Raw genomic sequence first — 576,716 nt, 5'->3', positions numbered from 1 at the left:
AACAAATAAGGAAAACCAGCTTATACCAGAGAATGGAATTCTGGGTTGAACTCGTGTCATGACCCTAATGTTCATAGTAAGCTGGCTATTCCCGATGGAACCTTCGAAACAAATACAGATCTTTGTAAACATAATCTGACATATCTAGATATACATATTTCCAATAGATAGACTTTAAGGATAAGAGTAATAAAGATCAAAGAAACCCTGAATTCTGAATCAGGTCGAACAGCCGCAAGTGGGTTCTATAGTTTTCACAAGAGCGGGCAAAAGCCTGAACCCGCGAGTTAGACAGAAAGAACCACCAAAGAGAAATGAGCTGAGAAGTAAACCTGAAACATTATCCTGAACAAAAGTCTGATAGTAATATGAAAAGAATTCTCTGAAGTTTACGATAGTGACATTATGCATATCGTTACAAGGAGTGAATAAGAACCATGCGAAAATCTTCATGCGGGCAACCATGAAATTACAGTGGAAGTATTCAAATATTACAATGAAAAAACATTAACGGTATCATACGAACGAGAGTATAAATGAAAATAATCTACAGTCACGATTAAATGGCGGAATAACAGAGTCTCGGGTTATGGAGAAAACCCAGACTGCCGACCATACTTCTATAGTAACAAGAAGCAGGTGCGGCAGTCCCTTAACCTGTCCATGCACGACTGTTAAACACATTTATATTGTGAAATAAACCCTTAACATATTCTGAAAGCAAAACGCATTCAACTGTGAACGAAAAGCAAGAATATAGAAGGAGAAATTCGTAATACAAGTCGGAAGGCTTCCAAACCCTATATACATATTTCATAAAACCTTGCTTAACAGCATACAAAGGGTAAATCATAGTATAAAACGAACTGTGAGTCACATTAAGTATTGGCCGTAGGCCATTCGAGTCCAAAATGAAGAACAAGCAAGCTGGTGTAAAACCAGAGCCTCTGTACAGTTAATTACATTCGGCAATTAAAACAAATACAGACGATTAATAAATCAACCAAAGTCTTCGGCCTCGTGAACCAGAGGAAAATCCCCAAAACCGCCGCAACAAAGAAATACCAATAATCCTTAACCCGACCCAGAACGTATGGAACCGGAACGAGAGCATCCGTCCATCATAATCTGCGGCCAACCGTGCAAAGGTAAGGTTGGGGCCTGCCTTGGCACAGAGGATAACCCCTGGTAACCAGAGGCGAGACAAACCAGATGCAACCAAGACTCAAACATCCGTTTAGGGATAAATACCTGAGCAAATTCAGCGGAACCCAGCTAGAAGGATCCTCCAACCCCATCAAAACCGGAAATCGCCGTATGCAACCTGTCATGCCATGGAGTAGAGGATTACTCTATCTTGTAGCAGATAAAACCAAAATAATGTCCAAAACCTTAAGAAATTGACAGATCATTACCTGGCCAGTTCGAGGGCGAGGAACCGTGGAGCGAAATCCCGCCAGTGAAGGCATGCGGGCTTGGTAGAATGGTTGAGCTCGGCGCGAAACTCAGAAGTGGAACTCATGCAGAAGTGAAACGGAGCGGAGAGGTTGTGGAGCGCCAAGCAGAATGACAAACCCTCGAAAAATCCGGAAGGGGTCGCGTATATACCCTGCCTGCCAGCAGAGGTAACGTGGAGTATTCGTGGCCCTTGATTTCATGCAGAGCCATCAAACCGTCGATCAAAGCACCAATGCCCAGATGCAAAGCGCGGGAGAATTCCAGACAAGACAACCACACTCCAGCCACGTGAACAGGACGGTGAGGATCAGTACTGTGGCCAAGTGTCAAGCGCACAGAACGCCAACAGTCATGGGCAGGACAACCTTGATATACTCGATGAGGAGTGATAAAGTTCTTATGCCATCGTAACCGTGTTATAACAAAGTCAATGGATGAACAATGATTAATCCAATGTATAATAAACCTAACCTGCCACACCATAGACTTACCAAGGTTACATGTATATGCGAGGTGGTGGCACTTAATACTCAGGCATATAATTAAGTGTAGGCTCTATAAACATAAAATTTTTTTATGTGTGTTTATTTAAGTAGATATGTGACAATTGGTATCAGAGCCCAGTTTATCCATACTGTGGCCTCTGGGATGTGAATAAAATATTAAAAGATGAGAAGGTCATTATGACATTAATAATCTTTTTGGGGTAACAAAATTGTGCAGGTAGCTCACAATGTTATATGTTTCATGATCAGACCAGGCCAGGTACAGGCTAGTCAAGAAGAAGGAAAAGAGCAACAAAGGTATTGTTAGCGCTTGAAATTTCACCTCAGGCTGAGAAAGGTAAACCTCAAGGCTACATCAAACCATTTAGCCTCGTAACTAGCCCTACGGGGCAGGAGAAGGCTCTCTCCGGTCAATCTCGGTAGATCTTCAATGGGATGAGATGACCAACAAGGTGACACTGATATTAGGCTAGTAAACTAATTATAAAGGTTGATTTGGGGGTTTTTGGGGTTTTTGGTGGCAATTTGAGGAACTGCAATTTAGGGTGCGGGGATTGGACACAGTTTCTGCAGGGGGGTCTTTGGGGCAAGGTAGGAACCTGTATTGATGTCTTTAGCTGAAGTGGATGATTAGGAAGAAAGATAAGAAGGATAAAGAGAGAAAACAATGGATTTGAATTCTCTTTAGACAGCAGAAAACATAGAAATTAAACAAATTTAAAAGTAGAGCATGGCAAGCATGAATTCTGACTTTATCACTTCATTTGTTTAATATGCAGCAGTATAGAAAGGAAATGAATCACATAACAAAGCTTACAATAACATGAAGAAACACACCATCAACACCTGAGTCCACAAGAATCCCAAAGATGACTGCAAAACCCTGGTCTTCCTTAGCCAAAAATTGCAGAGATACAAGTGAAATATACAATGATAGCTCCTCCCTCAAGTGTCCCACCATGAAAATGAGCATGAAAGTACATAATATAGATGATCTAACCTCTTTCCCTGCCTCCATGGGTCGAGCTCACTATCCTAGGAGCTGTTTGAACAACTTCTAAACTGAGCACTACAAAATAGGCAGTCAAAACAACTTGCCTCTAAAAACTTGGAAACCAGTTCATACAGTCAATTTTACCCTTTTACATGAGAGAAACTTCTAGAAGAGTAAAACAAGGGTAAAAGTATCCAAAAAGTGCCACAAGTACAGTCAAAAGGACCACCATCGACCTCAGAAAGTCAAACTAGAGCTAAACTGCAAATTCTGGGCTGAACTGGTCAAATCTGGCACAAATTCCTCAACGGGTCGCGCACATCCTCCTCAACGGGTCGCGCACTTTGGAGCTCTGTTTGGAGGCCTTCCTGGTGTCAGAATTGAGTGCAAGATAGCTCGTTGGAAAGGTCTCTGAGTCTACTTTCCAACCCAACCAAAATCATTGGATTTGGAGGTCATTTGCCTAGTCAAAAGTCAATTCTCCCAAGACTACTTCTGCAGCTCAAAAAAGGGGCAGAAAGTCAAAATTTGGCTGTAATTTGACCTTTTGGAGGCCCAAAACTTCATGAAAACTCAAATTCATCCATAGACATATGTAACTTTGCATGAAAAATCCAGCAATGCTAAGTTTTCGCAAAACGGAGCTACGATGACAAAGGGTCTCACCGGGGGTGAGACCCGTTGAGAAGCCAAAACCTGTAAATTGCCCAAAAATGTCAAAAATGAGCCAAAACTTCCAAAAATTTTTGTGCTTGGTGCTGTGAAGAGGCTAGTGGGTGTCATGATGAGTGAGAGAAGCCTCGGCCAAGATGTGGAGGGGGTTGGTCTTCTTCTTCCTCTTAAGAGCCTCGGTCAACCTTGTTTGGAACATTTTCATCTTTGCTTTACAAACGTGCATCCTAGCCCAATAGTGGTTTTTCATGTTCCTTAGCAGCTTTTTCTCTTGGTTGGCCTTAGCCAACAGCCTCTCCAAGTGGGCATTCTCCTGAATAAGCAATGACTCCCGGTCAACAGGCAATGGGTCACCGGGCCTCCTACGGTTTAGGACTCGGTCACTACGAATCCTCCAAATCTCATCAAGTGCCTTCTCCTCCTCCAGCTGTGTGTTCCGCTGCTCTAGATATGTGATGGTCCATTGGGCACCCTCAAGTCTCCACTGCAAAACATCATTCTCGGCCCTGAGCTGCTGAATGATCTCCTTTGCCTCTTGGCTAGGAGAACTGACCTCAAGATCAATCACCGGATCCTCATGAACCATGGGCTCTTTGCCCCTCTGCAATATCTGTGCTGGCGAAGAAAACGGGGCCCCTTCCACCTGCTGTGGAGATAACACTCGCTGCTCTGAAGATGAAGGCGAGACCCCTTCCACCCGCTGTGGAGATAATACTCGCCTAGCTGCTGCAAATAAGGCCCTTGGGCCTTTCTGATAGGTGACCATAGGAGTGGAGCTGACATGTCGGGTGATGGGAGCATCAGGCTGCTGAGATGGTCCTCCCTCCTCATGAATGGCCTCCTGATGTGGCTGAGGTGGCACTGTGAAAAACTCACGGGAGATGAACTCCTCCCATGAGATACCCTGCTGAGTCAACTGATGAGAGACTATAAGCTGGATCAAACCATAGTGACAAAGGCTCCTGTACTGCTGGGCCGAGGTCTTACTCTGCAACATGGGCACCATCCTCTGAATGTTCTGAAACAGGAAGACCGGGAGGTTCATCATCCTCACCCGGGTGAAATGCATCAACAGGTGAATATGATATGAATACACCTGTGAAAATCTGCCCTCACATGTAAAATAATGCATGATAAGTCTCATGAGGGGGGCATACTCACTCCGAAGAAATCCGAATGGGAAAACACCCGTCAACAGTCTCACAAATGATGGCCGGACATAAGGCTCGAAGTGAACAAAATCAAGTAATCTGCGCTTAGGCCACACCTCACCCACATTTGGTATCCCTGTAGCCTATGAGATCACCTCAGGTGTCAATATGAAATTTACCCCTGCAAGAGTGACATGTCCATCATGGAGGTGTAAGACAAACAAGCGGGCCAACTCTCTATGATGCTGAATCTGTGAGATCCTCTCACAAAACTGATAGCATGACATGTACCGGAAACAATTCACTGCCAAAGGACAAGCCTGTAATTCTGCCAAAGAAGTAGGCTCTTCCCTCTTATGATGGCCTCCTTTACCTCCTCTACGAGGCCTCCTCTGTTCCTCAATCTCTGTAGATGATGAATGGTCATCACCTTGCTCATAAGTCTCGGTATCTGACATGGTTTTGGAGCAAGGTGGGCAAACTGAAGGACAAATTGAACTGTTGCCTCTGCCTGCAAAAGTACTGAACTCTATGCTGTTTCAAGGAGAAAAAACATGAGGGGAATGTTAGGGGAGGGAACTTCTTAACGAGGAATGGGAATATATGAAAATAATAGGGAATTTTCAAGGGAAACTTTACAAATTGTCATGCATATAGGAACACATTTTAACATTGGGAAATCATTTGCAAAGAACATCTCATATGGGACAAAAACATGTATGATAATGAACATGGTAGGGGCATACATGTATCAATAGGGACATAGGGACACCATACACCAAATTTAATTATAGGAGTTCATGTGTGTCATAAGGCAGATTTTGTTTTTAAAGAGTACATGTACATTGTTTTAACATAGAGGGAAGGTTTTCATGTACAAGGGGATATCAAGGGTATGTAGGGGTTATGTACATGACTCTAGATATACAGCAACATTTATTTTCACATGACTCTTTTCTTTATTTGCAAATGTATCTTTTCTTTTTGTTTTATTTTTGCATGTGTATGGTAGAGGGAATTAGGGTTTATAGCTTAGGGATGGGGGAAAAAGTCAACATTTTATGTACAAATAATATGGGACAGAGATGCAAGCATGACTATGACTGAAAGAGGAAAAGAGGGAAGGGACCAAATGGGACAAAAACACTTGAAACAGTCACAAAACCCTAGCATTTTACAAACATTAGCAAGCAGCCATATTAATCCATTCATTTGCAAATTTAGAAGATGAAATCATAGCATACATCCTTATTTTCACCATCAATATCAACAACTATGCATTAAGAGCCTACCTCGACCGATTGAGCAAATTTGAAGTGGAATGAAGGAATTTAATTGAAGTTTTGGTGGCAGACAGTTGAACGGGTCGCGCACGCTCCCCAACGGGTCGCGCACCGCCCAACGGGTCGCGCCCATTATAATTTTACACTACTGGAGTGCGCTGGACGGGTCGCGCACCGCCCAACAGGTCGTGCACAAGCCTGGACAGGTCGCGCACCTGCAAACTGCCCGAAACTGTTGCAATTTCGCCTCCTTCGCCTATCACTCTCTCACAATCTCTCTTGCAAGCTTGAAATGCACAATGAGAGTGAAAGGAGGGAACATTACCTTTTATAATCTCATTTGAAAAAATTTCATCCATAAACCCACTTTATAAAGTCTATTTTGACACTTTTTAAAACACTGATTTTCTTGGTTTCCTTTATCCTGAAATTGACTTTTTGAGTGCTTTGACCTGATTCTTTTTGCAGGTAGATCATCTGAAGGACTGTGGCAAGGGGACCAGGGTTGTTGCTGCCCTTTTTGAAGAAATTTTGGACATTTATTCTTTTCACAAAATTTATCATGACCTTAGCTTTAAAAATAGAGTTTTTAAATCCAAGGTTTAAAATGAACTGTTCATGATGAAAATATATCAAAGAAACATGTTTACCATCCTCCCTCTGGCTTACTGGTCACTCAAGGACTTTCAGAAACATGACCTTGCAAAGACAAATGACCAAAACCCTAGACCTAGACTTTTGACACTAAGACCAAACAAGAGAAGCTTGACAAACTCAATGACTAATATGACCTGATCCAACAAAGCCAAGAGGGGTATGAATAGACCAGCTCCTCCATCAGGATTATGGCATGCCTAACGGGATGCAAATTTTGACACTGATGAGACACCTACTAATGCAAATGCAAAGAGCTTTGATCACTGATGGAGGGCTCTCAAGACCGACACTAACATTGGCTCCAATGGGGATGGTAGCTCCTTGGAGGTACCAAGAACCTCAGACCTCTGGGAGAGCAGACCAGTGCCTTTATCATTGGGCAATGGAGTCAACTTATTCACATGTGACCAACTTGAAAACAACTTTATTTGACTTAGACAATTGACTGAAATTCAAGACTATCTTGGACACTAACTCACTAATTCTATACAGAAAATGAACTGACATGAAACAACTTGTAAAACTCACACCAACTAATCACCATTTTCAGAATTATAGCCTTCACCGCGGGCCCCAAGCTGAAGATGGAAATCAGCTTCACACTTGTTGCAGAAAGAAAATGACATGGTATTTACAATGAGAATGATTAGAGCAGAAAATGCTCAAGCATGATACCTTTGAGCAGTCGGCCATTCACCGACCCTCCAAGACATTCATCTCCGTTCATTTCTTTGAGAAGGAAATCATTTGGACCACGGTATGCTGCAATTTTATAAGGACCCTTCCATAAGTTGTCAAATTTTCCATGCTTCCCTTTATCTTCATTGCGGGCATCCCATCGTAACACAACATCATCAATCTGAAACTCATCTGCCTTGGCCTTTTTGTCATAGATTTTCTTTATGCGCTCCTGCAACTTAAGGGAATTCTGGTGAACTTCTTCTCGTGTCTGCTGTAAATGAATCATTTGACTGATCCGTCTTTGCATAGGATCCTCCTCACCACTAGCTTCTTGAAACAACTTAGCTACCGGGACACTAAGTGAAGTAGGAAACACTGCATCTACTCCGTAAACAATTTCAAAAGGTGACATACCAATTGACTTCTTTTGACTTACCCGATCAGCCCATAGTGCATTTATTAACTTCTTATGCCAGCTCTTCTTGTTTATTTCCAGCAATTTCTTTATAATATTCACAAGAGATTTGTTTGAAGATTCGGCCAGCCCATTACCTTGCAGATGATAAGCGGTTGAATGCCCCAAACTGATGTTATATTTAAAGCAAAAATCAACCAACTTCTTTGATTTGAATGCAGCTGCATTGTCAGTAATCAACTTTTGTGGACAGCCAAAACGTGACAAGATATTATTTTCAAGAAAGGAAATAATTACCAAATCTGTGGCCTGCCGGGTGGGAATGGCTTCAATCCATTTTGTGAAGTAATCTGTAGCTGTCAAGATCCATCAATGCTGCCCGAAAGATGCAGGGTGGATTTCGCCAATAAAATCCAAACCCCATTGCTGAAATGGTGCACTGATTTCCACCGGTTTGAGAGGCAAGGGCTGTAATTTCTGTTTTCCTTGAAAAATTTGACATTCATGACAGCTCTTTACCGCTTTATACACATCAGAAAATAAAGAAGGCCAATAGAAACCGGCTCTCAAAATCTTATTAGCCGTGGTTTTCCAAAATAAGTGACCCCCACAGTCACCTTTATGGAAATCATCTACTGTTGTTTTTGCTTCCTCTTCGACCAAACAGTTCAGCAAGATGCCACCGGGATCCTTCCAATAAAGTGCAGATTTGATAATGCAAAATTTGGCAGCCTTTAGCTTCAATGTTCTAGCTTTGTTTCTAGGCATTCCAGGAGGTGCAGATAAGTTTTGAAGCACATAAACTATATCAGCATACCAAGGGGAAGACACAAAGATATCGGACACCTGTAGAACTGAATTTTCTTCATCTTCATCGGACAAGGCAGCAATCAAATTTATATCAAGGACATGAAGGTTCGCTTCAGCCATCAACTTAGCTAAGCCTTGACCTTTAATCAACTTGGTAGGCTTAATTTCAACATCATATTCTAAGAGTGCAGCAATCCACTTACCCCTTCTTCCTTCCGGTTCCGTTTGCACTAAAACATCCTTCACAGCTGCATTAGGAACATATGCTAAAACATGAGAATTCAATATGTAAACTCGGAAATCTTTCAATGCTTTGATCAGGGCCAATGCTTGCTTCTCAATGATATTATAATTCAGCGCTCCGTCTCTTATGATGCGGCTGAAAAAAGCTATGGGCCTCTCAACTCCATCTCTCTTTTGCATTAACACGGCCGCCAATGTATGCTCAGAGGCGAATGAAAACAAGATAAAATCCTGAGTATAATCCGGGCTAATCAAAGTTGGGGCTGAAGATAAGATTACCTTTATCAAATTAAAAGATTTCACCGCCTCTTCGGTCCATCTTAGTTCGCTGTCCTTCTTGAGCATATTGGTTATCTCTCTGAGATGTTCAGCAAGATTGGGAATGAAACGACGCAGAAAATTCAACTTACCATTAAAGGACTGAATTTCTTTCTTGCTACGGGGCTGCTCCAATTGCTGAATTGCTTCCACTCGTGCAGGGTCTATATGAATGCCATCTTTAGAAATGATATGGCCTAGCAGCTTGCCTTCACTCATAGCAAAAATACTTTTCTTCGGATTCAATGAGATGCCATATTTTCTGAATTTTTCAAACACCTTAGTCAAATGTAACAAATGCTCTTCATCTGATTTAGAAAACACGGTCAAATCATCAAGATAAACTACTAAAAAGACATCCTTCTCATTTGCAAAGGCCATGTCCATTGCCCGCTGAAATGTGGCACCCGCATTCTTCAATCCAAACGGCATCTTGGCATAATGAAATGTACCCCATGGAGTAGTAAATGTTGTCTTGTCACGGTCATCTTCGTGCACTAAAATCTGATTATATCCAGAGTAACCATCAAGCAATGACATTCTAGATGCCCCCACAACCCGCTGCAATATGTGATCCATCTTGGGCAGCGGATAATTGTCCTTTAATGACACTTTGTTCAAATTTCTAAAGTCTATACACAAGCGAATCTCACCGGTTTTCTTCCTCACGGGCACCAAGTTTGAGATCCAATCAGAAAACCGGATTGGCACTATGATTCCGAACTTATACAACCTGTTGACTTCCTTCTCAATCAATGGTAGCAATTTAGGATTAATTCTTCTCAACTTTTGCCGGAAAGGCTTTTGATTTGGCTTTATGGGAATGGTATGCTGAATAATGCTTGTGTCATAAGTTTTCAAATCTGAATAATCCCATGCAAAAACATTAGAATACAGAGACAATAATCTGATATACTCTTGCTTTACCTTAGGCGGCAATGCTTTTGAAAGCTTCACCATTTTTGGATTTGCAGCTGTCCCAAGGTTCACATCTTCAACTCCTTTAGCTGTTGGCCTCAAAGTTGGCTTGCGGGCCACATCATCCTGATCAAACAATTCCTCCAAAGGAATCAATCCTTTTGGAATGTGATTATCTTTGAGCTGCAATACGTCCATCTGATTCACTCCTTCAGCTTCCGTATCTATTGAGATATCTTCAAACTTACCCTTAACTTGCAGAAAATCTTCAATTTCTTCGTCATCTTGGAACACTTGCCAACACCTTTGGTTATCTGGAACTGTAGGACGATGCTTCACATATATCTCGAACTTATTGCTGGAATTCATGGGTATTTTCAGATTACTCGCTGCCTTAGCCAATGCATCCGCAACACCATTTTGAATCCGGGGCACACATGTCAAAGTATGTTCAGAAAATCTTTTCAAGATATCTACAACAGCATTTCTATAAGCTCTCATGCGAGGATGTTTGGCCTGAAAGTCACCTTTCACTTGCTTGATAACTAATTCGGAGTCGCCATATACTGCTATTTTCTTTGCCTTTAACTTCAGAAGGATTTTCAAACCAGCAATAAGAGCTTCATATTCTGCCTCATTATTCGAACAATCAAAAGCCAATTTATAAGAACATACTCGTACCTTGCTTGGAACTTGATCTTGGGCTGAGAATGGGCTTCGGATCCACACACCTATACCAGCACCATCGCTGCCCACTGCACCATCAAAATCCATAGTCCAAAGACCCTCTTCATCATCTTCTAGGTGCTGAAAGTCTGATTTTGTTTCATGTTCTGTTTGCTGCCCATTTATTTCTGCAATTGGCCTTATGACAGCAAACCTTTCTTCACTTTCCTTTCTCAAAACATCCCTGAAATTTTCTGAAATGTCTGGTATATCTTCTACTTGAACTAACTGACTATCTACCTCATTGAAATTTTCCGCAAACAAAACAAAAGATTCTAAATCTGTTTGTACATAATTTACAGGATGATTTACGGGCTTTTCCTTACTAGTGATCATGTATTTCATCTTCTGTTCCCGATATAACTTCCTCATTTGACCGAAAACTGGAATTGAAGCATATGAAAAATCAAGCTGAATTGTACCTTTGAGTTTGGCTCCCCATGACCTCGACAACAACATGCCAAATCGTGGAGGAATGTCCGCCACCACCACATCCATTAAAACATTCTTCACTGGAATTTGATCTAGACTCACCACTAAGTCTTTGATCAAACCAATGCATCTTACTCGGCTAGAATCAAACGAATACAAATCATGGTACTTCCTTGTGATGTCAAGCCCCAGCTTCTCCATGATTGTTTTCGGCATCAAATTATGTGAAGCTCCCGAGTCAAACATAGCATTGTGCAGCACAAACTCATGCAATCGCAAACTAATATAAAATGGAGGAATGTCACTCTCGGGAGACTCACCATTCAAAGCTGGCCCAAAGATTAACTCCGGCTGATCATCTTGTACATTCACCATGTCTAGCATTGGGTCAAAATTCAGCAACTTGGAAATTTGGCCTCGGTAAGTGGCATTCTTCATGACCTCCGTTAAAGGAATAGATATCTTCACCTTTGCAATTTCATTCTCCAAACTGAAAACTGGAAACTTCTCACCTTCCTTTGCCGGATTATCTCTCTTCTCAGCTTTATCCTTTGGTGCATTCGATGGCTGATCTACTTTGGCTGCCGATGATGTTTGAGTTGATGATGGACCGACTATATCTTTACCTTTTGAAAAAACCGAATCATTCTTTGCTGCAATGTCTTTCTTTTTCTGCACGGGATTTATAGGAATAGCCCGGCTTCTCAATTGCCTTTGCTGTCCTTGCTGAGTTGATAATGCATTCAAATACCCTCTTTGATATTCTTTAGATTCTTCTTCAAGTATCATATCATTTGACAAAATATAATGCTCATCTTGGGGAAAGACAGAATTACTCACCAACTCGTCTTCTTCCGTGATATATGTAGGCATATCATCAGGGGTAAAGAAATGATTTTCCTCGCCAACATTATCACCCTCATCTTCAGACTCTTGACTAACAAAATTCTGCTGAAAAGGCGGTTTCATTTGCTGCTGAACTGCTGTGTCTTGTGCCTTTGTTTCACGCTGCTTGATCCTATATTGTTGCTGTTGACCTCTGAAATTTGGGTTACGAATCTGCGGTTCCGGCTTGTCAATTGTGACCCTTTCAAGTAACCTCTTCACCTGTTCAACCTGTTGAAGAACCTGATTTGACGTGGATGCCTCCTCCTTGATGGTGACTCGCTTTTCTGCCTTCATTCTTGCTCTTTTATCATTCAAATTTGCCTCAACGCTGACAGCAATTTTCTGCATATCCTCCAAGGTAGGGGGATCTCGGTCTCTCAGTGAATAAGCCATCTCCGGATCAAAACCATCCGGGAATTTGAGAAGTGCTGATTTTCTAGATGGCCTCAAATCATCGGGAATAGCATTATAAACTGTATTGAATCTGATTATGTAATCTTGAACAGACTCACTCGGATTACGCTTGAGGTTGTTGTATTCGGCATTGATTTGAAGCGGATCCTTTCTGATTTCCCACCGATCTAAGAATTGATTCTGAAGTGCTTCCAAGGTAGCAATGCTGTTAGCTGTTAACCCTCTGAACCATTTTCTTACTTCTCTGGCAAATGTTTGCACGAACAACCGCATGGTAACATCTTCTTCATCTAACTCATATAGATCAAAGAAAGTGGACATTTTATCGATATGTTGCTGAGCTGTAATACTTTGTGGAGTGTCATCAAACATGGGGATTTTACTTTGGTAATCAGCAGGCATATCATGAAGATTAGCAGGCAATGCAAGTGGGGCAAACCGAGCTGCCATTTTTCTAGGTAAGGTAGGTCTTGGAGTAGTAGGCGGAGTAGGTGTAGCGGTATGAGGAGTAAGAGGAGGAGAAGCAGTATGTGATGCTGAAGGCGAAACAACTGTAGATGGAGGATGAGTAACTATGGGAGAGATAACAATAAAAGGAGGATTTGTCTGTTCATGCGCCGTGATAGAAGATCCAATATGACCAGAGATATTTTCAAGGAAATCAGCAAGAGTAGTAGCTTGTACACGTGTCTGGAGATTCCTCAAAATGAAGTTTTCAACTAATTTATTATGCCTCTCAAATTCAATATGCCTCTCAAATTCAATAGCAGCTGCAAAATCAGGATTAGGAACTAGAGTTGCAAGTGCACTTTCAGATTTAGTTTTGAACAGAGACAACTCAAAGCTTTCGTCAAAATCCAAATCTTCAAGATAATCAAAAATAGCTGGGCATGAATGAGATCTGAAAATGGGTCTAGGATCTGTAGCCAGCTTGTTTTCTCAGAATAACTAGGACAGAAAAAGCATTCAGCCTGTGAAAACTCTCAACCTATCATCCACGGCTAAGAGTTAACGAATACATGGGGATAAGATGTCAGAGAAGCGCTATGTTCACAAGCTCACGGAGATTGACTGAAGCAGCGTTTATCTACTTGCGCTGATTTAAAACAAGAGCGTTTTCGAAGGCTACCTGGCGTAACTTCAGGCTCCGTCTAAGACTTATGAAATAACACGTCTATGAACAAGAAATTTGATGTTCTCCCCAGTATGGTCGCCAGTATGTTAGCGCTTGAAATTTCACCTCAGGCTGAGAAAGGTAAACCTCAAGGCTACATCAAACCATTTAGCCTCGTAGCTAGCCCTACGGGGCAGGAGAAGGCTCTCTCCGGTCAATCTCGGTAGATCTTCAATGGGATGAGATGACCAACAAGGTGACACTGATATTAGGCTAGTAAACTGATTATAAAGGTTGATTTGGGGGTTTTTGGGGTTTTTGGTGGCAATTTGAGGAACTGCAATTTAGGGTGCGGGGATTGGACACAGTTTCTGCAGGGGGGTCTTTGGGGCAAGGTAGGAACCTGTATTGATGTCTTTAGCTGAAGTGGATGATTAGGAAGAAAGATAAGAAGGCTAAAGAGAGCAAACAATGGATTTGAATTCTCTTTAGACAGCAGAAAACATAGAAATTAAACAAATTTAAAAGTAGAGCATGGCAAGCATGAATTCTGACTTTATCACTTCATTTGTTTAATATGCAGCAGTATAGAAAGGAAATGAATCACATAACAAAGCTTACAATAACATGAAGAAACACACCATCAACACCTGAGTCCACAAGAATCCCAAAGATGACTGCAAAACCCTGGTCTTCCTTAGCCAAAAATTGCAGAGATACAAGTGAAATATACAATGATAGCTCCTCCCTCAAGTGTCCCACCATGAAAATGAGCATGAAAGTACATAATATAGATGATCTAACCTCTTTCCCTGCCTCCATGGGTCGAGCTCACTATCCTAGGAGCTGTTTGAACAACTTCTAAACTGAGCACTACAAAATAGGCAGTCAAAACAACTTGCCTCTAAAAACTTGGAAACCAGTTCATACAGTCAATTTTACCCTTTTACATGAGAGAAACTTCTAGAAGAGTAAAACAAGGGTAAAAGTATCCAAAAAGTGCCACAAGTACAGTCAAAAGGACCACCATCGACCTCAGAAAGTCAAACTAGAGCTAAACTGCAAATTCTGGGCTGAACTGGTCAAATCTGGCACAAATTCCTCAACGGGTCGCGCACATCCTCCTCAACGGGTTGCGCACATTGGAGCTCCGTTTGGAGGCCTTCCTGGTGTCAGAATTGAGTGCAGGATAGCTCATTGGAAAGGTCTCTGAGTCTACTTTCCAACCCAACCAGAATTTGTGGATTTGGAGGTCATTTGCCTAGTCAAAAGTCAATTCTCCCAAGACTACTTCTGCAGCTCAAAAAAGGGGCAGAAAGTCAAAATTTGGCTGTAATTTGACCTTTTGGAGGCCCAAAACTTCATGAAAACTCAAATTCATCCATAGACATATGTAACTTTGCATGAAAAATCCAGCAATGCTGAGTTTTCGTAAAACGGAGCTACGATGACAAAGGGTCTCACCGGGGGTGAGACCCGTTGAGAAGCCAAAACCTGTAAATTGCCCAAAAATGTCAAAAATGAGCCAAAACTTCCAAAAAAATTTGTGCTTGGTGCTGTGAAGAGGCTAGTGGGTGTCATGATGAGTGAGAGAAGCCTCAGCCAAGATGCGGAGGGGGTTGGTCTTCTTCTTCCTCTTAAGAGCCTCGGTCAACCTTCTTTGGAACATTTTCATCTTTGCTTTACAAACGTGCATCCTAGCCCAATAGTGGTTTTTCATGTTCCTTAGCAGCTTTTTCTCTTGGTTGGCCTTAGCCAACAGCCTCTCCAAGTGGGCATTCTCCTGAATAAGCAATGACTCCCGGTCAACAGGCAATGGGTCACCGGGCCTCCTACGGTTTAGGACTCGGTCACTACGAATCCTCCAAATCTCATCAAGTGCCTTCTCCTCCTCCAGCTGTGTGTTCCGCTGCTCTAGATATGTGATGGTCCATTGGGCACCCTCAAGTCTCCACTGCAAAACATCATTCTCGGCCCTGAGCTGCTGAATGATCTCCTTTGCCTCTTGGCTAGGAGAACTGACCTCAAGATCAATCACCGGATCCTCATGAACCATGGGCTCTTTGCCCCTCTGCAATATCTGTGCTGGCGAAGAAAACGGGGCCCCTTCCACCTGCTGTGGAGATAACACTCGCTACTCTGAAGATGAAGGCGAGACCCCTTCCACCCGCTGTGGAGATAATACTCGCCTAGCTGCTGCAAATAAGGCCCTTGGGCCTTTCTGATAGGTGACCATAGGAGTGGAGCTGACATGTCGGGTGATGGGAGCATCAGGCTGCTGAGATGGTCCTCCCTCCTCATGAATGGCCTCCTGATGTGGCTGAGGTGGCACTGTGAAAAACTCACGGGAGATGAACTCCTCCCATGAGATACCCTGCTGAGTCAACTGATGAGAGACTATAAGCTGGATCAAACCATAGTGACAAAGGCTCCTGTACTGCTGGGCCGGGGTCTTCCTCTGCAACATGGGCGCCATCCTATGAATGTTCTGAAACAGGAAGACCGGGAGGTTCATCATCCTCACCCGGGTGAAATGCATCAACAGGCGAATATGATATGAATACACCTGTGAAAATCTGCCCTCACATGTAAAATAATGCATGATAAGTCTCATGAGGGGGGCATACTCACTCCGAAGAAATCTGAATGGGAAAACACCCGTCAACAGTCTCACAAATGATGGCCGAACATAAGGCTCGAAGTGAACAAAATCAAGTAATCTGCACTTAGGCCACACCTCACCCACATTTGGTATCCCTGTAGCCTCTGAGATCACCTCGGGTGTCAATATGAAATTTACCCCTGCAAGAGTGACATGTCCATCATGGAGGTGTAAGACAAACAAGCGGGCCAACTCTCTATGATGCTGAATCTGTGAGATCCTCTCACAAAACTGATAGCATGACATGTACCAGAAACAATTCACTGCCAAAGGACAAGCCTGTAATTCTGCCAAAGAAGTAGGCTCTTCCCTCTTATGATGGCCTCCTTTACCTCCTCTACGAGGCCTCCTCTGTTCCTCAATCTCTGTAGATGATGAATGGTCATCACCTTGCTCATAAGTCTCGGTATCTGACATGGTTTTGGAGCAAGGTGGGCAAACTGAAGGACAAATTGAACTGCTGCCTCTGCCTGCAAAAGTACTGAACTCTATGCTGTTTCAAGGGGAAAAAACATGAGGGGAATGTTAGGGGAGGGAACTTCTTAACGAGGAATGGGAATATATGAAAATAACAGGGAATTTTCAAGGGAAACTTTACAAATTGTCATGCATATAGGAACAAATTTTAACATTGGGAAATCATTTGCAAAGAACATCTCATATGGGACAAAAACATGTATGATAATGAACATGTTAGGGGCATACATGTATCAATAGGGACATAGGGACACCATACACCAAATTTAATTATAGGAGTTCATGTGTGTCATAAGGCAGATTTTGTTTTTAAAGAGTACATGTACATTGTTTTAACATAGAGGGAAGGTTTTCATGTACAAGGGCATATCAAGGGTATGTAGGGGTTATGTACATGACTCTAGATATACAGCAACATTTATTTTCACATGACTCTTTTCTTTATTTGCAAATGTATCTTTTCTTTTTGTTTTATTTTTGCATGTGTATGGTAGAGGGAATTAGGGTTTATAGCTTAGGGATGGGGGAAAAAGTCAACATTTTATGTACAAATAATATGGGACAGAGATGCAAGCATGACTATGACTGAAAGAGGAAAAGAGGGAAGGGACCAAATGGGACAAAAACACTTGAAACAGTCACAAAACCCTAGCATTTTACAAACATTAGCAAGCAGCCATATTAATCCATTCATTTGCAAATTTAGAAGATGAAATCATAGCATACATCCTTATTTTCACCATCAATATCAACAACTATGCATTAAGAGCCTACCTCGACCGATTGAGCAAATTTGAAGTGGAATGAAGGAATTTAATTGAAGTTTTGGTGGCAGACAGTTGAACGGGTCGCGCACCGCCCAACGGGTCGCGCCCGTTATAATTTTACACTGCCGGAGTGCGCTGGACGGGTCGCGCACCGCCCAACAGGTCGCGCACAAGCCTGGATGGGTCGCGCACCTGCAAACTGCCCGAAACCATTGCAATTTCGCCTCCTTCACCTATCACTCTCTCACAATCTCTCTTGCAAGCTTGAAATGCACAATGAGAGTGAAAGGAGGGAACATTACCTTTTATAATCTCATTTGAAAAAATTTCATCCATAAACCCACTTTATAAAGTCTATTTTGACACTTTTTAAAACACTGATTTTCTTGGTTTCCTTTATCCTGAAATTGACTTTTTGAGTGCTTTGACCTGATTCTTTTTGCAGGTAGATCATCTGAAGGACTGTGGCAAGGGGACCAGGGTTGTTGCTGCCCTTTTTGAAGAAATTTTGGACATTTATTCTTTTCACAAAATTTATCATGACCTTAGCTTTAAAAACAGAGTTTTTAAATCCAAGGTTAAAAATGAACTGTTCATGATGAAAATATATCAAAGAAACATGTTTACCATCCTCCCTCTGGCTTACTGGTCACTCAAGGACTTTCAGAAACATGACCTTGCAAAGACAAATGACCAAAACCCTAGACCTAGACTTTTGACACTAAGACCAAACAAGAGAAGCTTGACAAACTCAATGACTGATATGACCTGATCCAACAAAGCCAAGAGGGGTATGAATAGACTAGCTCCTCCATCAGGATTATGGCATGCCTAACGGGATGCAAATTTTGACACGGATGAGACACCTACTAATGCAAATGCAAAGAGCTTTGATCACTGATGGAGGGCTCTCAAGACCGACACTAACAGGTACCACAAGTAATAGTTAGCATGCAGGGGTCTGGCAGCGCACCGCACAGGCCTGCAGCCAATTGGGGGCCTGCAACAAATTTTGGAGATAACCCAGAGTTGTGGGTACAGCTGGGTGAGGAGACCCGCAGCACGAACCTGGCCATACTAGAAACAGTTCAAGAGCTGAAGAATGAAATGGCTCGGCTGCGGGAGGATAATGCACGATTGACAATGGAGCAGGAAAGGATTCTAAAAAGTTTGTCTGATAAACAGAACCCGCCACTAGCTAACCCCAGTGCAGAACAACAGAGAATGACAGAGGAGCAACGTTACCCAGCAGAATCTGAAATCCCTGAAGAAGGAGAGGATCAATCTGATAATGCATCAGAACAGCAGACCTCAAAGCGTCAAAAGGTGGAATTACAAGGAGAATTTCGGAAAATTAAACCCCCACACTACGATGGGGAACAAGAGGAAGCCGCTGAGGCATGGCTAATCAATATGAATAAATATTTTCAGTTATATGAATACGATCATAACTTGAAAGCACGATTGGCTATCTTCCAGTTACAAGGGAAGGCGACACTGTGGTGGGAGGAAGTTAAAATTGTTAAAGGGGTAACTGAACGAACCATAACGTGGGAAAAATTCCAGAAATATTTTAAGGAGAGATACTTGACGGAATGCTTTTATGACGAAAAGGCAAAGGAATTCCATGATCTGCGATTGGGACAGCAGACTATGGATGAGTTCATAAATCGTTTCACATCTTTGCTCCGTTATGTACCCTACCTTAAAGAAGAAAAAGCTAAGGTGCAGCGGTTTGTTAGCAGTTTACCCATGTATATGAGGGAAAGGATTGAATTTGACAATCCTAGAACCATGGATGAAGCTATTCGCAAGGCCAGAATCTGCTACTAGCAGAGCAAACAGAAAGGGGACAGTTCCAACAGAAAATGGAATGAGAAAAAGAATAGTAAAATTGTTGGTAGTAGTAGGGGAAGTCGAAGCGGTGGAGTCAAAGGAAGCAGCAAGGGCCAAAACAGTAGAGCAGCACCAAGAGGGTCATTCAGGTCCAAGCCCATCAGTGAACCCAGAATGGGTGAACAGCCCGCCAAGATGGATACTGAAGGAATAACCAGACCCCCAGTGCAGTGCTGGGGTTGTGGCGGACCACACTACGTCAAAAATTGTCCACAAAGGAAGGGAGCTGATCAGATATCCCAGATTCATGAGGCATCAACCGTGGGTGACGTGGGACGAAGTATGCCAAGAATTAATGCAGCTTTGGACGACCGCCAGGCAGAATACCAGCCCACCATGGTAGAGTTTGAAGGTAAAATTTTAGACCTTTCTATCACTATTCTAATTGATCCTGGCGCTACTTTAAGTTATATTAGTCCAAAGATAGTTGAATAGTGTAAATTGCAGCCTGAAAAATTCAGGAACCCTTGGCTGGTACAGCTAGCTACAGGGACTAAAAGACGAGTAGTGGCAAAAATAAAAAATTGTCCTATAGTGATAGCAGGACAGCCAATAGTGGCAGATCTGAACATGCTTCCACTCGGATCCTATGATGTCTTAATTGGGATGGACTGGCTAGAAAAGCATTGGGCTTTAGTGAATTGCAAAACAAAGGTCATACGATACAAGGATGATGCTGGAATAGAACAAGAAATGCAGGGAATTAAACGACCAGTGCAGGTCCGGCCAATCACTGCATCTCAGCTGGCAAAATGCATCCGGAATAGATGCCAAGTGTATGCTATTCAGGTGGGTTATGCAGAAACTAAGAATAAGGTAAACCCACTGGACCACCTCCCGATAATAAATGAGTTCGCAGATGTGTTTCCGGAGGAAATTCCTGGACTACCTCCAAAGAGGGATATAGACTTCACCATTGAGCTAATACCAGGAGCTGCTCCAGTTTCGCGGACACCTTATAGAATGAGTGTACCTGAGTTGACTGAGCTGAAAATGCAACTACAAGAATTGCTGGATAAAAATTATATCCGCCCTAGTGTATCTCCCTGGGGAGCTCCGGTATTGTTTGTCAGGAAGAAAGACGGAACTCTTCGAATGTGTATTGATTACCGGCAGCTGAACAAGCTCACAATTAAAAATAAATACCCCTTACCTCGGATCGATGAGCTGTTTGATCAAGTCAAGGGGGCGACAGTATTTTCTAAAATTGATTTGCGATCTGGTTACCATCAAATCAGAATTAAAGAAGAAGATATTGCTAAAACGGCCTTCAGGACCCGGTATGGACACTACGAGTTTGTAGTGCTGCCTTTTGGTTTGACTAATGCACCCGCCACGTTCATGTGTTTAATGAACAGCGTGTTCCATCAATTTTTAGACAAGTTTGTACTAATATTCATTGATGACATTTTGATTTATTCTCGCTCCAAGGAGGAGCATGAGGAACATCTCCGGATGGTACTGCAAACTTTGCGAGAACATCAGTTGTATGCTAAGCTCAGCAAATGCGATTTCTATAAAGAGGAAATTCAGTACTTGGGTCATGTGATTACCAAGGAAGGGATTGCCGTGGATCCTGAGAAAATAAAAACCATACTGGATTGGCCTGTGCCAAAAGATGTGGCGGATATCAGATCCTTCATGGGATTGGCGGGATATTACAGAAGATTTGTGGAAGGCTTTTCAAGGGTGGCATACCCTATCACATCCTTGCAAAAGAAAGGGAGGACATTCAAATGGAGTTCTGAATGTCAAAAAAGTTTTGAAAGACTTAAGCAATTACTCACGTCTGCTCCCGTTTTAAGTATAGCTGATCCGAATAAAGATTACGTGGTATGTACTGATGCCAGCCGAGAGGGCGTCGGAGGGGTGTTAATGCAAGAAGGAAGAGTGATAGCCTATGAATCAAGAAAATTGAAAGAACATGAGCAGAAGTATTCTGCCTATGACTTGGAGTTGGCAGTTGTCATACATGCGCTTAAGATGTGGCGACACTACCTTCTAGGAAGGAAATTTCTGTTATTAACAGATCATCACAGCTTAACAAATTATTTTAGTCAGCCCACACTAAATGCAAGACAAGCCCGTTGGGCAGACTTCTTAAGCGGGTTTGATTTTGACATTAAACATCTGAAGGGAAAGGAAAATCGTGTAGCCGACGCACTAAGTCGAAAGGTACAATGTTTGTATGAAGTTACATTCAGTAGATGGGAAAATTCCTTGAGGGAAACGATGAAAACAACAGCAAGCCAAGATGCTGAATACCAACAAATGAAGCGGCAAATGCCACTTTCCAGCGAGGGAAGTCAGCAGGAATATGAAGTTAGCAGGGATGGAATGCTGCTTTACAAAAAACGATTGTTTGTACCAAATGACAACAGCCTCAAAAATCTAATCTTGAATGAGTTTCATACCAGTCACTACGCTGGTCATCCCGGGTACCAGAAAATGCTGACTGCACTTCGGAAGGAATATTACTGGCCGGGAATGAAAAAGCATGTGGCTGAGTATTTAGCGCGATGTTTGGAGTGTCAGCAGATCAAGACGGAGCACCAGCATCCGGCTGGATTATTGCAACCCCTGCCCATCCCAGAATGGAAATGGGAAGTTATATCAATGGACTTTATAACTGGGCTGCCCAAAACCAAGAGGAACAATGACTCTATTATGGTAGTGGTAGATAAGTTAAGTAAGGCAGCACACTTTATACCAGTACAATCCACCTACCGGGCAGTACAAATTGCACACATTTTCATGCAAAATGTGTTCAGACTTCATGGACTCCCAAAGACTATAATATCAGATCGGGATGTAAAGTTTACATCCGCCTTTTGGAGAGCGCTATTTGCAGAATTGGGTACACAGCTGAATTTTAGTACAGCTTACCATCCCCAGACTGATGAGCAGACGGAGAGAGTAAATCAGATTGTGGAGGACATGCTGAGGGCATGTGTCATGAAAAAACCGACACAATGGGAGAACTATTTGCACTTGGTGGAATTCGCGTACAACAATGGATATCACACATCAATCCAGATGTCTCCATTCGAAGTCTTGTATGGACGAAAATGTCGAACGCCCTCAAATTGGAGTGGCCCGGAGGACAAATTAAGGTTGGGTCCAGAAATGCTCAAGGAAATGGAGGACATGGTCAAAAAGGTGCGAGCCAACCTAAAGGCCGCTCAAGATCGGTAGAAAAATTTTGCAGACCGAAAAAGAAGGTTCAAAGAGTATCAGGTGGGCAATCACGTTTACATCAGAATTCAAGCCAGAAAAAGTACTCTGCAATGGAGCAGTTGTGCTAAATTGGCACCCCGCTACTTCGGACCTTTTCAGGTCTTGGCCAGGGTTGGGCCAGTAGCTTACCAGCTAGCTTTACCAAGCCACATTAGAATTCATAATGTCTTCCATGTGTCCATGCTTAAAAAGTATATCTATGACCCTAAGCATGTGATCAAGTGGCAAGATATACGGGTAAGGATTGTTTTAGTTGAACTAATTGAAATTGTATCTGGGACAAAAGACTGATACTGTTATTATTTGCAGGTCGAACCGGAAGGAGAGGTCCTGGTCGAGCCGCTGAGCATTCTCGACCGGAGAGAAGTGCAGTTGCGGAAGCGGGTTATTACCCAAATTAAAGTGCAGTGGCAGCACTATGGGCCTGAAGAGGCTACTTGGGAAGACGAAGATCTTTTTCGGAAAGCTTACCCGGAACTGTTTGGAGACACTAGACATCGGGACGATGTCCAATCTCAGGAGGGGGAGATGTGATGACCCCGTAAAAATGTAATTATTAAAAGTTACTACAGTAAAAACTGAATTAGAATGATATTGAAGGATTTAATTCTTTTGAGAATATTCTGTTGATTTTACATGTGCACTAAAGTAATGATTAAAAGAATTACTTATGAAAGTATTTGAATTCCCAAAAGGTAACTGGGAAAGAAAGTTAGTTAACAAAACTAGAAATAACTACCTACTCTAACTGGAAGGGTTTCCAGGAAAAAGAGAGGTTGGTTGAAAGAACTCTGGGCTGTAGAGACAGGCAGAGGAGAAGAGAGAAAGGGGAGGAAAACCCTAGATGGACTAAGTCTGGTAAGGACCAGATAGTCAAGCACACAGTGCTGGCTTACTGAGGATAGTGATCCAGTAAGCGGAAGCTTGGGGGCAGACTCAGGTCTAGAAAGACTGATCTCACGGTTGGGTGGATAACAAGCTTTACACAGAGATTTGGCAGGAGACCGATTCCAGACTCACCTTATCAGTGGAGATCAGGTAAGTAACGGAACCTTTATGTCCCCAGAATTATCTGTGTAGTCTACAGAATGATGGTTATTATCTGTGAAATCTATATTATCTGTGTAACAGTATAAACAGTATATAGTATGGCTGTGTCTATTTGTACAAAAATTATAGGCAATGTCGCTGTACAAGTCAAGACAGTATAAACTATGATTAATAGTACACAGTTATAGATAGTCTGCTGTAAAAGAATTGAAAAACAGTATAATCATATATTCTGTACAAAAATTACAGCCAGCATATCTGTAGAACTCGAAAATGCAGAAACTGAGAATAGTTGAGCAAACGAAAGCAATGCATTTTAAGAAAAAGTCTTATACCTATTAGACAAACAGGTTACAGACTTAGGGAAAACAAATAAGGAAAACCAGCTTATACCAGAGAATGGAATTCCAGGTCGAACTCGTGTCATGACCCTAATGTTCATAGTAAGCCGGCTATTCCCGATGGAACCTTCGAAACAAATACAGATCTTTGTAAACATAATCTGACATATCTATATATACATATTTCCAATAGATAGACTTTAAGGATAAGAGTAATAAAGATCAAAGAAACCCTGAATTCCGAATCAGGTCGAACAGCCGCAAGTGGGTTCTATAGTTTTCACAAGAGCGGGCAAAAGCCTGAACCCGCGAGTTAGACAGAAAGAACCACCAAAGAGAAATGAGCTGAGAAGTAAACCTAAAACATTATCCTGAACAAAAGTCTGATAGTAATATGAAAAGAATTCTCTGAGGTTTACGATAGTGACATTATGCATATCGTTACAAGGAGTGAATAAGAACCATGCGAAAATCTTCATGCGGGCAACCATGAAATTACAGTGGAAGTATTCAAATATTACAATGAAAAAACATTAACGGTATCATACGAACGAGAGTATAAATGAAAATAATCTACAGTCACGATTAAATGGCGGAATAACAGAGTCTCGGGTTATGGAGAAAACCCAGACTGCCGACCATACTTCTATAGTAACAAGAAGCAGGTGCGGCAGTCCCTTAACCTGTCCATGCATGACTGTTAAACACATTTATATTGTGAAATAAACCCTTAACATATTCTGAAAGCAAAACGCATTCAACTGTGAACGAAAAGCAAGAATATAGAAGGAGAAATTCGCAATACAAGTCGAAGGCTTCCAAACCCTATATACATATTTCATAAAACCTTGCTTAACAGCATACAAAGGGTAAATCATAGTATAAAACGAACTGTGAGTCACATTAAGTATTGGCCGTAGGCCATTCGAGTCCAAAATGAAGAACAAGCAAGCTGGTGTAAAACCAGAGCCTCTGTACAGTTAATTACATTCGGCAATTAAAACAAATACAGACGATTAATAAATCAACCAAAGTCTTTGGCCTCGTGAACCAGAGGAAAATCCCCAAAACCGCCGCAACAAAGAAATACCAATAATCCTTAACCCGACCCAGAACGTATGGAACCGGAACGAGAGCATCCGTCCATCGTAATCTGCGGCCAACCGTGCAAAGGTAAGGTTGGGGCCTGCCTTGGCACAGAGGATAACCCCTGGTAACCAGAGGCGAGACGAACCAGATGCAACCAAGACTCAAACATCCGTTTAGGGATAAATACCTGAGCAAATTCAGCGGAACCCAGCTGGAAGGATCCTCCAACCCCATCAAAACCGGAAATCGCCGTATGCAACCTGTCATGCCATGGAGTAGGGGATTACTCTATCTTGTAGCAGATAAAACCAAAATAATGTCCAAAACCTTAAGAAATTGACAGATCATTACCTGGCCGGTTCGAGGGCGAGGAACCGTGGAGCGGAATCCCGCCAGTGAAGGCATGCGGGCCTGGTAGAATGGTTGAGCTCGGCGCGAAACTCAGAAGTGGAACTCATGCAGAAGTGAAACGGAGCGGAGAGGTTGTGGAGCGCCAAGCAGAATGACAAACCCTCGAAAAATCCGGAAGGGGTCGCGTATATACCCTGCCTGCCAGCAGAGGTAACGTGGAGTATTCGTGGCCCTTGATTTCATGCAGAGCCATCAAACCGTCGATCAAAGCACCAATGCCCAGATGCAAAGTGCGGGAGAATTCCAGACAAGACAACCACACTCCAGCCATGTGAACAGGATGGTGAGGATCAGTACTGTGGCCAAGTGTCAAGCGCACAGAACGCCAACAGTCATGGGCAGGACAACCTTGATATACTCGATGAGGAGTGATAAAGTTCTTATGCCATCGTAACCGTGTTATAACAAAGTCAATGGATGAACAATGATTAATCCAATGTATAATAAACCTAACCTGCCACACCATAGACTTACCAAGGTTACATGTATATGCGAGGTGGTGGCACTTAATACTCAGGCATATAATTAAGTGTAGGCTCTATAAACATAAAAAAAAATTATGTGTGTTTATTTAAGTAGATATGTGACAGTTTACTTGTATTCTTTGTATGTGTATGAATATGCTCTTTATATGTATAGAAATCTATTCTTTGCTACATGTGTATGTCTCTTGTTTATTTGTATTTTTGGTATGTGTATGAATGTATTCTTTGCTACACTTGTATTTTGTATGTGTCTTGTTTACTTGTATTATTTGTATTTGTATGAATGTCTTCTTCAACTGTGTATGAATCTATTCTTTGTGTATGAATCTATTCTTTGCTACATTCGTATGTGTCTTGTTTACCAGTATTCCTTGTATGTGTATGAATGTATTCTTCATGTGTGTATGAATCTATTCTTTGCTACATTCGTATGTGTCTTGTTTACTTGTATTCCTTGTATGTGTATGAATGTATTCTTCATGTGTGTAGGAATCTATTCTTTGCTACATTTGTATGTGTCTTGTTTACTTGTATTCCTTGTATGTGTATGAATGTATTCTTCATGTGTGTATGAATCTATTCTTTGCTACATTCGTATGTGTCTTATTTACTTGTATTCCTTGTATGTGTATGAATGTATTCTTCATGTGTGTAGGAATCTATTCTTTGCTACATTCGTATGTGTGTCGTTTACTTGTATTCCTTGTATGTGTATGAATGTATTCTTCATGTGTGTATGAATCTATTCTTTGCTACATTAGTATGTGTCTTGTTTACTTGTATTCCTTGTATGTGTATGAATGTATTCTTCATGTGTGTAGGAATCTATTCTTTGTGTATGAATCTATTCTTTGCTACACTTGTATGAATCTATTCTTTGTGTATGAATCTATTATTTGGTACATTCATTTGTCTTGTTTACTTGTATACCTTGTATGTCTATGAATGTATTCTTCATGTGTGTATGAATCTATTCTTTGCTACACTTGTATGTGCCTTGCATAATTGTTTTCTTTGTATGTATGTGTCTTGTTTATTTGTATTCTTTGTATGCGTATGAATGTATTCTTCATGTGTGTATAAATCTATTCTTTGCTACACTTGTATGTGTCTTGCATAATTGTATTCCTTTTATGTGTATGAATCTATTCTTTATGTGTTGTCACGACTCCATGGTAAATATACCAAATAAAAAAAAAAATTAATTGTAAAAACCTTTTACTTCATAACCCTCCATATATTCGATCATAGAATAACCACACACATATATATATAAATCACTTTTAAAGCACCGAACGTGCTGCCATGGTTACACATATATAATTCTCAACCTATTAACTTAAGGTTTCCTCTTGACTTATTGTTATATGAATCATTGGCGACCTTCATATTAAGGTTTAAGTCAACGGTTATCATGTCCATCGGCTTGCTTTTCCGATCAATCTCCGGTGCCAGGTGTGAACGGAATTCTAAATGGCTTCACCTACCTTGGCCAGGTGGCTAGCACCGTGCAGAGGCCATGTGAAGTCTCGGGGAAATCGCTGGGGTTCGCGCGCCAAACCTCCACCGGATGGACGGTGAGGATCACTTGCACAGATCTAAGGGTTACATTTGCTTCAGGGTTTAGCGGGTTTCATATATACCACTGAGTCGCTTATTTCGGGTTCATTTGCACCTGGTGGAGAGGCCGAACCCTTGCTTAATTCAGAAGCTCCATCCCTGCACCATATGCCAGGTCTTGGCAAGCTAACTCAGGTAAACTAATGATTTATGCCCGCCGATTCATTGTTTCCCTTTCAGCTGTCAAATTATTTGTTTATAAATACAGTGCGTTGTTTCGGCAGGGTTTCACATTTCCGGTCTATGCATTCACGGCTAACTTCAACGTGTTTATCATGTGCAGGTAATTGCTTCTCATTCCTCCTACCGCTCAGGGAAGAAATGATACAACCGAGGCATCCTCAGGTATTTATTCTATCATGAATTGATGCAGAGCATTGGTTTAATCCGATGGGTGAGGGTTTAAACTGGAGGGTTCTCTTGCATCAATTCTCTCGGCCTGAGGAGTTCCTCATGGCAATCTTTTTATTTATTGTCTCAGGGTTCCTTCATTCGGCTAAACCCTGGTTAGGATGCGTGGTCGGCCTTCCATGCCAGGACCTGCGTCTAATCTGGTTATACAGTTTTATGTTGTATTCATTTTGGCACTATGTCCAGGATTATGTATATTTTGTTAAGGGTTCACGGCCTCCCTTGCCGGAACCGAATCGATTCAACTTAAGTCAGGATATTTATCCCTTTCAGTTTCTCTTGTTTTTCAAGGGTGTTAACTATAATTACCCAGGTTTATCTGTATTTATGAAGGGACAACGAGTCCATCTCGGCTCTCTAAACATTTAGTGAACAGGCTGTCGATATACCCTTCAGGGGTTTTATTTGTCACAATGTTAATATATGTATATTTCTTTTCCCTGTTGAATACGATGTACATGTTTTTCATTTGGTTTAATTTGCATCAACAACTTATTTGTCTATATGCATATGAACTTGCTTTCCAGAATGTATTGAGCTCGTCTTGTTTAAGGTTATTATCATTCCTCTGTTTAACAGAGTCGAGACGGGTTCCTTTCGAGGGTTTCGTCTATAACAACCCTACATTCACTTGTCAATGCATGGCTGTACACGGCGGTTAAGCGGCCGTTTACCACAACGGTTCTGTGACATCAAGTCTCATTTACTTTGTTAATGATATTGTTTGTTTGTATTCTGCGATGATACAGTGATCGTCTTTTACTTATTTTCATATAAAATGAGACTAAACCCTAGGTACAGGGCCCGATGGGTTTACTTTGAAATGGCCTCACCATATACTATGAACAGCACTTAATGTTTCAATATGCTTCCCGGCTGTTATAGAAATAAGACTAATCTATGTGTCGTTCTGTTATTTTCCATAATCATTCTACTGTTATATTTGCTAATAAATTCTCCCACTGTTGAATAGTTCAATGCCTTTTTTTTCCAGTATGCACTCACGTACTCTGCATACAGTTATGGTCTTTCAAGACCATTGTAATGTTTCTATACAGAAACGCTTTGGCTTCCATACAGTAATGAGCATCAGTTTCTATACAATTAACATGCATCGCTTTTTGTACAATTAGCATGCATCGTTTTCTTTACAGTTATCATGCAAAGTATGTAGCAGATAATCTCTGTTTTTGTCTTAAATAGCCAGTTCTAAGCACTCTTAGAAACTGTTTAAAATATTATATGTATACTTTTCCATCTAGTTAGCAACAGAAACTCAGGTGCAGCTATACTTTCCTTCTATACACCCAGCATACTGAATACAGAAATCTAATTCTGGTGAATAACTCATACCTGGTCTATTAGGCCCAAGAGTTAACGCTCCAGAAGTTCACCTGCAATTTACATGCTTGCTCTTATCCACCCAACCTTGAGATCCACCAGTACGTTGGATTCTCCCCCCGAGCTGTCTTGCAGGCCTGCAGCCCTCAACAAGACTCATGCACTGTTGTGCTAGGGTTATCTGGTCCTTACCAGACTTAACCCTCCTTTTTCTTTCTTTTTCCTCTCTTGGAATTTCTCTTCCCCTGTCTGTCACCACCGCCCAGGGGTTTTCCCTCCCAGGACTTTTCCTGTCTGGAGGGTTAGTTTCTTTTTCAGTTTTATAACTGTTTCCTTTTCTTTAGAAATCCTCCCTCAGGAGGCTGCCAGCATTTTCCCAAAAATATCTTCCATTTCATAAATAAATAATATCATTTAACAACAGTAATTAACAGTTCACATTAGTTTCTTACCATAGTAACTTTTCATAATTACATGTTTTACGGGGTCATCACATCTCCCCCCCTGGGATTGGACATCGTCCCGATGTCTATTCCCTTTAAATAAGTCCGGGTAAACCTTCCTCATAAGCTCCTCGTCTTCCCAAGTAGCCTCCTCAGGCCCATAGTGCTGCCACAACACTTTAATTTGGGTAATAACCCGTTTCCGCAGCCGCACTTCTCTCCGGTCGAGAATGCTTTGTGGTTCGACCAGAACCTCGCCTTCCGGTTCGACCTGCAGACAATCAATATCTTCAGTCAGTTCCCATTAAGTATATCCGCATGTTCAAAACAACGGAATTAATTCTTACCCGAACATCTTGCCATTTGATCACATGTTTAGGATCATATACATATCTCTTTAGAACAGAAACGTGGAAAACGTTGTGAATTCTAATATGGCTTGGCAAGACGAGTTGGTAAGCCACCAGCTCCACTCTAGCCAAGATCTGGAAAGGTCCAAAGTACCGAGGAGCCAGCTTGGCACATCCGCTCCATTGCAGTGTGCTTCTTTTGGCTTGGATCCTCACAAACACATGGTCACCAACCTGATATTCTTTAAACCTTCTTTTTCTGTCCGCAAAACTTTTCTGCCTGTCCTGTGCAGCCTTCAAATTGGCACGCACCCTTTTCACCATGTCTTCCATTTCTTTAAGCATTTCCGGACCCAAACTCAGCTTATCCTCAGGTCCACCCCAACTTGAGGGTGTGCGGCATTTTCGCCCATACAGAACCTCAAAGGGGCTTAACTGTGTCGAGGTATGATATCCATTGTTATACGCAAATTCAACCAGGTGTAAATATTCTTCCCATTGGTTTGGTTTCATCATCACATACGCCCTCAACATATCTTCCAACACTTGATTTACTCGCTCGGTTTGACCATCGGTCTGCGGGTGATAGGCTGTGCTAAAGTTCAGCTGTGTTCCCAACTCAGTGAACAACGTCCTCCAAAAGGTGGATGTGAACTTTACATCCCGGTCTGAAATGATTACCTTCGGTAGTCCATGCAGTCTGAACACATTCTGCATAAAAAGGTGAGCAATTTGCACCGCTTTATAAGTGGACTGCACGAGTATGAAGTGTGCCGCTTTACTCAACTTATCAACCACCACCATGATGGAATCATTGTTTTTCTTCGTTCGTGGCAAACCGGTTATAAAATCCATGGAAATGGTTTCCCATTTCCACTCCGGAATAGGCAAAGGTTGTAATAGCCCGGCTGGATGCTGATGTTCTGCCTTAATCTGCTGGCACTCTAAACACCTTGCCAAATACTCAACCACTTGCTTCTTCATTCTGGGCTAGAAATATTCCTTCCTAAGTGCAGTGACCATCTTTTGGTACCCTGGATGGCCAGTGTAGTGGCTGGTATGGAACTCGTCCAAAATCAGGTTCTTAAGGTCATTCGAATCAAGTACATATAATTTTTTATTAAAATACAGCATGCCAGCACTGTCTAGTGTATATCCTTGCTGTAATTTTTCATTAACTGATTGTTGTACCTGCTGTTTTAATTGTTGGTATTCAGCATCCTGATTTGCTGCTGATTTAATCTGCTCAAACAGAGAGTTTCGCCACTTGCTGACTGAAATTTCACACAAACACTGCACCTTTCGACTCAATGCATCAGCCACCCGGTTCTCTTTGCCTTTTAGGTGCTTAATCTCGAAATCGAATCCACTTAGGAAATCTGCCCAACAACCCTGCCTTGCATTCAAGGTAGGTTGACTGAAATAATTGGTCAAGCTGTGGTGATCTGTTAACAATAGAAATTTCCTCCCCAAGAGGTAATGTCGCCACATCTTCAGCGCATGAATAACAGCTGTTAATTCTAGATCGTAAGCAGAGTATTTCTGCTCATGATATTTTAATTTTCTTGATTCATACGCAATTACTTTCCCTTCCTGCATTAATACTCCTCCTACACCCTCTTTACTTGCATCAGTACACACAACGTAATCCTTATTAGGATCAGCTATACTCAAGATGGGTGCAGTGGTGAGTAAGTGCTTCAACCGATCAAAGCTCTGCTGACATTCCGTTGTCCACTTAAACACCTTCCCCTTTTTCTACAAAGAAGTGATAGGGTAGGCTATCCTTGAGAAACCTTCCACAAATCTTCGATAATAGCTAGCTAGTCCCATAAAGGATCTGATATCAGCTACATCCTTGGGTATGGGCCATTCCATAATAGTCTTTATTTTCTCAGGATCTACTGCAATTCCTTCTTAAGTAATCACATGGCCCAAATATTGGATTTCCTCTTTGAAAAAGTCACACTTACTAAACTTAGCATATAGCTGATGTTCTCGAAGAGTTTGCAACACCATCCTCAGGTGCTCTTCGTGTTCCTCATGGGAACGGGAATATATCAGAATATCATTGATAAATATCAGCACGAATTTGTCCAAAAACCTGTGAAACACGTTGTTCATCAAACACATAAAGGTGGCGGGTGCATTGGTCAAGCCAAAGGGCAGCACCACAAATTCGTAATGCCTGTAGCGTGTTCTGAAAGTGGTTTTGGCAATGTCCTCTTCTTTAATTCTGATCTGATGATAACCAGATCGCAAATCGATCTTGGAGAATACCTTTTCTCCCTTCACTTGATCAAAGAGTTCGTCAATCCGAGGCAACTTGGGGTACTTGTTTTTGATCGTGAGCTTGTTCAGCTGACGATAGTCTATACACATACGGAGAGTTCCATCTTTCTTTTTGACAAATAATACTGGAGCTCCCCACGGTGACACGCTGGGGCGGATGTAATTCTTATCCAGCAACTCTTGTAGTTGCATTTTTAATTCTGTCAACTCGGGTACGCTCATCCGGTACGGTGCTCGTGACACCGGGGCTGCCCCTGGTGTTAGCTCTATAGTAAAATCTATATCCCTTTTTGGAGGCAGTCCTGGTACCTCTTCAGGAAAAACATCCACAAATTCCTGTACTACCGGAATATTGTCCAGTGCAGATGTTTTGTCTTTCTGGTTTGCATAACCAACTTGAATAGCATAAATCTGACACTTCTTCCTGAGACATTTAGCTAGCTGGGAAGCAGTGATAGGCCGGATCTGTACAGGGTGTTTAATTCCCTGCAATTCTTGCTGCTGTCCCAAGTCATCCTTGTAATAAATGGTTTTGGTCTTGCAGTTTACCAACGACCAATGTTTTTCCAGCCAATCCATACCAATCAGGATGTCGTAGGACCCCAATGGGAGTACATTCAGGTCTGCTGTAATTGGCTGTCCAGCTATGCTGAAAGAGCAGTTACCAATTTTGGCTAAGACTCGTCTCTTAGCTCCCGTGGCTAGCTGTACCAGCCATGGACTCTTGAACTTTTCAGAAGGTAACTTACACTGTTCTACTATTTTTGGACTAACATAACTCAAAGTAGCTCCTGGGTCAATAAGAACAACTATAGAAAGGTTTGAAATTTTACCTTCAAACTCCACCATGGTCGGTTGGTATTCCGCTTGACGGTCATCCAAGGCTGCGTTAATTCTTGGTACGCTGCGTGCCACTTCCCCAACAGTCGATGCTTCCTGGATCTGAGATATTTGGTCCACTCCTTTACGCTGAGGGAAGTTCTTAACATAATGCGGTCCTCCACAACCCCAACATTGAACTGGAGGTCTGGTTATTCCTTCAAGGTCGGACCTGGCAGGTGGTTCACTGATTCTGCTCTCACTTGGTTTAGTCCGAAAGGTACTCTTTACTACATTTCTGCTAATCTGTCCCTTACCAGCACCCTTGCTGCCATTACCACGACTCCCTTTATTATTACCAGCAATTCTGTTGCTCTTTCTTTCATTCCACCTTTTATTTGAAGTGTCTCCTTTCTGTTTGTTTTGCTGGTAACAGATTCTTGCCTTACGAATCGCCTCATCCATTGTCCTGGGATTATCAAACTCAATGCGCTCCCTTATATAGGCAGGTAGGCTACTCACAAATCTCTGCACCTTGGCCTTTTCCTCCTTAATATATGGCACATAGCGAAGTAGGGAAGTGAACCGATTAATGAACTCGTCCATAGACTGCTGTCCTAGCCGTAAATCATGGAATTCCCGTGCTTTCTCATCATAGAATCGTTCAGTTAGATACCTCTCCTTGAAGTATTTTTGAAAATTTTCCCACATTATACTCTGCTCATTCACTCCTTTTACAATCTTGGTTTCTTCCCACCACAGAGTTGCCTTGCCTTGTAGCTGAAAGATGGCCAGCCGTGCCTTCAAATTCTGATCATACTCGTACAACTGGAAATACTTGTTCATGTTAATTAACCATGCTTCTGCTGCTTCCTCCTGTTCCCCATCGAAATGTGGAGGTTTAATTTTCCGGAATTCCCCCTGCAATTCCATTTTCTGTCGCTTTGAGGTTTGTTGTTCAAGTACATTCTCAGAATGGTCCTCCTTTTCCTCTGAAATTTCAGGTGCAGTTGGGTAATTCCGCTCCTCAGTTGCCCTTTGCTGTTCTACACTGGGATTGGCTAATGGTGGATTCTGTCTGTCTGACAAACTCTTCAGTATTCTTTCTTGTTCCACTGTCAATCGCGCGTTGTCTTCTCGCAAACGTGCCATCTCCCTTTTCAGTTCTTGAACAGTTTCTAGTATCGCCAGATTGGTACTGCGTGTCTCTGCACCAAGCTGTACCCACAGCTCTGGATTTTCCCGAGGAATGCTGTCAGCTCCCTGCATTTCCTCCATCTTTATTGTTGACTGTTAGCGGATTGTTGTTTCTGTATTTATCTCCTAATTAATAAACAGAAAAACAGTTAGCTGAATTAATTCTTCCTCATATATGTACTATATGATAATCTTCCATGCAGCTGGATCTTACTGCTCCAGAGGCCACAGTTCTGAAACCTCTGCTCTGATACCACATTGTCACGACTCCATGGTAAATATACCAAATAAAAAAAAAAATAATTGTAAAAACCTTTTACTTCATAACCCTCCATATATTCGATCATAGAATAACAACACACACATATATATATATATAAATCGCTTTTAAAGCACCGAACGTGCTTCCATGGTTACACATATATAATTCTCAACCTATTAACTTAAGGTTTCCTCTTGACTTATGGTTATATGAATCATTGGCGACCTTCATATTAAGGTTTAAGTCAACGGTTATCATGTCCATCGGCTTGCTTTTCCGATCAATCTCCGGTGCCAGGTGTGAACGGAATTCTAAATGGCTTCACCTACCTTGGCCAGGTGGCTAGCACCGTGCAGAGGCCATGTGAAGTCTCGGGGAAATCGCTGGGGTTCGCGCGCCAAACCTCCACCGGATGGACGGTGAGGATCACTTGCACAGATCTAAGGGTTACATTTGCTTCAGGGTTTAGCGGGTTTCATATATACCACTGAGTCGCTTATTTCGGGTTCATTTGCACCTGGTGGAGAGGCCGAACCCTTGCTTAATTCAGCGGCTCCATCCCTGCACCATATGCCAGGTCTTGGCAAGCTAACTCAGGTAAACTAATGATTGATGCCCGCCAATTCATTGTTTCCCTTTCAGCTGTCAAATTATTTGTTTATAAATACAGTGCGTTGTTTCGGCAGGGTTTCACATTTCCGGTCTATGCATTCACGGCTAACTTCAACGTGTTTATCATGTGCAGGTAATTGCTTCTCATTCCTCCTACCGCTCAGGGAAGAAATGATACAACCGAGGCATCCTCAGGTATTTATTCTATCATGAATTGATGCAGAGCATTGGTTTAATCCGATGGGTGAGGGTTTAAACTAGAGGGTTCTCTTGCATCGATTCTCTCGGCCTGAGGAGTTCCTCATGGCAATCTTTTTATTTATTGTCTCAGGGTTCCTTCATTCGGATAAACCCTGGTTAGGATGCGTGGTCGGCCTTCCATGCCGGGACCTGCGTCTAATCTGGTTATACAGTTTTATGTTGTATTCATTTTGGCACTATGTCCAGGATTATGTATATTTTGTTAAGGGTTCACGGCCTCCCTTGCCGGAACCGAATCGATTCAACTTAAGTCAGGATATTTATCCCTTTCAGTTTCTCTTGTTTTTCAAGGATGTTAACTATAATTACCCAGGTTTATCTGTATTTATGAAGGGACAACGAGTCCATCTCGGCTCTCTGAACATTTAGTGAACAGGCTGTCGATATACCCTTCAGGGGTTTTATTTGTCACAATGTTAATATATGTATATTTCTTTTTCCTGTTGAATACGATGTACATGTTTTTCATTTGGTTTAATTTGCATCAACAACTTATTTGTCTATATGCATATGAACTTGCTTTCCAGAATGTATTGAGCTCGTCTTGTTTAAGGTTATTATCATTCCTCTGTTTAACAGAGTCGAGACGGGTTCCTTTCGAGGGTTTCGTCTATAACAACCCTACGTTCACTTGTCAATGCATGGCTGTACACGGCGGTTAAGCGGCCGTTTACCACAGCGGTTCTGTGACATCAAGTCGCATTTACTTTGTTAATGATATTATTTGTTTGTATTCTGCGATGATACAGTGATCGTCTTTTACTTATTTTCATATAAAATGAGACTAAACCCTAGGTACAGGGCCCGATGGGTTTACTTTGAAACGGCCTCACCATATACTATGAACAGCACTTAATGTTTCAATATGCTTCCCGGCTGTTATAGAAATACAACTAATCTATGTGTCGTTATGTTATTTTCCATAATCATTCTACTGTTATATTTGCTAATAAATTCTCCCACTGTTGAATAGTTCAATGCCTTTTTTTTCCAGTATGCACTCACGTACTCTGCAGACAGTTATGGTCTTTCAAGACCATTGTAATGTTTCTATACAGAAACGCTTCGGCTTCCATACAGTAATGAGCATCAGTTTCTATACAATTAACATGCATCGCTTTTTGTACAGTTAGCATGCATCGTTTTCTTTACAGTTATCATGCAAAGTATGTAGCAGATAATCTCTGTTTTTGTCTTAAATAGCCAGTTCTAAGCACTCTTAGAAACTGTTTAAAATATTATATGTATACTTTTCCATCTAGTTAGCAACAGAAACTCAGGTGCAGCTATACTTTCCTTCTATACACCCAGCATACTGAATACAGAAATCTAATTCTGGTGAATAACTCATACCTGGTCTATTAGGCCCAAGAGTTAACGCTCCAGAAGTTCACCTGCAATTTACATGCTTGCTCTTATCCACCCAACCTTGAGATCCACCAGTACGTTGGATTCTCCCCCCGAGCTGTCTTGCAGGCCTGCAGCCCTCAACAAGACTCATGCACTGTTGTGCTAGGGTTATCTGGTCCTTACCAGACTTAACCCTCCTTTTTCTTTCTTTTTCCTCTCTTGGAATTTCTCTTCCCCTGTCTGTCACCACAGCCCAGGGGTTTTCCCTCCCAGGACTTTTCCTGTCTGGAGGGTTAGTTTCTTTTTCAGTTTTATAACTGTTTCCTTTTCTTTAGAAATCCTCCCTCAGGAGGCTGCCAGCATTTTCCCAAAAATATCTTCCATTTCATAAATAAATAATATCATTTAACAACAATAATTAACAGTTCACATTAGTTTCTTACCATAGTAACTTTTCATAATTACATGTTTTACGGGGTCATCACATGTGTCTATGAATCTTTCTTTGTTATATTTGTATATATATTATTTACTTGTAGATATATGAATGTAATTTGTGTGAATATATATATTTTTAAATATTTATTTATATGATTATAAATATACTATCATTATTTTTTACAGATAAATATCTTATTTATAATATTAACTTGTAAATAAATTAGTTTAAATATTTGTGAAAATATTATTATTATTGTTTTTTATTTTACCATTTGTATTTTATTTTTTATTTTTTAATAATTTTTTTGTTATTTTTTAATATTAACTTGTAAATAAATTAGTTTAAATATTTGTGAAAATATTATTATTATTGTTTTTTATTTTACAATTTCTATTTTATTTTTTATTTTTTAATAAATTTTTTGTTATTTTGTTTTTCATTTTGATTTTTTTTCCTATCAAAATTTTAAAGATTGATAATATTGATTTATCATTTTTAAAATGAAAAATAATATACATATTAAAATAACATTAAAAATACATAATATTATGTTCCCAAGTACAACCCAATTAATGATTATCATGTTATAGAATATTATGCAAACCATGAAACTCAACCTTCAAATCCCCTAGAAAAGAAGAAACAATAACATGACATTCATAATAACATTAATTTGTAATAACACATATCAATTAATTATTTAATATTAAAATCAATACAATAGATTAATTAAATTAATTTTATTTAAAAATTAGCTAATTTCAATAATTTATAATTTTTTCTTCATAATACTAAAATTTAATAATACGTGGAAAAAATATTAATTCTAAAATTTTGTTAATGATAATTATTGTTTTTAAAATAATAAAGAAAATAAATACTTCTCAATTTTCATAATATAATAATTAACTTATAATATAAATGTAATTGTCAACATCATAATATCTATACTGAATCTTCATCACATATATAAAATAATGTTATTTTTAAAATTCATTATAAGCATAATAAATGTGATGTGTGTGAACATGTCACCTTGTGAGTCAATATGTGTCATGTATGTTTGTGGGTATGTGTATGATTGTGTGCACCCTTTGTTTGTTGTATGAATGTATGCATGTATGCATGTGAGTAATTGTGCCTCATTGACAATGGATTGTGTGGGTGCGCATCAGTGGTTAGTCCCATGTCAATGATGGACCGTTTTTGGGGTCATATAAGCTCTCACCTTCACGTGGTTGACCCTGTTAGTAGAGATTTTACATCTCCAAACCAAGAGGAGCTTTCTATATAATTCTTTCTAATTAATTTAAAACATAACATTAACTTTAAAACATTAAAATTGTTTTTTAAATAATATTTAAATATTTTTTTATTATTTTAAAATATTTATATCTACAACCTTACTATCTATATATATATATATATATATATATATATATATATATATGTGTGTGTGTGTGTGTGTGTGCAACATTTTGAAAACTATATTGTTTATTAAAATAAATGAGTAATCTAAACAAATATGTAATCAGTGATTATTATTATGTCTTATTATAAAATTTATTCAATAATATGTTACTATATTTATAATTTACAATTAATTATTAAGTTATAATAATAAAATAAAATAAATTATAATATTCGTTGTTATAATAAATATATATTTGTTTTGAGAAGTGTTCTCTAATTTAATATGGTAAATATGTTTTAATAATAAATAAAAAAAATAATGTAATCTAAACATTTTAATCTAGCAAAAATAAAATAAAATTAACAAAATAAAAATAAACCCATTAAAATAAAAATAAAAATGATCCATAATATTGAAAACTCGTGGTATTCATGTGGAACATAGCCTATTTAAATGAGGAAGTTAAACTAGCCTAGATCTACACAACATAGAGAGATCAAATCTTTTTACTGTAAAAAAAGTTTTATCTCAAGAAATTTGATTTATCTGGAGACTTGGTAAATTCAATGTTAAGGTGAAATTTAAATTGGTTATATTAGTTTTCCTACTTCCTAGAAATTTTACATCTCCAAACCAAAAAAATATATAATGTTTTTTAATTTATTTAAAACATAACGTTAAATTCAAAACATTAAATATTTTTTAATAATATTTAAATAATAATTTTATTATTTTAAAAACCTATAAATATACCAACTTAATAGAATTATAACACAATAAAATAAATAAAATATTCATTAAAATATATATATATTAATTTTTATATATATTAATATTAATTCACATTACAACCTTTTTTAAACTATATTAATTATAAAAATAAACTAATATAATTTGAATAAATATATAATTGTTCATTATTGTTATGTTTCATTATAACGATATTTAAATTTTTTTATAATTACAAATAATATATTATTATATTTAACTATTAAATAATAATAATAAAACAAAATGAATGGTTTGATATTTATTTTATTAAAATTTAAAATAAAATATTTATTAAAATATATATATTAATTTTTATATATATTAATATTAATTCACATTACAACCTTTTTTAAACTATATTAATTATAAAAATAAACTAATATAATTTGAATAAATATATAATGGTTCATTATTGTTATGTTTCATTATAACGATATTTAAAATTTTTTATAATTACAAATAATATATTATTATATTTAACTATTAAATAATAATAATAAAACAAAATGAATGGTTTGATATTTATTTTATTAAAATTTAAAATATATAAAATGTAATTAAAAAATATTTAAAATTAATTTATTAAATATTTTTTAAATTAAAAACAAGTATATATTTGTTTGAGAGGTGTGATCTACATAGTAGATGTCGTAGCCTCCAAATAAAATAAAATAGAAGAAAATTAAATGAAAATATTAATGTAATGTAAACATTTTAATCATCAAAATAAAATAAAAAATAAAACAAAAATAGCAAAATAAAAATGAAATAAAAATAAAAAATGACTCATGGTATTGAAAACCCATGGTATTCATATGGAACATAGCCTATTTAAAGGGTGAAATCAAACTAGCCTAAATCCATTTTAACCCCTAACTACAAAGCATCGAGAGATCAAATCTCCTCTAAAAGAGGTTTCCATCTGAGGAGATTTCATCTCTCTTAGTGTTTAGTAAAGATTTGATCTCTCTTGGTGCTTAGTAAATCTAGTGTTAAGATAAAATCTAGATTGGTTATATTAATTTCCTACATAGTAGAAATTTTAGTACAAATTTTACATCTCCAAACTAAGAAGCACTTTCTATATAGTGGTTTTTGATTTATTTAAAACATAACATTGAATTCAAAACATTAAAATAGTTTTTCTAATAATATTTAAATAACATTTTTATTATTTTAAAAACCTATAAATATACCAACTTATATAACGCTTTTTAAACTATATTAATTGTAAAGATAAAATTTGAATAAATATATAACTTTTTAATTATTGTCATGTTTTCATTTTTTATTTTATTTTGACCTCGTTAAAATGTTTACATTATATTAATCTTTTCATTATATTTTATTTTATTTGGAAGCTACAACATCTCTATTATATAAATCGCAGGTCTCAAACAAATATATATATATATATATATATATATATATATTTATTTTAATTTTTTAAAAAAATATTTAAATATTTAATAATTTAATTTTAAATCTTTTTCAATTACATTTTATATATTTTAAATTTTAATAAAATAAATATCAAACCATTTACTCTTTAGTAAAGATCTGATCTCTCTTGGAACTTAGTAAATCTACTGTTAAGATTTGGTTAAATTAATTTCCTACATAGTAGAAATTTTAGTACAAATTTTACATCTCCAAACTAAGAAGCGCTTTCTATATAGTGGTTTTTGATTTATTTAAAACATAACATTAAATTCAAAACATTAAAATAGTTTTTCTAATAATTTTTAATATTAAAATAGTTTTTCTACAACATCTCTATTATATGATGATGATGATGATGGTTAACGTCCTGAGACCAAATAATGGTCTATCGGACCTAAAGAAACAAATTATCTATTTTGATTTAAGATTTTATTTCTATGCTTAAAAAGCTTGGAGAGAAGCCTCCCCAGCTCACTATAATTTTGACATTGTAAAAGGCTAGGAAGGTCAGTATTGTAACAAAGATTGTGAAAGTGAGATCTAATGTGGTTATATGCGGGGCACTCTAAGAGGAAGTGGTTTTCATCCTCGATGTTCCTATTCTCACATATACGACAGATCCTTTCCGTCCATGGCGTTTTAGGAACTGCCCAACGACCTGTTTCACTATGGAGCTCATGAGAATTCGTTCTAATCTTTGCTATATTAATTTTCTTCTTTGAGCTATTTAAAATAGAGAGATACTTTTGATCTTCTAGGGTGGGGTTGACCTTCTTATAATAACTTAATTTTCTTTTAGTCACTAAGTCTTTCTCACACCACATTTTTTCTTTGAACTTAGAAGTAACAATATCTTTAATGTTATTTATGTTTTGCAATGCATCATTTTCGTTGATCTCCCAATAGTTTAACCAGGCCCTTGTGTCTTTATGCCACCCTCGATTGAGCCTTAGGTGGTTTTGGCTAGAATTCTATGTTACTGATTTTGTGCTTGTACAACAGAAACCTAAGCATAGCTAGGCTCTCAATAAGGGAAAGAATATTTACACGGCTCAAACAAATATATATTTATTTATTTTAATTTAAAAAAATATTTAAATATTTAATAATTTAATTTTAAATCTTTTTCAATTACATTTTATATTTAATAATTTAATTTTAAATCTTTTTCAATTACATTTTATATATTTTAAATTTTAATAAAATAAATATCAAACCATTTACTTTGTTTTATTATTATTATTATTTAATAGTTAAATCTGAATGATAAATATAATAATATATTATTGATATTTATAATTTTTTTTAATTTTCATTATTATTATTATTATTATTTAAAAGTTAAATCTGAATGATAAATATAATAATATACTTTTGATATTTATAATTTTTCTTAAATATCATTTATAATGAAACATAATGATAAATATAATAATATATTATTGATATTTATAAAAAAAATTTAAATATCATTTATAATGAAACATAACAATAATGAACCATAATATATTTATTCAAACTATATTAGTTTATTTTTATAATTAATATAGTTTAAAAAATGTTGTAAAGTTAATTAATATTAATATATATAAAATTTAATATATGTATTTTAATAAATATTTTATACCATGGTATATTTATTCAAACTATATTAGTTTATTTTTATAATTAATATAGTTTAAAAAATCTTGTAAAGTTAAATAATATTAATATATATAAAATTTAATATATGTATTTTAATAAATATTTTATTTATTTTACTCTATTATTAATTATAAAAATAAAAAATTGAATAAATATACAACTTTTTAATTATTGTTATGTTTTCATTTTTTATTTTATTTTGACCTCGTTAAAATGTTTACATTATATTAATCTTTTCATTTAATTTTTATTTTATTAAAAAATATATTTTATTTTATTTGGAAGCTACAACATCTCTATTATATAAATCACACGTCTCAAACAAATATATATTTATTTATTTTTAATTTAAAAAAAAAAAAAAAATTAAATCTTTTTCAATTACATTTTATATATTTTAAATTTTAATAAAATAAATATCAAAATTAAATCTCATAAATATAATAATATATTATTGATATTTATAAAAAAAATTTAAATATCGTTTACAATGAAACATAACAATAATGAACCATTATATATTTATTCAAATTATATTAGTTTATTTTTATAATTAACATAGTTTAAAAAATGTTGTAAAGTTAATTAATATTAATATATATAATTTAATATATGTATTTTAATAAATATTTTATTTATTTTAATAAATATTTTATTTATTTTACTGTGTTATAATTCTATTATTAAGTTGGTATACTTATAAGTTTTTAAAATAATAAAATTATTATTTAAATATTATTAAAAATTATTTTATTATTATTTAATAGTTAAATCTGAATGATAAATATAATAATATATTATTGATATTTATAAAAAAAAAAATTAAATATAGTTTATAATGAAACATAACAATAATGAACCATTATATATTTATTCAAATCATATTAGTTTATTTTTATTATAAAATTGTTTAAAAAATATTGTAAAGTTAATTAATATTAATATATATAGAATTTAATATATGTATTTTAATAAATATTTTATTTATTTTACTGTGTTATAATTCTATTAAGTTGGTATACTTATAAGTTTTTAAAATAATAAAATTATTATTTAAATATTATTAAAAAACTATTTTAATGTTTTGAATTTAATAATATGTTTTAAAAAATTTAAAGGTTTTTAAAATCAATTTAGATTTCAGCTTAACATTGAATTTACCAAGCTTTAAGATAGATCAAATCTCTTGAGATAAAACTTTTTTTATAGTGAAAAGATATTTGATCTCTCTCTATGTCATGTAGTTCTATAGTCAAAATGGATTTAGGTTATTTTAACTTCACAATTTAAATAGGCTATGTTCCACATGAATACCAGGAATTTTCAATATTATAGATCATTTTTACTTTTATTTTTATTTTTAGTTTATTTTAATGGGTTTATTTTTATTTCATTAATTTTATTTTATTTTTGCTGGATTAAAATGTTTAAATTACATTTTTATTATTATTAAAACATCTTTACCATATTAGAACACCTCTCAAAACAAATATATATTTATTATAACAACAAATATTATTATTTATTTTATTTTATTATTATAACTTAATAATTAATAATTAACTGTAAATGATAAAAATAATAACATATTATTGAATAAATTTTATAATAAGACATCATAATAATCACTTATTACATATTTGTTTAAATTACTCATTTATTTTAATAATTAATATAATTATTTAAATTATATTAGAATATTTTAATAATTAATTTTTTTTCTAGTGTGGTTCATGAGCACCCTGGTCAATGAATGAGTGATCATGAGTGATCGCTACGTCCACGGAAAAATCTGGGTGATAGCTAGGGTAAATTGCCCCTCGGGGTAAAGACTTGACCCCAAGGGCTTAGGGTGGATTCGACCCTGTGACCTCTCAATGCCGAGGCACCGTTTTTGACCAACTGAACTAACCCTTGGGGCTAATATAGTTTTCAAAATGTTGTTATATATATATATATATTAATTATAGTAAGGTTGTAGATTTAAATATTTTTAAAATATTAAAAAGTATTTAAATATTATTTAGAAAAACTATTTTAATGTTTTAAAGTTAATGTTATGTTTTAAATTAATTAGAAAGTATTATATAGAAAATTCCTCTTGGTTTGGAGATGTAAAATCTCTACTAACAGGGTCAACCACGTGAAGCTGAGAGCTTATATGACCCCAACAATGGTCCATCATTGACATGGGACTAACCACGGTCCATAATTGACATGGGACTAACCACTGACGCGCACCCACACAATCACATAATCCATTGTCAATGAGGCACAATTACTCACATGCATATATGCATACATTCATACAACAAACTAAGGGTGCACACAAACATACATTACACATATTGACTCACAAGGTGACATGTTCACACACATCACATTTCATTTATTATTCTTATAATGAATTTTAGAATTAACATTATTTTATATATGTGATGAAGATTCAGTATAGATATTATGAAGTTGACAATTACATTTATATTATAAGTTAATTATTATATTATGAAAATTAAGAAATACTTATTTTCTTTATTATTTTAAAAACAATAATTATCATTAACAAAATTTTAGAATTAATATTTTTTCCACATATTATTAAATTTTAGTATTATGAAAAAAAAATTATTGAAATTAACTAATTTTTAAATAAAATTAATAAAATTTATTTATTGTATTGATTTTAATATTAAATCATTAATTAATATGTGTTATTACAAATTGATGTTATTATAAATGTCATGTTATTGTTTCTTTCCTTTCTAGGGGATTTTAAGGTTGAGTTTCATGGTTTGCATAATATTCTATAACATGATAATCATTAATTGGGTTGTACTTGGAAACCTAATATTATGTATTTTTAATATTATTTTAATATGTATATTATTTTTCATTTTAAAAATGATAAATCAATATTATCAATCTTTAAAATTTTGATTAGGAAGAAATCAAAGTGAAAAACAAAATAACAACAAATTGATTAAAAAAAGTACAAATTGTAAAATAAAAAACAATAATAATAATATTTTCACAAATATTTAAACTAATGTATTTACAAGTTAATATTCTAAATAAAATATTTATCTATAGAAATAATGATAGTATATTTATAATCATATAAATATATATATATATATATATATATATATAGATATATATATATATATATATATATTCACACAAATTACATTCATATATCTACAAGTAAATAATATATATACAAATATAACAAAGAAAGATTCATAAACACATAAAGAATAGATTGATACACACATGAAAAATACACTCATAAACATACAAGGAATACAAGTAAACAAGACACATACGAATGTAGCAAAGAATACATTCATACACACATAAAGAATACATTCATACACATATAAGGAATACAGGTAAACAAGACATACGAATGTAGCAAAGAATAGATTCATACACACATGAAGAATACATTCATACACATATCAAAAATACAAGTAAACAAGAGACATACAAATGTAGCAAAGAATAGATTTATATACACATAAAGAACATATTCATAGACATACAAAGAATACAAGTAAACAAGACACATACAAATGCAGCAAAGAATACATTCATACACATATCTAGAATACAAGTAAATAATACTCACACAAATACAACAAATAATACATTCATGAACATAGAAGAATAAACACTCCAAAGAAATACATACAAGTAATGAAAACACTCTCATTTCATATATTCTGAAAATAATACATTCATATACATACAAAATAAAGAATCCAAAACATACATTATAACCCAAATATATATATATATATATAAATAAGCATTCAATAATATATTTATTATATATAAATAATGAAACCAATACACATATATTTAATAAAACTGATGCACAAATATTTAAATATAGTAAATTTATACAAATAAAAAATAAAAAAATTAAATATTTACAAACACAAACACTCTAAATAATATATTAATATTTAATTTAAATTTATAAAAATATCAATAAAAATATTAAATTATATTTATTTTATATATGTACATGAAAAAGAAGGGAAAAATATAATATAAATATCCTAATAACATACTTATAATAATAACATATAATTAAACAAATAAAAAAAATCAAAGGCAAAACAAAATCTAAAAGAAAAAAGAAAAAACCAAAAAAAATAGGAATTAATAAATATAAATAAATTTAGGTTATAAATGTTATATAATTTATGTGAATAAGATTGGTTTTTCCATTTGTGTGCATGATATGGGGAAGTTGTTTAAAACATTGAAAAAGTGTTAAGTAATTTATGTGAAATATAAGAGTGATTTTGGTGTTTGTGTGTGTGTGGGAAAGATGTTTAAAAGAAATACATACAAGTAATGAAAACACTCTCATTTCATATATTATGAAAATAATACATTCATATACATACAAAATAAAGAATCCAAAGCATACATTATAACCCAAATATATATATATATAAACATTCGAAAATATATTTATTATATATAAATAATAAAACCAATACACATCTATTTAATAAAACCGATGCACAAATATTTAAATATAGTAAATTTATACAAATAAATAATAAAAAAATTAAATATTTACAAACACAAACACTCTAAATAATATATTAATATTTAATTTAAATTTATAAAAATATCAATAAAAATATTAAATTATATATTTTTTTATATATGTACATGAAAAAGAGGAAAAAATATAATATAAATATCCTAATAACATACTTATAATAATAACATATAATTAAAAAAATAAAAAAAATCAAAGGCAAAACAAAATCTAAAAGAAAAAAGAAAAAACCAAAAAAATAGGAATTAAAAAATATAAATAAATTTAGGTTATAAATGTTATATAATTTATGTGAATAAGATTGGTTTTTCCATTTGTGTGCATGACATGGGGAAGTTGTTTAAAACATTGAAAAAGTGTTAAGTAATTTATGTGAAATATAAGAGTGATTTTGGTGTTTGTGTGTGTGCGGGAAAGATGTTTAAAACTTGAAAGAATGTAAAATGATTTATGTCAATAAAAGTGATTTTGCAATTTGTGTGTATGTTGGGAAGATGTTTAAAACATGTTTATAACTTATTATTATAAGTAAAGGATATATTTGTGTTTGTGCATATTGGAGTTACTATAAACTAAAGATCATGAAAACCATGAGCACAAGGAACACAACTCAAAGGAGGGTTACCATTTAACCTTCCTAAGAGCCTTTGGAGGGGTTGAATTCCCCTCCACCAAAAAAAAAGCCTACTCATTTTATTAATGATAGTTTGTGTTCATGTACATTCTTTGATGGGCCCATCTAAACAAAATATATATAATTTTTTCTAATTACAACATTACAAAACATAAAAATAGATATTGTCTTCCACCCACCCACGAGCAACTTTGGTATTGATAAATTTTCTGCAACATACAACATTGAAATGATATTCTTAGTATACTAACATTTCCTAACAATTTGTAACATAATTAAATGCACAATTCATTAAAAAAAAAAAAAAAAAAAATTGTATATATAATGCTTGAAAAATATTAAAAGGAATGAATACAATATTACTATATAAATTGAACACAATATTATTATATAAATTTTTGGTAAATGTATTTATCTCAGTAAACATTCGAAATTATTCTTGGTAAATGTATTTATCTTTGTAAACATTGGAAATTTAATAAAAAAATATGGAAAGAGAAAACATCTTGCTATATAATTAATAAAACTACCTAATGTAAAAATAAATGTTACATTGAAATTTAATTATAAAAAATGTTGAAAGAGAAAATATATAATTAATAAAACTAGGTAATGTAAAAATAAATGTTACATTGCAAATTTAATAATAAAAAAATGTTGAAAGAGGAAATTTAATAATAATAAAAAAGTTCTATATAATTAATAAAACTACTTAATGTAAAAATAAATATTACATTGGAAATTTAATAATTAAAAAGCGTTGAAAAAGAAAACATGTTCCTATATAATTAATAAAACTAGGTAATCTAATTAATAAAAGAGAGGAAAAGGAATCTTTGATTAGGTGAGAGTTGCCACGTGACCCATTTTTTAGGAGATCGTTGTTAAGTTGTATGATTGCTTTTATCTCATCATCATGGGGTTGCCCATTATTGCATATGATCTGTACGCTTGACTAGTTGGGTTCATCTCATAACCAGTTATGTACCCTTGACTGGTTGGAAACTTTGATGAGAAAGCGACTCATCAAGGATGACGATTGATGAGGAAGTGACTCATGTTATCGCTACGGTCAAAGGAACCATGGGCCACCTCTATCCAGAGTAAGGGCCAGAATGAATTTTAAAATAATTCAAGAAAATATTGCCATAAGTACAACTCACTTTGGATGCATTATTTGTTACATCAAGTTGACCCTTCAACCAACAGTGCATAGTCTTCATGGCCTGGACTCTCTCTCAATTAACAGGCACACAAAACAAACATTTACACACTACACAAGACACAACCACAACACTACACAGGACATTGATGCATACAACATTACACAGGAACACCACAGAACAGAACATTTATGGAGCGCTCCATAAGACAGACAACTTTACATCACAGTGCTTGAGAGAGAAAGAACACCCATGATTAACCTGTAGATTAAACAGAGAAAACCATCTGTGAGGTTACATAAAAATAGCCTTTTTCATGCTTAACCAGGTGAATAAACAGAGAGATAGAGAAACAAATTAAAAGGAACCGAAAATTACCCTCTTCATGAATAATCCCCTCGATCACTCTGTTGTTGATTGAAAAAATTACGATCACCTCCTACTCTCCTCCTCTCCGTATGTGGATTTCGTCCTCTCATTCTTCATTCATCACAGTCACGGATCCCTTTCATTCCTTCATTCATGAATCCTCTCATTCTTCATTCATGAGGCGCGCCAGTATATAATGACTAGGGCATTACTCAGTTTTATGCTTGAGATTTTGGACCGTTGTTTTCAAATTTAGCTTTAATCAATCTTTTAATTACACCAATCTTTTAACTCGGTATTATTAGTTTTTAGTTTATGATATTGTTGTATTTTTTTATACCTGCTGCTTTTTTCCGTTCTCTGTTTCTATGTTTCTCGTATATTTGGGTATTTTATTTTACAATTTATGATATTGTTGTAGATTGTTTTAACCGGTTGCGTTTTTTAGTTCTCTGTTTCGGCAACCCTTGTGATATTGTTGTAGATTGTTTTAACCGGTTGCGTTTTTCAGTTCTCTGTTTCGGCAACCCTATCCGGATTGCAGATTGCCAAACTTACCTTTTAATCCAAATTGCTTATGGTCGGAAAACTTTATCATGTATAAACGTGGTACGTACATCTGCAATCTGTCATTGTCTAGTGGAATTCAATTCAACCTAAGGAGCTACAGCGTGCCGCGTGTCCTACCATCTGCAAAGAAACAACCGCATAGCGAAATGTTTAACACTATAATTTTGGGTAAATATCATACTGGAAAGAGTTGTTGGCTTCCGCACTCACTCATATGATGCCAATTTACATGGTAATTTTTATTTAAAATTTAAAGCATGATATGTTTAGATTTATGGAAAAGTCACATTTAAAAATAATATTAGTATTATTTATAAATTTATTCTTCATAAATGTGTTAATAATTATTTTAGAAAAAAATTTAATAGTTTTTTTTTATTTAAAAATTGATCAAAAAGAATGGAATATTAAATTTTTATTATTTTTTCTTTCTAATTCTTTACAAAGTTAATAAGGTAAATGTGTAATGTGTTTAATGTTAAATTTTTAATTGAATTTTTTTAAATAAAAATCATCTTTTTAAATTTTTACCATAATTAAAATAAAAAAAAATTCGTTACTATTTAATTTTAATTAAATGCATTATAAGTATTCAAAAAATGTGTAAGAATATTTCATTCTTATTTTCAGTGATAAATAAAGTATTTCAGTGTTCATGTGAAATAGTATAACTTTATATCAAACTTGAAACGACAAAAATAATTAAAAGTAAACAATAATATTATTACGCTGAGAAACACAAAAATCGAGTTGACACATGTACTTTTTAGAAGAAAAATAAAATATTTTTTAAATAAAAAATGCCAACTATAATTAAAAATAAAAGTGAATATATCCATCGGGTTAGTTATAATTAAATATATATATATATATATATATATATATATATATATATATATATATAATCTTATTCTCACTATGCTAGCTCGATTTATTATTGACATTACAACTCAAAAGATGTGGTAAAAATATTTCATTGAGTGTTGAAGATATACCATTATTATACTTTACAAAGATATTTCAATATAAGATATAGGTAAATTATTTAAATGTATAAACAAAGTAAATAATTGAAATAAAGAAAAAACTAGCTATTTCTTAATAAGAATAATAAAAGAGACATATGCAATTTGTTCAATTCTTAATATGAAATTAATATGGCATTTAAAAACTATTAATAATAAATAAGAAAATTGAGTTTTAAATCAAATATATCAATAAAAAAAATGGTTAAAACATTTTAATTAATCTTACTATCCTACATGTTGGCTCTTTTGTTGGAATTGTAAGTTTAAGTTGTGCACTCTACATAATAGAAGTGCTCAAGGAGTTTTTCAAGGCATTTAATAGATTTATACATTAAAAAAATCCAATTTAAACAATGAAAAAATGTACACCACCCTCTAAAAGAAATCAGCACATAAGGATTTAATCCCTCTCCATAGTTGATAGATTTCGAGTTAAAATGAATCTATACTAGTGAATATTGAAACTATTTTTATCATAGAGAATACTCTTTTCTTTCCTAACAAATCTATGAACTATATATATATATATATATATATTATTTTAAATACACACAATTATACACTTAAGTTTAAGAATATAACTCTACTCAATTAAAGGAAAATTTAGTTTTACATCTTTCATAGTTTTTCTTTAATTAAAAAGGTAACAAATAATAAAAATAATAATAATTTAATTTGAAAGCCATAGTCAAGTTTGGAACCAAAAGAGACTTGTTTATGGAAAAGCCCTTTATATTTGAATCTTTGTCTTTTTAGGAAAAAACACACGTTCTTAACTATTGGTCATTTTTTTATTCTCTATAAAAGTGTAATATACTTGATATATCTTATTAGATTTATGATTATAATATAATAAACAAATATTATATAACAATAGGCATATGACAATTATTATATAATGTAATCATTAATATGTTTTAATGATTAGCTATAGAACAATTATCACATGATATTTATTTATTACATTATGATAATATATCTAATAATATATGGTAGGTATACTATAGAAATTTTCCTCAATTTTGAGAAGATTGTGTAAAATTCTTGGGATTTTTTGAAATCGATAGGAAGAATGAGTCTTTTTGTAATTTTTTCTCAATTAAAATGTGTTTATTATGATAGACATGCCTCATATTAAGATTCTATCCTCAAATTTGAAGGGTTTCCTAGATTTTTGAAAGTTTATCCACATAAAATGTGTTTAAGGAGGTTGTTCAAAATTGATTTTTGAGAAGGATATTTAAAATAGATTTGGTGTCACCCCTTATTGTTAAATTTGGAGAGGGTTCCTAGATTCCACATCAAATTTGAGGAACTTTACATTATAGTAACCTATTTTGATTTGAGGAGGTTGCTCAAAATTGATTGTATACAACCTCCTTTAGTTTGAGAAGGTTATTGTTAAGAAATTTAGCCACTTAAATTCCATTATATTTAATTGTCAATCTATGGTCATAAACTTTTAAACACCAACATTGTATGTGTGGAACTAGTACATAAATGATTCTCAAGCTATGCAAGAACTTTTACAATCTAATGCTCTAAGGCATGCATTGGCAATAAAATGAAATATCAGACTGAAAATTAAAAGGATACAAAGATTTGTTTGATCCCTGAGCTTATGTTTTCAAGACAAATTTGTGGACGCCAATCATATTCCTTTATTTTGTCATAAAATGATTCTATGATTAATTAAGAAGCATGTTCATTCTTCAACCTTCAATGCCTAACTTTTGTAGGGCGGAATCCACACTTTACACTTGAAAGATAAAATTCAATCAGGAAGAAAGCAAAATGCCCTAGGCTTGCGTGATCACTAGGATTACATCTACAAAAGATTTTTATGATCTCTGATCACAATAATTTTTATTTCATAAGCATAAAATAATTTTACAATTCCTTAAAAAGCACTTTTGTTCATTAACCTTCAGTGCCTAACCTCAATACGGAAACCACACTTTTGTAATAAAGAACATATGAAAGTTCAAGAACTAAAATTACAGAGAATTAAAATATTAATCTACAGATAAATAGAAATAAAAATTATCTAATTAGATAATCTAACTAAGAAAACGTAAAAGGGGTCTGAAGCTATAGGTTGGTGGGGGGTAACCATAACAAATCTCAAGAAATATTTCATTATTACCAAACCATGCACAGACATCCACCTCAGGGTTGGACCTTGGTGGTGCATATATGAGATATGCTGCTACTGTTTTGTTTGCCCTGATGTGTCTTCCTGATGCATAATTCCGCATAGGGGTGATCTTACCTATATTTTCTGGTGCCGGAATTTTTGAATTTATATTCGCTGATGATGGGTTGGCTTTGCCATTATGGTTGATTATACTTATCCCCCGTTTTTTGATAAATGCCTGCAGCCACATTCCTTTTTTCCATACAGGATTGATGGAATTTTCTAAATCCTTCTATTAGTAGGGAAGCTTCTAGTGTCATGGCTACCCAGTCGTAGGCCATCATTTCCTTTTTTCCTCCCGCGCCCATCCTTTTCCGGACAAAGTTGTACTAGTAAATTGACTAAATTTGGCTTTCTTTCCACTTTATAATAAAGCCTTGTGATACCTGTCTTGTCAGTCTATCTCTAGGGATCTATTTTCTAGACTTATTGATATTTGTATCTGTCCTCTCTCATGGACTTTCCATCTGACAACTCCACGGCATCGGCCTTGGTTTAGGCCACCTTAGACACGGAAAAGTCCATGCCAGCCAAACAGCTAAATCCGACTGGGCTGCCACATTGAATGCTGACATCTTTCCTTCTTCATAGTATGAACTGTCTCCAAGGGGTGGCAGTTCTACAATACATCTGCGGTGCAAACAAAGCCGACCGGTTAAAACTTCTCCCCCGCCTGACGCCATCAATTTGGATGGCCCTCTATTATTTGATAGAATCTCAAGCCTGCAAAAGAGAGCCTTAGTGGGTCGATGGCACTTTCCGTCAATGGAGGATTCACATATTAGAACCTGGATTGCCGCCAAATGGGCTCCTCTACTCGGTTATTCCCCAACCATTGTCAGGCTTATGAATAATTGGTATAGTTTCCATTTCCTCCGGGTTCGTGATTTAGAGATCATATTTTCAAAACCCTGGGTCCGAGATAGGAGTTTTTTGGCCCTTTACAGATTGTTTACTGGATTTAATCCACTCAGATGCACTCCACAAAACAATTACATCTGGCTTAAGCTGCCTGGTTTACCAATCGAACTATGGACCAAAGAATCTATGGAGAAAATTGGTAATGCCATTGGACGCTTCATTTATGTTGATCCAAGATGCATTGGAGCAAAGGACAAGCGCGTAGCTAGGATCCTTATAGAGAAGGAATATAGGGGCGGATTTTCGGAGTTTATTGATTTAAATTGGGAAATGTCAAAAATTCAACAACAACTAGATTACTGGGGCGTTCCATTTAGGTGTTCGACGTGTCATAAAACGGGCCATCTCTTCCCTCAATGTCCATGTTTCTGTTGTAAAACATAAGAAAAAGAATCCAACAGAGAAAAAATCAGGTGTTACAGATGAACGTGATTTTATGACTATGGAACAGTCATTCAAATATGATGCATATGAGGCTTCTATTTTTCCTAAAATGCATCTCTTTCCGCCTAAAAGTCTTTCCCCGGAAAGATCTTCCAGCCTCCTGCGTTCTCGATCGCTGTCTATGGGACCAGCCGGGCGGAATATTGGTCTCGCTGAGCGTTGCCCTCGATCTTCATCCAAGCCTAAACATCCCATTCTGTCATACAATGAACCACCTGCACACTAGCTGAAATTTACGTTACCCTCCCCTTCACAGGAGCTGACCCTGGACGTTGCCATCCCCTTACCCCAGTCGATCCACAAGCCGTCCTCGGCTGGTCCTTCATCCCCCCAACTACAATATATATCTTCATCTCCACAATCCACAGCCGCACATATTCAACCTTTCATTAGGATTCCATCTTCTCCCTCTCGGGGCCATGGAGCTTATCCCAAGGGGAAAGCTGTGTGTAAGTCGTACACTCCTTCCAATTCCCCAGGGTCCTCAGACATGAATACTTTTGATTGTGATGTAGACCTTCTGTTAATCGGGCATCATTGAAATTGAAACCTCTCACCATTCATAAATCTTACCACTCCCCTTCCCCTATTATTAGTCCGAATTCGGCCGGGAACATCATGGTCCGTCGTAAAGAGAAGAGGGGAAGTAGACATTTCAGACGGAGAAAGGGTAGAAAGGATATGACAACTCGGGATCTATCCTTGATTGACATTCCTATATCAGAACTTGCATCTAATGATTTCTTAGGAAAGGGGCCTCTTAGAGCACGCTGGCCATCTGACATTCACAATGAATAGCATCCTATCAATGAATATTCAGGGTCTTGGAGTAGACCCTAAGTTTATGGCCCTAAAGGACCTGTTTCTCTCCTCAAATTCCAAAATGCTCTTGATACAAGAAACCATTCATGATAGTATTCAAACTATCTCATATTTTAGAAGGATGTTTCCAACATGGCACATGGTTGCTACCAATGTTGTAGGCTTGTCCAGTGGATTAGCTGTTTTATGGGATCCAAAATGGATAAAGGCAGTTGCTTTTCAATGTTTTTCCGGTATCCTTTTACTGGCCTATATCCGAGATTCTCCAAATCCAATCCACATATTAAACATTTACGCTCCATATAAAGACCGTTACCAATTTTTGGAAAATTTTCTATCATCAGAATTTCTTGATATTGATTCCTTAATTACTGGGGGCGATTTTAATAGCACACTATGTAACGATGAGATATGGGGCAGTGGCAGGAAAAATGACCTGATTGGCCGCATGATCCGAGATGCCATCATTCAAAATAATTTCATCAATATTCTACCGGCTTGTCAGGGGCCCACATGGGACAATGGGTGGTCAAATGACTCTTTCCTAGCTAAAAGGTTAGACAGATTTATCCTACATGGAAAATTGATTTAAAGATTTGGTTTCCCTTCATTGAAAATTATCCCTTTGTTTATATCAGATCATCGCCCCATTTCTATAAAATGGAAATATATTGGGTGCAGATTCGGTTATCCATTTAAATTTAATAGGACGTGGCTCACTGATGAGCGTTTCAATCAGTTTATAATGGAATCTTGGTAGCATCCATCATGTCTGGCTTAGGAACAAACTCAGGCTTTCATAAATCCACTGCCTATTCTCCGAAGTAAAGTTAAAAGATGGCAACGGGAGAAATCAGAATCCAATAGAAGAGACCTGAAAGATATAGATAAGAAATTGGAATACTTATCTATGCATTTCAAACAGCCCTTCATGTCCTCATGTATTTGGAAAAAAATATGGGACCTAGAGAAAAGGAAGCAAAAGATTCTAGCAAAGGAAGAAGCTACTTGGTGTCTTAAGAGTCGTGCCATATGGCTCAGAGAAGGAGATAAAAATACCAAGTTTTTTCACAAATTTGCAAACAAGCAATTGAGAGTGAACACGATTTGGGAAATCAAGGATGAAGCTGGGAATTCATTTATTTCCCAGGAGGCCATATTGCGTGAAGCTGTAAAATATTTCAAAAATGCCTACAGCAGAGACATTGGCATTGGCATTGAAGATATTCTATGGGTTATTGATCTGTATCCTACTATGTTTGATGACAATCAAAATGCTACCCTTTTCTCTGAAGTCATTGAGGATGAATTATTGGTGACGATGAAATCCTTTCAGAAAGACAAATGTCCGAGACCGGACGGTTGGTCTATTGATTTCTTTATCCACTTTTTTGACTTGTTCAAGGATGATATTCTAAATATGGTCAAGGAATCAAGATTAAAGGGTATCATCAGCCATCACATTTCTTCCACTTATATTGGTTTGATTCCAAAGAAGAAACTCTCCACATCTTTTTTTATTATTAGCCTATTTCTTTGTGCAATGTTCTGTATAAGATAATCTCAAAAATCATTGCTATTCGTATGAGGAATGTTTTATCTCTGCACCTCTCCCTAGAACAGTACGGATTTCTCAAGGAAAGAAACACCTTGGACACAGTGGTTCTCACTCAAGAATGCTTACATTCCTTGCATAGTAGGAAACTGGGTGCTGCTATATTAAAAATTGATCTAAAAAAGGCATACGACAATGTGGATTAGGGTTATATCCACTGCCTCCTTACAAGGATTGGTCTTGATAACAGGTGCTCCAGATGGATCATGGCATGTGTGGTGGAGGTAAATTACGTTGTCCTGATTAACGGAATCCCCACTCCATTTTTCAAAGCGGCCAGGGGGCTAAGACAAGGATGCTCCTTGTCTCCGCTTCTCTTCATACTTGTTATGGACTCTCTCAGCCTCCATATCAAGAGGGCGATTCATCTAAAAAACTACCGGCCCCTTCCCATCTATAGAGGAATCTACATCTCCCATAATTTTTTTGTCGATGATATTCTTTTAACAGCAATACTGTGCAGAGCCACCTGGATTTGTCTTCATGAAATCTTGGGAAGTTTTCAAAAAGCTACTGGCATGAATGTAAATGAAGGGAAATCATCTTTTCATGTTGATGATGTTAATGGGGACCTGATTACTTTCCTAACACAGCTTTACAACATCAAAGCAATTCCTCTTCGGAATGGGCTCAAATACTTGGGATTCAATTTGAAAACTATTGGATATCAAGTGGTTGATTTCTCTTGGATATCAAATCGATTTTACCAGACAATTGTTGCATGGGAGTATAAATGTTTATCCATAGGTGGCCACATGATCCTGACTCAGGTTGTTCTCGTGCAAACAATGGTATATTGGGCACACCTTTTCTATATCCCTACAGCTATCATTAACAGTCTGAACAGGATGACTGCCAAATTTATATGGGGAGGCAACAAAGAACAAAATAAATACCACCTATCCAAACTTTCTGTGCTGACTCAACCTAAAAAAATGGGAGGATGGGGTATTTTGGACTTAACCATTTTTAGGAAGGCTCTTCTATGTAAATCTATGTGGAAAGCAAGTATGGGTAAGTCTTTTTGGAGCATGGCCATTCACACTAAATATATGGACAATAAGGATTTGTCTTATTGGATTAGGGAAAACCACATGAGGTCCTCTGTTGGCTCTACAATTTGGAGAGGCTTCAAGAAACTGGAACCCTTTTTCAGGCATAATCTGATCTGGAAATTTCAGAGCGGATCAAAGATTATGATAGGATGGGATGATTTTGCTAGAGAGGCTGGAAAAATTCATATATCCACTCAGTTAATGAGATCGCTCCACAACAGGGGTATTTTTTTCTGGGCCAGTGCCATATGAGAATGGGAAGGAGCTATTCCAATTTGGAAATCAGCGATAGAATTGCAACTTTGCGATGATATGGCAATGCAATGGAATTCTATTATATCCTCGCTGTGGGCACACGAGATATATCGCTCTGTGAATAAAGACTTCCTCATATGGAAGGGAATTGGTGGCTCCTCAACTGTCTATGTCAAGCATATATATCTACAGTTTCTAATCTCAAAAGCAGGAAATTCAGGAGATATCTTTCCTACAACCTTTTGGAAATCGGGATGCCCCACAAAGATCATAATATTTGCCTAGTTGGTGTTTCATAATAGGAATCTCACATGGGATAACTTGCAAAATCGAAATTGGTGTGGGCCTGCCATTTGCCTTCTTTGTAGAACTAACTTTGAAAACAACACACATCTATTTCTCTCTTGTCCTCAAGCACAAACTATTTGGCAATATCTTGCTACTCACTTTGGTTACATCCATAGCTCCTTCCCTTCCATTCCAGAAGCTTTTAAAGGATGGAGTATTATGAACAAAGAATGGCGGGCCATTCCATTATTGACTATTTGGTCCATTTGGAAATGGAGAAATGGTATGATCTTTAGTACAAAAAGGGAATCACACTCTTCTGTTATTGAATCTATCCTATCTCTATACAACGCTCTTGATTTGTCGGGTCAAAACAAGATCAAAAATGGAAGAAGTTTATCGACATGGGTGCCCTCGACTACTCCGCGTGCCTTTTTTTACGAAGCTGCACAACATGGGTTGTGCACTTGTGGAGTATACATCATTCCAGCAGATGATCAAGCCTTTGAAATCCATTGGAATGGCGGACCAGGGTCCAACAACAGAGCTAAGGCGGTGGCTTTAGTTGGTCTTCTTTCCTTTTGTATCTTTCTTAACATACCGAATCTACATATCTTTGGAGACTCGAAAGTCATCACTAATCATGTCTTGTCAAAACACAACATAAAAAACATACATCTTGCTAGATGGCTGGACAGGATTGAAGCATTATGGAATAGCAGGAGGGACTACACTATTTCACATATTGAAAGGGATAAAAACAAAAAAGCAGATGCTTTATCCAAAATGGGCCTATATTCTCCCCATGGTGTTTGGAGGATGCAGATCATGATGGACAACATCATCTACCACATCCAGGACTTTAGTCTTCCGGGTACATAATTTTCTTTCTAATGAAGAATATCTGGTATGTATCTACTTTCCCCTTCTTTTTTTTTGCCTATTTCATTGCGAAGGTTTGCTCACATATATTTTGTTGCCAAAGGAATCCATTTTCTCAATATCTATTGCTCATATAAATCTATCTCCATATATCTATTTTGTAGCTGAACAGGATATCTATCCTATGTTTTTTATCCACATTATGTGGCTTTGAACATCATATCTACCTCTGCTACTAGCTTCATTCTAAGATACATGTATATGTCTGTACAATCCTCCTTCATGAATATAATACATATATATAGCTTTTTTTCATGCTGAAAAAAAAAAGTAAATAAATAAAACAAAATAAAATAAAATATATATAAAAAATAATAATAATAATAATAATAAATAAAATAAAATAAAAAAATAAAAATAAAAATAAAATTAAATTAAATTAAAAATAAAATAAAATTAAAAAAAAAAAATTAAAATTAAAAATTTAAAAATATAAAAAAATTAAAAAAAAAAAAAAAATTAAAAAAAGTTAAATAAATAAATCTAACTAAGAAATAAATGAGTTTAGAAAGAAAAAGTAGGGAGCCTTACCTATTGACTTTCCTACAAAAGAAAACTATAGTTGATCTAGAATTGCAGAATTATATCACTACCTGGGACTTGGCAAGTTTTAAATGGGCCTTTCAAAACAGTAATTTAATACAACTGAACAAGTTATCCAAAAAGGACATGACACACATAAGCATGCAATGTCAAATAATTAGACAACGAGATTGTTGACGAAGTTCACCCTTCTTGGGCTATGTCTTCGAGGCCTGCTCTAAAAGGCTAGGACACTCATATTTCAGTGAATAAGAAGAGGTACATCAAAATTATTAATACAATTGTCACTATTTCCCTAGTATGCAAATGTTCTCCTTCATAGAACTCTTGCAATTTCACTTGACATTCTACAAACGACTTGTAATTTACAGCAAAAGCATAGAGTCTCTAACAATGACTCTGACCTCTACTGAAATTGAGAATTCGAGTTTCATCAATACATTTATTATTTACCTCGTCTCCCCTTGTCTAAGTGAGACACAATTCAGGTACAGAATTTTTCAGACTTCGCTACTATTGTTGGTGAATAAGTACTACCATTGAATCCGGAATGTGTCAAAACCCCCGTTTCAGCTCTTCAAGTTTCCAAACTAGCTTTCAAATGCTTCTGGAAAGTCAAAAACTAACTTGAAAACTGCTTGCCTCTGAAATGGCTTCGAATTTCTTCTTTACATAAAATTTCACCCATCTGTACTGTGCACACATGCAGCTCTGGTGACTGTCAGAAAGGAGGCCTCTGTCTGAGATTTCCAATTCCTATCTCCATTCACAAAAAGGCCCAAGGATGACCAAGATATGCTCAAATGAAAATTACTGGCACCAGTATGGCTCTATTCTGGAGCTCACTGTTCAACTCCCCCTCTGTAGTGGTGCAATGGTAATCCTTTTATAATGCCTCGGCCAGGTTCCAGGTTCGAACCTACTAGGATATACATGGAAATTTGTTTTAATTAGGTGGAAAAACCTATACTCGGTGCAATAAAAAAATTACAATTAGCGCTATAGTTATAACAACTATTAATTTTGGCGCATTTTGTTTTAGTATGGTCTAACCATATAATTCGTATGGTTTACAAAGGTTGGACTGAATACAATATCCTCCGTTCATTCGTGTAATGTCTTATCCTAAGGTTTATTCATGGTACATATAGATTGGATCGATGGCTTTTGTTACAATGATAATCCAAAGTTTTATCATATAACTCGATGAAAGACAATATCATAACTCAGCTCCCGTCGGTGTGGCAGTCAAGTGTTATGGCAACCCGTAGCCATGTGAACTACTTCCAGCGATATCCCCATGCCACATAGTCATACAATGTTTTCGATGTGAATTGGACCTACTCCTTACCAATTCCCAATGATTCTATGGTATATCCCATGGAAATTCTAACTCAGTACTCCACGTTCACAACCTCTGAAGGTCATGGCAATAACCCAACGGTGTTTTTTTAACTATTCTTGCATCTCGGTGTCATATGTCACATCTCTGCCCCAGACAACACTTATTGTAACTGCATACTTGACGGTCTATAGAACCACAGACCCAAGGCGTCTATCCCTAGCAGTCTCGACCTGCTCCGACGTGTCGACCGGAGCACATATTGTGCGTTGTCATCCCTACCGTGTTATATCACCAGACCACATGGCTGCCACCTCCGCGTTGTATAAAAGCCATAGTTTTTGTTTTAATATATATTTGCCATCGAACATTAACATATATGTTTGCAATATGGTTTAACACCATATCTTTTGTGCTTTGTTGGCAAATTGACTCACATCCTCCGACGGTCATGGCCATTAACTTCGCCACCGTGTGACTGGACCTTCATGCCATGTGGCAGGACTGGGATCCATCATGCATGAACCTGTTTATACTTTGTTATAATTCTACACCATAGTTTATAAATTTTTTCCATAGGTTTTGATTTACTCTGCCATATTTCGTATTGACCATAGGTTCATTACATATTCTGCCACCATGGTTTGATATTGTAGGTTTTAACCCTGTACATAAATTACCTACATACGAATTCTAAAACACAAAAAATAAACAATGCGAGAGCATAACACATAAAACACATATACACAGATATTTTCCCCTGGATCCCAAAACCGGGACTACCAGCTTGATTTTTCATTATATTCCTTTCAATATTACAATACATATTTATACATGTCGAAGCATCCAATACCATGGACCGAAAACCATAGCATCCAAAACCATGGACTGAAAACCATAGGTAGGTTCGCCCAACCTAATATAGGGTCCAAAAAAAATTTCCCGAGGTGAACAATATAATAAACCTGATTTAAATAATTCAGTTTCTTTTAAATGACAATTAAAATGAAAAGTAATTAATGAAAAACAAATCATTCCATCACCACATAAAACCTTACCATAAAATAATGTATCAATAAAGGACCTCCTAGATAAACCAGAATAATTTATATATTCCTTTAATATTTCCTCGAATATATGCGTTCTTACTAAAGTCGAATCAAGAAACATACATGGATTATTTTATAAAGTGGCTCAGAATATTAATCTTAAAATCCAAAAATACTTTACCTTTATTTAATCAGAATTGGTTTTCCCATTTATATTATTTAATGGAAAACCACGTTTAATACATCTTTATGAGAAAACATAAAGTAATGCTAAACCAATTGATTGGAATGTAAAATGATCATCGAAAAGAGTAGTTTGAAACTAATATATTAGACACAACATATTCTTTATCGATTAATATATAAGAAACTATCCGATATAAAATTAAAATTAACTTCAAATGAGGAATAAATAAATTATTTGATACAAGAAATATTTTCTCTTGTTTTTGTCCATATTGTCATCAAGAAAATCTTGTTTATTTACACACCCAATGATCTTACCATTTTCACGAAAGTGACAACCTTCTTGGAGCATGTACTGATATGATTAAAAGTTATATTTATTTTAGTAAAATAATATTTTTTATTGCACATTTAATCTATCAAAATCTTTTCATTTTGAAGTTTTGGAATCAACGAGGTTGGGTTCTGATTCATGAATCAATTTTGATCAAAATCACTATAACATCTAGCATAATAAAGTAGTCTCTCTCGATCAAAAGAGTTAACAGAGGATTTGAACTAACAATTTCAAAAGGAACATTGCCAATTAATATATATCCAAAGACTGGATGAAATTTAAATATAAGAAAAATAATTTTATACGGAGATGTGGGTAGATGTTTTAATCATCAAAAATTTTCTTCCAACAACTGAATATAGAAAGTCCTTCTTGCTTGTATTCAGGACAAGCTCATGTTTTGGGATTATAACAGTCAACGAGTCTAATTGGAAACTTATTGGAAAATCAAAATGTAATGACTTTTCTTAGAATTAAGGCCAATTTTATAGATGAAATGTAATATGGTCATACTGACAAAGCAATTAATGTAAAACAACAACTTCCAACTCAGAAATTCTAACAATATTCCCTGGATTGATAGTTGCTAAAACAATATTGTAGCTAAACAATGATACAGTTGATATGTAAACTCATCCAGAGTACATATTTTCCTACCAAGATTGTCCCCTAGACAGAAACCTTTATATTTGAAATTAAATTGAGTAGCGTTAATTCAGTACTACACTGGAATTACTTGGATGGACCCTGAGAATAGTTTCTATCTGTTCAACTACATCGGCCTCACCAAAGTGATCTTCTAGGATATAGTAACCTGGAATAGGATCTGTCATCCAAGGCCTCTTTTTATAACCTTTATCAGACTTGTCAATGGATTTTTTTGGCTATAGCCTAATTAATCCTCTAGTTTCTATTGTTAAGGCTATCGTGTTGTATCCTTGCTTGCAAGGGAACATCAAGTAAAAGGGAAAAAAAACCAAAAAAAATAGTTTTCTATTTCCGACATAAACTTCGATTTTAAAATTGGGGAGAACATTGTTGGAAGGGATTTTAGTGGCATTATGAAGGGATCCTACATAGCTCGAATGACTAGATTTGATCCCAAATCATATCCATGCCCCCCAAATTGAGAAAGGGCACCAACAGCCATATCCTTTAGATGGAAAACGGATATCACGATGAGGACATCCACAATCAAGAATATAAACTTGAGAATTGATAAGAAATCTATCTTCAAACGCCAAGGTTGATGTTTAGAGACCAAGCGAAAGGCCATTTAAATAGGCCCATTTGGAAAAAGCAATGAACTTGTTCAATTAATTTTCGGAGCATTAAACTTATTTATAGTATTTCTTTCATGTGGTTAGGTACAACACACACCCGTGGTGGCTTCCTTTATGCACCCACTCTCCTAAACTTGGATGGAACTGGAATTTACTTCCAACTTTCACATGATGAGCCTGGGGAGCATATTTTCGGCCATTCAAAAGCTAAGGGTTTCGTGTCATGTCAGGGATGCTTGATCTCAAGCTACCTCCTCAAGAAAACCCCAACAGAGGGATGATTGAGAAAAATTACAAGTGATATCGATCTTGGGATAAAGAGGGATTGAACTAGGGTCGCCATCAATTTTGTTGCAATTGGGGACAATGCTAAAGCTAGTTGGTGAGAGGTGGAGTTCATGTTAGGTCCCTATAATACTAGTGATTCCCTCATTACTATTGTCATTGTAGCCCTTATTGTTATTGTTGTGCCCTATTGTCCCCATATTACTATTATTATGCTCCATAGAAGCCCACTATTGTTATTGTTGTGCCCTTATATTATTATTGTTATGTCGTCTTTGATTATATTGTGACCCCTTAGACTCCTATATATAAAAATGAGGTTTTGGTCATTTGTATCGTCCAAGAATTGTTCATTATGTAATGTAAAGGAGGTTGCCCCCTCGAAGACGCTAATTTCTAAGGCGTTAATCTTTCTTTTCTATCTTTTTGTGAGCTGGTTTCATAACATTTGGTATCAGGGCTTTGGATTCTAGGGTTTTGCTGCTCCAAACAGGTCATCGTGGAATTGTCACTATAAATTTTTTTGCGATGTTTCAGAAGCTAAAAAACCCATTTGAGCTGAAACCATTCTGAACTTCGGGTCCAAATTTCAGATATTTTCTCACTATATTTTCGGGGATATGATCTCAGGAAGTTAGGGTGTTTGCATACTCCCAAATTACATTCCAAACAAGTGACCTTTGGAAAATCATCATAACTTTCTCTCTGTGCATTAGGTTGAAATTTCGTAAGAAGTTATAGAAAGAGGATGGACTATAGTTTTCTATGTATGTGTGTTAGATCTGAAGTTCAAAACAATTACACGTGGCATGTCATACAGTTCTCTCTACTGAAAATTTATATAATCAGGTAATCTTAGGAGATTTGGCATAACGATTTCTTGGAAAATCCAACTTTTATCAGACTAGTGGAATTGGAAAGAGGATTCAAAGGGATACCGCAAGAAGAAATTTCATACCTTGGAGATTTGAAATTATAGAGATAGAACAGATTCAATATAAAGTTTCTACAAAGTGAAAAAAGGTGTAGTGTAGTCTTTTTAAAATTTTGCATAAATTTGGGTTGAAAAATTAGTTTGAAGTTCAAAGGGCATAGTGAAGCATAATTATCATTAATTGATGCCCTGAAGAATGAAAATGGAAACACCTAGTAGCAACCTAAAATCTCTAACATGACTCATCAAGAAGAGGAAGAAATGCAAGATGATATATAGAAATTATGAGACCAAGTGCAACAAATTTCACTCCAACAAAAGGTAACGGAAGCTAAGATTGATGGTTTAAATAAAGGCATGGAAGCTAAGATGAATGGCATGGAAGCTAGTATGAATGGCGTGCAAGTTAAGATGGATGGCATGGAAGCTAAGATGAATGGCATGGATGCTAAGATGGATGCTATAAAAGAAAAACTTAAAGGCAACATGGAAGATTTGAAGATAGATTTGACTAAGTTGCTACAAGAAATGCTTACTAAGGGTGAAAGGGTAGTAAAGGAAACTCATGATGAGAAAAAAATAAATGTTAATCATGATCTCATGAGTCTAACATTGGATTGAAGACCCACCATGTTCCAAAGATTGATATGAGGAAGTTTGATGGCAAGGATCCCGCAACATGGATACTACAGATGGAGAAATTTTTTGATCTCCATAATATGCAAAACACACAAAAGGTACACATTGGAACTTTATATTTGGAACCAAATCAGTTTATGTGATATCAATGGCTTTGCTCTAGTAATCAAATTGTCACTTGGGAAATTTTTACGGAAGAAATTATAGCACATTATGAGGATACAAAAAGAAACACTTTTTTTAGCCAATTGATAAACCTCAAATAAAAGGGTTCAATGATGGAGCACATTGAGGACTTCCAAAAATTGAATATAAGGGTAAAATATATTCCATAGGAGCATAGGATTGATGTGTTCATAGGGACTTTAAAGGATAACATCCAACATGAGGTTCACCTTTGGGAACTTGACTCATTGGAGAAGACATTTAGGTTGGCAAAAAAAATGGAAAGAAAAATTATGGCAACAAGGAAGCCTACCACTCACAACTATAAGAACAAAATTTTTGTTTTCCCTAGCCTTCCACAACCTACAAGGTTTACACCCCAATAATTGGAAGAAAAAAGAGAAAAGGGATTTGTTATAGTTGTGATAAAAAAAACACTAAAGGTCATAAGTGTGCTAAGAATAAATTATTTTACATAGATTGTGAAGAGGAGGAAGAAAAGGAACAAGAAACATCAAAAGAAGAGGATATACACCATGAACAAACCCTAGAGAAAGAAGAAATGAATCCGACCATATCTTGTAATGCATTGGCAGGAATTACCACTCCTCAAACTATCAAGATAGAAGGACATATCAAGAACAAAAAGGTAATAATGTTGATTGATTCAGGAAGTACCCATAATTTTATTCATTGTAATATAGCCAGGGAATTGAATTGCTTCCTATATCCAGCACCAGAGTGTCAAGTGATGGTTGTAAGTGGAGGAACCATAAATTGCTCTGGAAAGTGCCATAATATGAAGCTATCCATGGGATAATATGTATTGAATAGTCCAATGCTTTCCATTTCAATGGGTGGTGCTGATGTTGTACTAGGAGTCCAATGGCTACAATCCTTGGGTACAATAGATTTTAATTTTCAAGAACTTTTCATGAAATTTTCTTCAGAAGGAAAGGAAGTTGAATTAAGAGGTATCGCAGGGAAACCAGGAAAGATAATCATCTCTAATGGAATTACAAAGCTTCTAAAGAAAGAACAACGAGGCATAATTGCACAATTATGTTCACTAGAGGTTCCTACATCGAAATCATCTATTTCTCCAGATCTCCAAAAAGTCTTGGACAATCATTCCATGGTATTTGAGACTCCCAAAGGTCTCCCACCTATTCTTGATCATGATCATGCTATTCATTTGGTTCCAGGAAGTGTTCCTCCAAACATCAAGCCTTACAGATATCCCTATGCCCAAAAGAGTGAAATTGAACGTATGGTTGTAGAAATGCTAGAGGTTGGTATAATTCAACCTAGCCAAAGTTCTTTCTCTACTCCAGTAGTATTGGTGCACAAGAAGGATGGATCATGGCGCATGTGTCAGGATTATAGGGAGCTCAATAAGCTCACTATTAAAGATAAATTTCCCATTCCTATCACTGATGAACTATAGGATGAATTGCATGGATCAATTTATTTCACCAAGTTGGATCTTCATTCAGGATATCATAAAATCAGAATGAAGATTGAAGACATTCCGAAAACAACATTTAGAACTCATGAGGGTCATTATGAATTTTTGGTCATGCCTTTTGGCCTTACCAATGCACCTTCTACATTTCAAGGTTTGTTGAATTCCATTTTCAAACCCTTCCTTAGAAAATTTTGTTGGTATTTTTTGATGATATACTAATCTATAGCAAGTCTTGGAAGGATCATGTTCAACATGTTGATAGGGTGCTCAAACTATTGGAGGAGAAACAATTATATGCAAAAAGCTCCAAATTTTTCTTTGGAGTACAAGAGGTGGAATATTCGGGCCATATTGTATCTCATAAAGGTGTTAAGGTAGACCCTAGAAAAATTAAAGCCATTAAGGAATGGAAAACCCCCACATCCATAAAGCATCTGCAAGGATTTCTCAGGGTTGACAAGGTATTATTGCAAGTTTGTTAATAATTATGGGAGAATAGCAGCGCCTCTAACAACATTCTTGAAGAAAGATGCATTTGATGGACTCCAGAAGCAACGAAGGCCTTTGAACATCTTAAAGAGGTAATGTGCCAAGCACCGGTCTTAGCTATGCCAGACTTCACAAAAACATTTATTGTGGAATGTGATGCCTCAAAAAATGGAATTAATGTTGTTTTAATGCAAGAAGAAAGACACATTTCTTTCGAAAGTCGTCCAATCAAAGGAAAGTATTTACATAAAGCTATTTATGAGAAGGAAATGTTGGCAATACTACATGCACTTAAGAAATGGTGACCCTACCTAATGGGAAGAGATTGCAAGGTAAAAAAGGATCATGATAGTCTTAAATAATTTTTAGAACAAAGATTATCTTCAGAAGAGCAGCAAAAATGGGTCACAAAGATGTTGGGTTATGACTTTGAAATCACATACAAAAAATGGAAGCAAAATGTTGTGGCAGATGCAGTCTCAAGAAAGGATGAGGATGTGGATGCATTGCTTTGTGCCATTTCTATTATCCAACCAGATTGGATAAATGAAGCAAGGGATGAATGGAAGAATGACAAAGAAGTGTGGGAAGTCATTCAAAAGTTACAACAAGATCCCAGTACATTTGATACATTTAGCTGGAAAAATGATTCGTTATGGTACAAAGATCGCTTATACCTATGTCAAAATTCCCAACTCAAACAAAAGATTCTTATGGAATTGCACACCTCTCCCTTAGGAGGGCACTCGAGATTTTAAAAACTTACCACAAGGTTAAGAAATAATTTTTTTTGGATGGCCTTAAATCTGATATTGAAAAGTTTGTGGCACAATGTTTGGTTTGCCAACAAAATAAAGTTGAAACAATTAAGACCTCGGGTCTATTACAACCTTTATCCATTCCAAGTCAATGTTGGGAGGAGGTTTCAATGGATTTTATCATAGTTTTACCCAAGTCCGAAGGAAAGAGTGTCATCATGGTGGTAGTTGACAGACTTACCAAGTATGCGCACTTTTGCGCATTATCTCATCCATTTAAAGCCAGTACAATTCTACTGCATTTATGGAAACAATTCAAAAGCTACATGGAAACCCAAAGATTATTCTAAGTGACAGAGATCCCATTTTCACTAGAAATTTTTGGACATAATTATTTCATTGTCTTGGTACTCCATTAGCTCACAGCTCATCTTATCATCCTTAATCTGATGGGCAAACTGAGATAGTAAACAAATGTTTGGAAGGATATCTTCGTTTCTTTGTATCTGATAAACAGACACAATGGGTCAAATGGTTTCCTTTGGCTAAATGGTGGCATACACTTCCTTCCATACTGCAGCAAAAATGACCCCATTTATGGCTATTTATGGATATCACATACCATCCATCACATCATATTTAAGAGAAAATTCTAAGGTTCAAGCAGTGGAAGATCACATCGAGCATCAACAACAAGTTCTCCAACTCTTAAATGATAACCTAAATTTGGCACAAAATAGAATGAAACAATACACAGATCAACATCACAGTGAAAGAAGTTTTAATATAGGTGACTGGGTATTTCTATGGCTACAACCATATAAACAAATGTCCCTCAAGCAAGCTAAGAAGGATAATAAATTATCACCAAAGTATTATGGTCCGTACAAGGTGTTGCAAAAGATTGGTACTATGGCATACAAATTGGAGCTTCCTGCACCTTCTCGAGTGCACTTAGTTTTCCATCTTTCATGCTTAAAGAAGGTTATTGGTGACAAGATCCTAGTTCAAACATTATTGCCAGAACCTGACAAGGAAGGAAAAATCATATTAGAACCTGAAGCAGTCATAGAAACAAGAACTCGACATCTCTGAAATCGATCAATTTCGGAGTATCTTGTCAAGTGGAAGAACTTACCCGCTGAAGATTCCACGTGGGAGGATGAGAATTTTATACAGAAGCATCCAGAACTACTCAAGCGTTGAGGACAACACTTTTTTGAAGGGGAGGGGCATGTTAGGTCCCTATAATACTAGTGATTCCCCCATCACTATTGTCATTGTAGCCTTTATTGTTATTGTTGTGCCCTATTGTCCCCATATTGTTATTATTGTGCCCCATAGAAGCCCACTGTTGTTATTGTTGTGCCCTTATATTATTATTGTTATGTCAGCTTTGATTATATTGTGACCCCTTAGACTCCTATATATAGAAAGGAGGTTTTGGTAATTTGTATCATCTAGGAATTGTTCATTTATGTAATGTAAAGGAGGTTGTCCCCTCGAAGAGGCTGATTTCTATGGCGTTGATCTTTCTTGACTATATTTTTGTGAGTTGGTTTCATAATAGTTCATCAATCCCACTACTAAAATGAAACAAGGAGCCATCGTCCTTATTCAATAACCTGTAGCAGAAATTTGGCGTGCAATTTTTCAGTTCAAAATCCCAGGTGTGAAGGTATTTGAAATCCTTATTGTGGAAGTAGAATTGAATGCACTTAAGTTCACATCTTAATTGGCCTGTGAGAGTCACAATTATCTGACATGCCAAAAATCAGGAGGCTTGTGGAATTGCCAGAAGATTGAAAGCATTAACAGAACATGAAACAAAGATGAATGGGCCTCGTTGGCCACGTCAACTAGCTTGGGAAACCAGAAATCGAGATAAGTTCGACGCTCTGTTTCTATGTGAGTATCATTGGGTATTCTATTTTATAATTTATGATATTATTGTATTTTTTTTAACTTGCTACATTTTTCCGTTCTTTGTTTCTATGTTTCCTACTCGACGCAAGGAGATTCTCCTTATGCTAGCATCGGCAAGCAGTTATGATGATTTTTTGTAACGGGGATTATATGAGGGCTTCTAAGTGTGGTCTCTGCCTGTAGATGTTCTTATATGGTAAAGAGAAACACACTGCCAAGGGAGATGTATGAAAAATATATAGAGTTTGAGTAAATAATGTTGTTATTTTTTCTAAATAAAATAAAAAATAAAAACTTCTTTCCATATATACTTATGGTATTAAATTAAACTTCTTTCCTATACTTATGGTATTAAATTTATAATTTTAATGGCTCATTATGTTTTTATAACTACTTACATTTGTTTTTTTGGTTGAGTGTAAACTACATAGACAATGAGTCATAGAGTTGTTAAAGTTTTTAAACAAATAATGAGTCATAGAATTGTTAAAGTTTTTAAACAATTAAACCCTTGGTTACATTTTAATATTTTATGGATGTTTGTTTTTCCCAACTTGGGAGAAGATGTTGGAAAGCTTATCTTATATACCATTTAAGGAATTTGTTTTAAAAAAATATTATTTTTTTAAACTGTTATGATTAATGTCTTATGTTAAAATTTAAGTTTTCTTAAATGTTTATTATTATTATTATTATTATTTTATGTTAATTTTAAATTTCGATAAATATCTTATACTTAAATTTTTTTAAATCTATTTAAATTAAATAATATTTTAATAAAATGATTTTAATTAATAATCACTTTTAAATATTAAATGATATAAAATGGGCACAATCAACACCAGGAATTGGGTCTGCCATTTCCCTAATATGCCCTTCCTGTTGTTGGTGATTATGGGATTCATTCAATTGGTTCAACTGAGATTTGGTCAATTAGTTCTCCACCTAGATTTGCAACTTGGTCCCAACCTGGTGGTGGATATGCAGCTAGGTAGGGATTTACGCATTGTCTATCTGGTTTACTAATTGAAATGATGCCCAACCCAAAAGTGTCTGGTTTCCCTCGTAAAACACTTCATGATGCACTTAGCATCTGGTTTCCTCATAAAGCGCTCCATGATGCACTTAGTCAAATGCTCCATATAATGCTTGAGTCTTAGCCTCCAAACTAGGTAGCTCCATATAAGGTTTCCTGACTCACACCTTCTCAAGCTAACAGATTAATTTGTTTCTTTCTGAATGACAGTGGGAATGTGGAGGGCATGGAGATATGAGGTGTTTCTGAGCAACAAATTAATATGTTTCTTCTGAATGGTAGTGGGAATGTGGAGAGCATGGAGACATAAGGTGTTTCTGAGCTTCAAAGGCTCAAATGTCAGGAAAGGCTTCGTAGATCATCTCTACAAATCCCTCACAACTACCAAAGAAATCTGTGTTCCATGATGCCCATCAACTAAGAAAATGGGAGGATATGAATATGACCATAAACCACACCTTTGAATGGAATATTTGCTCCCCATAATACGGATCCTCAGTATAGTGCCTCAACTAAGTGTCCTAGGTGCATGAGAGGGACATCTTGTTGTTTTACGAAGTGGATACTGTTTTATCTGGAAGCCCATTTTCTAAGGCATTCCAACACCACAAGATATTGAAGTATGGAAAGGTGATCTATGTCTAATCCGTAGGGCTGGACATTGGCTGGACAATGGAAAATAAAGGGCTTAGCAGGAAAACAACAATCCCAAGAAAATAACTCACTCCTATCCATGAACATTCTAAAAAATCCGACAATCTAATTAAGTAACTCCATTAACACACATATATAATGTTCAAATTCATTCATAAAAATATAAAATCTAATCAATCAAAGCTCAATGGTTTTAGCTGGTAGTTTCACAAAAGGTGTAAGACTGACACGTATGTAAGATTGATATGTAATAGTATTAGCAGTTGGCATTGCGTCTGAGGTTATTAAATGACAAAAACTGATCACGAGGTCAATAATTGGCTCATTAAAAATATGTAAAGACAATAAACAATTCATTAGCATAATACATAATACTTAATACCTAAGTTAAAAAAAAAATTATTCCCATTCATAAGATTTATATAATATGTCACTAACCCATTGTGTTGTACAATATCCTATACCACTATAAATAAATATGACTTCAAAGTTAATTTAGATACTCGTGATATTCTCTTCCTACTGCTCTATTGAAAGTATTTTATTATTTTGGTCTTAAGCACTCAAAACTTCAAAGTCATCGATTTTTCTTTCTATGGGTTAACCTCATCTATTCATATTATGATGGGATTTTACAACGTCGTTCGGCTATTACGAGGCTATTCTTAGGATTCATTATAGTTGAAACTTCTTCTAAGTGCCTCTTTTCCAATGCATGTTATTATCATTCCAATACATGTTATTTTCATTCTATTTTCAATATTTTGGGTTCTGAAGGTATTTTTAAGATTTTGTGTTGTGAAGGCCTTTAGAGTACCAACCCATTAAGCATCATAAGTTGGATGTCAACTAAATTTGATTCCATTCCATGTATTCTGTTGGGTTGTAGTTTCTTTAGATTAAGTTGTAATTCAGGGAAAATAAAAACTATTTCTCATACAGAGAAATTACTCGATCTCGATCTAGAGCATTCAGCTCTCTAAAGACTCATACTGTCATAAGCATCGAGATCTCGCTCTCGAGAATCTAACTCTTTTGGGGTTTATAGATAACTCAAGGCTGCATAATATGGATCTCAATAAATAGGCAGCTAGAACTATTCTATTTGTAACCTAGGTCTTTCTCTATTTGTAACTATTCTATCCTAGTTATGTTGTTACCTTGACTTCTAGGTCTTGCTCTGGGTCTTGTTCAAAAATTGTAATCGGGTAACCTACGCCTACCTCTCTAGTCATGGAAAGGCCAAGCAATCGAAGGATCTCCTGCTACTACTCCAAGGAAGGATATACCGCTATCTTACATAGGTATTTTTCGGTAGAATATCATGAAAATAGTAGAGGAAGGATATCCAGTAGAAAGCCAATCTCCCTACTAAAGTCTGCTAAAGGAACCTATTCCCAACCTATTACAGGATTGTTACATAAACAACACAAAACTATTCCATAGTTGATTACTGGTTTAAGGAAAGAATAGATAAGTGCTCCATCCCTAGTTGGAAGGTAAGGATCGCCCACCATTCCCATCGTGGAATAAAGGAAAGGAATACCTATTTGTAAGGGCATAGATAGGCCAGGGTTTGATTTGTTTAAACCCTAGAAAATAAATAGGCCAGGCCATTTATAGAGTATATATGGTTTCCTCTTTCTAAAACAAATGACTAAACCTCTACAGAGCTTTACCCTTGCCTATAAGAAGAACATGACAATCAACAAAGAATACTAACCTTGCTTCTTAGCCATCTTTCTTTTGTTGTTGAAACTCTAGAAACTGGTGGTTGTAAAAGCACTAGAAATTCCTCATTCTCTGCTACAAAAGCACTAGAAACCATGCTCTAGCTCCTGTATATGAAATTCCAACTCATCAAAAAAGAAAACAAAAAAGGCACAAGAATGAATTTAAAAATAATTGAAGAAAATATTGACATAGATACAAACTCACTCTGAAAGAACTATTTGTTGATCAAGTTGGCCCTTCAACCACTAGTGCATATTCTCCTTAGCCACAAATTTCTCTTTCAATTGACACAAATCCACAGACACATAACACAAACATTTTCACACACACGACACATTTCCACAACACAACACATTGCAAGCATACAAAAACACTACATAGTACATTCATGCATACAACACTACATTTATGGAGCACTCCATAAGACAAACAAATTTACATCAGAGTGCTCGAGAGAGAAAGAAAGAGCTAACACAGTCCATGCTTAACCTGTTGAATGAACAGAGAAACCTAATTTGTCAGGTTACTCAAAATTCCCTGTGGAATGAATTAAACAGAGAAACAAATTAAAGGAGTAGAAAATTACCTCGATCACCTATTGCCTTTCCCTCTCATTTGAATTTCCTCCTCCTGTGCAGAACCTCCTCAATCGCCAATTACTATCATTCTTCATTCATCAAGTGTGACTATATAATCACTCAAGAATTCGTGAAAAGGAAGGTCGGGTTTGGTTTTAAGCTTTTTTTTGGACCATTGTGTTCAAATTCTTAAACAAATCTTTTAATCACCATTTCTTAAACTAATCTTTTAATTACCATTTAAACTGAGCTCTCATGTGCTTTCATGTTTTTAAATGATATTTTTGAAAACTGCCCTTTCATGTGTTTTCAAAAAAAATATATATATTTCTTAAAAATGAAAAGAAATCATTATTGGTTTCTCTTACATTAAATTGCTCACGCTCTTATTACTAGTTTCTCTTACATTCATTACTAGTTACTCTTACTTGTTTTGTTACTAGTTACTAGTTTCTCTTACAGGAAATATTGCTCGCGCTCTTATTTTCCAATCCTAATACGTGAACGTGTTCACTTCAACATAATACGTGGAAATCGATTACCGACTTCCAATAAATTCAAACACCCTCTTCGCTAAAAACAATCCATGATTTTATTATTATTGAGAATGTTAGGTCACACATTCAAATCCCAAGTACGAAGTCTGGAGCTATGTGAATTGAAATTTTTTTTCGTTACACAAGTCTAAGGAATTATTTTGCCAAATACTATGTCAGTTGTTTAAAGAGGATTTTTTTTTTATTTAATTCAAAATTCAAAATTTATAATTTTAAATTAATGTGTTAAGGATTTTTTAAAATGTTAAAGCATTCGCAGATATATGAGGCAGTGATATAGTTACTAGTTTCTCTTAAATTTCATGTTTGGTTTTTGATTAAATATTTATGATATTTAATAAGTCTTGCCATTACTTTGGGTTAGTAAGGGTCCATATCACACTAACCAAATATCAGTTAGAAGATGATATATTTAATTCCAAATAAAGGAATTTATACTTCCACTTTTGGCATGCACTATAGAAGTCGTCGTGACGAAGGCTACCAGGTTATTAACCATTTCATTTCATTACAAAAAGGGACAATTGGCTCATGGGCCTTTCACATGTGGTATTTATTTTATATATAATTTAAAAACGAGTTTTTTCAAATAATTTCTAATTTTCTGTAATTGATTTTTTTTAATTGAATATTTAAAAATAAAAAATAAAAAATGTTAATATATAATATTTTTATTTAATGCAATGTTGTGTATTAATTTATTTATAATAAATATAAATTTATAAAGTATTCAATTAGATACGTAATAAATATAAATTTATAACCTATTCAATTAGATATTTGATAAATATAAATCTATAACATATTCAATTAAATAAATTTATAATAACATGTTAAATATAAATCTATAACATGAATTTAAAGGTAGGAGGCAGTCACCCCTCCTTCCGAAATGCTCTTGTTAGTAGGCCTTTTCAAGGGGAAGGAAAATTTGGTACAAAAGGAGGATCCTCATGTCAATGTATCCCTAAGGCCCCTCAAAACCATAAATTTATCATTCCTACAAGATGTCTAGAACATAATAGGAAACACATAAGATATCATGCTTTTATATGTAAGTTTATAGGAATTTGGTCAACGGAGAAGGAATTAGAATGTTGGATATAACAAAATTGGCAACCAAAGGGAGAGGTGGATTTGAGACTGGGACCGAAAGGTTTCTTCATAGTCATCTTTTCTAACCTTGAAGATAAAGCTAGGATCTTTGAAGGGGGGCCATACTTCCTTAATAATGTGGGTCTCTACATTAGGCAATGAGAAGCTTGTTTCAACCTGGATAAGGAGGAATTCACAGAAGCACTGATATGGGTAAGATTGTACTCTTTACCAGTAGATTTCTAGATATTGTAAATTCTAGAAGGTATAGAGAAAGAACTAGGATGTTTTTTGAAGGTCTCAAAGGCAAAAACAAGAGGGAAAAACATGTCATATGCTAGCTTATATGTATATATGAATATATCACAACCATTACCATATACTATAGAGTTGGACTATCAAGGGGAGATCTAGAAACAACCTCTGGATTATAACCACTTTCCATTTAGATGTAGGCTCTATCACGAGAATGGCCACTTGATAAGAGAATGTCCATTGAGAAGGAAGGAACAAGGTTTTGGAGGTCAGATAGAAAATGATGGTTTCACCAAGGTCACTACACGTAGGTGTAATTATAGGAACTGAATCTCCTATAACACAGAGGGGCTGGAGGAGAATAATTCCTTTTCCACACTAGAGGTTGTGGAATAAGACTCCTAGAACATAAAATCAATCCATATGGATATTATTCCCGCAAAACAAAATCTGGAAAAAAAAACATGTTAAAATGTAAGTTGGAAGAGGAGGAAGATATACAAGGTAGTTTTGAATTTTATGCACTACCAGGTTTTGAGGAAGTAGCTCCTTTGGTGAAGCAAAAGTCGTCAGACCTCTCAGATGAAGAGAGGGTATTAGTCACACTGGTGAATGATTGGGTGCAATAATATCTTGGGGACTTATCCAAAGTGGAAAGAGAGATCTACGCAAATACTTATCTCAGGTGGAAAACAAAGTGAAGAAACTCAATAGTGGACCCAATAAATCAATCATTCCAAGATTTTAAGGACAAGGGGAAATAAATTATACTGAAGTACCTTACTAAAGAACCTAAGAAGAAGACAAATAAACCGAAGAAGGAAGTGAGACAAAACACTGGAGTGAACTAGGGTAATATAGATCAAGCAATAGTTGTGACAGAGAAGTCACTGCCTTTTCCCAACTCATCATCATGAGAATTCTTTCATGGAAGTGAAGTGGGCTCAATAATAAAGGAAAACAATAATATCTTAGGGAAATAATAAAAAAGGAAAACCCAACAGTTGTTATATTACAAGAAACAAAATTAATAGGGGAGAAAATGAATCAAATAGAAGGCACTTGTTGGAAAGGATGTGAGTCATGTCTCTCGATGCTAGGGGTAGTGTGTTGGGTTGTGTTATATTCTTCCCACGACTAGACCACATGGTTAACCGGGGGGTTAGAGGGGGGGCGGAGCCCCCCCTTCGTTTCGTCAATTGCGTAGCAAGGGGGTCACGGGGGTTTGAGGGGTGCAGGTAACAAATTGTTTTTGGACTCTATATTAGGTTGGGTGGACCTACCTATGGTTTTGTGCATGTTTTTCTCACATGGTTTTGAACTCGATGGTTTTCGTTCCATGGTTTTGGACGTGATGGTTTTTGGTCCATGGTATTGGATGCTTCGGCATGTATAAATATGTATTGTAACATTGAAAGGAACATAATGAAAAATCAAGCTGGTAGTCCCAGTTTTGGGATCCAGGGGAAAATCTCTGCGTATATTTGTTTTATGTGTTATGCTCTCGCATTGTTTATTTTCTATGTTTTAGAATTCATATGCAGGTAATTTCTGTACGGGGTTAAAACCTACATAGTGCAGGAGGCTTAGTTGTTTGTTGAAACCCACATGAAGTGGTCTTCCAAGACTGGATTGATTCTGATCAAATTCTTACACATATATTTATGTATGTTATAACAAAATATTTCATTTTTTATCGACAGTTTACAACCCTCCAAGTATGAGGGACACAAAGGATTTTTTGGAGCAACTATAGAAGATGAAATAAATGATAGGAAATTCCTTATGGTTGTCTGGAGGAGAATTTAATTGTTGAAAAGTGTGCAACAAGAAATGCTTGTTGAGAGTGCAACAAGATGATGGAGCTTAGTGAAAAGAGTCGCCTTCACTAAGTGGGCCTGCAGGCTATTTTTGGTGCAAGTCTATTTTTAGACTATGTCTATCTTTAGACATATGGATCATGTCTATGGATTGCAGGTTGCTGTTTATGGATGATTGGTCAAGTTGGGAAAAATAGATGGACTTCTATTTTTTATCAAAGTGTGAGTGATCACAGTGTGAGTGATCAAAGTCTATTTTTAGACTGGCTGTCAAAAATAGAAAAGTCAAATATTATTGTCTCATAATAATATTTGGACTATAAACTTGATCTTATTCTCTTGGAGTACTTCAGGATGAGCTACGGATGTGGTACATGCAGATCCCAGAGGGAAATACGTGGTTACCTATGGGATGACTAATATTTTCATGCAGGACTTCAGTTAGAACTCAAGTGAGTTGAGTTTAGTGGACTGATTGTGGAGTTGATGGAGTTGTGTTCAGTTTGACTTGGTTAAACTAGTTGTAGTTAGTCTAACTGCAGATAGACTAATGATGAGTTGTTAAACTAATTATTAACTCATGATGCAACTAATGAATACATCAGTTAACTCAGTTGCATGTCAGTGCATGTTCAGTTCAACAGGGACAGGTGGTAGAGAATCAGATTGTTATCAGTTGTGACTATAGTTATGCACCAGATCTTGCACAATCAAGGGATTGAGTATGCTAATGAGTTTGCTCACATATTTGCCCAGTATTGTAGCCTTTGCTCACGTCCAACAAAGTGTGAGTGATTATTTTGAGGTGAAATACGAGTTTGGGAAGTCATTCTCATCAGTTCTTGAGCAGGTATTGAGCAGTGGAGGCAGGCAAGCAGTGGAATGGATTTGGAGATCAAATCTTAGCTGTATTGTGTGTAACAAGTGGAGCTGGTACTGGATTGCTTGTGATAAGCATTGTACTTTGTAATGTTACATGATTCAATCGATATAATATACAGATAGTGTGGGGTTTTTAGCGAGATTCTTTCCCCGGGATATATACTGTGTTTATGAGTTTGATTGATGCTTCTATGTGTGCCTGTGAATGTTTCTGCTTCTGTAAATTGATGATCAACGTAGAGGAGATTATGTATTATACATGTTCCGCTTATAATTGTATGATCAGGATAATCTCTGTGAATATGTGTTAAATTATTCAAAATTTCTACATTAATATCATAAGATTGTTAGAGTTGAAAAAAGGAGGCATTCGTAGGTTAGACCAAGCATTAGCTAATTTTGACTATATCATAGATAACTTGCACCTTGTAGACATTCCAACCAAAAATGGGATGTTTACCTGGAATAATCATTTACCAATTAGATAACCTGCAGATTGGATCATTTTTTTTATTAGAGGAATTTTTACAAAAGGATATATTTATCGAAGCTTCAATTTTTCCGTGCATGGGGTCAGATCACTAACTCATTCAATTAAAAATTGATCTAAAAGAAGCCCTGCTAAATCACCCTTTCTGTTTTGAAATCTTTTGGCTTTAGTCCACTGGTTTTGTAGATTTGTTAGACAAATGGTGGAAGGAGTTGAATATTAGAGGTACCAGAAAAAGGCACACATTCCAACTCAAACTAAAATCATTGATGAAAAGGATTAAATTTTGGAATAAGAACGTCTTTGTGAATATCTTTGAAGACAAGAGAACATTGGAAATTAAAATGTTGAGCATCCAAAAAAGAATCATTCTGCAAGGCAGAACCTCAGAGTTGATAGCAGAAGAGGCAGAGGCCCTTCAAAATCTAGAGCATAGAAGGCAACAAGAAGAGACCCTTTGAAAGAAAAAGTCGAGGATACAATGGCTTAAGGAGGGAGATCATAACTCAAAGTTCATCCACAATGCTATGATTCAACGTCATCATAATAATATATTTTTTTCCCTCATTGGCAAGGATGGAGATAGGAAACTACAACACCAAGATATAGAAAGTGAACTGGTGCATTATTTTATTGATCTCTTGATGGAGGACAATTCAGGAAGACAATAAGATATAAATACAGGGATTCAATACATACAAAGACTGATTAATAGTGAGCAAAATATTGCATTAATGAGTAATCTAAACAAATATGTAATTAGTGATTATTATGATGCCTTATTATAAAATTTATTCAATAATATGTTACTATATTATAATTTACAATTAATTATTAAGTTATAATAATAAAATAAAATAAATTATAATATTTGTTGTTATAATAAATATATATTTGTTTAGAGAAGTGTTCTCTAATTTAATATGGTAGAGATGTTTTAATTAAAAAAAGAAATTAATGTAATCTAAACATTTTAATCTAGCAAAATAAAAATAAAAATGATCCATAATATTGAAAACTCATGGTATTCATGTGGAACATAGCCTATTTAAATGAGGAAGTTAAACGAGCCTAGCTCCATTTTAACTCTAAAATTACACGACATAGAGAGAGATCAAATATCTTTTTATTGTAAAAGAAGTTTTATCTCAAAAGATTTGATCTGTCTTGAGACTTGGTAAATTCAATATTAAAGTGAAATTTAAATTGGTTACATTAGTTTTCCTTCTTCCTAAAAATTTTACATCTCCAAACCAAAAAAAACTTTATATATAATGTTTTTTTAATTTATTTAAAACATAACATTAACTTCAAAACATTAAAATAGTTTTTTAATAATATTTAAATAATAATTTTATTATTTTAAAAACCTATAAATATACCAACTTAATAGAATTGTAACAAAATAAAATAAATAAAATATTCATTAAAATACATATATACTAATTTTTATATATATTAATATTAATTCACATTACAACCTTTTTTAAACTATATTAATTATAAAAATAAACTAATATGAATAAATATATAATTGTTCATTATTGTTATGTTTCATTATAACGATATTTAAATTTTTTTTATAGATACCAATAGTATATTATTATAATTATCATTTGGATTTAACTATTAAATAATAATAATAAAACAAAATAAATGGTTTGATATTTATTTTATTAAAATTTAAAATATATAAAATGTAATTAAAAAATATTTAAAATTAATTTATTAAATATTTTTTTAAACTAAAAAACAAGTATATATTTGTTTGAGAGGTGCGATTTATATAGTAGATGTCGTAGCCTCCAAATAAAATAAAATAATTTTTTTTAATAGAAGAAAATTAAATGAAAAGATTAATGTAATGTAAACATTTTAAAAGTCAAAATAAAATAAAAAATGAAAACAAAAATAGCAAAATAAAAATGAAATAAAAATAAAAAATGACTCATGGTATTGAAAACCCATGGTATTCATATGGAACATAGCCTATTTAAAGGGTGAAATCAAACTAGCCTAAATCCATTTTAACCCCTAACTACAAAGCATTGAGAGATCAAATCTCCTCTAAAAGAGGTTTCCATCTGAGGAGATTTGATCTCTCTTGGTGTTTAGTAAAGATTTGATCTCTCTTGGTGCTTAGTAAATCTACTGTTAAGATAAAATCTAGATTAGTTATATTAATTTCCTACATAGTAGAAATTTTAGTACAAATTTTAGAAGTGCTTTCTATAGAGTGATTTTTGATTTATTCAAAACATAACATTGAATTCAAAACATTAAAATAGTTTTTCTAATAATATTTAAATAACATTTTTATTATTTTCAAAACCCATAAATATACCAACTTAATAAAATTAGACGATAAATTATATATATATATATATATATATATATATATATATATATATATATATAACGTTTTTTAAACTATATTAATTATAACAATAAAAATTTGAATAAATATATAACTTTTTAATAATTGTCATATTTTTACTTTTTATTTTATTTTGAACTCGTTAAAATGTTTACATTATATTAATCTTTTCATTTAGTTTTTATTTTATTAAAAAAAAAAAAAATATTTGGAAGCTACAACATCTCTATTATATAAATCGCACGTCTCAAAAAAAAATATATTTATTTTTTTAATTTAAAAAAAAAAATATTTAATAATTTAATTTTAAATCTTTTTCAATTACATTTTATATATTTTAAATTTTAATAAAATAAATATCAAACCATAAACCATTTACTGTGTTTTATTATTTAATAGTTAAATCTGAATAATAAATATAATAATATATTATTGATATTAAAAAGAAAGAAAAAAATCATCCTTTATAAGGAAACATAACAATAATGAACCATTATATATTTATTCAAATTATATTAGTTTTATTCAAATTATATTAGTTTATTTTTATAATTAATATAGTTTGAAAAATGTTGTAAAGTTAATTAATATTAATATATATATAATTTAAAATATGTATTTTAATTAATATTTTATTTATTTTACTATGTTATAATTCTATTAAGTTGGTATACTGGTAAGTTTTTAAAATAATAAAATTATTATTTAAATATTATTAAAAAACTATTTTAATGTTTTGAATTTAATAATATGTTTTAAATAAATTAAAAAACATTATATAAAAAGGTTTTTTTGGTTTGGAGATGTAAAATTTCTGTCAAAATTTTTTCTAAGTAAGAAACTAATATAATCAATTTAGATTTCAGCTTAACATTGAATTTATCAAGCTTCAAGATAGATCAAATTTTTGAGATAAAAAAAATTTTTACAGTGAAAAGACATTTGATCTCTCTCTATGTCATGTAGTTCTAGAGTCAAAATGGATTTAGGTTATTTTAACTTCACAATTTACATAGTCTATGTTCCACATGAATACCAGGAATTTTCAATATTATGGATCATTTTTATTTTTATTTTTATTTTTATTTTTATTTTTATTTTTATTTTTATTTTTATTTTATTTTAATGGATTTATTTTTATTTCGTTGATTTTATTTTATTTTTTCTAGATTAAAATGTTTAGATTATATTAATTTTTTTTTATTATTATTAAAACATCTCTACCATATTAAATTAGAGAACACCTCTCAAAACAAATATATATTTATTATAACAACAAATATTATTATTTATTTTATTTTACTATTATAACCTAATAATTAATTGTAAATGATAAACATAATAACATATTATTGAATAAAATTTATAATAAGACATCATAATAATAACTTATTACATATTTGTTTAAATTACTCATTTATTTTAATAATTAATATAATTAATTTTAAATATTTATATATATTTGTTTAAATTATAGTAGAATATTTTAATAATTAATATAGTTTTCAAAAATGTTGTTATATATATATATATTTATTTATTTATTTATTTTATAGTAAGGTTGTAGATTTAAATGTTTTTAAAATAATAAAAAGTATTTAAATATTATTTAAAAAAACTATTTTAATGTTTTAAAGTTAATGTTATGTTTTAAATTAATTAAAAAGCATTATATAGAAAGCTCCTCTTGGTTTGGAGATGTAAAATCTCTACTAACAGGGTCAACCACGTGAAGGTGAGAGCTTATATGACCCCAAAAACGGTCCATCATTGACATGGGACTAACCACTGACGCGCACCCACACAATCCATTGTCAATGAGGCACAATTACTCACATGCATACATTCATACAACAAACAAAGGGTGCACACAAACATACACATACCCACAAACTTTACACATATTGACTCACAAGGTGACATGTTCACACACATCACATTTATTATGCTTATTATGAATTTTAGAATTAACATTATTTTATATATGTGATGAAGATTCAGTATAGATATTATGATGTTGACAATTACATTTATTTTATAAGTTAATTAGTATATTATGAAAATTGAGAAGTATTTATTTTCTTTATTATTTTTAAAACAATAATTATCATTAACAAAATTTTAGAATTAATATTTTTTCCACATATTATTAAATTTTAGTATTATGAAAAAAATTATAAATTATTAAAATTAACGAATTTTTAAATAAAATTAATTAAATTTATTTATTGTATTGATTTTAATATTAAATAATTAATTGATATGTGTTATTACAAATTGATGTTATTATGAATGTCATGTTATTGTTTCTTCTTTTCTAAGGGATTTGAACCTTGAGTCTCATGGTTTGCATAATATTTTATAACATGATAATCATTAATTGGGTTGTACTTGGAAAGCTAATATTATGTACTTTTTAATGTTATTTTAATATGTATATTATTTTTCATTTTAAAAATGATAAATTAATATTATCAATCTTTAAAATTTTGATTAGAAAAAAATCAAAGTGAAAAGCAAAATAACAAAAAATTGATTAAAAAATTTAAAAAAAAAAAAAGTACAAATTGTAAAATAAAAAACAATAATAATAATATTTTCACAAATATTTAAACTAATGTATTTACAAGTTAATATTCTAAATAAGATATTTATCTATAGAAATAATGATACTATATTTATAATCATATAAATAAATATTTAAAAATATATATATTCACACAAATTACATTCATATATTTACAAGTAAATACTATATATACAAATATAACGAAGAAAGATTCATAGACACATAAAGAATAGATTCATACACATAGAAGGAATACAATTATGCAAGACACATACAAGTGTAGCAAGGAATAGGTTCATACACAAAGAATAGATTCCTACACACATGAAGAATACATTCATACACATACAAAGAATACAAGTAAACAAGACACATACAAATGTAGCAAAGAATAGATCCATACACACATGAAAAATACATTCATACACATACAAAGAATACAAGTAAACAAGACACATAAAAATGTAGCAAAGAATAGATTCCTATACACATGAAGAATACATTCATACACATACAAGGAATACAAGTAAACAAGACACATACAAATGTAGCAAAGAATAGATTCATACACACATGAAGAATACATTAATACACATACAAGGAATACAGGTAAACAAGACACATACAACTGTAGCAAAGAATAGATTCATACACACATGAAGAATACATTCATACACATACAAGGAATACAAGTAAATGAGACACATACGAATGTAGCAAAGAATAGAGTCATACACACATGAAGAATACAGTCATACACATACAAGGAATACAAGTAAACAAGACACATACTAATGTAGCAAAGAATACATTCATACACATATCAAAAATACAAGTAAACAAGAGACATACACATGTAGCAAAAAATAGATTTATATACACATAAAGAGCATATTCATACACATAGAAAGAATACAAGTAAACAAGACACATACAAATGCAGCATAGAATACATTCATACATATATCTAGAATACAAATAAATAATACCCATACAAATACAACAAATAATACATTCATGAACATAGAAGAATAAACACTCCAAAGAAATACATACAAGTAATGAAAACACTCTCATTTCATATATTATGAAAATAATACATTCATATACATACAAAATAAAGAATCCAAAGAATACATTATAACCCAAATATATATATAGATAGATATATATGAGCATTCAAAAATATATTTATTATATATAAATAATAAAACCAATACACATATATTTAATAAAACCGATGCACAAATATTTAAATATAGTAAATTTATACAAATAAATAATAAAAACATTTAAATATTTACAAACACAAACGCTCTAAATAATATATTAATATTTAATTTAAATTTATAAAAATATCAATATAAATATTAAATTATATTTATTTTATATATGTATATGAAAAGAAGGAAAAATATAATATAAATATCCTAACAACATACTTACAATAATAATATATAATTAAACAAAAAAAAAAATGGCAAAACAAAATCTAAAAGAAAAAAGAAAAACCCAAAACAATAGAAATTTAAAAATATAAATAAATTTAGGTTATAAATGTTATATAATTTATGTGAATAAGATTGGTTTTTCCATTTGTGTGCATGAAGTGAAAGGATGCACCTGAGTCAATCAACCATGCCTCATGATCTACATGTGTACTTGAAGAAGCCAAGTACACATCCCCACCTTCATCTGAGGTGGTTTTCACCTCTGCAGAAGTAGCATCATGAGATCCCTTTCCTTTTTCAGGAGCTTTAGATTTACAGTCCCTTTTGTAGTGCCCTTCCTTTCCGCATTTCTAGCACACCACCTTTACAGGTTTTCCTGGAGATTTAGATCTCCCTCTAGATTTAGATCTCCCACTCAATGACTTATTTTTGTTTCTGTTATGGGACCATCCTCGTACAGAAAAGGCATCACCATTCTGGCTCTCCATATTTTTCCGTCTCATCTCCTCTGTCAGAAAGGATGAGACTATTTCATCAAACTGCAAGGTAGTTGCATAACTACCTATTGCAATAACCAGACTATCCCACAAATCTGGTAGAGAACACAACAAACTGATGCACTTATCTTCATCTGAAATTTGATATCAACAGACGATAATTGACTTACCACAGTATTAAACGCATTCTGATGCTCTATCACCAAGTCTCCATCTTTCATCCTCAGGTTATACAGCTTTTTCCGTAGGAATAGTTTATTCACTAAATACTTAGATTGGTACAAAGTCCCTAACTTGTCCCACAAAGCCTTCGTTGTAGCTTCCCCTGATACATTCAGCAATACTGAATTTGAGACACACAATTGCATTGTGCTCCTTGCCTTCCGATCTAACTTCTTCCATTCTTCATCGAACACTCCCGTTGGTTTAGTACCCGGATCTACCGTGATCCACTGATCTTTATCCACCAACAGATCCTCCATCTTGAGTTTCCACAACTCAAAACCCTGACCATTAAATTTCTCGATCTCTATCTTTCTACTGCTCGCCATCTTCTGTCACCACCAGAATCAATCTCGCAGATCTCCCACTAAATAGGGTCTACCATAGGCCCGAGCCAAACCCCTTAGCAACAAAGGCGTCCCCTTGAAGCCAAAACAACTCTGATACCATATGTAGGTTTTAACTCCGTACAGAAATTACCTACATACAAATTCTAAAACACAGAAAATAAACAATGCTAGAGCATAACACATAAAACACAAATACATAGATATTTCCCCTAGATCCCAAAACCGGGACTTCCAGCTTGATTTTTCATTATGTTCCTTTCAATGTTACAATACATATTTATACATGCCGAAGCATCCAAAACCATGGACCGAAAACCATAGGTAGGTCCACCCAACCTAATATAGGTTCCAAAAAAAATTTCCCAGGGCACTAGTCGTGGAAAGAATATAACACAACCCAACAGCGTGGGGCTTGCATTGTGGTGCCCTATATTTCAGGTAGCAAGAAAGCATGCCACAGATAACTTTCATTTGCTGTAGAAGTTTGTGCAAACACCGTAATAACTATTCTGCAACTTTTGTAGGTTGGTAGGGCATGATGAGCATAATTGCAGAAGTTAGGAATTAATGATGGATAGAACTTCTTCCTATATATTTCAGGCAGAAACGTAGCCCCCTGACCAGAGCGGGGGGATGGCACAGACAGGCTTTCAGGGGCGCAGATGAGGATGAGGCGAAGGAGGACCTGGCAAAGGTCGAGGACAACTGATCTGCTATAATTGTGGAGGACCAGGACATTATGCCCGCGATTAAACTAACCCAACACTTCTGTCGTACAAGTATTGCACTCTATTTGATCATGAAACAGAAGGTTGTCCTACACTGATAGCAAGGATACGTGACAAAGGGGCACTACCACCTCAGCCGACTCAGAACTTGCAGATGATGAGATCTGAGTCGCGTGAAGAGGATCTGAATGTGAATATAGTACTCTGAAATAGAATCACAACAGGAGATGACAAGGGGAAACAGTTCGAAGATAGTACATGGATTCGCAAAGCTCTGGCGAAGGAGGCTAAATTCGATTTGGAGCGCGCACGTGAAACATTCATGGAAGCGGAGAAGAGCTTCACTGAGGCCTCCACCTCAGGGAGCAAGGATAAGCCTGATCAGGAGATGGACCCTTCTAGGCTTATAACTTTCCTAGAGACTTGCATGAAGTTACTGTGCGATAGTAAGGTTGTGAAGGGGTTACAAGAACTCGTAAACAGATGCACCGGAAACACTCCGGGTGAGCCACGCATAGTACAAAAGATTGGTAAGCATAAAAAAAGCACGGGATGAGAGATGAGGCTAACCGCGCAGATAGGAGAGTATGAAATGGATCAGGTTATTTTGGACCTGGTGTCAGATGTGAATGTCCTACCGAAGTAGACTTGGGAACAGATGGGGAACTTGCACTACAATGGTCTCCGATTCAGCTAAGGATGGAAAATCAATAGAAGATCATCCCCAAGGAGCGGCTATAAGGGGTGACTGTAGATATTGAAGGTGCGAGTGCACTAGCTGACTTTGAAGTAATAGAAATTGTGGATGATAGAAACCCCTATCCTGTGCTCCTTGGAATTGATTGGGCTACTGATATGAATGGGGTAATCAACCTAAAGAAGAAAAAGATGATATTTGAGAAGAAATCACTCCACGTAATATTACCCTAGATCCTGCTGAAGGATCGCGCTATACTGAGCCAGTCCGCGATTATGAGAGCGATGACGATCTGGTCTGTATCTATAAGATAACAACGCGAGACCAAGATTGGGTGAACCTAATAGCGGATGGATGAATAACATGGGATCACGAGAGTTCCTGCACCTGGCACTCTAACGAAGAATTAGAGCACTGGCAGAATCGATTACATGAGGTAACTACACTAAGTTGTAACATGATGACGCGATCACTACATTGTGTGTCATCAGAGGTAAGAAATCTGCCCACTTATGATGGCCTGAAGGATGTAGATATCTTTTTGGATGCATTTGAGAGGGAGGTACCAGAAAATCAACGCTTTCAGGCGTTGGACTCGGCACTGCGCGCTACGCCCACAAGATGGCGGGGTACGCACAAGGGAACCTTTGATGATTGGCACGAATGTAAGAGGATGATGAGAACACGCTTTGGGAAGCCGAAGGTATGAATAACAGATAAGTATGATGGGTAGGATGATCCGCATGCGTACTTAGCCAAATGGACTCAGGCTTATGTAGAGAAGCCCCAACCTGAATGGGTGCACTTATTCTGTCACACCCTGGATGTCGTCCCGATGAACTGGTACCTAGAAACAGAGATTCGCCATGGTACAGGTGAATGGGATATTTTTTGCGAAGGATTCACAATTACATTCAGCTTAGAAGATAGGTTTGACTAATTGATGAGGCACTACAAGAGGTGAAAGCAGCAATCTTTAGGATACCACAGGATCCTTTGGACTTAATTCAACCTGATTGGACTACTCAGCTGAGTCACATGCTGGAATGCTATAACGTAACTGCTGAAGAAGAGGATGAGGATCCGCGAAAGATTAAAATCCCTAAAAAAAAAGGTCACCCCGAGGTTGAAGGACCGCAGATTGAGAATCCTGATATAACCACGCCGCTGAAAACGAAATAAGTAAACATTGGTACGGAGGCGGAGCCCAAATTCATGAAGATTGGAGATTACTAGGACGATGCGACGGCAGATAAGGTCGCTGAATTTCTCCGCGAATACTAGGATTTATTCCCTACCAATTTTACGGATCTAAAATGGATAATCGGGGACCTAGGTGTTATGAATATCACATTAAATCCCGACATGAATCTGATTAAGCAAAGACCTTACCATCTCAATCCGAGTATAAGGAGAAGGTCTGCTAGAGCTAGACAAGATGCTCGCAACAAGCATCATTGAGCATGTGGAAGAATCTGATTGGGTAAGCCCAATGGTGGTACAGGAGAAGAAGCAAAAGGATGATATAAGGATATGCATGGATCTCAAAAAACTAAATGACTCTTGCGTACATGATCCTTTCCCGACTCCGTTCATTGATGAAGTGTTGGAAAATGTAGGTGGCCAGGAAGCATATTGCTTCACTAATGGGTTCTCAAGGTACCACCAGATCAAAATCGCATCAGAGGATAGTAGCAAGAAAACCTTCGAAACCGAGTGGGGGTGTTTCTAGTACATTGTAATTCCGTTTGGGTTGAAGAATGCACCTATGATTTTCTCGCGCGTAGTCATTGCTGCATTCAAGGAATTTATTCATAAGTTCCTAGAAGTATACTTTGATGATTGGATTGTGTTTGGACTAGTAAAACGCCATGTCACCAGTTTATGCCTAATGCTAGATACTTGTTGAAGATACCAGATCTCACTCAATTTGAAGAAGTTCCTATTTTGTGTTCCTTTTGGGACCCTACTGGGTCATGTGGTTTGTAGGCAGGGACTGATGGTAAACCCTGTGAAGATCACGGTGATACTAAATTTGGAAGCACCAAGGAGTGTGAAACAACTGCGTGCTACCCTAGGACACACAGGATATTACCGAAAGTTCATCAAAGGCTATGCCGAGATCACCATGCCTATGGATAAGTTGTTACAGAAGGATGTCACATTCTACTGGAATGAGGACTGTAAGAAGAGCTTGGATGTATTAAAAGAAAAGACGGTCACTGCACCGATTTTATTCTTCTCGGATTGGAAGAAGGAGTTTCATGTACATGTCGATGCGTCATGTATAGAGCTGGGAGCAATACTGACATAGGCTGGCGGAGGAGACTTAGACCATCCTATCGCGTTTGCAAGAAAAAGGTTATCTTAGGCAAAGAAGAACTATTCCACCACCGAGTGTGAAGGGTTATCTATGGTATATGCGCTGCAGAAGTTTAGACACTACTTATTGGGAGGAAATTTTAAGATGTATACGGACCACTCCTCGCTGAAATACCTGATCAATAAGCCTGTGTTGGGGGGGAGAATCTGCAGGTGGTTGTTATTGTTCCAGGAATATAATTTTGAAGTTATTGTGAAGCCTGGACGACTGAACGCGGGACTTCATAACGCGCAGCTATTTATAGTGCACATCATGGATGGTCATTTTGAGGATATAATACACTTCTTGACGATAGAAACTACCCCGGAGGGCTACACCATCTAGCAAAAGGAGTTAGTGGTGCATGCGGAATATTTTTCTGTCATTGTTGGGCATCTGTACAAAGTGGGCTCTGATGAGATATTACAATGATATGTACCCGAGTTTGAAAGAAGCAGCATCCTCGCAGATGCTCATGGGGGCACCGCAGGAGGACATTATGCAGGAAGAGTGACCGCGCAGAAGATTCTACGCGCAGGGTTGTGGTGGCCAACCCTCCATCAGGATTCAAAAGCTTACTGCAAAGCATGTGATGTGTGTCAAAGGACTGGTAGGCCACCATGGAGGGATGAGATGCCTCTGAATCCACAGATGATGTTACAACCCTTTGAGAAATGAGTGATAGATTTTGTGGGACCCATTCAGCCCCAAGAAAAGATGGAAGCGAGGTACATTATCATCGCGACGGAGTATTTGACTTGTTGGGAGGAGGCACAGCCTGTGAAGGATTGCACAGGCACAATTGCTGCAAAGTTCCTCTTTGAGTATGTACTGATGTGATTTGGTTGTCCAAAGATCTTGATGAGTGATCGCGGTATGCACTTTTTGAATGAGATGATCAATGCGTTGACAGAGGAATTTTAGGTATATCACCACAAGAGCACGCCTTATCACCTGCAGGCTAACGATGCAGTGGAAGCATTCAATAAAGTGTTGGAGAACGCATTGACCAAGGTTTGCAATGCTCAGTGAAGTGATTGGGACCTATGCATACCTACAATACTATGGGCTTATCGGACGACATGCAAGAAGTTGACTAGACAAACTCCCTTTAGGCTTGTCTATGGTGTTGAAGTGGTAATCCCTATAGAATTTATTATGCCTAGTCTATGCATAGCCATGCTCATGGGTATGACGGATCACAAATCCCTGGCAAAAAGGCTCGCACAGCTAGATGAGCTTGAGGAAGAGAGATTTCTAGCTAGATTTCACCAACAGGTCCAAAAGCAGCACGAAAAAGCATGGCATGATCAGCACATTAAGCTGCGCACCTTTAAGGTAAATGACCTAGTTTTGTTATATGACAGTAAGTTTGATAAGTTTCCAGGGAAATTCAGAATGCACTGGTTAGGTCCCTATGTCATTAAGGAGATTACTGATGGAGGAGTGGTTTAGTTGGTCAAATTGAATGGAGAACCCTTCCCCGGAAAGGTGAATGGCAATCAGTTGAAGCCATACACCGGTGGTTCGGCCATGTGACTAGATGAAGGCAACACAGTCTTAGCGCTCCAGGCAGTTGAAACGAGGCATGACACTATAAACTACATTGCCCGGGTTGGGGAGCTATGCGATTGGAGGATTGTGCGAAGCAAGGAAGTGTCATAGGGTTCGCAGCAGCACGAAGGGAGCTGTGCTACCCAAGGAAAAATCACGCATGTCAACTGGAAAGTGACCGTTAAAGTCATTGTTCATGATTTGAAAGTAGAAATGTGTCCAAATAGAGCGGGCAGCTGACATTTAAGATGAAATTTATGAGTCATATCCTTGAAGATCTGCTGCCAATCTGGCATTAATGAACCAAATTTGGGGGGAACAATCGGATTTGAATTTAAAATTCCCTATAAATTACAAGTGGATTTCTAGCAAAAAACACTTGGAATTTTGAGAATTGAGTTTTTGAGCTCTCAGGCACACATGAACCGAGAATTTTCGAAGCTTCAAAATGACTCCAACATTTGCAAACTTACTAGAGACATAGCGAACACTGTTGGAAAGTGTTATGTCAGCACCCATAGAAGCTATAGACACCGAAGTAGAGGAATTAGTGCCAAAAGTTGAGATGGAGGCAAAAGTAGCTGCTCCAGAGGTTGCTGAGGTACTAGCTGAATTTCTTAAATCACCGAGAATGTCAAGACCAAATCCAACCCCAACCAAGGAGACTATGAAGGATAAAAAGGGCAAGCAGCCTACCATACTGGTACACACATCACCAAGAAGAAACCCACCAAAGCCCACTACACAGGAGAAGGGAAAAGCCATAAATTTGGAGCCGAAGGAGGAAGAAATCGAAGACATCCTGATGGATGATGAGGATGTGGGAGTTGAAGTAGAGGAGGTTGAAGCCCAGGGTGCTAACCCTATCACTCGGTTGCCTGAGTATGTTCCTCCGCACAAGGCTAAAACCAAGGTGCCGAAAGACATCGATGAGAGCAAGACCTCCTTGCAAACCCCCCTACTACCGAATGAGATTATTTTCAAAGGACCGTGCTTGGGGCGGGTTCCTCTATTAAAACTTGAAGACTAGGACTTGGCTGATCATGAGAAGTTCCCACATCTAGCGACCGAGCAGCTGATGCGTTGCATCATTGATAAAAACATTGGAATGACCGTATTGGATATGCAGAGGTGGCTCAGAGGAGTAGACAAGGTAGGGTTGCTCAACCTGCTTTGGGTGTCACACTACAACTACACCCTGGTGACAATATTGGTCATCAAGCAGCTGTTGTGCTTGGTGCATGATGGTTTTCTATGGCTAGAGGAGCCAATACCCATCACTGACAGGTTGATCCACAAGATCACGCGATTACCTTACACAGGAGAGAATCCGGCCATGATATTTGGCGGAAAAGGTGGTGAGCAGGTCCTCCTGGAATCCATGAAAGAAAAGTTTAATATGGTGCAGAAGCCGCGCGGATATGCTATATCCAGCATCTGCGGCCTTGATGTAAAGGTAGCTACATAGATCTTAGCAGGGAAAGTGATGAGGAAGTGTCACACTGATGAGGTGTTGGCGCCTGTCGTCGTGCTAGTAGCCCAGTGCGTTAAAGGAGTCCAGTTCAACTGGTTGGACTACCTTTGTGGAGAGTTCCCAACAAACTGTTGCGAAGTGCAGGAGCTCAGCAAGATGTTCCAATACGCATGACTCTTGTTGTCAATTGTGCTGGTAGCATGGGAGCTGCTAGAGGACAGTGAGTTCCCTTTGGTTGCACCAGACCTATAAGAAGTAGTGAAGTATGCTTCGTTCTGGGCGACCAAGGATGCACAGGGATTCAAGGATAGCAAGATCTTCTAGATCTTGATGGAGATGAACATTCGCATGGCCATCAATTGTAAACCGTGATTGTCGCCTACGATGTACGCCAACCTACAAGGCTATGCGAAATTTAAAGAAAACTTTCATATTGTATACATCAAGGCACGGAAGGACCCTGTGCAGAAATGGTATGACTTGCCTTACTTGGCAACAGATGATGCCATTGATGCAGTACTTGATCAATGGTCGACAGACTGGGGCGCTACAACAGACTTGGCGGTGTGAGGGAGCAAGTCTACTGCGCAAAGGAAGAAGGAGGAGGCCAAGCTAAAGATGACTCAGCTGGCTGAAAAGAGAAAGAAGGAGGCTACTAACAAGGCCCAGGCAGAGTGCGAGGTCATGAAGCAAACAACAAAGCAGACAAGTGGGACAGAAAGAGGCTCTGACAAAGGTGCAAGTTCACCTTCACTTGAAACAGAAGAGGAGATAGATGAGCAGACTGAATAGCACGGTGTGGACCCACAGGAGACGTCTGCCTGCATCAAGCGCCCAAGGGAGCAAGAGAAAGGAGGGTTCAGGAAGAAATCAAAGGCTACCAAGACATCACTAGACCCTATCACGCTAACAAAGGGTGATCTCCATGACATCTGTGACATGATGCGAAATGTCACCGCGGAGGCCCAGCAATAATTTGAAAAGCAACAAAAGATACTCTAGGGGGCTATTCAAACAAGTTTACAGGAGCTGAAGACCCGCACATCACAGGCTAGCATGGTGTCTACCAGCCTTGCTATTGGCACTTTAGAGGCTGCGAGATGTTGTGCGCAGAGGCCTCTAGTGCGATAGTGTTGCCTGATGGAGCACTGACCACAGAGAATGAAGCTTATAGGCCCACTGCCACTGTTGTAAATGGAATTGGCTTCATCCGGCACTGCTCCCTGGTGAAGCACTCCACCTCTTGCAGGATGGAGTGATTGTAGAACTAAGGGCCCTTGAGCACCATGCCCTCCAGGTGATCAGTGAAAAACGGATCAATAATGAGAAGATGGCACTACAGTGAGACTCTACCATTGTCATTGTGCCCGAGGCAACCACTCAAAACAAGCGCATTATGCAGGTCATTGAGGAGGCATGCCAAATGGTCCCAGAGTTGGCCATTCCTGAGGAGGAGCCAGTCTAGGTGCGCATCTGCAAGCTGTCTATGGGGGTGCACGACACTCGTATTGAGATGGTAAGGGTTCAGTTGGAGTTGAACCTACAAATAACAGAATTACAATTCAAGGCCTAGCCTTCAGCTCTGCCAGAAGTGAAGGAGAAGCGGGCGACCACTGTCACAGAAGAAGTAGCGGCAGTGGACAGTGCAGTAGTAGACTGCACACAACTTTTTGAGCAGTCGTTTGAGGTCCTGAAAAGCTTGCAGGAGGACCCCAATGTACAGTGCCTAAAGACAGAAGCCCACCAGCTACAGCAGAACTATGATGAGGTCAAGGGCACAGCGTGAACTGTCGCACTAACAAAAAGACTAGAAAAACTGTAGGAGGCCAAGTAGCTAAAGGAACACGTGGATGCAGCGTTGCACAAGGAAGCAGTGATGAAGGCAAGACTGAAGCCCTGGCTAGATGAGGCTTACACGGTAATAGGCTCTATTGAAGGAAAGCTTGCAACTCTGCAAGCAACTTAGCAAAAGCTTCAGGCCAAAATTTTAGGAGTAGTGACCGAGCAGATGGTCGAAGACGCGAAGCGGGCAACCGCACAGTGTACAGCTAAGTTTGCGGTCATACAAGTCGAGCTAGAAGGTCTTTGCGCCAAGATCTTCATGCCTGTCAAGTGACTCGAGGGCGAGTCACAATGTTTGTGTTGGGGGCCTATTGGGAACGGGATCCCCCAAGGATAGTTTTGGGGCTAAAAGCCCATGTTTTGGGTTGAATTTTGTAATAAAATTGTAAAGTCTCCACATTTTGTGGTCACGGAGCGCGAAGGTGTCATGAGTCATAAAGGGTTGTCCGCCCTTATTTTTGTAAAGTAAAGTCGGCTGTAAAAGATCTACCCATGGTCCACAGACCATGGGATTGTATAAAAAGAGCTAAGTAAGCTCTAAGTAGTTTTTCCTGAGTTCAGTAGTCACTAAGATAGTCATAGCTCTGAAGTAAGAAGTCTAAGTTCGGGTAGTAGCATAGGTAGAGGCTCTACAGCTGAGTGCGCAGAGACCTAAGCTGGAAGTCCGCAGCTGAGTGCGAGGACCCCTGTAGTTGTGTATGTAGGGTGGATATAGTTTATAACCACTTGAAGATATCAATAACAAGAAGTATTCTGCAAATTCTGTGTCTTTGTTTCGGTTAATGCATCTTTTCGTATTATGTATGAATTTCATTTATAATGTTTATATGATACGCGAATGTATGTAATTACGTTGGTTAAGTGAATGCAAGTAAGAACATCTGTTTACGCGGTCCTAACTATGATTATTTAATAAGATAAGTAAGACACTTAGAGTAGTTTGGGAATCTTCATGATACACTGCCCTAGCAGCGCGAAAGTACCTGAGCCGCAGGTTAGGGCTGCACGAAGGTCAATCGTACCTTTTCGCGGAGGTACTAAAGGGCGAAATAGAGGGCTAGTCTGGTAAGCCCTAGATCTAAGTGACCTATGTGAAGGTAGGAATAGAAGGAATAAACCAACATCACGACCAACTCAGGGTGTGGAAACATGGTTCCAGCATTCCCCCATACTGATTCGGGTGAGACTTTAGTCCACGCTCCGCGGGCTGATGCCAAAAGGGCCAGTAGTGTAGGGATTTGTTTGGCTAACTAATGTTGAACCTTGGTCAAGCCCCCACGACCTAACATGGGGCTAGCATGTTTACATGGATGTATTGTATGATTGGAACTTACACTTTTATATAATAAGAGCCACCACATTTTCATTCATATGTTGTTATTGTAGTTGGACTTCTCTGGTTGCCTTAATGATATATGTTGTTTAACTTATGTATTTGTGTATGAATTGATTCACATGCAATTATATGAATCTTGTTGCAAATGTGTTGTAAATGATGTTAATGTTGTCCCATCCCTGTCGACTGCTCTGCTGGACACCAAACATACCTTTCACATTAACCTTGTTGTAACAACAGTTGCACTCATTCAGACTGATCCGTGAGTGTTGTACAAGTTATCTTACCTTGTATGTTGTGACTACTGCATCCGAGTGGACTACTCAGCCGGAAGTTGTCTATGTCATTTTGTGTTGTTTGTTCTTAGCCGAGTTGGTGTTGGCATTATGATGCATGTGTTGTACTTGATGGCAAACAACTCATAGAAGATCAACTCACTTATATATATCTAGATGAATCTACGGAAGAGATATCAGATGACAATTCTCAGTATGACAAGTCCAAAGGGGGAGATTGTTGGCATTATGAGACAAGTGTTGTCCTTGATGGAAAATCACACAAATGATAAATTATAGTGTAGCAAATTTATTTGATAAATTATAGTGCAACAAAGTTTCCTTCATGTAGAGAAAAGTTCATGCACTTTTATGCAGAGAAAAGTTCACGCACTTTTATGTAGAGAAAAGTTTATTTCATGTAGAGAAAAGTTCACGCACTTTCATGGTTGGTTCATGGTATTAGTCTGACAGTTTTTGATCCTATGGTTTTGGTCCGTGGTATTGCATCCAAAAGTGTTGATCTCACACACTTTCATGGTTGGTTCATGGTATTATTCCGACAGTTTTTGATCCTATGGTTTTGGTCCATGGTATTGCATCCAAAATTGTTGATCCCAAGTATTGGGTCCGTGGTATTGTGTTATTATGGTTTTGGACCGTGGTATTGTGAAAGGCCTAAGACTATAAAAGAGGAAGGAGATCATTTGGCAAAGCATCTTCTGAATTATTGAATATCTGATAAAGTGCTAGATCTGGAATATTGTGATTGGGTTATGGTGCAGATCTGGATCTGAATGAAGAAGGAACCTGAGCGTAAGGAGAAGGATAAGTTCTATTGATGGGTCAAAATCTTAAGGCTGGAATAGTGGTATCTCTATATGATTTTGATCTGTGGTATGTGGCACACGCTTGATCTATAAATCTAATAATCTGGGTTAACTAAATATTTGAAAGAATGAATTTATAGATCTGAATTATTGATGCATGTTTTATTGTACACATGTTATGATCTGGGTATACTGCAAAGTTATAAGGAAATATTTGCAGATCTGTATACGGGTTGGCTTTGGTGAAAGCATTGATTCAGTATTGGATAAATCAGAGATTGATGATGCTAGTATAGTTGATGGGTTTTTTATGTTCTTGGATCTAGTCTGAAAATTAATGAAAAGTGGTCCTTGAAAGAAAAGAAGTAGGGGGTTGTAGCTCCCTTCCAGGAGAGACTGGAAAACGAGAGAGAGAGTTGTAGCTCTCTGCAGGTTTTAGCTTGCATACTGGTAAAGGACTGGACCAGTACAAAATCATTGTAAAAGGAGTTTCTTATTAAAAGAAGATAGAGACATATTGCAGCAGGTGGTTTTCACCCACATTGGGTTTCCACCTTATATCTGGTGTTCTTTTGTGTGACTATTTGCTTTTCTTGTTCCTGCTCATTATTTTATGATACTGACATACAAAGTAATGATCAATATTTGAAGAATTATTCAAAGTATAAATAAGGAAGATATATTGAAAAGAATTTGATAATACTGATTCACCCCCCCTCTCAGTATTATTTCCAACAGTTGGGACTAATCCCTTTCAACCTGGAACTCACCTTCACCCTTATCTCCCCCCTTATGTGTTAGAACCTCTCATACACCTTCCTTGACTCACTGCAATAGTCACACCCATGCTACTGACAGAGTTATCTTACTTTCCTTTGTGTGACATCACGATCAAGGCATTACCTTACGACCCACTGTTGGGACTCCTACACCAAACGGTCTGAGGTCTAATTAGGACTTCTTACTGGGGAGATCCCCTTGACATGTTGGCAGGTCCATCACCATCAACAAGACCCTACCCAATTATGTGCAACTCTGGGACTAAGGCTCTAGATCGCCCCACCTCACTCTTGAAGGTATATTTGCATGCATGTTGAAATCTACCTCTAGCTTGTAGATATTTTTCACTCTAACTCCAATATATTTCACTTTTCCAGTGGAAACATGCTTCAGAAACATTTTCCCCTACTAAACACAACATCATAACCCATGTCCTCCAATAGAACTACAAAAATAAATAAAAAATCTTCAGCCTAAGCACATACATTACATTTTTCAAGTGAAGATGGGAGCCTGACTCCCACTTAAAGGTGACAGTACCAATTCCTTTGGTATTATACCTCCCATCATCTCCAAATTCTATGTGCAATTTGAGATTCTTCTATTCTAGGTTACCGAAGAATTCCTTGTTTCCTGGCATATGATATGAGGCACAAAAATCTAGGTACCACTCACTCCCTCTTATGGTGCTTTCCATGTAGGAAAAGAGAGTGAAATCTAACTCAAATTGAGATTCCAGAGCATTTCCTCCTACTCCTACTGTAGGCTCCTTGCTAGATTTCTTGTGCGGACACTTGGTTGCATAGTGTCCATATTCATGGTAGTGAAAACATTTTATTTTGCTGAGGTTATTCTTCTTGCCATTGTTCTAGTTGGATTTTTCCTCACCTTGGGCCTTCATGCCTTTGGACTTATTTCCTTTGCCAACTAGAGCACAATATTCTTCTTTATCCGCAATGGATGTGAGACCATCTCTATTGTTTCTTATGATCTCCTCTTGCACAAAATCATACGAAAGTCTCTCCCAATCTAGTAGCTTGTCTCTTCCATCCACTAAATCTTGATAAGTGTGCTAGGATTTCGAAAGGCCAAGGAGTGCTAATCTCACAATTTCATATGATGGCACATTTTCACCTACTCTTCCAAGTTCATATCGAACCTAAGTAAATATGGAGAGGTATTGTGGAATGGTTTCATTTTTCTGCATTCAAATTCTCTTGAGTTTAACTCTCAATGCTAATTTCTTGGCATCACTGTTGTTTTTGAATAATTCAGTGAGGTTATTCCACATAGAAAATGGAGTTTCCCTACCATGTAAATTCGAGACTATGTGGTTTCTCACACCCTCCAGTCTTTGCGGTATCCTTCTTCCTCTGGACTAATTGTTGTGCATCTGATGCAGCTTGTTTTGGAATGTTAGTTTTGGTGTATTCCAGTGCTCCATTACCATCGAGTACAACTTCCATCCTTTCCTTCCAAGCTATGAAATTTGAGGTTCCCTCTAGGGCATACTCCAATCTCAATCCGTTGAAAGACATTTTCCCACATGAAAGAAAAATTGCTTCAATGAATCTGCAAATTAAATTTTTTCTAAGAGAATATTTGGAACAAGGTTTCTATGTAGTCTGTTGAGGCTCTGATACCATGTTGAAATTGTAAGAAATTCTCTATTGTTAATGAAATCGAATTGAAATAAAGAGACATAATTTTTTTCTACTATTATGCCAGAAGGAAAACACACAATAGAAACACATGCAATAACATGCAACCATAGAAACACAAGGAACACAATGATTTCATAGGCCTGAACCCAACTGGGGAAAACCCCTCTGCTACTTTGCATTAATTCATATGAGAAAGAGAAACAATTACAATGTCTTACATCAACTCTGAATGAACACCCTACACTGGAATACTATTCTCCTTCTTCCTGACCTACTCTTGCCAACACTTAGCCAATTCAAGTCTTAGCTAACCTCCTATTTCCTTGCGCAATCCTGGAGGAAATTAGATCCTAAATAATTGGGAAATTCCCTATTTCCTTGCGCAAATCCAAAGGGAATTGATCACCTGCTCAATGCAAAAACGATATACGCTAAAAAATCTACAAATATTCCTTTTCCATCCACTCAACTAGGAAATTTGAATTCCATGAATGACTGGGTTTATTTTTAGTTGATTGACTAGCTAACTAAGAGATCGGTGAGTTAACAAAAGTTCTACCACTCAACTGACCTTAAAATGACTCAATTAATGACTTGAGCTAAGTTAATTGAGTTAGATTGCTAAATATTAGCAATCACTACATGCTCAATTCTACTCCAAGTCTACAAACTCAAATTTTTTTATCTAACTAAGTGACAAGGCCATGTCACTAAAGCTAACTACAATCCAAGTCATCCTATTGATGTGGAAAATCAAATTGTCTCCATTTTACCAAGGAACTAGTCAAATGAAGCCTTTTCTTTCTACAATTCGAACATGAGGTACAACCAACATTGTGCAACCATAGATTACAATGAACTAGCATGTACCTATTCTTTAGAAGCTATTATGGTGGCCAAGGATATATGGGAAGGATTATCAACACTACTTCAGGATAGGCGCCTTATGGGGTACCCATACTTTAGTTTAACTCTTCATCAAGCTACATTTTACACCTATTCATTACTCAACCATGATTTAATATGGATAGGAATTTGGTTTTATTATCCCCTTATTCGGTATCTTATTCGATTTTACAGTTTCCAACTCAGTGGGATGAGGAGGAAGAGTGATCCAACTAGATGGAAATGGAAAAAATTTAGGGTATTCTGAAACAAGAGAATTTGGTCACCCAACTTATAATTGGGGTGACATTCATGGTAGAGTACTTGAGACAGATTAAGTTTCATAGGTTCATGCAACCAATTGGTTGGGGGGAGATGATGAGTCCTCTATATGGAAGTCTTTTTCTTATCAAAACACTCATGTTTTCTCATATATATATATATATATATATATATAGATATATATCCTTCATCTTTTACCCTTGATCACCTATAACCTTGGTATTCATGGCTATAGGCATATATGTGTATATTTTCCTAAGTACTGTTTCTCTTTCACTTGAATTAAAGACTAAGAGAATTGTTAAAGGAGTATTTAGGTGCACATAGTTAGATAGAAATGCATACATATATTCTTATTATGATTGGTATATATATGTGTGCTTGTGTGTGTGTGTGTGTGTGATAAATAAAGATTCAACAACTAATCTCAAGATTTGAGATTCCTTGTCCACAAGATGGTATTTGATTATATCTATCATGGCCATATGTCGAAAGAGAAACCTTCACATTCTCTTTGGGATGCAGTGGTACTTACACCTCAACCAAGATCATAAGTATGTTATGACTACATATGAACGCCAGGTGGTTGTGATATATATCTACAAGAAGAAAGTTTGTGAAGGTATATGGATAAGTCCAATTTGGGCATGGACTCCTAAATATTTTGGCATGTGGGTTCAACCACCTCTACATATGATTTTTTCACACAAAGAGTTTGTTATAGATTTAAGGGGTCATTGATTTAAAATAGACTTAACACCTCTAATATTGCGACCAACAACTAGTATTTTGGTCAGTTGCAACCAAAGCTTGCATGCGTCTCGAACTGATATACTTGTTCCTGAGAGTTTACAAGACTATTGGGTTGATTTATATCCACTTGATATGACTTCTTCTGAGAATCTATAGGACCATTGACTAGAAGAATAGATATTGGAGGCAGAGAATAATAAAGTTTATTTAAACAATGACCGAAACTAGTCGATAGTTGTTAACAGGTTTTTATTTGTCTTCTTAATCAGTTCACTCAATGGACCATACCATTATGTGTTTAAATTTAGAACCTATGAATTTTGTATATATATGTATAAATTGTTTGGAAGTGCAAAGACAATGGAGACACTTTGATAGTTTTTCCTACATAATGTACATATTGTTATGGGTGTGATCATTTGAGTTCTTACATTTTATTTTTCTATCTTGTATGGATCTTGGAGCTTAGTATCTTGCATGTGTTGAATGATTAAAAAGTGTAGAGGCATAGGATGGCCTTGAGCAAGGGCCCACTCTAGGTACAATCATATGCCAATATTTCTTCTCTGTTAATTTGTAAGTATATTTATAATTGTGTTATCTTTTTATGGATTTTGTTTAATTTCCATTGTGAGTATGCATGTGGCTTTACTTTTGCAGCTAGTGTGATCCTCTGCATTCAGCTTGTGTGAAGCTTTTAGAATGTGTGAATGCATGGTTTTTCTTAGTTCAGTGGCTTAAGGGATTTTGTGTCCTACCTTATGTGCAAGGGTTGTAGAAATACACACTACATAATCAAATGTTGTAGAGTTTCATAATTTACACCGAGTGACATTGAGCTCATCCTTAGAGAAACCAGGTGATTGTAGTGCTACGTAACTATGTTATGTTGATAGGTAGATCCTCTCATTTTATCCCAAACCCACATGCACCTCTTTTAGGCCATTATAATAAGTGTGAATACTTGCCTCCTATTTATATAGCATGAAGGGCTTCACAAGTCTACCAACCTCAGTTTGACAATTAAAATAGACCATGTAGCCTAAACCGATACCAGAATCATTAAATATATTAATACATCATCGAATTTGTTTTCATGAATATTCCATGTGCAATGATTTATGTTCATCATACATTAGTACAAAAAAATAATGTGTCTAAAAGTACAATCGATTGAATAGACGTGCATGTTATTATAATTTTTAAAAAAGGTAATTTTTTTCCTTTTCCTTTTTTCATTTTCAATTGGGATAGGAAAGGTTCACTTTCCAAATATATATCAAATTTCAACACCACTATATAATATAAATCATAACCCAATGGCTTAGGAGTATAGTTTCAGTCAATATATATCAATTTTTATATGCCAATTTAAACATAGGTAATGTAAATGCACATCTAGATTTGCTTTTAGTTAGAACTTGATAACAAAACTTTTTATACCATTGTAATTTTTATAATTTAGATTCCATTTTAGATAGTAGAAATGAATTCTACATGTTAAAACATTTTGCAAATGATTTCTGAGAAAAAAAGGATAAGACATGCTTACCACATAGATTTTGACCTATTGGGATATTAAATGGTGTCCAACAAGACAACTTAGAAATAACCACATCAAATAGCTTTTGGTAAATTGGGATATTGAATGGTCTCAAACGAGATGCCTTTGAATTAACTATGTAAAGCATAGAGATATAGTCAAGGTTCAAGGAAACATGCATTCTACAACCGAAGACAAAACCCTATAGAATAATATTCATGTTAGGGTCTAAGCCAGATTTAACACACTCGATTTCACTAGTAATGAAAAATGTTTAACTCTTTTATTGTTTTGATATCTTTAGATGAAATTTCGCAATACAATTTTGTGTATAATTGTAATTTTTCATTATTTAAAATACCTAAACACATAACTGGATTCAACGCCTTGAAAAATATTTGAGGCATTTTAGAATTGCATATTAAACAAATTAAACATTTGGCTTCGACAGATAAGAGCCAAAATTTAATAGAGTTGTACTTGGCATAAGTCTAACTCTTCTCCATTTTTTTAATTTTTGGTTGGAATCTAATGATATAATTCTAAGTGAGAATGTGATCTTTCATTTCTTAAAATGATTTTTTGAATGCATGAATGAATTCAACACCATATTTAAGGGTGCACAAGTCAAAGTGGTGATTCTAACAAATCCCTAAAGAATTTTAGGAATGATTAACCTAGAAGTATGGTCGTAAAAGAGCCAAAAATCATGATTATAAGAAATCCCTATTGTATTTTAGATTAATGCAAAAGATCCAAAATGTAGAAGACTTAAACTAATACATTATGAAACAACAAAATATCACCATCTCACCAAAATTTTAGGCCAAGAAATCAAAATGTAAAAAGACTTAGACAAAGTCCTTTCTCTTCAAATACATTCAATGTGTTTATTAAATTTATGAAATTTAGAAATGAATTTTAATTTAATTATCCATAATTGTTTTTTTTTTCTCGGTAAAAAACTAATCTATTAAAATATGTACAGAGGTCGAAAATACATCATGGCGAAACCAGTGTGAGACAGGCTCTGGGCATCACACCCGAGAGCCGATAAAGCACCAAACACAAAAGCAAGATCTCGCCCACGCAGGGGCACCAGACTAAGACCGAGACTGACCACAGCTGCAAGCCCGCGCAGGGGCAACAAACTAAAAACCAAGGCTGACCATAGGTGCAAGCCCACGCAGGGGCATCAGACAAAAAGGAGATTGACCACCAGAGCCGGCCCCTACAGGGGCGCCATCCATTTCCTCCCTCGCAGGGGAGACTGTTCTTGCCCAATTCATTAGCAAAAATTCCAAAACAGAGATGACAAAACAGAAAACGCCAAAGACCATAACTGAACCAAAGACAAATAGCCGATAAGACCAGTAGACCAGGCGAAAAGCCAATAGAACCTTGAGTGCGGGCGCCTTCATTCGTCCCATTGCTCTTCCTCAATTCGGCACCACCCATAGGTTTCTCGTTCAGCATCAGTAGGAAAAGTCGCTGCCTCTTCCCCAGTTTCCGCCTTTTGAACGTTCTGAGTATGCTTAGCATTTTCCGAGTCTGTAGCCGGTGCCTTTGCCTCCTGCTCCTTATCAGCTTCCGGAGCCTGCACTGCTTGCCCTGGGTTGACATTCATCCGTTGCCTTTGTTCATCCATGGCGTCGTCATCGTCTTGAGCATTCTCAATAAACAGTATAGAAACATGCGCGCTGATCCTTGGGTTGTTTGTGGAGCTGGTAAAATTGAAGATGGTGGAGCCAAAGGCTGGCAAGGTAGCCGAGCCCGAAGCCCCTGCATCCAGGAATTGACTGGAATGTAGGGGGTTGGCTCCAATAGAGCTAGCAAGATTGCAGTGGCAGCAATGGCCAACACTGTCCCCTTCATGCCTGCGTGAGACCCCTCCTCTGGAAGTGCCTCGACGGCTGAGCATACGCTGTCGAGGTCTCACCATTGAGGGACGAGAATTCCAACAAGCCGCGGGATGAACCAGACTTTCTGCTACCAGAGTCGAACGAGTGATGAGCCCGTCCGTCTGAGAAGGTATCTCTACAAAGACAGAGAGGCCAGTCGTCTGCATAACTACCAACATTCCCTGCTCATACCCTGTTTTATTCCAAACCTCCTCACCTACCCTGCTCGGGATCACATCCGCCATTACTGCTGCCATCCGCTGGGTCGAATAAGTTCTCCAGGCATTAACTATCCCATGCCCCTTTGCCTTAAACCGCCCTCGTCCTTTCCTGCTGTTTGCTGTGGGTGCCACGTGATGGCCGAAGGTCGGCATGTGTCCAGCCACCCACGCCTGTCCCGTCTCACATATCACCCGCATCCGGGGGAGTTGCATCTTTTTGGACCAGTCGAGAACATTCTTGAGCTTCCACATGCGTTAATATAGTATTCAGCTGTCCTGTGATCAGAGAGTGATTATTCCCCACCCCTACATTGGCCATGAAGTCCGCAACCTTGTTGCCCTCCCGCCTTGTGTGTGTGAAGGTGATGGCTCTATTGCTGTGAAGCTTCTGTTCTATGGCTTCCAGTCTTGCTTCAAGCCTCCAACTGGTGGCTATTTTTTTAGCCTGAGATCCATTTAGGATTTTTTTGGCCATGTTGATGAGGATTTGAGAATCTCCTTCTACCTCCAGAGGGTGGAAGTTGAGCTCCCCAGCAAGTTGAAGTCCCTGCCATAGCCCTTCTAATTCAGCTGAGTTGTTGGTGTCCCAGCCAATGTTTCCGAAGTAAAGCGTCATGGGAGCACCTTCATGATTCCTAATTATTCCGCCAAAGCCTGCTAGCCCGGGATTCCCTTTTGAGGCACCATCAAAGTTGAGTTTGAATGTGTGCTTTGGCGGGGGCTTCCATGCGACCTGATTTTCAGTGCTGGCTGCAGAGTGGTCCTGCTGGTGCATGCTTTTAGTGCAGCTAATTTGCCAATTATCCATGATAGTTTTCTCGTTGGCTAGTGTAGGCCAATCCTCCTCCTTCCAGGGTCTTAGCATCAAAGTCTCTTGAATATTTTTGCATAGCATATTCCAAATATTGTCCAGCGAAGAGCGTTGATTTTTAAAAATGCGCTTATTTCGCTCCTTCCATATGCTCCATAGAATTAGCCCGGGAATCAATCGCCATAGATGATTGAGGATTTTTCTCTTGTACGGGTCCTTTTGCCACTGACGTATGGAATTCGTAATTTCATTTTCAAGTCTGCATCTTCTTTGACATCGAAAGCTTGCCTTCTCCCATAGCTGATTGGCTAGGGGGCAAGAGTCCAGCAGATGTTGGAGCGTTTCCTCATGGGCATTGCAGTTGAAACAAATGGAAGGACCATGGAAATTTCTTCTTCTGAGCTTGTCCCAAGTTAGAATTCTCTGATGCCCTACCAACCAGAGAAAGTGACAGATCTTGGGCCAGGAACCAGAGTTCCATATTTGGCTCCAAATTGGATCCTGGGGGACAGAGTCGTTGCAGAGGATCTTGTATGCTTCAGACGTGGTGAATGCTCCCTTTGGTTGATATCCCCACCTTAGGATATCTCCCCTTTCATCACACCTGATTTTCCTTTTGCTGAGTTCCGTTTCCAATGCTATGGAAACTTGGCGGCTTTCATTTGTGAGGATTTGGTTACCCGGTTTCCAGATTCTGAAGCCTTTCTCAGTTTCCTGGGTCCAATATTGCCTGGTCTTAACTTGCTGTGTCTCCTCCGCAATGTTGTTTAGAGGCAGGTTCAGAACATTGCTGAGGGTAGGCATTTGATTCCATGCGTCCGTCCAGAATCTAGTGTTATGGCCATTTCTTACCTCCCAGAAACTATGCTGCTGGATCATTTTATAATGTTCTTTGGCTGCATTCCAAATTAGCGATCCTTTGTCGCTGGGCTCTAATCTGATAAGCTCTTCCTGGGGTCGCTGATTGGCATACTTTGCTGTCCATAATGTGACCCATGGCTTACCTGTGTTGGTGAGCCACTGCCACCAGATCTTGGCTCCCATGATGGCATTGCTGTGCTCCGGATCTCTTAGACCAATTCCTCCTTTTTCCTTCGGTTTGCATACTGTGCTCCATTTTACCAGAGCCCATTTGCGATTGGTTGCATTGCTTCCCCAAAGGAAATCTCTCTGAATTTTCCTTAGTCTTTTTAGGACCCATTTTGGCGCTGCCAGGATGGAGAAAAGGTACAACGGCATTGCTTGAAGAACGGCTTTTATAAGTACCGCGCGGCTGACTAAATTCAAAGTTCTGTGAGTCCATTGGTTGAGACGTGATTCAAGTTTTTCAATTAAATTGCGCCAAGAGGAATGGTTGATGGCCGAGGCAGTGAGGGGAGCTCCGAGATACTTAGAAGGAAGGGTGGCTATGGGGAACCCCAGAATGCGGACTATGGCAGACTTGACGACCGGGGGGGTATTGAAGAAGAAGATCTGCGATTTGGAACAGTTGATGCTAGTTCCAGAGGCTTCGGTAAAATCATTTAGCACTGCTTTAAATATGGAGGCTTCTTGAACAGATGGATATCCAAACAGCATCGTGTCATCAACAAATTGCTGATGGGAAGTAGCTGGCAGATGGTGGATGGAGATACCCTTAAGCTGGTGTGAGTGGAGGGCGTTTTTAATGTGGCGTCCCAGGCCCTCAGCCATTAAAACAAAAAGGAAGGGGGAAAGGGGGTCACCTTGCCTGATACCACGGGAGGGGGAGAAGGGGCGAGAGGGGATCCCATTCACTAGGATGGAGAAGCTGGTGGAGGAGATAAGGCTCATAATCCATCGAATCCAGGTGGGGCTGAATCCAAAAGCAGATAGCATTTGTTGTATATAATCCCAACTGAGTTTGTCAAAAGCCTTGGAAAGATCAAGTTTAAGGAGCATACCTGCCTGCTTTGAATGCTTGAGAGTGTGGGTGATCTCATGCGTGTGGATGATTCCATCCAAAATCTGTCTTCCCTCCACATATCCTGACTGTTCCGGAGAGATGAGCATTGGCAAGAGGGGCTTTAGCCTGTTTGCAATGACTTTAGAGATGACTTTGTATATAACATTGCAAAGTGCGATTGGCCGGAATTTGTCCGGTTTGAGCGCGTCCTCCTCTTTTGGAATTAGGGCTATGAAGGTGGTGTTGAGCGAGGGAAGCAGCCAGTGAGAAACTCGCGACTCCTCCACCACCTCCCAGACTTCCAGCTTTATTAAATCCCAAAACTTGTGAAAGAAAGTAGTGGTAAATCCATCCGGGCCGGGAGCTTTTCCTTCTTTAAGCTGAGTCATTGCATTGTCCACTTCCTGAATTTGAATTGGGCTGAGGAGGAGTTCATTATGCTCCGCTGTGATTAATTTTGGTACATTGCGAGTGATTCTTTCAATTGCAGGATGTCTGTTGATGTCAGGCTCTTGATGGACCTGCTTAAAGTGTTCGAGGAGTTCCTTCTCAATTTCCTCATGTTGTTCCACCCTTTCTCCTCCTGATTTTTGAATGTAAGGGATATTGTTGCCCATTCTGCGTTGCACTGTGGTTCTATGGAAGAATTTGGTATTTCTTTCTCCCTCTTTCAGCCATCTGATTCTAGATTTCTGCTTCCAGTATATCTCCTCCTGCTTTCTTCTTTCTTCAAGCTGATTGTGGATGCGCTGCTCCTGTTCGAGGGTTCTCTCTGTATGGCCGCCTGTACTTATTTCTCTCTGCAGATCCTCCAGGGCTTTTTGAAGATCATTTTGCGCCTTGAAGATGTTTCCGAAGGTCTCTCTGTTCCATCTCTTGAGGCTAAGCTTTAGATGTTTGAGTTTCTGTTGAAACTGGAACATCTTGGATCCTTCTGGAGGGCTGAAGGATGTCCACGTGGAGTTGACGAAGTCTCTGAGTGAGGGATGAGTGAACCAAAACTCCTCAAAGCGAAAAGGTCTTCTTATGTTATTGCCTGGACGTTGCCATTGAAGGGCAACCGGCCAATGATCAGATCCAGAGTGTGGAAGAATGGCCGCCGAGAAATCTCCCCCCAAGTGGACCGAGTTGTCTGAGATTAGAAAGCGATCCAGCTTGGAGGCTATTTGATGTATGCCTGCTCTGCGGTTGCTCCACGTAAAAGTGCCATTGCAGAACTGTAAGTCTATCAAGGATGCATTCTGAATAAAGTTTTTGAAGTGGGTGTTTTCCTGTTCCAACCTGTTTCTGCCACCAATCTTCTCCTCTAATTTTGTTATCATGTTATAATCCCCTCCAGCTATCCAGAGTGGGTGCCTTCTATTGGCGTTAAGAGCTTCTAGGGTATGGAGGAGAGCAATCTTTTCCCTTGCTTCCTGAGGGAAGTAGACATTCGAGAGATTCCCATGAATATTTGTGCCAACTATGTGGAAGGTAGCCTGTATTAGATTGTGTGAAGCATGAAAGTCCGACAGAGTGAGTGCTTGAGAGTTCCATGCAATGGCTAATCCCCCAGAAGCGCCGGATGCATCTACAGCAACTGATTGACATCCTGGCCAGGCTTTAGAGAGGATCATTTCTAGAGTTGTACTATTACATTTTGTCTCTTGGAAAAAGCATATTTGCGGCTTTTCCATTTTTACCATATTTTTAAGCATTCTGAGTTTTCCTGGGCCGTTGAGCCCTCTTAGGTTCCATGAAATGAGCTTCATGAGTCACTATTGGTGGAGGGCTTGTAGTACTTCGTAAGCTTAGCATACCTACCGGAGTCTACCAGAATCTTCCCGACCGCTATTGTTCTTTGGAGGTCAGTTCTTCTTCCCCTTTTTTTGGAATCTTTTGGGGTTTGGCTTAAATCCCATTGACTTCCTGGCTGGATGCCAAGCTGACTTTGATGGTAGGCCCTGGAGATGACCATTTCCAGTTTGTCAAGCTGTAGCTCTGGGATGCTTTCATAAGCTTTCTTCTTGCATGCTGCTTCTAGTTCGAGTATGTCTAATCCATGTAGATCTATACTTTCCGGTTCTTCCTCCATTCGTTGCACCTGATTATCTTCTTCCGTGGGTATGTCTGGACCCTGGAAGGGGCCTGAGGATCCATCAACCTCCATTTCATTGTCTTTTTCCCGCTGCTTTTCTTTGCTTTCCGTGTTGTGGTCTGGGGGATCTTTGGAAGGAAGGGGATTGGATGGAGGGGCCGCGGGAGGTGGCTGGGAAGAGGATGAGGGGAGATCAGCGTTTGGAGGAGAGGAAGTGGTATGCTCGTCCGTGACATGAGCCAGGATTCCAAAGCTGTTCCTGACTGCATGATCAGAGGCGATGTTCTGTTTGGGTTTCTTCCCTGTTGATGGTTTTTTATGCGCTCGCTTACGGGTAGGGGCTTTGGTGAAGCCATCATGGGTCTGAGATTCGGTGGGGGAGGGGGCTTTAGCTTGAACATTCAGGGGGCAGTCTCTAAAAAGATGCCCTATGGCATGGCATTTACGGCAGCGAAACGGAACATGTTCATAGTCTAAAGGCTGGATCCACTCATAGTCACGGTGAGAGAGACTTACCGATTCTGGCAGGGCTTTGTCTAGGCGCATGAAGACGCAGATGCGGGCGTAAGATGTATATCTTCGTAGTTTCGTTTCTTCAGCAGTCTTTATGTATTCCCCCAGACCATTTCCAATGTTTTTCAGAATGTCCTCATCCCAGTATTCATCTGGCAGTGAGTATAGTCTTATCCAGACTGGAGCCCATGTGAGATCCTCCTGATCCGGGTTGAATCTGGGAGCCCAGTCCCGTAAGTATAGGCCAGCTGAGTTGAAGAAGTAAGGTCCCTCAACCAGGATTCTGTATTTGTCTTCCAGACAAAAGAAGATCGCTGTGAAGAATCCTTTTGGGCCTAACTGCAGAGTCACATCTCCCTTAGGTTTCCATTTCGCTGCGATCCAACTGTGGAGGGCTTTTTCCGTCAGCCAAAACCCTATGAATTTTCCAATGAGCGCATGATCCATCATATATTGGATTCTTGCTTCTATTTTTTCCCCCGGCAGTTCGATTCTGGGTCGATCTGTAGCTATTGGTTTGCAGGTGGTCGAAGAGACCCTCTGGGTTCCATCTGGTTGGTTTTGCTTCCCATTCTCTCCATTCACCTTAGCTTCCAGGTTTTCTTTTCCCTTGCGCTCATTCTGGCGCGGGATTTCTTGATTGATGTCATTCTCATGGATCGATCCAAATCGTATTGTTCTCTCGTTTTGGTGCTGCACTTTGTGTGCGTTGGGGGAGGTTGCCGAGGCCCCCCCCTGGGGGTCGCCCATGTGCCCTGCGACCTCTTACAACACAGTTGAGAGATGCCTGTTCGTATAGTCAGGTCCTTGTTGGTTGTCTGCGCAGATCAGTCTGCGCCGTCTGAGCGTGGTGCAGAACCCTAGCAGCTGTCTCTAGAACTCCAAGCTTCCCTCATTCCCGTAATCAAGAAGGTAATAATAAATTATCCATAATTGTTAGGTGGATGGTAGGGATTTAATTTCTTCAAAATAATGTAAAATAGTTGTAGTAATGTAAGACTTTTATGATGTTTATCATGGATTGAGGACTAATTACATTTACCAACCATTTAATTTTTATGGTTGAAGTAGTTTATGTTAGTTATTAATAATATATACCTTATTTTATATATTTTATAATATAATAGTTTATAATAATCTCTATTAAACATAATATTAATTTATTAAATATTTAAAAAAACAAATGGCAATTTCGCTTATTTTTTAATTTTATTTTCATTTTCAAATAACTCTTAAATGTACTTAAATCATCATTATTTTGATGAGTTAAACGGTTAAGAAAGTTGGTAGTATATTGAATATTTTGAAATTGGTATTTAATGTGTGTATATACAATGTGTTTTAAAGGTATATGCAAGTGTCATATGAAATGAGCTATGGTCTTTTAGGCATGTAGTATTTATAAGTCATGGTATTGTCCATGATATTGTATCAAAACCTATTTATAAATTATCAATCTCCATGGTAAAGTAGGAGTTATGCATAGTTAAGAATCTTGTTGCATGTTTTTGATTCATGGTATTGTAACAAAGTCTATTTACAAATTAACAATCTCCATGATAAAATAAGGGTGAATAAAAATAGTTAAGAATCATTTTACATGTTTTTTTAAATGTATATAGATTTAAGTTATATATAAATTATTTTTATAATTAATAATAATAATTTAAATTAGAATTTTAAGTTAGCTAATTATTATGTTTGTTTGTTGGTTTTTTATTTTTAACAATATGAAATGTATCATGAAGTAAGTGTTTTCATGTTTGTCATGGATTGATTCATATTGACATCTATCATTAATTTAATATATATGGTTATGCTAGTTTTAGTAATTGTATTTTTTCTATATATTAGTTAAAATGCAAAGATATTTTTGACTTTCTAAATTGGGTTATCATCTTATAATATATTACTTCTCTTATCTTATAATTTCCTTACTACATCAATTTCTCTTTAAATTTAGATATAAATACTATTGATGTTTTTGACTTTTTCAATTAGCTTATCATATCCATATAATATATTAGTTTTCTTTCATTTTTTATTTTTATTATGTTAGAATTTCTCTTTAAAATAGGCATAAGCCAATGTAGATCTATTTTAACCATAAATTTATCAAGCATCAAGAAATATAGAATATTTCCAAGTGCAAGCCTCTTTTTTAGAATGCAAAACATGTAAACCTCCAAAGACTTGATACCTCTTAGAACTAAATAGATATATAGTTAAAAATTATTTATAAGAGATTTATACTAGTTATATACACAGATAATGTGTGAGTTTTCATTGTTTAAATCACATTTTTGTATGCATATATGGATTCCACACCTTGAAAATCCCCTTCGGAAATTGGATAGTGTAGTCCATGTGACTTAAATTTACAAGTACAACAAATATTTACTAGATTTTAGACAAATTGACCAAAATCTATACCCTAAATAGTTATAAAATGTAAAATAATAATACTACTAAAATGTCATAACAATAAGATTTATTTTCAATATATATGTGTGTGTGCGTGTGAAATATTTTACTTATGATTAGCATTGTATTTTTTATTATTAATAATATTTTTCAAATGTCATATTTTAATTTCATATTAAAAATAAATAAATTTATATACATATATATGAAGTTTATATTGAAATAAATTAATTAATATGGATATTCAAATATATGTAAGTCATGTATTGAAATAGTTTTAGAAGGCATTATACATCTTCCTCGCACTCAAAAGTTAAAATATAAGAATTTTTTTCACTTTTAATTATTTTATCCATCTCTAAACTTGATATAACATTATATTCTTTCACGTGGAATTTATTTTGTAGATGGATGTGTAGACCCATATACTTGAGGAGTATGCTTGGGATCACTGGGGATATACCTAGCATTATGGCCATCTTTCTGAACTCTATGACCAATGTACTTCTATACAATCAACCCTTGCTCTTACCTAAAGTAATTCCACTAGATCCATTGGTTGTCTACATACTCGATAAGGTAAAAATTGTGATTTTATGATGGTTTTAAAGTACTCTCACCTAGTCACTAGATGATATCCCTTCAAAGTCAAGGAATCTATGTCGTGTTCTCACATAGTTAGGGTATATTATGTGGAGTTGTAAGGTGTCCATATTAGTTAAGATGAAAGTCACAAAACTATAGATGTGGCTGATAAATTAGTGAATAGCCCTCTTGATCCCACAGAGGAGAGGTTTTCGTGGCTAGAAGAACACTTTGCACATATAAAACATAATGTTAGCCTCTTCATGGTGGCCCTAACTGATAATGGTTCTAACATAAAGGTTTGTTCAAAGGTAATATCAGGAGACCAAGAAGAAAAAGAGGAGCACAAGGAAGAACCCAGAAAATATAAACACAATTCAAATGTCATGAAGCATTCATAGTCCTTGTTCAAAATAGAAGCAAAAGTTGACATCAAGCTATATCATGGTGATATTGACTCTCTTAAAAAAAATCATTGGTTGCAACAATTAGAAGTTAATTTTAGTGTCTAACATATAGATGAAGAACAAAATATTTAGTTTTTTTGGCTAAAATTAGAGGGCCATGCTCGAACCTAGTGGGAAAGCCACATGTAGACCTTGAGGCTAGAGATATATCATCAAGTGACTAAGTGGGAGGACTTTAAAACCCTGATAAATTCATAATTTTACCCCATTGGGTATGTAGAGGACCAACAAATCTAGTGGTATTACTTTAGAAAGAATTAATGGTAGAGTATACATGAGTACACCATATAGTTCAAAAACATGACCATAATATTCGATATTTCCCCAAAGAATCCATATGTACTACTAAATTATTTGTGGGGTATACATAGCCATATATGGAAGAAAGTGATGTTGGTCAAACTACATCAGTGGACGAAGCTTGTGTACAATAACAATACCTAGAGTACATATGCCAGAAGAAGGGGAAATAAAGTTTGTCAAAGCAAAAGAAGCACCAAAACACTTGTAAGGAGGGAAAAAAGAAGTAGAAATGGGGAAAGATATAAGATAGTAGCCACAACACACTAGTTCAAATATCCCAACAACCAATGCAACCATTGTAACATAATGATCATATAGAGGAGGAGTGTTGGAAGTTACATCCAGAGCTTAACCAAAGAAGAAAAGGAAAGATAATAAGAAGAAGAATCTCATGACCATTGATTTGAGAAATTAGGTTGAAAGTATGTTTTACATGGATGAGAATATCTTATGTATATCATTGTAAAAGGAGGTGAACCTGAATAGATTTTATCAATAAGAAGAGAACAAAAATACCAGACTCCTCCATATAAATATACAAGCTAAAAATTCCAAGATTGAGGCTCTGTTGGAATAAGGATCACCAGTGAATCTCGTTATTATAGAGTTGTTCAATAAATTGGGATTAGAATTTTGTGATAATCCAAACCCATATCCATTGGGATGCGTAAATAAGGATACATAAATAAAGGTAACCAAATTGTGAAAAAATAGATTTGTTATCAATAGATATTTTACTAATGAAGTAGAACAAGATGGGGTTCCCATTGACGTATGTGGAGTGGTGTTTGAAAGTATCTATATGTACATGAAAGATTAAATCGTCATGCATAAAGCAACCAATATCACCTCATCAAGGATGCAAATTCTTTCACTATTAACATGTACAAGGGAAAGTCCAAAATTTCATTGTTAAGTTCTAACCAAGCCAAGAAATTGATTAGTTCAAGAAATAAGTATGTTTTACTATTTTTAAGAGAAAATTAGTATGTATGAGAGTTATTAGGAGCAAGAGCATCCTTGGAGGCATGTACTTAGAAATGGAAACAATAACTAGGTGAGTTGCTACAGGTGTAAAGGTATGTGTTCTAAGAGACCAAAGGACCACCACCCAAGAGGGAAGTGGAGGATAAGCTCCATCCATTTCCAAACTCCCCATTCCCAAACATTGAGTTGTACGGGTAGTTTTTTATAAAATCAAGTGATGTGAAGAAATAGTTTTAGTAGCTACTGGAATAGGGTATCATTCAACCGAGTACATCACCTTGTTGGTCACCCATCATCATTGTGCCAAATAAGGATGGGACTTAGTGGATGTGTATAGATTACAGAGTGTTAAATAATATTATGCTCAAGAATAGGTAACCCCTACTGAGGATATATAATTTTCTATATCGATTGTAACAACTAAAATACTTCACCAAACTAGTTTTAATGTTTGAATAACACCAAGTTTGAGTTAAATAAGAAAATACCTAGAAGATCACTTTCAAGACAAGGAAAGGTTTGTATGAGTGGTTAGTCATGTCATTTGGCCTATGCAATGCACCACATATAATTAAGAGGTTAATGAATGATATATTTTCCCGTTTTATAGAATCATTTGTTATTTCCTATCTAGTTGATATACTAGTATATAGGGCTACCTAGGAGGAGCACATCTCACATTAGACACAAGTGCTATAGAATTGAAAGAAGCACCAACTTCTAGAAAATCGCAAGCAGTGTGAGTTTTCACAACAATATTTGGTGTAACTAGAATACGTGATAGGCGGAGGAGAGGTTAAGATAGATCTAGCCAATATGGAGGCCATCATGAACTGGCTAGTTCCTAGTAATGTTTCCAACGTTAAGAGTTTCATTAGGTAAACGGAATAAGGAAATTCATAGCCTTGTTTTCATCTGTAATAGAGCCACTCCATGCCATAACAACAAGTGACAAGAGTTTCTATTAGGGAAATCATAAAAGAAATGCCTTTAAGGAGTTAAAGAAGAATAATGAAGCAGTAGTTCTAGTGTTACCAAACTCATAAAAATCCTTTGAAATGGAAACAAATTTGAGTGGGTATTTTATGTGAGTAGTATTGATGTAGGAAAGAATGCATGTATGCTACAATTCTAAAGTATTCCATGGGGAAATTCTCAACTACCCTACTTATGACAAGGAGCTCTATGCCCTGGTGTAAGCTGTGAAGAATTGGAAACGCTATTTGGTGGGAGAAGAGACAATAGTCTACACATCACCAGCTACTATAGTACTTATATGCCTATAGTAAGCTACAAAAGACAAATAATTACGAGTGGATGCAGACTTTATAGCATATTCACTTAGTGTTCAAGTATAAGAATGGAAACACAAGAAAATTGGCCAACACGATTTTAAGGAAACCCACATCAAAGATCACAACTTTGGGAAATCTAATGTACATGAAGTCATTCACTCATGATGAGTACAAAAAGAAATACTTAGAGGATGAAGACGTCAAGGAGATATTTCAGCAATTATAAAGATAGGCTCATGCAGATGACAGTGAAAATGTCGTTGACTACCATCTCTAAGACAAGTTACTATACAGGTTGGATAAGTTATGTGTTCCTAAAATTGAACGATTACATCTAATTAGACAACTTCACACCTTGAAGTTTGTGGGTACTTTGGTGTAGGGAAGAAAGTGGCCAACTTCTATAGGTTTGTTTATTGGCCTAAGATGCAAGAGTAGGTAGCTAGGTTCATAATGGGATGCAAGCATTGTTGTACCAATAAGGCTAGTAATATGAAACAAGGTCTATATCAATTATCACCCATATCCACTCGTCCTCAAAAAAGAATTTCCATGGAATTTGTGGGAGATTTAAAAATAGCCAGGAAGGGACATGACTACCTATTCATGGTACTTGACAGGTTCAACAAGATGTTTATTATTACCTCCTATAAAACAACCATTAGTGGGAAAGAAGAAACGAAATTGTTCCTTCGATAGATGTAGGTGCACTTTCATATACCAAGGAGAATCATTTTAGTGAGGTACATAAGATTTATCAATGCATTTTAGAGTACATTGTCAAAAAAGATGAACACAAAGTTAAAGATGTCTACAGCATTCCATGCATAAATAGATGGGAAGATAAAAGTAGTAAAAAATACTTTGGTGCAACTTTTGAGGGTTTACAATTAAAAGCATTTGAAGACCTCAAGTGAAAATATTGTATATAAACTATAGTATTTTATTAGCACTCGAACCCTCTATTAGTTAGTCTCCATTTGAAACTTATTTTGGATATTTTCGACCCTTACCTTTGGATAGTGCAAATGAGAAAAAATAGAGAGTGAGGAAGTATTTTCCAAGGGATGCCTTAAGGGTAGAAAAGGTTATTGAGAAGATCAGGAAGATTCATATATAGGTGCAAGAGAAATTGTAGAATTCATATGGAAAATACCATGCCAGGCATGATTAACATAGAATAGAGAAGTCCTTCAAGTTGGGAGAAACCTTCCATGCTAGATCAATAAGAGGAATAAGTCTACATTATATAAAGGATTTCACATGAGATGCTCAGGTAAAGTTGAAAGAGGATACAATTTCAGAGAAGATGCTTAGAACTACAAGATAGGGGAAGCATGGCCTTTGGTAGATTGGATTGAAAGGATAGCTTCTTGGTAAGATTAAATGGTACACCTATGAGAAGGTGGAGGGACATTCTCCTTGCCGCATTCAATAGAAGCATTCAGAGACCAAAATCCTTCCAAAATTAGGTGTGATACTAATTAGATCATTATATTGTTTCTAATCTATGTCACTTCTTTCCGAGTGGAAGAATCAACTCGCAACACCATTTTTATAGTCATGACCGAGTTTGGCATATTAGAGCTTGAAACATTTTGGGAGTAGTTTGAAGCATTAGATGACATTTTTTGTGTTAAAATTTTCCACTATATAGCTGCATCCTTTTGATATATTCTACACACAGATATCTTTCCAATGACACAAAAATTTCCTCGATTAGAGTCTGTATTCAAAAGCCATGCCACTCAAATTTAACCATACTATTTTTACCACTATAATTCAAGAGGATGCCACATCAAACTCCAATAATCATGGAGAAGGGGTTGTCTACATGATCATGGTGAAGAAGTCTCTCGAATAATCAATAATGTAATTTTAATTAATAGTTGGAGTCAAACTTAATCACTAGTACACTATCAATTTGTATGATAGCTCAGCGAGTAGGGCTAAAAGGGGTTCTATTCTTTTCAAGTGCATTTTGTTTCATAAAAGAGTAAAGTATATGAGAGAGATAGGGAGTGAGTGCATAGAGAGGATTTGTGCAATGTAGTATAGCATTGGTCACAAAACTTACTTTTGTTTCTATTTTCTATTAAGAGAAAAAGTACAACAGTCTCACCTTCCAACTAGGTTTTCTCCCAAAAAGGATTTCAATGATATTTATTGTGTCAATTTTGGATTTTGTGTATTTATTCGATTGTTCTCTATTTTCTATATAATTAGGATTCAACAAGCATGTCCAATAAACAATAGTTTAGTGGATTATACAAGACACTTTACACATCATAGACTTCCAAATATTTTATTTGTTGTTAGTGAAATGTTTATACCACATCTTGTTCATATTGGATTGTTGGTAACATACTCAGAGTGGACTTATTGACCATTGTTTTTTTTCTTTATAGATTTTTTTCTTTTTATTTCAAAAAATACTATTAAGCATTGGTTTTTTTCTTTTTATTTCAAAAAAGACACATGTGACTCCACATTGACCATGGAAAGAATTACACTTCCCCATCATATGGGTTGTAATCCAATTCCATATATATATATATATATATATGGAGAGAGAGAAATGAGGTTCATTCCATATTTACCCATTAAAATATCAAAATAAAAATTTGATTGATTTTATCTTTATTATATTTATAATAACTGTTTCAATCCACGAGTTTGATCTTGCCTATTTTCCCATTTAGCAGCCTTATCTTCATCCTTCAGTTTCTTTTCTTGGCCTGAGGTTATTCTGTAGAGACCTTTACTTCTAAGTAAATCCTCAATGTAGGACAACCATTGGAAGTAGTTGGTGTTGTCAAGGGTAACTTCCAGATGAAGAAGTTATGGCTTTTTAAAAAAAGGTTGTTGAAGTTGCCGACGAAGTGCGGGAATGTGCGGAAATGAAAAAGTCCACCCCCACAAAATGGAAACTTGAACCCAAGACCTCTACTCTCTTAAAATAGCTTTGAACCAATTGAGCTATACAAAAAATTTGAGAGAGAGAGAGAGGGGGGGGGGGCTTTGGGTTGCGTGCTTGCTTTGAGAAAGCTCTTTTTCCCTACAAAACAAAAAACACAAAACCCAACACGGACATGCAAAGAAAACGAACCTTACGGCTCGAAGTTAGCTTTAGCCGAAAAACTAAATATTTTCAAAAATGAACCTTGCGGCTCAAAGTTAGCTTTAGCCAGAAACTAAATATTTTTCTCAATGTTTCTGATTTTCCGAGATCACCCTAAGGCGCAGGGAAAAGAGCATACGCATGAGAAAAATCCTTCCTTTCTGTTTCTGATTTGCCCAGATCGCACAGAGTCGCAGGGCAAAGAGCATACGCAGAAATGAAAGGTATAGATCCGGTAATAAAAAAAGCTAAATAAACCGAAACCAAAATAAAAAGAGAGAAAATAACTGTAAACTGCAAATAAACACTGTATACCTCCAGATCTTAAAAATGACGCAGCTAGGGCTACCGGAAACCTTTTCGCGTGAAACGAAAGGGGTTCCTCACTGGAACAGATGCTCCCAACACAACAGAGCAATCCTCTCGGCTCAAAAGCAGTCAGAAACAGCAGATCTAGGAAACGGCAGTCGGATGCAGTTCTACCGACTTCAGATTTGGATCACCAATGGACGCAGCCCTCAAATAGCTCTGATACCATGTAGGAAAACTTTTGTATCTAACCCATACTCGTCCTGACCTTTCCTTTGTTGTTGGCCTTGTTGCTCGGTTTATGCAAAACCCACGTGAAAGTCATTGGAAAGCAGCTAAAAGAATACTTCGTTATGTTCGAGGTACAGTTCAGTTTGGGATTCATTACAGTGCCGAAGCAGCTCCTCTATTGGTTGGTTTCACTGATTCTGATTGGGTTGGTGACCCTGATGATCGGAAGTCTACTGCCAGTTATGTGTTCACTCTTGGTTCAGGACCTATTACATGGGCTTGCAAGAAACAAGGTGCCATTTCTCTTTCATCAGTAGAAGCAGAGTATCGTGGTGCCGTAGAAGCTAGTAAGGAAGCCTTGTGGCTTCATCAGATCCTGTCAGAGTTTGGCTTTCAGTAGCAGCATCCGACTACACTTTGGTGTGATAATCAAAGTGCCATTCAGCTATGCAAAGATCCAGTCCAACATCAGCGCAGCAAACACATTGAACTGCACATGCACTTCATCAGAAAGCTCATCCATGACCATGTTCTTGAAGTGAAATATTGTTCAACAAATGATCAAGTTGCTGACATCTTCACAAAGGCTCTCACAGAGGCGAAGTTCACTAAACTTCGATTTATGGTTGGAGTTCAGGAAGTTGTCACTAAGGGGGGATAGGCTCTAGTGCCTCCTTCCTTCTCCTATTGTGTCATATTTGTAAATCCTTCAATCCTATCCCAAGTTGTTCTTAAGGGGGGATGTTAGGATATTCCGACACATAGGAAATAGTTAAGTACAACTTGGTCTAGTATAGAGTTAGGTATAGAGTTAGGTAAAGTGTGTTTCTTTACCGTTGTACATTTTGTAACTTACAATCCGACGGTCACGATATGTAGTGATCCGACGGTTCATTCTCTCCTCGGTATTACCGACACTTGATCCGTGGCTTGACACCCGATTGGTCCATGATTTCTATTTAAAGCGCATGGAGGGTCATTTGTAGGGTAATCCGTGTATGAGATAAGCATATGTAAATTTTCATTCTTTTATTAATAAATTGCCTGAAGTGGCCGCGTTGGTTCAGGCCGTGGACTGTTTCCCTCTTTGAGGGTTTTAACCACGTCAAAAATACTGGTGTATTGATCTGCGATTTGGTTGTGAACGATGTCCTTTGGTGTTCTGTCTGAGGAACTTACCCTGTAAATTTCTACATTTTAAATATATTTTTCAATTAAATTTATCTAAAATTTAGTAAAAAATTATTAGAATTACAAATTTAAGTTATTAACACAAAAAAAAAAAAAAAAAAATTGAAACATAAAATTATTACCATGAACCTATTATATTCTTTAATCTCATGGATTCATAAAACAAAAACACTCAACTGATTTGTAATACTTGACATACTAACTACAATTTGGAAACCAACTTTGAACCTAATCCAAAAATTCTCTTTTAATTAATAAAATAAAAATAAAAAGCATTAAATGTATGATGCATGACATTATTAATATACATATATTAACTTAGTTTAGGAGTTGTCAATTTTGATTTTATTTCTGCTTTAATTGTATTCGTTAATGGTATTCATTACATCTCTGATAACGTGTCATGGATCGATGATGAAAAGTAAACTCAGCAGCTCGTGTTTGAGCCATAAAGTTCAAGCTCCGTCCAACCTTAGAAACGTGATAGACCTGTAAAATCAATAGTCAGTTTCGAGAAAAATTAGCCGATTCGGGGCCTTTTAGGCATGCAGTTTAGGCATGTGAACCCTTTCAAATTTCCCTTAATCATGGCGAGAGTAATATTCTCACACTCGGCATGACACTGTCTGTCACAAGCATCGCAGAATAACCACACATCGTCCTCTTTAAGTCTTCCTCGTCCACACACAACACAAGTAGCGCCTTCATGTAAATGTCGCTCTTCAAATCCACTTCTCCTCTTCCTCTCCAGCTTCAATTCTGGTATGGCGATTTCCATGCCCACAGACGAAGCCGCCTCGGATTTGGTGGCCCGCCGCCGCCGCCGGCCCCCTGTAGAAGTTACTGCGGCCCTGTGCGTCATCGTAAAAGTCTCAGCCGCCGTGGAAACGCCATTGATCATTTGCAAAAGCCTTTTGGTGTCATTTTCATGGAATCCGCTGATGACGGCGAGATAATCGGCGACAGCGACAAGCCAAGAATCGGAGTGAATGGCGACTAGGGTCAGCCACTCCTCCTGCGACATCGTATCCCTCGCCATGTTGATACCGAGCATAGGGCGTGGGAGCTTATCCTCCTCCCCCTCCAGTTCCTCCGAGCGGAGAAGTTTCCATGATTGGTCTGGAAATGCATAGAGGCACAGCGGGCTTCCAAGGTCCGGCCGGCATTGTTGAAAGATGTTGTCCTTATGGTGTAGCAGAGCGTTCAGAATTCCTTTTCGGCGACCGTCATAGTCCGCAAACACTTCTTCTACGCTGCGGCTCGGAGCGCCACTCGAACTCGCACGGGGCTCTTCTCCCATGCCTTCAAACTGTAGACGGTAATTCATTCAAGCCGTCATCCTTATACGATCACCCCCTCACATCCACGACCAGACACGCCTCTCCAACTGGACTCGTGATTTGAATTGGTTAGCTTCGTAATTAAGAGGATTAGCTAAGAAAGTGATAGCACAAACGAGAAATATACCTCGTGAAACTTCCTATTGTTCGGATTGCATATCGATCTTTAATTAAAAATACGAAATCAATCAGTTTACGTTTAATATTTAATACTTTTCAGTACCATACGTTTAATCTTCCATTACTTTGCATAATGGTATGTCATATATCGTATTACTATAATGGTACTTTTCAGTACCATAATGTGTATATCATAAACTGCTTTCTCCCATTACTTTACATAATGGTATGTCATATATCTTATTACTATAATGGTATGTCATATTTCTTATTAGGTAAATTATAAGATGTAAGTTTAAATTTTATATGGGTTAAATGGGTAATCAAGATACCAAGGGCTAATTCAGTTCACACTTGAATGGGATAGAGTATAAATAAAATAAAAATAAAAATAAAATGGGTAATATACCTCATAAACACTTTTTTCTATAATATGTATCTTAAACCTTTTCTTTTATATAAAATGTATTTTAAACATTTTTCTTTAAAATTTATCAAAAAAATCTACACTAAACTTAAATTTAAGATCTTTCCTAATGATGACAAATTATTTATGTAAAATCCTTTCCTAATAAGAGATTCATATTTAAAAATTTAATATTCAAAATTTATTTTATAAAAACAATCAATCATTTTTTATTAAAATTAAGTCATTTGTGCAAATTCTCTCCTTTCTTATTTTGAAAAAAAAATCATGTAGGCCAGATATTTGGATCATTCCGATGAGAAAGAGAATATGATTCAGTCTTAATCAATGGTCGTAACTTTGTCTTATGACTGGCCTTATAGATGGGGATTGAATATGATTCAGTCTTAACATCAAATGGTCGTAACTTCTTCTTATGACTTACCTTAAAGATTGGGGTCACTCATATCATGCATTTCGTTCTAGTAATATCAAAACTATTACTACTCATATATCCACCTAGCCGCTTGGGAGTCTAACGTATAGAATCTAAATAACCCATAAGTCTCATAAAGATGAATTTTCTGTTTTTCTCTGCGTTCACGCCATTCCGCAGCTATCTATGTGTGTTTAGGGAGTTGCTGTCCTTAACTATGCGAGCGAATGAACAATACATGCGCCTAAACCATGAACAATGGATTTTTTGTCATCTGATCCATTATGTTTACCGCCTGTACTGCGAACGAGATCGCTCTTTATGAAATAGTCTATAATGCGACTTTTTAAAGTCTTTCTGGCGGGTTTTTCTGGTCGAAATCCGGCAGAAATTTATTGGAATCACAAGTTTGATAGCTAGTTTCTGTACAATGAAAGTGTCCCAGGGGTTTTCGAGGGTGCTGAATCCAAATATGCAGTTAAAAAACCATTTTAACTGCAACAAATCAAGATTTAACCTTATTTCTTCCGCCGGATTCCGTCACCGGAATTTCCAAAAAATCCCATTATAGACAACTCCGCTTTTTATTGGTAACTAAGGTATAAACCATAAAATTTAAATTTCAAATTCCCTAAAATCACATCAACAAAAAAAATAATGTCTTAAATTTGTGGTGGATTGCAGATTTCTGCGTCCTGCCTGTGTGAAACAAAGTTAAGAATCAATTTATCTGCAGTTGCCTTTTCTTAACTCTTTCCTTTAATCTCATGGATTAGAGATTCTGGTATCCAATTAGCATGTAGCGAAAAGCAAAGCTGGTAATTGATTTTACTGCATCCGGGGTTTGCAATTTATAAGATTCCCTGCCTTGCCATTATTTCTCGCACATAATGTTTATTAAACGAGTCATAATATGTTACAATTTTCGGTATCCAGTTAATTGTGAAGCAAAGGTCAAAGTTCCTCTTTATTTCTTATTTTTCATATTTATTAAGTGAAGTATAATAAGTCAAAATTGTATTGTTTAAGCTATATTAAAACGGAACAGAGCTAGACAATACTAAATAATTTTATCAATAAAATAATAAACTTATGAATTATACATCTATTCCTTTGCTTGGTCTTATGGATATGATTAATGACTGTGATAGATTGTTTGTTGGTTTTTCATTCTTTTAAGTTTAATTTTACATCTCTCTGATGGGGTGTTAACAATAGGAGTGGGGTGCAGACGGGAGCATTTAATCCCCTTCCCACGCCACATTAAACATGAGGAAGTTTAATTTTACATCTCTCTAATGGGGTGTTAACATGAGGAAGTTTAATCCCCTTCTCACGGCATATTAAACATGAAGAAGTGTTTTTGGTGGCTATTTGTCACTGCCATCCCCTGCCCTCCGCTCTTAGAATACAAGGTCACACAACAATTTTGGTATTAATGGTTTTGCTTTGCACGAGTTCACTTTGGATTTTCTAGGCTAATCTCAGAAAATAGAGGATATTGGCATAACAAAATAGAACTAAGTATTAGCGCTAAAGTTTTTTGGCAACAAAAAACCACAATTTCTACCTTCATGTTTGATTAAGAAAAATGAACTTTTGGCCAAGTTAGTAAGAGAAATGATCGACCTAATGCCAAAGGTTGTGAAAATTATAAACCAGAGCATTGAAAAATATGGGCCAGTGCATAGAAACAAATAATGCAATCATAAAAAAATTACTAAAGTGGAAATGAAGTAAAGGGTGAATAAAAGGTGGATGGACTTAGAAGGTAAATAGGATGTAGCCATTTATTTATTATTAGACTAGTACTAGCATTTGCACCGGAGGTTCAAAAGGAAACGTCGTAAGGCATAAATTCAAGAAGAATCATGACATATAAAAAATCATTAGATCCCATTGTCATTCTTTTTGTTTGTTCATAGAAAATACCATTGTAGGAAAAGAAGGTAGAGGATACACACATTTTAATAAGGTTAAGGGTTTCAGGATCGACCAACTTGGATATTAATTCTAAAGCTTCAGGAACAAGGATTTTGGTAAAGAGGGAGACGACATCAAAGCTCACGAAGATGTCATTGGGGTCAAGATGAATGGATTTGGCCTTTTGGATGAAGTGGGGGGAATCTTTAATGAAAGAATAAGATGTGCCAAGAAAGGGTTGAAGCTTGGTGGCTAGGAAGCGAGAGAGTGCATGAGTGGGGGCTCCATTAGCACTCACTATGGGTCTTAAGGGGATATCCTTTTTATGAATCATTGATTGCCCATAGATTTTGGGGGTCATAGGATGTTGAGGGATGAGCCACTTCTGAGTAAGAGGATCAAGAATAAGAAGAGAAATCACACTTTTTATATGTCGTAGCACTTACTGCACCCAAATTTAGGAGTTAAAAAACCTCATATCCTTGAAAAACTTCTACTTCAAAATCAAATGCATTGTCTGTGATTACGCCTATGGTGGTCATATAAAAAAACAACAAAGAAAAGCCTCAAAGATTACATAATGGCTTTAGATCCCAACTGGACTTGATGATCTTCAGATAATGGATTTGGTCTATTTTGCATGCCACAATACTTAGGATTCAAGCACAAGTTGCTCAAGATGCTCCATAACATATTCATTGTTTCTTCTCTTTAAATATCTTCTCTTCCTTTAAGCACATCCCATTCTCTACACATAATGTAAACTCAAATTTCTTATATAGTAAAAATTGAACCTATTAATCATGGAATTGGCACAGTTATAAATATTTTGCAAGCAAGAGATATTTTTTCCACACATAGAAGATTATATCATATGTGGAAAGTCCTCATCAACAACTATATTCCCATTGTAGTACGATACATAGAAGAATATTATCCTCGTGATGCCAACAACAAGCAATATCAATGACATATAGGGTTCTTGTCCCCTGCCTAGTTTATGGAGGTGAAACAACTCCATCTCTGTATACAAGTGATCAATGGATTCTTATGTATGTATTAACAAAATGTGCATTTGATGTGCATTGCTATTAGGTCCCTATACTACTAGTGTAACCTCTTATTGTTATTCTTGTGCCCTTACATTATTATTGTTATGTCGGCTCTAATTATATTATGACCCCTTAAACTCCTATATATAGAAAGGTGGTCTTGTCATTATCATCCAAGAATTGTTCATTTGTGTAATGTAAAGGAGGTTTCCCCCTCGAAGAGGCTGAATTCTAAGGCGATTATCTCTCTTTCCTATCTTTTTGTGAGCTAGTTTCATAACATTTGGTATCAGAGCTTTGGATTCTAGAGTTTTGTTGCTCCAAACAGGTCATCGTGGCATTTTCGTTATAACGTTTTCGCTACGAAGTTTCAGAAGCAAAAAAAAAAAAGCCATTTGAGAAGAAATTGGTCTGAACTTCAGGACCAAATTTCAGATATTTTCTCGCTATATTTTTCGGAGATATAATCTGAGGAAGTTAGGATTTTTGCAAGCTCCATAATTTCATCTCAAATAGGTCATTGTGGAAGTTTCGCTATAATTGTTTTTCTACGAAGTTTCAGACTATGAAATTAAAACCCATTTGCGGCAAAATATTGGTGAAGCTCCAGTCCAAATTCCATATCTTGTTTCTCTATATTTTAGGAGATACAGTCCAAGACATTTAGGGTTTCTACTAGCTCCCGAATTACATCCTAAATAGGTGACCTCGGGAAAATCGTCATAACTTTCTCTCCGAGCATCAGATTGAAATTTCATAAGAAGTTGCAAAAAGAACACAGACTGTAGTTTTCTGTGTACTGGTTTCAGGTCCTAAGGTTGAAACAATGACACATGGCGCTGCATACAAGTCCACTCCACTGAACTAGTCTATAATCAGGTCATCGTGGGAGATTTGACATAACTCTTCCTTGCAAAATCCAATATTGATCAGACTTGCGAGGTTAGAAAGAGCACTCATAGGGCTACTGTAGAATGTAATTATAGAACTTGGAGATCTGAAATTACAAAGTTACAGTCGTTTCAAGATCGAGCTCCTAAAATCAAGAAAAGGCGATATGAGGAAGTTTGATGGCAAGGATCCAGTAAATTGGATACTACAGATGGAGCAATATTTTGATCTACATGAGGTGCAACTATTACAAAAGGTATGTATTGCATCTTCATATTTAGAACCGGATTAATTTTTGTGGTATAAATGGCTTTGTTCTCGTAAACCGCTTGTTACGTGGTCAATTTTCATGGAGGAAATGATAGTACATTATGAGGATACAAAGAGAAACACCTTATTTGGCCAATTGCTAAATCTCAAACAAAAGTATTCAATGGCAGAGCACATTGAGGACTTTCAAAAATTGAATATAAGGGAAAATGATATTCCAGGGAAGCAGAGGATTGATATCTCCATAGGGACATTAAAGGATAACATTCAACATGAGGTTCATCTTTGGGAACCTGATTCATTGGAGAAGGCATTCAGGTTGGCAAGAAAAGTGGAAAGAAAAATTATGGAAACAAGGAAGTCTACCCCTCACAACTATAAAGATGGAAGTGTTGTTTCTCCTAGCCTTCCACAACCTACAAGGTTGACACCACAACGATTGGAAGAAAAAAGGGCAAAAGAGCTTTGTTACAATTGTGGTAACAAATACATTAAAGGCCATAAGTGTGCTGAGAAGAAATTATTTTACATAGATTGTGAAGAGGAGGAAGAAAAGGATCAAGAAACATCAAAAGAAGAGGATATACACTAGGAACAAACCCCGAAGAAAGAAGAAATGAATCTGACTATATCTTGTAAAGCATTGGAAAGAATTACTCCTCAAACTCTCAAGATAAAAGGACATATCAAGAAGAAAATGGTTCAAGAAGTGAAATATCACATCGAGAAAGAAGAAATGAATATGACCATATCTTGTAATGAATTGGCCAGAATTACCACTCCTCAAACTATCAAGATAGAAGGACATATCAAGAACAAAAAGGTAATAGTGTTGATTGATTCGGGCAGTACCCATAATTTTATTCATTGTAAGATAGCCAAGGAATTGAATTGCTTCCTATATCCATCACCAGAGTGTCAAGTGATGGTTGCAAGTGGAGGAACCATAAATTTCTCTCAAAATTTCCATAATATCAAGATATCCATGGGAGAATATGTATTGAATAGCCCAATGCTTTCCATTCCAATGCATGGTGCTGATGTTGTACTAGGTGTCCAATGGCTACAATCCTTGGGTACAATAGCTTTTAATTTTCAAGAACTTCTCATGAAATTTTCTTCGGAAGGAAAGGAAGTTGAATTAATGGGTATCACAAGGAAACCAAAAAAGATAATCAGCTCTAACGGACTGACAAAGCTTCTAAAGAAATAAAAATGAGGTGTAATTGCACAATTATGTTCTCTAGAGGTTCCCACATCGAAATCATCTATTTCTCTGTATCAACAAAAAGTCTTGGACAATCATTCCAAGGTATTGGACACTCCCAAAGGCCTCCCACCTATTCGTGACCATGATCATTTTATTCATTTGATTCCAGAAAGTGTTCCTCCAAACATAAGGCCTTACAGATATCCATATGCCCGAAAGAGTGAAATTGAACGTATGGTTGCAAAAATGCTAGAGGCTAGTATAATTCAACCTAGTCAATGTTCTTTCTCTACTCTAGTAGTATTGATGCACAAGAAGGATGGGTCATGGCGCATGTGTCCAGATTATATAGAGCTCAATAAAATTGCTATTAAAGATAAATTTCCCATTCCTGTCATTGATGAAGTATTGGATGAATTGAATGGATTAATTTACTTCACCAAGTTGGATCTTCGTTCATGATATCATCAAATAAGAATGAAGACTGAAGACATTCCGAAAACAACATTATTGAAGAAAGATGCATTTTCATGGACTCTAGAAGCAACAAAGGCCTTTGAACATATTAAAGAGGTAATGTGCCAAGCACCGGTCTTAGCTATGCCAGACTTCACAAAAACCTTTATTGTGGAATATGATGCATCAGGAAATGGAATTGGTGATGTTTTAACGCAAGAAGAAAGACCCATTGCTTTCAAAAGTCGTCCAATCAAAGGAAAGTATTTACACAAAGCTATTTATGAGAAGGAAATGTTGGCAAGACTACATGCACTTAAGAAATGGCGACCTTACATAATGAGAAGATCCCAGTTCAAACAATATTGCTAGAACTTGACGAGGAAGGAAAAATCATATTGGAACCTGGAGCAGTCACAGAAACAAGAACTTGACAGCTACGAAATCGATCAATTTCAGAGTATCTCATCAAGTGGAAGAACTTACCTACTGAAGATTCCACATGGGAGGACAAGAATTTTATACATAAGCATCAATAACTACTCAAGTGTTGAGGACAACATGTTTTGAAGGAGAGGAGCGTGTTAGGTCCCTATACTACTAGTGTAACCCCTTATTGTTATTAGTGTATCCCCCTTATTATATTGTTGTGCCCATGTAGTCCCCATATTGTTATTATTGTGCCCCATAGAAGCCCACTATTGTTATTATTGTGCCCTTACATGATTACTGTTATGTCAGCTCTGATTATATTATGACCCCTTAGACTCCTATATATAGAAAAGAGGTCTTGTCATTTGTATCATCCAAGAATTGTTCATTTGTGTAATGTAAAGGAGGTTTCCCCCTCGAAGAGGCTGAATTCTAAGGCGTTTATCTCTCTTTTCTATCTTTTTGTGATCTAGTTTCATAACAATTGCTTTCTTATGTGCCATCAAATTTGCACTCTAAAGTTATGGGTGGCACATTCCATTGTTTCTTATTAAATGGTTTATGCATCCTTTGTTGCTTTCATATTTTTGTTGAAACTCTACATACTTCTTTTTCAAACTGCAATGTTGTGCTCTGCAAAATTATTGTGTATACAAGGCAATGGTGATATTAGCCATGGGAATGTTGAAATTTTGTTAGATTTGTGTAGGGGCAATATTTCATGGAGCCCATGAAGTTCTAAAGGTGTAAGAAATTATATTTATGTCGTTATTTATAAACAAAATTGGTAAATAGGCAACACATTTTAAATTATAAGTATATTTGTAAATTGACCTAATATAACCACTCCAATCCTCGGACTCAAAAAAAACCTAATTTTATAATCTCACAATAATTTCTCAATATCATAAAATTATATACTTGGTTTCCTCTAAAATTTAAGAGGGACTAAACTGCTCTCTTCTAACCAGAATCTGAAATTATAACATTAGTAACATGGAAAATCTGAAAACATGGCACTAAAGTTATGTGAGATTTAATTTACGCATGTTCTTATGACTTTGTAAGTCTAACTACTATTTAATTAGTTAGCGGTATTATACGTTTTGATTTATCCATCATTTTTTTTTTGTAATGTCATGAGATTTTTTTAAATTAAATTGAACTATATCATTAAATTTTGAACTTATATGGGGCTATATATTCTTATTCTATTTTCCTCATTTAAGTAAATTAAAAAGTTAAAAAATAGGAAATGAAAACATTCAATCAAGGTTTGTGTGGCCACCAATTGGGGTTGCCCCAGTTTCCACGATTGATGCCTTCTCTGGCAATGCCACGATGGTAACACCATGCAGCCTTCCCAGCGCTCATTCTCTATGGAGACAGAGAAGGGCAATCATTTGGAGCTTCCTTCCATTGCCACAGATGGTCCCTTTTCTAAGCAGTGCCATAATGGGAAGACCATGCAGGCTACTCCGACGCTAATTCATTGGACGTGGCTTATGAATATGATTGAGAGAGTGAGGCCACCATTTGGACCTGCCTTCAATTGCCACGAATGATCACTTTTCTAGGTAATGCCATGATGGTCAGACCATGCAAGTTTGCCTATCATTGCTTCTATTTATTTTCTTTTTAATACCTGACAAGCTAATGTGGTTGAACGCCTGTGTCTAAAATGGTGAAAAAAGCGAGACTTGTATGTTACACAATATCCAACAGGTTTACATGACATGCTCAAACATTTTAAAGATACAGTGTTATTGCAACAATCAGGGCAAAGCAGGAAACCTCAGATCTTGGGAATCATGGGGTTAGGTGGCGCAGGAAGAACAACATTGGAAAAAGAATTATTCAATAGCAAGAATTCAGATTATGAAGCATCCTACTTCTTATCTGATGTGAGAGATCATGTTGTGAAAGGTTCTTTAAATATGTTGCACATAAAGCTTCTTAATAGCTTGACTAGATTAGATCAAACAGTATACAACGTTGATGAAGGTAAAGCGATGCTCATAGACCCTCTCTGATCTTCCAATGCCTTGGTAATCTTGGATGACGTAGACGTTGTGAATCAGGTTGATGCACTTCTCCCTCTTCCTATTCAAATTCTTGATATCTGCTCAGGTACCTTAATATTGATTGCATCTAGAGATAATCATGTTCTTAGAAGCTCAACAATTGAAAAATCATCAATTTATAGGCTAATTGGACTGAACGCATAACACTCCCAGGACATTTTCTGCTCCCATGCCTTCAACCAACCCTATCTTCTCCCAGGATTTAAATCTCTGGTGGATAGCTTCTTAGAAGTTGCGTGTAATGGTGTATTTAAAAAAACACATGATTTACATTTACAATAAATTCTCATATTATTTTCACGGTATTATAAAACATATTTATATATAAAATATTTTCTTGAAGTAAGCCTTTTGTAGGCAGGGACCTTCATAATCTATATAATCTCTTTTAAAGTAAGCATTTTGCATGCACCTTTGCAACTATACGGGATTTTGATATTTCTGCATCCCTATTGACTATTTCAAAGTCCATACAGCAGTTGAAGGATCTTGAATGGATTGTGGTGGATGGCCTCGTGGTGTGTGGCAGAGCGTAGATGACAAAATTTCCAGAATAAATCTGCGATCTCCAGCCACTAAAAGCCTTGGTGTTAAGACACTACTCAAAAACCATTTATCAAACCTCCAATATATGGAGTTGTGTCACTGCACGAAATTGAAGAGGATTCCAAATTCATTCAGAAATTTAACTAAGCTTACATGTCTTTATTTGAGTGGTTGCAACGGATTAACTATCCAGAGCGAAACGCTGGGAAAAATAAACAAGTTTGACTCATAAGACAGAATAGTTTGTGTGGTTGGGAAATCCATTGTGAAATGGATGGACTTGGGACCGAGTAGCAATCGTCATCCAATTCAAATCAACTGATAATCCTAACCCAATCGTCTAACAAAATATTGAATGGCACATATTATGACACGAAGGCAACTAGGAGAGTTGATTTCAGAGGGGAACACCTTACAGCGTAATAAAAGACCCTCCAAACAGAGCATTGTGATATCGGTAAGGTTCAGTTACCTCATTTGGGAGATTTAACGTAAAATGGTAGTACTAGTTTTCTTACCATGAAAGTTGTTGGCCTCTTTATTACTTTCGGTTGATAAATTAATGAAAAGGGGAAAAAGAGACTTCTCAAATATCATATCTAGGTCGTGCCTCTGCTTATTGACTGTCTCGGATGCCTTTACTCCTACTACCTTTTTGTACGAGGGGGTAAATTACCTCTCTGTGTGTAGAAAGCTAGGGGATGCTTGACTATTATCTCCACTCTGCATGGTTTCATTAACTTTTCATTTGATCCTTCGACTCCTCTACAACCCTCTGAAAGGTTCTCTATTGTATTCTCCATCTCTCTTGATGTGTCCCTATGGTTTTCTCGTCAATGCTCGACGTGTCCCTACGGTTTTCTCGTCAATGTGATCAGGGTCGAGATTCTGGCAATCTGTTTCCATGGTGACCTCGTAGTTTATAGGTTCAAAAACCATTGTAGCTTGGATAATTGCACCCTTGAATAGTAATTGAATTAACCCAAGATAAAGAAATCCAACCACCCATGCACCATCGAATCACATAGAGATATATGTGAGTTTTCCCACTTTCTCATGGTGGGGATTAAGTGATTGCTAGATATATCATTGAATTCCACATCTTCTATTTTCTCTGCTAGATGGTGGAAATAGTTATGTCGTATGGACTCATGGGAAGTCATTGCATGCAAATTTTATTTGGTAGCCCCATGTTAATATGGTTTTTTTTAAATGGTCATTTCGAGGACCAGGAATTAAAAACTTCATAGCAGGCCATAAATCCACCATCATCTTTATAAGTGTTTGAGGTTTTGTATGCTTTGCTTTTGAGGAGTCTAATAAGATGCAAACCCTGGCTCACCACACCACTAGCTCACCGTAGTTTAGCAACTAATCTTCCCAAATCCTTGAATTTCCTCTACAATGATTAATTTTAACACGATTCTTGATGCCCTCCTGCTCCATTAAGTAAATCTCCAAGATATCGATTTAAGATTGGGTGAAACATCTTCATCAACAACAATTGACAGTGCAAATTTTGTAGAAATTCAATAAGACAAAACTACATGTACCTCCCATGCAAATGACATAGGTAGAATATACTTGCAATGAATTAGTACATATATCCTACTTTCCCACTCAATAGTATCTCAACTTTGACATTTATTGCATGTGTCTAGTGGTGGGCTTAAACATCTTAGGGTTCTTGCAACATACCACTAGTAGATGATTCAAACACTAATGAAAGGACTCTATTGTTATTTTAGCATAACATTTGTTGCTAGGTGTTGTAGCGACTACAACCACCCTCCACAATTTTGCCTAAGCTTCGTTTTGGAGCCTCCCTACTAAAATCTTAGCATCTGTCTTATATTTCCTAGGTACTTGTGCTTTCATTGAGTTTTATCTTTCACTTTACAGCTTGTGTTTGCTTACTTTCTTTTTCATCTAACCAAAAGTTGACACCCTGACTTTGTTGCAATCCAGTTCTTCCACTACCTTGATGATCTGCACAATCCTTGAGGGAAACCAGCCTTGCTCTTAGGAAATGCACAGTGCAGCCCAACAGTGAGCTTCAGCTCCAGACCTAGCTGGGAACCTGTCTTCAGCTAGGAAACACCGCAAAGAATTCCAAGCCAACAAGTGAGCCTTCAGCTCTAGAATTGCATAGAACTAGCTGACAGCCAACCTTAAGTCCAGGAATTTCGCAGTCCAAACCCATATTGAGCACTCAAGCCCAAAATTGCGTAGAGCCAGCTGACACCCTGCCTTCAGCTAGGAAATTGCGCTAAGACTGAAAGGCAACCCAAAGCTACTCAGCCCAGAAATTGTACAGAACCATACTATGCTCAGAAAATTCCAGTGCATCAACCAAAGAGTTGCCCAATCCTCCCTAAAACTGAACAATCTTTTTGGTCAGTGCATGGCAATGTTCCTAAAAAGAAAGAAGATAAGAGGGAAAGCATCCCTGGGAAGTAGTGAATCTATTATTAGCTTCCCAGAGGTGACACATTTCCATCTTCAGAATTTTCTGTGAAGAGTCAATGTTGTCCTTGATCTAAAGGATACGCGTCATGAACTCCATTTTCGCAAATCTATGTAATGGACACCTCTAGAGCTCACTTATGCATTCGATCATCAAGCTATAGCTTCCCTAGGAGATCAAGGAGCCTTCAGAGAATTGTCATCACTTTTCAAGGTGAGATTTTCTTTTATTTCCCTTTGTTATTTTTTCTATGGCTTTTATTTGTTTAGCTTGTGGGAGTGTTGCTTCACTCATTTTGTTGAATGAACGCTAGCATTTTAACTTGTTTTATCTTGTAGAAGTGTTGTTTCAAGTTATATATTTCCTTCCCCAAGCGTCGCATGAGTTTTCTTGTTTTTGCACCAATAGTCATCAATGCAGCGACTCCCTTCGCATGCTTCGTGTTCCTTCAGTTTGATCCATTGCTGCACTTGTTTTACATGCATACATCTACACATAGTCAAATCTACACTTAGTCAGATTTTCCTATTTGCACACTCCCCATGGACAGATCTGGGCTCCCCTTTCCCAGGTCTCACATTCACTTGCATGCACCGCACAATCTGGGAACTCAAGGCCTCTGCCTTGGCTTGTGGCATTACGCAGAGGTTGTCCTGGGAACGTTCCAACTGCGCACTGTGCAGTTCCAAGAGCCAGTCTCCCATCTTGGTCATTGAGACTACACAATGCATAGTCTCTCCCATGCCATGTCCAGACTAAACTGTGCATTGTGCAGTTCCAGTCAGTAGGCTTCCACACTAACTGTCAGGATTGCACATTGTGCAATTCCCACATATAGCCAGTCACCACTTGTCAATCAAAACTATGCATTTCCTCTCATCAAATGCCCGGGATGTTGCTTCATCATGTTGTGAATTTAGATTTGTAAGAGCTAATATTTTCTTGCCATGAGTGTCCTTTCTATCCCACAGGTACCACACTCATGAAGCGCTTCTCTCCAACAGTTATTGTACCATGGAACCAAAGAGACTTGTTTCAAGAACGACCACTAAAAGCAGTACTGGGGAAGCAGTTGATAAAGCACCAGTTTACTTGCTAATATATGCAGATGCCCAACTATTTACAGAAAAGGAATCAACGCTAACATGGAAACAAAACCAACAGGAGTGGTAGAAGGTGACAAGTCAGTACAAGATGAGGGAAAGAGGAAATCGTTGACATAATAAAAGAAGGACAAAGCTGCAGAGCAAAAGCACATTTAGTCTTCATGTAGGTAACTTTGACAGCAGAAGCAAAAGGAAGCACAGGACACAGACGCTAGAGAAAAGGAAGAGAAAGGAGCAGAGCTTGTAAGTAGCAGAACTAAGATCACAATAAGAAAAACGAGAGTCAAAGGAAGAACAGGAGTTGAGAAGCAGAAATAGGAAGAATAATAAAGGCAAGGCGCAATGCCAGAGCAAACAACGCTAATACATGTTGATGAGCTCGAACAACCAACAGCTGAGGAAGAGAGTGAACAGATGCAAGTTCCCTCACCAAAGTTAAGCACAAGAACCAATTCTGGTTGGAGGTCGACAAGTACATGGAGTAGTTGATGCGCGAGGCCACCAGTGATGACTTGCAGCTGAGTGTAGACAACATGCAGACATACATTGGTGGTCCTGTCGCACTCAAGACAACACTGCGCATGCTTCAAGATGATATGGAAACAGGTTCAAAGACCAAATACCCGGATGCCATGGAGGCAAGGGTCCACTTTCTGCAAGACAACATCAGGAAGTTCGGGGACATCATCGTGCAATACCAAGCTTGGCATCAATACGTGACCAAGTAGGATAAAGTGGAGGTTTCCAAGTTGGTCTTTCCCTAAACTTTTAGTCATAGTGTTTTGTCTTGTTAGGTTGTCCCTAGCCTAGTTTGTCTCACATGGGTACATGTGAAAAATGTATATTATTAGTAAATATGTTGTAAGTGAAATTCCAAGTGTCATTAGTGGAATGTAAAAAATCACTACGTAACATAATGATTTTTGTAAAGAATTTGAAGTGTCATGAGGGTAGACGAAGAGTCACAAAGGGGAATGTCAAGGGTCAACCCACCCTTTTCTATAAATAGAACCTTATAACTCATAGAATAGGGCTTTTGGGAGCCAATATTTTGGCTAGGAATTGCTTAAAGAAGGCTTGGAGAGTATTGTGACGAGCCTTGGCTTCTCCATAGCATAGAGAGAGTACATCTCTTTGGAGGAGTAGGCGATGTTAACTGTAATTTTCCACTGTTGGAGTGTTGACGGTTTTGGACTCGCCAACATGTCAAAAGATCTCCCCAGTAAGAAGTCCCAACTAGACATCAGACTGTTTGGTGTAGGAGTCCCAACAGTGGGTTGTACGGTATCGCCTTGACCACAATTGCGCGTAGAGGCAAGAAGGATGTCCTTGTTGGTAGCACGAGTGTGACCAGCGCAAAAATCCAAGGAAGTTGCATGAAGGGTTCTAACAAACGAAATGGAGAATGAGTGCACCCCTTAGAAACTTATGGAAACACGCAGCTTGAAAGGGAACACGCGAGCAAATATACATCACAAGCTGGAAAGAAGGTTAGCCAATGATCCAAAGTGATGGTTAAACCAACAACACATCTTGACACAATTCATAGAAACATATATAGGAAGAGTCCATACAGGCATGCATAAGCAAACAACTACATATATCATTAGATTAACCAAGACAACTAAACCACAATAACAACATATGCATGAAATGTGCTGGCACAATGAAATCCATGTTCCTGAACACCCGCACATGTGATCGACAACATTTCTCACCCTGTCTGCTCTATGCCAGCTGCTGGGATGGGTCTATAACCTATATGGGGGAAGTTTCATCAATCTGTGCATGTTGTGCCTCCTGTCATACTTGTTCCTGCTACGCTTCCTTCTCTCTTTTGCGTTGCACCTGTTCTCCCCTGAGTTGTCATTTCAACTCCTACAACTCCTTTTTGGTTTCCTCCATCTTATGTTTCTCTCTTTGCCTTTGCATGATCCTCCTATCACACTATCACCTCCTAGCCTCAATCTCCAAAGCTTCTTTCATCACAAGTGGATCTGCTTTGAACTTGAAGCTTTGCTCTGCCTTTGTGCTATCAACAACCTTCCTCTTGCCTTTGTCGTGCACAGGTATGCTACCTTATGTTGCTTTCTTCGATGCCGCTACCTTTTCATCTTGATATCCTTGTCTATGAACAGTGTGGTGTCTTCATAAATAGGCAATCTCATAGACACTTGCTCAACTACATCTCTAGTTGCGCTCTCAATGGTGTCCATTGACTCTACTCTTTGGGAGGCCATTATACATGCACTAATGATAGGAAAATGAACACCTGTGATACCTGGGGACATAGAAACACTCATGGCAAGCAATCTAGTAGTTGAAAACCAAAACACATTGGAGTATTGACATGCAACATACCTATGTGACTGATTGTGAATATTGCGCAATTTTCACCGGGAGGTTGGGAGACTGTCTGCCAAAATTGCACAAGGCACAGTCTAAGCTGTCAGGAGGCTAACTAACTACTGGAACCGCGTGATGCACAATATAGCCTAGCTTACTGAGGACTGAAACTGCATAATGTGTAGTTTCAGCTAGCAAGGGCATGCAAACCCTACAAACAACATTGTGTAGTTTCTGGGGCCAGTTGGGCACTAGCTCCCAGAATTGCGCAGAGAAAGCCTATGGGTTAGTGTTGGCCAGTTTTGCACATTTTTTAGGAGGAAGGTAGAGCCTTCATTCTCAGGGATGCACATTGCTAGCTAGGTAACACGAAGTCCGGGCCAAGGCAGCCTAGACTCGTCAACAGGCGACTGAAAACATGAGAAGGTTTGAATGCATGGCAATACTGAGTGTAAGAAAGAGTGAATGATCATGCATGAAAACAGTGAATGCAAGATTCAGAAAATGGGAAAGCAAGCATGTGTGTGAAGCGAGTCACCGCAACGATGACTGTTAGTGCAAAAATAGTGTCATGCATGCGACAGTAGTGAGATGCAAAGGAAAACTGAAATAATGCTTCTACAAGATAGCATACATCAAAACAACATCAAGCGTTCATTGAAACCAAGTAGAAAACACTCACACAAGCTGAAATACAAAAAGCACTAGAAAAGCAGCAAAAGACATGAATATCGGACTTACCCGGAAAAGTTGAGTCGACTGTGCTGAAGACTCCTAGATGTGATGTGGGATGTCAGAGCTCCAAGATAGATGTGAGGAATGAGCTCTGCAGCGTTGAATGAATGAGTTTTGATCAGATCGAGGTTATGACGCACATGCCACAAATCTAGGAAACAATGACACTTGGCAGGAGGTTTCAAAAATGGCTTTTGCATGTAACCTCCAACTGCTAGAATGGATCCCTAAAATCTAGGGATGCTTTTTTCTTTTTTCTTATTCGGGAAAAGAAGCCCATGCATGCAAATCAAGATTTCTCAATCCTGGAGGGAACCGGTCAACCTGAAAGCACATGCAGTAGTCTACAAGCCGATGGATGATATTTGTGTAGTTTCTGGGTTGAGCAAGGCTGGTTGTCCCTTATGCACTGCGCAATTTCTATACTGAATCCTTGGCTATCAGTCATAATTGCGCAATTCCTGAGCTGAAGCCTGGTGTCAGGCTGCACTTTGCAATTTTCAAGGGGAAGGCTACCTGGCTAAACTGCGCATTTCTAGAGCCCAGCAGGATTGCGCAATTTCTGGAGGGAAGGTTGGTTCCCCTTCAGAATTGTGCAATTTTCAGGGAGAGCATCTCTGATCCGGACTTAAACAGGAACGCAAAAAATTATAGAGATAACCATATACACAAAGATGTAGTGGAAATAATACTTCATTTAATTACTGTAAAATACTGAAATATGCTTACAAACAGAAATGGAAATAAACCAACTAGGGCGATGGTAGCTTATCTTTGAGAAGAGATGTGGCGGCTACATGCCTCTAAACTGTTCTGAACTGTGTTACATTGAAGCTCGAAGGCCTATTTATTGTTGAGAAACAATGGAAAACCCTTCACATTCCAAAACCTAACCCTAGAAGATGAAACGCCAAATTGTGGGCCCCATTTTTGGGTAAGTTGGTACATCAACTTCCCGGGGTCGCGAATTGGTCATATTATCTCTGTTTGACGCACATGATAGCCTGTTGGAAAGATCTCTCCGAGGACTACAACGGAAAAGATGATTTTTTAACAAAAAAATCACTTGTTGTAGATTTCCCAAAAAAATGTCGTTTAGGGCCTCAAAATGGCTCCGGAAGTTTAGGACCCAAAAAACTGCTAAAAATAGTAAACTGCGCTATAATTAAGGAAACTGAAAAACTGAAAGGGGCAGTTGTGGGGGTCCAGATGGGATAGGTGGGTGGCCACCAACATCCACCTGGACCAATCTCAGCCAGAAATTTGCCTAAGTCCGGAATGAAAGCTTATGGTGAGAGGCAAACAAGTTGACATGCACAGGTCGGCAGGCCACTGAAACTTAGCTGAAGCCCATGTACTTTGGATAGTGCAAGACATGATGCTAAGGATGGTTGGTAGGGAGGCTCCAAAACAAAGCTAAGGCAAAATTTTGGAGGGTGGTTGTAGCTGCTACAAAACTTGGCGACACACTGGCAGAACTCTCACTCTCTAAGCGGACCTTGTTTCGTGAAAATCAAGTCTAACTCCTTCGGAGGTATTGTTCAGTTCTCTCATCATCTTGGTTTCCCCACTAGCTTGATTCAAAGATGTAGCATCTTGCATGCTCTTGGTCGGTCAGCACACATTCCAAGCCAAGTCAACACAGTTGTTTCGATTGGGGATGAGGGTTATATTGGTACACAAGAAATATGATGGTCATAGTTTAAGTTTCATCTCTGGTGTTGCTCCGATGCCAGTAGGCTTGGACAATACCCCATTGGAGTCACATAGGAACACAATTTATGTTGATTGCTTCGGACGAGCCTACCTGGCAAGAATTGTATGTGATGATAGTGGGAATGGATTTATATTTAGCTAAAAATAGATGCTTGAAGGTCTCTACTGCTGAGAGCTTGTTGGTCTTGTATAATTTATTAATTCTTTGGTCTGAAGTGTGATTCGAAGTATGCGAAAACTTGGTAGAAGTATAAGAAGATTGTGTAGTGTGAGAGTAGTATGTGAAATTTTGAATACGTAAAGTTATTTTAGCACTATGCTTGTTTGGAGGAGCCATAGGTTGACAAATGATAGCCACCAAGCCACAAGGTCGCGTCACTATAGTCGTGGGCTAGTAAACTCAGCGGTGTAGGGCCACGAGGGCCAGTCGGTATACTACAAGGCCGCAGGGTTATGGTGTAGCAATGGGCCAACAGAACTCGAATCATGACGTCGGGGAGGTGAACACATTATAGAGTGTTGAAGAGGTACGGTTGTGAAGGCCATGACGAAATGGAAATAGTCGCGAGGTAGAGGGTGAGCGCGTGTTGTTTTATGTCAACCAGGAGTGGAACAATGGCGAGTAAGCGGAATTTGTTTTTGAGTATATCGAGTGGAAGATCATCATTAATATTAACATGTGATTTGTTTTGAAAAGTTCTCTCTTTTCATCTAGTTTTGATAATGAACCACACTGGTTGGTTCGAAAGAGATTGGTAAATAACAAAAACTTTTCTTAATTCATTTAGATCACATAATTTTGAATTCATAATAATCCTCGTCGGATGGGCGTGATCATAACCATTGGATTCCATTAGGCGGACAAGATGGCGTTAACTTCCTTGCAAATTCAGAGTTGATGGTCCATCCATCTTCCGATCTGAATGACCCTCAGTGTGGATCGATAGCCTTGCAGGTGGGGGTCACGTAAAATAAAAATAAAAAATGGGTTTTATTGCGCAGAGACACTCTACAACCAAGTACTTAATCGAGATGTCACGTAATGTTACATTAAAAATATTAGAATATACATTATAGTTTATTTGGATCACGTAAGTCTGAATTCATGATAATCAAAGTCAGATAGGCCTGATCATGACCGTTGGATCCCATCGGCGGACAAAATGGCGTTAACTTCCTTGCAAATTGAGGGTCATCACCATCCACCTTCTGATGACCCTCACTGTGGATCGATAGCCTCACAGGTGGGGCCAGGTTTAAAAAAAAAAAAATGGATTTTATTGCGCAAGAGGCATTCTACAGCATTAATCTGAATTCATGATAATCGTCGTCAGATGGTCGTGATTTGGATCGATAGCCTCGCAGGTGGGGTCAGGTTAAAATAAAAAATAAAAAATGGGTTTTATTGCGCAAGAGGCACTCTACATCGTAAGTCTGAATTCATGATAATCGTTGTCAGATGGTCGTGATCATCATTGTTGTATTCCAACTGCAGACAAGATGGTGTTAACTTCCTTGCAAATTCAGGGTCGATGGTGCAGAGAAGATGGTGTTAACTTCCTTCCAAATTCAGGGTCGATGGTCCATCCATCTGCTGATGGCCTTCACTGTGGATCGATACCCTGGCAGGTGGGGTCAGGGTAAAATAAAAATAAAAAGTGGGTTTTATTATGCGAGAGGCACTGTATAGCGCAGTGCATGAGGGAGATGTTGTCACTTAACGTGCCATTAAACAAATTACAATATATATATGTGTGTGTATTAATATATGTATATGCAAGAGATGTTGTGTGTAATGTTATATTAATATGAGTATATGCAAGAGATATTACTTAATAATAATAATAATCAAAGTTATTGATTTTTAAATACTTGAATTTTCACTTTTATTTTACATCAAACTTTATATAATGAGATAAAGTAATTTGAAAAAAAATAAAATTACTTTTCAGTATGAGGTATAAATATGATTTCTTCATTGAGCCGAGATCTAATGTCTATAGTATGCTAGAAATGTGTAACATAAAGTAACATAACATTAACATTTTGACTAGGTCAAAATAAAATTAAAATATATTAGAGATGTGTAACTTAATATAGTGTAAACATTGTAACTTGGTGAAAATAAAATTAAAATAACCCTATAAAAATTAAATAATAAAAAAATAAAAATGACTCATGTTATTGACCCATGGTTCTAAAAATACATGGTATTGACTCATGAAATTCCTCTGGAATATAATCTATTTAAGGGGGGGGGTTAAAGTAGCCTAGATTCATGTTAGTTTGATGTTATATTTAGATACATAATTAGTTGTAGAAAAATGATGGCGTTGAATCCATGTAGCCTGTAAAGGTAAAACTTTACTCTAAAAGTAAAAAAAAAATTATGGATGAAATATTAGGAAAGAGGTAATTATTACATTTTATCTAATATTTTGGGCTACCTTCATCCACTTTTTACTAAGTTATATTGGATAACATATAATACTATAATATTACTTTTTACCCAATATTTCCCCTCAATGTTCCAATTCTTATTGTAACAACAAATTCAACTATAAAATTAATAAGGGTGGGGGAATATTGACTAGAATGTAATATTTAGGGTGGGGTGTGATATGAAATATTATGTAAATTTTAATAAGATTATATTTTAATTAGTATTTCCCCCATCCCCTGTCCACTATTTATTAGGTGGGGGTGGTTATAAATATTGAGCAACATATAATATTGTAATATTATATTTTATGTAATATTTCCCTTCACCCGATTCACTTTTTGCACCGAGAGTAGCTCTACATCCTAGTATAGGGCACATGTGTAGATGTAATGTATGAAATGTAATGTAAGTAAACATTTGTAATGTTTACTTTATTTGAATTTAAATTTATAACATTTTTTAATTAAATCTAAGATCAAAAAGGTTATAATTACTTTTGAGGAACATCTAAACCTTCCATCCTCACCTCAATATTCTCATATAGATTAAATAGAGGTTTTAATAAATTAAAAAATGAAAATACTTTTATATGTACATAAGTTTATATAATATAAATAATAATATAAAGAACCAGGATAGGTGCATTTTAACCAATGATCCAAGCGAAGTGACAACGCAAAGTGTTTAACAATGATAGAGGAAATATAGTTTTAACTTTTTTCTTATTGTATTTTCTTTAATGTTATTCATCCAAAATATAGGTTTAATATTTTACAACCAATTATGTTTTTTTCTTTTATTAGATACTTTCTTAAATACAATACAATGGGATCATATTTAATAAAGAGAGTGAGATGGAAGGGGGAATAGAGTGGGGGAGAGAGACATAGAGGTGGGAGAGACAATGAGAGAGAGAAAGGAAGAGAGAGAGGAGGGAGAGAGAGATGGATTTTGAGGGGGAAAGAAAGGGAGTGAAGAACAAAGACATTGAGAGATAGAGGTGGAGAGAGAGAGGGAGAGACAAGGGAGAGATGAAGATGGAATGAGGGAGAGAGGAGATGAAGGAAGATAGAGAAATGGAGAGGAAAAAGATAGGGAAAGAAGGGGAAGAGAGAGATAGGGATACATAGATATGGAGGGGGAAGAGAGGGGGAGAGAAAGAAGGAGAGAGGGAGGGAGATAGTGACAGAGTTGGAGGGTGAAGAGAGAGTGTGTGTATGATGGGGGGAGAGACGGAGGGAGGTGGGAGAGAAGGGGATAGAGAGGAAGGAAAATGAGAGAGGACTTGAGAGAGAGGGAGAGAGAAAGATGGAGTTGGAAGGGGAAGAAATACATAGAGAGAGAAAGGTGGAAAGGGAGTGGAAAGGGAGACATGGGGAGCCAACGAGGGAGAGAGACGAATAAGAGAGAGAGAGAGAGAGAGAGAGAGAGAGAGAAATAGGGAGAGGAAGAGGGAGGGAACGAGATATAGATAGATATGGAGAGAGAGTGTGTGTGTATGTTTTACGGGTGATAAGGAGAGACAAGGGGAGATAGAGATATAGATGGGGCGGGGAGAGGGTAGAAGAGAGAGGAAAAGAGAGGGAGGGAGGAAGAGGGATAGATGGGAGATAGAGATATAGATGGAGGGGGGCAGAGAAAGGGAGGCAAAGAGAGAGAGAGAAGAGGAAGAGATAGAGAGGGAAAGAAAGAGGGATATATGGGGAGAGAGAGAGTGTGTGTGTGACATGTGTTTAGGGGGCTGAGATAGAGATACAAATAAGGAGAGATGGAGGGAGTTATAGATATAGATGGCAGGGGGAGAGAGGGAAGAAGAGAAAGATAGAGAAAGGGAGGGAGAGGCAGATAGAGAGAGACGGGGGAGAGAGGGAGGGGAAGAGAGAGAAGGAGAGGGGGAGGGAGATAGACACGGAATGGAAGGTGGAGAGAGAGGGAATAAGAAATAGACACTTAGAGACAAATAGAGACATAGAAGTTAGATCTAGAAAGTCATGAATATTTTAGATTTTCACTAAAATAGATATATTTATTTCAATGTAGTTGTTGATTTCTAATCCTATTTGATCACATGCACTATATGCATTGATTTCAGTGTACATGTCGATTTATAATCCTATTTAATACCTTACGCTAAATGCATTGATATCAATGTCGATGTTGATTTCTACTCCTATTTAATTGCTTGCACATTATGCATTGGTTTCAGTGTAGATATTGATTTCTAATCATATTTGATCGCTTGCACTAGATGCATTGATTTCAATGTAGATGTCAATTTCTAATCCTATTTAATACCTTACACTAGATGCATTGATTTTAGTGTAGATGTTAATTTTTGATTTGATGCAACTAGATGTATGATGTACATTAATTTCAAAGTAATTAGATTAATAATGTGCATTGATTTCAGTGTAAGCACATCTATGCCTCCTCCATCTATATCTCTATCTCCCATTATCTCTCCTTCTCTATCTCTCTATCTCACCCCCTAAACATACACACACTCTCTCCATATCTATCTATCTCTCTCTCCCTCCTTCCCTCTCTCTCTCTCTCTCTCTCTAACATTTATCTCTCCATATCTATATCTCTTCCTCCCTCCCTGTCTTTGTCCCTCTCTTCTTCCCTCCCCCCACGCCACCCCCACCCCACCTATATCTCTATCTCCCCTTGTCTCTCCTTCTCACCCCCAAAACATACACACTCTCTCTCAGTGTAAGCACATAAAAATTATTCATGACGTGCATTGAATTATGTGTTACAATAATTCAACCATAAATACAATACTTGAATTTTCATCCTAAATAAAATGTTTGCTTCTTGAAACTATGAACTATTTCTAATCGGCTACATTCTTATTATTCCCATTTTCCATCATTCAACATTCTTAATTACTTTGCATTCAAGCACATTAATGGAAAATAACTACTATTGAAAATTATTTGGGATTTAACACTCCATAAGTCACAATGATTGACTTTGGAGAAAACTACTATTAATATTAGAGAGCAATAGAGACAAGGTATGTTGTTTACTATAGTAGGTCGAGTTAAATATTTGAATGGTCTATGATTCCAACTACTCTTTTCATATGATCGATATGAGAAAATGGAAAAACTAATAGGTGTGACAATAGGAACAATAGAAGAAAATAGTTTCAGATTGATCACAATGAAGATTGTTTGTAATTGACTATATTCTTATTATTCACATTTTCTATCAATCAAAATTGTTACATTGACACTTTGCACTCAAAATTTTTATTTCATCATTTTTCATCATTCAAGTTACTAACAGTCTCTCTCATCTCAACAAATTGAGGTAACTAAGCAAATTTTAAATTAAATTGACCAAATTAATCTTAAACATATTTAACATATTTAAAATGATCAAAATAATTAGATGTTCAACAAATTTTGTATGATCACACATGACTGAAACCAACCTAGATCCATCTTAACACCAGATCTATCAAGCGCCGAGAGGGATCAAATCTCTCGAGGTGAAAACCTATTTTTTTATTCTGTAATAAAACTTTAATTCTTATATATATATATATAGGCGGACATAATTTAATTTATATATATAAATCTTTATAGTTTAAAAAGGTACATATAAAAAAAAAGGGACATACTTGGGTTTATGAACAAAAGGAGGATTGCATGTTAGCCACGTGTAAGAAAAGGCTAAGAAAGGCAGTTTGCTTCCAATGAGAAGCTCGAGGAAAGAAGTTAATCATAGATAACTGCTAAAAGCAAAAGTGAAGTTAGTATGCTGCAAAAGTATAGTTAATTACCAAGCAGTACAAGGTGGTTAGGGGCAAGCATAATTTGAATTTCTAGGCATAAAGGAATTGGGAAAAAACAATGAATCTTCCAAAGGTCATAGAATCAGATTTAGACATATGACCAGTCGTTGGAAAGCTAATTTTAGCGGGCACAAGATAACCATGCACCCATAAATTTGGTTTATAGCTAAAAAATCTGGAAAATTTGAGGAAAAGCTACAAGAAATTTGCAAGGGACAGAACAATTAACAGACTGCAATATTTCCATAGGCATAATTTTCAGCTTGGGTATAAAAATAGCATAAGTAGATAGTCAATAGAGAGCTATTGAAAAGGAGAACAACCTGATAAACCCATATTTTCAATTTCAGCAATAATTTAGGGCGAAACTTGAACTGAAAGCTATAAGTGTTATTTTTGGAGAAATTTCTTAATGGAAAACAAGAGTCCAGAAGATGACCAAGGGCCTTACACTAACGAGGAATCACTCAGGGCTACAAATGTAATCCCGAGTAATAATGAAACTAAATCTAATGGTCATGGTATAGGCCCACAGGAAATAGAAGACCTGGAAGAAACAATCAAAAGTTTAAAATTGGAAGTGCTTAGCTATAAAGATGACAATGAAAAGTTGATGAAAGAGCAACAACAAATTAATAATCGAATTTTGAGAGCCTAAACCAAATTCAGAAAGACTTGGGCTAGCAGACCGAGTCAAAACTAGCATATGAGCATAGTGCCAGAACTAGGGAGAGGAGCACTAGGAGTTCAAGACATTATAAGAGTGATGCTCATCCACACCACCACACATCAAGGAGGACCAGTAAAAGAACATATTCTACATCTGAATCGAGTAGCAATCCTAGTGTGTCTCTAGCTAAGAAATCAAGTAGAAAATTAGATAGAGAAAATTTGCAAGGGGAATTGGGAAAAACTAAACCACCCACCTTTAATGGAGAGAACAAGAAAGGGGAGGAAGCAGAAACTTGGTTGTTGGAGATGAGAAAATATCTTCTTCTCTTCAATTATTCCTCAAATTTAGAGGCTAAAGTGGCCATATATCATCTAAAAGGCAAGACTAATCTCTGATGGGAACAACTCAAGGTAGTCAAACACTTGGATGAAAGGCATCACTTGGAAAAAATTTAAGAAATATTTCCAAAGGAAATATTTATCAGAAAGATATTATGAACAAAAAATGCAGGAGTTTTTCGAGCTAAAACTAGGACACGTGACCATGGAAGAGTATGGTCAAAGGTTTGTGGATTTACTGAGGTATGTCTATTTTATTAAATATGAAAATGTTAAAATCCAAATATACATTAGTAGGATGACGCCCTTTTATGTTGATAAGTTGAAATATGAAAAACCCAAAATCATGGAGGCAGCCATGAGGAAAGCAGAACAATTGTATAAGCAGAATAAAAATAAGACCATGTTGCACAAGGTTTTTGGAAATAAGAAAATGAATTTTATGGAGCAAAGAAAGAAGGGTTACAAACCCTTTCCATTTAAGAATAACTTCCAATTGGGCCAGCAAACAACCCAAGCCTCTAACCAGCCAGAAGGGGGCAATTCGTCATGTAAGAGGCTTCATCCCCAACCTATTAAATGTTAGGGCTATAAAGGAAATCATCGATTAAGAGATTGTCCTCATAAGGCAGAGAAATTGAGGACTATGCATGACATCCAAGCAGCAACTACTGTAGATGATGTGGGCAGAGGCATGCCCATAATTTATGCAGCCTTGGATAATCAACAAGTGGAGCATCAATCTCATATGATATAAGTTGAAGGTAAGCTAAACAATCAACCAATTTCTATTTTAATTGATTCTCGAGCCAACCATAGTTACATTAATGAGAATTTGGTTGAAAATTTTAATTTGAAGAAAATTAAATATTTCAAATCTTGGTTAGTAAAACTAGCTACAAGTATGAAGAGAAAGGCTACAAAATTAATTAGAGACTACCTGATTGAAATGAACGGGCTGGGAACAACAACTAAATTGAATGTAATTCCATTGGGTGCCTATGATTTCTTGATTGACATGGATTGGTTGGAAAAGCATAATGCAATACTTGATTGCTACAAGAAGTATTTTAAATGTATTGATGATGAAGGACATCAAAAATAGGTCAAAGGAATTCCTAGACCAATATCCAGTAGAGAAATATCAGCCATGCAATTAAAAAAGAATTTTAAGAAAGGATGCCAGATCCTTGCAGCTCATTTGTAGGAGACAAATAAGGACCAACAAATAAATATAGGAACTTACCCATTGCTTCAGGAATTTGCTGATGTATTTGCAAAAATGCCTAGATTACCTTCGGAGAGGGAAACATATTTCTCTATTGATCTAGTGCCAGGAGCAGTTTCGGTATCTAAAGCACCATATAGGATGAGTACGCCAAAGCTTAAAGAATTACAGATGCAGCTGGAGGAATTACTAAAGAAGGGATATATATGTCTCAGTGTATCACCGTGGGGTGCTCTAGTTCTATTTGTTAAAAAGAAAGATGGTATACCGCGGTTGTGTATTTACTTCCGACAACTAAGTAAAGTTACTATTAAAAATAAGTACCCGCTATCAAGGATTGATGATCTCTTTAATCAGCAACACAGAGCAAAAATATTTTCCAAAATTGATTTAAGATCTGGGTATCACCAGTTGCGGATTAAGGAAGAAGATATCAGTAAAACAACATTCCGAACTCGTTATGGGCATTATGAATTTGTTGTAGTACCTTTTGGTTTATCTAATGCAATCGAAGTTTTTATGTGTTTAATGAACGGAGTATTCAGGGAATACTTAGATAAATTTGTCATTGTGTTCTTGGATGACATCCTAATATATTCAAAAACCGAAGAGGAACATCAACAACACTTGAGATTGGTTCTACAAGTACTCAGAGAGCATCAAATTTATGCTAAGCTGAGCAAATGTTCATTTTATCAGAGACAGATCCACTATTTGGGTCACATTATTTCGGAAGACGGGATAGTTATGGACCTAGAGAAAATTAAGGCTATCAGAGAATGGCCAACTCCAAAAAATGTTACCAAAATTAGGTCTTTTATGGGTCTAATTGGGTATTACAGGAGATTTATTGAAGGGTTTTCCTGAATTGCATATCCAATCACTTCTTTGCAGAAAAAGGGTGTAAAATTTGATTGGACACTTGAATGTGAATCAACCTTTCAACATTTAAAAGTTTTATTAACCAGGACTCCAACATTAAAAATTGCTTATCCAAACGAGAATTTTCTCGTGTGCACAGATGCGTGCAAAGAAGGATTGGGGGGTGTTCTCATGCAAAATGGGCAGGTAATTTGCTACGAGTCCAGAAAGTTAAAAGATCACGAAAAGAATTATGTTTTCCACGACTTGGAGCTTTTAGCTATCATTCACGCACTGAAAATGTGGAGGAATTACCTCATGGGTAGAAGATTTGAATTGCAGACTGATCATTATGCATTATGATATTTATTTGAACAACCAAATTTAAATGCACGACAAATCCAGTGGTTGGAATTGCTGGCAGAATATGATTTTGAAATTAAGTATATTAAGCGGAAATAAAATTAGGTGCCTAATGCACTCAGCCAAAGAGTACATGTTATGCATGTCACATTAATTAGTAGCTACAAAACTGATTTGATGGGAAGAATTCTACAGGTTGGTAATTTAGACCGACAATATGTGAAGATTAAAAATACTTTACAGCAAGGTGCAACACATCAAAGCTTCCAAGATTACGAATTAGGCCCTTTGGATATTCTATTATATAAAAGAAGAATGTATGTGCCAAATGTTCCAACAGTAAAAGAAATAATTTTGCATGAAATGCACAGGGTACCATATGTTGGTCACCCTAAGTAACAGAAAACATTGGCTGCAATTAAGAAACAATTTTACTGGCCAGGTTTAAAGAGGGAAGTGGCTAATTATATAGCCGGGTGTATGAAATGCTAGCAGGTGAAAGTTAAGCATAAACACCAAGTTGGTTTACTACAACCAATTCCCATCCGGGAGTGGAAATGGGAGATGATATCCATTGATTTTATTACTAGTTTGCCTAGAACAACAAGGGAACATGACTCCATAATGGTTGTAGTTGATAAGCTTAGAAAGTCTACCTGTTTCATTCTGGTAAGGTCAATGCATAAAGCAACAAATATTGCAGACATTTATGTGCGAGAAATTGCCAGGCTTCACAAGTTGCCTAAGGCAATAATTTCTGATATAGATCTAAAATTCACATCTAATTTATGGACTAGATTATTTAAAGGACTGGGTACCAAATTAAACTTCAGTACATCATATCATCCTGAGTCTGATGGACATAATGAACATGTGAATTAAATAATTGAAGACATGTTGCGGATGTATGTGATGGATAAACCATCCAAATGGTAGGACTACCTCCATCTGGTGGAATTTGAATATAATAATAGGTACCAGACATCATTAAAAATGAGCCCATTTGAAGCTCTATATGGTAGAAAATGTAATAGTCCTGCCAATTGGAGTAACCTAGTGGATAGAATTATGGTGGGCCCTGAATTGTTCAAAGACATGGAAGAGAAATGGTTAAAATCAAGCAAAATTTTAAAGCTACCTAGGATAGGCAGAAAAGTTATGCTGACAGGAACAGGACAAGTAGGGAATTTAAAGTAGGGGATCATGCATTTTTGAAAGTAAAAGCGAAAAAGAGTTCATTAAAATTAGGAAATTGTGCCAAGCTAGCAACTAGATATTGCAGGTCATTTGAGATCCTCGAGAGGATAGGACTTGTTGCATATAGGCTTGCATTGCTTGCATCTCTGCATATTCGTGATAGATTTCATGTTTCATTTCTTAAGAAATATGTGTCAAGCACTAATCACGTTGTTGATTCGAAAATGATTCAGGTGGAACCCAAGGGAGATTTCCAAGTTCAACCGATGTGGATTTTAGACACAAAATTCAAGGTGCTCTAGAATTGAGCCATAGGCATGGTAAAGGTACAATGGACTGTGCTCAGTCCTGAGGTTGTGGCTTGGGAAGAAGAAGAGATTATGAGGGTAGAATACCCTCAAATTTTTTACTGATACATTGTCTATTTTGTATATTTGTATATATAATGCACTACAGACGATGCATAAAATAAGGGGGAAGGGAATGTAATTCCCACACCTGTTTTGACAATGTAAATACATGTACCTTTTATATTAGGACGGTGGGTTGGAAATAATTTATTGACGTGCGTGCCCACGTAATTCCAAATATATTGATATGTCTATTTTGGCTAAGTGGCTAGGGGAGCCATGATGTGAATATATTAAATATTGTAAATGTACATATCCTTTAATATTAATAAAATGAGGCTAGCTACAGATCCCACTCCACGAAAAGAGTATGGGGGGCGCAACTCCAAGGAAAAAGGCAATGATTGGATATTTTGTTTGAAAGTGCACTTGGGACCCATGAGGGTTCTAGAGGGCGCCACATGGCAAGTTAAGCCATGCATATATAAGAAGTGTAGGTTGGATTTTTTTTTTTGTGGGGGGGGGGGGGGGGGGATTGGTCAGTGAAGTCCTGGGAAAAGGACTCTGAGACTAAATGATGGCCAGTGGGTCCTAGGATTGGACTCTGGACTCGTCAGGGTGTGGTTAATAAGTTAAATGTGCCTTATGGATGCATCTTGTTTTTATGATATGAGTCCCAATGTTGACGGTTCTGGTCTAGAGGTTGCCTAAAGCCCTAGGGCAGCACGACTGTGGGGTTGGCACCTTGGAAATTAGATTGGAGGGTGTTTGGAGCCTTGGAGCACCGTGACTTTTGGGTTGGTCTTGGGGGTACGGATATTTTTTCGGTTACCGTTGCCTTTGGAGGTGTCGTCCCAGCTCGGGGGTGGCCCGGTGGTTGAGCTTATGAACCACCATGTCTATGGTTGGGAGGAACGTGGAGAGCCTACAGCTAGTCAACTCGTTCTTACATATAAGTACCATATTCCTTGATGTGTTTATGTGTATTATTTTTATGTACAATTATGCATCTTAGTGATAAACCTTAATTGGGGTAATTGTTGTGTTATATATATATATATATATATATATATATATAGATATATATTGTGTTTGTGTTGTACCCTATAATTTGTGTATTAATGGTTGAATTAATCTCAGTTGGGGTTCCACATAATTACATGAATGCTTTCACTATGCTGCTTAAATACTATTATTTGTGATGTGGAGAATATATGTAAATTGTGTTTCATAATTAATTATAATTGCATGGCACAAGATAATTATATTGTAAATGTTTTCTGCATTTTTATGTATTTATTGCACAATGTTATTTGTTAGTGTTTCCCAGTTGGGGCGGGGACACTACATGGGTGATGCATGGTACCAGAGGCTAGGGCTCAAATCCCCTCCCTCTTCACCTTTTCTCTGTCATTGGACATATGTGACACCATCTAACTGGGGCTAGGGTCGGTCGAGCGAGCCTGTCCGCCCTACCCCTCCCCCCGACTCCGTCATTGTTTGAATTCAAATAAAAACACTCCACCATTATATAACAAGTCGCACAATAGGCGGGCTGATAGAATGTTGGAATGTTGTGTGATAGGTTGAGGGGTCAAATCCTGCCGTGGCCGCCTTTAACAATCTTGGCCAATGACTGAGGGACACGTGGTGTCCTTTCATTGGGCCACTTCAACAACTGACAACCAATGAATTATCACCAAATAGCCTCGTATGGACATGCCATGTGTTAGCACAAGATTGGCCCGTTTGACACCATACCATGCATAGTGAGTTGATGACATCATATGTATGGTCTACCCAGTTAGCAGGCCAGTCAACCTTGCGAGTTGACTTTTTGTTGTTTCCTAAAAACTTCAGAATGCGATAACTTTTGCATACAGTGTCGAATTGAGGAGATTCAAGCATCGTTGGAATCAAAACGGTGAAATCTATGATTTGGCACTAGTTTCGGGTGATTCTAGGCACTTTGAGAATATTTTAATCCCTGATCATACCTCCTCACTATGAAGCTTTTGGACCACCAAAACCTTGTTTTTACTTAGCAAATAAGTGAGAATACAACTTCCTCACTTTCCTAATCTCAATCCATCTTTCTTTACTTGGATTGGTGCCTTTGAGCCCCACTCGAAGATACTCCACATTGCCTCTAGGTGAAGTACTGATCCTCTTGTCAAGAATTGAGTCTTCTTGCAACTCATCTAAATATTCATGAGCAAAATACTCAATAGATGGAATTTTAACAACCTCTTCATAACCATATTTCCTTGGAGGCTCATACAACCTTCACCTTGAATCTTTCCTTGCTGATATACAACCAAACTTGATCTTCCACTTACAAATCACGATTAACTCGATGCTTGTCATGTCTTACTTTGTACTTGGCTTTGATTTTCTCAAGTTGCTCTTATACTCCTTGATTCACTAGCTGCATTTGTTCGATGAAAAGTTTGACTTTGTCCACATCACATGTCCATCTACTGCAAAATATTTATCAAATATGAAATACAAAAGAGACTTTGACAAATAACTCAAACAATCTTCAAATGGAAATACTTGTGTAGATGAGTGCTTGACACGATTGTAGACATGTTGGATGAATGCAAATGCTCATCACAAAAGTCCCATACAAATTGACTTAACAACAAGCCAAAATAACATATCATGCCAAAGAAAACATTGTTGCATATAAGTGATTTATTGACAATATCACTTTTACAAAATACCTAACTATGGGGATATGCAACATGTGGAATATAAAAGAAATGAAATTTTTAATTAGACAAATAGTCCAACCATTTCTTACCCAAAAAGGCTAGGGATTTTTCTTTTTGCATTTTGCTTTCTTCTAGAGCTGCTTCAGGGATGGTTATGGCGTGCCTCGTACTTTCATCCTCATTTTCTTCCTCAAGTGATTTCATGACGAGTTTATCCTTCTTTGGATGCAAATGTGGATGCAACTTCCAACACTTTTTGATCTAATTCCCACTTATGTTGCAATGAGTGCAAACATTTTTGTGAGCATTTCTTGGCAAAAATGTCTTTGAACTTGAAAGATTATTTTCCTTCCTGGTCTCTCTTCCAATCGACATATTGATTTTCTTGACTAATGCTTTCCTTTTTTGGCACTTAGCTACACAATGGTTAGGTGCATGAAAAAAAGTGAAAGGAAACACATTACACAACATTCTACTTAAATCATCATGCTGCTTATAGTCATAGAAAGCCTTTGAATAATCAAGACGTTTATACATTTTATGATTTTCCTTTGGATTATAAGTCTAGCGAGGAGAATGATCTAGTGATCAAATTTTAGCTCAAAAATGAAAGTGCCCAGAAAGTCTTGAAACCATCGTCAAGTCAAATTTCTCATCATTTTGAATCCAACAATGTTTATTTCACCTCAATCTGACACCGTATGCTCAAGTTATCGCGTGCTGACCATTTGACCCAACAACTAAAATTTTAGCATGTCTGTTGACTAGGTAGTTGACTGGGTGACCATATAGTTGAATCAACAGGTTGACTATGCACCCTCGAGCCAATGACAAACTGACAAGTGGTAGCCTCCAAATTTAGGACATGGTTGAATTACGATTGGTTGATGGCTCGTTTTGGTGGACCAATGATTGGGTGCCACCTGGCCCAATCATGGGCTGCCACGTGGCATCCTAGGAGTGAAAAAAATATTGTTAAGGTCGGGCTAGCCTCAACGGGGTTCGAACCTGCGACCTGCATCGTTTAAGCCTAATGCCTTACCAGCCAGTCTACACGGTGTTTCTTAACACCTTATGGCGCCAGCACCTTTTATGTTTTCATAGGCACGCAAATGGGAGAAGGGGTTGGGTTGTCAGCCCCAGCCCCCAGTCATGACCTTAACCACATGACCCATGGTGTTTCAAAGCAAGGGGCTCGAGTCCTTAGGCCTATCCCATGGTCATCAAATATAACACATGACCACAACGCAATGTTTTTGAAGCTAGAGGAGAAGGCGCTTGGCGGAAACCAGACCCTTGGTCACTTGAACGTCGACGGGACCACCGGTAGAGCCGGTGGGGAGCGCTAGTGGAGAAGGGCTTAACCCTAACCCCAACCCATGGCCATATACCACAGCACAAGACCGAGGTGCATGGAGTTGGGAACTTATGAAGGGTGCTACATAGGGGGGGATAGCACCAGGTCTTATGACATATCCATGTGACCAAGTGTGAAACCATTAAGGGGCCCGCAGGAAGGGTAGGTTGTTAACCCGAACCTCGATCCCTTGGTACCCAATAAGACCACACGCCCATGTTTTAAGGGCTAGGCTGGGGAGGGTGGACATTAACGCCCAACCCACGACCTTATGTGGTCATAGGACCCGAATTTTCAGTCTTAAGGGGTTATTGGCTAATTTAATCTTCCAACAAAATGCACGGGCGGAGGGCGAACATATCGCTCTGTTAGCGAAAGATAGGGAAGATTTGTAGGATAGTTAACAGTAAAACTCAAGGGAGAGCTTGGAGAGTTATATCTTTTTTGAGTTTTTAACCAAATTGAGTTCAAGAAGATGTGTTTTTCATTGATGTTATGTATTGGCTTGTTATAAGTCCACATGTTAAAGGACTTTTGGAATGTACAAGTTGTCATCCAAGTTTGTCATGTACTCACCGATGCAAGTATTCGAGAAAAAACTTGTTGTGAATATAATCTTTGTTTTTAAGATTGTACAAGATGACTGTGTTGTTGTAGGCAAAGCCAATTATATCGTTGAAATTTTGAAGCAGTGCACTTTTTATGTACAAGCTTAGTTTGAGGATGGTAAAGCAAGTTTATGTTGCTTCTAATTTCCAAGATGGAGTCAAGTTTGTCTTCAACAATTTAACTTCAAGATGGAGTCAAGTTTGTCTTCAACAGTTTAACTTCAAGATGAAGTTGTTTTTTAGCTGTGCAAAGATGAGATTAAAGAGAATGTTCAGATTCCACTCATAAGTATTTTGTTCCTGCAACAATGATAATAATATTGGCTCGATTCTTAACAGGACAGTAGATCTTCACGAAGAACATGTGAAGTGCCTTGGTTGGGGCTTGAAGTGAACCAATTGAAAAGTAAGCATTTTGGATTGAGTTTTTGGGTGATTCTTAGTTTCAACCTCATTATATTTACTAGGGAAGTAAACTTTTGAAGTCTAAAAGTTCCTAGTGGGGAGGTGTGATCAGGTGATTAAATTTTAGCTCAAAATTGAAATTGCCCAGAAAGCCTTGAAACCAGCGTCAAGTCGAAGTGCTCGTCGTTTTGAATTCAATGGCATTCATTTCACTTCAATCCGACACCGTATGCTCAAGTTATCCAGTGTTGACCGTTTGACCCAACAACTAAAATTTTAGCAGGTCTGTTGATTGGGTGACCATATAGTTGACTCAACAGGTTGATTGTGCACCCTCAGGCCAATGATAGACTGACAAGTGGCATCCTTCAAATTTAGCACATGGTTGAATTTTGATTGGTTGATGGCTTGTTTTGGTGGACCAATGATTGGGTGCAACATGGCCCAATCATGGGCTACCACGTGGCACCATGTGGCACCCAGGCGGCAGTGAACAAAATTTTGTTAAGGTCAGGCTAGCCTCATTTGGGTTTGAACTGTAACCTAGATTAATCAATCCTAATGCCTTACTAATCGATCTAAACGATGTTTCTTAACACCTTATGGCGCCAACGCCTTTTATGTTTTCATAGGCGCGAAAATGGGAGAAGGGGTCGAGCTATCAGCCCTGACCCCCGGTAACGACCTTAACCACATGACCCACGACATATTGAAGCAGGGGGGGTCAAGATCTTAGGCCTGACCCATGGTCATCATACATAGGACATGACCATAACGCAAGGTTTTTGGACTCGACGGAGAAGGCGCTTGGCGGAAACCTGATCCTTGGTCACTTGAACGTCGTCGGGACTACCGACAAAGCTAGCGGGAAGCGCTAGTGGAGAAGGGCTTAACACTGGCCCCAAACCATGGCCATATCCCACAACACAGGATCGAGGCACATGGAGTTGGGTGCTTACGAAGGGTGCTATGGAAGGGGGGTAGCCCCAGGTCTTATGACATATCCATGTGACCCAATGCGCAACACTTAAGGGGCCCGACAGGAAGGGAGGGTTGTTGGCCTGACCCTTGGTCCCATGGCACCCGATAAGACCACACACTCGAGTTTTAAGGGTCAGGTCAGCGAGGGCAGGCGTTAAGGCCCAGCTCGTAGCCTTATGTGGTCATATGACCCAAATTTTCAGTCTTAAGGGGTTATTGACTAATTTAATTGTCCAACAAAATGCACCAATGGAAGGCGAAAATATTGCTTTGTTAGTAAAAAACATGCTAGATTTGTAGGATAGTTAGACTCTTGGTCTGATTTGTAGGACAGTTAATAGTAAAACTCAAGGGAGAGCTTGGAGAGCTATATCTTTTTTGAGTTTTTGACCAAATTGATCTCAAGAAGAGTCTACCTAGGGGTTTTTGGATAGTATGGATCCAATGATGAACTCTAAATGCTGATTTGAGCACATATAAGGAGTATTTTTGCAGGTTGATGACCAAGGGTGTATGGATCAATCAGGTTTTTGAAGCAGTTTTGGAAGGTGTTTGAGCATGGAGAAGGCCTTGTAGGGGTTTTCTCACCTTCAGAAGTCTACTACAGTAGTTGTTACTTGTAGGGTTCATCTCAGGTTTACTTTTCTCATTATGTCATGTTGAGGGAAGTTTTGTTTATGCTTTTCACTGTGGAATTAAAGTGGTCATATGCTCATGTAAGCTCTTTTCAGTTGGAGTATAGGATCTTTGTAGGAGATGCATTGTATTGTGCTTTATGTGAGAGTTCTTTGCAGTATAACATTAACTTATAGGGGTAATAGCTACATGTTTTCATCAACAAACTTTTATGTACTCCTTTTTACACTGAATATATGGAGCGGTCTAGCTATGTTGGTAGGCTCGAAGATGCAGCCCAGGGGGAGTGAACTCCGTCAACAAATCCTTTGTTGTGCTCTTCATGATGCTTGTATGAGTTATGTGATATTATGTTGCTTATGCATGTGAATACTAACTCATGACTTGAAGAGATATTAAAAAACAAAAACAAAAACAAAAAAAACAAAAACAAAAACAAAAACAAAAGCAAAAACAAACAAAAACAAAACAAAACAAATAAACAAATTTATTTTGTGTCAAGACCCATTATTACCTTGCAAAGCTTCAAAACGATCCTTGTTTATTTGTTTGCTTTATTTTTGAGAAAAGGAAAAAGACACGTCCTCCATTTTCAAATCAGGGAACTTGATTGCCGAGGAGAAATTGACATAGTTCTTCCTTTGAATCCCTCATCTCTCTTTGGAGATATTTTTCCGTCAACATTATCATCATGACATGATTCTCCTTCAGCCTGCAAGGGTTCCTTCTTCACGAATTTCACACTTGAAGAATTCTTTGACTTTGCAATTTTGGAGCATTCTCAAACTTTTTCTTGAACATAGCCTAATCCTTCATGTTGAGGTTGTGCTCTCACCTCAATAGGATTAACAATTCCATGACTGAATTCCAAGGCCCTTACCATTGTACCCCATTTTAGTCAACAATGTCATACCAATACCCTTGCTATGCTTCTCAAATGATGCAAAAGAAACATGATCATTGTTAAGGGAATGAATTGAACAAGAAGTATCTTTTACCTCCCTTTATTATTAAGATTCTTGGTCCTCTTCCTCGAGCTTAGTCATCTGCTCCTTCTCTTTTGTATACGAATTGGTAGATGAGGATTTAAGAAAACCACTCCTGTGATTTAACATGTATGCGATGTTCTTCATTTGACAAAGGGTACACACATCAGTGATCCCATGAACAGGAACTTGTTGAGCCTTGGGGGAAGCTTTGGTAGCTAAACATTCCCCAATTTTATCTTCATTTACATTCTACAACATCAGGCACAACTTCTTCTTTTCACCCTCCGTTGCTTCGAGTAATCTTCTTAGTTCCATGTTCTCCACTTGGAAAGAAGAATTCATCTATTCCAGTTCTAGGAGCCTTTCATGCTGCAAAATTTCACCCATGCTTGCAATTTGGTAAGAACCTGCTCTGATACCAGGTGATCTGAAAACGAAAATTGATCGTCCTCTGACACTTTTCAAGATAAATTTGGGTCTTTAAACGTTAACTTAGTTTGCAACTTTTCCAACTATGAATAGTTAAGTTTTCAATGAACTTAAATATGAAACAAAATCACATGAAACCCAACATGCTAAAAATGAGCAACCATGTGATAACGGATTTCACCCCTCTTGGGCTATGTCTATGGGCCCTGCTCCAATGGCTAAGCCACTTTATTGATCTCAACAAGAAAAAGAGTACAATACAAATCTTTGACTCATAGAGTAAACCTCCTTCTAAAGTGGCACTTATTTCTCCTGCAAAGAAACGTTCTCCTTCAGAGAACTCTCACTCACAAGTTGACTCAACAATAAAGAAAATTATGGTGTCAAAGGAAAAAGGACTCTCTCATAGAATGTGGCAATAGGTCCTTGTACTCATTATAAGATCAAAAAACACAAGACCAACTACTTTATCATGAAGTGTTAAAATGGTATTTTCCCACATTCAAACCGAGAATAGACTGAAAATGGCTACTCTAATGGAGAAAAAAATGTTGCATCTACATCTGTAAGGCTTGAAAACCCATATCTAGGTTGTTTCCATGCTAAAAAAGGTTTCCATATGGCTCCAAAAAGCCAAAAACAATATTTGTCTGCAACAAAAAAGGACATGAATTTGCAAATTGTCCAACATACATTGATCAAAACACAAAAATAATACTACCATTGTGTTTAGAACGCGCCCAAAAACCCCTGTCTAAGATCTTCTTGGGCTCAAAAATACTGAAAAAATGACCAAGTTAGGCCTCTTTCTCCATTTCCCTGCTATCTCCTCTGCAAATTGGAATAACTGGCTAATTGTGCGACGAAATCCACCTTTTTGCTAACTATTGAGCGATAATTTTGTCTGGGACCAACGTTGATTCTGCCACAAATGGTGCAATTTTTTGCCTCTTTAAAATTACCACTTTCACCCAAAAAATCATCCTCTGAACACGATAACGTGGGCGACCATGTGGTTAGGGGATGGGTCATGCACTAGCCCCTCCAGTCCTAGCCCTTCACCTTCAGTGATATTATTAACCACGTGGCCCTAGGAATGGGCTACGCACCTGACCCGACCTCCACCTATACGTCATTGGTTCCAGGCAGTTATACGTGACCAAGGGTTGGGGCCTAAACTTCCGCCCTCTAATTGAATGTCGCACATGTTTTAAATGATTCCAGGTCATATAGGTGATGCATGAGACTAGAGGTTGGGGATTGACTCCTCGCCCTCTCCACCTTTACTCTATTATTGGACATATCTGACACCATGTAACCAGGGCCAGGGCCAGCCACCTTGGCCTGCCCGACCCCTCCCCGCAACTCCGTCGTCATTTGAATTCAAATAAAACTGCTCCACCATGATATAACAAGTCACACGATAGGCAAACTGGTAGAATGTTAGAATGTTGTGCAATAGGTAGAGGGGTCAAACCTTGTTGAGGCTGACCTTTAACAATATTGGTTAATCATTGAGGGCCACGTGGCACCCTCTCATTGGGCCACGTGGTGCCCTTTCATTGTGTCACTTCAACAATTGACCACCAATGAAATCTCGCCAACTAGCCTTGTACAGACATGCCATGTGTCACCATGAGATTGGCCTGTCTCACACTGTATCTTGCATAATCAGTTGATGATGTCAGCTATACGGTCTATCCAGTTAGCAATCTAGTCAACCTTGCAAGTTGACTTTTCTGTTGTTTGCCGAAAACTTCAGAACGCAATAACTTTTGCATATGGTGTCGGATTGAAGCGTCGTTGGAATTAGAACGATGCGATCTACGATTTGGAACCAGTTTTGGGAAATTCTGAGCACTTTTATTTTTGAGCATATTTTGATCCCCGATCACATCAAATGTTCATTTCCTCCACAAGATGAGGTATTTGAACATTTTACTAAAAAATAACCTTAATTTTTTAGCCTCAAGGGTTAGCTCAGTTGGTCAAGCCACCATCATTAAAGCATCTCCGCTATTGAGAGTTCACGGGTTCAAGTCTCTCGACACTCTTGGTGTTAAGCTTTGTGGTTGAGCCTGCAAGAAGTGATCATTTCAAGTAGACCTGTATGCTATAATTATTCCATGGACATAGCATTCACAAATCTCTAGGAACTGTAAACCACGTAGAAGAAAAAGAATGATCTTAAAAATGAGTACTACAACATGAACTTTTCACCATTACCTTAAATGGGTAGTCAATGCTCCATATTATTTGGAGGAAGGTCTTCAACAATACTTCTTGATAAATCTATATATGTAATGGGTAATTAGTCAAGTGTTCAAATTTTATCATTTCAAATTTGAAGGAAATCTATTTAGTAAAGTATAAATCTATCTTAATTCATTGAGGATTCTTGTCCCATGCTATAATAACGCTTATGTAATTCAAATAAATCCCTTCACTTTGCCATGCTCGGGTGGGAACAAGACTTCAAGTTGGAGAAATACATTTATGGGCATTGTTTCAAAAAGGGGATACATGTTCAAAGTAAGATCAATGGTGACATTTAAAGCGTGCAAGGGTTTTACTAGCCATCACAACATTCATTAAGTACTTGCATGGGGAAGTATTTGATTTTGCGTTCTTTTTAGATTGAAGCCCCACAACTTAATTTGTCCTTTCACAATTTTCCTTCACATAATTGTCTATTGACTAACCTTTTATTCAATGTACATGAAAAAATTGGGAATTGCATACATGTTTCTTTAAGGTTGGGGACAAATTCTGCTCTTACATATACTATAAAACTAAAATTTCATATCGAGTATGTGCAAGGATATGTAATTGGGTATGCTTCTGATGGATGTCTTCTATTCATTTGCAACAACACTATTTACTATCATCAAAGGACAAATGAAACAGACGCATTACATCTATTGTCCTCCTTGCACATAACTTCTCTTCCCTCATTGTCACGATACTCATCTTGAACTAATAGGTTTGTTTATGAATTTAATTAAAAAAATATGATAATTTTGAATATTTTAGGTGGTGTCAACTTAGTGTTGATTTTCACCTTTTCAAGGAAGCCATGATGAAGACAACGATGATGACAGACATGATAATTGGAATTAAATGCCAAAAGTGATATGTTTTTATTTTTATATGCCCATAAATTGAATTTAATGTAATTATTTACAAAAAAACTAAACATTCAACATCCCCTCTATTTATTGCTTAACCTTATTTTTCTATGCCACACATAGTCCGAGGTTTGGAGACATTAATTCACCTTCAAGTTTTGTTTGAAATTCCAACTTGCAACAACTAAGATGCAAACCTTGGTGCAAGCACATTAATACCATCAGATTATGTTTATATAAATTAGGTAAGGACTAGCTACTTTGCAACTATCTCCCTTGTTAAAGAATATTTAAAAGTGTGCCAAATACACTAGCATTAATATTTACATTTTGAACTTATTCATCATTTTATATTTCTTTAAAAAGTTTGAGTTATAAAGGGTGGTAGGTGCAGGGATAACTTTTCATTCCAAAGAAAATCAAGAAATAAAATTTATATGGGGTTTAGGGAAACTACCAATCACTAAGCAGGAGCATTGGTACTCTATCAAAGATTAAAGTTACTTAGCTCAAGAGGGATAAAAAAAGGTCTTATTGTAATAGGGTATTCATGTATTGAAATGTGGCACCTAGAAAATCGATTGAATACCATGGATAACAATCTTGCAAGTATCATTTATAGAAATCAAGAGTGGATGGGTAGCTTTGACTCCAGACACTTCTACTAGGTTTTGTGGGCCTTCAATGCTCTAGTAGATCATAAGACAAATGAAGTAGTTTCACTCGACGTTGGAATTATAAGGATACTTTTGTGGTGGGGATACAATGGGGAGTGGCGGGGGGGGGGGTGGGTTCTTTTATCTTTTAGCTCCCATGAAGGTTAGAAGAATACTATATAATATGTCAATTAGGGAAATGTGCCCAGACAACTAGCGACAAAAATATCAATATGAAAGGATAGGCATTTTATCACTCCTAACCTCCAGTACCATTTCCATAGTGGCACAAGTAGGAAGTGAAGTCTCATAAAATTGTGAAAATGGTTGGGAGAGGTGCAGTAGAATTTTAATTTGGGACTTTGTTTGGATTTAATTTATTGGAGGAGCTTTCTGAGTGATGTTGAATATGGTTTCAAGAGTATCCCATGATCCATCTTCTAACATTTCATAGGTTGGTCATGGTGCATTTAATCTAATAGAAGACTTAAGAACATTTGAATTTAATTTGCTCCTAAATCTACAACTAGATTTATTCTCTTGGATTTGTGTCTTGCTCTATGTCTAGCCATTGTTAGATTTAGTCTACTTTGGCTCTTAAAATTGGTCTATCACTAGCATGGAGAATGTTCTATCCTAAAGGTAGTGATGGTCAAAGATGGCCAATCACATCATTTTAATTGATATATCCTCTCCAATCATCGAACCTGTGCCAAGATCAACAAAGAAGTGAAGGCTATATCATAGACATGTAGGTAGCCCTCTCTCATATTGCTATTCAATTTGATATTTAGAGATCCAATTATGTAATTTTTAGAGATAGTGCTTTGTCAAAGTAGGGAGATTGAGAAACTAGAAGTTGATTGTAGCATGTCAGATGGATTAGTCTTGGATCTTACTAGGAGCTTCCCCTCTTTGGTTTCCCATATTTCAATTGACTTTATCCCTAATATGGTAATGGACAAAGACATTGTTCATCAAGCATAATGAAACATGGAGATGAGAAATTGCGGAATTGGAGAATAAGCCATAAGCTAATATCAAATAGCCAACCCTTAGTGGGCATATCATCTATTAAGTATAGGCTCCTTTAAAATACAACTTAAAGTTGATTTGCTTGTAGATCAATTTGTTGGGATCAATATTAATAGGTATTTTAGTTATATTTCTAGGAAATTAAGAATAATTCAATTTATAAGTATAAATTTTGAAATTTTAGTCCAATTTGTTTTTATTAACATGTTTAAAGTATTGAGACATCTATCTTTTAATTAAAATTATAACCATTTTATTCTTAAAAACCAAACTAAATTTTATATATTTTATATTAATTCATTAAAAAATAAAACAATTTTATATATTTTATATTAATTCATTAAAATAAAATTAAAAGAAGTTAATAAAATAACAAATTCAATTTGAATAATGAATTTATTTTCTATAAATAAGGCAAAGTTTTACCCTAATATATTCATTTTTCAAATTATATAAATTATTTTAAAATAATCAAATTCATAAAAATAGAAATTACCACCTTACACATGAAATTATAAGTTAAAACAAAGTTAGCCATCTATTCAATCCATTGCGCAAAAAATATATATTGAAATTCTAATGATCATTATCTTAAAAACAAATCCTAAATATATAGTATTTAAACTTATTAAAAAAACTAAAAACTTATATAAAAATTATTAAAAAAATAATTTTTTATAAAACTTATATATATAACTCGTTAAAAAAACTAAAAACTTATATAAAACTTATTAAAAAAGGTTAAATATTATAGAGTGAGGATTTGTTTTTAAGATAATTATCATTAGAATTTCAATATATAATTTTTGATGAAATGGTTTTATTAGTTATAATAATATAATTTGATTTCTTGTTATTTAAAATGCATAAATATTAAATGGAATCGACACCTTAAAAAAATGTTGAGATACTTGAGCTTTTTAAATTAAACAACTTAAAATTATAAATCTTAAAAATAAAATTCAACAAAAAAATACAAGAAAAAGACCATTTCGTTTATTAGTGAAACTTGAGCTTTCTAGATTAAATAACTTAAAATTATAATTCTTAAAAATCTCTACAATATTTTAGACAAAATTAAACAAAAAAAGTATAGGAAAAAGACCATTTCGTTTATTAGTGAAACTATACGTATAATTTTACTCAAATTGCAATTTAAATATATAAATAAATTCAAGACTTAATTTTTTTTATTACATTTCATTTATAAATTCTCAACCATTAATATGTGTACTTTTAAATATTCTTTTGGTAAAAAAAAATAAAATTACAAGCATTACTGGTATTTGGAAATAAATTCAACATTTATTTATTTTTAATTATATTTAAATTTCCAAATTTAGACTTTTGTGATCCATAATTATGATTATTGAGACATTTTTGGATACTAATCACATCCAGAATATTTTATGATTAATACCGAAAAATACCCTAACAATTATATTTAAATTATATAATTTCTCTAAATTTTAATAATTCTCCCACTTTTTTTTAATAATTATAATTCAAAATAAGTTTAACAACCCTATGGAAAAAATTCCCATTTACATGTGAGAAAAGATGGCTCTTTTCATTATTATTAGCGATTAATCTCGCATTAATTATTTGCTTTAAGATGGTTCATTATTATTAGCTGTTAAGTTTAAATTGGATGATATGTTGATTGGTTAAAAGTGTGAGAAACAATTTTCCATAATAAAAGAATTAAGTGTAACTTGTAAAAAATTAGTAAGTTGATTGGTCGCAAAAATATGTTTCACATGAGAACTCGACCGCGGAGTTATTTGCGCTCTTAAGTTTGGATTGGGATCTGATATTGATAGTTAAGAATTTAATGCTAAGAATAAGAGGCACAGTGATTTGATTCCGTCAAACAATCGCAATTATGGTGGAGGGTATTGGTAACGCTCGTTAACTATGTAATGTCACCTTTCCTGGCGGAGGGAAAAGAGGAAGTTGGCTCGTGCTCTCTGTAATAGCTGTTCACATCAACATTACCTCCACATTCGAGCCCTTGTTCTCAGACCAATAACCTCCTCACAGCTTTTTATTTGAGAGTGAAATTGCTTTTATTGCTGGAGGAAAGAAGAAGGATATTTATTATTTCTCTGCGAAGACATGGATCCAATGGAGCCAACTTCCAAGCGAATCAAGCAAGAGGTTGACGAAGGGGATAACTATAATGCTGCAGAAATAACTAAGGAGCATGAACTTGGTCTAATTGCTCTTGTCAAGCGCAGGCGCTTTGAGCTTGAACAATCAATCATACAAGTAAGCCTCATTCAGTCATTCATTCTGTACTTGTTATAGGTTGTGTTTTTTTCTCCAGCTCTATCAATTGTTCTGTAGCCGAGATGGTTGCATGTCGTCTGAACAAGGAGATTATATCGAAGAATGGTGCAATGTGTGCTTCTGAAATAATTCTGAACTCTGTTTGAAGCAATATAGCTGCTGTTCTTCAAAGGTTGTAGGTGCAGATGACGGGTGCTAGGGCATTTCCTATGGTTTTCCTGTCGTATTGTTGATGGCTACATTCATGGATAATAATAGTACATGAAATGGGCATTTAAATTATGAACTCCTGACCACTAGCTGGCATGTGCTTCGCAATAACCATTAGGTCAACACATATGCTTATCTTTCGCGTGAAAGTAAAAATTTAACGGGAAAGTGAAATGCTGGAGGCCTTTAGCTTCAATCCTGCTATCAAACATGCCCAGTGCCTCAGTGCCTCAGCCGTTTGGTTTGTGGTTGTTATTCATGTCGTGTTTGTTATTGCAAACTATTGCCACAATGGCATTTTCCTATGATAGGGTTTTCTTCCACATTAATAATACCTCTTCCTAGACTTACCATGCCCGTGTTGTGAATAATTTACATGGATAAAATTGGAAGACATAGGTGGTTTATAAGTTATTACCTGTATTACAAGCTTTGCCAATTTAAAATCACTCTTCCTAGACTTACCATGCCCGTGTTGTGAATAATTCTACATGGATAAAATTGGTAGACGTAGGTGGTTTATAAGTTATTATCTGTATTACAAGCTTTGCCAATTTAAAAGTTGATTTTAAGGTACAAATCCTTGGGTTGATGTGATAGTATTCTCCATTACTTCTGCACTAAGATCCCCAATGATTTTGGTGTCAGCCCTGATGGATCCTTCAATTGATATTCTTATTCATGGTCTGTTTTTTGTTGTTTTTTTTCTTTTCTTTTCTAACCATGGTGAAGCACTAATTCGTTGGAGTAATCTGGGCAAGGGCAAGGCCCAAGATCAAACTTATCGGCTGCCGCTCTAACACAAAGATTATATCCAACATTCCATAAGCTAGATATATCAGGAATTTATGACTTAGCAAGAGCTGAGACTCCACGAGGGTGGAGGAGCCTATTCCTTATCATAACAGGCCAAAGATGCCCCCATGGGATTTGAAACTAGGTGGAAGGGATAGCATCCCATTGTGCCAACCACGTGGTCCTCCCACGAGGAGACCCCTGTTTGTTGTTATATGCCACTATTACAGTTTCCTACAGTGCATACCCATTATTTAAGGTGCTTGATGGCTGTGCAAGACAGAAGTGAAAGTGAGGAAAACATGTTCGAAGCGTACCTTGATACCTTTTGTGGGTTTTATCTCACCTCATCCCAGCCTGCCTTTCCTCTGTCGATCACTGAGTGTTTTGTCATATTCATTAACGAGGTGGCTTCAATACCACTCGAACATCGAACTTCTGCAGCAATGATCAATTGGGTAACTACTAAACCACTCTAACATCAGACCTCAGCAGCAGTGATCAATGCACCCCAAATATTTTTGCATTATGTTTTAGCTTATGATAGTCAGTTGCAATCTGGGAATTAACAGCCATAAAAAAGCCCGTCTCATTGGTTGTGACAGGACTTATCTTGTGTGTGCAGGAGAGTGTGGCAAGTGATCACAATCCAATAACTATCAGAGCAAACATTCGTCATACTTACAATTCCATTTGCACATTTTCCCAGTAGCTTGTGATTGCCACCCAATATATCTACGAATCAAATTTATCTCCTCCATGGTTCTATGGCATATGTGGAAACTTGCACTTGTGCTTGCCAATCCATCATTTCCCAACATTCTTGGCATGAATTCCACTTCAAGCACTGCTGTCAGTGTCAATGTTGTATGCCCGAGAGAATTAACTAATCACCAGAGAATTTGGTTTGCAGTGAAAAGTCAATAGATGCCAGGTTGCCAACGTATAATTTCTAGGCTGTAGTGGCTATGCCTTTGCTTGTCTGCATTAGGATTTGAACTCATAACTGCAGTTTGATAACTGCATCAAGATTCTTCTCAATAATCACTAGAGTTGTTCATTTCTGTTATGTACATCCGGAATAACTAATTAACAGAGAATTTAGTTTGCAGTAAAAACTTAAAAAGCCAATAGATGCCAAGTTGCCAACACATTATTTCTAGGCAGTAGTTGCTACGCCTTTGCTTGTCTGGATTAGCATTTAAGCTTATAAATGCAGTTTGATTACTGCATCAAGATTCCTCTCAATAATCACTACAGTAGTTCAATTTTGTAATGTGTCTTGTATACTAAATCATCAAAAGAGTGCCCAATGGTTTAGGAGTAGTTCATTTTTGTAATACATCTTATATACTGATTCATCAAAAGAGGGCCTAATGGTGTGCTGCGATTTGCCTATAGCAATTATTATTATTATTATTATTTTTTTTTAAACTGAAACGGTTATGGATTTTATTTATTTGAAAAGATCTTGGGTCTTTGCCGGAGCGACCCCTATTACATTGCAGAGTTCTAACTGTTGCTGATTATGATCTACTAGATTTTTAGGGCATTTGTACAAAGCTTTCATTGTTTACAATTAGCAGTCCTTTCATAAGAGAGCTGCCTTTGTTTGCCATCTGATCAGCTTCACTATTTGACTTTCTAAGAATATGATAAAACTTGCACGTGTCAAAGTCTAGGAGAACTCTCTTCAATCTGTCCAGTATTTTGTTGAGGCTGGCATTGCTAAACAGTATTCCCAACTTTAGGTTTTTTATTATTATCTCTGAATCTCCGAAAACTTGAAGGTCTTTGGCACCTTTGTCTCTTGCAATATGGCAAGCTTTGAGAAGCCCAAGAATCTCTGCTTGATTGTTGGATTTCTGGCCTAATCCCCAGCTGAAACAGTCTTTTGAAACCCCATCCGGAGAGTAGATGACCCCCCCAGCACCAGCAGTGCCGGGATTACCTTTGGACGCTCCGTCGAAGAAAATTGTGGATAAGTTTTGAGACCGCCACCAAGATTGAAAATTATCATCTTCGTCTCTTATGCGCCATTCCTGATTGGCCTTTTGAGGAGAGAGGAGATGCTTACGCGGGTAAGGCTCTAGCGGGCCTAGCCATCTTTTTTCTTCAGGTAGTAACAAAGGGTCATCTTTGAAATACTGCTGTTGGGCCGCTTCCAGGAGAAAGGATTTAGCTTTTGCAGCAACTTGCAACGGAGAGTGCCTCATCTCTCTGAAGATCAGCTGATTTCGGGCCAGCCAAAGCTGCCAACAAACGTATTTGGGGAGTGCTGTCCAAATTTTGCTCCAGAATGATTTGGAAGGGATGCGCTGGGAATAGAGTAGGCTCCATGTGGCATAGAGATCTGCAACAGAGATTTGTGAAGGCAATATAATCTGAAATTCATGTAAAATAATTCCCCATACCTCTTTTGCAAAATTGCACTCCAAGAAAAGGTGCTGGGCTGTTTCGAAATTGTTGCTGCATAACACACATTTGTGCGGCCCTGCTATATTCCTTTTTTCCAGGTTATCACCAGTTAGGAGTTTATTATGGACCAGAGTCCAGAAGAAGAAATTCACTTTTGGTAAGGCTAGGGAGTCCCAGACATTCTTCCAAAAGGCCGGTGTTTGTCTGCTGTTTCTTGAGGCCTGCAATGCTCTGTAACCTGCAGCTGTGGTGTAGACTCCGGACTGACCCCAACCCCAGCTATCTTTCATGGATCTGTTGACAGGGGCTGCTTCCTCCAGCAGATCTTCAAGCAGGGTTTGTTGATGGGATAACCGGGCTGGGACTCCATGAAAATCCCATCCTGCCCAATCTCCACGCTGATCCCAATTTGAGAGGTCGTATATGGTGTTGACTCCTGCTTGCTTCAGCCAGTCCCTGAGATCAGCTATGTCCTCATTATTATTCAGAGGTTCTTTCCCCATAATACTGTCGAGCCACAGGTGGGTGCGTTTGCCGTTGCCAGGGATCCTGTAGACCTGTTTGTTGAAGAACTTGCTGCTTCTGCAGCATAATTTCCACACCTGCGTGCTGTTTACTGTATTTGCGTTCTGGAGGTTGCTGAGGGATTTGTTGGGTCCGTACTTTGTACGCAGCAAGACACTAACCGGATGAGAGGGCTCATGGATCAGCTTCCACAAAATCTTTCCTCCCAGCGCTAGATTGACGAGAGCTGGGTCTCTAATTTGCAACCCACCTTCTGCCATTGTTTTTTTCACCACGTCCCAGTTCACCAGATGTATTTTGTTTTCGTTACCCTTACCTCCCTGCCACAGGAAGTCTCTGAGCAGTTTGGAGATTTGCTCTGACACATTTCTTGGTGCTAGGAGAAACGCTGCCTGGAAGATTGGTAGCGCCGACAGCATGGCTTTTATTAAAATTACTTTGCCTCCCTTTGTCAGCCAACAGCCTCCCCACGCTGCAATTTTGTTTTAATTTTCGAGATTGTTTCGCTCCAAAGCGATCTTTTATTGGCTCATGATATGATGGGAAGGCCCAGGTACTTGAATCTATCCCATGTTGCTTGACCTTTGAATCCGAGGAGAGTGGTTATGCCAGTGAGTTCCCTCTGATCTATATTCCAGTTGAAAACTTTGCTTTTGCTCTCATTGATTAAAGCCCCAGAGGCTCTACAATAACTTCTAAGAGCTGTGTCAATGGCTTTGGCAATTCGGATGGAGGCTCTGCCAAGGAGAAGGGAATCATCAGCAAATAGAGCGTGGTTCAAGGCATCAGCTCCATGGGAAGGTTTGAGACCCGGAATGTTGCCGTTTAGTCTTTCAGCAGTGAGTTTACGACTGAGGGAATCTGCCATTATGATGTACAGGAATGGGGAGAGAGGGCATCCCTGCCTGATACCTCTCTGGGCTTGGAAGAAATTTGTGGGGCGGCCATTGACTAAAGGGGCAATCCATGGTTTGTCGATGCAAGCTTTAATAAGATTAACGAATTGGGTCGAAAAGCCAAAGGAGAGAAGGACATTGCTGAGGAAAGAGCGATCAACTCTATCGAAGGCATTTGCCATGTCTAATTTAATCAACATACCTTTTTCATTCTGCTGCTTGCTTGAGTGTATAGTCTCCTGAACTTGGATTACATTATCCAGAATATGCCTGCCTTCCACGAAACCACCTTGAGGAGAGGAGATCAGTCTTTTTAACAGGGGCTTGATCCGATTTGCTAACAGTTTAGCTAGAATTTTATATGAAGCGTTACACAACAAAATGGGCCTGAATCTTGCGAATGACTCCGGATTGGTGTCTTTGGGGATTAAAGCGAGGTAAGTGGAGTTGGTTCCTCCACCTATCTTGGCTTTTTTCATGAACCAACCTATCATTTTGTGGAGATCAGCTTTGATAAGATGCCAACAAGCTTTGTAGAAATGGATTGTAAATCCATCAGGCCCGGGAGCCTTGTCTGCGTCCATGGACCAGATAACGTTTATGATTTCCTCCTCAGTGATTGGCCTGCAGAGAGTTGCGTTTTCTTCAGGGCTGATGAGAGAAGGGATGTTAGCGATGAATTCAGTGGCTTCCTCATTGTTGCTGTGAGTTCCTTCTCTGTATAGATTCCTAAAGTGGGTTTCGGCGGCAGCTTTGACTTGGTTAAATCCTTTGCAAACATTGCCCTCAGCTGTTTTGATTTTTGCTATGTGGTTCCTTGACAATCTCGCTCTATATTGTCGGTGGAAGAAGGAGGTGTTTCGGTCTCCAGCCTTCAGCCACAAACTTCTGGATTTGAGTCTCCAGTATTCTTCTTCCTTTCTGAAAGATTGGTATGTGGATCGTTGGGCTTTTATTTCTTTTTCCAGCAACTCTGTTGTGATATCTTTGCTTTCCATCTCTATTTGCAGAGTCTGCAATGAATGGACTGACTCCTTTCTTTGCTCGGTAGGAGAGGGGGCTGGTCTCTTTATCCAGTTCTTCAGAGCCTATTTTGTGGCTTTCAACTTTTGCTCCCAGACATAGCTTGGGGATCCCATGAAAGTTTTGGCCCAAGCTGCCTTCACTGTCTCTATAAAACCTTCCCTCTCGATCCATAGAGGGCTGAACCGAAACGGAATAGGTCCCAGGTCTTCTTCATCTTCCAAGAGGAGCTGAATAGGCTTGTGATCATAAGCAAGTTTAGGCAGAATTTTAGTGATGATTATCTTTTTGTTCATCATTATGGAGCTTTGTACCATGAATCGGTCTAAACGTGCTGAGATGTGATCTGTTCCCACTCTGTTATTGGACCAAGTGTAAATGCCGCGGACAGGATTGAAGTCCAAAAGGTCCCAGCGCTGAAAGAGCTCCTCCACCACGTCTAGCATGGGGTCTCTATTGCTTGACCCCCCCATCTTCTCTTTTGCTTTCATAATGATGTTGAGATCCCCTGCTATGATGATATTGCTGGGAGATGACTGCTCTAAAAAGGCGGAGAGGGAGTTCCAGCATTCTCGTTTTTCATAGTAAGAAACTGGGACATAAAGATTGAAAAGGGAAATAGACAACTTACTTGCTTTGTGCATCAATTCCGTAAAGATCCAGTGCTGTGTTTCCTGATGATTTTTCAGATGAAAAAGGTCTTCGTTCCAGAGAGTTGCCAGCCCTCCAGAAGTTCCCCTTGAGCTGACAACTTTGCCTATTCTTTTATTCCACTTTGAACTGCTGATCTCTAGAAGGGCTTGGCCTTCTATTTTGGTCTCTTGGAGCATGAGGATATCTGAGGGTTCTGCTTTCATAAGATCCTTGACTGCTTCTGTTTTGGAGGGGTTCCCCAGTCCTCTACAGTTCCAAGAGACGAGATTCATTATTTACTTAAGGGAGTGTTGAGGCCTCCCTTGGAAGGCCTTGGTTTGATATTTCGCCCAATAGACATTTCTATTGTAGCTTGACTTCCTTGTATTTTGAGTCTTTCTGCCTCCTCCTCCCTCTTTTCTTTGCGGGATTTCCTTCCTGCTTTTTTCGTTTGTCGCTCGTAGGTTTCATCCTCTGAGGAACCAGAGCTTTCAACTGGTTTTTTCCTTGCTATTTTTGCATATGAGGGATTGGAGGGACTGCCTTGGTTGGCCTCGATCTGAATTGCTTCCCCTTCCTCTTTGTTTGAAGGTGGAGTGTCTGCCTATTCTACATTCTCCTGGGATAGGGTTACTTGATTGTTCTGAGCACTTTCTGTCCCATTTGGAATTACTTCCGTTTCCTGGTTGGCTTTGGCGCTGCTAGGGCCTCCGTCCATGTTGCCTTTGCCTGTGCCTTTTTTTGAGGTTGCATTTTTTTGGACTAGAGTCCATTGTTCCCCGTTCTGTTTGTCTACTTGCTCCTCTGCTTTCTTTTTATAGTTCTTTGCAAAGTGTCCATGACCGTGGCAATGTCTGCCTTTAAAGGGTAGTTGTTCATACTCCAACTCCTAGACATGTGTCCACCCAGCTACAATGAGTTTGATAGCTTCTGGTAACCCCTCTTCTAGGTCCACTTCTACGCAGATACGGGCGCATGAATACTGGTCTTTTCTCGCAGCTTGATCTATGTATTTTCCCAATGCATTACCTATGATCTGAAGGGATTTTTGGTTCCAGCAGTGAAGTGGCAAATGGGGGAGCCTAACCCAGACTGGGACAGCAGAGGGGATGTCCTGGGTGGGATCGAAATCAGGAGACCATTTGTTCAGATAAAGACCCTGGGGTCCCATGAAATACGGTCCATTTCTAAAGATTAAGCCTCTGTCATCTGGGTTTTCGAAGACAAACACAAAGAAACCCTTACCTACAAAATAACTTTTGACTCCCTCTTTGATCAGGGGCTTCCAGTTCCTTTGGGTCCATTCATCAACCGACTTGGGAGATGGCCAGAGGCCCGTGAACTGACCTATGAGGCCTCTCTCCGCAAGGTTCAAAGCTGCTTTGCAGGTTTCTTCTTCTGGTAGGGCTACCGATGGAATCGTGTCTAGTTTCTTAACGAACTTCTGTTGAATAGCTGAGGGAGGGCGCTTTGGTCCAGCGGCTACCATTGATCTGAAAGCTAGCACCTCCGGAGGCGGCGAAGGAGGGGGATCAGGGTCCCCGCTGGCCTCCATTGACTGAGGTTGGACGAACGGAAGGGCACATAGGCTAGGGGCGCGTTGGTGCAGTCGGCAGATGCAGAGGCCAGGAGCGCGCGCTCAGAGATTACTAATGCCTATAGCAATTGATTACTTAAAGGTTTCGTTTAATTCCGAGGGAATGCCCAACAGGGCTATAATTTGTCTAATAGAAATCGATTATCTAAAGGATAATGCAAATCAATTTGTCTTGGGAGTAATTCAACTCAAAACATTCAACCCAAGGGACATTGACTCTATGTTTTGCACACAATAATCGCAAAATAAACTTTGCTCAAGCATTCTTTCATCGACAACGATTTATTTAAATATAAGAATGACAAGTAAACATTTAAACTAATGGCTCTTCCACATAGGCATCAATTCATCCTTGATATCATATGAGTTCAACCCTTGATGAACACAAAATTTACAAGCAAAGAATGGCATTTATACACTGAGCCCATTGCCCTTCTGAGCAGCGATTTACTTGTCACAATGAAACATTTTCTAGGAGTCACTGGCATATTTCTACAAATACTTTGCAAGCATGAGTCATGTATTTATGCATAGAGCCAAAGGCTATCTTTTGGGCTGCAATCTGAGTGCCAGTGAATTCAAATTTATGCACAGAGCCAAAGGCTATCTTTTGGGCTGCAATCTGAGTGCCAGTGAATTCAAATTTCTTGGCTATAGTAAATCAACTTTACCCAGGGTCATGGTCTCTTCCTAGATAGCGACTTATATGCTAAAAGAATGAGATTTCTTTTGAGCCAAAGGCTCTTTTATTAATAGAAAACTGTAAGTAAAGAAAAGCACATTCATATAGAGCCAAAAACTCGTTCAAATGGCCAACGAATTGCTTACCTCAGGAATTCAAATTGTAGACAAGGTACCAGCCAAGTATATGCTAGGTCAACACAATTGTTTCTTAGTCTGCGTCATCAATCCAAACTCAAATTCATTTATGGGAAGATATATTCAAAAAGGAACCAAGACAATTGCATGCATCTCTATTTACTTATATTCTTGCATGCCCAGGAAATGAATTTTCCCAATTCGTTTTATCAAGGAAGCAATGAAGCTTATGGCATCATTCCTGCAACCCACCATTAGTCTCTGTAGCATATAAAGATGCTTGTGAAGTTCATCGTTCTTAGAACATTCATTAATAAAGTTAGCACCATATAAAATTTCTAAATTGCATATGAAAGATTTCCACAAGGATGCTGTATAATAGAACACGTGTGAGATTTATTCAAGAGATTTACTAACAGTTTGTGGGGGACTATTGCCTTGCCAGCAACAATTCAAATTGTGAGCCTTACCATGATTCATATATACAGGTAGCAACACTATTTTTAACAATAATTTCATTTCCATTATTAGTAAGAAAACATAGATTAACCATTAAGACATATAGGGAATTTCAATACATTCATTCATAAGCAACACAACTTTATAATCAAATGTGGCAAGAGATTCCCAGAACAGAGATAAAACACTTATCTTCTCAATAAGTGCAAAGTTTTCTTAAGCATGCTAAGCAAATTCTACACCGAAATAATTCCTATAGGAAACTAAACAACTGAAACTAAAAAAACCTCCAAAAAACTTTGCATAGTAAATGTTAGACTCTAACCTGAAGGTTGGATGTGATATCAAGGGAAAAGTGAAAGTGGTATGGAAAGGTTATGGATATGCTACTTCAATCCAAGTTTCCCAAGTAATGCCTCTCTTATAACCCTAAGGCCTTAGAGGAGGACCCACTAGATTAGGGCTAAAGACTAACCCCCCGGTAAGGTGAGAGAACAAGCTTATAGTCAAGATCAGTGAATTATCCGAGATTGCCCGGAAACCATTAAAGGCAAAAAAGGGCAAGTATGGGGTCTGTGTATCCCCCTTGAGGATAGAAACCCTCTTCTATGGTTGCGATCATCCATAGCTAGACAAGATGGATCATCACATGGCAAATCAAGGCATAGGCTATATGCGGTCAACTCTAATTTTGGTTTGGTGTGGCAGTAAATTAAATACAAAGGCATGCATGTGAATCATTAAAGGATAGTAGGAAATTTGGGTCTCCTAGAACAACAAAGCCTATCACCTATGTTGCCAGGAAACGTGGGTGCGGGGACGGGGACGGGGACGGCATTTTTGGAAACAGGGTGCGTGGGTTCGTCGGGTAATATAATAATATTAAATTTTAATAATTATATTTTATAAATTATAAATTTATAATTAATAATATATATGAAATTTGAATTTGTATATTTTTCCAACTTTAAACAAGAAAACTTTAATGATAATCATTTAAACATGTTTAGTCTCTCCCATATAAAAACACAATTTTTTCATATGAGATTCTTCTCAACCTGATAGTGGTCTAGACTTTTCTTGATGTCTAATCATCCACCTGCCCCATGCATGGTGTGCTTTGTGGTAAAGCAATCCCAAAAAGTTAAAACAGTGGTAGCCTTACCCTTCCACAAAACACGCTTATTCATTTAGGCATATTTTCCTAGTTTTAATCTTAACATGATGTTATCATAATGCTGTGAGAAATTGGCAGATTTTGATACTTAATTTAGCCATTTTCCAAAATAGCCCTTCGCCATTTAACAGCATCAGCTGATTACAGCTTATAGCTGGTCTCAATCCTACTTTCTATTTGACCGAAAATGTCTGAACCTGTATGTGTGCATTTACAGTTTATAATTTGATGGTTCTTAACTTATTTGGCTCGAGAATGAATGTTTCATAAATTCATTCCAAATTGATTTACAAGAATCTGCAGGCTCAAATTACAGAGTAAGAGGTCTCTTTTCCAGTTCTGGTTTCGATGCCATATAATATTAAAGGCATTGAAGATCCACAAATACAGGAGATTCATAATTTACATTGAGACTCTAACAAACCTTGGGCATAAGTTTTGAAATTGTTTTTATAAATTTATAGCATAAGACTAATGGAGAGACTGATCATAAGAGTCTCCTGCGGTAGGAAGGGACTCATGAATGTGCAAACAACTACCCTTTTTTTTCCAACTATGGTCATCACCTTATTAAATATTTCCACAAAGCTACAACCAATATGATATGATATTCTGCTTGTGGGATTGTACACCCATAATGTTCCTTTTATAATATTGAGATATCATAATCATATATGATTTCAGAATACTGTGTCGCTCATAAGTTTTGAAAAACTTATCACTGTTGATAAATTTTTACAATGATTCATTACCCTTGAGCAGCACGTCATGCTCACAGAGCAATGCTAAGGCATGTGAACAAAGACAGTCTTTGGAAACTGTAATCTTTGGAAATGATGGCAGAAAATTTCCTTGAGAAACATTCAGAAGACCTTACAACCATCTCTGAAGGACAATCCAGACCAATGACCATCAATGACTCCAAAAATGATATCATTCGTTTATGGCATATATTCTATATTCTATGGCATATCATTTTTTAAATTTCAATAAAAAAAAATTATTTGAAAATTAAATTTTTAATATAGTTTTTTAATGAAGAACCCAAAGAACCCAACCCGAAGAACCCGAAGAACCCAAGAACCCAAGCACACGAAGAACCTGAAGAACCCGAAGAACCCAAGAACCCAAGCACCCGAAAAACCCAAGAACCCAAGCACCCGAAAAACCCAAGAACCCATTAAAGGAAAAGAACCCAATTTTTTTTTTGAAGAACCCGGTTCTTCTGGGTTCGTCTGGGAAGAACCCCCCGAATCCGGTACTTGGGTGCGGGAACCCGGGATGGGTTCGTGAACCCCACCCCCGGTGCGGGTACCCATGCAACACAGCCTATCGCAGATCAACACAGGGTCAATGGTGAACATGGAAATTGATTAGGGTTGCTACAAGCCCTTCCCCTAATAGAAAACAAGTTCGGTAGTAACAGGGTAAATAATGAGTTGATTAGTGTAGTAATAATAGTATTAATACTACTAGTTTGAGTTACAATTGAATGCTGGTTTACTAAATTATTGGCATTGCAAATCATAACTAGATGGGTGGATTATTAGTTGGATAGACCTACTGTTCATTGGGTGGTCGACCTTAACTTACTGTGGTTTTGTGAAGAATCATACTGCTGTGAAAGTTTTTATTTTATCCATACATGCTTACTGTTATATTGGTAAATGAATGTATATTGTTGTTTTGATGTACAATTCTCTTCATAAGTATTGAAACCCTAGATAAGTATAAGCCTAAGGAAAAATCCCCTTGGGGCATTACAGTGGTATCAGAGCTGACTCACCTTGCCAGCCTGTGAGCATTTTGGTTGATGTCACTGACCCAGGATCTTCAGGGAAGGCTTCAATGGAGGATTGGAAGAATCAATATTAGGAAAAAACTAAGCAAACTATAACTGCTCAATGGTAGCAGAACTAGCGGCTGATAACTTAGCTTCTTACCTAGTTGGAGTTTAATGTGGGTAACAATGACCATATTCCTATTTAGCCTAATACCCCTAGTCAGACTGGCCCACCCTAGGGTAGCCAGTTAGAGACCTTGGCTCCCCAAATTCCTAGATGGGTGGAAAACAAATAATTATGGGCCACCAAAACAACACAAAGATACTCCAATGCCCTAACCTTTCAGGAATTCCGTGACATTAAGTACAAAGGTAGGCCAATAAATTGTGGTAAGGGCACACAACAGAATGCAGTGGTCACTACACCACAACCTGTAACAAATCCATTTGGCACTCCTCAAGAAATGCCTCAAATGTCTATTGGTCAAAGAGGAGAGTCTTCTCCTTTTGTTCAATATAGAGTATCTAGTTTGGCCGTTAAGGGCATCATCTTTGTTTACTCCAAAGGCAGATGCTAGGGTCATCCCAAAGGGGAACCTAAGGGTACTTGTTACTCAACATCCTGATCAATCTCTTGCAACTACTGCATGCAAACCAACAACAAATATGAAGGAAATGGCTATACCTATTAGTGGAATGACGACAAACAGTAACACTAGAGCATCTACTCATAAAGTAGATATTGTAGGCAGGAACCATCGCACAATTTGAAGGGCACAAGCACTCAGGACATCACCCAAAGCACTTGATCAACAAACATGGTCAATTAATGATCCATATATATTATAAAACTCTTAAGGTGAGGGACAATGTTCATTTACTTAAGCACAATAATAAGCATCTAGCATGTGATGTACTGAATGCTAAAGGAGACATGGAGAAAGTACAAAGTGCTCAAGGAGGCAAAGGAATTTCAAAGTCTTTAGAGAGAAGGCAAGATAATGAGAGCAAGGTTTAAAGTACATGAAGGTGACAATGAATGGCGATGGAAAGTCTGTACGACAGAGCCATCAGTCGAGGAAATGAAGGTCAACATTACAACCCATTCTCATGCTAGTAGGTAGGCTGTTGCTTCTATGCTAGGTAGCGGTACACATGGTTCTGAGAATGAATAATAAATCAGCACGGGAGTCCCACACTCAGCAATATCAGGGCTCACATGATTATGAGGCCCAGTTACTAGGATGAAGGAAATTGCGGCACAACGTGCAAAGCAACTACAAAAAGAAGAAGAGGAGAGAACAAAAGAGCAGAAGGCAAAAACTCTTGCAAAATTGGAAGTGTTGAATAGAAGGGAAGCATCTCAAGAGGGGGGAAATCTTAAAGGTGAAACTAAGTCTAGTGGTATCTGAAGCTATGCATCAAGAGCATGTCATTGTTAGTCAAAATACAAATTCAGAATTATTGCATATTGCTCTTGACAAGGTAAAAAATATCCCTAGTGGTAGTTTTTCCAAGGGAAACTATATTACCAATGAAGACGAAAGAAGTTGACCAAATCTCAAGGAGCATAATGGCCCTCTCAAAGAGCGGGACACCCTTTCTGATAGCAATGCCATTCAAGTTTCAGATGTGGTTGTAGCTGAAGGGAACTTTGGAAAAAATGATGTTTGTGATATCCCTATCAAGGTTGCGAAATATGACAAGGGAAAACGAGAAAGTTTTGAAGGATGAACAATGTGAGCAAAGAAGACATAAAACATCAAATGAAGATGAATGAATAGAAGGGCCATGTGAAAGAGAGAGGTAGTCTTGACACTACTGCTCTGAATGAAGCTCATGTGATTACAATGCAGGATACAAAAGTTTCACCTAGTACTTTGACCCAAACAACTGAAGCTTTGCAAATAGATGTACCTGTACTAGAATCAAATTTCTCTAGGAATGCGGATCAACACCATTAGCTTGGATTTCCAATGCAAACTCAGATTCATCAATGGAGAAAGCAACAATATATTGCAGAGCAAAAATCTTTGAATTTTCAACGATCAACTTTGGAGAAAACTGGGCAGCCTATTTTACCAAGCAGTGGAAATTCTGTGAAGTTGGTTGGTGAAAATGATGGGGGCTCCACATGTCAAGTAGTTCTATGTTTGAAACAATGTCATTTGTTGAAAAATGTAACTAGTGTCGGTCTTCATAATGTAATAAAATGTAATTTTTATCATTAACATATTTATTATATTCATCATTCTTATTTTATTTTTGGTCAAAAGCATTTTCTTAATGCTTACAGAGTCCAAAAAGTAAAAAGGGATTTATTATGAGTCAAAAAGAAATATATTTGAGTCAAGTCCCATTTGGACTTATTGTAAGAAAAGAAAAATAATTTCTTTTTAGTCAAAGAGTCAACACAAGACCAAGTTGGCCCTCCTGGGACAAGTTGGCCTATGTGGTAGCCATTCGACCCTCTTAGACAACTATAAATACAAGACAATTCAACCTCTTGGAAGATCATTCATCACTTATCACATCACATCGATTTTTGTGCAAGAACAAGAAGAAAAACCAACCGAAGTCAAAGGAGAGAGAAAAGACGAGTTTTCTACCCTAGTTCTACTTACACGTGCTAAGTCTTCTATAGTTTACTGAGGCTGTTACAGGGCCAAAATTTGGCCTTTATTGCAGGACCAAATTTTTTTGTGGTTTGACCATATTTCAGAGATTTTTACCAACGTTGACTTTGACTTGATTGGAGGAGACTTGGAGGAGGGTTGACTTGGATCTTTGTGGCAGTTTTGGTCTTGGATATCTCATTTTGATCTGATTCTATAAGAGAAGGATTGTTGGGTTTTCCCCCTTGTGGGGTTTTGCCTTGGCTTGAAGCTTATTTCTAGTGTTCTTTATGCTTTGAAGTTTTGTATAATTGCTTGATGAAGAGAACATAAAATTAATAAAAAGACAACTAACATTCACAAGTAATTGTCAAGAAAGATGAATCGAGCTTTAATCTATCTAGCACTTGATTTCTCAACAACATTAAGCATTCCAAGTACTGCTAGTGGTAATGATGAAGGTCTAGAATTGAATAATTTGAAAATCACTAAAGGGTATCAGGACTTCATAGTTGAAAAAAAGGAACAAATTGAACTATTTTCCAATAATGAAACTCAGGATACTCAAGAAATTGTATCACCTAAGCAGGACAAGGGAACTTGCATTGCAACTTGTATGAGTGCAAACCCCAGGTTGTCAAGTAGTAGCTTACATGCTTAGGAGCTGTTAGGCATTAAGCCTCAATGTATTATAATTATCATTATTTGTAAGATAATACATTGAGACTTGATGCCTTTTCCGCCATGTCTATGTCTCTCGTGAAATTAGTATTTGTTTTAATTAATGGTCTTTAGGAGTTGGAATGAAAAAGAACGTTGGACTTGACATAAGCACGCTCTTGAGTGATTAGAGAGCCCGCCTCTTAGTGGAGCACTCTAAAATTAAGTTTGCATGCGAATTGTTGGACGGTCTCATCCATCATGACAAGTACAAGGTAGAAGATGAGATCATTTTCTATCAAGACCAAATATATTTTGTCCTCGAATCTACACAGTGAAAAAAGCCTTAGGGCCTCTCACGACAAACCAACTGAAGTAATATTGGAGCCTTATCCTCAGTCTGAGGGTTGCACCACAATGAATAGGGAACAAACTTTTGGTGAAAGTAGGGTAAATACTTATGACAAGGACCACAAGGAAAAATCAGATTGCAGAATCAAATTCTCCTGAAGATCTGGGCGGTCCTATAAAGGGAGGAGGCATAAGACAGATTGGTTGTAAGGAGCACCTTAAAGAACGAGATAAAGGATATGTGGCAACAAAAGTGAGTTTGGTATCAAAAGCTGCTAATTTTCCAGGAGGACCTCATGCCTTTGAGCTATGTACCAAATTTGTTATGAAATCATTGTTGCACTCAATACCTACAATGTTGCTACAGGTTGCTGTGCTACAAAATATATTGAGATGACAAAAGTCATGGGAAAAGGAAATCAAGTCTATAAGATGGATGTGTTTCTCAACCCAAGTTTGTTTCAAAGTTCGAAAAATTCCATTATTGTGTTACAAACCTCCAAATTATTCTTGCCTTGGTCAAATGATCTCAAGGATGTAGGGATATGTATTGACTCAATGGCTTCAAAGACTTCAGTTGATCCTTCAAAGGTTGATTGGCCCTTTACTTACACAAGAATGAAGTTAGTAAATGGCATAGAAGACAATACTTTAAAAAATGGAAATGGGTCACCTTCAATGACGTGGGGATTGCTACCCACCACTAGTGGGTGACCCCTATAGGAGAAACTTTCTCATAGATTTATCTTCATCCGGCAGCCAATGGCCCCCTGTAGCCACCAGATAGCTCGATGTGCCACCATTCTCTGCTACTTGAGCCAGCCATTGTGTGCCCTCGCCCATCTATTATGATCGTATGTTTGAAGGTGGGTCTTCCAACCCCAAAGATATGATTTTCATTATGTATTTGGGTGTTTGCTTGTTTTTCTTGGGCACATTTGGACATGGATTAGTGGGGAATTCAGTGGAAATAATGGGCTTGCACTGTACTCTTGTTCCCTTGTCCCAACCTGGGGGTTAATCTTGTGTTCTAGTCCCGTGGGATCTCCTTTGTTGGCTATTGGCTTTAGGAGTGGCACTACATGGGAAACCCTTTTTTTGGTTGTGTGGGCCTGTTTCCTTAAACCAGTGTTGCGGGGGAGTGCCCCCCCTCGATCCCGCTCCCAATCTGCGCTCCGGGCGGGAGCGACTCGCGCTCTCAGATTTTTTTTTGCTTTGTGCCATTTGCTGGATCGAACTTTGGAGCGTCGCTCCCATTGCTCCTGAAGCGATTTTTATAGCCCGAGAGCAGTCGGGAAGCGATCGCTCTTGACCGCTCCCGAGCTATAAAAAACGCTCCCGGCAGCCAAAAAATCAGGCGGAAAAAAGTCGCGTGGAAAAAAAAAGCTGTCGTTGGGAAAAAAAGGAGGGAAGGGAGGAAAGGGAGGAAAGGGAGGGAATATAAATAAACCCTCCCTCCAATGAATTCATTATTTTAGAAATTGTGTGAGTGAGAGTGAGAGTGAGAGCAAGAGAGAGTAAGAGAGAGTGAGGAGCAAGAGAGAGTGAGGGGCAAGAGAGAGCAAGTGAGAGTGAGAGCAAGGAGCAAGGAGAGATTGGAGGCCAAAGAGGTAGGCTCTATTCTAGCAATTTTTTTTTAATGTTCATTACTAAATAAATAAATAAATTTTTTTCTCCCATGGACCCATTCCCATTCCATTTTTTTGCAGATTCAAAACTTCAAATTTCAAACATCATGGTTATATTTCTTGGCATTTTCTTCTTCTTGGTTATTATGGTGTTGGAGAGTAGAAAAAGGAGGGTTGAAAATGAAGAAGGGGATGAAGAAGTGGGTCATAGTGGATTTGGTGAAAACCCCGGAGAGGAGGAGCTGGAGGAGAGTGAACACGAGTCTCAAAAAAATAAACAAGACCAAACTCCATTGTGGAAATATGTTAATAGGCCTGAAGTAGGGAAAGGGGGTGGAACCACTAAATTTCATTGCCCCCATTGCAACAATAATTACACAGGTTCATACACCCGTGCCAGAAAGCACCTCTGTGGGAAAAGGCCATGGGATGGAGATAAACAAATAGGAATCAAAACTTGTACAGGTGTGTCAGCAACAAATAGAGCCAAATACATAAGGGAAGAGGAGGAAGCCTAATACAAATCTAAAAAATCAAAGGTTTTCTTTAAACCAAGCTCACAATCACATGCACAAAGAACTCCTTCAGCATCCTCCCAAGGCAGTGGATACGGAGGCACAGGGTCACCAAGTTTAAGGCGTAGAAGCATATCAGATTTCCTTGATGAAGGGTGTAGGAATGATGTGGATTCAAAAGTTTACAAGTTTCTCTATGCATGTGGGATACCATTCAATGTTTTTCGCTCACCTTATTGGCACTAAATGGTTTTTGCCATAAATGATGCCCCTAAAGGATACAAGAGCCCTGGGTATGACAAGGCTAGAACCGTTGGACTTGATCATGAAAAGGCAAAATTTTCCTAGAATGACAAGTTCTTGGACTGACCATGGGGTGTCCATTGTATCTGATGGATGGACAAATGTAAAAGGCAAGCCATTGATAAGTGTTTTTGCTGTGTTTGTTAGTGGTGCCATCTTTCTTTCAGCATATGATTACTCAGACAAGTTCAAGACCTGCATCAACATTGCAAAACCATTACTTGAAACAATTGACCGTATTGGGCCATACATTGTCATCCAAGTCATCACTGATAATGCTCCTAATTGTAAGGGAGCGGGAGCAATTATTGAGGATAAATACCCCAACATATTTTGGTCTGGGTTTTTGGTTCACACAATGAACCTTTTGATGCATGATATTGTTAAGAAAAAAGGTGATTTTTACAAGAGAGGCAAAGAAATGATAAAATTTATTACAAATCATAGCAATACACATGGCCTTTTCCGCAGTCACTCAAGATTGGAGTTGTTGAAGATTGCGATGACTAGATTTGATAGCTATTACCTCACCTTCAGGCGCCTTTTGAAGGTAAGAGAGTCATTGGCTAGCATGGTATCAAGTCCACACTGGCAGGTATTAAAGGAAAGGGCTACAAATGTAGCTGACAGGCAAGGTTTTGAATAGGTGGAGGAGACCGCTCTTGATGGTATGTTTTGGGCACATGTGAGGCAAGTATTGGATTTCACCAAGCCCGTTTATCACATGATTCGGTTTGCAGATACAGATAAACCGGTGATTGGTGAGGATTATGAGCAAATGGATACCATGTTGGGGCAAATAAAAGATATTGTTCATAAAAATGATCCCAACTTGTATAAATTGATTCACGATTATGTGTGTATATAGTGGGATAAACTTAATGTTCCACTACATTGCTTGGCATATATCCTTACGCCAAAATACTACTCTGCATCTTGGTTGGACCAACCTGCACCAGGTCAAACTCCATATAGATGAAGAGATATCTATAGGATATTTGCAAGCATTAGACAAGTTGATACCTAACATGGAGGAATGTGCTAGTCTGCGACTTGAATTAGGCAGATACTTCAGTTGCACTGATTTGTTTGGTACCTTTCATGCTATGAAAGATAGAGACAGATTTGATGCTCTCACATGGTGGGAAGCATATGGCAGCCAAGGACTTTTGCCAAAATTGGCAAAAAAAGTTCTTTCACAGCTTGTAAATACTTCTTCTGCAGAGAGGTGTTGGAGCACCTACAACTTCATACATAAAGTGAAAAGAAACAGACTCAATGAAAACCAGGCAGAAAGCTTGGTTTATGTGCACTACGACTTGAGGTTGTTGAGTCATTACTGTGATCGGGCTTATGAGGATCCAACATATAAAATTTGGGACAACCACCTAGAGGATGATAATTTGGAAGATGGCATTATACATCTTGAAGAACTTGAAATGGAACTTATGAGAGAGGAAGATGAAGCAACAACCATGCCACCTACACCATCTAGTAGCAGGGCTCGAGTTTCGAGTCTTGTTCCTTTGCTGTTGCTGCCTCCATCTACACCCTCACGTGGAGGGCGTGTGCCTTCTGGTTCTGGTTGTCGGTCTGTGCGGGAGGAGACTCCTAGAAGACCACCACGACCTGCTCATACATCAGACACTTCTTGTGGCAAGGGCCACATGAACTAGTAGATAATAGATTTACAGTTTACTTGTCTTTTCTAGTTTCTATTAGTTTTCATAACTGTTGACTCTTTCATATTTATTATGATATTTTTTGCAAACAATATATGACAATTTAAGTTTGAAGTTTGAAGTTGGCAATTATAACTCATTGGTAATGATTCTGAATTATGAATATGATGCTTCGTGAAAGTTGTTTCATTTCATTTCATTTTATAACATTTCATTTCATGTTAGATATTATTTCTTGTAATGGTTAACCTTAGCTTACAAGTACAACTTTGGTGATCAATGATGATAAATGTTATATTGAATTTTCAATTTTGAAAGCTTGAAGTTGAAACTTTAAGATTGATGAATCATGATTCACGAGACTCGATATGTTGTATGTTACTAACTTGTGGATGTGGTTGATGAAGATTATAACTTCTAGATGATTGTTGTTATATGGTTCAATGATCAATCTATGTTTTTTTTTTAATGTTTGTTTGTTTGTTTTTTTTTTTTCTTATATCTAATTCATCATTCTACATGTTTTTGTTGACATATATGTATCAAAATATAAAAATATAAAAAATATATATATTATATAAAAATCGCTCCGGGATTCGCTCCCAAACCAGGAGCTTTTGAAAATGTCGCTCCCGCACCCGTTTTCGCTCTCGCTCCTTGCTTTCGCTCCCGCTCCCTACTTCCGCTCTCGCTCCCAAGTAACACTGCCCATGTGGGCAAAAGCCAAACATGAGCTCTACCCCTTATCACTATGGCCATCACCCTGGTTCTTAGGTCCCCTATGAGTGCCCCCTGCATCATTAAGGAACGCATGATTGTCCCAACCCTGGTGGGTGATGAACTGCCCAACCTTAAGAGGGTAATCACTGCTACATCATACACATCATGCTCTCATCTTGTTAATTTTAGTTAACAATGGTACGTTTCATGCTTAGCACAATTACTTCAATGTTCCTTAGTAGTTCAATAACAATTTCCAATTTCCAATAGCAATCACAATAATCACGTTGACAATAAAAGCAGATCAAACATGAAACAAAATGTAGAAGACAAGCCAAGACAAGAGGACACCAGATTTAGCAGATGCCAAGGAAAGACCCCAATGTGGGGAAAACCGTTTGATCGAATCTTCTTATTATTATATCAAATGTTTAGCAGAGAGAGTACAAAATTCAAATTGACTTGCGCAATTCAAAGTCAAAACAACCCTGTAAATTTCTGCTTTCAACTGTAGTCAAACTTCAGCCCTAACCAGAAAAGTCAACACTGGTCAAAGCAACAATAGAATGTCCTCAAAACAACTCGATCTTCCCCAGTCAAATTCAACCTGATTAGGAGCTCAAAGTCAGCTGAAAACAGTGACAAAGTCAATGGTCAAACTTGTTCAAATTGTTGTCTGAAATCTGCGGTCAACTTGCAATATTGGTCTGTGGTCAAAGTGCACAAAATGCCTTGATTTATGTGCCAAAAGATGCGGCCTGCTGAGACAGAAATAACCCCAAAAAAAATCGAAGTCAAATGATGCCTGTAAACTCACGGTCAACACTGATCAAACTGCCAAATTTCTGTGATTTTCGGCCCTGCAATTATGTCTTGTAATTTCGTCCTCCTTGTGCCACATGTGGGAGAGAGAGAATGTCCAATGATGTATGAACCAATGGGGGAAGGAGAGAGAATGTGTGAGAGATGAAGATGCCAAATGACGTGGGAGGACACTTGTATTTATACAAGTCGATGAGGGTGAAGAGTCATGTCTATTGGGCTTCATGAGCCTACATGATGATGTGGCTGACTTGAACAAATTGTACATGAGTGGAGGTAAATTCAAAATCATACTTCTGCTTGTCCAAATGAAATGATCTTTATATCAATATTGGTCCTCTCGAAAAGAGGAATCTAATGTAATCATCATCTCCATCAAGAGAGCTATCCCAAGGTGGAATTTGGCCCTAGTTGCCAATTTTAACACTCCCTCTCAACTAGGGAGAATTCCATCTGTCAATCCATCCATCATCATCGATCATTTGCCATCCTGTCGTCATAAACCATCTCTGTATCTCATCTTGGCTCTGCTGAACATTGATATGAATAATGAAGAAGAATTGATCGAGAGTGAGTCACAAGACCTTACCACTCTCCACTGACAAAAGTCAGTCCAGAACCTCAATCAGGCTTGATCCTAGATCAAGTGGTTGAAGACCATGCATCCTAGACATAGGGAGTACGACAGTACACGATGCATCCATTGATAGTGCTATGGTCCCTATTAACGTTTCCCAACTCATTGGCTAGATGAGAGGTACTTCCCACGAGTCCCGGACTACATGGGTAGGATGTATGCTGGGGCATCCGTAGGAGAAGGTGAACCACTCATCCTGCTCATATGCCATAGGAGAAGGTGAACCACTCATCCTATGCATATGTCAATCGTAGGGGAAGTTGAACCACTCACCCTACACACATGTCAACTATCATGGGGTATCACAGGGGAAGGTGAACTACTCACCTTATGGTCGTTCATAGCTCCAAAAAGTACCCCAAGCCCCCAGGAGCTCCTAGAGCTCAATGTCTAATTCAAGCGGGACCCTCATCGGAGGGTTTTCCACGACTTCAAGTCTCTCTCAAAAGGTTAAGAATTTGACCTTCCCCAAGGGCTTCGTGAGGATATCTGCGACTTGCTCATCAGTCCTGATGTGTTGGAGCCTTATTGCTCCCCATTGTACCATATCCTAGATAAAGTGGTACCTGATATCAATGTGCTTGGAGCGGTCATGGAACACGGGATTCTCTAAAAGGCGAATCCCACTCTGGTTGTCGCAGAAGATCACGGTGGTATCCAACACGTGCTCAAATAGCTCATTGAAGAGCTTCCTCAACCAAACAACTTCACAACAGGCCATACTTGCTACAATGTATTCGGCCTCGACGGTGCTTAGAGAAACTGATTTCTGCTTCTTGCTCATCCAAGAAATTGAAGCAAACCCTAATGAGAAGCAACGTCCATACGTGCTCTTATGATCCACCACACTGCCAGCCCAGTCATAATCTATATATCCATGCAACCTCAAATTCCCGACAGTGTATCTCAGACCATAATTGATTGTGCCCTGGAGATATCTCAAGAGATTCTTAGTAGTAATCCAATGGATGTGATGAGGCTTGACCATAAATTGACTCAACGTATTCACAACGAAGCATATGCCAGGATGGGAGTTTACCAAGAACATCAACCCCCCCACAAGTTGTCTATATTCAGAAGGGTTTGCCAATTCGGGCCCAACAACACTACCACATAACTTCTTGAAGTTGAGTTCCATCAGAGTAGACACAGACTTGCAATCCACCATCCCACATCTCTCGAGCAACTTCACAATGTATTTTCCTTGAGAAAGGAAAATCTCACTTGGGTTTGGCCAGACCTCTAGGCCTAGGAAGTAATGCATTAGACCTTGGCCCTTGGGCTTAGGAACCACGTCCTAGACATCATTCTTCATGATTGATTCGTATTCCTCATTCATTGCATCCTTCCAGACTTGGTGCTTTACGACTTCTTCGAATGTACATGGCTCAGATTGAATAATAGTACTCATAGCAACAAGGTACCCTTGATACCTGTTTGGCTTCTTACTTTCACGAAATGTCCCTCTTGGAGCAACATGTCCTTCAGCATCTTCGAGAGTATCCTTGAGCCACAAAGGTATTTTTCTTGAGGTAGAGGGATCACCAGGTGGTGGATCAATGGGATCCATTGAGCCTTCAACATTGGGCATAGATTCATCTACCAGAGATTCAACTTGTTTATCTGCAACATTATCATTCTCTTTTCCTGGAATGGGGAGATCTCTGGCTTTCCCAAGGGCAGTGTCTTCATCGAATGTAACATCATGGCTTACTTCCACATCTCGTTGACCAGACACAGATTCTATATGCCTTTGAATTTTCACTGTAGCCCACAAATGTTCCTTTCTTCCCGCATGCTCCCAACTTGTTTCTCTTCTCTTTAGGCACATGAAAATACACGGGACAACCAAATATTCTAAAATGAGAAACATCAGGTTTCTTACCAGTGAAAACTTCTTCGGGTGTCTTAAAATCCAATGCTTGATGTGGACACCTATTTTGAACATACACGACAATATTGGCAGCTTCTCCCCATAAGAACTTTGGTAGACCTAGATCATGGAGCATGGCACAAATGGTTTCCATGATCGTTCGATTCTTCCTTTCAGCAACTCCATTTTGTTCAGGAGTGTATGCAACGGTTGTCTCCCTCTTAGTGCCAGCCTCTTTGCAAAATTCATTGAATTCATTTGATTCACATTTGCCATTGTTGGTCCTCAATATTTTGATCTTCTTCCCTGTTTGATTTTCCACCAAAGCTTTGAAAGAACATAACCATTTGAACACTTCATCCTTCCTCTTCAAGAAGTAGATCCATGTTTTGTGAGAAAAGTCATCCACAAATATAGCATAATATAAGTATCCTTCCAATGATGTTATGGGAAACATACCAGATAGGACAGAATGGACCAGTTGAAGAATATCAGAAGTTTGACTTTCACTTGAAGGGAATGGTCCCCTTATAAGTTTCCTAGCTGCACAACCCTGACAAACTCCTTCATGATTCATGTTGAATTCAGGCATACCTATGACCATCTTCCTTATCCCAGGTAAGGCTTTGTAATGGTGGTGGGAAAATCAACGATGCCATAATTCAGATTGAAGAGAAATATCGCAAGACATGGCTCCCGAAGGACTTCCTCCAAATTGATAAAGACCATCAGCCCTAAATCCAAGTGTAAATGCATCTTTAGGATTTATTTGCAAAATACATACCTTTCCATCAATGAATGCTACCTTGAAGCCTTTATCTTCCATCGCAGAAATAGATACTAGGTTCTTCTTCAAATTAGACACATACAATACTTCTTGTAGATGAATGGTTTGACCTTGATTCAAGTGAAGAGTGGTAGTACCTATGATTTTTACGGGATAGGTGGTATTATGTCCAAGTATGATCTCCAAATTAGTCTTCTTTTCAATCAAATTTGAGAAGGCCTCTTTGTATCCAGTGAAGTGCCTTGAGACTCCACTATCAATTAACCAATGATGCAACTTATCCGAAGGAGAGGCAGTAGATAAAGCGGAAATAAGATAAAATTCATTTTGTTTTTCTACAACATTACTTTCCTCATACTTGGAATTTCTTGATCTTTTGGGAGGTCAACCATTTCCATATCGAGCAAGGGGAGCCTTCCTCTTTCCTTTGTTGTTGAACTTGTTGTTCCTTTGATTGTCATTGCCTTTGTAATTGTTGTTGTTGTTGTTGTCATCATCCCTTGGAGTATCCTTCTTGTGAGGACACTCTCTAGCATAGTGGCCAAATCTGTGGCAATTGTAGCACCTTCCTTTTCTTCCTTCTTTGAATCCCTGTTTAAATCCTTGACCTTGTTTCCTTGGATCAACATTGTTCTTCCTTTTATCATGAGCAGAGAAAGCAGTAGGATCATTTCCATTTGAAGGCTTATCTCTCTGCATCATCCTTGTTTCTTCTTGAGTGCATCTAGCCAATAATTTATCGAAACCAAGAATACTGTCATTGTTGAGAATGGTGGTGTTAAGCACATCCCATGCTCTCGTAAGGCCTCCAAGTGCAGTGAGAGTGAGCTCCCTGTCAACAACAACTTCTCTAATAGATAGAAGGCCATTCTTGATTTGTGTGATCCTCATGAAGTAGGATTGGATAGACTCCCCTTTGTCTATTTTGATTTCCTTCAACTTGTTCTTAACTTTGACCTCACCTTTCTTGTACTTTGTTTTTGCAGCAATAAGTGCATTTGAAGGAGGCTCCACCACTCTTCCTTTTACATAGTATCATGCTCTTCCAAAGTCAGGTCCAAAGTCATCTTCCATGCATGATAGTCAGATTTGTCCTTGAACTTATCCTCAGACTTGAAGTAGGATGTAAAAGCCATTGAAGCTAGACCAAGATTCTTGTCTAACAACTTTCCTTAGTGATTGTTTTTCTCTCCCTTGCTTGGGCTTTGTCTTCACTTGTGCTTTGATACCATGTTAATTTTAGTTAACAATGGTACGTTCTATGCTTAACACAATTACTTCCATGTTCCTTAGTAGCCTAATAACAATTTCCAATTTCCAATAGCAATCACAATAATCACAATGACAGTAAAAGCAAATAGAACATGAAACAAAATGCAGAAGACAAGCCAAGACAAGAGGACACCAAATTTGGCGGATGCCAGGGAAGAAGCCCAGTGTGGGGAAAACCCTTTGATTGAATCTTCTTATTATTATATCAAATGTTCAACAGAGAGAGAGTATAGTAGTCAAATTGACTTGTGAAATTCAAAGTCAAAACAACCCTGTAAATTTCTGTAGTCAACTGCAGTCAAAATTCAACCCTGACCAGAAAAGTCATCGTTGGTCAAAGCAACAATAGAATGTCCTCAAAATAGCTTGGTCTTCCCCAGTCAAATTCAGCCTGATCAGGAGGTCAAAGTCAATCCAAAACAGTGACAAAGTCAATGGTCAAACTATTTTTTGAAATCTGCGGTCAACCTGCATTATTGGTCTGCGGTAAAAGTGCACATAATGCCTTGATTTATGTGCCAAAAGATACGAGATGTTGAGACAAAAATAACCCCAAAAAATCAAAGTCAAATGATGCCTGGAAAGTCATGGTCAACGCTGGTCAAACTGCAGAATTTCTGTGATTTTCGACCTTGCAATTATGTCTGTAATTTCGTCCTCCTTGTGCCACACGTGGGAGAGGGAGAATGCCCAATGATGTATGAACCAGTGGGGGAAGTAGAGAGAATGTGTGAGAGATGAAGATGCCTAATGAGGTAGGAGGACACTTGTATTTATACAAGTCGATGAGGGTGAAGAGTCATCTCTATTGGGCTTCATGAGCCTATATGATGATGTGGCCGACCTGAACAAATTGTACATGAGTGGACATAAATTCAAAATCATACTTCTGCTTGTCCAAGTGAGATGATATTTATATCAATATTAGTCCTCTCGAAAAGAGGAATCTAATACAATTGTCATCTTCATCAAGAGAGCTATCCCTAATGAATGAACGAATTGAATTGATTTACAATGATCAGTAAAGCTCAATAAATAATACCACTGTATTTACAGAAACAACAAGTTTCTACTAAGAAAGTAGAAAGAGCAAGTTTCTACTAAGAATATAGAAACAAGAAGTTTCTAACAAGAAACTGCTAATTACAATCATAGATGAGCAGTAAACACTAAAATAGCATTATTCTAATGCCCTCCCTTAATGCTCAATCTATTTACAACACCTATAGACTCTCTGAATTTTACAAACTTATCAGGACCAAGAGGCTTGGTGAAGATGTCTGCTGGTTGCTCCATTGTGGGAACATATAGCAACTGAATGGATCCGTCTTCAACAAGCTGTCGAATGTAGTGACAATGAGTTTCCACATGCTTTGTTCGTTCATGGAAGACTGGATTCTTGGCGAGTTTGAGCACTCCCTGGTATCACAGAACAAGGGAGTAGGACCTGCCTGGAAAACATGCATATCCGCAAGCATACGTTGAAGCCAAACTGCCGCGCACGATGCCTTAACTGCTCCCCGATATTCTGCTTCTGTCGAGGAGAGAGCCATTGCCTGCTGCTTCTTACTAGCCCATGTGATAGCACCGGATCCCATACTAAACACATACCCAACTGTAGATTTACGGTCATCAACCAAACCAGCCCAGTCTGAATCTGTATAACCACTGAGTGTAGTATCTGAACTCCGAGTGTACAGAAGTCCATAATCAGGAGTGCCTCTGACATAACGTAGCACACGCTTTGCTGCTATCCAATGGTCAGCCTTAGGAGCTGACATGAAGCGTGAAATGTAGCTCACTGCAAAACCGATACCAGGTCGAGTGGCAGTAAGGTAGATGAGGCTGCCCACTAACTGCCTGAATAAAGTTTCATCCACAAGTGGTGAGGATGACTGAGCTGAAAGTTTGAGCCTTGGTTCCATAGGAGTCGTGGTAGGTTTGCAATCCTGCATTTTGAACCTGTCCATAAGATTTCTGGCATGCTTGGACTAAGAGAGAAATATGTTGTTCTCAGTGTGCTAGACTTCCACCCCTAAACAATAATGAAGAAGTCCCAAATCTGTCATATCAAAAGTGTTGCACAAATCCTGTTTGATCTCATGGATCAAATGTGCTGAACTGCCAGTAATGATAAGATCATCCACATAGACAACCACAAACAGAATATCATCACCAGTATGTTTGATATACAGGTTTGCATCAGATGGACTTTGCTGAAAACCATGATCTGTTAGGTACTTATCAATTTTCATGTACCAAGCCCGAGGGGCTTGTTTCAGACCATAGAGTGCTTTGACTAATCTACAAACTTTCTTTTCTTGACCGGCAACCTTGAATCCTGGAGGCTGCGTCATGTAGACTTCTTCTTGTAAGTCACCATTGAGAAAAGCACTCTTTACATCCATCTGATAGACTTTCCAACTAAACTAAGCTGCTAAGGCAAGGACAAGCCGTATGGTACTCATCTTGGCTGTAGGAGCAAAGGTCTCCTCATAGTCTATGCCTTCCTTCTGTGAGAATCCTTGAGCAACAAGGCGAGCCTTATACTTGTCGAGGGTCCCCTCAGCTTTGTATTTTACTTTATACACCCATTTGCAGCTAATGGGATTCTTCCCTGTAGGAAGATTAGAAAGGGTCCAAGTGTGATTCTTCTGAAGACTCTAGAATTTTGCTTCCATAGCCTGCTCCCACTCAGGTATACCCTTAGCCTCTGAATAGGTTTGAGGCTCAAAGACACTGTGTAAGTTAGCCATAAGAGCAAAATTTACTGTAGGCTGTTGTTTGCTCTTATTTCGGGAAGTTCTACCTTCAAGGAGCTCATTATCCCGGAGATCACCAATAGTTTTAGCCCACCATTTAGGCCGGAGAGTAGAAGAACCAATATCAGGAGTGGGTGGAGGAGGTTCAGGAACAACAGGAGCAGCAAGAGGAGGATTATTTTCCGGAGGAAGCTCAGGTAGTGCATCATTAAATACTGATGTTGCATCATCCCTCCCATTAGGTGGACCTAACGGAAGAAGAACACTGTGAGGCTGATCTTCAAAACACTGCTCAGAAGTAGGAGACTGAAAGAATCCTCTGTCTTCATCAAACACTACGTCCCCACTGAAGCTAAGAGTCAAGACGACCGATGTTTATATCTATCAGCTTATACTTATAGGCCTTGTGGTGGTCACTGTACCCTGTCATCATGAGTTTCTGGCTTTTGGAATCCAACTTAGAGCGCTTAGCAGCTGGAATCCAAACACATGCAACCGAGCCAAACACTTTGAGGTGACTGATCTGAGGCTTACGGCCAGATCAAACCTCTTCTGGAGTCTTCCCCTTAACAAGCTGAGTAGGTGATCAGTTAAGAAGATAGACAGTAGTAAACATTGCTTTAGCCCAAAATTTGTTCGAAACACTCTTGTGTTGTAACATGGAACGAGCCATTTCAACAACCGTACGGTTGCGACGTTTGACAACACTGTTTTGCTGAGGAGTGTAGGGTGTAGCTAACTAGCGTTTGATGCCATGGGTATCACAGAAGTTGGAGAAAGCAGAAGAACAAAATTCCCCCCCATTATCTGTCCTAAGAGTTATGATATTACAGCCAGACTCTTTTTCTACTAAGGACTTAAACTTCTGAAAGATACTAAATACAACAGATTTATGTTTTAGAAAGTACACCCACATCTTTCTACTGAAATCATCTACAATAAGCAAAAAATATTTGCAACCAGTAACTGAAGATGTATTCATAGGACCACAAATATCAGCATGAATTAGCTGGAGTACCTTAGATGCTTGCCAAGATTCTCCATCCTTGAATGAAGACTGATGTTGCTTGCCAGCTTGACAGGCGCCACACACTCCCAACTGTTGAGTCTGAATATCAGGTAATCGTGACACAAGTCCCTCCTGAGAGAGCTGAGAGAGACGCTGAATGTTGAGATGCCCATATCGCTGATGCCACAGAGTGCTGATGGGAGAAACACGAGCTGCTAGAGCCACTTCTGGAGAATCACCAGTGTCAAGAAGTCTGTATAGACCATGATCCTCTAGGCCAACAACAACCGTAAGACGAGTCTCCTTGTCAATAATGGAGCACTTGTGCACACTGAACACTACATCAAGCTGAAGAGAGTTCCTCATAATTTGGCTGACAGACAGTAGATTGATTTCCATACCAGGAACATAGTACACATTCAGGAAGATGAGTGTGCGCCCACCTGACTGGATCTGAACTGTACCTCTGCCAACCACTGTGTACTCTTCACCTCCGCCGAATACCACAGAATCACTGAAAGGTGAGAAGTCAATGAACCAGTCACGCCTGTGAGAAAAATGACGTGATGTACCAGAGTCAATGTACCAGGCAGAAGGCGGGGCATGATCTGAGGACCTCTTAGCCATAAAGGCATAAAAAACAGATTCCTTCTGCTGAGAATGTTCTGCAACATTCACTTGCTGATAAGACCCTCCCTGCTTCTTCTGTTCAGAAGCAATCCTCTGTTGGCAATCTTTCTTCGTGTGGCCGAACTTGTGACAGTAATTACACTGCACATTTTTCTTCTTAGTGGGATCAGAAGGCTGAGAAGAACCTTTCTGTTGAAAGCACCGGAAGGACTGATATTTGGCAACAAAAGCATTTTCTGAGGAGGCTGATGAAGCACTACTACCAAACTGCTGTTTCCAACGATCCCGCTGCATGAGTTTTGTGCATAACTTTGGAAACTTCAGATCAACATTAGTGGAGGTAATGTTGAGTGTTTCTATGAAGTGCTCATAAGGTTTTGGTAGACTTTTTAGAGTGATGACTACCATATCTTCTTCCTCCATGGTTCGAGCTGATCTCGAATGTCTTTAATCTTGTTAAGATGTTCCTGTAAAGACATATGTTCTTCCATCATGATGGAGAACAACTGATTCTTTAGAAAGAAAGCTCTGCTCTTGTCGGATGTCTCATGCGGTTCCTTCAAATGTTGCCAGATTTCGGCAGCTGTCTTGGCGGAAGGAATCTGTGGTAACTGATCATCAGTCACAGAGAGTTTGAGAAGCATAACAGCCTCTTGATTTCGATCATCCATCATGATGGAGAACAACTGATTCTTTAGAAAGAAAGCTCTGCTCTTGTCGGATGTCTCATGCAGTTCCTTCAAATGTTGCCAGATTTCGGCAGCTGTCTTGCCGGAAGGAATCTGTGGTAACTGATCATCAGTCACAGAGAGTTTGAGAAGCATAACAGCCTCTCGATTTCGATCATCAAATTTATCTTGATTGGCACTAGCTGTACCAGGACTGAGCTCTTTGCCCAAAACGAGCTGGTAAAGACACCTATATTCAAAAATAGTCAACATTCTTTGTTTCCAGATGTTATAATTGGTGCCATTAAAGCGCTGATTGCCTTCCAACATTAGATTAGTTAACGAGGCCATCTGCACGTTTCCCAAGACACGGAAAACAACAAAGAAGTCTGGCACAGATTTCAATGCAGATGCTGGCTGATCTGGACAAAATCTGACAGGTGCTGGAAACAAAATTCAAATCCGCTGACTCGAAAATTGAGGCACGGAAAACGATGCACCCAGAAAATTCTGATGACTACCCAGTTGAAATATCACAAAACCCACATCAAATCTGTAATCGGAAGAAGTTTTCGACAATTTTTTTTTTTTTTTTTTAAATACCTTGGTCGATAAAAATTGAGCCACGAAGGATGGTCGCGGTTAATGTTGCGGAGGCATTTACTGATGATGTTGCTGCAGCACAACGAACAACTTCTAATGATACAGTGATTCCTGGTGAGACCGTTTCTTTATTATTATTTCAATTCCTCGAGAATCAACGAAACAACTCCTGGGGATATTACAATGCAAGAACCTGGGATCACTATGGAGGTTTGCTGTTACACCAAAACCCGCAGGTGTTGGTAAACGTTACAAACTAGTAACTAGGATCCCCAGGGTGGAAATTATGGATTCCATAGAGGTGCGGTGATTCTTCCAACACCCCCTCTCAAACGCAACTCGGGGGAATCGAACTTGGGTCCAAGCTCTGATACCATGTGGAGGTTTGCCGTTACACCAAAACCCGCAGGTGTTGGTAAACGTTACAAACCAGTAACTAGGATCCCCAGGGTGGAAATTACGGATTCCATAGAGGTTCGGTGATTCTTCCAACAATCACACTTCTGAGCTCTGACAATAAACTGGAACTATCCTCTGCAAATGAACATGGTCTTCTCCTGAAGATAACCTTTCGACAGGCAGAACTCAACGCCAAATCTTGTAAAGAAGACACTGAACTTGGCTGCAGAGATAGATCACCAAACTGATAAATATATTGCACAGTACATGGCTTCAGATTTAATTCCAAGAGTTTCGATTCCACTCGGCTATATGTCCCATCTAGAAATATGGAAGGTGCGTCGAATGGATAAGCGTGGAGATTGTTGTGTCTGAGATGAAGGGGGTGGGTTCGAATCTCAACACCAGCCACCGGAATTGATGTGCGGGAAAAAAAATTCACGTGGAGCCTGCTGTAGAGCCTGCGTGAAGCGTCGGACGTGCCTGCGATGTTGGACAGAACACGGTGATCCTCGCACTGAGCAAATTCGTCCTCTAATTATTTCTGCCCTCGTAAATGATGAAACTCGGTGCTAGCAAAAATCGTCTTGATATATTTTGGCTTCCTCGACCACTCTATCCAGCCGTCAAAATGATGGATTCGGCCCTTATAACCTGTGTGGATGGAGCCGGTGAATCACCAGAGCAATGAACCCTCTGGCAAACTGCCTCTATGCGGCACGAACCTCTCTAGGGTTCGAGGGCGAGCAATAACTTACAGAATGTGCACTGTCTGATCCTTTCCCAAGTTCATTGACGGTGATACTGAGGCGCTGGAGATCTCAGAACAAGAGCGGGAAAAAATCCTTTGATTACTGCGGCTCAGAAATTTTGGTGCCCAGAAAAAAAATATTTCAGACTCCTAGATAGCTATTTCGAAAAAAATACCCGAGCTCTTTTGAAGCAAAATTTTTTCAAACAATGAAAAATTATTTCGAAAAAAATACCCGAGCTCTGATACCATAATCAATGAATGAATTGAATTGATTTACAATGAGCAATAAAGCTCAATAAATAATACAACTGTATTTACAGAAACAACAAGTTTCTACTAAGAAAGTAGGAGCAATTTTCTACTAAGAATATAGAAACAACAAGTTTCTAACAGGAAACTGCTAATTACAATCATAGATGAGCAGTAAACACTAAAATAGCATTATTCTAATAATCCCAAGGTGGAATTTGGCCCTAGTTGCCAATTTTAACACATCCCCTGGAGCCTCGAGTAGTAAAACAAAGGAAAATCAATAAAAGGCATATGAAGAAGGATGGAAAAACAAAGGCCGGGGTAACTCATGTACCATGATTGTTCTGTCCTACATCTATACACCCAAATGTTTGGGATTCCTTCATCATAGCTACCCTTGTACCATGGCATGAGGCTTGGGCGTTCCCTCTTGACCTATCTTTGTTTCATCGTTATTTTGCATAACACCTACCATTTGATGGATGTACCATGGACCTGTCACTCCCTTAGAGGTTGAAACCACCCAATAAGGTCCTTTATTAACATCTCTTGTCGAGCAAGGAAACACTTCTACATTTTGAAGCCCATTTGGAAGGGCATGCCGGTACAAAGTGTCCACTTTTTCCGCTGATTAGCAAGATTCTTTACTCAATTTCACTAATGGATTGTTTTTGTTGGAAGGTGAGGAGATGCATTGGATCTTACATAGGATCGCAGGTGGGTCTCCATCTTGGACTTGGTCTCCCTATACGGAATCCAAGCTGTCTAGAGGATATTAATGGCACTTGTGGGGTGAGCGTTGAGAGCCATGGGCCTCTGCCACAACAGAGTATTGATTACTATACCATGGGTTTCTTCAACACCACACATTGCTTGTTCGTGCCCCAACCATACAAAGACAATGATGCACTTGGACTATGTTGCCCAACTGGCCACACATTTGCATCCAACACTTGGTAGCTGATCTAGGGCCCAAATGGGGTTTTGTCTCATCTGGAGAGACATAGGAGGGCATGCATCATCCTCTAGCCTCACTGATGGAGCATCGACTTGTTATTTAGCCACTGGAGATCCACGAGACCATTGATTGTGCCCCACAACCACTTATGAGCACCACCTTACGTTTTGCTTGGAAATCAAGGGGCTCACCCCTTAATCATCATTTTGGGAGCCCTCCTCTTCATCATGGCAGTTTGAGGACTCATTCAGGCTCTTCAACGACCCTCTTGACTATTATTCAATCATTTTGGCTAGCTTTGGATGCCTTATATTTCACTTATTGAGCCATTTGGTGGGCTTGTCACCAAAGGAGATGTTATTTGCACATTAAAATATTATTAGGGGATTAATTAGGCTAATTCGAACTTTTAAAGGCTCATTTAAATACAGAAGAGCCTCATTTGTATTGGATCATCATCACTTGACCTGGATTAGCTCTTTTTGAGAAATTCACATTTTCTTCTTGGATGACTATTATAGACTCTTTCATGCATTTCAATATCTTTGGAAACTAGTTCGATTTCTTCTTGGAGCCATTGTCTTGATCTTGGATTGGATATATATCTTTGTTGAGCTAATTTATGGTCCTAAATTAACACAATTATTTCTTATCAATCTGGGTTGTTTATGCTTTGCGGCAAGTTCACTATATGTGAAGATCAGATATAACCAAACCTTGAAAGATAAGTTATTCAAAAACTAAAGATAATACATCTTATAACTCTAATTCAATCAGCTCAAAAAGAGAAAAACATTGAAAGGGTTCTTGACCTCAAGAAGTCCACCTTCACCTCAATTATCACTTAATGAATCAGAGATTGAAACCAAAAGCTCAAGATGCATAAATTATAAATGAAAGAAGCTCTTAACTTAAGAGACATATAAGATATTCCATCATAATTCATTCATCTCAATATCTAAATCTAAATGGAAATAAAACTGCTTGCATGTAAACAAAAAGAAACTAGTTTTGATTCATCATTTAGCAGAAGGGATGTCCAACTTGAACATCTGTTTTTCCAACTCAATAAAGTGATGAATAAGCTATTAACAAATGAAATCAATCACTATGCATAAACCATAAAACAAACTGAAATAAAGCTTTGAAAAACTAGTGCTACAATCAACCAAATCGCAATGAAATAAAACTAGTTTATCATGGAAGTGTACTTAGCTTGGAGTGGGGGCCCTCCACCCTTGCCTTGCACACTTTGAGAGGTGATATTAGAAGCTTAGATCAGTGACACATCCATAGCATTGCACAACAAAATAATAATAACACAAATCTTCAAATTACTTCTCAACCCAAAAGATGTCTCAGCATAAAAGTATATCAAAAATCAATACATAAGCCATCAAAGTTTTGGCTTTAAATAAGAAGTCTCATGAACAAACTGATCTATAATCACTCAAACAAACCCATCTACTCTCATCCACCTATCCAAGTCGAATTCATTATCCCCAACCCAAGAAAGATGACCATTCCTATGAAAACTCAAAACAACCCTATTTCTATGGGATTCCTGCATGACTAGTCATGGTTGACTAGCACCAAATGGGCCTAATAAAGCTTGTTCAGTTCGAACTAAGCATTGCTGGCTTAGTCCTAGTTCCCAAGCTGTCCATCCATGCATTCCATTCGTGCCCAAGTGTCCTGCAACCATATCAACCATAGAGCTATTACGGGAATTTCTGAATCTGCCAATTTTGCACTAAAAACCAAATTTTCATAAAAACTTTAGAAATTGAAAAATTAAAATTAAATACCTGAATGGATATCAAATATACATCAAAATGGGATAAATGAAGGGAAAATGGATGGAAAATAGATGGATAAGTAAGTTTCTTTGAGCAAAAATAAGACCAAAACTAAGGCTCAACAATCTTATTATATTGTAAGTAAATTTTATTGAAGATTTTTTCATGAATAATGTCTAATGTATGGAAATTATGCAACTAGCTCTTGTTCTTTCATGCCTTAATTGTTGAATATCATTGTAAAAGAATGTTAGATTGTGAATTTTACTCATTAATAACAAGTAGAAGAATGTTCCTAGTGGATTGAAGTCTCTTTTCTTCCATGAAAGCCCATTGATTGTGGGTGAATAATTGTTGAAAGATTGGTGTTAGGGTATCATTTTTCAACCTCCTTGAGAAACGAATTAGTCCAAGTTTCGTATCATAAACATTCCATAGCCCAAGAGTAAGGAACTAGTCCAAACCGAATTGGTGATCACCCTTAAAATATCCTCTTATACATATTTTTCCATGAATCTTCTGTTACCCTAAATGGCTAGCTAAGGCCTAGTGCGAATTGCATTAGGGAGATCATTCCGAGGAGTGAGTTGGTAGGCTATTGCATTGTAGTTTCCTGTAGCTGCCTTCAAAATTTGAAGGAATTCCCGTGGCTAGTTTAAGAGAAATCTCAAGCCCTAGCTCTCATCCTGAAATTAGTTTTGAACCTCTTAGGTTAGTGACATTCCAATGGTCATTTGCTCTTGAAAAATCAAAGGAAGTTGATCATTTTTTTGACCTTTCACTTCTCTACTCGACCTAGGGCTCTTTTTGGGAGTCTCCCTTTCATGATAAATCCTAAAACCCTAGTTCTTGCTTGGATCCAACCTAGCTCTCTTAATTTTAGCAACACATCTCCTAGAGGCAATTGCTTATCTTAAAAAGTTTATTGAGAGGTCCTATATCTTTTAGATATCTTGACTTTGGGTATACATAGCTTTATTGTAGCATCATTAATCCCTAGATCTAGATTCCTACTTCTTAGTTCTTTTTTGGAGAGCTATTAAGCTTCATAGAAGCAAGTGAGCCTCTCCTTTGAATGGGCCTTGGAGATCACTATAAACCTCATCATTGATCCTATCATCCAAGGTGATCTCCTCCATACTGGGACTCCTCCTGTCAGTGAAAATTCGAGAAGAGAAGGGGACTTAGGTTGTGGTGACAGTGGGCCTTCGTCCCAAATTGTTGTTGTGCCCCCTAGCTCTAGCTTATATACTACGCGTGTTGTTTGTGCAACAACAGGGACAATAGAAAGACAAACATCTTGTGAAAATCATTATGAGCTTATTACGACCAAAAAAAGGATTTACTTCCTACAACTTATTGTTGAACTATTGGAGGTTGATACTATGCCAGGAGAAGCTACTTCTTCTGAAATGAAGTTAACTGCAACAACAACACATAGTTATACCTTTTTCACCTATAATTTGGTAAGCGTAAGTAGCAACTATGGCATGATGACATCCCTCACTAGCATGTTAATTATTGGGTTGCAAGAACTAAAAAAAGATGTTGTAAAGATTGAAGAGGAGTTCTCATTCTTGGAGACAAAAGGGCACATTTTAAAGCCCATATTTGCTATTGCTTGGGGACAAGCAATGTCGGGAAGGGGGGACTATAATGTCCCCTCTAGATTAATTACCTAAGGGTGGACGAAGTAGCCTATCCAACCTCGCAGGTTATAGTTGTTGATAAAGGGGAAACCCATTATCTAGTGTTTTGGGGCAACATTCGGTAAGTTTTGGGGTAGTCAAGGCAAAAAAAGCCCAAATTGGGGGTTGCACTTGTAACACCTTACAATAGATTAAGGAAGAAAGCACCAATGAGAAATCCATAAATAAGAGAGAGATAAGATCATTTTATCATCATTAAATTGGATTGAATTATCTCTGTTTTCTTTGAGCCTGAGGCTCTAAGGGTTTTAAGACCCCTTTTTCTCTTGACTAGTTTCGGTGGAGGTGATCCCACCCTAGCTAGTCCCCTCTTTCTCTATTCTGGTACAACATATTCACTTGGAGCAACTCGATTCTATTCTGGTTAGCAAGGGAGAAGTTTCTGTGGTTATATTAATTTACAAATCTTGTCTCAAGCTAGCGAAGGGTTATTTCTGCCCTTGAAGTAGACATCAAGTTTTCGAGGCACCACGAAATACTCCCGCTTTACAAAACACGTTAAGGGCATGTTTCTACACAGGAGAAACCCTCACAAGTCGTTGTGAGCGCAATGTTAAGAATTTGAAGCACGAAATTGGGATACCTGTGGAAGCAGAGGTTTCTTAGGGCACGAATTGAACACTGGTTCATTGTCATGAGATTGATTGGAAACCGTTAAAGGCATAAAAGAGCAAGTCTGGGGTCCACTTATCCCCTGAGGACAATGACCCTCTTATAGGGTTGCGATCATCCACAACTGGATTGGCCAGATCATCACAAGGCAAATCAGAGCATAGGATGTCTACAATTAGCTCTAATTCTGGTATGGTGTGGCAGTAAATTAAATACAGAGTCAAGTTTGTGAATCATTGAGGGATAGCAGGAAATTCGGGTCTTTGTGGCAGAGAAATTGGACCCCCTGGAACAACAAAGACTATCACATATCACCACTGGGTCATTGGTAAACGTGGAAACTGGTTAGGGTTGCTACAAGCCCTTCCCCTAACAACAAATGAATTTGGTAGTAGCAGGGTAGACAGTGAGTTGATTAGTGTAGTAATAGTAGTATTAATAGTACTAGTTTGAGTTACAGTTGAATGCTGGTTTACTAAATTATTGGCATTGGAATTTAGCACTAGGTAGGTGGATTATTAATCGGATAGACTGTTCATTAGGCGGTCAACCCTAAATTAACGTGGTTTTGTGAAAAATCATATTGCAGTGAAAGTCTTTATATTATCCATGCATGCTTACTATTATATTGGTAAATGAATGTGTATTGCTATTTTTGATGTACAATTCTCTTCATAAGTATTGAAATCCTAAATAAGTATAACTCTAAGGGAAAAAATCCCCTTGGGACATTACAAACAGGCCCCTCTACATAGGCAACAATTCACCCTTTATATGAGATCAATTAGCTTAGATCCAAGGCTCTTAATAAACACAAATTTACAAGAAAGGAATGGCGTTTATTCTTCAAGTCAAACACCCTTCTATGTTGTGATTTACTTGTCACAATGGAACTTTTTTCTCAGTCATTAGCATATTTTTGAAAATATTTTTCAAGGATGAGTCATGTATTTATGCATAGAACCAAAGACTATCTTTTGGAAAGTGAATTCTGTGCTAGTGAATTTGTTTTTCTTAGCTATAGTAATTCGACTTTACCCAAAGTTGTGTTCTCTTCCTAGATAATGGTTTACATTCTAAAACAATGGGATTCCTTCCAGGCAAAGGCTCTTTTATGAATAGAAAAGTACAAGTAAAGAATACCACATTCATATAGAACCAAAAGGTCATTCATGGGCAGAAAATTACCTACCTTAGGAATTCAAATTGTAGATAAGGTGGCAACCAAGTATATGCAAGGTCGAGACAATCATTTCTTAGCCTCCATCACTAATGCAAACTCAAATTCATTTGCAGGGAGATGTTTTCATAAAGGAACCAAAGTGATTTGATTTCATCTCTATTTACCTATACATTTGCATGTCGAGGAAATTAAGTTTTCCCATTCATTTTATTAAGGAAATAGTGAAGCTTATGGCATCATTCCCGCAAACCCACCATTAGTCTCTACGACATATAATTATCTTTATGAAATTTATCATTCTTAAAACATTCTTTAAGAAAGCTAACACTGTTTAAACTTCTTGAATTGCATATGCAAGATTTCGATAAAGATTTTGTATAATAAAACACTTGCGATATTTAATTTTGTGATTTACCAACAATTTGTAGGACATTATTGGCTAGTGAACACAATTGCCCCTTAGGGTAACAACTTCTAGAGAAACTCATTCATGTGTGATGACGTTGCTTGGATGAGCTCTCTTGCTCATTTCTTCCAATAAAGGCATGTTCTTCTAATTCTTCCATTAGATACATCACTCATTAGCGCTTTTTAGATGACTTTGCGATGGTTTATCAATTCCTATGCCTTAAACCCAAAATGCTATGTGCACTCATAGATGGTACTTCATGCATGATCTTTATTGCAGTTGATGTGCTATGCTCTCGTGTGTGGGTTTTTTACTTAGACATTGTGTGATGGTTTCCTACTGAGTCGTGAATGTAACAAACTTTGGGTATGATCTAATAACTATTTTAACAATAATTTGTTTATTATTTTGTTTTGTTGTAACATGGGGGAACATAATTGTCCTTCGATAAGTGTAGTCAATATTTGGGTAAACTCGTACTACTAGAGATCTAGTTAAGTTAGCATCCTTCATTTTCTAACCATACTTAATGCTTCCCATCTTTTTGCTTTCACTCTCATTTGATTTCATAAAAAAATATAAATCCTGCTCATGTTTGACTTATCACATGTCATCTGGCAAGGTCTAGTCAAACAAATTGAACAACAATGTAGGCCAAAGTCAAATAAAGCCAAGAAAAGGCTAGAAGTGAAGAGCATGAAAAGTAATGAAGGTAGAGCTATTTGCCCTTGCCAAAATGGCCCAACCCCTAGGTCCTGACTTCTATGTCGAAAATGCAAATCTAAGGAAAGGACTAAGAAATTAAAGAAAAAAGACAAAGAAGGGGTAATAAAATAAATCGCTGAGGTGGTGATTCTAAGCAAAGCTCTCTCTTAAAGGCTTGCATCTATAAAATGAATATTCCTAGTTTTGGAAAGCTATTTGGACTAGTTAGGAGTCCTTTTACATCATTCTATATGACTTTTAGTTAATACATGAAGTTACTCTCTCCTTACATAAGTTATTCATCATTTTTTACCTATTTCTAACCAAGTGATCTAGGAAATGCTTCGTCTTGGGAATTTCCACATGTAATAAGGGTAAGGTTGTCCTATCATGGTAGACTTAGCAAATTTATATAATTTTTTTTTTTTTTGTAAACTTGGCAGTGCTTCCTCTATTTATATTAATTTTCCAAAATCAGAGACTTCCATTTGTTCCAGGTGGCTTACCTGCCCGAAGGAAACCAGGTAGCCACCTGTCTGCATTAAAACCTGTCCAAAATTTGAAAAGGTTTTTTGCTATCCATCTAGCGGCATTGTCTTTACTGTCTATACTACTGCTCAGATAAAACAAATTAAACAAGTAAAAGCATTTCATCAAAATTTTATCAGATTTGAACTGGACCGCTGCATCAATCCTCGTCCGAGGATATTACTGGGGCTGGCGCTTTGGCACTGGAGCCAAGCATCTCGCTCCTCTTCATATCTTGTAGTGTCTGCTCAATTCTTCCCAAGGCCAAGTTGTTTCTGTAGGTTTGTATCTGAACTGTTGCTATTTCCCTGAGTAGTTCAGCCCTGACTGGATCCTTTTCCTTGGTATTCTCCTTTGCCTCTGTTCTGCCACCCGCTGCTTGTTCTCGATTCAGGGTCATGGCCTGTGCCACCACATTCTTCATTACCCAATACTGCTGTATTGTTTGCCTGAAGAGAGAGTGGCGGCCTCAAGAATTCCCTGGATCGGGAACCATGCTTTCCCACTCCTCCATGGGGATGTCTTGGTTCTTGATACTGTCATTAAGTTCTCTCTCCCAACCAGAAATTTGGGCTCTGATGTCTGGCAGGTTCCCTGCCATATATGTGTCAATAAGAGTTTTCATGTGTTCACTGCCTGGATTCCTCCCTCTTTTCCTTTGATCCTTGCTCGAACCACTTGTTCCATCTTCCATATTTTTTATCTCTCTTGCCTCTCCTGGGCGCCATGTTACTCCTTGCCTGCCTGTGACTGTCTTCTTCTCATTGTTCTCTGTCTTCCTCACTGTGCTGGGCGTGGTGTGAGGTGAGACCTATCACATAGCCATTACATTTATCAGAATTATAATAGTAAAACAAAACAATTTCCCATTTACCTATTTCCTTTTTGTTATCCCTTTCGTTTCCAAAGTTTGTTTCCTTCGAGATTTTTGTCGTAATGTCGCCAGTCCTCTCCATGTTATGGGTTCGTTCCTTTCTTGATTCTCTTGCCATTTTTCCTCCACGGCAACAGTCGGCACGTGGCCTACCTGTTCTGGGCATCCTCATGGATTCTTCCCTAGGTAAGGTCAGTTTTCTGTTCCTCTCTTCCCAGGGTCTCTCTGGTTTGGCTACGTCTTCCCTCAGGGTGCTGGCCCTAAATTCCTCCCCTAGAGGTTTCTTGTTTCCCTGGTTCTCTTTTTTCTCTGTTTTTTTCTTCCCCGAGGTGCTTCCTTGTTACCTTCTGGATCCCTCCCATAGTTTCCTACAGGGGTGGCTATAGTCACGCTCTGTCTGAATTTATTTCGAGCTTTTGCCATGGTATAGACCTCTCCCATCCTGGGTTCTAGTCCCTCCCACCTTAACTTCCTACCTCGTGTTTTGACAAGTATTTTGTCTAAACCAGGGTCGCAGGAGGGTTTGGGTTCCTCCTTGACTGACTCATTCTTTTTCCATATCAGATTTCCTATATTCCTACAGATATTAATCTTGAGCCTTGCAAGGTTGGGGAACAGAGGAACTACATACCAACTTGCAGGTCTGATGCCTCTTCCATCCGCAGGCTGGATCGTCGCTCTTCGACCACCTTTTCTCTCTCTAGCGCTTGTCTCTGTCTTCTGCGTGCATCTAACTATGCCATGAATTTCTTTAAGGTTTATGCCCCTCTCCTTCTTATCACTTGCCTTTACTGCCACCTGTCTGGCATTATTACCCGCGCCAATCCCTACGCTGTTACCTTGGAATGCTGACCCCTGGTCCTGGCTGCCCCCTCCTCGCATTAATCCTCACTTGCTCCCGGCTGCTCTTGCCGTGTACGTGCTGTCCTTGTCCTGCCACTTGCTGACATCCTTCTGCCCGCCCCCTACTTACTGCCCTGCCCTCTTCGCTGTCATGCTCATCCGTCACCGCCCTCATTCTCTCGGGGGTTGTACCTTCTCTGCTCTGCTCAGCCACTTGCCTTCTTACCTGTTTGCTCACTTCATTTCCCTCGTCTATCCATTCCCCCACTTGTCCTCTTCCTCTCCCTTCTTAGTCCCATCGCCCCGGTCCCTCTGGATTTCCTGTGTTACCCCCCGATCGGGGGTTCCCCTCTCCTCCTTTGTCATGTTCTAGGATTTTTACTAAGTTTGCCATCTCCTCCATTTGGAATAACTCTTCCTCGTTTGCGTCTAAGGTTCTTCCTACATGACTGCTCCCCCAATTTGCCAGGTTGTCAGCTGGTGCGTTGCCTTTCCTTCTTACATGGGTGGGTAGGATGTAGTCTATCTGTTTGGTAAGTTTGCCAATCTCTTGCACTAGCCAAGCGGTTCTCTAGCTTCGGCTGATCTTCTCCCACTAGGTTCCTTGCTGTAGCTGTTTGACTATATCAATTGCCATTTTCGAGTCTCCTTCAACTTGTAGTTTTTGGTATTTCTCTCTTATTGCAATTTCCAGCCCTTTTTTCAGTGCGTGAAGCTCTGCTTTATTGTTTGTAGCATTGCCACAATCCATCACATAGATTCTGAGGGTCCTCCCCCTTTCATCTCTGAATACTCCGCCGGTCCTTGCCTCGCCCGGATTCCCTTTCACAGCCCTGTCGAAGTTTAGCTTGATGAACCTCTTCTGGGGTCTTCTGAAGTGGTTGACCTCCTCCGCCTCATTGATTTGGTGTTTCCTAGCTGGCTTGTGTATCATGCTTGGTTTTAGGTTTAGGCGTGTCATTATCTTTGTTTCTGTTGGGTTAGTTTTCCAATCCTCCTCAAACCAGTTCTCGGTTAGAATGGTCTCTCTGATGTTTTGGATGATCTGGTTCCATATTTTTGTTTTTGCTCTACCTTCCTCCTTGAATATCAATCTGTTTCGTTCTTTCCATATATTCCACAGAACAAATCCTAGCAAGAGTCTCCATGCCCTATTCAGGATCGTGTTCTGGTATGGTTTTTTCCTCCAGTTCTCTATTTTTGTTTGCATGCTGTTTAGATTCCTGTCGCTAATTTCAAAAATTTGTTGATGTTGTTTCCACAGGTTTTTGCTAACTTTGCAGGCGTTGGTTAGGTGCTCCATTGTCTCTTCCTGTTCTCTGCAGAGGGCACATCTCGATGGGCCTTGCATTCCTTTTTTTTCTTTAGTTGGTCCCATGTTAGTGCTCTCCCATGGCTCAGGATCCAGGTGAAGAAGGCTATCTTCGGCCATGTTTTTGTTTTCCATATGCTTTCCCATTTTTTTGTTTCTGGATGTCTATTGTGTCCTGCTTTTATTTGGTAGCCTTCTCCTATTGTAAACATGCCTTTGATTCTATGGCCCCATCTTAGAGTGTTCGAACCTTCTTTTATCGCTATTTTCCTTGTTGCCATTTCCTTGTCATAGAGTTCCCATTGGGGTGTTGTTGGCGCTTCTGGCCAATTTTGCTATTGTTTCCACTTTCTCCAGTAACCTTTTGGTTCCGGGCACCAGTAATTTTGTACTGTGTCGCCCTCGTGTAAGCTGGTGAATTGGTGGATCTCTATGAGTTGCGGCTGGTTGTTGAGTTTTTCTCTCTGTTGCCACGCTTCTTCCCAGAAGTTGGCTTTATCCCCTCCTCTGACTTCCCAGAAGCTGTGATCTCTGATCAGGTCCCTGTTGGCATTGGCAAGATTCTAGATTGCAGAGCCTTTCTTCTCATTTTGGCTTCTTAGCTTTCCTTCTAGGGACCTAGGCATATCATATTTTCTCTCCCATAGTTTTTTCCAAAGGTCTACCCCTCCCTGAATCCATCTCCACCACAGCTTTGCCCCCATTACCTGATTCAGGATGTAAGGATCTCGAAGTCCAAGTCCTCCATCTTTTAGGGATTTGCTCAGCCAGCTCTAGGATAGAAGCGCCCATTTCTTTGTCGTGCTAGGCCCTTGCCATAGGAATTTTTTGAACATGTCTACCATTTTCTGGCAGACTGTTTTAGGGGTGGATTGACTGGTAAGTTGGTATATCGGGATGGATTGAAGCACTGATTTTAGCAGAATGATGCAGCTCGGAGTGTTCAGCGCTCTGAATGTCCAGTTTTGCATTTTCCGTTGAATCTTTCCCATCAGGGTACTCCAGTTGGCCACTCTGTTTTGCTGGTCATTTAGCTGGATACCTAGATACTTTGTGGGGAAATTCCCAATTTTGAATCCCATGGATCTTGCCAGGAAAGCTTGGGAGGGTGCTAGGGTGTTGAAGAAATATATATCCGATTTCTCTTTATTTATCTCTGTCCCAGAGGCACTTGTGAAGTCTGTGAGAATTTCCATTATTTTTTTTGCTTCTTTGAGCGTTGCCTGTCCATACAGCATGACGTCATCAACAAATTGTTGGTGGGTTAGAGGGAGATCATTCCCCCAGAGTCTTAGGCCCTTATATTGTTCGCTGTATACTTTAGCTTTAATGAGTCTTCCTAGTCCTTCGACTGCGAGGATAAACAAGAAAGGAGATAATGGGTCGCCTTGCCTGAGCCCTCTGGTCGCATTGAAAGCTTCTGTAGGTGATCCGTTAAGTAGTATTGACAAAACTGGAGTGGTAATCATTGACATTACCCAACTTATCCATCTTTCATCGAAGCCAAATGCCTTTAGGATTTTTTGGAGGTATCCCCAATTTAGTTTGTCATAAGCTTTGGCTAAGTCTAATTTTATCAGCATCCCTTTGGTTTTTGAATTTTTCAATGAGTGTATTGCTTCTTGTGCCACCACTATGTCGTCTGTTATTTGTTTGCCTTTGACAAACCCTGTCTGCTCTTGGGATATCAACCCAGGTAGTATTGGTTTCAGTCGGTTCACCATTATTGTAGCTAAGATTTTATATATAACATTGCAGAGAGCTATAGGTCGGAATCCTTGTGGTTCTTCTGAGTGCTCTGTCTTTGGTATCAGGGTTAGAAATGTGGCATTCAGGGCCGGATGCATTCTTTTGGTGCATCTGGATTCCTCTACTACATTCACTATGTCTTTGCTCATGAAGGTCCACGTAGCTTGAAAGAATTCTGTAGTGAATCCATCAGGCCTAGGTGCTTTATTCTTTGCCATATTTTTGATTACCTCCTCCACCTCCGCTTTCGTTATTACTCTTAGGAGAGCCAAATTCTGATCTCTACTTACTAGATTGGGGATATGTTGACTAATTTTGCAAATGTTGTCCTCCCTTGTGATATTTGGTTCTTTCAGGAGCCCTTTGAAACGCTGAACCGACAGATTCTCCATTTCGTCCTTCTGTGTTACCTTGTTGCCTTAATGGTCCTTTAGGGAGAAAATTCAATTTTGTTGTCTATGCTGTAAGCCTGTGCCATTGATTTATAGAAGAATTTCGTGTTTCTTTCTCCTTATTTTAGCCATTGAATTCTTGACTTTTGTTTCCAAAGGATTTCCTCTTGTTTTCTCCCTTCTTCCAAGTTATTTAGCACCAGTCCCTCCTCTTCTGCCAGCTCTTTGCTTCTTCCTTTCTCTATGATTTTCTGTTGTATTTGTTTCATCTTTATCTGGAGTGTTTCTTGTTCCTTCTGTATGTTTCCAAATTCTTCTTTGTTCCATTTCTTTATCCTCCCTTTTAGGTCTTTTAGTCCGAGTTGAAAGGTGTGCATTTGGTTTCTTCCTTCCATCACAGTCTCAGTCCCTTTCCACCAATCCTTCATTTTATCGATAAAGGTGGATTCTCTTAGCCAGAATGCCTCAAACCTAAAGGGTCTATTCTGATTTTGATGATTCATAGCTATTTCTAGTTTAATAGGCCAATGGTCCGACCCTAAACACGGGAGGATTGTTGCTTCATAGAAAATATCTTTTCCAATGAAGTGTTCTGTTGCTAGGAATCTATCTAACCTGGATGCTATCTGTCTGCTCCCTCCCCTTTGATTGTTCCACGTGTATTTTCCATTTATGGTTGGAATATCTACCAATTTTAGTTCTGCTTGAAGGTCCTTGAACCTCTCCATCTCTGGCTCTTCTCTTTGCAGACCTCCTTTCTTCTCCTCTATTGATGTTGTCAAGTTAAAGTCCCATGCTATCATCCACAGTTTCTCCTCGTGGAGTTTTCCAAAATGTTGTAATTGAAGGAGGAAACTTCCTCTTTTCGCTGGGATATGAGGGCCATATACTGCAGACTAGAAACCATTCTCTGTTTCCGATTAGCCGGAATCGCCCCGTGATGATTCTTTTCATGCCTATCCAGTAATCTACAGTAATCTCCCTGCAAGGTTCCATAGTATTGCTATGCCTCCCGCACTGCCTTTCGCATTTATTGACATGCATTCATATTTTGGTTTTATTTTATTTAGGATTTCCTCCATTTTCCTTCCTGAAATTTTTGTTTCCTGTATCTGCATGAGTTGAGGTTTTTCTTTTCTTAGCCTTTCCGCTAAGTGTCTTTGTTTGCATTTACTACTAAGGCCTCTTATATTCCAAGATGTGATTATCATTGGGTTGCTTGGTTAACTTGGTGGAATACCGCCGATAGCGGTATTACCCTCCCTGTATTTACTAACATTTCTCCCATGATCTATATCGATTCCTGTAGTTTTCTTTGACCTCTTTTCTTTTCGCCTTTTGCTTTGCTATGGTAGTCTTGGGTGCTGTTCTGTTGAAGGCCTAGTTGTATTGCCATCTCCATTTTCCCTTGTCCCTGTTTCGCTTGGCATTGCTAAAATGTTTCTCTGTATAGTCGTTTTTGCTCTTTTGGAATGAATTATTCATCTAGGTGTCTCCATTCATTTAGTAGTTTCCTCAGCACCTCTTCTTCCAAGCTTAGTTCTTCTCCTCTGCTTGTATCTATTTCCATTATAGTGTTATCCATCTTCTCCCTCTCTTCCTTTTCCTCCTCTGTCGGCTCAGTTTGGGCTTTCCTCTTGGGTTTTGTTTTACCTTGGCTTGTGCTGCTTTCCTTTCCTTTTTCCCCCTGATAGTCCATTGTTTGAGTCTCGTTGTTATCTTCTTCTTCTTCTTGTAGTACTTCAAAGCTGTTTGTATTGCTGGGCTGGGCTTGTTGTTCTTTCTTTCCCCCGCTGGTGTTCTCTCTTGTTTGTCTTCTTTTGCTTTTTACTTCTTGAAACCCTTCCTTGTCTTCTTGGTTTTTCCTCTACTGTTTATGCATGTGCTCCTCTTCTTCTATATTGAGTGGGCATTCCTTAAAAAGATGTCCATACTCATGACATCTTCTACATCTGAATGGAATATGTTCATAGTCGAGGGTTTGCTGCCAGACCTCTTCGTGATACTCTAGTTCTACTATATCTGGAATAGGGTCAGCTATATTCATGTAGACACAAATTCTAGCATATGAGGTGTATCTTCCTTTTTTGTCATTTCTGTTATTTTGACAAATCTGCCTATCGTGTTTCCTATGCCCTCTAGAATCTCCGGGTCCCAGAAGTCCATTGGAAGGCCAAATAACCTAACCCACACCGGGGCTGCCAGGAATTTTTCCTTGTTTGGGTCCTAACATTCTTCCTAGTATCTCATGAACAATCCAACATTATAATGAAAGTAAAGGCCGTTCTCAATTTTTTTTTTTTTTTTTTTTTGTTAATCTTGCAGGTTCGAGAATATTACTGTGAAGAAGCCTCTTGCTCCCAACTTTAGATCGATGTGGCCTCGGGGTTGCCATTTTTGTTGAATCCATTTGGTGAGGTCCTTTTCCGTCAGCCATACTCCAATGAACTTGCATATGAGCACATGGTCTTTCATATAACTTCTGTATCGCTCCAGTTTGTTCATTGGGATTATGAATCTTGGTTTCTCCATCGCACATGGTAAACATTTGCCTCTGCTGCCTGCCTGCCATCTTGCTCCAAGGACTAGTCTTGGTTTTCTTGTTTCTCTCGCCTGGTTACTGGTGTTCTGACCTTCCCCTGCTGCCGCATCTCGATAGGAGGGGATCTCTCCCCCCCTCTCCTCTGATTCTTGGTGTCTGGGTCTGTCTCTTGCTACACTCTGTATTTCTTCAAAGCGCTGCCTAACTCATGGCTGCCTGACCATTAGGGTTGAAGAGCGTTTTTTCCCACAGTAAAAAAAAATAAAATAATATATATATATATATATATATATATATATATATTTATTATATGATGTCGTTGAAAGAAATTACTTATTGTATGTTACCTAATGACTTGCGTTGAGACTTGATTCACTCATTATAGGTGGAGACCCCACATTGGGATTTGTGCACCATGCCTTGGGATCCATGATATGCCTTGAAATCCATGTAATGTTAGGTAAACTTGACTCGGGGATAGAGTCAAAGTTGATCGGGTTATAGTATTGGTTTTGGGCCCATGGTAATTTTCCTGTGGTATTCATATGATGGATCCTTTGAAAAGCTTGGAGGACTTCATTGTAATCAAGCTAGGGAGATGAGCGATGAAGGCTCACTTGGCCGGCTTGGCCAGGGTTTTGGCCAAGGGGCAATAGAATTCCATTAGGCTAGGTTTTTCCTCGGAGTTTGGGTTTTCCCAAGGTAAAATGTGTGCATTATTTTTTTAATGTTTGATTGTTGTTGGTTTTATTTATTTCTCTCAGTAAATATTTTCTCTTCGGTAAATTTTCTACATGTGGTATCAGAGCCAGACATTGGCTTCAGAGGGACTCCTCTGTTGCCAAGGGTTTATGACATGATGAAAGTAGGACAAGGAGAATCCTATGGATCATGAATGCTTGCGTGAGGCTGCATACAAGTGCGAAGAAAGCCAAGGTGAAAGGTGGTTGTCAAGGAGGGTTGCGTTGAAGCCCTAGTCATGATAGCCATGAGTACCAAGTGAGCTCTCAAGAAGGCTGGGAGGAGAGTGTCAACACCATGTAGTAGCGGACATGCACATCCGGAAGAGGCATACACCATACTGTACGTCATGGTGAGGCATTGGAGAAGTACCAAGCGAGCTCTCAAGAAAGCTGGGAGGAGAGTGTCAATACCATGCAGTAGCACACGTGCACACCTGGAAGAGGCATACACCATATTGAACGTTGTGGTGAGGCATTGGAGATATGTGGAGCAAGTGAGAAGAGCGGAGCTGAACCCCCATGTAGTTGTGATAGATGAGAAAGGGGAATGGTTCGACCAACAAACAATACTAGTGGAACACAGAGGGAAAGGCCATCGAAATCAATCTAGGCACTCCATATAGCTACGTGGGAGTATGGCAGCAAGAGCGTGTGAAGCACAGCGAGTGGAGTGAGGGCATGGTAATTTGAATATGAGTGGACCGACGTTGCACTTGATAGTTCTGCAAAAGGACTTGAATTATGGATCACATTGCTGCTAGGGGAGACAGTCGTGGCTAGGAGAGTGGGAGTCGAACTCGAGACTAGCGTGAAGGCATGCATGGGTGAGAGTAGTAATTCATTGATGGACAATGTGGTGAAGCAAGGTGGTGTGGTTCAAGCAGGAGCTCAGGTTTTCAGTGAGAGATCCTCCGCTATCCATTCATTACAGACCCCAAAAAGAGTGAGAGCATAGAGAGATGGTTGAAGGATTTGAAGCTAAGTTGCATGATATGGAAAAATAGGTATGAGTTTCCGAAACAGGTACAGGTATGAAATGTGACCCCCCCAAGTTTGGAAACCGGCAAACGCAATATATATATATATATATATATATATATATATATATAGGACATTTAAGAAATCCGTGCAATCATAAAGCATACATGATACATTATAATTTATTACATTATGATTAAATTATCCGATGTCAATGCATAAACTATAAGTCTCTAAATTTACATCATATTTACTCATGAATGATCTCATAATGAAAATAGCAATATCCAAAATCAACCACGAGAAATTTCTAATTTCTTGTCTTGTGCTTGATTGGGAGTCTCCTCCTACATAGTTGAACGACCTTAGTGCTTTTGATTAAATACAATTTCCATACCCTAGTACCCTAGGTGCGCTTGATTATTGGGAGTCTCCCCCTGCATAGAGGGCTTGGTTCTCTTGATTAAATACAAGTTCCATACCCTAGTACATGACAAAATTCAATGGAAACATTGCAATCCCCCCAATCCTGAAATCCTCAAAAAATGATGAGTCTGCTGGATTTTGAGTGAGATCTAAAATTCTACTTTCTCCATATGAAATCTAATGAGTCATTTCATATGGTAATGTTAAAATTCTACTTTCCCCAATCCTGAATTCTTGAGTCATTTCATGGTAATGTTAAAAATTTAAGTAAAAGGATGAAAATGAAATACGAAAGTGACATTCTCCTTTATCTTTCATTTTCATCCCTTTACTTTTAAGAATTTAACATTACCATGAACTGCATATCAACACTAGGGCCATAAGCTTGAACATTAGGCTGCCCCAATCAAAAAATTGTGTTTCCAATCTTCAATAGCTTCCTCTATCACTCTTGAATTGGCAGGACCAAAAATAAAAATAAAAAACGAAAAAAAAGAAAAACTGAAAAAGTCACTTTATCGTTGAAATGTGGCAATATGACCTGGAAACGCGTTTCAGGCCATACTGGGCCACGTTTCTCCTGCGTGAAACGTGGATTTACGGCCTGAAATGCGTTTACAGGCCGTACCAAATGCGTTTCCTCGTTTCTGTATTGTTTTTGCCCAGAAACAGGTTCAAGCGGAATGTTTCCTGCAACATAGATCTAAAGGAGAAAACTGATTCGACATTGGTGATGGGGAACAAGACCGAACTCCAAGATCTCAGAAGTATCTTCATCAAAGAAGGTAGGGATTTTTCCGAGAGAGAAGGCCTGTGCTTCATAGAGACTTAACTAAAGATGTTGTGAATGTGTGGGCTATAGCTAGAGATGCAATTGTCTGGGGAGATGGCTTTTTGGAGTTCAAATTGAAGAGGTTGAGATTTATGCAGGGTGGTAGAAATAGAGAGTTGGTGGAAGAATAGGTAGCTTCTCAAGCCTTTGAGAGGCGAGGGCAGTCACAAGTATTGAAAGCGCAACGCAAAGTGGCTTGGTAATGGCGTAGAAATGAGGACGTGGATTTGACCTTGTGATGCAAACAACCACCCTAGGGCCAACCACCCATGGCTGGGTAGACAAAATAAGATTTTTCAAGAAAAAGGTAGGAACTTTGTGATGGATCAAATGTAATGTAACAATTGGGCTCAGGGTGGCAGAATTCACAATCCTGGCGGAAAGATCAATGGAGGAATTGTGCGATTATATGGCTAAGGGGGAGAGCCATGTGAGTTTTTACAAGACTCCAGAAATGGTTGCCACAATGCAAGAATTCACCTCAGAGATGACCAAGGTAGAACTGGTTGTAGAGGGATTTAGTTGGAGAAGAGAGCACTTGGTGAGAGGATGGAAAAGGAGAGCAACAATGAACAATTTTTTTATTATTATAATGGAGTCAAAACTTATTGCATGTAAATGGGCATTCTGCTGTAAAACCTGGTAAGGCATGCGTATCCTTCGAAAATTGTTGGTAATTTCTAGTGTTAGACCTAGGTGATAGGGGGGCATGTTGAGTTAACGAATACCTTGGGCATAAATTTGAGGGGGGTAAGGGCTAGATTGAGCGGGTTGACTCACTTGGTAGGTTTGGCTAGATTTAGTCAAGAAGACCCCATGTCAAGGTTTAAGGGGGGAATGTTATGTAAACTTTACTCGACAATATAGTCAAAGTTGACTGGGTTACAGTAGTGGTTTTGGGCCCATGGTTTTTGGTTGCCCATGGTAATCTGCATGTGGTATTCATGTGATGGAGCCTTTAAAAGGCTGGGAGGACTTCATTGTAATTAGGCAAGGGATGTGAGTGGTGAAGGCTCATTGGGTTGAATTGGCTAGGGTTTTGGCCAAGGGCTAATGGAATTCCATTAGGCTGGGTTTCTCCACGGAGTTGGGGTTTTCGTAGGGTAAAATGTGTGCATTATGTGTTTAATGTTTGATTTTTGTTGGTTATTGTTTATTTATTATAGTAAATATTTTATCTCTTCAGCAAATTTTCTAACATGTACTAGCAAAAAGACATATATGTATCCATTGGGATCCATGCCATATTTCTTGGGATGTGTGACAATGCATTGGGATTTGTGTCATTACTCAGGGACCTGTGAGAGTTCTTTGACATCATCACAAAGGTATCCACATCATCACTTGTTCACTTGGCAGCATATGGAACATACATCAACCAATTATGGTGGTTACTATGAGATATTCTAGTACACACTTGGAGTGCACCCATTTTGGAACCCTCCACATGTGTAAGTGATTTCTAGCCTTTTGCAAAGGGTATTTACATGGTACATGTGTGAACACCCCTTTGGGCGCATTTTCGCTCTCCTATTTCACAGATGTGATGTTTCTAGAACCTTCTAGAAGGACATTTGGTTTTCCTTTGTTCATCCACATATGTGATGTTTCTAGAGTTTTCTAGAAGGTTGCTCTTGGTTTTTGCTAATGGTTTTGACCTCACTCATTCTTTGACACCTTGTTTTAGGAGGGCACCCATGTTTGAGTGGTTTGCCCATTGTATGAGGGCGCTCATGGTTTTCACTTAAGCAAATAGTATGAGCATGTGGTATTATTTCTAACTCATGGCATTGCATCCATGGTTTAAAGAGCACCTTATCTATATAAAGAGCATGCCTTCATCACTTTTTTTTGTTGGAAATTCACTGCAAGGATTTGCTCAATTTTGGCGTGAGATCATTCTATATAATTGAGTAAATGTTCTAGAGTAATTGTAGAAAGGTTTGATATTGCAAGTCTTCATTGAGGAAGGAGCTATTCCGAAGCAAACAAAGCAAGTGAGATAAGATTTATGATGTATTTCATTTCTTTGTGAAGTTATAGGCAAGATCTATTGTATTAGGGGTGAATATCCTATGGTTTTACTTCCTTACCCTAGGCTTAATTCAAGATTTAATTTGTGCTTTAGGATTCAAGATTCAAGATTTAATTTGTTCTTTGATTTAAGAATTTAATTAAATTATTTAGGATTAGTCTCTGAGTGATTCTAACATAGTTCAAATTTCTTAGTTTGATGCTCACCAAGCAATCTTCCAAGATGTTTGGGGACTTCAAACAACATAGATAAGGGACAAATACTTAAGAGTAGTCTAGACCCCATAGCCCAATGGTAAGTGCTAGTTTCATTTGTTTTTTCTGGCCATCTCTTTCATCTTTTCCTTTTAAATTTTTGCATTTAAGCAATATCGGGTTAATAGGTTTCCATTTTCAAAACTAGGTTGTGGTCCCAAGTTTGATTGAACTAACATTTTTCTATTTCTTGCATCTCTCTTTGGATTTCAGTGCAGATTGCACCCATTAAGTAACTCTCTCTCTTAAATCGATTTGCATTTTTAGTGTTGGATCTAAACATTTTCCTTTTTTCTTCAATCTTGTGCAAAGATATAACACTAACACCCCTTAAAGAAACCAACTACATCTTAAAAAACCCACAGTTCTAAGGTTTCATGCTAAAATCTGAATGCATTTAAGATGTTTGTAAATCTGATGGTAAAGCCAGTTGATGTGATGACGGTTTGATTCATGTGGCATAATTCCTAGTAATTTTCTGAAATATTGAGTTCTTGTTTCAAATGTTGAATACCTATATATATGGCACACCATTTAGAGTTCGTTTTGAATATTTCGTGGTCTAAAGAACATCTAGATGCCAAGCAATGGTTGAAGTCCTAGAACAACTTCGTTTTTCTTGGAATGTTTCATTTCCTATACATTGGTATTTAAGGGTTTGATAAGTGTGTTGGTTTAACAAATATAATTCCAAATTATTTGGCATAATTCTAATACACATAAACTAGAATACAAGATCTCTGTTTTTTAAAACAACAATAATTCATCTTGAGTTGATAAATTTTTGTGGCGAAATTGGGAGGTATTTCTTGATTAAAAAAAGTCAAATAGGTAAAATTTTTTTCCTCTGTTAAAACCAGGGTTTCGGGGGAGTGCCCCCCCGAATCTGCTTCTTAAGCGCGCTCCACTCGGGAGCGGATCTAGATTGTCATCAGGAGTGCATTCTCGAAATTTGCTCCCACAGGGAGTGAACTGATAGAGCGAATTTCCGGAGCACGCTCCTTATGGGCAAAAATGGCACAACAGATTTTTGGAGGGAGGGGAGGGGCCAAAAGAAATAAAAGGCCCTCCTCCCCTCCCACAATTCACCATTTGCATATTGAGAGAGCTTTTGGAATTGGAGCTTGAGTTGAGGAGGAAGATTGAGAGGGTTGCTTGGGAGCTTGAGGAGCTTGCAAGGGAGATTGGAGCTTGGGATTGAAGGCCAAAGAGGTAGGATCTAGACTCTAATCTAACATTTGTGTTTTTATATGTTCACTGTTAAACGAAAATATCCTCTTCTCTCTTTCTCATTCCCATTCCTCCATTTTATTGCAGACAAAAAATTATAACTCCACCAAAGTTCAAAACTTCAAACATGATGGGTATGTGGCTTGGCATTCTCTTGTTGGTTCCTCTTTTGGTTATGATGATGTTGGGGAGCAGAAGGAGGAGGAATGATGAAGATGATGAAGTGGGGAGTGGTGGAATAAGAAACCCTGGAGAAGAGGAGTACCTTGGTGAGGAGGAGGAGGATAATGAGAGTGGAGATGATGAGGGCACAAAAACCAAACCAGACCAAACCCCATTGTGGAAATATGTTTCTAGGCCCGCAGGAGGGAAAGGGGGTGGAACCACTAAATTTACATGCCTCCATTGCAAAAACATGTACACAATTTCATACACGCGTGCCAAAAAGAATTTTTGTGGGAAAATGCCATGGGATGGAAATAAACAAATAGGAAACAAAACTTGTGGACGTGTGTCACAACAAGAAAGAGGCAAGTACATAAGGGAAGAGGAGGAAGCCCAATACAAATCTAAAATATCAAAGGGTGACTTTGAACATGACACCACTAGCCCACAATCACATAGAATACGCTGCTTCATAATAAACATCCTCCCATGGTAGTGGATATGGAGGCATAGGGAGAAACATCCCTTTAAGGCGTAGAACCATATCGGATTTCCTTGACCAAGGGTGTAGGAGTGATGTGGATGCAAAAAATTACTGGTTTCTCTATGCATGTGGGATACCATTCAATGTTCTTCGCTTACCTTATTGGCATGAAATGCTTTGCGCCATCAATGATGCCCCCAAAAGATACAAGAGCCCTGGGTATGGCAAGGCTAGAATTGTGGGACTTGATCATGAAAAAGCAAAAATAGCACATGCTTTGGGTAAAATGACAAATTCTTGGAATGACTATGGGGTATCCATCGTATCCTAAGTCACCGGATTCGTCCTAAATCCCCTGCGAATCCCGAATCCGGCGAATCCGACACTATTCGGTCCGGATTCGTGTCCAAATCACAGGACACGTCGTGTCCGAGGGCGTGCCGCGATTTTCAAAAGCGTGTCGCGATTTTAGGACACGTGTCCGGTTTCCAGGACTCGCTAAGCTCAGCGTGGGAATGAAAAGGGCGTGTTTGCTCATTAAAATTGTCATTTGGCAAGTGATTTGTGCTATTGGCAAGTGATTTGTGCTGTTGGAGCAAGGAGTAAAGCATTTTTGCAGCTTCATGATCAAGTCTAGGCCCTAGTATTGATATGCTATTCATGGTAATGTTAAATTCTTAAAGTAAAAGTGACATTCTCCTTAATCTTCATTTTCATCCTTTTACTTAAATTTTTAACATTACCATGAAATGACTCAGGATGTTTGAGAGTGGTTCCGGCCTTATTGGATTTCATATGGAGAAAGTAGAATTTTAGATTTCATTCAAAATCCAGCAGACTTATCAGTTTTTCAGGATTTGGGGATTGCAATGTTTCCATTGAATTTTGTCATGTATTAGGGTATGGAACTCGTATTTAATCAAGAGCACCAAACCAAGAGCTTCTGAATATGTCGCTCCCGCTCTCGTTTTCGCTCCCGCTCCCCACTTTCGCTCCCGCACCCAAGTAACACTGTTCCTGATGATATGGGTCTGGACACCACTGTTGAGTTGGCATTGGCCAACATGGATCTCAATGGTCCAGTGCTAGAGCCTGATAGATTTGATGACTTAGAGGGGTCAACCTCCATACCAACAGATGCAGAGACGACTATGGATACAGCAGAGGAGGAGTATGTAGAGGAGAGCAGTGGGGACCATGATGATGGGGACAGTGATGCTGATTCTGATGCTGATTGATGCCTTGACGCTTGTATACCTGTAGTTGTTTTATATTTTCTATTTCTATTTGCCATTGGCATTGCACCAACACTACCTATGTAACACATTTTGATTTGATGAATTAATGAGAAAACTACAGTTGTCAGTGTGTTTATCTTACTATCTTGTAGTTGTAAGTTGTCTTTCAGTGATGAATTATGAATCATGATTTAAATTTTTAATAGATTTATCATTTATGTTACCAGTACCACTGACATTTATTTGAATTTTGTATGTACTATGCATGCTAATAGCTATAAATGAAGATCTATGTTTCAAATCAATAAATTTGTATCATTAATTAAAATTTGTGTAAGAAATATGGTAATATCTAATTTTTAATATATATGTATATTTTTTAAATATATATATATATATATATTAATAAAATAATAAATAACGTGTCCTTACGTGTCCTGTTCCGGGGGGTCAACGTGTCCGAATCCGACACCACGAATCTCGAATCCTACGTGTCCCGGATCCCCGTGTCAGGTGACTTAGATTGTATCTGATGGCTGGACAAATGTAAAAGGCAAGCCATTGACAAGTGTTCTTGGTGTGTCTACTAGTGGTGTAGTCTTCTTTTCAACATATGATTACTCAGAAAAGTTCAAGATCGCCATCAACATTGTAGAACCGTTACTTCAAACAATAGAAAGTATTGGGCCATATAATGTCATCCAAGTCATCATCGATAATGCTTCTAATTGTAAAACGGGAGCAATTATTGAGGATAGATACCCCAACATATTTTGGTCTGGGTGTTTGGTTCACACAATGAACCTTTTGATGCATGATATTATTAAGAAGAAACACCCTCAATATAGATGGATTGGTGATTTATACAAGAGAGGCAAGAGAATGATAAATTTATTACCAATCATAGCAATACCCATGTGCTTTTCCGCAATCACTCAACTTTGGAGCTGTTGAAAATTGCAAAGACTATATTTGCTAGCTATGACCTTGCCTTCAGGCGCGTTTTGAAGGTAAGAGAGTCATTGGCTAGCATGGGATCAAGTCAACACTGGCAGGTATTAAAGGATAGGGCTCCACACTTGACAGGCAAGGTTTTGATGAGGTGGAGGAGATCGCTCTTGATGGTTAGTTTTGGGCACATGTGAGGGATGTTCTGCAATACACCCAAGCCCATTTATAACATGATTTGTTTTGTAGATACAGGTGCACCAGTGATTGGGGAGGTGTATGAGTAGATGGATAAAATGTTGGGGTAAATAAAAGATATTGTTCAGGAAAAAGATCCCAACTTGTATGTTATTATTCACAATTTTGTGTGTGCACGGTGCGATAAACTTAATGTTCCATTACATGCCTTGGCATATATCCTTATGCCAAAATACTACTCTCCATCTTGGTTGGGCAAACCTACACCTGGGGGTGGAGTTAGGGCCAAACCCCATAGGTACAAAATGGGTATATGACAACATTAAAAGAGCTGGTCCTTGACAGGGAGGAGTGTGCTAGATTGCATCTTGAATTAGGCAAATACTTCACTAGCACTGGAGTGTTTGGTACTTTGCATGCAATGGAAGATAGGGACAAATTGGATGTTGTCACTTGGTGGGACATGTATGGCGGCCGGGGACTTTTGCCAAAAACTTCTTTTGTAGAGAGGTATTGGAGCACCTATAGCTTCATCCATAATGTGAGAAGAAACAAACTCAATGAAAACCAGGCAAGAAGCTTGGTTTATGTGCACTACAACTTGAGGTTGTTGACACATTATTGTGAGCGGGCTTGTGATGATACATCATATATGATGTGGACAATAACCCGAAGGAAGATAATTTGGAGGATGGCGCTCTACATCTAGAAGAATTGGAAACAAAACTTTTGAAAGATGATGATGAAGCAACAACAACAGCCATGCCACCCCCATCATCCAGTAGCAGTGCTCGAGTTCCACAATTTTTGCCTTTGTTGCCACCACCTCCATCTACATCCTCATGTGGAGATCATGTGCCTCCTGATTCTGCCTTCTGATTCTGGTTTTGGACATGGTCGTCCAACTATGAGCGAGGAGACTCCCAATAGACTACCACGAGCTTCTCAGAAATTATACATTTCTTGTGGCAGAAAGCGGAAGCAGTAGAATAGATTTACTTGTCATTTCTAGTTTCTAGTAGTTTTTATAACTGTAGACTCTTTCATATTTATTATGATATTTTTTATAAACAATATATGACAAATTAAGTTTGAAGTTTGAAGTTGGCAATTATAACTCATTGGTAATGAATTATGAATATGATGCTTCGTGAAAGTTGAAAGTTGAAACATTTCATTCCATGTTAGAAATTCTTTGTTATTGTTTGGTTACTTGGTAGTGGTAATGGTTACAAGTACAAGTGACAACTTTAATGATCAATGATGATAAATGTTATATATTGAATTTTGAAAGCTTGAAACTTTAAGATTGATGAATCACGAGACTCGATATGTTGTATGTTACTAGCTTGTGGACGTGGTTGATGAAGATTATAACTTCTAGATGATTGATGTTATATGGTTCAATCCATTTTTTAAGCTTTTTATATCTAATTCATCATTCTACATGCTTTTGTTGACATATATGCATCTAAATATATAAAAATATATTAGATCAAAAGGCTGTGCCAAAGCAAACAACAATAGATATATATTGGCTTATATAAAAATCTGTAACTTGGCAAATTTGACAAACTTCTATTGTAATCACAATCTGTTCTACTTTCCTATCCTCCATACAATTCCATTTTTTTACAGGTAGCTTGTCTTACAAAGAGACTTAAAAGCTAAAATACATAAACATATGATAAACATAAAATAAATCATGGATTTGCACAGTTGTGTGTTTCCTGACCCTCAAAATGAGTAGGGTCTGGGTTTGATTTTTCAATCTCCTTTAACTCTTTGTTTTGCTACAAAATTTCCTCTTCCATTTGACTAGGATGCTGAGAATGTCTTGATTCCACATCATTTGAAGCCAGAGACAGAGTATCCATTCAGTATGCCAGGAACAGAGCATGAAGACAATTGCATTTCGCTTCCAGAGACTCAATATCTGAATCTGCTCATTCTATGTGTAGAAGAGGCTCATCACATTTGCATGATGGGCAACATTAACTTGTTCCAGTTCAGTTAACATAGCAGCAATAGCCATTAGAGCTCTGCTGTTAGATTGGTTTGTCTCTTCTTGTCTACGTAGAACTTGACAGACCTCCTTGACATCCACCCTATCCATCTCTAACCCTTTTTATTGAAATAGCCCAAGATAGAGAATTGGTGGGGCGATTAAATGAGGTATGATAACAAACAGAACTCATATTAATACAAGCAAGCCTCTCACTCGAAACCAGAGAAACTTTGACAAAGGGGTGGTGATTATAAGCAAAAACAAGATCATTCAAACAACCAAGAGTTGCATAAGGAAATTGAAGGAACAAAGAGAACCAAACCAAATTTCTTTCCATAATATTCCAAATGGGACTTACCATGACCGCAGACTGCAAGCACGACTGAGGGAGAGAGTGCACAAACCAGCACCAAGCAACCACAGCTTGTGTTCCCTGCAATGATACACCACCATACCCAGACTTCCTCCAAATCCAAACAGATCCATACACAACATAAAACATCTACTGTCCCAAATAGGTTGTGGGAATTCGGAATTGCCTTCTGCCATACTGAATATCCTTGTCTGGAGTAGCTTGAAGTGAGTGAGAGGAATGAGTGACCAACACCCCTGACCTATTCACGTATTGTAACCATCTCTTGCCGTGAGTGTTGTGCCGCTTGAATGTTGAGATTGAGTTGATGTTTTTTTACCATGGCTAAGGAATTTGAAATGAGCTTACCACCCTAGTTTTGATTAGGACCTCGGGCTCTAGGTTGGTTGCTAATTTAACCCAATGATCATTCTCCTTATTTAGTTCCCTTTTAATACGGAGAAAGGAGATTGTTTTGAATTGGCTACAATAATGGTTGATTCTTCGAATCATGAAGCTATGCTGGTTTCCGTGAGAGGAGGTTTTGCCATTTAAGGCTTTAATTAAAAGCAACGAATCTCCTAGCACAATCAGAGATTGAATATTTTCATTCTTGGCTAAACATATTCCAAGCCATAGTGAGTAAGTTTCAGCAAGATTGTTAGAAATCCTGCCTTATCTTCAAGCATATTTGATCAATTTATTTCCTTTGGGATCTTGAATGATCCCTGTCCCCGCCACCCCAATGTCAAATAGGTGAATTGAACATTGGACAAAATTTGATTTTGTTGCACTGATTCCTAGCACCTGGATTTTAAGTGTTTAAGTGATAAATAACCTTTCACATGCTAGTTGTTTCGTTATACAAAGGTAAGGATAAGCTGATCTTCATTCATTGTTATACTTGACTTATTTTTTTCACTCACAGTGCTCTTTAAATTCTAATAATAAGTTGCTATTAATTTGAAGAATCTCAATGTGCGTAGTGACTGGTTATTCTTTGCACAGACCAGACGCCACTCATAATAAATCTATGTTTAATGCTAATTCGTGGGCTTGGAGATATCAGACCCCTCTCTTGCTCTCTTTGGTGAATAAACTCACGCACAAGTCGATTACTGGATTACTGATATCAATAATGGTGCAAGCCCCAGAAGTGATGATTGACGCTATGTGATTCATTTCACTAGTTTCAATCCCACTTCTTCACACCTGTGAGCATCACCCGATGCAATGAGTGCTAAGTGGACTATTAAAAAATTATGAGGAATTAGTCAGTTACGGCTACCTCTCATGGAAATGGTCATAGATGAATGACTTACTTAACGCAGTTCAATCCCAAAATGATATCTAATATAATGCACTGTGAAAATCCCAATACTTAAATCAATAATGGTGTTATGACATGCTATTTCAATACAAGTACATGGTGAATGGTTTCAATACTTCAGATCTGACATTTTGCATTGGATTGTAACTATGTTCATCATATTTGCACCACAGATTTTACTGTTTTCAATTTCATTTATAGTGTATTGAAAATACTCTTCACAATTGGCATTAATAATCCTTGCAACATATAAGATTTGCCACCATTATTTCACTTTCCAACATTGGCTTGAATGATGTGTCTTATAGTGTTTATATCTGGCATGGTAAATTAAATATTTCTCCGGCACAATCTGTTCTAATTCAATGCTCCAACACCTGTCATAGATTGCTTTCAATTCTACTTCAAGGTGTGCCAATCATAAACATTTTGAATATCTTGGACTAGCAATTTTAAGCACTCTTTGAACATTCCCTTTAATTAGTAATCTGGTCTCACGTGTATGAACTTCATTTTTTAAATATCTCAGCACATAAATCTGTTGCTACAAACACAACATCACTTTGGGATATGGCTCGCTATTTTTTGCATTAGAAGCTAGTGTTACCTCATGTTTTCTTTGGGAACCAATCTAACACTTGTTTTATTGCAGTATTCACACCTTTAAAAAGTGAGTTAAGCACGCGTTTGTCAATTTAAGCTAAGATCTCTCACTCCATACTCAACGATTTAGCTTCAATTTATCTTAGATTGAGCATAGGGTTTCTGTTGAAGAATGTAACTAGTGTCGGTTGTCATAATTGTATTTGAGTCATGATGTAATTTATTTGTCAAAAGAAAGAAAAATGAATTTTATTATTAAAGAAATTGACTTATTAAAGCATGGGTTTCATGCTTGGGTCAATGGTTTATAGGTCAAAGCCTCCATTGTATGCTTCTAGGGTTTATGTCAAATGTAATAGTCCTTTCTTGGGCATTGTCAATCAATATTTTTTATTTTTATTTTGATGCAAATTAGGTATTCCAGGCCTCCTCCACCAAGTCGACCTAATTGAGGGGCAAAATCTTCTATATAAAGGCAACAACTTGACCTCATTTGAAGCACTCACTCAATAAGTTTGATCTGCAACTTCTAGGGCAAGAAAAAGTGTGAAATTCAAGAAGGAAGAAGGAAAGGGCTAGCGAAGGAGAAGGAGGTCTTTATCTAGTTAAGGAAGTCAAAATTTTCTCTATCTTTTCTCACATGTGTGAAAGAACTGAAGCTGCAGGAGGGTCGAAATTGCAATCTTGAAGTTGTTGAGAAATCTAAAGGGCAATAAAAAGAATGATTTCTCTTTACTTGATAATTGATTTTGATGTCTTTTTACTTATTAGCTTTGTTGCTTATTATTGTGTGAGAATCATCAAACAACTATCAAAACAAGAAGAATAAGAACACATAATATAGGTTGCAAGCTAGGGCCAATACCTCTCCACTTGAGATGAAAACCCACAAATCTCTTCTCTTCCTTATAGATTCTTCAATTGATGAATTCCAAGACCTTAAGACTGAGATCAATACCCACCAAGGTCAAGATCGACCTCTCCAGAAGATGTGCTAATCTTGATCCAGTGAAACCCAATCAAATCTCTTCCAGTAGCACTTCTTCGGCCTTTTGTTGTAGAATTTTCAGCCTCCACTGTAGATTTGAAATTTCGACCTTCCTGTAGTTGCTGTTGCCACACGTGTGAGCTTCGATCTGCCTTCTGAGCTTTCCTTTGACTTTTGCTTGCTTTTCTCTAACTTCTGGAGCTTGAGGATGACCCTTGGTGACCTTTGCTTGACCTCCTTGCCTTCTTTTCTTCAAGATTGAACTTGAAGATAAAAACCCTAGATCTGCTGCAGAAACCCTAGTCCTCCTTAGCACGTGTGGGAGAGAAATATCCCAAAAAGTCTCCTACATCCTTTTCCTTCTTCGCTCTTCTTCTTCCACTTTCTTCGCTAGAATGAGAGATGAGTGAGTGTGTCTCAAGGAGGACGAGTTCCCTCCTATATATAGGCTCTTTAAGGTGGACATGGCTCTTTCTTTTAGGCTGACTTGCCAGCTGCCAGGCCGACTTGGGTCTTGGAGGGTATTCCGACACTTTTAAAGACATTTTTTTTACCTTTACAAGTTACAATGTGCCCAATGGGGTCTTCAACTTATGAGAATGACTCTTTTGACTTCTTGACCTAGGACAAACCCTAGAAGCACTTAATGGGTGCTTGACCTATAAAATAAAAGACCTTGAGCATGAAACCCATGCTCCAAAAATAATAATAATAATTTTTCTTTCATTTTACAATTTACAAGAATCAAAAGTACATTTCATATCTATGAAGACCGAACTTAGTTACACATTTTTCAACACTCCCTCTTAACTAGGGAGGTATTCATAAGTGGTACATGGACATTCTCAATCTGAAGAGATCTCATAATAAGAGTCAGATTGGTAACCCATCTGTCTAGCATCACATCAACCAACATTATCACACAGCAAGGCCTTGACTAACAAATCTATCTCTCCACAAGATCAGAGCACAATGCTGGCAAGACCATTGATTTATAGACACCATCATCATTGTCTCTCAAGGTACATGCTCCACCCGGGTGTTCACCGAGTATGACCTTCTTTGGACTATTCTTTTCTTGGATAGCTAGTCCTCAAAGAATATCGGTCCACGACTACTCTTACCTTGGATGCCCTACTTCATCCTCAAAGAGTATTGGATGCCAGATGCTTACCCAATCCTCCATTTTGTCTTCTTGAGTGAAGATAATAATGATGTGCCTATCTCTCCCTCTCAACTAGGGACGATACATCAACCAAACCAATCTTGTCTCTCAAATACACAAGCTTCTTATTAGGAAGAGATTTTGTCAATATGTCAACTACCCATTCATCAGTGGAGACATACTGTAGCTGCAATACACCATCTTGTACTAGCTTCCGAATGTAGTGATACTTGTTGTTGAGATGCTTTGTCTTTCCATGAAATAATGGGTCTTCAGACAATCGTATACAACTGGTGTTATCACAATGTATCATTGTAGGGTTCATAGGTCCTACAAATAGATCGGATAACAGCTTCTATAACCAGACAACTTCTCTACTTACTTCACAGGCTGCAATATACTCAGCCTTAGCACTACTCAAAGCAACAATATCTTGCTTTTTGCTCATCCATGAGACCATGGAGGATCCCAAACTGAAACATCCTCTTGTAGTGCTCCTTCCATCTTGCTCACTACCTCCCCAGTCAGAATCTGTATATCCCATCAAGTGGACATTATTCCTCCTATCATATTTCAGGCAGTAGTGGATGGTTCCTCGCAGATATCTCATAATATGTTTTACTGCTATCCAATGATCATGCTTTGACTCCACTTGGAATTGACTGAGAACATTTATTGCAAAACATATGACTGGTCGAGTATTCACCAAGTACATTAGTGAGCCAATCAATTGTCTATACTTGGAAGGATCTACAGGGCTCGATTTGAAACTCCTTAGTCTCCTCAAGTACGTGATCATCGGAGTGGTCATTGGTTTGCAATCCATCATGTCAAACCTTTTCAACATCTTGTTCATGTACTTCCCTTGACCCAAATAAATTTCATCAGGTCTTTGCCAGACTTCTAGTCCCAAACAGTAATGCATTAGCCCTAGATCCTTCATGTCAAATTCTGTTGCTAGTTGCTTCTTACATTCTTCAATTCGACCTTATACACTTGTCAAGAGAAGATCATCTACATACATAAGAATGATTATTGGTTCTCCTTTCACAACCTTGATATAAAGGTTCAGATCAACAAAACTTTTTGTGAAGCCTAATCTCTGTAGGTATGCATCCATCCTGGCATACCATGCCCTTGGTGCTTTCTTGAGGCCATATAATGCCTTCTTCAATCTGCAAACATATGCCTTTATGTTTTAACTTCAAATCCCAAGGGTTGCTTTATATAGACTTCCTCATCAATTGTGCCATTCAAAAATGCAACCTTGACATCCATTTGGTGGATGTTCCATCCCATCGACACTGCCAAAGAGATCAATGAACGAATCGTTGTATACCTTCCTGTCAAAGCAAATATATCTTCATAGTCAATGCCTTCTTGTTGAGAGAAACCCCTTGCCACAAATCTTGCCTTATACTTGTCGATACTTCCATCTGCTGCATGTTTGATCTTATAGGTCCATTTGGAAATTACCACAAATTTTTCTTCGGACCTAGGTGCGATCTCCCAAACTCCATTCTTCGTTATAGATTGATATTCTTCAGCCATGGTATCCTTCCATTCTTGATGGTTGACAACTTCTTCAAAGGTGGATGGCTTTGCTTCTATCAATTTTGTCGTGTATGATGCATACCCAGAATATCGTTTGGGTTTCTTGCTTTCTATGAATGTGCCTTGCATTGCTCCATGACCTTTTGCATCAAGTAGAGTAGACTTTGTTGTCGCGCGGATTGGCACGACAACGCTCAGACCGGGGGCTGTCACTCTGATCCCCGATCTCTCCGTTTGAGCCTGTCTCCCGCGGCTAAGGGGGGTGGTCCCTGCGAGGTGATGGAGGCCAACTGCCAAACAGTTGGGCTGGGAGACAAGATGCACGATTGAGATAAGCACTAAAATGATTTGATGAATTAAGCAGACCAGTGCCTTAAAAGATCTAAATGATTACTAGCTAGATGACATAAGAACATGAACCACGGACAGCAATCATTTATCATCAGATAAAGAGAGCAATGTTTCAAATATCTAGTAAACCACAAAGCTCTTCAAATAACGATATCCAGCAAACTAAGAGAAATAAATTGCTTTAAATAACAGAGAAACCAGATATCTATTTTGTGTTCAGATCTCAGCGTGAAAGATGTGCAGTGATAAGCAACTGGAGGTGGTAAAAGTAATTCTCCACAAAAGAAATTTTTTATGCTTTTCAAATTTTTTTTTTTATAAATAAAAATCTAAAAATAAAGATCTAAAAAATTTAATCTAAAACTAAACTATAAATAAAAAATTTAAACTAAACCAAAAAATAAAAAAATAAATCCCTTTTTTTTTTTATATTATAAAAATCCAAAAAATCTAAAAAAAACTAAACTTTAAAAAAATTTAACTAATATCTAAATCATAAACTCTAACATAACACAAATCTAAAATCTAAAAAATCAAATCTAAAATTTAAAGAAAATAAAACTTTATCAAAATCTAATCTAATTACTACAAAACAAAACTTTATAAAATCAAACTCTAAATAAAATCTAAAGAAAACCCTAACACATTTTTGTATTTTTATATATATATTTTCTAAAGAAATAAACCAAAATGAAATTTTCAAAACTCAAAAAATTAAATTCTAAATAAAAGAAAATCCTAAGATTTGAATTAAGCTATGACAATTTTTTTTTTAAATCTATATTAAACGTGACACTGAGCTACGGTGCCAAAACGAAATCAAACGATGAAACAAAACGAAATTTAACAAGCTGAACCCTAATTGCCAAATGGACGCATCAAAACGAATTGTGGAACACGACTGCAGGTAAAAAAAATTTTGAGCGTAATATTCACAATCCGTAAGTGGGTTTCTTGCAGAAATGATTGACGTCTGAGGCGCAATGCCAAGACCCGACACTTAAGACGATTTGAAAAATCTACGCAGCCCAGAGTGAAATTAAATGCTGAGCCAAATGAGAAAAAAAAAACCAGTTCTGAAATCGAAATCCACCAGGAGAAATTTGCTGAGTTTGCAGGCGAAAAATCTAGCTAGTGCGTAAAGAAAAGAAACCAGCCGCTCCCACGCTGCATACGTAAGTCCGCAGAAGCTTTAAGAGCATGAAGGAAAGATAAAAAGAATTTTACTGCGTGAGTGATGGCGTGAGGACGTTCCGGGAAAAGGATTTGAGCAAAAAAAAAAAGAATACGCAGGGCCTGGCACTGAAAGGGACACCAACAGTAGGAGATTTCAAGTAATGCACGCTGGTAATCATCAGCAACACTGAATCGGGGTTCTGGATACGTAGAGGAGGACGCCCAACGATGAAATCACACATAAAAATTAGCGTGGGTGACTCAGATTCGGTGAAATTATATGCAGAAAAGAAAGTATTACACAGGCTATGTGTTTGACAGTCTTGAGGATCAGTTTTGGACATATAATAACATGATGGTCCCTTCATGCGTTGCCAGCAAAGATAAAAATTTATGAAATGCTTTAGAACTTATCTGAGCAATAGAATGACGTTGGCAGATTTTGATCTCGAACCTGATCTTCTTGCCTGGTGGGAGACGTTCCACGTTTATGTCACCTTGAGTGATGGAATTTCGAGCACGCAGGGCCACGAAAATGTGAATAAAATGGTTTTGATGAACCCCTAAAATTTTTCAGAAAAACCCTGCAAGTCCAGAATAGAAAATCAAAACAAGAAAAGTGTGTGCAAAATCATATCAGCTAAGCAAAATTGCAGATTTCGGCCCCTTGAAAGCCAGATTCAGCAAATAATAACAGGAATAGTTTTGAATATCAGATAATGTTTCAGAACTCTCTCATGCAAACCAGAAAAGAAACTCTTAATGATTAACCCAGGGCCAAAATCAGCTAGGCTCTGCAAAGAAGAGCTTGTGGGAGTCGGCTGGTTCAGCCCAGAACTTCCCCAAACGCCCACCAGTATTCTTTACTAAAAGGTTTTCCTGCACATCTCAAGCAACCATCAGCAAAGAGAGAGAGAAATGCTGCTAGATCTCAGGAAATAATGGAGATACCTGCCATTATTTCAGAAACCCTAGCAACACTCAACTGGGTATAGTTAATCTACTAGATTATAGTTGTGTCGCAGAACTGGGTGTTCTATGAGGGTCTGTATTAAGTGGGTTCATCCCTTTGAGATGTAAATTGTAAAAATCATGATGAAATGTGTCTTGAGGGTTGAAAATGTTGTAAATCCCCTCATGAGTCCTAGGTCCTAGGTCCTGGGCGATGTTTCCAACGGCTTAGTTCGATGATCCATCTTAAAATGAATTAAAAAATTAAAAAAATGTTAAAAAATAAAAAATAATAAAAAAAATTAAAAACATAAAGCAAAAAACCCTAAGCAATAAAATAATAATATTTTTGTGAATGCATGCAAAATAGCTTTTTTTAAATAAAATCGACGAATGAGATTAGGGGATGTCTTAACCCTCATCGACGGTCGAGATCGCTTCAACATGGATCTCTCAAAACTAGCCGTTGGGATCATTTCCTTTATATAGGGTCTTAGGGGGTCATTTTACAGGTTGATCTGATCTGTGAATCTGTACTGAAAAAGCTCTCTCTTGTAATCTGATTTCTGGTTAATAAAAGAAGACTTTGGGGTCCAAATCGTGCTGGTGTTACTTTCTGGAATTGCTGTGAGATCTTTATTTTTCTGCATATTTCAGTTTTCAGCCATTAATCATAGCTTGTTTTTAGAGTATTGTGAGCACAGGTATCTTGTTCACTTGCTAGGGTTTGAGTGTTTCTAGGGTTTCTGAAATAATGGCAGGTATCTCCATTATTTCCTGAGATCTAGCAGCATTCTCTCTCTCTTTGCTGATGGTTGCTTGAGATGTGCAGGAAAACCCTTTAGTAGAGAATATTGGTGGGCGTTTGGGGAAGTTCTAGGCTGAACCAGCCGACTCCCACAGGCTTTTCTTTGCAGAGCCCAGCTGATTTTGGCCCTGGGTTAATCATTTAAAGATTATTTCCTGTTTTGCATGAGAGATTTTCTTTCTGTTCACAGCAGAATTCAAGTTTCCTGATATTTCGAAAATATTACTGTTGTTATTGCTAAATCTGGCATTTCAGGGGCCACAATTTGTACATTAATCAACTGTCTCAGGGTTTAAATTTTTTCTGTCTTAGGGTTTTCAAGATTCTGCTTTTTGCAAATTTTTCATTAGGGTTTTTCAGTTTTGGTTTTATGTACATATTACTTTTGGGGTGATCTGGTCTATTTCAAGTTGCAGGGTTTCTCAAGCATCCAAGGTTTCATCAGAGCTGCCTACCGCTCAGGGGATCAAGCTTTCTGCAAAGCCTTTGCTGCTGCATGAACCAGCCAGAACCATTTATGGGCTAATAATGAAAGAAAAATATTGATCCGTTTTATAAATCACTGCTGGGGGACTTATGCTTCAAGACAAATACGGGACGTATCGCAGAATGGAGACAAAACGATGTATAATGTGTAAAGACGCAGCGTGAAACCGTTCGTCTCAAAATCGATTCTTGCTCAGTCAACAGAAGGCAATAGTATGATCGTCTCTATGCCAAATCTGGGTACCTAGGTGTTTACTGCCGCTGTCATTTGCAGAAAATCATCGACCGGGCCAGGGTAAATGCCGTGCATCGACTGTATCAAAGGTCACGCGTTGTGGCTGGATTGTACATAGGTAAATCTCCTCCGATTATTGCACAGTCTCCATCAGCTCCGTCCCTCAACGTTTGCCTGCTTCCGTCATTTCTTCATCAGCGAGCATACCTGCAAGAGAAACTCGAATAATTGTATGATTGCAATCTGCGGTCCTGGGCATCGAAGCCGTAAGAAAGTGACAGAGTGCAGCTCGAAATTGTTTTCATTATCGATCGCATGCCCTGAGGTCTCGCAAAACCTTGCCGTCACCTGTTCCTATCCAAAAAATTTCCTCAGCGCGTCAAAATTCCAGTGGTTCTGAGGCTGGGTCACGTTTCGTGTTTCTCTGCGGCTGAGGTAACTTCGGTTTCAACATACGCAGGTATACCCTCGGCCCAGGTAATAAAATCGACTGCCGTCTCTCATCGTGTCTTGTGGAAGTTACTGCTCCATTTCACCATTCGAAATTGCGTTCCAGGTATATACGTTTCTCATTTTTGCTGTAGCGTGGAAAATCGTTGTGTCCATTGCAAATCCCTGCGTTTCTTTGCTTGCTCAGGTTCTCATTTTCGGTCTCACCGCATTGGCATATCTCTGTTTCGATTTTGTCGTAGTCTCCGCGTCTTAGCTTCATAGTTTCCGCCTTTTTTCATATGCATATCGTTTAGCTGTAGTGTAGGGTTTCGATTCATAGTTTAGCTTTCATTTCGTTTTGATATTGTTAGCGTAGGATTAGCGTTAGATAATGTTTAGTGTAGTTCTTTTTTAAAGTTTTAGACTTTAGGCTTGAAATTTGTATAGTTTTACTTTGTTTAAAATAGATTTCATGTTACTTTTAGATTTAACGTATTAGATTTTTTTTTTTTTTTTTTAGATATATCAAAAAAATCAAAAATCAAAAAATATTTATGTTTGGGACTTAGCTTTTTGTTTACAATTTAATCTTGTTTAATTTAGTTTAGTTTTTACTTAGATTTTAATTTTTTTTTTTTTTTTTTTTTTTTTTGGGTTTCGTTTAGGATTTATTTTATGTACATTTTAATTAGTCCTTAGATTTAAGTTTAGACTTTAATAGTTTTTAGTTTAGATTTTTTTAACATTTTTTTTTAATATTGAAAAATAAAAAATCGAAAAAAGATATTAAAATTAAAAAAAAAAAAAAAAAAAAAAAAAAATTGAAAAATATAAAAACTTTGTGGAAAATTTTCTCCGTCAGATCCAGTCATTTTCGGGATTTATCATCTTTCATGCTGAGATCTAAAATTTTCAAGTCGAGATGCGAAATTGATATCTGGTTAATGGTTTATGATTCGTGGTGGTTTAAAGCATTCATCTCTTTAAAATTCTCGGTTGCTGGATATCGCTTTGATCGTTCTATGAGCATTGTGATGATAGATGATTGCTGTTCATGGTCCATATTTTTTATATCATTTAACAAGTAATTGTCTTAACCACAATCTCTTAAGGCACTGGTCTGTTAAATTAATCAAATCATTTTAGTGCTTATCTTAATCGTATCTCGTGTCTCCCAGCCAACTGGTCGACAGTTGGCCTCGTCATCTTACATGGACTACCCCCTTAGCCGCGGGAGACAGGCTTAAACGGAGGGATCGGGGATCAGAGTGACAGCCCCCGGTCTGAGCGTTGTCGTGTCAATCCGCGCGACAACAGACTTCAACCAATTAGTCTCTTTCTTGATTCAGGGATGACCATAGGTTGAATAGGTTCACTAGGACCTTCATCTTTATGGTGAGATTCTTCTTCTTCCTTGTCAACTTCTTCTTCAAAGACTGGAAGTTCTTCATCATCAGAGTCCATGTGAAGTTCCTTAGATTTCTTGAATGCAATACTTTCATCAAATATGACATCTCGACTGACTTCTATATGGTGTCCTTCCTTTATGTAGATTCTATAGGCCTTAGAGGAGTTGCTGTAGCCAAAAAATGATCCTCTCATGCCTAACGGATCCAACTTCTTTCTTTTGTATTTTGGTAAATGAATATATACAATACACCTAAAGATACGAAGATGGTCTTGAATACTTATTCGAGAAATCTGTTATCCAGTGACTTGTGGGGACTTCGATTTTGAATATATACCACTGTTTTCGTGGCTTCACCCTACATAAATTTTGGTAGATCTTGATCATGCAACATTGCTTTTACACTTTCTTCAATTGATTGGTCCTTTTGTTCTACTACTCCATTTTGTTTGGGATTGTATGGGACTATCAACTCCCTCTTAATCCTAGACTCCTTACAAAAGACTATGATTTCCTTGGATGTATACTCTCTTCCATTATCGGATCTTAGTATCTTGATTCTCCTTTTTGTAAGGTTCTCTACTTCAGCTTTGAATTCTTGAAATTTTGTAAATACTTTGTCCTTGGATTTCATCAATTAAACCCAAGTTTTTCTTTAATGATCATATATAAAGGTGACATAATATAGATGACCTCCAAGTGATTTAGGAGTCATAGGGCCACATACATCAGAATGAATAAGATCCAATATTTCTTTTGACTGTGAAGTACTGCTTCCAAATGGTCTCTTGATGTTCTTACCCAATACACATCCCTTACATACTCCTTCGTGATCTTCCTTCAATTCAGGGATTCTGTCTGTTGAGAAATCTAGGGCATCAAGGTTAATGATTTCTCTTCTATTAGTAACTGCTTGTGAATGCTTTTTACTCCTTAGATTAGGATTTTCTTTTGCTTATGTTAGTATATTGTTATTCTTCATCAAACAACTACCAATGCATGAACCATAAAGAGACAAGAGACACAGAATATAGCCTATAAGCCAGGGCCAAAACCTCTCCTACTTGAGAGGAAAAATCGAACAAACTCTTTTTCTTATAGAGATTCCGATTGACAAATACCAAGACCAAGACCCTTGACCTATTTGCCACTCCAAGACCAAGACACAAGTTCCCTTTTCACTGCTTCTCTTTCATGCCCAAGTCAACACTTGATCCAACTACTTGTCTTATTTGTACTTCGGCTATACTTCAGATTTTCGGTCCTTGGTTCAACATCATACTCCTTGTCTCTATTTTAGAAACCGTAGCACATGTGTTTGACCAACTTTGACCCTTTATCTTCCTTTCTTCCTTCAACTCGGCTACCCTTAGGCTTGAATTCTTCCTCAATTCAATTGTCTTAGAGGTCTGCAATAACTACAACTTTTTTTGCTCTGTAGACAGTCCCCTTACTTCACATGTGTGGGTGTTATTTGACCCAAAAACTATCCAAAACAATGCTAAAAGGCTTCGCTGCTCCATTCCTTCTCGCTGGTTATAGGACTCCTTAATGATGACCTTCACACTTCTTATCAACTTCAGACCTTGACCGAAATTTCTGCTCTGAAATGTGGACGTGCTGCCCTATTTATAGTTGTTGTAGCCTCATAATAAGCCGACTTGTCATCCAGCTAGGTCGACATGTCATTTGGAGAGATAATATTATTCCTTTTGAAGCCGACTTGAAGGGAGATGCTTGTGCTTGTCTTGGAGGGCTATTTATACTTATCTAATGACTCATACAAAATGTAACATGCCCAAGAAGGGTCCTTCATACATGACATTGACTCAATTTGACTTTTATGACTAGATGACAAAACCTAAAGGATCACAATGAGAGCCATTACTAAAATTAAATTCCTTGCTCATGAAACCCATGAGACAAGCATTACAATAATAATTTTATGTTTCTTCTTTTCATCAATTACATAAAATCACAATTACACATGTCATTATGAAGACCAAACCTAGTTACAATTTTCAACACTCCCTTTTAACTAGGGAGGTATTCATAATGGTACTTGGTCATTCTCAATCTGAAAAATTTCTCATAAGAAGAGTCGGATTAGTAACCCATTTGTATAGCATCATATCAACCAACATTGTCACATAGCAAGGTCTTGACTAACAACTCTATCTTTCCATGAGATCTGAGCACAATGCTGGCGATACCAATGATGTATAGACACCCTCATCATTGTCTCTTTTGGAACATACCCCACTCGGGTTCTCAGGGTGCGTCCCACCAGGAGTATTCTTATCTTGGATTCCCAGTCCTCAAAGAATATTGGTCCTCTACGACTACTCTTATCTTGGATGCCCTAACACATCCTCAAAGAGCATCGGATGCCAGATGTTTACCCAATCCTCCATTCTGCCTTCCCAAGTGAAGACAAGAATGATGTGTCTATCTCTCCCTCTTAATTAGGGAGGACACATCTATTCCAATAAAGGAATGTACTTATTCCTACGGAAGGAATGTACCTAAGCTCCTTCTTGGCTTTGGAATTTTGCTTCTAAGTTTTTACCAAGTAAGAAATTTGTTTCCAAGCTCCCTCTTAATTAGGGACCTACAACAACTCCTTAGGTGGAGACGATAGGAGAACCAACTGCTTGAAGAACTCCTCCTCACGATGTCATGAACTTCTTTTCATTATCTAGGAGTCTTCATGTTTGGGACTTCTTTATAGGGCACATATCATCCATCACTTTCATTCATGAGTCAGTCATGTCATCATCGGAAAGTGATCCATCTGTTCATATCTGGCCTTCCTTCATGCCATGCTGCCTTCTTCATGCCATGTTTCCATAAGGATATTTCATCCTACTACATGGGCATCGATGGTGGAATATATCCATAGATCTTCCCTTGGCAACCCTGCATAAGCCCATCCAAATATTTGTTCAAAAATAAGAAATTCAAAATTATAAGACAATGCATCTTGCATACATATCGACACATCAAAGATATATTGTCCCTTTGACTGAGTGGTATCTAGTTCATCACCATGATATTCCATGATCTCCTCCTTGGAACTTCTGCATGTAGGGCACATATCATCCATGAGTCAGTCATGTCATCATCGGACCATCTGTTCATCTTCCTTCAAATGCCATATAAGGATATTTCATCTTACTACATGGGCATCGATGGTGGAATATATCCATAGATCTTCCCTTGGCAACCCTGTAGAAGCCCATCCAAATATTTGTTCAAAAATAAGAAATGAACATATAAATCAAAATTACCTTTGTGATGGTCTTTCATTATGACATCTTCTTGTTTGCATTAGCATCTTGCATACATATCGACACATCTCCCAAAGATATATATTGTCAAGGGAACCTTTCATTTTTAGACTCCATCAGAGTCTTCATATCTTCCATGGAGATATCCTAGTCAAATCTTCTTGGTCTTTCGGATGTTGATTTCCTTTACCATGGTTGCATATTCCATGATCTCCTCCTTTTTCACACATTTCATTCCCAGGAATTTCCAATAAGAATTCCTCAATTGTAGTCAACCACCTCATATTGCATATGAGGACATATTATGTTGATTTTAGTGAATGTGTGACCCATGCTTTTTTGGATTCCTTCTAAGGAGGAGATCCTTCCTTTGATTATGCTCTCAAGACAGAGCATTGATCCATGTTACCTGCAACCATATGACATGACTCTTCAATATAGACTGTAAGAATACATACCTCATTTTCCTTTGGGTCATCCAGACTTCTTGCAGCAGCTTCCTTGATTGAAAGAGCTTCAATCCCTTGATCTGCTTCTCCTTTTATGTCATCATACCATCATCCCATGATTCCACAAGTTTGGAATTCTTGATGAAAGACTTGCTTCCCCTCATGATCGGTGAACCTTGCAATGAAGATTCCATCAGAGAATCTTGAGGTTCTAAAGTATCCCTGTCAACAGATGTTTCCTTTTGACAGATGTATGATGAACCTTGTACTAGATGACCTTGCCACTTATGTTTTCTCTCTATTCTAATAGCCTCCTTTCTCTATGGTTGATGAGAGGGAAAAATAGTCCTATTGGAACTCTTCATGGATGCATGAAAGTAGTTAGACTTTCCCCAAAATGATGGAGTCTTTCCTCTTGTCACTTCCATTCCAGTCTCTTGTTTCTAATAAACTAAAAGCTACGCCTTCTAATCATCAACGACATTTCTAACTCTTCATGGATGCATGAAAGTAGGAGGTAGTTAAGCTTTCCCCAAAATGATTAAGTCTTTCCTCTTGTCACTTCCATTCCAGTCTCATGTTTCTAATAAACTAATGCTAGGCCTTCTAACCATCAACGGCATTAAGAAAGTGGGGTTTGGGATAAGTGTCTTGATAAATAGGAAAGGCAACATTAGGAGACAAAGATAATTAGGATTAATAATCATCTCTTTGGACCTCCTCATCTCTTTCCCTCTAGTGGAGTCATAGCCCCTTAGCTGCTCTTTCGCTGTCAGCCTTGGACCTATTTATTTATCTTCAAAGTAATAATTACAAATCTTCAAAATTACTATGTCAAGTCTACCTCATGGTATGTAGGAAGCATAGTAATGAAAGGTACATATGCTCATCAGTTTCAATACATACATAATCATGTTCAAAACATCCAAAGGTCAAAACCAGGATATTACAAATCTTCTCATAATATAATATTTGTTTCGTGCTCAAGTTAAATGATTAGGAATTCCAAAAGCATGTAACCAGTTTTGATCACTGTTACCCATTAACTAGTAGAGAAAACCCTTTTCATATTTGGTTGTGAATTATAGCTTGCAAATGCACCTAGTCAATTTTAAAATCATGATTTATTTTCTGAAGGTATTTTAGTCTTTATAGTGTAAGTTTCATGTTGTTATCACTTTAATGTAGTGAATTCAATTTTTTATTTTTTCCAAATGAAGAATTATCTCACCTGCAACTGGCTAAGTTATTTTTTAATGGGAATTGATGCAAGCAAAAAGCTCTGAGAGTCCTAGGTGACTAAGATCCTGACTCCTTTTATTTGTTTAGTCTGATATATATAATCAGGGTCATATATGTGGTTCCAATATGACTGAACTGGTGATGGGAATGTATTGGTAGTTAGCATACATCCATTTTGTCCTGGGCAGTTTAATACAGCTAGTTGCTGTTACATGGAATGTCATCCATTATTGTTGGTTTTGAGCTTCAGTTAGAATGTTAATTCTCAAGTGGAATGATTCAGAGATATAGAGTTCTGCCCTTATAAAACATGAAGTGGTGCATGAATGCCTTATGCTGCTGGATATAACACATCGGTATATGGCATACATGATATGCTTTGAAAATATTTGAGGTTGCAATTTAGAAAATTAAGTCCAAAGTTACATTAGTATTGAATAGAAATGTGGAATATCGATGGCTTTCATTGATTGTAATTTGCGTAGCCCTAAATAACAATAATATAATCTGCTTTTAGGATATAAATCCAAATGCTTGGGTGCATTCAATTCTTTTACGGAGAAGTAGACTAGTATTTCATGAGACTCCCATTTTGCTCTGTAAAATGATGCATTATAAGGTAAACGGGTGAATTTGGGATTGCACTATAGTACCAATATGTTTTTTGTTTAACAATATACATCTATCTTTGGTAATTGATGAATTTTTTTGAATTTGTCTATGTTTTGATGAAATAACGAAAGTATAAATAGGTACACTTTGTCTTGTAAGTTTTATAGATTTGTTTGAATGTTTGTAGTAATGGTTTTTAACTAGTTTAAGCATTGGCAAGGATGTTTACAGCTAGGGGAGGCTCAGAAAAGGTTGTCAGATGCAGAAGCACAACTAGCTCAGATACAAAATAAAGGGGAACCAATGATCTGGGAAAGTTCTTTACCATTGACTACTGACTGCAACAAACTGCAAACAGAGGCAGATTCACAAAGCTCTAAATCTGAACAGAATGGCTTTAGGACAGTACTTCAGTCTAAGCCTTTACATGTTATTCCCCCGGCAGTTGCAAGAGTAGGAGCAGTGGGGTTGGCAGAGGTTACGAAGCCAAGATCAACATTGGATGCAACAGCTGTTGCTTCAAGATGTGGCCAATCAAATTCCTTTGGAACAACGGTTGATATACCTTCCTCTGAACCTTCTGATCAGTCAGAAAGTGACAATTTGCAAGATGGATTAGCAAAGCAGAAATCAGGTCTGTGATATTTGGAAGATTGGACTTTATCTAGGCATTGCTCATAATATTCTAGATGGTGAAGTGCCTTAATATCCATCCTCTCTATAAAGCAAGTAGGTTTTCTTTCGTTTCTTATTCATTGCAGCATGTCAATTGAAACCTTGTTTCTTGTCTGGTTAACATGGAATTGTAGCTTTTGTAAAAGCTTCAATATTTTGATCTCCTTTCACATATAGACATTAGACATCATGCAAAATAACTCTTTGCTTTTTGTTTCTATCTATATTCCAACCTCATCAGAGACACACTATATAATGTGTGTGACTCATAATACAGCATTGAGAATTTCCTAAAAATGTAAGACATCCTTCTCAGGGCGCTCCTATGTACCAGGAATATTTTTGATTGAGCCAGGACTTTCTTCATCATACGTATAGAAGGATAAAGTATTTATTTACATCACTTATATCAATTTAGCTTGTTGGAAATGTGCCAAACCTTTTTGTTAACAGAGGGTAACAAACTATGGGAGGGCAAACACCTTCCCTTAGCACACACAAAAGGGCAGTACACCTACTGCGACTTGAACCTGGCCTATTTGCATGGTGACACCCTGTCCCAACCTCTAAGACGCCACCCAAACATGTTATATTCCATACTTTGTGCATGATGATTACTAAAACAAAATCTAGTTTGTAAAAGTCCATCAGGGGTAAGTCTGAGGGCTTCTGATTCATCGTTGCTTCAGCCTTCTCATATGCCTCTTTGGTTTTTGAACACTATCCTGTCATGGTACTAGTCTTCTGAAAACATACCAATGTCTGTTATTCCTTTTTTACAAGTATTTAAGGAAGACTGTATTTAACAAATTTGTGTGAGTGCTGTGTGTTATGCAAAGCAGTGAAAACCATAAATAACTGGAGTGACATGCATTTTAGAAGCGATTCCATGGGTTGTAGATGTCAATGAATATGTGGACTCAATTCATAGATAATTCACTATATAGAATGTAACTTTATCTCTAAATTTTCAGTTATTTAGGTATAAAATATTCCATATTACATCAAATTTCTGCAGTCATGTCGTTTTAACTTTTTACTGATTTCATTTAATGCATCAAGCGTATTTGCCTTAAAATATCTGTGCTTTGTGTTTTGCAAGGAATATCTCATATAAATTAGCAAGGAGCAATAATTTGTGAAATATGGTGAATGGAGGCTGGCTATTTAGTTACAATGCTGTTATGCTTCTTTTTGTATTCTGTCCTTGTATAATTGCACATCATTTTGCTGCCATATTATACTGTCTTGTGGACTCTTGAGTTGTTTCCTGGTACAGATTTAAGCAGCAAAAAGTCATATATGATATCAGTAAATGCTAACTTCTGATGACAAATTTTCCTCTTGTTATACGCCTTTACTTCAGTGATACAGTTTTTACTCAGTAAGCTTTCTGACCCTGAGAGGCAACTAGTAATAGTAATTTGCTGGATTATGAATGCCCCAATAGTCTTCTCCTTATGTGGATGTGAATTTAGATTATATTTGTTATTTTGGATTGTTTTAGCGTGTTAAAGGCCTAGAATTGCCAGGATAGCTTGCCAATTATATGTTTTACCAATGTCCCTATGCAACATTTGCCTTTGTCTCCTTATGAATATGATATTTGACTAAATAATTACAACTAACGCTGATCTTGGATGGAAATATTAGATGAGTACTAATGATTAATACCATGTAGGAATCTTTTCAAATACATGTTGAAAAGGAATATGAGCCACAAAGACATTACATGCAGTCTTGTGCTTGCTATATTCTTTTACCTACTATTTTCTAAGATAATTTCCTCGGTGATTGTCAAGATTGTCCATCATCAAGTGTGAAAATGTTAGATTTTTTTGATGGGACTTAAAGAATTGCTAAAGGGACATAATTTTGATTGTTAATTTTTCAGTGAAATTTACTTGATCCAAATAGTATTAATTATTTTGAAGATTTGCATCAATTTTGTTAGGGAAATGGTGAAATCATTATTATTAAACACTAATATTCTCATAATACTTGTAAGGAGTGGGACAAAGTGATGAGGATGAAGTGATGGAAGAGGGAGAGATTTGGTCGTTGGAGGAGGGATGTAGTAATACTGTACAAACGTGGGCTGTATAGGGGCTGCAACTGATGTTCAATTTTCAGTGTTAGAGCCTCAGATCTGTATGGCAGGGATATATTTCTTTGTGGATTAAATCAGAAATGGACAAGGGCTTTAGCAACTTGGCTTTACATTTGGTCATGGAGGTTTTGATGGAAGTTTTCTTGGCGACTAAGGGTGCTGTTGAGTCCCTGGATTTGATAATGTATATTGGGCATTGAAGTCAATCAAGGAAACACTTTCCACTGGAATACATTCCACTGAGTAGTTCTGATGGTGATGGCAGTGTGCTTGCTGTGGTTCATTCCTTGAATGCCAAGTTTCTTGTGTTGAGAGCATTTCAAATTCTTTTTTAAGGGGCAATGAGAAAGCTATGGTGGGTGACCTTGCGATCAGTTTGAGCCCAAATCAACAACATCGTGCTAGTAGAAGAGATTTTGAGCCTTGAGGGTGAGCCCCCTTCTGTGAATTGACTAGGGCTTGTACTGTTGTATGGGGATTTGGCTGTGGTGGTTATGGATGAAGATTTAGTGATGGGAGATAGTCAGATGGCTTCTGGTGAGACCCTACTACCCCTTATTCCCCAACTAAGGAAATCAAGGTTCTCTCTCAGCCTTTAGTTTTAATTTTGAAATGATACCTTGTCCCCAGTGAATTCAATTGACTTCAACTTCTTCCTTTCTAACAACAAGGAATACTTTAAGGGTTGCATGCACTTAGAGACTCGTGGGTTATTTTTTTTTCCTTTTTACATTGTATGCCTGATGAAGATGCCTTCAATCAGTTGTGCTTGTTGCATTGGGTGCTGTTGAGTCCTTGAATTTGATAATGTATATTGGGCATTGAAGTCAATCAAGGAAACACTTTCCATTGGAATACATTCAACTGAGTAGTTTTGATGGTGATGGTAGTGTGTTTGGTGTGGTTCATTCCTTGGATGCCAAGTTTCTTGTGTTGAGAGCATTTCAAATTCTTTTTTAAGGGGCAATGAGAAAGCTATGGTGGGTGAGCTTGCTATCAGTTTGAGCCCAAATCAACAACATCGTGCTAGTAGAAGAGATTTTGAGCCTTGAGGATGAGCCCCCTTCTGTGAATTGACTAGGGCTTGTACTGTCATATGGGGATTTGGCTTTGGTGGTTATGGATGACGGTTTAGCGATGGGAGATTTTGAGCCTTGAGGGTGAGCCCCTTCTGTGAATTGACTAGGGCTTGTATTGTCGTATGGGGATTTGACTTTGGTGGTTATGGATGAAGATTTAGTGATGGGAGATAGTCAGCTGGCTTCTAGTGGGACCATAGTACACCTTATTCCCCAATTAAGGAAATCAAGGTTCTCTTCTCAGCCTTTAGTTTAAATTTTGAAATGATACATTGCCCCTAGTGAATTCAATTGACTTCAACTTCTTCCTTTCTAACAACAAGGAATACTTTAAGGGTTACATGCACTTAGAGACGCATGGGTTATTTTTTTTTTCCTTTTTGCATTGTATGCCTGATGAACATGCCTTCAATCAGTTGTGCTTGTTGCATTGGGAAGCTAAGGGAATTTCACTGAATTATTATTTGGGATTGGGTTAGAAGTATGTTTTCTTATTGTTCATTTTTGTTGTTGCAACTCACGAGGTGTTACAATTTGGTACCTCGAACCTTGATAACTCCCTTGCTTATGTTTAGTGGTGGAGGGTGAATTTTAACCTATAATATCATTGCCAGGCTAATTATCACCTTTGGTTAGAATTCCCATTTTCGCTAGTAGATATGCTAATGTTTATTGATCTATTTGTTTGTTGATTTGGTAAAGTTCCTGTCCTTGGTGGTTGATGGAACTCTTTTCATGCAAACTCGCAGGTATGTGTGGAGGTGGAGTTGAATCGAAATCTTTTCCCTTGGATTCAAACAACATAAAGTTAGATATCTTAACTTGTTGAATGCTTACTTTTCTTGCTAGGCACATGATCACTTGATTCATGATTGCACCCTTCGTAGACCACAATCGAGGGAGTCCAAGTGTGTTGGTGTTGTTGTGACTACCAATTCTTAGGGCACATGAATATGAGGAACCTTTGTTGCTTCTAAGCACAATGTTGGAGGTGGTGGTTTCTTTGGAGTTGCAAGTTTTCGAGTGGTGGCTCCTTAGCTGGTGGTTTAGGCTTCAAAGTAGGTGCCTTTGATTTTGGTGGTTCTGATGGTGGAACTTGTGGTTTTTCTCCTAGTGGTGTAGATGTGGGTACAAGTGGTACCTATATAGGTGGTTTTGGTGTAGCTGCAGGATAGGTAGTTCCTTTCTAGGTGGTTCTGGTGTTGCATGGAAGTCTAGTGGTTTGGTTATGCAATCCATGGCGTCCATTTCTTCCTAGGTAGTGGGCAGCCTTGCATGCCTCACACTACAGGCCTTGAGTTTAAGGGTGCTTCATTTCATTAGGGATCTAGTAGCATGGAGATTGATCGTGATTGGTAGGTAAGTCCAACAAGCAAAAAGGGGTCCCTTCTCCTGTTGTTGTGGACAAGCTAGCTAGTGATTCAAGTCGTCAACAGAGAACAAAGTCATATAAGGATGAGATGGTCCTTTCCCCATATTGTCAAATTCTTGTAGTAGAGAACTTTGAGATGACCAATTGGTATAGTAGCTTAGAACTTAATATTTTAGTTTAATAAATCTTTCCCCACTGTCATGGAATGTGTGAGGGGTGACAATCACTACTTGCAAGTAGTTTGTTAGAAGGGTTTTGTAGCATTTTCTGCTAGATGTGGTCTTCTTATAGGAGAAATTCAACTAGATTTGAGCTTTAGAACAGGATGCATTACTATTGGAATGGCCCTTTTTAGGCTTTCAAGCATTGCCAAATAGGGGAGGGTTGGTGGTTTGCCTTTCATTGTATTTGCAGAATTTTGTGATTGCTTTTGGGAGTAACATGGAGGATGGGTGTGTTTGGGCCATTCTTTTGATTTAGGATTAGGTGATAGGTTTTTTTTTTATTTGTATGCCCCCAATATTAGTTTCGAGTGGGGCTTCCTTTGGGATTGGATGGCCTTTTCTCTCCCAATTGTGAACGGAGTTTTAGAGGGGATTTTAACATGGTGGAGTAGGATGATGACCATTGTGAAGGTAATGGTTCTGTGGTCAATGGATTGAAAAGTAGGCTTGGTGTAGATGCAGAAACTCTGTTAAGCATTTTGACCTTAATAGGAAACAAAAAGGGATTGACTATAGTGGTTGTTTCACTTAGACTTGTTACATCAAATTTCGCACTTCTTGAGGTAAATTCCTAAAGCTCAAGTGCAAGACCCTATGAAGTTAAAGAGGGGACTACTGTCACCTCACTAATCCTCTTCTCACTTCTAGTTTGAGTCGTCGATTCTCCTCTAGCTCAAGGGGGTTTTCTGTAGTATATTGTAGGGATCTAATGACCCACTCAAGCCAAGTCAAGATCCCCCTAATGCTTCTACTTTTATTACCACCAATTAAAAGATTGAACAATTAGGGTTTAAAGTGGATCTTGAAGATAGGATTGCTAGGGATTTTAGGGTAATTTCTAGATTTGAGTTCAATGGGAAGGTCCCCAGGGCCCAAACACACACAATCAAGGAATTACTAGGTGATTTCAAAGATTAAACATGAAAAATGGTTTAAATGATTTTAAAAGGAAAAAGGGTGATGGAGGATAGAAGATCAATGCCTTGGTTTGTTGTTATATTTTTGGGGGCATGTGGGGTCAAGGGCAACACACTTGAAGAAGATTGGAGTATATTTAAGTTCACTAGGATAGGGCAAGTCCACTCACTATCCCTGGAGTTTTCAATCTCCAAGGATGAGATAAGAGAAGGAGCTCACCTGCTTCTACGTCAAAGTCTTGGAAGAAGGGTTAGTTTAAGAGGGATATTGAAAGTAAAATACCATGCCCACATGCTTAATACTTAATTGCCATCATCCCTAAACATAAGCAAGACAAAGAAAGTTCACTTAGATTATCATGCATTCATCCAAACTTTACCAATATCCATTCAAGAAAAGAGTGAAATCCACATTAAGAAGGCCTCTCCAGGAGATTGCTCTACTCATCCATCCATAGCCAAATTATAAGAAAATAAAATCACAGAAGTTTCAGACTTGCTAAGGATTTCTTCTCCAATTCAACCATGACAAAATAAGAGGAATTGCACCTCTATATATAGAGGAGGTGCTCAACTTCCTTTACAGTAAAATATTAATTTCCTAGGCTAACAACCCCTAATCTTGCCTATGGAGGGGCAAAAGGCCTTCTTCTCTAATTATTAATTGAAAATATACAAAAGAAGGGCTTCTTGAAGCCACTTATATAAAATTAAGTGGTAGAAGCCTTTAGTAATGACATATTTCCTCCCATTGAGTACAACAGGGTCTTCAACGCAAAGTACCCAACCTCTAAAGGCCCTTCGATACTGAATTCTGCCAGAAGGAATACAAACAAACCCCTCTAACCTATTCTTCAAGTTTCCTCCAATTGTATAGGCGAGGTTCCGAAGTGAACTGTCCAATCTTCAAAGGCTTGCCAAATGTGCATGTTATGCCCCAAATCCTTATCTAAGTGTACAAGTAAGCTTCAATAGTGCCTTCTCAGGGCCAAAAGGTGCTCCACCTTGTCTTCATTACTCTTGTAACCGTGTCAAATACCCTGTGTCCTTTTTGCAGAAGAGCAGGCCCTTATTCTAAGTGAAACACTTTCAAGGTGCTATGGGTCGGCCCATCTTCTCTGCGATTTACAAACAAAATAGAACAATTTAATATTAAAGAAGTGTGGGCCTTGTTCAACATATATTTTCAAAAATCAAAGGTCAGCCCCTCTAGTATCCAAAGGGGTGTTAACTATATATACAAATCACAAACACAAGGAGCACTTAAACAACTCCTTGCGGGCTGTTATATTTTGTTGGAACAATGTTTTTGAGCCTGATCTACTGTGGAATATCTCAAAATTTGGGACTTATAACCCCTATTGCTGTAGATACTTCTGCAATTGAGGAAACTGGGAGTCTGACCCACAAACAATTGCTAATATCAGACCTTATCGAAATTCAGTAAGTTTGCCTGAAAACATCACTCCCACCAGGGCATATACCACTAAAAAATGAGCATCACCAGACATGAAAGAAGGCCAAATCAGCAGAGCTCTGACTTGGATTGTCAAAACATGCCTGAAATAGGGCTACAACAGTCCTTTTGGTCTTCTCAAACGACATCAAGTACTGAAGACATCTATGTAAGGAATGGGGATGTGCAGCCATCCATTAGGATTTTTATCAGATCTAGGACACCCTCCTTCATCAGCACAGGTACACATACTACCCAAAAATTTAGGTAATTCACTTGTAAAACTGACCTCCAATAGGTTACTCTGCGTCTTTAGGCGGCCTTGTTCATCATGGTAAAATAGGTGTTGTAGACATCTCTTCAATTGACCATTATCAAATACCATAAATCTTCCCGAGTTTTATTTTTCTGGTTTCATAGTGAGTCAAAGTCCTCCTCAACAGAATCAGCACCATACTCTTTTCTTCATTGCAGCATGCAAAATACTTCCATAGCAAGCTGTACATGCAAACTTCTCCATTTAAAAATTAGCTTCAGGACCTTCATTTTGTCTTAGACAAAATGATGGGCAACGTGACCAATTATATATGGGGGTAGGAAAGGGTTTAGGCTCATTTGGATCATTTTTGTGGTCCTTGAGAAGAGATAGTTTTTTAAGGCAAGCTTCATCTCGTGGATGTATTGATGGATGTGACTAGTTTGGATCATCTCCTGATTCTAACCATGATTTACTTGGGCCAATCAGCTAGCTCATTGTCTTCTTCAGTTTTCAATCTCAATGTTTCCCATTTAAAGTTGGCAGATGTTCATAAGATGTGTAACCTCTTGCCTTGGCCACTGGATGCTCAGGGGTGGATCTTTTGGTTGGAAGCAGCTGTATGTCACATTATTAAGTTCATGAGAGGCTGGGGCAGGATGATGGTTTCAAAGTGGAGGAAGGAGTTGTCATTGGCCTAACAAATATTGTAGGAGGTTGGCATTTTTCTTGAAGAGGACATTCACGATGTGACTCTTCAAGAGAAATTAGTGAAGCTGAAAATGGCAATGCAACATGGTGAGGGATTGTATTGAAAGGGGTGCTTGGGTTCACTCACATGTTGGTGGATCATAGAGGGAGATGAAGGGCCCGAGTTCTATCTTGGCTTAAAATTGAAGTTTGCTGCCGACAGGGTGTTTGGTCTGCACAATGCTAGTGGTTCTTTAGTGGAGGACCTTTCCAACGTTTAAGGTATGTTTAGTGCTCATTTTTAGTCTATTTTTGCTTCTTATGCTTCGACAGATAATGTGTGGCTACTCAAGATGCTTCTTGCTATGGTTTCCTTCTTGCCGTGGTTTCCTTCATAAGGTCTCATGTGGCGATCAAGATCAGTTGAATGAAGAATTTTCAGGGGATCAACTTTATGCAATCTTGACTTGTACTATGTAGAATGTCAAGTCTCCCAAGCTAAGTGGTTTTTTGTGTGAATTCTACAAGTCCATGCGGGACTCCATTGGTGATGACTTCTATTTTATGGTCTCGGAAGTGTTTGCATCTAGTTGTTTTTCTGAATTCCTTAATCAAGGGTTAATCTATCACATTGCTTACATTTTTCTTACAAAATCATGGGTAAGGTATTGGTTCTAAGGAGTTGTTTAGTACTAGACATGTGGTGTGACAAAAATAGACTGGTTTTGTGGAGGGGAGGTTCATTCTTGATATTGTGGTCGTTTATGTTGAAGACTAACTTTGACAAGGATTATGATCGGGTTGATTGGTCTTTCAACTCTTAGATGTTGACTTGTCTGGGCTTTGGACTTTATTGTGTGCCATGATGAACACCCTTTTCATCAATGCCTTGGATTTTGTTTCTATAAACAATGCCTTGCCTTCTCACATTTCTCTTCAAAGGTCCGTTTACTAGGGGTGCCCTTTGGCTTTGTATTTATATGTGTTGATTGTTGATGCCTTGGGTTATTTGTAGGAGCATCTCACATTGTGGGGCAAGTTAGGGGTATTTTGCTGCAAGATGGTTTAGAAATGGTTAACCATTTCACTGATGATTCTTTCCGCTTTGCATAGGAAGATCAAGATATTATAGACATGGTTCTTGCATACTTGGACACCTATTACACTGCTTTAAGTGTCGTGGTTAGTTATTGCAAAATCGACTTTTGGTTTATTGGGATATATTTCCCCCCTTGAGTGTATCCCTACTGCTTTGTCTTATACTCACCCCAAAGTCATTGTTTGGCATTTGGGTGTCCCCTTTGGGTTTGGTTTTTACCTATGGTCATGTGGGATTTGTGCTTATAGAGGTTGAAAACCAAGTTACATGTTTGGCATCATAAATATTTTCCTACTATATGAAAGTTGGTGATGGTTGGATGTAATTGATAGGTCTCCAATGTGTATTATCGTTCTTGTTGGTTCCCTAGCAACACCGAGTTTTGTTGGCTTGAGTAGATTTTGAGGGCATTCTTGTGGTCCGAGTATTGTAGGGAGTGGGGTCTTCCTTTGATTCCTTGGGATGTGTGATCTATGCCTAAGGATGAGGATGAGCTTGGTTTGAACTTTGACTAATGTTTTGTATCTTAGGGAAGTATTCTTATGGCCAAGTGCGCAGTTTGATGTGTTGACAATTTTGTGCCTTGACAAGTTTTGTTTCAGCATTAGATTCTTTCAATGCATCATTTGGGTAGAGTTTGCAGGGTCTTTGGTTTTTGTGACACTATTTCTACATCCCATTTATTTCAGGTCATAGATTCTCTTCTCTTTAGAAGAATTTACTTAGCCTGGAAGGTTGTTGTAGGTCTAATTTGATGGCATTGGTAGGGTAGTTGGGTAGGTTGGGAACTATCTTGTTAGCTAAGTTGAAGCTAGAGGGAGGAGGGTGATTGTGTTGTGGAATTGCCTTGCTTCCAAGTCCACATGCTGAGAAGGAAGGGTATCTTATTTAGGACAGATTGGTGCGATCTTTAAGATGAACATTGGTACTCCTAGGCTACTTTGGAGGGATTGAGGTTGATCTTTGGTTGTCCACTTTTTCACTATGACTCCCATCATATGTACACAACTTTTCATCAAGGACATCCTCTCTCTTTAATCCTTAAAGTTTGTTGGGCATCTAAGGATTCTTCAGAGTGTTGGATTCATCACCATCACAATGTTTGGTTTGTTAGGTTGTCTTATTAGTCAAGGGTTTTTGCTTGGTTGGTGATCTATCAGAGGAATCCATTTAAGGCTAGGTTCCTGAAGAGCGATCTCTCAAATGGACTTTGTCTAGTTTGCTAGTGTTTAGAGGTTGTCAAGCACATCTTCTGGGAGTGGTAGTTTGCCAAGCACTATTGGATTTCTTTTAAGGACCAACAATTTGGATTATTTTAATGTTAGTAATCCATGCACCCTAAGTTTGGTCTATGCCTTAGCTAGGAAATATAAACACACTGAAGATGCCCAACTTTAAGCAATTTTTACAAAGTAGAATATATCAACAATTAGATCAATGCACATGACACGAGTTATGGCCCAAAACTGATCTCTTATTAGTCCTTTAATAAGAAAATCATTAGGGCTCTTGTCCCAGGGAAAGTGGCCCTTTATAATCCCTATATAATGTCAAAATACAATACAAAGTAATTATACAATGTACTTGGGTTGAGGCTGAGTCCTTCTAGCTCTCATCTGCCTTGACAAGTGGTTGTCCTTTGCGACCGACACCTTAAGCTATGTGTTGTAGCTCACTTGGCACTTCTTTACCTTATCAAACTGTCTTGCTAGCTTCTTTTAGCCCAACAATCACTCCTGCTCTAGCTACTGCTTCTTTAGCAACCTTCAAGCATCTTAGGATTGCTCTATGGTGACTTGGTAGCCCTCTCGGCATGCCCTACTCACCTTCAACCTTCTGCCAGACCTCCTGTAGCCTTTATTCTTTAGTGATGTAGCCTTTTATCACCCACAACAGGCCTGTTCTTATGTTGTGAATGACCTAACAGGCTTGTATCAAGTCCTTTTCCTTCATTGCAATAGGTCTAGGGCTTGACTAGTTTGCGTCTAGCATGTCTTACCTCTACCTTATCTTTTTCTTGCTGCAGATCACCTACAACAAGCCCACTAGGCTACGACTTTCTCTTCCTGCACTCGACTTCCTTGGCTGCCCTTACACAGGCTTGCGACCTGCAACATACCTTTCCTCAGTGTGTAGTCTTCCCAACTGGGCTGCGACCTTGCCTTTAGCCCTCAAACCAACCCTCCAACACTACTTGACCTTTAAAATAGAAAATATCCCTTTCCTTGCTTGTTGCCTAGGGACCCTTTGCTGCCTAGGGTAAGTCCTTTTAGCCTTCTCAAAAGAAGAATGTCTCTTCTCCTTCTTGTCAACTAGCCTCTCCTTGGGCCTCTAATATATACTTGTCCTTGAGGTCCCATTGGACGCCCTTATGTCCGTCAAGGCACCTCCAAGACCATCTCAACAATAAATTAGAATATCCTTGGGTTCCAAGCCCACTACTTTGTGTCCAAAACCCCAAACTCAAAACCACAAAGCCACCAGGGCTTTTCCACTTTGAAATACCTTATGAGTCACTGAATTTCAACACTCCCTCTTAGTGAGGAAGGTATTTCCACCACCACTTGGAAGTGGCCTTGCCTTCAAATTTGATCTGCAACCACATCCTTCTGGAAGACTTGGATCTTCGAAGACACCATGCTCCTAGAAGCCTCTCAATTTAGAGCATCTTGCATGGCCATCCAAGCCATGACTTCCCTTTTTCTAGAAATATCTAGCTCCATGACTTTTCCTTGCATGGCCATGGCTTCTTTGGATGTGCCATGACTTTTTTTGCATGATCATGACTTTCCTTGCATGGTCCATGACTTCCTTGCATGGTCCATGACTTCCTTGCATGTAACATGGCTTTTCCTTCTGTGCACCATGAATTTCTTGGATGGTCTATGACTTGCACACACCACGACTTTCCTTGCATGGTCCGTGACTTTCCTTGCATGGCCTTGAAGACTCCACTCTTTTGCTTGAAGTTGAAGGTTGGACTTCCACTGGGTGGTTAACTTTCCCGCTAAGTCCACTGATTACCTTTGAAGACATACTCCCTCTAAGCCTACACAACCTTTATGTGGCTCACTTTGCTTTCCCTCTTAGAAAGAGTTGCAGCTAAACATATGTCCTTTCAAGGTCTGTCCCGAGCTGCAGTTGAACACTTGGCCTAGTGCACTCTAGACCACCACAACTCAACTCTCTAAGTGTTCGCATCCTCTTGGGCCGAACACCTCATATGCACTTGGCTCCACTGTCGGATGTGCAACTCTGCAACCCAATGAAGATACTATCTCACGATCAACCTGCCATCCTCTCGAAGCTTCCTCGTCCATGCCAAAACACTCCTTGCCAAGGCACCTGGGCCGTCACAAGTTACAACTTACTTTGACAAGTCAACGGAAGTTCATCAATGGAATTGGCAACTCGCCACTCAACATACTGTTGTGCACCAAGTTCTCCACCAATGCACCAAAACTCCCATTCTGCCACCCCAAGATACAATAATCCACAACTCTTTGTTTGAAAATTTTGCTATCTAGCCAACTCACTTGTCAATACTATTGATTCCTGCAACAATCCCATAGCCCCTTGTTAGAGCTGACACCTGTGCACATCTAAGATCCAACTACTCTTTAAAGATGCTCTGAAACCATGCTAGTAATCCATGCACCTTAAATCTAGTCTATGCCTTAGATAGGCAACATAAATATTCTCAAAATGGCTAACTTTAAACAATAGATTATATCAATGATTAGATCAATGCACAAGACACAAGAGTTATGGCCCAAAACTGATCTCTTATTAGTCCTTCGATAAGAAAAACCTCAGGGCTCACGTGCTAAGGAAAGTGGCCCTTTACAATCCCTGTATAATATCAAAATACAATACAAAGTAATTATACAATATACCTGGGCTGAGGCTGAGTCATTCCAATTCTCATTTGCCTTGTCAAGTGCTTGTCCTTTTCCACCAACACCTTCGGCTACTTGTTGTAGCTCACTTGGCAATTCTTTCCCTCGTCAAACTATCCTGCTAGCTCCCTTTAGGCCAACAATTACTCCTACTCTAGTTGTTGCTCCTTTAGCAGCCTTCAAGCATATTAGAACTTCTCTTTGGTGACTTCGTAACCCTCCTGGCATGCATGCCTCGCTCACCTTTAGCCTTCAGCCAGACCTCCTATAACCCTTATTCTTCACTGCTGTAGCCTTCTATCACCCACAATAGGCCTGTCCTTGGGCTGCAGATGATCGGAAAAGCCTGCATCCTGTCCTTATCCTCTGTTGCAACAAGTCTAGGGCTTGGCCAACCATCACCAACTCAGTGGCCATCCGAGCTGACCTTTGCCTTCTCTTTTCCTTTCTACAGGTCACCTACAACAAGCCCACCAGGCTGCGACTTCCTCTTCCTGCACTCGACCTCCTTGACTACCCTTACATAGGCTTGCAACCTACGGCCTGTTGGAAAATGTAATTAGTTTCAGTCTTCATAATTGTTATTGTACTCATTTCAATATGTATATCTTATGCAACAAACAAAAGAAGAAAATTAAAGCATGGGTTTCATGCTTCTTATTGATGGTCTTCTTGGTAAAAGCATGTTCTTCATACTTCTAGGGTTTGTTAGGTCATAGGATTTATTGTCATGAGTCAAGAAAGTCAACATTATGATTGTAAGACCCTTCTAGGCAAGGTGTACCTTGTAAAAGAATTTATTTTGAGTCTAGAAGGTCCTAGAAACCTCCAGAGCACAAGTCTGCCTAAAAAAGGGAATTCAACCTCTTAGAAAGGCTATAAATACAGGAAAATTCGACTTCATTACTCACTCATTCGATCTCTCTCATAAGAAGTTTGATTTGAAGTTAGGAGCAAGAAGAAAGGAAGAGTGAAGGTCTAGAAGGCAAGGAGAATCCAAGAAGAAGAAAGAACGTTTGTTTTTGGGCTCTATCTCTCTTGCACGTGTGAAGATTAGGGTTTCTGCAGCTTCAAGGAAGGCTGAAATTGCAGGTTTGAATCATAGGAGATCAATTTGTTGGGAAAGCGAATATTATGATTTGATTTTGCTGACCTTGGGAGACATTATCTCGCTCAAAGGGGGATCTCGTTAAGAACTGTCTTGTATTAGAATTAGGATTTCTGCAACAACTATAAGGTCGAAGTTGCAGGGTTGAAGATAGTGATTGAAGTTGTAGCTGGAAGCTGGCTTATTCAGGATTGAGCCTTGTTGATCTGATCCTATTGGAAGGGCTTCTTGTAGGGCTGACTTGGTACTTGGAGGAGCATTTGGGTCTTGATTGTCTCATTTGAAGTATATTCAATGAGGGGTTCTTCCTTGACATCATACTCAGAAGGGGGAAAGGGCTCATGGTCACTCGGGATCATTTGAAAAGGGGCGAGGGAAACACTTGTGGAAGACTTGAAGTGATGAACAAGAGGATAAGGAAAAAGGGAGGATGAAGTATTATATTCAATGAGGATTTCCTCCTCAAAATCATCCTTTTCATGTAAGGGAAAATAATGATCCTTCTTCTCAAGGGTATTGATGGACATGTCATCATAAATAATGCATGAGAGAAAGGGGAGACCACTCTCAACCTCATCTTCCTTGTCGGTGTCATAAGTGGGAGCACAATCAAATTGAGGACCAACAATTTCCCATTTCCCTTTTTCAATGTGGAAGTAATCTTCAAAGTCATCTTTCAAGGGGCTAATGGGATCACCTTCCTCAAGGTTCTCAAAAGGATATTCATCAAGAGTAATATCCTTGAGAAAGGTAAGGTTAGTCTCAACTTCACTTTCCATGGATTCATCCTTCCCAACATATGTGTTCTCTAAATCATCCTTTTCATCTTGCGGACCCAAGAGGACTCATCTTCCCATTCATTACTTAGATTCTTAGGGTCTTGTTGATTCTCGATGAAGGCTTCCACTTGAATGCTCAATGTGGGGCATGCTTGAAAATGTGTAAGAAAGCCATCAATGAACTCCTCAATAGATGAGATACTCCTAGGTTTGTGATTTTGCAACCATGAGTTATGACCATAGAGGGAACTAAAGAATAACAACATAAGGACATCCTGGTGGACCACTTTCTCCTTTGAAGTATGTGCATTAAATTTTTCCACATGGTCAATTGCGAAGCTTGGGTCACCATCAAATACAAGCATCCCACATAGCATCCTTCCCGCGACATGATTAGGATGTCCAAGGATGCTAGCAATGTCCAAAGCGGGAAATTTATGAAAGAATGACAGCCTATTTGAGGTATACATGAAACATATGTAGGAGTTGCTAGGGTGAAATTAAAGATGCCTAGAAAAATGCTTGCTTCACCCTACAAGCATCGACCTTAAAGTTCAATGAAGAACTAGGGCTTCGTTCTTCCAATGGAGTCGCTGATAATGATATGTCAATATGTCGTACGAGGAACAAAACACACGTCTTGTGTCCCTGACAACGACACCAAAAATGTTACCACTAAAACCAACAGGGGACCTAAAGGGGTTCTTAAGAGGGCAACTACTAGGTTAAGGGCAATGGTGGAGGCTCTTAATGGACTTTCACCGATGGGAGGAGTTCCGATAGTGTAGGGATCACTTTTAAAGTATATGTCAATGGATAGGTGAGAAGTGACCTTGAAAACCCTTTCCCAAGGATGGAGTGAAGAATGGAACTTGCTTGCTCTTTAAGTAAGGGACTTGGTCCACCAGGGGTAAGGTGTGAGGATTGGAGAGTTGAGGGAGAAAGGATAGGCTTATAAACAAGGTTCTCAATCCCTATAATCATTGGGAAACTTGGATTCCCAAATGGTCCTTGACAAATAATCTTTATTGAGAAGTGGGACCACACGGGGCCAAGTGAACCCAACCCAGGTTTGGGGATGGGGCTAGACTTGGGGAAGAAGGGGAAAATGGTAAAAAGAGGGTTAAAATGATCACCCCTTCAAGGGACCAGTGCCTAATTCACTTGGGGATAATGGAGTCAAGGATGATGATGAGTAAGAACTTGGTTTCTTGATCAAGAAGGCCTAGAAAGTCAGCCTCATCCAATGTTGAGACAAAGAAAAGAAAAGTGACCTTCAAGTGTTTATACTTCAAAGCAAACGATGCAAGCTTATCGAGACAAATAATGTCTAGGACATTTCATTCATATAACATTGGCCCATACATTAAATTAGCTAAAACATGCTCAATTCCACATTTCAATCATGCAGCAACTAGCCCTAATTTTAGCAGTATGCAACAACAAGAATAATAACATCAAAATTTACTTACAACATTATAGAGTATATCCAACCATCATTTTGTTTACAAGACAAATCTCCAAGGCAAGATAAATAGCGCAAATCCATACGTCAAAATTCATCCATCTCCAAAAAATATCCTCCAAGTAAAAAATGTGAAGTTCTCTATATTAGAGAGAACCCAAGTCAAGTCATGATACAAAGGAATGTATCTAACATCAATATATAGCCTCCTAAGGAATTCGAGTTAGCCTATGGGCCTACATTAGCCCCTAATGATAAAATAATGTGCAAATAAAACACCTATTGGTGAAAAGCCCACCAAACTAGCTCATAAGTGTAAAAATAAGCCTCACAAGGGGCCAAATAATAATATGTGCATGTCTTAGGGCCCTCCAAAGGCATAATAATATCCATAAGTGCCATATTGAGGAATAAATTCCTCAGAATATGATGGACAAGTGGGTGGCCCCTTGTTCTCCAATTAGTAGACCTGTGGTGCTCCCAGTGGGTCTGAGGGCACATAAATGACACCATGGGTCTCCATATGAATCAGAGATGCCTGTAGATCCTTTGCAAGGGTCCAAGTGGTGGAATGAATGCTTCCATGACATCGTACTAGTCCTAGGACACCTATCAAGAGTGTGGGGCTCTTATGGGGGCCTGCTGGGCATAATGTACCAAGCATATCACCATCATCCCAAAAGTGGATGGCTAGTAATCGCTGAGCATCCATGAAAATCTGGGGAGTACTTTTTGCTGCTGTGGAGGCCAATGGCTCTTTATGCACACCTTACATGTGCCAATGTAGACCTCTGGGGTTAGGATCCCATATAGGGAGACCAAACCCAAATAGAAACCACCTATAATCCTGCATAAGATCCAATGTGTCCCCTAGGATTCCAGTACAACCAATCATTAAAATAATTGGGTAAACGAGCTTACAAATCGTGGATAACAATGTGGGCACTTTATAATGGCATGCCCTTCCGTGGTGGGCTTCGACATGTGCTAGTGTCTCCAAGCTCCAAAGGGGGTTAGCCAAGTACCTTATTAGGTGGTTTCAACCCTTAAAGGGGTTAGTATGTCCAAGGTACCTCCCTCTAATGGGGGTGACAAGTGACAAATAAGTGGAATGGAATAGGGAATGAGAGGGGCAATCCTGGGCCACATAGTGGGGCATAGGGGTAGCTAAATAAGGGGAAGCCCACACCTGGGTATGTAATGTATAGGAGGGAACAATCGTGGTACATGAGGTGCCCTGACCTTGATTTTTCCACTCTTCTTTATATACCTTTTGCCTTTTATGAATTTTCTTTAATTAACTGCTCAGGGCTCAAAGGACAAGAGCATGATGTGTAAGATATAGCAATGATTACCCCATTTTAGGTAGGGCGGTTCATTGCCCTCCAGGGGTTGGGACAATCATGGGTTCCTGAATGATAGAGGAGGCTCATCTAGGGCCTATGGAACTAGGGTGATGGCCATGGATTGGGTAGAGCTCATGCAATGGCTTTTGCCCACGTGATAATTATTTTTGTCTCGACCATATTTTGCATTTTGTGGTACAATTTCCTGTTAAATGTGGCCCATTGTGCTTTTCACCTTTTCTTTTAATTGCTTCAACCTCTGGGGCATCATTCTAGGCCTGATCCAAGGTGGGGGCAAGGGGATAGGGAGGCTAGCCCTGTGTGGACCCAAAATGGGAATGTGGACCTAGGTGGGAGAAAAGATGAATGGGGGTATAGTGAGTGGAAAGGGAGTAATATGTGCAAGTAAAGGAGCGGGACAACACACCCAAAGTTGGGGTTTCCCAAGTAGTACCACCCTAGAACCAAATGGTCAATAAAGGAGATCCCACAGGACTAAGATCCAAGGGTAACAACCAAAAGAGATAAAGGGGACAAGAGCACAAACTAAGCCCACTCTTTTCGCCAAATCCCCCATCAATCCATACACAAAAGTATCCATGATAAGTAAACCCAATTCTCAATTACCAAATGATAAGATATACCTTTAGATTCGGGAGGCCCAACTTTAAACATACAATCAATACATGTGGGTGAGGGACCACATGGCTGACTCTGCTCATCTGGTAGAGAAATGGCACAACGAGCTGTGGGCCGCCAGTTGAGGCTCATCATGGAGAAAAATGTCTCTTGGGGATATCACACACAAAGTGGTGGGTAACAGGTCCAAAACCACAAACTCAGCCACAAAACCCCAGGGATTTTCCACTCGGAAATACCTTTTGAGCTACCAAATTTCAACATTTAAGATGTGATCATTAGTGCATTATTTTGTTTGGAGATTGCCACTCTCTTGTTTTTGATGCTCTCATTGGGATTTGTTTGTCAATATTGATTCTATCTGTTCTATGGAAACTCAAGTGCACGTTTGTTTTTCCTTAGGATTCTAGTTCTTTGTTACTCTTTAGTTTTATGTGGAGAGATGAGGTTTGACATTATCTTTTGGTGAAGGGAGATATGGCGATCAAAGATGTCCCATGTTTGGATCCCATAGAGTATTCTTCTTTTATTTACACTTTTGTTGCTATGAGGAATGTCTTCTAAAATTCATTGTATACTACAGTTTTTTTGCAATATTTATTGTATTTTTTTTGTTAATATAAGTTATATCTTTATAAAAAAATATTCGCATAATCATAAAAAGAACCCAATACATAATAATACATAAGTTTAATTAGGTATAAATGTAACCTAAATATATGCCATGAATAGCAATGGTTGTAAATTGATCAACGAGACTTGTTACTTGGTTATTATAAGTCAGCTTGTCACGCGTCATATATATAGGTGTTACATGAGCTAGATTAAACATTGCTCCTAACCTTCATAGGACCACTAGGACCGTCCACTATACACCATGTGACCAAGTAAACATTACATGCCAACACCTCCCTTAATATAAACTTGGGAACTATGTCTTAAAATGGCCAAATAAACATTAAACTAACATCCCCCATTAGTGCTTACATTAGGCAAGGAATACAAGTTGACCAATTATGACAGTAACTTGATCATGAATAATCTACATGCAAGCTATCAATCGCAAGTTCTTCAAAATTTAGCCCCAACAGACCCCCAAATCCTTCACATGAACTTCTTTGGAACTAATGAAGTAGAGAACATTTCCAGAAACAAGCTTTTTCATGAGTGATCGAAATTTGGGAATTTAATCCCACAATACCATTAAAGAACAATCTCAAAGAAGTGACAATAATAATGGAAAGAAGCATGTTGATGCCGAGAGTGTTTTGATGAAGATGCTTTTTTGGACAAGTGTTCCAAACATCACATGCAACATGCTGAAAAGTTGGTTGTTTTATTTTGAAAGTGTCTTTTGCCATGCACACATGCAAAAAAGAAGCAACAAAGAAAAATTCCCATAGAAAAATGGCAAAAAGAGACAATTTTTATGGTCTATCAATTGTTAGAATGAGTCATATATGGTAAGGACTTTATGGTTGTACAATGAAGAAAACTAGATGATAAGAGGCCCTCAAAGGAGGGATGAAATGTTTCCATGACCAATCATGAATACAACCATACATAGTTTTGATAGTTGTCAGTTATCCAAAAGTTTGACATGAATTCTTTTTAACTATTAATTTATAAGAAGAGTTGCTTTCATACTAATAAGTGTGGTAACACAAATGCATATACATGGATGCAAAGTGAAAAATCCTTATATCACTATTATTAGTATGTTGATATTGTTGTGATTTGGATGGTGAAGAATTCAATTAATATCTATAATAGTAAAATTAGAGGCTATAGGATTTGGTTCTTGTGAGTCAGTTGTAGACAAAATAGGTGGTGAATATTCTAGTTCCTGCAAATCAATAGTAGTAGAAGAATCAAACTCACATATGGTGATGTAGGCTCAAAATATGCAAGGCTTGTTCTTCTTAGTCTCATCTTAGGCTCAATAGGTATGATAATACCATATTCTGTTTGCAAAGTCCACGTACTGTGTAAGCCATTTTTTGAAATAATTTGGAGCATGGCTCTTGTATGCTTTTCATAATCAAGAGAAGATTTCTCATGAATAGCTAGTGATGCATGGGAAGAAAAAGCAAAGGATTTGTGTATTAAAGAAAATTATCTTCTTGTTATTTTTCAAGTAATTCTTCCTTCTCCTCTAATTCACCATTGCTAAGATGCTTGTGGGGTGGCAAGCCAGTGCAAAAAGAAAGAAGCCTTTATGAGAAATATTGAATATCCTCTTACAAATAGTCAAGTACTTCTTCCATCTCCCAGAGTCATCAATGGGTGTTTGAAAGCTAATTTTCAAGGTACTTTTCTTTGTATTAATACTAAATGTCTAGTTTTTAGGTTGTTCATAATAGTTTTCATGAATCACAAGGAAAATAAAATACTTGTACAAAGTTCTGATCGAGGTGTCATAGTGTCTGGATGGACTTTTTCATCTTGGTCAATTGTTGAAGTAGGACATGATGCTTATTCTTGAAATCATGATACTCATCAAAGAGTTTGACATTGTCATTCAACAATGAAAACTTCCTCATAGAGCTTCAAATTAGTATCTTGGAATTGTCCTCTTGATCTTGATATTAGTTTCATGTAATGAAAAGAACGATGATAATGGGTATCAATATTTTGTAGTGAAATAACTTCATTGTGAAGTTGGACATTAGTATCCTGCAATCAATCAACTGATTCATGAAGCTTGGTCTTAGTATCTTGCAATGAAGTAGCTTCATCACAATGTCGGGTATTAGAATCTTGCAAAAGGGCAACTTATTCACGAAGACAAGTAATAGTATCATTCAATGAAGAAACTTTATTCTTACATAGTTTTTGGAGCAATTCTTTTTTCATCATGGTGTTTTTGAAGGTGCAATTCCATCTTCGTCAAGATCATCTGTTATAGGAGAAAATATGTGGTATGCAACTTTTCAGCAAGTCATAGATTGTTTTAGTAGGGGCATAGAGTGTAAATGCTAGTGTGAAAGCGCAAAGGAAAATGTATGTTTTTCCCCTCTAAAAGTAATGCACTAGCAAAGGATAAAAGGGAAACTTTAGGGCACTGCCACCCCATTTTGAGGATGGTGTTGAGTGTAAAATGACTGAAATAGATTTAGTGGATCTAACCTCATGGAAATGAAACCATAGGCTCGCACAATACTATGGATTATTAGCAAAGTCTTGGAAACAATGGTGCCAACGAATTGAGCTAATCCTCAAGGCCAACTGTCAAAACTAATTATCCCCTTCCTCAAGGAATAAATTTTGATCTCAGTTTAGAAAAGTCACCTTTACTTTTTATTTTTGACTTCACCTTTTTAATTTTTAACTTTCACTTTTTTCATATATGTCCTCCTTTGTTTGCTTTAGCATTATGGTAGAATGGAGGGATTGAACCTTGGTCTATTCTCTTCTATTAAAAGACTCTTACCAAATCTCCTAGAGGAGGTCTTAGGAAACTAAACAAAAAATATACCTTTTGACTCTTCTTCTTTAAAACTCAAAACCAAAGAAAATATATGCAAAACTTTGACTTAGGAGTTTGGTTTGTTGTAGGAGGGATAAGAGTTCTTGGATGCTTTGGATTGAGTGCTTTGAAGCTTGTAGTCCCGCTTGCTTTAACTTGTATAAGCTCGTGTAGATGGTGGCTTGATTTCTGTGGGAGAGGGCACCATTTTTCACTAGCTAGATTGACCATACTACTTCCAATGCTATTGCTCAGTTTTCTCATTTAGTAATTTCATTCCAAGTTTTTAGGGTGTTTTTTAATTTTGGGCCTTCCTAGGGAGTTTGTTGAGTGAATACTTGATTGGCTATAGACCAAAACTCTTGTGTGAAGTGGCAATTGAGAAAATGTTATTGATGGTTTCTAAGTAGTTCTTGCAATGAGGACAATGGTTTGGACCCTCCCATCCCCTCCATTGTAAGTTGTTCCAGGATATTCAATGTTTTGTAGAGCTAGCTAGGTGAAAATGTCATCTTTGGAGGAGCATCCACCTTCCATGTTTTCTTCCACCTCTGACGTGGCTCTCCTTGAACTTCCTCCAAGAAAATTTCTAAATATCCCAACTTGACTTTGCATGTTCCATAGGGGAATCATCCCCCCTCCCCCCCCAATCATAGAAATATATCCTCCTACAATTGAATTTCCCGACAATTGTGAGTTGAGCTATGAAATGCTTCCATCTTTTTCCTTAACCCCATATAATCCTATGTTGTATGAAAAATACCAAGTTGGATCTAGAGCAAGGCGAACCATGAGTCCAATAATTTGATCCAAGATGGTGAGATGTCTATTCATAAGGGCTTCTTGCAGTGGTATGGGTACCATATATGCTGATGCTTTGCTTTCCCATTCAATGCCAAAATAAAACTTGGATCCATCACCATTTTTGTTCAATAGGTAATTGATGATTATGGGGAAAGATGTGATTATGGATTTACTAAAATTTGATTTGCCTCCTAACTTCCTTTTTTGGGCGCCTTACTCACTCGTCCTTCATCATTGGTGTTATGTACTTGACTTCTAATATCTCTTGCGAAAGACCATTATTTGCCATAAGCATACATGTCTGTTTAATGCCCAATGCCTTGGAAATTTTTTAGAGCGTCCCATGTCTTGGGCTTATAGAGCTTCTCCTGTGAGACTAGTGGTAGTCCTTTGGTTTCTTTGTTTCTATTCATGGAGAGTTAAAGAATTGCAACCAAACTTTGTTGAGGATATGTTTGTGAATATTGGTTAAGAAGAGTTGCTATACAAGGGTTGCTTGTAGCACACATTTGATTCGAATTATTCTTTCAATCGAGAATATCCACATTTGGTTCAATTATTGATGCAAAATTTGATCCTTTTCACGATCCATAACCAATCATTAACTTTATAATTGTTTGGCTTGAGTTGGAAGCCCCAGTTAATGAGGGGACTTTCAAACTTTTAGAATTCAAATGGTAGAAACTTTATGATAATTTCCTTGTGTCTTTATGGGACTAGATTGAATCTTAAAGTCATTAAAACATAAAAGGTGGACCATATTCAATGTTTAAGCCATGTAAAAATATCACACAAAGTATCTTCTTCAAACTTCACACTAGCTTAAGACATTATGCATGTTTCCAAGCTTAGGCATGGGAGGATCATCAAATGCCCACATTAGGTGCTTGCAAACCCACATAGAGGAATATTACCTAGGTTGAACCTTCAATCAATAGGTGTAGGTGATAAATGGTATGGGTTTGGTTGTATTCCATGAAAGGTTTCATATTCTTATATTAGGTTATGCAAGACTATTATCCATGATCTCCTTTGTGGAGGGTGCACTTGCATTTACTTGAGTTACCTTGTCCTTGGCACTGTTTTTTTACCCTTTACTTAGCTATTTTCTTTGTTTTGATTTGGCTTGCTTAGCAAGCTTTCATTAATTTCATTTAAGACTCTTTTTAGGATGAGGCAATTCATTGCTCGTCAGAATCGACATGTTTTGACAAGTCCCTTTTATTTTGATAGGCATGATAAACATGTGACTAGGGTGATGGCCTCACATGAGCAAGTAGAGCTCAAATTAAATTGGCTTTTAATCATGATTCATGCCTTGCCATTTTTTTGCATTTTGACATTTGGATATTGGCACATGCTTTTAACTTTCTTTCTTTTTGCAGCTACATCAACCTCTAAGAAATTTCCAAGCCGTTCTTCTCATAGGACGAGGCAAATAGGGAACAAGTTTGAGCGATTGAAAACAACCAAACAAAAGAAGAGACAACAGATCAAGGAAAAATGGCAAGTGTAAAGTACTGGAGGATATGGACACACTACCTTTATCAAGGCTTCATGCCTCTCTTGAATAGTGAAAGAAAACCCCCAAACGGCACATTTGACAAGGAGGAAAGGATGACCACTAAGGTGAAATATAATAACAAGTATAACTTCCAAGCATCATGATCAATTCTCTGTTTTGAACCCATGATCTCTACTTAAATGCCTAAAACATCAAATATAAGCCCTTATTATGAAATAAGGCTAATGTACCTCATGGTCACTGACCTACCTTCCTCTGGTGAGCAATCAAGTAAAATGGATGAATTGACCAATGAGTGAGCGAGAGGCATTTGAGAAGCTTCTATTTGTTAATCATATTAGGCTGCTGGCCGAAAGTTTGCATCTTAAGAGAAAATTTCTCCAATGGTAATTGTTGGAGGAAAGTTTTGGGGCAGTTTTGGTTGTGCGTGCGCAGGCAAAGTAAGTAGAAACCGCACCCTGGAACATTGCGTGGACATAGCTGAGCGCGCAACAACACATAGTGGAGAACTGCGCAGTCGACAATGATGCAGAGGAGAAGCGACTAGGCGGGAAATTTCCAAAATTTGAATTTCAAATGCCCGCGTTTTAAGTTAGTCCAGTTTTAGTAAACAACAATTTCACTATCCACAGTATGAGTTTTATTAGTAGTATTTCCCAGTGTTGAAAATATCGGTATCGGCAAAATATCGGCGAGGGTCCAGAAAATATCTTATCGGCAATATCGGCGAAAATATCGGCAAAATATCGGCAAGGCAAGCATAAAAAATAATTTTTTCAAATTTTTAAATATAGCGAATATTTTGCCGATATTTTCAAAATATCGCGATATATTGACGATATTTTGCGATATTTGCCGATATTTTGAAAATATCGCGATATTATCAAAACATAAAATATCGCGATATTTTCTCGGCGATATATCGTTTTGCCGAAAATATCGCGATATTTTCGAATATTGCCGATATTATCAACAGTGGTATTTCCCATGGAAAATTCATGCATGTAATTTTGTGTAAGTCGACAAAAGCCAACAAGATTAGTGTTCTGTTTTCTTTATGCTATGTTCTAATGACCCACCTACAATTACAATTACAAACAAAGGGGCATCCATATGATCGCTACATATGCATGGGCCCTCATGTATTGCACTAGTATACATACTGGCTAATACTGGAAAATGTCTAAATTAGGGTAATGAATTGATTATCGAAAAAAATTCCTATCTCACCGGAATATAATGAGTATATCAAGTTAGGTATTTGATATGTATACCACCCTTATGTACATATATATGATAATCCTTAATTAAAAGAAACTTATAATTTAATTTACACATTATATTTGATTTGAAATAAATAAAATAATAATATAATTTAATTAAAATTATAAATAAATAAATTAATTTAATTAAAAATTAATTAATAAAATAATGTAACCTTAACTAAACTAATTAAAGTAATCCTACGTAGCATACTTTTTAAAAGGTGAACCTACTCAATAAAATCTCATGAAAATCAAATAAGGTTCAAGGGCATGTAAAGTTCCACGTAATAGAGACAGAGACACTGAGACAGGAAAGGGAAGAAAGGCGGTGGTTCAGAGAAATATAAGGAGAAGGGGATGCTACTGAGAGGGGATCTTTTGCCTTTGGATTGGAAGTACAAGAAAGAGGATTTTTTCCAACACAGAGTTACAGAGAGAGTGAGGATCACAGAGCCTTGATTGTTCTTGATGCTTTTGGGCATGAGGGCCAGAGTACTGAAATTTTGAAGTATTCTGGAGCTGGGTACCAAGGTTGTGCCCAATTTGGCAGGGAGTTTTTAGTTATTTTGGTAACGGGAGCAAATTTGGAGCTACAACAGTTCAGGATCGACTTCAAACACGGAAACTAGGTATGTATGAGTGAATTAAATTGATAAACTCTTGTTTAAATTACAACCGTTAAAACCTGGTAGGATTTAGGGAATTAATTCTGGCTAGGTCATTACAGTTTTGAGGTTATGTTCCTGTTACTGTGGATTGGTCAGTTAGTTAGCTAATCAGTGAGTTGATTGGTGGGTAACTCTGGGTATTGGCAAAATTTGTGACTCTGTAATGCTGTAATGTTGAAGTAGGCTAGTGAGTTGAGAGGAATCCTGTGCTAAGGGCAGATGAAATACATTTGGAACCATTTCAGTAATAAGAAGGATGAGCAGAGTTTTGTATAACTATGTTCTATGTTTGCATGATGATCCCTTTTATGTTTAGTGTTTATCTGTGGTACTATTGGTTGAATGAATATAATGTTTTGCTAAGGGTAATTGGTGCAACCCCTCTTCTTCTTTATTTTTGCTGTTGATAATGGTTTATATTTTCTATTGATATTTGTGATTGGTGTTTATATGTAACCTTGGATTTAGACATGGTAGAACGATGGCCCAGGGCAGATTCCCATTCCCCTTCAAGTTGCAGAAACCTGGTTCTTGCAACTCCCCCATAGGTGTCTCGGGTGAGACCTTGCCTGTTCCACAAGTGTTGTCGCAAGGGTTGGTACCCAATAGGGATTTTGGTGGTTGCAACGCGCACAACAACTCGGGTCGAAAACAAATGAGTGCCAACAAATGGTTTAGTTGCCAGGATATGTGGTTTGTGATTGAAGGGGATGTGGAACCCTACCAGAGAAGAAATTGGTAGGCAGTTTGAAACCAAGTTGGAAGAATTTGCTGTTGACGAAATTGGGGGCCGTAGGATTAGTGTCAATAAGTGGCTGGAGAGATATATGTTTATAGAAGATCTCTAGGAAATCTTCTTTTGTGAATTTCCAAAGTTGCTTGGAGATTGGATTTAAAAGCTCAACAATCAGAGCAAGCATTAGAGGTTGGATGAACCTAGAAGTTGGACTCCTGAGTGAGTTTGGAGACCACGAGGGATAACCAAATTACTCTGGTTGTTGATTTTTGGTTTGAGAGTGTGATTGGAGGGTACATTACAAAGTTTGCTGTTGAATCTATTATCTCATATATGACTACTGAACGAAAATTTTTGGGAGGCCCACGAGAATGGTTTATTCGGGTGTTATTGACTTTTGTGAAAATGTTGTTGTGTGACAAAGGTGTACTGATGTTGGAATCTGACACCATGAACAACTAAATCCCTCATGCGATAAGGGCGAGCTGGGTGATGGGTGGGGAATAATTTGAGGAAACAACACTAGGATGCAGGCGTAACAAAATGTATAGGACGAAGGATGTGCGAAAGATCAGTGATCAACATTGTAGAAAGGGTATGCCAAGGAAGTCAATTGAATAGCATGTGGAAGGAGTAGTATGATGGAGCTTGAGGCTGGTGTGTTGCACACTGGTAGAAAGTTTCGAGATGGAAGTGATAAAGGAGAGAGGCCTACATCAGTGCCTCCAGTTGGTCGAAGTCCAAGGGAAATAGTGAGAGGTCATAGGAGAAGTAGTGGAGATTAGAGGAGTCTAGATTGAGCGCGCATTGGTATATCACGCGTAGAAGGAGAGAGAGGCAAGCTTCGTAGCCTAGGCCAATAATAACACAGAATGTGCATCTCGAGGATCCTGCTCAGAGTACGCCTTGTGTTGAACCCATGACCCCATGTGCACCCATTTACATAGAGGTAAGTTCTCCTTGTAGCGTGCTGCATATTGTGTTTAGTCAAGGAAGTGGAGGGAGTGAACATAGTAGCCATAGTCAAACTAGTCAATTAGGAGGGACTGGATCATAATGGATAGTAGTTGTGTCTAGTGGAACATCGTTAGGAGTTTGTAGACATAGAAAAATGGTGGACACTTTGAAGCTACCAGTTTTTCATGGTGCTGGGAACGAGGACCTTGAACAACACTTGTTTGTTTGTGAGACAGTTTGGGATGCTAATAATGTCTGGGATGAAAATGCTGAGATTGTACAATTGGGAACTACTTTTAGAGATCATGCATTAGCTTGGAACATGAAATACAAGAGTAATGTTCCACCTGCACAACCAAGGTCATTGTAGGCAAGCGATGATGAAAGAGTTCCATAGGCCTAAGTCTACATCCCAGTGCATAATCGAGTTTAAGGAGATCAAATAGAAGCTAGACGAATCTATTTGGGACTATGACCAGTGGTTTAAAGTGTTGTTGGGAAAGTTGGCGTTTGAGATCCTTGACGAGCAACACAAAGAATGGTTGATTGTGGGGGCACTGTCTTGCATTTGTGTACCGCTAATTCAGCAGGATATTTGGACCCATTCAGAAGCCCTAGAGAGAGCACTAAAATTAGAAGCATCCCTAGCATTCGCAGTAGCAGGAGAGAATGCTAGTATAGCTCAACTCTAGTCATAGATGGCGACGCTTACTGTTCAGTTATGGGATTTGGCGAAGGGGAAAGGAATGCACATAGAGGTTTGGTGCACAATTTGTCGAAAAGGACACCAAAGGAACAATGCCTTGTATTGATGGAATATATGGCGATTGGTGCACCTAATCCGATGGCACAAAGAAGAGGCTTATCGTGTGAAATTTGTAGGGTGTGGGGTCATACACTCACAACTTGCCCAATGATGTAGAAGTACGAGACTTCTACTAGGACTTTGTTTTGTAACCTCTACAAGTCTATTGGTCACAACATTCATCATTGCAACTTTTTAGAGCTGATCCACGATCACACCATGGATACTAATAGGGTGTTGGAGGGACAAGATGGCATGGCACAAAACTATAATCAGCCTGGTAGAGGCTAGGGTTTGATGGGCAAAGGACTTGGAGGATTTGCAGGACTTGGATGAAGACGAGCAGTGTTTGGATGAGGAAGGGTACTGATCATCTATTACAATTATGGTCAGCTTGGGCATCTTGCTAGAGACTGCCCTAACCCATGTTTGATTTGCACCTATTGTCGAGCTTTGGATCATGTGATGGAGGATTTTCCTTAGCTACTTGTAAAAATCAAGGAGAAGAAGGGGCGAAACCTGTAGAAAGTGATAGTAGAGTTGCCCCATGATCAATCACAAGTAAAAGTTGTTACACATTGAGGGACTAAGACTGGAGTGGATGTTGCCAAGCAGACGAATACCAACCAACAGTGGGTACGGAAAGTTGTAGACCCACCCCCGAATTTCGATCATCAGAAGGAGAAGGATACCTATAAAGATGTGTGCAGAGACATGATCGCGATAGAATAGGATGCCCTAGAAGATGGTCCATTGCATGATATGCCCTGACTCTGATAAAACCACTACAAAGTGTTCAGAATGCGGAGACAAATCGATTAGAGCCTTTTTGAGGAGTTGCTTGGAGTTGATGCAAGATGATGGAGCTTTGCAGAGGTTGCGCAGGATGATCGACCAATGCGCGAAGGAGCTAGAGAAGGGAGCAATGCAGATACCCATATGTGCAGTCAATAAGGTCGTGCACAAGCAGAGAACCAACAAAGAATTCAAGTTTGGTGTGCAAATAGGAGCTCATGATATGGACAATATTATTCTTGATTTAGGCTCTGATGTTAATATTCTACCAAAGAAGACCTGGGAGATGATGGGGAGACCCAAGTTGACTTGGTTCCCTATCCTGCTTTGGTTGGCGAATCAGTATAGAATTTTTCCTATTGGTTGACTGCCAAATGTGGAGGTAGATATTGATGGGTTACTAGTATCGCTGATTTTGAAGTTACTAAATTTGTTGATGATACTAATCCTTATCCAGCTATGTTAGGAATTGATTGGGCCTTTGATAACCAAGTGATCATTAATTTGAAGAAAAGGCAGATGATTTTCAAGTCTGGGGATGTTAGAGTGATTACACCATTGGTTTGAAGTGAAGGAGATTGGTATGTGGAGCCTGTTCGAGAAGAGATGGATGGAGAGGTATTGGATGAGATTTACATGATCATTGTGTGTAGGGAAGATTATGTCAACTTGATTGCAGATGGTGTGCTGAGTTGGCGCAACACTGGTTCGTGTGCTTCGGATTCTGATGAAGGGCCGGAAAATTTGCAAAACCTACTGCATGAAGTTTCTACCCATCGGTGTGCGCATATCACTCACGTGGTATGACAGATCAACATTGAAGTACAAAATCCCCCCAAAGAGTAGGTACTTACACAAGAGAGAATTCAGAGTGCTAATTCCTTTCCCAGTTGTGCAGATGAGGACAACCTATTGAAGAACATTCCAAAGGTGGAATGATAACAAATCCTTGGGTCTGAGAAGCGGGTTGGGCTTCGTCCTATATTCTTGTTGTCAGGATATAGACTAGTGCACAATGTTTCAAAGGACATGGAAAGTAGCTCGATGGTGAAAAGAGTAGATGACTAGTATGCTAGTTCGACATCTGTAACACAGGAAAAGGGGCGAAGGCAAGTAATTGAGGGAAAGGATGTTGGACCCACTTCCTCTATGAAGGTACTGTTGAAAGAGGATGTAACAAATTCACACTGGATCAATTGGCGCAGGGAATTAGTGATGCAACAGAAGGGAAAGTTTTGAGCCTGAAGATGTATTGTGTCAAGATCCGTTGCAGGGGTAAGCAACACGCAATGTTGGGGGCCACTTTGCTATGACTAAGCATATATAGGATAGTCATAAATGTGATTGTTGGTCACGCCAGTAGAATAATAAACTTAGGTTAATGTGAAGGGATGCCTCCCTAAGAGTCTAGGGATAATTGAGGGGATCAAGGTACTAGCAGTTGTTCGGATTAACTCATGATAAGATATTTGCAAGGACGGATCATGCATCCAGGCATGCACGTTTATTGCGAGAGTGATGGTGAATGATTTGGTCGTGCAAAACTTAGGATATTGCACTTGAACGAGAACAATATAAATGTGTAGCAAGGAGGGGTCGTAATGCTCATGATAGTTTTGAAAGCTTTGGGTAACAGGTTGGAAGCTTGCAGCTAGATTTGGAAGAAAAGACTTTGAGTGCTAGATAACAAGAGGGTTTGGAAAGCAATTGTAGTCTAGGTTTGTGGGGAAGGCTGCGTGGAGTTCATCGATGCATAGGCCGCAGACTAAGAATGCTTTTGTTCCTTTACAACCTGAGAGCATGCGAGAGGAGTTTGAGATCACAAGAGAAGTGGTAGTCGCCAAAGTTGTTGGGTCATCCCCCCAACCTAAGTTGTGTGGGCCAAGTTGGTACTATACCCACCCTACACACTTGATTCCTGACTAGTGAATCTGCAAAAGGATGCGAAATATCTTGCGGTTGTACTGAATCCCTAAGGGGGTATTGCGGCAGAAAGATATGGTGGAGTGCATAGGGAGAATCAGACAAATCGACCATGATATTGTTGAAGAATGTGTAACAGCCCCGAAATTAAAACATGTAATTAATTAGATTAATCATGCGATTTATAATCAACACACAATTTATCAACTAATTGACATCAAATTTCAATGAATGAGTAGAGACTACTTACCTGTGGCGATGATGTTTCTCATTTGTGATTTCAGGGTTGAACGCTAGTTGAATTCTGCTAACTGCAACAAAGTTTTGGGGACGACTCTCCACCCAACCGTAGGCTTAGTTGCACAAAATCTTGCTACAATTGGCCACCCCCGAGCCCTCAATCAATGTACTACTGCCAGGGAATCCTTTGTCTAACAACACTATTCTCCCAAGAGAATGGATGGTGGAATCATGGAATGCCTCTCATCTTCCTCCCCATCTATTAAATAGAGCAAACATTGGAAGGGGAACCACATGCACACACTCCATGTGTCAACATGCAACTTTACTACTTTCTTGTTTTATTTCTTTTGTTTTTACTTTTTGATAGCTTTACTGATTTTTACTGCTTTCTTGTTTTATTTCTATTTATATTTATTTAGAGCTTTAGTATTGTTATTTATTATTTATTTCCTATTACTATATTATATTATATTATTTATTATTTATTATTAAGGGACATTACATACTCCCCCACTTTAAGGAACTTCGTCCCGAAATTAAGTTGAATTATTAACATTTTATTTTGTTATTTATTACTTCATGTTTTCCCTACACCCTCTGCTGAACTAGTATAACCAGCAGGCATCGAAAGTTTTCACAACACCCGGGAAATCCCAAGGAATCTCTGTCCCTTTTCCCACTTTCGGAACCGGGCATAAGCCTCCCTGGTCTGTATCTTAGTCCAAGGCTGGCCCCAAGGCTCGCGTCTGACTCAGACCTCATCTGTCCCAAGGTAGGCATCCGGTACGGTACTCAACGATTCTGGGCATCTCGCAAGGTTGGCCCACTCCCTCCACAACTCACTAAGGCGCACAACCCCAGGCATCGAAGTCCTTACACCCCCACCAGACTTTGGCATCCAATCCAATAACAAGCACCTAGCCTAGAACATCAGGCACTTGGCCTCCTCAAGATGGTCCCATAGCCCTTCAAGAGCTATCCATCAAGAGCTACACAAGACAAAGGAACCACTGGCATATGTAGTGTTGATTGAGTTTTTCCCCAGCCCATATGGTGTTGCTTATTCTCCCTCGTGCGTATGGGCTCACACGAGATCATCAAATAAACCGGCCCTCTCGGCCCATTTGTGGAGTCCTGTCAATCATCACACCTCAACAAGCAACCAATGTATTAACTATACCATCATAGTATCATAGAAAATAATCCACATGCCAAGTCTTGCATGTCATCAGGAGAACATTCATCATTGTTAATCGCAACATTATGAATAATAATGAACTGCATGCTCATGCAGGTCATAAATTTGTACACAACTATCACATGCTTCACCTCATGAAATACCATCATAAGTCATAACATCAACATATTTGCATCAAAGATATATCATGACTTCACATAATAAATGAACCACATGTCAATATACCTCAACATGACATCATAATCCCTATGCATATCATATTTAGCATATGCATACAACATCATTATCATAACAAAATAGATAAGCACCACATATGCATCATTACTCTCTCGTCAGAATTATGTCATATTACCACATACCATCACACCATGAAACATTATCACAACATTATACTTCACCATTTATATGTTGACATAATAATAACTGGAACCGTAACCTCATAAATAGTACCATAGTGTATCAATAAATTTTTAAACAATATGACTAACCTCATACATAGTACCATAGTGTATCAATAAAATTTTAAATAATATGACTAATTTTCTACATGAATGTTAATTACAAAATTCCAACCACCCACAAAATCATATTTTAAATTAAAAATATATTCATGCAAAAGAAAAAATAATGCAAGAAAATTGATACACTTGAAACCTTTCCTTTTGAATTAATAACCACTATTAAATTTTCAACCTTTCACTTTTGCAATAACCATGATTAAACTTTGACTTATGACTTGTTATACTTAGACTTCCTTAATTCTTAATATGTTTTAGAATGATTAAACCCATTAAATTAACCCTTACCAACTATAAAACTAACTTGAATTTACTTAAAATTATTTAACCATAATACAACCTTTTCTTTAACATTTATAAACTTTAATTTCTACTAATTTGAATAATGTAAGCAACTCCAATTTAATGTATAAATATACCCTGTATGAGGTGACTTTTAATCGATTTATGTTTGTTGTTCACAATACAATGCATTCTCCACACTGATGGGTGGAAAATCAAGTTTCCATTTCCAATATTTTTCATTTTCAGGATGGAGAATTATCTGCAAATTCTTAGCTATGAAACCCTTGCCAAATACTCAGAAGGTGCTTAGAAATCAGGATAATAATTGACAAATCAGAACCTCCAACAAAAGAATTTTAGTGGAAGTGTAAACAAATGTTAAAACCCTTGACAGAATGTCATATGCATAACATGAGGGTTTGATGATAAAAGGGCTTGCGGCCTTCCTGAAATTATGGTTCCAGAGCCTGCGAAACCACAAATTTAGCTTCCAAAAGAATTCTCGGCAAAAGACGAGCCAGATCAGAGGGCAAAATTTAGAAAAAATTATTTGCAAAACCCTGGTTTCTTTGTTTTATGGAGTATTCTAACTAAAACATTGACTTTAAAAAGAAATATTAATTACATATATTCCAATGCAATTTGAGTTTATATAGACAAAGATTTTATTTCTAAAGAACATTAACATTAAATGCTATCTGAATTGGATTATTTATGAACTTGGATATGGCTTAGCAGCTTTTTTCAATTTTCTTGTTTTCATTAAAAAAACTCTCATTGTGGCTTTTTACGATGGTAATAATTATGGTGAACCGTGCTTCTGCCTCTACAGTATTGAGGTAATGGAAAGTATTCAAGTACTAAGTTTTTAGAACAACTATCACTTCATTATTCTAACCAACCATGAAGCATTACAATCATGGTTTTAGATGCTCAATATTCTGGTTAAAATTTGCATGATTACAATCATGGTTTTAGATGTTCAATATTCTGGTTAAAATTTACACGGGATCCTTTACAGTTTTGGTAGTTTCTGCAATATTTTTTTATGATGGTGAAATTTGTATTAATCAACAAAAATTAATTGGACACTGATAAATTGCAGAAGCTTAAACAGTAGGTTTGTAAAACAAATAATTGAAATCAAATTTTCAAGTTAATAAAATATTTAATGTATTTGTATTAATGATCAATTATATTAACTATAACTGCTAAGACTTAATTAACACCCAAATAATTAACTGCTGTGTACTAAATATGAAATAGAAAAGATGAGACGTTTATATGCTAGAAATGGAGCCAGGTATGCTAGAAAGATTGCAACCCGCCCAAATTTGATGATTGGAAGTGCTAGGAAATCATTAGCATTTAGTCCTGATGACCTGTAAGTAACTACTAGCATCTGGAGCATGCCAAAAGATTTGAAGGCATAAGGAAATAATTCGAAGAAAAATGCTGCACCTTGAAACAAAGATTGGGAATTCAAAGAAGAATGACGAACCATGTAAACAGAGATTTGGAATTTAACAGCATATGAGCAATTCCAGCATTAATCAGAATCAACTGCAATTGTAGTGTACTAGATTTGGTTGTGCAAGAATATTCCAAATCAGTAGACTATATGTGCAATTTATCAGAGATTTGGTTGTATGCTCACGATGAAAATTACGCACTAGGTAAAGTGAATACAGCCTCAGAAATTAAATTATAGATTCCAATACTCTGAATAATTTATTTCTCAAAATCGACTTCAAATACTGTAGAGATTTTCGCTCAGAAATGTTGACGGCTTCCCAAAAGAAATCGATAAATTATTTAGATCGATTTTTTTTTTTTTTTTTTCTAACATTAAAATGTCTATAGGCCCTAAGAGTTGAACCTAAGCTTTGATACCATATGTAACAGCCCTGAAATTAAAACATGTAATTAATTATATTAAGCATGCGATTTATAATCAACATGCAATTTATCAACTAATTGACATCAAATTTCAATAAATGAGTAGAGACTACTTACCTGTGGCGATGATGTTTCTCACTTGTGATTTCAGGGTTGAACGCTAGTTGAATTCTACTAACTGCAACAAAGTTTTGGGGACGACTCTCCACCCAACTGTAGGCTCAGTTGCACAAAATTTTGCTACCACTGGCCACCCCCAAGCCCTCAATCAACGTACTACTGCCAGGGAATCCTTTGTCTAACAACACTATTCTCTCAAGAGAATGGATGGTGGAATCATGGAATGATGGAATGCCTCTCATCTTCCTCCCCATCTATTAAATAGAGCAAACATTGGAAGGGGAACCACATGCACACACTCCATGTGTCAACATGCAACTTTACTGCTTTCTTGTTTTATTTCTTTTATTTTTACTTTTTGATAACTTTACTGATTTTTACTGCTTTCTTGTTTTATTTCTATTTATATTTATTTAGAGCTTTAGTATTGTTATTTATTATTTTATTATTATTTATTTACTATTACTATATTATATTATATTATATGATTTATTATTTATTATTTTTATTATTATTTATTATTAAGGGACATTACAGAATGTAACTAGGTTTTGTCTTCATAATTGTACTTGAGTCATAATGAAATATATTTATCAAAAGAAAGAAAAATAATTTTTATTATCAATTAAATTGACTTATTAAAGCATGGGTTTCATGCTTGGGTCAATTGTCATAGGGCAAGCCTCCATTGTATACTTTTAGGATTTTTATAGTCCAAGTTTTGGGTCAATTGTCATAGGAAAAGCCTCCATTGTAGGCTTTTAGGATTTTTAAAGTCCAAGTCAAAATCTATTTTGTTATGTCAAATGCTTCCTCCATCAAGTCACCTTGTTGTCGGCCTCCAAATTAATATTCTACAAGTCAGCTTCTCAAACAAACTCATGTCGGCTCATTTTTAGTGGGAAACAACTATAAATAGGCATGTAGACTTCGCTCAACAAGGAGAGATAAGACACAAGTTTGGTGAATTACAGTGAAGGATAATTCGATGGTGCAAAAGGTCGAAGTGTCATTGCAGGCTCGAAGTCTGGGTTACCACCGCCACAAGACCGAAGTCTAGGTTGCCACCATAGGACCGAAATTCTGGGCTACCACAGAACCAAAGTTTGACACTATAACAGTACCACTACAGGACCGAAGTATATCTCTGTTATAAGATTATTGCAGGACAGAGTTATGATGTGCCACTACATAACTGAAGTGTGACACAAATAAAGTATGATAGAAGAATAATGAGGAATGCTATAGGACTGAGTTATGATGCCGCTACAACATTGAAGTGTGACACAAATAAAGTATGACAAAAGCATAATGAGAAATGCCACAGGACCGAAACCAAAGTAAGCTGCCTCAGGATTGAAGCAAGGTAAGGATGCCACAGGACCGAAGTGTAAGAAGGCTGCCACAGGATCAAAGTGTAAGAAGGCTGCCACAGGATCAAAGTATGGTAAGGATGTCACAGGACCAAAATATGAGAAGGCTACCACAAGGCTTACAACAAGGCTTACAACAAGGCTTATGCAAGCATGAGAAGGCTGTCACAGAATTGAAGCACAAGAAGACCGCGTTTGCAAAGTATTGAAGAACGAAATACTGAATACAAGACTCAGAACTGAAGTATAATCTAACAAGGTTGACTTGATGGATGGAAGAAGTCTTTGGTCTAGGTTATGAGGGTCTTGGTCATCTCAATTTTGTTTTGAATCTACTAAAGGAAGAATTCTTGACTGGGTTTTCCCCTATGTAGGGGTTTTTCCCTAGCTGCGTGCCTACATCTTGTGTCCTCTGTTTATTGATTGACATTAGTCTTGATGATAAGAACAAGATAAATTGAAAGAAGAAAAATAATAATGAAACATCACAAGATAATGTCATAATAAGAGAAATCAATTAATTTGCCACCCTAATGGATTTCTCAACATATATTACATGCCAAAAGTAGTTTCTACAGTCACAAGAGTATTTGTAGAGGTAGGAGACTAATGGCCCTCACGTGGTTGTGCTTGAACTGCAACAATGGGCTTTGGGGTTAGAGAGCCAATATTTTGAATTTATTGGAAAGTTCTCACTTTGGCTCAATATCCTAGCAATTGCCAAGCAATTGCTAAGTTGCATGCATGGGGGTTATCTATGGTTAGATAAGGCCATTGTAATCACTCCACAAGTAATCAAGAAGATCACCGGTTTGCCCATGGAAGGCGAGGATCTTGAACCTCTCTTTGAGGATAAATCTAAGACTTTGGGAGCAAAGTTTTCTAGCAAGTATGGTACGACGAGGGGTAAACAAAGATTTGTAGTTGCGAAGATAAATGACCAAGGTGTTTGATTCGCTACACAAGTATTGGCTTGTAAATTGCTCAGGAAATGCAGGAAGGACGAGGTGTTGACAAGAGTTATTCTGGCAGTGGGTAAGTGTGAGAAGTGTGTAATAATGAACTGTGCTACATTCCTGCTCAATCAATTTGTGGTGGATTGTAAAGTTGTGCAAGATCCAGGCGCAAAATTTGATTATGCTTAGCTACTTATTCTAATTGCTCTTTGCGAGTAGGGGGCACCTTTGTACTTGAAAACTATCAAAGAAACATGACTCCCTATTGAGGTCGTGTGATTTCAACATTTTTGGGCCACAACGATTCCTATGCGGAAGATCGACATTAATGTTACTTTCTTTCTTTATCATGAGATGATTTGTTAGGCCATCAAAGAGAATATGCACATTCCCGTGGAGGTGGTTTGAAAGTATGAGAGCATCGCACAATTTAAGGTTGATACACATCATTTATACATTCAAGCTAAGTGGGATCCGTATAAAGTTTAAACGATGACAAACATGCCATTTCCGACTAACTGATGAAGATGTACAAGAAGAGATCGCTATCTAGGAGGAGTTTTGGAAGTTGCTGTTAGTAGAGGAGCAAGATATTGAGAATTTGGAAAGGAGTGTTGAGCAAGAACTAGAAGGACAACAGGAGCCGCAAGGTGGGACATTTGCCCAAACTCCAAGTCACTCAAAGTAAGACTAGGATAAGGAACCCAAACAATCAGGCACCCCATCAACTAAAACAAGCACCAAAGTAAAAAGAGCTACCAAAACAAGTGTTGGAGAGGGTACATTGCGTGCCAGGAAGAAGCAAATTCACTTGGATTGCTCAAGTGACATCTATGTATGAGGATGATATAGAAAAAAATGTTGAGTAGGTTGATGAGAAGATGAAAGAGGTATTGAGCAGGGTCAATGAATAGACATAGGCAACTTTTGCTGACTTATACAAAATTACATGAATAAATGTTCCATTGGCAACACTACTAGTAAAACTCTTACTATGGGCAGTTAAAGTGTTGTTTACTAAAACTGGACTAACTCAAAATGTGGGCATTTGAAATTCAAATTTTGGCAATTTCCCTTCTAACTGCTTCTCTTTTGCATTGTTGTTGACTGCGCAGTTCTCCACTACGTGCTATTGTTGCGCACTCAGTCATGTCCACGCAATGTTCCAATGTGTGGTTTTTACTTCCTTTGCCTACATACGCACAACCAAAATTGCTCTAGAACTTGCCTCCAACAGATCCCCAACACACACTTGTGGTTCATACTGAGCCACTCAACCAGTCTTTACTAACGAACGTTTCATCTTGATGACATCGTTCAACAAGGTGAAGGCATTGTAGATTTCCTCAACCTGTTGTTCCATCTGAGTGAATTGTGTTTGGAATCTGGATCCTCTCATTAGCTTGTAAGGACATGTCCTCAGAGGTTACCCATTCGCCGTGTCATTGAGGATGGATTTAATCTCTTCATAGGTGGGTCCAGTGGTATTCATAATTCGAAGTGCTTCCTCCTATAACCCTTCTACTTAGCATTCCAACTCCTGATAGGTAATTTTTAATTTTTTAATCTCTTGATTCGACTACAAATTCTAGGTTGCAGCGGTCGTCTGATCATGAAAGGCCAATTGACTCAATTTAGCAAGAAGTTGCGTCATTCTATCTTTTGCGCTATGAACCTGGCAACGTAGATACTTCAACTCTTGATTCTGCACCATAATAGTCCATAAGGCCACGCATTTGACAGATAGAGGTTGACATTGATAAGTCACGGAAAAGTTAAAAGTGGTATAAAGAGGTATTTCAAAAGTTCAAATAAGTAAAGTGTTGAAAATGTAGCAAGCAAGGTCTTCTGGCTTATGCCTTAGCTAGTGTAGACCTCAAATTGTCCTTCTCCCAGTATGAGTGCGAGCTCATGAGTTAGACTTCAGTTAGGATGAGTTATTTCCAGCTTACTGGAATAATCATCAAGTTAGCATGTGTAGAGTTGGAGCTTCAGTTAAGTGGAGTCTTCATTAGCTTGACTACAGAACGAGGTGGCAGTTAGTTGTTGAGTTAGAGCGAGTTAGTCTTCAGCCTTGATTGAAGGGAGAACGAGTTAATACTCCAAGTGTTGATTAGAGAGAGAATCAATTGGACTCTCAGTTAACCCGTCAATCAAAACTCGAGTTGCTAAATTGAGCTAGGCCTCTTGCATGCTTGAATTGGGTCTAGAAAGAGGAGGACGAAGACAAATGAAATTATAAGTTTTGTGCTCAAAGGTTTGTGTGACAAGACAAAGCTCACGACTTTGTGAGAGAGCCTTGATTGTAGAAAGCGCATGAATTGTGTCCTAAGAAATAGGAGGCACAAGTGCGCTAGGATTTAGGAGCTGGTTGTGTGTAGAGAAGAGGAGTTGGGTCCGAAGATTTAGGAGGCATGAAGTGCACAAGGATATAGGGATTTTCCGTATAAAATAGGAGCTGATCTGTGTTAGAGAATAGGGGCTGATTGTTAGTTTTGTAGCATCAGATGGTGTTCTAGTCTCGACAGTTGTCAAAGAGGCTAAGAAACACTAGGACTCCCTAACCCATAAATGTTTAAAGGAAAATCCACCTAGAAGTGCCTTAATTAAGTTAATTGATCAATAATAATTTTTTTCCTAAATCTAACTTAGGGAAAATGATTAATAACAAGAATTAATTGAGGAAGGTCAGATTTCTCTAGAAACTCACACATATCGACTATGAAATAATCTCAACCATTGATTAGGATTTAATATTGGCTGTTGGAGTTCCACAGTGAGATTATAAGAAGAAGTCGATGGGTAGATGGAGGAACACACTTGAGATCAATTTTCCTTGGGCAGTTCGATTTTCCAAAGAGCAACAACAGTTTGTCGGGAGAGTTCGAGCCAGAGAGGGGACGCAGAGATAGAGATGGCCAAAGACACAGTGAGTCTGAAGGAAGTTTTTCCAATTCTGGAGAGTCGGCGATAGGAGGGCCGAGTTTCTGGATGTGCAGTGTTGGCGCAAAAGCTTCATAGGCAGAGTTTGAATTGGCCAGATAGAGGGCTGATTCAGTTGCTGAAGGCCAAGAGAATTTTCAGAAGGGGCCAACGAGTCATTCTTAGAGGCTGGATTGGGCAGATGACTTGATCAATTGCAGTTCCAAGCATAGTGTACAAGTGCCTGTGCAGAGGCTGATGCAGGTGTTTCGTTGAGCCCATTTGGAGCTAATTTTGGTACTGGATTAGTGCCGAGTGAGACAAAAATTGTCTCTCTAATTTTTGTGACTGGTTGTCCTATAGAGGATTGCTAGTTTGGGCATCCAGTTGTACTCATAATTTTCTCACTGTTGCTTAATAATAAAAAGTCTCAGCTACTGCACCGGTTTTCCCACATTGGGTTTTTCCGAGGACATTTGTCCAAAAATAATGGTGTTATATTTCTGTGTGTGCGCGCCAGACTGCTAGTATTTTTCCAGTTTTTAATTTATCTTCTGCAATATTTTTTATTTGTGAAGATTGTAGTGTGATTAAGTCTTTGTTGCCATAGCAATAAACTGCATAATTTATTTACAATTAGAAGAATTAATTCCAGTTGCTGCAATAGAATTTAAGTAGTTGAAATTTTCACTGTGCGCTAGGAAATAGGGACCTAGTGGGGAAGGATTAAGGAGCCTCTAGGGTGCAAAGATCAAGCAAAAGTGAGCAGGTATTGTAGAGCAAGTCAAGGAGATAGCAAAGGAATAATTTTGTGCTAGAGAGTCGAGATCAAGCAGGATCTAGGCCAACCAAGATTAATTGTATCAGCTAAGATTTGTGTGAGAAGCAAAACACTTTCTCAAGAGAGACAAATTGCTTTGTAATAGATCCAAGTGCTCAAGAAGAATCAATAAAATAGGCACATCAAGCAAGCAGGTTTTCCCCGTTGCGTTTCCTGAGAAAACTAAGTTTGTCAATTTGTGCATGTGTTTTTATCTCTGTGTTTTTATTCTGTTGCTTATAAGTTAAGAAGCTCTGTATCTTGGTGAAAGTTAACTAGATTTCAGTTTTCAGTAATTTACTAAGTAGCTGTAGAGTTTCATGGAAATCTAACAAAAATATGTTATAAAAATAATACCTTAGTTATAAGGTACTAAGTTTACGTGAAATATTAAGTAATTTTGACGAAAGCAAAACATAGTCTATTAATGAAGAAAAAGGAAGATTTCCTAAAATGTCAACAAAATATGCTTACATGTTACTTATACTCAAAGGGACACCAGTAGAAAAAGATATCATTATTTCTATTGCTCTTATTACGGATAACAACAATGTCCCATGGGGATATGTCCCCCAGGGTGGGGGGTGCACTCCTTCCCACGCTCTCGGGATAGGGGAACACCTGGGGAAACATTTCTCCATGTATCCCTTTGGGAGAAACTTAGGGTAACACATGGGGACACATTTCCATTATGTGGGGTATGCATTTCCCCAAAAGGGGGACATTTGAGTGCGCGCCCCCCCGGCACAAAAGGGGGACGTCTATGTGCTCCCCCCTAGATTTTTTTATCTAACAACCCATCAAGATAGAAAAAAAATGGATAGAGCTTTGAGGATTCCAAGACCTTGGTAATTAATGGTAATATTAAATTCTTAAAGTAAAGAATAGAAAAGGTAAGATAAAGGAGGATGTTTGAGAATGGTTCCATCCTCATTAGACTACGTATAGAGAAAGTAGAATTTCATTTTCCATTTAGAGTTCAGTAGGCTTAACAATTCTAAGGCTTTCAGGATTGACAAGATTATATCATTTCCATTGGATTGCATAGGGATGAATTTGTATGGGATGAATTGTTATTGTTGGGATTTTATCACTATTATTTTTGTATTTTATAATTTTAGCGGTGGGGACCCCTATGCTAGGTACCTCAAGACCCCCCTATTTTCATAAAATTTTGGTGTGCTCTCACATGTCCCCCTTGTGTGTCTCTTCACTCCCGTGCTCCCTCATCACAGAAACTTGGTGGAACATAGAATAATAATTATATTAGTACCCAATGTGCTAACCAATTAGTGATTTCCGAGTCAAATATAATCAAAAACTTAAATGATAGGCTCGTGGGACAAAAAGAAATATACATAAGTAATTTACAGCTGAACATTGGAGAGTATACTTTTGTATCACAATTCACTGTTAAATCTTTATTTTGTGATGATAGTGACATAGTTCTAGATTGCCCTGGATGGAAGGTCTAGGGACTTTTATCATAAATACAAAGAAGTTCTTAACATTTTCCTATAAGAAGAAAAAGATAACATTATAGGACACTACATTACAAGCCAAGGAAAAATATATGAAGTATTTTTCCTTAAATATGATTTGAGAACAAAGCATTTCTCAAAATGAAGGCAATGTAATAGATATACAAATATAAATATCAATAATTAAATAAATAAATACTAATAATTAATAATGATGAAAGGAAATGTCTTAAATGACATGCTTCTTAATGAAAAGGCATTCTGCCTAGGTATATATCGGTGCCCTTATTTGTATATCATATCATATCATTTTACTTATATATATATATATATATATATATATATATATATATCCAAAATTGATATCTTTATATTCGAGATCTTTAGTTATTCTAATTGGTGAGCCAGATTTGGTTGTCATACTAATCGTAATGTTTTATTGCTGCAAATGGCGATAACAAATTTCTCTTGTTATGTTTCATCCTTAACTTTGTTTCTGGATTCTTTGTCAAGATCGTCATATTCTTTGCATAAACTTGTATATCCTTTCATTTTGTGTTTCTTAAACTTTTCGCCCTATTTTTTTTGAGCATCATTGCTATTTTGTGACGATGATTTTTTTGAAGTGTTGGTTAATCTATGCATTGTTATTTAAGAATCAAACCAATATTTCATTGAGGAACTTATACAATTACACAACTGAATTTGTTCAGGAGTTTATATTGAATTTACTAAGCTTCTTGTTTGGTGCTGCAGAGAAGAGAGAGCACGTTGATTTGATTTCAGGCATAGGCAACAGTAAATATGCATTTATCATTGATTTTCAGCAAGCAAACTTCATTTCTAGTCAGCACAAACGAAAACTAAGAAGTCTTGCAATAAATCCTTGCATTGATCATCTTTGTGCAACCAGGTACATTTCTTATGACCAGAGGATTGACCATATTGTAGTAGTTTTGATATTAAATTATGTGTTTCTAGACATCTCCATTTAAAATTATGTGTTTATTACCATGCTATGATGATTTTCGGTGATTCGTCTGCAAGTAAATGAATAGTTTTTTTTTTTTTTTTTTTATTGTTCCATAGGCCACCTTTTTTGAAAGCCATATTTCTCTCACAAAAAGGAAGAAAATAAGCGATATACATAGGAAAAATTCTTATAGGAAAATGTCTGCCAGAATCCTGGGAAGAGAGTTTAAATTTAGCATGCTTTGTTAATAGTCATTTGTTTACATGCGGTAAATTATGTCTCTCCCTCATGCAAGAAAGTGAGCAGCTCTAGAGATTTTCTAACCTAATACACTCTTAGTGGATGCAAAATGCCAATAAATACTATTTTCATACTATAGATGCATTTATTCGTAGATATTTCAATACATCAAAGCAATACTCCTCTAATAGAGTTTTAATAGTGAATTAGAATGAGTCTTTTTATAGCCTTGATGCTCATTTGCATTGATAATCAAGATTTTTTAAGGAAACAAAATAGTAGCCTCCAGAAATAAACAGTATATCTATTATGCTTTAGAGAAGAAAATATATGCTTAAGTTGTGGTCGTTCATGACTATTATTTTTTCGAATGTAAGAATTCCATTTGCAAATGTGTTAGTTAAAAGTAGTATAAATATTTGATGTGTAACAAATTTAACAATTAATTTGAAGGTTATCATGTATTTGATATAAAAGGATCTCAAACAAATTATATTGACCATTGCCTAAATTTTTAGTTGTAAAAGGACAATCATTTTAGTTAAATTTGATTCCTTAAAAAAGTGTTTGGCATGCTCTTGCAAGGGAGGTTTGAGGGGCGGGGGGTTTGTTGATTCTTGGAGTCATCATGACTACCAAGTTAGGTTCCGTGGTATGCGCTCAGGATGGAGTATTTTGAACATTTGACTTCTTGTAAAGTGGTTATTATCCAGAGTTTGTCATAGGAACCCTTCTCAAATTTCCTATATAATGTAAACTCCCATGCTTTGAAATTAACAATTTTTGGAACAAGTCTAGGAAATAAATCTATGTTGCAGGAAATGTGGCCTCCCTCCCTGTACCAAGCATGTTTAAACTTTCGGTACAAAGACCCTGAAATGTGCTTGATATGTGTTTCAAGCTGGCTGAAACACATATCATGTTTTTGATGTGTTTTAGCCCACTTGAAATGTGTCTCACACTCCTTAAAGTGTGTTTCAATGGCCGCACAAGGTGTGTGATTTTGTACGACGTGATTTTGTGGCCTATTATTGGCGTGGGAACCACTTAAAATGTTTTTAAGTAATTAAAAATCAATCTTAGTTTTTATGTTTTTTTCTGTAATATTTTTGGAGATTCCTAGTAGCCTTTAGAAAAAAAATCTTTTAAAAGAGGATGTCACTTTCATTTTTCCTCACACTGTTAGAGGTTTGAGCAAGGGAGAATTGAGCAGCGGTGAGATTTCAGCAAGGGGGATTTGAGAATGAGAAAGGACGATTCAACACGAGGATTTAGATTATTATTTTGCTACAACCATCTTTGTTGCTATTTTGTGATGTTTTGAGAAGCTATAGCCATAGTTTTTGGCTGTTTAGTGGTGTTTTTTGTTGAAAATAGTAGTGAGAGAAGGTCTTCTTGACTCGTGCCTTAGTCAAGAAAGACCACGATCAATCCTTCCTTTAGCATGTACGAGTTCGTGGTGATAGGTTGAGTTCATGGAGCAGTTTATTCATGCGCAATGTTGGAGGCTCAGTTATGTTCTCCAAATGTGAGTTCAAATTTAGGAGAGTACAAGTGGGAGCTTCAAGTTCTAATTAAGGCAAAGGACGAGTTAGAGAGTCAGTTCAACTGAGTTAACAATTCAAACTCAGCTCATGTTCTAAAATTTACTTTCCAGATATAGCATGATCAAATTGCTTAAAAGGAAGATGAAAGGCACAATTGTATCATTATTGTTTGCACAGGTTTGTGTGAGGAGAGCTTCTTGCTAGGAGAGCATATTAAGGAGGAGCCTATATGCAAATTTGAGAGAGATAATTACTTGCAAGTCTGCACTAGGATTTAGGAGTAAATTCCTAAAGAATAGGAGCCTATTCCACGCGAGGAAGTAGGAGATTTCCTGTGCTAGGAAATAGGGAGAAACTGTGCAAGGAAAGAGGAGCTGGATTAAGGTTATTTGGAGGGATAACAAGTGTGTTTTCTAGTGAAACTGTATTGCCTTGTAAGAGATATATTGCGCAAACTTTATCAATAAAATTCTACAGCAAGGAGAGGGTTTTCCCAGTTGGGTTCCCAGGAAAAATTTATTGTGTTATTGTGTCACTGTGTTTCTTTATCTCTGTTTCTATTTCGCTGCTTATTTAGAGTACAGAAATTCTGTATCTTGTTGAATCAAAATTAGTTTCAGATTGTTCATTCAAGCAGTGGTAGAATTTCAAGGAAAATCTACATGGTATCAGAACAAAGAACAACGTAAATACCAACACCAAGAGATCAGATTTGTGAAGAGCAGTTCTTTGGACAAGGAGAATAATGTACCAAGGACTAAGAGTAGATCATTGTTTAGACAGAGCATCTAACTTCTCCTCATGGAAGGAAAGGATCACACTAGTGTTGGAGGGATAATGGGATAGGAGAGTTTATCAAGAATCAAATACCGCTACCTCAAGATCCCCAACAGTTGGCCTGACATACTAAGAATGATATCAAGGCAAAGAAGATTATTCTAGAGGGGGTCAAAGATCATATTATTCCTCATCTCTATGAGAAGAAGATAGTGTATGACATGTTCAAAGTCATCTTGGATTTGTTTAAGGGTACTAGTGATGCAAGGAAGCTAGCTCTCAAGGAGAAGCTAAGGAGCATCAGGATGAGCAAAGAAGAGCCCATTGTCACATATATTTCGAAGTTCACTCAAGTTTGAGATGAGCTAGGTGGTGTGGGTGTCACTGTGCCAGAGGGTGACCTTGTGAACTTTGCTCTATTAGGACTTCATAAGTCTTGGTATAGTTTCCAGGATGTTGTTAGTGGCCGAGAGAGTTTTCCTGGTTGGGAAAGGTTATGGATTGGTTGCGTTCAGGAAGAGATCCAGAGAGGGCCAAAAATTGTAGATCAATAAAGACAGAGGACGAGGAGAACTTTGCTCTGGCAGGCAAGGCCAAGGGCAAGAAAGGCAAAGGAAAGGCTAAATCCAGTGAGAAGGGCGAAAAGAAGAAGGATTTGAGTAAGATCAAGTGCTTCCATTGCCATGAGTTTGGGAACTATGCTACTAAGTGTCCTAATCGAAATAAGAGGTCTAGTAAGAATCATGCGGCTACATCAGCTGAGGTAGATGGGTTTGCTTCTTAGTTCGAGAAAGATTTCTCATTGATAGCTTGCATGGCAAGCTCAGTAGGGAGCAACACATGGTATATTGATTTCGGAGCCTCCTTCCACATGACTGGGAACAGGGAGTATTTCAGCGAGTTGAAGGAGAAAGACATGTAGTTTCAGATCGAGCTAGGAGATGATGGCAAGTACGCATCTAGGGGAGTTGGTACTGTTAGCTTTGAGAGGGAGTCTGGGAGCCCTCTCCATCTCAATGATGTCCTCTATGTTCCAGGCTTGAAGAAGAACCTTGTTTCAGTAGCTACCCTCGAGGACAAGGGATATGATGTCATCTTCAATAGAGGCAAGGCATTCCTCACACACTTAGCTTATGGAGCATTGAAGCAGATAGGTGTGAGGGTGAAGAACCTTTATAGGATGCAGGTTGAGACATGCGCAACCTTGAGCAACAAGGTAGGTGGTGATTAGAGTAGACATGTAGGAGAACTTTGGCATAGGTGCATGGGACTCTTGCATCATGGGGCTATGAAGATTCTTCAGTAGACAACCACAAGATTACTAACATGAAGCTTTGATCAACATGAAGTGTACAAGGGGTGCACACTTGGCAAGTATGCCGAGACTTCTTTTCAGGGCCGAGACAACAGAGGCAATGGGATTTTGGATCTGGTGCATTTAGACGTATGCAGGTCCTTATCTTCTCCATCTCTTATGAGACACAGGTATTCTGTCACTTTCATAGATGATTATTCTCGTAAAACTTGGATATTCTTTATGAAGAAGAAGGATGAGGTCTTCTGCAAGTTCATGGAGTATAGGCCTTGGTAGAAAACTAGACAGGGAAGAAGAACAAAGCATTTAGGAGTGACAATGGTCGAGAATATGTCTCCATTGCCTTTAAGGATTTGTGTGCGAAGGAGGACATTAGGAGAGAGTTGATAACACCCGATAACCCTTAGCAGAATGGGGTGGCTAAGAGGAAGAACCAAAATATTGTTAGAGCGACCAAGGCCATGTTGCATGATCAGGGACTGACTATGTTCTTATGGGCAGATGCATGCAACACTATAGTATCTCTACAGAATAAGAGTCCACAGAGCATTCTTGGACAAGTTGCACCAGAGGAGGTTTCATAGGCAAGAAACCAGATGTTTCACACTTCCCTATCTTTGGCACAAAAGTTTATTTCCATGTGTGCAAAGATAACAGGAAGAAGTTGGAGCCCACAACAGAAAAGGGTATTTTTATGGGATATAGTGAGACAGCGCAGGCATACAGGGTGTATCTACTAGGACTCAAGAAGATAGTTCACAGGCAAGATGTGAGGTTTGATTAGTCTAGAGCTCTGAGGTAGTCCTTAGAGCAAGAGCATGTTGGAGTACACGAGATGGATGAACTAATCGCTCCCAAGGAGGAGCCTTAGCCAGGATCATAGATTGAGCCTCAGCCAGGTGGCAAGAGGGCTGCCCAGTTGGATGCAGAGCAGGGTAATAAGGAGGAGAGACTAGGACAATATTAGGGAGCTACTCAGTTAGAGACTCCTAAACAAGGAGGAAGAAGGCCAAGTGGGCTTAGAAGTTGATTTAGGAGGCCTAGAAGTAGGTTGAAGCTCTTAGCGCCATGTTTAGGTAGAGAAAGCAGCCACAAAGGTACACCAAATATATGACACTGTTGATTGGGGTGGCGGACATTGAGCCTTCTAGTTATAAGGAGGCAAATTCTCAGTAGGTTTGGCAGGATGCCATAGTGGAGGAATATTCCTCCATCATAAAGATTGATGTCTGGGAGATTGTGCTACGACCGGAGGGAAAGTCAGCAGAAAGATCACGCTAGGTGTAGAAGCTGAAGCATGGAGTAGATGGGAGTGTGGAGATGTACAAGGCCGGGTTTGTGTTCAAGGGATTCTCACAGATTGAGGGTATAGATTGTGATGAGATCTTTGCCCTAGTAGCACGATATTCATCCATTAGGACGATTCTGGTACTTGCAACACAGATGGGGTGGAAGATCCACTAGATGGACGTGAAGATAACATTCCTCAACGAAGTGGTTGAGGAGGAGATTTGTATGGAGCAGCCAGAGGGGTTTGAGCAGTTTAGCAGAGACACACATGTGATTGCAGGCTAAAGAGAGCTCTTTATTAGTTCAAGCAGGCTATGAGAGCATGGTACACTCGTATTGACAACTACCTTCGAGAATTGGGCTTCATTATGAGTGAGGCAAATGCTAACCCATTCTACGTCATGGTTGGAGGGTTTCCGCTCATTCTAGTGCTCTACATTGACCACCTTCTATTGATTGGAGTAGACAACTTGATCTAGGTTTGCAAGGAGGACCTTGCAATGGAGTTTGAGATGAAGGATATGGGGATTATGCACTATTTCCTTGGTTTGGAGGTTTGGTAGGGTGATGGTGAGATCTTCGTGGGACAGGGAAAGTACACTAAAAAGATTCTTTGGAGATTTCATATGTAGGATTGCAGGCCCATGGCCATGCCTCTAGTCACAAACTGGAAGAAGGTGGATGCTAGCAGAGCAGAGCGAGTAGAATCTACAGTATACAAGCAACACATGACCTAATATTTCTTTTGTAGTGAACCAACTGAGTTAGTTCATGATGGAGTCGACTAGAGTTCACAGAGTTGCTGCAAAGCATGTTTTAGGTATCTTAGAGGCACAATGAATTATGGGTTATAGTATAGACAGGTTGATGGAGTGAGGCTTGAGGGCTTCACAAATGCAAATTGGGCAGGGAGCTCCACAGATCAAAAGAGAACTTCAGGGGGCGTCTCCAGCATTGGGTCAGTAACTGTTTCTTGGTACAACAAGAAGCAGAGATCAGTTGCACTCAGTTCAATAGAGGCCGAGTTCATGGCCTGCCAGTCTGGTAGCGTGCGAGGCTATTTGGATGAGGAAGTTGCTTTAGGGACTTTGTAGATCGGGGATGAAGCCTATTGTGATAATTAGAGCTGCGTCAAGCTCTTTGAGAACACAATTTTTCATGATTGCTCAAAGCATATCCAGATCAGGTATCATCATCTCAGAGATTGTGTGTAGAAAGGGATAATGAAGCTACCGTAAATTCCAACAGAGGAGTAGACAACAAATTTCTTGACCAAGGCATTGGCAAGAAGCAATTTTGTCCATTCTAGAGATAAGTTGGGAGTTGTACAAAATCCCTTCCTCGCTAAGAGGGAGTGTTGAAAATAGTAGTGAGAGAAGGTCTTCTTGACTCGTGCCTTAGTCAAGAAAGACCACGATCAGTCCTTCCTTTAGCATGCACGAGTTTTTGGTGATAGGATGAGTTCATGGAGCAGTTTATTCATGCGCAGAGTTGGAGGTTCAATTATGTTGTTCTCCAAGTGCGGGTTCAAATTTAGAAGAGTACGAGTGGGAGCTTCAAGTTCTAATTGAGGCAAGGACGAGTTAGAGAGTCAGTTCAACTCAGTTAACAAGTCAAACTCATCTCACGTTCTAAAATTTACTTGCCAGATATAACATGATCGAATTGCTTAAAAGGAGGACAAAAGGTGTAATTGTATCATTATTGTTTGCAAAGGTTTGTGTGAGGAAAGCTTCTTGCTAGGAGAGCGTATTGAGGAGGAGCCTATACGCAGATTTGAGAGAGAATTCCTTGCAGGTTTGCGCTAGGATTTAGGAGTAAATTCCTAAAGAATAAGAGCCTATTTTGCACGAGGAAATAGGGAGAAACTGCGAAAGGAAAGTGTTGGAAAATCAAGAGGCCTATAAATTAATTTAGATTTTCCTCTCCATGGTAATTGCTTGTTAATTTAATTTTCTTCTTTATTAATCTTTATTCTGGTTCTTTCATCAAATAATTGCCATAATATGAACATGAAGATCATAGACAAAAAGTACACAAGATATAGGCTCCAAGCCAGGGCAAAACCCCTCTAAGGGGAAAACCCATAAAATTTTCTTCTTATAAAATCAGATCAAATGAGATATCCAAGACTTATGACCATAAAAAATTTCACCCTCTAGATGCCAAGTCAAACTCTCCTCAAGCACAACAAATCCATCATTAAGAGATCAACAACAAGAGACAAACTTTGACCCTCCACTTCGTCATTTTCTTCTTTGCAATATTTCAGACCAAATCCATCCAAATGTGTATATTGAATGAGCTCCACCTTCCCTCTATTTATATAGTTTAGAGGGGGTGCGAATAGACATGTCCATTGGGGCAAGGTCGGATTGATACCTAGAGGGGTTTTTGACCCAAATTTACATATTTAAAAATGTTTTTTATTTTTCTTTACAATAGGTCCAAATAGGAGTTTGACTCTTTTGACCCAAAAACCTAGAAGCATAAAGAACATGCTTGTCTAGAAAAGTAATAATAATTTTTCTTCTTTTTTTCTTTTGCTTTTTACATAAAACACATAATGGTACAAATTATGAGGACCGAAACTAGTTACATTCTCCAACACTTCCCCTTAACTAGGGAGGTATTCATAATTATACACCTAGTACATGGATACTCTCAAACTGAAATATTCTCATAAGAAGAGTCGGATTGAAAAGCCATCTTTTATCAACTTCATAACCAACATTGTCAACATAGTAAGGCCTTTAACTGACAATCTCTATTTATATTAGAGCATAATGCTGGGAGGCTTTACGTGAGACACCACACGACCTCTTAAGGCACATACCGTGTCCGGATGTTCACTAGGTATGTCCTTTTAGGACTATTCTTATCTTGGACTCCCAAGCCTCAAAGAATATCAGTCCTCTTCGACCACTCTTGTCTTGGATACTTGTCCAATCCTTAAAGAGTGTTGGTCTACTTCCTATCTTGGATTCTCTATTCTTAAGGAAATCTTAGATGCTTTGTTGAAAAATGTAACTAGTGTCGGTCTTCATAATTGTATTTGAGTCATGATGTAATGTATTTATCAAAAGAAAGAAAAATAAATTTTATTATGAAAGAAAAATTATTATTAAGCATGGGTTTCATGCTTTATTATTTTATTTTTAGGTCAAAGCCTCCATTTTAGGTTTCTAGCGTTTGTGTCAAGAGTCCTTGCCTTTCTTGGGCTTTATCAGTTAAGAAATAAATTTATTTTAGTATCAAATAAGTCATTTAGGCCTCCTCCACCAAGTCAGCCTCAAGGAAGGCAATTCGGCCTAATTGGGAGGTAGAATCCACTATATAAAGGTAGAAACTCAACCTCATTTGGAGTGCATCTCAAGCAAGTTCGATCTGTAGTAGCTCGAGGAAGAAAAGAGAGTGAAATCCTTAAGGAGGAGGAAAACCTATCGAAGGAGAATAAGTCTTTGTCAACCAAAAGAAGTCGAATTTTCTCTCTCTACTACCACACCTGCAAAGTTTTTGGGTTGTAGGGAGGGCCAAAATTATTGACCTGAAGCTGGGCCGAAATTCTGAAGCAATAGGGCCGAAATTTTGTCTTTGATGTAGTATTGATGAAGTATTGTTGCAGCTGATCTTTGAAGTTTGGAAAGACATTTTGAGGGCTAACTTGGTGGAGTGATGAAGGTCTTTTGGTCTGGTCTAAGGTCTTGGATTGTCTCAAGTTTGATTTGAATCTGCTAGCGGAAGAGTTTGACTAGGTTTTCCCCTATAGAGGTGTTTTAGCCCTAGTTGAGTACCTATATTTGGTGTCGTTGATCTTCATGTTTTAATTTGATGATTGCTTGATGAAAAGAAGATAAAAGAACATAAGGAAAGTTAATAAGACTACAAGAATATCACAAGTAATTATCAATATAAGAGAATCTTTCTGTCTTTTTGATTTTCTAACATGGTATTAGAGCTAAGGTGAAGGAGGAAAGAAAAAGGTAGCTTGAAGGTCTATTGAAAGAAGGGTTAAGAAGGAAGGAACAAAAGAAGATCATTAAGGAAAGGATGATATAAGAAGAAAAACCTACTATCTATATTAAGTAAAGGAGATATTATAAAATCTATGGAAACCTCAATGAAGACATAAAATAAGCTAGAAGGAGCCTTCAACTACAAGGCATGGAAGAAGATGTTGGACCTTATTCTTGCTAAGCATAAAGTTTTGGATTTTGCTGAAGGAAAAAGAACCTACAGATGATGCAGGAAAGGAAAAGTACAAGGAAACTGACATCTTGGCCATGAATCTAATAGTAGATGGAGTGAAGGACAATCTAATCCCATACATATCCAATATAGACTCTGCACAAGAAATGTATGAAGCCCTCTCCAAGTTATTTACCATCGAGAACATTGGTAAGATAGCTAGTTTCAAGAATGAACTAAGAACAATAAAGATGAAAAAAGTTGACACTGTATCATGTTATTTTGTAAGGATCTCTAGAATAAGAGATGAAATTCAAGCTATTGATGGAGTTGTACCGAAGAAAGAACCCGTGATTGTTGCACTACTAGGTCTACCAAAATCTTGGAGCTCTTTTGCATTAGGAATTAGCAGTTGGAAAGATACACCAACCTTTGAACAAATGTGGAATGCATGCAATCAAGAAGAAGCCCACATCTCATTAGTAACTAACAAAAAGGAGGATGAAGAAAACAACACTTCAAATGCCTACTTTGCTCATCACAAGAAGAAGGGAGTATACAAGAAGTTTAAAGGACCAAAGAAGAAGGTTGATCTATCAAAGATTGAATGCTACAATTGTCATAATATGGGACACTACAAAAGTCAATGTCCTGAAAATCCAAGAAATAAGAAGAGAGAAAGAGAACATGTAAATATTGCCAATGAAGTTCCACCCAAGAAAAACAAGACTGAAGAATCCGAAGTCAAAGACTTATTTGCTAAAGTCTCTTAGGGATACTATCCCTTGCATATCCTTCTACTTTAAGTTTTGCAATGTTTTCTTTTATGTTTTGATTTCTAGAGTTCGTGTATTTAATATATTTTGTTAGAACTTTTTTGGATTGTTTAAGTTGTAGGTATTCCTCAGAAAGACTAGATTAAGAGGGATCCTTCACCATTTTACCAAAAGATAAGTATATTGTTCTTTGTTTCATCTTTCATGTTTGGTTTCCTCCTCACATCAAGATTTGTTTGAATTATATACTAAACATTCTTTTTTTTTAATATTTTCCTTGGTAAGAAAGCTTGCAGAATACACATAGGTTATGGAGGAAACTTCAAAGGAAAAAACTTAAATCATAAAAGAAGCTCTGTTGCAAAGGAAGTCCTTCCGAATGATAATTTACAAGGTTTGTTAAAGGACAACTCAAGATATGTTTTAGACTACAAGTTTTGTTGCAAAAGGTATGATCATTCTCACCTAAAATTTGCTTTATAATACTAACATCTTTATGTCTAGGGTTTTGAATCATAAAGATTCTTGTTAGGCTGATTAATCATCAGATTGAATCTACCCTTGTTATATTGTACCTTGTCATTGGATAATTTTTGTGAAACCCTAAACTTTAGGGTTCGCTGTAAAATCCTAGCCTCTTGATGCTAAGGGTATGTCAATTTCAATAATGAAACCCTAGTTTACTTAGTGGTTGCTGATAAAATCTAGAACATATAATGAAATCCTACTCTTTTGAAGTTTAGGGTTTTGATAATGTCGTGGTAAAACCCTTAGTCCATTAGGGTTTGTTGGGCTATATAAAAAACCCCAGAAATTGTTGATTTAGGGTTTAACAAAACCCCTGTGATAACCAAAAGTAAAGTCCTAGGAATGAAAACCTAGGTATATATTCTTTTGTATGATCGAAACCATAGCTTGGTCAAAATTGTTATCTAATTTTGGAATTTGATGTTTGCATCTAGGGATTACATAGAAATCGTAGAAATAAATTGATATAAGGAAATAACAATGAAACCCTAGATATGAAATGCTAGTATGCTAATTTGATTGTTGATATACATAATTTGACTTTATTGATGAAATCTAGGGTTTGCAACAAACCCTAGTAGAGTTTGACATGTAATTCTAAGAGCATATTATTGAAACCTTATGATTGGATTGATATCTTGATTGAGTTGCTGATATCTAAGGCTTTATGTCTTGAAGATGGAGTCTAGGGTTTATGACAAAACCCTAGCAAGATGTTGAAGTCTAGTATATAAAAGATATGACCCTTGTTAATTATGAACTTAACTAGGTTTAGGTATTTGATGTCTAAAGCTTGAATGCTTTGATGCTTCCACTATTGTAACATGATTTTGATATAGTTGACTTCATGCTTCTGTATATTTGTATTTGGTTGTACTTGCTATTAAAGTTTTGCAAGTACATAATCTTCAAGATGTTGAAGATGTTCATAATTGAAGATGATAATAATGATGAGCATGATGAAGGAAGCTATAAGAATGATGATGATCAAGATGACCTTGATGCCATGAGAAAGAAATAAAGCCTTGAAAGATTGAAGTCTCTCCAAAAGAAGGAAGTTGTTGAGTTGAGAGGGAGCTTGGATAGAAGAAAGGGTATATCTCCCCAGTTAAGAGGGAGGGCATATTATGACAATCATAGTAAATACCTTGAAGAAAGAATGAAACCAAAGAATGTATAAAAGTACTATAGGTGGATTTGTAAACAAAAGACTTGAGAAATACTAAGGCTGTATTTGGTACTACGGAAGAAGTGAAAGAAGAAAGCTTCCGACAAGTTGTATTTGGATAACTTTATGATGATATAAGTAGCATCGTAATGATTGAGAACCCCGAAGGCTTGTGTTTACTTGTATATATATATTTGAAGGTTTATTACTGATTGGGATTGTGATTGTGGATGATATCTCCATAAAAAGGTTGAATGTTTGAAGCATGCCTGGATTGGTGGATATATCTGATTTAGTTGATTAGAAGAGATAAAGCATCTTGGGGTGACAAGATGCTTGGGAGGACATTTGGCCGACCTATGTGTTGATGTCTAGATCCCGAAGTAGGGAGGTTGGCGCTGGTCTTGGAGTTTCGACCTAGGATACACACTTCGATCCCTGGGTTGGTGTTATAGCTAAAGCCTTATTGTGGCTAAAGCTTGGAACACACCTTACTCCCATCCGATTAGAGTACCCTGGTCAGGTATCTAATCTATAACACTGCGTGCGCTGTGACTCTTGATAGAGCATATCATTTTGAGATCTTCCATGTACCTCTGCATATATGTAATTATGAATACCTCCCTAGTTCAGAGGGAGTGTCGAAAAATGTAACTAGTGTCGGTCTTCATAATTGTATTTGAGTCATGATGTAATGTATTTCTTTTTTAAAGGGTGGTTCACATACACTAGGTGGCCGCTACATCCACTTGAAAAATCCAGGCAAATCAACCTGAAGGGATCTACCCGCCGGCCAAACAAGCAGGGCCTAACCCCAAGAGCATCGAGGAGATTTGACCCCGTGAATTCCCAATTGGCGAGGTACTTAGCAGCGAGAACTCGACCAACTGAGCTAACCCTTGGGGCTATCATGATGTAATGTATTTATCGAAAGAAAGAAAAAAAAATTTTATTATGAAAGAAAAATTATTTATTAAGCATGGGCTTCACATCCTTTATTATTTTGTTTTCAGGTTAAAGCCTCCATTATAGGCTTCTAGGGTTTGTGTCAAGAGTCCTTGTTGTTGTCTTTATGTAAAAGACCCTTCTTGGGCTTTATCAGTCAAGAAAGGAATTTATTTTAGTATTAAATAAGTCATTTATTCCTCCTCCACCAAGTCGGCCTAATTGGGAGGCAAAATCCACTATATAAAGGCAACAACTCGACCTCATTTGGAGTGCATCTCAAGCAAGTTCGATCTGTAGTAACTGGAGGAAGAAAAGAGAGCGAAGTTCCTAAGAAGAAGGAAGAAAACCTAGTGAAGGAGAAGGAAGTCTTTGTCAAACAAAAGAAGTCGAATTTTCTCTCTCTACTACCACACATGCGAAGTTTCTTGGTTGCTGGGAGGGTTGAAATTCTGAAGCAGGAGGGTCGAAATTCTGTCTTTGATGCAATGTTATTGCAGTTGATATTTGAAGTTTGGAAGGACAGTTTGAGCACTGACTTGGTGGAGTGAAGAAGGTCTTGGATTGTCTCAAGTCTGATTTGAATCTGCTAGTGGAAGAGTTTGACTGAATTTTCCCCTACAGAGGGGTTTTAGCCTTGGATGAGTGCCTATATCTGGCGTCGTTGATATTCATGTTTTGATTTGATGATTGCTTGATGAAAATAAGATAAAAGAGGAACAAAAAGAAAGTTAATAAGACTATAGGAATATCAAAAGTAATTATCAATATAAAATAATATTTCTGCCTTATATTCATGTTTTGATTTGATGATTGCTTGATGAAAATAAGATAAAAGAGGAACAAAAAGAAAGTTAATAAGACTATAGGAATATCAAAAGTAATTATCAATATAAAAGAATATTTCTGCCTTATCTGATTTTCTCACATGCTTACCTAATCCTTTGGGTCCCATTCTCCCTCCATAGCCTTCACTAGACGTACAATGATTAGTCTTGGCCTAGTGCACAAGGATGCTTGGGAGCGGGAAGCGGGAGCAGGGAGTAGCGACATTTTCAAAAAAATCTCTTGTCAAGAGATTTTTTTTTATATAATATATACTATTTTGATGCATATATTTCAACAAAAGCATGTAGAATGATGAATTGGATATAAAAAACATAACAACATGGATTGAACCATATACCATCAATCATCATAAGTTATAATCTTCATCAACCATGTCCACAAGTTAGTAACATACAACATATTGAGTCTCATGATTCATCAATCTTAAAGTTTCAAGCTTTCAAAACTCAATATATAACATTTATCATCATTGATCAATAAAGTTGTAACTTGTACCTGTAACAATTACCATTACCAAGTAACCAAACGATAACAAAGAATATCTAACATGAAATAAAATGTTTCAACTTTCATGAAGCATCATATTCATAATTCATTACCAATGAGTTATAATTGCCAAATTCAAACTCTAAACCTAAATTATCATATATTGTTTACAAAAAATATCATAATAAATATGAAAGAGTCAACAATTATAAAAACTACTAGAAACTAGAAAAGAAAAGTAAATCTATTATCTACTGCTTCCACTTGCCGCATATTCGGACAACCATGTCCAAAACCAGAACCAGAAGGCACATGACCTCCACATGAGGATGTAGATGGAGGTGGCAACAACAAAGGCAAGGATTGTGGAACTCGAGCACTGCTACTGGATGATGGGGCTGGTATGGCTGCTGACGTTGCTTCATCATCATCTTTCAAAAGTTTTGTTTCCAATTCTTCTAGATGTAGAGCACCATCCTCCAAATTATCTTCCTTTGAGTTGTTGTCCCAAGTCATATATGATGTATCATCACGAGCTCACTCACAATAATATGTCAACAACCTCAAGTTGTAGTGCACATAAACCAAGATTTTTCCCTGGTTTTCATTGAGTTTGTTTCTTCTCACATTATGGATTAAGCTATAGGCGCTCCAACACCTCTCTGCAGAAGAAGTATTTACAACTTGTTAAAACACTTTTTTCTTCCTCTGGGTTGTTGTCCCAAGTCATATATGATGTATCATCATGAGCTCACTCACAATAATGTGTCAACAACCTAAAGTTGTAGTGTACATAAACCAAGCTTTCTGCTCGGTTTACATTGAGTTTGTTTCTTCTCACATTATGGATGAAGCTATTGGTGTTCCAACACCTCTCTGCAGAAGAAGTATTTACAACTTGTGAAAGCACTTTTTTAGCTAGGACATGCAAATTTGGCATGTGGGAAAAAGCCAACATGAGCTCTACCCCTATCATTGTGGTCATCACACTAGTTCCTAGGGCCCCTCATATTGGCCCCTTGCATCATTAAGGAACCCATGATTTTCCCAACCCCTGGTGGGCGATGAATTGCTCTCATCAATTCAGATCATGCTCTCATCCCCTGGAGCCCCGAGCAGTTATAAAAGAAAAATTAATAAAAGGCAAAAGGCATATGAAGAAGGGTGGAAAAATAAAGGCTGGGATAAGTCATACTACGAATACTCCCTCCTACATCCATACACCCAAGTGTGGGCCTCCCTTATCATAGCTACCCTTGTACTATGGCATGCACCTTGGAGCCTTCCCTTGATGCCGCATTTCGTTCCATCATTATATCACATGACACCTGCCATATGGCGAATGTACCATGGACTTGTCACTCCCTTAGAGGTTGAAACCCCTTAAGAGGGTCCTTGATTAACCTCTTTTTTTGAGCTTGGAGACACCTGTACACCCTAAAGGCCATTATGGAAGGGCATGCCACTATGAAGTGTCCACTAGGTTTCATGATTTGTAAGCTCATTTGCTCAACTACACTAATGATTTGTTGTACTCGAAGGTGAGGAGACACATTTGATCTTATGTAGGATTACAAGTGGGTCTTCATCTTGGGATTTGGTCTCCCTATATGGGGTCCACACCTTCCAGAGGGTCATATTGGTTTTTATAGGGTGTGCGTCGCGAGCCATGGGCCTCCACTATTGTTGAGAGCAGATAGCCATGCCATGGGTGTTGAAGAATGTAACTAGTATCATTCTTCATAATTGTATTTGAGTCATGATGTAATATACTTGTCAAAAGAAGGATAACTTTTTTTATCGTAAAAAGAAATTGACTTATTAAAGCATGGGTTTCATGCTTAGGTCAATGGTCAATAGGTCAAAGCACCCATTGTGTGCTCTAGGATTTTTGTATTGAGTCAAAGTTAAAATCTTTATGTAAAAGACCCTTCATGGGATCCTTATATCAAAGAAGAAAATTTGTTTTGTGTCTAAAATAGTCTCCTCCACCAAGTCGGCTCCATCTCCTTGAAGTCGGCCTCATAAAAGATGTCACAACCACTATAAATTGGAGTGTAACTCGACCTATTGAAGAATAATCATCAAGTCTCTCGATCTGAAGTTGCAAAAGGCATTAAAGGAATACAAAAATCTCTAGGAAAGAAGGGGAACTACAACTAAGAAAAAGAGAACCTATTCTATATCTCACGTGTGAAGGAGCGAAAAAGTTACAGACTTATATTTGAGGGCCGAAAATCAGAAAAGATCAATAAGAGATAAGTTTGACTTTCGTTGAAAGGTTGACTTGGTGGAGGGAGTAAGTCTATGTTTTGGTCTAAAGTCTTGGATTGCTTCAATCTTATTTATATCTACTAGTGGAAGAGTTTGACTGGGTTTTTCCCTTCATCGAAGTTTTTCCATGACTGAGTGTCTACATCTTGTGTTTGTGATCTTCATTTGTTTTGGCATTTGTCTTGATGATGGAAATAATACTAATATAATGAAGAAAAGCTAAAATACATCACAAGACCTTGTCAAGTAATGAGAAATAATTTAAAGAATACTAATCTAAATGTTGCCATAGATTTCTCAACAATGGGATCCTTCAACACCACTCATTGCTTGCTCATGTTCCACTTATTTGATGATGATGATGCATGTGGACCACCTTGCCCAACCAGCTACACACTTGCACCACACACTTGGAAATTGATCTAGGGCGTAGATGAGGTCGTGTCTCACCATGGAATACAAAGGGAGGGATTTCATCATTGTTCCTGCCCTTACAAATGGGATATATGCTTGTTTGATTCAGTTGGAGACCCATGGGGATAATTTTGTGCCCCTTCAACCACTTAGAGGCCACCTCCTTCATCGCTGTTTTTGGAGCCCTTCCACACATTGGACTCCATTTGGCCTTGCAACGACCCTTGTAGCTACTTTTCTATCATTTCGACCCTCTTGAGACTCTTATTTTTCATATTATGGAGCTATTTTGGTAGGCTTGTCACCAAAGGGTTGTTATTGGTACATTATTTTATATTAGGGGCATCATTAGACCTAATTAGGCAAGTTGAATCCCTTAGAGGATCATATATATTGATGAGAGGTTCATTTCATTCCTCATCATCACTTAAATTTGTCTCTCTTTAGAGAAAAGATTTCGGACCTGCTATTGCTGGATGAATTGGAGATCAATTGATGCATTTTGATGTTTGAATATTTGTTATTTGTCTTGGAGCTTCATTTTTGCAAGTATAATGGATGGATATAATCTTCATGTCATGTAAGTGCTTTCTTTTATGCGAAATTTTACATGCTTATTGTCTAATGTATGGAACGTTATTGCTATGGTTATTTTGTGCCCTAATTGTGATGCAAAATTGTTAAACACTTGGTAATCTTGGCTCGTTGCATATGTTATTCATTTTGGCAAGAAGATTGAAACATTACGAGGGGTGGGTTGACTCGTTGCACCTTGAAACTCCATTACTTGGCAAGTCAAAGTATAAATCTTTCTTGTGACCTTGTAGCTGCTTCTCTAGGGCATGCGAAGTTGCAAGAAGGCTCCTTGGTAGAGCAAAAATCCTTAATCAATTTCACTTTGACTCCATTCTCCACAATTGGCGAGGCACTGGTCTGAATTCCTTGATGATCACCCTAAAATTTTCCCCTTTTATCAATTTTTCTGCCCTAACCCTAGACGACCTAGCTAGGGCATCCAACAAATTCCATTCTAGCCATCAACCTGTTGAGTGAGTTGGCAAGGAATTGTGCTGGGGTGTCCTCCACTAGCCTTTCAAATTTGAAGCAAATCCAATGTCAATTTGTGAGATACACCAAGCTCTAGCTCCAAAATCACTTGGATTCAGGTCTTTCTAGGTTAGTGGTTTCTATGGGATCCCCTATGCCTAAAAACTCAAAGGAAGTTCATCTATTATTGATCCATTCTCCCCCCTTGCTTGACCTAGGCTCTTTGTTTGAAGATTCACCTAAAACCCTAGGTCTTGTTTAGGTCCCCTTGGGCTTCTTTCTGGTCCCACATCTCTACTATTTCATATTTCACAAGGCCACTTAGAAACCTCTTCTCTTTAGGAATCTTGGGTCTAGCGCATCCCCTTGTCAATAGATATTTCTAATCCCTAGGTCTAAGCTTCCTTTGATCCTTTCTTGGAGAGCCCCACACCTTTCTTCTAAAGCATGCAAACCCTATCATTTGAGTCTCTCCTGTGAATGGGCTCTAGAAATCACTACCTATCCAATCACTAACTCATCATTCCTAGTGATTTCTCTATACCGGGAGTTCTCCCATTGGTCAAAGTCCGTAAAGATCAAGGGACATCGACTGAGGTGACAGTGGGTCCTTGTCCCATTGTTGCCACTTATCTAGTAGTAGTCCCTTAGGAACCCCTCCTATGTCCCTTTCTAAATTGAGCGATAAAAATACATACTCCAAGGTGGTTGAAAAAAACAATGCTTTAGAGAGGCAATATTTGGATGATCCAAAAGGCACATTGTTTACAGTTCACAGTTCTTATATTGTTTGTTCTGCAGAACCTTTTTAATTGCTACAGTCTCCGTTGTCTCTAAGCATTTAGCTTGGGTAAGGGAGAACAAGTATAAGAAATTTACAATATGCTTATTAAATAATGTAAAATGCACTATTTGTGACTTCTCATTCCTAGCATGAAAAAAATAAGACACTGCCACTATGTAATTTGCTGGAGTTGGGCAAAAGCCTTACCTGAAAGACAATTCCAAAAGATCCAATTCCTACCACACGTTTTGTCATGTAACTTATGGTTTGGAATTATGAATATGAAAGTAGCAACCCATATGTTATTGTACTGTGGTTATCCATATAATCCATAGCAAAATGCTGCAAAGGATAACACACTTACTTGCTTAGGTTAACCATTCTTGCCACCAATGGTTCCTTTGGGAAGTTGTGTCTTTTGTGTATGTGTGGTAGACATATGAAACATTAGAAATGTGCGAATTGGGTGGCTTGAGGCAAAACTAAAGCCTAAAATCTATGTTTTAAGAGCAAATAAAATCTAAGGGGATGGAAGGATACCAACATAGAAAATATAATCACTATAGAGAATAGATCACAATAGAATTATATTACGTCAAAGTTGCCCAAAACTGAAGCAAAAACAACCAAGGAAGCAGTGACCAGAAATTGTAAGGGTTGATCACTGATCTCTCCAGACCAATAAATGCATGAATTAAACATAGGTAAGGAGGTGTTGGGTCATTAAAGACCTCTAAACAATATCAACCATTGGGTCACAATGGAGGGATATGATTAAACAACACACAGCCATCTTCCCCATGCGTGTTAATACCAACATGAAATCTCAATACAGTGAATGACTTATGTCCAACGTTGGTTGAACTATACCACCCAATGAAATCCACGACAATGCAATACACAATGACTGCCAAACTTAAATCTAAACACATGTTTCCCAGAGTCTAAAACTTTGCACTTTGATCATGCTAATCACGTTGGTGGGGTCAAACAACATTATTATCACAAGGTAAGTTAATAGGCATATCAATGTGCTACTGATAAGATATAATATATGATGCCAACTAAAGTCCAACCTTAAACTTTGCAAAGTCTTGAGTCAACCATTCATCATTAGCTTCCCAACAAAAGTTAATATATAAAAAGTACTGCAATATATACTAAGTTAATATGTATCAAGTACTGCAATATATAAAAAGTCAAGTACTACAATGTATAATTGTATTTGCAACTGATTATTCACTAATTCATAGAAATGATCATTGATACAATACTATTTCATGACAACAATCCAGCCCTAGACAATACTCTCAACAACAACATGTTTATGACGAGAAAAAAAGACCATCTAGATCGATGACTTTTCCAAATACTTCTTGGCCATTTAGTGAAACTTTTTTCCTTCTCCTTCAAATGAACACATCCATCTATTTTATCTTCATATGGAAGGGGGATGTTACTTGTGACATTAATGACATTTACATTTGCATTTTCAGGACCAAGTACCACTCGATGGATCATAGGAAGTGATTGTATTCATCCAATGTGTTATGAAACCAGCTCAAGAAAAGATAGAAAAGATAGATCAATGCCTTAGAATTCAGCCTCTTCGAGGGGGCAACCTCCTTTACATTACATAAATGAACAATTCTTGGATGATACAAATGAAAAGACCTCCTTTCTATATATAGGAGTCTAAGGAGTTATAACATAATCAGAGCCGGCATAACAATAATAATGTAAGGGCACAATAATAACAATAGTGGGCTTCTATGGGGCACATTAGTAACAATATGGGCACTACATGGGTACATCAATATAATAAGTGGGTTGTACTAATAACAATAAGGGGTTACACTAGTAGTATAGGGGTCTAACATGCCCCTCTCCTTCAAAAAGCGTTGTTCTCAACGCTTGAGTAGTTCTTGATGCTTCTGTATAAAATTCTTGTCCTCCCATGTGGAATATTCAGCGGGTAAGTTCTTCCACTTGATTAGATACTCTGGAATTGATCGATTTCGTAGCTGTCGGGTTCTTGTTTCTGTGACTGCTCCAGGCTCCAATATGATTTTTCCTTCCTTTTCAATATCTGGCAATATTGTTTGAATTGGGATCTTTTGCAACTTTTGAATAAGTGGCCATACTTCTTTGTCCTTTTTCCATTCATCCCTTGCTTCTTTTATCCAATCTAGTTGGATAATAGAAATAGCACAAAACAATGCTTCCACATCCTCATCCTTGAAGAGTCCTCCCATTCGGTAAGGTCGCCATTTTTTAAGTGCATGTAGTATTGCCAACATTTTCTTCCCATAAATATCTTGCTTTAGATGTAGCAGTAAAAATACCCAGTCGCCTACATCAAAACATTTTTCACTATGATGTTGATCTACTTGTTGTTTCATTTGATTTTGCACCGAAGTGGCGTTATCCTTTAAAAGTTGGAGAACTTGTTGCTGATGCTCGATGTGATCTTTCACTGCTTGAACCTTTTTCTCCTTGATTTGTCCTTCTATCTTTAGAGTTTGAGGAGTGGTAATTTCTTCCAATCCTTTACAAGATATGGTCGGATTCATTTCTTGATGCTCGATGTGATTTTTCACTTCTTGAACATTTTTCTTCTTGATATGTCCTTCTATCTTGATAGTTTGAGGAGTGGTAATTCCGACCAGTGAATTACAAGATATGGCTGGATTCATTTCTTCTTTCTTGATGTGATCTTTCACCTCTTGCACCTTTTTCTTCTTGATATGTCCTTCTAGCTTGAGAGTTTGAGGAGTGTTCATTCTTTCCAATAGTTTACAAGATATGTTCTGATTCATTTCTTCTTTCTCTAGGGTCGGGTCCTGGCATATATCCTCTTCTTTTGATGTTTCTTGATCCTTTTCTTCCTCCTCTTCATACTCTATGTAAAATAATTTCTTCTCAGCACACTTATGACCTTTAGTGCATTTGCTGTCACAATTGTAACAAAGCCCTTTTTCTCTTTTTTCTTCCAATTGTTGTGGTGTAACCCTTGTAGGTTGTGGAAGGCTAGGAGAAACAACACGTCCATCTTTAAAGTTGTGAGGGGCAGACTTCCTTGTTGCCATAATTTTACTTTCAAATATGTCACAAAGCCCTTTTACTCTTTCCAATTGTTGTGGTGTTGCTCTAAAGAAGGTGTTGCTCTTTGTATCCTCATAATGTGCTATCATTTCCTCCGTGAGAATTGACCACGTAACAAGTTGTTTACGAGAACAAAGCCCTTTATACCATAAAAATTGATCTGGTTCTAAATATGAAGATGCAATACATACCTTTTGTAACAGTGGTACATCATGTAGATCAAAATATTGCTCCATCTGAAGTATCCAATTTACCGGATCCTTGCCATCAAACTTCCTCATCTTGCTTTTTCTTGATTTTAGGACCTCGATCTTGAAATGACTGTAACTCTGTACTTGCGGATATTTAAGTTCTGAAATTTCTACCTGTAGTAGCCCTCTGTGTCCTCTTTCCAATGGCACCAATCTGATCCAAATTGGATTCTCCAAAAAATAGTTATGCACAATCTCCTAAGATGACTTGATTATAGACCTTTCTAGAAGAGCGAAGTTGTATGAAGTGCCACGTGTACAATTTTCTATATTTGGTTCTGAAAAATATATACAAGAAACTACAGTCTGTCCTCTTTCTGTACCTTCTTACGAAATTTCAATCTGATTCCCAGAGAGAAAGTTATGACAATTTTCCCCAGGTCACCTGTTTTGAATGTAATTCAGGAGTCTGCAAAAAGACCAACTTCCTCAGATCATATCTCCGAAAATATCGCGCGAAAAGCTCTAAAATTCGGACCTAAGGTTCAGCGCGATTTCTTCTCAAATGGGTTTTTTTTGCGACTTCTGAAACGTCACCGAAAAAAAGTTATAGTGAAAATGCGACGATGACCTGTTTGGAGTAGCGAAACCCTAGAATCCAAAGCTCTGATACCAAATGTTATGAAACCAGCTCAAGAAAAGATAGAAAAGATAGATCAATGCCTTAGAATTCAGCCTCTTCGAGGGGGCAACCTCCTTTACATTACATAAATGAACAATTCTTGGATGATACAAATGAAAAGACCTCCTTTCTATATATAGGAGTCTAAGGAGTTATAACATAATCAGAGCCGACATAACAATAATAATGTAAGGGCACAATAATAACAATAGTGGGCTTCTATGGGGCACATTAGTAACAATATGGGCACTACATGGGTACATCAATATAATAAGTGGGTTGTACTAATAACAATAAGGGGTTACACTAGTAGTAAAGGGGCCTAACTCAATGCCAACATTAGCACTGTCATATGGATCTAATATGTTCACTTTCTCACCTAGCTGGAGTACTTCATGCTTTGCTAGAGTTAATGGGCACTGTCAAAAACAAAAAAGTATACATAAATATTAGGGAAAAAAATTACAATTAAATTGGAAAAACATACATAGATACTGAACTAACAAATTAATGTACACTCCCTTAGTCAACATCTGAATTTTCGAGGTAACAATTTTTCCTTTAATATCCTACATGTGATTTCATTATGGACAAATCATATATTACATTAAAAATTAAATATCAGACCTAATCCAATTAAATCAGACTCTGAAATCAAGAATTAATTTGAGTAACACTAAATAGAAGAATATAAGTTTTGTATATATCTACAGAAACTGCTATTGAATTAGTACGTACTTTTGCATGTTCATGGCACTTGTTTGAGTCATTTAACATTTTTGCACCACCCAAATTTACATTTTTTTCTTGTGATTGAGAGGCATTGCCAATGAAAGTAGGCTTCATCAGTGAAGGGAAATGGAACCAAAACATCAACATATTACAAATTCAAGTGAAGCATTGGTTGCAAGGGAATGATAATAAGTTTACCTCATCTAAATGAATGTTCTTTTTACATTCAATATTTAGAGGTTTAGTGGAGGAGTCTATGGTTGACACTATCTCTGCCAAACCAGTTATACATTTCATTGTATGATTATAATACTCACTATGGTTTTCAATAGTAGATGCAACTCCTCTTTGTATACTGTCCACCTCAATAGATGGCAAAGAACTTTCTATTGGATTTTTTGACATATAATTATGTTTAAATTTTTTTAAGTCTGCCATAAATTGAGCCATTTCACTCATCACTTGTTCTCTATTATAGCTTTAACCTACAAATCATTGTCAAATCACAATTAGTTGGATATTCAGAAAAATCAAAATACATAACACAATGTACAACATTGAATAGAAAAACTGTATACTTACAAATATGTGTTGTTTGGCTCGCAACCCACCTCGACCCAAAAAATATTAAGCCTTCACACGCTCTCTTGCTTTCTTTGCTCTTGTACTTTGTGCCAAATACTCTTCAGCCCACATATTTTCTTTCAAATCTTCCCACTGTTTGGGAGTCAAGCTGCTCTCCCTTTCTTTTCCATCAAATATTAATTTCATGCATTTATGGTTGAAGTTATTCAACAAAATTCTCATGTTGTGCTTGTAATATTTAATGGAAATCCTTCCACCAATAGTCTTATTTTTTTTTTTTTGCATTTGTTGGATCACTTGATCAACATTTCTTGGATCTTGGCTTGCAAAGTTGGATTTGGTAACATCCAAATGAAACCTTATTTTTGTGCCCAACTTTGTGGCCCACCTTGACGCATTTGGTCCAGTAGGCTTACCATCTTTTACCTTAATCAAGTAAACCTTCTTTCCTTTTGATTTTTTTCTTTGGCTTGCCTTTTTGTGGAGTTGTACAAGTCTTGACTAATTTTTTCGTTTTTTGACTCAAGCTTATACATCTTCAAAACCAAGATTGGGTGATGAAAAAACACTCATACTTGTGGATAAATGAGGTGCAGTGGTTCCTAGCACCTTGCTTGGAGGAGATGTAATTGGTGTGTTTTTTGTGGCAGAACACTGAATTGGTTGCTTCTTATCCACAATAGGTGTGGCACTAGCTAGCACACAGATCTCCTCAGATGTGCCTTCAAATCTTTGCTTTAACTTTAAATAAAGTTCTTACAAGTCTGCGTATCCAGAATATGCTAATTTTTCACAAACATCTTGGACATGATCATATGATATATCGAGATGTTGATCATTGTTAGGATATTCCGACACATAGGAAATAGTTAAGTACAACTTGGTCTAGTATAGAGTTAGGTAAAGTGTGTTTCTTTACCGTTGTACATTTTGTAACTTACAATCCGACGGTCACGATATGTAGTGATTCGACGGTTCATTCTCTCCTCGGTATTACCGACACTTGATCCGTGGCTTGACACCCGATTGGTCCATGAATTCTATTTAAAGCGCATGGAGGGTCATTTGTAGGGTAATCCGTGCATGAGAGAAGCTTATGTAAATTTTCATTCTTTGATTAATAAATTGCCTGAAGTGGCCGCGTTGGCTCAGGCCGTGGACTGTTTCCCTCTTTGAGGGTTTTAACCACATCAAAAATACTGGTATATTGATCTGTGATCTGGTTGTGAGCGGTGTCCTTTTGGTGTTCTTTCTGAGGAACTTACCCTATAAATTCCTACATGGTATCAGAGCTTTATGTTTATCAACTTTTCCATCTGGTCCATACTTGGTTCTGTAAACCCATTTGCATCTAACAAGTTTTCGTCCCTTTGGTAAAGGAACAAGATCCCATGTATCATTTGCCAACAATGAATGATATTCTTCATTCATAGCGGCTTCCCAATCTGGATGTCCTGAAGCTTCTGCAAAAGTGTCAGGATCAGAATTCACTGGAGCTTGAGCCAGTAAAGAAGAGGCTCTTTCAAACTGAGAACGTGTACGGCGCTGATCTGTAGGATCACCGACAAGATCACCTGCTGCATCCCGAGTAGTACGGACCCATCTTGGAAGCTGAGGAGCTGAAGGAGGATCCTGAGAAGGTGGGGGAGGATTGTCATCCTCACTTTCATCATCTGAAGAAGAAATGTTTTCAAAAGTAGAAGAGATAGAGAGAGGTGGCACATCCGCCGGACTAGGCTCGCAGGCCGATATATTTTCATCAAATTTTACATCTCTTCTAATGATAACATTTTTGGACTTAAATGGAATAAGTCTATAGCCTTTTACATCTTCAGAATATCCAACAAAAGTACATTTTTCACTCTTAGGTTCTAAAGCTTTATGCTTTTCATCTGGAATATGGGCCCATGCTTCACTTCCAAAAACACGAAAGTGACTTACATCTGGTTTAATTGAACTCCATGCTTCTTCTGGAGTGATATTCTTTAGAACCTTAGTAGGAGTACGATTTATTATATAATTTGCACAGTTAATTGCTTTTGCCCAAAAACTAAGACTAAGTCCTTTAGATTGTAGCATAAAATTAGCCATTTCCTTTAAGGTGCGATTCTTCCTTTCAGCTACACCATTTTGTTGTGGAGTGTATGGAACAGTATGTTGCATTTGAATTCCATTCTCAGTGCAAAATTTGATGAATGTGTTTTTAACATATTCTCCACCATTACCAGATCTTAGCTTAAGAATTTGATGTCCAGATTGTTTTTCAACAAAGGCCTTGAAGGCCAAAAATGTGTTAAATACTTCGCTCTTGAGTTTTAAGAAGTATACCCAAGTGCGTCTGGAGAAATCATCAATGAAAGTTAAGAAATACTTGCAGCCAGAGAATGAAGCAACTGGAAGTGGACCACATAAATCACTATGCACAAGCTGTAAAGGGGCTGAGGCGTGCCAAGAGGCACGTTTTTCAAAACTGTCCCGATGATGTTTTCCGAGTACACATCCGGAACAAACACCATCTCTGCAAGATACCATAGGAAGACTTGTCACCATATTTTCTTTACATAGATGCTGAAGGGAGCGATAGTTTAAGTGACCAAATCGCTCATGCCAAAGTTTGCTCACTTCATCGTTATGAGCAACAAATACTGAGGGAAGATTCGATGACCCAAAGTTGTGAAACTTATACAACCTTGTAGAATCATCAGCAATGCCAGTAGCCAAAATCTGTTTAGGATCTTTTAAGTCCTTGATTACAACATCATGAGGTGAAAATTCAACGATTTTACCTTCACCTGAATGAGTTATCTGATATACAGATAGAAGGTTGCAGGATAAGGTTGGAACACATAATACATCATTAAACTGACCATTGTCTAGATGAACAGTTCCAGTCCCTACAACATTAAGAGATCTATCATCACCAACATATATATTTTTGGTGTTACAATCATTTAAAGAAGAAAACATGGCTTTGTTTTTGGCCATGTGATAAGAAGCTCCAAAATCAATGAGCCGAAGAAGATACATTTAATGCATAGCCAGACCGAGATGCTTGACAACCACATGCAGAAAGTGCCATTCCTGAAGATGAAGTTGAAGTTGAAGATTGCCCCAAATGGATGTTATGTTTCTTCATTGCTGCTTCCATCTTTTTAAAGCATTTTGATTCTAAGTGGCCATCTCGATTGCAAAAATTGCAATGTCTATCAGTCTTCTTTCCTTTGTTTTTATTTGTCTTATCATTTTGTTGAAATGATTTTTCATTTTGGGGCTGAAATTGCTTAGGACCCTTGTTTGGTTTAGGACCATTCTTTTTAGGATATGACTTCTTAGGATTCTTTGAATTTGGTTACTGTTGGGCGGCTAACGCTTTCTTGGAAGAGTTTCCAAGATTAAGAAGACCAAGGTGTAAGAGTTTTTCTTGTTCTCTTATTAAAGAATCACAAAAAGAGTCAAAGGAAGGGGGCTTGTAGTCTTTTCCTTGAGAAATGAAGACTTCTCTTGTAGAATGGAAGGTGGAAACAAATACAGAGTAGGCTAGTCCCAACTTAGTAAGGATGGAATAAATAAGGTTACTATCTTCTTTCTTAACCTTAACACTTTCCAAGAGATATCTAAGGGTTTTGAACTTGGACAAGAAATCTTCAATGCAAGAAAAATTATTAGGGTCCAATGTAAGCAACTCATTTTCAAGTTGATGGGCTCTAATTTCATTTTTAATCCCAAAAACTTTAGTGATTTGTTCCAATGCTTCATTAGGAGTATTAAGTTCTGCAATATGGAATCTAAGATCAGGAGAAATAGACATCCCTATCAAATCACGTGCTTGATCTTGTCTATTTTCCTATTTAGCAACCTTATCTTCATCCTTCGGTTTCTTCTCTTGGCGTGTGGCTATTCTGTAGAGACCTTTACTTCTAAGTAAATCCTCAATGTAGGACAACCATTGGAAGTAGTTGGTGCTGTCAAGGGTAACTTGGTATTGACTTTCCATTTCAACAGAAACTGAAGCTGAAGATGCTGAAAGTAAGTGTTCCAATGGATAGATCTCGAAAAATTAGGCTGGTTTAAAAAAAACGCTCTGAAAAAGGCTTCCGGATGAAGAAGTTATGGCTTTTTGAAAAAAAGTTGTTGAAGTTGCCGACGAAGTGCGGGAATGTGCGGAAATGAAAAAGTCCGCCCCCACAAAATGGAGACTTGAACCCAAGGCCTCTACTCTCTCAAAGTAGCTTTGAACCAATTGATCTATACAAAAAATTAGAAAGAGAGAGAGAGAGGGGGGGGGGGCTTTGGGTTGCGTGCTTGCTTTGAGAAAGCTCTTTTTCCCTACAAAACAAAAAACACAAAACCCAACACGGACATGCAAAGAAAACGAACCTTATGGCTCGAAGTTAGCTTTAGCCGAAAAACTAAATATTTTCAAAAATGAACCTTGCGGCTCAAAGTTAGCTTTGGCCGTAAACTAAATATTTTCCTCAATGTTTCTGATTTTCCGAGATCACCCTAAGGCGCAGGGAAAAGAGCATACGCATGAGAAAAATCCTTCCTTTCTGTTTCTGATTTGCCCAGATCGCACAGAGTCGTAGGGCAAAGAGCATACGCAGAAATGAAATGTATAGATCCGGTAATAAAAAGGCTAAATAAACCGAAACCGAAATAAACAGAGAGAAAATAACAGTAAACTGCAAATAAACACTGTATACCTCCAAATCTTAAAAATGACGCAGCTAGGGCTACCGGAAACCTTTTCGCGTGAAACGAAAGGGGTTTCTCACTGGAACAGATGCTCCGAACACAACAGAGCAGTCTTCTCGGCCCGAAAGCAGTCAGAAACAGCAGATCTAGGAAACGGCAGTGGGATGCAGTTCTACCGGCTTCAGATTTGGATCACCAACGGATGTGGCCCTCAAATAGCTCCGATACCATGTAGGAATTTACAGGGTAAGTTCCTCAGAAAGAACACCAAAAGGACACCGCTCACAACCAGATCACAGATCAATACACTTGTATTTTTGACGTGGTTAAAGGCATTTCATCAATACACCAGTATTTTTGACGTAGTATTGTCAACTTCATCTCCATGTATTGAACTACCAAGGCGTTGGCTTCTACGAGTTGGCAACATTATGTCTTTGTTTGCCTTTTGTTTCTTCTCATTTTTTGTGGAATCCAACTTTTTCTTATAAAACAAAATACTTATCAAATTATAATTGAAAGCATATATGACCTACATAATCAAATAGATTATATACAACATTCATTAAATATGCATAGAAGTGAAAAGTGACGAGGTGTAACTACTTATTTGCCAAACCAAGAGATGACAAATATTCTTCATTTTTTACAATATGTTCTTTAAGAACACGCTCGTATTCTATTAGATTTTCATCATTGATGAGATCATTTTTATGTTTCAGCCCCTTCTTATTCATAGGATTTATGTTCTATATTTCACATTTAAAAAAAAAATTAGTGCATGGACAAACAAAGACTATAAAATATGTTTATTCTACAATCATGTATTATGATTAATGAGAATGAATTAACCTTAAACTGATGTCAAACCATATCTGACCTTGCCCAATTTTTTATCATGCTTTTTGGGATAAAAATAAACAGACTTTTGTTTTTTCTAAAATACAAATCTTTCATCGTCAATTCTAATAAAAGAACAAAGAGATTTCCATTTATCTTCAAATTAATTTTTATATTAGAATAATTCCCAACTGTTTGTAACACATACTGGAAGGTGATGATAAAGACATGAGTATTGCTACAGGTTGAACGATGAAATCTACGGATACACCAAGTGATCCCAGTATTTTTGGGAAACTTGAGAGTAGAATTATTGGTAGCAATAGCCTCTTGGATAAATATATATTTATGCAATAAAATTGTGGCTTTTGACTATATAATGTTCAATAGTCAATACTAGCTTTTACACACTCTTAGGAGCAACAAGCATAACTAGCAAAATTAATCTTATGTGACCAGGGAAGCGACCAAATAAGAAACAACAATTGAAAGAGGTTATAGTAGAGAAAGACATCATATAGATTGAAGTATGAGACCAGACTTGAATGGAGTTAAGCCTTACTTTTCTGATGCGATTAAGTCCAAATATTGGTATATTTAGTAGTCAACATTATGGTAAGTTCAAAAAGTAACTAGCAAATATTCTCTCTATGGTACTCATCTTGTGTTATGTGCATGATTGGTTGATGTGACTAGTTTAATGCTAGAAAGAATCCTCCATTTGCAAAAGGAGAGTTGTTCCTGTTATATTATCAAAACCATTTCTTCAACACAATGCTATTATCATAACATCAATGGAGACCTTTTACAATGAATTGAGGTAATTATAGCACCTCAAATCTATTGTGAACCCTCTTAAACTATGGCAATTAGTAGTTCCACTTAAAAATAACCTTGAATTTGAATATTTATAAATTAAATATTAATCCAAATTTGGATTGTAATCTCTCGTAAGAAAGGGAAAAAACATAACTCTTAATCTATGGCAGTTGAAATAGAAAGAAAAATAAGACACAAACAAGAGCATGTTTTGTTGATTCTTGTTTTGGATATTGCCTTTGAACTATGTTACTAATATGTTGGTAGAAGGGACATTTCAATTAGTATCATCACCCTAGCTAGAAGTGTGGACAGTCGGCGAAAATATAGGAAAATGTTAAAATCATGCATAGTTTTTTATTTGATATGAAAATGTCACAAAAATTCTTGTATTTAAAAAAATATAAAACTATGTATGATTTTAACATTTTCTTGTATTTTTGTCAATTGTCCATACTTCTAGCTAGGGTGCTAACGATTAAAGTGTCCCTGTACCAACATATTAACAACATTGTTCAAAGACAATAACCAAAACAAGAATCAATTGAATATGCTCTGGTTCATGTCTTATTTTTCCTTCTATTTCAATTGTCGTAGATTAAGAGTTTTCTTTTTTCCTTGCTTACGAGAGATTACAATTGAAATTGGGGTTGACATTTAATTTATAAATATTCAAATTCAAGGTTATTTCTAGGTTGAAATACTAACTGCCATAGTTTAAGAAGGTTCTCCATAGATTTGAGGTGCTAGAATTACCCTAGTTCATTGTAATAGGTCTCCACAGATGTTATGATAGTAGCATTGTGTTGAAGAAGGAATTTTGTGAATACCATGGAGAGAATGTTTGCTGGTTAGTTTTTGTAATTACAAGGACGTTGACTACTAAATACACCAATATTTGGACCTAACCGCATCCGAAAAGTAAGGCTTAACTCTGTTCAATTCTGCTCTCATACTTCAATCTATATGATGTGTTTCTATACTATAACCTCTTTCAATTGTTGCTTCTTATTTGGTTGCTTTCCTAGTCACATATGATTGATTTAGTTGGTCGTGCTTGTAGGTCCTAAGAGTGATGTAAAAGCTAGTATTGACTATTGAACATTATATAGTAAAAAGTCACCATTTTATTGCATAAATATACACTTATCCAAGAGGCTATTGCTACCAATGATTTTACCCTCAAGTTGCCCAAAAATACTGGGATCACTTGGTGTATGTGTAGATTTCATCGTTCAACCTGTAGCAATACTCCTGTCTATACCATCAACTTCCAATATGTGTTACAAACAGTTGGGAATTATTCTAATATAAAAATTAATTTGAAGATCAATGGAAATCTTTTTATTCTTTTATTAGACTTGAAGATGGAAGACTTGTATTTTAAAAGAAACAAAAGTCTAATTGGTTTTATCCCAAAGAGCATGATAGAAAATTGGTCAAGGTTAGATATGGTTTAAGGTTAAAATAACATCAGTTTAAGATTAATTCATTCTCATTAATCATAATGCATGATCTTAGAATAGATATATTTTATCGTCATTGTTTGTCCATCCACTAATATATATATTTTTTAAATGATAAATGTAGGGTATAAAGACTATGAAGAAGAAGGGATTGAAACGTAGCAATGATCTCAACAATGGTGAAAAACTGATAGAATACGAGCGTGTTCGTAAAGAACACATCACAAAAATAAAGAATATTTGTCATCTCTTGGTTTGGCGAATAAGTAAGTAGTTACTCCTCGTCACTTTCACTTCTATGCATATTTAACGAAAGTTGTATATAATCTATTTGATGATGTAGGCCATATATGCTTTCGATTATAATTTGATAAGTATTTTGTTTTATAGGGAAAAGTTGGATTCCATAGAAAATGAGAAGAAACAAAAAGCAAAGAAAGACATATCGCTGCCAACTCATAGAAACCAACGCTTTGGTAGTTTAATACATGGAGATGAAGTTGACGATACTAATGATCAATTTCCTAATATATCAGATGATCATCTTCAAGGTGTTTGTCAAAAATTGGCATATTCTGGAGAAGCAGACTTGCAAGAACTTTATTTAAAGTTAAATCAAAGATTTGAAGGCACGTCAGAGGAGATTTGTGTGCTAGCTAGTGCCACACTTATTGTGGACAAGGAGCGACAAGTTCAGTCTTCTGCCACATAAAACACACCAATTACATCTCCTCCAAGCAAGGTGCTAGGAACTACTGCACCTTTGTCCACAAGTATGAGTGGTTTTTCATCACCGAGTCTTGGTTTTGAAGATGTATAAGCTTTAGCCAAAAGACAAAGAATTAGTTAAGGCCTATATAGGTCCACAGAAAGTGAAGCCAAAGAAAGAAAATCAGAAGGGAAAAAGGCTTACTTGATTGAGGTAAAAGATGGTGAGGCTACTGGACCAAATGTGGCAAGGTGGGCCATAGAGTTGGGCACAAGAATATGGTCTCATTTGGATGTTACCAAACACAACTTTGTAGATCAAGATCCAAAAATGTTGGTCAAGTGATCCAACAAATGGAAAATGTTTTTGAGACTATTGGTGGAAGTATTTCCATTAAATATTACCAGCACAAAATGAGAACTTTGATGAATAACTTCAGGCATAAATGCAAAAAATTAATCTTGGATTGACAAGATAGGTAGAGCAACTTGACTCCCAAAGAGTGGGAAGATTTGAAGGAAAGTACACATGCTGCAGAGTATTTTGCAAAGAGTACATGAGCGAAGAAATCAATAGAGGATGTGAAGACTCAATATTTTTTGGGTCGGGATGGGTTGCCAGCCAAACAACCAATTTGTAAGTATAGAATTTTTTCGCTGAATATTGTACGTTGTGTTATGTATTTTGATTTTTCTGAATATCCAACTAATTGTGTGTTGCCAATGATTTGTAGGTTGAAGGAATTAGTATAGAACTAATGGTGAGTGAAATGGCTCAATATATGGCAGATTTAGTAAATTCTAAACATAATTATATGTCAAAAAATCCAATAGAAAGTTCTTTGCCATCTATTGAAGTCAAGATTAGATAAAGAGGAGCCACATTTACTGTTGAAAACCATAGTGAAGATTATAATCATGCAATGAAATGTAGAATTGGTTTGGCAGAGAAAGTGTCAACCATAGTCTCCTCCATTGAACCTCTTGTTGCTGCATGGAAAAAGATGGAATTTAACACCGATTTAGATGAGGTAAGCTAATTATCATTCCCTTGCAACCAACACTTCATTCGAATTTGTAAGATGCTAATGTTTTGGTCCCATTTCCCTTCACTCATGAAGCCTTCTTTTATTGGAAATGTCTATCAATCACAGGAAGAAAAAATAAATCTGGGTGGTGCAAAGACACTAAATGACTCAAACAAGGGCTAAGAACATGCAAAGGTATGTACTAATTCAATAACAGTTTCTGTAGATATCTACAAGACCTATATGGTTCAATTTTAGTGTTATTAAAATTAATTCTTGATTTCAGAATTTAATTTAATTGGTTTACGTCTGATTTTTAATGTTTTCTACTATATTATTGTGTTTTAATGTAATATATGATTTGTGCATAATGAAATCACATGTAGGATGTTAAAGGAAAAACTATTACCTTGAGAATTCTAAAATATGAGAAAATTGATGCACCTGAACATTTCCAATTGGTGCCAAATCCTGCGAGTATTTTAGATATTGATTCAATGAGTGTACATTATTTTGTAATTAATTTTTTTCTAATAAATTATGTATGCTTTTTTGCTTTTGACATGGCCCATTAACTCCAGCAGGGCATGAAGTAATCAAGCTAGGTGAGAAAGTGAACATATTAGATCCATATGACGGTGCTATTGCTGACATTGGACGAATTCAATCACTTTGTATGATCCATGGAGTGGTACTTGGTATTGAAGATGCAAATGTAAATGTCATTAATGTCACAAGTACAATCCCCCTTCCATATGAAGATAAAATGGATGGATGTGTTTGTTTGAAGGAGAAGGAAAGGAGTTTCACTCAGTGGCTAAAGAAGTATTTGGAAAAGTCATCGATCTAGATGGCCTTCCTTTTCTTGTCATAAAAATGTTGTTGTTGAGACTCGAGAGTATTGTCTATTGCTAGATTGTTGCCGTGAAATAGTACTCAATCAGTGATCGTTTTATGAATTAATGAATAATCAGTTGCAAATACAATTATATATTGTAGTACTTGACTTTTTATATATTGTAGTACTTGATATATATTGACTTAGTATATGTAGTAACACTTTATATATATTGGCTTTTTGCTGGGAAACATGATGAATGATTGACTCAAGACTTTTCAAAGTTTAAGGTTGGACTTTGGTTGGCATCGTATATTATATCTTATTAGTAGCACATTGATATGCCTATTAACTTACCTTGTGATACTAATGTTGTTTGACCCCACCATTGTGATTAGGATGATCAAGGTGCAACGTTTTAGACTCTGGGAAACATGTGTTCAAATTTAAGTTTAACAATCATTGTGTATTGCATTGTTGAGGATTTGGTTGAGTGGTATAATTCAACTAGCATTGATTGTAAGTCTTTTACTATATTGAGATTTCATGTTGGTATTAACACGCATGGGAATGATGGTTGTGCATTGTTTAATCATATCCTTCCATTGTGATCTAATGGTTGATATTGTTTAGAGGTGTTTATTGACCCAACACCTCATTACCTATGTTTAATTCATTCATTTCTTGGTTTGGAGAGATCAGAGATTGACCCTTACAATTTCTGGTAACTCCTCCCTTGGTTGATTTGACTTTAGTTTTCGGAAACTCTGAAGTAATACAATTCTATTGCTATCTATTCTCTATAGTGATTCTATTTTCTATGTTGGTATGCTTCCATCCCCTTAGAATTTATTTGCTCTTAAAACTTAGATTTTAGGCTTTAGTTTTACCTCAAGCTACCCAATTCATACATTTCTGATGTGTCATATGTTTGTCACACATACACAAAAGACACAACTTCCCAAAGGAACCTTTGGTAGCAGGAATGGTCAACCTAAGGAAGTAAGTGTGTTGTAATTTGCAACATTTTCCTTTGGATTATATGGATAACCACATTACAATAACGTATGGGTTGCTATTTTCATGTTCAAAATTCCAGACCATAAGTTACATCGCAAAAGGTGTGTTAGGAACCGATGTTGGAAATAATGAGGGGGGGCGGGGGTGAATCAATATTTCTTATCAATTTGTAACTTATTAATCTTTTCAGAGCATTAACAACATATAAAACATCAACACATGAAGATGACAGTATACCAGAAGTTTTGGGTGGAAACCCTTCCCAGAGAAAAACCACCAAGGATAATTTTAGGGGCGAATGTTCGCCGTTTGGCGAAATTAAGGGGTTTTAAATTTTTAGTGGGCGAATATTTTGTATCATAGTACATTTTTACAAATCACCTCAAATAGCCCACCTTATTTTAAGGGAGAGGGTAAAAAAGGTAAATTTAGCCCTTGAAATTAGGACTTACAACCTTCCATTCGCCTATTTTCAAGAATAGGTTTTATTTAAGTGAATCCATTCGCCCATTTTCAAGAATAGGTTTTATTTAAGTGAATCCTATGGGCCAAATACCATATTTATAAAAGAGGTATGGTAAATTAATAAAAATATAAATAAATGAGAGGTATGGTAAATAAATAAAACATTTTTTATATTTACTCCATAAGTCACCTTATATACATGTAAGGGTGTAAACAAATAAAAATATAAGTAAAATGGAGGTATGGTAAATAAATAAAACGTCTTTTTATACTTACTCAAAAGGTATGGTAAATAAATAAAAATATAAATAAACTAGACGTATCGTAAATAAATAAAACCTATTTTTATATTTAGTCCATAACCCTAGTTCTATTTATGAAGGCTCAAGAAAGAGGTTTTATTTAAGTGAATCCTATGGGCCAAATACCATATTTGTAAAAGAGGTATGGTAAATTAATAAAAATATAAATAAACGAGAGGTATGGTAAACAAATAAAACATTTTTTTATATTTACTCCATAAGTCACCTTATATTTACGAACACTCAAAAAATGGGTTATATTTAGGTGAAACCTATGGCCAAAATACTATGGGACAAATACCATGGACTAGATTGTTATTAATACCATGCAAAAAACCATTATTAACCCTAATATTAGAATTAATAAAAATAAAAATGGCACATGGTATTGACCCATGGTATTCACCTGGAATGTAGCCTATTTAAATGGGGGAATTAAACCAGCATGTAGCCTATGCTAAGATTCACTAGGACTTTAAAAAGTTTGATTATTTAGTGAAAGACTGGCCAAGATCTTACAAGATTTTATAATTGAGTAAAATATTCGCCATGCCTGGTGAGAGATTCGCCAAAAAATTATATATACATATTATATTATTGATAAAATCGCCTTCCATTTTTCCTATATACCATGGAGATTCGCCCATTTATTATATTTATAAATTTAGGGGGGGTTCTTAAAATTTTCCCTGAAAACCACCGAACGCTTTTCTAATAATTTTGTGAGTACATAAAATGCTTCAACTCCAACTGAAAAGGGAAGCCCCAACTCCTTAGAACTCTAGAAAAACATTCAATTTTCTAGCTCCAATTGGAAAGATGCTCCAATGCCTTGGTTTTATCAGCTACTGTTGAAAGGATGATCCAACACCCTTGCAAGCTTCAACTTGTCCTAGCACCACCCTACCACCCTGGAGTGTTTTCAGGCTACAACATGAAGGTGACTTCAACCACCTGCCTAACACCACCCAAGCACCCTGAAAATGGTAATAGATCAGATCAACTATTGTGGGCTCCCATACCAAGGACGATGACCCACTTAAAAGATATTGTGGGGCTCCCACACCAAGGATAATGACCCACTTACAAGATCTTTAATAAACCCTTGCTGCCAATATAATGATCTTCAAACAATGAGGCCTTATCCTCAAAGAGTATCAGTTCTCGGGACTACTCCTATCTTGGATTCCCAATCCTCAAGGAGTATCGGTGCCAGATGCTTATCTAATCCTCCATTCTCCCTACTAGTGCCTTCACTACACTTACGATTGTTAGTTTTGGCCTAGTGCATGGCACCTGGAGAATACAGTGTCCACCATCACTCCCTCTCAACCAGGGAGGAGATCCTTACTCCCTCTCAACTAGGGAGATAACCACAAGCTGTCAGCTACTTGTTTTTCTGTGGAGATCTTAGTAGTAGTTTGTAGGGCTTCTCGACTCCTAACAACATCATATCATATCGAACTTCGACCTTCTTGGATCTTGACAATCTTCATGCAACTTTGTCATTAAATGGTTCATCTATCATTTTCAAGGAGCTAAACTTCACCGTGGCTTCTAGCACATGCCTTCTTTCCTTACATAACAAAATTCTGCCCTCATGCTCTTCCAAGCCATCATCAGTGTTGTCCCCTCAATCCATTTGCTCCCAAATTGAATCAAACAACTGTGAGTACAATATCATCAAACAAGCTATCGCAACTTCTATCTTTCCAACCTCTTCACATAATTATGCAATATGTCCTTTCAGGGAGCCAAACCATATCCCATCATTATTAGAGTTGCCAAATCACAATAGCCTCTAGTCAAGGTGTGGGATTCTTCATGTCAAATTATTGCTGCCTGCTCCCTCTGAGGGCAACATTCCCTTGCATGGTCTATCTTCATATTGCAATAGAGTTCTGCTTCATGCTTATGCTTTTCAGCTTCCAATCATCAATCAATGTGTTCCTCGAACGAACCAATCAACTGCTGGTACAACAACATCATAACTCTTCAACTTCTTGCTCTCTAATCGACTTCTTTGATGCAAGCTTCAAACTGCTCCCTTCTTCTTCATCTTCATGCTTTGCCATGTTCTCTGAATTAATCCATCCATTCATCAAGCTCAGATAGATCACTGTTACATATTCAAAGCACTGTTATTTACATCATAGTCATCACTTTACTATTGTATACATGGTCACATCATATACTGTCATATATATATCATCATCATCATCATCACCATAATGTCTGCCATCCATTATTGTTCAATAGTAGATGAACCATCCATCCATCGCTGTTATATAGCTTTTAGTATTAGGTCACTGTCATGTTACTGCCATATCAAGATCACTGCCATGTATTAAGATCATAGCCATACCAATGGTGACAACCATATAGCCATATCAAGATCACTGCCATGTATTAAGATCATAGCCATACCAATGGTGACAACCATACAGCCATATCAAGATCACTGCCATGTATTAAGATCATAGCCATACCAATGGTGACAACCATACAGCCATATCAAGGTCAATGTCGAGATAACTGCCATATAGATCTAGGTTACTGATATAGGGTTGCTGTCATCATTACTATTATGATGGCATTATCACACATCACTGTCAATATAGCATTCTGCCATACATCTCTCCAAGTCATAGTTATGTTGATTACTGTTCATACCTTCAAGTCACAGAAATATAGAGTGCGAGATGAAGTGCGAACCACTGTGATGAAGTGTGAGCCACAATGCAGGCACTATGCATACAAAACTAGCCGTAGAGGAATATAGTTTGAGCCATGCGAGCCACTATAATATACTATCTTCAGAACAAAGTATGCGGGCCACTATAATTTAATACAGATAGATAAAGCGAACCACAAAAGGCTGCGAGCCTTAGAGCTATATGAGCTACCACAGAAGTCTAGGATCATATTTCTTTTATAAAATCAGTAAACTTGAGATGTTTTAAAGAAGTGTTGCCATAGAGAACTGTACAGATCATAGTGTTATAGAAGGGTTGGATTCCATTGCAATATAGTGTCACTGAAGTTTTAGATGCCACCTCAATATCTTCCACTAGACTTTGGATTGGATATAGTCCACAATGCTTTGAGAGACTTTGCATATAGGAGATTTTTTGCGAACTTAGGCCCCCTAATCCATTAGAGCGAGGGTTAGAAGAGATAAATATAATCTCTATTTTTCATTCTTTGATAGTCCATTTTCTTTGTTTTCTTGAGAGTCTATGTTTCAGTTCCACTATCACAAAAGGTTAGAAATGTCTTCTACAAAAGCTTTGTCACAAATTTGGATCCATGTTATTGCTCTTGTAAATACTCCGCTATTCTTGGTATATCGAGAACGAGATGGTCTTCCTTAGCCTCATCACTTGTCCTACTTCATCTTCAGAAAATTCGTATGACAATGACCTCATGAAAAGTGTTGTCACAGAAGTTTGGAGTATTCATATTTCACTTCTGTCATAGACTGATGATTTAAGTGTTAGGAGGAGGTGTCTCTTAAAAATATAATTTGTTTACAAGAACTTGTATTACAAAGAGCTTAATGTGCCACAAGAATCATGTACCTATGTTTTTAGGGTAATCATAGTTAGTAGCTTCCTTCTATTCTTGTAATATAGTAATTAAACCTTGATCCTCCTTTGGTTCTTCCTTCACGAATGAGCTTGTTTTGGACTTATATGATAATATTAATTTGGATCACAAACATAAGTTTCAGAGCTCTTTTTGAATGGATATTGCAGACTTCGGATAGATATTATCTCTACCACAGAAGGACTCCATCCTCCTTTTCAACACAAGAGACAACATACACCCCTTAACTATGTCTTGGTTTTGTTTGCGAAATGTACTGAGTTTTTTGGTTTCTTTTGAGGCTTTGTAATAGTTACAGGATTCTTCTAAACTCGACCTAATAGATCTCAAAGTTCCTACACGTCCCTTTGTTGTAGAACTTTTCCTTCTAAGCTGCCCCTCAAAGTAATTTACCTTTTTATCACAGTTCTGAAGCAAGTATCATCACCCTTGATCAACATTTCAAAGGAAACTTGGACTTGCTTCAGGATGTACAATAAAATTTGTCCTTAAACTCAAAGATAATTGTTCATTCTCTTGCCCAGAATTACCCATGGAAACTTGACCAGAGATGTAACTTCAAATAGTGTTGTACAATGTAGCTGCCATAAGAGTGTAATCAAGAAAAGTGCCAACAACTTGTGATCTTGAGACTGTCCTTCTTTCACCTTAGCTCTGATACCATGTTGGGAAATCAATAGGATTGTAGATTACGGTTGATTTCTCTTGATAATTACTTGTGAATTTAATGGCTTCTTTATTAAATCTATATGTTCTTCTTCTTTCATCAAGCAATTATCAAGAATAGAAAAATATGAAGATCACAAGAGACAAGAACACAAAGTATAGGCTCCAACCCAGGGCAATAGCCCACAAGGGGAAAAACCCAAGAAAATCCTATTCTTATAGAATCAGATCAAAGTGAGATATCCAAGTCCCAAGAACAAGACAAAGACTGCCACACAGACCCAACTCAACCCTCCTTCAAAGCTTCTCAACCAAGTCAAAGTCATCAAAGTCAGCTCTGGCCAAACATCTGAAATATGATCATCTTCTGGAATTTCGGCTCCTGATTTTTCTGTCCCTAAAATCTCGACCCCTGAAATTTTGGGCTTGCAATATCTCAGAAAAATTCACAGAACTAGCGCAAAAAATTCTTCATCTTATATCTCCTTTCCTTTGTCTTTGCTGATTTTTCCTTCTTGTCTTGGTCTAGAGACCGATGTACATAATGAGTGAATAAATAGTGTCCAAAGTGGTTCAGTTGCCCTCTATATATACACAACCAGGTGGTCAAATAGGTGGCTTTTGGAGCCTAGGCTGACTTGATCTTGTGGTGACTCTTTTGACTGAAAAAGTAAATAACTTTTATTTTTCATAGAATAAGTCCAAATGGAACTTTGACTCATGACAAATTTATTTTGACTCAATAAACCCTAGAAGCATGAAGAACATGCTTTGACTAGAAAATAATAATAAGAAAAATTCTTTTTCTTCTTTTTGCTTTTTCATGATATACATAATGATATAAGTACAATGATAATTATGAAGACTGAACCTAGTTACTTTTCCAACACTCATGTTACATAAGGTCAGATCTCTACATTTTTCATTTTACCCGCCTATTTTGTGCTTTAGTGCGAATGCCTTAGGCAAAAATGGCTTGTATCTCCCACTTGCTGTTTGATTCCCTTTTCTTAGAGCTACCCTCATTGTTTGATTCTCAATTCCACCTTCATTGTAGTGGCCTTTAATTGTACAGTCGTCATTTTTTATAGACACCGCTATCATCAACTGAATTTCTGTTGCATTGTTATCCTCCATGGTACTCCAACCTTAGTAGCTGCTTAGTTAAGGCACCACATATGGGATATAATGGCCAATCAATGTCTTGCATTCTTTTTTGTACTTTAAGGGAATGCTGGCCCAGGCCCAACTTAGTCTCCTTAGCAATACCTGCAAGATCAAAACTCTACATACTGTCATTTTGTTTTCTTAATGTCTATAAATAGGTGAAGAGATACATGAAATTTCTAATTCAAAGTCCATGGCTGGCTCCAAACAAGAGGCCAATAATCACATACTTTGCCAACAAGCTTATCCAAAAAACATATAAAATATTTGCTACAAAGGGGTAGTTGGGTAGGTGGCCCCAATCAAGCGACCAATAATTCTAACTAAGCTATCTTGTTCCAAGACTAAAGCACCCTTAATCTACACCTAGCCCATCTAACACAAAACTGGGTGTTCAAACTTAGTTTCTTCACTGTTGAGCATGATAATGACTTTCTTCTAGGCTAGAAACAATGCATACTGCATATTATAAGCTGCCATAACAGAGCTATCCTATTTGAAGACTAAAGCACCCATAATCTATGTTTAGCCCATCTAAGTTTCTAATACAAAACTAGTTGTTCAAACTTAGTTTCTTCACTGCTGAGCATGATAATGACTTTTCTTCTAGGCTAGAAAAATTACATATTTTGAGCTGGCATAATAGTGCATCCTTGAATTGCTTTTCCCCAAAGCAATTGTACTAAGACATATTTACTATTTCAAATTATGGCACAAAGAAAAGGGCAAAACTTATGTAAATGAAAGTAAGGGGATCTTCTCAATTTTTCATTATGGCTATAAACTGATAAAGCTACATAGCCTTGACACTTGGATAAAGAAACACTTATGAGTTGATTACTTCGTTTCTTGAAAGTGTTGCTTGTCTAATACAGGCTTCAATTGGAGCAATAGCCACTAATGCAGTGGAACTAATGGCAAAGCCTTTGCAATTGGTTGCCGAAGCAGGCACTGCTGTTGAAAGTGGATGAAAGTCAACAACCCTCACCTGAACTTGTCTAGACTCTCTCCAACAAAATGTTCATTATAATGTTGTGTCTTAGTAGAACTGTACAAACAATTTCCAGGTAAATAACCTCAACTAATTTGACATCAATACCCACATACTCACCATATTTTAGAGTTCGATTCATTTGTTTTATTCCCCAAGGGCCGAAAGGTTAAAATACAGTCAAGTCAGGAAGGACTACTCAAATCCTACATACCTTAGACAATTTGTGTTTTTTGTTTATGGAATAGTTTTGGCATTTGATATGAATGTTTTGAAGGTGTTATATGAGATGGTTATCTTTGTGAACCAATTTATTCCTATATTGATCTGGATTTAAACGAACGCAACAAATTATAGAGATAACCATAAATACAGAGATGCGATAACCATAAATACAGAGATGCAGCGGACATAATACTTCATTTCATTAATGGAAAATACCGAAATATGCTTACAACCAGAAATGGAAATAAACCAGCTAGGGCGATGGTAGCTTATCTCTGAGAAGAGATGTGTCATCTACATGCCTCTGAACTGTTCTGAACTGTGTTACAATGAGGCTCGAAGGCCTATCTATTGTTGAGAAACAATGGAAAACCCTTCACATCCCGAAACCTAACCCTAGAAGATGAAGCGCCAAATTGTGGGCCCCGTTTGGGTAAATTGGTACATCAATTTCCCGGGGTCGTAACTTTGGCATACGATCTCTGTTTGACGCGTACGATAGCTCGTTAGAAAGATCTATCCGAGTACTACCACTTTGAGAGGCAACAGGGTCCATGGACCCATGTTGCCCCAGATTCCCAAAAAAACGTCGTTTATGGCCTCAAAACGGCTCCGGAAGTTCAGGACCCGAAAAACTGCTAAAAATAGTAAACTGTACTACAATTTAGGAAACTGAAAAAGCTGAAAGAGACAGTTGTGGGGGTCCAAATGGGATAGGTGGGTGGCCACCAACATCCACCTGGATCATTCCTCCCCCCTTAGGAAGCAATGGTCCCCATTGCGTTGAGTTCCTCCCTGAGATGAGGAAGCTTCTGCTGAGCTAGGTCTCTGGTGAGCTGTTTTGCAATCTCTGCTGTGACCAGAAATGGTGGGAAGCATGGTCGGCGATGGTCCACATTGAACACTCGGTGCAAGCGAAGGAATGGAGGAATGTTGTGCTTCAAAGCATTGTTTCCCGTAGCCTTGGTACTGGTGTAAGGACCATGTCGGAGTGGTCGGGGCTTCTGATGGGCTCTTGTAAGGCGTTCTTTCTGCAGATGTAACCAAACTTTGTTGCCCACCTGAAACTTATGTAGTACCCCTGTGGGTGAGGAGAAGTTGTTCCTGTGTTCTGTCATGACCGTATCCCTTTGCTGCTGCTGCTGCGTGGAGGAACCCTTTGCAGGGGTCATGGATGTAGTAACGATCTTCCCCTTACTTTGGGAGTGAACCAAACAGATGAATTTCCTGGTTTGGGAGATGAGCTTGCTGCCTTTCTTAGCGGTGATCAAAGATGTGGCGGTAGGTGGGGCTACCTCCGGTATCCTGTATAATGAATTATTCAAAGAAATAATGACAGCGCGAGGCCTTGACTCATACACAGCATGTCGCCTCCACAAGTATGGCTGGCCTAATAATACATCACAAACATCCAGAGGTGTAACGTCACATAATACCTCGTCTGTGAAGGGCTTGATGCTGTAGGGAAGGCAGCATTGCTGGCGAACTTTGAGATCTCGTCCTTCATGAAGCCACTCGATACTGTACGGCTGTGGGTGTGGTGTAGTCAGTAGGCCCAATCGCTTCACGACCTCTGCTGAAATAAGGTTCTTTTGGCTGCCACTGTCGACAATGAATTGTAGCGGCAAACCCTTCACCCACATTTGTGAGTGGAAAAGACGCTCCCCTTCCTCTGGATTTTCGGGCTCATCTTTCTGGATCTTGGCGATGGCAACAATGGCGTTGGGATCCGCATCAATGATCTGCTTCCCTTTGCCATTCCCCTTGTCGGGTTCTAGCTCAGGGTCGGAACATGCATCTGATTCTGAAGCCTTCAACTCGGCCATCAGCGACTGCTTGGTCCGACACTCACTTGTGTTGTGAGTGGGACTCTTGTGGAACTCACACCACTTTCCTGTGTCCTTCGGCTTCGTGGTGTTGTTCTTTTCTTGCGGCTTCAACGGGTTGTCTTGGGTCACCCTGCCTTGGCTTTGTCCTTTGGACTTCGGATTTGCAGATCCAAAGTCTCGCTTCTTCTGTTTGAACTTTTGCTCGATTTTGACAGCGTATCGGTATGCTGTGCCGAGTGAGGAGATGTTCAAGAAACCCATCTCTTCCTGGATGTATCTGTGTAAGCAGCTGCGGTATTTGAGTACCAGATGCAGCTCAGAATCTTTGATACCCAACTGTGTGCGAAGGGTATGAAAAATGTTTGTGAACTCCGGCACATCTTGGTCTCGTCCCTGCCGCAGTGTGGTCCATTTGATGTATTTGTCCTCATAGCTTCCGACAGGGTAGTACTGCTCCTTGATGGCATCCCGGAAGTCATTCCAAGTGGGTGCGGCTGAAAATAGTGAGCCTGTACTTTCATCCTTCTGCTTGCAGTAGGTTTCCCACCAGTCCTTGACGTGGGGAGCTGCTTTGAGAAGAGCGAAAACAATCTTTTCCCGACTTGAAAATTCATGAACAGAAAAATACCCATCTAGCAGATTTAACCATTTATCTACGGCATCTGCGTCTATTTGACCCTCGAAGATGGGGATTTCAAAATTAACTTGTACCTTAAACGGCGTGGCGTTTCCAGAGTCGTTGTTGGAAGCCGATGCGTCTCCTCTGGGTAGCCGTTGAAGGATCTGCGCAAAGCTATCCATCATCGCGTTCCTTTGCCGCTCGAGCGCTTCTTCGAGTAAGATTTTGATAGGATCTCCTGCCCCCTCGTCTTTCTTCTCATCTGCCATGGGAGGCCGTCGGGATTTGCGAGGCTGGTCTTGCAAAGGTTCGACCAGTTCAAGCCCTAACTCCTTATATCTTGACCTCGTTGGGGACATGCAAAGAAAAACAGAGAAAAAACAGACCGCTCTGATACCACTGATCCGGATTTAAACAGGAACGCAACAAATTATAGAGATAACCATAAATACAGAGATGCGATAACCATAAATACAGAGATGCAGCGGAAATAATACTTCATTTCATTAATGGAAAATACCGAAATATGCTTACAACCAGAAATGGAAATAAACCAGCTAGGGCGATGGTAGCTTATCTCTGAGAAGAGATGTGTCAGCTACATGCCTCTGAACTGTTCTGAACTGTGTTACAATGAGGCTCGAAGGCCTATTTATTGTTGAGAAACAATGGAAAACCCTTCACATCCCGAAACCTAACCCTAGAAGATGAAGCGCCAAATTGTGGGCCCCGTTTGGATAAATTGGTACATCAATTTCCCGGGGTCGTAACTTTGGCATACGATCTCCGTTTGACGCGTATGATAGCTCGTTAGAAAGATCTATCCGAGTACTACCACTTTGAGAGGCAACATGGGTCATGGGTCCATGGACCCATGTTGCCCCAGATTCCCAAAAAAACGTCGTTTAGGGCCTCAAAACGGCTCCGGAAGTTTAGGACCCGAAAAACTGCTAAAAATAGTAAACTGTACTACAATTTAGGAAACTGAAAAAGCTGAAAGAGACAGTTGTGGGGGTCCAAATGGGATAGGTGGGTGGCCACCAACATCCACCTGGATCATACATTGGCCTCTTGAAAGGAGGAAGCTAAATCCGTCATACCTCTAAAATCATATGAACGCTATGCATAGATTATTTTGTATGTTGAAATTTGGTAGCTCAGGGAGGAATTCCCTCTATTGGGAAGCCTTCCTTATTTGCAGAAGACCCTTATAGCGCTTGGAAGAATTTAATTTGGTCAAGGAAAAATATTATTTCTGATGTGAAACATGTGCACAAAAGTACAAGTCGGCCTGGGCAAGCTAATCCGACCTCCAAAGACTCATATAAATAGACCTTATGTCACATCACTTTGGAGCATCAACACATCACATCTTCTCTTGGATTGGTTCGTATAGCTCTGAAATTGCAGGTCTGTTCTCACACGTGCGAAGTGAAGGAAGAGCTTTCTCATTAGTTCATTAACTTTCTAATTTGACGGTGTTGACCAACCTTGATCACACTTTGACTTGGGTTCATTTGACTTGGTTTTATCTCTATTTTGGAAGGCCGAATTGATTGGGAGAGAGATCGAACTTTTCTGGGCTAGTTGACTATCCTTGACTGCAGACTTTGACTGTTATGTGGAGGTTTGACCATAGTTTTTATCTCTCCTTTGATCGAGCTTTTGTTGACTGTTTTGATTGGACTTTGACCAGAATTGCAAACTTGACTTGTTGACCAGATTTGACTTTTGGGCTCATTTTTGATTGGATATTGGTTGGTAGATTTTTGGATAGTCAAATGTTTGACTTTGATTCATAGTCGATGAATTGGAACATTTTTTCTCTTTGCTGAACATTTGATGACAATCTAATAGAAGAAGCATTTTGAAAGGGTTTTCCTCCTTGTGGGATTTTTCCTTTGTCTTTGACCAAATACTGTGTTTCTCTTGTTCTTAGTTGCCTTCTATTGCGCATTGGGTTACAACTTTATCTACAATTTTTTGTAGTTGCTGGAACATTGAATTATATTGGATAAATTGATTGCTAATTGAAGAAGAATTGGTATAAGTGATTGTGTTAAGCATAGAACACTGGAAAATTAACATGGTATCAGAGTTGAGGTGAAGACAAGCCCAAGGAGACAAGAGACAAGTAATAACCTTTGGAGAAATTTGAAGAGGACTATTTGACTTTGTCAAGATGTCTACCTCATACTTTAAGGAGGGAGAGAAGCTGAATGAATTATCAAATTTTGCTGCTTGGAAAATCAGGTTGGAGGTGACTTGGGAAGATAATCATGTCTTGCAATATGTGGAAGGAAAAGTACTTGTGCCTCTTGAGAATGTTTCTACTACTATCAAGGCCAAGTACAAGAAAGATGAGATCAAAGCCAAGAAAATGATTATTGATTCTTTGAGAGATCATTTGCTTACTTATATTTCTAAGTTAAAGAAGTCCAAGGAAATCTATGATAAGCTGGTTGGGATATTTGAGGTCAACAATTTGAATCATATTCTCTCCTTGAAAAATAAAATCAAGGACATCAAAATGAACAAGGGAGAGACATACTTTTTGATGATATCCCAACTAAAGGATCAATTGTTGACTGCTAGAGAATCTATGTTTGATAAAGAGATGGTACTCCTTGCACTTCAACGTCTTTCTCCAATTTGGGAGACATTCATTACTACTATAAGCGACAATGAAAAGTTCCCGACATTTGATGAGCTTGTTGGCAAGTGCACTGAAGAAGAGACCAGGATGATTTCTAGAGAAAGGGTTCAAAAACATGAGGAAAGAGAACCCTCTGCATTTGTTGCTCAAGGCAAGAAGAGGAAAGGAAAAGGAAGACCATCTAATTCAAGATAGCGTGCCCTTGAATCAAAGGACTCCAATAGAAGAGTGAGGAGAATTGAATGTTTCAATTGCCACTAGCATGGTCACTATGCCCGAGACTGTCTAGAAAAGGGAGATGCTCCAAAGTCCAACTACAACAAAAATCATGGCTACAACAACAACAACATGTTCAATGATAGAAGAAGAAGAGATGATTTCAATAGAAGAAGAAGAGATGATCCTGATGATTGTGAAGACGACCATCATCCTTAAAAGAGATCAAGAAATTCGAAGTATGGAAATAATGCAACTACTACTTAATATGAATATTTTCTTATTTCTGCACTTTCTATCTCCTCTTCTCTGGATTCGTTTGATAGTTGGTTGGTAGACAATGAGCCCTCTAGACACTTCACTGGGTATTGTGAAGTCCTCTCAAACTTGGTTGAGATGGAGACTAATTTGAGGATCATTCTTGGGGACAATTCTACTTATTCTGTGAAGGGCTTTGGTTCCGTTTCATTTCATTTGGACTATGGTGAAATTGCACATTTTAATGATGTTATGTACATACCCGGATTAAAGAAGAATCTTGTATATATATCTGCCTTAGAAGACAAAGGGATGAGAGTTGCCTTCATAAGAGTAAAGGTCCTCACTTGGCCTATGGAATCTCGCGTGAGAGGTGCATTTACTTTTGGGTTTAGAATTGAAAGACTCTATAGAGTCAATGGAAGACCAATCCGAGCATTGGTACATGATAACAATCATCAAAGTGAGCTATGGCACCAAAAGTTTGCTCATCTTCACTACGAAGATTTGTCGAAAGTAAGGAGGATGGTTTTTGGAATGCCTAAGGTTCAAGAAAATCATGATGGAGTATGTCCGGGATGTGTAACTGGAAAGAAATCGAAGGGACCATTCCCTTCTAGCAGGGGCAGGACCAATGACATTCTGCAACTCATACATTCTGATTTATGTGGACCCATGCCGCAGACGGACGAGGCATTTGACATGTTCAAGGACTTCAAGGCACTAATAGAGAATCAAACAGGGAAGAGAATCAAGGTCTTTAGGTCTGATAATGGTGGATAATTCACTTTGAACGAGTTCATTGGCTTTTGCAAGAAAGCTGGGATCAAGGAGACTATTGTACCTTACAACCATCAACAAAATGGAGTGGTTGAAAGAAAGAACATGACGATCATGGAAGCTACTTGAGCCATCTTGCATGATCAAAAGTTGCTAGAGTTTTAGTGGGGTGAAGATACAAACACTGTCGTCTATGTTCAAAACAGGACCCCTCATCAATCCTTGGGTGACAAGATTCCCGAAGAAGTATTCACACATGTGAAGCTCGATGTTGGACACTTAAGGATCTTTTGCTGCCCCGTATACTTTCACATGCCGAAGGACAAGAGGAACAAGCTGGAAGACATTGGAAAGAAAGGTACGTTTGTTGGATGCTGTGAAAATTCTAAAGCTTTTAGAATATATGTGCCTTGTCAATGGAGTATCGAGTTTAGTAGGGATGTGACTTTAGATGAAGATGCTACCCTTGGGAAAGCAAAGGACCCTCCTCCTCCTCCTCCTATTGAGAAAAATGATGATGACATGGACCTACTAGAAGGTCCTCCTGTGCTTGAACCTAAGACAAATGTTGCTGATGACCTCATGGAACCTATGGATTTCTTGGATCCTCATCCATGTTATCCTCCTACCAGGAAGAGACCACTTTGGCTTCGTGATACCTTACAGGATGCTAAAAGACATGCTGCTGCCAAAGGAAGCTTCAGAGAAAGTAAGAAGCCACGCCGATTCCAGGGTTATGTTGTAGCTATGAGAACCATCCTATAGGCTGAGCCTCCCACCTTTGAAGACGTAGTGAAAGAGTTGGTCTGGAAGGATGCTATGGCCGAAGAGTACGAGTCTATCATGAAGAACGATGCGTGGGAAGTGGTTTCGAGACCCAAAGGGAAGTCTGTTGTGACTTCTAAATGGCTGTACAAGATCAAACATGGAGCGGATGGAAGTATTGAGCAATACAAGATAGGGTTCGTGGCTAGAGGTTTCTCCCAGAAAGAGAGAGAAGATTATGATGGCTTTTTTGCATTGGTTGCTTGCTACACTACCATTAGATCTATTATTGCTCTCATTGTTAGTCAAGGATGGAATTTTCACCAAATGGATGTGAAGACCACATTTCTTCATGAGATACTGTAGGAAGAAGTATATGTTGAGCAACCACAAGGATTTGAAGTACAATATAGGAAGACTCATGTGTGCCGATTGAAGATGGCACTCTATGGATTGGAGCAGGCCCCTAGGGCTTGGTATGCTCGTATTGATAACCTACCTGATGAAGCTTGGTTTTATAAGAAGAAATGGCTATCCAAACCTCTACTTCAAAATTGTTCAAGGTATGCCCTTGATTTTAGTTTTATATGTTGATGACTTATTATTGACATTGGGTGAACTTCTGATGCTCGAGTGTGAGAGGAAGATAGCCTTTGAATTTGAAATGAAAGACCTTGGATTGATGCACTATTTCCTTTCGTTTCCAAATTTGTGTCAAGTGGATGGTTCTTCTTTAGATTGCAACTTCATTGTTACAAATATTACAGAGCAGAGTTGAGATGCGATGAATGAAAGAGATCAGAGGAAGCAAAGATCTTCAGTGTAGAAAGAAATTCCTCCCCAGCTGAGAGGGAATGTTAAAATTTGGCAGCTCAAGGATGAGTTTCTCTTAGAAGAAATCATATCTTTCAGTTCTGTTTGAACCTCCTATAATAAAATTTCATTTCTAATAATTCTAATACGACTTTTCAAAAATAGTAAGTCATCTCAATTTGGAAGTGACTTTCCAAAAATAGAAAGTCATGTCTAAATGATCAATGATGATATCGACATATGGAATCCACTTTAAAATCAAATCAATCATGATTATACAAGTCAAGGATTAATATATTTATCCTTACTAGTATTATTATTATTATGATACTATTATTTATAAAATATTCTAAAGTCATTCACCTTTAATGGATCAATAAAAACAAATTCTCACATGGAATAAGTAAATTCAATTGAGAATCTCTTACTTACCTCTCTCTTGGAATAAAATAGTAACTCCACACTTAAGAGAATGTAACTCTCCTTCACTAATTCAATGTATGGTAAAAGTGTAAGTCCTCTTCATTTAATGCACTTGTAACTCCCTCATTCAATTCGATTTGTAACTCTCACCAAATATTCTCTCATGTTTAAGTGTAACTCTCTCTCTCCCTAATTCGAATTGTAACTCCTCAAGACAAGTGTACTTCTCTCTCTATTCTTGGGATGAGTTACACTTCTCTTCAAGTAACTCCTCCCTCATGGAATTCGATTCTCCTATTATTGGCTCAAGGCATGAATTCATTTTGTAACTCCTCTCCTTTCTCATCTATTTAAGCAAGAGCAAGTGAGAGTTGAGAGTAGCATGTTCATTATGAAGAAGGAGAGATAGTGTTGAGTGTGTGCAAGAGAAGTGTGAGAGCAAGTGAAGAATAAGAGTAAGGGAAGATTTGGATCAAGTGTGAAGGATAAGGTTTGATCAAGAGAAGGAGGAGATCTTTAAGCAGAGAGCAAGAGCACTTCAACTGCAAGTTGATCAGACATTGGTGACTTTATTCATTTTCATTCTCTCTCTCTCTGTACTCTGATGAACAATTACAGAATCTAATAAAAGAAGAATCATTTCTTGTGCGTTTTGCCCTTGTCATTGGAACTAACTCTTAGTGTCTCATATTTGTGCTTGACTGTGTTCATATGATTCTTAAGTTTATGTTCTATCTACAATTGTTGATCTGAAAAGTTGTGAAGAAGAAATACGCATTCTAAGTAATTGTAACAACATAGAACATTCAATTTTCTGCAAACTGCATTCAACTTTCTGCAAAGTACATTCAGTTTTCAACAAACTGCATTCAACTTTCTGCAAAGTACTTTCAATTTTATGAAAAGTACATTCAACTTCATGCTAAGTACATTCAATTCTATTCAATTTTCTGCAAAGTACATTCAATTTTTTTCAAGAACATTCAGTTTTCTGCATAGAAATTTCATGTTTCTGCAAAGAATTTTTAAATTTCTGCATAGAACTTTCAAATTTTAACATGGTATTAGAGCCTTCGTGAAGACACTTGAAAAGCAAGGCTAGATATCACTTTTGAAGGACAAAAGTTTTGGAATATGTTGAAGACACAGTAATTGATCCACCAGAGAATGCAAGTACTGATGTCAAATCCAAACATAAAAAGGGTGAAATCAAAACTAGAAAAATTATCCTTGATTCTCTTAGTGATCATCTCATTACTTATGTTTCTGGTTTGAAGAAAGTTAAAACAATATATGACAAACTAATTCGCATGTTTGCAATTAGTAACTTGAACCAAGGTATTGCCTTGAGAATCAACTGAAGGACATCAAGATGAATAGAGGAGAGACGGTTCAAGCATACTTAGGATGACCAAAATTTGGAATCAATTGTTAACAATTAATAAATTTGTACTCGACAAAGAAATGCTGTTGATTGCGCTTGGAGGTTTTTTCCTGTTTGGGAAGCTTTTATCACCACCATCAACAATATCAACACTATTCCCACATTTGATGAGATATTGGGAAAGTATATCTAAGAGGAGGCCAAAATGATCTCCAAAGGGAGAATTTCACATCATGAAGAAGGAGAACCTATTGCGTTTTCAACTTATGATAAGAGAAAGAAAGGTAGTAAAAAGAAATTTGCTTTCAAATCAAATAAAGGGAATCTAGATATGTCAAAAGTTAGATGCTTTAACTGTCAAAAGCATGGTCACTTTGCTCCTGACTGTAGAGAAAGAAGAAGAGCACTTGAATTCAAAAACAAATCTGATTATAGAAGACTCTTTTGAAATCAAAGAAAAAAACCATCCTAAGAAAACAAGAAATCCAAGGTATAGAAATAATGCAGCGGAAACTCAATCATAATATTTTCTTGTTTCTGCTCTTTCCAGTTATTCTTTTGCAGATTCATTTGATAGCTGGTTAGTTGATAGTGGTGCTTCCAAACATTTTACTGGTTACAAAGAAGCATTCTTTAATCTAATTGAGAGGGAGACTATTTTAAATGTTATTCTTTGAGATAATTCTATTCACTAAGTTAAAGGCTATGGTTCAGTTTCATTTCAGTTATATGATGACAAATCTATTTTTTTGCAAGAAGTTTTGTATGTACCTGGTTTGAAAAAGAATCTTGTATCCATATCTGCTCTAGAAGATAAATGAATGAAAGTTTCTTTTATTAATGGAAAAGTTCTAACCTGGCCTTTGAACTCAAGTATGAGAGAATCCTTCACTCTTGGATCAAGATGTGAAGGGCTTTACAAAGTCAATGGTAAACTCATTCATGCACTGGTCCATGATACTGATCTTCAGTGTGAGCTATGCCACAAAATATTTTCTCACCTACACTACAAAGCCTTACCTTATGTAAGGAAGATGGTTTATGGAATGCCTAAGATCAGAGTGGATTATGAAAGAGTTTGCCTAGGATGTGTAAGTGGAAAACATATAAAGAGACCATTCCCTTCAAAGAAAACAAAAACTAGTCAGGTACTTCAACTCAATGTTGCATGACTCGTACTCGTATAAAAGACTCATCTGGCTATTGACTTAGCGACTCGTATAAGACTCGAGAACGACCTGTATAAGCCTCGTATAAGACTCGATAAAAAAATCCCTCCATTTTCCTTTTTCCTACACATGATCACAAAAATAAAATTAAAAATTAAAAAAAAAATCAAATTTGGGGGTCTCCACAAGGCTTATGCAGGTACTATGCAGGTCATATACAGTTCTTCACGGGTTCAATGCGGGTGCTCGCAGGTCTTATAAGAGTCGTGCTACACTGCTTCAACTCATACATTCTGAATGTGGACCTATGCTTGTTACTTCTCTTGATGGCTACTTCTATTTCATGATTTTTGTTGATGATTTTTCTCACAAGACATGAAAATTCTTTTTGAAAAATAAAGGGGAGGCATTTGACATGTTTAAAGATGTCAAGGCTATTATTGAAAATCAAACTGGAAAGCTAATCAAATCTTTCAAGATATGATAATGGGGGAGAGTTCACCTCCAATGATTTTAATGATTTTTGCAAAGATGCTGGAATAAAGAAAGAAACCACTGTGCCATACAATCCACAACAAAATGGTCTCGCTGAGAGGAAGAATAGAACCATTATGGAAGAAGTCAGAGCCATGTTGCATGATCGAAAGCTACCCAAGTTTCTGTGGAGAGAAGCTACAGATATTGGTGTTTATGTGCAAAACATAACTCCTAATCAGGCCTTAAACAATAAGACTCCCGAGGAAGTCTGTAATGTTCCGAATTGGAATTTTAACAGTGATATTTAAGCAAGGACACAATGCAACACAGAAAATTCAAACAACCATTAACACCCATAAAATTTACACCAGAATTGCGCCAAACTAAGCCATTTTATTATCAAGAGGAGAGTACAAGTATATGGAATATGTGCACTTGGGCTTGCCAAGGCAAGCTAAACAACCCTAGGTGAGAAAATATGTTGATCGGATGTAAGAAAATGTTTTCTCCTCAAGTTTTGCGTTGGACCTTGAATTTCTGCAATTGTTGGCTGGAAGAAACCCATGTTTAAGCCTGCAAAAGTGCTCAGAAAATTCTGCCAAATTAATCTTGGGCTCTCCACCACAAATCCAGAAAAATCCAGAAAGGTTCTGGGCAAATTTTACCAACCACCCGGAACCCCAAATTTAAGCTCACTCCTCACAACTGGCTGCCAAATAACTTTGCTGTTTTCAGGGAACAAAACTACAAAAAATCTTCAAAATTAGGAGCAGACTCCTCGATGCTAGTTCAACAAATCGATAAAAGTTTTGGGCTAATTCTGATCTCTCAGAATTATCGAAATTTGGTGTTGCGCCCTCCTAAACTAGTTTTGTGTCCCCCTCATGCTACTGCAACGAATTTTGGCCCTGTTTCCACCCTCGAATGGCTGTAGAATTTTTTGCAAATCACTCCCAGAAGGTAAGAGGGAAATCCCTTCTTCAACCTTGCACAAGTCAACTAGCAACAACTCCATGAAATTTTGCCCAACAAAAGACTGCGCATGCCCTAGAAATGTTGAATGTGGTTCTCACTGAAGTGGCAATATCCAACCCTGAAACTCTCCACAAAACCTAGTCCAATATCAAGGGACTTTTTCCTAAATTCTTCACCTGAATTTTCCCTTGAAGACCCCTCAACCAAGCAAATCAATTTTTTGTCACTATGTCCTCCTGGAAGTTCAAATTGGTTGAAGTATGGCTGGAAATAATCCACAATCTCTAGAAATATCCTCTTCAATAAGCTCTAAAATTCTCGCCTAGGGTGGCACTCTAAGTCCACCAAAGAAAGCGTTGATATTTCTGCCCGAAAATCTCCTTGTGCTAAGCTGCACTGGTAATCTTGGCTAAGTAGCTCAAAAGTAATCTAAATCAGAAATTCAGTTTGTCAAAAGCCCCCAAAATGATGCCTCCTCTTTCTATTTTTCTTGGCTGCCCCCTTTCTCTCCTTGTGGGTCCCACCAATTTGACTTCCTTCTCCCTAGCTCGATTTTCCTAAGGGGTTCGAATTCCCCTTTTTGGATGGCCCCACATCCCACTACCAATTTAATCTTTCCTTTTCTCTAATGTTGGTGGCCTCCGTCTCTTCAAAAATTAAGTGGGGACTCCCTCCACCCACTTTTCCTTCGTGTACATGCCAAAATATTTCCCAACACTTAATTGCAAATAGAAATTCATCTTAGCAAAATTAATTTAATTGGGGACATTACAGTCCTCCCCACCAAAAATTGCTTGTCCTCAAGCAATGCCTGAATAAGCACCCTCTCAATCAACTGACCCCAATAGTCTCTGCACACAATACCGGGGTCCCAAATGTACCACTCAGTCATCGTTGATCTCTGCCCTGTCCTACCAGGATCGCAAGCCATCCTAGTTAGTGTAAGGCATCCCTTTCTCCACTCGCTGTCCAACTTAGCATAGGCACTAGATGTCCTCTGCATACTGCTGCTAAGTAGAGCATCATGATAATATAGAATCATGATCATCTCCTCATGAAACTGTTCTACCGAATAGTCTCTCTTGTGCAGTTTAGGAGTAGACCCCTGAAGACGCAATCCAATCCCTGTGGGATTGAACCCTCGTCTGCCTGGGCTTCCCTTGATCTCCTCCTGCTGATCACCTTGCCACACTGGTGAAGTCACCCACACAACCAACGAGTCACCAAAACCCAATGGAAGATTTGGATGACCTTCCCCTATAAGAACCAACTCACCTCTATGGGTAGCTAAACTGCCAAGCTCTGCTATGCCAAAATCCCATGCTCGCTGCAGAATGAACCTATTCTGTTGACATCGTGACACCTCGGTCATGTCCGATTGCTCAACATGCTCGTACCAGATCCTCCTCTCCCATAACGCTTGACCACTATACCTATCATGATCAATGCTATACCCAACCTACCAAGGTAATTCAACAATGCTCGAGTCCACCACTCCACGACTAGCCTTGGTCCAGAGTAGCAACGTGCCTCTCCATATCAAGAAGGTCTCAACGACTCCCCATGTGTCAGTATAGGAAAGAATTGGATCAACCTCCATCGTAATCCTACCCATCAAGAAGTGGAGTGATCCACTCGCCAACCAGATCCCTGGATCTCTAAACCATATTGAGAGCTCACGACTTCCACTCCTCACGGGCTATCGTTGCGTAGCACTGCTACCTGCTACCCTCATCTCTGACCCCTGTATGTATCCCATAAGTGGACCCCAAGTATCAGGAATCTGTCCCACACATGCCAATCTTCCCAGCTCCTGCTAGACTGCACAGTAAAATCTGCTATCTGAACTCCTGATGATACACCCGAACATTGCTTGGAGTCTGGACCTCCTATAGACAAAGTCTACCATCCATTGTCCCTCATGCATATGTAGCGCCTTAGACTGCCTCACCAAAAGTGTATCATATTGCTCCCTAGCGATCACCTCCCCAAGTGTCAGCCCAGGGGTGGAACATATGCTCCCTCGGCAGTTGACCACATGATCCTTAAGCCGGTATTCATCAACTCGTGCTCCCACCAAATGCCTCAACTGGTTCATCTCCCTCCTGCCCATGAAGCACTGTGTCCCATCCAACTGTCTAGGGTGAGCCTTCCATGTCCTTCTACCTGTAATGAGGGCATCATGGGGAAGTAACCCGACCCTCAGCAAATGTAAGCCATGCTGGAGAGTGATAGGTATGTAAGTCCCCGCGAGTATGACCAAGAGTCCACATGGACACCGAAAGGTAATCCCATGGATGCCCCTCTCTCTGTCCCGGTCTTGCTGATAACTCCATCGAAGACCTGACTTTGCTAAGCAGGATGTCCCTAGATGCTCAACAGTGCCCCCATCCATACGGGGTGAGCTACATCTAATGGTGCGCCTTCTCTCACTAAAGGGTGTAAACCCACACACCATAGCACATCGCCATGCATCTAGGTGCTCACCTGCAAACCACTGCTCAATACTACATGCTCCTACATGCCACTGAATGCCATGATCTAAAAATGAGATGGTACGAGTCGACTCGCACCCTATCGGTATCGCCTCCTCCACTATCGTATCACCTACCCTCTGGTGCATGGGCCTCACCTCCAAATCCTCCCTGAGAGACGCAAGAGGAGAATCCTCGTATGTGCTAGTGGCGATGCCAGCGCTGTGTTGCTCCTCGGTGACCGTCGAGTCCCAACTAACTGTAGAGAGTCCCTGGCCCCAAACAAGGCACTATCTGGTGGCTTGCCAATGCCACCTCCTCCAAGAAAATTTTGCCATAGTATGCTAACCATCTTGTGATCCCATGTACAATCATCATACCAAAATGACCTAGGCAATGTGAAAATTCCGAAACCTGAAATCCTATTGCAACAATTGGAAATTATTATCCTAATTTTTAATTAAATTTAATAATTTATTTACTGTTTCCTATAGCAAATACTAAATAACTCAAATTGCAACCTACAAAAATAAAAACGTGGAAGAATAAATGCTGGAAGAAATGCTAGCACACACATAATTTACACAGTTATTTTTGGACCAATGTCTTCGGAAAAACCAAACTTGGGAAAACCGGTGCAATAGTGAGGGTTTATTTTATTATGCAACTGTGAAATCTGAGTACATCTATGTATGCCCAACTGGCAATCCAAAGAGAGAAATACTGGCAAAAAAAAAATCTAGTGAGGAATTTCCTCACTCCACAAGCAAATCCAGGCTCTGACCTTAGCTCAAATTGAGTCGTCCAAACTGGATTTGCGCAGCTACTGCGTCACCCTAGCGCAGTCACTTCTGCACTTAGCTCGAACCAACTTCTCCTCAAGCCGTTTGGTCTGTTGCTGTCTGGGAAAATGTCTCTCCTGGCTTCCGAAACCTCTGCCCAGCTTCTGGCACTGAAACTCTGCTTTTCCCCAACAGTTTCGAAATTGCCTCTAGATGCTACTCCACTGCTCCACGTCAACCTCACTGTGGCTCTCTTGCCTCTCTGCAAATGCACTCATCGGATCTGGAATCCTTCCTCCGACTTCACTGTCCCTGCCCTTCTCTCACTGCTTCGATCTCACTGGCTCTCTTTGGCAACTGACTACTGCTACTTAGGAAATCGATTTGATCATGAAATCAAACTTCTCCAGTTGATTTCTCCAAGCCCCATCGAATTCTTCTTATAATCCTCAGTTGACACTTCAACGACCAAGATTAGATCTTAGTTAATGGCTAGGTTTAACTTGATGTTGATTTGTGTGATTTTCTAGAACATTGACATCTTGACTTAATTAATTATGATTAATTAGTCATATTCCCTAAGTTTAGACTTAAGAAATATTTAAAAACTGATTAGTAATTTAATTAAGTCATTTCTAGGCGGAATTTCTAGAAACAATTTCTGGGTTTTGGAGATCTCATGAATTCTAACCTCTCCACAAAATTTCAAGGCTAGAACACATCCGATGCTACAAAAAATATCACTCTGTCTTAGCGAGGAATGTGTTCTAGAGTTGCTGCCCCCTGTAACAACACCTTGTCTCTGCATCATCTTCTGTCACGCTGCTGATGTTTCGCTGTTGTTTCCCACCAACTACTGTGCAACTCTGATACGTGCTGCATCTGTGATGCCGCTGACTCTGCTGAACTATTGCCAACACTGCAACTCCCTCTCCATCTGTTGCTGCTGCAACTACAACATCTGCAACTGGAAAGCATCCTAAATATTGAATCAACTGTGATCAATATGATACATCTCTCACCCGAGTCTCTGACTGCTGCTAGTATCTGCACTGTCATTGAAGAATCTGTGCTGCTGCCGAATCTGCATTGTGGCAGCCACACTGCTGCCAACTCTACACTCCCCTCCCCAACATCTAATTGCTACTAGACTATGCATCTGTCACTCTGGAATCTGACTGCTACTAGACTCTGCATCTGCCACTCTGGCATCTGACTGCCTATATTGCCACTCATCCATCCTACTAATGAAATACTGTGGGCCCCCGTAGCAAGGTACTGAATCAAGAGTGAACCTCCTTAAGAATCCTGCCCATCTGTAGCACTCTAGGGCTGCAGCGCCAAGTCACCCCACTTCACTCGTGGGGGTATATCAACAAACATGGCGAAGTCTTCCTCTAGCCTGGAGGAAAGTCTATTGATCTTTGTTGATGCTGCTTGCTGGTCCTGCTTCTCCTCCTTGTCCTTCATCCTGAGAGGACACTGGGTGCTATAGTGGCCAAGCTCACCACATCTGAAGAACTTGACCTTTGACAGGTCCTTCTTCTTTCACTGCTCCCCTTGTCCCTCATTGGGACACTTCGATGTGAGGGTCACATTCTCCTCCTCCTTGACTTGCTTTGATCCGCTGCTATTGCCACTGATGAAGCTCTGCATTAGGTCTCGTCTCAACTCTTGCTGCAAATCGACCTACATCCTGTCCCACCTTGGTAAGGTGTCTCTGCCCAAGATACTTTGGACAAATACTTGCCACTCCTTTGAGACACTGTTTAGTGCCAATCACACTAGCTCTGTGGGTTGAGGCACTGCCCCAATAACTGGCAACTGGTCCTGGATCTCTTGAATCCTAGTGAGGAAGGGGTCTATGTGCCCCCCTTTCTGCATCCTGGTGCATCTCAACTTCTCCTCCTTTAGCTGATCTGCATCCGTGGGAATAGCTACCACTGCATCTATGAATGGTTTCAAACCATATTCATCCAGAAGGAAGGACATTCTTGCCTTGCAGATGACATAGTTGGAAGCACCATCCAAACTGTCCTGATCTCGAAGTCCAGCAGTGGCCATCTCAAACAATGTCGAAAATATCCTCTTCCCTTTTGCTCAGCTATTCGCACTCCCTTATGGAGTGAGAAACTCTGCACACAACGACTGCTGATCTGCAAGGGAAATCGAACTTTTTGAGACTAGAAGTTTCCTGAGGAAAATTTTCCCTTAGTGTGTGCTATTCTTCCACCCAACGCTAGCTTTGCTCTAGCAAATGTTGCAAAACTACTGCGTCCAACTAGAGATTTGCTTTGCGAAACTACTAGGTTAATCCCTCTGCCTTCAGAATCCCTCGATCTGGAGAGATCGATTTTTTATTTTATTTATTTATTTATTTTTGTCCCTCACTCAGGAAAAAATTGAATATCCTCAAGAAACTCATCCTCTCGGCAAAGTGATTGCGCTGCCTCTGGGGTTTTCATCTACTGCCCTCACTGAACAACGAAACATCCTCTTCCTTTTCTATTGAGCTCTCTGGCTGATCGTCTGCGCTCTGATACCATGTGAAAATTCCAAAACTCGGAATCCTATTGGACCAACTGGAAATTATTGTCCTAATTGTTAATTAAATTTAACAATTTATTTACTGTTTGCTATAGCAAATCTTGAATAACTCACATTGCAACCTACACAAGTAAAACTGCAGAAGAATAAACGTTGGAAGAAATGCTAGCACACACATAAATTTACACAACTATTTTTGGACCAATGACCTCGGAAAAACCCAACTTGGGAAAACCAGTGCAGCAGTGAGGGTTACGCAACAGTGAAATCTGAGTACATCTATGGATGCCCAATTGGCAATCCAAACAAAGAAATACTGGTAAAAAAAAATCTAGTGAGAAATTTCCTCACTCCACAGGCAAATCCAGGCTCTGACCTCATCTCAAATTGAGTTGTCCAAACTGGCTTTGCGCAACTACTTCGTCACCCTAGCACAGTCACTTCTGCACTCAGCTCGAACCATCTTCTCCTCAAGCCGTTTGGTCTGCTATTGTTTGGGAAAATGTCTCTCCTGGCCTTTGGAACCTCTTCCCAACTTCATGCACTGAAACTTTGCTTTTCCCCAACAGTTTCGAAATTGCCTCTAGAGGCTACTGTGTTGCTCTGCGTCAACCTCACTGTGGCTCTCTTGCCTCTTTGCAAATGCACTAACCAGATCTGGAATCCTTCCTCCGGCTTCACTATTCTTGCCCCTCTCTCACTGCTTTGATATCACTAGCTCTCTCTCCATGCTAATTAGGAAATCAATCTGCTCATGAAATCAAACTTCTCAAGTTGATTTCTCCAAGCCCCATCGACTTCTTCTTATAATCCTCTGTAGAGACTTCAACGACCAAGATTAGATCTTAATCAATGGCTAATATTAACTCAAAGTCGATCTGTGTGAGTTTCTTGAACATTCACACCTTGACTTAATTAATTATGATTAATTAGTCATATTCCCCTAGTTTAGAGTTAGGAAATATTTAAAAATTGACTAATAATCTAATTAAGTCATTTCTAGGCGGAATTTCTAGAAATGATTTCTGGATTTGGAGATCTCATGCAGTCTAGCCTCTCCACAAAATTTCAAGGCTAGAACAAATCCGAGGCTACAAAAACTAACAGGGAGTCCCCTCAACTGACCGATCAACTGACCGACCACTAGCACTGACTGAGACTCCCCTAACGAATGCTTGCGCTCAACTATTGGGGCAAATATACCACCAATGTTGTAGTCAATCTGCATATCTGGTAAGTGGTAGGTAGTCCCACCTGGATCCCAATGTCAACCTGGGCCTCTAGTATCCCCGATCCCTGGACATGCTTGTTGACTCTCTCCTCGACCTATGACCAACTCCATATGCCTAGCCCATTCCATCGAGCACCTACTCAAAATCTCTTGCCATCCAACCCCAAGGGAAGGATTGAGAGCATGAACTCCCGTCAATGGAACTAACCCTCCATCTTGCAAAGGCTGCACCCTACGCATCTCATGTCGCCTCATCTCACCATCTTGGTCAACACATAAAATCTGTCAAGGTGACTTTGCCTATCCCTCTCCAATGTGCAATGGTAACCTACTAGTGCTACCAGCCTCATCTATGTATGTCTGAGTAGGGCTGCCCTGTCGCTCCAATGTGCACTCTAGTTGAACCATTAGGTAACCCAACTGTTCACCAACGTGAGTTAGTTTGGCGGCTGACTTGGCACAAACCGCTCTCATGCCCTCCAACTCCTCGTTCTGGTGCAGAAGGGCCTCACGCACTGTCATGGTCTTCTTTCTCAACGCTAGAAGGCCGACCCAAAACTGTGGAGGGAGGCTATCATCTGTAAACTCGATCACCGCTCTGGACCCCTCCATCTCTTCTGGTACCTCGTCAACGACAGGTGTGCCTTCAGGCACCTCATCAACTTGCTGTGGGCGACCATCGTTTAGAAACTCTGTCATAGCACTCTCTGGCTCATCAACGGATAGCTCAACAATGAATGGCACCTCCTCAATGGTAGACACCTCTGTGTTTGTTGGCACGTCGTCAATGGATGGCCCTATGGGTATATGCTCTACTCTCTCCCCCAAGGGGTCAATTGGTGCTATTAAAGAGGTCTCCAACAATGGTGACTCCTGCACCACATTGGGTAGATCGATGTGCTCCACACCATCATATGTGTCCACATACTCAACCTCCTCCTTAGGCTCCCGACATCTAAGGCCCGGTCTCCACCAGCAGAAATGCCCCATGGTCTCACCCTCTAATTGCCCTCCTCTACATGATGATTCAACCCTCTGACCTATGCTTCTCCTCCTTCGGCTCATCCGAAAAATGAGACATGGTAGGATGGCCAGACTGGCCATACATATGGGTGTTGCACGACTGGTTTGTGCATTCACATACTTGGCTTCTTTGTTGGTTATTCATCATTTGTTGCATCCCCTCTAAAATCTGTTGGTTCTACCTCATCAACTCCTCCATGATCCCCTCTGTCCTCTTCCCCTTTTTTTGTCATTGGAGTGTCCATAAGTTCACCAATCACTGTGCTTGTGTGTCTAACACCTCCATGATCTTGCTAGCTTCCCCACAACTAGCCAAGATCATGCTCTGATACCACTGTAATGTTCCAAATTGGAATTTTAACAGTGATATTTAAGCAAGAACACAATGCAACATAGAAAGTTCAAACAACAATTAACACGCATAAAATTTACACCAGAACTGCCAAATTGAGCCATTTTATTATCAAGAGGAGAATACAAGTATATGGAATATGTGCACTTGGGCTTGCCAAAGCAAGCTAAACAACTCGAGCTGAGAAAATATGATGTACGAATGTAAGAAAATGTCTTCTCCTCAAGTTTTGTGTTGGACTTGGAATTTCTACAATTGCTGGTTGGAAGAAACCCCTGTTTAAGCCTCCAAAAGTGATCAAAAAATTCTGTGAAATTAATCTTGGGCTCTCCACCACAAACTCATAAAGGATTTGGGTAAATTTTACCGACCACCCAAGACCCCAAATTTAAGCTCACTCCTCCCAACTGGCTGCCATAACTTTGCTGTTTTGGGGCACCAAAACTCCAAATTACACGCAAACTCCTTGATGCTAGTCCAACAAAACTCAAAAATGTTTTGGGCTAATTCTAATCTCCCGGAATTACCCAAATTTGGTGGTACGACCTCCTCTACTGGTTCTGCGTCCCCCTAAAGGTATCGCTGCAAATTTTGGCCCTGTTTCCACCCTCGAATGACTGTAGATGTTTTTGCAAATTACTCCCGAAAGGTAAAGGGAAATCCTTTCCTCAACCTTGCACAACTTAGCTAGCAACAAATCCACGAAATTCTGCCCAACAAAAGACTGCGTAGGCCCTAGGAATGTTGAATTTGGTTCTCATCGGAGCAACAATCTCCAACCTTGAAACTCTCCACAAATTTTGGTCCAATATCAAGGGACTTTCTCCTAAATTCTCCAGCTAAATTTTCCTTTGAAGTCCCCTCAACCAGTCAAATAGATTTCTGCCACTATGTCCTCCTGGAAGTTCGAACTGGCTGATGTATGGATGGAAATAACCCACAATCTCCAGAAATCTCCTCTCCAATAAGCTCTAAAATTCTCTCCTAAGGTGGCACTCTAAGTCCACCGAATAAAGATTTGAGATATCTGCCTCTAAATCTTCTTGTGCTAAGAAACACTGGTAGTCTTGGCTAAGCAACTCAAGAGTACTCTAAATCAGAAATTCAATTTGTCAAAAGCCCCCAAAATGATGCCTCCTCCTTCTATTTATCTTGGCTGCCCCCTTTCTCTCCTTGTGGGTCCCACCAATTCGACTTCCTTCTCCCTAGCTCAATTTTCCTAAGGGGTTCGAATTCCCCTTTTTGGGTGGCCCCACATCCCACTACCAATTTAATCTTTCATTTTCTCTAATGTTGGTGGCCTCCATCTCTCCAAAAATTAAGTGGGGACTCCCTCTACCCACTTTTCCTACGTGTACATGCCAAAATATTTTCCAACACCCAATTGCAAAAATAGAAATTCATCTTAGTAAAATTAATTTAATTGGGGACATTACAAAATCTTCACTGGGAAAAGGCTTGAGGTGAGTCATTTGAGAATTTTTGGTTGTCTTGTGCACTTCCATGTGTTAAAAAAGAAAAGAAACAAATTGGAAGCTTCAAGTAAGAAAGGTATGTTTGTTGGTTATTGTGATAATTCAAAAGCTTATAGAAGTTATTTATTTGGTCAATGAACTATAGAGTTTAGCAAAGACTTAACATTTGATGAAGATGCAGCTCTTAGAAAAGCAAGATACTTTCCTCCTCCTGCCATTGCTGAAAGACAAGTTGCTAATGAAAAAGAGGCTGTATCTGAGTTTGAACCAGAACTTGATAATGAACTTGCGGATAATCCAATGGGTTCCATGGATGCTCTAGATCCTCGACCACATGATCCTCCTACCAAAAAGAGACCATTATGGATGCGAGATACCTTACAAGATGTTGAACAACATGCTGCCCTAAGAGGAACCTTCAGAAAAAGTAAGAAGCCAAGTGAATTTCGAGGTTATGTTGCTGCCATGAGCAACATCATTCATGCAAAACCATGCACCTTTGAAGAAACTGCAAAAGAACAAATCTGGAAAGATGACATGGCTGAAGAATACAAATCCATTATCTAGAATGATGTATGGGAAGTGGTTCCTAGACCTCAAGGTAAATCTGTTGTCACTTCCAAATGGTTGTTTAAGATTAAACATGGTGCAGATGGTAGTATTGAAAAATATAAGGCTAGATTTGTAGTTAGAGGTTTCTCTCAGAAAGAGGGAATAGATTACGATGAGTTTTTTGCACTTGTAGCTCGATATACTACTATTCGATCTATTGTTTTCTTAGCTGCTAGCTAGGGATGGACTCTTCACCAAAACTGTTTTCTTGCATGGCTTCCTCAAGGAAGAGGTATTTGTGGAACAACCACAAGGCTTTGAAGAGCATGACAAGGAAACTCATGTATGCAGACTGAAGAAATCCTTATATGGGCTGAAGCAAGCTCCAAGAGCTTGGTATGCTCGCATTGATAGCTACCTGATAAAGCTTGGTTTCACAAGAAGCAGTGTAGACCCAAACCTCTACTTCAAGACAGTCCAAGGTATACCTTTGATTTTGGTATTGTATGTTGATGATTTATTCTTGACAGGAGGAGAATCTCTTATCCTCCAGTGTAAGAGGGAGTTAGCTTCTAAATTTGAAATGAAAGACCTTGGTTTGATGCATTACTTTCTGGGTCTAGAGGTCTGACAAAGGCCTAGTGAAATTTATCTTTCTCAAGGAAAATATGTTGTTAAGCTTCTTGAAAGATTTGCTATGGTAGAATGTAAGTCCATGCATACTCCTATGGAAATGAACTTTAAGAAATTATGTGGCAAAGCTGCAAGACCTAATATATAAAATCCCACAAAGTATAGACAACTCATTAGTTATTTGATGTTTTTGGTAAACACCATGCCTGACATATGCTTTGCTGTAAACACTTTAAGTCAATATATGATTGATCCCTTTCATGCCCACTGGATTGCTGCAAAACATGTACTCAAATACTTGCATGGAACTATCAATCTAGGATTGAAATACACTGTTAAAAATGTAAGACTTGATCTTGATTGAGCTGGTTACTTTGCTAATAGAAAAAAACACTTCTGGGTGCTGCTTTAGCTTGGGATCTGCCATGATCCCTTGGATGAGCAGAAAGCAGAGGTCTATTGCACTGAATACAACTGAAGCTTAGTACATTGTTGCTAGCATGGGTAGTTGTGAGGCAGTTTCGCTGAGAAAGCTTTTTGGGGAACTATTTGAGCAAGTTCCAGACACAACAGTTATATATTGTGACAATAAGAGCGAGATTCATCTTGCAGAAAATCCTGTGTTTCATGACAAGTCCAAGCATATTGAGATCAAGTATCACTATATCCGGGATATGGTGCAGAGAGGAGCAGTGAGGCTCCATCACATCTCCATTGATGATCAGATAATTGACATTCTTACCAAGCCTTTACCGAAAGGAAAGTTCTTGGTTTTTAGAGAGAAACTTGGACTTATGGACATGACCCTTTTGGGAAGCGGTCACAACTGATTGAGAACACTGAACTGCCTTCCCCCTTGTCAGAGCTCACAAGATTAGGGAATGATGCTAGAAAGCTCCTGAGGATGAGGGACCTCTTGTGTAGTGTGTACCACAAGAGTAGGTCTCAGTATGCATCCGAACCACAGTTTGGGACGTGGGAAGAGCCACCTATTTCACCAATAAGTATAGTGAAACTTGTCTGTGTGACTTGTTTAGGATGTAGGTGTTCCACGAATTGACACTTGGTTGTGTTTGAGTCTTGTCTAGGTGATGTCTGTGTTCTATCACCTAATTTTTGAGATGAAAATTGGTTGATTGTAATCCTTGTCTATGTGACGTGTGAAAATTCTATCATTGTAACCACTGATTTATTTTACCTACTTATTTGCCAATAAATTATTTACGAAAACCCTTCAGTAAACATTAAAATAAATTCAGCTGTAGATATCACACCATAATACATAAACAAACACATGAACAAGAATCAATACATCTACATAGATATTTTGGACAAATGTCCCTGGAAAATCCCAATGTGGGAAAACCGGTGTAGCAGAGGAGGATTTTATTATTCAGCAATTCTTCAGTACAACCAGCTGCCAAACTGGCTTACCCAACAGAGAAAAAATTCTCCAGAACTCCCAACCTCAGTGTCAGGCTTATTGGCCTCTACATACCTCCCAGACCTACTACGTCAACTCCTGCCTCTTTGCGTCACCCACGCAGGCCTTTCAGTGACTGCGCAGTCAGTTGTCTCTGTGTCTACCTCTACAACCTCTGCACTGGTCTTTTGGTGCTGATCCCGACTCTCTGTTCCGTACTTGCTGCCTCTTGCTGCTCACTAGACCACTAGTTCGAATTTCTCAGCTAACTCCCGCTCCAGAAATCGAACTGACTGGTCTCCTCCCTTAGTGTATTTTCCAACTGGCCCTCAAGCCTCTTCTTATACTTTTCCTGTTGGTCCTTCAATAGCCAAGATTAAATCTCTAATTAACGGCTAAGATTAGATTTGGCTTGATCCATGACTTTTGGAACCTTCTAACCCAGTTTTATATTAATACCCATTAATATTTTATTCCATTAAAAATATTAATTATTTTAATATTTCCCAAATTGGATAGAATCAACCCAAACCATTTCTGGGTCTTGGAGATCTCATGTGCTTTAACCTCTCCACCAATTTTCATGGCTAAAGCACATTCGATGCTACCCCAAATCAACACTCCCTCTTAGCGAGGACTGTGTTCTAGTAATACTCCACACTGAGCATTACTCTAATCATATGACATCGGTACCTGTGCTGATGCTAAGCCTCCCTGCCCAACATCCTCTGCACTACTGCGACCTGTACTGCTGCTCATGGCTCTATCACTGCCACTGCTACATCTGTAATGTAGCTCCCTCAGCATCTGTGCTGCTGTTGGTCCATCTTCCCAACACTATATCTTCGCTACAAACTCTTTCTCATCATGTTGCATTATGCTACTGCTGACTATTACTCCACTGCAACATCATGCCCATTTTTGCTACTGAAATGGATTATTTATCATCCCCATCTTCTCCTTGAAATAACCAAACTTAGTTCTTCCAAGGGCCTTGGTAAGGATGTCTGCCACTTGTTCTCCTGTAGGAGTGTAGCTCAACTGTATAACTCCTCTTTGGACACAGTCTATGACAAAGTGACATTGGATATCAATATGCTTTGACCGATCGTGAAACAATGGATTCTCAGAGAGCTTGATGCAACTTTGATTATCACATGATCCTGGTTGCCTCCATCTTTCTTCTAAATAGGTTCACAAGCAGTTTTCTAAGCCATATGTCCTCGCATGAAGTTGTGCTTGGCCGTATATTTTGCCTCTGCTGAGCTCGGAGCCATGGATTTTTGTGTCCTACTGCACCAGGAGGTCATTGCTAATCCAATGTTGAAATAGTACCCAGAGGTACTTTTCCGATCCATTGAACTTCCCGCCCAATTTGCATCAATAAATCCACTCAATCTGATATCCTTACTCTCGGTGTACAAGAGTCCATAATCGACTGTTCCCTGTATATATCTAAGAACATGTTTGGCCGCTGCCCAATGCGCCCTCTTTGGTTCCACCATGAACTGACTAAGGGTGTTGACATCATAACAAATGTCAATTTTCTTCCAGTTGGTGATCATTGGAGTAGCCATGGGTCTTCAATCCTCCACCCTGAATCTCTTCAAGATTTCTGTAGCATATCTCCCTTGCGCATGGAAGATCTCCCCCTTTTGCTGCCAAACTTCCAACCCCAGGAAATAATGCATTCGTCCCAAATCCTTCATATCGAATTTCATGGCTAGATTCTTCTTGCAGTCCCTGATGAGCCTGGATGATCCTGTCAGGAAGAGATCATCCACATACAATACTAAGATTAGAGGCTCATTCTCTACAACTAGATAGTAGAGATTTGGATCTACGTCACTCTTGACAAATCCCATCTTCTGCAAGTAGCCATCGATTCAACCATACCATGCTCTAGGTGCCTGTTTCAGTCCATACAAGGCTTTCTTCAATCTGCATACATGAGACTTGTTCTCATGTGTGTTAAAGCCATCTGGTTGATCAATGTATACCTCTTCTTCTATCACCCCGTTCAGAAATGCCGTTTTGACATCCATCTGATGAATCTCCCACCCCCTCTATGCTATAAGAGATATCACGGTTCTAATAGATGTATACCTAGTTACTGGGGCGAAGGTCTCTTCGTAGTCAATTCCTTCTTTTTCAGCATACCCCTTAGCTACAAACCTAGCTTTGTATTTCTCAACACTGTCGTCTGCAGCGTATTTAATCTTATAGATCCATCTCGAACCTACCATTGATCTGTCTTGAGGCCTTGGTACTACCTCCCAGACATTGTTCACCATTATGTAGTTGTACTCCTCTACCATCACATCTAGCCAAACCTGATGTTGAGTTGCCTCCTGAAAACTGACAGGGTCCCCATCCTGAGCTACCAATGCCTAATATTTATCTGGTTGTTTTCACTCCCTTTTATTGTTCCTTGGTGCACTGATGAAGTCCTCTACATCTCGCAGAATCTGAAGAACTTCCCTGCTCGTTCTTCCTCTGCCAGCATGTGCTTCTGTTATATCCTCCTCATCCTGTGATTCTTCCTGATCCGAGGAAGAATTATTTACGTCCATTGGTTGAAGAGGTTTGACCAACGACTCCTCCTTTGATTGCTCCTTAGAAGGCATTTCTCGAGATTTTCTGAAAGTCCCGTCCTCCATGAACTTCACATCTCATTAAACTACTACCTTCCCGCTCCTTGGAAGATAGATTCTGTATGCCTTAGCGTTCTCGCTATATCCCACTAGATATCCTTTCTTTGCAGTTTGATCCAACTTCTTCCTCTTTTCCTCGGGTACACGACAATATGCTAAGCTCCCAAATATTCTGAAATGACTAACTTTAGGCGTCTTCCCTGTGAAGACTTTCTCTGGAGTAATCTTGCCCAATGCCTGATGAGGAGTTTTGTTCTGAACATAGACTACTGTGTTGCATGCTTCTACCCACAGGAATTTTGGCATATCTTGATCATACATCGTGGCCCTACTTGCTTCTACAATAGTCATGTTCTTCCTTTCTACTACTCCATTCTACTCCGGATTGTAAGGAGATGTCCACTCTCTTCTGATGCCCTCCTTAGCGCAAAAATTAGTGAAGTCCTTATCGACATACTCTCCATCATTATCTGAGCGCAAAACTTTTATTTTCTTTCCAATTAGATTCTCCACCAGAGCCTTGAACTCTTTGAATCGACATAAAACCTTGTCCTTGGTTTTCAGAAAATAAATTCAAGATTTCCTTCAGTGATCAATGAAGGTAAGGAAGTACTCGACACCACTAAGAGCTTTAGTGGACATGGGTCCGCAGATATCTGAGTGTATCAATCCTAGTACACTCTTAGCCCTGTTCTTACTTCTAGGAAATGCTGCTTTGGCATACTTTCCCAGAGCGCATCCTCGCATACATCATCTCGTTCCGTACTAAGATCTGGAACTCCTATTACAGTGTTTCTGAGAATTCTCAGAGCCTCATGGTGCAAATGTCCCATTCTTTTATGCCATAGTTTGTTCAAATCATTGTCTCCATGACTGCCTATTAGTGCCATTGGTGATTCTAGTTGTAGTATGTACAACCAATTACTTTTGATCCCCATCTGCACTTTCTTTTTCCAGCTTGGGTGTTTGACATATACTTTCTCCTTGATGAAGAAAACGTCATAGCCACTGCCTTGAAGTTGTGACACGGAAAGTAAATTCATCCCCAATCTTGGTACATGCAACACGTTGGTAGCATGGAACCACTCTCCCATTTCTGTTTGAAAAACTATGGTACCCCTCCCTATTGGAGTACACTTTGCCTTGTTCCCCATGGTGATTTGAAAGTTCATCCTCTCTTGATAATCTGAGAAACATTCTGAGATTCCCGTCATATGCCAAGAGGTTCTACTGTCTATATACAATACTTCTGATGATGCAGAGCTAGTCACACAAGCCACTTCTTCTTCCAGCCTAAAAGCCAACATAGAGAAATCGAAGTTACTGTCTCTTGTGCAATGTTTTGAAAATCTGTGCGAGTCTCTGGATGTAGATGCCTTTGCATCATGGTCTCGACCCATAATTGATTTTCCCTTCTTGTCTATGATTACTTCCTCTGATACCATGTGGAAATTCTATCACTGCAACCACTGATTTATTTTACCTACTTATTTGCCAATAAGTTATTTACGAAAACCCTTCAGTAAACATTAAAATAAATTCTGCTGCAGATATCACACCATTACAGAATCAACACATCAACACAAATATTTTGGATAAATGTCCCTGAAAAAACCCAATGTGGGAAAACCGGTGTAGGAGAGGAGGATTTTATTATTCAGCAATTCTTCAGTACAACTAGGTGCCAAATTGTGTTACCCTACAAAGAACAAATTCTCTAGCACTTCTCCCAACCTTAGTGTCAGGCTCACTAGCCTCTACACAACTTCCAAACCTACTGTGTCAGCTCCTGCGTCTTTGTGTCAGCACTAGGCCTCTTTGCGTCACCCATGCAGGCCTTCCAGTGACAGCGTAGTCAGCTGCCTCTGCATCTGCCTCTCCAACCTCTGTGTTGGCCTTCTGGTGTTGATCCTGACTCTCTGTTTCGTACCCGCTGCCTCCTGCTTCTCCCCAGACCACTAGTTCGAATTTCTTAGCTAACCTCACTCCAGAAATTGAACTGATTGGTCCCCCTCAGTGTGTTCTCCAACTGACCCTCAAGCCTCTTCTTATACTTTTCTTGTTGGTCCTTCAACGGCCAAGATTAAATCTCTAATCAACGACTAAGAATAGATTTGGCTTGATCCGTGACTTTTGGAACCTTCTAACTCAGTTTTATATTAATACCCATTAATATTTTATTTTTCCTAAGTTTAGATTTAGGAACTCCATTAAAAATATTATTTATTTTAATATCTCCCAAATTGGTTAGAATTTGCCCAAACCATTTCGGGGTCTTGGAGATCTCATGTGCTTTAGTCTCTCCACCAATTTTTATGCCTAGAGCACATCCGATGCTACCCCAAATCAACAACATGTGATGATCTTTCCTTTCCAAATTTTTGTCAAGTGGATGATTCTTCTTTAGATTGTGACTTCATTGTTACAGATATTAAAGAGCAGAGTTGAGCTGAGATGAATGTAAGAGATGAGAGGAAGCATATATCTTTGGTGCAAAAAGAAATTCCTTCCTAGCTGATAGGGAGTGTTTAAATTTGGCAGCTTAGGGATAAATTTCTCCTAGAAGAAATCATATCTTTCAGTTCTGTTTGAACCTCCTATAACAAAATTTCATTTCTAAAAATTCTAATGACTTTCCAAAAATAGAAATTCATGTCTAAATGATCAGGGATGATCTCAATGTTTGGAATCCACTTTAAAATCAAATCCATCATGATTATACAAGTCAAGAATTAATATATTTATCTTTACTAGTATTATTATTATTCTTATGATACTATTATTTATAAAATAGTCTAAAGTCATTCACTTTGAATGGATTAATAAAAACGAATTCTCTCATGGAATAAGTAAATTAAATTGAGAATTTCTTACTTACCTCTCTTTTGGAATAAAATAGTAACTCCACACATAGGAGAATGTAACTCTTCCTCACTTATTCAATGTATGACAAAAGTGTAACTCCTCTTCACTAAATGCACTTGTAACTCCTTCATTCAATTCGATTTGTAACTCTCACCAAATATTCTCTCATGTTTAAGTGTAACTCTCTCTCTCCCTAATTCCAATTGTAACTCCTTAAGACAAGTGTAACTTGTTGAAGAATGTAACTAGTGTCAGTCTTCATAATTATATTTGAAATGTATTTGTCAAAAGAAAGAAAAAGAAATTTTATTATTAAAGAAATTGACTTATTAAATAATGGGTTTCATGCTTGGGTCAATTGTTTTTAGATCAAAGTCTCCATTGAAGACTTCTAGGGTTTAATTCAAGTGTCCTTGTCGATGTCATACTGTAAAGAATCCTTCTTGGGAATTATTTGTCAAGAAAGAAAATAATTTTAATGTAAAATAGGTCAATTAGGCCTCCTACACCAAGTCAACCTCAAGGAAGGACAATTCGGCCTCAAGGGAAGAATTCAATCACCTAGAAGGACTATATATAAGCAACAACTTGACTCATTTGGAGGAGAACTCACAATAAGTTCGAATTGCAGTCGCTGGAAGTAGTAAAAGGTACAAATTCCAAGAAAGAATAAGGAAAGGACTAGCGAAGAAGGAGGTCATTATCTTGCTCAGAAAGTTGAAATTCCCTCTCTTGTCACACACATGTGAAGGAATTGAAGTTGAAGGGGGGCCGAAATTGCAATCTTGAAGCTGGGCCAAAATTTTGATGCAGTAGGGTCGAAAATCTGTCCTTGATGCAGTATTGAAGCAGGGTTGATGCAATATCATTGCAGTTGATCTTTAAAGGTTGGAAGAACAGTTTGAGGGCTGACTTGGTGGAGGAGGATGGTCTGTTGGTCTAGGGTCTTGGTCTGTCTCATTTGAATCATTTAAGGAAGAGTTCTTGATTGAGTTTTCTCCTATATAAGGGTTTAGACCTAGTTGTGTGCCTACATCTAGTGTCCTTCATCAACAAGAGAAAATCTTTTTGCCTTTCCAATTTTCCTACATACCTCTTTCTCTATTCTTGGGATGAGTTAGAATTCTCCTCAAGTAACTCCTTCCTTCATGGAATTCGATTCTCCTATTATTGGCTCAAGGCATGAATTCATTTTGTAACTCCTCTCCTTTCTCATCTATTTAAACAAGAGAAAGTGAGAGTTGAGAGTAACATGTTCATTATGAAGAAGGGGAGCTAGTGTTGAGTGTGTGCAAAAGAAGTGTGAGAGCAAGTGAAGAGTAAGAGCAAGGGAAGAGCTGGAGCAAGTGTGAAAGACAAGATCTAATCAAGAGAAAGAGGAGATCTTCAAGCAAAGAGCAAGAGCACTTCAACTACATGTTGATCAAACATTGGTGACTTTATTCATTCTCATTCTCTCTCTCTCTCTCTCTATTTCTATACTTTGTTGAACAATTGGAAAAATCTAATAAAAGAAGAATCATTTGGGTTTCTCCTTGTGGGTTTTGCCCTAGTCAGTGGATTTAACTCTCAGTGTCTCATATTTTTGCTTGGATGTCTTCATATGATTCTTAAGTTTATGTTCTATCTACAATTGCTGCTCTGAAAGGTTGTGAAGAAGAAATCTGCATTCTAAGTAATTGTAATAACATAAAACATTAAATTTTCTGCAAAGTACATTCAGTTTTTGGCAAACTGGATTCAACTTTCTGCAAAGTACATTTAGTTTTCGGCAAACTGGATTCAACTTTATGCAAATACATTCAGTTTTCGGCAAAGTACATTCAACTTTCTGCTAAGTACATTCAGTTTTATGCAAAGTAAATTCAATGTTCTGCAAGAACATTTAGTTTTCTGCATAGAACTTTCAAGTTTCTGCAAAGAATTTTTAAATTTCTACATAGAACTTTAGATTATAACACAAAACAAGTGCACTTCAATATACCTTTACACTGCCAAAAAATTCATTTAATGGCCGCCAATACATTCAAAGAGTTAGAATCAAACATAATTGAATGAAATCACAAATTTCCCAGGGGGTTAGTTGCATCATATTAAGTATTGAATGATAGGCCCTTGTGAGTTCCTTCGCTTGTGATGGAGGTAGTGGTTTAAGAGAAGAGAACATAGAGAAGTGAGTTCTTTATCGCTACCAAAACATCTAAGAATAATTGCCCAACCCTTGTATCGATGCTCCAATATACATTACATATAGTTGATCTAATGGGTCAAAGCATGGAAAAGTTGGAAAGGCCAAAATCTTTGTAAGTAAAGCCATCCTTTCTTCCTTTTCCACTTTCAATTATTTTGGCAAAAACACAAAATCTGCTTTCTTTGCTTCACTTCTTGAGTGGAAACATCAACAAAATATGCTTTTCACATCTTATTGAATTGGAAATATTCAAATATCTAGCTTTTGCTCAAGCTTTACTCATGAAGACATTTAGTAAAAGCTCTCATTCTCTCATTAAAACTATTTGACTCCTTTTCCATGTGATTAAATAATTAAATAAAAATTTAATTATTTAATTATTTCACAACTTATGACTTTGAAGTCATAATCCTTGAAAATTTACCCATATATATGATTTAGATCTACACCAACTGTCGGTTCAAGGCAGAAGCCAGTGACAAAGATGCTACTCAAAACCTCACTTTTCCATGCAAAGAAATCTTTGACCACCTGTAAATTGCTAGCTAGGAACCACAATCAACATGTGCACTTGCCAAATATATAAACTTACTAATTATATACATGCCTAAAAAGGTAGCCTTCCTCAAAAAACCAAAAAGCACAAGTTTTGGCCAAATGACGTATTAGGTCATGATTGTTAAAAAAAAAGCACAAAACAGAGGAAAAAGTGTCATTCTAGATCTGAATGAGAATGGTATCATTGGACTCGCTTTTTCACTAGGATTAGGAAGTAGTCAAATTTGATGTTTGGGCCCCTGATGGTCTGAATATCAAAAAGGTAGAACCACTCAAAGTAGTAGTTTCCCAGAAATTGATGAAACTAAATATATAAGTTCCTCTGATCATCGGTTATGCCACGAAGCATCTGGAAATAGACTAGTGTGATTGAGTCAAATTGGACCTTAACCCTTAAGTAGCAAGAAGTGCTACTCGGGTTAACAAGCTCTCACCTACACAACCCTCAAGATGTTTTCCAACAATATCAATGGACTCATTAATGTTGTCAATTTCCAAAGAATCAAATATGCTAAGCTCACTATGAATGTTAGAAAAAAAAAACCAATGAGCACATAATGGCTTTCCTTTGCTTAGGAATTTCATTTGGAGTATGAAAGTTTGGTTGGAATCTAGTGAAGAGTTCACAATTTCAGTGCTAATTTTTTGTGTCCTGTAGAATTTCTTGTTCTTATGCGTTTTTTTTCCTTGATTCGATGGTAATTTATCGTCGGGCCGATGAACAGCGGATTTATAACACCAAAAAACGAAATTTTTTTGATGCATTTCTTGTGCACAACTAGTATGCTTTAGAAATGCCTTCAAAACCTAGAATATGCTATAGGATACTAATATCTATTTCTAGGACCTATGGTCACCTTATAATCTCCTTCACAAACTACGTCAGAGTCTGAGCCAGGCAAACACGTTTTAGGAAAATGATGATTGCAGCTGAACGTCTTCTGCTCTGTCCAGAGTCTTCTAATTTCTTTAGGGTGATAATTCGACGTAATCTTAGATTGTTCCAAGCAGCTTGGTGACCTTCCTTAGGCTTCGGTTTGTGCTAAGTTGCACTGAAACGGATATGGGAATGGATACGGATACGACAAATTTTCAAAAATTCCGGATATGATACGACAAGGAAACGACATCTATATATATATATATATATTACCATTCATCTTTTAGAATCTAGAATCTATATCTAAAAATACGTAATCATCATCATGAATTCAACATAAACAAATCATCATCATCATCAATTCTGCATAAACATTGTCATCATTATTAGTGATTATTATAACATTCAACATATTATCATCATCATTAGTAATGTAATCAAAGATGCTGCAGCCTTTATGCTTTCGGGTCAAACTCCTTCAAAGAACATGTCATGCATGTCAGATGATATCTATCTTCCTTGCATGGCAATTAAAAGGCCCATGAGATCATTGGCATATTTCGTCAAGACCTATTTGAACATTTCAATCTTCTCAACATCAACTTGGTCTCTTGACTATATGCAGGCAAAAGATTGGCTAGAGAAGATTTGTTATATTGGAGGGATTAATGAAATCAAGAGCAAAGTCAGTGACAATTAACAAAACCTTAACCAAACTGAATATTATTCACTCAAATAAATCTCTTTACAAAGACATTCATCAAACCCTTTTGTTTGCATTTTTGAACATCTATCTTTTTCTTAGAAACAATCCTTGATAAATACATGGAGTTCCATTGTTTCTAAAGATTTAGAAGAGACGTTATGAGACTGTGTTAATAGTGAGTTTATTTGCAAATCTAATTTCTTCATTTTTATTATTTATTTATCGCTATACAAATTTTCACGCTTTTTAACATTTTAAGGGTGGATTCTGTTGACCACTACCGGTCAATTGCCCATAGCAGTACACCCCCTTTTTCTTTGCAAAAAGGGTAGCGCTTGATCGACATGTCCGTACCATTCTACAGCCATCGACAACTTGATCAATTTATGTTGTAAACCCAGTCTGCATGTATAAATTTTAAATAATCTTAGCAGATATGAGTCATGTCTGTAAATTGCCTAGGTGAGCCTAAGTTTCTAAGTGATAATCTACGTTCCGGAAGGTTTTTCGTCTCACCGATCCATGATCGGCAGAGTTTTCCTTCAGCCTAACCCCAAAGCCGGGATGGATTTTGTCATTAGAATCTTAGGAGAATCCTAGTGTGTTAATCTGCTGGATTATAGTTGTGTCGCAGAACTGGGTGGTTTATGAGGGTCTATGTCAAATGGGTTTTCCCCCTTTGGGATGTAAAGTTGTAAAAGTCATGATGTAAAGTGTCTTGACGGTTAAGAAATGTTTTAATCCCCTCATAAGTCCTAAGTCCTAAGTCCTAGGTGATTTTCCCAAAAGCTAAGTTCAAGGATCCACTTAAAAAATAAATTAAAAAATAATAAATAAATAAAAATAAAAAAATATAAAATATAAAAAAAAATAATAAAAAACAATAAAAAAATATAATAAAGTAAAAGACCTAAAAATAATAAAATAATAATATTTTGAATAAATAAATGCAGAATTTCAATTTTTTAATACATTAAAAATTCGACGGATGAGATCAAGAGATATCTTGATCCTCATCGACGGTCGAGATCATTTTGACATGGATCACTTGAACTAGGCTAGGGGTCATTTGAGATCATTCGATCTTGGAGTCTTGTGCTGAAGAAGCTCTCTTGTAAACTTTTCTGGTGCTAATAAAGAAAGACTTTGGGGTTAAAATCTTGTTGGTGTTACTCTCTGGAAGTGCTGTGAGCTATTTTATTTTCTGCATATTTTGATTTTCAGCCATTAGTAACAGCTTATTATAGAGTATTGTTGAGCACAGGTATCTTGTTCACTTGCGAGGGTTTGAATGGTATTAGGTTTTCTGAAGTAATGGCAGGTATCTCCATTGCTTTTTGAGATCTAGTATTATTTTTCTCTCTTTATTGATGGTTGAAGTGAGTTGTGCAGGAAACCTTTATTGAAGAAGATCAGCGGGCGTTTGGGGAAGTTCTCGGCTGAACCAGCCAACTCCCGCAAGCATTTTCTTGCAGAACCCAGCTAGTTTTGATCTTGGGTTTATCATTCAGTTTATTTTTCTGAATTGCATGAGAGATTTTATGAAGTTCTTCATAGTAAAATCTGAAATTTTCGATAATATTACTGCTGATTACTGATAGATCTGGCTGTTTAAGAGCCAAAAGCTGTAAATTGCTTAGTTGATCTGGGGTTTCAATTTTGTTTTATACACATATTATATTAGGGTTTTCCTTTCTTCTGCAGGTTACAGGTGCTTTTGGAGCAGGGAAATTCAAATATAAATTTCGTGGAAAGCTTCAGTGGTTTCTCTTGGCAATCTGGGTAATCCATTTCATCTCCATAGTTGCCAAATCCACAATCTGTCAAACCTTCACGCAGTTTCTTCTGGCATTTTCAGCTGCCCAACCTGCGAATCTATTTTCACTCAGTCTCCAACGTGCTCCCTTTACTTGTGCATATCCTTCTTTGATTTACACGCTGTCTGCACCCACGATTTTCATTTCTGCCTCAACGCACTGCATGCAATCACAATACTGTAAACAGGTCATCGATTTTAGGAAGCATTACCATTCCAGCTGTCCACGTAACAATTTCAAAAAACCTGCGCAGTGTTTCTTCTCATCCCTCACGTGAAGCTTGCAGCTTGTCCATCGAAACTGTCGTATCCGCATAGCTTCCCCAATCTCTGGATCCCTGCGTCCAGTCTTCACTCCTTACGTAGCTCCTCGTTTGCAACCAAGCTCCTCACACTTTCCTTCTGCCGTCTGACTTGCACAGCGTAAACAAAATTTTCGACCTTTGCTGGACAGTGTGTGTTAGAAACAACGTATTTCCTTGATCTCATTTTTATCAACGCGTTTTTGTATTTTGTAAAGTTTTAACATAGTTTTTTTCGACGTATGCGTAGGTAGTGTTACGGTTTTCATTTTTTTTTTTTGATTTTATATATTTATGTAACTCTGTTTTGCATATATCCATTCGAATGTAGATCTCATTTAGTCTAGGTTTGGTCAGTTATCGTTTAGCTTTAGGTTTTTTTTTTTTTTAAGTTTATTTTTATGTTTTATAAATATAAAAAAAATCAAATAAAAAAAGAAAATATATAAAAAGGTAAGCGGGTATCATTTTTACTTTTAATAGATTTCTTTTTTTTTAGTTTAGATTTAGTTTAAGTTTAGAGTCTTAGTTTTATTTTATTTTTTTACCTTCTTTAGTTTTGAATCTCTATAAAAATATCAAAATCATTTTTTCTTGTTTTAAAATTAGATTTTATTTCTTTTAGAATTTAATTTTTTTTAAAGGTATAAAATCATAAAAAAAAAGAAAAGAAATATAAAAAGGCAAAAAAAGGGGATTTTTCTTTTAGTCTATTATTTAATATTTAGATTTTTTTTTTAAAGTTTCATTTAGTCTTTAATTTTTTTTTTTTTAATTTTATTATTTAAAAAAAAAAACATAAAAATATTTTTGGGAAATTTTTCCAGTTTCAGTCTTGGCTTTGAATTTTTTTTTAAGGTTTCATCTTTTACGCTGAGGCTAAAATTTTTGATGTGGAATGAATGTTTATCATTTTATGCGAATCTGCACATGAATGATCATTTTGAAGATTAGCTGCATGAATATGATATCAGGTTAATTGCGTGGTTGTTTAAAGCATTTATCTTTTCGAAATATTCATTTGCTTTTTAAAGGTCAAGTTAGGCACAACATCATGGATATGTATGCCCCTTGTGATTTTTCTAACATTCCAGGATATCCCAACGATATTCCATCTATTGGGATCGATAAATTGCCTAACTTTCAAGGAAATAATGCGATTAGTGCTAACTCTCATTTGCGAGATTTTAGCATATGGATGGCTAAGTACGCAAGATCTGCTGATTTCGATCATGAGGATGTCAGAATGACTCTTTTCATCTTAACTCTAGGAGGTGATGCCTATGATTGGTTTGCAGAAAAGCCTCAGAATTCGTTTAACTCCTTACAATCGATCATTAATGCATTTAAAGAAAAATATGGAGATAAGAGAGAAGGAAGACACCTCGTAAAAGCTATTAGCCTAATAAAAAAGAGAGAGGATGAAACTGTTGAAGAATTTAATAAAAGGTTTAATGGTATTGTTAGAGAATTACCTCAAGACTATAAACCTACAGATAAAACTCTCCAAGATTTTTACATTGATGCCTTTAGTCCTGAGCCATCTTATGAATTAAGGCGTGCTAAACTTAATGATTATAGAGATTGCCAAGCCTTAGCTATAGAGCTTGAAAAGGACAAGGCCGCATCTGGGAAGTCTGAGATCCCAGGTTTCGATAGGGCTGCTACGAAACTAAAGGAACCTAAAGGAAAAGCAGTTCAAGAACCTGAAAGTGAGCTTGTTCTCAAATTGCTTCAAAAAATTGAAACTATGGAAATTAATCATAATAAGGAGATAACCACTTTGCAGAATAGGTTGATCCAAATGGAAAGATCGCAAACGCAGAATTTTCAACCTCGAAACAATAATAATAGAAATAACAATTGGCAAAGGAAGGGTCAATCTAGTGAGCAGAGACCTCCTAATCCGCTAAATAATTTGGTTGATAATGCTCCTCCTTACTGTCGGGTTTGTGATGCTCTTCATGAAGAGGCCACTTGTCCCATCGTTAGAAGAATTTTAGATAATGGAATGTTTGGAACAGGTGATCAAATAAATGTAGTAGGCAGCAAGTTTCCTTTGTCTATGGATGATTGGATAGAGGTCAAGGAAAAGAGTAGTGATGTTGTAAATCCTTCATCAGCTTTTAGTATAACTAACCTTGAAAATGAAGATGATATTTTGGCTAGGTTATATGGTGAAAAGCCCTCTCCCGAGCAAATCTTGGAAATTGCTAGAGGTAAGGGTGTGACCTATCAGAGAGGCTATCTGCTTGCAATTTGTTCTTAGAAAGTTGTTAAGATATTGATGTTAACCCCCAGAATTGCTCCGTCCTACTTCAGGTGAATTTATTTTTGTTATAAGAGGGTTGTGCAAGGGTTTAGTTATAGTAGACTTGATTTGAACTAGGTGATTAGCCTAAGGACAAATCCTCTTGAAAACATCGCTCTGTCTTGAACTAGCAGAAAGTAAATTTGTCTAGCCTTAAGGTGCTTTGATCTTCCTTATTCTAGGCTCCTTCACGATTATTCTTAGCTGCTCCTTGTAGATAGAGATCCTTGTGCCAAAACAAGTAGACAAAAGGGAAAACAAAACTAACTAGGGTGGAATCTTTCACCACCAAAATTAGTAGAAGAAAAGGGGTCTTAAAACCCTCATAGCTATAGCTCAAGAAAACAGAGGATTTGATCCACAACTGATGATGATTCCTTTGATCTCAACCCTCTATTTATAGATTTTTCATGGGCTCCCAAGTTGTGAGTGCAACCTCAAACTTTGGGTCTTTTGCCCCAGCCGACCCAATTTTTACACGATGTTGCCCCAACATTGGAAAAATTTGGCCTTTTACCCCTTTATCATGACTATATCCTATGGGGTTGGATAGGCTATTTCGTCCTCCATTAGCCCATCAATTTGGTGAGGACATTACAGCAGCACCCAACATTTGAACCCCCCTCTCAAACCTTCAGACCAAACAATAGTTCACTTGCATGGAAGGATGTAAGGCTTTTAGTTGCATGGCTCGAAGGGGTCATGTAACCTTGTGGAGGCCCATATACCTCCTTCGTGTGATGCCCTCCTCCAAGGGTTAAGTAAACCTCAATTAGCTAATAATCAAGGGACATTATTTGGTTTTACAAAGACTTTGTCTTTCTCCTCTTGTGGAGTCATAGCCCCCCTTCATTTGTTTTCTTTTGATGTTGGGGACGTAGTTTTTATTAACATTCAATGTTTGGTTACAAATTGCTTTTGCTGACTTATAGCCATTCACCTTGTCTATACACAACACTAAACTGGGGCTCAAAGTGGGGTAGTGCAGAATCAGTCCAATCGTTAACCCTAAGCAACAAAGCCTTGTGACCATCGTGATAATATTAATGTATACCCAACTTGAGTGGACCCTAACAACCATGTGCTAACTCTAACTTTAGTGCTCACAACTTGTCAATACCAAACATCAAATCCTGACAATTTATTCATGAATTGTTAAATGTTGAATATTGGCTAATTTATACACATATCGTCAATGCCAAAAGAATCAAGGGGGATTTTGAAGAAATCCATCTTGAGTATTAACATGGTGCTCTCCCATTTTTGTGCTTTTGCAGTTCCTTATCTGATAATTGATTGTATCTCTTTTGACACTTCCTATATACTTTTTTCTTTTGTTGTTTTGCAGTTCTCTCGGAAATGTTTTAGCACTCCCAACTGTTCACTCATCTTTGTACTTTTTATAGTTCCTCTGCTGTTACATTTTGAGTATGACCTTTGTGTTTTGGTTGCTAGCATAAGTCGCTCACTATTTATAATTATTCACAGATTCTAGCTGCCTTCTAGAATAATCATTTCTTTCAAACACATGGCTACTTGCCAACAGTGGGACAACTTTTCAACTGTTACATACAGTTAATGGCACTTTGCTTTTGTGGTAACATGAAGAAACATGAGGGAAAAGGAAAACTTTAGACCAATGCTTCATCTTTGCAATCAAGTATCCCTGGTTGCAATTGGGAAGCCACAGGTTGGTATCATACTTGCAGACACTTTGCTGTATCATGAAGGCATATTGCAGAAAAAAAAACTATATGACTTATTGCTTGCCTTTTGCATTTGAGTGTCCCTATTTGCAACTTTGTGGCCACAGGTTGCAACCTGACTTGCTGACATTGATACTGGTAGTCAGATTTTTCAACCAAAGCTGTCGATATTACAAATAGCCTGGCAAACATTCACCTGGATGCTTTTACTATTAAAACCGTCACTGACCTCAATTCTTTCCAACTTATTCAGCAAACAATCTGCTGCTTACAGCATTGCATTGCCAAACATAGAAGGGACACTTGGTATAAATTCCTTGTATCTTGAGATTATCTCAATGTCCAAGCTGAATGTCGCTTGCAAGATTATGTCACAGTCTAGGTGGGCTCCTCGGGATATCTTGTGGGCTTCAGGTCCATTTGGATGCTAGAATTTCTTTTGGCCTCACTTGTCTGTTTGTGGTCTGATAAAGCCTTGAACGTAACTGCAAATCTATGGGTTGTTTATTTCTAGCATTTAATGGTAGCAATGAAACTTTTATTGCCTAATTCAACTATCTTATTATATCATATGCAGATCTGTATTATTTCCTTGTAATTGTTTTTATTCAATGATCATCAAAATTATGTTTTCTCATGCTTTTGAAGCTGCGCTCATATTTTGATGGCTATTTCTTTTTTGGTTACAGTGCACTTGATGGTGTCGTGAACTGCTGGAAAATTGAAAGGAGGGGGTATGTATTTGGCTTATTTTATTTTCTCTATTTCACATTTTCTTCAGGCCTCTCTTCCCTTAAAAGCATCATTTTTAAAAAATTTAGTTATCTTAGTTTTTGAGAATGCTATAGGATGCAGTATTATTAATTTGTAGTTTCCTTGCCATGCTATACTCTACATAATGTACCTGATAGGACTAGGTTATGAAAGTATTAGATCTGAGTATGTTTTTCTGTAGATTCTGCTGTGCAACATTTGTTTGTTTTTTGCTTCCCTGTTGCCCACAGGAGTTTCATAGTTCCAATCCTTCTTTTCTGAAGAATGTAAAAGACTACTTAGTGCAATTGAAATTAGTAGGAAAATGCATTATGAAGGTGTTTGGCTGTTCTACTGGTGTTTAAGGGAATCTACAAATAATAGGGCACAAATATATCAGCTTATGAATAATGTTTTTCATTTTCTTGTTTTGATGGTTTACTTATGCATAGAAAAGAGTGAGGACAAAAACAGGGAGTGTTTTTATTATCTTGTAAGAAAATATGCATTCCCTTGGATCCATAAAGTTTGGTTTGCATGGATCAAAACCCATAGTTGTTAGGATTTATACTTTTACATATTTATTATTTCTCAATTTTACTAGATGAAGAATTTGTTTGCTGGCTGGGAACTATGATGGTCTAGGGCATGCATTACATTTATGTTGAACTTATCCACATCGTGTCATTGAACTTCTAGTTTTTTAATGTTCCATGTGCCATTAGATAGTGTCAAAGAATGATAGATGTTTCATAAGTCCTTTATGTCATACCTTGAATGAAGGTGTTAAATTTTATGGTATGTTCTATGCTTACAACAATTACTTCAATGCAGTGTGGAAAAAGTCTGCAAAAAATCCCGATTTAATCCTAAAAACGCGATTTTTTGAACTAAACAATTTAATCCCCCGACTTTTTGGCGACTTTTTCACAAAGAAAAAAATCGCGATTTTTTCCGTATACTCCCGATTTAATCGGGAGTTGACCCAAAAAGTCTTCCTCCCTTCCCAGGCCGCGGATAAAGAGGCCGCAAAGGTGAAAAAACTGTAAATTGAAGCTTCCATCCATGCATTTTCAAGTTATTGCATTGTATTGTTTGTCATACTTCTTGCGAGCATAGCAGTGTCATTTGTAATCTGTTAGTTTTGAGGTTAAGATATGTTTTTGTTTTCCAAGGAAAAACAAATCTTTATACTTCATATTTCTAGTTAGAAAGCAAAGTATATATTGGCTAAGCCTCCAGGCTTTCAGTGATCCAGACTCTAACAGCCACTGCCCCTTCAAAAGATTACAAAAGTACCAAAAGGATAGGCATACAACAGTCTTCCGTAGAAAGAACCCCACACCATCAAAAACATTGTTACAGTTGTTGAATGCTTCCAGGAGAAACAACAAAGAGGAGGCCATGAAGATCAAATAGCAACAACTTGTCCAGAAAAAACAAAACCAGTGCCTCAAAAAAGAACCCATTTTTCAGACAGGAACAAAGTACCTATGAAATCTTGTGATAGCAAAGATCCTTCTTGCAATGAGAGCACGTTTTGAAAGGGAATCTTCTTTAGTGGTGAATTCCCTGTAAATGTGGGGAAAGGTTATGTATCAGAAGTGGATTTTACCTCCAAGAGTTTTTGAATAATAGATGCCAAGGCTAGGTTAATAATCTGACATCTACTGTTTTCTCAGAAAATAAGCAGCTTGGATTCACCAAGCGTTAATTTTCACATCTACTGTGATACTCACTGTTAATTTTCATTGGACCTACCACCTGACACCTTATTACCCAAGCAGATTACAATCTACTGAATAAATGCATGACTTATTTCTTAATACAATTAGCGGAAACAAAAATTAAAAGGGAAAATAAGCAGCGTGGATTCACCAAGCGTTAATTTTCACATCTACTGTGATACTCACTGTTAATTTTCATTGGACCTACCACCTGACACCTTATTACCCAAGTAGATTACAATCTACTGAATAAATGCATGACTTATTTCTTAATACAATTAGCGGAAACAAAAATTAAAAGGGGAAGAGGATCTCAGTGACTGATTACTTGATGACTTTTAGATGACTCATGATATACATTTATTATATTTTTTTGTTGATATTTTGACTCTTGAGAGTTGAGACTCGGACAGGACTCAAATTCAGGTGTTGATTCACTATTTTGATATGTGATGTAGCATTAGATTTCATATACATATTATATATTAGCTTTCTTTACATGTTTATGTGGAAATGCATTTATTTGATGTTGTGGATACTCTAGATGTTAAAAAAATAAAATAAAAATGAATAATTTTGTGTTTTTTTAATTTTGCCGACTTTTTCAAAAAACTCCAGACTTTGACGAGTTTTTCAACTTTTGGACCCTTGCCGAATTAATCCGACTTCGACTTTTTCCACATTGCTTCAATGTCTTATCATCATTGACAGTAATTGTAGATAGAACATCAACAATACATACAAGAAGATATTAGATGATTTGATTACAACTGAGGGTCCCAATTATATACCTAGGTAGGTACCCATTCATGAATGGTCATGTCCTTGGAGACATGACTCGTCAACACTAATTATTAGTTAGTTATTCATTAATGATTGTTATTGTTTATATTATTTTTATATATATTTTATTCATAAAAGGCTTCTAGGAAGGGGAATTAGCCCCTAGTTGCACTCTTTAACACTCCCTCTCAACTAGGGAGGAATTCCACTTGTCAACATCCATCCACTACTATGCCATCGTGTCCATCATGTGTCATCTTTGCAACTTGTCTCGTCTTTGCTGAAGATTGAAATCATAGTCCACTAAGAAAGCATTGAAATAGGGTGGGTCACAAGACCTTGCCAGTTTCACCAAAATGATAGAGGCAAGTCCTCATGTCTAGGGATAGAACCCCTACCAGGCTTGATCCTTTAGTGGTCAAGCTGTTGAACAATATGCATCCTAGTCATAGGGAATACAGTAGTACCTGACGCGTTCGTATATAGTACTAATTAACCCTAACCACTTTTACCAACTCATTGGACAGATGAGAGGTACTTCCCAAGAGACCCAGACTACAAGGGTAGGATGTATGGTGGGGTTTACACATGGGAAGGTGAACCCCTCACCCTGTTCTCATATAGCGTACTCCATAGGGGAAGGTGAACCACTCACCCTATGTTCACATACTGGGGAATGTACACCATAGGGGAAGGTGAACCATTAACCCTGTGTTCACACGCTGGGTCCACAGGGGAAGGTGAACCCCTCACTCTATGCTCATTAAAATTCCATGAAGTACCTTAGGACCCCAAGAGCTCCCATAGCTCATTGTTTAATCCAATCAATATCCCTCCATATAGGGAATGTTACTTTTTGAAGGCTAAGAATTTTGCCTTCCCAAAGGCTTTGTGTGGATATCAACAACTTGACCATCCATCCATGGGAGCCTCATTGCTCCTCCCAACAACATATAGATGATGGCACACAACTCACTAAAGAGCTTCTTCAAAACACACTGTCTTATAGCTAGCCATTCTAGCAACAGTGATTTTAGCAATCCTTTGTTTCCTGTACATCCAGGATACCAAATCAAAAATCATGTTAAAGAAAATATTTAACTAACCTTACTCCCTCTCACTCAAGGAGACCACAAGCCTAAGCTTTTCTAATTCATGAAGGTGCCCCTAGTGCTTGTTTTGCACAATTTTCTTTCATACGACTAGACTCTCTCTAGTTTAAGGTGCATGTTGTAATACAAAGGATCCACCTGGTAGCCTGCTCATCATGGGATCCAATAACTTGAAGAATTACCAATCAACATGCCATGCTTCTGAAAATTCACTTCCATAGGGAAGTCCTTTGCTATAATTACCGGGAGGGTTCAACAGACAACTCCCTTTGAGACTGATGAGATAAAACATTCTTCAATTTGTAACCATGAGTCCTACTCATCTTCTTCAAGATCCAAAGGTAGCTTCACAATATGTGCTTCTTAATTATAAACATCAACAATTCATGCAAGGATTTTATCTTCCCTCCGAAGCCTCTTCATCAATCAGGGAGACTTCAAATACATCCTTCTCAACAATTGAACCAATTCATCTCTCTAGTGTACTTGTTGTTCCAGTCAATGTAGGATCACACTTTGGTATATCATAATATTATGATGCAAGTCTTCAGACTTTTGATATAGCTTCTCTTATGATGATAAGAGATTATCTAAGAATACTTCAAACAAGATTGTAGTGATGATGCATAACTCTCATTCCAATGATTTGAGAAGTCATCGATATTTAAACTTAGTTCTCACATTATAGTATGTTATGCATGGAAACCTTTATCAAGCTAGGAACCAAGCAATATGTCAAGTTGAAAGCTCTTCAATCTTGTCACCTCTTTATTGCCAATGCCACTTAAGGTTTATGAAAGAGGGTCTTAACCAATCTTATTTGAGCAAACTGACTTCAAAAGACATATGCTTGAATCATATACTTTCAATTATGCCTTATTCCATATTGATATATATAGTCTTCAAGAGCGTTCAAACAAAAATTACTATTAGCAGATACATACTTTATATTTTGGTAATTAGACATATTTACCAGTAGTTACTGCCCACCATAATTCATGGAATTCTTTGCATTCTTTATATTTCGGTAATTAGACATATTTACTAGGAATTACTGCCCACCATAATTTATGGAATTCTTTGCATTCTTTAGGTAGGAGTAAAAAATTAAATATGTTGTACGTAAAGATTGTAACAACCCCAAAAATTTAACACTCCGTTGAGGCCTTTCTCCACCAAAGCTTTGATACCATGTTAATTTTTATGGTATGTTCTATGCTTGCAACAATTACTTCAATGTCTTATCATCATTGATAGTAATTGTAGATAGAACATCAACAATACATACAAGAAGATATGAGATGATTTGATTACAACTGAGGGTCCCAATTATATACCTAGGTAGGTACCCATTCACGAATGGTCATGTCCTTGGAGACATGACTCTTCAACACTAATTATTAGTTAATTATTCATTATTTATGATTGTTATATTTATAGTTATTTATATTATTTCTATATATATTTTATTCATAATGGGCTTCTAAGAAGGAGAATTAGCCCCTAGTTGCACTCTTTAACAGAAGGCCTTATCATTTATGTATTGTTAGCTTTTGGCGTTACTCGAAAAATGCTTACACCATATTTGGGTGTCCTTCATGAGATTTGGGCTGCATGGTGTATGATCAACCCTTGGATGATCTATGATGGATTTTCACATTGGAGGTGGCTTACTGAGTGGTTGCTTGACCTAAGTTGGATGCTTGAATGACATTCTTCCTTGGATCAATGGAGACCATAAAACGACTTGGTGGCACTCTACATGCCAGCCACATGGAGGGCATTACTTGCTTGGAGAATGCTCTACCTTTGAGGAGGAGCGTTTGGCATTTTGGATCAGGGCTTTGAACCCTATACAAACATGGGGTAGCTTGTATGCTTGCATGGATGCTTGGAGTTGATTTGGGGATGCTTAGGTTGCAACAATGTTCAGGTCGGGGAAGTGGACCTTGTAGAGCAAATGGATTAGGAGTATTGGAATTGTTGGAGACTTGTAGAAGGAGCATTGGACACATCTCGTGGACCACCCTTGCATTAGAGCCTTGCTTGTATATCACATGACCTTGGATCTTGAAATGTGTACCCTTGGAATGTAGGGCTTCACATGTGGGACCTCACTTGTGGTTTTGTAGGTTACTTTAAGGGTTTAAGCCTATGTTTTCTTTGGCCTCCCTTACCTCTCTTATATATAGAGGAAGGAGAGATTCCTTTCATCATCATCATTTGTACTCTTTTCATTGTACTTGTCTTCTTGTAGTAAGCCAATAGGGTTCATGATGATACCCTGGGAGAAGTTGTGAAGTCCAAAGATGGTGTCTTTGTTGAGAGCTTGCCCTTGTGACATGCTTGGCTTGTTCTTGTGAGCTAGACATTGGAGATGATGATATCTTTGTGTATTCTTCTTTATAATTTGTCTTGACTTGGAGGCACTAGTGTTTCTTAGATATTTTGGAGCATCTTGAATACTAGGGCTAGGGTTTCATCCTTTGGAGACATTAGAGCTAGGATTTTGCAATTAAACCTTATATTATGCTTGTTGAGGGTTGGAGAAGAGGAGTAATCTTGCTTTGGAGGATTTACTAGTGTGATACTTGCTTGTTGAAGCTCCTTGGTATTGGCTATGGTTTTTATTGGTTCCTTCTAGTTAGGGTTTCAAAGAGCAAAGGATTGGAATAGCCATGAGATGAGGCTATGGTATGTGTTACACTTCATATCGGATTGAGGTTGCGTACTCTTTCAATAGGGGTACTCCAAAACTTTTTGGCCATGCCATATAAGCCCAAAGGATGTGCCCTATAGACCATGGCTACTCTCGGTTTTGTTAATTTCATGGTATGTTTGCCCTTATGGCACTGCTTACTTTCCCCTAGTGGGCAGTAAGTCGTTGCCTCGATGGGTATTCTTATCCCTGGGACGGTGTTGTGGGCATCATGGGTTAGATACTAGTAGAATTCATGGTTTAAGGGAGCACGTGTGTCATAAAGCCTTGTAAGGGTGATCACCATATGTAATTTTCCCTAACAATATTCATTCTTGTTGAAGAATGTAACTATGTTGGTCTTCATAATTGTATTTGAGTCATATATTTGTCAGAAGAAAGAAAAAGAAAATTTATTTATAAAAAGGAAATTATTAATAAGCATGGATTTCATGCTTCATTCATTTCTAGGTCAAAGCCTCCACTGTAGGCTTCTAGAGTTGAGTCCTTGACACTTGTCATCTTATACACCCTTTCTGGGTTTCTTAAGTCAATCCTTTTGATGTTAAATCCTTTTAGAAGCCAATGACTTCAGCCTTAGCCTAGTTCATGCCCTAGCCCTAGCTAACGACATATCCTTGAGGGGTCGAAAACCATATTTATGTTGATTTTTGTAGATGATCAATAAAGTGACAAGGCTAGTGCCTAGCCCTTGGGAGATGGAGTTTATGGCAGTGAAAAATATGTTGTCTTGGTAAGGAGTAAGGGGACAATGAAGCCTGTTGCTAGCTAAATCCACACTGAAAGCATCAATATAGTAGATGAAGAGAGACTTGTCTTGTGGATTGATGTCATTAGGAAGACTTTTCACTATATCATTGAATCTCTTGTTGAACTCCTCCACTATTTCATTCTCTTGTTTTTTGATATGGCTGATGCCGTTGAGTAGATGTCTTTTTTCCCTCTTATCACCAAACTTCTCAGTGAAAGAAATTATTATCTTCATCAAAGTATCGAATGTGTTCGCAGAATCGTAGCTTGCTCAGTAAACCAATCAAGTGCATTTTCATCCAAGGAAAGGACAAATAGTCTCATTTTAACATCTTCAAAGTTAGTAGTGTTGCACCATTTGTTGACGCACAAGTTGAAATTCTTGACACACACGAGAAGAGAGTCTGTTTAACCTCGCTCTATAAACCCTTTCAGGTTCAAGAATGGGGCTAACCAGACCACTTGAATTTGTTCAAGTAGAAATTCTTACAGAAAGTTGATCAAGTGGAGTCGTCACTTGGACAAAAATCTATCTCTAAATATTCCAAAAGCTTAAAACCAAAGTTAGTCGTATTCCGGGTTTAACAGGACTTATCCTCGACAACAACACAAAAAATGTTGTCGCATAAATTCACACCTGGGATTATCATGGAGGAAGTCTCTAACTCCACTTGGGGTGGCCTTGGGGGGTAAGTTGCAAATTGGGGCCGTCACCCAATTCCCAACTTCTCCGTCTAGGCTAACTCCTAGCGAAGCCAAGGGGTGTAGTCCCTAAGGGAGAAAACTAAGGCTTGATTAGTGTTGTGCTAAGCAAGTTCTAGGAGTTAAGTTGAGTTAAACCAATTTACAATTCACCACAAAGCATCACATGTGCTTTCGATAAATGCATTCACAAGTACTTGGGCATCCAAGTGCTTTAGCATAAGATATAACTTTGTAAGTACATCACATATGATCCCTACAAACATATATAAGAGCACCAAAGCAACTTAAGGATATGATCAATTTAGAGACTAGTGCCAATAATGCAAATAGATGCTTAAAAGTAAAGTACCTTGGAAAAGCAAAGACTTGAAAGTAAAGTACTTGAAAGAGGATTGCTTGAAATGAAATGCTTTGAGATTGTATACCAACTTGTATAATCAGAAGCAATGATATCAAGTACACAGATGCAAAATGTGAAGCGTAATGGATTGCCCTTGTTAATTTTCTTGGGCTGTATTGTTCTTTGCTTTTGACAATTGCATTACATCATTTATACATAGAATTCACCCCAACAATATTATAACATCATAACAACAATGGAAATTGTGAAGAAAGAACAATAACATTAATATTGCGGTAGAACACAAAGAAACAAAGGAAGAAAAGCATGCACACATAAATACACCAGGATTGGGCTGAGACCAGGGCAAAACCCCACAAGGGAGAAAACCTGAAATTCAATTTTTTTCTTTTATTACATGTCATCAATTGTCCAGTTGAGATACAAAATCCATCCATATTAGACATATTTGACTTCCTAGGGTCAATCCACGTCAGTGCACAACTTCATTTGTGAACTAACATCCAATGAACAAAGAAAGTTGTTACTATGACAAGTGTTGCTTTTGATCTTTGTCTAGAATATCAAATATGTTGGAATTTCTAAGTCTGACACGTTATAAACCCTCCATGTACTTTTTGATTTATTCCTTCCTACTTGTTTTGATTAATTAACAAGTTATTTACCATGTAAATATTGAAAATAAACACAAGTACATGCTCAACACATTATAGATCATCAACTGAAGGAAACATAAACAAGCACACAAATGACATTGTTATTTTTGGACTAATGTCCCCGGAAAAACCCAATGCGGGAAAACCGGTGCAGCTATCTGAGGGTTTGATTTATTAAGCAATTTCAGAATACAATTTGGGTGCCAAATCCGGCTCACCCAACAGAGAAAAATCTTTGCAGTAGTAGCTCTCCTTCGGAGATAGATGCTCTGACTGATACCCTGGATAAACTCTCTGGCAACTCCTTAGCTCCAATCTGCCCCATGAAAAACCCTAACATCAGCTTCTAGGGACTGTGTCAGACTCTTCTGCCCTCTGCGTCAGCTTTCCTGGCAGTTCCGACTGTTCTTGGCAGTTCCGGCTTCTGCCCTCTACGTTAGCTTTCCCAGCAGTTCCGGAAATTCCCGGCAGTTCCTAATAGTTCTAGCTGTTCCCGGTAGTTTCGGTTTCTGCCCTTTGCGTCAGCGTTCTGGGTAGCTTCAGCAGTTCTCGACAGTTCCAGCTTCTGCCCTCCGCGTCAGCTTTCCCGGCTGTTCCGACAGTTCCTAGCAGTTCCGGCTGTTCCTGGCAGTTTCGACATCTGCCCTCTGTGTCAGCTTTCTCGGCTGTTCCAGTAGTTTCGGCTTCTGCCCTCTGCGTCAACTTTCCCGGCTACTGCGCTGATCCTCTCGGCACTATCTCTACCTCTTTGCTTCTGTACTCACTGCCCCTCAACTGCAACTGCAGATCACTCTCTCAATTTTCTCAGCAAATTCAGCCCCAGAAAGTCGAAATCTTGATCTCTTGGTGTGTTCTCCAAGTGACCCTCAAGCCTCTTCTTATAATTTTCTCGTTGACAGATCAACGGACGAGATTAAGTCCTTAATCAACGACTAAGATTAGATCTGGCTTGATCCATGACTTTTGGACCATTCTAACACAATTTTATATTAATTCACATTAATATTTTAATTTTCCTAAGTTTAGACTTACGGACTCCATTAAAAATATTAATTATTTTAATATATGCCAAACTGTTTAGAATCTGCCCAAACCCTTTCTAGGTATTGGAGATCTCATGTGCCTTAGTCTCCCCACCAAATTTCGTGGCTAGAGCACATTCGAAGCTACCCCAAATCAACACTCCCTCTTAGCGAGGACTGTGCTCTAGCAATATTCCTCATTGAGTATTACTCTAATCATCCGGCATCGGTCCCTGATGCTAGGCCTACTGCCCATCATCTGCACTGCTGCATCCCGTACTACCACCCATGGCTCTGCCACTGCCACTGCTGCATCTGTACGACTAGCTCCTTCCGCATCTGTGTTGCTGTTCATGGCCCTGCCATTGCGACTGCAACATTTGCACTGCAAACCCTCTCATCATGCTGCATCTTGCTGCCCATAGCACTACCACTGCTAATTGCTGCACTGCAACTCAGTTACTGAGAAGTAAGTAACTGATCTCCCAACTCTGACATCTCCGTCAGGCTAGAAACACTCCTGACGCTGAAGCTCCCTCTGTCACTGACAAGTGCTCCCTCTCTGATCTTTGAGCTCCTACAACAACTCCCTGCATCTCGCACCATTGCACACCTCTCTGTGCCATCCTGCACTGGTGCAACACTCCCGTGCCTCTCGCACTGTTGCAGCTTGCTAGCCTTGCACTGTCCTGGGAATTCTGTACTGTAGCTCTCTTTGCCGCTTCATCCGCATCCGTCTCCACCCACATCCGCCAGTCCTGCTACTTCTCTTCGAGGCACCCATAGCAAGGTATAATCCAAGAGGCTGGGTACCTCAAGGATCCTGCCCCTCATTGCCTGTAGTCTGTCTGACTACAACTCGATGTCTCCCCACTTCCGCTCAAGTGGTGTGTGTGCACTCATGGCACATAGAACAGAAAGGATCCTGGCCTTCTAGATGACAAAGTTGGATGCCTCATCCAACCTGTTCTGATCCCTCAGCCCATTCATGGCCTTCTCTCTGATCTTCTTGTTGACTCCTCCGAGTCTCTCTACTTCCAGCCTGGAAGTTCTCTGTTTGACTCCTGCTGAGTCTCTCCACTTCCTGTCTGGAAGTTCTCGGTTCAACTCTTGCTAAGTCTCTCTACTTCCCGTCTGGAAGTTCTCTTCTGGATTCCCTCCGAGTTGCGATTTCCCACCTAGAAATCCTTCTGCCAACGTCAAGTTGCCCCTCTCTGATTGTTTGTGCAACAACAACACTGATCCAGATTCCTTGGCTAGAAATCCTCCTCAGCAGCAACTCCCTCTACCTTGGCCTTTCCCTATTAGGTATTGTTCTGACTACAGTACCCCACTAGCTCCACTTTGCAACTTACCCACAACCTCCTAAACCCCAGCAAACTGAAGTTCAGAGCTCCTAGGCTCTACGCAATCCCGACACTGGAAAATCAGCTTCCTCAGCCAACTGCGTCAGCCCTCCTGGCTTTTGGGTGGCTCTGCGTGAGCCTGTCTTTGAATCCCCCAGCCTCTGCGCTGCGTCTTCCTGGCTTAATCTTGATGATGCAGGCACTGCGTCACCCCTTCCTTGCTGCTACTCTGATAGAAACAACTTCTGTCACTCAGGGCAACTGTTTTGTGCTGCTGTTTCTCTGCTCGACTGATGTCCTCAGTTCTCCTGATTTATTCCTTCCTATTTGTTCTGATTAATTAACAAGTTATTTACCATGTAAATACTGAAAATAAACACAAGTACATGCTCAACACATTACAGATCATCAACTGAAGGAAACAGAAACAAGCACACAAATGACATTGTTATTTTTGGACTAATGTCCCCAGAAAAACCCAATGCGGGAAAACCGGTGCAACTATTTGAGGGTTTGATTTATTAAGCAGTTTCAGAATACAATCTGGGTAACAAATCCATCTTACCCAATAGAGAAAAATATTGGCAGTAGTAGCTCTCCTTCGGAGACAGATGCTTCGGCTGAAACCCCGAATAAACACTCTGGCAACTCCTCAGCGCCAGTTTGCCCCACGAAAAACCCCAACATCAACCTCTAGGGACTGCATCAGACTCTTCTGCCTTTTGCGTTAGCTTTCCTGGCAGTTCCGACTGTTCTTGGCAGTTCCGACTGTTCCTGGCAGTTCCGGCTTCTGCCCTTTGCGTCAGCTTTCCCTGCAGTTCTGGCAGTTCCCGACAGTTCCGCCTGTTCCCGGCAGTTCCGGCTTCTGCCCTCTGCATCATCTTTCCTGGTTGTTCCGGCAGTTCCCGACAGTTTCGGTTGTTCCCGACAGTTCCGGCTTCTGCCCTCTGCGTCAGCTTTTTCGGTTGTTCCGGAATTTCCAGGCAATTTCGGCTTCTTCCCTCTGCGTTAGCTTTCTCGGCTGCTACGCTGATCCTTCTGGCACTCTCTTTGCCTCTCTGCGTCTGTATTCACTGCCCCTCAGCTGCAACTCCATATCTCTCTCAACTTTCTCAGCAAACCCAGCCCCAGAAAGTCGAAATCTTGATCTCTTGGTGTGTTCTCCAAGTGACCCTCAAGCCTCCTCTTATACTTTTCTCGTTGACAGATCAACGACCGAGATTAAGTCCCTAATCAACGACTAAGATTAGATCTGGCTTGATCCATGACTTTTGGACCATTCTAACATAGTTTTATATTAATTCACATTAATATTTTAAGTTTCCTAAGTTTAGACTTAGGGACTCCATTAAAAATATTAATTATTTTAATATCTCCCAAATTGTTTAGAATCCGCACAAATCCTTTCTGGGTATTGGAGATCTCATGTGCCTTAGCCTCTACAACAAATTTCGTGGCTAGAGCACATCTGATGCTACCCCAAATCATCAAAATATTATTGAAGAAGCCCCCCTACTCAGAGTTAAAGACAAGCCCACAAGGATCTCTATATGTGAATGAAGCCATGTTAGCGCTGCTCAAAAATATATATTGTAAGTTGAGACCATCTATATATATATAGTTGTGAGTCGAGATCATAGATAAGCCGAGGTTCCTTATGCAGAGAGTCAGAGACAACTATATATAACATTGAGATAAAATAATACTGAGCCATATATATAATGTAGAGGACCGTGCATATAGGTTAACGCCCAAACAACAATATCATTTCTCATGCTTATTTCCATAGATGCAAACAATTTAGAGTTAGCAATTATTGTGAGACTGTATCAAATCCATTGCCACAAATATCATGAATTATTTATGAGATGCAGAGAAAATAATCCATACACATAGTGATGTGGATATGCTGTATTATTTGATGTAGTGATCCGAAGTCCATGTAATTAATAGAGATCCAAGACATATGAAATGCCATTAGAGATATGTCACCACAGAAATAATGCTAAGCCATTGTAATAAGAAGGCTACTATATAAAATATATGTGCGGGGGCCTCAACGAATATGTTGAGTGAGGGAAATAGAGAATACGTTATGCGATCCAGTTATGTGCAATCCTTCAAAGTAATATGAAACCTTGATCATATGTATCGGTGACCATAGCTGATGCGATACCATGATGCCTAAATCATATGTGTTGGTGCCCATAACTGATGCGATACCATGATGCCCAAATAATATGTATCGATGCTCATAACTGATGCGATACTATGATGCCCAGATCATATATATAGATGCCCACAACTGATGTGATACTGTGATGCCCATATCAAAAAGTGGTCGAGACCTATGAGGGAGCGAGCAAAGGATCTGTATGACGATGCCTCAGAGGAGCCATGTAAAGTTTTGAACTGTGAATCAAGGTACCATACAAACTGTGTCATACAAACTATAGATGCTCCACAGAGATCATAACTCGAATCATAGAGAGACCATCCAAACCTCACACCACTGAAAAATCTCAGATTGAAATGTCCCATTTGCATTGCCTTTTCAAAGATCAACCTAATGTAGTTTATATAGTTGTTGATGTGGACGAAGGGACATAACCCTTGGAAGAAGCCGACCTTGAATATTTTGGCGGGAGATTTATGATTCAAATATTCATTTGCTTTTGAAATTATTTTCAAAATAAAAGTTTGTGCCAAGAAATAATATCTTTACCAATTTTTTAATTTCTCCTTATTGGTTTATTGGATTTCTTAAGGGAATTTCTTCCCGATGCTGCCTCGTATTTTAACACTCCCTCTTAACTAGGGAGGATTTTCCATCAACATTATAAGCCTTATCTAGAATATCTCATCATAGCTGCATTGTGACATATCTGGAGAGAACATATCTCAATCATAAGAAATACAAACAAATTCATTGTCATTACATCTTATCTCATAGAGGAATAATGCACAATCAATGGTAGGGGAGATCATTCCTCAAACCCTACTAATCCCGAGGTCAAATCTCAACAGCAAAATATCCATCATATCTCATAACTCAATTCCTTTGATCATCAACTGAACAATCTCGATCTAATAGAAGAATAAGAAGAATCTGTTGATTTGTGTAGCTTGGGAGGTACTCCAAGCCCTAGGGTTCAGGGTTTGGAGGGCAAAGCGCCACAAGGGTCACTTGTGGGCTTGGAACCCAAGTATGGGGTTTTGCGCCCAGTCGTGTTTGAGGCATTTCCGGGAGCACATTTCTACATGTGATGGCATGAGATGATAGAGGGCGAAAAGGGGAATCCAATGCTTCGAGAATCATCGAATTCTGAGTTGTAGAAGTGGATAAATGAATTTTTGAAGGTGATAAATAATTTTTGGTATTCTAGTCATGTAGGATTGAAGTAAAATTGTCCAATAGATGTGTCTCTCATGAATTTGTGGAGCCCCTGTATTGGTGTATAAATAAAGGGGGAGTTGATGTTATTTGCGCATCTAATGTGCATCCATTCATGAGTAATACACCTCTAAAATAGCCAAATTTGCTATGGGAGAAGGAGGAGCTTGTAGGGGACTGTTTTTGGGTTAATTTATCCCTTAAAAGGCCACAGATCTCAACAACAGGAAGCCGCAACCCTGTAGAGTAGTTCTGGGTGGTGGATAAGCCTTTTCCTTGTGGAATCTTCCTCCCACAAGTGAGCTGCAGCTAGGAGGAGCTGCTACAGCTCAGCCGCAGGCCTAGAAGGCACTGTTCAGGAGGCCGAAGAATAACAGAGAGACACATGCAGGTTTCTGTGTGAACAATAGGCTGTAAGGCAACGTTTGGAGGCCTAGAAGGTGGACATAACAACGACGTAGGATAAGATACATTTTTGGGAGAAGGTTGCACTATTTGGGAGGTTTGGAAGTGAAGAAAAGTGGGCTGTAGCAGGCAGCAAGGAAGCCCTAACTAGTGACCTAAGTGCAGAGAATAAACACCAGCCCTTGAAGAAGCAGAGGTATGTATTTATGTTGATTTGGGCGCTAGAGGATCAGTGCTAGTGTGGACAGAATTATTGCAGCCCATAAGTGCCATGTATTGAGGTCAACTTGGGTAGTTGTAGACCTCAATTAGGAGCAGAACTTATAGTGAAGGATTGGTTGCCATTGATCTGATTGGAGGGCAATGTGTTGGCTACCCAAAGTAGCCCTAGAGCAACATACAAGAAGGACGTTGTTGGTGAGTGATTGGGTGAAGTTTGCAGCCTTATGAGTAGCTCTTTGATGAACAAAGGAGGCTACTGGAAGGCAGATTGGAGCTTGGGAATTCCTACCCAGAGAGCAGATTCATGAGCCCGTGTACATGTAGCAGCAGTGATATGCAACATTGTTAGGTGGCAGCCCTCCTAGAGTATCGATGTGTTGTCCTTTGAAGGACTAAGGGGCAGCTAGTGAGCAGTACGGAAGCGAAAGACCGACACGACAAGATACGACATAGAAGCTGCAACGATGTTTGTCATTGTATCTTGCATACCATAGACTGTTTTATTATTCAGATTTGGTTTAATATAACAAAGGTTGGTGATTGTACAATATTGTACAATTTTGTCAAAAGTGTATATTTGTGCATATGTGATTTACTGCTTTATATTTCCGCCGTGCAAAGAAGTTTATGGTTGAGATTCTTGGTTTGCTAGCGTCAGTGATTTTAAGACTCTAACCTAGACCCAAGGTTGTAGAAATTCAACATGGTATTGGAGCGTGTCTGAGCTACTTTGGAAGTAAGTAAATCAGAGTTGTTTGCAGCAAAGTACAACGTGAGAGGGAGTTGGTCACATTGTAAGTGAAGGGCTCACTATACTGTTGAAGTTGCAGTAGGTCTCCGGTATGAGGACAGGGTGGAGGGGTTGTCCAACTATAGTCCTTGGAAGGAAAGGATCAAGTTGGTCTTGCAGGTCAATAGGCTTTGGGAGTTCACAGAGAAAGAGATCAAGAAGCCAACTGGTCCTAAGGAGTTGGAAATATATGAAGATTTGGACACGAGGGCGAGATTGATCATCCTAGATGGTGTGAAGGATGCCCTAATACCTCATCTCTCTGGGAAGAACAATGCTCATGAGATGTGGATGGCTCTTCAAAATTTGTTCCAGAATAAGAACGAGAACCAGGTACTAGTAGTGGAGGATATGTTGAAGTCCACCAAGATGATAAAGGGTGAAGGCGTTACTTCGTATATGACGAGATTGTCTTAGGTCAAAGATGAGCTTGCTGCCGTCGTTTGACTATTTCAGATGGAAATATGGTGAGGATTGCTTTGAAAGGGTTCATCGAGGAACGGGAGCTCTTCATAAAAGGGATTGTTGCCAAAGAGAAATTGCCAGACAAGAATAGGTTATGGGACGACTTCATTCAGGAAGAGGTGCAAGATGAGGATCTTCATCCAAAGATGAAGTCTTTCGATGATGACATGGCATTTGCAGCACGAATGAAGGGTAAGCAAAAGAAGGACTTGAGTAAGGTCAAGTGTTTCAACTGTGGTGAGATGGGTCATTTTTCGTCGAGATGTTCGATGAAGAAGGGAGATGACGAGAAGAAGCAAGGAAAGAAGGTCATCGATGTTGCCACTTCTGCTGAGATAGACGATCTCACCAGGAAATTGGAGGAGGACTTTGTTATGATCTCTCATTTCTTGTAAGGTATTGTCGATGAGGATGGATGGTACGTGGACAGTGGTGCGTCAGAGCATATGATAGGGTCACAGGAGGTTTTTGAGACTCTAGCTGAATGGGACTCAAAGTTGCACATGGTGTTGGGCGACAAGAGTTAGTTGGAGATCTGAGGATCGGGTGTTGTGCCATTCTGGATGGAGACAAAATGTGTGATGTGGGTCTAGGATGTATTGTTTGTACCAAGACTCAAATATAGCGTGATTTCCGTCTCGATGATCGAGAGGAAGGGGTTTGAGGTCTTGTTCCAGGATGGAAAGGCTAGACTCAGGCCCAGAGGTTCTAAGTCCGACGGGATTGTACTTGGAGTTAGAGAGCATGGTCTCTACAGGTTGATGGGCAAGCCCGTGGATCATGGAAACAAGCATGTGGAGTAGGTGCAGGTTCCAGAGAAGCAGTAGTAGGTGAAGTTGCAGGATTCAAAGGAGCAGGTACAGGTTCCTGAGAAGAAGGCCCAGATTTTAGAGGCTCAGAGGGAGTCAAGTTCAAGAGGAAGCTTGCAGATTTAGAGGGAGACTTTGCAGTCCAAGAAGAGCGTGTGGTCAGTGGGGAGCAAGGGCGCTCCTACAACTAGCAAGAAGGAATCATGGAGAGAGTGGAAGACATTATAGGAAGAAAAGAAGCAGGGTGCTTCCAGTAGTGACAACGACACTTCCGAGAAGGGATTAGTTCACCGTATAGGGATTGCTGTGATTGTGAGCATCAGGAGTTGGGCAAGTGTTGTGAGCAGTGATGATGATGTCGAGTTACTTCCTAGTCTTGGAAGTACCTCCGTCGCTAAGAGGGAGTGTTGATTTGTGTAGCTTGGGAGGTATTCCAAGCCCTAGGGTTCGAGGTTTGGAGGGCAAAGCACCACAAGGGTCACTTGTGGGCTTGGAACTCAAGTATGGGGTTTTGCACCAAATTGTATTTGGGGCATTTCCGGGAGCACATTTCTACATGTGATGGCATGAGACGATAGAGGGCGGAAAGGAGAATCCAATGCTTCGAGAATCGTTGAATTTTGAGTTGTAGAAGTGGAGAAATGAATTTTTGAAGGTGACAAATAATTATTGGTATTCAAGTCATGTAGGCTTGAAGTAAAATTGTCCAATAGATGTGTCTCTTCATGAATTTGTGGAGCCCCTTTATTGGTGTATAAATAAAGGGTGAGTTGATGTTATTTGAGCATTTGTGGGTTTTTAATATTCTCTATAATAATTAAAGCATTGGTAATACATTTAGATTTAGAATCTACATCATTGCTTATTGGACTAGGTGCAACCCATAGTTTTTCTTTTTGCTAACCCTTGCTATAGAAATCTACAAACATCAGACTATAAATACACATCTCCAGATCTCATTTCTATTATCTCATCATATTGATTCTCTAGTATGCAAACATGATTCTCTTAGCCTATGGGAGCTATATCTCATGTTTCTCTTGATTGTGGGTTCTTTTCCTCTTTATGATATGCTTATGGTTCATGCAGGTTTATTGGTTGTTGCACTTGATCCTTCTCTTTTTCTTGTGATCTCAATAATGAAGTCTACTTGGTATCTACTAATGCTCAATTGAAAGGGAAATTTGAACCCCAGACTTTGTAGATGCAAATCAAAAGGATAATTGCATTTACTTCCTACAAGTTGTTTAATCTTCATGTGGTCATTTATTGTTAAGCATATTCTTTATTGTATATCTATATCTATATATATATTTATTTATTTTTTACCATGGTGAATTAGTAACTTGTGGAGTAATTTGGCGAGGCCCAAGATCAAACCTAGCAACTGCCACTATAACACCAAGAGTATATCCAACAACTCATAAGCTATATATACAGGGAATTTATGACTTAACAATAGCCGAGACTCCACGAGGGTGGGGCAACCTACTCCTTGAGCCTTATCACATTGGGCCAAAATGCCCACTCGTGAGATTTGAAACCAGGTGGAGGGGATAACATCCCCATTGTGCCATTCACTTGGTCGTCCCACAAGGAGACTTTTATATATTTGACTAGGTTGGCCTAGTCACTCCCTTGGAGTGTGTGCCTTTATTATGTGGGCCTATAACCCTCTCTTGAAGGGGCACCTCACTTGAGTTGTGTATAAGATTATAAATACACAACTCAAAATTTAATTTGTATTATCTTGGATAATTTTTTTTTTCTCTTAGCTTGTGGGAACTATCTAGGCTATTCTCTTCTCTTTATGATATGCTTATGGTTCATTTTGATTTAGGGTATATTGGTGGTTGATTTTGATCCTTCTCTCTTTCTTGTGATCTTAATAATAAAGTCTACCTCGTATCTACCTACGCTCAATTTACAGTGCAATATGAATGCCAAACTTTGTAAAGGAAAATCAAAAGGATAATATACATTTACTTCTTACAGGCTATTTAATCTAAAGCACAATATTTATGCTTTATTCAACTTGTTGCCGCAAAATCTAGCAGTCCTTGTAGAGGGGTACCCTACAAGGCAAACACTAAATCAAGTGACAACAATAAGGTAGTTTCCCACTATCACCACTACTACTACTCCCTGCTTTTTGGATTTTCTCGAATGGGAGGAGTCGCAGTATAAGGTCACCTATAATGGATATTTTAGGCTTCAACGTATAAGGTGATTAAGAGGTTTCTTAGAGAAAGGCACAACTTAGGTTTAAGGCTCTAAGAATGAAGAAGAAGCAAATCACTTAGAGAGGCCAAATTGAGGCAACATAATACCTAGGGTTTGATTGATAGGTTGATAGTTGGGATGACATAAGGTCAAGGAGCCAAGAAAAGGTTTCCAATAGTGAGTGTTAGCAAGGTAAAGACACATGAAACCTTCAACAAGCCCTCAAGCTAAAGCTATAACCAAACTAGGGATTAATCTTAGGGAAAACAACTAGGGCAAGAGTAATTATGGATGAAAATTGAAGGAATGGAAACCAAAGGGGAATGATTTTGAGGCAACCACTCAACCCTAGACATTGAGACCTTCCAAGACCAAAATTTCCTCTTCCTAGCCAATTCACACTATGCCCTAGTTGGCCAGTTGGCCTTAAGAGGGCCAAATTATGTAGAGAGAGAAAATTCGTTTTTTATGGATAAGAATTGACTTGATCACCAAGAATGGATGGCCAGTGCCTAGTCCTAGGGTTGATGGAGTCTATGGATTCTTAATGTTGGCTACAACTTGCAAAGGATTAAGGATATTTTGATTCCGTGGCATCAAAACCCTAACTATTACCTTTGTGAGGGATCAAAATTCACTTGGGAGAGCTAGTGTAAGATCACCAAGGAGATTGTCATTCACATATGATACAATGAGTAATGCATGCAATAATATGATCTAGTTTTTAGTATAGTTGATATTCAACAAAATTAGGGCACAATATTAACCTAGATCATCAATATATTCCATATAATAGACCTGAAATCAGAAATTTTCCATAAAAAGGCACTTACAAAATAATATGCATTTACAATCCAATCAGTGATCCAAGGCAACTTCTCCAAAGATAAGAACAAAACTCCAAAATGTTGATTTGGGGTCGCATCGGATGTGCTCTAGCCACGAAAATTGGTGGAGAGGCTAAAGCACATGAGATCTCCAATACCCAGAAATGGTTTGGGCAGTTTCTAAACAGTTTGGGAGATATTAAAATAATTAATATTTTTAATGGAGTCCCTAAGTCTAAACTTAGGGAAAATAAAATATTAATGTGAATTAATATAAAACTGTGTTAGAAGGGTCCAAAAGTCATGGATCGAGCTAGAGTTAATCTTAGCCGTTGATTAGGGACTTAATCTAGGCCGTTGATTTGTCAACGAGAAAAGTATAAGAGAAGGCTTGAGGATCACTTGGAGGACACACTGAGGGAGACCAGTCAGTTCAATTTCTGGAGCAGGGTTAACTGAGAAATTCAAACTGGTGGTCTGGTGAGTAGTCAGGAGGCAGCAAGTATGGAACAGAGAGAAGGGATCAACCACGGGTGACTAGCACTGAGGTAGGAGAGGCAGATGCAGGGCATTTCAAGCAGACACAGGGGCAGCAGGAGACTGCGCAGTCACTGGAGGGCCTGCGTGGGTGACGCAGAGAGGCCCAAGGCTGACGTAGTTAAGCAGGGGCTGACGCAGAGTGTTTGGGAGCCACGCAGAGGTCAGCCAAGCTGACGCTGGGACTAGGAGAAGTGCTGGAGAATTTGTCTCTCTGTGGGTAAGCCAATTTGGCACCCTATTGTATTGAAGAATTGCTGAATAATAAAATTCCTCCCTTGCTGCACTAGTTTTCCCACATTGGGTTTTTCCGGGGACTATTGTCCAAAATATTTGTGTCAATGTGTTGATTCTTGTACATGTGTTTGTTTCTGTATTACGATGTGATATTTGCAGCAAAATTTATTTTAATATTTATTGAATGAATTTCATAAATAACTTATTGAAGAATAAGTACGAAAAGTAAATCAGATGTTGCAATGATAGAATTTTCACATGGTATCAGAGCGAGTAATTAGAGACAGGAAGGGAAAATTAATCATGGGTCGAGGCCACGATGTAGAGGCATCCACATCAGGGGACGCGCACAAATTTTCAGAGGATTGCACAAGAGAAAGAGACTTCGATTTCTCTATGTTGGCTTCCAGGCTGGAAGAAGAAGTGGCTTGTATGACTAGTACTACATCATCAGAAATGTGTTATATAGATAGTGGATCCTCGTGGCATATGACGGGAATCAAGGAATGTTTCTTAGAACATCGAGAAGAGAAGCTGAAATTTCAAAACAAGGCAAAGTGTACTCCAGTAGGGAAGGGTACCATAGTTTTTTCAAACAGAATCGGGAGAACGGTTCCGTGCTACAAATGTGCTGCGTGTACCAGGGTTGGGGATGAACTTACTTTTTGTGTCGCAACTTCAAAGCAAGGGCTATGACGTCTACTTCATCAAGGAGAAGGTATATGTCAAACACCCGAGCTGGAAAAAGAAAGTGCAGATCGAGATCAAAAGTAACAAGTTGTATAGATTACAACTAGAATCACCAATGGCACTAATAGGCAGTCATGGAGACAAGGACTTGAATGAACTATGGCGTAGAAGAATGGGTCATTTGCACTATGGAGCTCTAAGAATTCTCAGGAGCACTATAACAGGAGTTCTGAATCTGAGTGCGGAACGAGATGATGTATGCAGAGGATGTGCTCTAGGAAAGTATGCCAAGGCAACATTTCCTAGGAGCAAACACAGGGCCAAGAGTGTACTAGGATTGATACACTCAGATATCTGCGGACCTATGTCCGTCAAAGCTCTCAGTGGTGCTGAGTATTTCCTTACCTTCATTGATGACCACTCAAGGAAAACTTGGATTTATTTTTTGAAAACCAAGTACAAGGTTTTCTGTCGATTCAAAGAGTTCAAGGCTCTGGTGGAGAATCTGACTAGGAAGAAAATAAAAGTTTTGCACTCAGATAATGGTGGAGAGTATGTCGATAAGGACTTCATTGATTTTTGCGCTAAGGAGGGCATCAAAAAAGAGTGGACAACTCCCTACAATTCGGAGCAGAATGGAGTAGCAGAAAGAAAGAACAGAACTATTGTAGAAGCAGCTAGGGCCATGATGTATGATCAGGATATGCCGAAATTCCTGTGGGCAGAAGCATGCAACACAACAGTCTATGTTTAGAACAAGACTCCTCATGGGGCGTTGGGCAAGATTACTCCAGATAAAGTTTTCACAGGGAAGACACCTAAAGTCAGTCATTTTAGGATATTTGGGAGTTTAGCATATTGCTGCATACCAGAGGAAAAGAGGAAGAAGTTGGATCAGACTGTAGAAAAGGGGTATCCGGTGGGATATAACGAGAATGCTAAGGCATACAGAATCTACCTTCCATGGAGTAGGAAGGTAGTAGTTCGACGAGATGTAAAGTTCATGGAGGACAGGGCTTTCAGAAAATCTCGTGAGATGCCTTCTGAGGAGAATTCAAAAGATGAGCCACTGGTTAAGCCTCTTCAACCAACAGAAGTAAAAAAACTCTTCCTCGAGTCAGGAAGATTCTTAGGATGAGGAGGAGGAGCTAACAGAAGCACCTGCTGGCAGAGGAAGAACTAGCAGGGAACTTCGTCAGATTTTGCGAAATGCAAAGGACTTCATCAGTGTGCCAAGAAACAATAGGAGGGAGCAAAAATAGCGAGATAGATATCAGGCATTAGTAGCTCAGGATGGGGAGCCTGCCAGTTTCAAGGAGGCAGCTCAACATTAGGTTTGGCTAGACGTGATGGTAGAGGAGTACAACTCCATAATGGTGAACGATGTCTGGGAGGTAGTGCCAAGGCCTCAAGACAGATCAGTGGTAGGTTCGAGATGGATCTACAATATCAAATACATTGCAGATGACAATGTTGAGAAATACAAGGCGAGGTTTGTGACTAAGTGGTATGCTCAAAAGGAAGGAATTGACTACGAGGAGACCTTCGCCCCGGTAGCCAGGTATACGTCTATTAGGACCGTGATATCTCTTGCAGCTCAGATGGGATGGGAGATTCATGAGATGGATGTCAAAAAGGCTTTTTTGAATGGGGTAATAGAAGAAGAGGTATACATTGAACAACCAGAGGGCTTTGAGACACATGAGAAGAAGTCTCATATATGCAGGTTGAAGAAAGCCTTGCATGCGTTGAAACAGACACCTAGAGCATGGTATGGTTGAATTATTGGCTACTTGCAGAAGATGGGATTTGTCAAGAGTGACGCAGATCCAAATCTCTACTATTTGGTTCAATGTTGCACGACGCTGGGACGTGGAAGCGTCATTTTCCAAAAATCTAGGAAGCGAAGCGTCTGTGGGAAGTGTCTGCTATATATATATATATATATATATTTTTTTGCATTTATACTTAAAACAAACACCCCAAATACCAAATTAATTGTAGAAGACATGAAAACATGCATATTTTTGCATAAATCAAGATAGATATGGCATCCATGATTCCACTGTAGTTACTAGTATGTACAACAACCATCTATATTCTAGCTATTACAAACATACATCAAATTTTTAAGCATATTATAAAACATAAAACATTTAAGCATATTATAAAACATAAAACATAGAGCATGTTTTGATTTATCTAGCCAATGAGCAACTGTCAACATTTGTCATGTCCAAAATTCAAATAATAATGTTTACAAAATATGTCACTTGGTCACCGCCAAGACAAAAAGGTTCAAAATTCAAATTCACAAGCCTACAAGTCTAATGAGTAATCTGTGACAAAAGTAGTAGATTGTGAATATATCTACTAATCTCTCCTCCTTCCACCACAAAGAGAACGTGGCGGCGGGCCTCCTTGTGGTGGCAGGCCTCCACGTGGTGGCGATGAAGAAGATGGTGCCTGTGGAAGTTGTGGCAGTGGCATTGAAATTGAGGAAGAAGAACCCCCTGCTGTTGGTGTTGAACCATGGAACCTAGGAACCAAGGGACTAGATGGGGGTGGGGGTGGCATATCAACACGATCATCATCATCCTGGAATCGCTCAAAAAATTCATGCAAAAAAAGAAAACACTAGTTAACAAAAAAATTAAAAACATGAATATAAATGCTTTATAAGGAAAAATTGGAAAATTCATACCACAATGGACATACCTGGATAAGAGCATCCTCTAATTGGTCTAATCGCAACACTCCATCCTCCAAATTGGGCTCCTCTGGATTCTTGTCCCAAATCAACAGGTCTTTATTAGACTCTGCATCTTCACAGTAATGGAACAACAATCGCAAGTTGTAATGAACATAAACCAAGCTCTCTGCCCGGTCTAAACTCAACCTGTTCCTTTTAACACTGTGGATGAAAGAATAAGAGCTCCAACACCTCTCTGCAGAAGAAGTGTTTACCACCTATGATAGCACCCACAATGCCAAAGTCTGTAGAAGTGGAGTACCCCCTCCATGCATGTTCCACCACTCAAGAGAAGAAAAAGTCTCTCGATCTTTAATTGCATGCATGCTCCCAAATGGACCAGTGTTAAGCGTATAGTTGCTCAACTGTCTCTGTACCAATGCAGCTGCCTCCTCATCAGGGATTAATTTACACAATGCAGCCATATATTTTCTGTGAACACTTAATTTACTTAATTTACGATCACTTGGAGGACACACTGAGGGAGATCAGTCAGTTCAATTTATGGAGCGGGGTTAGCTGAGAAATTCGAACTAGTGGTCTGGTGAGCAGTCAGGAGGCAGCAAGTATGGAACAGAGAGAAGGGATCAGCCACAAGAGACCAGCACTGTGGCAGGAGAGGCAGATGCAGGGCATTTCATGCAGACACAGAGGCAATAGGAGACTGCGCAGTCATTAAAGGGCCTGCGTGGGTGACGCAGAGAGGCCCAAGGCTGACGCAGAGTGTCTGGGAGCCACGCAGAGGTCAACTAAGTTGACGCTGGGACTAGGAGAAGTGTTGGAGAATTTGTCTGTTTGTGGGTAAGCCAGTTTGGCACCCTATTGTATTGAAGAATTGATGAATAATAAAATTCTTCCCTTGCTGCATCAGTGTTCCCACATTGGGTTTTTCTGGTGACTATTGTCCAAAATATCTGTGTCAATGTGTTGATTCTTGTACATGTGTTTGTTTCTATATTACGGTGTGATATCTGCAACAAAATTTATTTTAATGTTTATTGAAGCAATTTCATAAATAACTTATTGAAGAATAAGTAGAAAAAGTAAATCAGATGTTGCAGTGATAGAATTTTCACACAAAACACAATATGCTCCATAGATCTCATTTCTCCAATAGGTGCAAGAGGTTGAAATTCCCCCAAGAGAGGCTGAATTTAGAAGTGATGATGATGAGTTACAAAATGATCCTCTTCTCTATTTATATGAGGAGTACAAGACATAATTTAGCCTAAAAGCCCCTAGACAATAAGTTAGATTACAACAATGCATTGGGTTATAAGCCAACCCACTAGCTCTCAACATAAGGGCAAAAGAAAACCCACACTTGTGAGTCGCGAGGCCTTCTTGGTCGATGTCATCCATAGAAAATACTCCAAATGCCAAGCGTTGGTGCTCTAGAGTTCAAGGGTGATGTAGAAGCACCTAAAAATCATCCTTTTAGGGTTGGCCCTCAAATCTTAGTCAATGGCTCTCTAGGGTACCCAAAATTCACCCTGGCACCACAAAGGGGTCTCATGGGTCTCCAATTGTGAAAAAGTGTCCATCTCTACCCCATCGTTGAGGGCCGAGGCCTCTCTAGGTGTTACTAGCCCTTTCAAGTTTTTGAAGGCAAGACCATCCTCATGTTGGCCTTGAATCAGTTGCCATCTCTCTTAAGGTGCTAAGGTCGCTTGGGGGCATGGTAGATCTAGGTTGTATCATCTTGAAGAATCATCAAATGTAGTGCAAAGTGGCAAAATGTTCGGGGTGGAAGAGGTGTCCAGGGATAGGTATGATGTGCTGCTACTACTCGAAGACCTAAGGCTTTCAACGCTTCACCTTTGGGTGCAAATATACTTCTCTTTAGGGGCATGGGTACTTGTGGGTAAGTGCCTAGGACATGGGATGCTGAACCACCTGATAATCACAACATAAATTCTAGTGAAAGCAACTAGTCATCAGGGACAATAATCATTATTGCATCTAAGTGGACCAAGTTTGAATGTAAAGGGCTATTTAATGCTTCAAATAAGATTTCCCTTCCAAAATTAGGGCCTTGAATTCACAATGGTGTTTCCTCCCTTGGTAGGAGTGGTTAAAGGACAACCCTATTAGGTGTTTCCAGCGCCCAAGGGGAAGTGAAATTTACTCTTTCCACACTTCACTTGATAGGTATTAGTGAATAATAATGATGATAAATAGGGGAGAGGACTTCATGACCAAGTGCCATGGTCAAAGGGACTAGCATGACGGGGATCCACATCTTGAAGGTATAGATGTTAGGAGGAAACAATCATGAATGCATGAGGTACTAGCTCGACCTTTGTTTTTACACCCCTCTTATGCGCCTTTCGCTTGATTTTTCTTTGTATTACTGCTAACATCTCAAAGGTTTAGAGCTTGCTTTGAATGGTGTATAATAGTTGTATTACTCCTTAAGGATGTGTCATTTCATTGCTCATCAGGGTTGGGACATGCAAAGGTCCTTTTTGTGATGTAATTAAGCAACATGTGCTAAGGAATTGGTTGATGGCCATGATGAGTGAGGTAGAGCTCATGCTAGGCTTTTGTCCACGTGTTAATGTGTATGTCCGACCAAATTTTGCATTTTGATATTCTTTTTATTTTATTTTGTGGCCATGATATGTTCTTTCTTTTCTTTTAGTTGCATCAACCTCTCAAGGTAAAGTTCCGGGCCCTACTTAGGTATGAGGATGTATGGGTGCCAAATCCCAGAGAACCAATGGTCATTTGAACTCAAAGAATGGACGTGAGGTAAGGGATTTTAATGTATGATGGAAAGTGGCAAGTATGGAGTAGGAATAGATGGAACTATGTCGTTTCAATCAAGGCTTCCAAAGTAGTGCCCCTCCTATACCCGTTGGGCCATTAAGGGAGGTCCCATTGGACTAGGATTGAAGATTAACCCCCCATTTATGGTGAGGGAACAAGATTACAGTCAAAACCCCTCCTTCTAGGTCACCCCATAATCCATATAAAAATGCCCAAATACAAACAAGCATAAACACCCGATTGCAAAATGAATAAAGTACCTTTTGATTGGAAGCCCACCATTGTCCACGTGTTCTTGATGGATGGGTGAGAAGCATATCATTGATGCAAGTGGCTGAGATATAATGGCACGTCATTGGCTAGTGGTTGCTGTCAGGGGCTGCATGGCTAGCTGGTTGGATGTGAAGAATGGGAGAAAAATTTTCTTCTATAGGGTTACCCATTTTGATGGGTAACACAACCTTGTCTTGAAACGTTACTGACTCTTTTTCTATGAACACTAGTCTTTTTACCCCCACTAGGATGGAGCATTGGTTTCTTATTTTCTTGGTAGGTATTCTTTGTCATTGGAAACTGGATTATGCGAAACACAACACCTAATTGTGTTCCAATATATGTATTTGAATTGTGTGCATCTAATATTTTGGCGTTTCAACAGCTCTCTAAGTGTGTTTTAGAGGTATAGAGATGTTTTGCTTTGTTGATTATTCTAAACAATAAAAGTTGGAACCTTTGCTATCGGTGAATTTTGTTACATCTATAGGTCATGTTCCATGCACATTTCTATAGCCAATAATTTAATTTGATAGAACAGAATGGAAAACTTGTTCATACAGGAGAAACTTCCACAACTATATAATTTTGAATGGCCATATTTATGCTAGGGAATATGAGCACGCTTACAATGTATGCTAAACATGTGAGTTAAAATAAGTAATTGCTACTTGATATTAGGGCCATTAAATCCTGTAAACCAGTAAATGTGGCATTGGGTGAAATTCGGATATGGAGCTAGTACAACCAAAATAGATTTTATATCAATCTATAATTAACATGGTGCACTTGCATTGTAGAGAAGATGATATAACTGATTTCTTTGGGCTTAATTTATATTTACTACATGTTTTTTGTGTTAAATTTATTGATTGTTTGATGTTTCTTTCAGCTTGGCCTTAACAGTTCTTAGGACGATAGAATGTACATCTCCAGGGCAAAGAAGGTGGCCTGAAGACATGACCTGGCACCCTGATGGAAACAGGTTGTTTGCAGCTTACAGTGCCCATGGGGGGGACCATCAAGTATCTATTATTAACATGAACGCGTCCAAGGTAAACAAGATGCTCGTTGTTTGGATTTACAAATAAAAATTGGAATTATGTTAACCTATCAATATTCTTTCCTTTTATAACTGAAATCTGCTTGTCGCAGAACTTAAATGATCTAATAGTATGTCATTGCTTTTAATAAGTTAGTCCTATTTAGCAGTTACTTTTTTGTTGCCTATATATTTCTCTTTCTCTTGTGCAAGCTTATGCTTTGTGACTATTGTGCTTCTCTATTCCAGTTAACATTTTTGTGTTGATACCTAACAACACTGTCTCTGATAGACCGTAATGTCATGAAAAATTACTTAGTGAATTGGAAAGAAAAAGTTAAAAACCTACAGGCTTTCTTTGTGATCGATATTCCTGACACCTGTTTTCATATTCTCGTACTTGTAACTTACTCATGGAAATGTATTATAGTGGATCCTCCAACAAATCTCATGTATTTTGCATGATACCTTCCCTCTATCAGTAACTATACAGCATAGATCCTTATTGCAAATGCTATAGTCTAATGAGGTGAATTTGTGGCCCTTTTCTGGGCCCATTTTCTGGTTGATTTTGCCTGAAATCCACTTAAAGATTGGGAAAATTGTAGTTTTAAGTTGAGTCTGCACAATCCGAGCGCCCCCAAGGTTTTGCAGGGTGATGAATCTATTTCTACATTCAAAAGAGCAATTTAAACAATGAAACATTGCGATATCAACGAGAATCATGTGACCAAATTCCCGACGGAAAAATCAATAAGTTGCCTCATTAGACTACGCCACTGCAAATGGATAATCTAAATGAATGGCGGCTTCCATGTGGTCCAAGTTATGTCTTATTACTCTTCACCGCAAGAGCTATATCTATTAAATAAACTGGCTAACCCTATTATGAAATCTGATTGCTGTACAGCACTGTGTCCATGCGTCCAAGTTTGTCTTATTACTCTTCATGACAAGAGCTATATGTATTAAATAAACTGGCCAACACCATTATGAAATCCGATTGCTGTACAACAAAGTCATACGGCCACCATCTGTGTTTCAGGTCGTATAGTGTCATAAAAGAAGTTGGCTTAGCTTTCCAACTAAGAAAATCCCTATTTTGCTTCCTTCCCCAGCTAGCGTGGCTTAAATCCTGTTCTACTAATGAGATATAGCCACTATGGAAGTTACATGTGGATCAGGCAAATGTACTGACATTACTTGTAGTTGATAGATCAATTTTGCATCCTTGAATTTCCATTGCAACGAGTTACTTTCTCAACATTTTTTTGTCCACTTCACTCCAGATTCATGACCCAATAATAATAGAATTTATTGGTGGTCTGTAATTCTGAGATGATAGATGCTATATCATTCTTTTTTGTTTACTTGTAAATTTATTGAAATGAAAATAACAGGTATATCTGATGCATACTTAACAATCTTTCCTACATACATACGATGGACCAAAAATATGGGTAATACCAAAATATAATTTCTGTTAAGAATTAATTCAAGGATATTTTCCCACATTGTATTGATTTGTTCTTTATCCTGATTTTGTAATTTGCAGGGGAACGTGAATTTCTTGGAAGATAAGCCCCATACAAAGGGCATCATAAACAGTATAATGTTTATGCCTTGGGATGATACCCACTTTGCTACTGGGGGCAGTGATCATGCAGTGGTATTGTGGAGTGAAAAAGAGAAGGATGCTGATTGGAAACCGATGGCATTGCACCAAAGTTTGCACACCTCTGCAGTAATGGGAGTTGCCGGGATGCAGCAAAAGCAGATTGTACTGTCTGTGGGTGCAGACAAGAGAATAATTGGATATGATGTGCAGTATGGAAGAACAGATTTCAAGCATATGTTGGAAAGCAAAGTGATGAGTGTATTGCCAAATCCAGTTGACTTCAATATTTTCATGGTGCAAACAGGGTAAGTAGGTGGTTGTGTTATTTTTTTATGCAGTTACCCCTCCTTCTCCTTCAACATTTTCTGCATGGATTTAGAAGCATATGTAGAGACATGGATATGCAATTCACATTTTAGCCTGTCTTGTTCATTCCAGAAGCTTATCGGAAATGTTTATTTTCCAAAGGTCTTCCTATCATGAATTTATCATAACCATCTGTCATAAATATCTGTAATGAATATCTTGGCTTAATGCATTTGTTGACTTTAAAAATTGATTCAGCACACACCTTTCCACTTTAGAGTCTAGACAGATGGGGTAACTCTTACCCATCCAAATACATGGGTAACCCTAGGATAAAATTTTCTCCTACTTTGTAACTTGCCAGTGAACATCCCTACCATGATCCACAGAGAGTCACCCTCAGATGCCTCTCATCCATTTTCCGGGCATTCCATCTAGTCTTCTCATCCAATGAAGGTTGATCATCTATTTTGAGGTAGTTTAACCATCTTTGAGCTCAAATGCTTTCATTTAATATTTGAGGAATTATAGTACGAATCATAGGATGAAATTGGATTATAGATTGCTATTGGTTATGTACCTAAGTTGCACGAAACGGGGAAACGGGTGCGAGTTTCCAAAACGGGAAGTGATACGAAACGCGACCTCCCCAAATTTTGGAAACGGGGAAATGCGAATATATATATATATATATATATATATATATATCATATAAAGTATAAATGATACATTATAATTTATTACACTTAAACATTAAGATTTAATTTACATCACATTTACTCATGAATGATCACATAATGAAAATAAAAATATCGGAATATCCAAAAGCAACCTTTATTATATATCCAAATCTCAAAATCAGCCTTTATTTATATTAATATATGAGGTTGCAAGTACAATAAAGACTATAAGGCTGCAAGAGAGATCCAAATCAGGATTTTTTGCATCCACATCCCATTCTTTAGAAGGACCATTGTTGTATTAGGAGTCTCCTCCTACATAGTCGAACGACCTTAGTGCTCTTGACTAAATACACGTTTCATACCCTAGTAGCCTACATGATCTTGATTATTGGGAGTTTCCCCTGCATAAAGGGCTTGGTTCTCTTGATTAAATACAAGTTCCATACCCTAGTACATGATAAAATCCAATGGAAACATTGCAATCCCTCCAACCCTGAAATCCTGAAAAACAAATAAGTCTGCTGGATTTTGAGTGAGATCTAAAATTCTACTTTCTCCATATGAAATCCAATGAGGGCGAAACCACTCTCAAACATCCTGAGTCATTTCATGGTAATGTTAAAAATTTAAGTAAAAGGATGAAAATGAAAAATAAAAGAGAATATCACTTTTACTTTAAGAATTTAACATTACCATGAACTGCATATCCCTCAAACTTCCTGATGAACTGCATATCAACACTAGGGCAAAAATTCACATTTATAACTTTAGACACGCATCTAGAAGCAACAAGAAGTCACTAACATACCCTAAAAGTAAATTAAAAAAATAAAAATAAAACAAACACAAGTTAATGAGGAAACGTGGGTCGTACGGCCCTGAAACGCGTTTCCGGCCGTACTGGCGACGTTTCTGTTTCGGGAAACGTGGCAGTACGGCCGGAAACGCTTTTCACGGCCGTACCAAACGCGTTTCCGCGTTTCGTACCCGTTTCCGTACGGAAACGGGCCTCTATACCACGTTTCCTACAACATAGTTATGTACTTATTCCCTTACTTCTCCTTAGTGGTTATCATGTGTCCTTAGTCCAGTCTGACCTTTCTGGGGGTCTTTCTTTCACTGTTTAGAAGGGGCATAAATAGGACACTTTGATAATCATAGTGCTCCATGTTTTTCATACTTAACACTTGTCATCATTCCCTGACATCCTTCAGCCCATCTTTTGATTGGTAGTTGTTAGCTGCTCATATTGGTTCCCTATTGGCCTTGTCCTAGGAGGTTTTGAATATACTTGAAGTTGATGCAGCTGTAAGAAAAGAAAGTGCATGAACCAAGTGTTAAAATGCAAAAGAAGGGAAAGGGATGCAAAACAAGCAAAAGCTAGTTGTAGCATGAGTTCTACACTGCTCTTATATAGCCACTTGTCCCTGAGAGTATCCGTGCATATCATGCCTATCAAAGTAAAAGGAACTCTTAGTTAACATCCTTACCCAGATGAAGTGATAAACTGACCATCATTAAAGGGGGATCATATCATCATTATTACTTGATAAATCAATAAAGCTTGCTAAATAAATCATATCAAAAGAAGAAAAGAAAAAGGCAAGATTGGGGGCTTGGAAAACAAAGGTGAGGGAAGGTAACTCAAGCAGCTAAGTGCTCCCTTTACAAAGACACTAATAGAAAATTGTTTGCATGACCTAGTATATGACTATGGTAAAACTGTTGAGAAGTCCAAAGATTGGAAATTACACGATTTCTCTTTTTATGACATTATCTTGTGATGTTTTTCATTATTATTATTTGTTCTTTCGAATTATCTTTTCTTATCATCAATAGAAGAGAACACAAGATGTAGGCACGTTGTGAGGGCAAAACCCCACTCTAGGGGAAACCCGGTCAAAATTCTTCCTTCAGTAGATTCAAGATGAGACGACCAAGACCCTTACAACTTAGACTCGAGACTACCTCCATCCATCAAGTCAACCTTGTCATTCTTTAGTTCTATTGCTCCTGTAGCAGTCATTCATCTTCACACTTTGATCCTTGCAATGACACCGAACTTGTATCTTGAGATAGCAATGATTTCTGAACCATGCTTGTGTGACAACATCGAATTTACTCACTGAGATAACTGTTGAAGAATCGAGGACAATTAGCTTATAAGATTCTTCTCATGATGATAACTATGTGTGAGGTACTTTTTACTTTTTCTTATTAGCACAATCTTTTCTTGTTTTTATTAGAGTATTTTCTTACTTCATCAAATAGTTACCAAAACAAAAGAGACAAGAACACAAGATGTTGGCTTTCTGCCAGGGCCAAAGCCTCTCACTCTTTGAGAGGAAAACCCACACAAACTCTTCTTATAGAGATTCCAATTGACGAATACCAAGACCAAGACCAAGACACTGTCTCCTCTTCTTCTCTTCCTCTTTCCTTTGATCCTTCTTGTCATTATGACTTCATCATAGCACCGAGATCTTCTTACTGTAGTTGTACCGAGACTATAATAGATTTGAACCGAATCATAGCACATAGCTCATCAAAGTATTGTCTCCATTATAGCGTTGAATTGTACCTTGCATCATTCGAAGTCTCTATAATGTCTTCGCTATTCCTTCATGACAGATCTGAGTTCCTTCTAGCCTTCATCATCCAAGCTATCTACTTTATAACACTGTCCATCAAAGAGGCATCTAAACTATCAACTATAGATCCTCCTTGCTTGTATCTTTGTTGTCCCTTCATCATGAAAGATCTTCGCTATTCCTTCATCACTATTCCGAGTTCATTATGTATCTTGACATCCGAACTAGACTCCTTTCTTGTCACTGTGACTGTGACCCAAATTTCAGAGAAATCATCCTTGTTCTTCTATGGAGATCCGAGCTTGATGATTGCCATTATTTATTCGAACTTCAGAGAGAGATCCACGAATTGTTGACTGTAACTAGTAATGAAAATCTCAGGGCTGTCTGAACTTGGTTGACTGTAATTACCCACCAAAAACTTTAGAGATATCCAAATTCTGTCTTGTTGTAATGCGGATCCTTACACACCTATATATAGTGGTTAGTCATGCATATAAGACGACATGAGAGATAGAACCGTTGTGTCTTCATTATATGAGTCGACATGAGTTATTTAATTCATCTTGTAGGTCGACTTCGTGAGGAGATCTGTGCTGGTCTTTTGGAGGGCGATCTAGACACTAGATTGACTCATACATTTTACATATGCTCAAGAAGAGCTCTTCATACATGACATTGACTCTTTGACTTTAAAGACAAATCCTAAGGCTCTCAATGGGAGTCATGAAACCCATGAAGCAAGCATAATAATCAATTCATTTTCTTTATTACAAAATCATAATTACAATGTCATTATGAAGACTGAACCTAGTTACATTTTACAACACTCCCTCTTAACTAGGGAGGTATTCATAATGGTACTTGGTCATTCTTAATCTGAAGAATTTCTCATAAGAAGAATTGGATTGGTAATTCATCTGTATAGCATCATAGTAACCAACATTGTTTCCACAACAAGGCCTTGAATGACAACTCTATCTCTCATCAGATTAGAGTACAATGATGGTGAGACCAATGACTATAGACACCTTCATCATTGTCTCTCAAGGTACATACCCACCCGGGTGTTCACTGAGTATGACCTTTTAGGACCATCCTTATCTTGGGTAACCAACCCTTAAAGATTATCGATCCTCTTGCCTACTCTTATCTTGGATGCCCTACACACCCTCAAAGAGCATTGGATGCCAGATGATTACCCAATCCTCCATTCTTTCTTCCCAAGTGAAGACAAGAATGTTGTGTCTATATCTCTCTCTCAACTAGGGAAGATATGCCTATTCCTATAAAGGAATGTACCAAAGCTCCTTCTGACTAGGAACTTGCCCAAACTCCCTCTTAATTAGGGACTTGTCAGAGCTCCCTCTTAACTAGGGACTCTCATTTTCATTAGCAAGTTCTTCTTCGTAGGTCCTTCGGTTGCTTGATCAATTTCTTTCCTTGATGTCATGAAATTCAATCGAGCTTCTTCCTTATAGGGCATTAGCCATCAATCACTTTCCTCCTAGGTTCGTCATATCATTCCCTTCTTCATGGGAAGTGGCTTTCTTGGTATATATCTGGAACCTTCTTCATATGGTTACTTCTTTCTCATCATGGTTCTTTTTGGAAATTCCATCCACCACATGAATGCTAGTTGTACTTGCGCTTACAACTCTTCTTGCAGTAGCTATACATGAACTCATCCAGATATTATTCAAGAAATCAAAACATAACATTAAATCAAATAGTACCTTATGGGATGGATCTTCATCATGAAATCTTCCTGTAGGTATCAACATCCTGAATACATGTTGACACATCTCTCAAAGATATTTATTGTCAAAGGGTCTCCATCTTTTTCAGACTCTCATCAGAGTCTTCATATTTTTCCGAGAGATTCCCTAGTTAAATCTTATTGGTCTTTTGGATGTTGATCGCCTTTATCATGGTTGCGTATCTCACAATCTCTTCTTCTTACACATTCCATTCCCAGGAGCTGCCAATCAAAGTTCCTTAATTGTAGTCAACCACCTCATACTTCATATGAGGACATATTATGTTGATTTCATTTAGTGTGACTAATGCCTTCCTGCATCCTTTCAGAGGAGGAGACCCTTTTCCCTTGATCATGCTTCTCAAGATAGAAGTAGTGATCCATGTTACCTGCAACCATACGACATGACTTTATAATATTAAATACAAGTATACATACCTCATTTTACCTTTAGGTCATCTAGGCTTCTTCCAGCAACTTCCTTGATTGAAAAGATCTTCAACCCCTTGATCTGTTTCATTTCTCATGTCATCATACCATCATCCCATGAATTCCATAAGTTGGAGTTCCTCATGAAACACTTGCTTCCACTTTAGATCTGTGAATCCTTTGATGAGGATTCCATCAAAGAATCTTGAGGATCTCGCATATTCTTATTCAGCAAATGTTTCCCTTTTGACTGATGTATGATGAGACTTGTCCTGGATGACTTTTTCCTTTGATCTTTCAATGAGGTCACCAAGAGCTATATTGACTACCATAGATTTTGTTCCAACGGTCTTTCATATTTCCCTCTGGTGATGTCATGAGCTCTTGCTTCTAGTGATTCTCCTTCCTTGTTCTTTCTTCTTTCAGTTTCCTCCATTTCTTCGGTGAAATGGGCTTATTCTAAATTCTTCTTGTTATTGTCCTTCTTAAGCTAAGGATAATCTTTCCTGTAAAGTACATAACCTTCCATAACATTGAATTTCAGCTATGCTCTTTTTCCCTTTTCTGAGTACCAAAATTTTCCAAACTTCCTTTCCTTCCAACAAATGTTTGAGTCCTCAACACTTTTGCCCTCAACTTGTCCTTTTCTATCTTGCATAGAAATCACAAGTTGAACTTATTCCATGAATTTTATTACCCTCGTGATGATGTCATGAGTCTTTATCTCTAATGCTTCTAAGATGTCATACCACATCTTATTGTAGACATAAGCATGTAGAATCTAGGAGCCAGTGAGAGAGACTATCTTAATGATTTCTTACTCCCTCTTACCATGGAATTCTTTTCCTTAGCTCCTCCTATCCTTTCAATGATATGAACTTTCTTTTCTTGTAATGTTCATAATTCTTCTTCCAGCTTCTTTGATGTCTCCAATATTGTTTATGTGAGAGGAATTTAAGAGTTCCTTCCCATGAATTCAAAGGATACCTTTTTCATTGATATGTTTCATGACTTCACTTATCTACAAGGACTATGACAATCCTCCTTATTTCATGCAAGGACCTTCGGTCACCCAACCAGCTTATCGATTTCCTTGCAAAACAAAGTCATTTAACCAAAATTGATTAAAGAATGAAAAATACTTACTTGTCATGTGAAGATGAAATCTTCACCTTGATCATGTTGAAAGTGGTTGAAGCAGATGCATTGATGCTTCCTCTGGATGAGATCCTTGTTGTAATGATAGGAAGCTTGCCTTCTTGCCTTCAAGATACTTCGACTTATACATCTGATCCTTATGATTAACAAATTGTTGATATACTTGAGATGGCACTATATTGCTATCACACAAGTGGACTATGGAACCTTGTAGCATTCTATTGAAGTTGCAGCATCGTGCAGACATAGACCGAGACAGTGAGAGGCACCGAAACTGCTACATTGTACCTGAGTTCTGAGCACTGTGATCTAACATCGAGACTTCATCTTTTGATTGAGATTACTTAATCATCTTGTGATCTTCTATTGTGACCCTGAGATTCCAATAGCACCGAGACTGTGGGTAGTTGTAGATTGCTGTTGTAGACTGATTCTTCAATCTTTGATGTAGATCTTAATCCTTTTCTTTTGATAACCTTCAACTTGCTTTGATGCCCTTCTTAAAACTTGATCCTTGAATGTCTCTTTGATGCCCTTCCTTTGACTTCAACACCTTCGCTCCGATACCCTGTTGAAAAATCTAGGGCAATTAGGTTAATAAGATTCTTCTCACACTGATAACTATTTGTGAGGTGCTTTTTACTTTTTCTTATTAGCACAATCTTCTCTTGTTTTTATTAGAGTGTGTTTTCTCACTTCATCAAATAGTTACCAAAACAAAAGAGACAAGAACACAAGATGTTGGCTTTCTGTCAGGGCCAAAACCTCTCATTCTTTGAGAGGAAAACCCGTACAAATTCTTCTTGTAGAGATTCCAATTGATGAATACCAAGACCAAGACCAAGATACTTGACCTAATAGCCATTCAAAGACCAAGACACTGCCTCCTCTTCTTCTCTTCCTCTTTCCTTTTATCCTTCTTGTCATCATGACTTCATCATAGCACCAAGATCTTCTCACTGTAGTTGTACCGAAAATATAATAGATCTGAACCGAATCATAGCACATAGCTCATCAAAGTATTGTCTCAATTATAGCGTTGAACTATACCTTGTATCATCCGAAGTCTCTATAATGTCTTCGCTATGCGTTCGTGACAAATCAGAGTTCCTTCTAGCCTTCATCATCTGAGCTGTCTACTTTATAGCATTGTCCATCAAAGAGGCATCCGAACTGTCAACTATAGATCCTCCTTGCTTGTATTTTTGCTGTCCCTTCATCATGAAAGATCTTCGCTATTCCTTCATGACTATTCCGAGTTCATTATGTATCTTGACATCCGAAGTAGACTCCTCTCTTGTCACTGTGACTGTGACCCAAATTTCAGAGAAACCATCCTTGTTCTTTTGTGGAGATCTGAGCTTGATGATTGCCATTATTTATCCGAATTTTAGAGAGAGATCCACAAACTGTTGACTGTAATTAGTACCGAAAATCTCAGGGCTGTCCGAACTTGGTTGACTGTAATTATGCACCAAAAACTTCAGAGATATCCAAATTCTGTCTTGCTGTAATGCAGATCCTTACATGCCTATATATAGTGGTTAGTCATGCATATAAGCCAACATGAGAGAGAGAACCGTTGTGTCTTCATTATATGAGCCGACATGAGTTATTTAATTCATCCTGCAGGCAGACTTCAAGAGGAGATCTGTGCTTGCCTTTTGGAGGGCTATCGAGACATTAGATTGACTCATATACATTTTACATATGCTCAATAATAGCTCTTCATACATGACATTGACTCTTTGACTTTAAAGACAAATCCTAAGGCTCTCAATGGGAGCCATCTATATAAAAACTCTTAATCATGAAATTTGTAATATTCCTAATTAGCCCCAGCTAATTGGAATATTCGATTTTGCCAAATTTTGCCTTCTATAGTTATTTTGTAAATAAAAAATAAAAATAAAAAAAGAAGTGAGAAAGGAGGACATAACTCACTTTTAGAATAAAAGTCACTTCCTAGTAGCACAACGTTGTGACTTAAAGGGAGAGCCAAGGGGGCCAAAAGGAGGACGCAGAAATGAAGCCCACGCAGACAAATGGAGGGATTGCGCAGGAGGGGAGGAACACATGGAAAAAGGGGAATCACGTAGAAGAAGGTGAGCATTGGGATTGAGAGAGGCAGAAGCTATAAAAGAAAGAGGAGCCCCCTCATTTTGATCATTCGGTTATGTGCATTTGTGATGGTCATTTTGGCTTAGAGCATACTGGCTGTTTCGCTAGTTTGCAACACTGTTTAGTGCATTGAGTGTCTCCGTTCGAAGATCTCACCCTTAGCCCTGGGGGACTTCGAGTGCCTGCTCGGGCAAGGTATTTTCGTTGGCATTTCAGCAGCAGTATCTTCAGCATTTCAATAGTGGTTTTATCAGTGTTCTGGAGGACTGCGCAGCACTGGGAGAGGGATGCAGTTCTTTTTGGGAGCAGTTTGGATTGAGGGTTTGTGGAGGATTTGAGAGGAGGGATTGAGCAAGAGATCAGCTCTTGCATATTGGAGGAGTTTAGCAGAGTTTTGGGCTGAGTTTCTGTTGGCATTATGATACATATGTTGTACTTGATGGCAACCCACTCATCTCAGATGATAAATTATAGTGCAGCAAAGTTCACGCACTTTCATGAAGATAAAAGTTTCTTCCATGTAGAGAAAAGTTCACGCACTTTTATGTAGAGAAAAGTTTATTTCATGTAGAGAAAAGTTCACGCACTTTTATGCAGAGAAAAGTTTATTCCATGTAGAGAAAAGTTCACGCACTTTTATGCAGAGAAAAGTTTATTCCATGTAGAGAAAATTTCACGCACTTTTATGCAGAGAAAAGTTTATTTCATGTAGAGAAAAGTTCACGCACTTTTATGCAGAGAAGAGTTTATTTCATGTAAAGAAATGTTCACGCACTTTTATGCAGAGAAAAGTTTATTTCGTGTAGAGAAAAGTTTACGCACTTTCATGCAGAGAAAAGTTCCCTTCATGCAAGAGAAAAGTTCACACACTTTCATGGTTGGTTCATGGTATTAGTCCGACAGTTTTTGATCCTATGGTTTTGGTCCGTGGTATTGCATCCAAAAGTGTTGATCTCACGCACTTTCATGATTGGTTCATGGTATTAGTCCGACAGTTTTTGATCCTATGGTTTTGGCCCGTGGTATTGCATCCAAAAATGTTGATCCCAAGTATTGGGTCCGTGTTATTATGTTATTATGGTTTTGGACCGTGGTATTGTGAAAGGCTTAAGACTATAAAAGAGGAAGGAGATCATTTGGCAAAGTATCATCGAATGAATTGAATATCTAATAAGTGCTAGATCTGAAATATTTTGTGATTGGGTTATGGTGCAGATCTGGATCTGAATGAAGGAGGAACCTTAGCGCATAAAGAAGGATAAGTTTTATTGATGGGTCATAATCTTTATGCTTGAATAATAGTATCTTTGTATGATTTTGATCTGTTATATGAGGTGCATGCTTGATCTATAAATCTGACAATCTGGGTTAATTAGTGTCTGAATATTTGAAAGAAGGAATTATTCTTTATAGATCTGCACGCAGGTTTCAGGTTATTGAAGTAGCGTATATCTTTAAATTATGATCTAGCTGCCTCTGTCTATTGCTGCAGTATTCTGGGTTCAGAATTTGGTGTGTGGTTACTGTTACTGTGTTCTGGGTACAGCTGTCAGAGGAGTGTTTACTTGATTCAGTGCTAATTGGGAAAAGGAGATTGTTTGATGCAGATATACTTGATGATTGATTGACGTTCATGGATCCAGTCTGAAAATTTATGAAAAGTGGTCCTTGAAAGAAAAGAAGTAGGGGGTTGTAACTCCCTTCCAGGAGAGAGAGTTGTAGCTCTCTGCAGGTTGCAGCCTGCGTACTGGTAAAGGACTGCACCAGTACAAAATCATTGTAAAAGGAGTTTCTAATTGAAAGAAGATAGAGACATATTGCAGCAGGTGGTTTTCACCCACATTGGGTTTCCACCTTATATCTGGTGTTCTTTGGTGTGACTATCTGTTTTTCTTGTTCATGCTCATTATTTTATGGTACTGACATACAATAATTCAAAGTATAAATATATTGAAAAAGAATTAGATAATACTGATTCGCCCCCCCCCCCCCCCCCCCCCCTCAGTATTATTTCCAACAATTGGTATCAGAGCAGGTCCTTCTGAAGGAGCTTGATCGCTTGAAGGAAGATCTATCATCATGAGCAACTACGAGAGGGAAGCATCAATCAGGCCACCGATTTTTGATGGGACAAACTTCGTGTATTGGAAGGTTAGAGTTACTGCCTATCTTCAACCTTTGGGTACAAAAGTATGGGACATCGTAGAAACAGGGTATACTTTTCCATCAGCTACTCCTACAGATCCAACTGAGAAGAAGAAATATGAAACAAATGCAAAGGCAATCAATACTCTTCTAGGATGTCTATCTCAATCAGAATTTGTGAAAGTTATGCAGTATAAATCCGCAAAAGAAATATGGGACAAGATTGTTCTGAGCTATGAAGGAGATGATCAGGTAAAACGTGCAAAACTTCAAACCCTCAGGATTCAATATGAAAATCTCAAGATGTATAATGATGAAAGTGTGGCTAACTATTTTCTTCATGTGGATGAGATTGTTAATTGTATGAAAAATTTGGGTGAAGAAATAAAAGAGGCTGTTGTGGTTGAAAAAGTTCTAAGATCTTTGTCACCTAGGTTTGAATCTAAAGTTTCTGCTATAGAAGAAAAGGAGAATCTACATCTTAAAATGTCACAACTACATGGAATTCTAACTGCTTATGAAATGAGAAAAGGAGGTCCATCTGACAGGAAAGAAGCTGCCTTCAAGGCTTCAGGTAAAGGAGAGTACTATGAATCAGGACATGGCTCAGAAGAAGAAGAAGAATCAAATTTTGTCAGAAATCTTCAACAGGGTGCTGGATGGTTCAGAGGTAAGTTACCCTTCAAATGCTTTGCTTGTGGAAGAGTAGGTCACTATGCTGCCAAATGTCCTCATAAGGATAAGATCGACAAGGGAAATGAACCTATTAGATGGAACAAGAAACAGAATGCAAATAAGAAAAGCTACTACACTCATGAAGACAGTGATGGTCTATCAAATAGTGATGAAGATGAACGAGGTAATGACTATAAACTTTTAATGGCCTTCGAAGATGATGATTACATGGATGCTATAGATGTGGATAGTTTTTATGAAGAGATTTCTAGACTCAAGACATGTATAGAAGAAAAGAATGTGAATGTGATCATTGATACTCTACAATTTCAAAGTGATGAAAAAGAAAAATTTCTTGAAAAGTTAGAATGTGAAATTGTTGGCCTTAGAAAAGAAATTGAGAAAACAAAGAGTATTAATCTTAAGTTTGTCAAAGGATCTGAAACTCTGGATGAGATCATCAATGTACAACGTTCTCCGCTAAACAAGACAGGTCTGGGGTATAATGGAGAAACATCTCAAGCATCCACCTCAAAGAGTTATCTTGATGCAGCAAGAAGGAATGAGCAAAAGCACAATGGATATCACCAGGTAAAGCAGGGACGAATTACATCAAGAACTAACAGAGACTACCAGGTAAACCAGGGGCAATCTGTCTTAAGGGTGAACAAAAGCTACAACCAACCACAGGTAAAATCTTCCCAATTTGCTTCAAGAATGGATGACAATAAGAATTACATTCATTTGGGTGGTAGATTTGATAACCGCAGAAGTTTCTTCAATGGCCAATGTTTCTCTTGCCATAACTTTGGTCACAAAGCAGTTCAATGTGTTGCATATAAAACAATCATGACTAGAGAAGCTCAAAAACAAAGAAGTATGGCTGGGATTACAAAAAGGACCTATAACAACTTTTCAGCTCTTGAAAATGAAATTGAATGTTTTATTTGTAATAACTTCGGTCATGAAGATTCTGAATGCAGGAGCAGATTTCAGCAGACAAAGGAACAAGTCTCAAGCACCAGAACATGGAGAATAAAGGAACCACAATCAGAAAGATGTGGGATAGCCTTTTATGCAGAGGGACAGGAAAATCTATGGTACATCGACAGTGGATGTTCGAAGCATATGACAAGTGATAAAGAAAAACTTGAATCATATTCTGCTTTAGAAAAGGGAAAGAAAGTTTCTTTTGGAAATGATACTCCAGCAGCTATAAAAGGAAAAGGCACAGCTCAGTTAAAAGAAAAGGTCAAAGCTGGAAATGTTTTGTATGTTGATGGCTTGAAGCATAACCTTCTGAGTGTCAGTCAGATGTGCGATCAAGGAACCGAGGTAATATTTCGATCAAATGGATGTAGCGTTCGTGATCTTGATACAGGGAAAACAGTGATCAAAGGTAGAAGAACTCCAAATAATCTATACATATTTGAAGAAGGACAACAACAATGCTATTTGAGCAAGGATGATGAACATTGGTTATGACACCGGAGGTTGGGGCATCTAAGCTTTTCACAAATAAGGAAGGCATGCAAATATCAGGCAGTTCGTGGTCTTCTAGATATCAAAATTACAGACAACACTATATGCAAATCATGTCAGTTTGGTAAGCAAACCAGAACCAACTTCCCGGAGAAGGAAGGATCAGCCAGCAGGCCTCTTGAACTAGTCCATACAGATGTATGTGGTCCTTTCAGGACGAGGTCACCTCGAGGATAAGAATACTTGATATTATTCATTGACGATTTCTCCAGGTTTGTTTGGTTAGGACTTTTGAAGCACAAAGACGAAGCATTCGAAAAATTCAAATCCTTCAAAGCCTTGGTTGAAAATGAATCAGGTTACAAAATTAAGTGCCTCAAGTCCGACAGAGGTGGGGAGTTTACCTCAAATGAATTTTTCGATTTCTGTGAAGAACATGGGATAAGAAGGGAATTCTCTACAGCTAGAACTCCTCAGCAAAATGGAGTGGTGGAAAGGATGAACAGAACAATCCAACAAATGGCCCGTGCTATGCTTGATGAGTCCGGAACTCCCGCAACTTTCTGGGGTGAAGCTGCATATGCTGCGGTTGTTATTCTCAATAAAACAAATGTCCGAGTGAACAACACTCAAACTCCTCATGAACTTTGGTATGGTGAGACTCCTTCGGTAAAACACTTCAAAATCTTTGGGAGCAAATGCTATATTAAGAATACTGATGAGCAACTTGGCAAACTTGAACCTAGAGCAGATGAAGGCATTCTTCTTGGTTATTCTCCACACAGCAAAGCATATAAGTGCTACAATAAAAGACTTGGAAGAATTGTTGACAGCATTGATGTAGTGGTTGATGAAAAAGGATACATTCCTAGGCAAGTAAATCATCAAAATATCGAAGAAGATGAAGACTACCCTCAAAGACAGAATGATGAAGAAGAAGAACCTCAAGAAGCACCAGAGGAACAGATAAGGGTAGAAGAGAAGACTCCATCTAGGTACGTTCAGAAGAATCATCCAGAATCTCAGATTTTGGGGCAAAAAGAAGCAGGTGTACAAACAAGAAGAACAATTGCAGAAGCTTCAAGCTATTTGGCATTACTCTCATCCACTGAACCACAAAATGTAAAAGAGGCATGCAAAGATGAATGTTGGGTCAAAGCAATGGATGAAGAACTTGAGCAGATCGAAAAGAACAACACTTGGGAGTTGGTTCCTAGACCAAAGGATAAGAATGTTATAGGGACAAAATGGGTCTTCAAAAATAAGTTGAATGAAAATGGGGAAGTAATTAGAAACAAGGCCAGACTTGTTTGTAAAGGGTATGCGCAGCAAGAAGGAATAGATTTTGAAGAAACTTTTGCTCCTGTTGCAAGACTTGAGGCCATCCGAATGTTCCTTGCTCTCTCAAGCTTTCAAAAGTTCAAAGTATTTCAAATGGACGTGAAATCAACCTTTTTGAATGGAGACTTAGAAGAAGAAGTATACATTGAGCAGCCAGATGGTTTCATTCTTGGAAATGATCCAAATCTTGTATGCAGATTGAAAAAGGCTCTCTATGGTCTTAAACAAGCTCCAAGGGCTTGGTACTATCGTTTGGACAAATATCTTCATCAACAAGGTTTTTCAAAAGGATCAACAGATAGCAATCTTTATATAAAAATTGAAAATGACAAATTGCTAATACTTGTTGTGTATGTAGATGACATTATCTTTGGCAGCAATGAAGAATCTATGAGTCAAAGCTTTGCCTTGGTGATGCAGAAAGAATTCGAAATGTCCTTGCTTGGAGAATTGACATATTTTCTTGGTTTGCAAATCCAACAAAATGAAGGAGGGATCTTCTTGTCTCAAACCAAGTATCTCAAGCAGATTTTGAAGAAATATGGTATGGAAGAAGCAAAACCAGTATGTACACCCATGGTCACAGGATGTAACCTCAGTGCAAATGATGAATCAGCAGCAGTGCATCAACCAACTTACAGATCTATGATTGGAAGTCTACTTTATTTGACAGGTACCCGACCAGACATCATGCATGCAGTGGGAATAGTTGGAAGATTTCAGGCAAATCCAAAGGAAACTCATCTTCAGGCAGTGAAGAGAATCTTCAAATATCTTCAAGGGACTCAAAACTATGGCTTATGGTATCCTAGAGATACAGATCTCACACTTCATGCTTATACAGATGCAGATTGGGCTGGAAGCGTGGATGACAGGAAGAGCACAAGTGGTGGTGCATTCTTTATGGGTTCTCGATTAGTATCTTGGTTCAGCAAGAAACAGAGTTCAATTGCTTTGTCTACAGCTGAAGCGGAATATGTGACTGCTGCGTCTTGCTGCACTCAACTCCTTTGGATGATGCAGACCTTGCAAGATTTTCAAATCACTTGTACACCACCTATCTCCATCTTATGTGATAATACAAGTGCAATCAGCATTTCAAAGAACCCAGTCATGCATTCAAAGACCAAGCACATACCAATCAAATATTACTTTCTCCGAGAACAAGTGCTTGAACAAAAGGTCAAGTTGGAGTATGTTCCTTCTAAGGAACAAGTTGCTGATATACTCACCAAACCATTGCCCAGGGAGACCTTTGAATACCTCAGGCAAAAGTTGGGGGTTGTTGATGCATCATCTTGTTGTTGACTCTCTTCTGATTGTTGGTTGTACGCAAGGTTCATCTGGGGTATATGCGTACATTTGCTGAGTTGCGGATTGGTCAAAGATCAAATGGCACAAGTTCAGGGGGAGCATATAATGCATTGTTGGCATTATGGAGGAAGGACAGAAGGAATATTACTGCAATATGTCTCTATCTCTTTCATGGTCATTTATGGTGATTGTCAGATGCTGCTGCTATCAGTTATTGACATTGCTTATAGTCAGGGGGAGCATGAACAGCACACTTCAGTAGAGCAGAGACTTCAGCATGTACTCAGAGGAAGCATGGACAGAGTGGTACACCTTGGCATATACAAAGGGGGAGCTTTTTCAGAGATGTCAGCAGATACTCAGGGGGAGTATGGGCAGTAGAATGTTTCTCTAGGAAAGAGATTATCTTGGTTTGCCCTTTGCCCTTGATGTCAAAGGGGGAGAGTGATTGGTTGTTGTTGCCATCAAGTCCAAAGGGGGAGATTGTTGGCATTATGATACATATGTTGTACTTGATGGCAACCCACTCATCTCAGATGATAAATTATAGTGCAGCAAAGTTCACGCACTTTCATGAAGATAAAAGTTTCTTTCATGTAGAGAAAAGTTCACGCACTTTTATGTAGAGAAAAGTTTATTTCATGTAGAGAAAAGTTCACGCACTTTTATGCAGAGAAAAGTTTATTCCATGTAGAGAAAAGTTCACGCACTTTTATGCAGAGAAGAGTTTATTCCATGTAGAGAAAAGTTCACGCACTTTTATGCAGAGAAGAGTTTAGAGAAAAGTTCACGCACTTTTATGCAGAGAAAAGTTTATTCCATGTAGAGAAAAGTTCACGCACTTTTATGCAGAGAAAAGTTTATTCCATGTAGAGAAAAGTTCACGCACTTTTATGTAGAGAAGAGTTTATTCCATGTAGAGAAATGTTCACGCACTTTTATGTAGAGAAAAGTTTATTTCATGTAGAGAAAAGTTTACGCACTTTCATGCAGAGAAAAGTTCCCTTCATGCAAGATAAAAGTTCACACACTTTCATGGTTGGTTCATGGTATTAGTCCGACAGTTTTTGATCCTATGGTTTTGGTCCGTGGTATTGCATCCAAAAGTGTTGATCTCACGCACTTTCATGATTGGTTCATGGTATTAGTCCGACAGTTTTTGATCCTATGGTTTTGGCCCGTGGTATTGCATCCAAAAGTGTTGATCCCAAGTATTGGGTCCGTGGTATTGTGTTATTATGGTTTTGGACCGTGGTATTGTGAAAGGCCTAAGACTATAAAAGAGGAAGGAGATCATTTGGCAAAGTATCATCGAATGAATTGAATATCTAATAAGTGCTATATCTGAAATATTTTGTGATTGGGTTATGGTGCAGATCTGGATCTGAATGAAGGAGGAACCTTAGCGCATAAAGAAGGATAAGTTCTATTGATGGGTCATAATCTTTATGCTTGAATAATAGTATCTTTGTATGATTTTGATCTGTTATATGAGGCACATGCTTGATCTATAAATTTGACAATCTGGGTTATTTAGTGTTTGAATATTTGAAAGAAGGAATTATTCTTTATGGATCTGCACGCAGGTTTCAGGTTGTTGAAGTAGCGTATATCTTTAAATTATGATCTAGCTGCCTCTGTCTATTGCTGCAGTATTCTGGGTTCAGAATTTGGTGTGTGGTTACTGTTACTGTGTTCTGGGTACAGCTGTCAGAGGAGTGTTTACTTGATTCAGTGCTAATTGGGAAAAGGAGATTGTTTGATGCAGATATACTTGATGATTGATTGATGTTCATGGATCCAGTTTGAAAATTTATGAAAAGTGGTCCTTGAAAGAAAAGAAGTAGGGGGTTGTAACTCCCTTCCAGGAGAGAGAGTTGTATCTCTCTGCAGGTTGCAGCCTGCGTACTGGTAAAGGACTGCACTAGTACAAAATCATTGTAAAAGGAGTTTCTAATTGAAAGAAGATAGAGACATATTGCAGCAGGTGGTTTTCACCCACATTGGGTTTCCACCTTATATCTGGTGTTCTTTGGTGTGACTATCTGTTTTTCTTGTTCATGCTCATTATTTTATGGTACTGACATACAATAATTCAAAGTATAAATATATTGAAAAAGAATTAGATAATACTGATTCACCCCCCCTCTCAGTATTATTTCCAACAGTTTCGGAGGGTTCTATTTAGTGGCAGCGCAGAGCAGTGAGGAACTGCACAGAACCCAAAGGGGGTGATTTTCGGGGGTCGGCCATTCCAGGAAAGCTTTCTGGGTTTCTTGAGTAGAGTCCGATTCCAAAGTTTCAACTTTTTTTGAGGAGGGGAGCAGTCCCAAATCCTCGTTTGATTTCTAGCAACAGTAGCAGCGCAATAGTTTTCCCAGTAGCTTGGACGCAGATCAAAGAGGGGCCATTCCTTTGCTATTATGAGTGTATTTTTTCACTTTCCTTGTGCAAGTAGAGCTGCCATCTTCCTGATCACCTCCTGTACTCATTTTATTACTCAGTATAATAAAATGGCTTAGCATTCTCTCTGCATTTGTTGTGTATCTGTTTATGGCTTATTTGATATATATAGTATCATTGTTACTTGTATCTTTGTGAGCATTCTCGGCTATTATACCACTTGTTTGTTTCTATTATACTCTTAGCAGAGTCTGGAAAGGGCCAGGTAGCCTCCGGATCTCGTCCTGCTTTTAGAGGCGACATATCTGGTAAATGCCCTCCCAGTCCATCTCTGGTTGGAGTTTGCTTGTGTTTGGGGTATATTCCTGCTATGGGATATTACAGTGGTATCAAAGCATAGATCTGGCTCAGCCTGTGGAGCTAGCAATCTCTGACACCAGGGGAGAAACCCTATATCTGTTACAGAGGTCGGAGATACAGAGACGCTGGGCGTAGGTTGGAGAATACCTACGGAGAGGGACACTGTGTTCCGGTGGTGGACGCAGAACAGGAGGGGCCTATGGTGGACGCAGAACAGAGGGAGCCGGTGGTGGACGCAGAGCAGGAGGCTCCAATGGCCGATGATGACGGGAAGAGATTTGCGGATATGCTCCTCAAATTAGTGCAGGATCTGTCGAGGCAGATTGAGGTGATGGGGCAGAGATTCACGACAGTAGAGGCCAGACAGCGTGAGAGCCCATGGGTTTTCCAGGTTGGTGAGGGATCGGGTGCATCCCACCATTTGCCTGTGCAGTGTGATACTACGCAGCAAGTGGCCTCACATGCCCCTACACGCTCTACCATGCCCACTTTCTTAGGAGCAGACATGGGGGCCATAGCCTAGCAGGAGGCAGAGCTTGGACACATGGGTGATTATTTTGCAGAGTACCAGGCCTATGGGCAAGAGTTCAGGGAAGCCCTCTCATTCCGTGATTTTGTTCAGCTGCAGCGGGATAGTAGACCCCGCGACCATCACAGAAGGTACCGACATTATCATGACGGTGACACCCACCGTGCAACGAGTAGATTCCACTTGCCTACGTTTGATGGCTCATCAAACAATTTGGCAAGGTCTTGGGTGGAGAAGCTAGACATTTATTTCCAGCTTAACCAGATGTCGGAGACAGAGGCCATCAAGGTGGCGACATTGCATTTGGATGGTGAGGCCCAGGATTGGTGGTTTCATGGGATGGTTACACTAGGACACTCCATGGTGATGACATATGCTGAGTTCACCAGGAGATTGATGGAGCGATTTGATCGGAGGGATCCAGAGCAGCATTTTGTTGAGCTGACAAGGCTCAAACAGACGGGGGCCCAGAGACCTACATTGCAGATTTCTTGAAGGTCTTAGTGATGGTGCCAGATCTATCCACGGCACAGAGGATTTATATGTATGTTGAGGGGTTAGCAGAGCCATTTCGGGGTCTAGTCAGATCCGCTAGACTGACCACCCTTCAGGATGCTATCAGCAGGACCCGGGACCTACAGGATGTTTTGCCCAGGACTCGGACACCTTACCCCTAGAGACAGACTTTCCAGTCTAAGGGGAAGGATGTGAGGATCCCACCTCCAAAGGGGAATCCAGGATGAGTGCATATTGACGATGATGTCAAGAGGGAGCTGAAGAAGAAGCGGTTGTGCTTCACATGTCAGGAGCCATGGGCACCAGGACATAGATGTGCTGCTGGCAAGGCACATTTCATTGAGGTTTTCTCTGAGAGCAGTGGAGAAGAGGATGACGAGGATGGTGTGGAGGCAGGAGATAGCCATGATGGATAGGGACCTTTGCCACCTCCACCGCCAGCAGCAGGTGGTGCATCTTTTGCACCCACCGGAGGGGCCCTTGCCACATTGCGAGGAGTTCCCAAGTATCTGACGCTACGCGTACGAGGGACGGTACATGGCCAGCGAGTGTCAATTTTGGTTGACAGTGGGGCAACCCACAACTTCATCGATGCACAGATGGTTGAGCGGAGAGGCATACAGATAGAGAGCTTTGATGGGTTTTCAGTCTTGGTCCCAGGAGATCAGACCATGACGTGTGCTCGATATGTTCCAGAGCTTTCAGTGATGATGGGCACCTACACATTGACTGACCACTTTTTCGTGGTCGATATTTCGAACACCAACATGATACTAGGTGTTCAATGGCTCATCACTCTAGGGAAGGTCACGACGGATTGGAAGACCCTAGAGATGGAGTGGGATGATGAGAAGACAGGGAGGCATGAGAAGATACAGGGACAACATACATATCCGCCTCAGACTGTTTTAGCTCATCGGATGGAGGCACTCTTTCGGAAGGGAGACATAGAGTGGGCAGTAGAGCTGCGTGCATCGGAGGCAGGGACTACAGGGCAGATAGTGCACTCGGAGATACAGTCCATCCTTGACCGGTATGCCATAGTATTTGGGGAGATTTCGTCGGGTCAACCACCGGACCGGGGGTTTGAGCACACTATTGAGCTTGAGCACGACATACAGGCAGTGATTACTACCCCCTATAGGCATCCCAAGGCCTATCAGGATGAGATAGAGTGGGCCATTCAGGAGTTACTGGCTCTTGGGCACATCTGACCGAGCATGAGTCCTTTTGCTTCTTCTGTGGTGTTGGTGAAGAAGAAGGAGAGTACAATGAGGATGTGCATTAACTACAGGGCCCTGAACAAGAGGACACTAAAGAACAGGTACCCCATACCCAGGATCGATGAGTTGATGGATGAGTTGATAGGAGCACGGTTCTTCTCAAAGATTGATTTGAGATCAGGGTACCATCAGATTCGCGTGAGGGAGCAGGACATTCCCAAGACCGCCTTCAGATGTCACTATGGGCACTTTGAGTTTTTGGTGATGCCCTTTGGGCTAACCAATGCCCCAGCTACATTGCAGTCTTGCATGAATCACATCTTCCGTAGTCACTTGAGGAAGTTTGTGTTGGTGTTCTTTGATGATATACTCATTTACGACAGGACGTGGGAGGAGCATCTCCAGCATATTGAGACAATATTACGCATCTTGGAGGAGTAGCAGTTCTATGCCAAGCTCTCCAAATGTGAGTTCGGGTTGACAGAGATGTTATACTTGGGACACATCATTGGAGTGGACGGAGTGAGGGTCCACGAGGAGAAGATTAGGGCCATCAAAGATTGGCCGGAGCCAAGAAACGTGACGGAACTTTGAGGATTTATTGGCATTTGTACTTACTACCGGAAGTTCGTCAAAGGTTTCTCATAGCTTGCTGCACCCCTGACAGATTTGACGAGGAAGGGGGCATTCAGTTGGTCGGATACAGCGCAGCGAGCCTTTGACAGGCTCAAGGAGGTTATGAGCAGCTGCCCAGTGCTTGCATTGCCAGATTTTACGCAGCCATTTGTTTTGGAGTGTGATGTGTCGGGAGGGGATCGGCACAGTATTGATGCAGGGAGGTCACCATATAGCCTTTGAGAGCCGGAAGCTCCTTCCGCACGAGAGGTTGTATTCTATATACGACAAGGAGATGCTGGCCATCATGCATGCATTGGCTAAGTACCGACAGTATTTGGTGGGGAACAGGTTCAGGGTGAGGACTGATCACAACAACCTCAAGTTCTTTTTGGAGCAGAAGCAGTTGCAGGAGAGGCAGTAGAAGTGGATCAGTAAGATCCAAGCATATGACTTTGACATTGAGTATGTCAAGGGTAAGAACAACGTGGTAGTAGATGCCCTTTCACGTAGACCAGCCACGTTGTCTCTTATGAGCTTGGATACAGACTGGAGGGCTCGACTCTTAGTAGAGTACTCCAAGGACAGGTTTGCATGTGAGACTTCGGATGAGCAGGTAACAGTGACAGATGAGCTACCACCTATGGATGATGAGGGGCATTTGGTATTGCAGCCAGAGGCTATCATTGATACCAGGGAGAGGCAGCTGCGGAGCAGGATGGTCGAGAATTCTTGGTGAGGTGGAAGAATTTGTTGGATGAGGATGCCACTTGGGAGAATGAGAAGATCTTACAACATCCATCACTTCAGTTGCTTGAGGACAAGCAACATTTTGCCGGGGGAGACTGTAATATTCCTAATTAGCCCCAGCTAATTGGAATATTTGATTTTGCCAAATTTTTCCTTCCATAGTTATTTTGTAAATAAAAAGAAAATAAAAAAAAGTGAGAAAGGGGGACATAACTCACTTTTAGAATGAAAGTCACTTCCTAGTAGCACAACGTTGTGACTTAAAGGGAGAGCCAAGGGGGCCAAAAGGGGGACGCAGAAATGGAGCCCACGCAGACACATGGAGGGACTGCGCAGGAGGGGAGGAACACGTGGCAAAAGGGGAATCACGCAGGAGAAGGTGAGCATTGGGATTGAGAGAGGCAGAAGCTATAAAAGAGAGAGGAGTCCTCTCATTTTGATCATTTGGTTATGTGCATTTGTGATAGTCGTTTTGGCTTAGAGCATGCTGGTTGTTTAGCTAGTCTGCAGCACTGTTTAGTGCATTGAGTGTCTCCGTTCAGAGATCTCACCCTTAGCCCCGGGGGACTTCGAGTGCCTGCTTGGGCAAGGTATTTTCGTTGGCATTTTAGCAGCAGTATCTTCAGCATTTCAGCAGTGGTTTTATCAATGTTCTAGAGGATTGCATAGCACTGGGAGAGGGACGTAGTTCTTTTTGGGAGCAGTCTGGATTGAGGATTTGTGGAGGATTTGAGCCGAGGGATTGAGCAAGAGATCAACTCTTGCATATTGGGAGTTTGGCAGAGTTCTGGGCTGAGTTTCGGAGGGTTCTATCCAATGGCAGCGCAGAGCAGTGAGGAACTGCGCAGAACCCTAAGGGGGTGATTTTCAGCCATTCCAGGAAAACTTTCTGGGTTTTTCTGGGTTTTTTGAGTAGAGTCCAATTCCAAAGTTTTAGCTTTTTCTGAGGAGGGGAGCAGTCCCAAATCCTCGTTTGATTTCTAGCAGCAGCCCGCACAGCAGTTTTCCCAACAGCTTGGATGCAGATCAGAGAGGGGCCATTCCTTTGCTATTCTGAGTGTATTTCTTCACTTGCCTTGTGCAAGTAGAGGTGCCATCTTTCTGATCACCTCCTGTACTCATTTTATTATTCAGTATAATAAAATGGCTTAGCATTCTCTCTGCATTTGTTGTGTATCTGTTTATGGTTTATTTGATAGATATAGTATCATTGTTACTTGTATCTCTATGAGAATTCTCGGCTATTATACCACTTGTGTGTTTCTATTATACTCTTAGACAGAGTCTGGAAAGGGCCAAGTAGCCTCCGGATCCCGTCCTATTTTTACAGGCGACATATCTGGTAAATTCCCTCCCAGTCCATCTCTGGTTGGAGTTTGCTTGTGTTTGGGGTATATTCCTGATATGGGATATTACAAAATCCATGAAGTAAGCATAATAATAAATTCATTTTCTTGTTTACAAAATCATAATTACAATGTCATTATGAAGACCGAACCTAGTTACGTTTTACAACAAAAACACTGAAAGTTGTTCACTGTGATAACATCGAAGTTTATCCATTAGCATCAAAACCTTATCACTGTGATAACACTAGCATCGAGACTTCATTACTGTGATAACACTGAGACATTCATTGTGGTAGCACCAAGATATATCCACTGTAATATCACCAAAATGTATTCACTGTATTAGCACCGAAACTGTGATAGCATTGAAATTTGTTTACTGTGATTGCACCGAAGTCTATTCCTGTGATATTCGATTTGTCACACTGTGAATTACACTGAGATCATCTCTGCAATCAATCCGAGTTCCTTCACTGTAATAATACTGAAACTTGTCTCTGAATTATTATCCGAACTTGTCTTTGTAATAGGACTGAATTCTATCTCTGAAATTGTCGAGTTGTTTTTACTATAATTTGAGCAAAGTTCATACTCCTATATATAGTTGTTTCCATATTGAAATGAGCCGACATGAGCATATGAAGAGATGTGTCACTGTATTAGGCCGACATGAGATTATTGAGGGAAGCCGACTTGATGATGAGTCCTTCGACAACAAGGAGACTTTGATGGATGGAGGAGTCTTCAAACAAAATTGACTTTGACAATAACCTAAAGCCTACAATGGAGGCTTGACCTATAACAATTGACCCAAGCATGAAACCCATGCTTTAACAAGTCAATTAAAATAATAATAAAATTCTTTTTGCTTTCTTTTGACAAATATATTACATTTTGACTTCAAGTACAATTATGAAGACCGAACCTAGTTACATTCTTCAACAAAAACCTTGAGCCATAACACCTCTCATTTGAAAGGGCGGATCTAGGAACTATTCCTCCCCTTAGGGTTGGAACCACCTAATAAGGTTATGTGATAACCCTCCCATACCTAAGTGTGGTAATTTGTGCACAATCATAAGATAGTAGGACATTTGGAGATGATGCTTGATCTCACTTGATTCCTTGAGTATGTGTAAGGTTATTCTTGTAGGTGCAACTGGGATCCCTTTAGGGATGAGATGATGTTTTTGCAATACTTTGAAGAGGTTGTCCAACCACTTTCCATGGTAATGTAGGATACGTAATGAGGGATGTTAGAGCCCTTTTGAGGAGCGTCGGCCTTGATGGGAACTTAGCACTAATGATGTAAACTGTTGTTGAAGAATGTAGCTAGTATTGGTCTTCATAATTGTACTTATCAAAATAAATTTTATTATTAAAGAAAAATGAATTATTAAAGCATGGGCTTCATGCTCGAGTCAATTTTTTCTAAGTCAAAGCCTCCATTAAAGGCTTGCCTCCATTGAGTTATTATAGCCATTGTCATTTTTATTAGATCCTTCTTGGGTTTTTGTATCATGTAAAAATAATTATTTTTGAGTCAAAAAGGTCATTTGTCACCTCCACACCAAGTCGGCCCTGTCCCCACGAAGTCAGCCTACATTAGGGCAATTCGATCCAACATAAAGGCTATATATAGAGAGGCAGTTTGACCTATTTGGAGTACTTACTCAACAAGTTTGATCTTCAAGGAAGAGAAGCAGAAAAAGAGTGTGGAGTCAGTAGCGAAGGACAAAAGAAGCTGGGAAGACCTAATTCGTGTTTTTGGGCTATTTATCTCTCTCATGTGCAAAGCTTCTAGGCATTTGCTGGGGAAAAATTCTGAAGCTGGGGGGCACAATTCTGGATTGAAGCTGCAATTGGGAAGCTGTCACTTGGAGACTTTGACAGGGATCATCTATTGGAAGGAAGGGCTGACTTGGTGGCTAGAGGAGGTATTTGTCTAGGTTTAAGTGTTGATCTACATTGTCATTGATGTCAATACGGCAATATTATGGGATACTAAATGATGATGTGAAACCAAGTAGAGAAAATCCAACAGCATTACGTGCAGAGCGAAGAGGAACATGCAGCGGAGAAGAGCTATCGGAAGAGCGAAAGAGTGAAGAGAAGTCACAGGAGCGAGAACCCAAGCGTAAGAGGAAGAAGTCGTTGGAAGCCATCGAGAATGAAAGTGTAGCCATCAGAAGTTGTAGGAGCGACAAGCTACGGAACATCCAAGTATTAAACCATGAAAACCCTTTAAATCGTATACGCCCAAGAGGAGGAGCCAAGAAGAGTTAACAGTGTCATTGGAGGAACTTTATCGGTGGTTCCATTATATTGAGTTATGTAACACTGCTCAAAACGCTCGATTGCGATATACAACATGGACCCGATAGCTCCATTACAATACGACTTAATGAAACATCACGGCCGCTGTATCGGAGTTGTCATATCACAAGTCTTAACGGATGTCATGTTCAAATCTGCCGATTGTGATATAATATTGCAGACCCATTGCATTGTTATAATATGCCCTAAAGAAATATCACATCCGCCTATCGGAAGTTATGTATAGCAAGTTTCAATAAAGGCTTGACACATTCAAACTGTCGATTGCAATAGACCCGACGGACCGCCGATTGCGATAGAGTTGTGGACTCTACGGGCTTATCAAAAACAATTTAATATCACATCGCATCCGCTCCATCAGTAATAGGGGATCGACAATGTTATATGCAGACCTCCGAAGTTGCGATTGCGGGAGTCTTATGAAGTTGCGATTGCGATTTAAGTAGTGACGTGGCATGTGGGACCTCCCTGTGGGTATAGTCTCTCCTTTATGTGGTTTCCGTGAATAATCAAGTCTACACTATAATTGGAAGAAAGACTCTGCGATATATTTTAATATACAAGTCGACCTCCTCCCAATGAACGTGTGCAAATTGTTCAAGTCTGCCACATCATCATGTAGGCTCATGGAGCTCAATAGACATGTCACTTTACCCTCAACGACTTATATAAATATAAGTGACCTCCAACCTCATTTGGCACCTCACTTGCTCACACATTCTTCTCTCTCCTCTGATTGGTTCGTACAACTATTGGGCATATATTTTCTTTCACACGTGTGGCAAGGAGGATGAATTTCAGGACAAAATTTAAAGGCTGAAAAATTCAGAATTTTCTGCAATTTGACCACTATTGACTTTGAATTTATGGGCATCTTTTGACTTCGATTTTCAGGGTGAATTTTTGTCTCAACAGAGCGCATATTTGGGCATAGGAACCAAGGCAAAAGGAGCACTTTGACCTGCGTTGACCACAGACTTTATTTTTGATTGACCAAGTCTGACTGTTGATCTGTTTGACCACTGATCCGTGACTGTTTAGGGTTGACTTTGCCCAGCAAGTGAGGTCGAGTTCCTCTCTCTTTTGACCGAGCTCTTTTGGAAGGATTTGACTAGACTTTGACTATTGTTGACTTTTTGGTTAGGGCTGATTTGACTGTTGTTGACTAAGGGCAAAATTGCATATTTGATAGGGTTGTTTTGGGCAGTGGTTTTCATCATCTTTTGGCAAGTCAATTTTGACTTTATTGTACTCTCTCTCTGCTGAACATTTGATATAATAATAAGAATTGATCAAAGAGTTTTCCCCATATTGGGGTTTTTCCTTGGCATTTGCCAATTCTAGTGTTCTCTTGTCTTGGCTTGTCTTCTACATTTTATTTATGTTCTATCTACAGTTACTGTCAATGTGATTGCTATTGGAAAACTAAATTGGAAATTGTCATTGGGCTGCTAAAGGAACATTGAAGTAATTGTGCTAAGCATAGAACATACCATTGTTAACTAAAGTTAACAAGATTACCTATGCACTAATTAAGGCTGCTCCCCATGTCAAGATTGGTGGGAAACTTACTGTGAGAAAAGTGCCGAGGAACACTCTCTATTTACAGTCGCCTCCTCTTGGAACTCTTTCCAAGATGCTGTCAAGGAACAATATTACCCCGTGGGGAGGTATGAGGACAAGTACATACAGTGGACCACACTACGACAACAAAGGGATCAAGATGTGCATGAGCTCACAAATATTTTTCTTACTTTACACACAAAGTTGGGTATCAAAGACTCTAAGAGACATCTGGTGCTCAAGTACCGCGACTGTATGCACAAATACATTCAAAAAGAAATGGAGTCCCTGGACATCTTCTCGCTTGGTGCAACATATTGATATGCTGCCAAGATTAAACAAAAATTTAAACAAAAGAAGCACGATGTTGGGTCTGCGAATCAAAAGCAGGGCAAGAGCGCCCCCAAGCCGCAGAACAATGGACAAAACCAAGATGGGGTGACATAGGACAACCTGCTAAAGCCGCAAGCAAAGAACAACACCACAAGGGCAAAGAAAGACATAGGAAAGTGGTGTGAGGTCCATAAGAGCCCCACTCACAACACAAGTGAGTGTCGAGCCAAACAATCATTGGTGGCTGAGCTGAAGACTTCATAGTCAGATGCATGTTTTGACCTTGAGTTAAAACCTGACAAGGGGAATGAAAAAGGGAAGTAGGTTATTTATGCGGAGCCCAGCGCCACTGTTGCCACCACCAAGATCTAGAAGATTGAGCCCGAAGATCCAGAGGAGGGGGAGCGTCTCTTCCACTCATAGATGTGGGTGAAAGGTTCTCTGCTGCAGTTTGGGAGCCAAAAGAACCTCATTTCAGCAGAGGTCTTGAAGCAGTTGGGCCTACCAACCACACCATGCCTGCAACTGCACACCATCGGGTGGCTTCACTAAGGACGAGATCTTCGCGTCAGCCAACAGTGTCGCCTTCCCTACAACATCAAGCCCTTCATGGATGAGGTACTGTGTATGTTTCTCCTCTTGAAGTTTGTGATGTATTATTAGGCTAACCATACTTATGGAAGCGTCACGCTGTGTATGAGTATAGGCCTCACACTGTTATTATTACGTTGGGCAATAAGTTATATAGGACACTGGAGGTAGCCTTGCCTATTTCCATCTCTTTTATCTCTGCTAAGCAATGCAGTAAGATCATCTCCCAGACTGGAATTTTTTTTTCTTTTTGATTCGATCTCAAAGTAAGGAGAAGATCATGGCCACATCCATGGTCCCCGATAACGGTTCTCCACGCAACAAAAGCAGGTTCACGACATCTTGGAGAAGTCTAATGCTAATTATAAGCAACGACATGATCAACATCGGGTGCTGCACAAGTTTTAGGTGGGTGACAAAGTTTGGTTGCATTTGTAGAAAGAACACCTTACCATAGCCCATCAGAAGCTCAAACCACTCCGATTTGGGCCTTACACCATTACCAAGATTGTGGGAAATAATGATTTTGAGATTAACATTCCCCCATTACTTGGCCTGCACCCAATGTTCAATATGGAGTTCCTTCCACCATTACTGGACACATCAGACATTGCAGAACAACTCACAACAATAGAGTTAAACCCAAACTACATGGAACAAGCCACAACTGATCGGATCATGGACACACAGATCAAGAACACTCGCCAGCAGAAGATCCAACTGTATCAAGTTGTCAAAACTGGCCAACTCCTCCACCAAGGCAAGTGACTCACCAGGGAGCAAGTTTAGCAAAAGTTTCCCCATCTCATGGAAGCACTCAACGCATAGGGATTATTGCTTCCTAAAGGGGGAAGACTAATTCATTTAGATATTGGTGGCCACCCACCTATTCCACTTGGACCCCCACCATCGATTCTTTCAGTTTCCTTAATTGTAGCATAATTTACTATTTTTTCGAGTCCTGAACTTTCAGAGCCATTTTGAGCCCCTAAACGACATTATTTTGGAAAACGAGAAAACCTATAGGTTGTGGTAGGGATTTGTAATGAAATGTTGTAGTCCTTGGATGGATCTTTCTAACGAGGTATCGTACGCGTCAAACAAAGATCATATGCCAAAGTTAAGACCCCAGGGAGTTGATGTACTAGTTTACCCCAACGGGGCCCATAGACTTTTGACGTTTCATCTCCTAGGGTTAGGTATTTGGATGTTTAGGGGTTATCATTGTTTCTCAATAATAAATAGGCCTTCAAGCCTCATTGTAACATAGTTCAAAAGGCATGTAGCTGCCATATCTCTTCTTAGAGATAAGCTATCATTGCCTGAGCTAGTTTATTTCCATTCTGCATGTAAACAATTTTCAGTACTTTGTTATTAATGAATTGAAGTTTTGTTTCCGTTGTATCTTTGTGTTTATGTTCATATCTATATTTGTTAAAATTGGCAACTAGGGCCAAACTCCACATGGGTCATCTTATTTATGACAACTGATATTTTTCTTGGATTCCTCTCTCCGAGAGGTTTAGGATTGATCTAAAGATCATTCGATTCTGACATGTACAAATGAAGTTATGAGTTTATTTTGATTATGGTCAAATTGTCAAGGTCGGCCAACAAACTTATGTAGGCTTAGAAGCCCAATAGTCACGTCTATTCATCCTCAACGTTGCATATAAATAGAAGGTGACTTAGCCTCATTTGGACACTCATCTTCACACTTCTCTCTCTCTCTCTCCTCATTGATTGGATACAAATTTCTGGGCCTCTCTCTCTCCACACATCCAAAATTTCAGAAGAACGAAATTTCAGTTGGCCGAAATTTCAGGAGACCGAATTTCTGGGTTATTTGACCAGACTTTGACTGGGCTAAATTTGACTATTTTGAGCGTTGTTTTATCTTGTTGTTTGGAGGTTGAAATTTACCGAATCGCTGAGGGTCAAATCTGCCCTGTTGACTAGTGTTGACTTTTCTGGTTAGGGCTCTTTTGCTGCTGTTATAAATTATCAGATTTGTAAATTGTACTATCTCTCTCAGCTGAACTATTGAAGACTAAAAGAAGATTTGATCAAGGGTTTCTCCACATTGGGGTTTGTCCCTCACTGGTGCCACATCTTGTGTCCTTGTCTTGGCTTGTTTTCTATTGTTTATGTTTATGTTCTATCTGTATTTTGCTATCATGTTGATGTGTTTGCTAATCTGAACACTGATACTCAGCTAATAAAAGAATTTAAGTAAAATTGCTTTAAAGCATAGAACATACCATTGTTGCCTAAAATTAACAATATTTCATTTCGTTTTTTCATAAATCTGGATCAGATTTTGACCTCTACCTTCGCATTGGTTTCTTTTGGTGCTGGTGTTGGGATCTTTATTCTTTGTAATTTGGAGGAAAAAGATTTTTCATCGCTTTCTCCAAATGAATCTCTCAATCTTTCTTCATGAGACATAAGAGATCCAACTAGGTGATCAAACTGAAGGGTTTTTTTCAATGATTATGCTGACATGGTTCCACCTTAGTGTTAGAGACCTCAACACCTTTTAAATCACAACCTCTTTGTTTACATTTTCTCCAAAAGTAGCCATTTTATTGAATACATCTTTTACTCTCAACACATCAGTCACATTTTCAATTTCTTGCCTCTTCAAATTTTCATCTCTTATCAATGTTTGTAGTTTGATAACTTTGACTTGATCACTGCCTTGGTAAGCTTCTTGTAGAGTCCTCTGGGCATCCTAATCTATCTTTGCCTTTGCAATTCTTGAAAATAGGATCTTATCTAGAGCTATTTAAATGTGAAATAAAGCTTGAGCATTTTCTTGTTAGCCTCCTTCTTAGGTGTTATATTATTCGCGGTAAGAGTGTTCCAATCAGATAGCTCTTCATAATCTTTTCTACAATATTTCACAAATCTTTTCTTGTAAAATATGTCATCCTATTGATGCATCAATAATAATAATCACTTCCATTAAATTTTGGTATATGCAGGGAGTTAAAATTTGACATAATTATCCCAAAAAATTAACATGTTCTGATATGAAATGAAGATTCCATATAAATGTATCTCAGAATTCGCTGATCAATCAATTATAACAAACCTAGAAAATACAACAATTGTAATCAAATAACAATAATAAAATGGAATCACTTATAGTCGAGGCATAAACACGAAAAAAAAATCATTCCCACAATTGCACACAATAAAAATGTTCAACACTGATTATTGTAATAATAGAGAATATAACGCCTAATAAATGGAGTTTGCAACTTTACAAAACAAATATTTTACTGCCTTTGATTAAATGTTTATAACAGTTTATTTTGGAACCCGCTCATATGTATTTGCACACATTATTTACATAACTCAATGAAATCAACAGGTTCAAAACTAAAATAATACAAATTATATCTAAACATTAACTGAAAAAAAGGGGGGAAAAACAACTAAAGATGAATTGCGTACATGATATTGAATGACATGCATAATCTTGCATTAGTTATCAACAAAATGCTTATACTATATACTTTTAAACATTCATGTGACTAACTAGGTAATACAAGCTCTGTTTAGTGCCATGTGAATGGTGAGAACCCAACAGTCACCGTCCTTCGTGATCTTCAAAAACCTCTAACCATTAATTTTGTCCATATTCAAATCCGTATTGGAGGATATGGTGTACATGGGAGGATTCATAATTCATCACTTCATTATCCGGGAAGAACAACTTTTTTCGACAAGGGAATAGATTCGCATATTCTCGTCCTCACCCCCTACTCCTGGATACCCCTTCAATAGTCTTCATGTCCTTACAACTGATCTTCTGCCACAATATTCCACGAAATCACTCATATACCTCTTCCCTCATTCCCTTGAACCTGATGTGGGCAGAACTTCGATATCAGCAATGCAAGACAGTACGCAAAAGAATAGAAGGAAGTGATGTTAATTTCGGACAGGACTGTCGCTTGAATATTTTTATTTCTTTATTCTTTATTCACGGCCAAGTTACACATCACGGGGCCCTTGTTTGTGGGTCGAGGAACCCCACAAAGATCTTACGGTCTATTACGAAGTTTCCCATATCAACTGGAATGACGAGGCACTTGTATGAGTAATGACCTTTGTTTGAAACCAGGCACTTGTATCGAGTAATGACATATGACCTGTGTTTTTAGAAACCGACTGTTTGAACACGACTACCCTGTTCTACGATGTGGATCTCTTGTTCATTGAAGTAGGCATCTTGTCATAATAGTAACTCCCAAGAAGATATTGAGTAGTCATATCAACCTTCTGCAGTATTGCTTGGGCCTCACGTTCAAACAGGGGTGACATGCATATCATCGAAATCCATGTATTCATCTTCATCTCGAGCCATAGCCTCATAGTCTTATTGTTCTAAGTTTTTGGATGTTTTTTTGGCATATTTTCTTGCCAAAATTGTCCATAATTTTGTAAGAATTTGTTGGAACATGTTTTCTTGTCAAAATTGTCCATAATTTTGTAAGAATTTGTTGGAACATGTGAGTTTTGCACAAACAAGTATTCATGGTACTGAATCTACTATGCTTTCAAAAAAACTTTTAAACCATAAAAAAAAATCCGACCAACACTCCAAAAGTTAGGATAGATCTTGATACGTTACAGAACGAGGAGCTCAACGGCTTGCAGTAGTATTTCACATGGAATACCGTACAAGTTAGCGGGTCACCAGGCATGAGAAAAGATGGCCTCTAAAAATGAAAGGAATGGTCTAGTCGATATCCTATATCGGGCGGCATAACCATGCATAACACCCGCCGTAATACAGTTTACAATGGAGCACACGGCTCGTTCACATATACAGAAATTGGCATGTCGTGCGACTACCGTTCACTATCCTTACAAAGCCAAGCCATGCAACCCGTCTGGTCGCACTGCCCTGCCCACGGCCGTTTGCGATCGTGTGCCTGCCTCAACCCGTCTGTCTGCCGAATCTTTTCCAAGAATGGCTCACCCATATACAGAAATTGGCATGTCGTGCGACTACCGTTCATTATCCTTACAAAGCCAAGCCATGCAACCCGTCTGGTCGCACTGCCCTGCCCACGGCCGTTTGCGATCGTGTGCCTGCCTCAACCCGTCTGTCTGCCGAATCTTTTCCAAGAATGGCTCACCCGATCCGAACAAGAAATGAGGAATACTTGCTCCTTTATTGCAATCTTATCCAGGCGCCTCTAGCCCTATCAAGTGGGGCATTCATGCTTGGTTTGCTCTTTAAGTTTTCTTCCTCGGATGCTCGGACATGCTGAGAGGTAGAAGGATTTCGGGGCTGGCACGAGTTTTTCAAATTTTGGTCCATTGAGATTGTTCGCCTAAATCCATTTGGATTGCCTTTCTCTCGGTAAAGTTTTTTCCAGGTCGAAAAAAGCAATAATTGTATTTATATGAGAAATATAAACAAAACATTATAGCAGTACAGCTGTTCCTCAAATGAGACTATACATAGGAGTGGGATTAACACCCAAATTAACACCAGAATGAGCTCCAGCCAAAACTGGAAAGCACAGCTGTTCTTCATATATGAAGTTAAACATAGGAGCGTAGAAATTAACACCAAAATTTACACCTGAGCTCCAGCTAAAATTGGAAAGCATAGAGAACCAAAAACTAACAGCCATCAAAGGGCAGAGTCTAAAACAGAAAACTAAAATTAATCACTGAGAGGCAAAACAGATTTTCGCAATCTGCTCCCCGAGAACGACAAATCAAGCTTAGAGAACCTGCATTCACTGGAAATAGCAAAATTAGAAGATGACAAACTTCAGCATGCAGAGAGAAGCATCTGAAACTAATAGAAAACAAAACCAGAAATTGGTGTTATTATGACAATTAACCAAAATTTGGTGTCATTATGACAATTAACCAAAATTGGTAATGCCACACAGAACTTAATCGCAACACCACCTGTACCACCATCCAGTACGTCGAATTATCATCAAGAGGTCTACGTAGCATGTCGTTGACATGAACATTGGGATGTGGCTTCTTGTAGCTATGCCACGTGTAACCTTGATGATGCACTGATATCTGAGCAAGGTGGAATGTTGTTGAGGTGGTATTTGAGTCACCACCCACCTGGCTTATTAATTCTTCGGATCAGGTTATAAATTTGATCGGCATTCCTAGTCATTAAGCAATTTATTTATTTATTGACAAGTTTCTTTTTAAAACTGTTTTTCTTGTAATATCTATTTTTATCCATCATTTTTATGCCATATATTATATTGGCTTGTGCTAGTTTTTTTTGTGTGAATATAAAAACCATTTTTTTTTATTGACATAAGTTTTGTATTATAAGAATTTTTTTATATTTTAATTGGACTATAAAATACAGTTTAACTTATAGATACATATGTTTTATATGATTTAAGAATATAATTATATTCAATTTTGTTAATTTAAAGATTTAACTTATAGATACATATGTTTTATATGATTTAAGAATATAATTATATTCAATTTTGTTAATTTAAAGATTTATGTAATTTTGAAAATTTTATAAATTATTTTGAATTATTTTTAAAAGTTTCTAGTAAATTGGTTAAATCTATTAATTTGGTTAAACTCATGGGTATGGGCATGTTGCACAAACCTTAATCTTTAAACTTAAAGTTTTTTGTGTTCAGGCTTTAGGCTTAAGTGTGCATAGTGCATGAATTCATGAAGTGAGCAGAGAGGGAGCAAGGTTTTTTTAACTAGTCTAAAGACCCACTATAGGTGAGTCTATGCTTATTTTGGAGTCTCAACACTACAGGGACATTTTGTGCTTATCTTGGAGTCTCATCTTGGGGTCTTAGTATTGTGTGTGCCTCATCATGTAATATTTATCTTGGAGTCTCAACCAACAACATCACGAACTTGCTTCTTTTATTTTATGCAAGCTTATTTGGATTTTCTTATATATATATATATAAAACTCACCCATCAAACTGATGGTTTTAGAAATTAAGTAAACACCATCAATGACATGTAAATTTTAAAATGGTCAGTATTTGGTCTTAATTAAGTGAAATACGAATAAATACATGTCCAAATTAACCCTACTCAGGATCCTCCAAGCAGGAAGATGAAGTAAAAGGGTAAGACATGGAGAGAGAAAGTCCATGCCCATTAGGAGAGAGAAAGTTGATGCGCTGAGGATGATGCCACAAAGGCCTTAGACCATCGAATATAGGAATAGACTTTAGGAGTTGAGAGAAAATGTAGGAATGTACTCAAAATACATAAGATGAAATCTGCCATTCAAATCTACATGGTTGAACCTAATCATGCCAACGTTGATCTTACAATCTATTTGATGCATGGACTTGGACATTTGCTACCATTGCAAGCCTTCATACTAATAAATCTACTTCGGTACCATTGCTATGGACAAGACTCCCTTAACCCAACAATCTCTACTAAATCTAGGTATGAAAGATAGCATGTGATGTACTCTGGTAAGATTTTAGTGAAATTGATGATATATTCATTATATTGCAACTTAATAGGAGTATATAAAGCGTGCTAAATATGAACTTTCATGTAACAAAACTCAAATTTGGTTGGTAATATTTCAAGTTCATCATGGGAAGTAATATATATATATATATATATAGATAGATATTACTTGCAGTAAATCAATTAATGTTATATAGATTATGATATTTATCATCCAATTTAAAGTGTATTTAGATAAGATAATATATGTCTAATTCTATATAGCATTAATTGTTTTATTATGAGGTGTATGTTATTAACCTATTTATCATCATTATTATTTATAAGGTCACAAGGCCAAATTGTTGAGTTCAGACTTGCTTCCTAAATCATGATGAATAAGGATTAATTTGGCTATGCAAAAACTATTACTAGGCATGAAATAACAACAATGCTAATGCATTGGCCAAGAATTCCAAATATAGTGGAAGGATATGCAACTCAAAGATTTCACTTTGAAAACAATAACAATTTCCAACCTCTAGCCTTGAGGACAACACTCCTCTTGAAGGGGGAGGGCATGTTATGTTCGTACCCTAACTTCTCTATTTTGGGGGACTTAGAAGTTAGTCAATTGATGTGCAAGGATATCTTACTTGAATAAGGCCCATTAAATAGTTTGTGGGTAGTTATTCAAAGTAATAATGTTTTCCTTAAATAATATCCACTAGGTTATTGGTACTCATTAATGATGAAACCACAAGTTGTTAGAGTTTTACTAATAAGAAATTAGTTATAGAGATAAAAACTATGTAATTTTTTGTCAAGAATTATTATTATATTGGAGCTCTGGTCAAAAAAAAGTTACCCACTAAAAAAGGTGTGTGAACATTTCTCTTTTTTAAAATTATAAAAAAAAATTATAATGTGCAAATTAAATCTCATTTCTCTGATATTTAAACCCTTCTATTTTCTAAATATTGTTCATATCTTATTGTTCGCATTTGTTAAATACATTATAGGAATGTCTTTATTTTAATCATAAATAACACATTTTCCCTTACATCTAGGTTTTCTTTATTGATCTTGTGCCTGCCACATTCTACATGTTATAGTAAATGTATTTCTATTATTTTATGTTCTCAACTTCTTGAATGCTATACATAAAGTGTTTTCTTGTTGACAGGGCTTGCATGTTCATCTCTCAATGGGGAAGAAAAAGTGTACTTCTAACTTGTTAATTTGTCCCTATAATTCGTGCATAATTATTGTTTCCTTTGTGCAGAACACTTGAAAAACAGCTACGCCTATTTGACATAAGAGCATACGGGAAGCAGATCCATGAATTTGGCTGGAAACAGGAGAGTAGTGATACCCAATCAGCACTTATAAGTCAGACATGGTCGCCTGATGGCTTGTATATTGCATCAGGATCTGTTGATCCAAAAATTCATATTTTTGATATTCGATACTATAGTAGGGAACCTTCTCAAACTATAAAAGTACACCAGAAGCGTGTCTTTAAAGCTGCTTGGCATTCTTCTTGGCCATTGTTGATCTCCATATCATCAGATCTTCATATTGGTTTGCATAGATTTGGTCAATAATGAAAACTGAAGATACTGAGTTCCCGACTATAATTGCAAAAGCTTTGTTGAGTATGTTACCAACCTATATGATGGAGATATAATTTTTTTTGGGCTACTCCAACATATATGTGTAATTTACTATCTAATCCTTTTTGGAACTCTGAAATAGCTTTCGTCTTGCAAATTATAATATAAGCATTTGGATAAGCTTATCAACTTATCTGGTTTATTCTCATTTATGTCTGGTTTAGCACTCGAACTAGTATTAAACAATTTATTGTCGTTATTTTTATGGCATAGACTTCTCTATAATGAAAGCTAAGCATAAATAGATGCAAATACGAAAAAAAAAAAAATCATCAAAGAAAAAGAAATGCAAACATGAAAAAAAATGCAACAGTTTTTTTCTGTTTTTTTGTTTTTTTTTTAATAATGTTTTAAAGGATAACTATATTATTATATTATTAGTAAGAATGTTAGTTTTAATTAATGAGTGTTTAAATTGAAAATAAAATTCCTTAAACTCTGGTGTATTTATTATTTCACAAGACATTAAATTTTTTATATAATTACTTAAAATAAAAACCAAAAGTTTGTTGTGGATTTATTAGGTCACATTATTAAGATGTGTTAAATTTGATATGTCAAATGTAGTTACTTTTGGTTCAATGAAAAGCATATTGACTTCCCTCTTAATCTACAAAAGGTGGTACTATTTAAAGTTGTGAAAGTAACCAACCCTCTAATTTAGAAGAGGTGTTAGAGCTTTTGAAACTTGACCTTGGCTTTGTTGCTAACAATGTATATTTGATTAATTGTGGATTCCTACCAAATGCAAGCCATTGTGGTTTGAATTAATGCTTGCATATAAAAAACAATAAAAAGGCGTTGACAAGTTGAACAAGGGTGTTGCCATCTAGAGAAATTGCAAGACAAGTCATTGGAGCACAATAGTTGACTATCTCTCTAGGTATTTTCATTCATGGAGGAGATCAACTCTACAATATCATTGACATAGTCCACTTGTGATAATGTGTCGTTGATCTAAACTTATGTTGGACATTTGATAAACCAGTGCTATTTGTGTGTTTCGCAACATGGGCTAACTGCCTCTTATGGATCCTTATCTCTAGCAATGTGATCGTTGACGAACCCTCGCGGGTTTTGGTTTAACGACAATTGTGATTCCCAAGAAGTGGTATCAAAGCGTAGGTCACGAGTTTGATACACACCCAGCTCGCGTTGCGGGGGAGATTGTTTGAAATTGGATAAACCAATGCTCCCCATGTGTTTTCACGACATGGACTAACCGCCTCTCATGGATCCTTATCTCTAGCGATGCGATCGTTGACTAACACCCGTGGGTTTTGGTGTAACAACAATTGTGATTCCCAACAACTTGTTGCAATAAAATTGTACTGGCAAGGGCTATGAACGAGTATCATGCTAAGCTTCAATACTAGAGCCTTTGAAGCTAGCATGAAGGCACTGCCAGTGGAATTCACAACAAAGTTTTCATGCAAAGATAGGAAGGACATACCATGCTAATCTAGGGTTTTTGGTTGCCATATGTGAAAAGTAACATGAATTGCGGGTAGATTTGTATCAACTGGGAAGATTGAATTTGTGGAAGTTGAAACGATGCAAGATGTTGCATGGAATTACAATGGACTTTATTTCTATGTAGTTCCTTAAATGGGTCATTGGATCTGTGTAAATGAGTATGGTTTGTTAGGATGAGAGAGGACTAAATTGGTATGGGCCTTGTTTAGAGCCAAAGAAGTGATATCGTTTCCTTGATATAGCTCCAAAACATATACATTTTTCAATGAATGCCAATCTAGAAGACTAATAGAAGGGACATGAAAAATGAAGGTTATATTCTCTTCAATCCCATTCCCATATATGCATTGTATACCTCTGGATTTGACCAAAAACACCATATCTTGAGCAATTGGACACCTTTTCGAATGGAGCAAAATGAGTTCTTAATTGAATGTAATGCTCCAAACACAATGGAATAATCTAGTCAAGCCATAAATACATGGAAATAATAGATCTTGAAAATGCAACAACACCAGCTCAAGATCTTGATCGACAAATGGAACAACTCTTGAATGGGCTCTAATACCATGTTTGGGAAAACAAGGTATTCCATATAGGACAAACACTTTCAGTAATCACCCACACAACTAGGGCATGATAACACTAGATTTTTTACATGGTTAGAACCCTCTAAGAGGTAAACAATCCATGGCCCTATACCCAATGTGGCCACCTGGGGCAATTTTATTAATGCAAAATATTTTTTTTACATGAGTTCTCACAATCGATTAGCAATGACCCTCCATGCTCTTAAAATAAGAAGTCATGGAGTAATCGAGTGCTAATTCATCGATCAATAGTCGTTAGTATTGAGGACAATATGAGTTATTGGATCACTTTATGTCTAGAACATATTGTCATCACTAGATTACAATGCAACTAATGCATACAAAAGAAACACACTTTTACTTACTAGGCATGTGAAACAAAGCTGAACTTGATTAACTCCTAAGTGCCTAAATATGTTAACACATGAGATCAAGTTCAAATACCTTGAATTTGTTTCTTTAAACTGTGATGCAGGTCTACCCTGCAAAACCCAAAATCTTTTCCCATCTCATGCATATACAAATGCATCTTCAATATCAAGCTCCAAAATTCCCCATTCTGGCAATCCCACAAACACTTTCACATGCGGAAGCATTTAAACATATGCTTAAAATCATAAACCCGACAATCTTCACACAAAGGTTCCTTCATGAATGGAAATCTCTTCGACCAATGGTACGAAACCATACACTCCACAATCAACTTTCCATGGGATTAAACCTAAGCTTCACTACAATCCCAATTTAAAACTTCATGCAAAAGTTTGTCAAACACCACTCAAATGTCAAGAATTTAACAAATCAACATTGTTTCCATTATTTAAGTGCGCCCTTGCCTTTTTAAAACAAACTTGACATTGGTTAAACAACCAACCCATTCAATTTTCCAATTAAACTCTCGGCAATCGTTATATGTCATTCCATTCAAAATGTATACTTCTCTACGCCTGCAAATCATTAATTGTTCTAACATCGAATTTCAAACCTCTGTTCCTACTTTACGCTTTTCAAACCAGAATTATATTGCTGCTCAGTAATATGAAACATGAATCGATCCTATTCAAAATAGACAGAGCTTAAAACAACTATGCGCCCTTTTAATGCAAACAGAGGTTTAAATTAACAATTATCCATCGCTCCTTGATCCCTCATTCGGTTCACATGGATTTACCATTCAAGCCCCAGTTACAGAAATTAAATACACAATTTCTGAATCAATCAATGCAGTTCTAAAACACAGTCTTCATATTAACAATGAAAAATACTTACAAACTTTGTCTTTGCCAGATATTCAACATTCTTGGCCTTTCCAATTGCCTGGAGGCTTACAAGCTTTTGGCTATCCAAGCCTCACCTCTCCTCTCTATTCTATTCTACCTCTCCCTTTTGTTTTTTCCAAAAAGAAGTTATACATAAGTCATACCTAACTACTTCTTCCCACACATGAAGGAATTAGTTATACAATTATAATTCAATCTTTATCTTCATTTAACTAAACTAGACCTCCTGGATCCTAGACTTTGTCCTAGAGTTGTCCATATGCTCTGCTCCTCCGTTTAGGCTGCATGTCAGTTGCTTCCTGCTTCATCTTCCTTCTCTGGTCACAATAGCTTGGAGCTGAAAACACCGTAATAAGTTTGTCGTTGTGTTCAATTTCATAATCTTCCTCTTTAACTTCATGAGACCTGACCACCTGTGCAAGTTTTTTTCTTGGAAAAACCTTTTGGTCACATCTTCTCCAAAAGACAAACCAACATCTCGTTTGCTTGGTCCACGCCCTTTATGGAGTTGTGGATCGCTCCACAGTATTTCACACATCAGACCCTATTCAGGTGGCTCTCGAGACCGAATAATTTCTTTGATATCATCCAGTCTTATACCATCAATGCTAAAAAGACTATTACAGACAACAAAAATCTTGTCATTGAGGACATGAGCCAAAGGCATGCAGCAAAACACTTCAGCGAAAAGCTCAACCATGTTTTCACTGTACTTGGACTTGACTTCGCCCTCAAAACTATAAATCTAGTTCATACTCCTGCTTTCACGGTTTCCTCTTGCAAGATAGAGTTCAGTTGGACACATACACTTGAATACGAATAGCACAAGTATAACTTCAACTGAAAATAGTCCTCGGTCAACAAAATCATCATTAAAAAGATAAGGATTGTCCTCCGAAGGAAGCCTACTAACCTCAAAGATGTTAAAAAGGTCATAATACTGACCATGGATGTCATCACAAACAGTGAATTGCTTTCCAATCAGAATATCGATGTCAACCAGTGATGGCATCGCCTCCAGCAAATCCTTCACCTGCAACAATATTTGAAATGCACACCTTCTGCGTATACTTTCCTGATTCTTGAAGTCATCCATCACTTCCTTTATAAATTCCAATGTTACATTTTCTCCTTCTATTCTATGCTGTTGCTCTACCTTTATTGAATGAAAATTAATGGAATCATCAACAGAGTGATTCTCAAGACCATTCGCTGAGATGGCCTCAATAAATCTAATTTTTTTGACTGTTGTTTCGGTCTCTTCAAGCTTTTTGGTGGCATCGGGATCATTTGGACAAATTCTCTTACCCTGCTGAATTTTTTTTTGTACTTCGCTGATCACTTTTTCTGATGCTGCCAGCCTTTGCCTTCTGGTCTGCTTCAACATCAGTTCCTTTATGTTCTCAATATTTGTTTCCAGTCGATCTTCTTGTTGGTCTTCTTCATTAATTCTCCCTTCCTGCTTTAGCTGGTTGCTGCTGTCCAGCTGCATCTTCCTCTGTTTCACACATTCACACCATGTGTCTCCTTTCAACAGAGTTGCAACTTGCTGTTCTGGACTTTTTCCTTTCATCAACACTTCAGTGTGTTGATTTAACTCCTTCAAAGAGTTTTCAAGGTTTTCCTCTGCATCATCTATTCTAATAATGCTTCCTTGCCCTGGTTCGCAGTTGTGAACTTCTTCCTCTGCTTTTGCTTCTTTTACTGCAGACCTTTTGCAATCTTCATCAGGCACTGGTGTTTTTAACCATTTCTCCAGTAACTCTAGCTCCTTCTCCCATATATTGGCTTCTTGATGAGCGTTGCTTTCTTTTTCTCCTTGATCCTGTTGTTGACTTTTGTCATTGTCAGCTCTTCTTCCTTTTCTTCACCTTTTGCTAGGTGAACCTCTGCTTCATGTCGTCTTCTTTGAGGTATGTTTTTCAGGTTGATCAACTCAACATCTCCCATGGTTGACTCAACCATGCCTATCATCATGACAACGTGATGATCTTCTACTATGTTTTCAGAAATCATGGTCTCTTCTTCATGAACTTCTTTTGCAATCTTCATTGGTTGTCCTTTTCGCCTTTATATGTTGCTTCCACCTCGCCTTCTATACAATTTCCTCTTCCAGGACTGTCAACTACATTATGTGTGGGTGATACCGAATCGTTTGAAAACAATGTTGAGGAGCCCTTGCGTGGAGAGGAACAACAGCTAGGATCACATGCTTCCTGCCAAAAAATGTCTCCACCAACTACGGGCAACCCTGTTATAAATACATTAACCAGCTCAGTGGAATTAGAATGTCCTGAGTGGACAGGGTGATTGTTCTTTCCCACAGTTAAATTTTCCAATTTTCGAATTTCTTTTTAATGCTGGAAGATTACCTCTACCGCCGTCAAGACAAGATGTCAGCAACTTAACCCTTCTTTCAATTGATTTCATGTCCCTGCCTGCCAATTTTCCAAGGGAACCGGCTTGACACGCGTCCCTAACCATGGGAACAGAATAGGGTTGATCCCTACCTTTGATGGCTTTTCCGCCAGGTTTCCGTTGACCACCAAATGGTAAATTGAACAATGATTTGCCTTCTCCCGCCTGTCGAGCTGATACTTCCATGTCATTTAAACTCTCTTGGACCTATCCTGTCTCTCTCAGGCTACTCCTGGAAAGTTGCACATCCTCTACGGAATATTTTTTAGATGTTACATCTTGAACTAACGAATTCTTTTCTTCTAATAAAACACTCTTCCTGATGCTCATCTGGCCCTCTTACATACCTAAACTTCCTTCCAGCGGAAACATCGTGGCCAAGACTTTTGACAACGGTATAGGCAATGTTGGAAGCTTATGTGGAACATTAACTATTTTATTTGCGGCTTTCCCATAAGGTTGTGTTTCCACAGTTCTATCAGTTTTATCTTCTGTCACCTGTTTCTCTGAACTTCCTTCTAGTCTTCCTGTCAATATTTCAGTATGTTGATGCAAGTTCTCTTCTGGACTTTTGAGACCTTCATACGATCTCACCACTTCCTCATCATCATGTACCATCCCTGCATTCATACATAAATCTTCAGTTTGAAAATCACAAAGTTCAATAGTCTCAACTGTTGGTTTATATACCAGCTCTTCACACTGATCCTCTTCTTCATTCGCAAGAATTTCCTCTTGTATTGTAACAGTTTCAAGTACAAATGCATCACTGCTTTCTTCTTCGGAGTATTTATCTCCTGAAATATTCTTTTCCATACTTGTGACAGCTTCACAAGATTGTGCATCCTCCTCCGTAAAACCTGTAATCACATCACAATTGTCAACTACAAAAATACAAGGTTTTACATTATCCAGTCGCTCTGGATTTACCCAATAGTTCAAGAAATCATCAATGATCTCCTCTTCTGTTTCACCAATGGAAACCTCCACCTTCAACTCAGCTGCTCTGAGTTTTTCATGTCTCAATTGTATACTCATCATCTGCTCGAGCTTCCTCAGCTCTTCTCTTAACTACATGTTTATCTGCTGATCTCTTTTTTGTTGTAGCCTCTGCAATTTCACTCTCTTCCTCATGAGCCAACCCACTCTCTGGTCCTTTATATTTTCCTGTAGCAATTCCATCAATAACTCAAGATGAACTGCTATCTCAGCTTTCTCTTTCTCATACTCTTCATTAGTCAACTGCTGTCTTATGCCATTTTCCTTGACATTTTCTTTCTCCCCCTTTCTACTGTGGCCTCTTTCTGAACCTCTGCTCTCTCCTTTATGACTTTCAATAGTCATCTCCTTCGCCATGAGTTTCTCACCCATGAGTTGCACCAAGCCTCTGCAACAACAAACTCTTCTGTTGCCACTTACCTCACCAATCCCTTCCTCCGAATTTGGCCTTTTGGTAATCACCCGGTCCTCTACTGGAACCTTTCGAGCATTTCTCCACTGCTCCCTCAGGCTTCACTCATCTGCAACTTTATTCAACCTCTGTTGAATCTTCAGGTTCTGCCACATTCACTTAGAATCCTTTGTTGGACTCCTCTATCACTGCTCTACAGCTATGATCTACTTCTTCCCGCTGAGACTTTCTTCACTATGCATGTAAATCAAATTATCCAAGCATAACCTTTAAACCAGAGATAAATAATACCTGTCAGCGTACCTTTCAAGATCCTGTTGATCTTGCTTCACTTCCTCAACTGCACTGCATCTCTGTGTTGCAATATTCATCAGTTCCAAAATCTGACATTTATTCATCACATTAAATCAAAAACTTGAACCTTTACACCGAGCTATTCCAGCTCTGATACCACTTGATGCAGGTCTACCCTGCAAAACCCAGAACCTTTTCCCATCTCATGCATATACAAATGCATCTTCAATATCAAGCTCCAGAATTCCCCATTTTGGCAATCCCAAAAACACTTTCACATGCGAAAGCATTTAAACATATGCTTAAAATCATAAACCCAACAATCTTCACACAAAGGTTCCTTCATGAATGGAAATCTCTTCGACCAATGGTACGAAACGATACACTCCACAATCAACTTTCCATGGGATTAAACCTAAGCTTCACTACAATCCCAATTTAAAACTTCATGCAGAGGTTTTTCAAACACCACTCAAATGTCAAGAATTTAACAAATCGACTTTGTTTCCATTATTTAAGTGCGCCCTTGCCTTTTTAAAACAAACTTGACATTGGTTAAACAGACAACCCATTCAATTTGCTAATTAAACTCTCAGCGATCGTTATATGTCATTCCATTCAAATTGTATACTTCTCTACGCTTGCAAATCATTAATTGTTCTAACATCGAATTCAAACCTCTGCTCCTATTTTACGCTTTTCAACCCAGAATTATATTGTTGCTCAGTAATAAGAAACATGAATCGATCCTATTCAAAATAGACAGAGCTTAAAACAACTATGCGCCCTTTTAATGCAAACAGAGGTTTAAATTAACAATTATCCATCGCTCCTTGATCCCTCATTTGGTTCACATGGATTTACCATTCAAGCCCTAGTTACAGAAATTAAATACACAATTTCTGAATCAATCAATGCAGTTCTAAAACACAGTCTTCATATTAACAATGAAAAATACTTACAAACTTTGTCTTTGCCAGATATTCAACATTCTTGGCCTTTCCAATTGCCTGGAGGCTTACAAGCTTTTGGCTGTCCAAGCCTCACCTCTCTCCTCTCTATTCTATTCTACCTCTCCCTTTTGTTTTTCCCAAAAAGAAGTTATACATAAGTCATACCTAACTACTTCTTCCCACACATGAAGGAATTAGTTATATAGTTATAATTCAATCTTTATCTTCATTTAACTAAACTAGACCACTTTTAACTACTTGCCCTTATTGAAATTAACACAAATTTAACAACTACGTCTTCCTCAAGTCTTGCATTTAGCCACAACATGTGACCACCCCGTCACATTGTTGGCCAGGTCTAGATGCTCCTGCATCAAACTGACATGGGAAGTCCCTGAATTCACTGAATGTGAGGGTCACAATTTTATTGCATGGTTGGGTATGCATGATAAGCATAAGGGAGGGGAATCATTGAGGGATTGTAGAGTAATGAAGGGATCCCCTTGGATGTTGTGCAAGCGAGCGGAGGAGCACCTAGCAGTCGTGGATTCCCTACACCCAATGGATGAAGGAACCCTTGCTAGTTTCCTACCTAAGAGAAAGATTTCCCATTAATCCTTTAAGCTTCTAGTGTTCTTAAATTTTCCCTAGTGGTATTGTGTTTTATCTAGGGGTATCTCTTTGTATATAGATATTTGTAGATGAGCCTATGGTTGGGTGGATAAGTGCCCACCCTATGTCAGAGTGTTGATTGTGATGATTTCGAATAAGTGCTCTTGCTATGTTTATAAGTCCCATGCATTCATTTTACTTATTGCGTTTTATTTTAATTGTAGTGTGTCACATGCTATGAGAATTACATAAGTGAAGGAATTCTATAAGTATAATTGGAGATGAAATGATGCATGTTGTCCTAAAATGAGAAGAGACTTCTAGCTATGCATTTCATGAAAATTTAGTATAGACATAATTATAGTTTATATTTTGAATTATGATTACATGGAAGGGATGCATGATACTATTTCCTTATTGGAGGCATGAGGTGTATTGAGTGATAGAATGGGCTTGTTGAGACAATAATTCTAGTCATGATGGCTAGAATAACCTAGTCACTTATAGATTGGATTCTAAGAGGTTGTTATCATAGTTTTTTAGTACACATTGCATTCTTTCCAATGGAATATTAGACTAGAAGAGACCTTGGGTTGATAGGAATTTGACCCATTTGATTCCCATAGTAAATTTGATGTAAACTCTAATTTTCCCCATATGATTTCTGCCTATGTTATTTTGTGCATATGGGCTTCTAGCAAGCTAGTACCTTAGTCAGTGGACTATGGATTAAGAGCAGAGAATGTTGGACATGAATACTCAAGAACCTTGGGGGTAGGGTAGTTCTACTTGCCACAATGACCCTTGTCATACCTCTATTGACCCTAGGCCAAATGAGCTTCATTGATGATATTGTCTCTAAATTGTAGCATGAATGGTACAAATCTTAATGGAATTGTTTGGGTGTCAAAGAGTGTGAGTACAAGGGAGAATTTATTAGGGTCTTTAGACCTTAACTATATAGGCTAGTCTTTATAGAAATCTATATTGATACACATATAATTTATGATTATACACACCTCTTATTGTGAATTTGTAATCCTATGTCAAAAATTTGGGGATAATATAGCCCTTAGTTTGGTGTTATCTCTAGCCCTACTTAAATTTTAATTGGACTGATAGAGTGTGTAGTGAGAGATTATGATGGCTATGTGATTTAGTATGTAGATCATAACCTTGTAAGGTAGTGTGTAGTGGGAATGTTAAATTGTTGTTGGGAAATAAGTATGTCTATCGGTTTTTACATTTAGAGTATTATTATAAGGAATGTATCTTCCTCCCTACAATACCCTTCAATGAGAAAATTGTGATAAACCAAGGAATTGGTCTTGGAAAGAACTATATGGTTATTGGCATGGGTAGATTCTCTTGTCCTAATAAATTTTAGGAGAGATTGTAAGCTTATTTTTTTGGCCTTGATGTCTGAATTCATACATTACCTACGATGGCTTTTGCAAAGCATGTTGATAGACTAAAGAAGCTTATTGATGGTGCTTTTAATTATTCACTGTTTGTATTTTATATGTGCACACACACATATAGACTTAGATGTCCATACTATTTCTCCTTAAGTAAAGACTAAATGTTGCTATGCTGGGGGAGACTTATAAAATCCATGAAATGAGGATGAAATTGCAATTAAAGTAAATTGCTACTATGATATAATGTTTAATATGAATTTCTTGGGATATCCTAGATTAGTTTTGGAAGGATGAACTTACACATAAATTAAGGCAGCAAAATCCTTGGATACATAGGCATCGATGTTGAGAGATCATTGGTATGAGTCTAGATATTCTCACATGCACCTAGTTTTTTTTTCAATTCTAAGGCCTTAGGACCTCATTGTCATGTTTTTAAGAAGGCCAAGGGCCTTGAAGAAGTGTAATAGCTTTGTGAAATCACTTGGGAAAATTTAGAGAAATTTTGAAGGAAAAATATGTAAGATTGGGCAATTTTTGCGTTTTGCATGAAAATTGTTTTTGTGTGATAAGGATATGTCACATGAAAATAATCTACATGTGATATGAAAAACACTGTAATGTCTAATGGGACATGTGGCGTAACATGATAGGATGTCACAATTGAGGAAACTTTTGCCCCGTGGACATGTTGTATGATTACTTATTTGTCACAACTAAGAAATTTTTGTGTGAACTAAAGTCAAAGGCACATGGTTGAATTTGGGAGGATACCACGGTAAGGAAAATTTTGTTTGGTTCTACATATTGCAACACAATATTTATGGTGTGACATGTGGCACTCACACAACATTTGGGGTTCATGATATAAGGTAGAGATCAAGTTGGATGCTATTGGAATTGAGAAAATTTGGTGGGTGTAATGAACTTGTTTGATATCAAATAATTTTGGATTCCAATGAATTACATCCACAAAATTTTTGGATGTGATATGTTGTAATATGGAAGTCTCTTGGGAATGTGACAAGGTGAGGAGACGATAAGGGAATGGATAGAGAAAGAAGGTACACAGTGCACTAGGAGAAATTTTTCAACACTGTGACAAATCGTATAGTCAATTCTTTAGAAGGAAATAAGGAAACAAAGAAAATTAAATGGTAGTGCATTGCAAAGCATCACATGAGAAATATATTTGAACCAAAAAATGATGCAAAGCTAAAATTTTCTAGGGATCTGATAAGGATGTTTTTAAGGGTGTTATAAGCTAGGAAAGAAGACAATTACCTTGATAGAAGTGAAATATAAGAGGGACTAATACTCAGTGTGATGTGGAGTTGTACGAAGGTCATGTTGACTAGGGTGACTTGTCATTTGTATGTATGTTGAGATGGTATTGAGAGAAAGTTCTTGAGGAAATATTTAGAAGGGAAAAATCCATTTACTCTACATCTTTAAAGCCACCTAGTGGGTTGGGTATGTGACACTACTGAGGAGGGGTTCCCTCTGAAGTATTGATGCTATATGTTGAATATCAAAATTTTTCCACCAATTTGTGAGCATAATAAGTATCTATGACATGGTGAGAATCAAATAGGAAATCGTGGACAAAAGTATAAGTGACCCCCAAGGGTTGTATGGGTTATCGAGGTGGGGGTAGGTTAATATGTTTGCACTAATATGATTTAAGCATAATAAATTTTTGTGTTAGGGGCGATTATGCATAAGGTGGACAAAAGGGAATTAAAGTTAGAAGAGGAATTCTTGAATCTCGTTAGATCTAACAGGGAAGAGAAGCTCAACAAATGGGTGAAATATTAAGTGGAGACGGAGTGAAGGTGAAAAGAATGACCATCTATATATTCAATGAATAATTAAATGAACACAAACGACCAAATTGTGGAATAAGTCCATGGTATATGATAGTAAAAAGGGTGCTTTTATGGAGATCTAAGGAGGACAAGCTAAGTAAAGATGGGATGCCTCCCAAAATAAGTGCCAACATAAATATGGAATGCAAACAAAAGAGATTGTGAAAAATAAATGTGTTTGAAAGTTTAACTATTGATAAGAAAGAGATATTAGAGATGAGACGAAATTTGTAAGTACTATCCAAATAAAATGAGATATTTCCTTCTAGAGATATGAACATGTTATTTTAGAGCATTGAAGTGATAACATCAAGATTATGAAATAGTGAGGAGGTAAGTCCCTATCGTGGTTGTTGAAGATTGAATGAAGAGGGCTTAGATCCCTTGTGTGATTTTAGGATAGAGACAAGAACCAAATGAGAATTGTAGGGACCATTCCTATGTACACCACACACACACACATTTATTGAAATAAACACAAAACAAACGCGAGATTAGAATACATAAATTATTATATGCAGGATGTCATGCTCACATTTTTGTTAGAAATTAAGTTTTTCATTCCAAGTTATTGAATTACAAGGTAATAAGTAGTGGAAGGTTTTATTTAAACTTAAACATTATTTGAATAACAATGACCAACATAAGAATCATACAATAATTCAAGGAATATATATCAACAATCAAGACTTTTACAAATATACATCATTTCCTTAACTCTTACAATCCGATAATTTATTACAACAAATAATCAAATAGGACAACTTTTCAAAAACCATTGATATTGTGCACCAAGCGGAAATGGAATCTCGATCTTAGGTTCACGGATCCTTGTGATTCTTTGATGTAGTCCTTGTACATGTGTGGAGATTTGTGTCTTCACTTAATGTTTCCAACTCATCAGTTGACCTCTTAGCCTACTCCTTGGGTACTCTTCTTCCCCACAGACCTCAAAGCTGCAATGGGACTATACAGTAAAGGAAGAACACTAGCAAGTGAAGGAGAGCGCTTTCACTCACGAGTTCCCACTCCAAGAGCTGCCACTTTACCAAACTCACTATAGAACTCAGTAGTCACTCGCATAGTAGCATTAAGAAAGCCATCCAACAATAAGGAAAAAAAGAGTCCCCTCCCTCATAGCTTGCTCCTTCTTTTAAAAGAGGCCTCATAGATGACACTTGCCACTTCATGCAAAAACAATTATTTTTTCCAATCCAATAATTTAATTAATTGCCTATCCATGTGTTAGACTTTCACCAAGGATCTCTTAAAATTATTTACTAAATTTCTAATTAAGAATGATATTTTCCCTGACCCCAACATGATTCCATATTTCTTTTCCTAGATGTCCCTTGATCTCCCTTTCATACTCTTTATTTTGTGTTCATTATTGTAGTTAATTGGTAGGTCTCGGATTTTGTTCCCCAAATACACCCTAGTTTATCTCAAGTTGAAATCTTGAATGAAGATCTTTGTGTTGTGCTCTTGCCACATGGAGGTTCTCTCATGAAACTAAATTTTTCTAATTTTAAATTAATACTGTTTAGTTCCATCTACCACCATATTTTCTTAATGAGGCTAAATTATCATTCTATTAATGTTTCTAATTAAACTCTATGTCCCCTTCCCTTTTATTATCAAAACACATACATACTTTTGGAGTTACACATTATATATTTAATATTTTCCAACGCGAGGAGGGTTGAGTTACTCATTTGGTCCAGTTTTTATAATTCTCCCTATTCTTCCTTTTCCCAATGTTTACTTTGATTTAGTTAACTTGATTCTAAAAACCTGCTTGCTACATTATGTGAACTAGTTCTCATAATTTCATGATCATCGACCTTTAATTATCTTTCATATTTTTCTCTTTGATGCCAAGGGTGCCAAGTGAATCATTCCCTTCAAGAACTTTCCTTTGAAGTTCCAAGGGTGTCACATCACTTGCCCTTCATCCATCCTGTGACTACGAGGAGAAAAACTAGGTGTGATGATGAAGACCACTGTCATCTCCTGTGTCACCCTCTATAGTGAGACTAATGGTGTTGGGGATTAATAAATCGTTCTTGATGTGTGCCCTCTAATAAATCATCGTGAGTGACCCAATCCGGGGTCCACCCTCACGACATGTGAGCTTCAAGGCAAAGATATCCCAAAACCTTCCAGCCCAAGCCATGGAGGGAGTGCTAGTAGGTGGAATTAGGGATGTTGTCCTACCTCTTCCATGAAGTTCCATATGTTATGTACAACCCCATCACCCATGTGTGAGTCATTTGGCTAAGCCCCTGACTTGTGCTTGCAACCACTAACATCTGTAATTATAACAACATATTATTTAAAAATGAAATTATTGCATTATTGTACTCAAATGACCAAACCCAAATGTGCTAACCCATCATGCACATGTGTTTCAAGGTGATTTCTTGCCACACTCAAACAACTATAACTAATATTTGGTCCTATAAATAGTCATTCAAGTATATATTACATGATAGAACATCATCAAATTCATCAACAACCATATGTAACATAAGCATCAACACAATGCATATTGAAATAAAAGTAAATATTTCATAATCATCATCACAAGGGTTTATAATAGTAAAAATAATTACCGTATCATCAACCCTAATGTCCTAAAAAATAAAGTAGAAGCCATGGAATCTTTCTGAAAAGTTCAAGTAAGATAGAAGTGTTGGTGTCATAGTCAAGGCAAAATAGGGCATTACACTTACCTCCCCTAAAATTAAACTTCATCTTGAAGTTTTAGAGAAACATGGGATTGATGATATGTCTCAACATCTTCTCTCTAGAGATGGTATTGGTATTGTATTCCTCTACATTAATCCAATCACATATAAATGGGTAACATAAATTTCCTGGTTCATCTTTCAAACTTTATTAAAGAGATTTACATATAAATTTTAAGTGGTCTCTTTTTCCCTTCCAAAAGTATACACATGAACATAGGCGTTTACGTTATTGAACCTTTCTACAATTTGTTGTGGTGTGCACATTTAAAGACAATAATACCATCCCATTCTTAGAGTAGCTTGATTATTTTCATCATATGTTCCCACTTTTAGCATTCCAAGTGTTTGATTTATCAAACTCAATTTCTAGGGAATCTCTTTTTAAAAGAGGGTAACATTCCCTAACGATGATGCTCACAATCACATCTCCCAAATAAAATCTTGATTTATTGCCAGTAGGGAGGAATAATAATATCTATAAATTTTTGGAAATTTTCTAGAGAATGAATTGGATTAATAGGTAATGGTAATATTGCTTCGAAAATTTCCAATTGGTTTAAGAAATTCTCTAATGGTGCTAATAAGTTAAATATAGGTTCAAATTATTTTACATAGAATTTTTATATGTCGAGCACAGTCTTGACTCACGGATATCCATACTTGATGTAGACCTACTAGTACCACCTCAATTTAGCAGGGGAAAGGGGTTGGCCTTGATAACTCTAGGTACTATTAAACCACATTCCTCATAAATTCCACCATAAGTATTTAAAATATAACATGTAACACCCCAAACTTGCACGAACCTTTTTTTTTTGAAAATTTACTCAATAATTGTTTGAAAATATAACTAGGGTTGGTCTTCATAATGAAAGAAAAATTGTTAATACATTTATTTATTCTATTCTTTTTCAAGCTTTTTCTTCATGCTTTAAAAATAAAAAAGAGTCGAAATCATTTGTTATTGAGTCATGACACTTCTGACATTTTGTAAGAAAAAGAAAATAATTGTATTTTTGTCCAAAAGAGTCAACAAGGTTAAGTCGGCCCTCTCTCAATCAAAAGTTTGACTGCGTGGTTGTTTAACACCACATGAAAATGTATATACAAGTGAAACCTCGACCTACTGCATCTATCAAGTTACGAAAAAAACAAGTCGAATTTTGTGATAAAGTAAAGAAGAGATAAGCCAAAGTTCAGAAGAAAAGAAAGAGAATCTAAGAACAAGGAAAAAACCATAGTTCTGATAAATTTCAATCACACGTGCGAATATCATGAAGTTATATGACATGGCCGAGAAGATCTGAAGTCTCCTGCAATTTTGTCAAGGGCTGAAATTCCGAGTTTTTTTTGAAGTTTGTGACAAGGTCGAGACCTTTTTAGTTGAAGTGAATTCTAAAGAATGATAACTATCTTTGAGCAGAAAGAAGTTGACTATATTGTATTTTGACTTGAGAGGAGGGATGACTTGGAACCTTAAGTGAGTCTTGGTCTTGGGTTAGATATCTCAATTTGACTTAATTCAATAATACGAAGATTGTTGGATTTTCCACTTTTGAGGGTTTTTGCCCTGACTTGAAAGCCTAAATTATGTGTCTCTTACTTCTTTGTGATCTTGGAAGAATAGTTTGTGTAATTTCTTGATGAAGAAGAAACAATAAATAATAAAAGAAAGAATATTAACTCTCACAAGTAATTACCAAGTAAGAAAATCTACTTTCCTTTGATTTTATAACATGTTATCGAAGCTAAGGTGAAGAAGAGACACTCTTATAGGGCAAAGACAAGAAGATCATCATTATAACAGTCCAAGAATATCATCACTTTAGCAACCATAAATAAATATATTTTTTGGTAACAGTTCACCTCCAAGTCATTATGTCTAATCTAATGGCACACATGTGCAAGGAAATCGATAAGCTAGAAGGAGCATCCAACTTCAAGGCATGGAAAAAGATAATTGACTTAGTCCTTAGAGAGAATGATGTCATGAAATTTTTTCAAGGGAAAGCTCCAGTACCAAATAAAGATAATGCTCAAGAAATGGAAAAATATGAAAAAGGGGAGATAAAGGCTCAAAGAATTCTCTTTGAGTCCATTAAAGACCACCTTATCACTTTTGTATTAGAATTATCTACATTTAAAGAAGTATGTGATACCTTGGTGAAATTATACTCCGTCAATACAAGAGGTCACATGATAACCCTCAGGACTCAACTATATCAATCAAAGATGAAAAAATAAGACACTATAACTTCTTATTTCATGAAGATATCAAAAATTAAATATCAACTTCAAGAAACTGGTGAGAAAATATCATATTCAAAATTAACTACAATGGAAATCAATGCCAATTTTGCAAGCAATATTTGTGCAAGAAAAGAAGCTTCATCATTTGAAGAGTTATGGGTTTGATTTTCAATAGAAGAATCCAAAATCAAGGCTAGAGGTGATTATCAAACTGTAAATGAAACCTCTCAAGTCTTTGTAGCTAAATCAAACCATAATTTTGATAAGAAGAAAAAATAAAAATAAAGACATGTCCAAAGGCCATTACTTTGGTTATCATGAATATGGACACTACAAAACACATTGTCCTAAGAACAATAAAAGGAAGGAAAGTTCTAAAGCATTGTCAACTGAAGATGAAGAGCCTTCAAAGAAGTAGAAGGAAGATCGTATAGATATTTATTATTGATAGATCATGGAACAATGATTGGTGTATCATATTCTAGGATGTGTAAATGTATCTTGAAGACATGTTTAAAAGGTTAATTAACTCCCTCATCAGAATTAGTGGAAAGATGAAGGAGTAGATAATTTAGTTTATATCAATCACAAGTGCATCTCATCATAGTAGTTAAGCACAAGACCACATATCTACAAGAGGATCCAAGTTTGCAAGGAAAGGATGCATTTGGTGAGTTCTAGTTGGTCGAGTTTAATAGATTTGTTCATGGTTTTTTCTAGGAACAAATTATGTTCTAGTTTTTTATGACATTATCTATGACAACTGAGCTCTCTCAATAATTTAAGAAGGGAAGAGACCCTTTTCTGAAGTGGAAAGGGAGGCCTAGTTTAAGCTAATTTTCTCTCCAAGATCAGCGAAGGTTTTATGGTTTTAGAGTAGCATGTTACAGTGGTTAAAGGGTTGAATAAAGGACTGAGGTAACCCCAGGTTAGATGGCTGCAAAGTTTCGTAGATGAGGACGAGAACTTCAGTTAAGGATGTGTTTAGGGCCAAGGATCATTGAGAAGATGAATTGAGTTCTTGAGGAGGTAAGTTACTTGTCTTATGTTAATGTAATTGCTATGATTTGTTGGGATGAACCAAGGTTTTTGGGAAATAGTTGATGTTTGTCATAGAAACTGTGTTTTGTATAAAGAAATCATTGTTGTATGAGATGTCAAGTGTGCCCTAGACGAATTGATTCTTATGTGATAAGTTAGAGTGAAAATGGGTTGTCCTAAGATGCCTTAATACAATGAATAATGGGAAACCTTATCATTATTAAGAGGGTTGTATTATGAAGACCTTATGTGTAGTGACATTGATATGATGAGTCACTAGAAAAGAGAAAATTGTCTAGCTCATGAACAAAGATCATGGAGCAACCTTATCTATGCTAGAATTTAATTTGGTGAAGTCCCTAAGAGTTTTCTATCTTGGAGGAACATGAGAAGCAACTAGAGGGCAGAATTATTTGAATCTATGGAGTCACATTGACTGATAAACATTGATTGAAAAGGTCATCCTAGTTGTGTTCAAAGTTGACTGAACAATATATTGGCTAACCTTGTTGAAGGAACTGTCTAATGAAATATCTTCAAGGCAAGAAGAAGTTCAAGAAGTAGTGTTGGAAATAATTTAGGATGCAGTAAGTGAAAACTCCATGTACAAGATTATAGGTTGTCAGGAGGCAGATTTGGAGCCCTAGTTCAATACGTTGCAAGATGATCAAACTCAGTGATAAGAGGGCTAGTTGAGGAAGCTGCAAATAGTTGATGTAATGTAAGTATGAGTATGTTCAGCACAAGTTGAGGCTTATTGGTGAATTATCCTTGTTTAAGAGGGAGTGAGCATGGATTTCTCCTCTCAGGTTGAGAGGGAGTAAGGTTTGATGATCCGAATTGGATCCATAAAATACTATCAAAGAACCATGACTGTATCAGGTCGGAACAAATCTCTAGAGAATCCAAAACAATGATCAAAAACACCTTGAACCAGTGGCAATGGAAGCGAGTGTGGAACGACGAGGACCTCGGTCAAAGTGCGCTGACTGAGGCCCATGGAGACTGTGCAGGAGGTCAAAGTAGCCCGTGGGAGCCCCAGATTAGGAAAAGAAGGTGGTTTTTGATGCGCGATTATGGGCGAACAGGGCCATGAAGGAAAAGCCCAAGCACTCAGTCACGTGGGAGAACCAGAGAACCGCATGCGAAAAAAACGAAAAGTGCTAAACGTACAAAGGTGGGACCCACGCTCTAGAAACCATAGGTAATGATCGGGGCGCCCTCAAACAATAAGAGGTTTTGGACGAGAGTGGAACGATTCCATACATTGATCGATGCGTGGCAAGTGGAGGTGAGAGAAAACCGACGTTGATCGCGCGCTATGGGTCGAGCAAGTCAACCGCGTGAAACGTGCATATGGCATCAGATCTGGAGGCCCTAGATCGGACGACTGAGATCGCGCCTGATGGAGGAAGTAGAATCGATGAAGGAATACGTCGCATTTTAGAAGGATTTGGAATGTGTTTGACCACGACAGTGGAGGAAGAACGCATCCACGATGTAACTAAAGAAACGAACCAACGAAGCATGCTGGTGCCATTTAGAGGAGGACATGTGGCCACTCCCTGAGCGCTGATGATGACACCGAACAGGGAACTCCAAGCGCAGTTGCAGAAGGTGAATTGAAGAAGGTGGAAGAGGAATCGAACAGGCATTGGAACGAATGGCTAAAGCCATGATGGAGTTACAGAGACAATTACTGAGAAATTCAGTCCGAGAGACAAAGACAGAGGGACTAGAATCCCAAGAGGAGGATGGAACATAGAGAACAGTAAAGCAAAGTAGAAGAGACAGAGGGTCGAGCTGACCAGGGGTAGCATCGAGCACCAGAGAGATTGAATATTCAAGCCATCCCATAGAGGATCTATCTGGGCTGAGCACCACATTGGGCACTTGCCATTGTAGACCAAAAGGTCACAGAGCTGGTAGGAAGAAGAAGAGTCTGTGTACTCCAATGGCTTGGGGAATCCAAGAACTGCCCTGCCAAGAAAAACCTGCTTTAGGAGAACTCACATTGAGTCCCTATATTGTAATTCTCTGCTTAAAGGCACAATAAAACAAGGCCACCATTGAGAGCTAGACCAGAGATGTAGCCCTGGAGAATAGGGTGAACTCCTTATTAAAATTTCTTGTGTCTTTGTGTTTGCTTACTGTATTTCTCTTCTATCTTTCCATTTTATTGTCTGTGTATTAGCAATCTGATCGATCCATTGCTTCAATAACACAGAACACACACACACCAGCACATGAGTCTGTAATACCTTTTTTTAATAAATCTTTAACTGGTAACACTCATAGGGTGAATATCAGATCAAGTGGTATCAGAGCTTTAGGCTGTAAGGTTAGACAAGCTTGTGTTGGTTTAGCTGTGAATGCTCACAAGATCAAAGCTAAAATTAGGAGAAGGAGAGTTGGTGGAAACTAATCCTGAAATTGGGAGAGTCTATTCTCGAAAGACAATGTCAGAGGAAGGTTCTTTGGGGCCAGACTCTCAATTCATAGAGAGTTTCCTAGCTATAAAGTCCATGGTAGAAGAAATGTACAGAGACTTTAGAAAGCATAAGGTGGAAGATTCATCAAGTTCTAAACAAGATAAAGAAGAAGATGCGTCTCACTTCCATGACCACTCCAAAGGAAAGGGGAAAGAGGAAATCTTTCTAACACCTCCTAATAACCCTGTGCATAATAAGAAAGCATATTTGATTAAGCTAGATGTTAAATTTTATTTTCCTATATATGATGGAGAGCTAAACACTGAAAAGTTGGACAATTGGATTAGACAAATTGATGTGTATTGCAAGGTACAGAACATAGACTCAGACAAGAGTAAGATTTAGCTGGCAAGCCTACGCCTAGGAGGCACTGCCTTAGTTTGGTGGGAAGGCATAACCCAAGATGATATGAAAAGACATGGCAAGACCATCTCTGTCTAGAGTGAATTTGTCGCTGCAATCAAAAAGCAGTTCTATCCATTGGCCTACATGCAACAAGCCATGATGAGTTGGCAAACTCTTCGACAGCTGAAAGGGCAAAGTGTGCAAGGGTATACTCAAGAATTCAGAAAGAGAGCATTGACGTTGGGTATCTCATTAGACTCACCAGAGACTCTTTTGAAGTACATTGGTGGGCTACATAGCTACATGAGGCATACCATCCTCATGTTTAATCCCACTAGTATAGATGAGGTATTTGTACAAGCTACTCATCTAGAAGCTAGAGGAAAGAATGGAAATCCAGAAGTTGGGGGACCATCCCAACCCACTGTAAGCAAGAGCAAGGAGAAAAGAAAGAAGAAGTGGAAAGCAAGGAAGGCTAACACTGCACAGAAAGCCAAAGCTTCATGCACTCATTGTAAAAAGGAGGGGCATGATGATGAGCATTATTGGATTCTGCATCCAAAGCTGAGACCTAAGAAGTCTGAGGGCAAGAAGAAGAAGACTGCTGCAACTATTCAGAAAGATTTGGGGTCAGACTCGGGAGATGAAACAACTATAGCAGCCACAAGTATAAAAGGTAATAATTTTGAAGCATCTACTAGTAATTCTGCTCAATTTGTTATTGATGAAGAAAATGAGAGAAAAAGACATGAGCTTTTCCATATTCGAGTTATTTCCAAAAATCAAAAGATTGATACTTTGTTTGATAGTGGCTCACAAGTAAATCTAATTTCTGAAGTAACTGTAAAGAAATTGGGATTAGCAACTACACCTCACAAGAAACCATACCCATTAGGATGGTTGAATGATCAAGCACAACTATAAGTGACTAGACAGTGCAAATACAAGTTTTCTTTTGCGTCAGCATTTGTAGATGAGGTTGAGTTAGACATAATTCCTTTGGATATATGTGGAATTGTTTTAGGAAGTCCTTAATTGTATGATAGAAAGGCTATTTTATATAGAGCTGAGAACAAGTATCTACTTGTGAAAGATGGAATCGAATACTTTGTAAGAGCTCATAAACTCAAGAATAATTACACTCTCATAAACTCAGGACATATGAAAAGAACGATAAATTCATGCAAACAATTCTTACTGATGGTTGTAAAGGAAAAGAAACTTGATAAAACCAATGTATTTGAGGGTTGTAATGATGAACAACAAGTTGATATAGAAAAGGTTGTTTTAGAATATGATGTCTTATTTCAAGAACCTAAAGGTCTGCCACCCAAAAAGGGAATAGTACATGATATTATTTTGCAGCAAGATGTTCCATTGCTTAACATTGGGATGTATAGGTTGTCTGCTTTAGAGAATGCTGAAATCAAGAAGCAGGTGCAAAAGTTGCTCGAGAAAGGTTCATCGGGCCTAGCACATCACCATGTGGGTCACCAATCGTTTTGGTGAGAAAAAAATATGGCTCGTAGAGAATGTGCATTGATTACTGAGCATTGAATAAGATAACAATAAAAAATCGTTATCCCCTTCCTCGCATAGATGATCTTTTAGATCAACTGAAGGAAGTTTTTTATTTCACCAAGCTAGATTTGCACTGTGGATACCATCAGGTCAGAGTTGCAGAGCAAGATGCATGGAATACTGCTTTCAAAACAAAGCAGGGATTGTATGAATGGCTGGTTATGCCTTCTGGCTTAACTAATGCTCCTGCTACTTTCATGAGATTAATGAATGATGTACTCAGACCTTTTCTTGATGATTTTGTTATTGTGTATCTGGATGACATTCTGATTTTTAGTAAAACATGGGAAGAAAATTTAAAGCATGTTAAGCAGACATTAGATGTTTTGAAAAGAGAAAAACTTTATGTTAAACTCTCAAAATGTGAATTTGGCAAAACATCTCTAAACTACTTGGGTCATATATTACGGGGAGATGAATTGAAAATAGATCCCTCTAAAGTGGCAGTCATTGTGAACTGGCCTAAACCCAGGTTTGCTACAGAAGTGAGAAGCTTCTTAGGATCAACACAATATTGGAGGAAGTTCATTTCTAACTTCTCCTCGATTGCAGCTCCCTTACATGCTTTAACATGATTGAATAAGGTGTTTCAATGGGGAGGCAAACATCAGAAAGCCTTCGACACCTTGAAAGAAAAGATTAGTATAGCACCTGTACTAGCACTACCAGATCTACAAAGACCATTTGAGATCCAAATTGATGCCAGTGACTATGCCATGGGAGCAGTGTTGACACAGAATGGTAAACCCATATGTTATCATTCTGAGACTTTTAATCCTGCAGTAGTTAACTATCCTTCATATGATAAAGAATTGTATGCATTAGTTCAGAGTGTGAAAAAGTGGAAACATTACTTAATGGGCAAAGAGACAGTAATACATACTGATCATCGGCCACTTCAATATCTACACTCCCAAACTAAGTTGCAACAATCAAGACATTACAGATGGATGGGTTTTCTACAACAGTTTCATTTAGTCATCAGATATAAAAAAGGCATACATAACAAGGTTGCAGACATGTTATCTAGACCCATTATAAATGCATCTACCATACTTAAGCATAATTCTGTGCTACATGAAAGCTAAATAGAACAATATGCTTAGGATATGGACTTTAAAGATGTCTATGCAACTTTGAGTCAAGGAAAAAGAGTAGAAGAATTGGACTATCATGTGAAGGACCAAATCTTCTACCATTGTGGGAAACTATGCATTCCACAAACTGAGAGAGTAAAGATAATTAGGGAAGCACACACTTCTCTGATATCAGGTCACTTTGGGGTAAGTAAAACAGTTGCACAGCTGCAAAGATTCTGCTATTGGCCGAAAATGAATGAGACAATTTCTAGATATGTAAGAGGGTGTGCCATGTGTGCTAAAAGCAAGCCTAACAATAGAAAACTAGGCTTGTACACTCCATTTCCAGTTCTTTCTCACCCTTGGGAAAGTGTTTCCATGGATTTTGTTGGGGGACTGCCTAAATCTAGGAAAGGTCATGATTATCTATATGTTGTTTTGGATAGGTTGAGCAAAATGTGTATTTTGATACCTTGTAGTAAATAGATTACAGCTGAATAGACTGCAAAATTGTTCTTTGAACATGTATGGGTTCATTTTGGATTACCCACTTCCATTGTATCTAATCGAGACACCCGATTTGTGGGGAAGTTTTGGTCAAGTCTGTGGGAACTGATGGACACAAAACTGAAGAAAAGCACAACTTTTCATCCACAAATAGATGGCCAGACAGAAGTAGTAAACAGGACAGTGATCCAGTTACTGAGAGGATACTACAGCAAACATCCTAAGCTTTGGGATGAACACTTGTGTTATGTGCAGCATGCTTACAACAAAGCCAAACACTCTTCCACATGAAGATCTCCTTTTGAGACCTGTTTTGGTTTCACACCAAGGTCTCCTTTGGATTTTGTCTTTGGTAAAGATCCCATGGTTGATGGACACAGTGATGTGGACAAGGCAACTAGGTTCATTGAACAGATCTAGGAGATCCACCAGGAAGTACAGGAATAGCTGGAAAAGAGCCAGGCCAAGTACAAGGCTAGGCATGATAAGCATCGGATGGAGCATAGTTTTCAAGTTGGAGACCAAGTTTGGTTGTACATCAGCAAGGACAGGATTCAAGGTGAAGGTAAAAAGCTAAAGCCTATCAGGTATGGACCTTTTAGGATACTTGAGAAGATTGGTGAGAATTATTTTCGCCTTGATTTACCAGCTTACATGCACATCTACTCAGTTGTAAATGTAGATTGCTTGAGATTGTTTGAACCTTCAATGGTTGAGGACCCTGAAGAGCAAAGTCAATTGCCTTCTATTGATGACCTGCTACCTGAATATCTTAATGAGTTGCAGGAAGACATAGTACTGGACAGGAAGGTGAGGACAACGCGCAGGGGAGATGTTGAATACCTCAAAATTGGGCTCAAAGGTTCGAAGCCAAGCAGTCAAAGTGGATTGAGATTGAACAAATGAGAAAGCAATATCCTCACTTAGTCGATGCTTGAAAACCAACTTTTGGTGGTCCAAAAGCTTTTTCAGTGGGAAGGCCATGATATGAATTGGATCCATAGAAGACTATGAAAGAACCATGATTGTATTAGGTCGGAACAAATCTCTAAAGAATCCAAAACAGCGATCAAAAACACCCTGAACCATTGGCAATGGCAACCAGCGTGGAATGACGAGGACCTCAGTCAAATCACACTGACCGAGACCCATCCCTGGATCAGGAAAAGAAGGTGGTTTTTGATGCGCTATTAGCACTAATTATGCATCGTTGGGCGAACAGGTCGTGAAGGAAATCTCGAGCACTCGGTCGCGTGGGGGAATCGAAGAACCGCGGGCAGAAAAAGCAAAAAGCGCTAAACGTGCAAAGGCGGGACTCGAGCTCTGGAAACCAGCGGTATTGATCAGGGCGCCCTCAAATGGTAAGAGGTTTTGGACGAGAGCAGAGCGATTCCATACATTGATCAATGCGTGGCAAGTGGAGGTGAGAGAAAACCGTTGTTGATCGCGCGCTATCGGTCGAGCAAGTCAACCGCGCGAAACGTGCGTATGGCGTCGGATCTGGAGGCCCCAGATCGGACGGCTGAGATTGCGCCCGATGGAGGAAGCAGAATCGATGAAGGAATACGCCGCGTTTTAGAAGGATTTGGAATCCATTTGACTGCCACAGTGGAGGAAGAATGCATCCACGATGTAACTGAAGAAACGAACCAACGAAGCATGCTGGCGCCGTTTAGAGGAGGACATGTGGCCACTCCCTGAGCACTGATGATGATGCCGAACAGGGAACTCCAAGTGTAGCTGCAGAAGGTGAATCGACAGAGGTGGAAGAGGAACCGAACAGGCATTGGAACAAATGGCTAAAGCCATGAACAGAGTTACGGAGACAGTTACTGAGAAATTCAGTCTGAGAGACGAAGACAGAGAGACCAGAATCCCAAGAGGAGGACGGAACACAGAGAGCAGTAAAGCAAAGCAGAAGAGACAGAGGACCGATCTGCCTAGAGGCAGCATCGAGCACTAGAGAGCTTGAAGATTCGAGCCATCCCATAGAGGATCTGTCTGGGCTGAGCACCACATTGGGCTCTTGCCACTGAAGACCAGAAGGTCACAGAGCTGGTAGGAAGAAGAAGAGTCTGTGTACTCCAGTGGCTTGGGGAATCCAAGAACCACCCTACCAAGCAAAATCTGCTCCAGGAGAACTCAAATTGAGTCCCTGTATTGTAATTCTATGCTTAAAGTCACAATAAAAGAAGGCCACCATTGAAAGTTGGACCGGAGATGTAGCCCTGGAGAATAGGGTGAACTCCTTATTAAAATTTCTTGTGTCTTTGTGTTTGATTACTGTATTTCTCTGTTGTCTTTCCATTTTATTGTCTGTGTATTGGCAATCTGATCGATCCATTGCTTCAATAACACAAAACACACACACCATCACATGAGTCTATAATACCTTTGTTTAATAAATCTTTAACTGGTAACACTCATAGGGTGAATATCAGATCATTGGAAATTGGGTCTCCTTGTGTCATGTATTAGGCCATGACTATCTAGCGCATGCATCACAGATAGGAAAAATGGATTAAATAATCATGGTTCTCCTTGCGTCAAGTACTGCGACAAATTAGGATTGATATCCTAAGTCAAGTACATGAACATGGATAACAAGAATGGTGGATTGGATAAGCATCCTGGAAAAACATTCTTGATTCATGTACTATGATGGATTAGGATTGAGATCCTAATTCAAGTACATGGACTCAAATCAAGAATGGTTCGATGGACAAACATTTCCTTGAGGGAAATGATCCAATGGAAGAAGTGCTCTAGGAACCCTAGGTGGATTATGTTTCTCGGCGAGGTAGTGTGGTGTCCCATGGAATGCCTCCTAGCATTGCGCTACAATCTTGTGGAAAGATAAAGTATAATTGTCAAGGCCTTAGTAATGTGACAATGTTGATAATACCATTTTTGATGCTTATCAATCTAGATCTCTTCTTATGTGAATATCTCAATTTGAGATAGACCTGTTGAGTCATTATGAATACCTCCCTAGTTAAGAGGGAGTGTTGGAAAATGTAACTAGTGTCGGTCTTCATAATGAAAGAAAAACTATTAGTATATATATATTTTTAATCTATTGCTACTGAAGCATGTTCTTCATGCTTTAAAAGTAAAAAAGATTCAAAGTCATTTGTTATTGAGTCATGTCACTTATGACATTTTGTAAGAAAAAAACAAATTGTATTTTTTGTCTGAAAGAGTCAACAAGGTTAGGTCAACCCTCTCTCAGTCAAAATTTGTCCTCTGTGGTTGTTTGACACCACATGAACACACACACACACACATATACAAGTGAAACTTTCACCTATTGCATCTATCAAGTTCTGGAAAAAAACAAGTCGAATTCTGTGATAAAGTAAAGAAGATATAAGCTAAAGTTCAGAACAAAGGAAGGAGAATCAAAGAACAAGGACCGAACCCTAGTTTTGATAAATTGTAGTCACACGCGTGAATATCCTGAAGTTTTGTGATGGGGCTGAGAAGATATGAAGTCTCCTGCAGTTTTTTCAAAGGCCAAAATTATGAGTTTTTCCTGAAGTTTGTGACAAGGCCAAGACTTTTGTAACTAAAGTGAAGTCTAAAGAAGGTTTCTTTGAGTAGAAATAAGGAAGTTGACTATATTGTATTTTGACTTGAGAGGAGGGTTGGCATGGAATATTAAGTGAGTATTTAGTCTTGGGTTGGATATCTCATTTTGAATTGATTCAATAGAAGAAGATTGTTGGGTTTTCCTCTTTTGAGGGGTTTTGGCTTGGTTGGCTTGAAAGCCTAAATTTCGTGTCTATTGCTTCTTTTTGATCTTGGAAGAATAGTTTGTGTAATTGCTTGATGAAGAAGAAACAATAAATAATAAAAGAAAGAATATTAACTCTCACAAGTAATTACCAAGTAAGAAAACTTACTTTTCCTTTGATTTTCTAACAATAAGCAGTGCTCATCACACATGTAGCAACCTTACAACTTACTAGGTAATTTGAGTATCATATATACAATTGAATATAATTAACACTAATATGATTGTGACAAAGGCATGATCAATATATTATTAATGCATGAATGGTATAAATTTCAACATACTACCCTGTTCCACTAGTCACCCATATCTAAGGTAGGGACTAAACCTAGGGATTCTTAGATATAATAGTGTGTTCATTAAAAAAAAAAGCCCCAAGGGTTAGCTCAACCAGTCGAATCCCCGAGTTAATTCTTCTCGATGCCCTTGGGGTTAGGCTCGGTTAATAAGCCGTGGGGCTTGATCCCCTTCGGGGTTGATCAGCTCAGTTCTTTCCTATGGGGCAAAAAAAACAGTGTGTTCATTTAACTATTGGGGTGGAACCAACTTTTCTTAAGTGATAAAACATTCTCCAATCCATAATGCCATACATATACAATTTGATCATTAATAGCCCCATGTATTATGTATTTGTAGATTTAATCATTATTATTGCTATTTTTTATTTATTTATTTCTACTATATTTATTTGTGTGTGTAGGCACATTAATTCACAATAACCTTACATCAAGATACATATTTCAACTACTATATGCCATTAATCTTTCAAGTAACATACCTTTATGCATACACCTTATATATCCATTGTGTGAATAAAATATTTGTTTTCTTTGTGTTTTGTTTATTAGTCATTATAACATCCATGAATTATCTTGAACTAATACCCATTTGCATGTACATAAGATTGGTAATCTAAATTTTTAAATAATCAATTACTCTTCATTAACTTAATTAAACTAATTTAACACCCTTTACATCAAATAAACACCATCTCTTTATAGCATGTTTTAATGCACAAATGATTCCATATATGAAAAGCCACTAATCTTAATTAAATTATTAGTTTATTTTAGAGGTTATATTTATGTTTTATGTAGACTATGATACAGGTAATGAAACTTTTAATCATTGATGATGCACAAAAATGAATACTCAAAAATTATAGGTCATATAATGCAACACAACTCTTTTTTCACCCTTAGTGGATATTTTCTACCTGTTATTTAGAGTGCTTGGATAATTTTAAACTTAGTGTATTGATGGTCTTCTAGTAATGTGCTTTTGGAACTAGGCACGAGATTTATGTATTGACACAACTTTAGACTTGGTAGATAATTTTCCTTCCAATAACTTGCTCTTCAATCCTTCTTTACAATCCATAACATATTCACAACTCCTAACTATCCTCTACGGTCACAAAAACATTTAAAAATATGCAAAGAAAGCAATGCATCTACTAGCACATATTACATCCATTAATGCAGGTGTTTCTTTCCTGTCATTGCTTTCAACAAGCTCAATAACATTCCCAAATGCCTTATTATAGCATATCAAAAGTTCAAAAACTATTTTACAAACCTAAGGGGAGTCTCAAGCAACAATAATATAAGTAAAACGTGCATTGCATGCATTATGTTGAGATTAGATTCACCCTTGCAAATAGATTGGAAAAGATATGCTTCTCCATTATGAAACTTGTTGAATGTATATTTATCATCCTTGCCCAAAGGCCAAAATTAAAGGACAAATGGAATATTTTGCAACGTCTCTAGGAAGCACATCATATATGCTCCTACAACATTGGATTCTAGGGGACTCCATGTTGCGTATTATTGTTCAACTGTATGTGTTTATGTGAACTCATAAAGTGTTGTGCATCCACTTTCATATGCTCAATGCAAAACTTTCTTACATGGGTAGAGGCAGGGTTCTTTAGACACCTTAACTTCTCTAGCTACCCAAACAAAGCTACTTGTATAACAAGAGATGTTGTAAAGAGTCCCCGCATAGTAAGAAACTTCAATATTTCCTTTTGAAGTGGAAATTTTGTAGCATGATCTAGAGAAACATTCTTTGAAAGATTATACAAAGATGCTACTATCAATGACCTAAAATTGCCATCTGAATCTTTAGCTTCTTTTGATAAACTCTAAATGTCTAAACCACAGATTTAACACCCACACTTGAAACTTCATCCTTTTCCTTTGTGAGGGATTTATCAAGGCTAGCCATATAACTAAGTAGGATTTCCTTCTAAAAATAAGCCATTCAATTTTTGGTCAAATAATAAGCACCATGCATATATATTTTTTTCAAAGTACAAACATTATTCACAAACAAGTCTTCATATAAATAATAATGCATTTACTATGCCATGTTGACATATAACATATAATATATATTAATTTTTCTATAAAATTACCATGGTGAAATCATAATCCCAAGGAGAAATTCTAGTTACAAAATATGAATTAAACCATTGTTGAGATTACTTTAGGACGACACAATTTCCTTGTTAGAAACAAATATAAAGGAATCCTAATATATTCACACAAAGATTCGACCCATGGAATTAGAAAAAGTAATTTTAACTTCACCAGTGACATGCTCCTTAGATTCAACCACATTTATAGTTTAAATCCATGTGGATATGGTTCATTAGTCAAAACAAATGTTTCAACGGCAGGTAATCAAAGATTGTTGTTAAAAGGTATCACCATATTTATCAACATGTTTGCTTTGAACCTTCCAGTTTCCTTCTAACTACAACATTTCATTGCTTCACGGATTAACTTGCAAGAACATTTTGAATTTTGCTCTAGTTTGGAATTAGGTCAAACACTGGGCCAACTTCAAAAAGTTGAAATAAGTTTATGCTTTGGGCCATGTGACTGGGAGACAATTTAAGGCTATCGTTTGAGCTATAATACAAGGGGGGAGATATCTCCCATATAAAAAAGAAAAAACTTTAATTCGATAATAAAAACACAACTAAAATCTAAAATTGTATTGAACTAACAATCTTAACATATCCCTTTGATTATATACTATTTCCACATTGATAATGTTCTAAGCAAGAAACAAACTGGATCTCTTCCAATGTTCATAGAGCACATGGTTGATCAGATGAATGAGAACAAAATATATAACCATATAAGAAAAATTACACAAAATCTACACACCATCCTCTTGATTTGTGCCTAAAGATGCTACCTTGAGCATCCTGTGAACTACATCCCTAAGTAGAAAATGCAATAAATCAAGAGGTTAAACCTTCTTAGAAAGCTAAAAATAGAAGAATATATTAATAACAATGTGAGCTAAAGTTTGTTCCTAAAAAAGAAGAAGTAAATATTGTTAGATAAGGTCTATGCATGGAGATGAGTTACACTTTTTCACAAAGGGAGGGCGAGTTTGGGTGAAAAAAGGGAGCTCGGTCGAGTAATTTTAAGCGCTCGATCGAGCCATTTTTAAGTGCTCAATTAAGCTGCTTGAGGGCTAAGAAATAGCTCAATTGAGCATTAAAACAAACCCTTGATCAAACTCTTGTGTAACCTGAGGTACAAGAGATTGATCAAGCTTTATGGCTTGATTGAGCTATAGGGCTCGAATGAGCCATTATTTATTATTAAACCCTCATTGCGGTCTACAAAAGCTATTTTTCGTAGACCATGAGGAAGAAAGAGCTGAACCAAGGATTTCTAAGCTCAACTAAGATGGAGGAGCTTGATCCAATTGCCCAATGACCCTCCCAATGTCCTAGAGGCTCAAGTCAAGGTAGGTTTCCTATCTTTTTTTCTTGCAAAATAAAATAAATTAATTTGAAATAAAAACCCACCATACAAAAACCACAAAAAACAACCATGAAAACCACAAAAAAACCACCTTGAACACCCTTAAAAATCACAAAACAACCTAGAAAACCACCAAGAAAACCCTTGAAAACAAAAACAAAAAAAACTATAGTTGAGGTTTTAAATTTTTTCATTTCATTGTATAAGTTTTCAATAATTGCAATGGTAGCATGTTTATTATGAATTTTTCTATGGTAAAACTTTATTTTTTAAATTATTTTAGGTTCTAAAGATTTTTTCTAGGAATTTAGTGAAATAAATTTTCAATTTTATTTTTTGTTATTTAAAATGTATTTTAAATTTTGAACAAATTTGATATAAAAATCTCCAAAATAGAAAACAACCAAATTATAATCAATAAATAAATAAAATAGGAAAAAGAATATATATATATATATATATATATAATAAATATAATAGTTTGTTTAAAAAAATTAATTACACTTAAATAAATATTAACTAAATTAAAAGTCCAAAATTAGACTTTTTTCTTATTTAATATATATATATATATATATATATATATAGAGAGAGAGAGAGAGAGAGAGAGAGAGAGAGAGAGAGAGAGATGGCTACCACATAGCATAACTATATATATATAGTTCTACATAATATAACTATATAAGTATAACTAAATATAACTATATCTAACATCTAGTATATAACATAACATAATTAGATATATATATAATTATAACTAAATCTATATATATATATATATATATATATATATGCTCTTCATAATAACATAAGATGGGTGATTCTCAACAACTTTTTAAGGCTCAAGTTTATCTATAATCTATATTTTTCTTTAAAATTTCCACTAATATTTGCAGAATTATTTTAATTTAATGATATGACAACTATGCATCGTTTAGTTCCCACCCTTATTAAATTTGTTAGTTGAGTAATGATTTTGTAATTTACTCTTCCTCTATTAACAACAGATTTTATATACTTATTTATTTAACTATATTTAACTTACACTTCCTATATTTTTATTTAACTATATAACATGACATAGAATAACTATAACACACACACACACACACACACACACACACACATGACTTCAAGTTTCAACCCCGGGGTCTTCACTCAATGAACCTCCTCTAACATATCATGTGTGTTCGTGGCATACTAAACAATAGCCTTAATTTAACTACATATTGAAAAATACTTCTAAAATTCACATTATTTAACCCCCTACCAATACGAACCCAATGTACTTTCCCAATTTAAAAAACCCCCACCTTCGCTAGATATTGTAGGTATCCATATTTTCATTAACATTTTTTATACCACTTTATATTTTTTCATTAACTTTGAACTCCATTTTTTATACCTGCTAATATAAAAACCCTTTACCCCTATCATATTCTCAATATATTATGTCATTTTTTCTTAATATATATCCCCCAATATGAACACACATGGTATGGTATTGCTCCCCTAGTGAAGCCCCTGTGGTTTCAACAATGTATCATTGATACATACATTAAATCCATGATGAAAAGTGCATTTAAAGTGAATAAAAACATTTTGACTCTTTTCTAATTTGTACCATATTGTTTCATTATGTAGTGTGTTGTACCATAAACATTGTCTTCATGTGCTTGCACCTAGTACATGTCATGTGTCAAAGTCAAACATTATAAAAACTTGTCTTATGGAGTATTTGGTTGACATGAAATTTTATTACTTTCACAAATAGGTTTAATTTATTTTTTTACATATATTTACATATTTATGCTCTATAAATAAAATGCATTATTTAGAAATGGGAAAAAATGTGAAGTTAGATTTGATCACCTCTTTCGATTGTGTTTACATGGAACTCAATACTTTGGTTGATAAATTATCTAAAAAAAGACTCTAAAGTTTAGGACTTTAGGTTAGATTATTCTACTTGAGTTTAGAAATGATTTTCTTGTCAATAGTCTTTCTAAGTCAACATATTTTTCTTGGATTAGTTTATATATATTATATGTAATAATTTTGTATTATATGTAATAGTTTAGTCAACATTTTTTTCTTGAATTAGTTTATATATGTAAATATGTATTATATGTAATATGTAGAAGCATCTCCTATATTTCCCCAACCACAAGCTATCAGAGCTCGACCTGTTATTGATATGGTTGGGCTCATGATAGATCACGTAGCCCAACCAGAGTGTGTGTTCCACTCATAGATCTTGGATTTGACACCAATTAGAGTGTCAGATGTAGTGTTTCTGCCTCTATGGATGATCCTGTTATAGATAGTGGACCTTCTTCACTAGTTGTAGCTACACCTCCTGGATTTTTAAATCCTCCTTAAACTTTATGTGTTCATGTCTTGAAATTGTCTTTAATTTTTAAATCATCTTCAATTGGTGTGTTTGAATTTAATGAATAATTAATTATGCTTCTAGTTTGTTATATATGTTAAATTGAGTTTATGATTTGTAGACCCTTAGTAGGGCGAATTTGAGGATCAAAGTGCAAATTCGATCCCTCCATAAAACGATACTATAGCTAATATCATAGATGAGGATGTTAGGACCTAACAAACATGGATCACACGAGAGCTGGGTAAATTATTTGCTAGTTCGCTTACTAGGCATAGTTTGTCTTTGATGCTAGAGAGCATCAATAGCTTCATCAAGACATACCAGAGGATGGGCCCATAGAGCCACCTCCTACATTTCATACATAGGATTAGGAGGTTGGAGGTTAGAGGCCCACATATTTGGGAGGCAGTGAAAGACGCCACCAGGACATTGATGTTTGTGGGGAGTTGTTTGACATCGCTCCTGACCATTGTGCTAGACATGCTGGTCTGATTCTGCTAAAATATTTTAAGAATGTTGATGCGGCCCCTTTTGTTTATGATCAATTTATTAGAGCTTGGGGCCAGTTCCCCCACCATGACCAGGTCCCCATTTATTTTGCAAATCATAAATATGTGGATTTCGTGTTACATATGAGGCTAGATTACACCAGCACCAGATCTGAGTTTTATGGACCTGGTTTGTGACATAGCTATGATCATGTCGGGGCTCGTAGGGTCCATGCGCATGTAGCACCACCTCCAAGATTGTTGCCATGACCGTCTCAGAGCATGGTATTTTTGACAAATCTAGAGCAGTCGTCGCAACTTGGCAATGAGACTAGACATACCTTTGTAAATAACATGCATAGGACATTGGCCAGTGTGCATGTCACATTGTGTGGAGAGATGAGCATACCACCTTTTTTGCCTCGTGACCCACTAATTCCATTATATGATGATTCATATCTTGAGAGTCTAGGGCGTGACCATATTTTGTCATATGCATGTACGTGTCGTGATACCATCCATGACACTTGGAGGACACATGACCCGTGTGGCATAGTCCAGGTACATATATAAAAAAAATTGACTCTTATCATCATATTATACATTATTTATATTAATAAGTTCGCATCAGATTGCATTTATATTAATAAGTTCATGATTACATGCATACGCAACTGAACTACACAGATGAGCTTCTGAGGTCATCTGAGGGGGTAGTTGATTAACCAGAGGAACCTCCTCCAGTGTATGTTTCCATGGCTCAGTATCCTCCACCTCCACCTCCACCTCATAACACTCATGTGGAGGAGAGTCACTATATACAACCACATGGATGAACATTTGAGGTAAACTTTTTTATGCTTAAGATTTCAACTTTTTTTTGTTTTAAGATACATGTATGCATGCTAATTAATTCATAGACTAATTATAAATTTTCTTTTCCATTGTGTACACATGCCCAAATGCAGAGTGGTGTCAATGTCACAATTGTGTGGATGCATGAGTGGATGTTGGGTATGGAGGCATTGATAATGCGGGTCCATTGATGCAACCCCCAATCTTTGAGCCATAGGCAGGGGAGCACCAAACCCAGTTTGATCAAACCCCCATGCCACCTGAGTTCCATTTGCACTCGACGGAGCCACGGGCAAGGGACTAATTAAATGCACAGTTCAAAATCATTTGATTCCAAATTGTTTATTTTGTATGAATAATGTTCTAATTAATTTGAATTTGAATGTGTTATATTGTAGTACCATATTATAAGCGATTACTTTGTGCAACAGAACTCGCACAGGAATTCTAGAAGTGATACTTTCTAGAGTGGATCATAGATGGTTTATATATGTTCGGACCCATTTCATAGGGCACATTCACATGTGATACAAACTTTGTATATTTTCATACATGGACAATTTATGGATGCATGAACATTATTTCAGTTTATGGATGCTTATTATTTTAGTTTATGGATGTTCATGTAATGTAATTTGTATATATTTTCATATGGATAGTTTATTGATACATTCATTATTTCATTTTATGGATGTTTATTATATTGTTTATGGATGTTAATTAATTTTAGTTTATGGATCTGTTAATTGTTTTGCTAGTTTAAATTTTTTTTCTATAATATAACTTTTATTAAAAAGATAACAATTTTGATTTCTAGTTTCATAGACTAAGAAAATAAGTACAATCTTAGACTATGATGCAAGTCACTTTGATACTTAAAATGAACTAAAATATATCATGGTTCAATTAAAAAACACAAATAGGATTGAAATAAATTTTAAATTCAATTTTAAAAGATGTCTTCAACCAATGAACAATAAGTAAGTTTTATTCAATTTTATTTCTTTTGAGGTCATCTATAGGAGCTTAGTCATAACATGATATAAGTAATATGTATTGGAATTTAATATACCAAAAATGATATGTTTCTAGATAATTTTATATAATTTTATGAACTTTCCTAAATTTACTTGGCTATCCAAATATTTTCAGTCAATTCCTTATATTAAGACCTTCAATTAATAACATTCAAGAAATAAATTTTTTAAAAATAATTATTTTGATTTCTAGTTTCATAGACTAAAAAAATAAGTACAATATTACTATGATGCAAGACACTTTGATACTTAAAATGAACTAAAATATATCATGTACATCAATTTAATATTGAACTTGTAGAAGGTGTCTTTTAGTGAAATTATTGTATGTTAATTTAAACAATTATTGATATGTTTCTATAATTTTATATAAAATTTTATGAACTTTCCTAAATTTACTTGGATATCCAGGTATTTCAATCAATTCCTTATCTTAATACCTTCAATTAAGAACACTCAAGAAAAAAATTCTACAAAATTTATCAATTTTAAATCTTTCTAGTTTCATAGACTAACAAAATAAGTACAATCTTACTATGATGCAAGTCACTTTGATACTTAAAATGAATTGAAATATATCATGTATCAATTTAATATTGAGCATCGAAAGAATTACAAATGTCTTGACATATTGGCTTGTAGAAAGTGCCTTTTAGTGTAATCAATGTATGTTAAATTACAATGATTTTAAAAGATGTCAAGATGTGAACTACAAATAAGTTTTATTTGATTTTATTTCTTTTGAGGTTATATACAAAATCTTACTAGTCATAACATGATATATATGTGTGTGTGCACGCTATTTGTTGCACTTTTTACAATCCAATATGAAGCATGTGTGTGACTCTTTCCATGCTTTATATCAAACTAACACATGGAATTTACTAACAACATAAAAATATTTCAATGTTGTTCATAACATAGATAGTTAAATTTCCATTTTAAGTAAAATAATAATATATCAACTTGGTTTTTAGATACTGAAACAGAATTTCTAGAACCCATTTTGATGTATATCTATAATATCTCTTCCATGCTCAACATGAATACTATACATGACATTTTAAAAAATTAATATAATTTTTAAAAATTAAATCTAAATCTAAATCCCTCTTGATTCTAAATTTTAATTAAATTTTAGATCTATGGGGTTCACATAAGGATCCTATCCCTAAAAATAAAACCTCCTTGAAATTTGGAAAACTTTAGAAACTTAAGCACCTCAAGGAAACTAAAGCTTATATAACATATATACACCATTATGAATCCATCCTAGACCAAAGGGAAACATTTCTCTATTCAAAATTACAAAATTACAAGAGTATTCAACTATCACATTTCTAAATTACAAAATTCATATGTTGATCTCTTATACTAGATTAGATTACACTTGACTGTTATAGAATCGGCTTCAGGGCTTTCCATTTTCATCATCTACTCATCTGACCAATGGCTCATAGGAATGCAAGTCTTTAGATATGTTCATGGTCTGATTCAGTCATCTTCCATCTCCTTGGTTTGTTGAGAATTCAATAGGGAAATGAATATGTTAATTCTCTTAACTTGATAATTGTTTGTGTTATCTTTTAATTATTAGCTTTGTTCATTATTATTCCAATGTGGAATACATTAAACAACTACCAAAACAGTCAGAATAGTGACACAATATATAGGCTGCAAGCTAGGGCCAAAACCCCTCCTCTTGAGGGAAAAAACTGTAAATCTCTTCTTTATCTTTCAGATATTTCAATTGAAGATTACCATGACCTAGACTCGGACAAATATCCTCCAATATAAAGTCTACCACGACCTCCATCTGAAATATCTTCCACCTCCCACTAGATCCGAAATTCTACTCCCCAGCAACTGTTGCTGCTCCTCTAGGAGACTTTGATCTCACTCAAATAGCCTTCCTCTTGTCTTCACTTGTCTTGACTTGAGTCCTAGGGCTAGTAGGATTCCCTAAGAGACCTTCACTTTCCTTCCCTTCTCTTCTCCTTCTAAAATTGAACCCCAAAAGATCCAGTGTAAAAAACCCTAACTTCGATCTTCCCAGAAGAATGGATAAGGCCCAGAAACTTTGACTTCCTCTTCTTCACACTTCCTTCTTGAACTATTATTTGAGTGACTGAGTGATCCAAATGGAGGATGAGTTCCTCTTATATATAGGCTTCTTCAAGGGTGGACGTGGCTCTTCATGTAGTCTGACTTGGCAACTCATTAAGTCGACTTGATCTTGGAGGTATTTTGACTCTTTAAAGACAAAATGGTTTTTTCTTTACACTTTACAATGTGCCCATAGGGTCTTGAATATATTTCAATGACTCTTATATGTAGGAAAAACCCTAGAAGCGCTCAATGAGTGCTTAACTATAAAATAAAAGAACTTGAACATGAAACCCATGCTCCAACAATAATACTAATTTCTTTTTCATTCTATATTTACAAGAATACATTTCATGCTTATGAAGACTGAACCTAGTTACACATTTTTCGACACTCCCTCTTAATTAGGGAGGTATTCATAAGAAGCACATGGTCATTCTTAATTTGAAGAGATCTCATAAGAAGAGTCATATTGGTAACCCATCTCTCTAGCATCATATTAACCAGCATTTTCATATGGTAAGGCCTTGAATAACAACTCTATCTCTCCACAAGATCAAAGCACAATGCTGGCGAGACCAATGATATATATAGACACCATCATCATTGTCTTCCAAGGTACATACCCCGCCCAAGTGTTCACAAACTATGACCTCACATTGGACTATTATTATCTTGGGTAGCTAATCCTCAAAGAATATTGGTCCAGGACTACTCTTGCCTTGAATTCCCTACCACACTATCAAAGAGTATATATTGCCAAATGGTTACCCAATCCTCCATTCTTTCTTCCCAATTGAATACAAGAATCTAGTGTCTATCTCTCCCTCTTAATTAGGGAGGAAAAATCCACCAAACCAAGCTTGTCCCTTAAGTATATAAGCTTCTTGTCTGGATTTGATTTCATTAATATGTCAAATACCTGTTCACTAGTGGAGATGTACCATAGCTACAAGACACCATTTTGTACTAGCTCATGAATATAATGATACTTGTTGTTGATGTGCTTTGTATTTCCATGGAACACAAGATCCTCAAAAAAATGAATGCAACTGGTGTTATCACAAAGTATCACTGTAGGGTTCATCGCTCCTTCAAACAAGTCGGATAGAAGCTTCCTTAACCATACTACTTCCTTGCTTACCTCACATGTTGCAACATGTTGCAACATATTCAACCTCAACACTACTCAAAGCAACAATGTCTTGATTTATGCTCATTCGTGAGACCATGGAGGATCCTAAACTGAAACATCCTCCCGTAGTGCTTCTTCCATCCTGTTCACTGCCCCCCAGTCAGAATCTGTATACCCATTCAATTAGACATCATTCCTTCTATCATATTTCAAGCAGTAGTTGATGGTTTCTCGCAAATATCTCAAAATATGCTTTGCTACTATCCAATGGTCATGCTTTGGCTCCATTTGGAATTAACTGAGTACATTTTATGCAAAACATATGTCTGGTCGAGTATTCACCAAGTACATCAATGAGCCAACAAGCTGTCTATACCTGGAAGGATCCATAGGGCTTGATTCAAAACTCCTTAGTATATTCATGTTTGTGATCATCAGAGTGGTCATAGGTTTGTAGAACATCATGTCAAACTTCTTCAGAATCTTGATCACATACTTTCCTTGACCCAAATAGATTTCATTGGTCCTTGCCAGACTTTTTATCCCAACAGTAATGCATCAAACCAAGATTCTTCATGTCAAATTCTGTTGCCAGTTGCTTCTTGCATTCTTCAATTTGACCTTCAAAACCTATCAAGAGAATATCATCACATACAAAATAATAATTACAGGTTCATTGTTTACATCCTTAATATAAAGGTTCGAGTCAACAAATTTTTTTTTTGAAGCCTATTCTCTGAAGGTATGCATCTATTCTAGTATACCATGCCCCTAGTTCTTTCTTGAGGCCATATAATGCTTTCTTCAATCTGCAAACATATGTATTCCTATCCTTGACTTCAAATCCCAAGGGTTGTCCTATATAGACTTCTTCATCTATAGTGACATTTAGAAAAGCATTCTTGACATCCATTTGGTGGATGTTCCATCCCATCGATGCTGCCAGAGAGACTAATGATTGAATCGTTGTATATCTTGTTGTTGGAGAAAATGTTTCTTCATAGTTGATGCCTTCAAGCTGATAGAACCCTCTAGCTAGAAATATCACTTTATACTTATCTAAACTTCCATCAACTGCATGCTTGATCTTATAGATCCACTTGGAAGTAACCAAAGATTAGTCTTCGGGCCTAGGTATGATCTCCCAAAATCCATTCTTCATTATAGATTGATACTCTTCATTCATGACATCCTTCCATTCTCAATGTTCTACAACCTCTTCAAAGGTGGATGGTTCTGCTTCTGTTAATTTTGTCATGTATGCAACATACCCAGAATATTTCTTGGGTCTCTTACTTTCTCTAAATGATCCTTGTGCTGACCCATGACCTTTTGCATCAAGTAGTGTGGATTTTAACCAATTAGGTGTTTTCCTTGTTTCGGAAACGACCATGATTTGAATAGGTTCACTTGACCCTTCTTCTTCATGGTGTGATGCTTCTCTTTCCTTGTCAACTTCCTCCTCAAATATCGGAAGTTCTCCATCATCAGAATTTATGGAAAGTTCTTTTGACTTCTTGTATGCTATACTCTCATCAAATATGGCATCACAAATAACTTCAATGTGATGTCTGTATTTCATATAGATTCTATAGGCCTTTGATGAGTTACTATACCTAACAAATGTCCCCTTCATATTGGAAGGATCCAACTTCTTTCTTTTGTCCTATGGTATATGCATATACACATGACACCAAAAGATTCAGAGATGATGTACAAATGGCTTCTTCCCAATGAACACTTCTTCCAGAGTCTTATTATCTAGAGATCTGCGAGGACATTGATTTTGAATGTAGACTGAGGTCTTGGTCGCCTCTCCCCACAGAAAATTAGGTAGATCTTGATCGTGTAACATTGATTTTACACTTTCTTCAATGGATCTATTCTTTCTTTCTACGACTCCATTTTGTTTGGGATTGTATGGGACTAACAACTCCCTCTTAATCCCAGATTCCTTAAAAAATTCTATAATCTCTTTAGATATATATTCTCCTCCATTATCAAATCTTAGTATTTTGATTCTTATTTCTGTAAGGTTCTCCACTTTAGCTTTGAATTCTTGAAATTTTGTAAATACTTCATCCTTGGTTTTCATTAAGTAAACCCAGGTCTTTCTTAAATAATCATCTATGAATGTGACATAGTATAGATGGCCTCCAAGTGATTTTGGAGTCATAGGGCCACATACATCAAAGTCAATAAGATACAATATTTCTTTTGAGCGCGAAGCATTGCTTCCAAATGGTCTCTTGTTATTTTTACCCAATGCAGATCCCTTGTAGACACCTTCATGACCTTCCTTTAGATTCAGGATTCCATCTACTATGGAATTTAAAGTTGGAAGAATTTTGAAATGTAGATGACCAAACCTTCGATGCCAATGTTCACATTGACTAATCTTAGTGTGAACGAGGGCTTGGTTTACAAGAGATATTAATCTGTTAATCCTTCCTTCTAAGATACCAATAACTTTAGCTTGATCTATGCTTAAGCCCTTTCCCCAAACAACCACCTTCTCATCAATGAAGGCTACTTTATCTCCTTTATCTTCTAAACATGAAATATAAAGTAAATTTTTGTGCAAATTTGGAACGAATAGAATGTTGTTGAGGTGGATGTTGCTTCCATCCTTGATTTTTATGGAAATTGATCCAATTCCCTTCACCAAATAGCTTTTGTTGTCTCAAAGTTCCACAGAGTAAGAAAATTTTCCTTTTGATAAGGTCTTAAATTGGTTGAAGTGGTTAGTCATGTGCCTTGATGCACCACTATCAATTACCTAGTTGTATTCGTCTTGGAATGTGCCAGAGAGAGCCGAAAAGAGACCTTCATCCCTTTCATTGATTGATGCCTTCTTTGAAAAGAATAAGGGACTCCATGCTTCCTTGATATCTTTCTTAAGATGTCTTGCAATCTTCTTGATTAACTTCTTCATTATAGAGGATATCTTCATGATTTCCTTAGAGAACCAACACTCTAAAACCATGTTAAGAATTCAATAGGGCAATGCATATGTTAATTCTCTTAACTTGATAATTGTTTATGTTATCTTTTACTTATTATCTTTGTTCATTATTATTCCATGTGCAATACATCAAACAACTACCAAAATAGTAAGAATATTCATTAGGGGGATTTTGAGGTCTAAAATTTGCCTCCTAAAAAAAATGTACAACCAAAATGAACTTTATAAGAACCAATAGGATTCAATATGATGATGTCAACCATGGGGGATGATTCACCATTTTTGGAGTAAAAAGTTGAAAACATTAAAAAATAATAAAATAAAATAAACTTCTTTTTCAACTCGTATTTTCAACTTATCTCCCTAATGTTTTACTCAAATTTCAAGCGGGAGTACTCGATTGATGCAAAAATTTAATTCCTCATCCAAAGAGTACCCATGTTGCATACTTTTGGTGGACCCTACTACACGAAAAATGAGAAATACATGAAAAATGTGATTGCAATCATAATTTTCATGTAGCAGGGTCCATCGAAAGTATGAAACATGGGTACTCCTTGGATAAGGAATCAAATTATTCATCCAATGAGTGCTCCCACTCAAAATTTGAGCAAACCCATTGGGAGATAAGTTGAGAATATGAATTGAAAAAGTAGTTTTTTCTTTTTTCACTCTAAAATTTGATGATGTAATATAATATTATTTTATTATTTCCACTATTATTTTATAATTTCCTTAGGAGGCCCATTTTAGACCTCAAAATTCCCCTAATAGACATAGTATATACGCTTGCTTCCATGGTCAAAACCCCTCCTCTTGAGGGAAAAACCCGCAAATCTCTTCTTTATCTTTCATATCTTTCAATTGACGAATACCATGACCTAGACTCAGACAAATACCCTATAAGATCAACTCTACCGTGACCTCCAGTTGCAATATCTTCAACCTCCCAATAGATCTGGAATTCTGCTCCCTAACAATTGTTGCTTCTCCACCAGGAGACTTCGATCTCCCTCAAATAGCCTTCCTCTTGTCTTTGCCTGTCTTGAATTGAGTCTTAGGGATAGTAGGATGCCCTAAGAGGCCTTCACTTTCCTTCCCTTCTCTTCTCCTTCCAAAACCGAACCCCAAAAGATCTAGTGCAAAAAACCATAACTTCAATCTTCCCAGAAGAATAGATAAGGCCCAGAAACTTCGACTTCTTCGCACTTCCTTCTTGACTTATTCTTCTTCTTCTGCTTCTTCGCATAAGAGACGAGTGAGTGACTGATCCAAATGGAGGATGAGTTCCTCTTATATATAGTCTTCTTCAAGGGTGGACGTGGCTCTTCATGTAGGATGACTTGACAACTCATTAGGCCAACTTGATCTTGGAGGTATTTTTACACTTTAAAGACAAAATATATTTTTCTTTACACTTTACAATGTGCCCGTAGGGTATTCAATATATGACAATGACTCTTCTACCTAAGATAGACCCTATAAGCACTCAATGGATGCTTGACCTATAAAATAAAAGAACTTGAGCATTAAACCCATGCTCCAATAATAATAATAATTTCTTTTTCATTTTATATTTACAAGAACAAATTTCATACTTATGGAGATTGAACCTAGTTACACATTTTTCAACATGGTTCACCTTTCATTGTTTTGATTTCTGTGAGACTGATCCAAGCTAATATGACTGTAATGAAAAGATATATATTCAAACATAAAATCTCTATAAATGATGTGATCAACTTGTTTTTTAACCTTTTCAAAAAAATGGCCCATCACAACCATGTCACCAATTTAGTATGTGAACTATCCATCTTCATACGGTCACACCAACTTTCTTTTCACCTGTGTGTGTTTCATTGATTAGTAGGCCACATTCTCTTCGCTTCTTGAGGGAGAAGTGACAACAAAAACATCACCTATAACCAAAATACAAAATATGTATTAGTTAAATACGTTCAAGATTTCAATTTCTAGATGGAACAGTTAATGATAGGTGGGCCACATACCTTCCCTTACAACATCGGAGACTTGATCATGATCAAGTGAAACAATGACCTCTTCATCATGCATCTCTTGCCACATCAAAATTGGATGATGTCCCTTTAGATTAAGAGGGACATATTTCCATCCTTTCATGTACCAGTCTTTTTTACATTAATCAAATCTACATAAATCAACACTAATGGAAAACTCACAAAAACATTGATTTTTCTTGTCTCAATAGCAAATATTTCCCATAGGTCTTTACTCTACACCAAGGAATTGATATATTGACATTTCCAAGTTCAACATTCTAGAAGAACCTACGCATAGACCTAATATATTCATGACCTTCATGTGCTAAATGGGATTTGCACCAGTTGACCAACTCTAGTGATGATTTGAGTTGATCTGCATCATGAATCATTTGGTACCTCCTAAGTGCTCGCTTCACACAAACACCTACACCATCATGCTCACCCTTTCCATGTCCTATTTCAAAATAGCTCCAAGTATGTTGAATTTTTATCTTCTTGTGTAGCTAGCTCAACTAATAAAAATTGTGTGTTGTATTGAACTGCCTTGCACAACCATTTGACCATATCCAATGATTTCTAAATGATATGCCATTTTTTTTAATGATTCATAAATAAGTTCAAAGCAATGTTGCATGAACAATGTGTCATTCTCATGATCATTGTTGATGTAAAAGTGATACTCCTTAATCACATCATGTGACTCGTTAGTGCTATCCCTACCATCAATATTCAATTGTGCATGTCTGTACAAAACATGTACAAAATGGACACTTGGTCCAAGTGATAGTACTCACTTTGGATCTCTATTTGAGGAGAAAATATGTAATTCTCAGCAAAGTCTACAACTGATAATATTTTTCCTAGCTGGAATAATTCACAAGAATTCTTAAATTCATAAACTTGCCATGTGGACTTGTGCAAGTGTTTGACATATTTATAGATCTGTTTTTGAAATGCCCCCATGAATTGTGAAAATAAGAATCTCATCCTCAATATAGTTGATCCTCCTAGGTGCCAAAGTTGAAGAAGATGGTTGATTTCCCACGACATACTCATATCGCTCCCATGTAATGCTAACATCTGACATCCTAAATTGGTTGGGATCAATAGGAAAGTTCCTATGGAATAATGCCAAATCACCAAATTTTGTGCATCTTCTCCCACCTATACATATTTTCTTGTAAAATAACTCTTCTGGATCCCTTTTGCATAATATTTATCAAACAAAATCACACATTGTAGGAGGGGGGGACTAGGTTCACCATGACATTTCTTCTTGCAAAATTCCCAGAAAGTATCATGATGAAGATGGAATTCAACATGATATGGACAAAAACACGTGTCGTGAATTGTATTAGGCCTAATAAACCACAATTTCAATTTCTGAAACATCTGATTTCTTTCCTAAAATTCCTCGAACAATGCAACTTCTATCATTTCTACAACGTGCTTATTGTGATCTACATACTCACCTTTAGCTATGTGATGTCGTACAACATTATTTCTATATGTAATAGCACGGGAATGGCTCTCCCAAAACTATACCACAAGTTCTTTGATTCCTGTTGTAAGTCTATCTTGGTATGGTTTCCTAGTGATAAGAGCCCAAGAAGCAGATTCATCATTTTTCATTTACTCAAACCCTAAATTTGGTATACTTGTGCAATTTTTTTCTTGAGACATACAATAATTTTGACATTTTTGCCAAAATTTTTTGTGTTAATATACTTGGTGCAACATAACAATTGTAATTTCCCTACAAGAAACTCAAACATCATCTTTTATTGATTTTCCAAACATAGGGAATACCTTTGACATATTTTTAATGACATTCATACGTGTCTCCCTGATTTTAGCATCTTGGAAATTAAAAATATTTGTGGCATGTTTTAGTTTCTTATGTTTGATCAACCCATGGAGTATCTTAGCTTGTGCAATAACTGAATGTTTCTCGAAGTATTGTTGAATGATGTTATTGACAATCTCTCTAACAATGTGAGTATGAATATTGTAACACCCTTGTTGAGCCAAATTCCACTTTGGACAACTCAGTTGATGGAGACAATCATTCCATTGAATTCCTCTTTTCGAGGGGAAAAAAATCAATATAAAGATAATCTCATTTGGACAAGAGGAAGTGTGACTTTGAATTTTTGTTTTCTCATAAGCAATTATCAAGGTCGACCTCTCCTATATGTCAAATCATTAAGCCCAACAGACACATATCTGCAACCCCATCGACTTGTATATATAGAGGTGCCTTAATCCTCATTTCACTCATCTATCTCATGATTTTTCTCTCTGAAAAAGCCACAGAAAGTTCTGTAGAATTTTCTCTGTAGATTCAACAACTCATGTGATATACTAAGACACAAGACAATAATCTACTCTACTCTTTACAATGGAAACCCATAGTGATTGATGGAAACAATAATCAGAAAGAGGAAGAATATCAATTGCATATACCACAATATTTCTTCAGGGAAAGCAACTGCTCAAAACCCTGACTATCTAGATTGCATTAACCAGAAGATATGAGAAGAAAATACAATGCTTGTTCTCACTAGAACAATCCTAGCACAAGTATGATCTACTATCTACTTCACAAGCCCGCTCTAGCCAACACTTATCAAATTCTGCTGCATACCAAGCCCCTACTTCCTTGCGTTGTTCCTTGAGGAATCAACCCATATTTAAAGGGAAAATCCACTCTCCATAACTGTGTAATCCAAACTTATGTCCTCAACTGATTGCATGCACCATATGTAAAATTATGAAAATTATACAACTGATAGTACACTGTCCCTGCACTTTAAATCTCAACTGGGTCTTCCTCTAAACTGACATGCATGAATTATTTGTGAGTGAATCTTCAGTTAACCTGTGTGGTACTAGTTGATGCACTAGCGCAATGATCCACTACTTGACCTCTACTAGTTCCTCCAACAATTAGAACTAGATTAATTGACTATAACTAAGTTAGACTAAATTATCTAATTACAACTCCAAAGAACTCAACCCAGGCCACTAAAATTTAGGGATCACTTTATATGACTCTAGATAGACTTCCAACTCAAATTTCCTAATTCAGTTAAGTCAATTTAACTTAATTAACTATTACAAGTTGCTAGGAGAATAGAATTACAATTTAATTCAAGGAAAAATTAAATTAGAATTTCTAGATGCTATTTTTAACATTTCTTGTTATTTTCATCACTCCCTCTCAACAAGAAAGGAATTAAACTCTATTCCGATCTGATACCTTTGGAATGTTCTACATGAAACACTTCTCTCTAGTGTTGTTGTTACTTCAACTTTTGAAACTAAAAAATCATCCAAACTGAATCAATATGGTGCATCTGTCACCAGAGTCTCTGACTGCTACTAGCTCCTGCACTGTATACTTAAAACTTTGTGCTTATGTTTCCTTTGCACTCTGCCATCTGTACTGCTGCCAACTCTGCTCTGTGCTCCCCAGTATCTAACTGCTTCTAGTCTCTACCTTTGTCACTTTGACATCTGACTGCATCAATCGCCATTGATCCATCCTTCTACTGTGTACTGTGGGCTCTCGTAGTAAGGCAATGATCCATGAGACAAAACCTCTTAATGGACCCTACCCAACTTTCTACACTCTTGGGACTATTACTTCACATCGCCCCACCTATCACCTGGAGGTATGGATGGATGTGCTCCCTTTTCCTTGGCTTGAAATTCCCCCCTAGTGGAGGTCTCTGCTTGAGTGGATGTTTCTACTCAGTCTCCCCTTTGCTTCTCCAATTGTGGCTACTCCACAACTTGCTGAGGTTGCTTCTGAGCCTACTTCTGAGGCTACATCTAAGCCTACTTCTGAGGTTGCATGTTGAGAGGTAAATTATGCTCCCTCTCAAACACCAAGTATCTAACCTTTGCCTTGCTTCTCAGGGCTTTTCATGCATATTGTATCTCAAGTGCATACAACTTATTGACTCGCACACTAATCTGTTTCATCAATCCCGCTGTCACAAAATTTTCTAAAAAAAGAGATGATTTTAAATTGACGATATCTCCCTCATCTGAACTCCGATTGAGATGGTTGTTTTTTTTTTTTTTTTTTTTAATTTCGGTATTTTCTCGCAAGGAATCCAGATCCGTTATTTGTTTTTGAAAAATTTCAACAAAATTTTTCATATCTTCTCTCCAAACTCGTCGCCCAAAAAATTCTTTCTCCTCAATCTGCCAATATCAATGATCACAACTCCTTTTGTGCCAGTAAACCTTGGATCACTAATCTGCCCACTAGTAGACTTCTAGCTCCATTAAGAAGTCTGCACATAAGGTCTTCTTGATCTTCCCTGAACTAGAGCTCCATAATTATTCTTTTCTGTAGTGTCTTCTACTCTGATACCATGTAGATTTTTCTACAAATCTAGCTCTGGTAGCATGTATATTTTCCTCTATAGATTCAACAGCTCATGTGATATACTAAAACACAAGACAAGAATCTACTCTAATCTTTACAATGGAAACCCATAATGATCAATGATATACTAAATTGTGTGTTGTATTGAACTGCCTTGCACAACCATTTGACCATATCCAAGGATTTCTAAATGATATGCCATTTTTTTTAATGATTCATAAATAAGTTCAAAGCAATGTTGCATGAACAATGTGTCATGCTCATGAACATTGTTGATGTAAAAGTGATACTCCTTAATCACATCATGTGACTCGTTAGTGCTATCCCTACCATCAATATTCAATTGTGCATGTCTGCACAAAACATGTACAAAATGGACACTTGGTCCAAGTGATAGTACTCACTTTGGATCTCTATTTGAGGAGAAAATATGTAATTCTCAGCAAAGTCTACAACTGATAATATTTTTCCTAGCTGGAATAATTCACAAGAATTCTTAAATTCATAAACTTGCCATGTGGACTTGTGCAAGTGTTTGACATATTTATAGATTTGTTTTTGAAGTGCCCTCATGAATTGTGAAAATAAGAATCTCATCCTCAATATAGTTGATCCTCCTAGGTGCCAAAGTTGAAGAAGATGGTTGATTTCCCACGACATACTCATATCGCTCCCATGTAATGCTAACATCTGACATCCTAAATTGGTTGGGATCAATAGGAAAGTTCCTATGGAATAATGCCAAATCACCAAATTTTGTGCATCTTCTCCCACCTATACATATTTTCTTGTAAAATAACTCTTCTGGATCCCTTTTGCATAATATTTATCAAACAAAATCACACATTGTGGGAGGGGGGGGGTAGGTTCACCATGACATTTCTTCTTGCAAAATTCCCAGAAAGTATCATGATGAAGATGGAATTCAACATGATATGGACAAAAACACGTGTCGTGAATTGTATTAGGCCTAATAAACCACAATTTCAATTTCTGAAACATCTGATTTCTTTCCTAAAATTCCTCGAACAATGCAACTTCTATCATTTCTACAACGTGCTTATTGTGATCTACATACTCACCTTTAGCTATGTGATGTCGTACAACATTATTTCTATATGTAATAGCACGGGAATGGCTCTCCCAAAACTATACCACAAGTTCTTTGATTCCTGTTGTAAGTCTATCTTGGTATGGTTTCCTAGTGATAAGAGCCCAAGAAGCAGATTCATCATTTTTCATTTACTCAAACCCTAAATTTGGTATACTTGTGCAATTTTTTTCTTGAGACATGCAATAATTTTGACATTTTTGCCAAAAAATTTTGTGTTAATATACTTGTGCAACATAACAATTGTAATTTCCCTACAAGAAACTCAAACATCATCTTTTATTGATTTTCCAAACATAGGGAATACCTTTGACATATTTTTAATGACATTCATACGTGTCTCCCTGATTTTAGCATCTTGGAAATTAAAAATATTTGTGGCATGTTATAGTTTCTTATGTTTGATCAACCCATGGAGTATCTTAGCTTGTGCAATAACTGAATGTTTCTCGAAGTATTGTTGAATGATGTTATTGACAATCTCTCTAACAATGTGAGTATGAATAGTGTAACACCCTTGTTGAGCGAAATTCCACTTTGGACAACTCAGTTTATGGAGACAATCATTCCATTGAATTCCTCTTTTCGAGGGGAAAAAAATCAATATAAAGATAATCTCATTTGGACAAGAGGAAGTGTGACTTTGAATTTTTGTTTTCTCATAAGAAATTATCAAGGTCGACCTCTCCTATATGTCAAATCATTAAGCCCAACAGACACATATCTGCAACCCCATCGACTTGTATATATAGAGGTTCCTTAATCCTCATTTCACTCATCTATCTCATGATTTTTCTCTTTGAAAAAGCCACAGAAAGTTCTGTAGAATTTTCTATGTAGATTCAACAACTCATGTGATATACTAAGACACAAGACAATAATCTACTCTACTCTTTACAATGGAAACCCATAGTGATTGATGGAAACAATAATCAGAAAGAGGAAGAATATCAATTGCATATACCACAATATTTCTTCAGGGAAAGCAACTGCTCAAAACCTTGACTATCTAGATTGCATTAACCAGAAGATATGAGAAGAAAATACAATGCTTGTTCTCACTAGAACAATCCTAGCACAAGTATGATCTACTATCTACTTCACAAGCCCGCTCTAGCCAACACTTATCAAATTCTGCTGCATACCAAGCCCCTACTTCCTTGCGTTGTTCCTTGAGGAATCAACCCATATTTAAAGGGAAAATCCACTCTCCATAACTGTGTAATCCAAACTTATGTCCTCAACTGATTGCATGCACCATATGTAAAATTACGAAAATTATACAACTGATAGTACATTGTCCCTGCACTTTAAATCTCAACTGGGTCTTCCTCTAAATTGACATGCATGAATTATTTGTGAGTGAATCTTCAGTTAACCTGTGTGGTACTAGTTGATGCACTAGCGCAATGATCCACTACTTGACCTCTACTAGTTCCTCCAACAATTAGAACTAGATTAATTGACTATAACTAAGTTAGACTAAATTATCTAATTACAACTCCAAAGAACTCAACCCAGGCCACTAAAATTTAGGGATCACTTTATATGACTCTAGATAGACTTCCAACTCAAATTTCCTAATTCAGTTAAGTCAATTTAACTTAATTAACTATTACAAGTTGCTAGGAGAATAGAATTACAATTTAATTCAAGGAAAAATTAAATTAGAATTTCTAGATGCTATTTTTAACATTTCTTGTTATTTTCATCACTCCCTCTCAACAAGAAAGGAATTAAACTCTATCCCGATCTGATACCTTTGGAATGTTCTGCATGAAACACTTCTCTCTAGTGTTGTTGTTACTTCAATTATTGAAACTAAAAAATCATCCAAATTGAATCAATATGGTGCATCTGTCACCAGAGTCTCCGACTGCTACTAGCTCCTGCACTGTATACTTAAAACTTTGTGCTTATGTTTCCTTTGCACTCTGCCATCTGTACTGCTGCCAACTCTGCTCTGTGCTCCCCAGTATCTAACTGCTTCTAGTCTCTACCTTTGTCACTCTGACATTTGACTGCATCAATCGCCATTGATCCATCCTTCTACTGTGTACTGTGGGCTCTCGTAGTAAGGCAATGATCCATGAGACAAAACCTCTTAATGGACCCTACCCAACTTTCTACACTCTTGGGACTATTACTTCACATCGCCCCACCTATCACCTGGAGGTATGGATGGATGTGCTCCCTTTTCCTTGGCTTGAAATTCCCCCCTAGTGGAGGTCTCTGCTTGAGTGGATGTTTCTACTCAGTCTCCCCTTTGCTTCTCCAATTGTGGCTGCTCCACAACTTGCTGAGGTTGCTTCTGAGCCTACTTCTGAGGCTACATCTAAGCCTACTTCTGAGGTTGCATGTTGAGAGGTAAATTATGCTCCCTCTCAAACACTAAGCATCTAACCTTTGCCTTGCTTCTCAGGGCTTTTCATGCATATTGTATCTCAAGTGCATACAGCTTATTGACTCGCACACTAATCTGTTTCATCAATCCCACTGTCACAAAATTTAAAAAAAAAAGAGATGATTTTAAATTGACGATATCTCCCTCATCTGAACTCCGATTGAGATGGTTTTTTTTTTTTTAATTTCGTTATTTTCTCGCAAGGAATCTAGATCCGTTATTTGTTTTTGAAAAATTTCAACAAAATTTTTCATATCTTCTCTGCAAACTCGTTGCCCAAAAAATTCTTTCTCCTCAATCTGCCAATATCAATGATCACAACTCCTTTTGTGCCAGTAAACCTTGGATCACTAATCTGCCCACTAGTAGACTTCTAGCTCCATTAAGAAGTCTGCACATAAGGTCTTCTTGATCTTCCCTGAACTAGAGCTCCATAATTGTTCTTTTCTGTAGTGTCTTCTACTCTGATACCATGTAGATTTTTCTACAAATCTAGCTCTGGTAGCATGTATATTTTCCTCTATAGATTCAACAGCTCATGTGATATACTAAAACACAAGACAAGAATCTACTCTAATATTTACAATGGAAACCCATAATGATCAATGAAAACAATAATCAGAAAGAGGAAGAATATCAATTGCACATAACACAATATTTCTCTGGGGAAACCAACTGCTCAAAACCCCAACTATCTATATTGCATTAACCAGAAGATATAAGAAGAAAATACAATGCTTGTTCTCACTAGAACAGTCCTAGCACAAGTATGATCTAACTCTCTTCCTCACAAGCTCGCTCTAGCCAACACTTAGCCAATTCTGTTTCCTGCCAAGCCCCTATTTCCTTGTGTTGTTCCTTGAGGAATAAAACCATATTTAAAGGGAAAATCTATTCTCCATAACAACACAATCCAAACTTAGGGTTCTCAACTAATTGCATACACCATTTATAAAATTAGTAAAATTATACAACTAATAGTATAGTGTCCCTACACTATAATCTCAACTGGGCCTTCCTCTGAACTCACATGCATGAATTATTTGTGAGTGAATCTTCAGTTAACTGGTGTGGTAATGGTTGATGCACTGGTGCACTAATCAACTACTTGACCTCTACTAGTTCCTCCAACAGTTAGAACTAGTTTAATTACTATAACTCAGTTAGACTGAGTTATCTAATTACAAATCCAAAGAACTCAACTAAGGCCCCTAAAATTTAGGGATCACTTTACATGACTCTAGATAGACTTCCAACTAGAATTTCCTAAGTCAATTAAGTCAATTTAACTTAATTAACTATTAAAAGTTGCTATGAGAATAGAATTACAATTTAATTCTCAATTTAATTCAAGGAAAAATTAAATTACAATTTCTAGATGCTATTTTTAACATTTCTTCTTGTTATTTTCAACAAAATCCTCAATAAAGGAGGAAAGACTTGAAGTCATCCTTAGTGGGTTGTTTTCTTCTAGCAGGAGGCCGAAGAAATTAGGAGTGTTTTGTTTTAGGTTTTCTATTATGTCACATGAGTCGAGATACTTATGAGAGAGAGCCACAGGAACTAAAGTTTTTTCTAGGCAGTATGTATGGACCTTCTAATCATTTCAAAAATGGATTCTTGAACAACAAATAAGAACATGTATGGGTGAAGCCTTTGTAATGACATGCTCTGAGTAAGAATAACTTTAGTGTTTGTTCTATGTCTCTGTTCTGGCCGTAGGATAGAAGCTACTACAACAACTAATTGAATAAACTATTTCAGGTGACGTAATTCCTAGAGAGGCTCTTATATTCAAGCCACAACAACCTAAAGGAACAACACAATTAATCAAGGGCTTCTTCTTGTGTTTAATACAAGGTTTCCTGAATCCTTAGTTCTTCAAGTGGATGTCAAGGGAGCGGTCCTCTGTGAGAAGGATGCATTTTGATTTAGGGTTGTTGGTATGCTCTTGATTCACTAAAGTTATTAGATCCTCTATTGGCAAGTTGTCTTCATTGTACTCTCTCTGTTGAACACTTGATTTAAATAATAAGAAGATCTGATCAAGGGTTTTCCCCATCTTGGGGTTTTTCCCTGGCTTGTGCCAATTTCTGTGTTCTCTTGTCTTGGCTTGTCTTCTGCTTATAACTACTCATGTTCTTTCTTATTTTACTATCAATGGGTAATAATTTATGTGATTTCTATGGAATTAATCTTGGGGCTCATAAGATTCATTGATGTAATTGTCCAAGAAAAGACATGTTAAATTTCACATGGAATCAGAGCTTAGGTGAGGGCAAGCCCAAGGAAGAGAACGAAATCATTGTGTTTGTAGACAAATCTCCAAGTTCTCCTCTCCCTGTAAGCCTGAAGTGCTCGGCTATAGTAATGCCAAACTAAGGATCTATGTTCTAAGGAGGAGTACCCTTCAAAGTTGAGATATTTATCAAGGTATATAGGTGACCATGAGGAGAAATATCATAAGCATCATCAGAGAGATAAGGTTTGTTTATAGTATAATCTGGTCTCTTGGAGGTTTGGTCACTTTATATAATCTTACTTTGTAATGGCATACGCATATGAAGAATTTTTATCTTCATTCTATGATCTCGTATAGTTGTTGTAGTTTATGATCAATGTTGACACAATAGTTTTTCTCCTCAGCATAGTAGGTTTTGGCACAGTGTCCTATATATATAAGAGCAACATGTATGACAATGCAGTATGACACATATATGATCATTGCAGCGTAAGAACTTAATACTGTGACTCTATATTATTATATATTGCAGCAAAAGTATCTGTATCTAATATTTTGTATGAGCTTTGAGATATGTGCCGACACCTTGTTAATCATTATATGCAGAACCCTTGTTACAATAACCGTGAAGAGTGAAAATAATTTCAACCTTTCTTCCAACACCTGAAGAGTGTCACAAGATAGAGTTTTCATTAATATGTACAACTTCATTAGTGATGTTAACATATTTTTTGGATTTTTAAAGAATCATATTATGAGAAAATTTATTTGCAAGAAGTCATAAATGCTTCTCCAACAGAAATATACTCCATCGAAATGGAATTTAGGGATTGTATGCTACACTAATTCAAATGAAGGTATATCACAGTCCACATAACTAGGGGGTCCTCAAATGGAAACATGTTCTATTCTTATGTAATACATTTGTGGATCTATGGAAAGAAGTCTAAGTGGAACTTGTTATTTTTCTCTTGCGTCCATGAGAAGGACTAGAAATCAGACATGATTTCTATCTTAATACTGGGACGTACGTATTGGATGCATTGAATTTTCTTGTGCTAGCCTAAAGATTCATAAGGGTTTTCTATGACAACAAAAAAATTATGATTTTATGTATGACACTAAAGCACCTACAAAAATTTTCACACCAAAGTTGTTTTTGGAGTAGCATGACAGTTTTGAACAGTCACGATTTTTTCATCTCGGACAAAATACTCAAACCTAACATACTACAAGCAACACTGATCTAGTGACCTATCTCATTCTGAAGCTCAAAACATTTGTGGCCTTTGATGTATTTTTTGATCTATGACTGGAAGAATTGAAGCACCTTTTCACTTATTAATGGTCTCTTGTACAACATATTCACCTCAAGATTATACGGATCTCTGAAAGATTTAGACTTGGAATTATTGTAGACATGTGGTTGAAGATGTAGCACCTAGCAAAAGTAAATGGTTGAATGTACAAATATAAGATGCATATTATCATTAGTTCTCAACCAGTATTCAAGCCTAACTTTGCTACAATTACCTCTGTGACCTAATCTCTATACCTGTGCATGATGTGTACAATTTATGAGTGATGTAGAAGTGATCCATGTTTATTATGGAAACAATTTGTCTGTTGATGAATGCATTGATTAAATGTCATGGTTAATCATCAATAATGGAATGAATCCATGGTGCACATGGTTCATGCTTGAAGTAACTCATATGATTACCCACTGGTACACAATTTGTGTGATTGAAGGTTGTGAGTAGAAATGGTTGACTTGGATAGATCTGTATGTGAGATAACCCATTGTACACCATTTTTGTTGTATGTTTAAAAAGGGCAAGAAGTGATCTAACTTGAAATCATATGTATGAAGTAAGGACTAGTATACACTGTATGACTTGATTTGCCTAATAATGCACATAGGGCTATGCAAGATCTAAGTTATATGTGCATACAACTAGTGAAATCGACTATACATGATAAGGAAAAAATCATGCCTAGTGTAAGATGACATATTTGTGATGCATGGGTCATTTATTTGTCATGTTGTTGTAATCCAAAGCTTGTTGTTGAGGTCTGGTATATTTTTAGTAACCTTGTTCATTAACTAGAAGGAAGAGGGAAGGTTCTGAGATCTACACACTATTCCCTATCAAGATCTTGTGCATGTGGTAGGATTTGAATATGTAGCATTTTCAACAAAGGAGAATAGTGATGTCCAGTATGTATGCTGTTGGCACAAAAGAGTCATCAGGGAGAAAAGACCCTAGGTTCAGGCGCAGAGGGCCAACAATGATCCGTTGTAGTCTAAGACAATGCCATAATTTTCACCTTACCCAAAGGGTAAGGAGTCTCACCCGAGACGTGCCGCGACTGGAAGTAAGAAAGGTTCATCATGGAGTCCTAGGAGCACCGACTGAAGCATCATCCGGTAACAAATATATATACACTACACACATAACATAAATAAGAACATAAATCTGTTACACAAGAACTACTAAATACATGCATTTGATGAGACATTCAAAATTTTTAAAGAGTCATCACACCATAACACCCATACATATCATATTCCACAACCAGTCTAGCCTTTCTTTTCTATTAACTTAACAATAAAACAATATAATATATCTTCGGCATTCACTGCAAGCAAATACAAGGAGTACCTGGCTTAGACTCACGGGCTCAGTCTTAGCCTCAAGGGCCCTGCTCATCCGAGCTCTAGCCTTTTGATATCGGTCTGCTGCAACCAGATGTCCTCTTGCCAAATCCAACAGCCTCACCAACCAACTAACCAACCTCTCTTCTTTACTGGCCCTCTCCTTTTATATTCCTTTCTGCCGCCTAGACTGCCAGTTCCTTCTCAAGTGCTCTCTCCCTCAATTGCTCTTACACCTTCCCGCCGACTCGGCTACCTTTGTCTTTCGTCGCCACCTTGCTACAACTCTTCTGCAATTGCCTGTTCCTGCCCCGTTTTCCAACTTACTCCTCCGCAAGCTAACCGTTGCTGCTACTTATTCCCTTCTTGTCCTTCGATCAACCAAAATTGATCAAAACCTTTTCAAGATTAAACGAAGGCCCCAACATGCCCCAACCACAATTCTTTGACTCATCCCCGAGTCAATTCATTTCAACCTCAGTCGGTCCTGTTGGTATTTCCACGGTCTCTACGAGTGGTGGCTGCATTGTCAACTACGTTGGTTCTACTGATTGTTGGTTTGGTGCTTCTTTTGCCTCATCCATTGCTCGTGAAGTGGTATCTATTTCTACTGAGATTTCCTCCCTCTGAGGTTCCCCCATTCCAAACGAAGGCTCCAACTCTGGAACAACAGTCGTGGTTTGCTGCCTAAATTCCCGGTACCTTTGAATGGTAGTGTCCCATCCGGTGAGGATTGCATTAGCGCGTTGAGTGAATGCTTCGACCGAATTTGACATTAACTCTGTTGGCTGCTAGCTTTGCAAGTTGCTCCATTGTTGTCTGCTAGAGTCACACACCTCCTTTAGAGTTAGAACTTGCATCCGAACTAGTGGCTGCAGATCTCTGATCACCTTCTTCGACTTTGTAGACTCTTCCTCAATTTGATCAACTTGGGCTTGGATGGCATCAATTTGGTTGTTGATTTGCTACAGTTCGGTAGGGTCTATACAGTCCTTTGTGCTGGTGAATAAGGTCTATATTCGCTCTCTCATTGGGTATACTGAGTGATTTTTCAGCGCTAGGATTCCTGGCCAGTCATGGACTTTGTTCATCAGAGCGTAGCAGTCGGCGAGGGCGTCTGCTAAGGCTTGTTTCTTTTCTTCCACTTCAACAATTTTTCCCTGACCCTGGAGCTCTTGGTGCCATCCTCCTTCTAGATTTCCTCTGCATAAACTTCCCTTTTCAGAGCTGGGAACTGGAAACATTCCATAAGATCATTGTCGACTAGATTCGCCTTGTCATATTTATCATAAAAATTGTCGACCACCTCAATTATTTCATCTATTGTGTCCTGTGGGACTAAGACAATCCTTTCGACATCTCCCATCACCTTTGGTAAAAAATCTGCACCTGAGGTTTCTCGCTTCTGCGTCTCTACAACTATTCTTCAGAGCGAACCTGTAATTCTCCTGCTATCTACAATTGGAGTTCTTGAATTCCATTCTTTATCCTGCGAGTTAAGTAGCAGAACCTGACATGACGTTTCCTGAGTGACTGGACCTTAGCAAGTAATTACTCCAGCAACTTTCCCCATGTGTTCTAGATATACCTTTCCATCGTCGGCCAACCTGGACATGACAACCATGACGTGAACTGGGAAAGTACAGAGTTGGCTATATGGCATGTTTATTTTGTTGTGATGGGGTTATTTATTAACTAAATTCATTCTTAATGGGAAAATATTTTGTGGCTCCTACTTTGGCAGTTTCATTATTAGTTACTTGATATGGAAATGACTACCAGTACGAAGGAAGGGACGGGTACGACGTGTGATCATAAAGATTGCAAAAAGCACATGCCTATGTGTATCTTACTGACTAGGACTACATGTGTGACCACTAGTTCTACTTTTCTCCCCCCCCCCTCCCCCCCCCCTTCCTGACCACAAATGGGTTGCAGCATGCTGAAGTTGCTGCCACAACCTTATTGACCTTCTGCTTATTTCTCTGAAAAAATCCATGACTCTACCTAGTAGCTTATTATAACTGACAGATTTTTTTATTTTTTTTACTTGCAATATCATTTCCGAGACCCTCTTTTATCTTGATTTATGTCTTGTGGAAGTGCTTCAGGCGAGCACCATTCACCCATTCATGTAGCATGACTCCATCCAGTTGCACGAGTCTCACTGCTCTAGATTCTCTGATTTCTATGACTATAAATGGGCCCAACCAGTGCATTTGTAGTTTCCTTGGGAACTTCTAGAACTTGCTGTTGTATAGTAGTACTTGTTCCCCTACTTCAAAAGACTTCCTCTTGATGTGTCTATCATGCCAAGCTTTTTTCCTTCTTTTCTCCACTAACTGATGAAACTCGGCCAAGAACCGGGTTTCGTCAAGCTCCATCAGCTGACTCAGTCTATCCCATAAGGCCATGTTGTCCGTCATCCTCGTGGCTTCAGATATGAACATGCTTGGCAATATAAATTATGTTAGTACCACCGATTTCCTTTCGTATACTAGCTGAAACATAGTTTACTTATGAAGTCTCTTTACTGTTGTCCTTTACGCCCATAGAGTTGCGGGTATTATTTCATCCTAGTTGTCCCTATTGGCTGATATGACCTTTGTTAGCCCTTTCTCCAGGATTTTGTTGAATGCTTCAACTGTGTCGTTGGCCTATGGGTGATATGGGCTACTCTTGTTATGCTGAATCATGAAGGTCTTCAACAGAGTCTCAATGGTTTCATTCAAAAAGTGCATTCCTTGGTCACTTGTGAGGCTCCTCGGGCATCCAAACCTTGAGATTATGTTCTTGAAAATAAACCTTGCAGTTGTTTCTATTGTACAGTCCTTGAAGGGTGTTGCTTCTGCCCACCTGGTGAGGTATTCTGTTGTGGTTATTATGTATCTCGCACGTGAGTACCTTGCTAGTGGTGTAATGAGTCCAATGAACTCTATTGCCTATTTGTCAAAGATTTGCACTATGTGAATGGGGTTTAGAGGTAGCTCATCCTGTCGCGAAGGCTTTCCAACCCTTTGAGAAACGTCGCAGCTCTTGGAAAATTCTTTAGAATCTTTATTAATAGTTGGCCACCAGAGTCCTGCTTGTAGTATCTTTCTTGTGGTGGCTTTACCTCCCATATAGCATCCTGCAACTCCCGCATGGAATTCCCATAACACACTATTTCTTTCATGCTAAAGGATGCATCGTCTCAATATTTGATCCAAGCCCATCTTGTAGAGGTGTCCTGCGATCAGCTAGTAATCTGTTGCCCTTACTACCAAGTGGCGTCTCTGTGCTGTCGTATATCCTTCTGGGCAATGACCTGTTGTTAATAATGTGGTGATCTCTTCTAGGTGATCTGGGACTACCTCTATTCTGAATAAGTCAGTGTCGGGCAATTGATCATCCACTGCTCCTTCATTCTCCCCTATCTCCAGTCGCGACAAGTGGTCTGGCCCCACATTCAATCTGTTGGGTTTTATGACCACCTCGAAAGTAAATTCCTAGAACAACAACAACCATCGGCATATTCTACCTTCCAGTACTGGTTTGTTTACCAAGTATTTCAGTGCAGAATGGTCTATAAATAATTTGAATGGTGTGCCCAACAAGTAATGCCTGAATTTTTGGAGAGAATAAACCATGTCCAAGGCTTATCTCTTGGTCGTTGTAAAGTTTATTTCTATAGTTGACAGCTTTTTGCTAGCCTAATACATCGGGTGGTCCATATTTTTCTCCCCTGGCTACACTAAGACTGCTCCCAGCGCTATCCCTGACACATTGATGTGCACATGGAACATTTTGTTCCAATATGGATAGACAAGTATAGGGGCACTTACTAGCCTTTCCTTTAACTTATTCAATGTTGTTCGACAATCCTCAATCCAAACAAATTCTTTCATCCTTTTCAGTATCTTTTCCATAATTGGAGCTGTGATTGATGCATAATTCCTGATGAAGCATCAGTAATACCCTGTATGGCCCAGAGTTGACCTTAGTTGCTTAACGTTGTGTGGTGCTTCCATGTTGAAAATTGCTGCAACCTTCGTTGGGTCTACGCATACTCCATCCTTGTAGACAATTTGGCCTATTAGTGTTCCAAATGGGACTGCGAAGATACATTTCTTGAGGTTCAAAGAAATCTGCAGTTGCCTGCACCTTTCAAACATTACTCTTAATAAGCTGGTGGGTTTTTTTAACAAACTATACACTGTCCAGTCATCCATGTACACCTTTAGAAATCTGTGAATATAGTCTTGGAATGTAGCTATGGCAATCCTTGAGTCCAAATGGCATCACATTGTATGCCTATGACCCCCACTCAGTAGTGAATGTTGGTTTTCTTTTATCCTCCTCAGCTATTCGAACTTGGTGGTATCCCGAAAATTCGTCCGTAAACGAATATGCTTCATTCCCTGCCACATTTTCTAGGACCTCATCGTTGAAAGGTGTTGGGAATGGGTCATGCACACATGCATTGTTGAGGCTTATGTAATCAACACATACTCTGATTTCGGTTGCATCCTTCTTGTTTTATATGACTATCGAGCTTATCAACTCAGCTTCATGTACTGGAAATATAATTCCCACTTCCAACGTTTTGTCAATTTCCTTCTTAAATTTCTTCTTCACCCTTGGATTCAATCTATACATTCTGTGCTTTACCGGTCGGGCATCTGATATCAGAACAACCTTCATTTCCCCTATATCTCCTTTTATCCCCTTCATCTCTGCTACTGAAGTTGGGAACATGTCCTGTTATTCCTGTAATAGGTTGAAAATTTCTTTTGTGGTTTGTTCATCCCAATAGTCTCCCACATATGCTATTTTGAGTTTATCCTCTGTCCCAACATTTTGTTTTCTTAGTTTCATTGATAGAAGGTGGAAACCTTCTTTTGAGGGGCTCTCCCAAATGTCTCTTTCTCCTTCTATTTCTTCGAAGGTCAGGTGTCTCAATCCATCTAACCCATCCTCCTCTGGTTCTGTGTCCACATTGTTGCATGTCGCATATTCCAGAGAATCCATATTAGATAGATATTGCAAAAAACTTTCATCGACACATCCTTCAACCAACTCTCTTGGGGCAAATAGAATCCATTTTATTGCCTGGAGTGTCTTCGTGATGCGTTCCTCTTTACTTCTGAATGAAAATCTGCTAACAAACTATACCTCCAAAACATCCCAATCCGACATCTGTCGACGGAGCTCCTCCTGTACATACGAAGCTTGAGGGACAGTTCCCAGGGTCTTTATAAATGCATGTAACCATCGATCCTTTGACACTCCCTGGTTATTCCAATTGGTTGTGAAATCTTCGATGTGCCTCTTGGGACTTGAATCTCCCTTGTATCTTGCCTTATCCTGTGGTTGGGAAAATCTTTCCTTCATGGCTTCCCTGATGCTCGCCCAATCTCTTAGTGCACTACAGTGCGTCTTCCACCATCTTGCTGGTGTTGCCATGAGAGCGATATCAAGAAAGGGAATATTTTGATCCTCCGTCATTTCCTAGCATACCCTACTCAAGAAGGTGTCCACCGGTTCAAGGCCATAATATTTGGGATAGTTGCCTATCTCCGTTCCTATCCAATTTACTCAGGTTATCATTACACAACATCTAGTGTTTGGTTCATACCCACCTTGCTGCCATGCATCCCATGCAGTTTCTGAGCCGGTCTCTAAGCTTTGGATACTTCTCCAACTGATAGAGCCTCCTATAGTGGGATTTATGTAATCTTCCCTTTTTCTCGGTATGAGCATGTATAGCTGGTCTAGCATTCCTGGTTCATCCCTATCATCTACTGGTTCTGTGAACCTAGGTCCTTGATAGGGGTCCAAGGGTTGGATCACCCTTAGTCCTTCTACTTCAAAAATCATTAGTTCTTTCTTTAGGTCTATGAAAACATAGTTCTAATAGGCCCAATCAATCCCAAGGAGCGCCGGGTATGGGTCCTTATCCCCCATGATGTCAATCACCTCGAATTCGGTGTGTGTCTTCACCCCCGCCACATCGACTTCCACATTCTCTAACCTTCCAATGGGAAATATACAATACTGGTTTTCCATTCTTAGTTGAATTGGTGAGTATTTCAGTTGCAGCTTTCCCATTTCCTCCCATGTTTTTCTAGCTAGGATGTTTACATTCGATCCCAAGTATAACATTGTCCCTTATCTGGAACCCTGCAACCTGTGTGTTGATTCAGAATTCCTTACCACTTCTCCTCTTGTTCTATTTCATTCTTTTGGAATTCTTTTCTGGCAAGTTGTCAAGTGATCACTCCACTTCCCCTTCTTCTACAGATAACGCAACCTTCAAACTTTTCCGCAACTCCTTCAACATGCATTCATCCTCGAAAATATTTAGGAATAGTTTAAATCACTCTTCAATCAGCTAGTCGTGATCAAGCACATGATCCTGTAGCTTCTAGTTGTCTCTCTTCTCGGTCATCCCCTTGAACAACTTGGTTGCCTCATGATAATACTGCTTTTGGCATTCGGGCTGATATAATTTCTGTGGATATGCTACTTTAACAATCAAGGGTGGGTCCACTGTGGTACAATCCTCCCCGTCTTCTTTCCTCCTCAGGTGACTATATTAATATTAGTTGTAGGAAGACCATCGTTAGTATGAGGCTTGGCATTAACAAGGTTATCCCCCCTCTACTTGGTCCTTTTCCCACTTTGCAATGAGTTTTAGACAATCCTCCATGGCATGGGTATTAATCCTGCACTGTGAGCACCAAGGTCTCCTCGAGAGCGGGCATTCCCTGGCGACATGCCCTTCCTGGTCGCAGTTGTAACACCTTACAGGGCCTCTTCCTCTCGTCCTCCCTCCTTACCCATTTCCTCCTCATCCTCCCCAGTTTGACTCATTAATTCTAAATGTATATCTGTCCAGCTATTCTGCTAGAGCATCCAGTGCTCGACACTGATCAGTGTGATGCATTGTAGATGCGCAGAACTCACAGTAGTTGTTATTGGGGACGTTGGAGTATTTTTGTAGTATCAGGCACATTCGTGGCAGGTGTCCATACATTCTATAGATCTCACAAAATTCTTGGCTATTCCTTCCCGGAAAAGCTCCTTGCGCTCCTATTGCCACAACTCCTGTGGTTGGTGGGGCCCCTAATGACCCCGTGACCCCCCCTAGATGATTAATCCCTCGCAACCTAGGGCACTCTATCGCAACATGCCCTTCCACCATGTAGTGGGTGCACCATACGTTGGGTCTAGCTGGTCGTACTGGCTGAAGATCCTTCAGCTTCTCCATTAAAGTTGCAATCTGATTCTGGAGACCCATGATCGATGGGTCTTGCAAGCTCGTCCCTCCTCAGTATTCATGAGGATACCCAGCCATGGCTTCTATTTGGGATTCTTGCTCCAAAGCATCTTGGAGGGTTCCAATTTTCTGTTGCGTCAATGGCGTTCTGGTTAGGGGAAAGAGTGCCTTGATAAACCAGTCCCGCTGGTGATTCGGTTCAAGAGTGTAACTCAACTTAGAAATTGCATCCTTAAATCTTTGCATTAAGTCCCAGACCATCTCACCCTCCTTCTGCTTGATTTCCCACAGCTCCGATAGCCCTTACTGGTTTGTTTGTGGTACTTTGAATTCCTGCACAAATCCTCTCTTGATGCCATCTATTGCGGGGTTCTGGTTCTCCTCTGCCCATTTTATAAACTAGCGAAGAGTCCTCTCCCTCAGCGTGGTCTGAAATTACACTATCCTAACATTGTCTAGAGTTTTATGTGCTCTCCAAATAGATTCACAGAGATACCAGTGCTGCTCCACATCCTTGTTTCCCCTTCCTGCAAACTCTGGATATCTGGTAAAAGATCCTGCCATATTGACTTGGGTATGAGCTAATAACACAAACCCTTTGTTCCATAGCTGCTAGGATCCCTGTAATCCTAAGTTACTAATACTACTAGTTCCTTTGTTGCTCCCAATATTAAAACTGGCTTTATATTTCTCATGCGCACTATATACTCGTACTGCCTTGGCTAAGCTAATAACAAATTCCTTCGAATCGTAATAAGGTACTAGGGGAAGATCAGGGGAGACACCACCTGTGTCTCGGGGGTATTGCTGCTGACTCTTAATGGATGCTTCTCCTTCATTAAATAATCTCCTCATCACATCACCCATGTCCTCTTCTCTTTCCTCTCCATACCCACTCAACCTTTGCTCTTGCGATCTCCCTTCCGAACCTTGTAGGGAAGGTCCCTCTTCATCCCTCTGGCTCCTATTTCTCCTGTCATTGATCTTGCTCTGCTCAACATCTTCCTTTCCTCCCTCTTTGACTTGGGGTTTTCCCATCACCGCTCCTACTTGGTGAGGGCCCATCCTCCTTTTCTTCAGAGTCTGAATCACTCTCACCTGCCACTTATTCACTAACAGTTCCCTCCTCTACGCTCTGATATCTCTAGCTTTCTTCAATTCTTCTACATCCATCCCTTCAGCAACATCTCTATTCCCCAACTAGAAGAATTCCTCCCCTTAAGTACTTCCCCAGGTAATAGGGTTTTACGCTATCATCTCAGCGGTGGGGGAGGGAAGTAATCCTTCTTCTACCATTAACATATTAATCCACATCGATAATTCCCTCATCAACCTTCCTCTTAATTTGGATCCAAATACAGCTTCTTCCTTTGAGAATGATTGATAACTCTCGGCAAAAAACTCAACTATATATCCTTCCACCATAGTCTTTACCCAAAAATCGACTGCTCTAGTCAGATAATTGTCCAATTGCTAAAGCAGTGCGAAATCTGATGGGGTCCAGCTGTGGCGACTTGTCGTCAACCCTCTTAACCAATTATTCCATTTCAACCTTCTTAACCAATTATACAGGTCTTCCTAAAACTTGCACCAGAATATCTCATATTGGTCATTGGTACCATCAGCATACAATATCCCTTCACTCACCTTGCCGGTCGGCTGATTTCGGTAGATAGCTTGCTCTCTTACAAACTGATCCATTTTATGATTCCACCAATCCCTGATCTCTCTCTTGAATATCCTCGACACCATGGTATGAACTAGTTCTTGTAACTTCACATCCCAGCAACGGAGCCATTTGTTGGCAAAAGAGTCATTAGGGAGAAAAGACCTTGGGTTCAGATGCAGAGGGCCAAAAATGATCCATTGTAGTCTAGGAAAATGTTGGAATTTTCACCTTACCCAAAGGGTAAAGAGTCTCACCTAAGGCATGTCGGGACCAGAAGTAAGAAAGGTTCGTCATGGAGTCCCATGAGCACCGACCGAAGCATCATCTGATAACAAATATATATACATTACACACAGAACAGAAATAATGGCATAACAGCTATTACACAGGAACTACTAAATACATGCATTTGATGGGACATTCAAAAATTTTAAAGAGTCATCACACCATAGCACCCATACATATCATATTTGACAACCAGTATAGCCTTTCTTTTCTATTAACTTAACAATAAAACAGTAAAGTATATCTTCGGCATTCGTCGCAAGAAAATACAAGGAATACCTGGCTTAGACTCACGGGCTCAGTCTAAGCCCCAAAGGCCCTACTCATCTAGGATCCAACCTTCTGATATCATTATGCCGTGACCAGATGTCCTCTTGCCAAATCCAATAGCCTCGCCAACCAACTAAAAAACCTCTCTTCTTTACTAGCCCTCTCCTTTTATATTCCTTTCTGCTGCCTGGATTGCCAGTTCCTACTCGGCTGCTCTCTCCCTCGGTTGCTCTTGCACCTTCCCGCCCGCTCGGTTGCCTTTGTATTCCATTGCCACTTTGCAGAAACTCTTCCGCAACTACCTGTTCCTACCCCACTATCCAACTTAATCCTCCGCAAGCTAACTGTTGCTACCACCCGTTTCCTTCTCGTCCTTTGGTCGGCCAAAATTAATCAAAAACTTTTCAAAATTAAACGAAGGCCCCAACATATGCATAATTCTATATAACTGTAATTCATTGACTGAATTATGGTTTTGAAGGGAAGATGACCTAATCACCAATCTACTACAACATATTTGTTCTCTGCGACCCTTCTCAATTATCAATTTTTTGTATTTGAAGCTTCCATTCAAGATCAAAACCATCCTCATTATTATTTGATTTGAAAAATTGTAGCACTAATTCCCGGAGCAATAATAGCATATGGAATAAATCAATTATATCCTTATCTAACAGCTGGAGCAATGGAAGTCTATACAACACCTTTATTCCGGTACCCTTGAAGTCTGATAGCCAAAAGAAAAAGTGCATGGTACTCTTGAAGCAGTTCCTTACATTAGCCCTTATCAACATGAAAGTCAAGGTACCTTGAAGAAAGTACATACCAGATCTTATACCTCGAAAAGCACAATTAGAAAAGGAAATTTTGGGGACCCTTATTAGTTCATTGAGCTCTTTAATGCGTTGAGCCGAAAATATTGTCTGATGAATATGTTATGAAATCAACTCACAAAAAGATAGGAAATATAGATCAACGACTTCAAAATCAGCCTCTTCGAGGGGGAAACCTCCTTTACATTACACAAATGAACAATTTTTGGATGTTACAAATGACAAGATCTCCTTTCTATATATAGGAGTCTAAGGGGTCCAAATACAATCAAAGCCTACATAACAATAATATTGTAGGGGCACAACAATAACAATAGTGGGCTTCTATGGGGCATAATAATAACAACATGGGGACTATATGGACACAATAATACAATAAGGGAGTTGCATTAATAACAGTAAGGGGTTACACTTGTAGTATAGGGACCTAACAGAATATGAAATATGGAATATCCCTCCTCATCATGGATGTGATAACTTAATGCTTTGGTCTCAATCATCTAGCAGAGGAAGACAATGCAACTATTTTAGGGACAATATCATAGTGCCCTGTGAAAGGTATTTCACATAAGAAGCTCATGAGGCAAGGCTTCAAAAGGAGCCATAAAATCCTTGACAGTATGACCCAATGATTATGATTGATCTTAATAAAGGGGACATGTTTCAAGTGGATTGGTGATAATGTTTTTGAGATAACCACCTTCCTTATATTAAAAGGGAGTCATATTTTTATTTTATTTTGGGCACTACTCCCTAGACCGGTGAGATAATGAATTTGTTGATCTGCATATGCATATCATGGGGGATCTCTAGAATCAACCATGTGCCTTTCTCTAAATAAATCTGTGGTAAGCCCCATAATGGATGGTTGTTTATTATTTTTGTAATTCTATGGTCTGAAGTACATTGTTGTAAATTGCTGATCTAATAGTGTGATGAATAGAAAGTGAACATCAAAGGTGTTATATCTCTTGGAATCCACCTTACTTCATGAATGCATCAAAACCTATAATATGAGAGAATCTAAGTGTAGATTCCCTCTCCAAACCTCTTGATCAAGTTCCTTCAGAGAAAAGAAAGGAGTCACGGATAGATCCTGTTCAAAGGGTCCCTGATTGAATATTGAGGGTCCCCTACGATTGATGACACATGTGTATGGCAAGTGGTTCACCTTCCCCTATTGTTGATGACATTTGCATAGGATGATTGGTTCACTTTTTCTTTGACATATGATCATGATGAGTGGTTCACCTTTTCCTACGGATACCCCAGTGAGAGATGCATTTGAGCATCTACTTGTGGACATGTCAATGGGACGTGGTTCATCCTTTCCCCACATGTAGATTCTCATTCCCTATGATCGACGGTTGACATGTCAGTGGGACATGGTTCATCCTTTCCCCACAAGTAGAACCCTTCCTACGATTGATTGGTTGGCATGCATGTAGGAAGTGGTTGATCCTTTCCCTACTCTAGGTGATTTGCATGCACACAGGATGTGGTTCATCCTTTCCCTACGTATGATTATGACATGTGTTTGTAGGATGTGGTTTCTCCTTTCCCTACTTGTGGTTGTGGGAAATATGTGATATATTCTTTCCCTGCTAGAGTTTTTGCATTATCCTACCCATGTAGTCCGGGACACATGGGAAGTACCTCTCATCTAGCCAATGCATTGGGAAAAGTGGATAGGGACCATAGCACTATTGATGGACGCATCGTGTACTATCATACTCCCTATGTCTAGGATGCATGGCATTCTTCAACTTGATCACTTGGGATCAAGTCCGATTGGAGTTCACTCTTTGGTTATATGGAATGATTGTTTCCAGTGGAGAGTGCAAGGTCTTGTGACTCACTCTCGATCAATTATTATTTATTATTCATAACAGTGTTCATCAGAGAAGAGAAGAAATGAGACATATGGATGGTTTATAACGACAAGATGGCATGTTGATCGATGATGGATTGGTAAGTGGAATTCTCCGTAGTTGAGAGGTAGTGTTTGGAAACTAGGGCCAAATTATACTTTGGAAAACTTAGTTGATGGAGATAATCATTCCATTGAATTCCTATTTTTGAGAGGACCAAAATCAATATAAAGATCATCTCATTTGGACAAGTGAAGTGTGATTTTGATTTTTTTTCTAATAAGAAATTATCAAGGTCGACCTCTCCTATATGTCAACTCATTAAGCCCAACATACACATCTCTTCAACCCCATCGACTTGTATATATAGAGGTGCCTTAATCCTCATTTCACTCATCTATCTCATGATGTTTCTCTCTTAAAAAGTCATAGAAAGATCCTTAGCCAATGAAGAAAGGCTTGAAGTCATCCTTAGTGGATTGTTTTCTTCTGGCAGGAGGTCGAGGCAGTTAGGAGTGTTTTTTTTTGGGTTTTCTATTCTGTCACAGGAGTCGAGATACTTATGAGAGAGATCCGCATGAACTAAACGTTTTTCTAGGAAGTATGTATGGACCTTCAAATTAGTTCAAAGCCGGATTCTTGAACAACAAATAAGATCGTGTCTTGGTGCAGCCTTTGTAATGACCTACTCCAAGTAAGAAGGACATTAGTGCTCATTTTATGTCTCTGTTATGGCCAAAGGATAGAAGCTACTACAATAGCTAATCTAATCACCTATTTTAGGGGATGTAATTCCTAGAGATTCTCTTCTATTCAAGCCACAACAACTTGAAGGAACAAAACAATTAATCTAGGGCTTCTTCTTGTGATTGGTACAGGGTTGCCTCAATCCTTAGGTCTTCAAGTGGATGTCAAGGGAGCAGTCCTATACAAGAAGGATGCATTTTGATTTAGGGTTGTTAGTATGCTCTTGATTCATTTAAGTTATTAAATCCTCTATTGACAAGTTGTCTTCATTGTAATATCTCTGTTGAACACTTTATTTAAATAATAAGAAGAGTTGATCAAGGGTTTCCCCATCTTGGGGTTTTTCCCTGGCTTATGCCAATTTCTGTGTTCTATTGCCTTGGCTTGTCTTATGCTTATAAATACTCATGTTATTTCTTCTTTTACTTTCAACGGGTAATAATTTATGTGATTTCTATGGAATTAATCTTGGAGCTTATAAGATTCATTGATGTAATTGTCCAAGCAAAGAACATGTTAAATTTAACAACCCTCCTCCCACATTTACCCAAGATAACCGGTCCACCGGGGTAAACATGTGACAAAGAGTTGCTATGATATGAGTCAACTTCCCATGTATAGTTAAGGAAGTGGAACCGATAAGACAAGACCAATCTAACCTTCCTCAGAAGCTAGAGAACCTTTAGGAGCCAACCAACCCCTCCAAGTGTTCAATCCTTGAGACAACTTGATGTTATGCTGAACTAGATCCCTAGTCACTCCCATGACAAGAATTCCATGTGATCGAGACCCTCCAATCTCTCACACAACAAGGAATCCATGTGACTGCAACCATTTTCAAGCAGTTATGTGCTAGTGACCCTGAATCTTGAGCCACTTTTTCAGGGCTTCGAACTCAGGCCTTTGCCTAGAACTTCATGAAACTTCTAGAAATAGTAAATAATGAATAAACAAGGCTACTAATGTAAACACTTGAACACAGACTTGAACTAAACCCTACCATCTGTTACACAACATTTTTTCAGTGTCCCTGTACTCCCCGTTCCTTGATCCTGGAGGACCTCTATAGTGAACCCCGCATGCTTTGCCTTCATGGAGAAACTCTCATCATGTCCCTCTTCATGAGTAGATCATTTCCCTTTTGCACCATTTTCTCTTAAACTTTTGTTTGGCCCAATTTACAAGACCGACGCTAATGACCTTTGTCTTCCCCACACCGATGTGTAGAGATTAACACTATTCCCTGCATCGATCGATGCGACTAAGCTGTGTTCTAGTCACGCCGGTCCTGTTATGGAAAGTTTTTTAAATCAAAGTTGAAGCTTCCATCTCTAGAAGCTCTGTAACGGAAGTCTGGTAAATGGTTTGGCCAGATGGGGTCGAGGATGATAGTTTGGGCTCCTTTTCCCTATAATGATGGAACTATCTCAAGGGATAAGTCCTTCTCCCATGAGAAGAGGATCCATCTCCCATCCATATTTCCTATATAAACCTCCCTTCTTCCCAAGCACAAACTAGTGACTAGTGTGAAAATCAGAGTTAGAGTTTTGGCTGAGTGTAAATATACTAGACAAGCAAGCTATTACTAGTTGTAGCCATCTAGTTGTGTGAGGGAGAAGTGTGTTTGGTTTGGAGTGAAGCCTAAAGGGAAGAGTATTTAAACTATTGTTGTTTGAAGCCATCATGAAGTGCTAGCAGAAGTGTGTTGAAACCTGATCTTGTCAGAGGAAGACTGTGACGTCAAGACCAATGGTTGTAATCTCTCTTCGAATATTAATATATGCAACTATCGATTGATTTCCTACATGTTTTGTAATATTACATATTCGTGTATTAATTCTTCTTGACTCATTAAGTAGGTTGAATTGCAATTTTTCTATTATTATGTTTGTGTGTTGTTGATTTTTACTTGTTTCAGGAGCTTGAAGAAGGAAGCGATAGATTGTTGGAGCAAGCAAGAGAGGACATCATCAAACAGGATAAGTGACCAAGAGGTAGGCCCTCTTGATTGATTCTGTTATCACTTAAGAAATGATTTCTAAATTCAGAGCATCAGTTCAATTCCAAAGGATTGGTGTTAGCCTTGGTCTAGTCTTTCCATGGTTGCTTTAGTGTCTAAGATCTAGAAAAGAGTCTTGTTGGTATGGTCAAATAGGGTCAACACTTCGTTCTTGCCCATCACTGGTCCCACATCACACATTATTTCCATGTGTCAAGCTTGTGTCAAGGTTTACATTTTACATTTGTTCCTAAGTCATAATGTTAGATGGTGGTTAAGTCACTTTTATGGTTTTTAGAGTCTAAGTCATAGGGTTAGAGTCTCATTTCCATCATCAAATAAAGCTCAACAACCTTGTTTTACACTTTATGGATCTCATATCATGTTTTGAAAGTCATGTGTTTAGCAATTTTGAAATTTTTTTGAAACTTTCTATGAATCCACGTTTTCGTTGCACAGACAGTGTAAAAAACTAGTTTTGCGCTATGAAATCACTGAACTAGGAGTTTTTGTAGCGCACTACGAAACCCCTAAAGCAGCCTGTTTCAGCGGAAAAATTGTTTTTACTAGTCAACTTCCAGAAGGTTTCCTGAGCAGCTGAAAACTCAATTTTGAAAACTGAAAGAGGCTTTTCTTTCTAACATACTTAACTACAAAAAAATCTTTCAGTTTCTTAAAATTCGTTCTGAGTTGGGAGAAATTTATGGTTAAACTTGCGTTACGAAACTGATGTAGGTGCAGTTTTGTCTTTTGGTTTTAGCAGTATTTTTCAAGATCAATTTCTGGTTACAGGAAAACTTATTTTGTAATTATGATGAAGGTTTCTCTTCTTAAACTCCCCAGCTACAATAACCTATCTCACTTTTTTCATAAGTGTTTTCAGTTTGGAGATACTAAGCTTTCATTGAGACCCTAATTTCAGAAAACGGATTTTTCCTGTTTTACACGTGTTTTTCAAGGACAGATTCTAGACAGCTGGAAAAGTGTTTTAAAAACCAAGAGAGGTTTTTGTTCTAGAAATCATGGAATACAAAAACCTCCTTCAGTTTCAAAAAATGTCTCATGGATGAGGAGATAAAGGCTCTGTCACACGTGCCAATTTTCAAGGATCCTAAACCTAAAAACAGGGAAACATGTTCCCTAATTTCTAGGGTTTGTCATCAGCAGTCAGGTGAAAACGTGGGAAGCTTCATCAAATTCGAATTCATGAGGTTGAAGTTGTCAAAGAATGCATTTAATGTTTAGTTGAGGTGGTTTAGTCATAATATGGAGTTACACTCCTAGTTGTATTAGGTCTCTAGGATTGCTAGTTAGCTATCAAATGCATTTAAAGGTTTGTTTTATGGTTAGAATAGGTGTCACTGATGGAAAATTCGAATTCCCATCATGATGGAGGAAGGAATCTAAGCTTGTAATGAACTCTATATATGACAAGGGATGTAATGCACTTGAGGTTGGCAATTTTCAAAGAAACAAGCACATTGTGCTATTGTATATGACTGTATGTTTTCAGGTTAATACAAAGAGATGTTTTCACTACTCAGGATTCAGAAAGGGTTTCAATGTTTGATTTTCCCCATGGCTTACTTCATATACTTACTTGCAGTGGTATAGACACATGTTACTTAGAATTCATTTGATGATGCTCTAACTTCCTTCATGTGTTTATAGGTTGTGTTCTCTATATTATATCTCTGTTTTGCTTTTATGTTAAAACCATCTATGCCTTGACTTCCATGTGAAATTGATCTTGTTGTTGTACTGAAACACACTTTGACTCCATAGCCCAATGGAAGTTTGTTAATTGGTATTTCAACCATTTATACATTGTTGTTCGAATTTTCCATAGAGTTAGCCGTCTAATCTTCAAAGTAAAATCTCTAATCCAGTGAGAGAGCCCTCTTAGATTGAGGAGGCTAAGCCTCAGCCAAAAGTTTGGTTTGAAATAGTTACTCAAAGTCTGCCTGATCAGCAGCCTATCAGGGTGGATTTTTGTGATAATAGATTCTAACCTAAGGAAATCTTCCATAGAATGTATTTGTTGTGGTTAGACCCATCATCGGGCTAAAGGAATTCGTTCATGTCCGCACTTATAATTTTACTTCACCACAAATTGGTGACTCCACTGGGGATCGAACCCAAAATATTTGAAGTAAAATTAGATTAGATTCCCCTATAGGTTATGTGAAGGAGAGCATCTCCTTCACCTTTGTCCTCTTATGGATAAAGCTTCCTAACTTTTGGAAAACCTTGCAGCTCCTCAACCCCAACTTCCTATAGGTTATTAGAGGCTTTCTTCTAACCCTCTCCCGCTTGGTAAAGAGATTGACTTAGATTCATATCTTTTTGGTCCTGCTCTTCTTGAGCGTGACTCTCTTGTGTCTGTTCCGACCAACCATTGGTCGAAAAGAGTGTCGACTTGGCTCCGCCTTCAGTTGTTCACTCTGTTCTGGAAGAGAGTAGTGATCATACTGATCATGTTCTTCTCATCTCCTTAGATTCCCACGAATCAAAGAGTGACCCTCCCATCTTGGTTATTCAGGAGAGTCCTTCTCCTATTCATGTATAGCATGGGGGCAATCATATGATGCCCCCACCAAGTAGTTCCATCATTTATTTCGATTAGAGTCACTTGACTGCTTTCCACCTCCCATCTTATGTGCCTTTCCAGATTATAGTACAAGCCTATACTATGGTAGTACCTGGCACTATATTAGAAGAAGGTGCATCTATTAGCATCATGTCTTCTACTACTTGGCAAGCTTTGGGTTCCCATAGCTTGTGCCTGTCACCCAGAATATGTTGGATTTCAATGGAGGAACCAGTCAACCTTTAGGGATCCTTCCGAAGTTCCCTATTACTTTGGGAGGAAAGACCGTCTATATAGAAATGATGGTAGTCCAAGGTCCGTTAGATTTCAATCTCCTCCTTGGACACGACTATGTTTATGTAATGGGAGCTCTTGTTTCTTCACTTTATTGTGAGGTTTGTTTTCCGCACGAAGGGAGAATTGTGACTATTGATCAACTATCATTCATTGTTCACCAAGTGTCTCCTTTGCAATCATCGTCCCCTATCAACTCTTGTTTGCAAGTAATACCTTCCCCGCCACAGGTCAATTATGTGGCTACCTGTTCCGTCTCCATGTCTGTTGATGATCACACAAATGGTATAGTACATTATGTACTGGGGGCATTGGAACTCGACCTATCTTTGGTACCAAATGACATGTAGTCCTCCCAGAGCATGGTTCTTCTGTCTAGTGAAGACCTCTTGGGAGCCATGTTCTCTTATGGTTAACGAAACAAGGACTCATGAGGATGGTTCCTTGTCTTGTGTCAACCTCATTAAAAAATGAAACAAGGGATGAGCATAGTTCCTTGTCTTGCGTAAAGCTCATTAAAAAATGAAATAAGGGTCTCGAGGATAGTTCTTTTACTGTGTCAACCTCATTAAAAAATGAAACAACTTCGTTTTCCAAATCGATTCATTGATTAAAATCTCGTAAAATCCCAGTCTATTCTTTCCTGGATCTTGAAAGTGAACCTTCATTCCATCCACCTAGTTGGCTGAAATGAAGCTTGGGGGGCATGTACCTCGTTTGAGTCATTATGCTGGGGGCATGCGAACTTATAGCAAGAATAGTTTTTCATTTCAAGCTTGTGTAAACATACAACCAAATCCAAGCAGAGTTCCCCGTGGTTCAAGCTTGTGTAAAAATGAACCCATGCTCGATTTACATCTTGTGATTATCATTTTTATCATCTGATTTCTGCTAGATGAGCCTTGGTTTTTCATTCCATCACCACCATCTCTTTGGTTGATCATATGCTTTCACTTGGTTGTTTTTCCTTTCCCGAGGAACCATAGCGATAAGTGGTTTTGTTAGCTAGCCTCTTGACCATTACATGTTTTTAGCAGTTCCTTCATTGTCAGAACCAGTTGCTACCCTTTATACCACTTGTTCCTCTAGGTTGAGTCACGTTTCAGCTCTTTTATTGACTCATAAAACTCAAATGAAAAGATTGTCGAGTATTTTTCCTTTTTTTGACTCGTTAAAGAGAATAAATATGGGGGGTCTACTTTCAGCTCTTTTCCGACCCTTTAAAAACAAAAACATGGTCAAGCCCTTGTCGTTTCGAACTCATTAATGGATGCAAAACGTCATGCACCCAGTATAAGTTTACCCCTTTTTCGGGTTGGGAGGCACTATTTACAAAAATGGTACTCCTTAACTGAAATGGTCAAGCAGTTTTCTCAAGATTCGGGCTCGAGAGACACAAATGTACAAAAAGGGACCATGTGGAGTTTTCTTTTACATGTCTTTTTCAAACTCTCTAAACACGAAAAAGATATTGAGTTACACCTTTGTTGGACTCATTAAACTATTAAACGACATCGGATTCGTCACCATGATGAACATGAGCTTCTCCTTCCTAGGGCTCATTAAACTTACTAGTTTGGATTCATCCAAAGGATGAACTTACAGTGTAAGCATATGTTATCCCCTTCAAGCATGTGATTAAAAAATAATTGGGGTACTTGCTATAAATGGTGGGGGGAAATTTGGAAATATATTGAGTCATGTCGGTAGCTCACTCTTGAACATGACATTCTTTTCTTCGTGTCGGGTTGGAATATCCTCCTTTGTATCATTGACCTTCCTTGGTTTGGGCCATTCATTTTTGCCTTCCATCTGATCTCTGCTACGTCATCATGACCATCGATCCCATGGATCTAAAAGCTACCAAATTTCCAGTTGTGTCGCTGATATGTTCAAGAGTTTTCCTTTTGCAATTACACTTACCTCTGTTTCTCTGTATCATCCAAAATCATTTTGCATCCTCTCATCTTGTGTCGATGATGTGGGATTCATTATGGCCCTCCTTCGACATGGTCACTTTCTGTCGACATTGACTCATTATCCGAGAAGTTTATCGAGAGACTCCCTTCCAGTACCTTAGAGCTTGCATGCCCTAATGGCAAGTTCTTCGCACTCGATGACAAGTTCACATCATTCTCTTTCGATCGAGTGATTTCACGGGTGTTTGACTTCAATTCTTGTATTCACATTCCATGAATTGTGATGATAGTACCTTGAGGTCCATTGTCATTATTGATGGTTTCTCTCGCGCTTGTTAACAGTTTACATCATTGACTAGTAATCAAGCGACTTTCTGTCATGTTCGACGTGAACACATCTATTCGCCTGTTAGAATCTGTGCTTTGATCGGGTTGTGTTGGAGCGTAAGACCCTGGACTCAGATTACAAAAAGTCCAGGTTGCGAAGTGATGTGACATGGTTGTGATGATATGCATGTCTCTTTCAGATGGCTGGCTACGACCAGACCATGTTATCATATGTGATCCTTCTTGTTATCAGATGGCTGCGACCATATCTTGGTCCCATTATAATACTCTTTGATGAATGGTTGTGCCCATACCTAGATCCATTTACATGATCATTCTCTGGATGGTTACATCCATGCCATGATTCATGTATCATTTGACAGAGATCTCAGTTTATGTATATATATATGTACTTGCTTACAGGTTTTCCGACGGCAAACTGGTTCCCCGCACTGATTTATAAAGCATTTCATCCCTCACTTCAGCTTGGCCTTCACACTTTAGGGGGAATCTGTTACACAACATTTTGTCACTATCCCTGCACTCCCCTTCCTTGATCCTGGAGGACCTCTACAGTAAATCTCGCATGCTTTGCCTTCATGGAAAAACTCCCATCATGTCCCTCTTAATGAGCAGATCATTTCCCTTTTGCACCATTTCCCCTAAGACTTCTGTTTTGCACAATTTACAAGATTAGTGCTAATGACCTTTGTCTTCCGCACTGATGTGCAAAGATTAACACTATTCCTCATGCTGATCAATGCGACTGAGTTGTGTTCTAGTCACGTCAGTCCTGCTATGGAATTTTTTTTAAATTAGAGTTGAAGCTTCCATCTCTAGAAGCTCCGTAACAGAAGTCTAGTAAATGGTTTGGCCAGATGGGGTCGAGGATGACAGTTTGGGCTCCTTTCCCCTATAATGATGGAACTACCTCAAGGAATAATTCCTTCTCTCATGAGAAGAGGATCCATCTCCTGTGCATCTTTCCTATATAAACCTCCCTTCTTCCCAAGCACAAACTAGTGACAAGTGTGAAAATCAGAGTTAGAGTTTTGGCTGAGTGTAAATATGTTAGGAAACTAGCTCACAAAAAGATAGAAAAGATAGATCAATGCCTTAGAATTTAGCCTCTTCGAGGGGGCAACCTCCTTTACATTACACAAATGAATAATTCTTGGATTATACAAATGAATAAACCTCCCTTCTATATATAAGAGTCTAAGGGGTCATAATGTAATCAAGCCGACATAACAGTAATAACATAAGGGCACAAAAATAACAATAGTGGGTTTCTATGGGGCATACTAATAACAATATGGGGGCAATAGGGGCACAATAATAACAATAAGGGATACAATGACAATAGTAATGGGGGAATCACTAGTATTATAAGGGCCTAACATGCTCCTCTCCTTCCGAAAAGCGTTGTCCTCAATGCTTGAGTAGTTTTGGATGCTTCTATATAAAATTCTCATCCTCCCATGTGCAATCATCAGCGGATAAGTTCTTCCACTTGATGAGATACTCTGCAATTGATCGATTTCATAGTTGTCAAGTTCTTGTTTCTGTGACTGCTTCCGATTCCAATATGATTTTTCCTTCCTCTTCAAGTTCTGGCAATATTGTTTGAACTGGGAGTTTGTCACCTATAACCTTCTTTAAACATGAAACATGGAAAACTGGGTGCACTCGGGAAGCTACAGGAAGCTCCAATTTGTATGCCATAGTACCAATCTTTTGCGACACCTTGTACAGACCATAATACTTTGGTGGTAATTTATTATCCTTCTTAGCTTGCTTGAGGGACATTTGTTTATATGATTGTAGTCGTAGGAATACCCAGTCACCTACAACAAAACTTCTTTCGCTGCGATGTTGATCTGCCTGTTGTTTCATTCTATTATGCACCAACGTGAGGTTATCCTTTAAGAGTTGCAGAACTTGTTGTTGATGCTCGATGTAATGTTCCACTGCTTGAACCTTAGAGTTTTCTCTTAAATATGATATGATGGATGGTGGATGATATCCATAAAGTGCCATAAATGGGGTCATTTTTGTTTTAGTATGGAAGGAAGTGTTATACCACCATTCAGCCAAAGGAAACCATTTGACCTATTGTGTCTGTTTATCAGATACAAAGCAACGAAGATATCCTTCCAAACATTTTTTTACTATCTCAGTTTTCCCATTAGATTGAGGATGATAAGATTATCTATGAGCTAACTGAGTACCGAGACAAGAAAATAATTTTATCCAAAAAAATTTCTAGTGAAAATGGGATCTCTATTGCATATAATAATCTTTGGTTTTCCATGTAGCTTTTGAATTGTTTCCATAAATGCAGTAGAAACTGTACTAGATTTAAATGCATGTGATAATGCACAAAAGTGTGCATACTTGGTAAGTTTGTCAACTACCACCATGATGACACTCTTTCCTTTGGACTTGGGTAAACTTGTGATAAAATTCATTGAAACTTCCTCCCAACATTGGCTTGGAATGGATAAAGGTTGTAATAGACCCCGGGTCTTAATTGTTTCAACTTTATTTTATTGGCAAATCAAACATTCTGTCACAAATTTTTGAATATCTAATTTAAGGCCATCTCAAAAAAATTCCTTCTTAACCCTGTGGTAAGTTTTTAAAAATCCTGAGTGCCCTCCTACATGAGAAGTGTGCAATTCCATAAGAATATTTTGTTTGAGTTTGGAATTCTTACATAGGTATAAGCGATCTTTGTACCATAGCGAATCATTTTTCCAACTAAATGTATCAGATGTACTAGGATCTTGTTGTAACTTTCGAATGAGTGCCCAAACTTATTCGTCATTCTTCCATTCCTCCCTTGCTTTGTTTATCCAATCTGGTTGGATAATAAAAATAGTGCACAACAATGCTTCCACATACTCGTCCTTTCTTGAGAGTGCATCTGCCACAACATTTTGATTCCCTTTTTTGTAGATGACTTCAAAGTCATAACCCAACATCTTTGTGACCCATTTTTGTTGCTCTTTAGAGGATAATATTTGTTCTAAAAAGTATTTAAGACTATCATGGTCCGTTTTTACCTTGAAGTGTCTTCCCATTAGGTAGGGTCGCCATTTCTTAAGTGCATGTAGTATTGCCAACATTTCCTTCTCATAAATAGCTTTGTGTAAATACTTTCCCTTGATTGGATGAATTTCGAAAGCAATGGGTCTTTTGTCTTTCATTAAAATAGCACCAATACCATTTCCTGAAGCATCACATTCCATAATAAAGGTTTCTGTGCAGTCCGGCATAGCTAAGACCGGTGCTTGGCACATTGCCTCTTTAAGATGTTCGAAGGCCTTTGTTGCCTCTGGAGTCCATGAAAATGCATATTTCTTCAATAATGTTGCTAGAGGTGCTGCTATTCTCCCATAATTCTTAACAAACTTGCAATAATACCCTGTCAACCCGAGAAATCCTCGCAGATGCTTTATGGATGTGGGGATTTTCCATTCCTTAATGGCTTTAATTTTGCTAGGGTCTACCTTAACACCTTCATGAGATACAATATGACGATATATTCCACCTCTTGTACTCGAAAGAAACATTTGGAGATTTTTGCATATAATTGTTTCTCCTTCAATAGTTTGAGCATCCTGTCAACATGTTCAACATGACCAAGACTTTTTGTAGATTAGTATATCATCAAAAAATACTAACACAAATTTTCTAAGGAAGGGTTTGAAAATGGAATTCATCAAACCTTGAAATGTAGAAGGTGCATTGGTAAGGCCAAAAGGCATGACCAAAAATTCATACTGACCCTCATGAGTTCTAAATGTTGTTTTCGGAATGTCTTCAGTCTTCATTCTAATTTGATGATATCCTGAATGATGATTCAACTTGGTGAAGTAAATTGATCCATGCAATTCATCCAATAATTCATCAATGACAAGAATGGAAATTTATCTTTAATAGTGATCTTGTTGAGCTCCCTATAATCCGAACACATGCACCATGATCCATCCTTCTTGTGCACCAATACCACTGGAGCAGAGAAAGAACTTTGACTAAGTTGAATTATACCAGCCTCTAGCATTTCTGCAACCATACGTTCAATTTCACTCTTTTCGGCATAGGGATATCTGTACGGCCTGATGTTTGGAGGAACACTTCCTGGAATCAAATGAGTAGCATTATCATGATCACGAATAGGTTGGAGACCTTTGGGAGTCTCAAATACCTTGGAATGATTGTACCCACAAAATTTCATGAAAAGTTATTGAAAATTAAAAGCTATTGTACCCAAGGATTGTAGCCATTGGACTCCTAGTACAACATCAACACCACCATTGTAATGGAAATCATTGGGCTATTCAATACATATTATCCCATGGATAGCTTGATATTATGGCACTTTCCAAAGCAATTTATGGTTCCTCCACTTGCAACCATCACTTGACACTCTGGTGATGGATATAGGAAGCAATTCAATTCATTTGTTATCTTACAATGAATAAAATTATGGGTACTTCCCGAATTAATCAAAGTTATTACCTTTTTCTTCTTGATATGTCTTTCTATCTTGATAGTTTGAGGAGTGGTAATTCCAGCCAATGCATTACAAGATATGGCCAAATTCATTTATTCTTTATCTAGGGTTTGGTCCTGGAGTATATCCTCTTCTTTTGACATTTCTTGTTCCTTTTCTTCCTCTTCACAATCTATGCAGAATAATTTCTTCTCAGCACACTTATGACCTTTAGTGTATTTGCTATCACAACTGTAACAACACCCTTTTGCTCTTTTTTCTTCCAATTTTTGTGGTGTCAACCTTGTAAGTTGTGGAAGGATATGGGCAACAACACTTCCATATTTATAGTTGTGAGTGGTAGGCTTCCTCGTTGCCATAATTTTGCTTTCCATTTTTCTTGCTAACTTGAAAGCCTTCTCTAATGAATCAAGTTCCCAAAGGCAAACCTCATGTTGGATATATCCTTTAAAGTCCCGATGAACACATCAATCTTATGCTCCTCTGGAATATCTTTTACCCTTATGTTCAATTTTTGGAATTCCTCAATGTGCTCCATCATTGAACCCTTTTGTTTGAGATTTATCAATTGGCTAAAAAAGGTGTTGCTTTTTGTATCCTCATAATGTGCTATCATTTCTTCTGTAAAAATTTCCCAAGTGACAATTTTTTTATGCGAGCAAAGCCATTGATACCATACAAACTGATTTGGCTCCAAATATAAAGTTGCAATACGTACCTTTTGTGTGTTTTGCACATTATGGAGATCGAAAAATTGCTCCATCTGTAGTATCCATGTTTCAGGATCCTTGCCATCAAACTTCCTCATATCGATTTTTGGAACATGGTGGGTCTTCAATCCAACATTAGAGTCTATGAAATCATGATTAACATTTTGTTTGTTCTCATCATTAGTTTCCTTTACTACCCTTTCACCATTAGTGACCATTTCTTGTAGCAACTTATTCAAATTTATCTTCAATTCTTCCATCTTATCGTCCATGCCATTCATCTTAGCGTCCATGCCATTCATATTAGCTTCTATGCCTTTCTTTAAACCATCCATCTTAGCTTCCACACCATCCATATTAACTTTCATTCCATTCATATTAGCTTCCACACCATTCATCTTGGCTTCATTTACCTTTAGTGAGAGTGAAATTTGTTGTACTTGGTCTTGTAATTTTGATATATCATGTTGCATTTCTTCCTCTTCTTCACGAGTCATGCTAGAGATTTCAGGTTGCTTACTAGGTCTTTCCATTTTATTTCTTTGGGGAATTAATTAATTCTAATAATTCTTCACTATTCCCTTTAAATTCCTTCAAACTAATTTTTCAAACAAATCTTATGCAAAATTCAAAAAAACTACACACCTTTTTTTCACTTTGTAAGAGCTCGATATTGAATCTGTTGTATCTCTATAACTGTGGATCTTGAATATCTGAAATATCATCTTTTGGTAGCCCTTTGAGTCCTCTTTCTAACCTCGCAAGTCTAATCAAGATTGGATTCTCCAAGGAAGAGTTATGTCAAATATCCCATGGTGACCTGATTAGAGAATAGTTCTGTAGAGCGAACTTGTACGATGTGCCACGTGTCACTTTTTTTCCTTTAGTACCTAAACCAGATATAAAGAAAACTACATGCCATCCTCTTTCTGAAACTTCTTACGAAATTTCAATCTGATGCTCAAAACAAAAGTTATGATTATTTTCCTCAGGTCACATGTTTGGAATGTAATTCAGGAGTTTGTAAAAATGCCAACTTCCTCAGATCATATCTCCACAAATATAGCAATACAAGCTCTGAAATTCGGACCCGAAGTTCATAACGATTTCATACCAAATGGGTTTTTGTTTTAACTTCTGAAACGTCGCAAAAAAATGGTTATAGTGAAAATTCCACGATGACCTGTTTGGAGCAGCGAAACCCTATAATCCAAAGCTCTGATACCAAATGTTAGGAAACCAACTCACAAAAAGATAGAAAAGATAGAACAACGCCTTATAATTCAGCCTTTTCGAGGGGACATCCTCCTTTACATTACACAAATGAACAATTCTTGGATGATACAAATGACTAAACCTCCCTTTTATATATAGGAGTCTAAGGGGTCACACTGTAATCAAGCTGACATAACAGTAATAACATAAGGTCACAAAAATAACAATAGTGGGTTTCTATGGGGCATACTAATAAAAATATGGGGGCAATAGGGGTACAATAATAACAATAAGGGATACAATGATAATAGTAATGGGGGAATCACTAGTATTATAGGGGCCTAACAAAATATACTAGATAAGCAAGCTATTACTAGTTGTAGCCATCTAGTTGTGTGAGAGAGAAGTGTGTTTGGTTTGGAGTGAAGCCTAAAGGGAAGAGTCTTTAAACTATTATTGTTTGAAGCCATCATGAAGTGCTAGTAGAAGTGTGTGGGAACCTGGTCTTGTCAGAGGAATACTGCAATGTCAAGACGAATGGTTGTAACCTCTCTTAGAATATTAATATATGCAACTATCGATTGATTTCCTACATGTTTTGTGATATTACATATTCGTGTCTTAATGCTTCTTGACTCATTAAGTAGGATGCATTTCAATTTGTCTATTATTATGTTTGTGTGTTGTTATTGTTTACTTGTTTCAGGAGCTTGAAGAAGGAAGCGAGAGATTGCTGGAGTGAGCAAGCGAGGACATCATCAAGCAGGATAAGCAACTAAGAGGTAGGCCCTCTTGATTGATTCTAACCTAAGGAAATCTTCCATAGAATGTATCTTTTGTGGCTAGACCCATCATCGGGCTAGAGGAATTCATTCGTGTCCGCACTTATAATTTTACTTCACCACACAATCCATGAAAAACATTCCGTCAAACATATCATAAACATGTAATGTACAGGTCATAAATACACATATGAACATAGGGGTCTCATACTTATTTGAGAATCGTCAAGAAGGATTGATGCCTCCTCATAATAGCTGCAATATCATCTATTAGGTCATGCATTCATTAACATTTCATCTACTAATCAAAACATGATGAGAGCCATAACTCAATTCTATCATAAAACATGCTTATAACCAACAAATAACTAGAGAAATATCAATGATGAAACCAACATTAAAGCCACATAATGACAAGCACATTTACTCATGAAATACCAAAGGAAAATGAGCTTATATTAACATATGAAAATCCAACCAAGTCAGGGACTTCCACATACTACCTGACCATAGATTGGTTTGAACTAAATATCTCTTTCAACCAATCACACCCATGCCATATTCCAAGCATGAATGTGGGATTTCATGGAATAAACTAAGAACACAAAATTAGGGCTTCCAGAGGTCAAACCACCTCAACTATCAACCAGTGATTCCACCTCATGGTTGGACTTCACTAACCATCACCAGATTGGTCTCCACCTAAGTTGTCCAGAGATCTATAGCATTCGTTCCAACCCGAATTCCAGGACTAGTAAATCAACCCACAACTTCTGCCAAGTGCCATAGCATTTGTCAATCCAAGACTTCTAGGACAAGTAATTCAACCCACCAAGGGCTCAAGATAATTTGTCCAACCAAGGATTCTAGGACTAGTAACTCAACCCAACCTGTTACAAGGCTTCCAAAGAATTTGCCCAACCAAGGCTCTAGGAACTAGTAACTCAACCCACAACCATAAGGAACATAAGCATCAACTAGAAAAAAATATAAACCCAGAACACCATGGCTATCCAGAAAATGTAATGGCTAGGAAAAGCTATTGTCAATCTAGGAAATCCTCCATGCCAATGACAGATCATAATCGAGAAACCACATGCATGTGCCATGTGTGCCAAAACTAGCAAGGAATCATATATTCATTTCAACACTTGCAAAGCAATCCAACTATAGTTGTTGATCCTGTTGTCCCCTTGTGATTTCCTACTTTTCCTTTTTCTTCTTGCTCCAAATCCCAGTTATGCCACACTCCTCAAAGAGTGCTCCAAGAAAACTCTAAGGGTGAAAGAGTATGAGAGAGATAATAGAATAGAGAGTCCAAGCTAAAACTGACAAAAGCTTACACTGACAAAAGCCATGAACTAATCCTCATAAGCCTTTTTATCATCGAGGCCTCTATTTTCTTCATTTTCCTTAATTTTTCTTTCAATTTCCCTCTCATGAAAACCCGTGACCTTTCACATTCCTTTTCTCCTATTTTCCATTATTTTCATAAATAAAATGCCAATTAATGGCTCTTCCCTTTTCAAATGTCTTTGCCAATTTCCCTTAGCCATAATAAACCAAATGAACATCCACTAGGATGTTTCCCCATAATTCAACTTGGAATACGTGTCTCATGACCTTGGTCTTATATTTTTCCTTTATTAACTTTATTTCATGGATTTTTTACCAGGGTTGTTATGGAACCCTCCCCATTAGGGGAACACTGTCCTCTATGTTCAATGACACCTACAACTAGCAAGACTGCTAAAAATAAAAACATAATGCCTATGGAGCTTTACAATACAACTCGTTGCAGTATTTACAAAGACCAATGCAGAAAACATGAAAATCATATTGTTTATTGGAGCTTTATAACACATATCATTATAGTATTTACAATAAAAACCACATATAATCTCATGCACATTTGCTTCAACCAACAAATAATCATACTATCTATGGAGCTTTATAAACATAGCTCAATACAATATTTACAATAATATACAGATATGCACATTCGCTCAACCATCAAATAAAAGGATGTGATTCCTGTATCAATCAACAAGGGAATCCAGAGGCTCACACCTCCACCCTCAAAAGTAGTACCAAGATTCACCTCCTTCCCAGGAAGTCCATAATCCACAACCAAAGTCAAATCTGCAACCAATGTATAGCGCTACAATCCTGTGCTACTCGTCCCTCAGTGAACAGTTACCATCTTATTGTTCAAGGGCACACTCCTAATGTGCATCTGATTCCATCTGACAATGCTAATGAACAAAACAAATCCATCCCCGACCTTCCCTTCTCTGCTACACTGTCCCTCAGGCAATCTGGTCACCCCCTTTTGTGCAGTCAAACACCTTCCAAATTCCGCGGGCATCCCCTTCTCTACTACACAGTCCCTTAGGTGACCCCTCCCTTGGCAAGGTTTCCGTGCATCAGAAGGTCCAAAAACCAAGGTATATCCCTATCTCAAAACCACCATAACGGTCATAGCATGTTCATGGTAATCATTGGACACTATTGGGTACCCATGTCCCACATTTACCTTGCTCCTAAAGTTCTTTACCAACATACTGCTACATGTTCCAATTCTTTTTGTTATTGCTGCTAATGCTTGCAGTCAGTTTCAACCACCCAACTGGGCATTTTCATGCATTCCTTTACCAAGCACATAACTTCCATTAGATTTAAAGTAAATTCAAATCATAACTCATTGGTGGCCCATCAACAATGTACACTTTCCATTCTGTTTACTTCCTATCACAACAAGTCAAACTAGCATCTTTGACCAAATCATCATGTATAAACATATCACATCTGGTTAGCTCAAAACTCAACCATCATAAATCAAGAATCATGAACTGCATGCAATCAACATAATTTTTGTTATAGATCACATGTAACCATCATAAATCAAAATCATAGACCACATGCATAATCAAAACTGAAATAAAATATTGATACTTATCCTTCAATCGATCCTGTCCTTCTACCTTTATCCTTGTCTTTTCTATACACACACTGGATTGGTTTCCAAACCTAAGAATCACTTAGTACCTTCTCTTCTCTTCAATCACATACACATACATACAATGTACATCACACACACACACCCACACACACCATACAACACCACGCCATAAATAAACCTACACCTGGTGTACAACACAACATAATACATACAACTACACCCGATGTACAACACAATACATATACATACACAGAGTACAACACAACGAATACATGTCATGATACAACAACTACACAATGCACATAACATTGTACTACATGTACACCATGTACATAGCACCACCTGCACAACGTGTACACAATGCCACTTGCACAATAAGTCTAATACAGCACATGTACACAACACCACATGCACTCAACACCACATGTACAATCACACACACAAAATTATATGTACATAACACTACATATACAACATGTACATAGCACCATATGTACACATTCATATCCAACATGAACACAATACCATATGTACACAACACTGCATATAAAACATGTACACAACACCCTATGTACATAACACCACATATATAACACATACACAACACCATATATACACAATACAACATATGAAACATGAAAACAACACCATTACTGCACATACGAAGACCACACTGTCTCTACCAAGCAACCTTACTTCTAGTGTCTTTCCACTATCCATGCTTGTCCCAACATGTCACAGATCATATTTATTTCATTCTACTAGTGTATCCTTAGCATTACCTGTCATACCATAAACATAGACATAATGAAAGCACTTAATATCAAATCATATGCATATGATACTAACCTCATAGATCTGTTATGACTACTCTTCCCACTTGATTCCTCATAGGACCAAGAAACTCTTCATGTGATTCACTTGCATAAGCAACCATTCCTCCACAAGCATGATCCCAGCCCTGCCAAACAATGACATACATACATACATATATACATATAAACATTATCATTAAATAATCATGATCTCTGATGACCTTGTCAGACAACAACATACATATATTCATATATACATATATAGACCCCAACATAATCATGATCACAAAATAATTACCAGATATCATAAAATCAAGGTTAAGAGAACTTCCTTTATTCGTGCACACCACGCAAAACATTGAGAACAACAATTCCCAACATAGCCAAGGCATATAACACTTCAAATCCATTCACTTTACCTTTCTTGATTACCTTCCTCATGACTATCCTACCACTGCCTATTTAACCCAATGAACTCAACCAATCCAACTAGTTGTCACATTCTTGCCTTCAGTTGCCATTATACATGCAATGAGCTTCATCCAAGTCTTACATTACCTGTCGAGTTTCATTCAACTCTTCCCAACTCCATTAACCAATTCCCGATACCCTTAAAACATAAAAGGTGAGAACAAAAGGAAAACAAGAAGAAAACCATGGAAAACAAACAATAATACAACACCACAAACAAAGTGGCATGGTCATGCACTAGACATTAAAAACTGCAAATCAAATGCAAACAAATCAAAAAATACTGAAAGCAAAAAACTAGCAACAAACACCATGACTCAATCCCATGGTTCCCAATGCCTCTAAGGGAAATCTCAACCGAGCCTCCCTCAAGATTCCATGGTAGTCTCTTTTGTCATGCAATCACCCACATCATACTACCATAAACACATAACTATCAGTGCATAATAAACATGAACACTATACTGGTTACCTTACCTTGTCATACCTAATACAATGACCCATAACTGAACACATAAATATTTCATCTCTCATGGAACTCCAATTCCTTGACAAATATAGCCATAACTAGAAAAGAACTGTTATACATGTCAAGTACATGTTCATGAATGTAGAACCTATCCACATAATGTAAAACAAAATCAAGGTTAATAAGACTTCCTGTATTCTTGCAAAGCACTCATTCGTTTGGAGCTGCGGTCTCCAAATATAGCCAAAGGAATTCTCACCCAATTCCTTTCTTTTACCTTGTTGCCATTGAGTCTTATTAGGTGATATCACATCACTGTGATGTTAGTCATATAAACAAATTAATTGTTACCTTATGATGCTAATACCAAGCATGTTGCCTTGTAACTTCTCACATATGTCAGTCACATGTTCCAAAGATCAGGACAAAATATATATTAAATTTAAATCAACCTTTGCTAAGACTCAATATCCATGTCAAAATCAACAATCAACTCACAATCATTAATCATAATGCTACAACTATCACCTACTCTGCACTCAAGTGCATATCAATTGTCACATCACATAATGTGTTAGTACAATCGTCTTATAACAAGATCATTCCTTCATGCAATCTTATATGCACATACTCATAGCATACAATTAATAAAAAAATCAAACAAACTATAAACATAACATGCTAGATAAACCAAGTAAATGACATAATCAAACTCATACCTCAATGTATCTCAGGGGAGGCTATCATATTTGCACAAGTCAGTCTAGATTAATGTGACACAATGTTAGCCTAGGGGGTCCTGACCCAACTTCAGAGTTAGTTGCGCCAACCAACAATACCCTACATTGCTAGCCCTTTTCGGTAACAACCTGCATAGCGCAAGTTGCTGTCTCACCCGAAGAAGTATTGGGGGATGCTAGAACCAAGTTTCTGCATCCAGAGACTAGTGTGATGTTTTTTAGTGCCTTAGATCTACTTCCACATAGATCGGTAGTCTTCTAGGGCTCTTTACTGTAACTAGGTTAGCCAACTTTCAGACCTTTTCGAAGGCTCACAATCAGTATTTGCGAACTTTAAATAGGTGATTTACCTACTTTCGCGCATCAATAGGTGACCCAAGATTGGAGCTCACATAGATATACTTTAAATAGCATAAAACATAAGAAAAATAGATTTTAACTTCATGGAAGTAGATAACTATTGATATCATGCATTATTAAGACAGATTCAATGAATTCGTGCAATATTCATTCATTATTTCATAAAACATGTCATTCAATCGTTGAAACATAACATAAATAGTTTCACGGAAATACACATTAATTCTAAAAAAATTTGTCTTTATTAATCTTCCATTCACAGATTACAGACCCTCTACCTTGCGCACATAGATGCAGGGGTCCACGCACTCAGCTCCGGATTCTACCTAGGCCTCCTATGCACTCAGCAGCAAGAGCCTTCCCTTCTTGATCCGAGTTGACTCAACTGCTAGATTTAACCAAGATCTTTTACTTTTGTGATGTTGTTAAAATTACATTTAAAAGAGCATAAAGGAACATATATGGATGTTGTAATAAGAAGGAACATGATAAGAATTATCAACATAAAACAAGATATGTTGATAACAGATTTCGTCCAGGAGGGACTACATCTCCGGGCCCCAATGTTAAGATGGTGTAGGCCGCTGCATTAAGTGCTGGAAAGAGTGATGATGTACATGAATATGTTTTCTCTATCTACAAGGAATATGCCCTCATGCAAGAGTGGCTCCAAGAGATGTTCCACTATAGGAACTCTCATTCAAAAAAGGACTCCTATCAGCATGACATAATTCCACATATGTTAATAATGACCATCCCGCCAACAAGGCATCAAATGGATCTCAATTCAAACATACATGGCAACACATGTGTATCCCATCAACAAGAAGACAAAGGGATCTCAATCAAAACATGACAATAAGTACATCTCACATCAGGAACAAAATAAGATCCCACATCAAACATCAAACAGGGATCTATACAGCGCAATGCATCTCAAGCAAAGAGACAAAGAAGTACATGATCACACTGCATAGACCTCACATAAAGGAGTTATTTGAAGAAGAGGACGATAAACTGTTGGATCTGGTTGCACCATCATTCTCATGGCATCGAATCTCATGGAAATGATTGCTTGCACATTGAATGCTAACACCTGCACTCCACTTTGAAAAGTGCCTGAAAAATGGAATGATCAAATGGAAAATCTGATTGCACCATCAAATTTGTGGCATCGAATAGTGTAAAATTGACTGTCAAATTTCTAAATTTTGACAATGTGGGAATCTGGGACTACAGGAATCTTTTAGATTCCCCCTTTGTTCCTCAAAGATTCCCTCCTCTAGGGCATCTGAAGATCTGCTACTCAGCTCAAAATTCCGTCCGTGCCATCAGGTTCGTGTCGCTAAGAGGTGTAGGATCAACATAAAGTTTGTCCAATTTGGACACTGGCAAAATTTCATCCTCCTGAAAATTGGGCTCAATCATGGTTCCGCCTGCCTCTTTTCCTCAATCATGGTTCCACTTGCAAAATTAATTAAAAAAATATGTGTCTTGGACTCCGTGTCGAGTCCGTTCTCTGTCCTCTTCCTCCCTATGCAAATGGAAGTAAGGTTTATATCTTCTTCCCAAGAGAAGATATTAATGAAAAGGTCATTAGGCGAGTTGGTTAAGGCAAATGGTTTGAGACAGGGAGGTCGAGGGAACAAATCCCTACCTCTCCCAAAATACACCGAACTTTTCTTTTGGCGCATTTTTAAATTTGGTACGGTTTAGGTGAGTTTGACCAGTTGAGTGGAGGCGGTTATGGTGTTGCGCTATGTGATGTTTGGTTGTTATGGCATAGTGCCACATGGGCCCGCCGGGTGGGGCCAACCCACATGGTCCGGGCGGGTTCAATCCCTGTTGGCTTCACTTTAACTGTGATGGCAACATATTTTGGGTTCCACTGTTTTAAATGGGGCGTAACCGTGCCCATTTATGTGTGGAGGTTGGTGTATTAATGGGTTAGTTGGGCCGCCCGTGGAGCGGGTCGGCCACGTGGCCGGGTGGGTTCTATTCTCGTAGACCCATAAACATATATTGCACATGGGTGGGGGCGTCGGCCGGGTCCACTAGAGGTGGCCCGCCCACCGCCATATAAATGTACTATGTTTGGAGTTTTGGTTGGGGGCCGACGGGGGTCATGGCCCGTCGGCCATATTTAATTTTAAAAATAAGTTTTTATAATATATGTAATCAATGGGGAAGGCAATGGTGGTGGCCCGCCACCCTTATTCATATATATATTTTTTATTTTTTTATAATCGAGGGTTATTTTACGATTTTGTTTAATATAAGGGATATTAGACAAATTAAGTATCAAACAAATCCCATTTTCGGGAGCTAGGCTTCATGCCCCGGGGTCAGTCAAATTGTAGGACACTCAAACCTGGCCCACTCCCCAAATTTGAACAAAACTTTGACTGGCTCTTTCTCCCTCATACGAGCTCGAATTTGGGTGTCGTTTGAACCATTGGAATCAGGGTGACGAGCACTTCGATCTGGTGTTGGTTTGGGAGTAATCTGACCACTTTGAATTTTGCCCCTTTTTGAGTCCTCTGGGACTTCTCCCTATGTCTGGATCCACCTGGATCAATCCTCCCCACTGAGGAGCTTTTGATCCTCCAAAAGCATTAAAAATAATTTGCCACTTCTTTGTACCCTGTCTACACTCACAAGTATCTGATAAGTCACCCTTCTTTCTCCTTCACCTTTGTCCTTCAGAGCCATAAGCAATGAGCCGACACCTGCAACCTCTGCAAACCTGTAGTACATTGTTTTGCAATTACATGATTGAATTACATGACCAACTAATGACCCAAGCATCCCATACTTTCCATGAGTTTATAACACATACTCGGTGGTCAAGTTTACTTCAAAATGGAAACAATACCCCAGCTATAGAAACAAGGCCAACATATCATTATTGCTTCAATAAGTGATGGAAAACACATCATCACCACAAGACATGATTTACAAAAATAAGGCCAAACAATGTTTTTGTTTTGACAAGTGATGGAAACACAACATCACTTTCAAAGTGTAACATGTAACACAAAATAAGACCAGACATCATTGTTGCTTAACAAGTGATGGAAAACACATCATCACTTTTACATTTTAAAATGCAGCACATGATTGGAAAAAATAAGACCATGATATTCTGTCACGCCTAGAAGAACTATTTCTCACTTATCAATGTGAATGGGTCGTTTCCTTGTGGTGAATTCGCTAGTCGAACAACTGTTTCATCTGGTTCATGCACTGACACTTTGTCTTTAAGGCACTGCTCTGGATGGAGCCTCCAACAAGTGGCTCTTTGATGGCCACCTCTGTTGCAATGATTGAAATACATCTTCTTCCTCCATATCTGCTTAACATGTTTCTTTACGTGTTGTTGAGAGGGTCTTTCAAGCCTCCTCCTTTTGTGTGCTACTATTCTTTCCCAACACTTATCAAATGTATCATTATGTAATCCACAAAAAGTACATGTTTTTCGATTCAATGATTTACGTTCATCTTTAACAACATGATTATAATCGAAATGAACATTCAAATATCGAGACTAGTTATACCTTTCCTTTCTTCCTCTTGTGTCATTATGGCAATGAGAGCTTGCCTCATCTCTTTCCCTGCAATGGGCATTGCCATGTGATGATGATGATGTGTTCCCATCATTCTCTTTCCTCGATGATTTCCACAATGTCTCAGAAGAATCTAAAACCTTCAAGCATTCTCCTTCGACATATCCCAAGCCTACAAATTGAGGTCTCTGCACAACCTCGAATGGTTGAGTTATGCCTTGGTTATTAACACCAAGTTCTTCTTCCTCCTTGTACCTTATCCTAGTAAGGAGCCTCATGTTTGTCCCTGTAATTGGTATCTCCACATCTCCCACAGAAATCATACTATGTGAAGATGAAACTGAAAGAAAATCAACATATTTTACCTTCCCTGTTGAGTTGGAAATAATTGATGAGGGTTGTTCAGTATCTATCGCTGGTGGTTCGTTGTCTGTCTTGGTGGATTCCCCAACTTCTTTCCTGATATACCCAAGTTCTGCCTGATGAGGTAATTCTTCTACTTTGATGGGGTTGGAAATGCCTTGGCCATTAATGCCCAAGCCTTTTCCTTCAAACCCCATTTTCTTCAATACTTTGGAGCCAATTCCTATGGTATGATTTTCAAAAATAGTGAAATCATCATCAGGAAACATACATGAATTCAGAGAACTACTTTTTACCTCACATGGGTCACGCTGCAGCTTTTCCAAGGCCTCATCCTTAGCTTGCAGCTGTCTAGCAAACTATGTTTCTCCTCTTTCTCTTCCTGTAGAAGCATCTTCCATTCAGTGTTGTCTTCTTGAAGACTTTGGTTGTTGTGCTTCAATTCTTCTAGGGCCTCTTCCATGGCTTGCAACTGAAGCTGCAATCGCTCCTTTTCCTCTGTCTCTTTTGTAGAGCTTCATACATTATTTCCACCTTTTGTGAAATTTTGAGCATGGTATCGTACATCGCTTTGTTATCCTCCATTGTTGCATGTTCCATTGTTCATGCTCACAATTCACACCCATGCAAAGACCACTCTGATACCAAACTTGATCCAAGTTGACTCAACTCTCGGATTTAACCAAGATATTTTACTTCTGTGATGTTGTTAAAATTGCATTTAAAACAACATAAAGGAACATATATGGATGTTGTAAAGAAGAAGGAACATGACAATAATCAGCAACATAAAACAAGAGACATTGATAATGGAGTTTGTCCAGGAGGGACTACGTCTCCGGGCCCCAGTGTCAAGATGGTGTAGGCTGTTGCATTAAGTGTTGGAAAGAGTGATGATGTACATGAGTGTGTTTTTTCTATCATGCAAGGAATATGCCCTCACGCATGAGTGGCTCTAAGAGATGTTCCGCTGCAGGAACTCTCATTCAAAAAAGGACTCCTATCAGCATGACATAATTCCACGTATGTTAATAATGAGCATCACGCCAACAAGGCATCAAATGGATCTCAATTCAAACATACGTGGTGACACATGAGTATCCCATCAACATAACAACAAAGGTATCTCAATCAAAACATGACAATAAGTACATCTCACATTAGGAACAAAACAAGATCCCACACCAAACATCAAACAGGGATCTATACAACACAATGCGTCTCAAGCAAAGAGGCAAAGAATTACATGATCACACTGAATATACCTCACATCAAGGAATTATTTGAAGAAGAGGATGATAAACTGTTGGATCTGGCTGTACCATCATTCTCGTGGCGTCGAATCTCATGGAAATATATGCTCACACATTGAATGTTGACACCTGCACTCCACTTTGAAAAGTGCCTGAAAAATGGAATGATCAAATGGAAAATCTGATTTCACCATCAAATTTGTGGCATCAAATAGTGTAAAATCGGCTGTCAAATTTCTGAATTCTGACAAAGTGGAAATCTGGGGCTACAGGAATCTTTTAGATTCCCCCTATATTCCTCAAAGATTCCCTCCTCCAGGTAATCTGAAGATCTGCTGCTTAGCTCAAAATTCCGTCTGCACCATTAGGTTCGTGTTGCTGAGAGGATTAGGATCAACATAAAGCTTGTCCAATTCGGACACTGGAAAAATTTCGCCCTCTTGAAAATTTGGCTCAATCATGGTTTTTCCTGCCTCTTTTCCTTGATCATGGTTCCACCTGCAAAATTAATTAAAAATATATGTGTCTCGAACTCCATGCCGGGTCTGTCCTCCGTCCTCTTCCTCCCCGTGCAAATGAAAGTAAGGTTTATATCTTCTTCCCCGGCGGGGATATTAATGAAAAGGCTGTTGGACGAGTTGGTTAAGGTGGATAGTTTGAGGGAGGGAGGTTGGAGGATCAAATCCCGACCTCTCCCAAAATACACAGAACTTTTATTTCGGCGAATTTTTAAATTTAGTACAATTTAGGTGAGTTTGACCGGTTGAGTAGAGGCGGTTATGGTGTTGCGTTGTGTGATGTTTGGTTTTTATGGCGTAGTGTCACATGGCGCTGCCCAGTGGGGGCCAGCCCACATGGACCAAGCAGGTTCAATCCCCGCCGGCTCCACTTTAACTATGATGGCAACATATTTTGGGCTCCATTGTTTTAAATGGGGCGTAACCATGCACATTTATGTGAGGAGGTTGGTGTATTAAATGGGTTGGTTGGGCCACCCATGGAGCGGGCCGGCCACATGGCCGAGCAAGATCACTTCCTGTCGGCCCATAAACATATATGGCACATGGGTGGGGGCGTGGTCTGGGTCCACCAGAGGTGGCCCGCCCACCGCCATATAAATGTATTATGTTTGGAGTTTTGGTTGGGGGCTGATGGGGGTTGGGGGCCGATGGGGGTCATGGCCCGTCGACCATATTTAATTTTAAAAATCAATTTTTATAATATATGTAATCAATGAGGAAGGCGGGGGTGGCGGGGATGGTGGCCTGCCACCCTTATTCATATATTTTTTTCTATTTTTTAATAATAGAGGGCTATTTTTCGATTTTGTCTAATATAAGGGATATTAGACAAATTAAGTATCAAACAAATTCGCCCGCTTTCGGGAGCTAGGTTTCATGCCCCGGGGTCGGTCAAATTGTAGGATACTTAAACCCCGCTCACTACTCAACTTTGACCAAAAATTTGACTGGCTCTTTCTCCCTCATACGAGCTCGGATTTGAGTCTCGTTCACACCATTGGAATCAGGGTGACGAGCACTTCGATCTGGTGTTGGTTTGGGAGCAATCTAACCACTTTGAATTTTACCCCTTTTTAAGTCCTCTGGGACTTCTGCTTATGTCTGGAGCCACTTGGATCACTTCTTCACCTAAGCGTAGGAAGAAAAGCCTTCCTGCCTTAGCATTTTTGCAAAATCCATTCAACGTACCCAAATTTCTATCTAAATTTATCTCTAGGACTTGCCACATGACTCAACTATTTATAGCTTTCCTTCATACAGTACCATGGTCTGCGGACCATGGGAGAATCTTAGAACTGAACAAAACAAGGGATAAAGCCCTTTTGACTCCTATCTATCTGCACGCTGCACATCCACATATCATGGATACTTTACATTCTTTTTACAAAACTTCTACAAAATTGGGTTAAATTAACCCCAAAACTACCCCTAGGGACCCTATCCCAACACCTTTCCTTTGCTAAATACCACATTGTAGCCATGGTCTTCCAACGTAGCAACTGAAACTAAATTCTTCTTCAAACCTGGAACATACATGACATCTTTTAATGTGAGAGGAGAACAAGACTCCCTCTGAAACATAACAGTACTAATTTCGGTTGCGGTATACCTTCCATCATCTCCCATCTTAATGTGCATATGGAGGTCCTTCTCCTCCAAGTCACTGAAAATTTATTTGTTTCCTGTCATATGGAATGAGGATCCACTATCGAGATACCACACACTAACCATCACTGATGTCACCTTGCATGAAATGAGGGTGAAATCCAACTCGAATTATGAAGCTAGAGCGTCATCTGCTGCTCCTCCTAAGGGCTTCTTGTACGAACACTTCGTCGCATAGTGTCCCATCCTGATTGAAATCTCCTTTGGATTGAGATTTATTCCCTTTCCCTTTCTTTGCCTTTCCAGCCAAGACACATTTCTCCTCATCATCATGCTTGGATGAGGTTCCATCTCTGGTGTTCCGCCTTATCTCTTCTTGCACCAATTTAGACCACAATCGCTCCCACTTTGGTAGCTACTCCCTCCCATTTACCGAATCCTGGTAGTTGTGCCAACTCTTGGGAAGGCCTAGAAGTGTTAGGCTGACCAAATCATCTACAACAACTGTAATACCAACGCTCTTAAGCTCATCCCGACATTGGGTGAACCTACTCAAATACTATGGTATTGTGTCGCCCTTCTCCATTTTGATCTTCTGAATCTTGTCTTTAGTTCTAGCTTCCAGTGGTCACTATTGTTATGAAACAAGTCTATCAAGGCTTGCCACATTGCATATGGACTTTCCTTCTTGTGGAGGTTTGAGACAATATGATCTCGAACTCCTTCTAATATGATCCTCCTCGCTTTTGCAACACACTTCTTCCACTCTACTAGATCATGAGCATTAAATGTTGTAGGTTTAGGAATATTAGTATCTACGAATTCCTTCAACCTGTTATCTTCCAACATTTCCTCCATCCTGTCCTTCCAAGAAATATAATTCGAACTACCCTCAAGGGCATATTCGAGTCTCAATCCATAGAAGGCCATACTACTATCTCTAAAGATTTGATTTTGCACATTCAATCCTACAAAAACAAACTGATATTCTTCTCTTCTATTGTGATTTCACCTCTAATCACATGTGGAAATTCCTTGTAGATTCAAACTGATTATGAAATATGCTAAAACAAAAAACTTGAATCTATTCTATTAATTAGCGGGAATAATTAATTGATTTAGAAATCACGAAGCATACAAGAGAAAGGATTCAATCAACACATTACACAATGATTTACTGGGGAAATCCATAGCTAAAAACCCCTGATATCTGTATATTGCATCAGTCAGAAAATATGAGAATATTAGAATGATTTTCTCAAGCCCGAGCAACTTCTGCACTATCTCTATCTGTCTCACAGCTTCCTAGACAAGCATTGGCTAATACTTAACGAAATTTTTGTTCTCCCAAGTCCTTATTTCCTTGTGTTGTTTCCTTAGGAGTTAGCCCCTATTAATCGGGGAAATTCCTCAATTGGAATTTCACAATCCATCTTAGGCCTTCCTCTGACCACATGCACCACCTATACAATTTGGATGATTATACAATTGATAGTACACTGCCCTTGAACTCCAATCTCAACTAGGTAACTTTCAGATCACACATGCAAGAGTTATTTATCGCCGAATTATCAGTTAATTGGTTGAACACTGAAGTTTCACCCCACTTCTAGACCTCCTACTATTTCATCCAATACTTGGAACTAGCTTAACTGATTTTAACTTAGTTAAATTGAATTAATTAATTACAACTCAAAATAAACTCAACCAGGGCTCCTATAAAGTAGGAGACACTCTACATTACTCAAGTTAGACCCTCAACTTGAAATAACCGAACCAACTAAGTCGAATTAACTTAGTTAACTTGTACAAGTTGTCTTGTGATGTGGAATTACAATTTTTCTCCTAATTTAATTCAAGGGAAAATTAAATTAGGATTTTCTTGTTGCATTTTCAACAGGTTTCTAGGTCAATCTATCAATTGGAGTGTTGGAGAAAAATTTCTAGATCTTCTCCTGTATTCTAGAAATTAGATATACGTACTCTCTAATTTACTGAAGATAATAAATATAAACCCTCATCTGTTGCACTAGTTTTCCCTTCAAGGTTTTTCTAAGAAAGTTATCCCAATATTGGTGTTATTGTATGTGTGTGCATTATTCCTGAGTTCCTGAGACATTTTCTGCAAAATTTATTTTAATTGTGAAGATTGTAGTAGTGAGATATTCGTTATTTGTCGTTAATTAAATAACAAAAGACAAGTAAACTACATTAGTCAGAATAATAGTTTCTAATTTATTGCAATAATGATTTTTTCACATAGAAGAGATTAAACAATAAATAAGGAGAATGTCGGGAGAGAGGTGTTAGGAGAAAATAATAAAATAAATAGAAATGGAAAATTTTAATTAAAGGAAAGAAAAATAAAATGGCGAAAGGAAATAAATGATGGAAGTTGTTAATTGAAATATAATAATTTAATAATGTTTTACCCCTATTGGTATTAAGAAGATTCTACTATTTCCTCCTCTATGTATTTTGATAGATCTGTGTAGTTTTGGTTGGATTTCCCCACGACCCTATAGTCTGCACCCCTCACAATGTGGTTTTTCAATGATTCATTCCCCCTCTCCTCATTTTGTTACTTCATTCCCCTCCATGGATGAATCCTCCCCATAGCCTCCCTCTTCATCTCCTCCCAATATCATTTCACTTCTCCGTAATCCCGCCACCAACCCCCCTCCCGAGCTGGTCCCACCCTTTCTTCACCCCTTGACTCCTCTTCATCCACTTTAATTCCAACTTATCCTTCATTTAATTTCCCCTCTCCATCACTTGAAACTTCCCCTCCTACTTTTTCATTTTACTTTCCTTCTTCCTCATTGAACTTTTCTCCTTCTCCTTTTAAATTCATTAAATTATTCTAATCCTTCTACTTATTCTTCTTCTTCAAATCTTTATTCTCCTTCTCGTTTGGATCCTCTTTCTTTGAATATTTCTGCATCCTCTATATTGATCTCTTCTCCTCCCATTCCCCAACCCTCTCCCTTCCAGGCTTCTCTTTCCATTGTGTTTAACCTTTCTTTGGAATTCCTTGACCAGGCCTCCTTAAATATTTTAGAGAAAGGTTTTAACTTTTCCATCATCCCTCATCACCTTCCCATGGAAGAAATTGTTTATGTTATTGAATCCATTATCCTCATGTTACTCCTCTTGATTTTGAAGATGTTATGCAATAACGTGGGCACATCCTTCATTACTCTGAATTACACAAACACAATATCTTCAAAGTAGAATCTTTAGCCCTTAGAAACCTTAATAATAATTCCAATATTCTTATCTTAAGAGCATACAATGGTAACGACACTATCATAATGAATTCATATGATTATCATCATAAAATGCTCAAACTCCTTTCTTCATCCTCTTATAAGCCTCTATCCAAAAACCCTCTCTCCTTTATTACTAATATTGTAACCAAAGCAATGAAATCCTCTTCTCTTGATCATTCTATCAAAAATATTCTTATTCCCCTCGACCCTTGAACCCCCTAATCTATGACCTTCCTAAAATCCACAAAAGAGATGTTTCCCTTAGATCCATCGTTAGTGTTATTGGTGCTCCCACTCACAGATTATCCTGACACCTTGCCCAAAATATTTGACCCTTTATGGGCCAAACCTCCTCCTTCATCAAAGATTGCACTGATTTTATATTTGTAAGAACAAACACCTTCTTCTTGATGATCATGATATTTTGGTTAGCTTTGTTGTTGTCTTTCTCTTTACTAAAATCCCCACCCTTGAATCCCTTGATATCATTTCCAACCATTTTTATTCTGAAACCCTTAACCTCATCAAAATATTCCTTTCCTCCACCTTCTTTTCCTTTAAAAAGTGTTTTCTATGAAGAAACTGAAGAAACTACCATGGGATCTTTCCTCTCCCTAGTAGTAGCTAACATCTTCATAGAATCCTTCAAGTCCTGAGCCTTAGATAACTTCCAATAAAAACCAAAATGTTGGAAGCAGTTCGTTGACGATACCTTTGTCTTTAGGTCCTATTGGGTCCTTTCTTTTTTAAGACATTTTGGAAAAATAAGTTTATAGAGCAGTCGTGGAGAAAAAAATGGAAAGATCCGCCGAAAGAAGGCCACCGAAAAATAAAAAGTGGAAAGAAAGTTATGTTGGGACTCACACATCCAAAAAATAAGGGAATCTTGGCCACAAAAGAAGGAAACATAGGTTAAATTTTGAAAGGATCAAGAAGGATAAGGACAAAGGCACCAAAGTTCGCCAAAGTGGACCAAATCAAAGATGAGATCAATGAACAAGTGCAATGACCAAATCAAGAAAGAAATTCTATAAATGAATCCATATATGACAAAATTAAGTGGCTATGGGAGCTAAAGCTAGAATTAGAACTAGTACTCATGCTTGTAGCTAATGGTCTACATGTTGAGAATTTGTAATTTGTGCAGAATTATGATCCTTCTTTCTGTGAATTGTAATGTTCTGGTGCAATGTATTTGCCTGAAGATGAGAACGCACGAGTCTGTGTGGATCTGTGTTGTAATGACTTCCAAAATAATAAGGAAGTGTTGTGGGAATGTCCTATGTTATATAGTTCATAAATGCATGACCCCTTTAAAATTTTAATTGTGTATTCGCAATTGTTTATCTATTAATCTATGATTTATTGATTTATAATTAGATCTCGTTATGATGAATGATTCTATGTTTAAACTGAATATACAATGTGATGATGGTTTTGGTTTCATGCCACTGATCTCAATCCCTCTTATCATTCTTTGTTCTAGAACGCCACAGATGAGACTCTCCTTTCCTCTCAAGAGAGTGAAAATGTCGGCGATAAGATAAACTATGATGATACTTTGTTGGCAACCTCTGGTTAAAACATGGGTCTATAATGTTCCAAATTTTTTGCGAACAGGTCCTATGCCTTCCTACTTTGCATTCCTTTCTCAATGACCTTAACCAAATTGCCCCCATTTTAGCTTACCATGGAATTGGAATTCAACAACTCCCTTCCATTCCTTGAAGTCCTTTTGTATAGACTTCTTGATGACTCCCTTTACTACTAGGTTTACCTTAAAAATACTCATACGGATAGATACCTTCATCCCCTTTCCCATTATCACCCTACCCAAAAAGTTATCATCCTTAAGACCCTTGTGACTCATGCCATTCACATTTTTGATCCCCAACACTTTAACTATGAATGTATCCACTGACCAAAGCCGTCCAAACCAATGGTTACTCCTCTTCCCAATTTAAAAAACCCTTTCACCTGGCTCTCCACCCTAAACCCAAAACTAAATCTAATCCTCATGCCTCCCCCCCACCTTAACCAAAATTACCCTCCCTTACATTCATTGTGTTACTGACCATCTTTCCAAGATCGTGTGGAAAAAGAACATTCAAACCTCCTTCAAATCCCATATCACCCTAAGAAAGCTCTTTAGATCTAATAAAGATAAATCTAACCACCTTCTTGGCCCTAGAGTATATGAAATCCCTTGCTCCTACGGAAAATCCTACAAAGGCCAAATGGGAAGATCCTTCAATGCCCAATTCAAAGAGCACATGGATGATAATATTCATAATTGTATCTCAATCATCCATTGTTGAAAACTCCCACAATACCAAGCACCTTATCTGCTTTGGCAAGGCTAAAATTCTTGCATTTATTATTTTCTATACTACACATATTATCAAAGAATCCTTCAAAATTGAGAAGAACCATAACAATTTTAACTAGGAAGATGGGTTTAAACTTAGCCAATCCTAGCATCCCACTATATACTATTTCTCTCTCACACACAAACCCTTCTCCATCCTTCCTTCCTTTTCTTTTTCTTTTTTTCTCCTTTTTTTCTTCCTTCTCTCTCTTCACCTTGTTTCCTTTCAATTTTTCTTTTATTTTTCTTTGTCCAACCTAAATAATTATTGGTTTTATAATACCTTTAATTAAAATAATATTATATTAAAATATATATTTTTTTGTCGATCAAAACATTCAATTTATATTACCAGGTTGAAAACAAGTACATACATAGTTTCTACAACTCATCCTGCCTCATTCCAACCGGATTTGTTGTCAAGGAGAGCTGGAATATATAGCATTAGATTTAACAATTTACATCTTATTTCTGAAGGGCATCGAAGCCATACTAATAAAAAATAGATAAAATAAGTAAACAACTTATCAAAGACATTTCAAGGTGGCAGATGTGGATGATGCCCATTAAACGCAACAAGTTGGTCTTGTTGTTGATGCATATGGAAGTCCATGTGTTCCAACCAAGCCTCTATCACTTGCAAATGTTCATTTGATCTTCGTTGGCTTCGACGAACATTCTCCAGTTGTTCCATAATTTCAGATTGAGAAAACTAAAAGTCATTCCAGTGTGCCACCATTTCATTGCGATCTTCGTACCTATGATCCCATAGGATATCCAAGTTGGCTTGGATTCCTTGCAATTGAGCAGTTATTCATTCCATAGAGGGAGCCTGCACTACATGGCCATGAGAAGTAGCATGGTTTTGCGCTATCTCCTCTTCTCTATCTAGATTGTCTAAGCACTCCTCGCTGGATGAAGAGGCTCTACCCCCACCAGTAATGAGATGAGCATGATGCCCTCCCCCTCTGCGCGGTCGCCCCCTCTGTAATGGCATCTCTAAACACAAGGAGAAGTCCTCTACCAAATCACGCCTCCACACCAGCCAACCACCACAATATGCCAACACCCTAATTTCCCTACACAACACACCACAACAAGAGGGATGCAAATTACCAGTACCACCACCTGAGGGCTAGACTCCCCAAATCTATAGGATAAAACTCACACCAAGAGTGGACCCAGGTTCCCAACAAGCTCCTTCCAAATGCCATGGACCTGCACTGAAGACCTCCCCGACCTCCAGGAATCAACCCAACAGATGGATAGAACTTTAGGAGCCACCAAGGTATACTCATGACTATGACCCAGAACTCGGCCAAGTAAGCGTCTTCTAAGAACAAGAGTCTCAGACATAGATAAGGGACTTAATTTCCCCTAACTTTGATAGAGTAGAACCATAACACATTTCACAGGGGTTTTGGGACCTTGCCTAAGGGCAACAACCACCCTAATCCAGGAACCCACTACCACAACAACACAAATTTCCATCGAGAAGCCAACAAGGAACCAACTATACATCTTAAGCTCTTAAGCAACCGCCACACCGCAAATACCAGAAAGAGAATCAAACACAAGCATAAATAACCAACTGAGGGAGATACACCTTACCCACACTGACAAACCAAGGTGATGCTTCCAATTTTGTAAGAAAGGTACCAGTTGAGGGGAGAACAGCTGCGCAAAAGAAAGTTGAACACCTACTAAAGCATAAACCTCATATTATTCCTCTCTCGGGTCCTAAACGAAAATATGCACACCATACTAGTCAAAGGGTTAATGTTGAAGGACTGGCTCCTTGCCTCCCTAGTCGTTCAACTCTCATCGTTAGGTTGAGCTACAACTACAACCACCCCCTAAATGCACAGTTCTTCTTCTCATCGCCCACCACAATCGAGCACAATCAAACTTGAGCCAAAACATAATAGGCATTATAGCATTCTCCACAACCATCCTACCTCGGGCTAAGAGCCCACCACCTTCCAGCATGACTAAATGCATGGCAACCATATAATTAAAGGTTGAGATCCCAAAGCCTTCTCATTCACAATATCACCACTCCATAAATATATATATAATTATAATTACTGCAACAATTTTTATCATTATAAATATTAATATTATTAATAACATTATACTTTTATTATTAATAATATTTAATTATAATAAGAGTTACTTGTATCAATATAAAAAAAAAAATTGTGACTATTTTAAATAATAACGTTATTTAGTAATATAAATGTTAATAGAATAATAATAACAAGAGTAGAAGATGATGATATTACAATAATATTTAGTTGTCATTTATTATAACAAATTTTTAATAATAGTGGTGGTAATTATATTATTATTATATTTTAATGATTTATTGTTAATTTAAATGATTATAATAATAATTATTTTTGTTATTTTTATCTTATTAATCAAACTAATTATTATTTATTTTTTTAATATTAATAATTTAGAGGTTAGTTTTGAATATAATACTGATATCATAATTTTAATAATATTATTAAATTAAAATTTATTATTATTATTATTATTAATTTTTTTGTTTTTTTATTTTTTTTTAATTAAATTTTCTATTTTATTAATTTATCTTTATGTATATTTCTTAGCATTCTACATATTGATTGATTGTCTAGATGTCTCCTACTTCTCACATATGTTTTTAACTTCTTGTCCTTAATGATAGTAAAGAGTTCATCCAAAACATGAAACCTCATACTTTTTACCTCTTCATCACATAATTCTTTCTAGAAATCACTTCTATAATACTTTATATGTAGTTTAAAAATAATATGTAAAAATAATGTTATAGATAATTCATTTTATTTTCAATTGACATGTGATATTTAAAACAAAAATATATTAATAACTATAAAAAAATTTGTGTGTCCTTTATAAATAAAATATTCAATGCATATATTAAATAACATAATTTTATATAATAAAAATATGATTAAAATTAGAAAATTTCTAAATACTAATAATAAATGTATGTGTGTGAACCTATAACATTTTGAAAAATATTAATAACAATATAATTACATATGTAGAGATAGAAAATATCCTATAAATATATGTTTTCTACTTTGTTGCATACTTCCAGGAGATAAGTCCCTGGTCTCTCAAGGCACATTCCCACTCTGTATCTTATGTTGACTTGGAGGATTCATTCCCTATAGGCTATTTCGACCAAGCCTCTTAGAGGACAGTGTGGGTGCTTAAGATAATTCTTTCCCAAGCATATCACTTCTTTTGGTATGGTGGTATTGGTTCGACCTAGCCTCTTAGAGGATAGTGTGGGTGATTAGGATAATTCTTTCCCAAGCATATCACTTTTTTTGGTATAGTGGTATTGGTTCTAACTGCAAGGCTGAAATGGTGGTCCTTTGGGGAGTGATGCATTGTGTCCTTTGGCTTGCCATTGACAATGTCTTGATCGTTGGTGATGCAAACTCTATCCTTTCTTTATGCAAGTGGATGGAGAATATCAAGTCTTCACTGCCCTTTTTCTCAGACATCTCCTTCCAACATGTTTATAGAGAGCAAAATTACGAAGTTAATGCATTATCCAAGTGCCACATATCTCTCTTTATGGCGCTGATGTATTTTGAGCACCTGGAAAATGGTTTTGTTAGTGGAGAAGGTTCTTTTGAGATCTACACATTCTCGATCCCTCTTTGCTTTGTTTTTGTCTAGTCTCTATGGTCAGTTTCCTCTCAGGATTTTCTTTTGGACATTATATCTCTATGAGTAGGCTCTCTAAAATGTACCTTTCAAGACTGTGTTTCCTCGCATATTGCTCTTGTTTTGTCTTGGCTCCGGGGCGTCAACTATTGGCCCTATTGCTATGGCCAAGTTTTTAGACAAGCTTCAGTTTGTTGTTTTCAGGCCTACGATTTATGGCTTTCTAAGTTAAAGTTTTATGATAATGTAAATACTTCAGTTTGTTGTTTTCAGGCCTATGATTTATGGCTTTCTAAGTTAAAGTTTTATGATAATGTAAATACTTTTTTATTAATGAAAGTCGTTTTGTTTTTCCTCCAAAAAAAATATATGTTTTCTACTTCTAAATATCCCGAGATATGTATCAACATTTTAATGTAAGAATGTAAATCATAAATAAAATATTTCAGTATCTACTATTAGTGTATTGCTCAAAGCCAACATAAATCCATTTTAACATCAAATATACTACCTAAACATTTTTAAATATACAAACATTTTCTTTAATTTTACACAAAAATATTTACAAAATTTAATTATCTAAAAATTTAATAAATCTAAATTTTAAATAAATCTACACTAATTTTAACTTTTTCATATTTCACCATAAAAATAAATTTTCCTTTTTTTTTTCTGAGAACTAACTACACACTAGAAAATTTCTTCACCCTCTATTAAGATAATTTCTATCTTTGATATGTCAAGTAACTATAAAAGACTGTTCAAATCTCTTGTATTAAGATAGTTTCTATCTTTGATATGTCAAGTAACTATAAAAGACTGTTCAAATCTCTTGTATTAAGATAGTTTCTATCTTTGATATGTCAAGTAACAATAAAAGACTGTTCAAATCTCTTGTATTGCATCAGGTTATGCAAAACATTGTTCTTAAATATTTAACTTATATTATTGTTTATAAATTTGACCTTTCAAAAGTATTAAGAAATACGACTTCGGACATGACATCCCAAAGAATTCACATGAGTCGCCACGGAATTGTTGCGTGCCCTTTTGTTCAGAGAGTCTGGTAAAATATCAAGACTGTCGGGTGCTTTCAATAACTCAATATAATCTATATTGATATCGAGAAGAATTTTATTTTAGAATGTGATTTATTCAAAAACATCAAGAAAATTATGAGAACAGATTAACATCAATTTTTTGATATTATTTTTTAACTAAAAAATTGTTAAAAAATTAAACCAATTCATTATCAATTTGAATAGGAAAAAAATTAAATTTCACAAAACTAAAAACAAAAAATTAATAATCTCATAAACTATTTTTAATAAATAAAATAACATTGAATTTATCTACTAACCAAACAAAGGCAATCCATATTCTGGGCAGCAGAAGACGACTAAATTTATATTCTTAATAAAATAAAAATAAATATCATTTCATATACATTAAATTTTAGCGTGTGGAAGTTGAATTACAATCAATATTTGAGATTCAAACCGAGAAAAGTATGAACCACCCTCGCAGTCAATGCCACTTTTACTGTTCCAAGTCGTTTGGTTATTTCATTGAGAAAGTGTTCTCCTTTTCACAATCATGGCGGTCTATTCGTCGCCTGCAAGCCCTTGACTGCAGCCGGCTTCTTTCAGTTCGTGACCGCCGAAGAACTTCAGCCACACGCATTACATGAATTGAAGTCAAATTTTCCCGTAGTTGAATTGAAGTCAATTAATGGAGCAAACCATACAATGCGCGGCTAACGTTTAATGTTGCATTATAGATTTGTGGAATTTTATATATAAAAAAGGGGCAAGTGAAAATAAAATTTTACGAATAAATAGTTATTTCGTTATTTATTATTAACAAATTCATGAGAAAACATAAATTGGAGAAATTAATGGAAATTAAAATATAAAAAATTATAAGAAATATGTAATTCAAATTCTTAAATTCATTGCAGAATACTCTTTTATTTATATTCATGAATTTTGATGTGCTCGGAAGTATTTAGGTTAATAAACAAAAAAAATATAATAATTATATAATATTAAATCACAAATAAATATATTTTAATTTCATATCATCTTTATTCCAGACAAATAATGAAAATATAATTTTTTTAAAGTTATATGATGATATATATAATTTTTTAGCTACTTAATATATAATTGGCAAATTATATGTAAAAATAATGATAGGTATTATATTATATAAATATAATTTTTTGACTATTTAATATAGTTTACAAATGGTATATAAAAATAATGAATAAGTATGATAGCATATGTATTTCTTTCATTTTCAATTTGCATATAATATTACTAACAAAAATATTATAATAATAATAAAACTGTATGTAATCTATAAATAAAATGTTTTAATATCTATATTAAATAATATAATATTATATCAATTTTATATTGAGGAAAATAAAATAATTTAAATTAATTTTTTTTAAATATTAATAATGAAAATAATTTAATGTGTCTATATATATATATGGGCATGTAACATTTAAAAAAATATTAATAGCAAATATAATTAGAGAGAGAGGAATTCACAAGAGGAAATATCCTATAGATATATGTTTTTTATTTCTAAATATGAAGAGGTATGTATCAATGTTTTAATGTGGAGAGCCTAAATCATAAATAAAATATTTCAATGCTAACTATGTATATATATTATAGAAAACAAGTGAAAAAAAAAAAAAAAACTCTTATAATTAACATATTTTATTAGTGTGTTGCTCAAAAACAACATAAATTCTCTTAAGATCAGATTTGTCAAAAACATAAAAGAATCAAATTTATAAAGATGCAAACATTTCATCTACTTTTATATTAAAAAAATTATTTGTAAAATTATTTAAACTATGAATCTATATTGGTTTTAAAAATAAATATCTACTTTTTCTGGCTTTTTATATACGTAATCCAATTTTAAAAAGTAAAAATAAACTAATAACCCTATATTTTTTGATACATAAAGTAACTATAAAAGGCGGGTCAAATCTTTTGTATCAGTTTATACTAGACATCTTTCTTAAATATTTAATTTATATTGTTATGGACAATTTTAACCTTTTAAAATAAATAAATGTTAAATAACTATAAAATATATTAAAATGTTATTAAATATTTAATTTTATATTATTATAAATCATCTTACTATTATAAAGATATTTCTCATAATTAATAAAGAATGAAACTTAGAAGAGTTAACCACCATTTTACTGAACCACTTTAATATTTATTTTTAAAAAACAAACTTACTTAAAAAAGAAAAAAGAGGACATGAACCATATTAAGAAATTCGACTTCCGACATGACATCCCAACGAATGCACATAAAGCGCCATGGAATTATCGCGTTCAAAGATTCTGGTAAAATATCTTATCAAGACTATTTTTGGGTGCCATCAATATCAAGATATGAAGTCAATCAATAAATCGAATCACAATTTATATAGTATTTTACGATTTAATAAACTTGGTGTTGATGCGTCACAAGTTTTACCGTGTGAAAGTTGAATTACATGCAATATTTCAGTCTCAGCCAGAAAAGTATAACTTTTACTGTTCCAAGTCGTTTGGTTAGTACGCCCGAGGAGGGAGAAAACGCCAATTTGATTATGGAAGAGTCTCCCTTTTCACAGTCATGGCGGTCCATTCTTGGCCTACAAGCCCTTGACTGCCAAGAACTTCAGCAACACGCAATGCATGAATTAAAGTCAATGAATGAAGCAAACCAGGACCATACAATGCGTGTCTCACCTTTAATGTTAAACTAAAGATTAACCGAAAAGTTTCGCAATGACTACGTTGGGCGATTATAAATATGCAATGCTTTGTTCATAATTATGTATGGAGATAATAGTTAAAAAAATCTGTGCCCACAATTTCTGGTTCATAATTATGTATGGAGATAATAGTTACAAAAAGCTGTGCCCACAATTTCTGGTTACCTTCCTAACAGGGTTTCCTGTTGTGTTTGTAACTTCGTAATATTCAATATTAAGTCTCAGCCGTCCTGTTTTTGGAGTTTGTTTTTTCGATATATTAACAAGTTGATTTCATGAATTGCAATCATATCATGGGTGATCCTGGTTTCGTATCTGGATTTATTGGTGCAGGCATAGACTTGACTATCCACCAAATTCTTCAACACATTAACATTGCCCTCCGTTGCAGGAAAGAATTGTCAAATCTGAAAGATCTTATAAGGAGAATTGAGCCGATTATGAAGGAGATCCAGCACCACCGGCTGGATTTGAATACGAAAAAATTCCCCAATAAGTTGGGAACTTCAGCTGTTAATGTATGGCTCAAGAAATTGGATACGCTTCTCCGAGAAGCATCAGCAATGTCGCATCAATGCGCACGCACAATACCCAGGTACGATGTGATTTCTCGTTATAAAATGAGTAGAAGGATTACTCGTTTGATTTCAGATATCACACGTCATCTCCAATTGGTTCCTCTGATTAGCTTGGCCCAAACTCAGGAGTTCCAACTGAGATTTGCAGGAATCGAAGAGCAGTGTACTTCTTCGGCTTTGGTCACTGCTTCTTTAACCACAACCCAACCTGATGCTTCAAGGGGTTTCTTCATCAATGAGCCTCTCATAGTGGGGCAAAACAATGCTTTTATGACACTAGAGAAGTTAGTGATCGAGGCAGAGGCCTACTCTCCGTTTTCGCGCATTGGCGTGCTCGGCAAAGGTGGTTCCGGCAAAACTCTCCTCCTCAAGACTGTGTTCAATAGCAAGAAGGTGAGGGATTTCTTTTGCGATGGATTATTGCTTTGGCTCACTGTTACTCAGTCTCCATCTTTTACAAGTCTCAGGAATCAACTCTTTTCACAAATAGCAGCTTCAGATGAAAAAAATATGAATCAAGAGGCCTTAAAAATATGGTTATATGAGAGTATGCAGGGCAAAAGGTTTATCTTGTTCCTAGATGATGTGTGGGAGGAGGGCTCCAAATTGCTAGAGGAATTGGGTCTACTTCGGCTAACAGAGCACTCCAATTCCAAAGTTGTTGTGAGCTCAAGAAATCACAGAGTACTAAGAGAGATGGGAGTTACTGCAGATTCTTCCACATTGATAACAATGGCAGATTTGATGGAACATGATAGTTGGAAGTTATTTACTTATCATGTTTTTCCATACCATAATGGAAATCTGCCAACAAACATCGAGGAAGGAAGAGCGAAGGTTGTGTGTGCAAAGTGTGGAGGGCTTCCCCTGGCAATCAAAGCAGTGGGGAGGGCAATGGCAGGCATTATTGATGCACAAGAGTGGGACTTGGCAGTCCAGAGGCTGTCAAACCCCAACAACAAAAACCATCAAGCTATCTACGATTGCCTAAGGTTGAGTTATGATGCGCTAGGCAATTACAATGTCAATCTGCAATTATGCTTTCTTTACTTAGCTGCTGCCTTTCCAGAAGACCAAATCATTTATGCAGAGGGCCTGACTTGGTTGTGGATCGGAGAAGGGTTTCTGCAAGATGAAGCTGATCACGACCCATTCGAGATCGGGAAAATATATGTCAATATTTTAGCCGATCGTTGCTTGATTGAACCCACTGTGAGGGATATTGATGGGCGAGTACTGTATTTCAGGATGCACGACATTATGCGTGGGTTGGCCATACAAATTGCTGAACAGGAAGAAAGCTTCCACTGTGGCGTAGGCAAGCGTTTGACAAGGCTGGATGAAAATGAATGTTTAGGACGCACTCGCATTTTGTTGAATCGCAACCAGTTGGCTTTGCTTCCCAACTCATTCAGAGCTCCAGGAATCTACACGTTGCTGTTGAATGGAAACAGAGATCTGAGAGAAATTCCAACAAGGATGATTCACAGTATGATCTCTCTCAAGGTTCTGGATTTGAGTGCGACATCCATCCAATCATTGCCAGAGAGTGTGGGGTGTTTGAAACAACTTGTCTGCTTAAGATTAGTGGGTGTGCCGATCAAAAAGTTACCTGCAGCAATTACAAATCTTGCAACTCTCCAAGTTCTGGATCTTTTTCAGTCTGCAATTACGGAATTACCATCTGGCATTCACAGGTTGAGATCCCTAACTTATTTAAGCCTTGCCAAATGTAAGGATTTGCAATGTCTACCATGCAGCATCTCAGGGCTCACTTCTTTGCAATACCTTTATATTACCAGTATTGTATGGACGAAACCTGAACGCCACAAGGGTCAAAAGCAGGCTTGCATTCATGATCTGGGGAATTTAACAGGCCTACGAAAGTTACGCCTAGGAAACAATGGAGAAACAATTAGCGAGGGGACATTTGGGAGGATGACTCAAATGGAAATACTGGAATTGAATCTCACAATGGTGGCAGGTTTACCTAAAGACATTGTTAACATGTCAAGGTTGAAAATATTTTTCTTGCAGAGCTCTAACATAGTCAAAATGGAAAGCAAGTTTTGCCAACTTCAAAATTTAAACCATCTTAAATTATGGTATTGTGATCAGTTGGAAGAGCTCTCATATTTGCATAATCTCAAAAATCTAAAAAAGCTAGATGTTATAAAGTGCCCTAGGTTAAAGAGGTTTTCTAAAGAATTTGGTGAGAAGGGGGCATTTCCTAGGTTGGAAGCATTTTCATTGGTTGAATTAGATGAATTAGAGGAATTGCCAGCAATAGAAGAATCTGTAATGCCTATGCTAAAAATATTCACCATGATGTTGTGTGAAGCTATAAAATTGTTGCCAGAAAAATATTTTAGTCTTAGAAGGCTTAAAAAAATAAGAGTGTATGGTTGCTCAATGGTATTAGGGAATCTTGAAAAAGTAAAAGAGGAAGACAGAAATATGGAGTTGGTAACTATGTCTACAATCACTACAAAGGAGCTTGTAAAAAGATATTGGCAAGTAAATAACTCTAGATATGGTGAATTTTGGTGGAGTGAATTTTATATATTCCTCCAAGATATTTATAGATATGGGTTATGATTAATCCATATTAGATAATTATATTTTTGTTATCTATCTTGACACTTTTACAGTGGAAAAATCAAGGAAATCAACTTACAAGAGCAATTTTAGTGGCAAGGCCCACTTTGAAGAAAAGGAGTCAAAAAGAATTTTGAGTCAAATTGAGGCATTGAAAAATGGTTTTTTGGAGGGAAATATTTTGTGCTTAAGCACCACTAGTGATATTCTACATGTTTTCAACAATGTGAGAATCTAATTAATTAGTGTTCATAAACAAAAGTAATGCCTCTCGGAAGTTGACCTACTATGTTCCACCACCTACTATGTTCCACCACCATAATTCAAGAGAATGCCATTGAGTCCTTATGAAGAATACTCCATAATGATACATTTGTAACTCATATTGAGGGTTGAATTGGTAAAATTTAACCCTTATTTGGCTATTGGGTTGTGTTATAACGGGGTCACTAGGGAGAAAAGGGTTGGATTCTATTCTAGTGCATTTTGTTCCATAAAAGAGCATAATAGTTGAAATTGGATAGAGAGCAGACACAACCAAAAGGGTTTGCATTTTATAGCAACCCACATGCCACAGATCACACTCTTTTGTATTTGCGCCATTTCCATTTAAAGAAATAGAGAGAAGAGTAGCCTCACTTTCCAAGAGAGTTTTCTCCCGATAGGGTTTCCCAGGTCATATATTGATGTTATCATGATTTTTCATTGGCTGTTTATATGTTCTCTAAATCAGATTTTATATATTTCGTGCATGAGAAGAAAACAATAATTAAATGAATCAAAAACATCTAAGGAAAATTAACTTTCACAATATAGACTTTAGATTTCAGTATATTCTTATTAGATCTGTTGTGATGAATTGTATAGTAGAATATCCATGGTACTTTATGAGTCAAAAAGATAGAAATTGATGCTTTGTTTGACTTATGTTAACAAGTGGATCACATTGCGATGGAGCTGGTCAACAAATTAGGGTTGGAGCTTTGATATCATCCTATCATATATCCATTGGGATGGGTAAATAAGAATGTGGAAATCAATGTAACAAAATAATTTAAACCAGATTTGTTATTAGTGTTGATTTTATTGATGAAGTATAATTGGATGTAGTTCCACTTTATGTATGCGGAGCAGTGTTTAGGTGTCCCTATACATTAATGCATGGTGTGTATGGTGTAATGTTTATATGGACAACCAACCAATATTGCCTCATAAAGGATAAAAAACCCTTCACCATCAACATGCACGAGGGTTAATCTAAAACTTCTCTGGTTAGTGCCAACCAAGGAAAGAAACTATGTTTTACTATAAAAACGCTTCACCATCAAATGCACGAGGGTAAATCTAAAACTTCTCTAGTTAGTCTCAACCAAGCCAAGAAACTATGTTTTACTATTTTTAAGTGAAAATTAGTCTATATAAGAGTTAATGAGTCATGGCATCCCTAGAGGGGTGCACTAAAAACATAGATAACAATTAGAAGCATAGCTATAGGAAGACAAGGGAATATTCTAGGACCTAAAGGGATACCATCCATCCAAGAGGGAAGTGGAGAATGAGATCCAACTATTATCAAACTCTTTGTTGCCAAAAATAAGGCTATATGGGAAGTTAATAATAAAACCAAACAAGGTGAAGAATCGGTTTTAGTAGTTGCCAAAGTAGGGTGTTATTCAACCATTTACCTCACCATGTGTATCACCCATCATAATCGTGCATAATATGGATAGGACTTGGAAAATACACATATATTACAAGTACTTAAACAAAATTACACTTACAAACAAGTACCCCTATCAAGGATAGATGATTTGTTGGATTGGTTGTAATAAGCAAACTAATTCAACAAGTTGGACTTAAAATCATGGTATGCCCAGGTTTGATTCAAATAAGAAGATACTTAGAAAATCACCTTATGGGCCTAATAAGGATATATGAGTGGTAAGTCATTCCATTTGGTTTATGCAATGCACCAACTATGTTCATGTGATTAATGAATGATATGTTTTGCCCAGGTCTATATTCATTTTCTATTTTTGTATTTGGATGATATACTAGTATATAATGTTAAGGTCTGGAAGGAACACATTTCACATTCGATACAAGTTCTAGAGGCATTGAAGAAGCACCAACTACTGGAAAATTTCAAGAAATGTGATTTTATACAACAACCTTTGGTGTATTGAGGATATGTTATTACTGGAGTAGAGTTGAAGATAGATCTTGCCAAGATGAAGACCATCATGAAATGGACAGTGTCTACCAATGTTTCTAAGGTCTCAAATTTTATTGGGGAAGGACAACACCTAAAAAAATTCATTCCATCGTTTTTAGTAAATGTAGCATCACTCCATGCCAATATAATGAGTGGCAAGAGTTTCTAGTAGGGAAAGAGTCAACATAAGGCCTTTAAGGAGTTGAATATGAAAATTATTTAAGCACCATTCCTTACATTATTGAACTTGCAACATCACTTCAAAGTGGAGAAAGATGCAAGTGGGTATGTTATGGGAGTGTTGACGTTGGGAGGAAGGCATGCATGCTAACATTCTAAAATATTTCATGGGAAAATTCTCAACTACCCTACCTATAACAAGGAGCTCTATGCCCTAGTACAATATGTCAAAAGTGGCAATTATATCTAATAGGAAAGGAGATAGTCATTACCACAAATCACTGGAAGCTACAATACCTGCAGAGCTAGAGCAAGTTAAAACAAGAAAAAATTTACAAGTGAATGGGGACTTTATAGAAGTTTCATTTAGTGATTAGATATAAGAAGGGTAGAGAAAAAATGATGTCAAACATGCTTTCAAGGGCACCCACATCAAATATTGCAACTATGGTAATGTTGATGCTCATGGAGTCTTTAACCCATGATACATACATATAGGCATACATGGAGGATGATAACTTCAAGGAGGTATTTCAACAGTTGCAGAAGAAAAATCATGTAGAGAATGGAGTTAACACAATTGACTATCATCTCTATAATGGGTTATTCTATAGGCTTGATAAGTTATGTGTTTCTAAAGGAGAGTAGTTGTAACAAATGGTAGAGGATCACACCTCCAAGGTTGCAAGACATTTTGGTATAGGGAAGATAATGGGAAACTTACAGAGGCATGTGTTTGAACCAAGATGTAAGATGATGTAGCTAAGTTCATAAGAGGATGCATTCTTTTTTTGTCCCAAAAAGCCTAGTAACAAGAAACATGGTCTATTTAATCCCTTACCTATACTCGCTTGTCCTTGGGAAAACATTTCCATGGACTTTGTGGGAGGTTTACCAACAACCTAGAATAGATGTGACTACTTATTCATGGTATTTTTCAAGTTAAATCAAATGTGTGTTCTCATTCCCTGTAAAAATACCACTAGCAGGAAAGAAGTAACATAAACGTTCTTTGGACATGTCTCAGTACACTTTGGGATACCAAGGAGAATTTTTGTGGATGTTGATAAAAGAGTTCTTAGTGCATTTTTTACAACATTGTGGGAGAGAATGGACACAAAGTTGAAGAAGTATACAACATTCCATCCACATATAGATGGGAAAACCAAAGTAGTCAGTAGGACATTGGTGTAGTTTTAAGGAGTTACAATCAGAAGAATCTGATTTCTTGGGATGAAAAATTGGTATATATACAACACACTTATAATGGAGCAATGCACACTTCTACTTATAAGTCACAATTTTAAACTTTTTTTTGATATTTACCACCTTCACCTTTGGAAGTTGCATATGGAAAACAAAGAGGAGAGAGGGAGAATCTCACAAGAAACGATTTCAAGGGAAGATAAATTTGTTAATTAGGTTAGGCTGATCCATATACAAGTAAATGAGACACTAAAGAAGTCACAGGCAAAAAACAATGTGAGGCATGATTGACACAAAATAAAGAAGTTATTCAAGATTAAAGACAAAGTATGGTCATAATTGAACAAGGAGAGGCTATAGGGTCCTAATCAGAAAATTGAGGCTTTGGTATATGGTCCTTTTGAGATATTGGAAAAGGTGAGAGACAATGCTTATATACGTAGTCTATACCCATATATGTAAATTTACTTAGTGGTGAATGTGGAAGATATGAAACTCTAAGGCTTCCATGTGGGATTAAGAAAAGGAGATGACCTTACCTTCTATAGAGAATTTAGTGATTCTTAGATAGAGTTGATAGACAAGACAAAGGAAATATGAATTTTAGAAGATTTGGTTGAAGGAACAACTTGCAAGCAAGACCAAGTGGTATTGTAGGGAGAAGTTAGAGGAAAATTTCCTCGCCTCATTCAATAAAATATTTTAGGAAGCAAAAGATTTCCAAAAATGGATAGGTATGATCTATATTGGATCATTATATTTTTTTCATTTGTCTCGATGTTTTAATGTTGGAAAAATAAGTGAAATCGACTTATAGGAGCAATTTTAGTGGGGAGACCCAGTTTGGGGAATTGAGCTTATAAACCTTATAGGGCTAGTTTAAGGCCTTCAATTATAAGGGGGAGAATTTTCTTCTTAAGCATTGCACACTCTCATTCTATCCTACACTTGAATAATTTCCAATGGTGCATGAATAATGTCAATCAAAGTTCAAATACAAAAGTTATGCCTCCCAAAATTTGACATATTATGTTTGAACACCATAATTCGAGAAGATGTTATGACAACCTATGATACTCATGGAAAATGGGTTAGACACCTAGGTAATATGAAGAATAATCTAGGATGTTTGAGCTTTAACTCATATAGAGGGTCAAATGGGTTAAATTTAACCCATAACTGGCTACTGTGTTGTGTTATAACCAAGCATCTAGGAGGAAAAGGGGTTGATATTCTATTCTAGTGCATTTTGTTCTAGAGTAGGGTATTATAGCTAAGAGTCTATAGAGAGAGGTAAGAATAGAAAGGATTTGTGTTTTGTAGTAGTCTACGAGCCACAAGTCTCACTTCTTTGTTGTTTTCCACCATTTCCATTCAGAGAAAGAGAGAATAGAGAAACCTCACTTTCTAGCTAGGTTTTCTCATCAAAGGGTTTCCTAAGCCATATCCTGGTGTTATTCTGATTTGTGATTAATTGTTTTAGCTGTTTCTTATTTTCCACATGTTATATATTGCATGCTTAAGAAGAAAGGAATAATTTAATAAATCTAGAAATTGTAAGAAAAATCAACCCTTATACTATAGTTTTTGGATTTTAGTATATTTTTATTAGATCTCATATGACAAATTTTCCAGTGGAATGTCCACGGTAGTTTTTGAATCAATGATTTCATGACTAATATTTATAATTTATAGATAATTCGTAGATATGATTATGATTCTTTGTAACTTACGTTTTTACAACCAACATTTATATATGATATTGTGATTTTTTAATTTTTTTTTACTGGGAAAAATATTGTACTTTATTAATATTTTTGTTTTTGTTTTACTTTGGAAGTTGGGAAAATGATATATATTAGATCATATCAAAGGATATTATGTAACATAGCCTTACCATGCTTACTTTTCTGCCACTAGAGAAACCAAGCCAGTGGAAAATCCTTGCTACTTTTGTCCAAGTAAAACATTTAAGACTATTATAAATCTCGTCGAATACTATCTACTAAACAAGATACATCCTATTAGGCTTGATAATGTTCTGAATCATCATCTTTAACAACAATATGACTAACAAACACAACAAAAAATTCCATTGACAACTTCTATGTCATATGGGAGTCCACGTGGGTAATGCCTAGTGGTCCTGTCTCCTTATTTAAGCCCACAAATTCCATCTTGACTAGTTTATTTTCCAGTGTTGTTACTTTGTTTTCCAACCTTCTAATTTGCCTCTACACTTCATGAACAAAACAATATTTCGTGTTGCTATTTTGATCACTCAACTAATACTTTACCCGTAATTATCTTAATTTGCAAATAAATGTCAACTAGTTGCATATACCTTGTATGCCACATTCACATGTTGTCCATGCTTAGGATCCAATTTCCAACATATTCCTCTACCTCCACATCTACTATGAGCTATCATTTAATTCTTTCTCCCCGTCATCTTTTTCAATTTCTGTTTTGATTAGTGGAGGGATATTTCTGTAGTAAGTATCAACATAATTCTCTATTACTATTTGGGCATGAGAATTAGTAGGAATTCTAGCACTGTGACCACCCCTCTTTCCATTATAACCTCCTCCATAAGGCATAATTTTCTAATAGCAATCCGTACAACATTGAGGATTGAAGAAAGGAGGAAGGAAAATTACCCAATAAACAACATAGAACAACTTAATCCTTGGAAAGAGAAGGAAACACCAATCTATCCAAAATAGAATAGAGACCACCCATCTCAGAACATAGACAAACCCACAACTCAATGAGAGAAAAATATAGCCTAAGATTTATACGGGATGAGTTTGAAAGCCATGCCAGCTTTCCAAATCAACAAGAAGAAGACAAGAGTGAGATAAATCTATCTAACTTAGTATTCAAAGAATAGAGACAAGATAGGGGGTGACTATCATCCATAATAGAAAAAGATGAACCCAAATAATAGAATATAGATATCCGAAAGCTATAACAAATACTCAATCATAGAAGCTTAAACTTATTCAAGTATAGTCCCAATTTAAGAACCTGAAGCACTAAGGAAGAATACCAACATAAATGAAACTAGACAAAATTTTAGACCAAGGATGAAGAGATGAAGCCATTGAGGCTAATATATATAGCAAGTGGGATGAAAACGGGTCGAATCTGAGGTCATTCACTCCCTTTATCAGACCTTGATTTCAAAAGGCTTAAGATAAAAATCCTACCACTATAACAAGGAGCTAATCACTAAAAGTATAATTTTGGCATAAGAAAATCAACCACTGCAGCCAAGATGCCATATATATTATTGATCTATTGTGATAATTAGAGTTACATTAAGATCTCTCAGAATCCGGTATTTCACAATCGATGTAGGCATATAGATATTAGGTATCATCATTTATAGGATTATGTGCATAGGAGGATCATGTTGCTACAATATATTCCGACAGAGGAACAAGATGTCGACATCTTGACAAATGCCTTGTCTAGAGGGAAGTTTGAATTTCACAGGTGCAAGATAGGGCTGGTTGATAATCCCTTTCTTGCTAAGAGGGTGTGTTAAGAAGTGTAGTAAGAAAGGCTCAATTTGACTTAGCCTTGGTTAAATTGAGAAAATTTGAAATTTCCACATCAACGGACAACTCAGAGGAAGTTAACTGAGGTGACATGGCTCTTGTCACTCAGTTAGCTCAGTAAATTCAAGTTAGTGGGCTTGGAGTTCAGTTTGCATTTGTTGATTGTTAATTTGTAGCAATCCAATTCAGTTATTTCCAATTGTACTAGGTTAAACTAGTTCTAACAGTTAATAGAGCTAGTTGGAGGTTAGTTGTGCAGTGAGACAACAGTCTAACGTAAAGATCATCCAATTAACAGACCAATTAACCAAAAATAGCTCATGCATGAAAGAAATTTGAATTTCTCGGTTGTGGTGGAAATTCCAAGGTTATGTAACATCAGTTGTAGACTAGTCTTGAGTGTACATGTGTTCATGCAATCGATGATCAATCCTTGGGAATCACACAATCAGTTTGGAGGAAATTCTTACAGAATAAGGGCTAATTTCCTCAGGATTTGTGCAAGGAAATAACATCTTAGGTGGAGGCAGAAATTGACTAAGTCCGCATTAGAGCTTCTCATTAAGAAGAGAGAACAAATTTTCTTTTGCAAGTTGAGCTCAGAGTTGGAGCTAGCAATTCTAATAGATTCTCTATTCATTTGATTAATGCAAACAGACTTAAGGGGTTTCTACCAGTTGGTTTCCCCTAGATAAATCTTTGTACTTGTGTATGTGATTGATGCATGTTTGTGAATGTTGTTGTAAATTGTGAATTAATTTTCGCAGAGCAGTAGAGTAAAATTGTGTCTCTTGATTTAGATTGAATTTGCTGAGCAATTGCATTTCTATCACCAAATTTCTACAAGGTGCCCTTGGTTATGACAATCGATTTCAATAGGGATTTTTTGCATAACAACACTTAATGTTAGGGTTAAAAGTCTATAATCATATTACAATATGGTTATTTGAAATGTTAAAATTTTCTATTTGTTTATATAAAGGGATATGAGATGTCACATAATCCAAAACACTCATATGATATGATTATTTAGAAGGATACCTAATATTGATATTTTATATTTTCCTTGTATAAGATTGATATCTTATATTAATATATTAATATTAGGGCAATATTAATGTTTTTATATAATATGATTATTGAAAAGGTTAAAATTCACTATTTGTTTATATAAAAAATATGAGATATCACATAATAAAAAAAATTCTATTAAATTTAAATTATCTAATTGAATTTCAACCATTTAGTTAAACCATTACAAATGATTAAATCTTGAAAATAATAAAACTTTATTACTTTATTTGAGGAAAAAAAATCTCAATAAAATATTTAAAATATTTTTAATTAAACTGTTTGACATATCCTTATAATCTAGTAAATTAGTTTTTTAATAAATGTGATAATATCGAAATTATTAAATTCATATATAAAAAAAGACAAGTGAAGAATAAAATTTAACTAATAAATCAATTATTATTAAAATATTACTTTTAAGCACAATATTAATAATTGTGATTATATATATGAAAGTTTAGAATTATTAAATTTATATTTAAAAAATGCTAGTGAAGAATAAAATTTGATTAATAAATATTAATACAAAATTATGAGAAAAAACAACAGAGAACTTAAAATTTAAAAATAACAACGAATATGTATTTCCAATATTTTAAATATAAATACTCTTTTATTTATATCTATGAAATTGATTGTGTTTAGAGACACTTTATAATCAGTGTAAAATATTCTATCATTTAATATAATGTTTCTTCTAAAATTAATACTTATATTAATAAATTTAAAAATAGTAATAATTAAATAACAACACTATTAAATATAAATAAAAATCTTTCAATTTTTATTTTAATTTTATATCAATTTTATATAAAAAGATAAATAATTGAAAGTACAATATTTTAACTCATTTTTATTGTGAGTGAGATATATAATTTTTTAATTTATTTAATAATATTTTAATTTCCATTTTAATTTTACATCAATTTTATATAAAGAGATAAATTAATTAAAAATATTATGTTTTAAATTATTTTTTATTATGAGGGAGATATACAATTTTTTGACTATTTAATATGTATGTAGTTATTGATATTAATTATTAATATTTATAGTATTAAATAATATTATCATGGTCAACCATGGTCAATAATCATGGTGACATTGTCATGAACATTGTCTTTTGCTCCAATGTCACATTATGAAAACCATGGTCATTCATGGTCAACCATGGTCCAATGTTGCATTGTGACAAAGATTGTCTCTATATGAAAATCAACCATGGTCCTACATCGCATTGTGACAAATATTGTCTCAATATGAAAATAAATCATGGCCAACCATTGTCCAACGTCGCATTGTGACAAAGATTATGGGAATATGAAAATCAACTATGGTTAACGATGGACAACCATGTTTATTTTAGGGTTTATAATATTTATTCAAACATTGCATTGTCACATATATTGTATATAAAACTCGATCATGGTCAATTACGCTCAACCATGGTCAATCATGGTCAACCATGGTCAATATGAAAATCAACCATCATCAGTCATGGTCAGCCATGGTCCAACATCACATTGTGCAAGAACTGTCTCAAAATGAAAATCAACCATGGTCAACCATGTTTCAACGTCGCATTTTGACGAATCTTGTCTCAATGTGAAAATCAACCATGGTCAATCATTGTCAACTATGGTCAACCATGGTTAATAATCATGTTCACATTTTGACGAAGATTGTCTCTTTGTCCAACGTCACATTGTGATAAATATTGTCTCAATATGATAATCAACCATGGTCAATCATCATCAAGCATGGCCATTCGTGGTCAAACATGGTCCAACATCACATTATAAGAATTATTGTCTCAATATGAAAATCAGTTGTGTCAACCATCTTCAATCATGGTTTACCATGGTCAAATGCTGCATTGTGACAAATATTGTCTCAAATGAAAATCAATCATGGTCAATCGTGGTCAACCATGGTCAATATGAAAATCAACCATGGTCCAACGTCCCATTGTCACAAAGATGTCTCAATGTGAAAATCAACCATTCTTAATCATGGTCAACCATGGTCAATAATCATGGTCACATTGTGACAAAGATGGTCTCTTGGTCCAATGTCACATTATTCCCTTGGGTTTATATTATTAGTCCCTTTTGTTTAATAGTATTCCCTTTGGTTCATAATCCCTTGGGGTTTTAGTATTAATCCCTTGGGTTTATAATATCAATCGCTTGGGTTTATTATTCCTGAGTCAAACATTGTTTATTATGATGTCGACCATGGTCCAACATGGAATTGTGATAAGGATTGTCTCAATATGAACATCAATGATGGTCAATCATGTTTATTTCAACGTTTATAATATTTGTCCTAGGGTTTATATACGTTGGATTTATAATATTAGTCCCTTGGGTTTAATATTATTCCCTTGGGTTCATAATCTATTGGGGTTTTAGTATTAATCCCTTGGGTTTACTATTCCCTTAGGTTTATAATATCAATCATGGTCAACCATTGTCAATCATAGCCAACCATGGTCAACCATGTTTGAATGCTGCATTGTGACAAGGATTGTCTCAAGATTAAGATAAACCATGTTTATTTTTGTGTTTGTAGTATATATATTTGGGTTTATCAATATTGGATTTATAATATTATTCCCTTGGGTTCATAATCCCTTGGGGTTTTAGTATTAATCCCTTGGTCTTAATATTATTCCCTTGGGTTCATAGTCCCTATGGGTTTTAGTATTAATCCCTTGGGATTTTAGTATTAATGTAAATACGTTGAGTTTAATAATATTATTCCCATGGTTTAATGTCGCATTTTGACAAAGATTGCCCCACCATGAAAATAAACCATGTTCATTTTAGTGTTTGTAATATTTATATTTGGGTTTACGAATGTTGGGTTTATATTGTTCCCTTGGGTTTATTGGGCTTAATATTATTCCCTTGGGTTCATAATCCCTTGGGGTTTTAATATCAATCACTTGGGTTTATTATTCCCTTATGTTTATAATATCAATCATGGTCAACTATGGTCAACCGTGGTTGAATGTCACATTCTAACAAGGATAGCCTCACCATGAAAATAAATCATGTTTATTTTAGCCTTTGTAATATTTATATTTGGGTTTACAAATTTTGGGTATATAATATTAGTCCCTTGGGTTTAATATTATTCCCTTGGGTCCATAATCCCTTGGGTTTTAGTATTAATCCCTTGGGTTTATTATTCATTTGGGTTTATAATATCAATCCCTTGGGTTTATTATTCCCTTAGGTTTATAATATCAATTATGGTAAACCATTGTCAATCATAGCCAAACATGGTCAACCATGGTTGAATGTCGTGTTGCAACAAGAATTGTTTCACCATCAAAATAAAGCATGTTTATTTTAGTGTTTGTAGTATTTATATTTGGGTTTACCAATGTTGGGTTTATAATATTATTCCCATGGTTGAATGTCGCATTTTGACAAAGATTGTCCCACCATGAAAATAAACCATGTTTATTTTAGTGTTTGTAATATTTATATTTGGGTTTACAAATGTTGCGTTTATATTATTCCCTTGGGTTTATTGGGCTTAATATTATTCCCTTGGGTTCATAATCCCTTGGGGTTTTAGTATTAATCCCTTGGGTTTATTATTCATTTCGGTTTATAATATCAGTCCTTTCGGTTTTTTATTCCTTTAGGTTTATAATATCAATCATAGCAAAACATGGTCAACCATGTTTGAATGTCGCATTGTAACAAGGATTGTCTCACCATCAAAATAAACTATGTTTATTTTAGTGTTTGTAGTATTTATATTTGGGTTTACCAATGTTGGATTTATAATATTAGTCCCATGGGTTTAATATTATTCCCTTCGGTTCATAATCCCTTTGGGTTTTAGAATTAACCCTTCGTTTTATTATTTCTTTGCGTTTATAATATCAATCATGGTCAACCATTGTCAATCATAGCAAACCATGGTAAACCATGTTTGAATGTTGCATTGTGACAACGATTGTCTCACCATCAAAATAAACCATGTTTATTTTAGTGTTTGTAGTGGTTATATTTGGGTTTAACAATGTTGGGTTTATAATATTAGTCACATTGGTTTAATATTATTTCCTTGGGTTCATAATCCCCTGGGGTTTTAGTATTGATCCTTAGTTTTATTATTCCTTTAGGTTTATAATATCAATCCCTTGGGTTTATTATTCCCTTAGGTTTATAATATCGATCATGGTCAACCATTGTCAATCATAGACAACCATGGTCAACCATGGTTGAATGTCACATTGTGACAAGGATTGTCTCACCATGAAAATAAACCATGTTTATTTTAGTCTTTCTAATATTTATATTAGGGTTTACCAATGTTGGGTTTATAATATTAGTCCGTTGGGTTTAATATTATTTCCTTGGGTTCATAATCCCTTGGGGTTTTAGTATTAATCCTTTGGGTTTATTATTAACTTGGGTTTATAATATCAATCATGGTCATCTTTATTAATCTCTTGTATTTGTAATATCAATCCCTTGCGCTTCTTGATCCCTTAGGTTTTTAATATTTATCCATTGGGTTCACTAATTCCTTGGGTTTATAATATTAAACCATTGAGTTTATTAGTTCCTTGGGTTTATAATATTAGTCCCATGCGTTTAATATTATTCCCTTCGGTTCACAATCCCTTGGGGTTTTAGTATTAATCCCTTCGTTTTATTATTGCTTTCCGTTTAGAATATCAATCATGGTCAACCATTGTCAATCATATCAAACCATGGTCAACCATGTCTGAATGTCGCATTGTGACAACAATTGTCTCACCATCAAAATAAACCATGTTTATTTTAGTGTTTAGAGTGTTTATATTTGGGTTTAACAATGTTGGGTTTATAATATGAGTCGAATGGGTTTAATATTATTTCCTTGGGTTCATAATCCCTTGGGGTTTTAGTATTGATCTCTTAGTTTTATTATTCCTTTAGGTTTATAATATCAATCCCTTGGGTTTATTATTCCATTAGGTTTATAATATTAGTCCCTTGGGTTTAATATTATTCCCTTGGGTTCACAATCCCTTGGGGTTTTAGTGTTAATCCCTTGGGTTTATTATTCATTTGGGTTTATAATATTAATCCCTTGGGTTTATTATTCCCGTAGCTTTATATTATCAACAAGAGATTGTTACAACGATTGTCTCACCATCAAAATAAACCATGTTTATTTTAGTGTTTGTAGTGTTTATATTTGGGTTTAACAATTTTGGGTTTATAATATTAATCGAATGGGTTTAATATTATTTCCTTGGGTTCATAATCCCTTAGGGTTTTAGTATTGATCCCTTAGTTTTATTATTCCTTTAGGTTTATAATATCAATCCCTTGGGTTTATTATTCCCTTAGGTTTATAATATTAGTCCCTTGGGTTTAATATTATTCCCTTGGGTTCACAATCCCTTGGGGTTTTAGTATTAATCCCTTGGGTTTATTATTCATTTGGGTTTATAATATCAATCCTTTGGGTTTATTATTCCCTTAGGTTTATATTATCAACAAGGGATTGTGACAACGATTGTCTCACCATCAAAATAAACCATGTTTATTTTAGTGTTTGTAGTGTTTATATTTGGGTTTAACAATGGTGGGTTTATAATATTAGTCGAATGAGTTTAATATTATTTCCTTGGGTTCATAATCCTTTGGGGTTTTAGTATTGATCACTTAGTTTTATTATTCCTTTAGGTTTATAATATCAATCCCTTGGGTTTATTATTCCTTTAAGTTTATAATATTAGTCCCTTAGGTTTAATATTATTACCTTGGGTTTACAATCCCTTAGGGTTTTAGTATTAATCCCTTGGGTTTATTATTCATTTGGGTTTATAATATCAATCCCTTGGGTTTATTATTCCCTTAGGTTTATATTATCAATCATGTTCAACCATGGTTGAATGTCGCATTGTGACAACGATTGTCTCACCATCAAAATAAATCATGTTTAATTTAGTGTTTGTAGTATTTATATTTGGGTATACCAATGTTGGGTTTATAATATTTGTCCAATGGTTGAATGTCGCATTTTGACAAAGATTGTCTCACCATGAAAATAAACCATGTTTATTTTAGTGTTTGTAATATTTATATTTGGGTTTACCATATTAGTCCAATGGTTGGATGTCCCATTTTGACAAATATTGTCTCACCATGAAAAAAAATTCATGTTTATTTTAGTCTTTGTAATATTTACATTTGGGTTTACGAATGTTGGGTCTATAATATTAGTCCCTTGGGTTTAATATTATTCCCTTGGGTCCATAATCCCTCAGGTTTTAGTATTAATCCCTTGGGTTTAAATTCATTTGGGTTTACAATATCAATCCCTTGGCTTTATTATTCCCCTAGGTTTATAATATCAATCATGGTAAACCATTGACAATCATAGCCAAACATGGTCAACCATGGGTTTATTGTTAACTTGGGTTTATAATATAAATCATGGTCATCTTTATTAATCTCTTGTATTTGTAATATCAATCCTTTGCGCTTCTTGATCTCTTAGGCTTTTAATATTTATCCGTTGGGTTCACTAATTCCTTGGGTTTATAATATTAAACCATTGGGTTTATTAGTTCCTTGGGTTTATAATATTAGTCCCATGGGTTTAATATTATTCCCTTCGGTTCATAATCCCTAGGGGTTTTAGTATTAATCCCTCTATTTTATTATTGCTTTGCATTTAGAATATCAATCATGGTCAACCATTGTCAATCATAGCAAACCATGGTCAACCATGTTTGAATGTCACATTGTGACAACGATTGTCTCACCATCAAAATAAACCATGTTTATTTTAGTGTTTGTAGTGTTTATATTTGGGTTTAACAGTGTTGGGTTTATAATATTAGTCGAATGGGTTTAATATTATTTCCTTGGGTTCATAATCCCTTGGGGTTTTAGTATTGATCCCTTAGTTTTATTATTCCTTTAGTTTTATAATATCAATCCCTTGGGTTTATTATTCCCTTAGGTTTATAATATTATTCCCTTGGCTTTAATATTATTCCCTTGGGGTTTTAGTATTAATCCCTTGGGTTTATTATTCATTTGAGTTTATAATATCAATCCCTTGGGTTTATTATTCCCTTAGCTTTATATTATCAACAAGGGATTGTTACAACGATTGTCTCACCATCATAATAAACCATGTTTATTTTAGCGTCTCTAGTGTTTATATTTGGGTTTAACGATGTTGGGTTTATAATATTAGTCAAATGGGTTTAATATTATTTCCTTGGGTTCATAATCCCTTGGGGTTTTAGTATTGATCCCTTAGTTTTATTATTCCTTTAGGTTTATAATATCAATCCCTTAGGTTTATTATTCCCTTAGGTTTATAATATTAGTCCCTTGGGTTTAATATTATTCCCTTGGGTTCACAATCCCTTGGGGTTTTAGTGCTAATCCCTTGGGTTTATTATTCATTTGGGTTTACAATATCAATCCCTTGGGTTTATTATTCCCTTAGGTTTATATTATCAACAAGGGATTGTGACAATTTTAGTGTTTGTAGTGTTTATATGTGGGTTTAACAATGTTGGGTTTATAATATTAGTCGAATGGGTTTAATATTATTTCCTTGGGTTCATAATCCCTTGGGGTTTTAGTATTGATCCCTTAGTTTTATTATTCCTGTAGGTTTATAATATCAATCCCTTGGGTTTCTTATTCCCTTAGGTTTATAATATTAGTCCCTTGGGTTTAATATTATTACCTTGGGTTCACAATCCCTTGGGGTTTTAGTATTAAACCCTTGGGTTTATTATTCATTTGGGTTTATAATATCAATCCCTTGGGTTTATATTATCAATCATGGTCAACCATGGTTGAATGTCGCATTGTGACAACGATTGTCTCACCATCAAAATAAATCATGTTTAATTTAGTGTTTGTAGTATTTATATTTGGGTATACCAATGTTGGGTTTATAATATTAGTCCAATGGTTGAATGTCGCATTTTGACAAAGATTGTCTCACCATGAAAATAAACCATGTTTATTTTAGTGTTTGTAATATTTATATTTGGGTTTACCATATTAGTCCAATGGTTGGATGTCCCATTTTGACAAATATTGTCTCACCATGAAAATAAATCATGTTTATTTTGGTCTTTGTAATATTTACATTTGGGTTTACGAATGTTGGGTCTATAATATTAGTCCCTTGGGTTTAATAGTATTCCCTTGTCCATAATCCCTCGGGTTTTAGTATTAATCCCTTGGGTTTATTATTCATTTGGGTTTATAATATCAATCCCTTGGGTTTCTTATTCCCTTAGGTTTATAATATCAATCATGGTAAACCATTGACAATCATAGCCAAACATGGTCAACCATGGGTTTATAATATTAATCATGGTCATCTTTATTAATCTCTTGTATTTGTAATATCAATCCCTTGCGCTTCTTGATCGCTAGGTTTTTAATATTTATCCGTTGGGTTCACTAATTCCTTGGGTTTATAATATTAAACCATTCGGTTTATTAGTTCCTTGGGTTTATAATATTAGTCCCATGGGTTTAATATTATTCCCTTCAGTTCATAATGCCTTGGGGTTTTAGTATTAATCCCTTCGTTTTATTATTGCATTTTGGGTTTATAATATCAAACCCTTGGGTTTGTTGTTCCCTTAGGTTTATAATATCAGTCATGGTAAACCATTGTCAATCATAGCCAAACATGGTCAACCATGGTTTTATTATTAACTTGGGTTTATAATATCAATCATGGTCATCTTTATTAATCTTTTGTATTTGTAATATCAATCCCTTGCGCTTCTTGATCCCTTAGGTTTTTAATATTTATCTGTTGGGTTCACTAATTCCCTGGGTTTTTAATATTAGTCCCTTATGTTTAATATTATTCCCTTTGGTTCATAATCCTTTGCGTTTTTAGTATTAATCCCTTGGGTAATGATAAACAAAAGGGAGTAATATTATAAACCCAATGTATACAAACCCTAAGATAAATATTAAAAATACTAAAATAAACATGATTGAATTAATAAAACCCCAATAATAATAATAATAATAATAATTAATATTAGTAATTATGAATTATTAATATTTAATATTACTAATATTATTATGAGTTTATATTATTGTAATAATATTAATATAATAATCATAAATATATAAGAATATCATTGTTATTGTTTATATATTTATTAATTATCATAAATGGTTGGTCTTTAAAAAATTACACATAATAATTCACTTATCACAATTCTAATTATTATTGGATCATGATTATTATTATGAGCTATTAGAATAATAATAATAATAATTCAATATAATTGTGATTATTATTATTATTTTATATTATTGTTATAATAATATAATAATAATCATACTATATAATAATAATAATAAAATAATGTAATAGTAATTATTATTATTATTATTATAGCTATTATATTATAATGTTAATTATATTATAATCTTATTAATAATTATATTTGTATATTATGATAATAATAATATATTATTATTATTATTATGATGCAATATAATTGTTATTATTATTTTTATAATTTTATATTATTATTATTATTATATTATTTTATTTCTTGAATAATATAATGATAATCTAATTATTTAATATTAATAATATTATTATGAGTTTATATATATATATGCTTGATATATGTCTATCAGCGTATATCAACCATATTTACCTATGGGTGTGCTAGTTAATATGTAGTTATTGATATTACATGATGTGTAATTCATTTTATTTTTAATTGACATGTAATATTTAAAACAAAAATATATTAATAACTAAAAAATAATACTAATAATAATAAATTGTATATCATCCATATATAAAACATATAAATTTTATACAGGAAAAAATTTAAATTAAAAATTTTCGAAATACTAATAATGAAAGTTATATATAGAGA

General features: G+C 37.7%; 3 protein-coding genes across 3 annotated transcripts; 2 read left to right on the top strand and 1 right to left on the bottom strand.

Moving 5' to 3' along the window:
* Nucleotides 1-123,511: 123,511 nt before the first annotated feature.
* On the bottom strand, nt 123,512-124,318 carry LOC149264780 (PHD finger protein Alfin1-like). Its single transcript, XM_089400828.1, has one exon. The coding sequence runs from the start codon at nt 124,316-124,318 to the stop codon at nt 123,512-123,514; it is 807 nt and encodes a 268-aa protein (XP_089256954.1).
* Nucleotides 124,319-168,707: 44,389 nt separating this feature from the next.
* Nucleotides 168,708-444,139, top strand: LOC149264779 (uncharacterized). Its single transcript, XM_089390351.1, has 7 exons — nt 168,708-169,000; nt 247,116-247,518; nt 291,517-291,673; nt 376,030-376,074; nt 404,563-404,725; nt 406,268-406,635; nt 443,650-444,139. Exons 1-7 carry the CDS (start codon nt 168,848-168,850, stop codon nt 443,969-443,971), a joined length of 1,611 nt encoding a protein of 536 aa, XP_089246477.1. The 5' UTR covers nt 168,708-168,847; the 3' UTR covers nt 443,972-444,139.
* Nucleotides 444,140-555,667: 111,528 nt separating this feature from the next.
* LOC149264778 (putative disease resistance protein At4g27220) lies at nt 555,668-558,096 on the top strand. Its single transcript, XM_089400823.1, has 2 exons — nt 555,668-557,936; nt 558,071-558,096. Exons 1-2 carry the CDS (start codon nt 555,668-555,670, stop codon nt 558,094-558,096), a joined length of 2,295 nt encoding a protein of 764 aa, XP_089256949.1.
* Nucleotides 558,097-576,716: the final 18,620 nt, after the last annotated feature.

This window comes from Pinus tabuliformis, chromosome 6 (genome assembly GCF_031772625.1).
Source record: "Pinus tabuliformis cultivar Carrire ecotype Pingquan chromosome 6, CPIR1, whole genome shotgun sequence".
Classification (NCBI taxonomy): domain Eukaryota; kingdom Viridiplantae; phylum Streptophyta; class Pinopsida; order Pinales; family Pinaceae; genus Pinus; species Pinus tabuliformis.
Note: the sequence above shows the minus strand (reverse complement) of the source record. Positions and strands in the feature narration are given on the sequence as shown.

Coding starts and splice junctions, on each gene's coding strand:
- LOC149264780 (XM_089400828.1), bottom strand. CDS start 124,318: ATGAATTACCGTCTACAGTTTGAAGGCATGGGAGAAGAGCCCCGTGCG.
- LOC149264779 (XM_089390351.1), top strand. CDS start 168,848: ATGGATCCAATGGAGCCAACTTCCAAGCGAATCAAGCAAGAGGTTGAC. Junction 376,075..404,562: donor TGGAAAATTGAAAGGAGGGG/GTATGTATTTGG, acceptor TGTTTCTTTCAG/CTTGGCCTTAACAGTTCTTA. Junction 404,726..406,267: donor TTAACATGAACGCGTCCAAG/GTAAACAAGATG, acceptor TGTAATTTGCAG/GGGAACGTGAATTTCTTGGA.
- LOC149264778 (XM_089400823.1), top strand. CDS start 555,668: ATGGGTGATCCTGGTTTCGTATCTGGATTTATTGGTGCAGGCATAGAC. Junction 557,937..558,070: donor GAATCTCACAATGGTGGCAG/GTTTACCTAAAG, acceptor TATTGTGATCAG/TTGGAAGAGCTCTCATATTT.